This window comes from Lissotriton vulgaris, chromosome 1_1, assembly GCF_964263255.1.
Source record: "Lissotriton vulgaris chromosome 1_1, aLisVul1.2, whole genome shotgun sequence".
NCBI classification, from domain to species: domain Eukaryota; kingdom Metazoa; phylum Chordata; class Amphibia; order Caudata; family Salamandridae; genus Lissotriton; species Lissotriton vulgaris.
The window spans coordinates 2,105,575,059-2,106,151,774 of record NC_141685.1 but is presented as its reverse complement, the minus strand read 5'-3'; the positions used below and the strand labels follow the sequence as shown (position 1 = coordinate 2,106,151,774).

Here is a 576,716-nt window from a genome sequence, read left to right as displayed (position 1 = left end):
GACACGGCCACATTACCCCCCACTTGAGAAACCTGCACTGGCTTCCCGTCAACAAGAGGATATCCTTCAAGCTCCTCATCCACGCACACAAAAGCACTCCACAAGACCGGCCCTGTCTACCTCAACAGACGGCTCTCTTTCTACATCCCCAACCGCCGGCTAGGCTCCGCTGACCTCTCACTCGCCACCGTCCCGCACATCAGAAGAACAACCACCGCCGGGAGATCCTTCTCCCACTTCGCCTCCAAGACATGGAACACCCGCCCAATGAGCCTACAACAGGCCCAAGACCTGCTGACCTTCAGGAGGATAATCAAGACCTGGATGTTCGATCTATAGCGTCCCCCCTCCCTCCCCAGTGCCTTGAGACCGTCGCGGGTATGTAGTGCGCTTTACAAATGATTAATTGATTGATTGGTTAGGCATAATGCTATTCAGATGAACAGACTACCTCCCATGTGCTGCTTTATAGATGATAGTGCTGCGTTTGATAGGGTAGATAGGGCCACTTTATGGAGAAAGCTTGCGGACTGGGGTATACCAACAAACGTGTTAAGAGCCATCATATCGCTATACACAGAGATATGGGTTCGAGTAAACACGAGTGCAACAACAGTAACTCAGAAAGTTAAAAACGACCCGAGGGTTATACAGGGTTGTGTGCTGGCACCCATGTTGTTTAATTTGTACACGGCAGATCTAGGGAAGGCTTTGGAGGGCTGTAGCTTGGTCCCCCATAATCTAAGTTCAATTAGATTAAAAATACTCCAATACGCTGATGATATTGTGGTCATGGATCATACCAAGTCAGGGTTGCAAAGGGCTTTAAACGCTTTGGGAAGGCATAATAAGGCGAACCATTTATTGGTGAATCAGTCCAAAACCAAAGTCTGATAGAGTGGAGTTACCTTGGGAAGAAGCTGGCAACCTGGCAGTAGGAAATCAGACATCACCACTGCAAGGCATTATAAATATCTGAGTGTATGGTTTAATGAATCTGGTTCTGCAGCAGCCCTAGTTAAAGATATTAATAAAAAAAGCATCAGCAATTACCTATAGAATTGGCCTGCTGAAACATCTATTAAGTAGCGCTTCTGCTTCACCTATTTTAAGAGTTATAAAGGCAACCTTACCCCCAGCTTTGCAGTACGGGCATCTTGCCTATCCAGGAGCGTTGGACGAAGTGTAAGAGCTATGCCACAATAGAGCATATAAAAATATTCCATCAACTAAGACACATCCGGCGCTCCAGGCTAAGACTTGAGATGGGGTTAATAACTCAATCAATAGATTGTAAGGCTTCCTTGTTAAAATATATCAGGTGTAAAAGGGCCCCCAAGCATTCCTTAAAAAATGATTTGCAATCGATCTATGAAAAATTGGGCAACTTAAAGAGGCGATTCTATTACTCAAGATCAAGGGTCTGCATTGGGGGTCAGTGCAATCCCTTATCAAGCATGGAAGACAGCCATTAATAAGCAAATGAAGGAGATCTCCAGGGAACAGGATATACAGTCTGTTGAGAGTCAAGGATGGGCTCAGCCTCTGGGGGATTCCTATCGTGTTGGGAAGACACAAAACTATTTCTCGGATCTCATTAACGCAAATACTCTGGACCAAATCCTATATATGAGAGTGCTTGCGTTATCAATAAGAGATTTTCACCCGCGTTGGGTAGGAGGCGGGGGTAACTTTATGTGAAGACTATGCAACAATTATCGGGAGTCATGGTTTCATTTGTTATGCTGTTGCCCGGCCTTAGATCACCAAAGGAGACTAGAGCTAAAACCTATTTTTCTGGCAGAGGGCGTTCGCTCTTGCGCAAAGGCATCTGACTTTTGCTTTAGCTGCAGCTCTCCTGGTGGGCTGGGGAGATGTGCTAAATTTGTAAATATTTTAAACAAATTACTGTTGAATACTAGGGCAAGAGCAGTTCCTCCGAACGTCTGTGTTTATCTAAATCTCTTTGGAGATGTGTATGTACGAGCTGAGCTGGGAGACAGTGTACATTTAGGATGAATGGGGCCTGGTGTTGAGGTTTAATCCTTCTTAGACTGAATCCCGGGGGCATGGCTCGCAAAAAAAAAGTACTGGTAGCTCTAAGTAAGGCAATTTTTGGAGGCTACATACATCTCGTCCTTTAGATTGAATTGTCCCATCGGCCCTCAAGTAAAGGCTATGGCATTATTTTAATTGAGCCCAGGAAATTATAATCTAGCCTGGTATTCATACAGCTGACTCTTTTTTAGGGTTACATTATATAGTACATGTATTTTAGTGTTAATGAGATTATGCTAATCTGACTGATGGAGCCGACCTGTTGGACTGGGTTAAAACGAGGCAATTGGTATTTTAATAAGGGTACTGTATAGGTTATTTAAAGGAGGGTTTAATGCGATTACAGCACCTATTGAGTCTTAGATGATGAAATGATTTATATTGTTTCATTTTAAAGATTTTATGCCTATTTGTTATGGTTTTAATTAACTATACAATAAGCGCTATTACTTACTTACTAGGAAACTGAAATTTAAAACATTTTTTGATAAAAATGCCTAAGAAAAGATCACACCTTATGGCAAAGAAAGATGAGAGACAGACTGGTTTTCAGCATTCAACAGATATTGCAACATTAATGAGTCTAGAAGAAGGAAGAACTAAAAATGTTGAGGAAATAGCAAAGCATTTACCCCCAGCTTCATCAAAGTCCTGTTTTGCGAGTCCTTAATAGCAAATTTTAAGGATTCAATATTAAAGACTGTAGAAATCGCAATCATTTTAGAGATTTCTACAGCTTCCTTCTTTGCGATTCGCTAATTGCTAATCGCAAATAAGGATTGGCTTTCCCATTCATTCCTATGGGTCTAAAGGCCCATAGGAATGAATGGGGAGTCATTCCTTATTTGCGATTAGCAATTAGCGAATCGCAAATAAGGAAGCAATTCCAAGGGTGCCAGGGTGTCCAAAGGACACCCTGTTGCACCCCTGAAAGGTAGTGTCTACTGGTGTTGCCCACACACATGTCCCAAGGACATGTGTGTGTGTAACATACAACTTAGAAAAATGCACTTTAGTGCATTTTTGCTATTTACCACGTAGTTAGACTTCGCGGTAAATAGCGGCCCCAGATAGCGATTTCGCAATTTAAAAATGGTTCATGAATTGCATTTAAGGAATCTCAAATTGAGATTCCTTAAATGCAATTAATCGCAATTTAGCGATTTCTAGATTTGCGATTTTTGCATTTGGGATGATGCATCCCAAATGCAAAAATAGCGCTCGCAAAGGGCCAGATTCTCAGAATCTGGCCCTTTGCGAGACGATTCTGGTTTGATGAATCTGGCTGTAAGTGATCGTAAAATTAACTATCCTGACAATAGACTCAAGCCACAGTTAGTACAACTTGCTGAGCGCTGTATGTTATAATTGTAGTTTGGAAGTTCGAATAGAGATTGCTTTCCATTTGTGTCTTTGATAATGTATAATTATATGTTGGAAGTTTGAATCCAGAAAACTTTTAGTTTGTGTCATCAGAGTTGTTAAAGAATATCTTTGACTCATGAATAGGAAATAAGTTGCTGGGGGCTGACACGTTTGTTGTATTATGGTGAAAACTTCGTAATACAGCTTGACTCATTGGATGGGTGGGTAAACAGTTCCTATTTGAATGATAAGAACTATCTACTGTAGTTTAAGATTTTCGGGCTAGATTATATAGCAGGATTGTGTTGGAAATCAATCATTACAATTTTAATGTAGTGAAGTAGATATTTAATGTACATAACCAAAACAAACAGTTCAATTGGTTAGGCAACAGACGATAGACCAAAGAGTGGGAGGTTCTAGCCTGGTCAACTACAATGCAACATGTGTTTTTTCTTTACCAATCGTTAATAAGAAGATCTATAGTACAAGATAGAAACAGCTCGTAAATATTAATATATCACCTTATTTATTTTTCTATTGAATTTGCACCAAATATTATAAACAAATGAGAAAGGGAATAGGTAAATAAGGGCAATTCATTTTCACGTTTTTATTGAGGTTATAGAAATGTTGTTTGAATTTTTCGTTTTAATTATCATGAGAAATATTTAAAGTGGAGGAAAATAAGTATTGATATCTTGCCTTGTTTATTTTCCTAGTAAATTTGCATCACATAATAGAGACTAGTGAGAGACAAAAGTTTGAATAAGGTAGTTTATTTTCACTTTTTAATTATTTGTTTTCGTTACAAAAAGTCTATTTGACTTTTTTCCTTTTCATAAACATGAGAAAGATTTAAAGTATCGGAAAATAAGAAACAACCCCTGTATAATGACACCCGACCATGTTCAATTTTCTTTTTAATTTTCAATGTAGTATACATTAATCAAGAAACAGAACATGTTGATGAGACATAGTCCATCACCTCTTTCACATATTGATTCTTTCCAGGTAAAACTGCCTAGCTGGACAGTTTGGCATGCTAAAGAAGAGATTATAAATAATGGGAACAAGATGGTGACTGTGTGCTAACCACGTAAAGACAGCTGAATTTCGTTTTCCTGGAGAGTCACTGAACTTTGGGAAATCTGTCTGTTTATTTTTCTAAGCTTTAGACTGAATATTAGAACTATATTAATTTATTTTTTTACATCATATAGGTACTAACTGTGGAGGAGAGAAAAAATTAAGAGGAAAGATATAATTATTTTGAAAACAAAAGAACAGTAATTACCATAATTGCATGGTTCGGCATCAGTATTACCAAACTCGATGTATGAATGAAGGAAATATTGTTTTCTAATGAAACCTTGGAGAACGACATGTTTCATAACGATTTTGATTGATTGCAGTTGGAGAAACTGCACAGAGTCCTGTGCTTGATCAGAGCGTCAAACCAGCCCGCTCAGGTCAATCCTTGCGCTGCTTTTTTTATAGCATGAAAGCAGCCCAGGGATTGCACTAGGAGTCTGTGATGACGTCCCAGGGGCTGCTGGGACAATGAAGACCGGGGTGTGATGTGGGAAGCAGTCAGCAGATTCAGGTAAGTGTCTTTTTAAAAAAATATTATTAACCCCCCATACCCCTGCCACCCCCCCCTGCCCCTCCCCCCCCCCCCCCCCCCCAGCTCCCCTTCTCACGCTTCCCCCACGCCCTTCCACCCGCCTCACCACTGTTGGTTTCTGGTGACCTCAATCCCCAAGGTTATACGTTTTGAACATTTTACATGGTATTCAGTGTCATCACATTGTTCCCTTTTCTATAGCATAATATTAAATAATATGAAATAAGATAAAAGCCCACAAAGCTTGAAATTGAAGTTTCAGTTACCAGATATTCATAATCACAATAAATCTCTCTTTGCTACTGGTGTTCTTGCTGCAACAAAATAATACAAAGCAAGGCTCTGAGGATTTTTATCTATACCGTTGGATGAAATCTGTTTTTTTTGTGTTTCTCTTTCCCTGCATTATCCCTTTTCCCCTCATTCTATGTTTACCCTTCTCTAGCTAGACATAAATTTCAGACTCTGTAGTATCTTGGTAATTAGGTTTTACATGTCTTCCACTGCTTCATCAGTGGAACACTCTTGAGATAATGTCACTTAAAATGTTGGTGTATGAATCACACAGTTGGAGAAGGGCTGAGCGCCTTGATGGCTGCTCCTGGTGGGGCTGAATACTATTGTACTACTGATCATCTAACTAACTTGAATAAATCCTCCTGAACATCATCTACCTGCCTGGAGTGATTACTACAGACTCTATAAGAGAAATGGAGGTGATAGATAGCAGGAGAAGGGCAGAGATGTAAAGAGATCAGTATAGTGAGACTTAAAGTAGAAGGGAAATGGAGGTAGAGATAGAATTTAGGTAGTAATATAGATGAGGTAGGGAGAGACGCAAGATCAAGAGAGGAAGGTGAGGTAGCCAGAAATAAGAATTTAGAGGGGTAGAGAGGAGAAGAGGTAGGTAGAGAAAGAGTGATAGAGAAATATGTAAATTATTAGAGCGAGGTGGAGAAAATGAGAAGCAAATGTAGAGAGCGCTAGAGGGTTGAGTACATCAAAATGTGAGGCAGAGAGAGGTACAGTAAAAAGAGAGATGATCTGGGTTGAAGAGAGGTAAAAGTCACTTAGTGGAAGAGGTGAACAGTTAGAGACGCTTTAAGTAGCCAGGCAAACAAAAAAGTGCAGTGTAAAGAGAAGAACAAAAGGAGACTAGGTACAATGGACATAGCAGGTAAATAGAGTAGTGAGGTAGAGAGAAAAAGTGGAGAGGTGTGTGAAAAGTGGAAAAGAGATGAAAATCAGTCAAGTAGGAAGAAAGAAGGTTAATAAAGAAGTAGAGGGAGAATGAAGAGGTTTGTGAGGTAGAGAGAGGTGAAGTGAAGAGATGTATAGAGACACAGGTGAGTGAGGTACATAGGTGAGACACTTATTCCTTTCACCAGAGGCTTACCTGACACTCGCCGAGGACACCGAGGGCAGATTCAGCCCTACTGCTCGCCGCACCCGCTCCGCGGGTGCCGCTTCGCACGGGAGTGCGTTTTCCAGCAATCACCGGCACCTGATCCCTGAAGGCGGAGGTAAGGGCGAGAGGCTAGGCGGGGCTGCGAGTGTGCAGGGACTCCAACAACCAGGAGTCCCTGCGAGACCACGGATACACCATCCGGTCCGCTCTCCCCGCCGGCCCGCCCCCCGCCCGCCTGAGGCTCTAAAAGGCGTCTCCCAAGACTAACAGTTGGGACACTTATTCCTTTCACCAGAGGCTTACCTGACACTCGCCGAGGACACCGAGGGCAGATTCAGCCCTACTGCTCGCCGCACCCGCTCCGCGGGTGCTGCTTCGCACGGGAGTGCGTTTTCCAGCAATCACCGGCACCTGATCCCTGAAGGCGGAGGTAAGGGCGAGAGGCTAGGCGGGGCTGCGAGTGTGCAGGGACTCCAACAACCAGGAGTCCCTGCGAGACCACGGATACACCATCCAGTCCGCTCTCCCCGCCGGCCCGCCCCCCGCCCGCCTGAGGCTCTAAAAGGCGTCTCCCAAGACTAACAGTTGGGACACTTATTCCTTTCACCAGAGGCTTACCTGACACTCGCCGAGGACACCGAGGGCAGATTCAGTCCTACTGCTCGCCGCACCCGCTCCGCGGGTGCTGCTTCGCACGGGAGTGCGTTTTCCAGCAATCACCGGCACCTGATCCCTGAAGGCGGAGGTAAGGGCGAGAGGCTAGGCGGGGCTGCGAGTGTGCAGGGACTCCAACAACCAGGAGTCCCTGCGAGACCACGGATACACCATCCGGTCCGCTCTCCCCGCCGGCCCGCCCCCCGCCCGCCTGAGGCTCTAAAAGGCGTCTCCCAAGACTAACAGTTGGGACACCTATTCCTTTCACCAGAGGCTTACCTGACACTCGCCAAGGACACCGAGGGCAGATTCAGCCCTACTGCTCGCCGCACCCGCTCCGCGGGTGCCGCTTCGCACGGGAGTGCGTTTTCCAGCAATCACCGGCACCTGATCCCTGAAGGCGGAGGTAAGGGCGAGAGGCTAGGCGGGGCTGCGAGTGTGCAGGGACTCCAACAACCAGGAGTCCCTGCGAGACCACGGATACACCATCCGGTCCGCTCTCCCCGCTGGCCCGCCCCCCGCCCATCACGCCCACTATATCATAGCACTACACTCCCGCAGCGCGGGACGCAGCTCGGGCGAAGACCGGGCTAAGAGCGGGCCGTTTGAGGCCGTTCGAGGACGGAGAGGACTGGACTGGCCCACCCCCTTTCGCTTAATATCCTCACAATCCTTCCTAAGCCAATAAAGGTAAACAATTATCTAGACTACTTCATTCTGCCCGCCTATCCTGCGTTTGTCCTTGTGCACTAAGCGCCATGAGTACTAGGGTAACACGTAGCAAGTCTTCTAAAGGTGGGCCACCAATTAGTGGCCCCATGGATGACTTTATTACCCGCACTAACATAGCTATAGACGAAGAGATATCAAAACTCCAAACCCGGGTCTCCTTAGAATTGGAAGCTGCTAGAAGGCTGTCGCAAGTCATCGCACTTTCAAAAAAATCCTCCTTAGGCCACATAGCTGCTACGGTTACACCGGAGCGTCCTGTCCGCCCCCAATGTGTAGTCACTCAGGTCGATGTCCATCAGTCCCCGATCCCCAACACCTTTCCCCCAACCTTAGAGCATCCTTCTAACATAGACGAGGTAACCCTACCCACACCTCCTTGTGCACAGAACTCTACCCTCAGCCCATTCCCTCAGACAGCTCTGATTACTACCAACACTAGTGGCAAACAACCAAAAAGAAAACGCCATTCTCGCTCTGCCTACTTTCGTAAAAAAGCAAAAATTGCAGTCCCTCAACATCTGCCGGCAATTAATACTATAGCAGAGCGTACTTCAAGTACACAGCCACCAAGTAAGGAACAGGGAGAGGGTTCAGTCATTCCCCTTACTATCACCTCAGAGGATGAGGGCTCACAGGTAGAGGGGTTGGGCAAGAATAACAGGTAATTCATAGAGACGGTTTGGGAAACCCTCAAAAAACTTCTCTCACCCCTTGACCTTAGATTGCCAAGGATAGAGAACAACTTGCTTGAAATGGAGAAGAGCATTATTGCCTTGGCTACTCTCGGTTTGAGAACTCTCGAAAACCAGGGCATCAGAGTAGCTGATCCAATACCACTAGCTCCTGCATCCCAAGCCCAGCAACCTCCCCTCCCAGTACCATCCACTGCAAGGCCGGTACCTAAACCGAGGACTGTGACTGTGGACCAAGCTTGCGCTATTACTAAACCTCAGGTTTCTAAGCGGGGCTCCACGCGTCACTCAATAAACCCCAAACCTGAAGTGGTCCCCAGACCCACTCCTAGTGAAACCCAGGGTCCCCCCGCAAAAGACAATTTTAGAGGGGGTTATATTGATCTTCCCCCAGAGGCCAATGATTATGTGGTTGTGCTGACGGGTGTTCCTTCGATCAGCAATGGCCAATATGAGAACCATTGGTCATTGAAAAATAAAATAATGCATTGGTTAAACGTAAACAGACCGATCCCTAATGGCCGAAGAAGTCGTGTCCTGATGGTTCGCAGAACTCCTTGGGTGGGCCCAACGAAGAAAACTAGTCCCGGGGATTGTATAGTGGTGACCTTCGAGGATCCACACACGGCGCACCACATCTGTTCCTGGCCAGGCAGTGATGAGACCTCCGTTATACCTAGGCCGTTGTCTTTCTTTTACCCTCCTCGACCAAGACGCAACCAGGTGGATGATTGGACACTGGTACAACACCATCCATGGATGAACCATCCCCGGAGTCATAAGGACATCCTCCTACATTGGAATGGCCTCTCTACTTATAACAGATTCGGCAGTTTAGAGGAGGTAGATTGACTTCCTATGCAATTGGCCCAACAACAACTGAGGGAAATATCACCATCACAGGAACATTGGCAAATTGCATGCTTAGCTCCCGACCACTCAGCAAGCCCACCAGGATCATCAAACAGTCTACCTTTTGTTGGGGAGCCACCCATACCCAACATACTATAACACTGTGATGTGGAAGTATGGACAGATTTACCCTGTATGACCCCTCCTTTATCCATCTCTACTGAAATATCAGGGACTAATCTGTCTGGCTCCGCTGTGACCCCGAACCACCAGCAGATCGAGCCACCTATAAGGTCTTCTAGGTCGGTAATGAACAAACCTCCTCTGCCCACTGACTCTTCCAAGGTTTCTTCGTCTGGCAACCCCGTATTAAAAATTCTAAGCTGGAACGCGGCAGGGCTTGGACGCAACTTTGACATTCCTGAATGGAATGCCTTTCTGGAACCCTATGATATCTGCCTTCTCCAGGAAACCTGGTGTCTAGAACCGAGACACAGAGTGGGCTTTTCAACCTACTTTGTCCCCGCCATCCAACATCAAGGATCCAAAGGTCGCCCATCTGGCGGCCTTCTCATATGGGTCAGTATTGCACTAGGGCTTAGTGTAAAACAAAGGACCACCCAGTCACCGGATCTCCAGTGGATATCAATAAATTGTAAAGGGGGAAGAAACTTGGAAGTATTTAATATCTACCTGAGGGGTGCCAAAGGCGGTGAGTCACGTTTACCCACAACAGGCCTAAACAGCAATCTAGCTGCCTGCAATGCTGACTCTTATGTTCTTCTTGCAGGCGACTTCAATTGCTGCTTTGAGCCACTGGCCAGAGAGGACATTTTGGATACCTTCGAAGAGGACACCAGGAGAGGTATTCCGATCTTGACTCTTGATCCGATCCCTAAATGGACACAAAGTGCAATAGATATCAATGCTCTTTGTATGGAGTACAATCTAAGACCAACAAATGGCCGCTCTAAATCTGACTGTATGGGTGCTCATACATATAACAGGCCGGGCCACTCCTCCAGAATTTACTTTGCAATGCTTAATTATAACCTTTGGTCATTCCACCAAGACATGGAGGTTATAGAGTCGGGTGATAGCGACCATAACCCCCTTTCGTTATCCATTACCCCTCCTTGGCAGGCTGGAAACCAAGGCACACTTGATCATAAATGGAAAACTTCCCACGAAATTGTTCCCACAAACTGTAGCAGGCGCCTAAAGTGGGCCAAAGTTTCAGCAGACGAAGCAAGGATGGCGCAAGCCGGGACTATTTTGTCAGGAGTGGAGCCTCGGCTGGACACCTTAAGTCCCACCAGTAAAAAGGTTTTACCCTTATTTACAGACACTATAGTGGCACTGAGTGACTTGTTCATCGTCCCCCAATCCACTCAAAGGGGTGCCCCGAAAGGTATCCCTAAAGCGAGAGATAAATGGTATACTGTTAAATGTCGTGTAGCTAAGAGGGAACTCATTGCCATACTAAAGACCAAAGACCCAGCTAATATTAGGGCTGTGAGGAAATTTTACAAAAAAACCCTGACTGAGGCCAAGGAGGCCTATGACTCCAACTTCTGGGGGGAGCTAGTAGAGGCAAGCAATGGGAAAGATGCTAAGAGGTTTTGGGATCTATTACGAGCTAGGGAGAAACCTACTGACCAACAGTTAACTTGTAACATCCCTGGTGATGTCTGGCTTGCCCATTTCTCGAAACTATACTCTGCTCCCTTGGGGGCACCTCATCTAGTTTGTTTACCTCCGGGTCCACTACCCAACCCTGCAATTGACCTCCCATGCCATGATGGTCTATTTACTAGCCTTGAAGTAGAGAGGGCAATCAGGTGTATCGTCCCAAATAAGGCGGCAGGACCTGATGGAATTCCGGGCGATTTGATAAAGAACCACCCCTCTTTTTGGAGTAGACTAATCACCTCCCTCCTAAATGAGGTATTGTTGGGAGGGGTATTCCCCGACTCATGGAGGGGCGCTGAGGTCGTCCCTATTTTTAAGAAAGGCTGCAGGGACGACCCAGCAAACTATCGACCCATTAGTTTACTGGACTCAACCCAAAAGGTAGCGGGTAAGGTGGTACTGGGCAGGATTATCCAGTGGGCTGATGAAAACCGGATTTTGTCAGATCTTCAAGCAGGCTTTAGGACAGGGACAGGTACAATCGAGCAGACATTCCGCCTTCTCATGATTTATTGGAAAGTGGTGGTGCTAGGAGGGGGCAGTTTATATCTAGTCTTTATTGACTTACGAACGGCCTTCGACCTGGTACCACGAGCACTATTATGGAGTGTCCTCGATGGGCTAGGTCTCCCCCCTTATCTGTTGTCCTTGCTTGTAAAATTTCACGATAGCAATTTTGCCCAAATTAGATGGGGTGCCCAGGGGGAGAAAACACCTCGTATCCCTGTTGATAGGGGCGTCCGCCAGGGGTGTGTGCTTGCCCCCACTCTGTTTTCTCTTTATATCAACGGAGTGGTGGAGCACCTCCTCCAGCATCCTTCAGATGCACCCACCCTGGCTGGAAGGAAAATCCCAACGCTCCTATTCGCGGATGACACCCTTCTAATTTCGAAATCACCAATGGGCATCCAATCATTGCTCTCCAGTTTCAAGGCCTTCTGCGACACAAGGGGTTTGGCTATAAATATAGGTAAGACTAAATTCTTAGTCCTTAACCCGCCTGGGAAATCTGTCATTCCACCTGTTCTAGACTCTGTTCCACTCGAACGAGTCAAAGAATTTGACTATCTAGGTATACGCATTAGTGACACCATGAGTTGGAAGGCACACCACCAAAAGGTGTTCCTGACTCACAAGAGGGTTGCAGGTGCACTGCTCAAAGAACAGCGTGCCTCATCTTTAAAACCAATTGGGGCTCCCCTAGATATCTATAGGGCAAGGGTTGTGAGTGCGGCACTGTATGGTGCCGAACTGTGGAGTACTCAAAGAGTTGACACTCTGGTTCATCTTGAGAACAACTTTCACAAAGATCTTATGTGCCTACCCCACAGTACTCCCACAATCCCCCTTCTGCTAGATGCAGGCACCCGCCCAATATGCGACCAAGCTAAATTACGCCCTCTTCTACTATGGTCCAGAATTTGGAATGTTCAAGAACTCAGCAGTTATGCAGAAGCCTTAAGTGACATTTTGTCTTTACCGGGTTGCCATAGGATCATCTGGCTCAGGGAGGTTAAAAGGCTGCTTTATAAACTAGGCTTAGGAGATGCTTGGGCTAACAAATCTGCACCCTCAAAACAACTATTAAAGAAGGCTTATTGGTCATGGGTGGACAATGAGAGAGCATGTAATACAAACCATTGCAAATCTGTGGCCCTGTTTCTGTTAACCAAAGAGATCCCTTATAGGGAACCCTACCTGGATATTATCCAGAACTCGTGGGATAGATCATTGTATTTTAAATTCAGGGTGGGGGTGCTTCCCTTGTGCCAGTTTACTTCTACCTGGAAACCGCCCGCCCAAACTGTACCTTACTGCCCTTTTTGTGATTTAAGGGTAGAGTCTGTTGCCCACTTGTTGTTCGAGTGCAGTGTTTACGCAGCGCCTAGACGGAGGTGGTTGAAGCCCCTTTGCAGGAGTTTGGGAACTCGTTCTCATCTGGAAGCCCTACGCATATTGCGTACAGATGCAAGACCTTTCTTTGCCTCCTGTATGGCAAAATTTTTAGGCTGGGCTTGGCGTTTAAGAACCGCAAAAAAATTATTGATTCAGTAAATGAGTTCCCCTGCTATTTTGTTATCTTTAAAGTTGATCTGTTCTTAAAAACTTTTTAATGATGACAATATTTCTGAACGAATGTTGATAAACTGTTTTTTATAATGTAAAATGTGCTTTTATGATATGTTTTTTATCGAATAAAGCTATTCAACAACAACATAGGTGAGTTTAAGAGATGTGAGGGGAAGATAATACATGAGAAAAAGAGGTAAACTTAGGACAGCAAGAAAGTAGTAGTAGATGGACCACAGGAAGCGAGAAAGGGGAATTGGAGAGATGAAAGGAAATCAAGTAGGAAGAAAGAAGGTTGATAAAGAAGTAGAGATAGAGCGTGAAGAGATTTGTGAGGTGGAGAGAGGTGAAGTGAAGAGATGTATAGAGACACAGGTGGATGAGTGCGGTATTGGGTCATTCTGGGTGGGATGCGTGAGGCATGTGGAGTGTGTATTGGGAGAATGTGGAGGGTGGATGTTCGGAAGTAGGATACTTGGAAGGACGATGAAGATTGATGTCTCCGGTGCTGCCTATGCTCTTCAAGTCAATTAAAGCTTAATGACCACTACTTATCGCCTGAAGGCCTTATTTTCCACAATGGTGACGAAGCTGGGATGAAAGCAGCACCGGCGACTCCATGATAAATTGCCATTGATTTCTCTGAGTTCTGGTTCGGCGATCGTTTTCAGCTCTGGATTGAACATCTTCTAAACAATTTCCTGCTGCGTACCATATTGATGTACCTTGCGACTCCTTGTATGGACATTCGTTGAAGTCTATGTTTGCCTACTGATTGAGCGATTCTCTTAACATTGCCAGTGGTTGCGGTGTGTTTTGCTGATGACGTCAGTCAAGCGACGTCCATTTTGTGGCTGGACTGCTTCTATGGTAACTGAATCGGCATTCTACTGAGTGTGGCCATTTTGCTACGAGTGTCGCGTCATTATGTTTTTGCGTGTCGTGCATGACCATTTTGGGCTAGTTTCAAGTATGAAGGAGTTCCTGGTACAGTGGTGCATTAGAGGCGCAGTTTTGGTGGAGCAGTGAGGCAGGTAGAAAGGTGAGTTTAAGAGACAAGAGGGAGAAGGTAATACATGAGAAAAAGAAGTATAACTTGGGATAGCAAGAAAGGAGTAGTAGAGGGACAAGAGGAAATCAGAAAGGGGAATTAGAGATGTACTGTAGAGGTAAATTAATAGATTAGATATTAAATAGCATTGTGGTACAGAAGGATCTACAAGTTGGACGTGTGTGATGTAGGGAACGAGAAATGTGAGGTAGTGAGCTAGGAAGAAGAGAAAGTGGTAAGGTATAGTGTTGTCAGGTCATCCTGTGCCCTGGGCACCCCCCAACTTTTTGATGACTGGAACTGGTAGTAACTGACTTGGACTGACCCTGGGCTCTGTTTAACCAGGCCCAGGGCCAGTGCCAAGCTGAAGGAACACATTAGAATACAGTTAAGACACCCAACATACACTAGGGTTCACTATGGTATGGTGGGGTACCCCAGTAATTGGCATGACCTACCCCATAAGCCCCGAGTATATAATAGGACAGGGGATTGAAACTACCTAGAAGTCCCCAGTACCCTGGGGCATGGCAGTTTAGAGGCCAGCAGATTCTCTGCACTCGCATGTGTGCAGTGCTGAAGCCTGAGGTCAGTTTAAAAGCAGCGCTGGTTGCCAGGACTGCTTTAAACAGTAAATTGTGCCCAAACTCGAATTTGGTGGTAGGGCCCCTTAAAAATGGAAAACCTACGATGTGCTGGTGTATTAAGGATCCCCCCGGTCTCCCCTAGGTATCCCAGGGGGTGGGGTCAGTTATCTATAAAGTAAACCCTTATAAAATGAGTTTTTATATGTCTGGGTAAAGTGATATTTCACATTTCACTCCCCACATTGTTTTATAGTGCTGCTCAAATTCGACTTGGATGCTAGAAGCACTGGGTAAGGAGGATCTGCAATGTCTCTGCAGGTTCAGAACCCTTGAAGTCACCCCTAATTGCACAGGGGGTGGGGGTCCTGTAGAAATTAGGGAAATACTTATAAAATATGTTTTTATAAGCCCTGGTGCTAGAAAACTGGCCCAAGTCATTTTCCCCATTGCAAAGCCCATGGCCCATAGGTGAACATGGTAGGAGGTTATTGATTAATAAATATTGATAGGAGAGAACTAGCTGAACCATTCAAAGACTTCCCAGAATGGTAGTAATAAATCCAACAATATTATATTGTTTAATTTCTCCTAAAGTGTACATACAAGAAGTTATAAGACTTTCTTGTTTTTAAGTCCAAATTCAGCCTTCCAGTGGTCTGTCCTGATTGGTCAGAGTTATGTTGATTAGCCAGGCTCCATTGAAGAGGTGATAAGGAACCCCTAGGGTTAACAACTCTGCTGGGAGGGCAGTGTGCTGGTCTATAGGAATGTCAGGCCAGAGGGTAGAGTCGTAAACCATCCTCTTCAAAGGCAGAGTGGAGGCCTGGTTTTCCGTTTCACTCTTACACTCTTGACCCAGAGTCAGGGCTAGGCTTAAGGAAGGTATGTGCAGATGGTTGGGGGAGAGGCCATGGAAATGAGCCATCCCAGGGGGTGTGTTTACCCAGCTCTTACCTCCTTGCTGGTAAATCAGCCATTATGGATTTGGAAGAATGGTGCACTCTGGGACAAAATGATGCCACACTCTACAGAATGTGGTCATAACTATGAGGAGTTGCCCTGCTCTCATTGGTCAGAAGTGAGCTGGTCCTTGACCCAGAGAATTTTGAATACGTATCTGAGAGGGGCAGAGCCCTCCAAATCTGCTGCTTGAAACTTACTGAAGCAAGAAGTGCCCTGTTGAGAAGTTTTGCTGTACAAAGATTTTTATGGCCTGACCTCTGAAGACTGCACCAAGTAAAACTGCAGCCCTTGTAGATTACCTTGCTGCATTAGGACTTGGTGGACTCCCTGCAAGCTACAGGTTAACAGAGCACACCTGGACAGCCCCACAAAGAATTCCCAGCCTGGAGTACCAGTGGATTTGTAAGGGTTTTGTTCAAGTGGATTGCGGAATTGAAGTTTCGCACTTTCAAGGACCCTTTTGGAGATTCCAGAACCTTTGACTGTGTGTTGGATACTTTGGGACCCGCAAGCAGAACTTCAGGGAGGAGTTCTAACTGGACCCAGCCTGCTGGAGAAGGTTGCACAAGAGTGGTGAGAAATCCTCCAGAACAAGTTCTTAAGGTGTGTCCTCTCAGAGAAAACGAAATGACTAAACGGGGCACTGTTGGTTTCCAAGCACTAGAAAGTGACTAATCTTTAAAAATTCATATCTCTGGTTCCCTACCGGGGATTCTTTTCGTTTTGGTGTCATTTAAAAGGTAAAAATATTACCTATTTTTATAAATTGGTGTTGGATATTTATTTTGTGTCTAAATTATTTACTGAAATTGTGTTTTTAAATGCTTTACATACCTGTCTTTGAAGTTATGCCTGTCTGCTCGCAGCCACGTAACCAAGGGTTGAGCATAGGAATAATTTTCTAAGACCTATGCTGGGTCCTATCATGTGTTAGTGGCCTTATTGCCAGTGACAGACCTACATTTGCCCCTACCAATAATAACCAACTTTATTATTGATGCAGGAAGTTGAGATGCAGGAAGGCGAGATGGAAACAGAACAGTGGAGTGCAGAGAGAGTAGTGAGGCAGAAAGAAGGGATTTGAAATGATCGAAAAATAGGCATATAGAGAGAAAGAAAGAGAGATACACACAATTATCAGTTTCTGGTGTCCATGCACTGGATTTTCAGGCATGGGACCACCATACCAGATTTTAAAGCCTGGAAAATCCAGTTTGTGAAAAAATTGCATTGGCAAACGCCTCTTGCCAGCGCCTAACTCTCTGCCTATACAAGGAAGAGCATACAATGCTTTCTTCTGCCTTGCAAGATCTTTCTCTACTCGGTCACACCCACCAAACCAGAGTCCTAGCACACATTTACCACGAACTTGTGGCAAGTGCAAAACCCACAGAAATCTAGAATGCTGTATGGTATTTTCCCTGGTAAATTTTGGCCCACACAGTAATTCACCACTGTGAGAAGTTTAACTTGTAACAGCAAAAACTCTGTTCACTGATTCCAGCTATCAACTGAAATTATGGCTGTTAGAGGTCTCACCTTTTGGCGAGGTTTCCCCGTCTTTTTGCTTCTGTCCTCCTGCTTTTTACTGTGTTCTGGGTTTTATTTTTGTTGGTGTTAGGACTCTAGGCACTTTACCACTGCAAACCAGTGCTAAAGTGCACTCCGTCTAAAATGTAATGGTATTTGGTTTCTCCATGATTGGCCTATTTGATGTATTAGTAAGCCCCTAGTAAGGTGTACCAGGTGTGCCCAGGGCCTGTAAGGTAAATGCCACTTGTGGGACTGCGGCATGGATTGTGCCACCCACATGCATAGCCCTGCAAACATGTCTCTGACCTGCAACTGCAGTGTCTTTGCGCAGAGTTTTTAACTGCCATGTCGAGCTGGCATGTATACCTACTTCAAAAATGTATGGAGCACATTGCTCGCTCCAATCCCGGTCGCACAACGAATATATACATATATATATATATCTTTAACAAAATGCCCAAGCTTTTGAAGAGCACTCGACAGCACTCGTCACCCAAAGGCAGGTTCTAGCCTCGTTGCAACTCACCTCTCATGTACCATATGGTGACCTCATGCCGACACGTTTCGAGGCTTGAACGCCTCTTTTTCATGGGCTTGATAAAAACAGGCACTCAGGGTTCACTTCATTAACAGTGTTCTTTAATTACTAACACGCCTTCAGTGGGCTTGGTTTAATGTAGTCTTTCTCGTCAGGGCATTATGGGAATTGTTGTCCCTTGAAGTGAATACATTAATTCCTTAGTAGGTTGCGTGTCCCGTTTTTATAAATTAAAAGCATTTTAATTCTTTTGTAGGTTGGACAGTTAAGGCAAGCTTCCGTAAGCAATCCGAGCGCTGTGCTTCTCAGAAACAACGTGTTCGTCTCCACAGCCTTCCACACAGCATGGAATGGTGCATCTTTCCACGGCGGGACCCCGTGTGGATAATTTCTTTAACAAACTGCCCAAGCTTTTGAAAGAGCACTTTACAGCGCTCGTCACCCAAAGGCAGCTTTTAGCCTCGTTGCAGCTCACCTCTCCTGTACCATATGGGGTCCTCATGCCGACGCGTTTCGAGGCTTGAACGCCTCTTTTTCATGGGCTTGATAAAAACAGGCACTCAGGGTTCACTTCATTAACAGTGTCCTTTAATTACTGACACACCTTCAGTGGGCTTGGTTTAATGCAGTCTTTCTCGTCAGGGCATTATGGGAATTGTTGTCCCTTGAAGTGAACACGTTGTTTCTGCGAAGCACAGCGCTCGGATTGCTTACGGAAGCTTGCCTTAACTGTCCAACCTACAAAGGAATTAAAATGCTTTTAATTTACAAAATCAGTACACGCAACCTACTAAGGAATTAATGTATTCACTTCAAAGGACAACAATTCCCATAATGCCCTGACGAGAAAGACTGCATTAAATGCAATTGCTCCATACATTTTTTACATATTTCTGCACGCCATCGGGGACAGGCAGACGCAGAGTCAGCACCTGCTACCTGAACACAAGAATTGGAATAAACGTGAACTGAAAAGGGGAATGAAAGGTGTGCATTCAATCATCTATTTGACATCAACACTCACTTGCCAGGCCCAAACCTTCCCTTTATTAACTGTAAGGCACCCCTAAGGTAGGCCCTGGGTAGCCCCATGCGCAGGGTGCAGTGTATTTAAAAGTTGAGCCATGTGGGTTTAAGTATGACATGGCCTGGTAGTGAAAAACTGCTAAATTCGTTTTTCACTACAGCAAGGACAATCTCTCCCATAGGTCAGCAGTGGAGCTGCCTTGTAACGTTTTTATGAGTGTATCTCCAAATAGGCAGCTGATAGAAAATTGGAGTTTGGTTTCTCTGGGCTCACTACTAAAAAACACATATTTTAGTGACGTTGGTTTTTAAATTGCAGGTCTGAAATGCCACTTTTAGAAAGTTGAAAAACAACAATAGGGCGTTGGGTGCTTATCTGCAACAACCATGGACCTCTATATACAATATATGCTTAGCAGATCGCCAGTTGCAAATCCCACTGAAGTTGGAGTTAAGAAAAACTGAGGTCTTGTTCACTTGTTTTTCAATGAAAAATCAAAGGTCTATATTCTTCAAAAGATTTCCTAACGAAGAAATGTAACACAGTCACCATGTAGGACTGCATTTCGCTGTCACTCAGTATCATATCCAGATAGAAAACACGGACACAAATTAAATAGGCTCCTCCTCTTACATCATATTTGAACATCTAAGAAAGTATCCAGCCCTGGTCCTGAGGAGAACCTATAATATATATGGTTCGAAATGCATAGACTTTTAATTTTGGGTTTTCATGTTCATACTACACTAATATGGAGGAGGACTAAGGACTTTCAATGAAAAACAATTATTTTTCTTTCCTTTTCCATAATTGATGATTTTGGAGCCCATTTTTGACACCAAGAGTGATAAACGGGGTTGCTCTGGTTTATAACTTTGAACTGGTTGAACACTGATTGGTGCTATTTTTGATTTGTGTCATCCTGTTTATTAATGTGATTTTTTTGGGGACATGAAAAGTGTTTGTATAGGTTTGCGATTCTGTTTGTAATCACTCTGTTCTTAAATATTGAGCAATGTTATGTCAGGTTGATAAAATGTTATAATTAATTTACAGGTCATGTTTATTAAATAGAATGATCTTGTGAGAAAAGTAAAAAAACTGAAACAAACACAACCCCCAACTGCATTGGTTGTTGACTTTTGGAAAGTTGGTATTTTCTTGTTTAGCCATTCTGTCTGTCTGTCCCTAGAATACACATCTGGGTTGGATGACAGTTGGGTTTTGCGAGTTCACTCTATAGACAGTCGCATACATAGGGAGCTGAGGTATGCCCTGCATATCCTGATGGTGCATCATCAGGCTAATGGGTCTTCTTGAGCCAGAGTGGTGGGAGGAGCAGACACTTGCACCAGAACAAGGCTGTGCCTGTCCCCTCACAAAGCAGTCCTTACACCCCTGTAGTGTGTCTGGAGCCAGGAAAAGAAAGGGCCGTATCTTGAGCACTACAAAGACCTGTCTTTGATGTTTGCCTACTTCAATGGCTGCAATGGGTATAAGTACTGGACCTCTGCCACCATATGTGAGGATACAAGTAGCGTTACTTCCCGCAGGAATAGCGTCTCCAATAGGCAATCCAATGCCTATTGGAGACGCTATTCCTGGGGGAAGTAATGCCACTACTTGTATCATTACGCCCTCACGCTCAGGAGGGTTCACCACTACGGCACCCACTACCTTTATGAAACTTAATAAGCATACACACACCAGAGTGTGACATCCATATTCCATTTGGATCAACCATATGTGAGGAACCATTCTGGACTTAGTATATTCTGCCAGAAAGAAGAGCTGTGTTGCAGTCAGGAGGGAATGCTATTTTGCGGTTTGCTTTGCTGTGCTGGCCTGCTGCTTCTGTCCTGGGAGTGAAATGGCTTGACTTTGCTTTCTACATCCTGCTTTTCAAGTTTCTGCAACGGCTTGAGTTGAGCTTGCCTTCTGTTGGAAGTCTCAGGGTCATCAAAGACTTCACTTGCAGCATCTGGGCTGTTCTGCTGACAGCCCTACTCTGTCGAGTGGTGACAAATCCAGCTCCTGGGCCCATGGAAGTGAGTTTGCTGAAACACCAAAAAGAAATCAGCTTATCGACTTTGAGTGTGACTTTCGAGCTGGCGCCACTCTTTGACACCCTGCCACTGCCTGCCCCGGAGCCGTAGACTCTGCTCAATGCAACAACTGTGACTTCCAACCCAGGCACAGATGCCGCAACAGCGCCTCTGAAGAACCGCCCCAGAGGATATCCTGAGTACTATTTCACTGAAGTCCATGCCGTTCGACTCCGAAGCCACATCGGTGGCCTCATGGTGTGACATTGACACTGCAAAATCGACGAAGTGTGGCTTGACTCTCAGCCCTTAATCAACTCCACACCTCCAGCGGAAACCGCATCTCGCTGCCAGTGCTGCATCACCTCCCGTGTGACTTGCAACATACCAAGCACTGACGTGCCAACGACCTGCACCGACAGTAAAGAACCGCATCAACACTGGCTCCAGTGACAACTCATCTCCAGGGCACAGCGTAATATCTTTGTTTTCTCATCATTTCCAAGGTACTGTAACTGGGGTCTGTACAACTCCTTCACATTCGGCCACAAACTTTGAGATTCGACTCCGTCAAGCACCTTGTTATAGCCCCATTTGGAGCCAAGTGCTATGACTGCATTTGATCTTTGAGAATACGTAGTTTGATTTGTGTATGTTGGATTTGTATTGTTTTAGTGTAGCTTTACTCAGATAAATATTGGCTATTTTTCTAAACTGGTGTTGAGTACTTTTGTTGTATCTTCACTGTGCTCTGTGTGTACAAATACTTTACACATTTCTCCTGAGGATAAGCCAGACTGCTCTTGCCAAGCTACCATGGGGGTGAGCACAGGTTATTCTGAGAATGTAATTTACATACCCTGACTAGAGTTAGGGTCCCTGCTTGAACAGTGTGTAAACCACTGCCTACCAGAGACCTCATTTGTAACAATGGCCATCTAGGATATTTGCACAGAATTTTTCATTACTTTGAATTGAGGGTTATTCACTAAGGGTCGTGCAGCGCTGCTAAATTTTAAACTGCACTTTTTGCATTTTATAATGGTTAAATAAGCTGCTGCAATGCTTTGCTTTACGGTGTGGCGCAAGGAGTCAGCGCAAAAACCTTAGTGAATAAATATGTACATAAATTTAAAGTAAATATGCCCAGCTGTACAAGTAAAACGTAATCTGCCTTTCATGCACACCATTTTTATGAGGAGACTTCTAAATATGGTAAAGTGCATATCCCAATCACTTTATGAGTGGGCCCTAAGCATTAGTCCACTTTGCCCAGGGCTTAAACCCTCGGTCTTAAGGACAGTCCCTCTCCTCAGAGAATCAAAAGGGTTGAGTGGCAAAATGCCTGGTAACACTGTCTCAGTTATCCACAACGCATGTGGGTACATGTAGTCGCAGACAGTCTGTACTGTCGACAAGCGGATGCTTGCATTTCCAAGCACAGCCCTGTACTTGGTAAGTCTGAACATGTGGCTCATACTTCAATATTCATCAGAAAGCTAGTCATGGAGGCTGGGAGAGCATGGCTTACTGCAATCTTATTATTATTCATTGATGAGTGACAGCACAGCTCCCAGGGGATAACCTCGGACTCCAGAAACCAGACCAAAGCTTCCAATCTGACCAGGAGCCCGCTGCAGAGAGTAATCAAATGGGTCCGGTTGCATACTAGCTGGAAAGACTGTCCTCGTTCTCCACAGTGCATGCAGTCACATGGATATAGAATTACGAAACAGGTAACAAAGTTCTAGGGCGACGCACTGGGCTGCATTTGAACCTGCAAGCGGCCACTTTTTGACAGTGAGTAAAGACTGAGAGTGACTACATGTACCACCATAAATTCAGAAGAACTGGGTCAGTTTTGCCAGACAATGTGCCATCCAGTGTGCAATCCCATCCCTTTGCTTCTCCCATCAGTGAATTATTGGATGACCCTCTCCCATAATGCAATGCAATGGTCGCTGCATATGTGCAGATGGCCAGAAACAGCTTCCTGAGGTCTGCTGTAGCTGGAAACATTGAAGTACTCTCTCCGGACAGTAGGCACTGGGGCTGTTGACAGAGGGCAGTATAAATTTTCCACATTGTAATCATCATTCATATTAAAAAAATGAGTTAATAGCTATGAGTAATCCTAATGACAGGTTCATCAGTAATACATAGGAATTATTTATCATGTACACAGGCGCATGTATTGCACAGGTGCTGAAGGTCTGTAGGCAGGTCCCCTGAGCACAACAATTGCACACTAGAGACTATAATCATACTGTCACTAGTTAGGGTTTGGGCATTAGGTCTCAAAGGGGTAGCTACCATTTTAGACTACAGAGTGGGGAGATCAACTGATGGTCTTCCTTATGTACGCCAAACATGCACCTTTTTGCATTTGGCAAGATTCCCCAGACACTGCTGCCAATATGCCACTAAAAAAAGATAAGGAAACTTTTGGAGACCAGGAAAATGGTAGGGATAAATAGTCGGACAAATTGTAGTGAATTAAGGGTGGTAAGGTGAGAAAATACATACAACAAAAGTAAATGGTTCTATCCATATACCTTATTCTCAGCATCATTACAATTCTACATAAAGCCTGACATCGCCCGGATGCTATTTTCATTGCAGGCAAAGAGCATACTTAGAAAAATCCACAAGACAAGAAATTAGATGTGTTTGCCAAACATATGGTACACGATAACCATTATCAAACATCTGTTGTATATAAACTATTAAATATAAAGCAACATATTATGGCTTGCCTGTGGGGCTTCTGGACAAAATTATGAAATATTGGCTCTTCCATTTTTAAGCGGAGGCTCACCCAAAAGAATATGATTGAACAGAGAACGCCCCTCTAAGCATAGGACTGCACAGAAGTAAGTGCAAATACATGTTTATTACATCAGTATATGCAGAAGCCAAGGCTACTGGAGTGAAATAGGGAAAAGAAAAATAAGAGAACATGAATGTGCCACTAAAGGTTTATGAAAACAATATAAACAATAGAAACATAGTTAATTGATGATGTCTACAAATCAACAAAAATGAGTATTTCTGAGGAGGTAATGACGGTATAAAAATTTCTTCAAGAAGCACATTTGTAAAAAGTCTCCTTGTGAGAGTTAAAAAAGGACTATACTATTGATGTGACTTGCGTCTAACTCATGGTGAGCAATGGGAGCTAAAAGATCGACTAAACTCCTAAAGTAAACTGACTGCGTTGTTCTGTTATTGGACGTGCCGCTAGCGTCCTCTATGTACAACACCAATGTGAATGGGAACTACACACCATTCTTCCAAAGGACTATTTTGAAACACAGATTTTAGGATTGTGAGTTGGCAAGTGTTTGGCTTAAAGGGAATTTAACATATGTCAGTCTGCGTTTAGAACGGATTACTCTTGCCAGAGTGTATGCTTTATTGGAAAAATCAATCTCGGATCAACACTCAGCACAACTATGGGAAAAGACACTTAAAAAACAATGTTGGGAACAAACGTCAACATTGTATTTTTAAATAGTAGATTAGCTCCATGCAATAGCAACTTGAAAGAAAGAGAAGATATACCCGACTATGCCCATTTCGTGCACGTAACTGTGCAGTGCAGACAAATCAAACATTTTTGAGGTAGTCTTCCAAAAATTATAGTTCCCTATTTAAGACAACGGCAAGTGCGCGTACAGTAAAAAGCTGATATTTGTAAGGAGACTACTGACGTATTTGATTGTAGTTTGAATTAGGTCAACCCGGGTATTCTGATATTTAACGGAATGACTTGGTAGCTGCAGTCCTAAGAAAAGCCTCACCTAGTACTTAGTGCCTGATTTACCGCCTGGTGCTCTCTTATTGTTCTTACTGACAGAAGCCCTGATAAAGGCCCTTCAATGCACTGGATTTGATTTCTTAGTCTCGTTTTGAGTTAGAGCGGAATGTTTCCTCCTCAAAGGAAAAAAAACCCTCTTGCCCAGCAACATTCTGCGTGCTGCGGGGTAGGCAGCAGCTAGTGCCATTGGATATGCAAATACAGAGGGGTGCACCCGTCCATTTCAACCCGACCGGGTCTACTCCACGCCCATTTTTAAAGAGATACTTTCTTCAGTCGCCTCTTGTCACCACGAGGGTTTATGCAACCCGGGTCCGTTGTAAAGGGAACTGTTATTGCAGGAAAATCAGCCGTGGAGATAGTTGGCCCTCGGCTGCCAAGAGCCAGGTCCCTGCAACTTTGAACGCCTCATGACCGCTCTCCGCCGAGGCACCACGTGGCTGGAGCACTGAAACTCAAGGAGTTTCAAGCATGGGCATGGTGCTAGTTTAAGCAGTTCCTGAAGTCGAACCACACACAGACCCATAGCCTGTCGCAGGGGGGAACGCGAGTGATTGCTGAGTCTGCAGGAGGAGACGTGTTGCTGCCGGCCTGTGTCCCTCGTCGCTGGCTTAGTTTCCTAGAAAGCATTATCAGCCCGCACCAGAAACCAGCGCCCGCCGCCTGTCAGAGAAGCCCGTCCCAGGAAGTGCCTTCGCGGCCACTGCAGACACACCGCGTTTTCGAGTCAGAGGCGCCGAGGGAGGCGGGCGGCGCTACTCTGCTAACCAGCTCTTCATTTCTCCCTTTTTACTCTGCTTAATTCTCGCACTCCAGCCACAAATTGAGTCCTTCGCCCTCCTCTTCTCAGAAGAAAACTACTGAACCGAGCACATTCTGCCTTGAAAGTAGGGGGGCCCACACGGATCGCGACTGTTATTGGCACCCACGTTTTCAAGGATTCACCAAATATACCCTCTTTAAGCTGTGTAGAAAAGCTTGCCAGGAACTAGAACAATGGCGGTAAAACAAGACCCGGGCACCGCGAATTAGTGTGGGGTTTTGTTGACTCCTGTTTTATCCTGCCTCTGGAAGGTGAAGCGTGTCGAGCAGGGCACCCTGTCCCGGGGCCTCAAAGAGGAAGGGGACGGAGGCGTTTTGAAGTTACGTCTAGCTGGGCAGCTGCCGCGCTCTCCACAGAACCGGCCCCGCGCCGCCTGCGTCACTGCCACTAAACGGCTTCCCACAGGCCGAGAGGAAGCCGAGCAGCACCGCCGCACTTCTCGCGGGAGGAGGGCGAGCCTCGCGCCGGACAGGAGGAGCGCGAGCCCCGCGCCGCACAGGAGGAGCGTGTCTCCGAGGCACCCACCGCCACGGCCTCTCTTCATGGAGCTGCTGTGCTGCGAGGCGCCGGCGGTGAGGCGAGCCCTGGCGGACCCGGCGCTACTGCGCGACGAGCGCGTGCTGCTAAACCTCCTGCGGGTCGAGGAGAACTACCTGCCGCGGTGCTCTTACTTCAAGTGTGTGCAGAAGGACGTGCAGCCCTACATGCGCAGGATGCTCGCCACATGGATGCTGGAGGTTTGTTTCCTAAAGACCACCCGCAGTCCACGCTGAGGGAGCCCCCCACCCCCTAATACCTCCCCCTGTGTCCCAAATACCTCGCTCACCCTGTGTCCCCAACCAGACAAGAAACTTCTGCCCACCGCTTGCATTTTTTTGTGCACGTTTTGCCCTTCCCTACCCTCCCTTCCGGGCTGGCGGCTGGTGCGCTCCAAATACTTAAGAAAAGTTCGGGAAAGTCCCCGAGGCTAGGGCTGGCTCGCGGCCCAGTGGGGCGCATCCTGCATTAAATTTACCTCTAAGGGGAAAATAGCATAACATGTTAACATTATTGCCACACAAACTGCTGTTTCTTCCTATTAAAGTGGGTGTCTACGTATACAAGAGGTGCCATGTTTCGCCATGTTGATTTGAGCTGTAGGGCGGGGGTGTCGATTCCAGAAGGAGTTTGTGGGGTGCCACGAGTGGGGAGGATCACAGTTGGTTAGATACTTCGGGGTGCCCATCCTCGTGGAGCCCGGCTATACTCCGTCAGACCCGTCCACTTCAGCCCCTGAGACGCCGAGCACACCCCCACCCCTCCTTTAGAGGCTCTGTACGCCACCCTCCTCAACCCTCACTGGCCCGGAAAATAGATCCCATGCTAGCCCAGAGCCCCAGCTTTGTTTTCATGTATAGGGCTTCTCTGTCCAACCTTCCTTTGATTTTTAATGATTTTTTAAAACTAATTGTCGGCTTGAGCACGCGAGACTTTCGCTGTCCCAGTCCGGTGGCACGACCTTTACCATCGTTTTTCACCCAGTAGGGTCCCAGATAGATTTTTTACAATTGTCGGGAATGATAAGGAATACACTCTAAAAGGCCGTGCCGCAAAGACCGAACTCGTGAGCCCTTTTATTATATTTAAAATATTTTTTGAAAATATGACGGAAGAGGAAATGCCGCCATTGATACAGAAACGAATACCAGTCACACGGCTTACTCTCACCGTTTTGTGGCTGGGATTCGTTCCGTATTAAATGAAACAATGAGATGCTAGCAGACTGAGAGCAGCGTGTTTTCCTGAATAAAAATATTAGTGTACTTTAACTTTTTCGTATCACCAGCTCGTTATTTTAACAGTGCTCTTTCTTTCTCTTCTGTCCCCTTTAAAACCTCAGGTTTGCGAAGAACAGAAATGCGAAGAAGAGGTTTTCCCTCTGGCAATGAATTACCTCGATAGATTTTTAGATGTGGTACCCACCAAAAAGTCCCACCTGCAGCTGTTGGGGGCAGTTTGCATGTTCCTGGCGTCCAAGTTGAAAGAGACAATTCCCCTGACTGCAGAAAAACTTTGCATTTACACTGACAATTCTGTCAGACCCCAAGAGCTGCTGGTAAACAGTCCCATATTTTTTTCCTTTTCATACATGTTTAGTGTATCGTCTGCCCTTCGTGGCACATGATTTATGTTTCATGTAAATATATAACGTGTCGTTCATGTTACTTAAAAAAATGAATACGTTCCTAAGCCTTTTGTAACTCCGGTGAAATGTTGATGTAAACGTCAACGACCATTGAAAGGTCCTGATAATGGTCGGACTTCAGCTCTTATTTCACGATGACGTATTTCTTGTTTCTTTTTGTTCGGAGCATTAATTTATGTTAATTTGTCATGATAACCAAGGCTAGGGTGCATAATGCGAGGTAAAGAACGTGAAGATTAGTTTGCCCTTGCCTGGCTGAATATAACACTACAACTCTTTTGAATTGTTGGATTTATATTACACAATGTCTGCCAAGACTAGACTGGTGCTTACCCTCTAATTTCATCCAACACAGTGGCCCATGCACTTCACGCCTGCTTCTTGTGCATGGTTGATACTGGCTTCGGTTAAAGTGCACATGAGCAATAGTTATTGCCATCATTTTAGTTAGTTTTTATAAGGGCTATCGTTTACTATCCTGCATGATATGAGACTTAAGCGTATAGATTGCGCACGTGTGTTCTGTATTAAGTAGCTGGTGGTTACATCAAGTTGGGAGGGCCGAGATTGATCGCCAGGGACGTCAATTTAGGTTGTTCCTTTCCTTCTGACGTCTCGGCGTGGGATTTCTAAACCACCATTGCCATCTTGTGGCAGGTGATAGGTAATGTAATACGTCCCTGCTGATGTACCGCTTGTACTCTCACTTTCAAATGTAAGGTTCGCAGAAGAGGCCTGTCCCCTTAAAGCACTAGTTGAAGTTAAATATCGGAAAGCAGTACTTGACTGGCTGCAGAATAAAGCCTAAATGAAGGAAGCGCTGTCTCCCATTTAAAAAGTTTCCCGATAACGCTAAGATATTTCAGATATTTTTTAGCCATAGACTAGTGGTGGAAATTAAGAATTACTTGTAGCATCTCAAAGGCGCACTGATAATACTTTATTTTATTTTGATAAGGGCACTGTCTCGAGAATGCACCATGATGCATTTGTGTTCATTAGTTCTGGAGCCAATCCCTTTCAATGCAGTAAATATGGAAGCTGTAATCTGAGACGCCCAGACATCTCCTAATTTGCTTTAGATCGCACCACAAATTGAACCCCTTCATAATCGTATTTAAAGCTGGCATTAAAAAAAAAAAAAAAAAAAAATGTTTGTGGCACGTGGTATATAATAAACACGTTTTCTCCTGGTTGAAATATACAACTTTATACTTTATTAGCCTAGGTTGCTGGTTGCATTAGCTATACCGGTGTTATCAGAAAGGTTCTAAAGGTTTTTTTTTTGTTTTTATACATACAACTGATGTGATATACCTTGTAATGAGTAAGATGTGCTGTCTTTTAAGTTTATAGCTGTGTACCAAACAGTATAGTTTGTTTATATTGAATTCTCTAAAACTGCGTGGTTACTTTTGTTGAGAAAGCTCTTCAGTATAATGGTGATACAATGGGTAGGGTCAAGTGCAGACACATTTCGCTGCAGTATCTTGTTAGTCTTTCTGACTGGAAGTTCAGAATGTCTTTACAATACAGAAATCACTTTAAAACCCAATTAGTCTCTCTAGCTCAGTAGACCCAGACATTTACAAGTTTGAAGCTACTGTAAAGGGGCACAATCTCCAGGCAGTGAAGATAAATTGAAACTGGACGAAGAAATCAAATGTAGATGTGATATGCCAATCTTTGTCAAAGTATGTTTCAGTATTTATTTTAAAGTATTGCCTCTGCTTTTTCCCCAGGAGTGGGAGCTGGTCGTTTTAGGAAAGTTGAAATGGAATCTTGCAGCGGTTACTCCACATGATTTTATTGAACACATATTAAAAAAGCTGCCTCTACCTAAGGACAAGTTGCTTTTGATCCGAAAGCACGCACAAACGTTTATTGCTCTTTGTGCCACAGGTATGATGGTGTTTTTATCACTAGTTAGTAGTAGTTGTGAGAGCATTTGAGAAAGTTGGTACTTGTGGGCTAACTTTGACAAATAGCTTGTTGGAATTTACTGCTAAATTGGCTCATGAAATAGACACATGAAAGCATTATTGAAAACTGCGTATCGCTTGCACTGGCCAGTATTGGATCCTCTTCTAGGCAACGATAAAAAAAGCTTGAGTACATGGATCCTAATTTTTGTCGTTGAATGTGCTAATGACTTCTACTAAGTCTAAAGGGGTTATTTAGCTTATTGTCTACAGTCCGCCATCACCACTGTCTATCTGACGGTACAGAGGAAGCCATTTCTACAAAGCTGAAATGCTGGCCATAATATCATGGCACCTATTTTGTTTGTTTTGCATTGGTTTATGTCTGCACAAGCAAAAAAAAGCCGCTGAGTGTTTTCTCCAAGCTTGTTGTGGTCATTTTCTTTTGTTTTCATGTTGATAACCGCCAGGTTTTCCCTTGCAGGCTCACACAAAAACTTACATCGGAATGATCAGTATTAGTAGGACGCAGGTTCTTGCATACATTGACAGAATGTCGATGAGGTACGTCCTGCAAGTCAAAAGTTTCTGCTGTAAGAGTCAAATGAGGTTTAAAGCGAGGGAAATCTGGCACTTTTGTCTATTTCAGACCAGGATGGAGAACCACAAGTTTGGCAGATGTGCAATTTTAGTAGACGATTTGCATCTAGCAAACTCTGAATGACCCCACTATATGAAAATATTTTAAAGTTAAAACCAACAGGGTAATAAGTGTTTTATGTTCGGTACATTTTTCTTGTTTGCAATTAGAGTATTAGAAAAATATATAAAATATAAGAGGTCATGCATTTTTCAGTTGGTTTAGCTGGTCTTGTAATAAACGGTAGTTTTTTTCTTTTTGTCCACTCGGTTTGTTTTGGACAAGTCTTTAACCTGACAACTTATTTTTTTTATTTATTGGGCAAAAAACTACTGCTGCAACCTGCTTGTATTTCCTCCATAACTTTTTCTTCCTTTCCCAAGCTTTGAGAGCTGCCTTTGTTGCAAGTATTTGCTATAGCAGACCCACTTCTATGCAAAACTTCCAACTACACTCTTCTTTCTTCCAGCTTACACTCTATCTCCGGCTTCCTATTCCGATTTCTATATGTACTAGGCAAGTACTGTTTGATGTGCACAAAGATCCTCGAGAAACACCTGAACACTCAGTTAAGCACCTACTTGGAGCAACAGCACCTGTTCGACTCCTCCCAATATGGATTCAGTAGATGCCGGGTGCACATCATTGCTGATACTGTTGAACTTATCTGCGGCCTTCGATACCATCTCTTCTACATGGCCGATTGACCATTTTCAGGAAAGCAGGGTGTCAGACTCTGCCTTAGAGCTCCTGGCCTCATTCCTCACAGATGGGTCACAGAAAGTAAAGATGGATCAATTTTACTCTGATCCCATATCTACTTTCTGTAGAGTCCCGCAGGGCTCCTCTCTGAGTCCTACTTTGTTTAATATGTTTCCCCGCTGGCTAAGGTGATCAGATTCTTTGGATTGGAGGCCTCATCCTCTGCTGAAGATACACAAATAATTGTGTCAGTTACAAAGAACATTGAGGCCTCCTCAGACAACCTTAACATCTGCATGCAGGCTATTGCCTCCTGTATGTCAAACAACTTTCTTCGACTCAATGAGGACAAACCTGAGGTTCTGGTCTTTGACCACCAACAATCTATTTGGACCCACTCATGGTGGCCAGAAATGTTTGGATCATGCTGCCTTGGCAAAGAATCTTGGTGTCATAGTGGACAACATGCTGTCTTGATCTTCTGGTCAACAGTACTGCTGCATCCTGTTTCTTGATTATTAGGACCTTGAGGACGATCTTCCCATTTCTCTCTCTCTCATTGTGAAAACACGCAGCTGTTGCCCTGATTCTGTCTAGATTGTATCATTGTAATGCTCTTTATTTGGACATTAACAGGGGATCTATTAATAAGCTGCAACTTGTCCAGAGTGCCGCAGCAAGACTGATTTTGGTCCTTCCCAAATTTCATTTGAACTCTGCTGCCATTTGAAAATTGCATTGGCTTCCAACAGAGAAGCAAATTCTCTTTAAGGCCTTATGTATTGTTCATGGGGCACTTCATAACTCGGGTCCAAAAGGAATCCCAACACCTCTTCCAATGCTACGGCCCTGCAAGACAGCTGCGATCTACCAATAAAAATGGGCTGGCTGTGCCCAGGGTTAGGAGGGCAAGGTGGGGAGGAAGAGCCTTTGCTGTGGTCACATCTGAACTCTGGAACACACTACCTACATTGATCTCCTTTCTCGAATCACACCCTCTCTTCTGTAAATCTTTAAAGACCTGGCTTTTTGCCCTCTAATTTCTTTAGAAGATTGCTACTTCCCTTCCTATGACTGAGGTTCCGTTTTCAGCACCTTGATGCCCATTTTTTCGTGTTCTACAAGTTGATCACTCATTCAAGATAAAACAGTAATGCATTGAAAACCACACACATGAGGTTTGTTTATTTTAACCAAAGGCTAAAACCGCCGTTTAACATACTTTCCACTCAGTTGCTCTTCATGCATGTGATTCAAGTAACTTTTTTTTTCAACCAGATAAGACCAATATTAGTTTCCTATCCATGCATTTCGAACATGTTACTTAAATATCCAAAAGCCACTTCCAAAATACAGAAGAATGCCCCAAACCAAACCGCCAAGTGTTGCAGTTCTTTTCTGTGATAGCTCAGATTAAACCTTCATCTCCAGATCTGTCTGTGTTTAAACCTTCAATTTCAGCCCACACACTTTCAACACCATTAAGGGAAGCGGAGGATCAACGCTGTCTCGTAATAATCTCTGATACTATCAATGGCATTTTCCACATCGATAGCTTTATCAATGGACTACAAACTTTCCTTAGACTGCATTATTTGTGACGTATTAATAGTTTTTTTGAGCTAACACATTATATATTGAAATTAGTTATTAAACACAGAATAGACAATCAGTTGGGCTCTATTGTCAACTATGTGGGCTCTATGGCATAAATGTAATGCGCTTAAGATTGATATTACAATTGTGCACTTTGTATTACTTCCAGCCCTGAGGAAGCCATAGGTTTACCCCTATCACGGCGAAACGCTTTGGCATAAGGGATTGGAGGATCTGATGATATTAAAAGAAGAGAAAAACAAGAGCCCAACTGATTATTGTCTATTCTGTGTTTAATAACTGTAATGTCATTCAATAATGTGTGTGTGCTTCGAAAAACTGTTAAGACTTGTTCAATCCTTTGAGTTTAGGGAAGTAGGGTGTTCTCTTCCCCTTTTGGATGCACCAGACTATATTGTTCTTTAAAGAAAGTTGAGTGTAATCACTGTATGAGTGCCTGTATATCCTCTACACCCAACCATAGTGCTTATTAGTGACGTAGTTTGAGAGAAACGAATTCAGTTAGTACTGTTGCCTAAACATGCGTTGCTAAGTACGGTGTCCCAGCAGTTGTCACCAAAACTGCGGGATACTGAGGAATCTTTCGATTAATGACCTTTTTTTCCCCCCAACCTGCAGAGCAGCCCACTGAGGTAAAATGTTAAGTCCCAGATTCAGAAGAGGAACTTTTCATACAAAGGATGTAAATGACCAAGGAGGAATATTGCGTCACCTAGCGATATTAGGAGCACCGGATGAAGGACTGTGGTATTATTAGGGCTATACTTTGAATAGAGACTAATGCAGTTCAGCCCATGGTCCTCATTCCTAAACCTCTGATTAGAAACCTTCAACAGATGATGGCCGACCCCTACTTGCATTTTCTAGATTAGACCAGCGTTTCATCTGCGCTACAGTTTCCTCAACAGCTGCCTGCATTTAGTCCTTCCTTACAGGAAGGGGGTACTACAGCTGATCAAGAAGATGGGAAGTAAATTAAGATGTTCCATATACTCTAAGCAAGGAATTGAACAATCATTTCATTATAATCATTAGATCATATATCCTCACCGCCTATTGTCTTGCTTCTGGGCGAAGTTGAAGATTTTCCTTAATGGGCATTAAAGCGATTTGAACACCCAGTGACACGGATTACTTCTTCTGTGATTTTTAAAACACCACATCCCAAGACCTTAGGGTCAGTTCCTGTTGATCACATTTGGAATGAGGGATCTGAAAGTAATGCAAACACCAGTAACTGTAACCACATTTATACCACATCTGCATAAGAAATAAAAAAAAGTCTCATAGGAAACCTCAGGTGGACTCTGTAGTTATGCAAGCAGTAAAGAGAAGATGCCAAACCCCAACCTCCCTTTGCTTTGGACCCCTATTTGGACCCGGAAAGTGGCTGGATAATATCAGAGATGCCTGTCGCTTATGGCTGCAGCTTCAGTTAGGACGAACTAGCTTGCTAGTCTGGGCTGATATGATAGGCAATTGTGTTCTGACATTACACCTTACCTAGACCCTCCTCCAGAAGACAAATGTGCAGAAGCTAATGAGATTGTGGACAAAAGTGAGCTTCCTTGGAAAAAAATTACTTCTGTGGATGTGTTTGGACATGTTGTGGTTGTTTCCTCAACAGTGCTGGCTATACTGCTACTTATCTTTCTGACTGGAGGCCCAAAGTAGGACCCAGGACATGCCATTCAATGGAGAATTGTGTTTTGGGAGAGATATGAATTAAGCTCTCTTGGGCATGTCGATGGATGCAAATGCGGCCATATTGCTTGGACTACTGCAGCATAGACGTCCAAGGTCTTTTAGTGATTCCTGAGGAAGTGAGTTGTAGAGGATAGCTGTCATGCCACATTCCACCTCCATATCGTGTACAACAACAGCCTTGACGCCAATATTATTCTCAGCGGGACAGTGCCGAGACAGATGGGTATACAACGTCCTGACGTGGAATGTTAATGGGCTTGGCAGCAAGCTAAAGGGGATTAGTGAATTGATACATTAAAAGGCTGCCCCCCGACATAATACTGTTGCAGGAAACCCATCTTAAAGGGACTAACTGTGCCTTTTTGGCCAGGGGTCAGTACAAGGTCTTGGCACTCGCAGGATACACCACGGACTTGAGAGAGGTGGCAGTTCTTATTAGAAAAACTACGCCGTTCATTATAGACCAAACATGGACAGACCCGCAAGGGACATACGTAGGAGTTAAGGGGACTTGGAACAGACGCACGTACTCGATAATGTCAGTGTATGCTCCTCCAAAACTACAGGCCAACATGCTCAAGAAAGTGGCAGAGATACTCCTAGACACAGCTGACACCACACAGATCCTTGGGGCAGTCTTTAATGATGTGATGGATATAGGACTGGACCGGACGGGAATGGCGTCCAGGGATCGGACCCGGACCTCTCTGTCTCTAATGATGGACAATGTAGGACTCGCGGATGTCTGGAGATGGCTTCACCCAGATCCTTTTCTCGGGGGCACACAAAGTATATTCGAGATTGCACTATGTGTTTATGTCTCGGCAAAACCTGACAGTAGATGACACGACGGAATATCAGGCGAGGGGGATTTCCGATCACTACCCGTTGTTAGCAATGGTGGGAATAGGGCAAAATAAGAAGGGAGGATCCTGGAGACTGACTGCATGGGATCTACAGAATGCAAACGTTCTCAGGGGGCTGAGAGCTGACGTAAAGGTATATATTGCCGAAAATGAAGTGACTGTCCCTTCCGGGGTGACGTTCTGGGAGGCACTAAAGACGGTGATGCGAGACAGGGTACAATGCAGGCTAGCGGAGGAAGCTCCACGTTGAAACTACTGCGTTGGAGAAGGCTATTCTAGACTTGGAAAGGGACTATCAGGCCTCAAAAGAAGATGGAATACTTAGGAAACTAACAGACCAGCAGAAGCAATATAGAGAACTAGTGACAGGGGAGGCCAGAACCCAGGCCCTAGCCACCCTACACCGCCTCTATGATATAGGGGATAAATCGGGCAAACTGTTGGCGTGGCTCAGTAAGAAGGAGCGCGCAGCCAGATGGGTGGAGCAACTCAGGGACTCAGAGGGATTGCTTGTTGGATCTGATGCTCAGATTGCGGAAGTATTTGCCGATCCCTACGAATGTTTCTACAGGGCCTGGGGGGCAAGCAAGGTGGCTTTACACTACTTAGAACAAATAGAACTACCTGCCCTGACCCCCGAGGCTCAGCAAACCTTAGAGTCTGACATCACTATAGAGGATATATCGGGAGCCATGGCCAGACTGCGATCGGGTAAAACCCTGGGCCCGAATGGGTTCCCTGCGGAATTTTTTAAGTGCACGGCAGATCTCCTGGCACGTCATCTGAAGGGACTTTTCGATGGAGCTTTACAAGATGGGAGACTCCCCCCAGATTTATGCTCGGCAACGATAATCCCAATACATAAAGATGGGAAACCGCAGGTAGACTGCGCCTCATATCGCCCCATCTCTCTCTTGAATACGGAGGCGAAACTCTCAGCAACGATCCTGGCGCTACGGCTACATACGGTGATATCAGACCTGGTACAACTAGACCAAACGGGTTTCCTTCCAGAGAGAGCCACCAGGTTAAATCTCTGTCGCACCCACAACTGGCTACAGGAAGTACTAGGGAGGGAGGACCCACACTGGTTCCTATCCCTGGACGCCGAGAAGGCCTTTGACGCGGTTCATTGGCCGTTCCTTGAGGGTGCAAAAATTCAGTTTCGGACCCAAATACAGACAATGGGTCCGGCTGCTGTACACTGAACCTGGTGCCAGGGTAAGAGTAAACGGGGTAATGTCACGAGAGTTTCAGGTCCGTAGAGGGACCTGACAAGGATGCCCGTTATCTCCCCTCCTCTTTCGCACTTACAATAGAAGTGCTCGCCGCTAAGATTCGCCAGAATGTAGCCATTAGGGGATTTAAAAGAGGAGCGAGGGATTCTGCAGAAGAAATTGCTATAATCAGATATCCTCTCGTATATCACCTTCCCAGAGATGACAATACCGGAAATGTTCTGGGAACTAGAACAATATGGGCAGTACGCGGGCTACCAGATTAACACCCTAGCTGCGGCGGCTATTCCGACACATCGCTAACGGTCGCGGGGGGGGGCTCACCTGCGCGGGTGACAGAACCGTTCGGTCACGGCTCGCGGGTGAGCTGTGCTTGTGACGGAACGGTTCCGTCACGGCCCCGCCCGCTTAATGAAACGCGCTGCGCAGGTGCGAAATCAGCGCCGCGCCTGGCCGTGACGGAACCGTTCCGTCATGAGCACAGCCAACCCGAGGGGCGTGACGGAACGGTTCCGTCAATAGCGTCGAAGGAGTTAACTGGCACAAATCGATTCTTTACGACCCTAAGGGACAGGGAAACTGGCCGGACCTACCGGGACGACTTGACGACGTAGAGGGTTTCAAATATCTCGGTGTGTATGTCACCCTGGACCGACAGCTGTCATATCGACAGAACTTGCAACTAATTCTAGTGAACTTCACAACGGATGCGGTCCGATGGAGGCAGCTCCCTCTCACACTCTTAGGGCGGGCAGTGATGTTCAAGATGATCACACTGCCCAAGTTTCTGTACGCCCTACAGAATGAGTATTATCCACTTCCCTCAAAAGTGTTTGAGACAATACATGCTCAGCTGAGATACTTCCTTTGGCTGGGTAAACAACTCAGAGTGTCACTGAACACCCTCCAGAGACATTTCACTCCCGAATCTAGAAGCATACTATTGGGCGAAACACTTAGCTCCGATCAATGATTGGATACACGCGCAGGCAGATCATTCCACGTACGCCCTTGAAAGACATAGGATGTCCCACAGGCCGTTGATGTACTATCTATATGGGGGCGCCAGACGGGGGCAGATACTCCCGGCTACAGGAATCACTTTGCAACTCTGGAATAAGGCTATGAAACGCACTGGGTGGGGAAGGAAACCCACAAGACAGACACCGATATGGCATTGTACATGGCTAACAGAATTAAACAAATTAAAGGGCTTCCAGAGATGGGATGACCTAGATATTTCCACTTTGGGGGATATAGTGGCCCGGGGAGCGCTAAAACCATTCACGACTCTAAGCTCGGATTTTGGACTGCACCATACACAGCTCTTCAAATACGCGCAGCTACGACATGCCTGGCGGGCCCAAGATATCCAGGCGAACGAACTACCGGAGTACGTGCCTCTAGAGGGACGTCTCCTACAGGAGCGCATTCCGGAAAAGGCGGTCTCACTTACATATAAAACTTTGACAAATAACATGTTGGGTGATCTGTCTAAGCTTAGATGGACGTGGGAGACATGGAGGATATCGACTGGGACATAGTACTGATACATCCCAGAGAGGTGGCAATTAAATCCCGACTGCGCCTCATCCAGTTTAATGTGCTCCACAGAACCTACTATGACAGGGTACGGCTCCACAAAATGGGGAGGACAGAAAACACTATGTGCCTTAGATGCAGAGACATAGAGGGGGACTTCTATCACACCATATGGTCATGTAGCAAGATACAGGATTACTGGGGTAAAGTCTTTAAGGAGTTGAGTGAGGTACTGGAGATTCACCTCCAACCGGAGCCTAGGTTGGCCCTCCTGGGTATGACCAATGATGTGGACCTAACGTGCCCCTTACTGATCTTTCTGGTATTGGCGCAAGTAGTGGCCAAAAGAGACATAGCCAAGTATTGGGGTGCATCACAACTGCCAATGCTGGATGAATGGAGGAAAGGTTTAGATCTATATATGGCTGCTGAGAGGGACACTTACAAAGCAAGGGGATGCCCGAAGAAGTTCCGTAAGGTCTGGGGAAAATGAAGACACTATAATGGTTTGGATGCGTGGCTATGAGGGGTACTTGAAAAGTAGCCAATTAAACGACTGTATGAATACACCCTGGGGCTCAGGTGTCTGAAACATATAGACAACCCCAATACGGCACTTTGGACATTGGGCACGATCGGAATGAAATATTTAACGAAGGTACTGTGGGGAGGGTGGTGGGTGGGGGAAATGGATGTGCGTACTGCTGATTACATGATTGTACTGTTAAGTTATGATAAAATGCAAATAAAAACGTTTAAAAAATATATATTATTCTCAGCAACCATACTGAGTAGCATTTGTGTATCTTAAACAACCCAGACATCAGAAAGTTGGTAATTGATCAAGCTCACAGGATAAAGCTCACAGGATAATAAAAGATGACCCTGACTTTTAGCAGGGGCATGCTATATCACCCGTTCTTTATCTTTATAGGCTTCCCCGGGGAAGGGAAGGGAATTTAGCTTTTGTTCGAGGTATGGAGTGCCATCAATACAGATCAATGATTCCTTGACATTGGGTTTGTGCCATGAGCACACCTATTTTCTTCAAGGCCTCCTCCTGCTTCATCGATCAGGACAAACCCTCGACCTCTCTGTCTGCTTGTTAGAAGATGGTTCTAACACTGGGTCGCCCGGATTTTTCGCTTTTTGAGCACCTATTTGTTGAGCTTTTACTGTGGGAGAGCCTCATCAGTTGGTATTCGCCCACAGTGAAATCATGATGAAAGAGACTGCATGTGTATTTTACTGGTGTCCCCCTAGCTTGACTAGGCCGCTGCGCAGCAGCTGGAGTAAGGGGCACTGGGCTGGTTACATGCAGACACATGTGTACATCTGTGTGCACACGTGTACGGGCTGCACAGGGGAGATTCCTGGCGTGCGCAGACAAGGAGCAGCTACAAAGTGAATGGTGTGGCAGGAGTTATGCAGAATTGGGTGGTGACATGGAATAGGCTTTATACAGTGGGAAGAAACATGCCAGGGAAAGTCAGTGTGCCTTACAGTGTTTATTTCATTCTTCTCTTACGGGGATAGGAAGCACATTGCTAGTTTTACTTTCCTAGGGCCTACAAATTCCAGACACGCACCAAAGCCCACTGTAACCTATGTGAGAAGAAGTATTCTGCAGAGTCCAAAGTCATATTTGTACTGCTTTGGGTCATCCAGAAAAGTTATATTTCTCTGAGTCTGCTCATAACCAGGGCCTGGCTGGGGGCGGACCCCAGGAGCCTGGACTGATGATCTTCCCTCCAAGGAGAGAAGATGGGTGGAGCTACAGGCTAATCCATCAGCAGCTGTCACTTGGTGCCAGGCACCCAGCTGCACAAGGGAGAAGGCAGCTCTGGGCGGAAGGGGCTTTCAGAGATCATGTGGCAGGAGACCCTGGACGACGCCATCCTGAACCAACCCAGAGGCCTGGGCACGAAGGAGGGAGGAGGGGCAGTGAAGTGATGTGTAGCTGTTTGATAGGGCAAACCGAGACTTCCTGCCAGCCCCCTCCCCAAACTTTAAAAAGTGTTTGCACAGGAAGAGTAGCTCTCTCTGGGGTGTGGTCTACTGAAGCAGAGGGTTCTGGAGCCTGGTGCAATAGGCAATTGGAAGGAGGAACCTCCTGACTGCCCCTGAATCCTGAACAGCGCCAGGAGAAGAGGCCAGGACCAGTGTGCAGAAGCAGGGGGCTCTGGAGGAGAGCCAGTCGAAAGGCTGGCGCAGGGAGCCCATAAAAACAGCTCCCTGCTGAATCCACCCTCCATGTGACCCGGAGGGCGAAGGAGAGTGCTCCCAGTGGCTGGGGAGCGCCACCAGGAGCAAGAAGAGGCCAAAAGCAGGAAGATCGGGCCCCTAGGGGCTGAGATATGCCTCCCAGAATGTAGGTGACCTGTGGCCAACTGACGACAAAGCGCGTGGGGCTCCGCTGCCGGTTCAGAGAATGCTTCCGGGGGGTAAGTCAGGTCCCAGAGGCTGCCCTCCAAAGAAGTGCAGTCTGGGTGCGCCGCCGTGCATCTCGTGAAGGTACCCCCGCAGGGTGCCAGGAGCCCACCCTGGCCGCGTCGAACATGAAGCCAGGGAGCGCATCGCGCTGCCTGTGAAGGTGTGTGGGGGGTCAGAGATCCCAACTCCGGGGCCCGTGTGCAAAGGAGGAGGCAGGGAGCGCCGTCACGCTCCCGTGAAGAAATGTCCAAGGGGCCCGTGAACCCGGGCCCCTGACTTGTGGAGGGAGGACGGGAAAGTGCGTCCCACTCCCCCGCAGCTGCCAGGAGGAAGGGTGGAGTGCCGTCGCAGTTTCAGAGCTTAGTAGCTGAACAAATACCTATAAAAGTTATCTCATGGTTTCGCTACAAGAAATACTTCAACTCCTGATGAAAGGAGGTTCAAGATTTCTCTGGATTTCAAGACATTTATGCCCACATCCACACCAAGGATTGAATATTTCTTAACTTCAAAGTAGTTGGTTGCCATGATAGTTTCAGGATGCTCACGGTTTCAGACTTTCTTCAATAATCTTTACAGAATGTATAGCTCCAGTAGTATCCTCTCGTTGGAGTCAAAGACACCAGGTTACCTTCTGGCCCCCACACCTGTACAATTGCTTTATGAGAGGTCTCATTTTAATCTGCCAAAGCTTCCACAAGAGATGCTCCAAAGCTATTTCACAAATGTGGTCTTTCTGTCAAGAAGGACAAATAATCACTTCGTCTTTAAACACTTATACAGTTTGTTGGAGGCACCCCACCTCAAGAGGATCCAATACTGGGGCTGCATAACCTGACTTGTTGATTACAATCAAAATAACGTTTTAATGTATCCTTACAAATCTTTGCTCCCTACTTCATCCTTGTAATCCCTATCTACTGCGTGCACATGATGTTACAGGAAGAACTTTACAAGACCTGTGGCTTTATGTACAGTCATTTAAGAACCAGACACTCCATGAATAAGGACCCACAGTGGTAGACTGTTATAGGATAATACACTGATGGCCACTTGTTTTCAGCAAGAGGCAACATATTTTGTTACAACAATGATTAAACAATACTATCGTCTATAAGCAGCAATAGAGAGCGAGACAGCAGTTGGACAGGTGAGCATCCGTTGAGCTTTTTCTTTTTTAAAGCTTTTTCTCCATTTTACTGACATGCACTGTATGCCTGCATGCAACTTTGATCAACTACTTTCCACTCTGATTCAAGCATGAGAAATCGCATGAGAAGAAAAATTACTTCAATACGTACATTTCTCTAGCGGTTTTTTTCTCTCCATAAATTCACATGCAGCCTACCCTCTCCACAATGCAGGCCCACCCACATGTTCGAAATACTTCAACACTTGTGCTTTGGAATCTGGGTTATGGTGGCCTCCGCAGGCAATGGTCCTCTATATATGCTCACCTCATTTCCCAAAGTTCAGCCCCTTTTTAAGGAAGTTATTGTGCCAACTTAATGTTGAAGGTCGTTCAAGTTGTGTTAATAAAGCATTGCTCTTCTAAAGTAACTGTGGGACTCCCAGCTCAACAGCAGGGAATGACCCAAGCGTGTGAATTTATGAAACACGCCAACACTGGAGAGCTGTAGCAAGATGCTACAATTCCTTTTTGGTTTCTGCTTGATTAGCGCATCCCCAGAAGGTGGGGGAGGCAACGCAGTCTTAGTGTGATATTTTCTGAAGTGAGGGATGCTTTTTACAATTGCTCTATTAAGCAGACACCATGCTTCCATTGACGTTCGTTATGTGGGCTGGCGATTGCTTTGGTTTTATTTAGTGCTTTATACTGCACTCTGCTGTTGTGTGTTAGCCTGGGCTGAAAATTGTTGGCTTCTGGTGTTTCTAGGGCCTCGCAAGGGCTAGGTCACCTAGAAATATTTTAGATGGCAGGTTGACCTTTTTGTTTGTGTGTTCTTGAGAAATGTCAACGTACTACATGATTTGTTAACTGATGAAGGGAGGCCATTATATTTATAACCCCTAATGCCAGAAGCTAATAATATCTTCCTGAATTCTCTTAGAAAGAATAAGGCTCCTGTTAATACCTCTGGCTGCAGCATAGATCGAGACTGCTTGTCAATCCTCAAGAGTGCACATTACCCTGGGAGCAACAGATAAATGATGCTAGCAAGCACGCTCAATGAATAGATAATTGACAAACATCCAAATGCGGGAATTTACCGACAAAACACAATTTTGCATCCACGAGCTCGTTTCTGTCAGACTTTAAACCTAGACTCTGAGCTAAGAACAAAGGCTAATGCAAATAGAGCGGCCTTCTTGATCCTTGTAGAACTCATCTGCTTTTGAACGGGTCTATGCTTGAGGTGAAATCTATCATATTTTTCACATAGCCCGGTAAACACAACAAGGGCTCGAAAAATCCAAAAAATTGTACTAGTCCTGCAGGACTAGTACCTTAAAAAATGTCCCCTACCTAACTGCAACCTACTCGACCTCCGTCTCTGAAAGCGGAGCAAATGTGACAAGATAAGATTTAAAGGCATCTTTATTGCTCATTACCTTTGTGAGCAATAAAAATGCCTTTTAATCTTATCTTGTCACATTTGCTTCGTTTTCACAGACAGAGGACAAAAGTTGGTTTGTTTTCCTACTCTCCAGAAAGGGCGAGTAGGACCTAAAAAACAGCTCTACCTTGTTAAATTTATTTCGACTACGAGCGGTCGAGTGGAATTTTCGAGCCCTGCCAACCATGCATGATTGAAGTCAGACTCGCTGTGAGAGGACGAGTCCATATTAGATTCCTTTCTCAAGTTGCAGATTCAGATCAATGTCCATCTTTTTTTATTTGTTGGCATGGTAGAGTTTGGTATAAAAATGCCCTACTTCTGAGCTGAAGGCTGCTTAGTTGTCGCTATACATAAAGGGCGCTGGCGACAAAGTGTGTAACAATTGAAGTCTTTTCTCAGCCAGAGGACTGGTCTGAAACCATATTTTATTAGGCGATTCACCATCTTTTAATGTGTAGTTGTATATTGGCGTCAAGTTTGTCACATATTGTCATGCAGGCCTGTAAATCAGTGACTATCTTTGTTAGTACTGCTTATAAAGCAATTCTTCACCTATGGATTCTTGGCACTTATAAATAACACACCTTCTGGATGAGAAATAGGTCAGGAGTTACTCACTTCCAAAAGCTTGTTTAAAAATCCATGCCTTTATACATTTTTGAAGTAGCCTAAAGTTAGTTTTGTGGCAAATCTGATCTAGCAGAGAGATCCAAGTTACAGGATCGAATCTGCATTTGTGGATCTTTGGGATCAATAGTCGATTTGCATACATAAACCTCAAATTACGAGTAGGAGTATGCTGATTTTTTTTTTTTTTTTTCTGGCCATGAATTTGGGAGCTACCCCATCCATACTTTTGAACACTGTGCAGCATACCTTAATCTGGATTCGTTCCTTCACTGGTAGCCAGTGAGGTTTCTTTAATAATGATGTGTATCTAGGAAGAAGACATATCAGTATTTCATACTCCTTTTGGTAATTTGAAGCTTATTCCTAGTGATGTTAGCCAGTCCTGCATAAACAGAATTGGCATAGTCCTGGAAGGGTTTCCTAAATATTGTCTTGGTGAATGTCAAAACTAAGTTGTTTGTGAAATTCAAATGTATTTTGCTTGATGATGCACACAACCTCTTATGTTCTCCCTTCTCTCAGAACATTCTTTTGGTTTTTAGGACTTCTGATAAACATCAGAAGATGGGTGGGGTAGTTGGACCCAGCGCAGAATGATTATCCTCTTTTGGGCACCCTCCTGGAACTCTAGCTATGTGGAAATGTCAAAGTTCAGTCTTTTATTTCTGGACAGCCCCTGTGTATTGAAAATGTATCTTTTGGCTCAGTATACTATGAATTCCAGCTGCAGGTGTTTTGGCATACAGAGATGATGCTATAATGTCTTATTAATGTGCATTGTTATGTTTCCTGCGGGAGCTTAGTATCCTGGAAGGGTTGTCCAAGCAGGACAGGTCAAAAGGTAGAGGCCAGACCAAGCGTGTTCCTCTGATCCTCCATGTTGGGGGGTTTGGCACTAAACTAACAACTTTGTCTCATTAAAAAAATTTGTTATGGAAACCGCAGCAATAGCTAGATACATTTTCACTGATTGTTTGGGAAACTGGTATTAAGTGTTGGATCAGTGCTTGTGAAGATTCATGGTCATCACGCCCTCTGTGGTGGTGCGTGACATTGGGTAGGAGACATGCTGCTTGTTCTCTCCGGAGGACATTAATGTGTTCTCTCACATCTGTAGATTTCTTCCATGCATGTATACGTTTCCTTAAATAGTACCATTTTACTCTCACTGATGAATTGGGCTCCGCTGGCACACTTCAATGATGGCAGTGACCAGCTAGACTTCAACGGAATCTAGTCATACTCCAAGGTACCCAGAAATGTTTCATGTGCCTCCCACTTTAAAGTTGTTGTTCATGGGTTTAGAGGTGGATAACCGCTTGCATGAACCTCCACAATTGTTGCTGTCGGATGGAACGTCTTCATAGCCCTGTTTTTTTTATGGTCTCCCTAAAACAAGAATGAATGGAACTTATTGGTTGCTGTTGATGTCTGCATCGCTGACTGGCCTTGAGAATTGTCCAATTGTCCTCCCCACGTCATCTAGTTGTCTCCGTTTCAAACACGGTCAGTATGCCCCATAGCTGAACGTGGTCCTGTGTTAAATGGTACCTCACCTGTAGTTGGTTCTGTCAGGTTTGCAGAATACCTCTTCGTCATTGTGGTTATGTCCGTGCTCGTCTTCCTTTTAATGCTGCTAATGATGAGCTCAATTTTGGTACTGTGAAGCTGTAGACTGTTAACTCAGCACCCAAAGCGGAATTTTAGAAAGAATGTCTGATGCAGACTTAAATCCGCCTCGTATGATTGTGCTGAGACAGGTTGTGGAAGAAAGATGTGAAATATCCTTGCCAGATAGATGTGAATAGAACGTGGAACTCCTGAAGGAGAGGTAACCTCTGTTGCTTTTAATGGGGCTAAAGACCACTTGTTTGTTTTTAATCCCGAAAATATTGGAACGATTTCAGTCATGGGGCATGTTAGACCTGACATCATTGGCTTGAGTCTCTCCTCCATTTTTTCTGTTTGCCTCTACTGTGTTACGATGTTTTGCTGGTATATGCTTTGGGCGCCGTGTCACTGCTGATCAGTGCCATAGCGCAAGTGCTCCCTCTGTTAAAATGATGTATCTATTGTATCCATGTTTGGCTTATTTGGTTTACTGTCAGTCCCTAGTCTAGTGCACCAGGAGTGCCAGGGCTTGTAAATACGAATGCCGCTCGTGGGCTTGCAGCACGTGTTGTGCCACCCACAGGAGCGGCCTTGTAAACGAATGTCTACGGGTCGGTCATTGCGAGACCCACGTGCAGTCTTGCACTGTCACGTCGGCTGCGCAGGTATACCTACTTGCCAGCCCCTCCAACCTTCCCTTAAACTTCATGTTAGTCACCCCTATGGTAGGCCCATGGGCAGGGTGCATTGTAAGTGTAAGGTAGGACAAGCCTGACCAAGTTGGCATGTCCTGATAGTGAAGTGCCGCCATCTTAGGGCTTCACTATTGCGAAGTAGCCTGCTCTCCGTTGGATAGAATGGGCCGCCGGGATTATTAACACTATGATCCTAGCTGGCTCGGGGAGCATGGTGCAATGTCGAGTTTGGTATCCCTGAACTCGGGGTTTAATTACGCATCCGTTGGTGTGGATGGTTTTTGGACTCTGGGTTCGAAAATAGCACTTTTAGAAAGTGTCTATTTTCTTGTCTAACCATATCTGGTCTCTGCTGGTCTGCGTGTATGTGACAGGAGCTGGGTGGCTCCAAGAGGTCTGGATGAGTCAGTGTGGGATGAGTGGGACATTACGTTGAGAGTAGGGGGAGAGTAGTTGTTGATAGCCTGCCTTGCCTGATACAATGCTGGCTCCACCTCCTGCCGAGCGACGGATGGCTCTGTACCTGCCATGGACGATCCTGGCCCCACCTCCTGCCAGGAGGGCGATAGCTCTGCTCCTGCCAGTGTCAATGCTGGCTCCACCTCCTGCGGGGCGTCTGAGGACCCGGCCCGGCTCAATGAATAGGCCAGGTGCTACTGCCTAGCTCCACCCACCACAGACCCAGGATGTTGGGAAATCCCCGGCATAGACAAAGGGATCAAAGACGAAAAGGGGTATAAGAGGAGGACCCCTGAACTAGGAAATCAGATCACTTCTGACAAGGAACCCTGTAACCAAGGACAAGAAGCCTGCTGATCTAAAGGACTGCTTACCCCTTCTGCCAGTGTGCTGTTGTTGGGGGAATCCTGCAGTGCTTCTTTATTTTTGCCAAGGAACCAGGAGAGAGGAACTTTGTGTGTACTCTCACGCTTGCTAAGAAAATCTCCAAGGACTGGAAGAGTGCCAGTCTCCTGCCGAAGTCACAGGGCCAAAAGACTTCACCTGCTGAAAAGTGCTATCCGCTGGAAGTTTGAATCCAGCACCTCTGAAAAGAACAGCATCACGACGACCGGACGCTGGGCCCAACCGACGCCAGCAGCAATGCCAGTGAGTAGGAGTACGGCTCTAACTCCAGAGGACCTCGTGTCTGCCCCGCTGCTGATCGCATCAACCGTGTGCCCTTCGACGCCGTGAGCGCTGCTCGCTCTGTGCAACTGCATCATCGACAACGCCTGCTGAGGCCTGATCGACACCGAAGACGCGCCGCCGGATTGCTGGACGCCGCTGATCATCGTGTGCTTCATTTTCCTAAGGTACTGTGTTGTTGGGGGTCCGTGTGACTCCAGGCCCGACGCAGCGCTCCTCGCGGTCGACGCCATACCTGTGGATTAACTTTGCCTCGACGTTGTGTAGCTCCCGTGTGAGTTACCCTGTTGCTAAAGAACTGTGTTTCCAAGAAGAAGATTTGCTTGATATAAAAGACTCTTGTGCTAAAGAAGAAACTACCTTTGAACTATCCTTTTTCCTTCCCGAACGTATTTATTCCGATTGTGTACAGTTTTGCCGTTATTTGGTCTTGTGCTAAGTCTTATATAAAGATACTTATTTTTATAATACTACGGTGTCGTGTCCATTTGTAGTGTATTCACTGTATTACTGTATGTGGTCATAATTGCTTAACACACAGCCTCTGAGATAAGCCTGTTCTGCTCTGCCAAGCTACCAAGGGGGTGAGCAGGGGTTATCGAAGGGTGTGATCCCCTTGCCCTGACTAGAAAAGGAGTGTCCCTATTTGTCAGAAGTGTATACCTCTGCCAACTAGAGACAGCCGGTTCTAACATTGGCGGCAGCGGTGGGATTTGGACCTTGCATTTATGACCCATGTACAGTGATTAGTGTGCGCTACGTAGTGAAAGCAGACCATAACGCAGTCACAATCTGATTCGGAAGGATCCTATTTTTGTTCTCCGCTTTCCTGAAACTTGATTTTCTGAACACTGCCAGTTTAACCATGAGTGACAACGGAGTCACTGCCCCTGCTATCATTGTTGTTGAAGAGTTCGAGAGGAGTAAGCTAAAAAGATACAAGAAAGATGAGCTGAAACACTTTTGCAACCAGTTTGAAGTTCCTACCACCGGCCTCTCGAGAAAAGATGATTTTTATAAAGCATTGCAGGCCTGGTGGGAATCCAGAAATCCCTCTGATGTGGTGGTGGTACCCACAGAGGAAGGGGATGAGGAGGTGCCAGTGAATAGACCTGTGCCCTCTCCCGGAAGCAGTGTTTCCTCGAAAGGTCTTTCCCCTGAAGAAAGAGAAGAAAGGGCGAAAGAGCGAGCTTACAACATGGAGATGGCAAGGCTAAAGATAAATGGGCAGTTGGAATTAGAAAATGCAAGAGGTAGAAGGGAAGCTGATTTAGAGATCAAAAAGTTGGAGTTTGAACGAGAGAAGTTAGCTTTGGAGCGTGAAGCCAGGTTGAGGGAACTGGATATCCAAGCTAAAAAGTTAGAATTGAATCCCTCTGGTGGCAGCATTCCATCCGAGCCTGCAGAAAGTAAGTTTTACTTCCCGAAAGATGTGATCAAAGATTACAATAAGAATGAAGATATTGGTCAATGGTTTAAAGCATATGAGTTAGCATTGTTGGCCCACCAGGTCCCTGAGAAGAATTGGGGAGCGGGGTTGTGGGGTCGCTTTGTGAAAGAGGGAAGAGATACCCTGTTAGACATGCCTGTTGCGGATAGGATGTCGTATGCTCATATGAAAGATGCTTTAATGTTGCGATATGGTTTAACCCCCGAGCAGTACAGACAAGCTTTTAGAGAATGTAAGAAGTTGCCTGGTACGACGTGGGTTGAATATGTGTCTTATTTTTGCAGAGCCATGGATGGTTGGGTAAAGGGCAGCAAAGTGGAAAGTTATGAAGCTCTCTATGATTTGTTTGCGTGGGAGCACTTGTCTAATAACTGTTTTCCAGAGCTGCGCCAGCACCTGATTGATAGCAAGATATCTAACCCTAGAAAACTTGCTGAGGAGGCGGACCGCTGGGTCAGTACCAGGGTCCACAAGGGTCCAGTGGGAGACTCAGCCAAAGGTGGGCAGGGTCCCCAGCAGAAGAGTGGGGGGGACAAGGGTAAACAGAAGGAGTCTCAGAAAGGGCCCCAAAGTAATCCCCAAGGGAACCAAGGGAAGGGTTCCCAGCCTCCCCCTGAGAAGAAGTCAGGGGCCCCGACGGGTAAACCTGTTCATAGGGGCCCCCTAACCTGCTACGGTTGTGGGCAGGTGGGACACCGGTTTTATGACCCCCAGTGTCCCAAGAAGGATTCGAATGCACCGCCGCGTGCACCCCCTCGTCAGTTGGCAAGTGTAGCCTTGGGAGGGGAGGAGATGGTTGTCCATGGTGGGAGGGGTCCCGCAGAAATGTCCCTGGTCTCGCTAGGAGACATGCAAATGGTCCCTCCACCCCCTCTGCCTAGTAACACTAGTAAATATAGGCAGTGGGTGACCATTAATGGCCATAGAGTGGAAGCTCTCAGAGACACCGGAGCGAGTGTGACAGCTGTCAAGTGTCACTTGGTGTCCAGAGAGCAGGTGGTTCCCCACGCATTCTACCCCGTGATAGCTGCCGATAACTCCCAGAAAGAGTGTGAGGTGGCTCAGGTTTCCTTTGAATGGGGGGGTTTCAGGTACTCTTCAAGTTGCTGTGAGGCCCGCCATGCCTGTCGACTGTCTCCTGGGCAATGATTTGGAAGACTCCCCTTGGGCTAAGGTGGAGAGAGAGGCGCACTTGAAAATGTTGGGTGTGCCAGAGTGGGTGTGTGCAACCACTCGTTCCATGACAGCAAGTAAGGGTGTTGATGGGGTCCCGGAGCCTGAAAGTACGGCCCAGGACCCAGCTGTGAAGAGAAGAGGCAGGAGGCGCGGGAAACCGGCCCCCGTTGTTCCCGTGGTCCAGAAGGAGGTAGACCCTGAGGGGGATGCCCTGGAGCCCACAGGGGAACAAATTGCCGAACTGGGAGATCTGCCCGAGCTGACCCTCTGGCAGCAGGATGGTGGTCCCTCCAGGGAGGAATTCTGTGCGGAACAGAAAGAGTGCCCTTCTCTTGTGGGCATGAGGCAGCAGGCCTCAGCCCAATCCTCAGGTGATCAGTCAGGGTCACATTTTGTGTACTGGGAGAACGACCTCCTGTATAGCGAGCCTAAGGCTGCTGAACCTGGGTCAGCCCGTGTGCTGGTGGTACCCCAGCGCTTCAGAGCCTTCCTACTGGGTTTGGCTCATGACGTACCGTTAGCTGGACATCTGGGGCAGGACAAGACCTATGACAGGCTTGTCACCCATTTTTATTGGCCTCAGATGCGTAGGGATGTAGACATCCATTGCAAGACTTGTCGCACTTGCCAGGCAAGTGGGAAAAGCGGAAGGAAGCAGAAGGCTCCCCTCCAACCTTTTCCGGTAGTCAGCACCCCCTTTGACCGGGTGGGTATTGACATTGTTGGGCCCCTGGACTCCAAGACAGCCCTGGGCAACAGGTTCATCCTGGTCTTGGTGGACCATGCCACAAGGTACCCGGAAGCCATCCCTCTCAGGACAGTGACGGCCCCCGTGGTGGGACGGGCACTGATGGGTGTTTTCTCCCGGATGGGGTTCCCCAGAGAGGTGAGCAATCTCCCAGGAAACCTCCCCAGGATGTATACAGCTACATGCTGGCCTTTCGGAACCAGACTCGGCGCTTCAGAGAACTTGCTCAGGCAAATCTGGAGGCCAGCCAGGAGGAGATGAAGCGGTGGTACGACCGGAATGCCACTCTGGTAGAGCTTCAGCCTGGTCAGGAAGTGTGGGTCATGTCCCCTGTGGAACCTTGTGCGCTCAAGGACAGGTGGACGGGACCGTTTAAGGTTGTGGAGAAGAAGAGCGATGTCACCTACTTGGTGGACTTGAAATCTCCCAGGAACCCCTTGCGGGTCCTGCATGTCAACCGTTTGAAGCCCCACTTAGAAAGGTCCGAAGTGGGCATGCTCTTAGCGACAGATGATGGAACGGAGGAGGAGAGTGAGCCTCTTCCTGACCTCCTGTATGCTAAGGAGCAAGACGGGTCAGTGGATGGTGTGGTCCTCTCTGACACACTGACCCTTGAGCAGAAACCGGATTGTCGCCAACTGTTGGGACAATTCCCGGATCTGTTTTCCTTGGTTCCGGGTGTCACGCATTGGTGTGTCCATGACGTTGACACCGGAGACAGCCCTCCTGTGAAGCACAAGGCTTACAGGGTGACTGACAAGGTCCGAGCGTACATTAAGGAGGAGGTCTCCAAAATGTTCGCATTGGGGGTGATTGGGTCCTCTAGCAGTCCTTGGGCCAGCCCAGTGGTCTTGGTCCCGAAGGCTGCAGCGCCTGGTGCTTCACCAGAACTCCGGTTCTGCGTGGATTACCGAGGACTCAATTCGGTCACGAAGACTGACGCGCACCCCATCCCCAGAGCTGATGAGCTCATCGATCGGTTGGGGGCTGCCCGGTACCTTAGTACGTTTGACTTAACGTCTGGGTACTGGCAGATCGCCTTGACTGATGGGGCAAAAGAGAGGTCAGCATTCTCCACACCAGATGGGCTATACCAGTTCCGGGTGATGCCCTTTTGGGATGAAGAATGCCCCCGCCACCTTCCAGAGGTTGGTCAACCAGGTCTTGGCTGGACTGGAGGAATTCAGCGCCGCCTACCTGGACGACATCGCAGTGTTCAGCGCCAGCTGGGAGGAACACTTGCGCCACCTCCAGGAAGTGTTGTTGGCCCTGCGCGGAGCAGGCCTCACAATCAAGGACAGTAAGTGCCAGATTGGGCAGGGTTCTGTGGTGTACTTGGGGCACCAAGTAGGGAGCGGTAAGGTGGCCCCCCTGCAACCCAAGATTGATACCATCCTGGCTTGGGCACCGCCCAAAACCCAAACACAGGTGAGAGCCTTCTTAGGACTCACGGGTTATTACAGGAGGTTTGTCAAGGATTACGGTAACATTGTGCACCCCTTGACTTCGCTGACTTCCAGGAAGCAGCCACGAAACGTGATCTGGACTGATGCCTGTCAAACGGCCTTTGACACCCTGAAAACTGCAATGTGCACAGCACCTATACTCCAAGCACCCGACTTTTCGAGAGAATTCATTGTTCAGACGGACGCTTCAGAGCATGGCGTGGGGGCTGTTCTAGCTCAGGTGAATGAAGAGGGCCGAGACTTGCCTGTAGCCTTCATCAGTAGGAGGTTACTTCCCAGGGAAACGAGGTGGAGTGCGATAGAGAGAGAAGCATTTGCTGTGGTCTGGGCGCTGAAGAAGCTAAGACCCTACCTGTTTGGGACTCACTTCCGGGTTCAGACAGACCACAGGCCCCTCTGATGGTTAATGCAAATGAGGGGTGAGAATCCAAAACTGTTGAGGTGGTCCATTGCTCTACAGGGGATGGACTTTACGGTGGAACACCGCCCTGGTACAGATCACGCCAATGCTGATGGTCTGTCCAGATTTTTCCGCCTTAGTGATGAGGAATCCCTAGGTTAAGGGTAGTTCTCCCCACATTTCAGCTGGAGGGGACACGTGTTAGACCTGACATCATTGGCTTGAGTCTCTCCTCCATTTTTTCTGTTTGCCTCTACTGTGTTTCGATGTTTTGCTGGTATATGCTTTGGGCGCCGTGTCACTGCTGATCAGTGCCATAGCGCAAGTGCTCCCTCTGTTAAAATGATGTATCTATTGTATCCATGTTTGGCTTATTTGGTTTACTGTCAGTCCCTAGTCTAGTGCACCAGGAGTGCCAGGGCTTGTAAATACGAATGCCGCTCGTGGGCTTGCAGCACGTGTTGTGCCACCCACAGGAGCGGCCTTGTAAACGAATGTCTACGGGTCGGTCATTGCGAGACCCACGTGCAGTCTTGCACTGTCACGTCGGCTGCGCAGGTATACCTACTTGCCAGCCCCTCCAACCTTCCCTTAAACTTCATGTTAGTCACCCCTATGGTAGGCCCATGGGCAGGGTGCATTGTAAGTGTAAGGTAGGACAAGCCTGACCAAGTTGGCATGTCCTGATAGTGAAGTGCCGCCATCTTAGGGCTACACTATTGCGAGGTAGCCTGCTCTCCGTTGGATAGAATGGGCCGCCGGGATTATTAACACTATGATCCTAGCTGGCTCGGGGAGCATGGTGCAATGTCGAGTTTGGTATCCCTGAACTCGGGGTTTAATTACGCATCCGTTGGTGTGGATGGTTTTTGGACTCTGGGTTCGAAAATAGCACTTTTAGAAAGTGTCTATTTTCTTGTCTAACCATATCTGGTCTCTGCTGGTCTGCGTGTATGTGACAGGAGCTGGGTGGCTCCAAGAGGTCTGGATGAGTCAGTGTGGGATGAGTGGGACATTACGTTGAGAGTAGGGGGAGAGTAGTTGTTGATAGCCTGCCTTGCCTGATACAATGCTGGCTCCACCTCCTGCCGAGCGACGGATGGCTCTGTACCTGCCATGGACGATCCTGGCCCCACCTCCTGCCAGGAGGGCGATAGCTCTGCTCCTGCCAGTGTCAATGCTGGCTCCACCTCCTGCGGGGCGTCTGAGGACCCGGCCCGGCTCAATGAATAGGCCAGGTGCTACTGCCTAGCTCCACCCACCACAGACCCAGGATGTTGGGAAATCCCCGGCATAGACAAAGGGATCAAAGACGAAAAGGGGTATAAGAGGAGGACCCCTGAACTAGGAAATCAGATCACTTCTGACAGGGAACCCTGTAACCAAGGACAAGAAGCCTGCTGATCTAAAGGACTGCTTACCCCTTCTGCCAGTGTGCTGTTGTTGGGGGAATCCTGCAGTGCTTCTTTATTTTTGCCAAGGAACCAGGAGAGAGGAACTTTGTGTGTACTCTCACGCTTGCTAAGAAAATCTCCAAGGACTGGAAGAGTGCCAGTCTCCTGCCGAAGTCACAGGGCCAAAAGACTTCACCTGCTGAAAAGTGCTATCCGCTGGAAGTTTGAATCCAGCACCTCTGAAAAGAACAGCATCACGACGACCGGACGCTGGGCCCAACCGACGCCAGCAGCAATGCCAGTGAGTAGGAGTACGGCTCTAACTCCAGAGGACCTCGTGTCTGCCCCGCTGCTGATCGCATCAACCGTGTGCCCTTCGACGCCGTGAGCGCTGCTCGCTCTGTGCAACTGCATCATCGACAACGCCTGCTGAGGCCTGATCGACACCGAAGACGCGACGCCGGATTGCTCGACGCCGCTGATCATCGTGTGCTTCATTTTCCTAAGGTACTGTGTTGTTGGGGGTCCGTGTGACTCCAGGCCCGACGCAGCGCTCCTCGCGGTCGACGCCATACCTGTGGATTAACTTTGCCTCGACGTTGTGTAGCTCCCGTGTGAGTTACCCTGTTGCTAAAGAACTGTGTTTCCAAGAAGAAGATTTGCTTGATATAAAAGACTCTTGTGCTAAAGAAGAAACTACCTTTGAACTATCCTTTTTCCTTCCCGAACGTATTTATTCCGATTGTGTACAGTTTTGCCGTTATTTGGTCTTGTGCTAAGTCTTATATAAAGATACTTATTTTTATAATACTACGGTGTCGTGTCCATTTGTAGTGTATTCACTGTATTACTGTATGTGGTCATAATTGCTTAACACACAGCCTCTGAGATAAGCCTGTTCTGCTCTGCCAAGCTACCAAGGGGGTGAGCAGGGGTTATCGAAGGGTGTGATCCCCTTGCCCTGACTAGAAAAGGAGTGTCCCTATTTGTCAGAAGTGTATACCTCTGCCAACTAGAGACAGCCGGTTCTAACAGGGCAGTATGAGGAACTGTGGACAATCTATCTAGAAGGATAGAGTGGTATATGGTTTCAAACGTAGGGATTCAACAATGCATCCATCCACTTCATTCATCAAAGGGCATCATCTGATTCTGTTGTGATAACAAATGCATTTCCCATTTTAGGGTTTTGGACAATATTGGCATAGTGTTAATAGGGATGGAAACTAGATAAAGTAGATTCATTTAATGGGGTAACTACCATCCGTAATCTTGATGTATTGCTTCTTTGTTGAGGAATTTTGAAAGTCCTAGTGCAAAGACCGCTTTATCTGCCTGTTGGTAAAGTAAATCATCCATTGATTCTTTCCTTTATTTCCATTGCGGGCTCATGAGAAGGGGCGATGGAGGGGGACAACATAACTGGGAAGTCCTCAGTATAGTCTTCCACATGGTTAAGGAACAGGTTTGTGGTTTCAGCATCTGTGTGACCTATGTATGTAGTGCACAGTTATTGAATTGCAGTTGAATTTTCTTATCCTTCTTCAATCTCTAATCCAATGTTCAACAGTCTACCATTGGATAGGTACAGGGAATGACTGCCTTCAGGAATCCTTTGTAGGTAGCCATAGCTTTCATGGATTTATAAAATACGCTTAGATGGGATCAGAGACACCAGCCAGTAATGCGATGTAAGCTTGATGAATTATTCAGTTTGTGAAAATACTTTCTTTAGGTGCCCAAAGCCTGCTACAAGCACTAGCAACAAAGTGTGATCAAGGAACTATGCACTTGATTGTGTCAGCCATCATAGAATTGCATGGTGCTAGTGCTGTGTAGTTGCAGGTAGCTCAGAACACTGCTGCATTGCACACTGCATCGCCAAAGGCATTGGTCGCTAGTCCTCTGGAACGTCCCTGTACATCTGGTGATCCAAATTATGGTAAATATTCTGTACGTTTGTCTTTCACTCCTACAGTTGTTCTATTTGCATCCTGTATAGCAAACTCGTCAATATATCCAAAGTCAAATTACTTTTAATTTAGCTAGTCCATTCTAAGTTGAGGTAGGCCTAAAACAGGAAACTGGGAGGAGAAGGCAAAGCAATTGAGCAAGAACAGAGTATTGTCTGCAGCATAACCTGTGGTGTTCTTGGTTAGTGGACATATGTATACGATCGAAAAATTTGGATCTGAATACGCAGACTGACAGAACAATTTGAATGGTGTCTGTGAGTTGGGGGAATATTGTAATCCTCTTTGTGATGGGTCCTTTGCTTATAGCTATCACTTTGTTACTGAACTTGTTGTTTTTAGAGCTAATAAGCATTTGGTAAGGCATTTTCCAATCGGAGATTTTTTGTTTGTGGATAGCATATGCGTACATTTTGTTATGATTCCTGCTCAAGTTTGTATGTTGTTTCAATATTTAAGTAACATTTATGTTAGTAGTACTGTTCTGTTCTTTATTTATTTCGATGGTTGAAAACCATCATAAAAATGCATATTATTACATACAACATAAAAGCATACTGAACATCAGAATTAAAATCATGTTTAAAAAAGGTTTTGTTAATACTATATACAGACTTTAGGCATAAAAAAGAGAGCAGCACATTTCATTTCATCTCAATTCGTCCACCATCAGCCCCTTGTATTTCTTAATTTGATCACAATTTTTAGAAAACTCATAATACCACACAAGGTACGCATCTCAGTTGCTCTTTGCAGAAATAGTAGAGCAGATTTGACATGGTTAATTTTGGATTCCTTTAAAATGCCCACCAGAAACCTCCGACGCGGGATTTTATAAAAAGAACAAAGTAATACAAAATGAAGGGTGTCCTGCGGAGACCTATTGTCGCAGCCGCAGGCACCCTTCTGCTCAATTGTTAGCGTAAAACCAGACGGGTAAGCTAAAATATTGTGCAACAAATTGAGCCTAGAACGAGTCATTAAAAATCTCTCATGTTGACTGTACATTAAAAAGAGATACGGTTCCATGCCAATTTCATTACATACAAGCGAGTGGGCTACTACCGTGGATTTAGTAGAGTCCAGTTCCATCCTCCTGCAATCCTATTTTTCCATTAATTGCTTATTTACATAATGTCTGCAGGAGGGATCCACATTTGAGGGGTCAGAGAATAACATTTCTTGGTTGGTGGACCCTAGTGATTCTTTGATGTATTTCAACCAGGGGATTTGGAGCCATCTATCTCTCTGTAAACAGTCCTTGATGATCTGTCTGGTTAATTCAGCATTAGGGTTTTGCCAAATTTTAAACCAGGTCAAAATTGGTCTCATTCTGATCAGGTCAGATATATATGGGGTACCTAGCTCTTTGTGTGTGATTGCTGCTGAGATGCTCTGGGGAAGCTTTAACAGTTTTTTTAAAAAAATTTGTCTTCCTCTCCTTGGATCTGTTGCGCACCCCTAAAACCCCAGACCTCTGCTCCATAGATAGCCTTCGAGGTACTAACCGCACTATACAGTGTCATCACCTGCTCAGGAGACCAACGACCCATTCTTCGAGCAAAATTTAATATAGCCCCATTTGCCGACACAAGTTTCCTAGATCTCTCCTCAATCAGTGGGGCAAACTTAATCTTTTCATCGAATAGGAGACCCAGGTACGGGAAAGTGGTCACAGTGTCCAGGACATGATCCCCTATTTTGAACACAAATCTCTTGTGTGGTTTCTTCCCTGCTACCATGATGAAAGACTTTGTCAGATTGACGGAGAGGTCCAGATTATACATGAATTCAGCGAAACCTCTAATTAGGAGCTGGAGACTGACTGCAGTTCGAGCGAGGAGGACCGGGTTAGTAGTATTATTGTGGTTCTGTAGAGCTTATACCTACCCAACGGGGTTCCCAGCTCTAGGAATGTTTAGTAAAGTATCATGACCGGTATACTAGAAGATGAATTAAAAGAGCTAAGTCTTAAACAGTTATCTGAAAGCATTTGAGGATTGGCACATTCTCCTAGTCGGGCAATGCATTCTACAGCTTATGACCCAGATAAGAGAAAGATCGACCGCTCTGACGAGTTCTACTGATTCTTAGGACAACCCAGAGATTGCGGTTGCTGACACTGAGGCAATGGGCGAGACAGTAGTATGTCACCAACGATCTTTGGTATTGGGGACCTACGTTTGATATGGGTTTAAGCATGTAGCGCTGTGTTCGGGACTGGGTATGCTTTTCCACAGGCAGCCAGTGGAGGTCTTGGAGAAGAATATTTGGTGAGATGGAATAGCAATCTAGCGGCCCATTCTGGACCATCTGCAGACATTTGAGTTAAGTTTTGGAGGCCCCAAGATAAAGAATCTTCCCATACTTGACCAAACCTGAATTACTGTTTGTTAGGCATAAATTGCGGTTGCTGAAACAGGCAATTTTGTAGTGAAGCCAGGACCCTGCTTTTGCTCATTGCTATGTTAGCATAGGCTGATTAGAAGTTTAAACACCATTTTACCTTTTTTGCTGCTTTTGCACACCACACTGCATGTAACTGGTTGTAAGTTAGGCTGCGTGAAATTCTTCACATGAGAATGGCTTGTTTTCCAATATCCGTAGACTTGCATATCGACCTTAGTCTGCACAGCAAGTGCTGAAGCCTACAAGGTTATCATAACAATGTTAGGTGTCGTTCGAGCTGATCGGCTCATGCTCTAGACATAACATGCACGCAGCTGCAGCTAACTGAAATTCTGGCGTCTTTAATATCACACTGCATGCATGATTTAGACATTTGGAGAAAATCAGTTTCCAGAGAGAGAGAGCTTCTGCGGATCCTGATGTGCTTCATCTCTGTTGATCTTGGAGGTATGGGGTCACCTATTCAAGCCTAAGAAACCTTCTATGATATTATTAAACATAGCTCCTAGCTAGGGAGGGTAGTACACTAGGCACTATAGGTCCTGTTTCCACTAGCATTACAACATGCTTTCTCCTTTTGGGTTTTATGGAATTGTAACAATGCTGATTGTATTATTTTTAATCATATGCCTGCTTATGTTAGCAAAAATACTGCATCTTAGAGCATGTCATTAAAATAACCATTTAAAACTTTTTCATGTCTTTTTACCCATGTTGTAGACTGGTATGAGAATATAACGAAAGAGTGTTCTTGATACCCACCGTTCCGGAGTGTATCCTAAGTCCCATGTTCTGGGTTGTCTAATCATTGGTACCTTTGCTACAGGACGAAGAGCTAATGTGACACTAATGCTAGTCGGTTAGGGGGTTCTAGGTATACTGAGTTGAGTTTTTTTGGTCCACCACAATTTACTGAGGTCCTGGGCCTCTGTGCACAGTTCTGTGTCTGAGCAGAATCCCTGCAACATGGCGCACCTAACGATGTGGTCTTACCCTTCTATTGTTTCCGGTTGATAGTGGTGACGGATTAACCTACCTATAGTTACATAGGTTTGTTCAAGCTTGATAATTTAAAACGGTTCTTACTTTAAATTACTACCCATTTGTGCTACAGTACTTTTGCATTGTACTTTTTCTCTACTTTGTCCTTATGGCTGACGTTGAGATCCCGCGACCTAGTCGGGTTGCCGTATGCAATCAATTGTTGACGTTTGGCGTCACTGTGGATGGCCTGGTGGTCGTTTTTGTGGTGAGTGCTGAGGCGGCATACCCGTTTGAGCTTTTCTACTCATGGCGACCGTGCTATTATTCAGTTACCTGATCGTTTTCAGGTTCCTGATCAACGTTCTCGCTTTTTGCAGGATTCATCTGTCTCACTCACAGATGGGAGACCGTGGCAGAGGTCGGGGTGCCCAGCAAAGCAGTGAGCAGCCCTGCAGACCGAGTGTAGAGGCAAGCAAGACGACTCTCTGCGTCAAAGACCCCAGTTTCAGAAGAAGAAAGTTGCCACTTTAACAGCGAGGTATACCACGGATAGTGAGAACACCGCTTCGGAACCTGACATGGGCGCTGACGCTGTTAGACAGCGTGGCGGAAATTACAGTAGTGCAGGAAGCTTTGCGTCCGTATCTGAAGGTGACAGCAACTGACAAGTTCATTGCTGTTGAGACAGATGACACTAGAGTGGCTCCCCCTGAAAGACTTTATGAAATAGTCCTTTTAATTGAAGGTGACATACAATTTACTATAGATGGGGTATTTTGGGAAAATCTTACTACTATCTATGACAGTACATAGCGGAGGCTGACCGGCACCCACCTTTTGTTCTGGCCGCTCCAAGAGGGGAGGAGATAATCGTCCCTAGTTTCGCACACATTGTGCCGAAAGAGCAAGCCCTGAATTTTGAAGAAGAGTGGGCTACGGTGTTTGCACCGTACTCTGTGTTGATGGGACAAATTTTCTTCCAGAAATAAGATACCATTGCGGTCTATACCACAGCTTCAACCCCAATATCCCATGCGACGTGAAGCGAAAGCTCCCATGGCAGAAATCCTTGACCAATTGGAATATCAAGGTGTGATTGAAACCTGTGTCTCCAATGAATAATCCTCTTTTTACTGTGACCAAGCCTGATGGCTCGTACCATTTGGTATTACAGGCACTTAAACTCTCACTGTCGGACCTGCGTGGTACAGAATACTCACAGTTCTGCCCTTGTGGATAGTCTTGTGCGTAAACGGTTTAAGACCACACTTGACATATCCAATGGCTTTTTTTAGCCATAATCTGTCCCCTATAAGTAGTCAATGGTCAGCCTTCACGTGTGGTGGTAAACAAAAACAGTTCAGAAGATTAGCTATGGGCTATAAGAACAGTCCTGGCGTCTTTGCCGCCCGCAGTGTCTCTTTTGGAGCGACTCGACCCTGATGCATGCTCGTATGTTGATGACCTTTATTTCACTGACGATGAATTATGGCTGCATCGGTGTCACGTTGACCGCATCATTTGTATGTTTGCGAGCTTCGGTTACAAATTCAACTTTGCAAAGTCACACATTCCAGACTACACAGTGTTGTTTCTGGGCTATGAGCTCAACAATGAAGGTTGAGGTTTAGCACCTCACTTCCTGGAGAAATGCGCACTACCGCGCGCTCCGACAACTCTGAAAAAACTACAATCTTTACTGGATTTTTTTAACTTCGTGTGTACCTAATACCATACCTGATTATACCCAGCGTATTAAGCCATTTTATGCCTTGGTACAACCTATTTTTACCAAATCTTGCTGGCTGCCTGAACATTCTGCAGTTTTACAATCTTTGCAGTCTGATCTTCTTCTTGAATCTAAATACTTACTGACTAGTGATAACCACACCAACCTGGTAATAAGAATTCTGCCTGGAGTTGTGGGTTTCACGTACCAGACTTTTAATGAGGGTGACACAGTCCTTGTTGCTTACTAGTCACACTTGTACACTTCGGCTGAAATACAGGTTTCCACTGTTGAGAAAGTTTTGACTGCAGTGCAGATGGCGATTCTGAAAGAAAGGGCACTGTCACAGGGAAAACACCTGTTGGTTGTTAAACTGTATCCTGCCCTGGAGGCAGTGACGGAAGCCAGAGTACCAAATTTGAAAGCTTTGTATCCTCGTTGGATACAATTGGCCACATCCATGAAGTCTCTGGATGTCATGTTTGTCTTTGATTCCTCTTTGCAATCTCAGGAGTACTTGCAGTATGAATTTATTCATCCGGCTCCACTGACCTTGCGCCCGCTGGAGGATTTCCATTGTATCATTTACACTGAAGGTTCGACGCAACCTGCGACAGGTTCAAAGCCTGCTTATTCAGCGGCCTGCGCAATCGTGGTTGGTACTATGGTGACTGTAGAGTTCAAGTCAGATGTCGTGCATACACAGACGTTAGGGGACTGTACCGCCCAATTGGCAGAGCTACATGCTCTAGAGCTTGTCAGGAGTACGCTGATCCTTGTGTGACTACCCTGATTGTAAGTGACTCTTACTACTGTGTTCAATCTTACAATGAACATTTATTTTTTTGGACTTCGAATGACTATCGAGATTCCAAAGGTAGCACGATTAAACACAAAATGCTATGGGTTAGAGTCGCCGAACTTGAATAACGTCTGCATCTCAGGTTTGTAATTCATACTCTTGATCACCAACGCGTGGGGCTGTTGGTAACTGTCTTGCTGATGAAGCAGCCAAGATCGCAGTAGCGACATGTAGTAGCAGCAGTTACGCATTCCAAAAGTAAGATTGATGAGGACATCTTGTCAGCCATTGCCACAACAGAGAAGGGAGGTAATTACCCTAGAGGTTTCCCTTCTAAATACTTTTATCTTTTAAGTCCTGATAAAGTTCCCTATGTGAGAATTAACGACGTTGGTGACCGGTTGATTCCAAACGCAGACCGCAGGCAGACCTTGATAACAGCAGCTCACAAGGGCATGGCCTCTGCTCTTGCCGGCGTTTCATAGACTGTATCTCTCTTACAACAGCATTACTGAGGCGTGGATTGTACAGACGCGTGATTATGTCCTTCATTGTGACATTTGCCAGCCTTCAACTGAAGCGCGCCCGTCCCATACACAGTTGTAAATTTCTAATAAACCACTTGGGTGTGTTTATTTACATCACTGCGGTCCTTTCTCCTCTGATACTACGTATAAGTACATCTTAGTAGCAGTTGATTCGTGCACACACTTTCTTTGGGTGTGGCCGCAAAGGAGTGCTGATGCCCGCTCTGTCATCGGGGATTTGCGTGTCTTTGTGGGAATTTCTGCATGTGGCACCTTTTCATTCGGACCAGGGTCCAGCGTTCGCCTCCAAGGCGTACAAGGATGCCTTGAATTCATTGGGAGTCCAAGTCAAATTTTTGTCTACAGGCCTGAGGGCAATTCAGTTGTGGAGTGGATGAACCGTCACTTAAAACAATCCTTTACAGCTAGAGTTTTAGGTACTGGCCTTAACTCGCTCGCCCATCTGTATAGCGTTCAACGTGCACTTATGATCTCCCTAGAAGGGGTCTGCTCTTTGGCATCAAAATGTTTGTTCCGGACCTTGACGGTCTAGACATGGCGGCGGCGGGCATCCTTTGACGTAGATGAACATTCTGCTGTTTTACAGAACCTACAAAAGACCAGAGGCAGTCTTGCAAAGAAACACTTGCCCTCCACATCTGATGCTGCACTTCGGATTCCGGTAGTTGGCTGGCTACCCCGAGTCGGTGACCTGGTCCGTGAGAAGGTGGAGAACAAAAAGTTTGGCTCCTCATCGTGCACCAGTTCCTCTGCTTGGCGTGCAGGGTACAAGAACAGTAATTTTACCTCTACTTCCTGGTCACAAGGAAAATAGGTACATCTCCATTGACGATGTCAAATTACAGCGAGTGACTGATTCTTCTTAGTTTAACTCCAGCAGTCTCTTGTCCAGCAATGCTGAGAAATTCTGTTTTTGCTCCGGCGAGTACCACACGTCCTGACGTTGCCATCGAGATGCATACAGTAACAAATAGTAGATTGAATCCACCAACTAGTGATCCCCTTGATGATACGGAGTACACCTAACCCACAGATTTTTCGATGCCTGATTTGCAAACCTCTGCAGTTAACCAGTCGCGCTGTTCATTTGACACTGCCTCTACTACATCAAAGTCCCCATCGAAAATTTCGATTGTTTGCTGTTTGGTTTAAAAAGTATTTTTTGATACCCCTGTGGACTTACATTTGGCTAGTGCTTTTTTTCTATTTTTGTATTCTATTCATGTCAATTGGATTTGTGGTATGTTTTTTCCGTTTTGTAAATGGACAATTGGACAATATGTTAAGGAAAGAACTTCAATTAGACTAATTGATGGAACTTTGGCACCCCACTCCTCATGTCACATCATATAGAGGGACCAGACTTTTGCTAACATTACAGCTTGGTCCGTTTTAGATGGGATTGTATGGGATCCTGTCAAATTTCAAATACACGGTCCCACAGAGGTTCTAAATGTTCCCAATGTACTACGTGTTTCAATGGTTGATGTAGTTAAACACAATATGCCCTCTGATGATTGGGATGTCCAGGTCGTAGAGGCTCTGTTTTCTGATTTGAAATATGCTACCTTTGATGCTGAAGATTTATATTTGGACTCAGTCAATTATGCTAATTTATTTTGCTACCAACATTATGGCAATCATTTTCTGCACAAAGCAAACACATTTAGAAATGTGGTTAGTTACACGCAATGGGAACATTGTCCAGCTCCCGTTGAGGGCAGCTCAAAAACACTTTTGAAAAAGTTGACCTATTTTGCTGATTTTAATCAATCCAATCCTAAATCCTTTTATTTTAAGATGACTACTAAGTTAATTCAATTTCAAAGCTTTATTCGATTATTAAAAACAATCACAAAAGCATACAATAAAAGATACACAGGATACACATTATATTGGAAACAACAAAAGAAATCATCAGTTTTCGGGTTTAAAAAAGATATTAAAACACCAGACTTTTCCTATGCGAAACAGCTTTGAGTAAAAAGGTGGCAAAAAAACAAGTATCAACAGAGTCAAGTGCAAATAACAGTTTCATGGCTTGGGCTGTAGTATACACAAAGTGTTTTCTGAAAACAGGTCTAAGATAATAGCGGCGAAGGTGCATGTAAAGAGGGCAAATGAGCATAAAGTGCAAGGTGCTTTGCCTAGATTGGCCATCACAGGGGCAGGGGGATTGACTATGAAGTTTCATCACTGGGAAGGCCACTAAATTATGTACAATACCAAGTCATAGGCTCGTGAGAACAAACAAATGCGATTGCTTGGTAATAAATTTAAGGTACATAGGCATGCCCTTGTGCTCCAACAAGTTAGAATGATAGAATGCATAGGTTGACTTGGTGCTACATTTAGCCCTGCGTAAGTTAGATTTAGTCCCAATAAAGACATTTTTTAGTTCCTTTTTAGAAACAGTAACAGCACTATGGGGATCATTAACAATGTCAAGGTTAAAGATATTACTGTAGGAAGATGAAACATAACTTAACCAGGGGATATTGCAGGCTTTGCTTGATTTAGGACAATCTAAAATGATCTGCCTGGTAAAATCAGTCTCATCTTTAGCCCAAATTGACCTCCAGACCAATAAAGGTCTCATTCCCATCAGGTCTGTTAGATAATACAAACTCACCTCGCTATGACACAGTTCATTGGAAGCAGAGGGAGGTAAACGAAGAAGTCTTTTAAGGAACCCATTCTCGGTGACTTGAAGTTCCCTGTGCGGGCAGTAGCCCCAAATACCAGATCCATAAAGAGCAATAGATACACACCTATGCCTATAGATTTCAAGCATATCCGGTAGGCGGCGGCTACCAAGCTTAGAAGCAAAGCGAAAAACTCCAGAGGAGCTTTTAGCCATCCTAGCGTTTACATTTGAGAGCTCATGCGCCCAGGACCCTTTGTTATTGAAGGTCACTCCAAGGTAGCAAAATCTATCCACCACCTCTATTTTATGATTATTAAAATGGAACCGCTTTAAAAGTTTCATACGTTTTCCACAAGCAAGGATATACGTCTTAGAATTATTAATTTTCGACTTTCTCTCCTTGATAAAGCCGTAAAAATAATTCATTAATTTTTGGAGCCCGTTTGGAGTGCGCGAGAGTAATACCGTGTCGTCGGCATATAGCAAGACTGGCACGGCATTGCCACCAACCTGGGGGGAGTCGGCCTCTACCTTCTTCAGTTCAGACTCTATAGAATTTATAAAGAGGGAAAAGAGCAGGGGGGCCAACACACAGCCTTGTCTAATGCCAGACTTAACCTTAATTTTCTCTGTGCATTCTCCTGCCTGGCCAAAACGGATCTGGGCTGATAAATTAATATAAAGTCTGGCCAGGAAATGTATTATTGCTGGGGGGGCACCCATACCCAATAAAGTGGACCATAACAAGTTATGGTCCACTAGATCGAAGGCACTCGAAAGATCAGCGAAATAGAAAACCCTATTTCGCCTTCGTATACTTTCCGATAAGGAGGTCAAGATTAATGCACTGCTCCGTTGTCCCTAGTCCTTTGCGAAAGCCATATTGGGATTCCGCCAACATTTTGTTTTTCCTCTGCCCATTCCTCCAACCGCATCAGGAGAACCCTACTCATGATCTTAAGGGAGGAGTCAAGAAGGGAGATAGGGCGGTAGTTCTTGGCCTCTCCTCTATCTCCCTTCTTATAAATGGGTAGAATTATAGATTTGCTCCAGGTAGGTGGTGTGCTCTCCAGGACTGAAGCATTAAACACCTGGGTTAGGAGTGGGCTCCAGAGTGTCGGGTTGGATTTGTATAGGTCAACCGGGACCCCGTCGGGTCCTGGAGCCTTTCCCCCTTTACTTCGACTAATAGCAGCGACAACCTCAGGTAGTGAGATGTCCAGGGGTAATTTCATTCCGAGCAACGGGGTAGGATAACTGACACTGTCCTCCCTGGGCGGGTTAAAAATCCCGGTAAAGTGGGCAACCCAATTTGCTTCGTTCACCTGGGCTGACAATATAGGGAAATCTTCTTTTGCAAGAAAGGGACTATTGACAGTAGACCAAAAAAGCCTACTATCACGCAGTGCTGAGGCTTGAGTGAGAGCATCCCAAGCTTGTTCCCTTAACTCTTGCTTCCTACGTATCCGATTCTTTTTATAGGTGAGTCTAAAGGATTTAATGGCCTCCCTATCTCTGGGGTGTACAAGTAGAGCCTGCTTAAGTTCTCGCAGGGATTTAGTACACAAGCTATCGAACCACCCCACATTTTCCTTCTTAATTCTGGCTTTGGTGATGGTAAGACAATTTTTTATAACAGTGCCGAGGTCCACAAAATAGGCTATAATACACTCACAGGGGACCTCCGGATCTAAACATTTATAGATTGCGGCAAACCCAGCTTCTATAATTTTAACCTGCAGCTTCTCTGAATTATCCAAACATCACTTTATACGGATACCATTCTGTCTACAGGGGGTAGCGTCTTCAACTGTCGCATGGTGACTGTTAACTGGTAACCCCCAGGCGGAAATCGACATGGTGATGGCATTGTGGTCGCTACTTCCAAGGTCAGCAACAATGGGAACCGTACAAAAGGGAACAAGGTGTGTGGAGACCAATAAATGGTCAATAACAGAAGCAGAGTTCAGTCCTACAAAGGTTGGGACAGGTTTGCTATCAACATCTACAGCCAGAGGGTGTATCATAAGGTCCAAGCTTAACATGAGAAAATTAAGGGAATCACCATATGGTGAGTGAACAGTGTGCCCGGTTTTCCCCATTATCCCCGTCAAATCCACAAATTCGAGTGAATGAATGAGGACAGGTACGAATGTTGAAATCCCCTCCCCAGATAAGATCCATTGGTTTTTGGATTCCCTTTCGGATGTTACTCATGGCAGAGCCCAACTCCTCCACCACCGAGGTATTGGATTGGATACATCAAACAAGTTATTATAATGGTTGATTACCATTATCATTTGTCCCTTTATATGTTCTAGTATTAAGATTTGGGAATGGTGACCCACGGACTGGTGCAATTTCATACGGGCTGGAAAATTCACAGAAAGTAAAATACCTAACCCCCCTTTAGCCCTGCCCATACTAGACCTTTGTGCCAAGTTGTTATATGACACCAAACCATCAAGGTTAACATCAGTGGTTGCCCAAGTCTCTTGTAGACATAGGACATCAAAGTCTGAAAGAATTACACTCCATCCTAGGGACGTCGCATGCCGACTCCATCCTGCAATATTCCAACTAGCAAACTTAAAACCAGGGGAACAGGGGGAAGGTTTAAAAGGCGCTGGAACAGGGGTAATAGAAGGATTATTGACAGCTATGGGAACCGTTGGAACAGGAAGAACAGCAGGGGCATTTGATATAACTCCCTGCAAAGTTACAGGCACTTGAGAGGAAGTAGGTTATCTAATTACCAGACTTAGACCCATGTCATCAACTAAGTTGGTTTTTAAGGTTCCTTTTCCCTGAGAGCGTAAATGCACCGGGGCAATAGTTGGAGACATTACAGGGGTGGGGATAATGGAGGAACTAAAGCCAGATGTTACAACAAAACCATTGCCGGGAGAGGGTAGGGTGTGATCTGGGGCAGGGGGCAGTCAATCAACACCGTCCAGTCCGTTGAGACAGCTAAATCGATTGTAGTCATGGAAGGGTGTCGCCGGAGGTTGAAAAACCGGTCGTGGTGTGTAGCCATAATGTCTGCCCCTCCGAACAACTCTCGTCCAATTGTCATGGGCTTGGTCGTGGTACATAGGTGGGAAGAAAAAGGACACTGGCAAAGTCCGAATGGTGGATTCGAGGGAACGATTTGACCCGGCACATATATGGAGAACAGTCCTTGGGTCCCGAAAGCTCACCATAATACAATCCCCTGTTATGGATTTTCTAGTTTTACCCAGCCAGGGAACCCTTCTCACCATGATAATTTTGTTGTTAAGGTGGGCCGGGAGAGGTCGGTTCCAGTTCAACCACTTTATAACTTTACTTTTCAGTGAGCGGAAGTTCTCGCCTTCGCCCACTTCAAGTGGGGGAACACCGGCCATAACTACCATATAACCATTAGCCTCAGGAGGGAGATCAGGTCTCCGGGGCCTGGGGGCGGGCTTCTCTGGGGGTGGGGGAGCAGTACCATCAGTAGTTGTTGCAAGGGAGACTGAGCCTACAGGTTGAGAAGATGGGGTAGTAGAATTGCATAGTTGAGCCGGGGCTAAATTAGCCATAAGGGGTTGTGGAAGGGGGCAGCAATAGTCGCCAGGGGGGGTCCCGGGTTAGCTGGAAGGGTTAGGGGATTAGGAGGGGCAATGGAAGGGGGGTTAGACTCTGAGGGTCTACCCTGGAGGTTAGCAGAGGATTTCATACTTCTTATTGTTGCCTCCAGGATAGTGAGTCTAATTTCAACTTTCTTAATGCTCTCGCTAATAGGCAGGACCAGTGACCTAAGTAAAAATTCCAAATTCCCTAATGGGGCAACCGGAAGTGAAGCATTAGAAAGATTATTCACAGTGGCATCAATCTGGTCGGTAGTGGTAGTACCCTTGACAGGGGGAAATTTACGCACATCAACTAATATCCTTTCAGCGATTTGGGGGGGGGCTTGGGGGCTCTCCCAAAATCAGAGTGGGGGATTTTGGTTTTACTCTGGCCTCCCCTCGACTTCCTTCTACGTTTATTTGGAGGGAGGCCATGTACCTCTGACGCAACAACCTGCTTTGGCTTGGCTTTCCTATCTTTAGTTACAGGAAGGGGCTGGCTAATTAAATCAACAGTCACACAGCTAGGACTAGGGGGGGGGGGGGGTGACACTAGGGACTTGCTCAATGGATATACTGGGGTTAGGAGTACAATCCCTCAACAAAAGGGGGACGCCATCCTGGGATAATATCTCCTCGCTAATGTTAGAGGTGCCTCCCTCTTGGGAAATAGAAATATCTGCAAAGGGCCTATTTTTCATGTTTTCAATAGAGCGACGGCGCTGCGCCCTGCGCTCGGCCAGGGATGTTTCCTTGTCCCCATCACCCAAAGCCCGGGAAAAATAATTGTCCAAGGTCCCGTTTTTTACTCCCCCCGGTTTCATAGAAGTGCTCTCCAGAGCCGGGGAAAGCATGTCAGGAACCTATAACAACAAAACTAGGGCAAAAAAGGACCAACATACACACAACCGGCGAAAGAGAGTTGGCCCAGCCCAGCCTACTCTGGCCTACGAGGGCCTTAGAGGGCCCACCCTTTGCCCGGGATTCGCCCCGAGCTTCGGCCCGCGCGCGTCCCGCGTAGATGGGTGGGGTTATGTAGATGGGAGGAAGGAGGGCGGGAAGAGTCGCAGGTGCGCTGGTGACCGAGGCGCTACTCCTGCTGGGACTCGCAGTCCCGCCCTCACAGACCAACACAGCCTTCAAAGCCTCTCCGTTCAATCCAGGCAAAATGCGGCGAAGTTCAGCTTTTCCCCGTGAAAATAAGCACAGCCAAAGTCTCCAACACAGTCACAAGGCCGCGAGCCGTCTTTAAGCAGCAGGGGGAGGAGGGAGGGTGGGAAGAGTCGCAGGTGCGCTGGTGACCGAGGCGCTACTCCTGCTGGGACTCGCAGTCCCGCCCTCACAGACCAACACAGCCTTCAAAGCCTCCCCGTTCAATCCAGGCAAAATGCGGCGAAGTTCAGCTTTTCCCAGTGAAAATAAGCACAGCCAAAGTCTCCAACACAGACTGCTAAGTCCTCTTCCAAACTTAGACTTACCACACTAAATTACTGTATTCTAATCCCTTCTTGACCAATTAGCAATAGGGGGCTATGAACTGTGGAAAGATACTATTGATCTTAAATCTGGGGTTCTAGAAATTGGCAGGTACAGGGCACTGAAGCTTTGCATTGTGCTTTTGAATTAAACAATTTCACAAACCACTTGCTTTGTATTGGCCACGTCTAAAAAATTAAATGCTCCTTCTCTTCCTGATTTGGGAGAATACCCTACATGGTAGAACCACACCGATTTGTCCCTTAGTGAATTACAGTTTCTTCTGCTAAATTCGTCTTTTAACATTTCCAGTTATGATTCCCAAGGTTGGTTGTTATGGCAAAAAAAGGTTCTGATTTATGCCAACATCGTTTTCTGGGTCTGGCCTCTGGCTTTACACCGGTACGGGTGGATCCCCGTTTTGAACGTGACCATACTGTTACTACCTATTCGGTAGGCAAATTATGTCAAAATTGGCTTAAACATTCCACCTTCGCGTCAGTTAAACTCCATTTGTCCAAATTAAATGAAGATGTTGATTTGAATCATTTTGCTAAAGGCCCTGCAGCAGGAAGGTCAAAAAGATGGCTTTTTGTGTTATATGTGGTTTACAACGAAGTTTGGATATTATCTCAAATAGAAGCAGCTTCTAGATTACATGCAATCGACCAAGCTAATTTGGAAAAAGTGCTTGCAGTTGTTAACAGCATTAACACCCTTTCATCCCGAATTTACACATTGGATAATATTGTTTCATCTGTTGATATCGTACAGGATGAAGTGTCTGTTTTGTATTGTGGTCAAAATCAATTACGTTCATTATGCAATTTGGTTGGACATTACAAACGCTAAAGGCTGGTAAAGTGCCTTGGGACTACATGAATACCTCTTCTCTATTTTTACCAATTAATCTTACTGTGAAACAACAATTCCTGTCTTGAAGGATGCTGAGTATTAACCTTAGCATATTGAAAAGTTAGAACCATTGGCTTTTTCTGTTGCTGAATATAATTCAGCTGTATGGCTCATTCATGGGTTAATAACATTGCCTTTTCCACTATTTAAATTCGATTCAAGTATGAAACACTATGCCATAGGCAGATATGAACATTTTGGGAAGCGCTTATGAGCACAAAGTTGGTCTCTGCCATTCACCTATAGCTGCCTGACGGAGGGCAAAGAAGTTTATTTGAAAGGTGACGTTTGCACTTCAACACCTTGATCACTCATTAGTTTGCAGGAACATACAATTGCAGTGTTCTGCAATTCTGACGCACCGAACGTAGCATGCATTTTGAAAGGAAATCCTGTCCCCGCCATGACTCCAACTTTCATGTTAGCAAACGGTAGTTATTTGCTTTTAACTAATGAAGATTGCTGTGGTATGCTGGCAGGGATTCCGTACATTGTAACTGTCTCTCAACGTGTAGTTTGTTGCAAAAATGTGCTGTTCCCTACTCCGCATGGGAAGCTCTATGTATTCTTCTGGCTTTCCATTCCGACCTTGAAAGCAGAGCTCAACAAGATGAGTCGATTTAGGGTTCTTTTGTCTCAAAAAGAAGTTGCCCTTCTTTGCGTGAAACACTCTCACTGAGGTACATGCCCTTTTGAATACTGATCTCCCCCCTGCATTTCGGTGCCTTGATTCACACTATCTTTAATGCCTAGTCGACCACAGGCTTGGCACACTTTTTTAAAATTGTAAGTTTTGGCCTTGTGACCTCATTCCAAACTATATTTGGTGTGATACCGGCATTTTTTCATTCTGTTTTTTTCCAGCCTCTTCGGCGGTTTACCGTTAATTCTTGCCTTAGCTGTAGGTGTACTGCTGTTAATTTGATTGCTAAAAAATGGCTGCACCATCTGTGTCACACGACAACCTGCCCCGGCTGCTCCAGTTTCGTAATCTGATGCTTGAATATTATGGAGCGCTACCGCTGGCTACCTTGAGTGTGGCGTATGGATTATCTTTCCGATTGTCGTACTTTACAAGCGTGCAGCCTGTCTTCCATTACCTGGATTGCAATTTGAATGGGCTCTGAATTTGTGTCTCTGCAACGCAGTGTCTCCTAACCCGGATTATGATTTACTAATGAGTCCCTTAGTTGCTCATGAGATAGACTTTTCTGGTATTGGAATACTGGCCTGCGTAGCAGCACATGGAGTCCTGGGTAATTAGAATATATGGTCTGCAGCCCATGACTTTCTGGCACTCAGTTATCTTGAACACCCGAGTTGTCCTCTGATTGTGCTAGAGGATCCGGCTGTCGAAGAACATGTGTATTCCTTCTCATTATGAAACTGGTTGGCTGAAATATTTTCGGATGAGAATAATGATTTCCTCTTGGAAGCAGTTGCAACGTACTGTGCCTATACGCTTTTGGATTGAAGTGGTATAGTTTCGGCTTCGAACACTCTTTTGGCCTCTGGATTTTTTTATTTGTTTTTTACTCTATTCACATTCTGTGCTTTGAACACTATACAGCCCCTGCTACGTGTTGAGCGAAAACTATTTTTTGTGGTTACTAATTCGAAATTATGCTCCTAATTGTCCAGTTTGACAAATTTTGACCTTGGTTCTGTCTGACTCTAACTTGAACTCTGAGTTCCAAATTGCCTCCCTTTCTGTGCGTGTTCCGATCAAGGGAGGGTGTAGTGAAGACAGGGCCTTGCTTGCGCTCATTGCTATGTTATCATAGGCTGATTAGAAGTTTAAACGCCATTTTACCTTTTTGCTGCTTTTGCACACAACACTGCATGTAACTGTTGTTGTAAGTTAGGCTGCGTGAAATTCTTCACATGAGAATGGCTTGTTTTCCAATATCCCAAGACTTGCATATTGACCTGCACACTAAGTGCTGAAGTGTCCAAGGTTATCATAACAATGTCAGGTGTTGTTCGGGCTGATCGGCTCATGCTCTAGACATCACATGCATGCAGCTAGCTGAAATTCTGGCGTCTTTAATATCACACTGCATGCATGATTTAGACACTTGCAGAAAATCCGTTTCCAGAGAGAGAGCTTCTGTAGATCCTGATGTGCTTCATCTCTGTTGATCTTGGAGATATGGGGTCCCCTATTCAAGCCTAAGAGACCTTCTATATTATAAAACACAGCTCCTAGCTAGAGAGGGTGGTACTAGGCACTATAGGTCCTGTTTCCACTAGCATTATAGTATGCTTTCTCCTTTTGTGTTTTATGGAACTGTAACAATGCTGATTGTATTATTTTTAATCATATGCCAGCTTATGTTAGTAAAAATACTGCATCTTAGAGCACGTCGTTAAAATAAACATTTTAAACTTTATTGTGTGTCTTTTTAGGTCTCACTGAGTCAGCTCGCATGTGCTGCTCGGAGAGACACTTAGTAGCTGCTTTGAGAAGTGCTACTTTGCCGGTGACCAGCTTGCACAAGAGCGCGTGCAACGTTCACAGCTGGCGCGGCTTCTTTGATCAAGCGCGTGTGAATGCTTTCCCCTACCCCCAGCTGGCATGCAGCTTCTTTGATCAAGCGTGCGTGAATGCTTTCCCCTACCCCCTTACTTTTCCGACTCCGTTCTCGAGCGCATTCTTCTCTTCAGCCTGTGAGGCGCACACAGCAGGAGCAAGCTTCATGCCCCAGGCGATTTAAAAAAAATAAATAAATAAAAAAATAAAATCAGTTGCACAGCGATACGGAAACATTGTGGGCCAATGTTGCATTTGTGTTGCCAACTCCTGAGATTTTGCGCTTCTTTCACTTCGCTGCCCGTAATGCATTTTCTTTTTTTTTAAAGTCCTCTTTTGAACGGTCATGTGGTCTAAGTGCACAGTGACACGCTAACCCACTTTACTGACTGCAACATAGTTGTTGTTGCAGGCACGAAAGCTACATATTTCTCCGACAGCACTTCCCCAAACATAAAACATTTGTTAGAAGCTCTTCACTTCAAAGGTTCCCCAAACATAATGCATTTTTTTGGGCTTGCGTTAACTTTTAAGCATGAACACGGTCTAAGTGCACGTGACACGTTCTCCAGTTTTTCCCACTGTGACCGTACTTCCACTTTTTCAAAGCTGTAATATTGTGGTCTTGTTTTCTGTTTCCCACAACATGCATTTTGTATTCCTGTACACAATTACTCTCTATCCAAGTCGCACTATAACCTTAAGTAGTGACATTATGCTGTGAAATCATAGGCACCCCACCGTTTTTTTTTTGCCAGCACCACGTCACATCAGCCCACTGTATACGTCCATGCCTGACCCGTGCAGCACCTCGAGCATTATTACAATTATTTGTAATGGTGATTTCTTCTTATTGTAATTGAAAAATTTGACTGGAAGTATATAGCCACCATTTTTTGGTCTCGGAATGACATCTGTTCTTTTTTTTTCCCCACCATTTGGCATGTGTATGCAAAATTAAAACAAGCATTTTCAATGCAATAAGTCTCACATTTATGAGACTTTGAGCTATTGGCATTGTAAATAAAAATGCCTTTTTTTATTTGGTGGTTTTTAAAATATAAATAAAATGCACTGCTATTTACTGTGCTAATAGCTCAAACTCCAGCAAATGTGAGACCCTTTGCATTGCAAATGCTTGTTACCCATGTTGTGGACTGGTATGAGAATATAACGAAAGAGCGTTCTTGATTCCCACCATTCCTGAGTGTATCCTAAGTCGCAGGTTCTGGGTTGTCTAATCATTGGTACCTTTACTATAGGACGAAGAGCTTATGTGACACTGATGCTAGTCGGTTAGGGGATTCTAGGTACTGAAGTGAGTTTTTTTGGTCCACCACAATTCACTGAGGTCCTGGGTATTTGTGCTCAGTTCTGTGTCTGAGCAGAATCCCTGCAACAATGGGCGAAACAGTAGTATGTCACCAACGATCTTTGGTATTGGGGACCTACGTTTGATATGGGTTTAAGCATGTAGTGATGTGCTCGGAACTAGGTATACTTTCCCACAGGCAGCCAGTGGACGTCTTGGAGAAGAATATTTGGTGAGATGGAATAGCAATTTAGTGGCCCATTCTGGACTACCTGCAGACATTTGAGTTAAGTTTTGGAGGCCCCAAGATAAAGAATCTTCCCATTTTTTTTTTACCGAACTTGAATTACCGTTTGTTAGGCATAAATTGGGAGTATCCAAAGAATTTTCTTAAGCCGCTACAAAACGGCAAAGCAGGTAGAAACTACCAGTAGCATTCAACCTTTTTTTTGCATGCTAGTCACAGAGCCAAAAGCCATAGTTCAAAACCACAGAAACAGGAACTAGAGATTCATAGATATTTGACAAGTAATGGAGTCCCCCAAAAAATGGGAGGTTTTACCTACTAGCAAAATCTATCTGGTCTCCATTTGGTTCCATATAATTGTTGCTTGGGTGAAGGAGGAAAAGTTGACCTTGGTATCGTTTGCATAGGAGGAAAAAGAGACCACAGCCTTCCACAATGTCTGCTAGGGGATGCACATAAATGTTACGCAACATAAGGCAAATAACCAGCCCGTGTTATACTCCTGAGGCATGTGGATGGAAGCTGAAGGTATGGTTGGTGGCAAAAACCTGAAAGGTCTGATCTTGTAAAAATGAAGCTAGCCAGATTAGATCCTGGTCACAAAGACCTGTATCCTTCAGTCTTAATAGGAATCGCTCGTGTGATAGTGTTGAAAGCAGCACTATGATTGAGTAGAATGAGCGCTGCCGTGCTTTCACAGTCAAGATGTCGTCTGAACTGCTCTAACTCCCAGCAGGGTAGATTCTGTGATGTGAGGAGAAAAACCTGCGCACACACAAATTAATACAGAACTATAATAAATTCTTTGGTCTTGATTTCACAGCAACAACGAAGGACAGTTGGTAAGTGCAGCAATAATGTTTATTGTGCCAGCCGACACATGTTTCATTGGAGTGAAATGCTTGAGGGTGGTGCCATCCCACCAACGAGCATTTCCTGTCTTTTTTTTAAACGCTCTAATTTGAGAAATTTGTCTCTTAAGCCTTCTTTTCGTCCACTAGCTCCTTTAGATGCGAGGTTGCTACTAGAGGCACCATGGGTTAGGTTGCAAAAGAGCTCATTAGCTTCTCTGTCCCTGTCCATTATCAATGAGAGAAGCAAAAGTTATTGTTCAACTAGTTTAGTGATTGATAAACCAACTTCCCTTTCCAAATGAGTCAAGTGAATAACCAATGTGGGCTGCAACCCTTCCTCCCTAAACTTATTCCAGACAAAGAACCAGGTACTTAGCTGAAGGGAAACTTTGCGCACCACCGGGTATTTGGTATGGTCTAAACAGTGGTTATACTAGAGTGGTGCTGCTAGGAAAAGGGGTGACCTGTACAACCCCTTGACAATGTAATGTGCAAAGCACTTACATATAATTTAGTGAGGAGAAAAACCTGCGCACACACAAATTAATACAGAACTATAATAAATTCTTTGGTCTTGATTTCACAGCAAAAACGAAGGACAGTTGGTAAGTGCAGCAATAATGTTTATTGCGCCAGCCGACACGTGTTTCATTGGAGTGAAATGCACTCCAAATCTTCAGGGCTGGAAATAAAACAACAAAATAATATACTTTTACTGGTGGTATAGATCACCACTACCGATTCAGATAAAACTCTGACAGAACTTGAATTATTTACAAAAGAAGGCTCCAGAAATTCATAATTCACCAACAAATAATACAACAGAAAACGAGCGAGTCTAAGTGAGAAAACGAAAGGAAATAAGTGCAGAGCGGAATAATATTAAGTAACTGGTCAAACATTTGCACATAATTGACATGTTTTACAAGGCAATCGGCTTCATTGACATGAATAGACCTGGTGTATACGTGCAAGTGGACAAAAGTCGAAAGAAAAGCCATGAAAAGAATAGTGGAAACCGTGCATGAGGCTAGAAATGTTAAACAACGTTTATTTCTTTTTTCTTTTATAAAAATCTGTGAAGCAAACAGTCAGAAAAAACAGTCTAAAATTAACATCATGGTCACCCAGTGCTCACCGACGTAAAAAAATATAATATAAGGGTGTGTGAAAAATGGGGGCAAATAAGTAATTAGAAGACTAATGCGGTGGAGTGACAATATATAAAATGAGCAAGGGGCATGCTGAAAACCTACCCAAATCCAAATGGAAAAGAAGAATAATCCCTGTAAATAATGGGAAATCAAGAGATGGTAAAAAGATCAGAAAACGACACAGTTACTAATCGCAAGACTATAGTGAATTCCCAATTTAAGGAGGCGAAAACATGGCTTACCCCACGACTAGTGATAATTCCAACCCAGTCCGGGTACAAAGGATCTTCAGGTCAGGCGCGACAGTTGAGCGTAGAATACACTAGTTGAGGAAAATGCCAAAATTATAATAATGTCAGCCTCTAATCTTTAGAACTTCCATAATGGCACTGCCAAAAGAACTAAAAGACAGAGCACAACAGACCAGATTCATAGGTATATGATGATATAGTGGAAATATGAAGGGCCTGTATCAATTAGAGGAATAAGGAGCATGAGGGTCGAGTAGAAGAACATACTGCCTATTAGTCATGAGGAGCTACCTGTACCTAAACATATTCTAAATCACATAAGGAAGATTTGTCAGAATAACAATGTGGGGAATGATTCAAAAAAGTCACTGAATATCTGGCCCTGTTCCACTTAGTTGTGCACATAGTGCTGGGAACCTATGACCACTATCCACCAATGGCTCTTCAAACTAAACTTTGAGTGTTTAAGGAAAAATTCGTCATGAGCACACACACCTTTTCTTATCAGTTCTTGAGGATTAAAATTGTGCTTTTGGCATCAAGGACTGCCAAGGTAGTGCTGTAGTCACTGCAGGAATACGATGAAAGAAAAATTATTTGTTCTTAGTTGTATAATCGCTGGAACGTTTGCATCAGCTATACTAAAACGTGGAAAACACTTATAACTTAACATCACATCAGTCGATGGTACGGCAGTATGTGGGATTCTTTATAATTTTTAAAGCCTTCGGAATTCACGGGGTGCTTCTACGAGTCAACGATAACAATGCGAAAATAGCCACGAAGATTCACATAACCCAAAACCAGGCATAATGTAGATTGAAACGGAGGGGGGGCACTTACGTGGCCTTTAAAGGAGCAGTAATCCTCCGGGAAGCCTCAATGGGCAAAAGTAGCCGGCACCGCCCTGACAAGTTAAAACAAACAACCATAATTAAGCAACAGTTGGCAAAATAAAGCAGTCACAAAATAACCGAGAGTCCTTAGTGGAGGGGTTCTGTGAGTCACAGGGGAAACTGGCGTACCTTAGACGTCGTTCGGTCTCGCTTGCACTGGTGTTGTTGCTCTCTCTGGGTCTGGATCACGCCCGGAAGTGCAACCTCGCCACTTATGTATTAAAAAACGCGCCAGATGGCGTACCGAACACTAGACCGACCAGACCGTTTCCCGCAAAAAATTGCAATGGTAGCCGGAAGTGAGTATAATTGAAGAGCGAAAAAGACGCAAAGTGAAAATGAAAAGCTCCGATTGAGCGTCAAGGTGAAACGTAGCCAAATTCAGTAATAAAACATTCTCAAAATAAACAATATTATTTGATACTTGAAATAGCTGATTCGAATAAATTGTATGGAAGAGTATGTTCTAATGGTAATGCGCAACATTCGATATGATAAGATTGAAGCCAATCTAAAGTTTGGATGGAAGCGTTAATGATAGGATAATGAAGAGTGCCAAAATTCAGTTTAGTATATATTCCTAATGTTAGTATTTACAATAGTTGCAAAAACTTGAGGGAAAACAGTTGTAAGAGTGAAAATAGTATGGGGAATAAAAGTGACAGTAAATATTACTTACAGTCGCTTAAAAGACCTTAGGGTAAAAATGTTGAACAGAAACCATTATGATTATGTACATTGTAAGGTTAGATTTAGTCACGTCTACCCATAAATGAAACTCCATGGAAACATAGGCCACACTGCTTGATCCCATATAACTGTAAGTCAAAATTCATACAAGCATGTGTAACAAATTGTATCCGTTCTTGTTTACATGTGTTTGAAAGAAAACTATGTACCCAATATGCGTTTACTTTGCCAAATTACACCTAGGATACCTAGCTGCCCAGAGTCCCATTTCAGCCTGTATTTCATCTATAATCTATTGTTTAACCCAAGAAGAATTGCATCTGAGTCACAGTTTAACCCGTATTTAACTGCATGTAGACGCATTATCCATAAAGCCTCAGTTCTGCGAAGTTGTAGTTCTGTTTCCTCCCCTTGGGTGAAGTTCAACATGATCTATACCGAAAAATGTGATCTGTTTATGTGCCCCTTGGGCTGGGCACATTGTTGCATGGATAGCTACTGGGTATTTTGTGTCTCCTTGTTTCACTGCTCTGACATGTTCCATGATTCTGTCTTTTAGAGGCCTTATTGTGCTTCCAACATATTGTTTTTGACATTTGCAGGTGATTATGTAGACGATGAATTTAGAAGTGCAGCTGATATGTGCTTTGATGGTGTGTGTTACATTGTCTGGACCAGTGAACTTTTTAGTCCTGTGTTGTGCCCACTGGCACATGCTGCAGAATCCACACTTATGAAAGCCCACTGATTGTTCATTCAACCATAGGTTGACCTTCGGTCCTCTTGGTAAAGAAGGGCTCACTCTAGATCGTAGAGTCCTACCTCTCCTGAAAGTAATCATTGGTCGTGTTGGGATATTTGCTGCCAAAATGTTGTCTGTCTTGAGTATTTCCCAATGCTTGTTTAAGCTTTTCCTCAGAGTGGTGTTGAGTCCGTTATAATCTGTTAACATACGTACTGATCCATCTTCTTTGGAGGACCGTAGTTTTGTTTTCAGTGTGTCTTCTCTCTTGGTTTTGTAGATCTTTTTTGTCGCTTGTTTTAGGGTGTTCTTATCATAACCTCTATTGATGAAACGCTGTTCCATGTTATTTTTGCACCTTTCAAATTCATCATCTTTGCTGCAATTGCGTCTCGCTCTTAGGTATTCTCCAAAAGGGATCCATTTGATTTGGAACGGTGGATGATTGCTATTGGCGTGTAGAATTGAATTGGATTTTTATTACAAAGCGTAAAAGCCGGGCGATACAGATTCAATGCCTTGAAGGTTCTCTGTAAATAGGGTAATACAGGGAAATGCTAAAATGAGCCTATATCCCAAGTATGCAGCAACATCAGGAAAGAAACTGTCAGCATGCCTAGTAGAACAGGAAAGCCTCTGACCAAAATTTACAGAACTGCAGAATCTGGTGCGCATGGCAAGATGGCGGCCGGACAAGCTGACTAAAACACTTTCTCCCGATCAACTCACCATCCTGTTGGTTATTATGGATTACGGACCCTGAAGATTTTGCAGACTATAGACCGTTGCCTAGCAGTATTCAATTGCCAGTATCCTGTATGTATCCACATTGCCTCTCTTTTGCCTCTTTTTCAATATTTCTTTATTTTAAGTTGGTTTCTATGGGAAAACCATGTGGGAGCTACTCATATGAACCCTTGCTAAATTTAGGAATTTTGGCTACTTTTCAGATATCTATAGCTTTCCTGGATGACCCATGATTCACAATGGTGTCAACTACAAACTTTGAAGTAGGTTGAGAACACAAAAAATAGGAAAAATTAGCTACCTATTTCAAAAATGCCAAAACTGTGGTAAATCATTTTTATTTAGCTCTGCATGTCCCGAAAGCTGGGATGATTGGTGACTTTATCACACTTCGTTAATACCATTTATAGGGGAAAATAAACAGACCCCTTTATCCAGAACACTTTTTTCCTATTTGTCCACTCTTTTCCACCAAAACTCAAAATTTAGCTATTTTTTTTGCCCGTATTCTTGGACTCCTTTAGGGAAATCTGATATGGATATAAGGTGTTTTGATGCCTGTTGAAAGTACCTTTAGAGTCCTCAGAACATTGGGGGGGGGGGTATACAAATTTGGAATTGATAACTTATAGGGGAAAAAATGCAGCTCTAAGCGCAAACTACCCCAAATAGCCAAACATAGGGTCAGCACGGTGGATGGGGAAAGACAGCAGTTAAGAGTTTAAATATAAGCAAAGCAGGTTTTCCGAATATTAACAATTGAATACTATGTTAACTTTTGTTCTAAGAAAATCTTTTGTAATCAACATAAGTTAAATGGTCCGGTTGATATGAGTAAATCCACTAGTTTAGTTAAGCGGCTGTTGGTGTGCACACATAATAAACATGGGTAATAGCATGGTGCCAAAAAGGCATCCCACATCACTTTAAACCTTCCCAGTTATCTTGGTAGTTTAAATTATTTCAATGTGAGTTTTTCCATATTGGTTTGGCATGTATCAATATACAAGCTTTTGGTGGTTTCACAGTTTTTGTCAATAATTGTATCCACCACCTAAAGACATGTGTGAAGCTGCATTTGCAGGTGTTTGTCTACTGATGGTCAGCCATTCTTAATCATCAAAGAATATCCCTTTGGCTGAAAAATCCGTTGAATACTGTCTTCAATGTGATTTAGAGCTCTTTCCCAATCGGAGCTCTTTGGACACATCCTCAGCACATGAACATATTACACCTGATAAGCTATTGTTAGAAATGGGGTTTCTGGTTGGCTAGAATATGTACCTACGTCTGGCAGGACCCACCGCTCTTGTCTGGGTAAAGGAGTTACACACCCAAGATAACGATGGCTCATCCCCTTGGTAGCTTGGCAGAGCAGTCAGATTTATCTTTTAGGCAATGTGTAAAGCATTTGACACAGACAGACACACACACACAGCTGGAGACAGAAAGACCGAGAGAGAGGGAGAGAGAGAGAGACAGAAAGACCGAGAGAGACAGAAAGACCGAGAGAGAGACAGAAAGACCGAGAGAGAGACAGAAAGACCGAGAGAGCGAGACAGAAAGACCGAGAGAGCGAGACAGAAAGACTGAGAGAGCGAGACACAAAGACCGAGAGAGCGAGAGAGAAAGACCGAGAGAGAAAGACCGAGAGAGACCGAGCGAGAGAGGGATTACCGTAATTACCGCTCCCAATTGGGGATCTAGAGCCTGAGGTCGGGTACTCCCCTGTTATGGGGTACTCATGAACACTGCCTCCAGGTATGTCTCCCACCTTGTCGGGAGGGGGCACAAACGCCCTGCTGAGGGGTGGTGGGAGATCACGCAGGGTCCGCTGCAATAATCGGTGCAGCAGCTACTGTTGCTGCTGACACTCCAGTAGGGTAATGTGGTGTGCCTGGTGGATGGATAACAGTTGGAAGAGAGGGCTGAGTAGCAGGAGAGCTGCTCCTGGTGGGGCTTTAATGACTTTGATTCAACCTAATTATCCTTCAATAAATCTAGTTCAGGCTCTGTATGGAGGCAGTCGCCCAGTGGATGATTGACAATTCATTGCGGCTAAACGGCGAAAAGACGGAGATCCTTGTGTTCGGCGAGAAGGAAGACATCTGGTCGGCGGAATGGTGGTCCGGCTCCCTGGGGGCGTGTCCGGCTCCAACTTTCGCAGCACGAAATCTGGGGGTTATGATTGACCCTTCCCTCGACATGGCCCTCCAAGTAAAGCGGACTATCTCCACCTGCTGGGGCATCATTGGAATCCTGCGGAAAAACAAGCACTACCTGTCCGTGCAAGCCCGGAAACAAACTGTGGTAGCTTTGATAACATCTTGGCTTGATTATTGTAACGCTTTATACGCTGGAGCCAATAAAGGCCTGTTGCAAGGTCTTCAATCGGTGCAAAATGCAGCGAAGTTTGTACTGGACCTTCCTAAAAGGTCGTCAGCTACCGCCGCCGGGAAATCTCTGCACTGGCTTCCTATTGACGCCAGGATCTCATTTAAAGTGCTTTGCTTGGTGTTCGGCGCCTTAAACAGAAAAGAGACCGGAGGTGTAAAAGATCTCCTGATTCCTTATGTTCCTGCTAGGAACCTTCGTTCCTCCTCGAAGCTGCTCCTCACCGCTCCCCGAGTGCGAAGAGCTAAATGGGGAGGCAGAGCCTTCTCCAATCTGGCTCCAAGATGGTGGAACACTGTCCCTTTAGAAATTGGGGTGCTACCCTCAATACAACCTTTTAGAAAGGCCCTGAAGACATGGCTCTTTGGCAAAGCTTACCCTTAGCTCTTTGGTTCCGCCTTTTCGTTTTTCATTTTCTTTGTAGGCGCCTTGACGCCTCCGGGCAAAGTTGCGGGTTTATAAGTTTTATTTCATTCATTCATTCATACTTGAATCATCACAACTCGTCTACCGATCCTCTTATTACAGTGAATCGCAGCACTGATCAACAAGCCTTCCAGCTTTGGGGCTCCATTTGAACAGCCTAAATGTCATCTATGGACACTCTGGACCTGGACGGCTACTCGGGCAGTTCAGGGCAGCTTGGCATGGGGCCTCGCTTGGGAGAACGCCTCCATCGGAGCAGAGCTGCTTTCTCACCCCCCAGCTCTCCACAGGATTGGCTGCAATAGGGAGCAAAGCCTCCGTCTGAGCAGAGTCTTCTGCTATCTCACCACTGTGCTCTCCACAGGATTGGCAGCAACATGCAGCAAAGCCTCCGTCGGTCACCACCCCTGCAGCCCAGGGGAGATCTCGTTCTGCGGTGCGGCCTGAGAGTGGGGCATTGAAACACGAACTGGCTGTCATCCTAAGTGGAGTGCCCTTCTGCCCCTGCTGACCCTGGCAAGTTCTCCCTCCAGACTACACCTTCACCTCCTGGGGAGACGTGGTGAAATACGGCATCACCAACCAGGGTACTACCTCTGCACTAAACAACAAACAATGGCACTCCATTTCTGGTGCGCTGAGCCCAGCTGACAAGCGGGCAGTGTCAACTTTGGTGAAAACTCTCAAACTCATGGCATAAGTAGATCTTGCATGCAGCATTCACCAGGCGCTGAGGTAGCAAGAGCCATCTTGCCCTTGGAGAGCACTGTGGGGGCACGGGAAGTGCATGGCAGCAGGCCAGCAAATAAGGCAACAATTGCAAAGTGCAGTTTTTTTCCAATCCAGCGAACAGTAGGCAGTATAACTGTCCAACAAGGCAAGAACTTCAAATGGTGGATCCTCCTTATGCACCACTATCCTCTGGTGCTTTGTGTAGAGCCAGCAGCGTTTGGTTACAAGTTGCACGTAGTGTCTAAAATCATGGGATCAATGCCCCTGCACCTATACCCACAACGTCTTTGTTCTGGGTGCGGGGCAGTTCAAACAACTTTAGAAGTGCTCACTGTGCCACGTGATCAAAGCAACATCTCACAAAATAATTCTTAACTACCTGAAACTGGTCCCAGTTGCTTGTATTGAATTTAGAGGGCACGTTTACTGACAGTTGGAGCTGTCACTCCTCCTGTTGGAGCAGGACCAATGTGCAGATGGTTGCTCCCTGTATGGAGTGGGGCCGTGACCAAAAAAGGATGTATTGGAATGTGGTGATTGACACAGGTTGAAAAGTTTGCATGCATTCCACTTATCACCTTATGTTGTTTATGCTGATGCGGAGTCTTTGAAGAGCAATCCTCTCAGTGCCTTTCTTAAATGAAGAGCTTCCTCAGTTACAGCTGTGCTAGGAGTTGATAGAAGATTAGCCTTTGCCACATAATCGTCAGCATAGACCTGAACTGATAATTGACTGAAAAACACTTGGTGCACAGTATTCACCTTTCTTGCAATTCTTTTTATTCTGAACCTTCTCCCTCCAACTGGTCAATATGCGAATAAGCAACGAGACGTTGGCCAAGCATTTCACTTTTGGGAAACGGCTTCTGCTTTCTTTGCAGTTGCAGAAGCATACTTGGGCCATAATGCAGCACCAGGACCTTACTGGGTGATAAATGTTTGACAGGGTCAAGAAGGGCTCACTTTCATGAGGGCTAAACCTGGTGTACAGAAGTGGATGTCTGACTATGTGATGAACAAATAAGGGTGGGACATTCACAATAAGCGTTAGTAGGTATGGCTATGTTTTCTCCTTGCTCACTTTGCTACCCAGGTCACCTTAAAAGCTAGGTCTGCCCGGCAGCTCTTACTGTGTGAGTAGAGGAGTATGGCAAAAAGTGGCCTATTTCTTTGTCTGACATGCTTCAGTGGCTCCAAATGCACCTGTTTGCCGTCTCATGTGCTTTAGTTTATTTAGGAGACTTCATTTACCCCAAAAATATGGTTTTCGCTCCTTGTTTTTTTAAATAATTTTTTTACATTTCTAACGGCCACATGCATCATTGCACTCGTTTGCGATTCCTAAATTGCGAAAATTAAGGAATCGCAATTCAGCGCGGGGACACGCCGCATGGCGTAACCAGGCGCTTTATAAGCCCCTTTATTATTAGAAATCGCAAACTGCAATGCATGAACAATTCGCATTTATTTTTGCGATTCGGTATTTTTCCTTAATTGCGATTCACAATTTGCGAATCGCAATTAAGGAAAACCCTTCCCATTGATTCCATGGGAAGGCATTCACATTTTGCGAATTTCAAATTGCGATTTAGCAAAATGTGAATGCAATTTCAAAGGTGCAGAGGGGGTCCAAAGAACCCCTCCCTGCACCCCTGAAATGTAACTTTAAATGCAATTTGCACACACACATGCCCCAAGGGCATGTGTGTGTGTAAATTAAAACTTTCAAAAATGCAATTTGTGCATATTTGAAAGTTTTCGGTAAATTAGCATGAAGTTCAACTTCATGCAAATTTACCACTTCCAAATTGTGAATTCGCAATTAAAAAATGATCATGCATTGCATTTAAGAAATCGCAACATGGTTGCGATTCCTAAAACTGCGAAATGCACGATGCATTCCAAATTAGTTAATTGCATTCGCAAACGGCCGAAAAATGCGATTCGCACCGTTTGCGAATGCAATTGACTTTGATGCATGTGGGCATAAGTCACTAAAAATTAGCGATTGCAATCTAATCAATTATTGTTTGCCTCTTTCCAATGTAAAAATATCATACAGTTTTACTTTTTGTCTTTTTCTGTTTAAATATACCCCATTTCTTCAAAAGTCAAAAAACATATCGAACTGTCAGTGTTGGACTTTTTGTGACTGTCTCATGCTTGAAGGCTGTGAATCCTTGGCAACAATATCAAAGCATCAGTGAAGGAATACACTTAATATTGTTCTAGGCACAGCATATCCCACTTGTGAAACCTAGCAGAGAACCAAGGAGGAGGGAAGTCTTTGGACTCTGTTCCCTTCTCAAGTCTTTTGTAGATCAGTTTTTCTACTGCATACCGCATGAAAGGTAACCTTCAAGTGCTTTGCTGTTCCGGATGAATAGTACCATCAGTGTCTGCTTTAAACTATCAAATAGTCTCTACAAGCATGCTGCAGAATAGAACTAATGTGTTACTTTTATTCTGGTAGCAGTTTTCTCCTGTCACCACTCTGTTGCAGTGCTCCGTGATCTACTTTTTGCCACGTTTCTGTGTTTTGAATTCATTCAAGGTGTTTAAAGCACCTGGCATTGCAAATAAGTCTTCATTAAGCCCTGTTGGACCAATAGAGCAATGAAGATTTTTGTATATGACCCTTGTGCAGCTCATCTGCTAATCACATTCCTGAACAGTAGGAGTAGTGTAAAATCTCTACTAAGACTGATGACAGTTGAAGAGGAATGATCCATGCCTTTAGGGAAACTCAGTTCTCTATTGAGGAGTGGGTACACAGTGCAATAAAGCTGCAAAAAAAAAGAAAAGGAAAAAAAGGAACCTTTATAGTTGAAATCTCAGAGGTAAAAAGCAGAAGTTCCAGAGCTCTTTAAATGGTCCTCATTAAATTCTCCTTGCTACCGGCTCGGACGACAGTGGCGTGGGGCATGAAGCGGCGACTTCAAAGAATGAGTGCAAAGGACGTTGGCCCGGCTTAACGGAGAGTGGTGGAATGTCCCGGTGAGCGCCTCACTACGGGAGACCCCAGCTTTGTGGCCTACAAAGCTGGCCGCGCCGAGACGTCACAGGGGCCTGGAGGTGAGGACGGGTGGTTCTCAATGGAAGGGTAGCGACCTGGAACTGCGGCGATGGAAGGCTGGGCTGGCTGGTCTGGCTAATTGTGACTGTCGTGACGAGTGGTGGCAGGCCCACAAGAGGGGAAGACTGCGGGGACCCAGCGGACACGGACCTGGCCACAGCACGACAAACTGAGGTCCCGGCTTGAGGTCTGTGGAAAGGAGGGACTCTCTTAAAGCGCTGCGGAGAATATTTCCTGCTGCCTTTGGCTTTTCCCTGATGAGGAGATGCCTGCGAATAGCTAGTGGAATAACGGGGGAGCGCTGGCTTACCCTCCCCCTCCCTCCTCGTGAAGTAAGACTGCTTGGCTGCCTGGCTATACCCTGGAGGTAGGAGGAGAGGGTGAGCGTTGCCAGCCCTGGGACGTATATAAACAAATGCGGGCTGGGTAGGGGCGATAATTGACAGACTGGCATGTGAAGGGGCCCTGCGGAAGTGGACTGAAGTGTGGGCTGAGCCAGTAGTGCTGTGTCTGGGAGACTTTTGGGATGCACACTGGGTGCAGGCACCACACGCGCTAAGGCCTTCAACTGGGAGAGGCGCTCTGTATTGACGGTGATTGGCCAGGTGGGCTCCTGGTTCCTTGACCAGAACGTTGCAGTGGGTAAAAGCCACTTCCGGTGAGACTAGAGGCGGCAGCGTGGATGCAGCTGGTCTGGTGTTTCGGATCGGGGCGTGAACTAGTGGGCCTCGCATGTTAACTGTGGCCAGAAGGCTTTGCTGAGAGCTGTGTAGGAGCAAGTAGAAAATCCACTGCCTGACATATCATTCTGAGGAGGAGGCTGGGAACCTTAGCCCCTCCACAAGAGACTATTGCGCACTGGTGGCACGACTGGGAGACAGAGGTGTTGCATGCTCTAGGCCGTCGCGGCTGACTCCACAGCAGTGATAAACACTATCAGGAGCGGAGTGGTTCAATCGAAGTGACGGGCTCTTAGGGGCAGTGATATCGATGCTGCGACGCCAGGAGTACTGCAAGCTGGATTGATTACTTCCTTTGGCTGGTTGAGGCTGTCCCTACGGAGCTGCCCTCTGTCCTTGCCCAGAAGACTATCTGGTGGTAAGCAGCTATGGCGACTGGGGGAAAGGGTCCGAAGGCCAACGCCCAGAAACAGCTGGCAAAATTTGCTTGGTCTAAAACCAGGGAAAGAGGTGGATCGTCGCAATCATAGAAGGAAGGTGGCGCGGCTACCCCACACAAGGCCCAGAACAAACTTTTCATGTCATGGCAGCAATTGGTGGGGCCCGCTTCGGTGGACTAGGTCATCGTAGAGGTCTCGCTAATCAGAGCTGACTTCAGGAAACTGGATGAGAAGGTCAAAGACCTCAAGATAGATACCAGCGCCCTGCAGAAGAACACATCGGAACTCCAAATGCTGGAAATGCAGAAGTAACAGGAGAGAATGTCGCAACAACTTGATGATTATGAAGGCTGTGCCCGCCGCCATAACATTCGATTTTTAGGAGTTCCGGAGAGAATGGAGGGGCCGGCTGCTGACCTATATGTGGAGGATCTCATCACCAAACATCTAAAACCTAAGACTTTGTCCAGGTATTTCTCTATTGAAAGAGCCCACAGGGTACTAGGTGGTAGACCAAAACCAGGTATACCCCGAGGCCCCTTATTGCTCAGGTGTTCAACTATCGGGACCGGGACATTATCCTCCAGACTGCACGCTCCAATCCTCCCTTGAAGATGGATAACTATGAGGTGGCGTTCTTTCTGGATTTTACGGCCAAGGTTCAGGCGCGCAGCGCTGCAGCTTTCAGGCGGTGAAGAAGGAACTGAGAGATCGGGGGGTGAAATATTCAATGCTCTTCCCTGGGCGATTACGAGTGGAGTCAGACGGCAAGTCATGGTTCTTTGATTCACCGGAGGCGGTATGGGAGTGGATCGAGGGCTGGAGCACGGTAGGAAGCCAAAGGAGAGATCGCCCTGGTAGACCCGGCCAGCACATAGGTACCCGCACGGAGGTGGTGAACAATGGCTCAGTTAAGGAAGACAGTCAGCGGAAGGAGCAGGACTGAGGGTCCTGGCTGCGTGGACGAAGGACTCTAATCCAGCTGAAAGCGCAATTAAGGGGGTGAGGAGCGGGTGTAGAAGGGCCCATTGTTAGACTTTCTTACACTTAAGGACCTAATGATATGGTACAGACTGATGGGTCTCATTGATGTGATGTGGAAAGGTTTAGATACAGTTAAGTATGGATGGCTAAACTACAAGTCAATTGTGATATGTACCTGTGGGGAGGAAGGTTAGTTCAACCCGTGCATCTTTAGCATTTCGGGGGTAGGGGGGGGCACTCTGCCATGTTTGGGTGTGGGTAGTCCTAAATCCACTGGCAGGGGGGGAGGGTGTTTGTAGTTCCTTATTGTTTTCTTGTTCAACAATGTGGTTGTGAGATCCTCGGACATGTGATGGATATGCTGACAGGTAGGTGCTCTTGCAACAAGTTAAACTGTGACTGTAAGGTTTCGCTATGCAATGAGTTCCATGTTGCCTTCAAAAGAGATCGACATAAGTATCTAACTGAAGCAACCCATTTAGTGGGCAACCAAAGTAAAGCGCTTACCAGGTTGGAATACCAGCTCCTGGTGTATGCCGACTATACTACTGGTTCTAGGGGAACGTGCATTCTTATTAAAAAGGGCACACCCTTGATAGTACAAAAGACATGGACTGACCCAGGTGGACGGTTTGCTGTGGCCGAAGCCCAATGGGAGGGAAGGGCTCTCAATGGACTTTTGGTTTATCTGCCACCAGCGCTGGGTAGAGATGCCTTGGCAGATCTGGGCAAAGTTTTGACCAGGCTCCCAGACGGTACATTGATAATGGGTGGAGACTACAATATGACTATGGATGATATGGTCGATAGGTACCCGCAAAGACAGGGGGCCAGACCAAACGAACTTATGGCAGAATTTACCACAGCAATGGGCCTCTTAGATGTCGGGAGGGAGCTCCAAGCACCAGATTCCAATTATTCGTACTTTTCCAGTGTGCATGGTAGTCTTTCCTGAATTGATTATTTTCCCACCTATACGCCCTCCATAGGTAACTTCAGACACCCCCGGACGCTGCCGGAGGTTTTTCGTATCACTCCCCTGTCGGGGTTGAGTTTACTCATGGGGAATTACAGACGCAGAATACTAAAGTGATTTAACCTGTGGCTGCTGAAAATACCTGATATCAGGGAGGAGCTCTGTGTGCCGATTTGGAAACTTTCTAACTGAAAACCTTGGAATCGGTAGACTCTGCGCAGACCATATGGGAAACATATAAAGTGGTCTTAAAGGGGTGTGCCCTATCATTGACAAACGAAGAATATTGCACTCCGGCGCCAGATTTTGGTCCAAATGGAGGAGGAGCTTCGGGGACTTGAGGCAGAGCACGCACGCCCTCCCTCCGAGGACACACTACACAGTCTGACATTGAAATAAGATGAGTACAGGCTTAAGACGTGTGAGCACATGATGGCCAAACATAGTGCTACCCAATATAGGTTCTACGAGTTGGGAGATAGGGCGGGGAAGACTTTAGCCTGGTTGGAAAGGAGGGCACAGGGTACGAGGTGGGTGCCCTGAATAAAGATACCTAGTGGGGAGGTCCTCCATCACCCCAAGGACCTCGCAGAAGCATTCGCAAGCAACTTCGAAGGAGTTTATTTCCCTCTCCACTACGTATACAGCAGAGGACTCACACCAGCTTCTAGCAGATAGTGATGTGCCAACTCTCTTGGAGCTCGATAGGAATGTTTTGGGTGAAGATCTGACCAATGAGGAAATTCAGAAAGCTATTGGCCAAATTAAATCTGGGAAGGCGATGGGGCCAAATGGCACCCCAATTGAATTCTTTAAGGTTATGGCCCTCCGGTTGTCCCACACTTGCAGGGAATGTATGAGAGTTGTGGGGAGTTTTGCCAGCAGATCAAAGTCTTGCTAGCGTATTTGTTGTTCATAAAGAAGGGAAGCCAGTGGATGATTGTAGCTTGTACAGACCAATCTCACTGATAAATGTGGAAGCAAAGATCTTAGCAAAAGTCCTTGCTACGTGGCTTGGGACAGTAATTTTCTCCCTGGTCCACCCAGAGCAATCTGGCTTCATGCCTGGTAGAAATACGGCACGTAACGTATGCTGGCTACACAATGTGATGGCGCGTAGGGATTTTCTGAGGGAAGATGCGGTTATATTGTCCCTGGATGCCTTCATGGCTTTCCATTCAATAGAATGGTCATATCTTGAAGTTCTCGTGAGGGTACGGATAGTTCCTAAAGTTATAAGATGGGCGACGTTCTATATACTGACATCCAGGAGCAGGTGAGAGTTAACTATAATTCCCGTAAATTCACACTACGGAGAGGCACCAGACTGGGGTGTCCGCTGTCCCCGATGCTGTTCTCCCTTATGCAGGAGCCCCTCGCGGCTTGGATCCGTTGTGATGTGATGGTGCAGGGTTTTCTATGGTCCTTGGAGTGTGAGGACAGAATATCCCTATATGCCGATGACATACTGCTCTACCTTGCGCCACCCCCGTATAAGTCTATACACACTGTCCTCAATATTTTCACAAACTATGGGAAGTATTCAGGCTACGCAATTAACTGGAGTAAATCTGTGTTTGTGCAACATGGACAAACTCCCCGTCTCCAAAGAGATTGTGAGTTAATGAATGGTAGTAGCAGACTGCTTTAAGTATCTGGGAGTCTTTATCACTTCCGATCCGGATCTCTTCTGAAGTCGCAATTTGGCACCCCCACTGGCTAGATTAAGAACGGATGTAAAACACTGGAGGTCACTGCCTCGGTCTTTGATAGGCCGCGCTGCTCTTTTTAAAATGTTTGGGCTCCCGCAATTTTTATATATACTACAGGCGCATACTTTGTTGCGGTTGAGGGGGAGGTACGTACACTGTTATGGGATGGCAAAGCTCCTAGGATCGCACTTCAGAAACTAACGAAGGGATGGTATGTCTGGTATAGCGTTGCCAGACATTAGGTTGTATTACTGTCCTCCGAGCACTCAATTATCCAACTAACTTAAGGTAATGACACAAATCAATTGGCAAATGTCACAGTTCAATTGCTTGCAGTAAAAAGTGGTACAAAAGGGGGTAGTGAAAAAGGGGGTGGTGATGGACGGAGCATCTGAATCAATCAAACACTCACACCCAGTCAAAAGATCTGGGTTTAATCCATCACCGTGCCCACTCTGCCACCCCAGTTCAGACATGGCTATATGCAAATCAGTCTGACCCTGTGCCTCATGGGAACAGTCCAGCCTGAACTGGCAAGCCATGTATTCCCTGGACCGGAAACAAGCTTCCGAGGACCGGTTTCTGGCATTCCAGCCGTCTTCAGCCGGGCTTGCTTGAATCCAGTGGCAAAGTGAGCAAGGGAGACTCGTCTGATCATACCCTGTCACACTTATGGTAGCCAAAAGCGGTACAAAAGGGGGTGGTGATGGACGGAGCATTAGCATTCCAGCCGTCTCCAGACTTTTAATCCTTTTCGTCGCGCTTAAGTTTCCTTGCGTTACTAAGCTTGATGTCTTCTTGTAACTCACTTAAGTAATTATCGAGAATAGTATAATTTGTAACTGTTGCCTCTGGGAGGTTAAGTTCTTTTATCTCATCCTCTACTTTTTGTATCTCCTCCACGAGTTTCTTAATCTTCCTTTCCGCGTTCTCAATCAATGTATTCATAAGGTTTCTGGAGGAGGTGATAAGCTCCTTCTCCCAGTTCGCTAACAGATCTGGTTCCAAATCCTCATAAGTAGGCATTATCGGTGACCTAAGACCCCCTGGTATTCTATTCAGGATCAGGTATTGTTTCAGTGTCACTGCGTCCCACCATTTATTAAGTTCTTGTTTATTCAAATTTTCTAATTTCAAAAATTTCTCTTTAAGACCTACCTCCTTAGCTGGCTTTTTAACACTAGTGACAGAGCCAATGCTCTCTCCTGCTAGCAGATTGCTAAACAGATCTTGCGCTTCCCTAACCCTATTCATTATTCCAATTGTATTGTACCCTCTTTGTGGCTGCTCCTTGCTGCACAGAAAGCTCTGTAATGGATACCAACAGACTAATGGGCGCTCACCAATATAATATTAGGGTATCTAGATAAACTATATCACATGTGGTGCTCCTAGGAGGGTGGATGTGTATCCAACACCCACAAAGTCCAGCTAGCGCAGAAACAAATTGAACAAATATCCTCCGAGCACTCAATTATCCAACTAACTTAAGGTAATGACACAAATCAATTGGCAAATGTCATAGTTCAATTGCTTGCAGTAAAAAGTCCAAAAATTTTTAATCAAGGTTCTTCTGTGTTTATTTTCATTTTCTTCACAACCATAGGTTCACGATACATCAGCTAACACGTGTTTCGTCGTGCAGTTATACAACACTGTGACTTCCTCAGGGCTGTAACCAAATAAACAGTTCCCATGAATATACCACGACCTACGTATGGCTTATAGTTAGTAGTGTTATTGTAAAAACACCATTATAGAAAGAGATCAAGTCTAGGAGAAGAATGGAAAAAAAGGAAATACCACTCCAAGTTCACAATACACCCATAAGTTGTGTAAAGGATTATATTCCCATGTCAGACGAGTTTAAAACGTAAAGAGAGGAAAATAAAGTAGCATGCCTTATTCTATGCAACAAAATTCAGTAATCCCCTATTATTCCATGGTTCAATCTAATGTAGTAGATTCCTCTAGCTTCATCTGTATATCAAATCTAAAACATAATCACCAAATTAAATCCATACTCTTTACCGTACTTCTGACACAGACATAGACACCTATCTGTAATTCACTATACATTCACTATAGGCACTCTTAGCCCAGGATTCCGCAATGTGGTCCTCACCACCCCACATTTTAACTACCCCCAAATAACCTAACTTCTTTTCGGGTAGCATTAGCCGGATATCCCCTGTTCATTACCTCTTTTATTCTGTTGAGGTTCATTCCACATTCCACCCGTTTCTGGTTCCTTCGTTCTCAAGTTCTCTGCTCCAATATCTAATTAACTGAAATAAGTAATGATATTACTCATATATATTATTCTATAATGTGCCCAGCTCGGGTCATTTCGACACACCAATTTCTCGCTTAAGCACTCACCCTGAGTATACCATTTCTTGACTTGGGGTCTTAATCCATGTACAACTCCCTATTAGTATCTCTGCAACAAAACAATGATATAATGCATTTGTCTCATTACCAAATTCATGAGACTGTTTAGTAACCTCATAAGCTGTCTAACAGTCAGCTCACCTTCTCATTCTATAGATACATCTTTACGTCCCCAACTCGATAAAGTATTCGGGGTTCTCGGTTCCCTTGAGTTTCTCCCTTTTCGTATTGCTGAAAAATAATACGTTAGCCTTATTATCACAAACGGTAGACTTGTCGGTTACCTAGCAAGCCACCTGGCAGTCAGCTCACCTTTACAAACTTTGTCAAGTGCCTCTTTGACCCCAACTTGAAGTATTTCTCTTCCTCCTAAACAGAAATAAAAAAGAGACCTAATAAAAGACCATACTTATACAAGTATAGGTCATAAATGATAGAAAGATTGAAAGCAGCAGTCTCTTTACCTCGTTCCCGGTAGCACTTATCCCTGCTACTCAGTACGGCGTTCTACACGGGCGCCATCTATAAGTGCCTATTTATTCTGATTAACAATAGGCGCCATCTTGTAGCATGTTCAAGGCAAAATCTTCTCTCTCTGCCTAGTTCCAAAGTAAAAGGCTACTATATCCCCTATTCGCTATATTCACCATACCGCAATATGATTCAACATTACTCTAAGATCCGAGATATAATTCCGTGTCAATAATTCCGGATCATGCATTCTGTATATGCGTCTACTATAATTACCTCTATGTCCTGCACATTATTGGGCGCCATCTTATAACGCACTCTAGAGTCATAATTATTCGTACAATTACTATTTCCTATAATCACGAGCCATCATTTCTTACCGATAATTCAATCTCCTTGCCACTAACACTCTATTATACGTGTATAACACCTCTCGATCCGAATTATCATCAACTGTAGTTCACCAACCATTAAATCTATTACGGTATCCCACTACATATTTATTTATCGGTCGTGCTTTTCAGGAGCATCATTTGTAAAGGAAAGATAAGTTGTGTTACCAATTATTAAGTATTAGCAGATAGTTTATAGAGTTGGAAGTCCAATATAAGAATGGTTAGGTTTTTGTAGGATAAAGAAGTGTTAGTAAAGGGGTGTACGTGCATGCACGTCTGCCAGAGAATCACAATAATATATACGTCAACCTTAATCTGATATGGTGATGGCTATATACATGAATATTAAAGTCATGTACTATACTTTTCAGTAGAATCAATATGCCCTTGTACACATATATACAAGCTTGCACAAATTACAAGTAACTAACAATATCAAATACAGATACCATAATTCATGTAAATTCACTTGTTGATTAAAACAATACAAAAGTCCTGATTTTGTACATGTGTTCTCAGCCCTGTTTTACATCCTACTTGTTTAAACCAAAATAATTACTAACAATTAACAAACCAGTAACAGTCTCCAGGCCAATATATACTGTATTTAGTATGTGTCCAAAATATTCATAGCCTGTCTATCCATTACTCTCAGTGGTACAATATTTCTCTACAATCCTAGATCAGTTTAGTCTTGTCCCAGATAGAATTAATATTCATTATCGATATTCAAACCTCTCTCAACCGATCTAAGCTTCATAATCCATATAACTTCTCTCCGTCTCAGTTTCAATAGCCTGTTACTCCCTCGGGGGTCCTGTGTCACATGGTCAATCCCATGAAAGCTATATTGGTGTTTGTGCTTTCTATCCACATTCTTTATAAAATGGGCAGCTATTGGGTACCTAGTGTCTCCATTCTTCCAAGCTCTAAAATGTTCTGTCATTCTATCACGAAGTCTCCTAATCGTGCTGCCAACATAGATTTGCCCACATGTACAGGCTATCAGATATACTACAAAAGTAGTGTCACAATTGATGAATGTATCTATCTCATTTTTATGAACCATTGTAACGGAAACTAGTTGCCTTTTTCCTGGCCCATCTACACGAGCTGCATCGACCACACTTGTGGAATCCCTTTACTTCATTAGTTAGCTAGGTACTTTTAGTTCTGATCGGATAACTGGGACTCAAATCATTTGCCAATGTCCTACCCTTTCTGAAGGTTATGGATGGTCTCTCACTGATGTAGGGCTGTAAGTCTTTATCTGCTTTAATAAAGTGCCAATCTTTATTAATCATAGAGTACAGCCTGTGGGATTCTACATTATAATGGGTCACTAGTCGTACCTTCTGTTTCTTTCTGTCATCTATTATCACCTTAGGTGCCAGAGTCTGTGACCTTCTGAGTGCACATGCCCTCCTCCTGGCTTTATCAATCACTCCTGTCTCGTAGCCTCTTGCTTTAAATCGATTGGCCATATCACAAATATTCAACTGAAAGTCAACCTCCTCCAAGCAGTTTCTCCTTGCTCTCACCATTTCACCGTAAGGTATCGATTTTATCTGACAACTCGGGTGACAGCTAGTTGCATGTAAAATCGAGTTGCAGCTTGTCTCCTTACGATACATTTTAGAACAAAGTCTCATATCCTGGACATATAATTCTATATCCGAAAAGGTTATCCTTTTCTCATCATACTGTGTGGTAAACCGTAAGTTTACATCATTGTCATTTAAAGTCAAAAAAGCAATTCAGATCTTCTGGGGTCCCAGTCCAAATCCTAAGGCAGTCATCAATAAAGCGGCCCCAATATTGAATATGTTCCAGCCACTTCCGGCCCCAGATCCACTCCGCCTCAAAACCACCCCATGAAGAGGTTGGCAAAAGATGGAGCGAATCTGGAACCCATTTCGGTCCCAAGGCACTGCCTATACCAGAAATACAAATACATTATATTTGAGCACTATCTTGTCATTTCTAATAGCATCTTAGTGTGCTCAAATAATTCCACTGGTCTCTTGTTTAGAAAGGTTTCCACCACTGCTATTCCTAAATGGTGTTCAATATTCGAATACAGGGAGACCACATCAAGTGTGACCAAATACATACCATCCTCCCACCTGACATCTAACATTATATTAAACACATGTTTTGTGTCTTGAATATGTGAGGGTAAGTGATGCACGAATGGTCTCAGAAATATATCCATGTACTCCAAAATTCTTTCAGTCGGGCCACCAATTCCCGCAATAATTGGTCTCCCTGGTGGGTTCTCTCTATTCTTGTGTACCTTTGGTAGGGTATACAAACAGGGAGCTCTTGGTGTTGAAATTGTCATATAGTTATATTCATCAACATCCAAAAGTGAATCGTACCATGCCTTCAATCTCTCATTAATACTCATCCTAAGGGGACCAAGTGGGTTACCCCCTAATGCCTCATAGTACCTAGGATCATTCAATTGTGACAAAATTTCACAGCATCGTATCTTATCGTGTCCATCACGACAATATTACCACCCTTGTCGGCCACCTGAATGGTAATATTGTCATTCGTTTTTAATGCCTTCAATGCTGCTCTCTCCCCGACTGTTAGGTTATCAAATCTTCTGGAGTAACCACCTTCTGACCGTTTCTCAATAAGCTTATCTATTTCCAATTCAACCGATTTATGGAAAGCATCAATAGTGTTTCCTGACCCAAATTGTGGTGTCCATTTAGGTTTTAACTTGAGACCACTACTCTCTGACAAATAACTATTAACCTCTAAGTCATCCAATAACTTAGCCACAGTAATAGGGTCTTCCTCATTCTCTGTTAAAGACAACAGTAATTTAGTTGCATTAACCCCCTCTACAGTCAGGTCACTCATATGTTTCATTCTTTCAAGACCTTTATCTTTTTCAGGTGCATGCACAAAAAACTTCTTAATCTTCAGAAGTCTCGCAAATTTATATATATCGATCTTGCTCATGTACCAATCGGGTACTACATTATTACAATATCCCAAACCCTTCTTCAACAGTTTTACCATATTCTGCGACAATTCCATACTCGACAAGTTAATGATTTCTATCTCACTGTTGACCACATCTTCTGTAACTTTTAGTTCTTACAGGATCTCAATCTCATTCCGCGTCTTGTTCCTTGCTGTCCCCTTGCCTCTGGTTCCTCTCCTTGTCTTACGATACCTCCACCTCGGCCTCTGGTAGTAGAGTCTCTCGATTCCCTATCTCAGCCTCTTCACCTCCTCTAAAAAATTATTCTCCACATTCTCGACTGCCTGCATACCATCCACCTCCTCGTTCTCACTACTGATATTGGATGAGGCCCCAGATTCACTAGCACTAACACTAGGTGTGGTTAAGACTCTGTTTGAAACCCTGCTTCTGCTTCATTAAATAATCGAATCGTTTGGCAAATGTGAAGACGCGCCCAGACTTATAATAATTTTTGTCGCGCTTAAGTTTCCTTGCCTTCCTGGGCTTGATTGACTGTAACTCAATTAAGTAATTATCGAGAATAGTATAATTTGTAACTGTTGCCTCTGGGAGGTTAAGTTCTTTTATCTCATCCTCTACTTTTTGTATCTCCTCCACGAGTTTCTTAATCTTCCTTTCCGCGTTCTCAATCAATATATTCATTAGGTTTCTGGAGGAGGTGATAAGCTCCTTCTCCCAGTTCGCTAACAGATCTGGTTCCAAATCCTCATAAGTAGGCATTATCAGTGACCTAAGACCCCTTGGTATTCTATTCAGGGTCAGGTATTGTTTCAGTGTCACTGCGTCCCAACATTTATTAAGTTCTTGTTTATTCAAATTTTCTAATTTCAAAAATTTCTCTTTAAGACCTACCTCCTTAGCGGGCTTTTTAACACTAGTGACAGAGCCAATGCTCCCTCCTGCTAGCAGATTGCTAAACCGATCTTGCGCCTCTTTATCCCTATTCATTATTCCAATTGTATTGTACCCTCTTTGTGGCTGCTCCTTGCTACACAGAAAGCTCTGGAATGGATACCAATAGACTGATGGGCGCTCACCAATATAATATTAGGGTATCTAGATAAACTATATCACATGTGGTGCTCCTAGGAGGGTGGATGTGTATCCAACACCCACAAAGTCCCGCTAGCGCAGAACAAATTGAACCAATATCCTCCGAGCACTCAAGTATCCAACTAACTTAAGGTAATGACACAAATCAATTGGCAAATGTCATAGTTCAATTGCTTGCAGTAAAAAGTCAAAAAAAATTCAATCAAGGTTCTTCTGTTTATTTTTATTTTCTTCACAACCATAGGTTCACGATACATCAGCCAACACGTGTTTCGTCGTGCAGTTATACAACACTGTGACTTCCTCAGGGCTGTAACCAAATAAACAGTCCCATGAATATACCACGACCTACGTATGGCTTATAGTTAGTAGTGTTATTGTAAAAACACCAGTATAGAAAGATATCAAGTCCACACAGTGTGCAAGTCTCAATTAGAGAAGAATGGAAAAATGGAAATACCACTCCAAGTTCACAATACCCCATTAGTTGTGTAAAGGATTATATTCCCATGTCAGACGAGTTTAAAACGTAAAAAGAGGAAAATAAAGTAGCATGCCTTATTCTATGCAACAAAATTCAGTAATCACCTATTATTCCATGGTTCAATCTAATTTAGTAGATTCCTCTAGCTTAATCTGTATATCAAATCTAAAACATAATCACCAAATGAAATCCATACTCTCTTTACCGTACTTCTGACTCAGACATAGACACCTATATGTAATTCACTATACATTCACTATAGGCAATCTTAGCCAAGGATTCCGTACTGTGGTCCTCAATCAATCAATCAATTTGTAGAGCGCGCTACTCACCAGTTAGGGTCTCAAAGCGCTGAGAGGGGGTCGCTACTGCTCAGACAACCAGGTCTTGAGTTGCTTCCTGAAGGCGAGATGGTCCTGTGTCAGCCGGAGGTGGGTGGGGAGGAAGTTCCATGTCTTGGCTGCAAGGTAGGAGAAGGATCTTCCTCCGGAGTTGGCTTTGCGAATACGTGGGACGGTGGCGAGGGCGAGGCTGGCGGAGCGGAGCTGGCGGGTAGGTGTGTAGAATGCGAGGCGGTTGTTGAGGTACCTGGGGCCCGCATTGTGGAGAGCCTTGTGTGCGTGGGTGAGGAGTCTGAATGTGATTCTCCTGCTGACGGGGAGCCAGGGCAGGTTCTTCAGATGGGCTGAGATCTGGCTGTGGCGGGGGATGTCCAAGATGAGCCTTGCCGAGGCGTTTTGGATGCGCTGTAGTCTTTTCTGGAGCTTGGCTGTGCTTCCGGCGTAGAGGGTGTTTCCGTAGTCCAGGCGGCTGGTGACGAGGGCCTGGGTGACAGTCTTCCTGGTTGCGGAGGGGATCTATCAGAAGATTTTTCGGAGCATGTGCAGGGTGTTGAAACAGGACGATAAGACGGCGTTGACTTGCTTGGTCATCGTGAGGGAGGAGTCCAGGATGAAGCCCAGGATGCGTGCATGGTCCGTTGGCTTGGGTGCGGTGCCCAGGGCCGGTGGCCCCCAGGAGTCATCCCAGGCGGAGGGCGAGGGTCCGAGGATGAGGACTTCTGTTTTGTCAGAGTTCAGCTCGAGCCGGCTGAGCTTCATCCTTTCCCCAACGTCCTTCATTCCTTCCTGGAGGCTGGCTCTGGCAGTGGCGGGGTCGTTGGTGAGGGAGAGTATCAGCTGTGTGTCTTCGGCGTAGGAGATGATGTTGAGGTTGTGTTTGTGTGCGATGGCTGCGAGGGGGCTCATGTAGAGGTTGAAGAGGGTGGGGCTGAGCGAGGATCCTTGTGGGATGACGCAGATGACTTCGGTAGCTGCTGACCGGAACGGGGGGAGGTGGACTCTCTGGGTTCTACCGGCGAGGAACAAGGTCCGTTCTAATGCCGCGCCTTGGATTCCGGTGTCGCTGAGGCGTTGTATCCGGGTGCGGTGACATACCGTGTCGAAGGCTGCTAATAGTTCCAGGAGGATGAGTGCGGTGGTTTCCCCGTTGTCGAGCATAGATCTGATGTTGTCTGTGGCTGCGATGAGGGCCGTCTCGGTGCTGTGGTTGGCTCAAACTGGACTGTGACGGGTCGAGGGATCCGTTCGTCTCGAGGAAGGTGGAGAGGAGTTTGTTGACAGTCTTCTCGATGACTTTGGCAGGAAACGGGAGGAGCGAGATGGGTCGGAAGTTCTTGAGGTCCGCGGTGGTTTTTTTCAGGAGGGTGCTTATGCTTCCAGCTCTCTGGGAAGGTGGCTGAGGCGAAGGAGCGGTTGATGACGTCGCGGAGTTGGGGTGCAATCGGCTTTGTTGAAGATGTAGTGTGGGTATGAGTCGGTGGGGGAGCCGGAGTGGATGGTGCTCATAGTGCTGGCGCTGTCTTTGGTTCAGAGGATGGCGGTTGGGTGCGCTGGTCCGGTGGTTGGGTCGTTGGTCTGTGCACCGAAGCTGTCGTGTATGTTGGCGATCTTGCGGTGGAAGAACGAGGCGAGTGAGTTGCAGAGGTCTTGCTAGGGTGTAATGTCGTTGTTGCTGGAGCTGGGGTTGGAGAGCTCTTTGACAATGCAAAAGAGTTCCTTGCTGTTGTGGGTGTTGTTGTCCAGGCGCTGTTTGTAGGTGGTTCTCTTGGTGGTCCAGATCAGTTGGTGGTGCTTGCGGGTGGCGTTCTTGAGGGCTGTCATATTCTCTGTTGTCCGGTTCTGGCGCCAAGTTTTCTCCAGGGAGCGGCATGTTTTCTTGGAGTTTATGAGGTCGTCCGTGAACCATGAGGCTTTCTTACTGTGGGGCCTGCTGGGTGGTTTCTTCAGTGGTGCAAGTTCGTCGGCGCAGTCGGTGATCCATTGTGCGAGGTTGCGGGCTGCTTCGGTGGGGTCCGTCGTGATGGTGGGAGGGTTCCGGCTGAGTGAGGTAGTGAGCTGGTCGGCGGTGATCTTGCTCCAGCTTCTGCGGGGGCCTGTTGCGGGTGGTGGTTTTCTTGAAGGCGAAGTGGACGCAGCTGTGGTCTGTCCAGTGGAGTCCGGTGGAGTGGTTGAAGGAGATGTGCTTGCTATAGGAGAAGACTGGATCAAGCGTGTGGCCGGCGTAGTGGGTGGGGGTGTTCACCAGTTGCTTGAGTCCGAGGTTTGCGAGGTTGTCCAGCAGGGTGGTGGTGTTGCTGTCATTGTTGTTCTCCAGGTGGAAGTTGAGGTCTCCTAGGAGGATGTAGTCTGGGGAGGCGAGGGCGTGCGGGCTTGCGAAGTCTGCGATGGCTTCGCTGAATTGAGTGCGTGGACCTGGTGGTCTGTAGATTAGGGTGCCTCTGAGGGTAGTCCTGGGGTCGGTGTGAATCTGGAAGTGCAGGTGTTCGGCCGTGGGGAGGGTGTCGTCTGAGTTGGTTGTGATGCGGATGGTGTTTCTGTGGACTGTGGCGATGCCGCCTCCGGTTTGGTTGATGCGGTCCCTCCGGGTGATCTTGTAGCCCTCTGGGATGGCTATGGCGTTGTCGGGGGCTGAGGAGGCGTTCATCCAGGTTTCCGTGAGGATGGCGACGCCCGGTGCTGTTGTGTCTAGGAGGTTCCAGAGTTCCACTGCGTGCTTGTGGACGGAGCGGGTGTTGAGCAGAGTGCACTTGAGGTGATTCTTGCTGATGGTAGGTTTGGCGGGTGCTGGTCCTTGGTGGATGCAGGTGAATTTGCAATCCTGGCAGGTGAAGGGTCCATGGGTGCGTTTCAGGGTGGCCAGGTAACAAGTGGGGTTCCGGCCGGTGTTGAATGCGCGGAGGGTGGCGGCGTCGTAGGATCGTCGGGTACGTTGGCATCAACGGGATCCAGGGTTTCTGACGCTGGGCGCGGACGGGCACAGACTGGCTTGCCTTTGGCGCACAATCTGCGCGCCCGCTGTGCGCTCGCTCTGAGGTCATCATAAGTAAGGAGCCGGGAGGGAGGGGCAGCTGGGTGGCGGGAGCAGGGCGTCGCATGGGCTGGCGGGGGCGGGGCTGCAGGGAGGCAGCGGCAGGAAGAGTCTGGGGCGGGCTGCTCAGTGGCGGTTGGGTCGTCCGATCGGCAGAGCAGGAAGCGGAATCAGCTGGATTCCTGGCAGCAGGCAGTAGTCCGTAGGGGCGACCTAGCCTGGTGACGGGCTCAGCGGTCGCCTCACATGCGACCTCACCACCCCACATTTTAACTACCCCCAAATAACCGAACTTCTTTTCGGGTAGCATTATCCAGATATCCCCTGTTCATTACCTCTTTTATTCTGTTATGAGGTTCATTCCAAATTCCACCCGTTTCTGGTTCCTTCGTTCTCAAGTTCTCTGCTCCAATATCTATTTAACTGAAATAAGTCATGATATTACTCACTCCCATATAATACTAATATTGAAATCTCTTCGCTGTTGCAACTACACTCACCCTTACATCTGGCGGTCCTGTGTTCAATATTCTCAGTCGTTATAACAAATATTATTTATATCACGCTGTAAAGATGGATCATATATATTATTCTATAATGTGCCCAGCTCAGGTCATTTCGACACACTAATTTCTCGCTTAAGCACTCACCCTCGGAGTATACCATTTCTTGACTTGGGGTCTTAATCCATGTACAACTCCCTATTAGTATCTCTGCAATGAAACAATGATATAATGCATTTGTCTCATTACCAAATTCATGAGACTGTTTAGTAACCTCATAAGCTGTCTAACAGTCAGCTCACCTTCTCATTCTATCGATACATCTTTACGTCCCCAACTCGATAAAGTATTCGGGGTTCTCGGTTCCCTTGAGTTTCTCCCTGTTCGTATTGCTGAAAAATAATACGTTAGCCTTATTATCACAAACGGTAGACTTGTCGGTTACCTAGCAAGCCACCTGGCAGTCAGCTCACCTTTACAAACTTTGTCAAGTGCCTCTTCGACCCCAACTTGAAGAATTTCTCTTCCTCCTAAACAGAAATAAAAAAGCGACCTAATAAAAGACCATACTTATACAAGTATAGGTCATAAATGATAGAAAGATTGAAAGCAGCAGTCTCTTTACCTCGTTCCCGGTAGCACTTATCCCTGCTACTCAGTACGGCGTTCTACACGGGCGCCATCTATAAGTGTCTATTTATTCTGATTAACAATAGGCGTCATCTTGTAGCATGTTCAAGGCAAAATCTTCTCTTGCTGCCTAGTTCCAAAGTAAAAGGCTACTATATCCCCTATTCGCTATATTCACCATACCGCAATAATATGATTCAACATTACTCTAAGGACCGAGATATAATTCCGTGTCAATAATTCCGGATCATGCACTCTGTATATGCGTCTACTATAATTACTATAAGCCATACGTAGGTCGTGGTATATTCATGGGAACTGTTTATTTGGTTACAGCCCTGAGGAAGTCACAGTGTTGTATAACGGCACGACGAAACACGTGTTGGCTGATGTATCGTGAACCTATGGTTGTGAAGAAAATGAAAATACACACAGAAGAACCTTGATTGAAAAATGTTGGACTTTTTACTGCAAGCAATTGAACTGTGACATTTTCCAATTGATTTGTGTCATTACCTTAAGTTAGTTGGATAATTGAGTGCTCAGAGGATATTGGTTCAATTTGTTTCTGCGCTAGCAGGACTTTGAGAGTGTTGGATACACATCCACCCTCCTAGGAGCACCACATGTGATATAGTTGATCTAGATACCCTAATATTATATTGGTTAGTGCCCATCAGTCTGTTGGTATCCATTCCAGATGTTGTATTACTGGGATTCTCAGCTGGGTGCTGTAAATTCCTGGATGTATGCTCTGCCGACGGACCCGGCCTACTGCCTAGACGGGTACCAGATGGATTGTTCGAGCTGTCTGGGTGCCCTGTATTCCCACACAAGGAAAAAGACTTATTGGCCCAACACTACACACAGTGCAAATTTGGTATCTGGCCATTTCAAGGCTGGGGTGGGCTGACTATGGTATGCCCAGAAATTGGGCATGCTGTGCTATCAACCAGGATTTGTGAAGTGGGATGTAATGGGTATCTCGTCAGTGAAGATATTATGTGTAAGAACTGTATACATGTCTGATATGTCTCACTATCAATAAAAACAACTTTAAAAAAATTAAAATTCTCCTTAACCCCTTCACTGCTGGCCCGTTTCCGCCCCTGTGCGGTAAACAAATGAACAGGGGCGGGCCATGACGAACCCCAGCCGTCATAAGCACACGAGCACCGTAGTGCATGACGGCTGGGGTTCGTCATCGGCATGCAAGGGTTAAATGTCCTTCACCGGCTTGCCTCGAATCCCTCCATGGCTTCAGACAATGGTTTGCTTTAACAATTATTGATAGTGACTGCTTAATTGACAAGGATGAATCACCAGCCTTGTGGACTGAAGCTTTATCTGCCTCACTTGCACCCTTTTTGATAGCTATTTTAGGTAAACACCTCTTATCAATCTAATCTGATTCTGTCCTAGTAAGCCAAGAAGGCTTTTGCGCCCTGTATCGTTTATCACCAAATTATCAGTCAATCAATCACAGCATTTATATAGCGCGCTACTCACCGGGAGGGTCTCAAGGCGCTTGGGGAGGGGGGGGTTCGCTACTGCTCGAACAGCCAGGTCTTGAGCTGCTTCCTGAAGGCGAGGTGGTCTTGGGTCAGGCGGAGGTGGGTCGGGAGGGAGTTCCACGTCTTGGCGGCGAGGTAGGAGAAGGATCTTCCTCCTGTGGTGGCTCTTCGGATGCGGGGGACGGCGGCGAGGGCGTGGTTGGTTGATCGAAGCTGGCGTGTGGGAGTGTAGAAGTTGTGGCGACTGTTGAGGTATCTTGGCCCTTGGTTGTGTAGGGCTTGGTGTGCGTGGGTGAGGAGTCGGAACGTGATTCTCTTGTTGACCGGGAGCCAGTGCAGGTCTCTCAGGTGTCCGGAGATGTGGCTGTGTCGGGGGATGTCCAGGATGAGTCTTGCTGAGGCGTTCTGGATTCGCTGGAGTCTCTTCTGGAGTCTGGCAGTGGTTCCGGCGTAGAGGGAGTTGCCGTAGTCCAGTCGGCTGGTGACGAGGGCCTGGGTGACCGTCTTCCTGGTCTCGGTGGGGATCCACCGGAAGATCTTGCGTAACATGCGCAGGATGTTGAAGCATGACGAGGAGACGGCGTTGACTTGTCTGGTCATGGAGAGGGAGGAGTCCAGGATGAAGCCCAGGTTGCGTGCGTAGTCTGTTGGTGTGGGTGCGCTGCCCAGGGCAGGGGGCCACCAGGAGTCGTCCCAGGCGGAGGGCGAAGATCCCAGGATGAGGACTTCCGTCTTGTCTGAGTTCAGTTTCAGGCGGCTGTTCTTCATCCACTCTGCTACGTCTTTCATCCCCTCCTGTAGGCTGGCTCTAGCGGTGGCGGGGTCGTTGGTGAGGGAGAGGATCAGCTGGGTGTCGTTGGCGTAAGTGATGATGTTGAGGTTGTGTTGGCGTGCGATGGCTGCAAGGGGGCTCATGTAGACATTGAAGATGGTGGGGCTGAGCGAGGAGCCTTGAGGAACGCCGCAGATGACTTTGGTGGCTTCTGATCTGAAGGGGGGGGGGGGGGGGCGGACTCTCTGAGTCCTTCCGGTGAGGAAGGAGATGACCCACTCCAGTGCCTTCTCTTGGATTCCGACGTTGCTGAGGCGCTGCTCTAGGGTGCGGTGGCAGACAGTGTCGAAAGCCGCAGGAAGGTCCAGGAGGATGAGGGCCGCTGTTTCCCCGTTGTAGAGCAGGGCTCGGATGTCATCAGTGGCAGCGATGAGGGCGGTCTCGGAGCTGTGGTTGGCCGGGAAGCCGGACTGCGAGTGGTCGAGGGATCCATTCGTCTTGAGGAAGGCGGCCAGCTGCTTGTTGACGGTCTTCTCGATGACTTTGGCCGGAAACGGGAGAAGCGAGATGGGGCAGTAGTTTTTGAGTTTGGTGGGGTCCGCTGATGGTTTCTTCAGTAGAGCGCTGAGTTCGGCATGCTTCCAGCTCTCCGGGAAGGTCGCTGTGTCGAAGGAGGTGTTGATGATGTCCCGCAGGTGGGGTGCGATGACTGAGTCGGCCTTGTTGAAGACGTGTTGAGGGCAGGGGTCGGTTGGGGATCCGGAGTGGATGGAGTTCATCATGCGTAGGGTTTCCTCGGTGTTGATCAGGGTCCAGGCGCGGAGGGTGGCGGTGGGGGGTGCAGGTGCTGTCGTGGGGTGTGTCGGCTCTGTGCTGAAGCGGTTGTGTATGTCCGCGATCTTGTTGTGGAAGTAGGAGGCGAGGGAGTTGCAGAGGTCTTGTGATGGGGTGATGTCGTTGGTTCCGGCGCTGGGGTTGGAGAGCTCTTTGACGATGTTGAAGAGTTCCTTGCTGTTGTGGGCATTGTTGTCCAGTCGTTCCTTGAATGCGGATTTCTTGGTGGTGTGGATCAGTTGGTGGTGTTTTCGAGTGGCGAGCTTGAGGGTGGTCATGTTGTCTGGTGTTGGGTCTCTGCGCCAGGCTCTCTCGAGGGCTCGGCAGTTCCTTTTGGAGCTCTTCAGTTCGTCGGTGAACCATGGTGCTTTCTTACTGCCGGGTCTGCTGGGCGGGGTCCTCACTGGGGCGAGGTCGTCGGCGCAGTTGCTGATCCACTTCGTTAGGTTGTTGGCGGCCTGGCTGGGGTTCGCTGAGCTTGCGGGTGGGTCCTGGCTCAGGGAGGCGGCGAGCATGTCAATCAGTCAATCAATCAAAGCATTTATATAGCGCACTACTCACCCGGAGGGTCTCAAGGTGCTTGGGGGGGTGGGGGGGGGGGGGGGGTCCGCTACTGCTCGAACAGCCAGGTCTTGAGCTGCTTCCTGAAGGCGAGGTGGTCTTGGGTCAGGCGGAGGTGGGTCGGGAGGGAGTTCCAGGTCTTGGCGGCCAGGTAGGAGAAGGACCTTCCTCCTGTGGTGGCTCTTCGGATGCGGGGGACGGCGGTGAGGGCGTGTTTGGTCGATCGACGCTGGCGTGTGAGGGTGTAGAAGTTGAGGCGGCTGTTGAGGTATCTTGGGCCTTGGTTGTGTTGGCTGTGATCTTGTTCCATCTTCTGCGTGCAACCTGTTGCTGGTGGTGGTGTATCGTGTTCTTTTTGTAGCTGAAGTGGACGCAGCTGTGGTCTGTCCAGTGGAGTCCGGTGGCGTGGCTGAAGGAGATGTCCTTGCTGGAGGAGAAGACGGGGTCGAGTGTGTGTCCGGCGTAGTGGGTTGGGGTGGTCACCAGCTGTTTGAGACCGAGGGTGGCGAGGTTGTCCAGCAGGGTGGTGGTGTTGCGGCCGTTGTTGTTCTCCAGGTGGAAGTTGAGGTCCCCGAGGAGGATGTAGTCAGCGGAGAGGAGAGCGTGCGGGCTGATGAAGTCGGCGATCTCTTCGCTGAATTGTGTGCGTGGTCCCGGGGGTCTGTAGATGAGGGTGCCTCTAAGGGTGGTCTTGGGGTCGGTGTGGATCTGGAATTGCAGGTGTTCGGCGGGTGTGAGCGTGTCGTCGGAGTTGCTCGTGACGCGGATGGTGTTCCTGTGGATGATGGCGATGCCTCCTCCGGTCTGGTTGCCGCGGTCCCTCCGGATAATATTGTAACCGTCTGGGATGGCGATGGCGATGTCGGGCGCTGAGGAGGCGTTCATCCATGTTTCCGTGAGGAAGGCGACGTCTGGTGATGTTGTGTCGAGGAGGTTCCAAAGCTAGACGGCGTGTCTGTGGACGGAGCGGGTGTTGAGCAGGATGCACTTGAGGTGGTTGCTGCTGGTTCTCGGCTTGGTGGGTGCGGTGCAGGTCCGGATGCAGGAGAACTTGCATGAGTGGCAGCTGAAGGGTCCGTGGGTGCGCCTCGGAGTGGCTCGGTAGCACCCGGGGATCCCGCCAGTGTCGAGTGCGATGAGTCCGGTGGCGTCGTAGGATAGTCGGGTCGTCTTCTGTCGGTGGGGGCCAGGGGTCCTGGCACTGGGCGCGGTCCAGGCGCAGACGGGCTTACCTTCGGCGCACAATCTGCGCGTCAACTCTGCGTGTACGCACGGTCGCCATTTATGGCGAAGTGCGAGGGAGGGAGGAGCAGCTGGGAGGCGGGAGCGGGGAGGGCATTGAAGGAAAAGGGGGCGTGGCCGCACGCAGGCGGCGGGAAGCAGGGGCACAGGGACAGGGAGGTGAACGGCACAGAGCAACAAAAATAGGAAACGGGCAATTTACACAACAATATGGGGGACAGTACAGAAGGATGTAAAATACCAAAGAAAACACACAATAATCAATCACGATCACGTTACTGGGGCGGGGTCGTCGGGGTGGTCTCAGCGAGGCTGAGGTCCGCAGCGGGGGAGGACCGCCCACGCTACAGCTGGTGGCCGTGCGGCGCGGGGCTGTCCTGGGTGTCACTTTATTAGTGAAGATGTTGGCGAGAGACCTGCTATCAAGGAAGATTATTTCAGTTACCGTGTACTTGCTGATTCCTTCGTTGTTCCTCATGATAACAAAGTTCAGCTTTGACTACAGTTTCACATTCTAGATGGCCAACTCTTACTTTCCACCTTCTCTTAACAACAATGTCTCCTTGGCCCCTAGGTTTAGACTTTAAACATTGCTCTTTCCTTCACTCCAGGATCTGCCATGAATTTGAGAAGTAAGAGTTCCCAGGATGAGCAATATGTTTGATTACAAAGCTAAGAATTGTTTTTGTAATGAGTTTGGAAATGCTCTTTTGTAAACTTTCTTGTTGATTCTTGGGTATGCTTGGGGTGCTTTAACATGACTGCAGTGCGTTTGGCTCTTCTACGTCAAAAATAATTAACTGATTTGGGGAAAGGAGTTTCTTGAGCTCTGAGGCGAGATAACGTTCTAAATTGGTTCTTCACAAATAACAGCGAGAAAGACTTTATGAAACATCAACTCCGTGCCTGAGTGCTTCTAAGTAACGTTTTATCCCATATAATTTCTTACAGTGTGCCAAATGAGGCAGATTTTATTTAAGGGCTGGGTAAGCATGCTGCTGCTTTTGTCTGAAGATGGCTGATGTGTACTGTCCTACTCTGACAGAAGCTGGGGAAGTTGACTGTATGAAGCAGTGGTGTAGGTTGGTGCATGGGATGATTGTCGAATTATCTGGTTGCAGTGGGGCTTATGGCTGCTGCTCCCTTCTGTTTCACCTGCCTTCAGGAGTCAACTGCTGGTCACCCCTCTCCCTTACGACCTCCTTCCAACAATAGGATGTACTTTTATAACCTGGATGCAGGATTAGATGCTGGTAGCCTCTTTTGGCTGTGCTGTAGTATGTCTAATGTATTGTTGTCACTCCACTTCACTTAATACTCTGACCAGCAAATGTATATTTCTGCTCTGACCCAGCTCTACTAAACGTGCCAGCAGCCCACTTCCTAAAGGACATTGTTGGATTATTGGATGAGTGAATGGCAGATGCTCATGGCAGCACTTTCAAAACACAGGAGTGATGGTGCATAGTAGGCTCTTAATTCGTATTAGCTGAAACTAATTTATAACTCCATCCCTGAACTTCGATTCCGTTCACTCTTACCACCCCTATTCAACCATCGAGATGTGTGCCTTTAAAATTGAAGCTTGCCTCTCCAGTTGAGCAAAGAGACCTGCAACTGTTGCATTTGTTCGCTTTAATACCCCTACAAAAAGGATTGTCAACCTGAATAATTTCAAAACAATTGAATCTATAAAATACTATAGACGAAGGGAGAATTGTAGTTACAGGTTACTTAATTTTCAATTAAACAAATCGTTTTTATAAAAGCGTGACTTTTTTATGTATGCGACTGCTTGTTTTTGCCACTCTTTCTTTGTGAATCTGAAAGATCTATATTTTTCTGCAGACTTTAACTTTGCCATGTACCCACCATCAATGATAGCTACTGGAAGTGTTGGTGCGGCAATCTGTGGGCTTCAGTTTGTTGATGAAGGAAGTGTATTGTCTGGCGATAGCCTAACAGAACTTCTGGCTAAGATCACAAACACAGAAGTGGTAAGTCTAGTGTGTTGTACTACATCACTTTTGTCTTATTTGTGTAGCATTCCATTTTCTATTTCTTGGGTTTGAGGGAAAGATCATGAATAAAGAATTTGGTGATTTTTCTTTAGTTTGTCGGTTTACATTGGTACTTGATATTCAATTTTCACTTGAATAATGTTTCATTTGAGTTTGCCAAACAAATCTAATCTGCACTGTTTTAGTTCTTTATGCCGCATTGTAATAAAAGTAGTTGGTTTATTATGAATTTATCTGTACGCTTCATTGATAGTCAGTAATCATTACTTTTCATTTTAGGATTGTCTTAAAGCTTGCCAAGAACAAATTGAATCAGTTCTCCTAAACAATCTAAGACAACAGCAACAACAACAAAGCAATCCATCTAAGACAGTGGAAGAACTGGACCAGGCCAGCACACCGACGGATGTTAGGGACATCAACTTGTGAGGATGCTAGCACAAAATCATCCTCTTTATTTTTGAATGAAATCTTTTTTATCTGCTCGCACATAGAACCTATTTAAAGCTATTTTAGGATAACATCTGAGTTATTAAATGCATTTGGTGTCTGATGTTCTACAGAAGGGAATCCCACAATATGTTTATTGCAGTCTGTATGCTTTTACGGCATTCACTCTTACTGATCTGTATACTCAAGCTAGCTAGGTAAATTTAAACATATTTTGTGGGATTACTTTAGTTTTGTGTAATGTTATGCGTGTACCCATTTTTAATTTAAGAAAGTGATTTGGTTCTTTCATGTGTTGAATGCAAAGAAATAGAGGAACGGTCTAAGAGGGTAATAGTGAACAAGGACTCCTATTGAACCATTTGGGATCTGGACGCGACATGTTCTCTATTTACCTCTTAGTTTGTTAGTGATTCTTGTTGGATCTTATAAAATAGGTTGTTTACTTGTGTGCCGTCAGTGGTAGCTGCTACCTAAGAATTGATTTTCCTAATTGTTACCAGTCTGAAACGTGCTTTCATCACTCCCACATATGTCCATATTGGTTCATTATAATTAATGCAGTACAATTGGCAAAATGGTATTCCTACATATCCAGGTGTGGACTGACCCATCCTATGGAAAGTATGTTCCGCATTTGGTGTAAAAGCAGTATTCAGCAACGATTCTTCCATAGATGCACATTTTTTTGTGAGCTACTTCCTTCAAACATGATGGTGATTTGTGACGTGGAAAACTATTACATAGAAAAAGTAGCAACCACTCTGTAGGTTTAGGACCTTAAGTGTCCTAATATCACTACCTGCCACCTTCCTCATTTGAGATCCCACGTTACGGTAACAGATTTTGATGTTAGGTGTATTGAAGACTATCATATCGGACAACGTTCTGTGTCTAAGGATCTTTTTTTCTTTTTACTTCTTCAAGTTTTGTATTATGCATACTCTCCTGAATCCTCTTTATTGAGAACTTCTTGTTCTTGGTTATTGCAGTATTTATGGTAAGGAATCTCTTCAGATGTTAAGAGAATGCAACCATTTAAATGTTTTCAAGCTCTTCAAATAATATGTTATGGGTCAAAGAAGTTAAAGGCACGAGGAACGTCTGGGAAGGTATGTGGTAAGGAAACGTCTCCATTTCCTTAGTCAAATGTGAAATATTAAGATGTTAATGGTATTGGTGAAATTGCCCATTCTCCTACCGGTTCTGTGAATTGTATTAAGAACAACTGCCCTGTCAAAGAAATGAGTCTATTCGCTGCAGAGCTCCACAGTTTGATGCCAACTGCAAAATCTCCTAAAATATCCTTTGTCATCCTTACAAGTGTCCGATAACCCAGCCTTCATTGAAACTCTCCTTGATAAACAAAGTCCCTTTGCTGATGGTTTCATGTTTGCCCCAAGAGCATGTTTGTTCAAATCATCCCTATGAGCCCTAAAGGTTGTCAAGAACTGAACGCTTGGTTGCCTCCGAGTCATACAAAATGAACTCTGTCACATCTGACTTCTAATCAGTTGATTGTGCCAGTGTTATGTGCCAGTGTTAAATACACTATTCTCTCATTTGTCAGAATAAGCACAATAGGGTGATATTTGTGTATGCTAGATTTAGGATTCAATATTTGTCAGACAAGATCTGGCAATGATATTCTGGCATATTACATGCGGTTATTTATTTGGAAAAAGCATTACATTCTGTGATAAGATAGGTTGCTTTAAGTCCTGGATTGTATGGTTTGATGCATTTTTCGATTTTTCATCGCCCCCCTCGGATGAGTATCCCTAAATAATGTCAAACGTTTTTGCTAACAAAAGAAAAGCCAGAAATGCTAAAATATGCATAACAACATTTCTTCTGGGTGGAGCAGGAATTATTTCGAAGTGTGGCTGTTTTCCTTTGTAAGAATTTGGGAGATACCACAAACTCGTAAATGTACCCAAAGTGATTGAAAGTAGGTAATAATCCAAAAACAAATTATGCCAATCCACATGGGTAGAACTGTGCGATTAATTCTGCCCAAGACCCATGCACGCCTTTAGAAAAAGCAAAAAGAGTTATGACTGAGGGCTGGCCTCTATTCAGCCTTAGCATTGCAAAAGACCGTTTTTTTTTCAGTGTTTTATTATTTTCTCTCCCCAGTAGCTAACTGGGTGATAGCCATAGCTGATTCACATGGTGCCTTACCAACAGCCATTCTTTCGGCTTGTATCAATTTTGATCTATTATTATGTCAAGCTCCTGATAGAGCCACCTTTAGTTGGCATACGTTTGGTACCAAAATGTCTATTACAGAGTGTCGCACTGTGGGTTGGGGGGGGAGCTGTCTGTACTGATTGAGCAGCGGTGTGACAGATCTTGCATGCCTTACAGTTATGTAAAAGTCCGTTTCTCAGACCTTCATAAATCAGGTCAGTTTTATGAGATCTGTAACGAAGTCCACTCATTCAAGTTGAATCTGTTTTTACCTTTAGCGTTCTTCTTTTTACATTACAAATATCTATTATTGGGGCCCGATTTTTCTGCACTCTCTCTGAGGATCGTTCTTTGACTGACAACCCTATATGCCCTTGTGGGCTAAGGTCGACATATACTACGTGAAGAATTAATCTGTGCGACTTTTTTGAAGTTGGAGACCTCTAAAAAGATTTTGAGGAGTCCACAGTCTAATTACCAGTTTCAGTTTTCATCAATTAATGTCATTCAAAAAGGGAAACCCACGACAAATTAGTTTCTGTTAAATACATGTATTATACCAGTTCACATGCAGTGATGTGTTAAAAAAATTGATTATGGTACCTACGACGCAGTACTCAAATCGAGAATTTATAATTACAACATAGATGATTGCAAGTCCTATTGGTCTTATGCGTAATTTGCAATGGTTCCCAAAAGGGTATTGCAAGTTGATCCACAGTCCCTAATTTTCAGGGTCTCTTAAGGACAAAGTCATCCGACTGATGCACCACACTGGTGTGAATCTCAAAGGGGGGGGTAGTACTGTCCCCCCAATTAACTCCCAAGAAGTGAACAACCTTATTTTGACAGTATCTTCTATGGCTACTGTCGTGCTTCATATTCCTGACGCATGTATTCAAGAGGTACCTCATTCATCTGTATTGTTTAGAATAGGTACTCCTCCGTGAGCAGTGAATACATTTGCTCTCACCTATGCTGCCAGATTTAATCAGCGTGCAGAAAGGAAAATATGGCCAGTAAAGCATAATTATTTTTGAAGAACTAAGAAACTGATGGCTTTATAGGAAGCATGTTGCTGAATACGATTACCAGTCATGGCTTTTGGTACCTTTTTTCCAGAGGACATCCTTTCCCATCGAAGATTGGATTTTGGATTTTTGTGTATTGGCTAAGGAATGGGAGATGCAGGAGGAAAAACAATTTGGTTTTGAGTGGACTACTTTGTGGTTCTATGGCATGTTCGGTCAGTGTTTGTTGGATGCATGTTTAATTCTAGGCTGTGTGTATTTGGTCTAGAGAATTGTAAAGCGAAGTAGGATGCCCCTACCATGTTTATCAAGGATTTTTGGAATCTTCCTCAGTGAGTATTTCATTGATGAGCAGTAACTTTTTATTTATTATCATTTGTCATCCGTTTGTTAAAATACTGTAGATGGCCCTTGTATCAAAGCTTCAATGTTGAGATTTCGCCCATAAAAATTGCAACGGTATGCTGTATTTGCAGCACATTTTCCCGGCACTGTCCTTATGAAACTTGTTGTGGGGACACAAGCGTACCGATAAACCTAAGCTTAAAGGGCCATGGCTTTAAAACATTCAAAAGTTTTTAGATGGGTAGGGCCTCTTCTGAAAGTGTATGACAAAGTATTGTAGTGTTTAAAGCTCAGATGGCAGAGCTTCGGCTTTCATATATATGGATGCTTTATAATTTGTTACCCACTTAATTAGGTGACTTTGAGCCAGAACAACACCCATTTTACATTTTTGAAAACAGCTGTTCAATTTCAGAATAGTCATTTTCTGAATGGACGGATTCTTATGTCGTATGTCTGAGTGTACGTGTTTTTGGTTTAAAAAAAATGTTATTAAGCTAGTGGGTGTTCATCAGAGAGTGAGAAGAACAGAACTACTGTGCTGCTTTTTGCTTGAAGCTCTTCACTCTGTGTTGATCTTTTGAAGTCTTTGCAGGCATCACACATACAGGAAATTCTTTACTTTCAGTTAAATACCAGTCGCACTTACTAGAAGATTGGCTACCCGACTGCCAGATTTTCAATAGTTTTACATTGTGTTTCCAGAGAAATATTGAAAATAAATTATTTGATTAAAGTGTATTAAACAGTGCTACGTAGAAAAGAAATCTACTTCAGAGAAAAGAGTGCTTCTAAAAAGTGGACCATAATCAAACTTCAGAATGGACCTTATTAGAAATGTATTGCTCAGTGTTCTAGGAACTTGCCACACCCAACATTAAAGTCAATATTTATTGAAACTTCTAAACCATGAACTAACCAGTGCTTTTAAGCTACCATTTTGCGAATTGGACTGCATCCATCACCAGCTTCTTCGAATTTATTTCATTCAGACATTTGAGGTGATGCTCTTTTGGAACATATAACTTTCTCTTCCTTGTCAATATCCAAAGTTCTGTCTGATTAAGCGCAAACCAAAACTGTTATCTGGGATAATGAACCAAGAATCTGTCTTAAGCTTCCAATTACCAATGTCGCTGTTTTTATTATTCCTGATGAGCCGCTTTATTATAAACCATTTTATACATATAGCACTTTTACAAAATGTATTATGGGATAAACAGACTGGTTTAGAACAGTTGTGGGGAGCAAAAATGTAGTACTATGTTTTGCCAAATTTTGTAAACTTTGTTGTCCTTCCGTCGTGAAGAAATTACAGGTCTCCCTTCTTTGAACCTCATGCTGCCTGAAGTGGGAATTCTTAAGAAGTAAAACAATTTTTAGTTTTGCATTACATATTAACTAGGCACATTATTAAACCATTCATAAATTCCTTCCCTTATGTGTTTTTTTTTTTTTTTTTTTTATAAATCACGTCACTAGTTCTTATGCTTAATCAGCTCCCACCTTGTTGGTTGTTCTGTTATCTTATGGCTGGCACCCTCTTTTTCTCTACAGAAGTACTATATTGGTGGATAACTTGTGCCAATATACTGTAATGATGTAGTAATATAGACAACTTGGACAGGAAATCCGAATCCTATTACTTTAAAAATTGTAGGACCGTCAGTCGGTAACTGTGGATTAAGAAACTGCAGTGAAAAGTATTTGTGGTAATATTCTCTCCAATCTTCATTCTCAACTAAATTTCTAGGTATGGAATTTGGTGATCACTTTTATTATAGAAGTTCTATTTTACAGACACCACTGTGCCCATTTCCATAAACTTTTTTCAGGAGACTGCCTATGTATCTATGTAAGCCCATTCATTAAGCAATTCCAACAAACCGATTATAACAAACAGATGAACATGACCCTTTGTAAGGTAGGCTGTAGCAGTTAAACATACTTCCTCTTCCGATGGTTTACACAGGGAGGATTCTTTTACATCATCTAAGTACACTGGAATCATGTGAGAAGTGGTAATTGCTAAATAAAACATCTTATATCAGACTTTGGTATCAGAATGCAGGAAGACCTTGAATTCCAGCATGGAGGCAAGGCTTTTCTGTCAGCAAAAATAAGATGCTTCATGAACATCCTATTTCTTTTACAGAAATTGGAGGCAATGTTATTTATATGAAAGTGTTGTTAAATGGATTCTTTATAGAAGAAGTAAAATGATGCCTACTTCCTTGCCTGAAGGAAAAGCAAAAACTCTGGTCTAGTCTGGACATCTTAAGGCTCAACTCACGGTAAAGTAGTGATTTACTGTACGCTGCTGACATTATCACCCTAAACTAAAACCTGCACGCAAACATTTTCTGAGGTATGCAGTAGAAATCCATCCTATCTACTCTGTGGACTCCCTTCTTGTGTCTACACAGCTCTCAGCACTGCCCCAAACGTTCATGACTTTGATTGCTACTTACCACAGCCATGAGGATCTGGTCTTCAAATCTCCCTCTCAGAATGTGTAATTAAGACGTCATTAATTTATCTTCATATAGTAATTTTTGCTGCAATTAAACTGAATGCTGCTCATTTTAGCTTTACCTAGCGAACAGTTTTCTGCAAATTTAAACACTGTATTGACTTTCCCACCTCTTACATAACGTTACTTCCTCTGTTCTGATCTGAGGCCAAGGACTATTAGATTAATATAGTTTAGGTCATTTTAAAATAAGGGACCCTCTCGTTGTTGGAATTTCTGTTGTTGGATTTGTCCTTTACTATTAAAAAAAAAAGTAATGCAGTGAACCAGCTGGTTTCAACCCACAGAGATTATTTTAACAATGGTTTTACAATTAGTGTGCAATTTTCATTCAGTTGGGTGCTCTCGCACAACTTTGTTTCCGTTCTATTTGACATCTTTCAACACTGCAACATATAAATCGTAAGGTTGTTTTATGACACAAGCACAGTAAACTTCAGACCTATGTCAGCAATAAAATTAATTCGGAGTACGGCAAGAGTACTTTGTGTACTGCTTAAAAACATCATTTTTAAAGACTTCTAATACCTGTTCATATTTGATTCCTAAAATGGATACTGGATAGCATTCCAGCTTGCCCAAGACAGATACCCCTACCAAGTTTAGTAAAACTCTGGTTTTAGACCTGTGGGCGAGCAGCTGAGCACAAACCTATATTGGAGCAATAATGCTTTATAAATATTTAAGATAGGCAGGATCCGTGCCCTCTGGGGCGTTGCACCACTTAAAATTTTACTTGAGACGTCAGAGGATGCTAGTGAATAAAGGAAGTTTTGCTAAAAGTAAGATCCAGGAATTTCAAATATGCTGAGCTAATGGCTATGTAATTCCCTGCAGTCCATTCAAAGCTTGGCATCACCCGCTGGGATGCTTCTCAATGTTTAGGATGGATAGGATATTTGGCTGGATGAAAAATGGATCAAAGAAGCAAGTCTGAGAATGAGTATATTGGAAAGCTGAAACTGAAGTCTTTAACACCTCCAAATATTTCAGACTAATTGACCGATCTTTTTCCATTCCATCGTTCAAAGCTCTTACTGCCTTTGAAGACCTCTAAATCTCCTACTCTTTCCAAAGCACACCTGATCTGTTCTGCCAAAAGCACTAACTTTTTTCGCAGAGTTCAGAATTCGCATGCTTACAAATATTTCATAATTCGCCTGTCAGTCCATTGCTCTACTCAGCAGTGTAGACATGCTTATAGTACAATGGTGTTTTAGCCTAATCACTTCATTGTGTTTCTTTACTGTAGCCATACCTCTTTTGTAATATAGCTTGGTTTAACTGTTTTCTCAGGATGAGTATTAATTCCCAGAAGGAGTTTGATTTTGTAAATTAATATTGTGGTAGTTTAGATTTACACTTTTCATCATGTGTAAGCAGGATTCTTAAGCTGCCTTATCAGGCTTGCCCAAACATGCAAGGACCTATTTGTGTGTATTCACTTTAGAATGTCAGCTTCGATGTTGTTCGACTAGACATCTGAGTATATTTATTTCTTAATTTACCTAGCAAGAGTACCAAATAATACGAGATAGTACTTTAAAGCCTACTGAGTAATTGGGACACCCCCCTATGCCATAAACAAGTAAGGCAAATTTATATTATATAGAGCTACTTAATATTGTTACAATGGGATAGTACATTTACCCATCACAAAAAAGTAACACAACACAAACAAATTTAAATATGGATGTGCGGCTTTATTAGGATGTGAATGCTAATAAAATGTGCTGGTCAATTCACTTCTATCGCCTACTGAATCAGATAGTACATTAACAATTGGTTTAAATAGTCCTAATCTGAGGTTCACGTTGGTAGCCTTTTTATCTTTAGGGGCCTTCAATGCAGTAACCTTTCACCTTTTGTAATAAAACTGTGATTCGATCTAAATACTTTAAAGTGCTTACACCTTGGCAGGTTTCTACCGCACAAATCTATGCAACTATCAGAACATCGGCAGTAGACTAAAATACTGTTCATCCCTGAGGTGTTGAAAACTACAATATAGATGAAGTAGAGCCTCCTTTGAGACCACACTGCCTGCAAAAGTCCAACTAAAGACTTGATTTATTTCAAGGATCTGTGAACTGTACCATTGGAAGTAGCATGTCAGTTGTCTTGATTAGTGAAGGTAAACTAACTTATTGGAGCACAGTGTGTAGACGGCAATAACATCTAGAGCCAATTCTACCATGAAGGCATCCCCGCCAAATTCTTTATCTATTTTTCATTCAATATCTTTGGGACAAAGTTTAACTTTGTCAAATGCACAATATAAGTTTTAGTGTCCGTGTCCTCCGGTTATATGCAGAGTTGCAGTCTTTTAGCCTGGTCATTGTAATCTATTGTTCAAAGATCAATCTTGTCTGCGCCCATCTTTTCCGCAAACTGGGTTTTTCTTTTTAAATTTTGCCCATATATATTACTGTTCTTCTTATTCATTACATTTATTAGAGTTCCCCCTCCCCCCTTCTTCTACTCTTTAGACCACAAAATCGGTTCACATCAAACAAAGTACTCCAATTGCATCAGCTTTTACTACCATCTGAGGGAGAGAGAGAAAAGACCTCATTGATCCATAGCCTCTCCACCCGTCTAAACTTCACCAACCTCCCTACATGCCCATGCAATTAGAATCAATCTGGGACTCACATCATAGACTAAATGGACTCCCTAAAATTGAAAGACCCCTGTACAACCGCAAACAATTTTGCTAATGATACTGCCTTTAAAGTAATGTAAAGTAAGCTCTCTGGAGAGAGTACTGTAGACTGTACAGGAGTTTTTGTTTGCCACCCTTAAGTTGAAGAGGTGCCTTTTTACCACACAAAGCTAAGACTTTCCTATTTGCATGCTGTTTCTATCATTAATATTATCATTAATATCTAGTCAGATAAGTGATTTGAACTTGCATGGCGTCAGTGGAAAAGTTGAGTGGCTTCAGTCTCAAAGATTAAAACCATGCAGTACTTTATCATGTAAACCCATGTTGTACATGACCCTAGCTGACTGGTTCTGCCGCCCCACACAAAACCTTGTAGGGGGGAGGAAGATGAAGAAAACATAGACACTGGACATGAGTCTGAGATTGCAAAAGGTATAGAACTTTGTAATAGAAGCCTCTGGGCTTCTCTTTTCCGGACTGCATGCAACAGCCATATCTCAAAGTACCTCTCAGTAGTTTGTAAACTTTAGCAATATCTAATTGCGTATGGCTCAGATTTGCATAAAACAGGTCCATTCAGTTGCTGAAATGACACAGAATTGTCAACACACATGCAGTAAATCCCTACATCTGCATCTTCTACTAGGATACCAGGTGGGCACATACCTATTTTTAAAAATTTTCGTTGCTTTTTTCATGGAGCTATTGAAGTATAGGTTTGAATAAATGCACCTGCAAAGTCCTGGAGAAGAAAGAGGTATGAAAGACTATTTTCAAGTGAACTGTGATCAGTAAAGTGGTCTGTGTTCTTCAGTGATGTATCATACCCTTTGTGGCTAAGAAGCCCTTTTTTAGGCAGGCTTAGGCAATTTAGAATATTACAATTTCTACTTACTCAATTGAAAGGAAGGTATGACACCAGTTGGATGCTGAAAGCGCATTGGAATTCTTCTTTGAAGAGAAATGCGCATCAAGTGCCCAGAGGCTATTGTTGTACAATGAAAGCTTACTTGTTACATTCCGCAATGTGTCCTGTATTCTGGACATTAAAAAGTTTGTGAATCCTGGGGATCAAACAGTATCTTCAAAAGTTGTTATCATTTTAAGTACAGCAGTAGATAAATTTTGTCCAAACTTAACATTTTAATTCTTGAGGGATCCCACCTCAGGCAGTTGAAGATTTGAATGGATTGCATGTATGAAAGCTTCACAGTGCTTGTGGGTGCCTACTTACAGGTAAGTAACTAATTGAATTGTGGTGTAGCTGGAGATATTAATGTTATTTAGGATGTCATTCCTGTATCAACATTCCAGACTAAGTGTCTGAAAAAGTGTATGTACTGTTTGATGTTGCAGAAAGAGCTCAATACCATACGGCTTACACAGTGATAATGGTAAACCTCAAAGATGGTAATTTGTTACTGATGCAAAAACTGCGTTTCTGAGGTAAAGGGCCCAAGAATAATTTTTTTTGCACAGTTCTTTTAATAGTTGGCGCACTGAAACTTGTTAGTTTCAAGTCATTTATTTGAGTTCAAAAAGGAGATGCACTTCAGACAGAACATGCTACTTGAAGAAAATACATTTTATGGACAAAGAATTGCAAGTTTGGCCAAAAAAATGTAGAAAATTGATTGACTTTTGTTTTTGTATTTTTTTTGCGCTGCTAAAAAGCTATGATTTGTTTCATTTTTTCACATTCACAATACCTTGCTGTATTGTGTCACCTAGTGTGTGCTGCTATTTTATAAACATTTTATAATATATTATTTTACTGCCTTAGGTTTCAGATCCTGAATTAGATGCTTACATGGAGTTGAATTGAATAAATTGATTTACTGGAAATGCCCTTTTATATTTTTTCTAATGTTTCTTTTTTCTGATTACAATCTGTCATGATGGTATACTTACCTCAGGTTACTGGACAAAATACTTGGTTGCCATTGACACAATACCTCACAACTTACAGTTCCTATTGGGGGGGGGCTCATGTAGTCATGTGTTCGAAGGAAGAAGTATGTGTTTTGTATGTACATGCGGTCACAAATGCTGCGGAGACTCCCTATAAGCCTTAACCGTTACCCTGGTGGAAAACACATTGTAACGTAAATATCCAAACAAGACTGTTTAATAAATGTGCCAGCAAAAACATCATTATGAGTGAAAAGGTCCATAAACCCTGCAGACATGCTTTTTAACATTTGCACACACTTTGACTGATATGCCACCACAGAATGTGGTCGATACATTTGTGTCCTAAAAACTGGACTTTCTGACATGTTCCTGTATGAAAGCCGAGCATAGTTGATTGGGTGATGGGCGATCACAGGATTCATGCCTTTAAAATACAAATAAAAAAGATGTATCTATGAAAATATGCTGCTGCTTTAATTGTGTGCTGCAGTAAATAAATCTGAGGATAATTTGTATTGCAATAAGAAATGGATGATCACATCCATTTTTCTGCAACCTTCAGTAAGTGGTGGGTTGTCGAAACTGATTTTCAAAAGCAAACATTCTTCCCACTTTAAAATATGAAGTTAGTTTTTAGAATCTTTCATATGAACATTTGTGAAAAGTGTTGCCCCATTTGTAATATTAGAAACGTGCCTTACAAGTATATATTATGTTTCTGAAGTCTAAGCAGCATAGTAGTTTGATTTTCCGGATATTTCTCAAATCGGAACAAGCTAGTACTTTTGGTCTTTTGTTTCATGTTGCAATGTTTATCTTGCCCAGATATTTGAGATCCTTAAGATTCTTTTATAGTTGCTGGCTTCTAGATTGAATGTAATCCCCCCTCCCCCCCCCAAAAACACCCCCGTTTCAGGTACCCAGTAAATCACCTGGTCACTGGAAGTTTTTCCATTATGTACCTCATTCTCAGTTGCACAAAATCTTTACTTTTGCTTTCTTGGTTGCTTTATTGAGTGAGATACCATATCGAGCTAATGTTGTTCACTCACAAAGTGCTCTTTAAGTGGTGTGGTTATTTGGTCAAAGGAACATGGTGAATATAAACATTTAAGTAAAACAAAAGAAAGTAAGATTGTTGTCGTGGTTGGGCCTATTACATTGTAGTTTAGGTTGTTAATTGAATGTTTCCATCTGTTCAATGCTGTGACCCTTTTTTAATAAACAATTTTGGATAGTTCTATAGATTGTGACTTGCAGTGTGGTTTAAAGGAATTAGGTTTGAATTATAGACAATAAACTTACCTTGACCAAAATGTCTTGTCTGTGTGTTTTTTAAGCATTGTGAGAAATATTGTAGTTTCATACGTTTTTACACATTTGTGTTTTTGTGCCCTTGCCGTTATCCAAAAATCTGCCAGTTACTATTTTTTTGTTAAATATTAATTTTTTGGCATTTACAGATATGTACTACAGTGAACAAATGGTTCATAATAAACACAACAGTTACACAGATATTTGTAAATACTACTCTATCTCAATGATAATTAGCACATGTGGCTGATGGGAAGGTGTTGGTCAGTATGTGCAGGTCATTGCCCTGTCTACCAACCAGAATCACTCGTCATAAGTTGGGGTGGTTGGCAGACCAAGACAGCAACCACCAGTGGGGAACCTCAAGCACATAAAGCTCGAGCAATGTTTCAATCAGGTGCCAGAAGAAACCAACTAAGCATGATCTGGACTACCCGGGACACCAGGGAGAGTCAAGTAGAAGTGCAATAACACCATAATACAATCTAGCAGTCTGTGAGAACGCGGAGGAGAATGAGGGGCTACTGATCAGCAGCAGTGCAGAACCAGCTGCTTCCCGGGACAGCAAACGGCCACCCTCCATGCTGTAGAAAGGAATAGCATTTATGTATGGGCTTCACATCTGTCCTTTAGATTAAGCATGTACATGTCTCAGTGTCGACGCCCCCTCACTCTAGTCTTGCGTCATGGCGTCCACTTCAGCAGCCGCCCAATGGAGCACGACCCTGAGCCAACAATCACCGATGGCTGCTCCGCCTTCCAGGACATGGCTATTAGCTGCATGAAAAGAACCATTGCGAGATGAACACATTTAATTTGAGCAATATTTGGGCCTGGCTGGTTTAATCTATGTATCTTATACCACTTGAGGAGATTCTTAGAAACTCTAGTGTTCATGATCACCAATATGCAGATGATACCCAATTCTACCTGAAGATTTCCTACATGTATAACTTCCCTCTACTTTCCAACAGGATTCAGAAAAAAACATCATTGCCCAACAGTGGCTCAATGTTTTGCCTACTTTCTGGATGTTCTAACCAATCATGAATAAAAAACAATGGTTTTATGGAAAATGCAGAGTAATGGATTACTTAATCTTCCGGATTTGTATACTTTACGATATCACTCATCCTATTCAAACAGACCAATGGGAAGGAATGGTCTGACCAAATTGGGGTTGTCCAGTGGTGTCAACCAGAAATCAATGGATTATAATTGCCCACCTTGTGGTACAGAGACTGATGATTTAGACTTCCAGAAACTAACGTGAACTGCGGCAATTACTGCGTTTGCTGTGGGCTCGTATGCTTGCTTAGGTGGAACCTTTCCAGTTGGAAGGTTTAAAACAACGGCTGTGCCATTTGATGCTGCATTGCGGACAGGTGGACAAACCTGTTTATAAACTGGAACTAGCAATTACTGAACTTACATCTATAGGGTTTGTATGAGGGTTATATGCTTTAAAGGACTCATTCCTCATGATATAATCATCGACAGAGGAAGGATTTTCTTTAAATTCGATCCTTACATCTTTATTCATGCTTATTAAAACTCTATGGGCCAGATGTATCAAAGGGTTTTACCCATTCTGTGTCTATGGGAAAATGTATTCATACATATGGCCCTAAGTTGTAAATCACATTGGCATTGAAAATTAGTTTAAAATGTGATAAGATACCAACAGAGATAATAATTTTGCGGATTGTTATATTCATTTGTTGTTATGTTAATTGCTTCCAAATTCATTTGATCTGAACAAGACCATTTGGTGATGAATAGATTCTATTATCTTATTCCTGGCCCTCATATGATAGTTTATCCCCCAAATATTCTAGTCCCTTTCAGCACAGAAGAAGGTCCATCTGAGGACCTAAGCGGAACAGAAAATTGTAGTTGAGGTTATTCTGGGAAAACCTGTTCTGTAGTAAAAAGTAGTTTAAGACCCAACACGTTTACGCTACAACAGTTATTCTGGCAGTGTGTTGTATAGTTTCCTGTTCGAAAAAACTGGGGTATGTGTAAGGAGAGGATTACAGATTCGTGAGTTTAGCCGAAATGCCAGTTCCGAAGACAAGAGAAGTGGTGTGAGAACCAATAGGGTTGTTCAAATATTGTGCTTGTATGTGATGCTAATGATGGTTATTAAAAGTCTGTTTTAATGTTTGCTGTAGACTAAAAGTTGTTGATTGAAGTGATCGGTCCGAAGTGGCCTAAGATCCTGGGATATACAACTAAAGGTGGTCTCGGTGTGGCATACGCCGAGTACGTTTGTTTGTTGTTTTGAGGGTGCTGTACATGAGACGTCATCAGTACCACCAGAGAAGGAAACTTTGTGAGAGCATGGGACTGTAACGTCGTTAGGATATTTCTCAAGTGCACAGAGATAAATTATAAGGATTTTTCAGGTGAAATTGCTGTGGCTGAGATTTTGCTTAGGATTGGATGAATACTTCTTGGTTGTGTAGAGATCTATAATTTCTTTTAGTGGAGCAGATACAAATTTGTTTGTGTTCAGTAGTTTGTTTGAAATCTGATCTGAAGAAGCTGACTGTAAAGGGAGGATCATTTGCTGCGTGGACTTTGACTTTACAGAGATGGGATAGGTCGGATGGAGTGGAGCCGCGCTGGGATTGGTTGCTAGCGTCAGAGGAAAGCAGTGCAGTGATTGGAAGCTAGAGCAATAATAAGAGTGCATTTTTCTTAAAACAAAATGGGAAAATTGTGAAGGATATTAAAATAATTTGACTAGAAAACATCCTAAAGGGGTTTAAAAACATTGATACAAGGGGATGTGCCTGTGCCTACGAGAGGGAGTGCCGGTGGCACCGGAAGGCACATCTGCACTGTACATGTTTTTAGAGAAAGGATAGCACACATGTACATGGTTAGAACATTGGATGAAATATACTGAAAAGGATGGACCGTTAACTTTTCTTCAATATGCTACCTTTAATGTATGAATTCTTGAAAATTTAATGAGACATATTAATGATATTAGGCCATTACCTAGACCTATGCAATTTGAAGCTCTCGAAGAATTGGGGACATGTGGCCCGTCCGAAAGAAATGAAGAAATATCAAGCCTGATCTAAAAAATACACTAAATTGATATGCAGAGGCTAAGTGGGACTCCCAATGAAAAATGTGGAGATAGGACATTTCAGAAGGAGCACAAATGTATCCTGCAATGGTTGCAGATAAGGGGAGGGAGGAAAATGTAGAGAAAAGAAAAAAACGCTCAAGCTCTCAAGTTAACTGAGGAGAGTGGAGATTAAATAGATGATGAGTTATTGAGCACATTATTAATGAATTGACCTCCACCATATAATGAAGAACAGCCAGAATCAGTACAAATCCCTTTGTGGAGATTCAATCGGACACATATGTCATGCCAAATAGTGTAAATTCTGTAAATCTTTTTGACTGAAGAGCCAACACAGAGAGGAGCAGGAATTAATAACTCTCTGATGCCCGTTCTGTACCTCTAACCATAGGACCTGTGGTTCCTTTATGTCAGAAAGGCATGGGAGGACAGTAAATACATATGTTAACCATTCCTACTGGTGTAGGAAGAGCTCATGAATCCATTAAGGGACAAATTAATTCAAATTTGGTATTTCCCAGTGAAGGTTCTTTTCAGCAGGGGAATGAATCAGGAGTTAGTGAAGGGACGGTTCGAACATCTGTACCCCTAAATCAAGAAAGATCAAAATCATTAATTGGAACTGCAGAAAGGATTATGGAAACTCAGAGTAGAGGACCACAGGTTCCCACAGCTAGAGCTTTACTAATGGGAGGCGAGGTTCTAAACCATTTGTCCCTCTACCATCAGAAGCAGCTAGTGGGGGATCTCAAGAGGGTATGTTAATTCAAAGAGTAGGACACACCCCAGACGAAATCGAAGGTTGGATTAAGGAGCTAGCACCTACTTTTGATAAGGTGCAAGGCAGGAAATTTTGGACATAGCTAAATTGAATGTGGAATTTAAAGAGATCATTTTGGAAACTATTAAATCGAGGCATGTGGGCCGCTAAATTCTTGTCTTGTGCATAGATCGCTGCCTAGTGTTGGGTCCGGATGATTGCACCTTGCTGTCCTGGAAGAGTCTTTGAAGTATCACGAGATAGGTGGCTCCTCCCCTGGACTACAGTGCGCATGGCCATCATCTCCATCCTCAGATTGTTTTTTTTCCACTATTGGGTTCGGATGTGTTCTGTGACTCTCGTTTGGAACCTATAGGAAAAACTTGATTTCTTCAGGCCAGAAGGCCTCTTTAAGCATCGGTATTGTACTTCGTTCGGTTCTGAGTTAACTTATCCGGTTTCCCGGATACTTGAGCACGTGTGCTCCCAGCTTTTTAGGCCCGAACGAAGATTGACACCGACGATGGAATTCCAGGCCCCGTTTAAACGTTGCCCAGTCTGTAACGCGAAGTACCCTCTCTCAGACGTGCACGAAATTCAGGTCGGAAGAGGCGCTCGCTCTTCGACGTGAGGTGAGACTACCGGCGCGGAGGGCGTCGGATGTGGAGGATATCTCCGAGGCTGGGGACGACGAGGGCGTCCAAGAGGAGGAACCGGAGCACTTCTCCGACCCGGCCTCCTGTCAAGAATCATACTACGGAGAAGAGGTAGACGATGAGAACATCGAAGACGATGAAGCCGTCGAGGTAAGAGACGACGGTATTGCCATTGGGACCAGCAGAGGGCGGCTCCAGTGATGAGCAAGACCCAACCGAAGCTTCGGGGGTTGAAAGTGACACTGTCTTGTCAAACGCTCAGGTCGAAGCATCGCCAGAAGGCCTTAGCCAAGATCTTTTTACTCATTCTACAGCCCCACAACCTGGCTCGGCTAAGAATATTTCAGAGCCTTCGGTGGGTACACCTTCGAAAACGAAACTGACTAAAGACAAACCGAAACTGGTCAAACCAGTATTCGTTTCGCAAAGCCTCGTTCCATCGGATCCTAAGAAGGCTCGGAGTGTCATTGTCCCTTCCGGGTCCCAAACGGGTGTCAACCCGAAGATCGGTACATCCAAAAGGGTGCCAAAGGCCAAACGAGACGGAGCGACATCGTCTAAGGCTGCCCCCGGGGCGGTGGACACTGAAGACCGACTTGAGTCGCAGCCGCCCCTCAGTACGAATGCATACAAGTTGATGCTGGTGAAGGTTCTCAAAGACCAGCACAAAATGGCCGCGTTGGAACGTGACGCATCAAGCCGCGGCCATTTTGGGAATCCCAGCGCAACGACTGGATCTAAGTTGGCGATGGCCGTGAAAACAGTCAAACAGCCATCGGGGCCTCCACCTATAGTTTTTGGACTGCCTCCGACTGCACGACCTAAAACGCCTAAGCTGGCACAGGGCACCGACCCCGGGAAAACGGTGTCAAAACTTAAGGGGCCGACCGCACTCCTGAAGGCGTCGGTTCCAGTCAACCTTCTTCTGAAAGCTCAAAAAAGTTGTACATTGACTCTGCAACCGGAAGACTCACCCTTTTCAAGCGGAAGATCTTGCCGGAGAAGCCAATGGAATCCTGTCAAATTCCACTTAAAAGGAAAAGAGACTCTGCTTCCTCGCCGGTTCTTTTTGAGTCTGTGGGGCCTTATGGACAAGCCTTTACACATTCCCCCACACGCACTGAAGATGGTGAGGGGGATGACCAAAATGACGAGCAGTTCAACTATCCTGATGACTCTAATCAGGATGACTCGCAGGATGTGCTCGACAATCAAGGCACGGCGGACACCCAGTGTTACCAAGTAAAGTCACCCCCCACAGAGGATACTGCGGCGTTCAACGCTCTAATTGAAAGGGCAGCGTTGAACCATGATGTGGTCATGCATGCAGACCCAGTTGAGGAGGACTTTCTGTTTGATACCTTCTCTACGTCGGACAGATCAGTGAAGACGCTGCCGATGCTGAAGGGTGTCCTTAAGCACGCCAATTACATTTTCAAGGACACAACCAGAGCAAGGGTGATGAACCCACGTATTGAAAAGAAATACAGGCCTGCTCCTGTGGACCCTACGTATATAAGGGGTCAATTGCCATTGGACTCTTTGGTGGTCTCCAATGCCCGGAAGAGGGCGAACTCACAAACAAGTGGTGATGCTCCTCCCCCAGACAAAGAATCTAAAGTATTAGAAGCCTCTGGGAAGCGGGTTGCTGCGCAGGCAGTGAATATTTGTAGAATAGCCAATACACAAGCTCTACTGGCTAGATACGATAGGGCTCACTATGATACACTAGAGCAATTGTTGCAACACTTGCCTGATGCATATAGAGAGGGGGCGGAAATGTTGATTCAGGAAGGGAAACTGATATCAAAAGCTTCTATCAAGTGTGCCCTAGATTCAGCAGACACTGCAGCCAGGGCCATTAACACTAGTGTAATGCTAAGGAGGCAGGCATGGTTACGAATTTCAGGATTTAAGCCAGAAATACAAACGAGTTTGCTCAATCACCCCGTTAACCCAGATTTCTGGTTTGGGCCTGACGTTGACACGATTCTTGAAAAGATCAAGAAGGACACCGAGACGGCTAAGTCTATGGGGGCCTTGCAGTCTCAACAGTTCAGAGGGGGTTCTTTTCGTCGCTCAGGTAGTATAGGACCGTCAAGGGGGCAAACATCTCAGCAAACACAATACAGTAAAGGTGGTTCACAGACCACCTTTAACAAAAACAATAGAGGTGGATACCATGGTAACAGCACCAAAGGCAGAGAACGTGGAAATAATAGCACCAGGTCCTCAGCAAATACCAAACCGTGACGTCTTGTCACTGCCCCCGGACCATATAACACCGGTCGGGGGACGTCTCCAGCAGTTCCTGCCAGTCTGGGAAGGCATTACCACAGACAGGTGGGTGAGGCAACTTATCCAGTACGGGTATTGTTTAGAAGAGACATCCACTCCACCCGACATACCACCAAGACACCATCCTATGTCCGCAGAGCACTTAACCTTATTACAGCAGGAAGTGGCCAGCATGCTGCAAAAAGGGGAGATAGAACTAGTCCCTCTAGAGGAGCACGGAGCAGGTGTGTACTCTCTCTATTTCTTAGTCCCAAAGAAGGACGGGTCTCTCAGACCCATTCTGGATCTGAGACCCTTGAACCAATACATCCTTTCAGAACATTTCCACATGCTGACTCTGCAGCAGGTCCTGCCATTGCTCAGTCAGGGGGATTTCCAGGCAACTCTGGATCTGAAGGATACATATTTCCATATACCCATACATCAGGCACACAGGAAATACCTCAGGTTCACTATACAGAACAAGCATTACCAGTTCACGGTGCTACCCTTTGGAGTGACCACTGCTCCCAGAGTGTTCACCAAGTGCTTGGCGACAGTGCCGGCACACCTTCGGAGACAACGCATTCATGTCTAACCTTACCTGGACGACTGGCTTGTGCAAGCAAAGTCGGCCAAGCAGTGCGCCAGCCACGTGTCCCGCACAATACATCTTCTGCACAGTTTGGGATTTTCTCTGAACTATCCCAAGTTGCATCTTCAACCCGCTCAAGTACAGCAGTACCTGGGAGCGATGTTGGACACTGTGACAGCTACAGCCCAGCCAAACTCAGTGCGAATCGACAGCATGCAACTGCTGATTTGCAAATTCAGACCACAACACTCACTACAGGCGCGAGTGTTTCTGCAGTTGATAGGCATGATGGCCTCCTGCATATTCATAGTCCCACACGCGAGACTGCACATGCGTCCGCTCCAAGAGTGTTAAGCACGACAGTGGAATCGGGCTCAAAGACAATTGAAAGACCTAGTGTTGGTGACCGGTCGTGCGTACAACTCTCTGCATTGGTGGAATCCATGCAACCTTTGCAAGGGACGACCGTTCCAAGAGCCTGTACCACAAGTGGTGCTCACGGCGGACGCATCCCTCCTGGGGTGGGGGGCGCATCTCCTTCATTACACGGTGCAGGGACTATGGTCAGATCAACAGAAGAAGATGCACATCAATCTGCTGGAATTGATTGCAATCTTCATGGCAATGAAGGCTTTCAAGATACATATGTGCAACAAGGTCGTGTTGATCCGGACGGACAACATGACGGCCATGTATTACATTCAGAAGCAGGGAGGTACTCACTCTCCACAGTTGTCACACATGGCACAAAGCATGTGGAAGTGGGCCATTCAGAGGAACATTTTCCTCATTGTGGAGCACCTTCCAGGCCAGGACAACCAGATGGCGGATCTGCTCAGCAGGCACAGCCATCAGGTGCACGAGTGTGAGATTCATCCTTCGGTGTTGCAACCGTATTTCCAGCAGTGGGGACATCCAGAAATCGATTTGTTCGCCACAAACGAGAACGCAAAATGCCCAAACTTCGCCGCCAGGTTCCCTCACCCGCGGTCTCAGGGCAATGCGATATGGATGAACTTGTCCGGCAGATTTGCGTATGCTTTTCTGCCAGCCCTGCTCATACCTGTGGTGGCACGGAACCTCAGGCAGAACTCCATGACTCTCATCCTGGTTGCTCCAACGTGGGCGAGGCAAGCATGCGTGGTGCCTCATCAAAGACTGCGTCTTACACCCAGCCTTCTCACTCAGAGCCATGGCGAGGTTCAGCACCCAAATCCGCAACAGTTAAACCTTGCGATATGGCTCCTGAAGTCATAGAATTTGGGTATCTGAATCTGCCTCCTGATTGTATGGACATCATTAAGGAGGCAAGACGGCCTACCACTGGGGCCTGCTATGCTGCCAAATGGAAACGTTTTGTCATTTACTGTTCCAACCATGACATAAACCCGCTAGATGCATTAACACAGAACATTATTTGTTACCTGTTACATTTATACAGATGCAATCTGGCATACAGTTCTATACGTATTCATTTGGCGGCAATAGCGGCTTACTTGCAGAACAGGCAACACCTTTCACTGTTCAGAGTGCCAGCCATAAAGGCTTTTATGGAAGGACTCAAACGAGTCATTCCACCAAGAAGACCACCTTCACCGGTCTGGAATCTTAATATAGTTTTGACCAGACTGATGGGACCTCCTTTCGAACCTCTCCACTCTTGTGAGATACAGTTCCTAACTTGGAAGGTTGCCTTCTTAGTAGCGATGACGTCGCTGAGACGGGTTAGCGGGCTGCAAACCCTAACCATTCAAGAACCTTTTATACAGGTTCACGCAAATAGGGTGGTACTACGCACTGACCCTAAATTCATGCCCAAGGTAGTTTCTCAGTTCCACATTAATCAAACTATTGAACTACCAGTTTTCTTCCCTAATCCAGACTCAGTGGCAGAAAGATCACTGCACACATTAGACGTCAAACGAGCTCTCCTGTATTGTATAGACAGGAAGAAGGATTTCAGGAAGACTAAACAACTCTTTGTTGCTTTTTCACCGCAGCACAAGGGCAAACCAATTTCCAAATCAGGTATAGCCAGATGTATTGTTAAGTGTATTCAGATTTGTTATCAAAAGGCTAAGCGCACACTAACAGTCCCCCCAAGAGCGCATTCCACACGCAAGCTAGGGGCATCCATGGCTTTCTTGGGTAACATTCCATTAGTGGACATATGTAGAGCAGCCTCATGGAATAACATACATACATTCACCAAAGACTACTGTGTTGATGTACATTCCAAGCAGCAAGCTGCTGTAGGACAGGCTTTTCTAAAGTCCCTCTTTCAGGCTGCTGCAGCTGGCTCAGGCAACCACCGCTAAGGGAGAAACTGCTATTTATTCTATGCACAAGATATGAATTTAGCGGCCCACATGCCTCGAACGGAATATGCTACTTACCAGTATGCATCTGTTCTTGGTATGTAGGGCCGCTAACATTCATATCGCCTGCCCATCCTCCCCGGTGCCTGTCGCAGCTGTAGCAGTCAGAATTATTTGTAAGCATGGTCATCAAGTATTGTATTGGACTCCATCCCTGCCACAATGGCGAAAAGCAATCTGAGGATGAGATGATGCCCATGCGCACTGTAGTCCAGGGGAGGAGCCACCTATCTGGTGATACTTCAAAGACTCTTCCAGGACAACAAGGTGCAATCACCCGGACCCAACACTAGGCGGCGATCTATGCACAAGATATGAATGTTAGCGGCCCTACATGCCAAGAACAGATGCATACTGGTAAGTAGCATATTCCTTCCAGGGATTTTTGCTAATTAGCGTGATAATTAATTATTAATTTGCAAGGACATTACCAGGAGAGCTAGAACCATGCATGAGAAGTTTACTGAGGTGGCACAAAAGTATGGGGTGGATATACAGAAGTCCAAAGCATTATTCAAAACCTATTGATAGGAGCAATAAGGATTTGGAAAGTTTAAATCTGCCAGGGAAAAGATTACAGATTAAAGAGTTCTTGTCAACACTCAGGAAATGAGGTGTGTTAGAGAGATGGGAAAGCTGATGGGCTCAAAAGAAGGAAACCACAAAGGGAACCATGCCAATGTACACTGTGTTCGTTGGGGCTACTGAAAGATTTTAAGCAAAAATATTTCCAATGAGAGAAGTGCAAAGGAGGAGGGTATCTTCATGTTCCTTGGACTACACCAGATATATTGTCCTTCTCAAATGATTTTCTGTAGTTGAGAGAAAATCCAGTTGAATGGTACAGGCAGGTTGAGAGGTTTGTGAAAGTTTAACAGGTTTTATTGAATGATTTGTGGACTCAATGCAAGATTGAGGTAGACTGGCCAGAGACGGAACAAGCGAGAGATTCGAGGACTGGTGCACAATCCGCTGAATTAATGAGAAAATACAACCAGGGCATTACTTATTTAAAGGGGAACATTTCACACAAGGAGACCCACTGGATTGAAAGGGTGACACGGTAGTTGAAAGAGACAGTGCATGCATATTCTGAAAGACTTGCACGCATTTAAACAATATAGTGGAATGGAGAATGTAACTGGTAAAGACTTGGAACATTTTGTCTATGGACTGAACCCAGAGATCAGTGCAATGATTCAACGGCATTTGATTTGCTGGTAAAGCAAGCCAATAGATGAGATTCTCAGGTATGCCTGGTACTGTGGAGATGAAGTTGATTCCAAGGATAAAAGATTGAAGGAAAAGGTGGTGTGGACTCTGATGAAGGCAGTGAAGAAAAGTTCTGTATGGGTGAGTATTGATTGTACAGAGATATATTCAAGCTAAACCTGGTATGTGTGGAGTAGCAGGAGGACAGCAACAAAATGGGACAACCCAATTCAGAGGAAGAGGAGTTTCCATACAGACATTGAAAAGGACTCATCCGTGTCATATTTGCGACAAATACGAGCATTGGCAGCGCAAAGGTAGGTTCAATCCTTTGAATAAGATGATTGGGCAGGTAGTACAGGGTAGATTTACAGAAGCCCAGACGGGTGAAATGATACAGAATCGGCAGACTTGAAGGCAGAACATTTTTACTTGACCATCCCACAAGCTCCTATGCCTCAATTTAATAGCCAAGTACAGAAGTATTACGTGAACATGGGATTTCACAAATGATCAAATGGATACCAATTCTAATGTAACCCAACAATACCTGATTCAGATTGATGACAGTGATTCTGATTCATCCCAATGACGATGCCTGAAAGGGGAGGGGGGGGAGTAATGTGTGCTTGGCGCATCCTTGGAGGTAGACCAGAGCGGTCCTTTTCTGGATGGCAAGGTAGATGGAACACCCATTTTATTCCTTGTTGATACTGGTGCTACCCGTTCCACTGTGAGACCATCAGAAGTTTCCAACATACTCTTGGGGGAAAGAATCCAAGTTGTAGGAGTTTCAAATCGATTAATATCAACACCTGTGTCAGAACCTGCTACAGTACAAATTGGATCATTTGAGGATTTGCAGAGATTTGTGATATGGGATTCCAACCCAGTGAAACTTTTAGGACGAGACTTATGTGCAAATTGAATTGTTCCATTAAAAAAAATTAAGGACAGCAATGGAGGGAATATTTCCTTTATTAACCAGTAATGATTTACTGTTGGATTTTAGAGAACTGTGTTCCCATAGGTTTGGGATTTTACAGGAATGGATATTGGGTAGCTCCAATAAGAATCACTTTGAAACCCAATGCAGAATTCCCTCAGACTCCAGCATATAACCGGAGTCCTGAAACCATTGCAGGAATAACACATTGGATTGAGACATTGATTGAGCAAGAAATTTTGAGAGAAATCATGGGAAACCCTTGTAATTCACCAATCATGAGATTTCAGAAACCAAACAGAAATTATAAGTTTGTGCAAAGTTAATCAGATTTTCGTACTGTGTGGTCCAATTGTGCCAAATCCTGCTGTGATACTATATAAGATTCCTTGTGAAGCTCAATAGTTTTCTGTCATTGATTTCTGTCAAGCCATATTTTGCATATCTTTGCACCCGGAAAGCCAATTTTTATTTGCATTCCGGTTCAGAAACCGTGTATATGCATGGTGTGGAGTTCCACAAGGGTACACAGAAAGTCCTTCCGTTTTCAATCAAATATTGAAAAGGAATGTAGTCATTGGTAATGCTAAACCACTTTGTACCGATACAGTATACTGAAGCCTTGCGTCAGGTATTCAGGAGGCTTGTGTATGTGATAAGATTTCATTACTGAATAATCTGGCAGGGAGTGGGCATAAGTTGTCGCTTAGTAAGATACAATTTTGCAAAAGAGACATACCTAGGACATCACATTGAAAAGGGAGCCAGAAAGCTGTCTCAAGATCGGATTACTGCCATTTTGCAGATGAACCCACAGAGAACTCAAAAGGAAGTTTGTATGTCTCTGGAAATGGTTGGCTATTGCTGACATGGGTTCCAAAATTTCATTAAATTCTAAGCACTTCAGAGGCTTACGCACAAGGATGTTCCAGGTCCAGTCCATGGAGTGATGAATGCATGCATTCTTTTAATCAACAGCAAGAAAGTCCACGTCTAGCTTCAGCATTGGGAATGCCCTACTTTAACAAAAGTTTCACCCTGTTCTGCAGTGAGTGCGAAGGCTGTGCACTGTCAGTTCTAAGCCAGTTCCATGGAGCTGCACCCAGTTCTGTTACATACATCTCAGCTACATTAGACACTAGTTGCAGCCTTTCCTGGATGTCTAAAGGCAGTCGCTGCTACTTGTGTGTTTGGAGCAATGTGGAAGCATTGTAATGGGTAATCTGCTGAAAGTACATGTACCGCACTCAGAGATCTTGCCAGATCAAGACCATTTGGTAATGAATAGATGCTAACTATTATCTTATTCTAGGTCCTGATAAGATAATAGTTAATTCCCTACATATTCTAGTCCCTTTCAGCACAGAACAAGATCCTTCGGAGGACCTAAGGGGAACAGGAAATGGTTGCTGAGGATATTGTCGGAAAATCTGTTCTGTGTTAAAAAGTAGTTTAAGGCCAAACACGTTTATGCTACAACAGTACTCTCCAGACTAGAGTATGGGAACTCTACTCTTTGGTCTAGCCAAAGCACATCTGGCAGCCCTGCACCTGTGATTCATGCAGCTTCCTGGTATGTGACCAAAAAGTCACACAAAAATTAATCCCATTTCTCCTATTCTTCTAACCCTACTATGCCTTTGCATTGAAGCAAGAGCCCAATTTAAGATTGCATGCTACATATCCCTCAATAACTCCACAACCCCTTACTTGGTGGAAAACTGAAAATCTCTGGTGCTCACCGGGGTTTGAATAATGCTGAAAGCCTCCTGATAAAACTTCTGAAATTCAAGCAAGAAAACTGTAAGGAATTGGGTATTAGTTGAGAGGGTGGGGGCCCCATTCAGACAATAACCTGAATCTGTGTCACTTTGAGCCACAAAAAGATGCTAAATTAACCCTTCATCTTCTGGTAGCTTTTCACAAAAGCAGTCAGGCTTAACTTAGAAGCAATGTGTAAAGTATTTATGCAGCACCCAAACCGCAATAAAATGAGAAAAAACCACAAGAAAAATCCTACACCACTTTAGAAACGTTAAGTACAATTTAATAAATAAAATGACACAAAAACGAACTAAATCTGATCAGTAGAACCAGAGTTTTGAATGTTTAACCGTTGTGAAAAATAGCTCTAAAAAGCATGAATCGAGGCGTGGCCAAGATGGCGGAGTGAGCAGACGTGCTCTGTCGGAGCTCCCGCCGCCGGCCGTTAACTTTAGCATTATTTCCAGCAAACGCCCTGAACCGAGCACTTCCCCGGCGGGCCTGAGGCCGGCATTGCGGCGGGGGGGTGCAGGACGGTTGTACTGCCGGTTCCCGGCGTGGAACCCCGGCTGGACCCGGCCCGGAGACTTGGCGGCGCTGAGGAGAGCGTGGCAGGACAACGAGGCCGCGGGAGGCGGAGCTTACACGCCGATTCGAGCGTGCCTGTGCCCGGCACCTGCTGCGACGGCGAGCCCGGCCCGCGCTGTTGAGCGCGAGGCCCCTGTGATCACCTGTCGGGGGCTTCTGCGGGCTCGCCACACCGACCTGCTGCTCGACGGCGCACCTTGCTGGTGGGGGTCACCGGCGGAACCGGCCTGGGGGTCGGGTGAAGGAGCCCGGAACACGGAGGTGAGGAGCGGCGGGAGGACCAAAAAAGACCGCACCATTAAGGATCTCTTCACCCCCCCCCCACCATGGGGAAGCGGAATGGCCCCGCGGGGTCCAATCCCCGGGGAGACACAGACAAGAAAACGGTGGCCTCGTCGCCCCCTGGGGGAGCGGACCCCGAGGCTCCAGTCACGCGGTCCTTTCTGGAGTCCCTGTTCACTGGCCTGAGGGAAGACATCCACGCCCTAAAGAAGGAGCTCCAGGACGAGATCAAAGAGGTCCGCCGCGACACCGATGCCATAGGGGAGAGAGTGGCAGACCTGGAAACGAAGAGCGACACGCGGGACGCCGGAATAGAGGCCCTAAGACAGGAGCTGGCCCGCATCCATGACCAACAGGTGGATCTCCAGACACACGCCGAGGACCTGGAGAACCGCTCTCGGCGGCATAACATCAGGATCCGAGGAGTGAAACTGTCCCCGGACACGGAGGACCTCTTTCGGTTTACACAGGGTCTCTTCAACCACATCTTGGGGCCGACAGGCAGACGCCCCCCTGCGACTGGACAGGGCCCACCGGACGGGTCCGCCGAGGGCCGACGCAGCGCACCCGCCGGACATCCTGGTTTGCGTGCAGGACTTCAGGACAAAGGAGGAGATCCTAAGCAAGGCACGCCACATGGAGAGAATCACCTTCGGCGACCATTCCCCGACGTTATACCAAGACCTGGCTGCGCTTACCCTGGAGAAACGGCGCACCTTTCGGCCAGTGACGGCGGAACTGAGACAGCGCAAAATTTCCTACAGCTGGGGGCATCCCTTCCGCCTGGTGTTTCGGCTCGGCAATGTCCTCCATCAGCCGCGTACCCTCAGGGACGCCTGCCGCGTGCTGGGCGTGGATGAGCCGGTGGTCGACGACGGGTCACCGGGAGAAAAGGCTTCTAACGAGGCTGCCCCAGGTCGCTGGCAGCAGCAACGGCGCAGACGCAGGCCGAGACGCCCCGCAGCCACTGAGATAGAGGAGGGGCAGAGGGCTGCAGTAGAGACAGTGGCGCAGGGACTGGTGCAAGCGAACAATGGCTGACCGCTGGGAGAGCGACGCACTAGTTCCACAAGACATGGTTGGGTCGGGCTAATCTAGTCCGGCGGCGGGGGCGCGAGCAGAGCACTCCTTGGCCTTCCCTGATGGTGACTCTGACTCTTCGCCTGCGGCGGAGTGCTACAGGTGGGCCGACCTGCTTGCGACGTCGCCACTGCTCCCATTCTACGGACTTACTTTTCCACGGGTCCAGCGGCCACGTGCCTGGACCTGGGACAATGTTGGACCACATTTCTTTGCCAGTTGGGGAGAAGGGTTGGGTGGTGATACGGGTAAGGGGAGTTGGGCGGGAAGAGTTTGCACCGAGGGGGGAGGGGATCCGGGCGGGGAAGTTGCTCCGGTTGAGCAGGGACATGGGGGGGCAGTCGGGGTTGGGGGGGAGTTGGGGGGAGAGGGGGGAGGGGCGGGGGGGCTCTCCTTGTCCAGGGGGTTCTGATGCCGCAGGAGGAGCCGACTGGGCTCCCAGCACAGTGTCTTCCGTGACCCGTTGGCCCACAGCCACGGCCTCCGGGCGGGATTGGCGTCTTTCTTATTATCCCAGACATGCCACGACACCTCACAGTGCTCACGCTTAATGTGCGGGGTCTCAACAGTCCGAACAAACGCAGGGCGATACTATCCTGTCTCGAGTGCTCCAAGGCGGATATCTGCCTTCTCCAAGAAACACACCTTGTGCGCAGCGACCAGCATAGACTCAAATCGCGCGCTTTTCCATGGCAGTTCTTCTCCTCCTCCCTGAAGAAGGCAGCAGGGGTGGCGATCCTAGTGGCCAAATCATTTGAGGGAAGGGTCCTCCAGAAAGAGGCCGAAATTAACGGGCGGCTTCTACTCTATAGCTTCCATATTGCAGGCCATACCTTGCTGGTGGGTTCCGTCTACGGTCCGAATGAGGGGCAGGAAAGGTTCTTACATACAGCTCTAGAGACTGCTACATCCACTACACACACTCACTTGCTGCTGGGTGGGGACCTCAACATCGTATTTCATAACACGGCGGACCGCTCAGGCCAGAGATCCGGGCAGGTGGGGGCACTCACAGCGGCGGGACATGCACACTTAGCAGATTTGGGCCTCACCGATTTATGGCGACACACACACCCCCTGACCACTGCCTATACGTATTACTCGGCGGCACACAAGACATATGCGAGACTGGATTATTTTCTGGGCTCCTCTCAACTGGCGTTACAGGTCGAGGGAGTGGAGATACTGCCGGCCGCACTATCGGATCACTCCCCAGTGGTGGCGACGCTTCGTGTGTGAGCCATGCCGGCTCCACAACGACACTGGAGGCTGCGAGATGGTCTCTTGCAGCTGCCTGACACCCAGACCCGACTCACAGCCGCGATTGGCCACTTTTTGGAACACAACGCCAATGATGACACCACGAAGGCCACCCAGTGGGCGGCCCTCAAAGCGGTCCTACGCGGGGAACTCATCTCCATAGCCACGGCCAACAACAAGGAAAGGGCGCTGAAGCGTGCCGAGCTTACCCAACGGGTGGCAGAACTGGAACAGATGCACCAGCGCACTGGGGCGGCCAGGGCATGGCGACAATTGTGCGCCGAACGGAAAATGCTGGCGGCCTTGGATCAGGACGTGGCGGAATACGCTGCTATGCGCCTCAAACACGTCTACTATACCGGAGGCGATCGTTGCGGGAGGCTTCTGGCGAGCAGGCTACGGGCGCAAACCCAGAGGCAACAAGTGCGCTCTCTCCTGTCGGCCAATGGCGACCAGATTACGGAGGACGCGGCGATTGCGGCGGCCTTCGGCAATTTTTATGCGGCGCTCTACGACGCAGACCACCTGGACCCCAATGCCGGTCCGGCCTACTTGCAGGGAGCGGAGCTCCCCACCCTCACCCAAGCCCAAGCGGACTTTCTGGAGCGGCCCATAGGCCTGGAAGAGGTCATCTCGGCTATTGCCCGCCTCAAAGTTGGGAAATCCCCGGGACCCGACTGCTATACCGCGGCATTTTACAAGACCTTCTGCCAGCAGCTTGCCCCCCTTTTGCGCGACCTGTTTAACACATTTGACACGCCTGGTGCCATACACCCGGACCTGCTAGAGGCGTCTATCTCTGTTATTCCCAAACCGGGCCGTGACCCGGCGGCCTGCGGTTCATACAGGCCCATCTCGCTGCTGAACGTAGACTTGAAGCTCTACACTGGCATACTAGCGAGCCGCATCGCACCATATATGCAGCAGCTGATAGACCCCGACCAGGCGGGCTTTATCCCCCAACGGCAGACCAGCGACAACACCCGGCGGGTGCTGCACCTCATTGAGGCCGGGTCGCGCACTAAACCTGGCTGCATGCTCCTCACCATCGATGCGGAGAAAGCATTCGACAGAGTGCATTGGCCATACCTCGATCAGGCCCTCCGCCACTTCGGATTTGGGGAGAAACTCCGCCATCGCATCTTCAACTGCTACCGCCGGCCCAACGCCGCGGTGAGGGTGAACGGTCATACCTCCCCGAGGTTCGACATTGGCAGAGGCACGCGCCAGGGCTGCCCTCTGTCGCCGCTCCTATTCGCACTGTATATGGAGCCGATGGCTCAGAGAGTGCGGCAGCATGCTCTCATTTCTGGTATCAAATTTGGTGCCGACACGCATAAGATCAGCCTGTACGCTGACGACGTCTTGCTGTCCCTTACCGACCCGATGCAATCCCTGCGTGCTCTCTTTGTGGAGCTCCACACCTTTGCCCTGGCCTCGGGTTTTAAAATCAATTAAGCCAAATCTGAAGCCCTGAACATCTCCCTAAGCCCAGACGTGGTGGCCGAGATTAAATCGGAATTCAAGATACAATGGTCAGACGCAACCGTCCCGTACCTGGGCGTTCGCCTGGCTCCTACTGTCAGGGGTACTGCGCGAGTCAATTACGAGGCCCTCACACTCAAACTCCGGGAGCAGCTCCGGCGTTGGAAGCCGCTTACGTTGTCATGGCTAGGCAGAATTGCCGCAGTCAAAATGACACTGCTACCGCAGATCCTGTATCTGTTTCAGACGCTCCCCTTGAACCCCCCGCAGGGTTGGCTTCAGCAAACCCAATCGAACCTGTCACGGTTCATTTGGAACGGCCGGCGACCTAGGTTTAAGCACACTCTCGCCACTCTGCCCCCAGCGAACGGGGGGGTCGGTGTGCCCGACCTCACCCTGTACTTCCAGGCAGCACAGCTGCGCACCTTCGTGGAATGGTTTCAGTTGGAGTCCGGCAAACACTGGCTCTTCCAGGACCAGGCAGTGGCCGGCCGTACCCTCCAGGGCGTGCCTTTCCTACCACGCCGACACCGACCCCCTAACCTGTACGCCTCTGAAATCACAAGCACCGCCCTGCGAGTGTGGGACAGAGTGGCTGTGGCCAAGAGACTGACCACCTTCCCCTCACCTATGACCCCCATCTTTGAGAATCCCGACTTCTCGCCGGGCTTGGACGCCGGAGCATTCACGACGTGGCGGACGACGCCCTGTAGAGCGGCGGGACACATGTTCGACATCAAGGGGGTCCTCCCGTTCCAGCAGGTCAAGGCGGATTACGGCGTGGCCGAATCGGAACGCTTGCAATACCTGCAGGTGCGCCACTGGGTGCTCCACCCCTCGATCCAGCCCGGGGCCCAACGGCACCTCACGCCCTACGAACGGTGGCTGCTGACGCGCACCTCGGACAAGAAATTGATTTCGGACCTTTATCAGCAGCTACTTCTCACTCAGGCGCACACGTACAACGCGGGCCAAGTCCGGTGGGAAAGGGACCTGGGGAGGCAGCTCACTAGGAAAGAATGGGAGGGGGTGTACCACAGGGCCAGACACTCAGCGCACCACACCGGGCTCACCGAGACAATGACTAAGGTAGCCACATACTGGTACCACACCCCTGAGAGATTACACCAATGGGATGCCCGAATAAGCGACAGATGCTGGAGGGGGTGTGGGGAACTAGGGACACTGGAACACCTGCTATGGAGCTGTGAGGCGCTGCGCCCCTATTGGGACCCTATCCTGGACCTTATAGATGCACATCTAGACACACAACTGCCGCGCTTCCCTGCATACATTATTCTAGGCCTCCCAAACGCCCTCATGTACCCTCTGAAGTCCTGGAGAGGACGTTTGATCGCGCTTGCGCTTGGGGCTGCGGTCCAAAACATTGTGGCCCACTGGAGAGCAGTTCAGGCTCCGCAGCAATTGGGGTGGCTTCACCGGCTCTGGGCGATCCTGGGAATGGATAAACTATCACTGGTGGCAGCTGGGAGGGGGGCGGACTTTGCGGAACTCTGGCGGCCATTCCTCGCCCTGCTTACCGGGGAGTTTCGTGAGGTGAGCTGCCCACGCTACCTGCGTCTGCTACGCCTGGCAGAAACACCTCTCCCAGACCCCAAGACACACGCCCGTAAGCGCACGGGCCCTGCGCACGCAGCACCACTTGACTGTTAATAGTAGACCACAACCGATAGATTAATCCCGGAAATGGACAAGGAGAGGGGAGGGGAGGGTTGGGGTGGGAAGGGTAGGGGGGGTTGTTTACAGTTCTTTGTTTCTCAAGTTGCACTAGTACTGATCAGCTTGCACCGTTGTAGCACCTCTTATGACGCGGCCGGCCCAGTTGGGTTGTAGGCGGCTTGCTGTGTTAACAGATGATGTACCCGCTGGCCTCGTGATGGGTGTCAGAGGGGTCGCCGACTTAGGCCTCCCTGGAGTGGTGACGGCCCCTACAGATGTCTCGAAGGTGCATTTCTTTGCCTATGCTCAATAAAAGATTTAATACATAAAAAGCATGAATCACAATCTGTGGTTATCTCATCTCACTGAATCAGGACATAGTCACAAGTTCATGCCACCAGCAAAGGAGTGTGGGGCGAATACAGGACATAGTTTGACCTGCTGCGAGTTGTACCTTTGTGTCTTTGGGGTTGAGATGCGACGTCCTGCTTCAGTCAGCACCATTATGCATCAGTTCCGATGAAGCCGCTGATCAGGAGCTGCAATGTCCTGCGTTGAGTTGCATCACGCTGCATTGGTTCAGATGAAGCCACCAATCAAGCACTGCAAGGTGCTGTGATGTGAGGTCCTGTTTTGGGTTGCATCATTCTGCGTCAGTTCTGATAAAACCTTTATGTGCACCGGGAGGAGTACACTCTGAATCTAACCAAGGGTCCGGAACCTGGGGGCATCGCTTGGGGATCAAGGCTAGCTCCAGCAGCAGGACTCGGACAAGTCCAGGTAGGTCCAGTGAGTGCTGGTCAGATGGACAGGTGCAGGGTCGGCCTCTGGAGCTTGGTATGTCTCTGTAGCTCACACAGAAGGCCAGCCAAATAGCCCTTGGGGTCACTCTGGTGTCCCTGTGTTCATGGGAGCAGGTTAGTCTTTCTTCCTCAGGCAGCAGAGCAGTCCTCTTGGCATCAGGGCAGCCCTTCTACTGAGTCTTTCTAAAATCCAGAAATGATCTGAAGAATGGTTCTGAGGGTCTAGTATTTATATCTGGTGCCAGCCTTTGTTTGTGGTAGACATACTGCCCTACCCCCACATCTAGTTCTACAAAGGTCTTTCCTTATCAAGGCTCTAAATTGTTTGCGGTGAAAAAAAGGCTGTTGTCAAGTTTGGGTGTGCTGGAGGCACAGCCCTTGAAAGTGTAAGTAAGCAGAGTACATCTCACCCCCAGCCATCATGGCAGGATGGCCTATTCTGCCTACCCCTCTTCCTCCTTTTGTCAATGTCTGGGAAGAATACACAAATCCCCAACAGCAGAGCCATTCCCAGTCGTGATCCAAGACATTTACAGAAGGCATAAATGGTTGGGACAAGAAAATATCAACTTTCTAAAAGTGGCATTTTCAGAATTTTGACTTGGAATCTTACTTTATCATCAAAGAGTATTTTAAATTACAATGAATTTAAGCATGTCGTTATCTGATCCCAATTCAACATTAGCACGTATTAAATGTAATAAGGTAGCCCAGTGTTAATTATTGGGAAAGATTGACTTTACAGTAGTGAAAAAGCAACTTTAGGATTTTTGACTGCCAAAACAATTAAAACTTAAATACTCGTCCTACCATTTAGATACCACACACTCTGCCCAAGGAGAATTTAGGGCCTACCTTTGGGTGAGGTATAAGTATTAAAAAGGAAGGCTTAGGCCTGACAAAGCCTTTATTTTGCCTGGATGAAATGGAAGTTTCAAACTGCATTACAGCCTGCAGTGGCAGGCCTGCGATACGTTTTAAAGTGTTACTTTAGTTGGTGGCACATGAGTGGTGGAGGCGTAATTGTATAGACGAGAAGTAGTGTAATCCCTATGCACTCGATTATCAAAGTTCAACGGAACAATTCTTAAGGTAGTGATGGCGCGTGAACGTCACACGGAGTCTGGCCGTGCCTTTGTAACATTCAAGAAATGATGGGGATAGAATCAACGATCCTCAAGTTGACGCGCTCAATTAAACATGAAACAATGATGTTTCTTTCACAAATATTCCTTTAATACAAATATCTTTTGTGATTCAACCAATTCCTTCATTGGTCATTCAATGTTCTTATATTGATTGTTTTGCGGACATAATGTAATCCTTATGTCGCCAATTACAAATTAACTCGCATTTGTCATCACCCAATGCATTTCGGGTCGTAATCCTTGACCCTTCGTCAGGGGTCTGTAAACAAGGGATAAGACAGGACCAACGTTAGGGGCTACCACAACTGTCTGATAGTTAAGTGAAAGTTAGCCGAGAAAAGAAACGGAAGCGTCAAGAAAACGGTGGAAAGTTTGGAAGGTGAAGTCGTGGGATATTCAACTGTCAACAGTGACTAAACAGTGCAAGCGTGAATCCAGATAGATTAATAAGAAACCACGTGCTCTTAACAGCTACGACTTATCCGTGAGTACGTTAAAAACAATCACCCCTATTCCCAATGTCTCAAAACTTAACTTGTATAGACACCAGGAGTTATCCATACACCCACCCGGACCTGGGTCAAATTTGTATCTCGCATTACAATCGTATTTTCCTTTGCATGTAAAACAAGAATTTTGTTCAATATTTTTAACTTTTTGCCTTTTTTTTGTCCAAGCAGCAATCAATCCCCTTATTGATCTCCTTTTTGTCCTGATGATGACCAGAAAATTGAAGAAGGTCGAAACACAGATGAACGTCTTTCTGGTGAAAAGGGTTATTTACTGTGCAATGATACATACATAAACTTTTGACTCTTTTCTACTTATGTACAATAACTGACTATCATGAGTTTTTATAATTTCTGAACCCTTATGTGTGTTTCACTTTGGGCCATCAACACAAACCTCACGAGCACTGTATGTTCTGTAGTAGGGGATCTCTGTGTATAGTCATAATCTAGTGAATAGTCCCGCCCATGTGCGTGGACCCCGGAGCAATCAAAAATAATCTCTTAAAGTGTCAAAAAAATGCAGAACTGCACAGACACTTAAGAGAGAATTTAAAGACATATAATGCAGCCTAAAACAGGCTACACTGTCCAGTACTTCAACTAGAAATTCCACCAAAAATTCACAAAACAGCAAAGCCTGTCCAGATTTCCCTTGCCTTCAGCAAAAACCCCTCTGGAATGATAGAGAGGAAGACATGGACAGACAAGCCCCATAGGCTGCCATTATGTGGCTCAGAATAGGATACTGTGCCTTTAAGAGAACTTTCCAGAACTTCACAGTATCCCAGAATGCCCTCTCTTACTTTCAGTTCTTTTTTCCGGCTCCTGCTAGCAGGACCCTGGAGCATTGAGCTCTTCCTTTTGGGACTTATTTGGTGGTTTTTCACTATTTTTCACAGTTTAAGTACTTTATTGTGCTTCGGGCCTTTCTTCTTGGTTTTCTCACTCTGTTTTTGTCGAATATGCCTGCCTTATTCGACAAGTGCCCGGAGTGCTCCAGGAAAAAGGCCAGGTCGGACCACCATGAGGTGTGTATCCTCTGCCTTCCAGCTTCTCATGTTCCAGGGGAGTGTGTTATCTGCCAAGGCTTCTCTGGAAGGACGCTGAGGGAAAGGAAGAAGATCAGTGTGATGTTTTCCATACTTCCCTTTTAAGCTTCATAATTCCTTACTTGTATTCTATGTTCTGAGAATGGACTCTGTCAGAGATTCTGACTGAGTCAGTTGCTGTTGGCTGTTCTTGGTATGAGGTTTTAATAAACCCACCTAACTAAAACGATTACTTGATTCCTTGTTTTATTCGATATTTAACTATTTTACACTGGCGACGATTGGAAAACACCTCAACCAGATCAACATAGCAAAGAAATTTACCTTGTTTCTCCTCCAGCGGCTGTCCTTCAATACACGAAGTGAAGCGTCGACTTCCCAGCGGCTGAATTGTCATCTATTTCACGGTGAGGAGAGCGGGAGGAATATTAAAAATTGAAATAATTTTGGGACTTAAAGAAAATAAAAAAAAAAAGACTTGTAAGGGATTTTGGCTTTCGCGCGAGCTCAACGTCTTCATTTCCTCGCGCAACATTCTAAGCCAGGCTGCGCGCGCATACATCTGACGCTGCTCATTTGTGAGCCGTGCGCTGCGTTCCAGTCCCTCGAGTACGCTGCGTGCCAAGACACTACATCGTGCGTTCCAGCGCATTTGAACGCTGCGTGTCAAAAGACTCCGCATGACGTCCAGTTCCTGGTGTACGCTGCGTAACAAGATTCTATGCGTTCCAGCTCATTTGAACATTTCTGTCAACTCTTTTAATAAACGCTGCGTGTCACTTAAGCTTACTTGGAGTTCTAACTGCAGAAACATTCTCAAGGATAGAACAAGTCCTTTGTCTAAGTGTTCTACGCTCTGAGCCCATTATCATACCTAGGAGCATTGTTAATTCAATGTTATAATGATCTCATTGTTGAACTGGTGAATGTTGAACTGGTGAACACAGTCCTTTATTAAACCAAAGAGAAATTATTATAGCTGGATTTCTTGTAACAAAGGAAAATTCTCACATTATAAAATAAGATTACTTGAGTGTATTTGATAAAGGACTCTATTAAATAAATAAGTCAAGTCAGTATATAAAAAGAAAATGGCCACTCGTTCCTAAAAAAAAAAGGGGAAAGTGAATTATTCTTTCAGTACATAAACCAAATTATTCATTACATACTAAAGAGTTCTAATATTGAACTGCACAATCCTAATTAAATATAGAAATGCAAAATGTTACTCAGCCTGCGTTCTTTCTAACCAGTCCAGGTGAACCAAATGTGAAGTGGAAAAAGTGGAAAAAGATCTTTGCAAACTACGCAAGAGTATGTGGAACAAATCTGAGTGCGGAAAGAAAACATTCACTTCTGTTGCATTGCTTAGGAGGAGAAGGACAAGATGTTCTTGAGCATTTACCCGATCTTTCAGCTGCAGAACAAAGAAATCTGAATGAATATGAGATAGCTATCCTACAACTAGATAGACACTACTTACCTAGGCTCAGCACAATTATGGAAAGATATCATTTTGGTCTGAGAGAACAAAAGAAAGATGAGTCGGTAGAAGATTATGTGTCTTCTTTGAGGAAACTTGCATCCTCTTGCAATTTTAGACAAACCCTTGATGAGAGAATTCGAGATCAGTTTGTTTTAAGATGCGCACATGATGAAATAAGAAAGGAACTTTGGTTAAAAGATGAGCCGCCTCTCGAAGACGTATTCACGATAGTGAAAAGCCTATTTCAATGTTGGGATATTTCATGGCTGAAATTGAACTTGGTTCTCGCATAATTGTGGGAAAAGTGTATGTCTCAAAAAAAGGAGATGCGTTGTTAGGTTGGTTACATCAACGACAGTTAGGGGTTACTCTTGATCCCAATGCTTCTCCTCAAGTTCAAATTCAAGAAATATCTGATCCACCTAGTACTATGAGTGATGAGAACTTATCTTTGACAAAAAAAAATCCAAATGTTTTTAAAGATGATTTGGGGTGTTTGCATGGGTACAAACATCTGATTAAATTGAAAGATAATGCTCTCCCCGTTGTAGCTAAGGTTAGGAGAATTCCTCTCTCTGAACAAGCAAAAGTATAAGATGAGTTGGATAAACTTATCAAGAGTAACATAATTGTACCAGTTGAAGCTACAGAATGGCTTGCTCCTGTCGTAATAGCGAAGAAACCCACCGGCGAAATTCGCCTTTGCATTGATTTGAGGTCCTTAAACAAGGAAGTTGTAGTTAATAAGTTCCCGCTTCCTAATGTAGATGAAATGATTTGTACCTTAGAAGGGGCCAGATATTTTACCACTCTTGATTTAGCTTCTGCCTACCACCAGGTAGAGCTAGATGATTTGTCCCAAGACTTGACTGCCTTCATTACACCTATGGGTATGTTCAAGTTCAAAAGAATGCCTTTTGGTCTAGTTTCTGCGGCCTCTGTTCAGAGAATCATGTCAAAAATCTTGAGGGGACTAATTGGTGTAAAGTGCTATCAGGATGATTTGTTAATTTATGGTAGCAATGTTGCTGAGCATGATACTCGTGTTTCTATGGTCTTGAGACGTTTGGAAGGCACAGGTATGACTTTAAAGAGGGCAAAATGCAAATTCAGGGTACAAGAAGTTAATTATTTGGGCCATCGCATCACGTGTAATGGAGTTTTTCCAAAGAAAGAGTTAGTTGAAGCTATAGATAAAGTGAAGGAACCCACCTGCAAAGATGAGCTCCTCTAATTTTTGGGTATGGTAGAATTTTATGGAAAATTCATTTTTAATTTTGCAGAAAAAACACATAACTTAAGGAAATTAACGGTTAAAAATACTGTCTTCAACTGGTCATCTGATTGCAAATCTGAATTCTTAAGCATCAAGAAAGATTTAAATAAGGCACCTTCTCTTCATGCTTTTGTCCCTGGTCTTCCCACTATTATGTTTACTGACGCAAGCGATAAGGGACTAGGTGCTGTTTTAGTTCAAAAAAAGGATGGTAAAGATTCATTGATCTGTTGTTCTTCTCGTTGTCTCAGAGGATCGGAGTTGAATTACTCTGTAATAGAAAAGGAATCTTTAGCAATTTTTTGGGCATTAAGAAAGTTTAAAAAATTTGATTTGGGGGACCAAAATCTGTGTTTTGTCTGATCATAAACCTTTGAAAGAGGTTTTTTCAAAAAAAGGTCTAGATGCTATCTCATCTAGGATAAGAAGATGGATTGTTTCTTTACAAGAATTTGAGTTTGAGGTTGAGTATATTCCTGGGATAGCTAACAGATCAGCAGATTGTTTATCAAGGTTGGTTGACTGTGAGAACTCTGAGGCAGATGATTTGTGTGATCCTGAGGAGTTTGTGAATGTGTGTGAGGTGACTGATGGTGCCATTATTGAGTCTGAATGGAGATCTGAGTTGGAGAAGGATGAAGAAATTTCAAAAGTTATCCTTTCCTTGAAGAGTAATTCTCGTTTGGACAAGCCATGGCTGCTAGTTTCTGATGAACTGTCAGTGAATGATGGTCTTTTAACTCGTGGTACTAAACTTGTTCCTCCCACCTCATTAAGGAATAAATTGTTGTCTCATGCCCATCGTGGACATTTGGGCATTGTTAAGACTAAAGAGTTTCTTCGCATGCAGTTCTGGTGGCCTGGCATGGACCTAGAAATTGAGAGAATGGTCCGAGAATGCCCTGAGTGCTGTTCTAGTGACAACATTTTAAAAACGAGACAAATGCCTATGGTGAAGAGGGTTTTACCTGGCCATCTGTGGGATGAGGTCGCAATTGACATTCTTGGTCCTCTCTCTGGTGTTTCTGATACCCCTTATCTCATTGTTTTGATTGATCTATACTCAAGATGGATTGAAGTTTCTGCTGTCAGGGAGATTACGTCTAATTCTGTCATTAAGTTTCTAGAGTCTTTATTTAATAAGGAAAGTTTTCCTAACAGTCTTCTATCTGACAATGGTCCTCAATTTTGTTCTTCATTGTTCGTTGACTTTCTGAAAAAATGTGGAATAGTTCATAAAAGGTGTTCACTTTACCATCCTGAAACAAATGGTGCAGTAGAGAGTGTTAATAGGACTCTGAAAGAATCCATACAGCTTGCTCGCTCTTCTGGTTTAGATTGGAAGTCCACTCTACAAGACAGGATTAACATTTATCGTTTTGCCCCCCATTCTACTACTGGAAGGTCCCCATTTGAGCTGTTCAAAGGGAGGGTTCCCAACACTTTGATGTGTCCGGGGTGGATGTGCCTAAACAAAGGACATGTCAATAATGATATTGGTGATTGGAGAACTAAGGAGTTACTCAAACAAGATGCTCGTAAGGCAAACTTTGATCTTAGGAAAAGTGGGTTTTTTCGTGAGGTCAAAGTGGGTGACTTTGTTAGAATTAAGACCCCTGTGGGATGCAAACCATGGTCAAAGTGCACCGACATCAGTTAAAAATGCTGTCAAGACTGATGATGGAAGAATTTGGAATAAGAGTTGTGTAGTTGTTGTTAATCCTGATTTGTTTTTTTCAAATGCTCCTGCTCATAATGATAATTTATGCAATAATTTTCACTTGGGCACTAACTTTTCCATTGACAGGTCTTCGCTTCCTTCTAAGAGAAGTCAAAGAACTCGTAAAGCTCCCTCTTATTTGAAGGACTATGTTTGAGCTTGTGTTCCTTTTGCTCTTACTCAGTGATGTTTTTCTTTTGTTTTTTTATTGCTTTTCTTTTGTATAGGAGGGAGATGTGTGATGTTTTCCATACTTCCCCTTTAAGCTTCATAATTCCTTGCTTGTATTCTATGTTCTGAGAATGGACTCTGTCAGAGATTCTGACTGAGTCAGTTGCTGTTGGCTGTTCTTGGGATGAGGTTTTAATAAACCCACCTAACTAAAACGATTACTTGATTCCTTGTTTTATTCGATATTTAACTATTTTACAATCAGACTTCAGGGTCTTGAGGAAAGAAGACTGAAGGCTCAAGGTGGGTCAGGAGGGGCTTCTTCTGCCCATGCTGAGGCTCCTGGGGGGCTCCCCAGGGGCAGGAAGACCAGCAAACGTCACCATTCTTCGCCTGGGTCCATTGCACCCACTACGGCGTCGAGAGGAATGACTGCGGTCTGTTCCCCATCGTCTGAGACGAAAGAACGTTGAGGCTCGGCGTCGAGGGATGTTACCAGACCTTCGAAGTCTCCGGTGTCTGTGTCGGCGGCGTCGAGCGATCGGCGTCGACGAGCCAGACGTCGGCGCTCGCCGTCGAGGCGATACCGCCGTTCGCCGTCGGCGAAGAGGAGGCGGGCGTCGTCGGTGAGTTCCTCGCGGTCAAGGTCGCCGTCTAAGACCAGGTCGCCGTCGAGGCACAGGAGGTCACCGTCTAGGCGCGTGAGGTCACCGTCTAGGTGCGTGAGGTCGCTGTCAAGGCCCATGAGGTCGCCGTCGAGGCACCCAGGTTCGCCGTCGAGGCACTGAGGTTCGACGTCGAGGCACCGAGGTTCGACGTCGAGGCCCAAAAGGTCTCCGTCGAGGCGCCGAAGGCGTTCGACGCAGAGGAAGAGACGCTCGACGTCCAGGGGCCGACGCTCGCCGTATGGTCGCCGTTCTTCGCCGAAAAGAGGTGGAAGTAGACCTGACGCCGTGGGAGGTTCGCCTACGTCCCAGGCTGGAAACGAAGGGGTTTCGTCGCGCTCGGTGTATTCCGAGGTGTATACCCCGTCGGGGAAGATGTCTCCCCCTCCTCCTTTACCGAGGGGTCCCCGTCCGAGGACACCTACTCCGCCTCCGTTGCCTCCACCGCAGCCTGGATCAGGGTTGCCTGAGGAGCCACCTCTAGTTCCTCCGAGGTAGACTTCATTGCCTAAGCTTCCGACGCCTCCGAAGGGTACGCCTAGACCAAAGGCTCCGTCCAAACCCAAGTCACCCGTTCCGGTGTACCCGGTTGATCGTCTTTGGCCGAGGAGGTCCCGTTCACGCTCCGGACGGAGAGGAAGATCAAGGAGTCGTCATAGATCCTCCACCAGATCAAGGCGTCGCCATAGGAGGAGGGGGTCCAGGTCCCGCACGGACTCTAACAGGACCCATACTTCCTACTCGCCGACCTTATCGGACTCTCCGGAGACCAGGATCTCTCCAGTGGACGACATTGCCACGTTCCAGGAAGTTCTCCTGAGGGGGGGCGGAGAAGTTAGGTATCACGGTGACGGCTCCAACACCTACGACGTCCGTGATATTCGAGACGCTTCACAAGAAGCACTTGTCTCGCCCTCTTCTGCCTCTGGTGCCCCGGATTGAAGGAACCTGCGGAGGAGCTGTTCCTCACGGCAGCGGTGGTGAAGGCCGCTCCGTCCCGGCTTCTGAAGAAGTACAGGGCCCCGGATTCGGACCCTGCATTCCTGAGAATGGATCCGGTACCGGATTCGGTGATTGTGACAGGAAATTGCATTCTACCTCCCCGTCATCCACTGTGCCGCCAGATAAGGAGAGTCGGTGGATCGACTCAGCAGGAAGGAAAGCGTGTGGGACCGCTTCCGCAGCCATGAAAGCTGCCAGCGATACAGCTCTGCTAGGCTGTTACGACCGGGCGCTGTGGGACTCCTTTCAACAGTTCGTGGAACTGCTCCCGAGGGACAAGAGGGAGGACTTCCAGGAGATCCTCAAGGAAGGGATGCTGGTTCGCCACCGCAGAAAACAGCAAATGCCGAGACTTCGCCTCCAGGTACTACCAGCAAGGGACGCTGGGGAATGCACTCTGGATCAACTGGTCGAACAGCTTTGTTTACGCTTTTCTGCCCATTCCCCTGATTCCAGCGGTGCTCATCAAGCTGTCCCGGTCCAGGGCACGGATGATCCTGATTGCCCCGTAATGGCCCAGACAGTGGTGGTTCACGGACCTTCTACACCGGTCCCTCCTTCCACACATACAGTTGCCGTGCAGGCCGGACCTTCTCACAAAGTTCGGGGGGCAGATGTTGCACCCCAACCTCTCGTCCTTGAGTTTGGCGGCATGGCTCCTGAGATAGTGCAATATGGCCATTTGAATCTGCCCGAAGATTGCATGGACATACTGAAGGAGTCTAAGAGACCTTCCACTCAGACTTCCTATGCTTACAAGTGGAAGAGGTTTTGTATCTGGTGTGTGGCCAGGAACTTTGACCCAACGACGTGCAAGGAAGATGTCATCCTTCCTTACCTTCTGCATTTGGCGCGGTCTGGCCTTAATGTTCATTCCATTAAGGTTCATCTCGCTGCATTGACTGCCTACAGGAAAAGCCCTTTACAGACTTCCTTCTTCCAGATCCCTGTGATCAAAGACTTTTTGGAAGGCTTGAAGAAAGTGTTCCCTCCTGTCAGGCTTCCTTCGCCTTCATGGGAATTAAATGTGGTGCTGTCCAGTTTGATGAAGGAGCCGTTTGAACCCATTCATAGGGCTTCGTTGCAGCACCTGTCCTGGAAGGCGGCGTTCCTCGTGGCCATTACATCGGCCCGCAGGGTGAGTGAAATTCAGGCGTTGTGTTGTAATGAACCTTATACTGTATTTCATGCTGCTAAGGTTGTTATGCGTACTCACCCTAAATTTCTTCCCAAGGTTATTTCTGATTTTCATGTCAACCAAACTATAACTTTGCCTACGTTTTTTCAGAACCCTTCATCTCCAGCGGAAAGGTCTCTACATTCCCTGGATGTTAGGAGGGTGTTGAAATTTTATTTGGATAAGACCAAAAATATTCGTAGGTCAGACCAATTGTTTATCAATTATGGATCGGTCAGGACGGGTCTTGCGACCTCTAAGCAGTCCATCTCTAGGTGGATTGTGTCCTGCATACAACTATGTTACCAGAAAGCTAATAAGACCTTAGGAGGTAAGCCTAAGGCCCATTCCACCAGGGGCAAAGCTGCCACGACAGCCTTGCTCCGTAATGTGCCGATTGCAGAAATTTGCAAGGCCACCACTTGGAAGTCGGTTCACACCTTTGCTAAGCATTACTGTCTGGACACTGATGCCAAGGCTGATGCTCAGGTTGGACAGGCTTTGCTGCGGAATTTGTTCGCACAATAGTGGTGTTGGTCTCTTTTCTCCACCGCCGCTTTGGTGTGGGGATGGGCTTGCCATTCTATTCACTAGATTATGACTATACACAGAGATCCCCTACTACAGAAGGAGTCGTTTCTTTTCTGTAACTCCAGTTCTGTAGTAGGGGTATCTCTGTTATAGTCATAAGCGCCCGTCCTCCTCCCCGGTGGAGACAGATATTCGTGTAAGGAATGCTACAGGTCTGGCGTGTTACGCCTTCAAAAAGAACTGAAAGTAAGAGAGACCTGCAGGGCATTCTGGGATACTGTGAAGTTCTGGAAAGTCCTCTTAAAGGCACAGTATCCTATTCTGAGCCACATAATGGCAGCCTATGGGGCTTGTCTGTCCATGTCTTCCTCTCTATCATTCCAGAGGGGTTTTTGCTGAAGGCAAGGGAAATCTGGACAGGCTTTGCTGTTTTGTGGAATTTCTAGTTGAGGTACTGGACAGTGTAGCCTGCTTTAGGCTGCATTATATGTCTTTAAATTCTCTCTCAAGTGTCTGTGCAGTTCTGCATTTTTTCGACACTTAAAGAGATTGTTTTTGATTGCTCCGGGGTCCACGCACATGGGCGGGACTATTCACTAGATTATGACTATAACAGAGATACCCCTACTACAGAACTGGAGTTACAGAAAATAAACTACTCCTTCACTTTGTACATTCAACCCTTTTCGTTTATGAGCCATAATTGATGCTACTACTAATGAGTTGCTGGTAGATTATATTTCAATGTTTTTTAATTTCTGTACACATCTCTTGTTTCGTAATTTATTAATGATTACAATACATTGGCTCAAGTATTGTGTGATCACAAAATGCGTTACCCTTAATGAAGCCCTTGGAACATTGTTGTGAGATACTTAGGCCAATTAATAACATACACACTCTGGGTATAGAGTGTACTATTTACTAAGAACTTATCAGTACATTAAATAGCCAATCAGATGTAATCCAATTTCACCATGCTTTAAGGACAGAGTACAACCACCTTCGCATTGGTTAGCAGAAGAGACCGTAGCTAACAAAAACGAATTCCGCAAAACAGGAAAGGTGAAGGCAAAACCTTTGGGGAGGCTACCAACCAAGGGTGTCTGGTCTAACAAACACTTTATGAAATAAGCATTATGTGGTAGTACAACAGCGAAACAGAACTTCCCCCCACTAGCTCGTTGCATATCCTTGAGTTGTGGCGTGTTTAAAAATGATCTCATTTCAAAATACGCATGTTTGAGAGACACCTTAAGTGAAGCTATGATTACGTCCCCGCATCCCCTTTTTTAAATCACCCAATCTATCCAGTTACAACCTGCTTGACCTTTTTGAACTGCTGGGTCTGTGTGTTATCTTTGTTGCCTATCTTTTCGTTTTATGATATTTGTTATCCATATTCTTCACTTGTTATTTTGTAAAGTGTTCTGATGCCCTTGGGTCAAGCGCGCACTTTACATAACTGCAAAAATAAATAGCGTGCCCTAGATATGGCCCTTCTGCGCCACAGACCTTCTGAGAAATGGCTACTTCAGGAGGAACAGAAATGTAAGTTTTAGTGGAATCACTAAAATTCCTATTTACTACTTTATGTAGACCAATATTACACAGGAAAGTAGACAACTCGTGGATACTACTTACGTCATTGCTGAAAAGAAAACCCCCTTCATGCATGACATCTTGCAGGGATAACATAGGCAAACTGGTATACTCACAGGAAGGGATCAACAAGAGATCTTTTAATGTTTTATATGAATCATACACAAAACATAGTTTCCCCACACAGGACAACATAGATGCTACATTAGTTACTGTTAAACCCCACAGCTATCAGGCAAGCAGTAAGAGGCAATGCTACTGAAAGGAGAATTGTTAAAGCTTTCACCCAAATTGCGGCTTGAAAAGACTTGGATGAGGCAGGCTACCTACTTTTATATTTGGCATATAAATACAGCCTAGCTGATAAGCTCCTGTGGCTGAGGGTCAAGGCGGTCGGCAATCTGCCACAAGCCATGCAAATGACAAATATAATTATGGTCCATTCAAGATATTGTAATCTACAGAGATTGATGTCCACTGTTAGTGCTGAATATAGACATGAGTATGTTTGGTAACCAGAAACTCTGTGCACACATTTATCTGCGTCTTGACTGTGAAATGTCGTATATCTTGGCCTTACCAGCTCTCATATGATTGTAGTTGTAAAGTGAATTACTCTTTTATGCGCTCATAGAACAATAGTACTCAACTTGAGAGGACTAACACTTGATACATAGGCAAAGCTAGCCCTGGCATCCCTGGATACAGAAAAGGCATTTCTTGCATTTTGCTGGTAGTGCACTTTGACACTAGCCATATGAGCGAGAACGAACACCACTATATCAGAGAGCTAAGCCCTAGAGAGAGATATGTCATGGCTGCCCCACTATCCCCATTTCTGTCTGCTTTGGCAAATGACTATGGCATGCAAATTATGTAAGGTGCTGTCCGGGAGTAATATATACGTAGGCACTAATTAACACATTTACTAACTTTTTGCAAACAACATACTCCTGTATATTTATAGCCCAGCAAAAATGGCAGCTCACTATTAGTAATTGACCAGTTCAGATAACTGTCCAACTTAAGTATTAAATACAACCAACAGACCCTTAGGACAAAAGAATCTGATCAGTGTACAAGTACCGGAAAAGTTAGAAAAAAGGATTCCTAAAATGAGAGTAAACAGGAACAAATCCTCATCCACCAGCCCAGGTGGTGTGCTTCATCATCGGGTTGCTCCTCATCCGTACTCCATTGTTTGTAGTCTGGATGAGCTGGATGTTTATATATGACCAGGTTTGTTTTTCAAAACAGGAATCAAGACAATATTCTTTCTACAGATTGGGTGAGTAAGCCAGATATGATGTAATAATTGTTGCATGATTGTCTGAACCCCACCGACTTAAAGAGGTCTAGTCTAGTCTAGTCTGGATATTTGTATTGCGCAGCATATCACATCCCAAGGGAGTCTCATGGCGCATGCGGACAGTCCTGGAGAAAAGAAGATGAGTCTAGAATGGAAATTTTTTAACTAAAGAGCCATGTCTTCAGTTTTTTACGAAAGCTCATGAGTTCAGTGGTTGTGCGTATATTAAGAGGAAGTTTGTTCCATAGGAATGGCGCCATATGGGAGAAGGCGCGTCCGCCATTTCTAACAGTTAGAACTCTCAGAGGTGTAAGTTGGGACTTGGAACTTGATCTAAGTTGTCGACCAGGCTGGTACCATGTCAGTTTTTGATTCCAGTATTTTGGTAGATGGGAAATAGATCCTGGGTCACGGTTTATGTCCTGATGAAATCTATGGACCCTAAGAGAGCACCATCTTGGGAGCTGAAACATGTCAACAAATTATTAGGCTACTTGGGCCATTCTACCCCGACCTTATCCCCAAATTAGAATCATACATGAACAACTGTCATTAAAGGAATACCTTGGTTGTTCAAGGTATCTTTATTCTTAGAAGACTCTGGCTGAAATCCAGATCCAAAGTGCTTCCTAGAATATGTCGAAGCCCATCCTGGTGTCTAGTGACCAGGATGAGACCTGATGAAGAAGGGTGTAACCAAATAAAATGCACCTGAAAATAAAGTGATACTCTGGGTGTTGGATACCCATCAATTGTGACTATTAATTATATAGAACTCATCCCCTATCCCTCAAAATGTGTCTTTCCACTTCCTGGTGGGATGGTCTGCCCTCCCCCATCCCCAAAGTACTGGGCCTCTTGAGATTGGGCCATTGTATGTGCACTCCAGAAATCATTAAAACGAATAAACCCATAAAAATGATCATAGTGCCATCCATGTGTTATGTCTTTCAAGCATCCCTAGTCCCCACCCTATGACAGAGTTCAGAGATATGCAACAGAAATTGACATATTTTATATGGGGAGTGGGGGAGAGCTCTGGTAGTGCTCTAAAGCTACAAACGTGTGCATTATGGAGAGGGGGGCAGTCAAGAAAAGCAAGAAAATGGGGCTAGTCGTGATGGACTAGGCGGAAGTTAGGTGATCTCTATGAGACCTGGAATGGTTAAAGAAAAAACAGCAATCTTGTATTATATATATGGCCATGGTATTGGAAGTGAGGAATCATATAGCAGGGAAGGGTCGCTTAGCTGTGATATGCAGCCTGATCAGCGACTTATTGAGTGTTTGTGGAGGTCTACGTTTCTAACCCACACCAGCTCCTTGAGTACGCCTTAGATTGGCATGCCTTGCTACCCTGAGCATCAGGTGCTGAAGGAGGGTCAAATATTGTGTTGATCCCAGAGCACCAGACGTAGAAGACACCAGTTGTCAAAACCGGAGTCCAATAACCTAGGATTGCCCTAAGACCCATCCAACAACATTTTTCCACAAGGACTGCACGAGATGCATTTTTATTGTAATTGAAAAAACAAGCTCTGCTAATATCCATCTCCCTTTGCGTCACTTGTGGCACTATAGGTGTGAACAGTTGCATTGTGGCCACCTCTCAAACAAGCATTTGCAATGAAATAGGCTTCGCATTTACGCAAGATTTAGCTTTTGGCATTGTAAATGACAATGCCTTGTCTTACGTTTTGGTTTTTAAAACCTAAATAAAAGGCATTGTCATTTACAATGCCGATAGCTCAAACTTCTGTATATGTGAGACCTATTTCATTGCAAATGCCTTTTTTATTTGCTTTCTATGCTTGTAATTTTTTTTTTACATAATAGAAAAGGACTACAAGTCTTAGAATGTAAATAATGCAGACAGACTGTCAGCTAGTCTTACTTTCTTTAAATGGAGCTGGCTCAAGATGCCAGGGCCACTGCCGGGAGATACTGGCAGGTGGGGGTGACTGACACAATCTCGCATCCTCTCTTACCCACATCAATAAATATACTGGCACTGAGCTGGCACAAGATTTCAGGGTCACTGGTGGGAGATATTGGCAAGTGGGGGTGACAGACATTTACACACTCTCCCTTACCCACATACATAAACATGCTTCTACCAAGCTGGCCCAAGATGCCAGGGCCACTGGCGGGAGATACTGCCATGTGGAGGGTGACAGACACACCCACACACTCTTCCTTAGCCACACAAACATGTTGGCACCCAGCTGACTCAAGGTGCCAGGCTCACTGATGAGAGGTACGGGTATGTGAAGGGTGACAGACTCAATCACACACTCTCCCTGACACACATACACAAACATGCTGGCACCCAGCTGACTCAAGGGTCATTCATGAGAGACACTGACATGTGGAGGGTGACAGACAAGCATATGTTTTCCCTTACCCACGTTCATAAACATGCTGTCCCCAGTAGAGACACGTGCACTCAGGCATGCCCTCACTCACATGCCTGTACCACACATTAAATGACCCCTCCACACACAACAGCAATGCGTTTTAACTTTCCTGTGTGCCGCAGCCTTTTATTGAATTATCCCCCCTCGCCAAATTCACAATAATCCCTTCCCCGTCACATAAAAAACAAAATAATCTGGGCAGATGGGGCAAGGTGTAAGACACTTGTAAATTGTGCCTCGCAATTTGCCCTCAATAGCGAGTCGCAAAATGCAAGGCTCATGAATATTAATGAGCCACTCAGAATTTCGTTTCATATTTTCCACTGCATTTGCAAAGGGGAAGTGGTTCCCTGGGGACCCCTCCCCTTTTGCGAATGCATTACCACCCTCTTGAAGAGGGTGGTAATTTGCGAGTCGCAATTGTGGTCGCATTACATTCAGACATGACTTTGGGGTCGCTATTAGGAAGCGAACACCGCATCCTAATAGCGACTCGCAATTCCTGAATAGCGAGTCACACTAAGCATGGGCGAATTTTGCGAATCTCGCTTTCGCGAATTTTGCGGATTTGCGAACTCGCAATCCGCGAATTCTCGCGAATTTGCGGATTTTTTTTGTGTTCGCGCGGGTTTCTGCCAGGTCGCGAGGGTTTTGTACAATTTCGCAAACGCGAACTTACCTGTCGGGTCGCAAGTTTTACGAACTTGTTTCTACGTGTCCAGCCTGTTTGGGACACTCTTCTTCATCACTGCCACTCTCTGTCACCACTGCCACTCTCTGACTACTCATGCCACCCTCTGGCCCACCCATGCCACCCTCTGTTTCATCACAGCACCCTCTGGTTGTCCAGTCAGTGTACATTATTGTGGCAAAGCAAAGCACACCTTCCCTGCCTCAAGTGACCTGAATTAATTTGGGGCTGATTAATGTGTCACAGAATATTTTTTTAGCTGGCACCTGCTTCCTTAGTGCTTCCTGATTAGTGATCTTTTGCACTTGCTAAGTGCTTTCATTGTTGCAAAATTAGTTACAACACCTGCCCTGCCCCAACTGACAATAATGAATTAGGGGCTGATTAATGGATTTGAACTTCCAGCCTGGCTCCTGCTTGTCTCCCTTAGCTGTAATTCAGGACCTTTGTGGCATATGTGTAACTATTCTGAGGTTCAGAGCAGGGTCACATAATAGTTGCAACTGGCAACTGAACTCTGGAGGGGCCCCTCAGGAAGCACTACAGGAAATGGCTACTAATGATGAGCCTGAACTTTTGAACCTGGTAAGTAGTTTCAGTTTTGCTAAGATTGTATTTCTGCAATTTAGCGCTTATTCGCGGGGCGCGAAGATGTACTGGGAAGCCGCGAACTCACGCGAACAGTGCGAGCAAGCCATAAAATCCGCTGCTCGCGGATTTGCGGATTTTGCGGGAGATTCGCGAATCTCGCGGATTGCGAATTTACCCAAAATCCGCGAGCGAAACGGATTTTCCGCCCATGCTTAAGTCGCACATACATTGAGACTCCCTATTTAGGAATTGTACATGGCCCTGTGACATTTTGCATGCACAAATGGGTCACAAACCCATTTACGCATGCAAAATAGAGTTGTACATCTGGCCCCATGAGCAGTTATAGCGCCACCTGTGAAGATCATTTTATAGCAACATGTTGCCTGATTAGAGTCAGATGTACACTTAGTGACGAAAGGGTCAGACCACATGATATATCGCAGTTCTGTGTGGACTCCGTACTTCTACCGAGTATTCTGGTATTTCCCAAAGAGAGGCAATGGGAAGAAAGTTACATTACTTTTCATCAGGAGGGTTTGACAGACACCGCATGATGGGTGAAGCAATGAATGGACAGAGGTAGTGATGCACTATCTCACCTTCTCAAGAGACCAGTGATTGCTTGGGTGACTGCAGTTCTCATCTCTGGGTGTGAACAACCAAAGAGAGGCCAAGGATTGTTGAATGGGCACTCATAAGGAAGAGCGCTTTCACACTATCAATCGCTTTATTGAAGAAATGCCAAGCAGTACATTTGGATTTGATTGAGGTGACCTATAACCGTTAGAAGTGCTCCTTTTGCAGAGAGGCCAAAAAGTGAATGGGAATCAAGACCTTACTGCCCTGCCACATCCAGGGAGAAAGACTGAGAAACAGGAGGTATGGAGAGCGATAGTGTCCCTTCTAAGAAGATATGCAGCACCCCCACCCTCACCGTCCAATACCCCTTTGACCCAGCAATGGATCTTTTACTCCTTTGCACACCAACCCTCCACACTGTGCTGGCTAATCCCAATAGCACCTGCGAACACAGAGAATAAGCCAAGCGGCGGAGTTAAATATTGCGGCAGGTGCTCACTTCAACGCACCCGCCTTTGCAGTCTTCTGGGGCACCTTGTCCCTGGTGGGCTCCTGGGAGCTGCACACCCGATGCTGGTAGCAGCGGTGGGGAGGCCTCGAGTCCGGCCCACAGCTGGGCCCGGTGGATCCTCAGCACCTCGCTCTTGCCCAGTATGTGGAAAGCGATCCCTCTCCAGCTGCTTGTCCCCCCAGGCCCAGCCGGCTCCTCTGCCCCCCTGTACGTGGATCTCCACTGCCACCTCACTGCCCTCCTGTGACACCCAGGGAAGGTGGCCGAAGTCCTCCTCGTCCTTGAGGCCGTGCATCAGCAGGCAGTGGGCGATCTCCAGCTTGTAGAGGTCGGTGCCCAGTATGCGGAGCACGGGCTCCTGCCCCTTGCAGTACTGCACCCCTTGGCGGTCAGCAGCTCCCCCAGGCCAAAGCTCAGCTGGAAGGTGCCATCCCGGGCGCCACAGCTGCAGCATGTCGCACTGGTCCGCATGGCGCGGAGCTGGTCCTCGGGAGCTGAGACACGGCTAAAGTCAGCTTTGGGCCAGACCCTGGCGCAGCCCCTGCATCAGCTACTGGGAGTCCCAGTGCAAGTCCTTGGGGCTACCGCCTAGCAGGCCGCCATCCTCCAAGATGCCCCAGAGCCTGCTGTTCTCAGTGCAGTGCCGCAGGCAGGAGATGGGCAGCAGAGGTCACAGGGCCTCGAGCGGGCTTCCCGCCCCGGGTTATGAGCGCGGAGCACTCCTCGGCCATGGAGACCAGCTGGCCCTAGCAGACCTCACCCACAGCACCTCCCAGACCCGCAGCACCTCCCAGGCCTCCCCATCATCCAGCAACCAAGACTTCTCAGTCAGCAAGCGCGTGTGTCTATGGCTTCTGCAAGACAACGGACAGCGGGAGGGGGGTGGGAAAAAAGGGAACGCACACAACTGGAGGGCGGCTGGAAAAAAGTAAAGCACAACATGAAGCTAAAAAGATAGTATACCTACCATGTAACGACTAAGTAAAGGGGCCAGGGGAGGATACAAATGAAGAAATGGCCGTACTAAGGAGGAACTAACAAGCTTATTTAGAAATCAGAAGACAGCATTTAAGAAGGACAAAGACACAAGCCAATGACAAATATGGGCGGGGAAGTGGGCGTTGCTTCTCTCCCCTACTAAACTACCACAGATCATCCCTGAGGAGTGCTTGTGGGCTGGCTCAGGCTCGACCTAAAAAGAACAGTATCTCGTCATGACTTACGTGCCAACTGGAACAGGACTGGTGAAGTGATGCATATCACTGCAAATCCCTAGTCGTAAAATGGCAGTTGCATCTGAAGGTCAATTGCAAAGCAGCTTAAGGGGATAGCAGAACCCCTGCGGTGTGCACCCTGCCTGTACCCAGCTGTAATGGCATTATGTATTGTTCTGCATGCTGCTGGGGTTCCCCCGGAGCTGCAATCCCTCATTCTCAGTAAACAATGTATGGCTGTCTTCGGCACATGCATAGCACACTAATCCTGCCTGGCTCGCTGTATTGCACATGCACCCTCTGCATGGAGGGCAGTTTGCTACATTCTTACTAAGTCCTCACAACACACACACAGAATTGCAAGAGTGGTTTCTGGGTTTGGGTGGAGGGAGCAGCTGCTAAAATCTGCTGCATTGCTGTTCTTGTGAGGCTGGAGACAGAGTCCCAAGGGAGATGGTGAATGCGTACAAGCACTGAGGCACCTTTTTTTAGGGTACTGAGACTCCGTTCACTGGTGTAACTGGTGCTGGCTGACAAGTGTAAAGACAACCAGTTGTATACATGATGAACAGAGTCAATGATCCATACAGATGGCCTGCCCGCGGTTACCGGTCAAGGGTTCTCAAAAGTGAATATCTGACATGACACAAAAATCTTTAGGACGCCTCGTTACAGAAATCAATCCTTAGAAGTAGAGGAAGAGGTATCCGGACCAGCCTTTGTTAAATAAATACATAACAGATAATCAGCCATGATCCCATCAACCATGAGGTGAACTGTTAATACAGCCATTGCAGTAGAAAAACAAAACATCTACCCCTCATATGAGGCCAGTTACACACTACTGGGAGCATTCTTACACCGCTCACATCCCAGGGCTCTTGCACTATTGATAGGCTAGCACTCCTGGATGCCTATGAGTAGCAGTCGTACCCTACCACGTGCATTTTTATAGTCCTCATTTACTATAGCCTTATAGCCCGCCGTAGAGGGCTATACCAGCTATTAAAGGCCCTCTCCAGCGTTCAAGGCCCCGAGCCGAAGGCGAGGGCCTTTAACAAGGGAGAGGGACTTTAATAGCGGTATAGCCCATCTACGAAGGGCTATAAGGCTATTAGAACATTCTGTCACTAGAGGACAGAATGTTCTAACAAAAAAAACAAAGCCTTTTGGGAGCGTGAGGGGAATGGAATCCCCTCAGGCTCCCTGAAGCCTTTGTTCACAGCCAGAGCTGTGAACAAAGAAACATTGGATTGTTGGAGCTCCAGGCTTATACCGGCCATTATAAGCCCAGAGCACTCCATTGTTTTCAATAGAGCTCCCAACATTCCAATGTTCTAATAACAGTTACACACTGACAGCTCTCACACCTTCCACAGAGTGGTAGTCTAACACTACTAACAGAACTCAGCAGTCTCAGACTAAAACAGCACTCTCATACCTGTCAGAGTAGCAGTCACACAATAGGAAACACTCTTCCAAGACTAGAAGTGACACAATACAGACAACACCCTCATGCCCCTCAGAGACTAGCAGGCACCCAAACTAGGAGCACAAACTAGGAACTGATCTGACTAATAACTGACAGTTCTGTAGTAGGGGATCTCTGCGTATAGTCATAATCTAGTGAATAGTCCCGCCCATGTGCGTGGACCCCGGAGCAATCAAAAATAATCTCTTACAGTGTCAAAAAATGCAGAAATGCATAGACACTTAAGAGAGAATTTAAAGACAGGGGATCCTCGTCGTCGAGACCGCTGTCGAAGCGGAAGCGGTCGCCGGCGAGACAGAAGCGTTCGCCGTCGAGGCGAAAGAGGTCGCCGTCAAGGCGGAAGAGATCGCCGTCGGGGCGGTCGAGGTCGACGTCGAGGCAGACTAAGTCGACGTCGAGGCATTCGAAGGGGGCGGTCGCGGTCGCCGTCGGGGCGCAAGAGATCGCCGTCGAGACACAGAGGATCGTCATCAAGATGGTCCGGATCGACGTTGAGACATGGCAGGCGTTCGACGCCGAAGCAGAGGAGACGGTCGACGCCGAAGGGACGCTCGACGTCGAGGGACCGACGTTCGACGTCTGGTCACCGTTCGTCGGCGTCGAGGGATTGTACTGCGCGGCCTAGGGCTGTGGGGGGCTTCCCTCAGTCTGGGAAGGATGGTGGGTCACCGGGATCGGTGCACTCAGAGGTGTATACTCCGAAGAAGTCTGTTTCATTTCCTCCTCCGTTACCAAGAGAGAGGTCCGCATCTGCTTACAAGTGGAAAAGGTTTTGCATCTGGTGCAAATCTAAGAACTATGACCCTACGACATGCAAGGAGGATGTCATCCTTCCATATCTGCTGCATCTGGCGCAGTCTGGCCTTAATGTTCATTCCATTAAGGTTCATCTGGCTGCTTTGACTGCCTACAGGAAATGCCCTTCACAGACTTCCTTCTTCCAGATCCCTGTGATCAAAGATTTTTTGGAAGGCTTGAAGAAAGTGTTCCCTCCTGTCAGGCTTCCTTCGCCTTCGTGGTACTTGAATGTGGTGCTGTCCAGATTGATGAAGGAGCATTTTGAGCCTATTCATAAGGGTTTGTTGCAGCACCTGTCCTGGAAGGCGGCGTTCCTCGTGGCCATTACATCGGCCGGCAGGGTGAGTGAAATTCAGGCTTTGTGTTGCCAAGAACCTTATACTGTACTTCATGCCGCTAAGGTTGTTATGCGTACTCACCCTAAGTTTCTTCCCAAGGTTGTTTCTGAGTTTCATATCAACCAGACTATAACTCTACCTACGTTCTTTCAGCATCCTTCATCTCCAGCGGAAAGGTCTTTGCATTCCCTGGATGTTAGGAGGGTGCTAAAATGTTATCTAGATAAAACCAAAGAGATTCGTAGGTCAGACCAATTGTTCATCAATTATGGATCGGTCAGGACAGGTCTTGCTACCTCTAAACAGTCCATTTCCAGGTGGATTGTGTCCTGCACACAATTGTGTTACTACAAAGCTAATAAGACCTTAGGGGGCAAACCTAAGGCTCATTCCACCAGGGGCAAAGCTGCCACGACAGCGTTGCTCCGTAATGTTCCCATTGCAGAGATCTGCAAGGCGGCCACTTGGAAGTCAGTCCATACCTTTGCTAAGCATTATTGCCTGGACACTGATGCCAGGGCAGACGCGCAGGTTGGGCAGGCTTCGCTGCGGAATCTGTTCGCACACTAGTGGCGTAATTTTTGTTCTCCACCGCCGCTTGGTGTGGGGATGGGCTTGCCATTCTATTCACTAGATTATGACTATACACAGAGATCCCCTACTACAGAAGGAGTAGTTTCTGTCCTGTAACTCCAGTTCTGTAGTAGGGGTATCTCTGTTATAGTCATAAGCGCCCGCCCTCCTCCCCTGTGGAGAGAGGTATTCATGTAAGGAATGCTACAGGTCTGGCGTGTTCCGCCTTCAAAAAGAACTGAAAGTAACTGGGACCTGCAGGGCATTCTGGGATACTGTGAAGTTCTGGAAAGTTCTCTTAAAGGCACAGTATCCTGTTTTGAGCCACATAATGGCAGCCTATGGGGCTTGTCTGTCCAGATTCTTCTCTCTATCATTCCTGAGGGATTTTGCTGGTAAAGCAAGGGAAATCTGTACAGACTTTGCTGTTTTGTGGATTTTTATGGTGGAATTTCTAGTTGAAGAACTGGACAGTGTAGCCCTTTTAGGCTGCATTATCTGTCTTCAAATTCTCTCTTAAGTTTCTATGCATTTCTGCATTTTTTTACACTGTAAGAGATTATTTTTGATTGCTCCGGGGTCCACGCACATGGGCGGGACTATTCACTAGATTATGACTATAACAGAGATACCCCTACTACAGAACTGGAGTTACAGGACAGAAACTACTCCTTCCTCTTCATTGATTGGGGAGTTTGTGTGTATGGTGTTATGGATGAGTGAGTGCACTTTATACGAAAAAGGCACTAAATTAACAACGTGCATGAAGGGATCATCAGTTATTACATCATAAACAAGAAAAGTTCCATAAAACACAATGGAAAGGTTAAGATCAATGTTGTTCTATGGAGTGCAGTAGCACTGAGAAGTAAGTATGAATGTGGCCACAATGGAAAGCAGTTTGAAGAAACTTAGTAGTATACCCTGGTCAAAATGTTTACGTTTAGACTTTTAATATAAATCTTCACAGTGCCTGAGAGGTACAAACTGCTAAAATGTAGTCCAGGGTGAAATTGTATTCACGCCAGAGTAGTTTCGGTAATTTTGTGTTACTCTTTTGACACAAAATTACTGAAATCTAAGCAATGATGCCAGTTTATGTAATTATAAGTAATTTGGCGCATGACTCCTACTGCAGGAGCACAGGAACAACAAACTTAGTCAGCGCAAGCTGCTTCTATTTGTGTTCTGTTGCATTTAACTCTATTTCCTTAGAGCAGAATGCATCCTCTGAGCCATTTTGGATGTGAGGTGCAATAAGATAATAGCACTAACTTCTGGGTTATGCTCTTTACGTAATCCTGCATAATCTCACATAGTTTTGGTGTAATTTTGATTAATTACGCCACAGCAATATACGCAAGTTATGCCCATTCTACTTAATGCAACGGTGTGGATGTGTTTTTAGTGTCAAGCCTGCAAGAACATGCGCTAATACCTGTGTTGCGCTTGCACGACATAATTGTATCTAAAAAGGGCTTGGAGCCTGCCCCGTTGCTTACCATTTGTCTGATTCAGCATCACTATTCTTTGCAGTTATGGTCATTGGCCACTGCAGCTGAAACGTCACTTCCTATGCTTCCGGTGGAGCAGAGACCTAGCACAGATTGATTCAGCTCAGTCCGTGCCCATCCACTGCTCCCTAAGTGACTGAGGTACTTTTTCTTACCCCCTCACACCCACTCTCCCTCCTGCTCCATCCACAGCGCTTCCATGATTTTCAAATTGCTCTAACCCCGACTCTGCATTCTTGCTTCTCCTGTCCCCCAGTCACCCTCCTCTCCTGTTGCTTTCTCCCTCCTGTGCCCCTGTGTCTACTTGCCTACCCCTCTCCCACAGTCAGGGGTGTTGCCTGTATATAGCAACGTATCCAAGCACTTTTCATGAGCGCTAGTTGCATTCCCTATCGACAAATTATTTTTGATTTTTTTAAGTATGGAGATATTAAGTGATTTGAATCAAAATAAAAGGATACTCAACAAACGTCCAGACTCAAACGAGGTTTCGCAACTTCAAAGTTGGCCACTATAGCCATTATGCCACATGCTCTCCCTTTGCTATATGAATGCCAACATTACTTCGTATTAACTTGTGATTTATTTTTTTATTTGTCATGCACAGGTGATATACTCAGGATCAGAGGATGTTGAGCTGACGTCGGGACGTACCCTGTCTCCTCCTCATCCCTCTCACAATCCCTGTCCATATTTCACATGTGTGTCTGCGTGAAAGAAATTTAAGGAGAGAAATTAGCAATGCACCTTGTTTCTTTTTTTACTACAGTCTGATTTAGTTTCATTAAAAGCCTCGCCATTTCTTAAAAAAAAAAAAACTATTGAAGAGTGTGGGTTTCTTTGCAGATACCACGGGATGAACATCATATCATACGCTGATGACACTCAGCTCATTCTCTCCCTATCCGCAGAACCCAGGAACAAGAAAGCCAGCTTCCACAGATGCATGACCAGCATCTCCAGCTGGGTGTAAAACAACTACCTCGAACTGAACACCGACAAAATCGAGATACTCTCCTTCAGAGGCAACACATCCCTGTGTGATGACTCCTGTTGGCCAGCAGAGGTCTGCCCTCCACCCACACCTTCAGAACATACTAGGAACCTTGGCATAATACTTGAAAACAATCACACCATGAAACAAAACAGATAAATGCAGTATCCTCAGCCTGCTTCCTCACTCTCCGTATGCTCTGTAAAATCTTCAGGTGGCTCCCCATCCGCAACAGATGCACCATCACTCAGGCCCTCGCCACCAGCCCCCTGGACTATGGCAACACCCTGTACATTGGGGTCACCTCTCCTCTGCTGAACAGACTTCAGAACACAGCAGCCAGGCTCGTCCTTGACCTCCCAAGGCGAACCCACATCATCCCTCACCCCGAACAGTCCACTGGATCCCCATTAAAAAGAGCTGCCAGTTCAAAATGCTGCCCCATGCCTCCTAGGCCCTGCACAAAGAAGGACCAGCCTACCTTAACCACAGGCTAAACTTCCACCAACCCGTCAGACATCTGTGCTGCGCATCCCTCTCCCTCGCCCACTCTCCCCGCTGAAGCAAGAGTGGTGGCTTATCCTTTTCCTACCTGGCCACCAAGAATTAGAATGGCATCCCTCCTGCCTACGGACCTCTCCATCCCGGAAGGAGTTCAAAACCGGGCTAAACACCTGGATGTTCGATTGACCAGGCCCTCAGCAGCTACCCCTAGCACCTGGATACCCTAATGGGTGATAAGCAATTATTTACAAATCTGAAATGATTTATTGATTGAAGGATGTGCGCAGACTCACAGGATGTTGAGCAACATCAGACTCACGGACTCAAAACTAGTCGGGCAGGAATCGGCCCCAATGGAGTGCTTTACATTTACCATCTCTCAAATGACACACTGTCACCTAAATCCTTTCGGGTGTGCTCAGAATCACAAGTTGTTGGGCAATCACCAGGACTCAAACCCGGGCCTCCAATTCCAAAGTCAGCAGGCCACACCATAAGGCCACATCCTCTGAGCTCCACCACTCCCTCTATTCTTCAACTTGTCCTCCCTCCTATTTCCCTCATTGCTTCTTTTGTGCTCCTAGAACACACTGGAGCAGGCTGTGGAAAAGTTGATTCAAAGTACGTGTTTTTTTACCTGTTCGTCTTCAGGGATCTGTCTGTCTTTGAAGATGCCATTAAATGAACATGTAATGCAGTGCTTGTGCACAGTGAGTGCCGGCGTTGTGTATAATGGCTCAGGAGCTATATTCTGTCGCCTTGTAACTGCCCCAACTCATTCTTGTGCGGCTTCAATCACTTTAATATAATCGTTGTTTTAGTTTTGTTGTTAGTTTGTGTTTATTCCTTATAGCTAAGTGCTGTGCCATTCACAACCAACGAAAGCAGACGGTAAACCGTCTATATTACATGAATACTGCCACCAGGGCCAGACTGGGAACCGAATACGAGCCTGGCAAAGAGCTCGGCTGGCCCAGCGGGGCGGTGCGGTGCAGGTGAGGAGGGGGGTGGGGTGGCTGGCTGGGAGGGGACAACTGGAAACCTTGTGCCGCTTTTCACCCCAGGGGTCTAAAACCGGCCCCACCTTGGCGGCCCACTGGGGAAATGCCCAGTGCCCGCTACGGCCAGTCTGGCCCTGACTGCCACATTTGCGGCTGGGTTTGTGTACCTAAGGTAACTAATACAGCTACGGTCAGTTCTTTTCTGCAATGCTAATGAGAGATGCACAGTTGTGTTGAGTGTATTGTGTAAAAAGCTGAGACCTCCACTTCGCAATGGCTGTGTATGGAAGTGCTGCACTGAGACTTCCCTCTGTTACTTATGAGAGAGATTTCCAGAGCAGGTACCTGCTGCCTGTGGTTTCACACTTTATATATCTGTTACTTTACAGTGCTTGAATTCAGCGGATGAATGGCTTTAATTGAATCTCTGATGTAACAAATTTTATTAGTTGAAGTGCTGTCACCCCTGTTAGCTGCTCTTCATGAGCGAATTACTGCTTGGATAATCTGTGGTTCACAGACACCTTGTGTAGCATTATTAAAGTATAATACAGCTGCCCAATTTGCTGGTACAAGTCACCTTCTCTCACTTCCAAGTGACTTACTCTCTAAATTAGTAGTTTGTCATTAAATACCAAGCACCAATTCTCGTCACAGGATCATGCAGGTAGACTCAAAGCAATTTCTCCACCACTGCTGCGCCAGTGCTGAACCATTAAGTGCTGCAATTGTCATTTCACCCCACACCAATGTATCCCACCTCAATTCGATCATCCCCACTCCAGTACACCTCACTCCAATCCCTCTCACCCCAATCCACCTCACTTCAATCTACTCCATCCCAATCTAATCCACCCACTCCACTCCAATCCACCCCAATCCAGTCCACCCCAATTCAATATATCCCACCTTACTCTAATTCATCCCACTCTACTCCAGTCCACCCAACTCCAATCCAGTCCAATTATTTCAATCTAACCCATCCCACTCCAATTCAATCAACCCCACTCTACTCCAATCCACCCCTCTCTACCACAATCCACCACACTCTACCCCAATCCAATCGACCCCACTCTACTCCAATCCACCCCACTCAACTCCAATCCACCCTACTCAACCCCAATCCACCCCACCCCAGTTCAGTCCACCCCACTCAATCTCATCAATCCAGCTCACCCCACTCCAAGCCAATCTACCCCACCCTAATCCATCACTCCAATCCACGCAATCCTATCTAATCCACCCCACTCCAAACCACCCCAATCCACCCCACCCCATTTCAGTTCATCCCACTCCAATCCACGCCATCCAGTTTACCCACTCCGATCCACTCCACTCAATCCACCCCACTCTACCCCAATCCAACCCACCACACTCTACTCCAATCCACTCCACAACCTCAATCCACTCAAACCCACTCCACCCTGTTCCATCCACTCCACTCTACAACACAGCAGTCTATATCAGCACACTACGACAGCACTCTACATCACTCTGTGCCTAAACCACTGAACTCTTCTCAACTCTATGGCACGCCACTCCCCCCTAATCCACTCTACGACACTCTAGTCCAACAAATCCAATGTAGGACACTCTACTCTCCCACTCCACTCTACAACACTCTACTCCCCCACTCCACTCTACAACACTCCACGGCACTAACTTTTATCCATGCTGAACAGCAGCCACACTGGTGTTTAACCCCTTCGATGCTCATTACGGAACGGTTCCGTTATGAGCGTCAGTTGGCCTGTGCTCATGACGGAACTGTTCCGTCATGAGCCCGTTGGCTCATTAGAACGTTCAGCACGCCGCAGGAATCTGTGCCGCGCTGATGTGGTTAAGGGCCCGATTCACAAAAGTAATCTGAGACAAAATCCTAACTTTACGACTTTCGGTATTCACAAAACGCATTTATGAGTAGTAAAGTTAAGAATGCTAACTTTACTACTCCTAAACGCCTTTTGTGAATACCAAACGTTGTAAAGTTAGGATTTTGTCTCAGATTACTTTTGTGAATCAGGCCCTAAAATGGTAAAAACACATTGCCAAAGGCAATAGCTCTTGTATAGCCGAGATTTATGAGCTTTTCCAGCGCTTGTTTAACATCTTTAGTATCACAGCAGGATTACCATCTTCTGCATAATAACCTGTACAAAAGTCACAGTTATCAGCATCCTTGAACGGCAGGGCCACAGTACCATGACACATCTAGGTAGAAACACTAAGGGTACCTTTCGGGTATATAAGTATCACATCTTCGCTGGGAAAACCAGAGGAGAAGCTTCCATGCTTTCATGAAATGCTGAGGTCCCTCCATGAAGACACTCCAGCACACAGTGGTCTGACATCCCTTGTGGGGTGTCCAACTCGAGACCAAGACAAAGTCCTTCATTTTCTCCTATCAAGTAATGAGGTTGGCTCTTTCCTAGGGGGATTCATGGCTTCACACTTACATTCATGATAAGTACATTCAGGTACACTTAGTTAGAGTATGCATATTTGAAGTATGCATGATTACTGACATCTATCTATATGCCTGCATATAGTCACTGTTTTAGCACCATGGTAGAATTCCACCTTTTATTTACTCTGTTAGTCCTTGTAATCGTATATATCTGTCTGTCTAATGGTTGTCGCAGCACACGTATTTTATACTTGAATGAATGGTTTAATAAATGTTTATTGAAAACGTCCCACCATGTATTTTGTGTATATCTCTGAGACCAAATGAACATGAGTGACTGAGCAAAAAGTACTGCACTGTTTCCACGATCCCTGAGGGGTCAGAGTTGTCATGTTCGATAGTTGCCAGAAACTATTCACTCCTTCATAAGGTTGAAGCACTTACAGTGGCACTGTGAGCTAGCTGGTCTACAGGCTAAGCTATCCTTCGGGGGCGTCTGGAATCAGTCTGGACACAAATCCCTAAGTTTAGGTTGTCTAAACGTGCTAATCCTGTAAAGATTTGTAGGAACTACGCAACATGGCACCGCCAACGTTGGTTTGGTTCTTTTTTAATGGTAAATTCTGAGTAGTTCAATCGTGCTTTTTCTCAGAGACCCCTACTCGTGTTTACCCAGAAACGTCTGGATTGGGGAGGGAAAATCTGCCACAGCTGAGTAGGTATACCCTATATATTGGCTGTAGGTTTGTTCAAGCTTGAAGGATATTGTTCCCCACATTTTGGAAAACCTTATATCTTTTCCATTGAGTTTCCACCCACAATGTCTCAAAGGACAGACACCGGTGATAATGGTTCTAATGGTGCTAGTGGTACTAGTAGGAAAGAAGTTGAGCAGAAAGGTGCTATAAACATTTTGGAAATATGCAGAAATGCACTCACTTTAAAACTAGCAGGTTATGGTCTCTCAGCATTAGGTGGAACTGTTACCTTCATGATCGAGGCACACAAGGCATATAGGACGGAGGTGTTCTATTCTTGGGTGAAAATTACCACCTGTAGATGCACACACACATACATTTCATTCTTATACTCCTGATGAAATACCAGATGAAAACTCTCCATACGAGGACATAGAAGTCCCGTTAGCTTACCAAGAGCATATAAATTTGTTTAAAGGCGCCCTCCCACATACCACAGAAAAAGTGAGACTCGTGCCGCTAAGCAGAGATGGAGTGACTTCGCTGTCTTAGCTGCTTACACGCCGCATCCAGAGATCAACACATTACCAGCAACTGACTTATGTCCACTTCACAAAGAAATAATAAAGCTACACAGAAATCTTACACAGTTTGTGATGCAAACATTCACAATCCAACCTACAAGGGTCACTCAAGCAGGTCAATTACAAGGGACCGCAACTAAAATCACCCCACAAACGCTGGACGGGAATGCTATGGGAAGAACGCCCACCAAAACGTGAGCAAATGCCATTCTGGTTAGCACAGAAAATAGTACAGATTTAGGCAGTGTTTCCACACACAGGCCCGCAAGAAAAGCATAAAATACTGACAATTTGCCTGCAGATGAGGATAGTTCTCCTAATGGAGAATTGTACTACTTGGGGTATAGTTTTTATTGCCATTTATACCAGAACTCATGGTACCCTCTCAATAGCAGTCATACCAGAAGTATTGAAACAAATATATAATAAGTGCAGGGCAGAACCTGCTCTGGACTTAGGGATGAAATTGATAGGCGATTTTGCCCAGGTTTCAACAATTATGTTAGCCAACATAAAAAGGAGAGGTATCAGTGGTGGCTATACACCAATGCCTGAGCGAATGCACTCCTGCACAACAGGAGCGGGAAGTACCTAAAAATATCAAAGCGACCTATGCTTCACTGAATGGAGATAATCTGGGAGCTAGACCTGTGAAACCACAACTAGTGGGCAATCTTGAACAGGATAATTCCAAGCAAGTACTCGATTCTTCTAAAACGAAATGGCATAATAAATAATCAGAAAACACGCAGAATGCATCACAATCATGGGGTGGGTCTCCTCAACAGCAATTGTCTGACAGGAAATATAACCTTGGAAACTGTGATAATATTAGAAAACCTGACAGGTATCAGAATACTGATACACATTCCTCTCGTTCCTTTTAGGGTTCCTCCAAAACCTCAGAGAGGGAAGGACAGTCAGAACGCAGATTAGAAGAGTGACCAAAACAAAGAGACACACATCGCAATCCAGACTACATTATCAAACAAGCAGATAAACCAAAATCTAAACCTCAATTTAAAAGAAGGAAGTAGCTGGCTTTAAAATACCTGATGGAATTTCTTGTGACAGCAGTGTTGAATGAGCATATCACAGTGGAAACATCAAATACAAGCGTAAGTATCCCACATCAATTATACAAAATAACACTCTAAATGGGGCGGGGGGGACATATAGAGGAAAGTGAAATGTCTCTTTTGGGAGAACCTGAAATATGGATATGATATTTTTTTGACTGAAAAAGATTGGCCACCTGAGTTTGTTTTGGATTGTCCAAAAGGGGAAAACGTAATATTATCAGCCTTCTCCGACCTTGTTCCAAAGTCATTTAAACATTCATACGCGCAGGAGTGGGCTTTAGCACTAGCTCCTGCATTATACCACAGTCATGTAGGGTGGGATGCTGAGTCACCTCACCATGAAATCCCAGTTAAAACTACTCCTACACCACAAAGGCAGTCCCCAATAATACATTACGCAACAAAGCAAATCAGGTAGATCTTAGATCAACTTGAATAACAAGGTGTTATTGAAAATAGCACCTCTTCCATGAATAATCCTTTGTTTCCCGTAATGACACCAGACAATTCATACCATGTGGTTTTAGACTAAAGGCATTTGAACACATGCACGAAAACATTTGCAGTACAAAATGCACACAGTGCAGCATTAATGAATAACATTGTGCGGAAGAAATACAAAATAACACTAGATATTTCAAATGGATTCTTTTGCCAAAATATAGCGCCGGAAAGCAGATATTTAACAGCATTTTTGACCCCAGGATCTCAACGCCAATTTTGTATATTGCCCCTAAGGTATGAAAATAGCCCCTGGTTTTTCTCAGCAAGAGTATAAGAGTTGCTTCAAAATTATGATGAGGAGGCATTGTCCTATGTGGATGATCTTTATCTGACGGATGATGAACTATTGGATCATTTGAACAGGGTGAACAATATAATTCTGATATTTGCCTCTGAGGGATACAAATTTAACTTTTAAAAATAAAAAATTGCCACCTCAATGTCTTATTTTTAGGATATGAGCTCTCAAGTTAAGGGAAGAGCTGTGGCGCAGCAGCTGGGTTGCCTGACTCTGGACTACAGGGTTCACGGTTCAATCCCCAGTGGCAGGTTAGTCCAGCACCATGTGACTCAGGGCAATAGCTCGTTTATTCTTCCCGACAGCCCCAAGCGCCTTGACACCCTCAGGTAATTTTGTGCTTTACAAATACTGGATTTCATTAAAGGAAAAGCCTAGCAGCTAATTGTTTTGAAAAATATGCGCTGCTCCGACCTCAAATATCTACAGTCCATTGTGGGATTCCTACATTTTGGCAGAACATACATTTTGGATCATGCAGAGAAAGTAAAACCTTTCTACAACTTAATTAGACCTGATTTTTCAGTTTGACATTGGACACAGGAACACACAGAAATTCTCTGTTCCTTACAAGCTGACATGATAGCATCAAAACACTTACACACATGTGTAAACACCACGAATTTAGTGATCCGTGTAATCATGGGTCAATCGGGTACACTTATCTCAGCTTCAATGAAGGCAAATCTGTACCCATTGCACACAAATCTAATTTGTACGCAAACGCTGAAATGTCTTTTGCATCAACAGAAAAAATACTGACAGCAGTACAGACTGCTGTAGTGGGAGAAAGAGCACTAGCTCAGGGGAAACAAATAATTGTCATGACTCAAGTACCAACCTTAGAGGCTTTTACAAAAGCAAGTGTTCCAAACGTAAAAGCATTACATGCGTGACGGATACAATGGCTTAGTTCTCTTACTGCAACTGATGTAGACTACACATTTGATTCTACATTAAAAACACAAGCATTTTTGCAGTACGGACAATAATATCCTCTCCTGAATGAAATAATACCTCTAGAACAGTATGGATACATCATTTACTCTGATGGATCTGCTCAGCCTACCGTAGGAAGTAAACAGCAATACAACGCTGCATATGCGATTGTAAAGGGACGCATGCGGGACAGTAAGTTCCGTCCTAGCAATACGCAGATGCAGGCTACAGGAGATTGCACGGCACAGCTGGAAGAACTAAAATCCTTGATATTGCCACTAAAAAATACAGATCGGGATTTCCCCACACTCATTGTCTGCGATTTGTTTTACTGTGTCCAGTCTTACAATGTGTACGTAAAATATTGGGGCCAGAATGGGTCAAGAGATTCTAAAGGTTGCACTGTAAAGCACAAGTTGCCTTGGGAACAAGTGGCAGAGCTGAAAAAAGGCTTTCCACAGGCTCGTGTAATTCACACATCGAGTCATCAGCATGTGGACATGTACGTTGAAGGGAATTCACTGGCTGATGAAGCTGCCAAGGCGACAGTGAGAAATGCTGTCATTGCTGCAATCACTTGTTCTAGCACGAGGACAGACGAACAGATAATGATACATGTGAACGCTACTCGCTACATTAGCTCAGCCTTGCCAAAAGGTTTTCCACTCAAGCACTCCTAAAAGTTAGATGCGCAAAACATACTGTATGCTCAAATTCGAGGAGTGGGGGATAGAGTAATATCAAACATGGATCGCAGATTAAGGTGAATTCTAGCTGCAGGGGGGCTTTGCCAAATGCCGAAGATGGCGGATGCGTCTTGCTATCGCTCCATGCCTAATCCCCTAATTATTCTGGGCATCCTCTTCCAAAGGCAGTTTTTCTGACCCAGTGCACATCTCCCATGCCTTCCCGAGCCTGCTGGGCCTGGTGAGGGCCGCCCGGGCCCTGGTGATGCCTAATGGTGGCACCTGGGTGGCACGGACTGTCGCTCTGCAGGAGTCAGGTCCTAGCTACATGAACGGCCTGTGTGCAGCGGCCCGGCTGCCAGTACTACTGCGGCGGTCCTCAAGGTACCTCTGGGGCTGCGGCGCACTGCTGCTTCTGTGGGGCTACAAAGAGCACAGCATGTCATTGCGGATGGCCTGAGAGACGGCGGAAGCTGCCTGTGATCTGCCCACGAGGGGCGCCTGCTGCTAGGGCCTGGGCCGCTGCTGCGGGGGTCGTTGCCTTCCAATGCCTGGAGATGCTTGGAGGGGCCTAAGCAGATAAGGTAGACCTATGAACTTTAATGGCGGTGCTTGCTTGATGGCTGGGGGGCCACGGGGGTCGATCGGGCCTAGGACTTCTGCCGGGATGAGGCGCTGCAGTGGACACAGGACTACTGGGGGTGAGCTCCCGACCTGGGGCTCTGCTATCTGTTCCTGCCATGGATGGCCACTGAGGTCAGTCGGGCCTAGTGCCATCCTCCGGTGCACAGTGAGTAGGGTGGCAGTCTGGATGGCCCTGTGGGTCGTGCCATCCCTCCTGTGGTGGGGGGCCTCGGGGGTCAGTGGTCCCAGGGCCCCCACATGAACTTTGATTGCTGATTATTAGGTGGCTATGGGAACCAGCATGCCAGTGAGAGCATCAGCCTCGTCCATGAAGACAGAGGCCATGGGGGTCGGTCGGACCTTGGGCCACTCTCCTGCAGCACCCTTTGTACTCCGTCCCCACATTCTCCTGTTCCCGCTTCTGGCAGAGTGACTGCTGTGGCAGGGGACCGCGTGGTGCTGACTGCGGGGTCTGCCCGGTTGGTGGGGGCCGTGCCAGTGCACAGTAAGTGGGGTGGCAGTACAGACAGGCCTGTGGGCTGTGCCTTCTCTCCTGTGGTGGAGGGCCTCGGGGTCCGCCTGGCCCATGGTCCCCACATGGACTTTGATTGCTGATTATTATGCGGCTATGGTGACCAGCATGCCAGTGAGGGCATCAGCGTCGTCCATGAAGACAAAGGCCAAGGGGGTTGTTCGGATCTAGTGCTCCTCGCCTGCAGCGCCCTTCATACTGAATCCTCACATTCTCCTGTTCCTGCTTCTGGCGGAGTGACTCCTGTGGCAGGGGACCGCGTGGTGCTGACTGCAAGGTCTGGCCAGTTGGTGGGGGCCACGGCGGTCAGCCGGGTCTAGGGCCCACTGCCTGGTAGACACGTGTGCATAGCATGGTACTTCCCTGTGAGTTTCCCAGTAGCAGGTCTACAGACGACCCCCAGGATCCCTTCTGCGACTGGATCTTACGCTATGGTGCCGCAGACCTGCAGGGACCAGGTGCCACCCTCCTCTCCTCATCTGTTGTATCTTCCGTGGTCCCCGTGGGGGGCGACTTGACATTCAGGGGGGCCAGGCAGTTACTGGGGCCGTGGTGGGATGCGTCGCTGCTTGGTGCGGTACCACCTTGCAGAGGGGGCAGTTCTGAGTACCAGCGCGGCAACCAAGTGGGGAGGCCGCGGAAGTCTGACATTCTGGCCTCCCGTTCCCTATGCGGAGCACTCAACAAATTGTTATGGGCCACATGCGTACTAATAACCACCAGGAGGTTCCCCCCGGGGGTCAGACTGGGGCGCAGCTCATGGCCCCCCGGATCCACAGATTAAACGAGTCAGGTTGACATTGCAACCAAGCTTGACACTGTGCTAGCGGCGGTTGAGCGGATCAGCAGCGCCTTGGACCTGACCCGCACTTCCTTGGAGGGCCGGATGGACACTATCACCTCCTACTTCACGCTTCTCCGGGCTGACTACCATAAACTCTTGGACAGGGTTCGCAATACAGAAGCCGCGTTTGCAGACCTTCAACCCAGATCTCGGAATTGCTCCTCCACGCTCCAAGATCTATTGGATCGACTTTGCACCATGGAGGAGAAGGTGGATGACGCGGAGGGACTCTCACGCCGTAATAATGTCCTCGCAGAGGCTGGAGTGGGGGGAAAAAGACAAAGGCCATGAGATCACAGGTGGCCGCCCCAAACCCTGATCAAATTAGGTTGGCCGCCAGGAGGCTCTGCTGGCGATGCCGGCCCTCCAATCTACCAGATCTCCGTCCCTGGTCGACTCCACTGCCTCCCTGACAAAATCCAGAGACTCTGGATCCACATCTGAATGGTCCATGGATGCACAGTTCCCCCCACGGCCCGGGCGTCACCCCGCAGACTGCAGATGGCATAATTTGAGCCCAGCCTTTATTAGGACACGATATAATTTCAGGACATGTCTCTCTGTCTCTCTGAAGTTGTACAATTATGCTAGTCTAGTTGCCATGACATGGGGAGTTTGTTTGGGCAGTTCCTCATGTTGGGATCTGCTCTTTTCCTGTTTCAAGGTACCCTAGAGATCTACATTATTATTATTTTCTTCCCCCAGTACGCGTCGCTATGCACACAGACCTACTGCCTTTACACCATCCCTCGCGGGGGCGGCTCATCACCCAGGGGGCGTAACAGTACACGGGTGGGCTTGAGTGATTTCAGTTGTCCCTCACGATGACCACACCCTCCAAGCGGGACGCCATCTGTGTCTATCCGCAACGTCATGCAACGAGTGTGGTGCTACTACAGGAGATGCACCTATCGACGGTGGAGGCTACTTGCTGGCGTTGTCGCTGGCGGGGTTAGGTATACAGCACCAACTACTCGTCCATGGCTGGAGGGGTGATGATATGGGTTAAGGCCGGGGTTCCATGGGAGGAGGAGGAGAAATGGGACGCTATATTTTAGTGAGCGGGAAGCTGAACGGCCAGCCAGTCTTGTTGGGTTCTATGTATGCCCCAATGTCACACAGGGCACCTTTCTTAGTGATCTTTCGGAGGTCCTGCTCCGATGGAGGGAAATCCTGTGGCTCCTCCGGGGTGACTTTAACGCGGTCCTCGATGTGTCACTTGACCGTTCCTTTCCCCCTCTCACGCGTATTACAGCCTCCTCCGATGCGCAGCTCTTAAAATCCTGGATGGACAGTTGGGCACTCTCAGACATCTGACAGGAACGCCATCCGCATTCCTGAGTATACTCCTTTTATTCCCTGGTCCATAATCTACATGTGTGCCTTGACCGTATGCTAGTATCCACGGCTCTACTCGCTCTGATACAGTCTATTGACTACCTTGGTTGGACACACCCCGATCATAATCCCTTGGTGATGCACCTGGCCTTGATGGCGCGGCCTCCTCCGATTCCGGCCTGGCGCCTGCAGACAGCGGCCTTGGAGGACTCCCTCTTCCATGGCTCACTGGAGGCTGCGATAGTTTGCTATTGCGAACTCAATACGGCTTCCACGGACTCGGTTCTCACTGGATGGGAGGCCTTTAAAGAATTGATATGGGGTCATTGTCTGGGTCAGACTTGGAGTACTCGCAAACAACTCAACACTTCACTATCCCTCATAGAGAAGCAGCTGCTTCCACTTGAGACACAGGTTGCCCACTGTCCGGATCAACAGCAGTGCCTGGACGCTGCTCATGCCGAGCGGGAGGCACTTCTGGACCAATTGAGGTGCCAAAATTATTTGGCACACTCGACCTGTTCTCACTCTGTGGTGGACAAGGTCAGATGATTGCTGGTATACTTGATCAGGCCGGATTTCCCTCAGCTCCCCATACAGTTGCTGCCTGATGATCTGGGCCAGGAGCGAAGCACTCAGAGACATTCACACCCTGATGACTGAACACTACGCTCAATTGTATGGAACCCGACTGGTAGGTAACTCCCAGGACGTGGGTTCCTTTTTGGACACAGTGGAGTTGCCTACTCTTACAGTTAACCAGTTCCTGGAGCTGGACTCCCCGCTCACGGAAGACAGAATACGAGACGCATTACGATTCTTGTCCTCCAGGAGGACGCCAGGTCCGGGTGGCTTCCCTGCCGAGTTTTTCGAAATGTTTGTGGAACATTTAGTACCACAGCTCCATTCGATGTTCGCGGAGGCAGTTTCGGATGGGGCTTTGCCCCTGTCCATGCGTACCGCTTATGTGGTTTCTTTGCTGAAACCTGATAAGGATCCCACGTCCCCTGGCTCTTATCTGCCGATCGCAATATTAAACACGGATTATAAGATCCTGGCAAAAGTCTTTGCCAACCGACTAGCCCCGCTCGTCCCTGATTTGGTACAGTCCGATCAGAATGGCTTCGTTCCACAGCGTAATACTACTTTGAACATACAACGCTACTTTTGGGTGGCAGCATGGTGTTAGACCTTGAGAAGGCCTTCGATTCGCTGACTTGGAACTTCCTCTTCGATGTTCTGGCCCATTTTGGAGTCGGCCCCTACTTCTTGGTCTGGTGCGGCTGCTATATCACAATCCGTCAGTTCGGATTCGGACGGGACACTACATTGCAGATCCAATCCAGGCGCGACGTGGAACCCGGCAGGGATTCCCGCTGTCCCTGCTCTTGTTCCCGCTGACAGTGGATCCGATGGCGGTCCATATTCGTACCCACGTCGACATGGGGATTACACTGGGGGATGGCATTCACACCATTTCACTCTACGCAGATGACCTGCTGTTATATGCGCAAGACCTTCATAACATCCCTCCCACACTTGACCAAGCCCTCAGCCATTTTGCATGTGTCTCGGGACTACGAGTCAATGCAGCACAATCTATACTCTTGCCGTTTCTGGGAGAGACTCCTGATCCGGGATATGTGCTGGGAGGGACACCCGTGACCTGGTGTGTGGACCCTTTTTGCTAGTTGGGGGTCCGAGTTTATCGTACCAGAACTGATCTCTTCGATGGGATCGTAATTCGGGCCACCATGGCGATTTGGTCACAGTTGGGGTTCTGGAAGACTTTTCCATTGCTGATCTCTGGGAGGATTGCCCTTAGCAAATTGGTGGTTCTTCCACACCTTCTCTACTACTTCACCACTCTACCACTTATCATCCCCCCCCTTTCTTCATTCAATGAGAAAAAGTTGTGTGGGACTTTATTTGGGGAACATTACACGGACGACGCTGCCCAGAGCCTCAGACGCTGGATCAACCACTGTGCCAACACCCTTGCTCCACTGAAGAAACCCCCCCACAGAGGCACCAGCAAGAGGGCCAGCTGGTTCACCCCAGAACTCCTAGCCTCCAAGCAAGCCTGCCGGAAACTAGAGAAGAAATGTCACAGTGAACAGGCGCCGGGCAGCCACGCAGCCCACAAGGCCGCCATTCGCAACCACCATCACCTCATCAGGACTGCCAAGAGGACCTCCTTCAAAGACCGCCTCGACAACAACGCACACAATAGCAAGGAGCTCTTCAGCATTGTGAAGGAACTCTCCAAACCCAACTCCAACACCAACTACATCCCGCCATCGCAAGACCTGTGTGACTCCCTCGCCACCTTCTTCCACCGCAAGATAGCAGACATCCACAACAACTTCATCACCCAGACAGTCCCAACAGACAGCAACACAACAGACTCTCCGCACACCATCGACCACGACCCCCTGCTAGCCTGGGCCAATGTGAGCATCGATGACACCATCCAAACCATGAGCACAATCCACTCTGGCGCACCGTCAGACCCATTCCCGATCCACATCTTCAACAAAGCAAGCAGTTCCATCACACCCCACCTGCGCAACGTCATCAATCTCTCCTTAGAGACCGCGACCTTCCCAAAGAGCTGGAAACATGCCAAGCTTAATGCCCTACTCAAAAAACCCAAGGTAGACCCAAAAGACCTCAAGAACGTCCGGCCCATCTCTCTGCTCCTGTTCCCGGCCAATGTCATCAAGAAGATCGTGAACAAACAGCTAGCCCAATACCTCGAAGAAAACAGAATTCTGGACCCTGCCAGTCAGGGTTCTACAGCAACCACAGCACCGAGACTGCCCTCATCGTCGCTACCAACGACATCAGGACCCTCCTGGACAACGTTGAGACCGCAGCCCTCATCCTCCTGGACCTCTCCGCTGCCTTCGACACAGTCTGCCACTGCACACTACGCCCCCACCTCCACGCCGCAGGGATCCGAGACAAAGCCCTGGAATGGACCACATCCTTCCTCTCCGGCAGAACCCAGAGCGTCTGCCTCCCCCCATTCCGATCCAAAGCCTCTGAGATCATCTGCGGCGTTCCCCAGGGATCCTCCCTCAGCCAAACGATGTTCAACATTTACATGGCCCCGCTCGCACAAGTCGCCCGACAGCATGACCTCCACATAATCTCTTACGCCGACGACACTCTACTGATCCTCTCCCTAACCAAGGACCCCATCACCGACAAAGCCAACCTCCACAAAGGAATGTAGGCTGTCGCCGACTAGATGAAGACCAGCCGTCTGAAGCTGAACTCGGACAAGACAGAGGTCTTCATCCTCGTCTCCAACCCTTCAGCCTGGGACGACTCCTGGTAGCCGACGGCACTGGGGGCAGCCCCGACACCCACCCACCGACCACGCACGCAATCTGGGAATCATCCTCAACTCAACTCACTCAATGACCAAGCAAGTCAATGCCGTCCCCACCTCCTGCTTCAACACCCTCCACATGCTCCACAAGATCTACAGGTGGATCCCGACAGATACAAGAAGGACAGTCATCCAGGCCCTCGTCAGCAGCAAACTCGACTACGGAAATGCCCACTACGTGAGAGCCCGACCAAGCTCATCAAACGACTGCAACGCATCCAAAAAGCCTCGGCACGACTGATCCTTGACTTACCATGCCACGGCCACATCACCCCCCACCTGAGAAACCTGCACGGGCTCCCCATCAACAAAAGGGTTTCCTTCAAGCTCCTCATCCAAGCAGACAAGGCGCTCCACAAAACTGGCCCAGTCTACCTCAACAGACAACTTTCCTTCTACACCCCCAACCGCCAGCTCTGCTCTGCCGACCTCGCACTCGCAACCGTCCCGTGCATCTGAAGAACAACCACCGGCGGGAGATCCTTCTCCCACCTTGCCGCCAAGACATGGAACACCCTCCCACTGAGCCTACGACAGACCCAATACCTGCTGACCTTCAGAAGACTACTCAAGACCTGGCTGTTCGACCAGTAGCGCCCCCTCGCCCCCCCTACTAGCACCTTGAGACCCTCGCGGGTATATAGTGCGCTTTACAACTGACTGATTATTTGATACACTTAGTAGTTGTGCGCAGTTCCACCACTTTCCTAAATCCATCTTGCTTTTGAAGTGAAGCAGATGGCTTTGTCAGACCTAATGAAAGTCAAGTGTGAAGATGAGGGTTGGGCAGCAGGAGGCCAGCCAAAGAGCTATAATGTTTTGTAAAAACAAAATGCTGCTCAGTTTCAGGCAGGCTATATTGAAAAACATTATAACAAGGCTAAGCAGAATAGGTAATTAAAATGGTTTCATTGATTTTTTTTCTGCCCGGCTGCCTATACGCTGCAAATGTGATATCTGTAGTATTTTCCTAACAGAAGTATATATATATTTCTTTTGTTATTCATGCCACATTGTAAACACATAGGAGAGTTCCAAGCATATGGTACGTTTTTAAATATTAGTGGTAAAAATACTTTCTTTCATTCTTGTACCACGTAAATAAAATGTATGCAACTCCAAAAACCCTATGCACATATTTACACTTGCATTTCCCCTTCTCCCCCAACATTGTGGATCAATCTTCAGGAGCCACAGAGTAATACAATCTAATTTTTAAAGATTACTTTGAAAGCGGCGGAAGTTGGATTTGTTTACTATATAATTGGTTTGGTTCCACAGTTATTGAGAGAGCCTTCAACATCAGCTGCGGTTACCGCCAATCATTATGATTCCATGATCCCAGCATGTACCATTCTACATTGCATCACTGTAGAGTAGGTCATAGTGATGAAGAGTATCCCACACAGATCAAGAAAAACATGTAGTATAATTTCTCATGCACTACAACATGGCACATGTCCCCCTTACACAAGCAAATAATAAGCAATCCTTTAAACTAAGTTAACACACTATAACAATGAATACAACTTCTTAAAAAACGTATACACATAAAAATAAAGCTGTAATAGAAAAGATACACTAGAAAGATTCTTAAATTGCTTGCAGAAGGAATTATTTCCTAGTAAAACGTGTTAAGGAGTCAATGTCGTTTGGAGGTGTCAATCACACACAAAATACTTTACGTTTGAATGTATGTTCTATATTCTTCTAATCTTCTAATCTTCCCATATTCCTACCTTGATTACCAAGACCAGGTGATACCATAACTCTTCACTATTTCTACATTCCACCATTTGTTCAATACTAACATTGTTGCTATCTCCCTCAAACCACCGATTGTCATTCCTTTTGGCACGTTGGTTTTTGGTGTCATTACCAGGCTCATTCATCTTCCCTTTGTAAACTGAAATGCGATTTAGGTGCCATAACTCACCATCGCTGAGAAATACAAAGTTATAAAATATTTTTTCACCTGTAAAGGTTGGATAATTAACTCTCACCTTTACTTCGGATTCCAGCTCATTTTACTTTGACAAAATAACCCACTCTAATACATACATATTTCCAATAATGCTTATATTCGTTACAGTCGAATGTCCTAAACATCTTAAACAACTTGTTCTAATTTCTCGTTTACCACTCTGGGCAACCAATTCGCTCTTCTGGATTTGTACATTCAAGTTAAATTTCTCTTTAAAAATTGTGTCCTTCTCATGAGTTCAAATGGACTATGGTTTGTGGATACACAACTGATAATTTTGTGTGCCCAAAATGTGTTATTCAGCTTAATGTAGAGTTACTGTCTAACTGTATTGTCCTTTTCCATTGCTCATTGTCAAGTTGGGTGGTAAACCAATGTAGTTTTCTGTAAAATCTCATTTCTTTTTAAGAATGCTTTGAAATAATCAGGTGTAATTTGAGAGTAATTATCACTTATTTTGATCTTCAGTAAACAGTCCTCTAGGAGTACCGTCTCTAGAAATGTTACTACTGCATTTGAGTCATCTTTAGATACAATTTAACATTCGGGTCACTTTGAGAAGTGATCTATGATAACAATACAATATCACTGTCTTCTATAACTCGTCCCTTGATATCTACGGCTATTCTTTCCCATGTCATATTTGGGCTGCTAATTAAACATAAAAATGGATTTATCATGACTTGAGTTTTGCTGAAATTGTTTCAGCTTACGCACTCTTTAACCTTCCTTTTTACCACCACCTCTAGACTAGCTCACTGATTAGACCCGGGTTCACAGTTCCAGCTGGCTCGAGATGCCTCTGTCCCTGAGATCTGTTACCTGGTCTACTGTGTCGCAATGTGTTCAGGATGGGGTTCCGCAGGCTGGGAAGACCTCCCTAGCCTGCCCATGTTAAGAAGCTTTGATCGGGTCCTAGGTCAGAGGATTGCCAGGCTGAGGGGTGGAAGCCCCCGTCCATGGGCTCTGTTTTCCAGCCATCCATGTCGTAAAGTGCCCAGAAGGCAGTCGCACAGATCTAGGAAGGCCGCTGCTGCCTTATTTGTGTTCAGAAGCTCTGACCAGACTGCAGGTCAGAGCTACAGAAGCCCTGGGGCTGGGAGCCCCCAGCCCTGGGCTCCATTCCATGGCCCACCGTGTTGCAAAGTGTCCCGATGGGGTCTTGCAGGTCCAGGAAGGTTTCAACTGCTTGACCTGATTAAGAAAGCTCTGACTGGGCCCCAGGTCAGAGCTCTGGACAGCCCCGGGGTGGACGACACCAGCCCTGGGTTCCCTATCTCGACCCACCATTTCACTTACAGCCCTGGACAGGCCCCCACAGGCACACGCAAGGTTACCCTGCTGGCTGGGAGAAAAAGCTCTAGTTGGGCTCTGGGTCGGAGCTCTGGGAATCCTCTCTATAGCCCAATACCTAATGCCCAGTCTGGTCCCGAGAACCTGGCCTGTGCAGCCCCTGGCCCTTCCAAGGGCAAACAGAAACTGATTAATAAGTCATGGTGCAACCAGATGGCCGTCCTTCAAGTCCAGCCTTCTGATTGCTCTTCGCCCTGTCATCTGGTCGCACATGCCATAGAAATGAATGACACTCCCAGATGGATGGGCTGCCCTGGAAGTATCAATGATGGTCCATTTGACTCTTTGAGCCCAACCAGGCCTCTGGACAAATGTTTTCAAATGTTCCCCTCTACCACTCTTTGTGTGTGGATTAACAAAAAAGGTTGTTTGCCTTACTCCCGATTAGGTGTGATAAAGTGCTAGGAACTCCTTGGTCAACCAGTTGCTTTCTCCTGGTGCAGCAAGGGCCAAGGCTGGCCTGCCCCAGGCTCCCAGGGTTTCAGTTCATGGCTGCCTCCTGGTCCTGTCTGATGGGCCTTTTCTTCTAAGCCTACCTTCCTGGGTGGTAGGCAGAGATGCACAGCTGACATCCTCATGCAGAACTGCCTGCTCAGAGATGTTTTAGCCAGCACTGTACTGTGATTGAATGGGAACCCATTTCCATTTAGGTTGGTCTGCTTCACCAGCCTTGGCTCTTGTTTCAACCAAAGAGCTTCCACTACTCCTGGACTGATTATTTTATCTGTTGCGTGGATAACTGTAGCAATTCTAGAACTCCTACATGTCCACTAGCGCTGACCTCCCAGGATGCTTACATTTCTCAGATGAAGATCAATCTCGGCATGCGGCTATGGTGATTGCAGATATCCTCGGGTCAATCATACGTCCCTGTAACGATGAGGTTATGTACGGATGTTTTCCCAGTCAACTTTCTAATATACCTTCTGGGACAACCATTGTGACCGTACGCTATCTGAGTTTTATTCCCAAAAGGAAGGCGACATCCAAAGAAGGCTGAATGCATGCAAATTACCTAATCCTGACTTGGGGCAGTAGTGATGAAAAAGTACAATACGGGACTCGCTCGAACACCTGTAAATGGAATGAGTACACTTTAAATACAATAACATGAATCCCTTGGAGGGCAAGTCTGGTGCAAGCAGCTCTAGCAATTCCAGCTCCAATGGCATATATCAAAGTTGCTGCAGTTAAGAAGCTATTAGTTGGATCCTCCACCTGGGAAGACCCACCCGACATGCGAGGGACTGGGATGAGCGATCCAGAGCCCCATCTGGCAGGAGCACAATGCGAGAAACAGTCCTGCTGAGATTGAAACAATGCTCACCCAGCACACACCTGTGGGTAACCAAATTTCAGTGCCTTCCTAGGCTGAAACTCCCAAAAGGCCCTGCTACCTGAACCTGGTCTGCCCAGGTTTCCATTAACCAAGGAGTGGCCTGCCTTGGTTGGCAGGGCAGCGTGAATGAGAAAGGGCTGGAGCCACGAGGGAAAGGTGGCTCATCTTGGTGGCGATACTGTGTGCCTTGAAGCCAGTGTTGACTGCATTCAATGAGTGGACGCTCAAGCTTCTAGGAATGTACCGGAAGCGGGTTAGTCATTTTGACAGCATGGGGAAACCATGGATGTTCTCTCCTCGGTTCCACCTACTAGGGTAAAGGGAGAAGGGGGCAGCTGCCTGTATGGCTCCGGCTGACACCTAAGCTGGGGACTCTCAACGTGCAGGGGTCGAGACCTGCCTCCCACCGGCCCTGGAGGATAGCAGAATCCCCCTCATTGCCAGGTACCTGGTGGCCTGGTCCTGTGTGGCCAGCCTGGGGCTTTAAGACTCCTACAGAGACATCTGGGAGAGCCAGTGCTGGAGATGCCTGCCTCTGCTGCCATGGAAGCCTCTTGCTTGCTCACCTGCTGTGGCAGTGGGGTAGCATGGTTCGAGCGCCTGGAAACACTCTTTAAATCATGGAGGATGATTTTTGTAGGGGAAGTCTGACAAGTGCTGGACTGTATCACTATGTGCAAGGTGGATGGCTGGTGCTTCCCACCTCTCCTGCCCCCTAGGGGCATACATTGGGAAAGTTGCCTATGACTTTTGGTGGTGGATCACTCGGCTCATGCGATGTAAAGGTACCATGAATGTATCCCATTTTATCCTAAGCTGTTTACCGGCTAATGGGATTAGCTGGGTCCTAATCCTTTTAATTTATTTATTTATTGAGTTTTACAAACAAAAAAGCAGTGCAAAAAATACAGTTGCAATGGAAAGAGGGAAACAATAAAAGAAAATCTGTCACAGTATACATATGTCTTATCTAGGGAAATTCCCTGCAATTAGTGTACAGAGGTGTAGTTCTATACAGTAGAGGAGACCGATCGGCCCTTGGAGGTCCTTTACAATTGTGTCTGGAGTGGTCAGATAATAAAACATGGTTATTCTGTGTGGAGTCCAATTCCGGGGTAGAACCTCAGCACCCCTATTTACTCCTTACCCGCTAGATAATCTTGGTACAGAAGCTCTTGGGGGTAGGAAATTCACTATATAACTCGGACTGTGTGTTACAAAATAACATGATGACCACCTATGACCTTCTGCAGTTTGTCTAGCATAAATGGTTGTTCGAGAAAAAGGCGCTGTGCCTCTTCCTCTTGCCCTATGTCACATTTTATAGATGGTAAGCTGATTTATATCTCTCTTTCCTGAAGATTAAATAAACTCTCAAAATAGGCAGCAAGTGCTCGAAGTCTTTGGGAGTTGTCTTGATACAACTTATGCTGCACGTCCTCAAACTCTAGCACACTGTTTCCCAAGCTGTTTTAGTTAGGAATTTAATACGTTTATCATATCTTTATTTTGGTTTTCAGGTTTTGTGTTGTGCCCTAACTTTATACTGAACTAATGTCCACTGTTGCCATCTTCTACCATGCCTCAGCTCAAAGGTTAATTTCTGATACCGCCTGTCTGATTTCCCAGCTCAGGACTAAAGTTAATTTCCCAGGCTGAGGGTATGATACAGAGATCCGGGTGGTATAATTGTAAATGGCAATGCCCAAAACTATTTACGATGCACCAAGTCCACCACTGTCACCCTAAATGTGCACACTGTGGATTTCTGAATTTGAACAGTCTATTTCTTGCAGGGTAAGGGATGCTTTCATTCGTAATGTCTCAGTTCACAATTCATATGCACCATGTGCCTCCCATGCTGCACACATAATATGCCTGTTGTGGTTTGTGTTGATTAGGTCTCCTGCTGCTTATGCCATTGATTCCTTTAGTGAAAGTCCAGCCACTCAACTGAAATGGCCCATGTAGCATTCTATCTGGGTGGGCACAAGCAGACCCGATTCCAGTGTATCTTCCTTTCAGCCTCCAATGTCATTGACTAGTGTGCAGTAACTCAAGGTCTAGTTATAGAGGACGAACCCCTGAATCTCAAACAGTGGATGAGAGGAAAGGGTATACACCTGTTACAACGCATTTGTTACAACACACTACTGTTACAACGCGACTTTTACAACGCATACCATTACATCGCATTGCGCTGGGGGGCGCTCTAGGATAGGGAATAAGTATAATTTACTATCCAACACCTTCCCTAGGGTCCATGGGGACTGGAGTTAGAATAGTAAATTATACTTACCACTATCCAGCACCTCAAAGCGCTATGCGTTGTAATGGTATGCATTGTAATGGTCGCGTTGTAACAGTAGGTAGTTGTAATGGTATGCGTTGTAACATGGTACATCCGAGGAAAGAGATACGAGGTCAAATAATTTAAGGTTGCTCTTCGGCTAACCTCCGTGAGCGCATCCAGTAAAAATAAGACACATCATTGGCAGACATTTTAACCATTGGGAGAGGGAAAGATTTATCAAAAGCTTCTGCTTCCCACATGGAAGTTGTTCTGCAAAGGGTGGTAAAGACTGAACCCCTCAACACCATTGCATCAGCACAAAGTCCTAGCAAATCCAAGAAAACTACTGTAACGACTCAAGCATGTGCGTATTGTGGCGGTCCAACCCACCATCCAACTGATTGTCCAGCTCAGGGCAAGAAATGTGCAGTGTGCAGGAAGTTTAATTATGTTGCTAAAGTCTGTTGCTCAACCAAAGGTCAATCCCCTTGCACCACTGTCAGTGCAGTGCGGACATAAAGAGCAAGACAGCGTCATGGATAATGATGAGAGTGCCGAGCATACCATCCACTCCTTATTCACAATAGGTGCTGCTTTGCAGTCGCACCGTCATCTACCTCATGCCAAATATGTGGACACAGGGGTGACCATTCACACAATGTCGGCAGAAGCATATCAAGCCCTGTAACCTTCCGACCCTCCAAAAAACAGTGGTCAGGGTGTTTGCATATGGACAAGACAAGCCTTTACTCAGTCGGGGAAAGTTCCAGATATTGACCACCCTCGGGTTGCACACTAGAGACTCCCAGATCTATGTTGCTGAGGATGGTCATGGAATGCTACTGGCATGTTGCACTGAGGAAGCCCTCGGGATTGTCACATTTGTGATTAGATTACATCAGGAAGGAGAGTCCCCCATCTTGGTACAATTCTTCACAGTGTTTGAAGGCATTGGATGCTTTAAGAGTAAGGAAATAACATAGGATATAGACCAGTCAGTACAGCCAGTAGCTCAGGTGGAGAAGGAATTAGAGGAACTAGAAGCTGCAGGGATAATTGAGAATGTGTTGGGACCCACACATTGGGTATTCCCATTGTAGTAACCCGGAAGCTGAAGCAACCTGGCCAATTGCACATATATGGAGATTTGTGTGTACCCAATGTCACCATAAAAAGGGAACATCATCTGACCCCTACCATTGATGACCCGATAGGAGAACTAAGTGGAGCCAGCTGTTTCTCGAAGGTAGACCTCAGGTCAGGCTACCGCCAGCTCACCTTTTCTGAAGAGCTGAGTTTTATAACAACTTTTTCGATTCATGTGGTTCTGCGGCATTACCGGATTGAATTTCGGCATTTCCAGCGCCACGAGGTGTTCCAGAACACCAAAAAAGAACTCTAGGCCTCCCAGTGATGACATTCTGATATTCGCCACGTCTGTAAATGAGCACAACGCGAGGCTAAGGAAAGTTCTCCATGGGATGCAATACTCTGGGCTCAGCCTCCATCAAAGCAAATGTGAATTTCTTAAGCAGCAAATTAACTTTGGTTGCATATTTTCAGTGGAGGGTGTGACACCCGGCCCAGAAAAGGTGTGTGATATCAAGGAAGTGCCTCCACCTGCCACAGTGTCTGAGGTGCACAGCTTATTTGGCATAGAAAATGATTGTTGCCGGTTCATCAAAGACTTGATGACCTTGACACAGCGACTCTGTGACCTCACAAAGACTGCAGTCTCTTGGACATGGGGCACAGAGCTAGAGCTTGCATTTCAGGTGACCAAAGACGCCTTATCGGCAGACACCACCCTCATGTACTTTGACCCCAGGAGAGAAACCACCATAGCTGTGAATGCAGGCCCAAAAAGCCAGGGGGCCTTGTTGATGCAAACGTGAAGGAAGGGACTTGACACCAATGGCCTTTACGAGCCAGTCCCTCAGGATGACTGAGCATAGATATTTGCAAATCGAGAAACAGGCAATGGCTATACATTGGGGAGGCCGCCATTTCCATTCGGTCATCCTTTTGTGGTCACCACAGACCACAAAACCCTCATCCCACTCTTCCGAGGGACAGCCTCTAAACCACCTCCACATATTGAGAAGTGAATGCTTCAACTCCACGAGTACAATTGTCAGATCAATTACCGCCCAGGGTCCCCTAAACCGGCTGATTATCTGTCAGGGCACCCCCAGCCTGCTATGTGAGAGGAAAAAGAAGAAGCTGATGAAACTGAAGAATGTGTAAAATACATAGCAGGCAGATCACACCCACTCCCAATTTCCATGGAAGCCATAAGCCAAGTAACTGCACAGGATGGCTGCCTCCAGAGAGCATTAAATCTGGTCAGAAGCAACCAGTGGCAGCAGTTCAAAGCTCACTGGGCTCAACGTACGCCTAACACCTCAGGCAGTACTAGGAAGGTTGTACCATGTCCACCGCTGACCCAAATGGCTGTGTCCTACGAGGACATCATCTGATAATTTCCATCAGTCTCACTAACCAGGTGGTTCAGCTTGCCCACGCCGGGCATCAAGGGATGGTCAAGACTAAGAGTCGTCTTCATTCAAAAGTATGGTTCTCCTTGATGAATGAGCAGGTTAAGACCATGGTATGGTCCTGCCCATGGTGCCAGGTGATGTAAGAGCTTAGTTCCCTAACTGTAGAAGACAAGAAGTCTTAAATAAGATTCCAGAGAAGGAATATATTCCAAAAGGAGTTTATTGGTAGGTTTCCAATCACAGGAGGAGCGCCTCATCAGCCAGGAGTCCAAGTAGCAACTGAACAAACACAACGGACGCCTGGCTTCTGAAGGCGCCCCTTCATTCAAAAGAATACATGTATACATTCTGTGCATGTGCTCATACATGCGCTCTCGAGATAAGGATAATTAGCACGAGAATAGAACAACAAAGAATACAATACACTACATCACCTTCCCCCTTATGCAAAAATACAGAAAAAGAGTAATAATAAAACAATTAAAAGGAAATAAACTCGTTATATCTTGCAGGGGGTCTCCTAATACGACCACTGCGACTACAAGACGGAACTGCAGGGGAAACTACAGAACCTTGTGTAGGAGAGGAATCTTTAGGGGGAGTAAGTGAAGTAGGAGTCAAACCAACATTAGAATGAACCACATTTGGTTGTAGCCAATGCGACCAATCACATCCCTCCTGAGTAGATAAATTTTTCCTCCTAGAAATGAGGGCTGCCTGATCTGCAGTCAACTTTGCCAATTGTCTCACGTTCCACCAGCCTTTGTCCCCCAGAAAAACAGCATTCTTGCTGACTTTAAGAATTTGAACAGGACTTGAAAACATAGACAAACCTTTCGCAACTTTATAGGGTTTTTTGATCATAACCCAATCCCCCACCAACATTTGAACGTCCTTCACGTTTTTTGATCTGTCAAAATTCTCTTTCATTACTGCCTGCTTCTGTTTAACCGAAAAGTCAATGTTATCCCTAATTGAAGGAAGTTGATTGCCCTCCACCTTCCTTAACCAAGCAGGAAATAAGGGGGAATGAAATTCCCTACCCCGCAACAATTGAAAAGGGGACACTTGAGTCGTACAATGAGGAGAGACATTATAATTCCAAATTTTCTTTTACAAAAACTTAAAAACATCCACACCAGATGCTAGGGCCGTTTGAATTCCTTCTTTCAAAACTTTATTGCCACGCTCTACCAGTCCATTAGAAGAGGGCGAATAAAGCGCCACCTTCAGCTGCTTTACATCGTGGATTTTCAAAAATTTACACATTTTGTCTGAGACAAAATGGGTCCCATTGTCAGTCACTAAGATTCGAGGGGCTCCTTCCAACAGGAACAATCTTTCCAGAAAAGAAATGGTATTATCTGAATCCGGAGCCTCTACGAACCTATAATACATCCACTTCGAGAAATAATCGATTGCTAAGATAAGGTACCTCTTCCCTTCCGGAAGTACTTTATATGGACCGGAGAAATCTAAAGCAACCTTCTCCCAAGCCATCCCCGGAAATTGAGAAGGTTGTAATGGGGCCTGGTGAGTCTTCCAATGTTTATCAGACAACAAACATTCCTCACAATTGTCCACAGTAGCTCTTACCTGGGAATCAATACCCGGCCACCAATAATGAGCTTTGATTCTCATACAAGTCTTGGTCACACCAAGGTGACCCTCATGGGCTAACTTGACAATAGTGTTTCTTAACCCACTGGGAGGAACGAACTTATCGCCTCTCAATAAAACTCCATCCTTGACTGAAAGTTCCTCTGCCACCTGAGCAAAATTCCTTAGATCCCCAGATAGGTTTCTAACCTCTGGCCAAACATTAGCGGAAAATTTCAAAGCTTGGGACAAAATACCATCCATTTCACTAGCCTCCTTCCAATCCTTTTCGGACACAACCGAATTCCATTCTTCAACAGCGTCCACCACTGACACACACTCCACGTCTTCCTCTACCATGTCATCCTCATCATCTTTGTCCATCAACATCCTGGACAAGCAATCTGCTCTGAAGTTTTTCCCCCCAGTAATGTGCCTTAACTCAAAGTTGAATTCCTGAAGTTTAGAGACCAGTCTAGTCAGCCTAGGAGAAAGACTATTAGTACCAGAAACTTTGCTAAAAATAAATGAAAGGGGTTTATGGTCAGATAGCATCACAAACTTGCGGCCCCAGATGTACATCTTAAACTTTTGAGCCGCCCACACACAGGCCAACGCCTCCCTCTCAATTGTGCTGTAATGCTTTTCAAAATTCTTCAAAGATCTAGAGGCAAAGGCTACAGTGTGTTCTTTGCCCTCTACCTGTTGACATAACACAGCTCCAAGACCTTTCATGCTTGCGTCAACAGCAATAATGCACGTGGAATCATCTCTAAACGCCTGAAGGGAACGTGCAGAAACAATCAAATCCTTGACATTAGCAAAAGTCTCATCTAAATCTTTGGTCCAAACAAACCTTTGGCCTTTTTTAAGAAGTAACCGCAGAGGTTCCACAACCTGAGCGTACCCCTCCACGAACCTGGCATAGTACTCTGCCAGTCCTAGAAATGAACGCAGAGCATCCTTATCACTTGGGGGTTTAGCTTCTATCAGAGCCCTAACCACAGAAAATTTAGGTCTAATGCCAGATTCCGAAATTGAATGACCCAAGTACTCCAACTCGGACACCCCGAACTTGCATTTGTCCTCTCTGACGGTCATACCTCTACTTCCCAGAATGGACAAAACTTTTTTTAGTAGGATATTATGTTCATCCATTGTCTTTGCAAAAATCAAAATGTCATCCAAATATGTTTGTACCCCCACCAGATCCCCAAACAAAGAGTCCATTAACCTTTGAAAAACGCTAGCCGCTGAAGCTAACCCAAATGGAAGTCTCAGAAACTTAAAAGCTCCGAATGGCGTAACAAAGGTTGTTAACTCCTGAGAGTCTTTAGACAAGGGAATTTGAGGGTAAGCGGACTTTAAGTCCAACAATGAAAACCATCTGGCTCCACCTAGATTTGCCAACAGTTCTTGAATTTTAGGGAGGGGATGACAGTCAATTTTAATGTTTTTATTGAGACCCCTGAGGTCCGCACATAGCCTGATCTCATTATTTTTCTTGCGGGCTACGACGATGGGCGCAACCCATTGAGAGGATTCTGAAGGTTCTATAATTTTGTCTTTAACCAAATCCTCAAGCATCTTTTTAAGTTCAGCCCTGACACTAAGAGGAACAGGGCGAACCTTATGGAAAACAGGAGATGCTCCCGGAATAAGTCTAATCTTGTGTTCTGCCCCTTTCACCAAGCCAATTTTGTTGCTAAACACATTTTTAAACTCATTTAAAAGATCAGCTCTATCAATTTTTGCATCCTCTACAAAACAGATAGGAAATTCTCGTACTTTAATTGGATTCTCATCCCCCGGGACAAGATATAGGCCCATCTTAGCGAGGTCCTTCCAACCCACAATATCTTTCCCTTTAATTGCCACATAAACCTATGTAACAATGGATCTACCTAGGACCTCAACGTTAGCTAAGAAAAAGCCTAACATGTCAATATCTTTCTCACCGAAAGCTTTTGAATTAACATCTGATTGATTTAATTTCATATCATTTCCCCATTTATCAAAAAATGTAGAGTCCCTGAGGATAGTAATGGGAGCTCCAGAGTCGGCCATTACTTGTAACTTAACATTGTCAATTATGGCTTCACATAAAGGCCCTTTAATAGGCTCGGAATCCTCACACTCCACCATCAACATCAGATTATCAAAGTTGTCGCAACATTCATCCATGTCCACATAGTTGACCTTAACAGATTTCTTTTGGAATCTGCAAACCTTTTGAAAATGCCCCACTTTTTTGCACAACACACAACGTTTGTTCATGGCAGGACACCCTTTAAAATTCCCAATGTGAAATTTGGATCCACACCTAAAACAAAAGTTTTGTTTATTCAGGTTACCATTAGTTTTACTTTGCCATTTCTCCTTAGTTTCTTTACTAGAAATAGCATATAGACCTTCCTCAGACGCTTCATCCGAAATAAAATGAACCTTAGTGGTAGTATCTACTGACATGGCTTTGGTAGAAGTTATTGATCTTTCAATACTAAGGCTAAGGTCAATAACTTCAGATAACGATGGATTCTTACAACTGAGAATTCTTTCTTTAACCTTGGTAGATGAACAATTGAACACGAATTGATCACGAATATAATTATCTAGTAAAGGGCCAAAATCACAAGTAATCGCTAATACCCTTAATGCCGAAATATATTCATCAATTTTTTCATCCTCCTTTTGCTTTCTTTTATGGAAATTGTGCCTCTCCAGCATGATATTAGGAGACTCTTCAAATTGCTTTTTTAATCTGGCAATAGCCTCTATATAAACATTCCACTCGCTATCCCCAGAATCAGCGGCTGGAGGTGGAATGGGAACCAGACTCTGAAAAATGCGTTGAGCAGCTAACCCAAGACTGCCAAAGAGAAGAGCAAACTTCCTAGGAGGAGAATAGTCAGATGCATCAATTGCTAAAATGTGATTTTCAAATAAGCCAAACCACTCAGACCATAATAAAGTAGGTTTTCCCGGTTTTTCCAGGAAAGGAGGAGGTTGAGTGACTTCCCTAACAGAAGCCATGTTCTGAAAATTAAATCGTAAATACTAGAAAATAAAATACAGAATGAGCAATATTAGAATTAGCAAATAAACGAAAATGCAAGGCTTGCTTCACAAAAGTAAAATGCAATAATAGTATTAGCAAATAAACGAAAGAGCAAGACTTATTTCACAAAAGTAAAACATAAAACCTGCATTATGACACGATTTGCTGAAAAGGAAAAGACTTCATTAAAGGCTCCAAATACAGCTTCCACAAACAGCTGTTGACACTTGTCTGTGAGGCGTGTGAATCGCCGAGGAAGTCACACGCAGTTAATAAAGAAAGACGTGTGAATCGTCGGTAAAGCGCAAACGCCAATGATTGAAGCTTCAGACTTCACCAAAATGTCCGCCACACGTAGTGCGTAGCGTCGTAGGCGTGATGCGTTGTACGTATCCCAGAATTCCACGCGAAGTCCAGATTCGAGTTCCAGCTTCGGGCAAGGACGATGTGATGCGGAGTTCTGAAGATGAGATGCCGGTGTTCCAAGAAGACCGGTAAGCGCGCAATTTAAAATGCGGGCATCGTCGAACTTTCTTTCCTTCTTCTCAGTGATAAATGACAAACCAAACACAGTCTTTAGCCTTCGATCACCGTCATCGTCACAAGGTCGGTCGAATGGAAGTGTCGAGAAACCAAATTCAGATCCGCTCCTCCAAAGTGCAAATTTCGACAGAACAGTCCACTCGACAAAACAAACCACCATAGGCCGAAATGAGCACAAAAGAATCGCTCATGTAAATCCAAATTTGACGGGAAAGATTTTTTTTTTTTGTTTGTTTTTTTTTTTAAATCCAAAAATGTAAAATCCGTCAAAATAAATCCCTTTTTGCGTGGGTCGGTGATGGAAACAATCCCGATCGTCGCCAATATGTAGAAGACAAGAAGTCTTAAATAAGATTCCAGAGAAGGAATATATTCCAAAAGGAGTTTATTGGTAGGTTTCCAATCACAGGAGGAGCGCCTCATCAGCCAGGAGTCCAAGTAGCAACTGAACAAACACAACGGACGCCTGGCTTCTGAAGGCGCCCCTTCATTCAAAAGAATACATGTATACATTCTGTGCATGTGCTCATACATGCGCTCTCGAGATAAGGATAATTAGCACGAGAATAGAACAACAAAGAATACAATACACTACACTAACCCCGTGCTAAGGGAAACAGGACCTCAAAAGCCATGGGTTGTACTTCAGGAGCCTGCCTGATGGAAGACATGCCATGGTGGTAATTGACAACTACTCCAAATATCCAGAAGTGGAAATCATCACCTCTCAGAGTGCACACAAAGTACTACCATCATTTGAGAAGTTAATGGCCTCGCACAGCCTCGTTAAAGAACTGAGGACTGGCAATGGTCCAACGTTTCAGGGGCTTATGATAGCATTGTACCTACAATCTTTAGGCATTGCCCACAAGAAGGTCACCCCTCATTGGCCTCAAGCCAATGAGGAAGTAGAATGTTTCATGAAACTCTAAACAAGTTTATCAGACTTGCACATGCCAATCAACAACGCTATGAGTGGGCTATCTATTCCTTTCTGTGCAAATACCGCCAAACCCCAGACTCGATCTCAGGGCAGGCTCAGGGACATCTCACCATGGGGTGGGTTTTTTGGGACCCCATCTCTCACCACCTGGGGTGGAATCCTGACCCCATTGATGACTAGAAAGTTCTTGACAAACGACGTACCTCTAATGCTCACTCCAGTTGGCGCCAGAATGCAAACCTGTCCCATCTCACAATAGGGATCTGGTGTTGGTCAAAGACAGGTCTCATGGAAGCAAGTTCAAGTTACTATTTAAACGACACCCATGGATATTCGTTGTACCAAGGTGACTGTGCGTTGCAGAGAAAAAGAAGTCACACAGAACATATCCTAGTTCAAGTAGTTTTATTCCCAGACTTGTCTGGACCGAAAACCTGAAGAGGTGGACACCGAACTGGGCGATCTTGAAGATGCCCTTATAAGGAAGAGCAGACCTTCTCCACTCCATGAGCAAGTGAGTAGCAGGCAGAATAAGGTCAGGTCACCCTGAATCCCAGCGGGTGGAATTGAACTTTCGCAACCAGACAAACTGGCGAGTTGGAACACTCACACCAGGTATGAACTCCGCAACAACCCGGTACCCTGGGCCATGACCTGGTTGCGCGACCATGCAGTGTGATATTATGCCCTCCGACTCTAGGTAACCCAAGTTTTCTATGTATACTGCTTCACCAGGTAATGCATTTCCGATTATCTGTATGGAGATGTTTTGGTCATTATATTCAGTGATGTATTGTTATGTTCATATATATGCGGTTCTTGCATTTGTTTTCAAAATAAAGTAGGAATCTTATGTTGTACCAGTGAGGCAACTGGTAGAAGGGCCTGCGGACCATAGAAGAAAAGTGAGGGGGTTTAAGATTGTTACCCGCACCACGGGTATGTTGGTGTAGTCTTGCTGTCACATGGGCCAAGTATAACAAATATCGGGACAGGTAGGGAGAGTCAGGAAGACCACCGGCGTTGGAACCCACAATTAATCTTTGCACTGGGCCACGAGGGCCTAATGTAAGCCTGGTTTTCACGTTCACACTGCCGGTGCCCCTGATCCCTTGGAGTGGCCAACATAAAAGGCATTATAGTTTTTACAGCCACCATATGCTTTTATTTTGCCCCTTATTGCATGACGTACAGCCTCACCGCACCTAACTGCAGTTGGAAGCTGGCATCACATACTTCATCAGCAGCGATAGCTACAGAGAGTCATGTTGGTTACCCCCACACTTTTTGTCTTTTAGCTTATCTGCAGTGAGGGAAAATTCTGATGGTTAACTGCCATACATGCCAACATTTTAGAAGAGGAAAGTGGAAGATTTATTAAAGAAAAAATATTCGGGAGAATGTATATTCCCCATTGACTTGTTTTGAAGCAAAGGCAATTTCAGGCGGGAGACAGCCAAAAAAAACAATTTTTTTCTTAAAAGAATAGGTGGTCTTCCGAATTGGGGCTATTGGCATGGATGATCTACCTCCAACGGCGTGAGCCTCAATGAAGTGCCGCCATCTTGCATGCCGGGGGTCTGGTGCAAAACGTGCATGCCGGGTCTCTGGTGCATTCTCAGTTACATTTAGCACAGTCTCCCTACCAATCCTTCTTGATTCATCATGTCTGAAGGTTTTGAAAAGTGCAAGAGAAAACTGCCATGCTATATGTGGCTCTGTACTATGCACTATCACTTCCAGGACAGGGCAGGGCCATCAAAGAGTCCGGTGGCCCTACCTAGCTACACGCTGGAGTAATAGCTTAATAAAAATGTAGATCTAGTCTCACACCTGGGCGTATTCAATAGGTGAGGATTCTGCAGTTAAGAAGCGTACACTCCAGAGTGTTAGTGAAGGGAAATAATTTGTTCAATGTAACTAAATACCCAAAGACTTTAGATTTTCCTTAACATCCTGGCTCAGAAATTACCTTGCGCCTCGCAATTCAGAAATTCTGACTGCCCCCAGAAAAAAGCCATACTATGCATAGCCTAAATAACAAAACCTCAAAATCCACAGTGCAACACTCCACTAACACTCCTAATATTTCCTGTAACAAGTCCACAGCAATGGAATGCCTACCACTCTCCCTCGTCGAAACTGTCAAAATTCTCCTCCCTAGCTCTCCTGCCTATACATCATACCACAAAAAGAAACCCATAAAATGCTATACCCGCCAACTAGCCAGTGGAAAAGTTTGATAAATTATTGTTTTTAATGACAAAAACTACCCATGTTAATTTCATTTTTATAGTTGCTCATTTAGTTGAGTTAAGATTCATAGATTTAAACATTTCACCAGTACTTGGTATTCATTCACAAACTTTGCTCACAGACACGCAGGATGATCTGAAGTAGAGGTGGGCGTGCCACTGAAAGTTCTGGCTCAGCTCAATGCCCATTATAAGCAGAGCTTTCATGTGGCTTCTGCCTGCCTCCTTCCCTCTAGCCGGGATGTGCTGTTACGGTCAGAGCTGACTGTGGAACTGGGGAAAAAAGTTGGAATTTCGGTGTTGGCTCAGCATCCTGTGATTCTGGGCAAATCTCTTAACCTCCCCAAGCAAATAAGCAAGGCATGTGTCCTTTTGTATTGTAATACGTGCTCATGTAGAGTCCCCAATACCTTCGGATGGAGTATGAATATATTTAAAAAAATGTGTACTGTAAGGTAAAAAAAAGACTTAACATAAGGAAAGATAAATAGATAGTCATCAACTGGCTGATTTGTACAAAGTGTAGCAAGAAAACCAGGCTAACTTGTGGTTTCCCCGCTAAAATTGTGTGAATGTAGACAAATATTTTATTTCACCAAAACATTTTTAGGTCAAGCCTAAAGCACTTGTGCTGTAGGATGCTCTGTTGCAGGTACTTTGTGGGGTTTGACTCCTCCCATCAATGCTGATTTGTTCAGGAGAGCCTCAATCGGAAAAACTTGCTTTTTAGTGGGTTATTTGCTTTTTTCCACCTTCTTGTGTTCTTGCTCCTCCCCTGGTGTACTGGCCTAGTGATGCTTATGGCTGGCCATCACAACATGTTCTTCACATTAATGTATGATGTGGTGACCAGGTATAAAGTAGATCTGTATAGACTGTTTCAACCGGAAGACTTCTTCTGGGTTTGTAAGGAAGAGTGGTGACCTTCCTTTTCTTTGCTTTGTAGCATATTTCTTGTACAGAGGACATTTACTGATTGCCATACTCTTGTTGTGCGCCTACTTTATACCTGGTCACCACATCATACATTTGTGTCAATTTCAGGAATGGGCGGCCACAAGTGGCGAGTATTTACTTTACTTTCTAACATGAATCATGAACAATAAGCTTTGGACCTATTTAAGAACCTCAGCACAGGTTCTTCAGTTAATGTTGCAGTATTATTGAATATACAACCTAAACAAGAGGACTCAGAGCCAAATTTGTCAGACTAGAGAGACTTAAAAGGTCCGAATTAAATGAGTGGTGGGATGCAGCAACACTCAAACAATATCTGATTCTTAAACGTATCCCGCGTGGCCTTAGATCTCAGATTATTCCAACTTATGAAGATCTTGAACTGGACCTCCTAGATTGATGGGAAAAAGAGCTCACTACGAGTTCTAGTAATCTAATTAGGATTTTGATAATGCTGAGAGGAAAATCGCTAAACTACTTATTGAAATACAGACCTGTGAGGATGAAATCAAACAGCTTAATTTACCTGAAGCTACAATGAAAAATTATAATTTACTTGAGGAGATACTCACCAATTTACAAACAGACATTAAACGAGGAAGGCCCGTAAACTTGAAAGAGACGAGCATGATTATAAAACTGGACGGGTGTTTACCTTCGCACGTAAATTTGATCATTTAATTGCCAAGGCCAATCAAACAAGAAAGGATTAACACCAACCAGTTCAGAATTGAATACATCCTCAAGTAACATTTCTACTAGCGAAAAGGAGGATAACACTGACCCTGGCCCTAGTGTAATTACGACTCCTTTTTTAGAGGAGGTCCGGCGGATCAGGATGGGTAACCGAGAACCTGGGGGCAGATACGGCAACAACCTATGAGAAAGACAAGGAGAGGGAGCAGAGGCAAAGGCAGAAGAAGTAAGGCCAGGAATGAGATTACGATCCTGGAGGAAGTAAATGTAGGGACTAATGAAATTGAGATTGTTAACCTTTCATCAGTTGTACTATCAAAAAGTATGGTGTCTGTATTAAAGAAAGGTTTGGGATATTGTCCAACTGTATGTGTTGATTGGTTTACAGTTAAGATTGACTTGTACAAATTTGCAAGACTTTTAAAATTGAAAAAACATTTTTTAAAACAGGACAGCCATGATACAAGAATTGTTAGTAAACCAGCATTGAGTAATATTACCATACAAGAGGTATATGATACCAAACTTCTGTTGTCACTGACTGAAAATGATGAACACCCGGTCACTGTCAGTTCTCTTTTAGGGGACTTAAAGATTAATTCTGGTTATGCAACCTCAAGTGGGCTTAAAGTTATATCAAAATGGACGCCGCAACTGTCGGCAGGTAATGTGGTTGATGCTTTATACAAATCTGTGACTGCTGACATAGATAATTTGATCAAAAGGGAATGTTACAATAAGAAGAAATTTGTTGGAGGTAATGTAAAACCTGATGAAAGGCTAGCTCTCAAGGAACTATCATCACAACCTGATATTATAATACATATGGCTGATAAAGGTGTCAACATCGTGGTTATGGATAAAAAAGATTATGATTCTGAAATTTTTTCCCAACTTAGTGATTCTAGGTATTATGAGAAAATCAGTACTAATCCTTTACCTAAGACTACGATTATGATTAATACTAAACTGAAGCAATGGTACGAGAGTACTTTACTAGATCATGAAGAATATTTGTATTTGAGAGTTAAATTCCCAAGGGCCCCTTGCCTGTACACTCTACCAAAAATACATAAAAACCGTCAGAAACCACCAGGTAGGCCCATAATTTCTGGAATCGGTGGACCTACAGAGAGACTTTCACAATTTGTAGATTTGTACTTGAGACCATATGTTCAAAACTTACCTTCTCACATAGAAGATACTAAACATATTCTTAATATTATGAATGATGTTAACTGGGAACCTGATATGATTTTAGCAACCTTAGATGTTGTTTCTTTATACTCGAATATTAATCATGACTTGGGCATACAGGCTTTAGAGCATTTTTTGAACCAGAGACCAGCAGAATACCTGGATCACACAATGATGATTTTAGAGATGACCAAAATGGTACTGGAGAATAACTTTTTTCTGTATGAGGAGACCTGGTATAGACAGAAACTTGGAACTGCGATGGGTTCCAGGTTTGCTCCGTCCTTCGCGAACCTGTTCATGGGCCGCTTGGAGGCGGAGTGGATCTGGGGCCCTAAAGGTCAGGAGTGGATTGACCATATTTACTTCTGGGGACGATTCATTGACGATTGTCTATTGATTTGGAGAGGTACCCCAGAGGAACTTAACTTGTTTTTTTCTTATCTGAATTCCAACAATCTGAATATGACATTTACTACACACTACGATCATAAACATCTTACCTTTTTGGATATTGAATTGTTTGTAAAAGATGACAAATTATGTAGTAGAATGTTCCGGAAGGAAACCAGTTGTAATGCACTTTTACGTGCTGATAGTTGCCATCCTAAAAGCCAAATTGAAGCTATTCCCTTTGGTGAAATGTTGAGAGCCAGGAGGAATTGTTCGGATGATGGTGACTTTAATAATAATCTCAAAGATATGGCTAGAAGATTTAAAAACAGAGGCTATAAAGATAAGGTTATTATTAGAGCACATGAAAGAGCTTCTAAACTTAGGAGAGACGATACACTTAAACCTAGGAACAGCAGTGAAGTGACTAAGAGATTACAGAAGGTGAGGATGATCACCAATTTTGGAGCAGGGAGTCACAAACTGTATGCTATTTTAAATAAACATTGGCAATTATTGAGAACAGATGGAGACCTAGTACCTTACTTAACTGACAGGCCCAGCTTGACATTTAGAAAAGGGACCACAATTGGAAACATGGTAAGCCCTAGTTACCCTAAAATCATGAAACCTAGATTGCTAGAACATTGGTTACGTATTAAACCTGCAGGTTTTTACTACTGTGGCCTTTGTAGCTGTTGTAGATGGGCAACCAAGAAAATCTTATCTTTTGAATATAACAACACTGGGAGTTTTAAAATTCAATCATTTATTAATTGCGAGACTACATTTGTTGTATACATAATAGCATGTTCATGCGGAAAAATCTATGTTGGATCTACAGTGAGACGATTGAGAGATCGGATGATGGAACACTTTCGTGCTCTCAAGAATGGGGATACTCGATACCCCATTGCCTCCCATGCTATCCAAAATCGGGATGATTCTGATAACCACAAATTTACATATCATGGAAAAGAACATGTTAGTGTAGATAAAAGAGGTGGGAATAGGACCATTATTTTGAGACGTAGAGAAGCAAGATGGATTATGGTTTTACGGGCAGTTGAGGAAGGATTAAACTTAGACCCGGAACTACAGTTCTTCTTAGGTGAATAAAATATTTGATTAATATCTTTGTTCTGTAAATGTATGATATACATCATAACTACCAATGAAAAACCTGGGATTAATATATTTAACCAGTAAAATCATTAATATTGGAAATATTTTGTCCTGATATAACCTATGTTTATTGAAGACGATGATTATATACATATATAATTAGTGTATTCAGCTCATTATGATTATGTACTACATTAATTAGTGTATATTCAATATTTGTGTTTATTACTATTACACTGTACGTGATTCGATCTGCTTTATATCTATATCCCTCGATGAGATGTCACATCACTATCCCCCGTTTTCTATATACTAATATATCTACTATAAGTGTGATTTTCGGGTGTGCTCGAAGTTGGGACCCTGGGGAATATGTGGAAAGTCTGGAGCTCCTGTTCTTCACATTCACTCTAAAACCTCACCTCCTCCTGCTGCTTGTGTAACAGATCTCTTGTTTCAGGTTTTTGTTCATTGTAACGCTGATTAACATGTACTGTTTGTAAGGAGTGCTGCTGCTGCCTGTCAGTTATCAGACATGCGACTGATGAATGCAACAAACTTGTAGCCCTTATATCATCTGTCTACGATTATGAGAGCACATGTCATTGTTGGCCAATTTTATATTGAAGTGTGGTCAATTTGGCCCCGTGAAGACGCTAGCCAGAGTGCTTCAAGTTACAGTGCATCTTCCTAGTGGTTGCTAATGATGCCGAGTCGACAGGTATGCTGGCTGGAGACTGAAGGTATATCCTTGTTATAACATTGCACTTGTTCAGAGTTATATTTATTGTTTGTTTTCCTTCACTTTTAGAGGTCTTTTGTAGCAGGGAGGCAAATTGCCTCATTGACAGTGCTCAATTAAAAGGAGCATTTAAATTCTGCTTCCATTTAATAACTTAGTGCATCTTTGTAGGTCGAGCCTACAGAACGAGCAGCAAAGTGTGGCACTGGGGCTGGCAAAGATCCTGATACAGCTATGCTCCCTCACTTTCTCTCTGTATCTTTTTCCCTCTGTTTACCCGCTCTCTTGCTGTCCACCCATCAGCGCTCAGCAATAGAACTGTTGTGTGAAACAGCACCAGCGTGAGCAGCAGTCAGTCACAGTTAACGAGAGCCAGCCTCTGCCTGGATACTGACAGTCCCCACAACCAGTCCCCCTCCTACTGATAACAGGGCTACCCTCTGATTAAGCCCTGCCAATCTGATAGCAGGTGTGCCTTCTAGGAAGCTGGCTCTGTATGTACTATATCAAAGGAAGGTATTATGTGCACACAGTCCAGTGTATCCTCAAATGCTTACAGAAGTAAAAGTAGATAATTCCTTACTCTCTATTTGTGGTGGTGTGGGTGAGCAGTGCAGCTTTATCAAAGGGTAGTGCTAAGCACGTATTGTACACACTCAGGCAACAATTGATGCCACAACTCAAAGACTGAACTCAGACCAATTGTTTTTATCAAAAAATATTTGCTTGTGTTTTATTTTTAGAACCAAGCAAGACTTGGTACACATAAGTAGACTAGTATTTTTCAAGACGGGTTGATCAGCAAGCAAGTTGGATTAATAATGACTTTTGTTGAGATTACTTTTGGATTACATTTCCTAGATAAAAGGTAGGTAAAACAGTTTTTATCAAAACACAGTTTCTTATGTTTCCATTCAAACACCATACACAAAGGGGAGCAAAAGAGGGAAAATTATAATCAGGTTGCCCTCCACACACTGAACCATAACCATGAACCTGATTATGAAAGAACACTATATCTTTTCAAGCACACCAGTGGCAGTCTGACACTATCTCTGCCCAGGAGCTGGTTTCTTAATAATGCCGGTCACACCTGGTTTCCAGTGTTCAATTTTAACTGTTTGTCAATACACCAAATAGCATTTCATCTTGTGAGAATAACGAGAAGAAAAAATGTGTGAGAGCTTAGAAAATAGCTCACATAAGCATCACCAAGGTAGCTGCTCACGCTATCATCATTGGTAACTTTCATGACCGTGAAGAAAGAAAAACAGCTCCCTAATTTTAGAGGTGAATAAAACAAAAGAATAGAGTGTAAAAGAATGCAATATAAATGCTTGTGTAATTCTTCGCAAACCGGACCACGTAGTGAGAATGAAGAAAATTGCTTCTCCAAGCTAAAATGAGTTGTGAATCACTTGCAGGTATACATACTTTATTGAACGGCGTGAGCATACTCAGATTAAAAGAACAACATGTGTTAGACCATTTCAGTTAGGAAAGGCCGACATGTTTCATTGCCAATTATTTGTGGCAATTTTGTCAGGGCTCGAGTACCAGTCTTCACCTCACTGGTACTTCAAGCATAGCCTGTGGTGATTGACAAACGATAAAAGATAGATGGTGCAAACCATTGAAAGCACATTAAAATAGTTTCCTTGCAACATTGCCCGGAAGTTAATGCATGCATGTATGAGGTAATATTGTATTAACAGGTGGTTGCTACCGGGGCGTGGCCTATCAGGCTAAGATGGCAGCAGCAATCCCCTAGTGCCCCGCATTACAGCCCCCGTTTTCCACCACGAAAATACCCTAAAGATACAGCCACACATCGCAAAACCCAGAGCAGCCAAGGTGACGGAGGGGGGAGTCAACTGACCCAATTGGAATGTCCGAAGACGAGCGGATAAGCTTGTAGGAGGTCCCGTTAGGTTGGAGGAGGGGCCATCAAAATGGCGGCATCCATTGCTGCCCGGACGCTCCAGGGGTGGAGCTGGAGACGGAGCCAAGCCGAATACAGTGCTACCCCCAGCCCTGCCAGTGATTGTTCCGGGAGCCTGGGCAGAGATCTATCCAGACGGCGGGGCAGACCCAGAATGAGCAGGTGAGGAGCGGCCGCGACCGCTCGGTGGGCCCCCCTCTGCGCAGCTGCACCTCCTTCATGAGAGGAGACCTCACAGCGGGCCCCCAGCATACTGCACCGTGACGTGAGGGCCATAGGTTCGCCAACGCACATGGGGGGTGCATGGTGTGCCTACATGCGGTACTCGCCCCCACGAGGAGACACCCCCTCCCCGCAGTGGCACCGGGCCTCGAGGCGTGCGGAGGGAGGGTGTAAGCTGGCAGCGCAGGCCCCACACTCGAGACAACGAGAGGCGGCAAGTCGGGATTCCCCAGCCTGGCTGCTGTGTCCCATTGCGCGACGGCCTCCTGATGGCCCGAGAACTGACGTTATGGCCTGTGGGGCGAGGATAACAAGCAGCTACATCTGTCACTGGAGTCATCAGTAGGCCCTCACGGCATGCTAACGGAGCAATCTCGGAGTGAGACGGGCCAACATGGGGGAGGACCTCTCCTTGGGGAGAACAGGGCGCTGCCTCCGGGGACTATTGCAATAACCTCGTCCCACACTACCTGCACAATACTCCTTGCCCGCCCCAAAAGAGACGCCCCTCCCCTGCTGCTCTGGGTGTCACAGCAACCGGATCAAAGGTGCCCCGTGAGACAGTAGTCCGCGGTTCCCCCCTCGGAGGTCGAAAGGGGGTGGATTATCAGCACGTACATACAGCGGCTCTCAGCGGCACTAACAGGGAACATCATAACACTTTAACACTAGCTCATTGCATCAGAACTCACCATGGTAGTGGCATGGTAGCCGGCGACGTGTACGTGCATCTGTTTCAAAGTCAGGAAACAGAGTTGTTTTTGGCTGGCTTTTTTTTACCTGAGATCAGTAATTTTACGCACCTGCTATAGTAAACATTAACAACGTCAAAAAGGATGTAGCAACTTTCGTGCAAACACAGCAGCCATTTTAAAAGGAGAACAAATGCGTAAACGCTCCATTCAATATTCAGTAACCCATCAGTGCGGGCAATATAAAATTGTTCCAAAGAACTATTAACACAGCTCGAAATCAAATGTATAGATTCCAAGTCAATATATTAATTCACAAAAATATTAATGATATTAAGTTTGTAATCAACTGGAGATGAGTGATGCAACGTGCTCATTTCTTTTGCACTGATATATATTTGTTAACACGGCTAGAGTGTTGTATTACAACAACCGCAACCCATCCGTTTGAATCAAATGTAACACCACTTTTTCTGTCTACAGGATTATCTGTGCCTGTAAAATAATCTATGTCGGCAGCGGCATTTGGAGCCTAAAGCTGCGAATTCAAGAACACGTGAGGGCCATAAAAAATAGTGACACAAAATATCCAATAGCTATGCATATATGTCATGATCACCCAAATGATAAGGACATCACATTTTGTGACATTGACCATGTAACTCTACAAGAAATAGGTGGTAATATAGAGTGAACTATAAGACAGCGTGAGGCAGCCTGGATATGTCGTCTGAGGACAGGCAAATTTGGCCTCAACGTTAATAATGAACTTCATCAACATTTGTGAGCTACCAATGTTAAGTGCTAAGTTTGTATATGATGGAGATTGATACTCTGTGTTAGAATATACGGCCACTCTCTGTGTTAGATGTTATCAATTCTTAAAAGAAGTATATCAATGGAAAGTTAATGAGAAAGTTGTCTCTGTCTTTTTGAAAAACTGTGGTGTTACATATATCTTTTATCAGAATTGAAATTTATTCACATTTAGGAGAGTCTGCTAGGAGTTGGGTTCTTTTGTTTTTTGTCACCGATAAGTTAATGTGTGTTGTAAAATATAGCAAAATCCTTGATTCTAACATTTATCACATGACATTATTGAGATAAGAAATGTTGTGCCTTCTATGGGGTTCTCCGAGAAATAAGCAATGGATTGTGCACAATTTCAATTATGTCGATCGCAGGAATTCGTTGTGAGCATGTGCAAGGTACACAGTCAAAATATTGAGTTGTAAATATCGACCTACACAAATATCGAGTTAGAAATATCAAAGGTAAAGAATATCGATGTCAAGAATATCGTGGGACAGAATATCGACCCTAAGATAAGTAATATCGATTTTTTTTTATCCATGTAAGTAATATTGAAGTCAGTAATATCGATATCAAATATATCGATGTTAGTAATTTCGATGTTGCTAATATCGATATTGGTACTATTGTTATGTATTTTAGTATGTATTTAATATGTATGTGTTATATGTTTTTTGTTAAATATTTTACTTATTTTAAGTTATATGTGAACAATTTTCATGTATTTATAATGTTATTTTTAAGTCAATTTTATGTTTTAGTACCAGAGCGGGTTGTGGGTTTATATGGGAATAAGGTGGGAAGTAATTTAATTATATTAAATTAATTATTACTTTTTAGGAATTATAAATTAATTTTAGTTAATTTTTGCGTTTAACTTCTGTAGCGGGTAGTGGGTTTATAGGGGAATTGGGTGGGAAGTATTTTAATTGTATTTAAGTAATGAATTATTTTTATTTATTGGTATTGATTATTTATGTATTTTTAATTAATTATTAATTGGCAATTAATAATTTTAATTGGTAATTAATTGTTTTAATTGGTAATTAATATTAGTAATTGGTAATTAATATATTTAATTGATAATTAATGTTTGTAATTGGTAGTTAATGTTTGTAATTGGTAGTTAATGTTTGTAATTGGTAATTAATGCATTTAATGTGTAATTCATTTTTGTAATTGGTAATTAATTTATTTAATTGGTAATTAAAATATTTTTTATTGGAAATTATTTGTAAATAATTTGTAATTAATGTGTTATAAAAAGTTTTTTTTTGGATACAAATAATATTATTGTTTAATGTTTTTTTAATTGGTAATTAATTATTAATAATATTTGTTTTGTTTTTACATTATTTTATTGCTTAATATTTATTATTTGGTAAATATTATTTATCAATTGATATTTATTGTTAATTTATTGTTAATTATTTATTCAAATCTACTTTTTTCTTTAATATTAATGGGTATTTTTAAATGATGTTTAGTTATTTAAAATATTAAAACATTAATAAATTTAAATATAAAAATTATTTCTAAGTATGTTTTATTTAATTTGTATGGTATCCAATGCTTTCCCTACTGTTGCACTCTCTGGAGTTGGAATAGTAATTTTTACCCCTATGCTATCCAACGCTTTCCCTACTGTTGCACTCTCTGGTGTGGGAATTGTAATTTTTACCCCTACGCTATCCAGCGCTTTCCCTACTGTTTCACTCTCTGGAGTTTGAATAGTAATTTTTATCCCTACGCTATCCAGCGCTTTCCCTACTGTTTCACTCTCTGGAGTTGGAATAGTAATTTTTACTCCTACGCTATCCAATGTTTTCTTTACTGTTTCACTCTCTGGAGTGGTAATAGTAGTTTTTATTTCTCCAGTATAAGGGGTGTCTTTCATAGATTCACATGCTTGAATATTCCCGGTCGTCGAAGTGGGAGTCCCATGGTACATAAAATAGCAATAATGCTAAATATATATATATGTGAAAACATAATACATAATAAAAGAAGAGGTAAATACAACTGAAAACCTCCAAAACAATTCCTACATAGGAATGCATGGTAAAGAGAAAAAAACACTTGTAACACAATAGTGTCATTATGTTAGTCCAAACTACAGCCAATCAGGCGCAAGCACCCTCTAGAACCTTCTCCTCAGAAGTTCCAGTCCTCGATTTTCTACCGCACGTCGTGTGAAGGGAGTCTCCCTGAGCTCTGCTCAGTTCTTTGCCTCAAATCTTCTAGTTCCAGTCTTCTCAACATGTCAAGTAAGAAGTCTTTATTCAGACCTTGCTCTTCTTGTGGGAAGCTGCGTCTTTTTGATAAGGTCCCCCACTAGAAGTGTTTTTATTGTCTATACCCTGAGCATGAAGTTGGCAGCTGCAAGTTCTGTAGAACTTTTTCTACAAAGACTCTGAAGGACAGAGAAGGCCGACTTCTACTTTGGCTCCAACGTCTAAAAGACAAGGATTCTGCTCTGTCAGACGCAGAAAGTTTTCAATCTAGTCCTACTACAGCAGCCTCTAAGCGTGGTAGTGTACAGGATATTCCATCTCCTTTCCTCAAAAAGAAGAAACTGGCCCTGCCTCTGGCCTCTGTGGTGTCTCCTACCACTCCTACTACCGCTACGCCCACGAGACCTGGCTCTCAGGTGTCTTCTGCTGCCTCTAGGAGTGTTTCCACGACTCTTAGGGTTCCGTCGTTGACGGGAGCGTCTACGTGCGTTCCGACGACGAGATCCGTAGTGTCTTCATCGGCGACGACGACGTCAGCTTTTGCTTCGTCAACAACGGTCTCGTCGCCAGCCTTTAGTCGACGAGAGTTTCTTTGCCTTCCCAGCCTGTCTCGTCGACGATTCCCATCACCTCGTCGGCGAAGTAAAATTCCTCGTCGACGAAAGCCACTAAGAAATCTTCGTCGTCAACTAAGATTCCTTCGACCAAGGCCTCGTCGACGAAGACTCCATAAACCAAAGCCCCGTCGACCAGGGCTCCGTCTACGGAGGTTCTGCCTACGTCAACGACTCCGTTGACGACTGTACCGTCGACGACTACGTCTATGATGGATCGCCCGTCGACGGTAACTCTGACGGCGACTCCGTCGACAGCCACACCGTTGAGGATGGATTCTTCCAAATTGTCTTAGTCGACAGCCAAATCAACACCGTTGACAATAGCGTTGACAGCACTGTCGACGGTGGCACCGGCTTCCTTTGCCTCATTGCCTTTAGTGCCTTTGAAGACTTCAGGATCCTCTGGCACTGCTGATCTTTCCCAACGTCGCAGTAAGGCTCCGTGCCACCAGTTATCTGCTCCAGAGCTGCAACCACCTTCTCCAATGTTTGCCAGTACCTCTGAGCATGACACTGATTCTGAGAATGAAGGTGACACGTTTGGGGCAGCCCATAGTCCCTCTGATTTGATCATCAAATGTCAGGAGTCTGGCACTGACGAAGAGGGCAGAGACCAAGAGTCTCAACCTGAGGAACAGTTTGTCCAAGTCCCTATGGCTACGTTACCATTGTCCTTGATCTCCAATCTCCAGCATATATTGGATGACTACAACCGTCGCGTTTCCCAGCAACGCCGCAAGGTACTCCTGTGCAATCTCCTATTGCCGTTGCACTGCCTCCACCGTCTCTTCTACCAACTTTGCCGCCCACAACTTCACCCCAGGTTCAGACGTCCATCAGAATTCATACGACTGTTTATCCGCAGGATGCGGATGATGAGGCGGTTCCAGAACGAGATGACGGAGAGGTCCCTGAGGATTCGGACGAGGATGCAGGCGAACCCGGTATGGCGGAGTGGGACGAATACCGAATGCAGACGCCCTCTCCTCAGCCAGGAGACTCTGGTGATTCACCTCCAGTAGATATCACCAGTTTTCATCTACTAATGGATAAAGCGGCTCAACGTTTCAAATTACCTAGAACGCACTGTGAGGAGGACTGTTTCCTCTACAATTTTAAAAATAAGCCTTACAAACAGGTCCACACGATTCCAATAATCGATTTTATTAGGAAGGAAGGAATTGAACTCATGCAGGCTCCAAACACGTTACCTGCTCAAGAACCACGCCTTGAGAAGAAATACAAGGCCCCAACAGGTTCTCCGGCATGCCTGATCTCTCACCCTAAGCCGGACTCAGTAGTAACTCAAGCTGCACAGCATAGAGCCCGGAACCCAGCGTCTCCAATCACTGCGCCTCCCGATAGAGAGGGTCGGCGCCTAGAGGCTATTGGCCGCAAGTTTTCTACCATGGCTTCCACTTCTGTTCGAGCAGCCAATGCCTTAGCCATTTTGGGACGCTATGACCGGCAGATGTGGTCGGACATATCTGCATTAGTGGATCTAATATCTGAGGCTTCCAAGGCGGACGCTAAGCAGATTCTTCAGGATGGGAAGAGAGCATCGAAAGAAATGATCAACTGTGCAGTCGATATTGCTGGTACAGGTTTCCGTCTGCTTGCAAGTGCAGCTGCCCTCCGACGCCAGGGTTGGTTAAAATCCACCTCCTTCCAGCAGGAAGTCCAATCCAAGATCCTTGATATGCTGTATGATGGTGAATCGCTATTCGGGTCTCACATAGATGATGCTCTGGAGTCCATTAAGAAGGACACCGATACTGCAAAGTCATTGGGCACGTTGCAATTCCGGAAGCAGCCCTTTCGAGGTACGCGCGGACGCGGCACTTCTTCCACTTTTCGAGGAGGACAACAGTACCGTCCTACAATCAGGGCAACCAGCGTTACGCATCCAATCAGCAGCAGTCCGATCGTCAGCAGTCCTCCAAACCCTATAGGGGAAAGTCCTCCTATCGCGGATCCACTCCTAAGCGCCAATGACTTTTGTCATCCCCAAAGTGTTGGAGGTCGAATCTCTCTGTTTTATTTTCAGTGGTCCTCCATCACCTCGGACCGCTGGGTTGTATATTGTATTGTATATTGGATTTATATAGCGCTTATCACCCAGGGGTCTCTAAGCGCTTGCCTTGGGAACCCGTCCTGGCTTTTCCTTGTGAGATAGCCACTACAGGGCATCCCCAAGGTGAAAGCCAGGCATCCCTTTTAGACATTGTACGAAGGGGTCATACCTTAGAGTTTGTCAAGATTCCTCCTCGTACTCCACCATCTGGCCCGCCTCCTCCACACCTCAAGGAGCTTTACCATCAAGTCCGTCTTCTTGTTCAAAAAGGTGCAGTCGAAGTGGTCCCGGTGCATCAAAGAGGAGAGGGGTTTTACTCTTGATTCTTCCTCATACTCAAGAAAACCGGAGATTGGCGACCCATTCTGGATTTGAGGGCTCTCAACCAATTCCTCAAGAGCCAATCTTTCCGCATGCTGACACTACTGGAAATCGTGCGTCTTCTATCCAGCGGGGATTTCATAACCACCATAGACCTTCAAGACGCGTACTTTCATGTCCCGATTCTCAAACAGCATTGCCAGTACCTGCGTTTCAAGGTGGGGCAAACGCATTATCAGTTCAAGGTCTTGCCCTTTGGACTTCAATCAGCTCCTCGTGTGTTCACGAAGGTACTGGCTCCTGTGGTGGCTCACCTGCGTCTCCAAGGTGTTCAAATCTTTCCATACTTGGACGATTGCCTCCTCAAATCTCAATCCCACCATCAACTATGTCAGGACACTCGTCTTTGTCAGCAGGTGTTTCAGTCCCTGGGGTTAGCCATCAATGTCGAAAAGTCACAGTTTGCGCCACTGCAAACCAGAAACTTCTTGGGAGCTATCCTAGCCACGAGACTATCAAAAGCGTTTGTCTCGCACGAGCGGCAACAGAAGATCCTTCGTCTGGTCTCCCTCATTCAAATAAGACAGTCCATTTCTGTTCAGACGTTAAAGTCATTTTTGGGGATGGCATCATCTTGTATCGCACTGATCCCAAATTGCAGATTGCAAACCCGTCCCATTCAAGAGGAACTGGACGTACAGTGGCGTCAGGTCTCCAGGTCCTTCAACGACCTAGTTGCTGTCACAGCCCGCATGAGAAAGAGTGTACATTGGTGGGCGCAGCCAACCAACCTGGAGACGGGGACGTCGTTCCTCATTCACTCACCAGATCTCACGCTCACGACGGACACCTCTCTGGAGGGCTGGGGCGCTCATCTCCAAGGCCTATCCATCAAAGGCAAGTGGACTCCGCCCCAACACACGTGGCATATCAACAGGCTAGAGTTGATGGCGATCTTCCTAGTGCACAAGTCATTCCTACCTGTAGTTCATGGGGAATCAGTGCTTATCCAAACAGACAATACCACCAGCATGCACTACGTGAACAAACAGGAAGGAACCAAGTCTCCACGCCTGTCTCGCTTGGCCCAGTCAATCTGGGATTGGGCTCTCCGTCATCAGATCACCTTGACGGCTGTCCATCTGCCAGGCGTGTCCAACATCCTGGCGGACTCTCTAAGCAGGTCCACATCATCGACACACGAATGGGAACTGCACCAGCCGACTCTGGATCTTGTGTTCCACCGATGGGTTCGCCCAGCTCTAGACCTCTTTGCAACGCAAGAGAATCGAAAATGCCCGTCCTATGCAAGTTGGCATCCCCAACCCGGTTCGTGCGGGAATGCCCTTTTGATCGATTGGTGCGATCTATTCGCTTACGCTTTTCCGCTGATTCCGTTAGTACCACGGGTGCTGTGGAAGATGCTGAGGCAGCCCTGCCACATCCTATTGATCGCCCCTCGTTGGCCCAGACAGGCAAGGTTTTCGGAATTGCTTCTGCTATCCCAGTGCGAGCCCATTCCTCTGCGTCCTCGTTCAGACCTCCTAACGATGGACAGGGGCCAAGTGTGCCATCCGGAACCCTCCACGCGACAATTGTCAGCATGGAACCTGAGCACCTTGAATTCGCAGACTCAAACATATCTCAGGAATGCAGGGACATCCTCGCTCATGCTAGGGCTCCGTCTACCATCAAAACTTCCAAACTCAAGTGGAAGAGATTCTGTCATTGGTGCATGGCAGCAAATGTCCATCCAATCCAATCTACTCCGGAGCAACTTCTTCCGTTCTTCTTCAGTCTCGCTCAGTCCGGACTTTCACATGCTACCTTGAGAGTTTTCCTAGCTGCAATCTCTTGCTTCCAACACAATGGCTCTTCCTCCCTCTGCTCGTCCAGAATCATACGCCAGTTCTTCAAAGGGCTCTTCCGAAAGTTCCCACCTGTTCGGCGCCCTCCTCCACCATGGCACCTCAATGTTGTCCTATCTCAACTTATGAAGTCACCATTCAAACCTATCCATAGGGCGGATATCAAGTTCCTCACCTGGAAGGTTGCGCTACTTTTGGCTTTGACTTCATCTCGTCGCGTGAGCGACCTTCACGCTTTCACTATCAAGCCACCTTATCTACAGTTCAAACCTGACGGTGTGGCGCTTCGCACCAACCCCTCTTTCCTACGGATTTTCATCTGAATGAGCCAGTGTTCCTAAAAACTTTCTTTCCGGACCCAAGGTCTCCGGCGGAGCAGCACTTGCATTCTTTGGACATCAAACGATGCCTTCAATTTTACATTGCCAGAACTGCCTCCTTCCTCAAGTACTATCTACCATTGGCTTTCTTCAGCCATTACCTTCTGCCATCAACAAGCTGGCAAACCATTGCAGTCTTCAGTGAAGGCTCATTCTACAAGGGCGATGTCTTCATCCACCGCCTTGTTTGCCGGTGTGCCACTTCATCAGATTTGCCGTGCAGCGACATGGTCCAGCAGGCACACCTTCACCAAGCATTGCTGCTTGGATGCCATCAATGAGGCGGATACCGCAGTGGGACAGGCAGTGCTTCGTCATCTTTTCAAATAAGGTGAGCCTCTGTTCCCTCCTCCTTTGTGTTTTCCTGTGATTGCTATAATGTTTACATGACTGTATTATTACTGTCTTTGGCTTTTTCCATATGTGCCTAGCAATCTCAGCTCTACGGAGGTTACTGCTCTTTATTCTATTCAAACATGTGAATCTATGAAAGACACCTCTAATACTAGAGAAGAACAATTGTTACTTACCTGTAAACAGGTGGTTCTCCAGTAGTGGATTCTGTCATAGATTCATATGCGACCCACCCTTTCCTCCCCTAAGAGGCTCTCTTCTCCTCATGCACTCTAGGTCTCCTTGGTGCTACGAAAATCTGAGGACTGGAGCTTCTAAGGAGAAGGTTCTAGAGAGTGCTTGCGCCTGATTGGCTGTAGTTTGGACTAACATAATGACACTAATGTGTTACAAGTGGTTTTTTCTCTTTACCATGCATTCCTATGTAGGAATTGTTTTGGAGGTTTTCAGTTGTATTTACCTCTTCTTTTATTATGTATTATGTTTTCACATATATATATATATATATTTAGCATTATTGCTATTTTATGTACCGTGGGACTCCCACTTCGACGACGGGGAATATTCAGGCATGTGAATCTATGAATGACACCAATACTCGAGAACCACCCTGTTTACAGGTAAGTAACAATTGTTCGTCTATGCTATACAATGTTTTCCCTAATTTAGCATTTTCTGGAGTGGGAATAGTAATTTTACATTTTACGCTATCCAATGTTTTTAATACTGTAGATTTTTTTGGACTTTAAATAGTAGTTCTATTTATTATTTTGTTTTATTATTTATTTATCAAACAGCAGCACATTACAATGCACACAGGGCCATTCACCTACATCCCATCTCGGGCCGGCGGTAGGCCAGGTCTTCTCAGCAATGAGGCAGTAGTGTATCAGATGGAGTTCACAAAGAAAAAGCCCCCACATTGGAACAGTCCGGAGTGCAGTTCGAGCGGTGAAGGTTCCAATATGGTAATACCATCAGTGATGTAACGTGCACTATTCATACATGGACATAATCGAAAAAAAGATTTTATTTTTTCTCCCAACAAGTCCCCCTAACCCCAAACCCCACCACCCCTTAACCGGTCCCCGTTCTGCATGTTCCCTGTGATGTAAGATGTAATCCGTTGGAGTGACATGGCGTGTAGTGTTGTGTGCGTCCCGCTGTGTGCGCAGGTGCATGCGTGGTACTGTGGTGCTGGGAGAGGCTGAACGACTACAGCGCTAGGTGGTGTTGTCTATCTAAAGGTGAGGCCGCTGGAATCAGGGGGATCTAAGGTCGCTGCGCCCTCCTGTCCCTCACCCCCTCCCGAGGTTGAGTCATCCTCATCCAACCTGGAATTGAGATAAGTGCGATAGAGCTCCCAGAAGTTCTTGGGGCGACTCCGGGGAGGGAGTAATTCGCTATACGCCTCCGCCTGCGTGTTACAGTACAGCATGTCGCTGGCCCATCGCTTCAGAGTCGGGAGCGGGCCCCTCATCCAACATGAAGCAACGACCCGCTTGGCAAGTAGCATGCCCATGCTAACCAGTTTGCGCGCCGGCGCCGGCACATTCCGCGCATGGCCCAGCAGGGCGAGGGCAGGGTCTATGTCCAACTCCTGGTCCGTTATTCTGCTTATTTCCGCAAATATATTGGTCCAGAATTTACGGACCCCCGGGCATAACCAGGCCACGTGTATAAAGTCCGCTACTGGGGCGCGGCATCTCTCGCAACGGGGTGAGTCTCGGAGGCCATAGCGGTGCAGTCTTTCTGGTGTGTAATACACCCGTTGTAGAAATTTAAAGTGAAGCAGGCGGTGTCTCCCGCTCAACGAGATCCGCCTGGTGGCCGCGCAGCAGTACGTCCACATTCCGTCGTCAATGTGCATGTCTAAATCGGTCTGCCAGGCCAGTCGCGCCTTTGTATACTGAAATGCCGTGTGTGCGTGTCCCATACTGTAAAGCTTAGAAGTAAGCCTCTTCGGAGATTCTGTGTGAATGACATACTCTAGCTCTGGTATCACAGGGGGTTCCTCCATGTCAGGGCCTAAGTGATCTAGAAGGGCGCTACGCACTCTATGATATTGGAAGCGGGGGAGTAGGGAGGGGCGGTCACGCCCCCGCGCCAGCTGATCCCACGTCTTAACCCTACCATGTTCGAAAAGATCTCCCAACGTGTGCGCACCCAGATCTGCAAGTGCTCTATGTACACCCGGTTCCGCCAATGTAGGAAGCCAAAGTGCCCAATGTATCGGCATATTAGGGGCATACAGTAGCACCTTATCTTGCCTCTGTACTATGGAATGCCAAGCATGGTTAGTAGACCGGATAGAATCCAGGACTCCTACTCTGCGATCGCCAGGGCTACAGATAGTCGCAGGGAGCGGAGTAGGGGCAGCGAAAAGGCGCTCCAAAATCACATGCGGGATGTCCGGGCTGCCGTGTATCCAGGTATGGAGATGGGAGGCCTGCGCAATCCTATAGTAACGTTCTAGGTCAGGGGCCGCCAACCCCCCTTGCTCGTATGGGAGCTGGAGCACCCTCCATTGAACTCTAGGTTGCTTCCCGGCCCAGGCGAGCCTAACAAGGAGTTTGTTCAAGGTCGTGAAAAAGGCTCTAGAGAGGACTATCGGGAGGTTATTAAAGAGGAACAAAAATCTCGGGAGGACCACCATTTTCATCAAGGCAATGCGGCCCATTAAAGAAAGCGGGAGCTTGATCCAGAGCTCAATGTCATCTTCGAGTTTGCTATATGCGACCCCGTAGTTTTCCCGCAGCACAATTTCAGGGTCCGTGTGTATCTTTATACCCAGGTATCTGATCGGGGCTGTGGACCACTGTAGTGGGTATTCCATCTCAAAGGGTTCGGTAACAGGAGTCAGGGGGAATGCCACTGACTTTGGCCAGTTTACTTTCAGTCCCGAAAGGGCCCCAAACCGTACCACCTCCCGCAAGACCGATGAGAGGTTGTTCACCGGGTCTCTGACGTACAACAATGTGTCGTCCGCGTATGTGGAGATACCGATCTTGTAGGTAGGGTAGTTGATGGCTTCGTAGGAGTGGTATTCCAGCATCGCGCAGGCCAGCGGTTCTGCAACCAGCGCGTACAGTAGCGGCGAGAGGGGGCACCCCTGTCTCGTGCCCCGGCTTACAGTGAACGCCTCTGAGACTGCATCACCCAACCGAACTCTCGCGGTGGGCCGGTGATAAAGCGCGCCGAGGAGTTGGAGGAAAAGGTCTCCCAGCCCCAGTTTCCTGAGGACTTTACGCATGAACGTCCACTCCACGGAGTCGAACGCCTTCTCCATATCTAAGAAGACAGCAACCGCCTTGGTGTCATGTTTGGTGTGTTGAATGGCTCCCATAACCGTTCTGATGTTGTACGTGAGGTTTCTGGCCGGAATGAAACCTGCCTGCTCTGGGGCCACTAATTCCGGGGCTACGAGCGCCAGTCTGTTTGCCAGTACCTTAGCGTATAGCTTCGCGTCTACGTTGATAAGGGACAAGGGGCGATATGACCCCGGGAGGTCAGGCGGCTTGCCTGGCTTCAGTATCGTCACTATGAGTGCTTCTCTCATGGAAGGGGGCATAGCACCATACTCGCAGATCTCGTCAAAGAGGGTGGAGAGATAGGGCAGCAGCTTGTCCTTGTACGCCTTATAAAAGGCGACAGTTAGTCCGTCGATTCCAGGCGCGCTTCCAGATCTCATGCTATCTAGGGCGTCTGCAATCTCCTCCCGGAGTATGGGGGACATCAGGAACTCCCTCTGCCAATTCTCTAAGAACGGCATTTTGATGTATTCTAAGTAATTGTCAATGTGGCTCTCCAATCCCGAGAACTTACTGGAGTACAGTTCCTGGTAGAATCTCTCAAATTCCGCCAGTATATCTTCCTCCGTTGATAGTGTCTCCCCGTCCGCAGTGCGCAATTCTGTGACACCCTGTCGACGCCTGGCGCCCTTCATAATCCTGGCTAGCAGTGAACCTGGCCGGTCTCCCTCACCATAGGCGCGGGCCGTTGCATATTTCCCTAGATGCCTGACCTCTCTGTCTGCCTCCTCGTGGAACTCTGTCAGGAGCTCTCGCAACGTCTCATCACCCTCCGAGGACGGGTCTGCCAGCCGTTGGCGTTCACATTCCGCAATGCGTCCCTCAAGAAATGACAGTCTGCTCCTAATAGCCTTCAGGACACTGGAATGCTTGGCCATAACGACACCTCTAACATAGACCTTAAATGCTTCCCAAACCGTCCCGAAGCTATCCACTGTGCCTACGTTATTAGAAAAGAACGTGTCTATGTCCTCCCCTAGTTCTGCCCGGAATGACTCATCTAACAGGGAGTACGGTGGGAAGCGCCACGTGAACGGGGGGATTCTTGGACATGGAGTGATCAGGACCAGCAATATGGGGGAGTGGTCCGATAGCGTCCGTGGGAGTACTCTGCAGTCCTTCACCATCGTCAGCAGGGTAAAAGCAGACAGCCAGTAGTCAATCCTAGTGTGGAGTTTGTGATACGCTGAGTAGTGTGTGTAACCCCCCCTCTCGCTGTGTCTCTCCCTCCAGACATCCACCAGCCCCAGTCTCACCATTTCGGCCTGCATTTGTTGCGCAGCTGCTGCCGGGCGCCTGGGGGCCCCCCCCGATCTATCAAGTTCAGGGCTAAAGGTGAAATTAAAGTCCCCCCCCAAAGCATTTTATCTGCGGGCCAGTCGGCACAGTGACCCGCTACTGCTGCATAAAAGTCTGGGGAGTCATAATTCGGGCCATACACATTCATGACCAGGAGGTTATGCCCCTTACCCGTGCATTTGCTTAGCACGAATCGGCCCTCCGGGTCTGCTCTCAGTAGTGTGAGTGTTAGTTTGGATTTAGGGTTTACCCACGTGAGGACTCCCCTAGCGTGTGAGGTGAAGCCCGCATAAGTGGAGTTACCCTGAAGGCCCCTATGTGCGTGCATTCTACTGTTGTTGGGTAGGTGCGTCTCCTGTAGCAGAGCCAGGTCTATGTGGTGTCTTTGGAGGTAGTGCAGCACCTTGCGGAGTTTCCGGTAATCGTTCAAACCCCTTACGTTCCATGTCAGCGCAGTAAGGGTCTCAGTGTTATTCAGTGGGTCTCCGAGTGACGTATCAGCCATTAGGGAAGTAGCAACATCTAATGAGCACCAACAGTACATATCCCGCCCGCCAGTACGTGCCCCCACCACCAGCCCCCTCCAAGGTATGAAACATTGCAGAACACAGTGTGGACCCCCCCCCCGACCATCCCGCAATACAGAACAGATATCCCCCCCAACCTCCCACAGCCAACCGACCCCAACCTGGTGTGACCGAATCCCCTGTGTCCCCCCCCACCCTCTAGCAAACCCATTCAAGAACACCCCAAACAGGCTCAATCTGAGCCGGAACTGCTGGCAGCGCTAGGGCAGAGGTAGCCTACTCGTTCTGTCTGTCGTCCACTGTCCCACCTGGACCTCCGTACAATGGTATATAAGCTGCCCCCACGCCAGCGCCTTCGAGAAGAAGCCCAGCAAGCCAAGAGTACATAATAAGTTCAGGCCCATTGTCCGAGCCCCCACCCCCCGCCCCTCCAACCGCATCTGACCTGTCTCGTGTCCGGCTCCAGGGCGGATGAGCCCGCCTAGGGCAGCACTGTGCCGCAAATGTGAGGGCCCAGGGGCACCCAGCCAAATCAATCGGGTCTCACCCACTCGACGGGGTCCTGTAGCTCCAAATTTCCAGCAGTTTGAACTGAGTGGGGAGACCGCATCATGTCAGAGCTGAGGGGTGCCATGGGTGCCCCCAGAGCAGTGGCTCTCCGTTGCGTCCCTGGGAGCGTTCTTCTTCTCAGTCCTGTTCCTCCAGGTCCTCAGCACCAGATTGTTCCGTTGCACGCGTCTCCGAGCTTCCTCTGTTCTCCCTCATCCACACCTTCAAGGATTTTTGCAGTTCTTTAGGATCTGTGAAAAAGTGCGAGTGACCCTGTCTGTTTATGCGCAGCCGCGCCGGGTATAACATGGCGTAGTCCAAACCAAGGTCCCTCAACTGTTGTTTGTACGGGACAAAGCGCCGACGTTCCTCCTGCACTTTGGTGGTGAAATCTGGGTATAAAGATATGTTCATCCCCTCATATTGCAGTGACCCCTTCTCGCGGGCCACGCGGAGGGCAGCGTCCCTGTCCCTGTAGTTCAGTAATTTCGCTATTATCGGCCTGGGGTTTGCGCCCAGTGGGGGCCTAGGTCCAAGGGTGCGATGAGCGCGCTCCACAATGAACATTGGGGAAAAGGTGTTGTTTCCCAAGAGCGTCTTCAGTAGTTTTTCAACAAAAAGTTCCATCTTACCCGTTTGGGTCGACTCGGCCACTCCCGTTATGCGAATGTTGGATCGCCTTGAACGCGCCTCCAAGTCCTCCGACTTCTCCTGTATCACTTGGAGCAGGCGGCCAAATTGTTTTCGGTCAGCGTCCCACTCCGTCTGCGCCTCCTCAGCCTCCGTCAGTCTACGTTCGGCCATGTCGAGTCTCTCCGCATGCTTATCCACCCTCTCCGTCATGCGGTCCATTCGATTCGCCAGCGCATCGATCTTGTTGCCAATGGCCGACATACCTTCCTGCAGGCCCTTCTCCATAGTCGTGAGCATTCCTTTGATTTCCGCGCAGAGCGAGGAACCCGGATCGTTGGTTGCCCCCGGTGACTGGGGGGTCGGAGGGCCTGGTTACTTCTGCCGGCGCTGGTCGAACGACAGTTTCGACTGGGTTCTGTCCCCCTTGACCATTGTCGCGCTTCTCAGACGGCCTAAAGGCCTCACTGTCAAGGAGAGTGCTGCTAGTGCTCTGTACGCTGCTCTCGCTGGGTGTTGACCGTTGCAGCCGGGCCGTGGGTGTGCCGCCGTGTCCTGGATATCGTGGCGGGCTCCGCTCAAGGTGTCGACTGGGCTAGTATCCAGCCGGGCGACCGCTCCCCGGTCTCAGCGGTATTATCTATGTCCCCTGTGACATGTGGTACATCCAAACTGTTCCGCTCGCCCTCCTGGTACTGGAGGGGCTCGCTCGTCGAAGGGGCCTGGGTGATGGCGCCCCGTCGGCACCCGGCCGGTGCCACGTGGTGCGTCACCGTCTCCGCGGTCGGTTCGGTGTTCTTCCAGGTCTCTCGGCTCCGGGAACCCTCACTGGCTGGCTATCCTGCGTGGTGAAGTGGCGCCGTGGAGTCCGTGGGTCAGCCTTCGCTGGGACCCGGAGGGGTCCAGGTCGTCCGGCTCGCGTGGCCGCACGTCGGATCACGCAACTCGGCCTCGCTATCAGGGGAGGCCGGGGATCCTGGCCTGGTCCCTCGCCACCTCGTAGACGGTGAAAAGCAGTGTGTCCGAGGGCGAATCGCTCCCAAACTTCGGGTGGTGGTGCGGTAGGGGCAGGGTCGACAACTCCTGCCGTTTTCGCTGGCATTTTTCTGCTGGGCGAGGATCTTTGTCGGATATTCGGTGGCGCTGACGCGGAGCTCTGCTCTTACGCGTCCGCCATTGACGCCGGCTAGCTCCGCCCCCCCAGTTCTATTTATTATTTAGAATGAATTTAGATAATGTATTATGTTATTAATTTTAAAAATATTGAAAGTATATTTAATTTTTTAAAATAATTATTTACTTTTTTATGTAATTATTTTATTTGTGGAGATCTATTTGTAATTTATAGTATTTTTAAATAATTTATAAGTAATTATTAAAATGTATTATTAAATATATAATATATATTTTACATATGTGTTTAATTATTGTTATATTATTATATATCTATTATTTATTAATTTTAAACATTACTAACAATGTTTATATTATTATTAACTTTTTTTTTACACATTATATTTTAACAGATATAAAACGATATTTTTTATTACGATATTTTTAACATCAATATTTTTGTTTCGATATTGTTGTACTTACCCTGTTGTAGATAGGATGTCGATATACTTGCCTTCGATATTCCAGCCTCGATGTTTCTGTAGGTCGATATTCTGTCATAGATCCCATGTGCAAATATGCTGCATTGCCTCTCTAAAAATAAAAATATAATTGATACATTTTTCGTTCATAAATTCGCTCCTCCATGACATCAAGATGGTTTGGGTAATGCGATTTAACAATTACTGGTGCACATAGTGATTAAAACGGATGGGTTGCCGTTTTTGTAATACAACACTCTGGACGTGTTAGCAAATATATATGAGTGCAAAAGAAATGAGCAAGTTGCATCACTCATCTCCAGTTGATTTTTTTTTCTCCACATTTCTTTATTAGTTTATTCTTCCAGATCTGTAGACCATGTTCATATACAATTAGACATCACATTTACAATCAACCGATTCAGTGAACATTCCAACAATAAACTCAGGAATTTAGACCTATACTCTCTTCCACTGAAGTTTTCCAATTTAACATGGTTTGCTTTGTTGCTTTGTTGCTTTGTTGCATGATAACCCAACTGTAACTAAACCCACCCTCAATCCCCCAGCCCCCAATCTCCTCCCCCAACATCCCCCCATCTCCATTCCCCCCTCCTTCCCCTGCCGGGTCTGTATAACTTGAGGTCCCTGTATCTCAAAGCCCATTCTGGGTCTCTTCACGCCTCCCCCTGGCTTTGAGTGTCCCCCCGAGGCAAGTCGTCCCCTCTGATGATACCTGTGTGGAATGTGGGGCCTGTCCTCTTATCCCCTGGACCATCATTTGCCACGCCAGCAGTACCTCGAGTAGTTTGTCATCTCTCCTAGTGTTACGCATATGCCTCTCCTCGGCCAGTTTTCCATTTCTTCACTAGGGGCCCTTACTGGGTTAACCAATGGATGGCAATACGCCGACTAGCTATAACAAGTCCCAAAACCAGGAACAGCCTACTTGTCTAGCGTTTAGGGTCACAAGGAATCCGGTCCAGGAGACAAGAGTGCGCATCCATGGCAATCGTCCACCCTGTTATTCTGTTTAGGTTCTCTAGGACTGCCATCCAGCATGTCTGAATTGTTGGACAGGTCCACACCATATGTGGAAAGTCCACCCTAACGTGGCGGCATCTAGGGCAATGTGGATCTCTAGAACTATTGATGGCATGGAGCCGCCAGGGTGAGAGGTAAGTCATATGTACTATGTTACACTGAATTTGCCTAAATCGATTGCATACCGACATCTTCCACACACTCATGAATTTTCTCCAAGTCCCATTGCGTGATCTCCATTTCTCCTCTATTTTAGGGCTCCAGACTTTTTATCTTCCTTCAGCGCCCTATATAGGTGGGTGACAAACTTCCACCCCCCAGCCATGGTGATCATAGTGACCAGGGTACGGGTGTGCCCCGGGGCCTCCGGGAACGAAGGCCATAATTGCAGAGCAGTAGCCGCTATTTTAGCATAATGCAGGAATTGCCCTGACCCAAGCTCAAAGGTAGCCACTGCCTCCTGATAGGTAATGAATTTGTTGTCCGTATAGAGGTCAGACAGCATGAGGCAGCCCCCATCTTTCCACTTGTCAGTTGACATAACCCGCTCAGTTTGAGTGAAGGGCGGCATAAGCCAGAAATCTGCCTCTTGGGCAAAGGGCCGATCCTGGATAAGTCTTCGGACCACTCGGTTCCATATTGCAGCGGAGGACACTGTTCCCGTTGTTAGAGAAGTGCACCTAACTGTTGGTTTCCATAAGTGTCTGCCAGTAAGGACCTTTCCCAGGAAGGGTCAGTGTCCAACCAGGCTATAGCATGTTGTAGTTGCGATGCAAAGTAATAAAGTTCGAAATCTGGAATTTCTAAACCTCCTTTGCCACACCTACGCTTCATGACCTCTAGGCTAACCCGACAGCGTTTCCCATTCCAGAGTAGTAGGATCAGCAGTGCCTCCAATTCTTTAAATACCCGATGCAAGAGTTCAAAAAAGTACCCTGCATTATGAAGAGACATGTAGGCAGAACCACCATCTTTATCAAGGTGATCTTTCCCAGCAGGGAGAGTTTGAGTGTGTTCCAGAAGGCAATACTGCCCCGGAGACCCGTTAGTATCCTCCCCATATTGTGCTGGTAAAAGGTGGTCTCATCTCTGCTTATCCATAAGATAGCGCAGTGTGCCCGCTACCCATGGAAGTCCCTTCTCAGGGAGCTGGACTCCGTCCCACTCGTCCGCTGATCCAATCGCGTATAGTTGTGATTTTGCTTTGTTAATGTAAAGCCCGGAGGATCCAGCAAATTGAATCAGTGCAGCAACCAATAACGGAAATGACTGTGTCGGCTGGCGCAAGTATACTAAAGCATCATCGGCGTATGCCCCGCCCTTGGAGTACCCCACGGAGATGACATGCCAGTGGCTCGATTGCCAGGTCGAACAGCAAGGGGGAGAGTGGGCATCCCTGCTCCGTCCCCCTTTCTATGGACATTGTGTCTGACACGTACTGTCCCGTGCGAACCCTCGCAGCCGGCCGAGCACAGAGCAGTTTATCCAATTTACGAAACCCTCGCCCACCCCCATTTTTAGAAGCACCTGCCATAAATATTCTCATCGGATCGAGTCAAATTCTTGTTCGATATCTAGGTATGCTAAGGCACTTCCCTCTAATGGTTGCATAAAGTGTGCGAGGTGACGGGTATTCCTTAATGCATTCCTGCCTGGCATAAAACCTGACTGGTCATCATGCACAAGTTGCCGGAGATATGGAGGAGCCTACTTGCCAAAACTTGGCTATGATTTTAAGATCAACGTCCAGCATGGAAATTGGCCTATATGAACTGGGGAGCAGGGGATCCTTCCCCGATTTTGGGATCATCACTGTCAATGCTTCGCGCAGAGAAATCTGGGAGTATGCCACTTTTGCCAGCTTCCACGTGTTTTCCAGGAGTTTAGGAATTAAGACCCCCCCCCCCATATTCTTTGTAGAGCTCAGCTGCTAGGCCATCCATCCTGGGGGACTCGGCGGTCTTCAAATGGGCGATCGCTGCCTGTATCTCTTCCCCTCTAAAAGGGGCCCCCAAGGACTCCTGACTCTCCGGGTCTATGCAGGGCAGTTCCACCTTGGCTAGATAGGCCTCTACAACCTGAGGCGTGGTGGGGGATTGGGGCTCAGAGTATATTCTTTGTAAATGGGTTACGAATGCCCTATTGATCTTGTGTTGGGTATAAAGCATATGGCCATGTTAATTTTTAATTGTCAAAATCGGGGAGGCTGAGTCTCCATCCTAATAAGGAGTGTTAGTCGGTGCCCGGCCTTGTCCTCCTCCGTATACCATTGGCGTCTGCTGGCAGTTCTACTAAATTTCCAAGTGAGTCCCAAATGTCCCCTATTTTCCATCGCAATTCCGCCCATTTAGCCGGCCCCTCCCTGTCCATGGGAAGCTCTTTCTCTAGAGCTGTCAAGCGCTCCTCATGGTGGTGTAGATCCCGTTCCAGCACTTTCTTAACCTCCACCTCCGTGGACATACAGACCCCCCCCGTATCACAACCTTCATCGCATCCCATTCAAACACCCTAGTGCTGGCCGTGCCCCAGTTCACATCAAAATAGACATCTAGCCCTGTTGCTCTTTGCATCTTTATAGGTCAGGTCTGCAAAGGCTTCTGGGGCCTTATTTATGAAGGACTTGCGCCGCCGATGCGTCACTTTTTCCCATGTTAAAAGTGACGCACCGGCGGCGCAAGTCCTTCATAAATAAGGCCGCTGGTGTTTAGCCTCCATAGCAGTACCTTAGATCTCGGTCGGCCCAAAGAGTACGTCATTAACAGGGGGGAGTGGTCGGACAGATAGCAGGCCAGATATTGCGTCTCCCCTATCTGATGAGTAGATGACATTTGAATAAAAAAAAATCTAGGCTACTATAAGTATTGGCAGCAGGTGTGTGTCAGGAGTACACTCGACGGCAGGGGGTGCGGTGTCGCCATATATCCAGTAAGCGATAATTTTGGAGCATCTGGCCTATAGCCTCTCTCACTTTAGGTTTGGCATCCAGTTTTGGGGGGTGTCTGTCTAACTCCCCATTAAGGGACCAGTTAAAATCTCCTGCAACAATCAACTGTGTATCTGGATCTGGATACAGATCTAGCTGAGCCAAGACTTGACTTAGAAACCCTCCATCATCACTATTCGGGGCATAAACATTTACCAAACATAAGCATCGCCCATCTAGTGTCCCCTCCACCATCACATATCTCCCATCTAGTGTTTAAAGCCTTAAAGGAAATTCCTGGTGCCACCCAAATAAGCGCTCCTCTAGCAAACCCTGAATAGGAGGTTGCGAAAAACTGGCCTCTCCATCTGCGTTGTACATATTTAAGACAATCTACCCATAGGTGCGTCTCCTGGAGCAGGCTATACTTATCCCTTACCGCCTGAATATGTTTGACCACATTATTGAGCGCCCTGACATTCCACGTTATAAATGTTTACTTTTGTGTGTCACCTGGCATGAGTCAGCGGCTGTGGGTGCGTCGGCACCCATCGGTCATTGGGTGACTCCCAATAGTGTTGCAGTGTGACCCCTCGCGCTGTGTTCTCTCCTGACCTCTAGCGACTCAGCATAGACCTGAGCCGGCATTAAACTGAAAAACACAACATTGCTCACCCCGTCCCATCTTCCCCTCCCCACAAGCAGTACTACTTCATTCTTATAACCCAACCCTGGTCTGAGGACTCAGTACCCTGCCCATTAGCTCCACCCACCCCCTAGATCACCCTCCCTAACTTGAAGTAAGAAAACCCTCCCGGTCTCAAATATACAGCCAAACTGTCTGGCCCCGCCCGACTGGTGGTCTAGCCAGGCCGCCTCAGCACACTACAGCTGGAATATCTAAAGTGTAGATTGGTGGAATAGTGCCTCCCTCCTCAAAAACGTTCCAGCCCCCCTCCCCCCTATTGTCTCTGGGCTTGAGGCCCTCTCGTATGAGCCCTGCATCAGAGTCAACTACGCTTCGGGCCAAATCCCATACTTACAGTTGCAATGACCCAGAACACCAAGGTCTCAATTTAGTGTCCGCCACTCAAGTGTCTCAGGAGCCCCATCGACTGGGCTGGTGGCACCCCCCAGCTCCGACTGCGTTTCCTGTACCAGACATAATGGAGAGAACTGGTTCTGCATCTGGATCACCTCCATCTACGTTAGAAGGGTGCCATCTGGTCCCACCATGATGCGCCCTCCATCTGATAAGTCCCGCACCCTGGGTCTCTGCTCCTCATTGTGACGTCGCTGGTTCCGTTGTCGACCACTCCTTCTCCTCTGTTCTTGCCAGCCTTGGTTGTGGTCCCGTCCATCCGGGCCCAGCGAGTCCATCCAGTCCGTTACCTCCTGTGGGTTACCAAAGAATTGATCCTTGTCCTCATATTTCACACAGAGCCTGGCCGGAAACATTAAACTATATTTCATATTGAGGTTTCGCAATCGGCGTTTAACACCCAAGAATTCATTTAGTAGATCCTGTACTTTTTTCGTGTAGGTCGGGTAAATGTGGATATTGTGATTCTCAAACCTGGGCGGGCCATTGTGCGAATAAATTGCAGGCTCGTGTCCCAGTCCCTAAAGTTGAACAATCGAGCAATCAGGGCTCTGTGTGGTGACCCCGGTTTCGGCAGGGGGTTGAGGGAGCGTTGGGCTCTTTCCACTGCAAACATCTTGGAGAGTCTGAGGTTTGGGAATGTTGTACTAATCCAACCTTCCAGAAATAGGTCTGCTGCAGGTCCCTCCGCCTTTTCCGGAAATCCCATAAAACTGAGGTTGTTTCTCCTTGACCGCCCCTCTGCGTCGTCTGCTCTATCCTCAAGACGGGGGGCTGTGTGCTCCTGGAGGGCCGATACTCTCGCCCGCAGTTGTTGGACCTCTGTCTGCAACGTGTTCAGGTCTCCTTCAGTGGTGGTAACCCGATTCACCACCTTTCTGAGATCCAGGCGCAGATGGTTGATGTCCGTGGCCATCCCATCCATTTCGGACTCAAGCACCACTTGGGATACCTGTATAGCTTCCAGAATGTCGGACTTGTCACGGCCGCTGTGATATCTGCTCCGGATCTTTTCTGAGGCGGTCAGCAGAGGTTGGGTCCGGCACCGTGTACTGCATAATTTTGTTGGATTGGGTGCCTCTAAGAGTTCTATCCCTCCCCATGTCCACCGCAAATGGCACAAGGCGCTCCCTTGTGATCTCCCACTCGGAGAATGTAGCTGCAAGGACCGACTCAGAGGGCAACCTGGATTCGAGGTTGTCGCTCAGGCGCTCTGTGCTGCCCCTGGTCTGGAGCCACAGGCTTCCATAGGGTAATCGCCTCTCAGTCCACCTCATTTGGTGTCCAGGGTCAGTTAGTTGTCACCACCGGCCTAATTTTTGATCTGTGCCACTTGTTCACACCTCCGGTCACCTCTCCAGGCTCGCGGCCGGGCAGGACCTCCACCGATCCGCGGAGCAAGTGCCCCACCCGCCGGTCACCGTCCCGGGCTCCCTCTTTGCAGGTAATGCCTCAGTAAAGTGAGGGTATCCTCACCCCTCGTACAGGAGCCTCAATCCTGCATTCCAAACATCCATTCAGCCAGACGGACTCTGCGGCGGCACCCCACGACGCGCCCGCGCGTCCTCGGCAGGGGGCAGGGCCGATCGCAGCAGTCACACAGCACCGGGCTTGCGTGGATCGCCGCACCGGCCTCTGGGGTGACGTCAGCCGGGCAAACTCCAGCAGTCTCCTCCCCGGCACTTCCTCCAGTGGTCTTCAGGTGACTCAGCAAGGGCAGAGGGTCCGGCTGGGTCCCAAATGCAAGCCTTCAGCCTGCAAGTAAACGGGGCCACACCCGGCGATCCCTACCACTCGAGACAAGCGGGACGCCATCCTGAAGAACAGTATCACGACTGGTCTCCTGAGGCCCGAGGTTGATTCCTCCGACCGTGGGCCGTCTTTTCTCGTCACGACCGGGACCCTCTGGGTTGGGGGGCCTCCGCCGCCGATCGGTGTGTCAGAGGTCATCATTCCGCCAGGATTCTTGCAGGTTTCCACCGTTGGGGCAGGAGCAGCACAGGTATGCAAATAGCTGGCCCTGTTGTCAGGCTACGCCCCCTCATCTCCAGTTGATTACAAACTTAATATCATTAATTTTGTGGGGAATTCATATATTGACTTTGAATCTAAATATTTGATTTTGAGCTGTCTTAATAGTTCTTTGGACTGATTTTGTATTGTCCGCAAAGATGGGGTCCTGAATATTGAATAGAGCGTTTACGCATTTGATCTTTTAAAATGGCTGCCGTGTTTACACAACAGTTGCTACATCCTTTTTCTGCATTGTTTATGTTTACTATAGCAGGTGCATAAAATTATTGATCTAGGGTATAAAAAAGCCCGCCAAAAACTACTCTGTTTCCTGACTTTGAAACAGATGCAAGTACACGCCGCCGGCTACCACGCTGCTACTATAGTGAGTTCTGATGAAAGGAGCTAGTGTTAAAGGGATAGAGTGTTAAAAGTTATCTAAGAAGAATGTCTTTATTCTTAATGTTACATGCTATCAAATTCAATGCAACATTTGAATTAGGAATTAGAATATCACACACATATAGTGCTTGGGAGACCGCTGTATTTCAATAATCCATATATTGACAATGAGCTATTTGAAGTCCCGCTAATGGAAATTGTGATCCTTATTGGATCCTGTAGTCTTAGCAAAGATGGGCGCTGTCACCATACGAACAACGAAACATCTGGGCATTAGTAAAAATGTCCTACCAGTGATATTCATGACAATGCTATCGTTTTTTGAAAGGCTGCCACTCTGTTTATTTTAATGAGGCGGATAGCCAAGCAGAATAAAAGTCTTATTTGGACTATCCTACTTCTTTTTAATCACCCCTGCACTATATCTACACGTTACGGACCACACCCCCCACTGCATCATACGGCGAGGAACAAAAGATCTCCGCTAAAGGGCCACTTTACGGCTGCCCGTTGCAGCACCGACCCAATGAGGAGAAGGTCCATATGATGAAGCATGACACCTAGCTCGCTGGGTGTGTTTGGACCCTAGTTCCGAAAGAAGGAATTCCCCCACTCTCTTTCCGGAGCATTGCACCACCAAGTTTGTAATTACAAACAAGGGCGGCTTGGCTTACTTCTCCTCCTAGGCCATACAACAAGAGGAGCTACATACCTTAATATAGCAGTACTTGACTGGGCACTTATGTTGGACCTCTATAAAAAGCCCCATAGTCCCCTTTTTTGTTGACTCATATATATATAATGTCATTAATTTTTCATTTATTGCCAATTATGTATAGAGTGGATATGGCTATATTTTGATGAATATCGCACCAATAATATAAAGGTAACACGAACTACATGTTCTATTCTTATTTGGATGATGTTCGCCGTCATGATACTCTAAAGGGATAAGATTGGGATATATATAATATATTGAATGCGGATCCTTAAAGAGATCAATTCATATAAAGATAAAAGAATGTATAATATGTTAACTTGAATTGTGCGTCTTTTTAATGAAGATTTTCTCCTAGGAAAAAGCTGATTTGTATATATGTTTTTTCTATTGCCCTGAAGAAGTCTCTCTGTGAGACGAAACGCATCGGCTATGGTTCTTTAAATTTTATTGAATATTTAATAAAGAATCACTCGGAACAAAAAGAAAACATTTGGAATCCGGAAATCTTTTTATGTGCTCACTGCTTTGAACTTTCTTTGATTGTACACTGTTCAGTGTTTAACCAATTGCTTTGATGTTTGTATAGGAACTTGTTCCTTATTAAGGAGTATAGAGGGGAGTGCGTCTTGGTTCTGTGCACTGTCACCTATCACTCAGATATTATATTGTCAGGTGCGGATTGCTATAGCCTCTACCCTCAGTGTGTGGTTAATTACATATTTGTAGATGTAAAGTTCCTGCGATATCGAAAAAATTGCCCTAAAGGGAAGATTATCCCGCAAGGTTCTAGGACGGAAAGGACGATAATGTAACAATGAGTTCCTATCAGCGGGTTTTTGATGAACATTTTTGTGAAGTTTATTGTCAATTACAGCAATGTCCAGATCTAAATAGACAGCCGAGTGCCTACTGATCGTCCATGTAAACCAGAAGCAACTATTTGTCTTATTAAGCCATTTTAGGAAGTCAAGCAGTTTGTCCTCTGGCCCAGTCCAGATGCACAACACGTCATCAATAAACCACTTCCAAAGAGAGATGTTCTGTTGGAAGGGGTTGAAGACGTGATGGATAAAGTTCTCCTCAAACTAACCGATGTAAATACAGGCTAGACTGGGCACAAATGTGGCACCCTAAAGAGATCCCGGAGACCTGGAGATATGGCTGGTTCTTATAGCCCAATTTTGTTTTGTGAGGACCAACTCAACACATTGCAACACAAAGGACTGCGGTGGATTGTAAAATCACTCCCTTGCCCCAAGTGCCCGCGCTGCTACCACCAGCGTGGCATCTTGGGGTATGCTGGTATACAGGGATTCGATATATATTGTCACCAAAAATTGGTGATCATGATCATAGTCTATAGGGCCCAAGATGTTGAGAATGTCACTCATAACTTGGACAAATGAGGGTTGAGTTATGACAGATTCCCTCAAGAAAAAGTCAGCAAACTGTGATAACGGTTCCAGTAATGACTGGATACCCCGACACAATCGGACAAACCGGGGGTGGACGTTGTGCCTTATGAATCTTCAGCAAGATATAAAATGCTAGGGTCCTTGGTTTTGGATTCACCAGGAAATCAGCTTCCTTGTGATCATTGCTCTGATCGTGTCGTGGAGCTCTCCCATAGGATCTTTCGCCAAAGGTTGGTAATTGGTGTGTACCCCAAGTAGTTTGAGGACCTCAGCTTCGTAGTCCTTAGTATTCATAACCACAACTGCGCTGCCTTTATCGGCAGGTTTTAGAGTTATCAACCCATTTTCGGTTTAATCCTTACTATTAAACTGGCTGGGGCGGCACCTGCACGAAGATATTTGGTCATAAGCGCCCCATAAAGGGCAACCCAAATTTGGCATTTTTTTATATTCGTCAACTAGTAACACTGTAGGGGTACTAGTTAAGGGTGCATCTGGTAATAATGAGGGCCCAGAAAGAATAAGTGCAATCTGCTCATCTGAAAATGCCAAGCAGTTCCTGTCCATGTCACTCTCAAGGGCCACATAAGTAACCAAGTATATAGCCACAGGCTGTTACAAAGAGAGGAAATTCCTCTCACGGCTACTGGAGAGATCAATGTCTCGCGAAACTGCTGCAGTCGATGGTTCCCACAAGTACTTCTGGGAATCCTTTGCAAAGGCATTTTGACATGCTTAAATGTAACAGGCATACTTTTACCCACACATAACCACTCAAAGGGCCGGACCCATACGTTTTAGATGTGTTCTCGAATTTCAATCCAATGGTTCTTTTTAGCTGCATAAAAGCTTGGAGGGGAGAAAATCGTTAATAACGCCAATCAATTCAATAGGAATTTCTCTGGCCACATAGTAACCATGGACAACTTCATGAGGCTAGTTAATTTATTACAAAGCCAAAAATAACTAGACATAGAGACACTTCAAAATGAGGGTGTAAAAATACATTGGAATCAACATAAAGCCAAATCTGCGAATACTGTTGAGTTGGTACAACATGCACAAGACAATTAACTAAAGAAATAGGATGCAGAGGATCAGAAAGTATGAGCCTAAATTTCCCTGCATTGAGGGTGGATGAATGTAAAGTAAAAATCTATCCCTACACTAACACGGAAGTGACATCCCTAATTAAGCATCCTCAGGGAAAGAAATAAAAAGGTGTAAGCTTGTGAAGTCTTCCTAAGAAGTCTCTCCACCATCTGTTGGTAGGATAGCATAAAACTTTCGAGACAGAGCTCGTTCTGAGATGCTCTCTCTCTTAAGGAAGAGAAGAAGTGGGCTCCTTTTCCTGCTTGCAATGTTCAATATTACAGGTGTAGAGAATGCCACTCGTAACCTGGACAAATGAGGGTTGAGTTATGACAGATTCCCTCAAGAAAAAGTCAGCAAACTGTGATAACGGTTCCAGTAATGACTGGAAACCCCAACACATTCGGACAACCCGGGGGTGGACGTTGTGCCTTATGAATCTTCAGCAAGATATGAAATGCTAGGGTCCTTGGTTTCGGATTCACCAGGAAATCATCTTCCTTGTGAGTAATCCACTTCTTCTTCTTGGCATCCTATATCATTGCTCTGATCGTATCGTGGAGCTCTCCCATTGGATCTTTCGCCAAAGGTTGGTAATTAGTGTGTACCCCAAGTAGTTTGAGGACCTCCGCTTCGTAGTCCTTAGTATACATAACAACAACCGCACTGCCTTTATCGGCCGGTTTTAGAGTTATCAACCCATTGTCCTGTAGTGATTTTATTGCTAGCCAATCAGTTCTAATCATGTTTTAAAAGCTATGTTGACTCTGCGAATGTTCCAAGCAGGCAATGTCTTGGAGTACATGTTGTTCAAAGACCGCCACTTTGGGTCCCACAGAGGAAATCAGAGGACAAAACACCGAGGGGCGATGTAAATTGTTTGAGAAAACAGAAGGATGATCAAGTGCCTTATCCGCAAAGAACTTGTGGAGTTTTATCTCCCTCATTAATTCAAAAACTCCGTTCCTAACTTAAAGATGTCATGTTTGTGGGTTGGCACGTATCCTAGGCCTTTGTTTAAGACCTACACCTCTACAGGGGAGAGTTGATGGTCAGATAAATTAACCATAATATTATTTATAGGGTTGTTAGGCGCCTGCTGTGGGTTATCTAGGGGAGTTTGCCTGCCATGTTTGCTCCTGGTTTGGGCGGCCCCTGTCTCTCTCCTTCTGACCTACCCCCTGTTGCCTCTTTGGTTCTGACCTAAAAAAGACCTCAATAGTGCACCAAGTTCTTTGTTGGCTCTATTCTGGGGGTTAAATCTGACCCTATTCTGATTGGACGTGGATGGTTGCACACCCGTCTCCTCTTTCTCACTGCTGGTGTTGTCAAAAGCCCAGTTGAGCGGGGTCCTTCTACACTGCCGGCGACCACCGCTGATAGTTTTCCTGGTAAGACTGTTCTGTGCTAGGTCGATAGTGCAATCTGCTCATCTGAAAATGCCAAGCAGTTCCTGTCCATGTCACTCTCAAGGGCCATATAAGTAACCAAGTATATAGTCACAGGCTGTTGCAAAGAGAGGAAATTCCTCTCACGACTACTGGAGAGACCAATGTCTCGCGAAACTGCTGCAGTCAAAGGTTCCCACCAGTACTTCTGGGAATCCTTTGCAAAGGCATTTTGACATGCTTAAATGTAACAGGCATACTTTTACCCACACATAACCACTCAAAGGGCCGGACCCATACGTTTTAGATTTGTTCTAGAATTTCAATCCAATGGTTCTGTTTAGCTGCATAAAAGCGTAGAGGGGAGAAAATAATAACGCCAATCAATTCAATAGGAATTTCTCTGGACACATAGTAACCATCAACAACTTCCTGAGGCTAGTTAATTTATTATAAAGCCAAAAATAACTGGACATAGAGCCACTTCAAAATGAGGGTGAGGAAATACATTGGAATCCACATAAAGCCAAATCTGAGAATACTATTGAGTTAGTGCAACATGCACAAGACAATTAACTCAAGAAATAGGATGCAGAGGATCAGAAAGTATGAGCCTAAATTTCCCTGCATTGAGAGTTGATGAATGTAAAGTAACAATCTATCCCTACACTTACACTGAAGTGATATCCCAAATTAAGCATCCTCACTCAGGGAAAGAAAGAAAAAGGTGCCAGCTTGTGGAGTCTTCCTAAGAAGTCTCTCCACCATTTGTTGGTAGGATAGCATAAAACTATCGAGGCAGAGCTCGTTCTGAGATGCTCTCTCGCTTAAGGAAGAGATGAAGTGGGCTTCTTTCCCTGCTTGCAATGTTCAATATTACAGGTATCTTCCCAAGAGAACTTGCAGGTCACGCCATCCGCTCTGACCATGCTCTCATAGGTGCTTTTCCATGGGAAAGCAATGTTCCTGAACAGCAATATGTTGACCTTGATTCACAGGCCTTCTCCGGTGTGAAAATACAACAGTTCTCCTTGTTGGCCTTAGCTCACGATGTATCCTCTTCTCTCGTTGCCTGACTAATAAAACAAAGACATTATTGTGGCTGATAAGTGTGCTCCTTCCACCTGCAACACAAATGTGAGAAAGAACGAAATCTACAGAACACAGCACACATGAAATGTTAATTCTTCATGTTAGTGTTTTCTGCAAGTTACATTTGCTTTCTACTTTAACGTTTACTATCAATAGCCTAAATACATCACATTTTACGTAATTACATTTCAAGATCCTAGCACCTTATGTTAGCACGACAACGGATTATATGCAGGTGCACTCTATGTGAGTGGTTACAGCGCACCCCTACAAATGAAATGAAATTTCCGCTACATCACCACCATACAGTAGTAAAACTTCAGGTCAAAACTTTTTTTCACTATATGGAAAACATTTTTAAGTCTAGCCTACAGCGCTTGCGCTGCAGGATGTCTATGCATGTTTCCGCATCACCGCACTGAAAGGCAAGTAGATCCTCAGTGCCTGCTTTTACTTGTGCTCCTGTAGTAAAAAAATATATATACATAATAATCACTGCAAATCGTTGGTGTTTCCCTGTGTTGTGGTGATTACCGTCAGCTGGGGATGTCATTGTGCTGAAAATACATATGAGTGAGGACATGTTGCAGTAATGTGCAATAATGTGCCGCTTCATTATTGCGTACCTAGCAACTTTTAAATATGAATGTTCAGACTACCAAATGTACAAAATTATCATTTTTATTAAGTACTTCTCAGTATAGTGCTATAAGGTGCCATATTAATGTCAAAGCTTCCATGTGTTAAATACACTTATTTTTTAATAGACTTTATTATATTTTGTGTAATGTTTGTTGTATGTTTTACATAGCAAATATTGCCAGGGCTCGGCTCTTTAACGTGCTATAAAATAACATATTGGCTCGGCTCTTTTTGTTTGCCTGTAATCTGAAGTACATAGCCCATGCGGAGTCCTAAATTCTGGACGCAGAGAATGACAGTGCTGAGCAGGATATCAATTTATCCAATCAAACAGCGCTTCTGAGAACAAATGAACAGCTGCTTACGGCAGCCAATGAAGAGCAAGTTAACATGTCGCCGGTCCGCCGGTAACATGCAGATCCTTCACTGGTAGGGCAGCAGTTCAGGGACAACTCTTTTTTTTTCTGGCTGCAGTGCGGCAGAAATCTGAGAAGCAGACAGACAGCCGGCACCCCAGGGCGATGTGGAAGAGACGTCTTCGGGTTCTTTAGAGGCATCATGGTCAGATTTGCGGTGACTTTAGTCAGACAGTAAGTTCAGAATATTTTCCTTTTGCCATATACATGTATTTAAGCAAGAGGAGGGTTGAATAAGAATGAAATACTAAACAACAAAGTAAATACTGACCGGGATTGGAAGCTGCTCTCTTTCCAATTCTGACTGTCGCGTGCCGCCTGTTTTGGAAGACTATCAGTTGAAACCAACAAGGAAGGAGTCATCTAAAACCTGCACCGAACTGTGACATATAGAGAGGGGGAGCAAAAGTGCGAAAGGTTATGGGTGAACTAAAAACATTGGATTAACCACTAACCTTGGCTAAGAGGAGGAGCGTGCTACCCAGCGTTAATCGCTTCAACGTCTCGTCAGAGGCTGAAAGTTCCCTATGAATGCAATAATTATATTAAGGTATTTGAAAGTATCACATTGGAAACAACCCGTTGAGTCACTGAGATTTTGCTGCACAATGCCGTTCATTACTTTAACAAGACCAGACTGAATATGACCGAAACACTTCTCTTTTCCCTTGTTTTTTGTTTTCCTTTTAGGTTAACATTCAAACTATGGCATGATGTGGAGCATGATTGATTAGAAGTGTTTTTGTTTGTGGCCTCCTTGTTTTTGTCAGTTAGCCTCATTTAAACCCCTAATGTTCTGCATTCCTCCCTACTACAGAACTAGTCTGAACTGCTAATGTAAGACCAATATGAAATGCATACATGTTGTTTTCGCTCCTACTTGCCTTTTGTTGGGTTGAGTTGGGTTTATTACCACCCCATAGGGCCTCCTCGTCCCAGTCCTTACCATGTGAGGCAGTCCTGCCTCAGGACAGCCAATTAAAACGTCAGTATTTCTTTTTTCCAATCAAGCCCCTCCTACCCATCATCATGCCTGTTTTTTCTACTGTCTGATATGGCAGTCGGAACGTTGGTGTTTGGGGTGCTGTGTTTCCTGTTTCTGGATTTGGGGACTAGGTGCAGTGAGTTTGTTTCTTTCAGTTTCCCTGTGTTGGTGCTACTGTGCGTGTTTGTTCCTGCTCCGTTGACAGAATGCACTCCCCGCGCATGTGCTTGGCTGGGGCGGGAATCTTTCTTTGGCATTCTGGCTTCGGGTCGTTCCGGTGCTGGGAATTTCTTGCAGAATCTGGCTCGCGCGGCCATGGTTTTTGTTGCTGTGGGGGAGGCAGCAGGGCTGTCCTTTTTTTGGCATTTCCAAGTCTTGTGTTGCTCAGGACTTGGTTTCCTGGTGACAGGATTTAATGGGAGTAGCTGGGTACTTTCTTGTTCATTCTGTGGCTTCCTGTGTTGTTCTTCCTGTTTTGCCATGGGAGATGAGGAGTACAACATTTTCCAGCTATCGCAACAAGAATTGTAGATTCTATTAAGGACACGGAGGTGAGGATTATGCTTTCTCAATCTCTTTACTGACTCAACAGCAGCCAATGAAAATAAACTACTTTTAGTAAGAAACATCGTTTTCCATGAGGCTTCGAACCACGCCTCCTCAAACAGCCAATGGCAACACATCATACTGAACAAAATAGAGAGGCACCATTTTGGCTTCCTCTTTCTTTGCAAAACCAGTCAATAATGTCCTAACGAAGAACAGTTCCAACTCTCAATTGAGAGAATAACGGCAGATCCAATTCTCAACGAAGAATATATTCCATAAACCCTGGGAGCAACATCCATCCTCTAACAACAAGGTGGTCCATCTCCAGAAGGATCAGCAACTTAGTTCTGTTTATTCGAAACAGAAACAAGTTTGAAAATAGGGAACCCAAAAGGTTTGACTACTCAGGGTGGGTATTAACAGCATATGAATATATAGAAATCATAAACATATCAGTTGATATTATCTGTCCCAACGGGTGGGATAATCCTCGCCTCCGTGTCCTTAATAGAATCTAAAAATTTTGTTGCAATAGCTGGAAAATGTTGTGTTCTATGTCAGGACCGGAGGCTTCAGATTATGCTGGTTCAAAGCTCATCAATAACCACAGATGAAACATACAAAATAGGTTTGTAATAAAACACCTTAAACATTGAATCAGACGACCAGACCTAACATGAATGCTTTATGGGCCATGGCACCTCTGGTGGAATGAGCCCCATACACTGAAACATCAATGCCTGCTTCTGACATAACCAATCTGACCCACCTAGCCATGGTGGCAGCTGAGACTGGGCTAAAAGGTTTTTGAATCGCTAACAATAATTGACCCAACGGTTCAGACCTATGCGCAATAGTGCGTTCCTCATAAACCTTTAAACATTGCAAAACATAATTTAACATTGTGTGGAAAAGCAGGATACCAACCGAACGTGACATAGTTTTGGTCCGTCTCGTAATGATGAACGAGACGCACTGTGGGGAGAAAATTCTTCCTGCCAGATCCAAAACATGCACATCAGACACTCTTCAACACGAGATCAAACATAACAACATTGTGACAACTACTTCAATGATAAATCTTTGTTATCCGGCCAAGACTGGAGTAAGGACAGAACTTAGAAACGTCCCATAACGTCGAATACCTGGGACGAGGTTGATTAGCCACCCTAATACTTTTGGGCAACTTACACACTAGGGGATGCATCCCCACAGGCTTACCATCAACCGGATTATGTCCTGCCGAAAATGCTGACCTGAAGTTATTAACAGACCTCTAGGAGAGACCAGATTCAGCACATTCTGACAGAAAATTCAACACTTCTTTTACATCTGATCCCACGGGATCCACCTGCCGTTGAAGGCACCAACCCACCCATTGCTTCCAGGAAGCTGAATACTGTTTGCAGGTAGATGGAGCCCAAGCGTGTTGTATAAAGCTGGCAGCTGCTGGTGAAAGGCCGTCAATGCTCTCATGTCTCCTGAGAGCGTCTACACCATGAGGGACAATTTGTTCGGCAGGACCAGCTGATGGGGCGCTCCCACTGGGTCCTGGAGAAGCATCCGGAATACCGGGAACTGAAAGGGTAAATCCACTGACAACTCCAATAGTGTGAGAAACCAGGACTGAGTCTGCCACAATGGTGTCACCAACATTACTGAAGCCGCCTGTCGACGACCAAGGCCGGCACTCTCTGGATCAGCGCAAAGGGGGAAAAGGCATAATTCCTCTGAGACCCCCAATACTGGAGGAAAGTATCCGTTCCCATAGCCATCGGGTCCGGTCTCCAGCTGAAGAATTGCGGAAGATGGGCATTGAGACGAGAGGCAAAGGGGTCTATCTTGCAGGGACCTCGCATACTCATGATCTCCGCAAACAGGGAAGTGTGAAGCCTCCGGTCGCTGTAATCCCTCAGGAAACTGGAGATCCAATCCGCTACCTGATTGAGTTTGCCTGGCAGGTATTCCGCTATGACATTGATCTTGTGATCCAGGCAGAAGAGCCAGAACTCCCTCACAATGTTGGCCAACATACAAGATCGCGTTCCTCCTAGGCGATTGATGTATCTCATCGCCGACACATTGTCCATCCAGAGTAGGATGCAACAATTGCTCTTCAGAGGAGATATTGATTTTATGGCAAATTAACCTGCTAGTAACTCGAGGCAGTTGATGTGCAACTTTAACTCGTCAGCTGACCAATGTTCTCCGGTGGCAAATCTCCACATCGAGCGCTCCAGCGCCATCGGCTGGCGCCAGCCTCGACAATGACGTTGGGGGAGGCGCTAAAAATCGCTCTTCTGTTCCAGGCCGCCATGTGCTCCAGCCACCAGAGAAGCTCCTCGCGAGCGTCTGGAGATAGGGGAATTAGGTAGTCGTAAGAAAACCTCTTTTGTATATAATGAATCTTGAGCCGCTGTAAGGCCTGGTAGTGTAGAGGGCCTGAAAAAATGGCCTGGATAGAGACGCCACGAGGCCCACAATCCTTTCCAATACTCGCAATGAAATCATTTGTCTGGACAGGGAGTTCCTGATCTCTAGTTTGATAGATCTGAGTTTGGTCAATGGGAGAAGCAATTGGGCAGATACTGAGTTTATCTGAAAGCCTGGGAAGTCCACCTGTTGGCTTGGAATGACCATGGATTTTTTGGTAGAAACAATCGCAATGGACCGCACACTGCTAGCCCCTCCTCCGGATCGCCCCTAGGGACTCTGGTACATGGAGTTCTTGAGTGGTTCACCCCAGTGGGTGCAAGTAGGTACTTGTTGGACTGATGATCTCTAGACCCGATACATGTCCCGGGTTTTTGGATATCGCCCGAGACATGGCTCGGGTTTCGGGATAACTTCCCTCATCAGTAGAGAAAATAGTTTGGGGTGGAAGAGAAGGCCGCCAAGCAACCGTCAAAGGCCTCGATGCCCGAACCGGCACGCAGGTGCGTCATCCAGGAGCTCGTCAGCTCAAAGCTCAAGGGAGCCAATTTGTAGAAACAATCGTAATGGACCGCACACCGCTAGCCCCTCCTCCGTATCGCCCCTATGGACTCTGGTACTTGGAGTTCTTGAGTAGTTCACCCCAGTGGGTGCAAGTAGGTACTTGTTGGACTGATGATCTCTAGACCCGATACATGTCCCGGGTTTTTGGATATCGCCCGAGACATGGCTCGGGTTTCGGGATAACTTCCCTCATCAGTAGAGAAAATAGTTTGGGATGGAAGAGAAGGCCGCCAAGCAACCGTCAAAGGCCTCGATGCCCGAACCGGCACGCAGGTGCGTCATCCAGGAGCTCGACAACTCAAAGCTCAAGGGCGCCAATTTGTAGAAACAATCGCAATGGACCGCACACCGCTAGCCCCTCCTCCGGATCGCCCCTAAGGACTCTGGTACATGGATTTCTTGAGTGGTTCACCCCAGTGGGTGCAAGTAGGTACTTGTTGGACTGATGATCTCTAGACCCGATACATGTCCCGGGTTTTTGGATATCGCCCGAGACATGGCTCGGGTTTCGGGATAACTTCCCTCATCAGTAGAGAAAATAGTTTGAGGTGGAAGAGAAGGCCGCCAAGCAACCGTCAAAGGCCTCGATGCCCGAACCGGCACGCAGGTGCGTCATCCAGGAGCTCGACAGCTCAAAGCTCAAGTGAGCCAATTTGTAGAAACAATCGTAATGGACCGCACACCGCTAGCTCCTCCTCCGGATCGCCCCTAGGGACTCTGGTACATGGAGTTCTTGAGTGGTTCACCCCAGTGGGTGCAAGTAGGTACTTGTTGGACTGATGATCTCTAGACCCGATACATGTCCCGGGTTTTTGGATATCGCCCGAGACATGGCTCGGATTTCGGGATAACTTCCCTCATCAGTAGAGAAAATAGTTTGGGGTGGAAGAGAAGGCCGCCAAGCAACCGTCAAAGGCCTCGATGCCCGAACCGGCACGCAGGTGCGTCATCCACGAGCTCGTCAGCTCAAAGCTCAAGGGAGCCAATTTGGTTACAAGAGTTTGGGTGAAAACCCACGGGGCTGATGACAGTCCGAAAGGTAGTGTGTAATAGGAGTACCATTGCCCGAGGGGGATCATTAGAAACAACAAAGGACTTACCAGAGGATTGTTATTGAAGTTTATGTAGCCTCTGTTAACACCTCTGTTGAAGCTGCCTCTTAATCCTCGAGACCTGGATGGGTAGAAGCCCGCTTGGTCTGGCTCTTGTGTGTATCCCCTGCGCCGGGGAGCAAAACCTCTCTGAGGACTGCGATTGGCGTATTGGCCTGTCCACGACCGACCCTACCAGAGACCTGGTGGAAGACTCTCTTCAAAGAAGATTGGAATGTATCCAGGGATTCAGAGGTACTCACAAATTTGGCTATGTATTTAACAAACTTTTCGCCAAAAATGTATCCTTAGGCCAGCGGGCCCGGTTCGGCCGGGGCTAGCTCCACAAGCTGTGGGTCAATTCTCAGGTGCACGGATTTGCGACGTTCTGAGGACAGGGCGCAATTAGCATTTCCAAGGAGGCAGATCGCCCTCTGGGTCCACCCAGCCAGGACCTCTGGATGAATAGCGGCCCGTCTCCTGTGCTTGTAGGGCTAGCTCAAGAATGTTGGCCAGGTGGCTGGCAATGTCCAACACCTTATCTTGGCACGCCCAGAGGGTGCGATCAATGCCTGTTTTCGGATCTTTTTTGTATTTCTTTAAAAAGGTGGTCATTGAAGAGTCAATATCTGGGGTAACTTCAACCTTGTGCGCTAAATCAGGACGGGGGCATTCAGATTTAAGATGACCCCTAACCTCTTTGTCAAAAGATTTTCTCAAATGACTTTGCATGTACTCCGCTACAGCCTGGATTGGGGCCCAGTCAGCCGAGCGAGGGTGGACAATGTCTGATGGATCAAAGGAGAAGGGGGAAGGGCGGATGGGGGGAAGATGAGTGTTTGCGCTTCTTAGTGCATTTTTGAGGCATAGACTCTTGGGAAGAGTCAGTGTCAGTACCAGTGTCCGTGGTGGTGTCAAGAATTTGGATAGGGATGGGCGGGGGCCGGGCTCCATCTTGGGCCTGCTCTTTGGATTTATAGAGCGAAGAGTAAACTTGCACATGGGGACATGGAAGCCCGGGAGATTCGGGAGGAGGGAAGGGTGTCAGGGCTGAAGGAGCACCCGAGGGTGGGGGGGTCATTAGCTACCAGAAATTCTAATCGCTGGGAGATAGGTAATAAGGCGGAGGAGAGCAATTTATCCAGCTTGGCTTCTAACCTTTTATCTATAATGTCCTCATCATAGTAGAATGCGTCATCATCGGGCATCACATGCAGCTACCGCCTCTTCGTAGACCTCGCAGTCTGACATGATTCAGCAGAATATAAAATATTCAATCAAAATCCCCAGTGGGAAGAACAAGTTATCAGCCCCCACTCTCAATAAGCTGGGGCATCAGATGGGAGCAAAGAGGGCAGTGGAGCCAGAGAGATACCACCACCTTAATTATTTAAATTGGGCCCGGTATCTGCTCCGATCTGCCAGCTGCGTAGGAACCCACGATCTAGCCTGGGGCAGAGCGTCTGTCCGGCTGTTCAAGGGAGCTGATCGTGCACGGAGGCGTGGGTCTCGCTCCCTGCGGGGGTTGGGGGGCCAGTCCCTTTCAGAACGCGTAAGGCGAACGGGTGAGTGCCAGCGGCGCTGAAGGCAACCATCAAGCGAGGAACGACCGAAGGCGTGAGAAGAGCCTAAAGTGCAACACACGCTCAATGGGGAGAACCCAATAGATGAAAAGGGTGCGCACATGAAGCGTAGCGCGAAACACCCGATCAAACAAAGCAAATAAACACGCGGCCCAACCCTACAAATAGCATACAAAAAGTCATTACAATAAGCACGAGCCGTGCATATAGTGCAATTAAACATCAACGTAATCAATCATCAAGGCAATAACGATAAAGTGGAACCAAATAGAGAGGCAATTATCTTGACAGCGGAGCAGCAAAGAAAGAGGAAGCTAAGATGGTGCCTCTCTATTTTGTTCTGTATGATGTGTTGCCATTGGCTGTTTGAGGAGGTGTGGTTCAAAGCCTCATGGGAAATTGTTTTTTACTAATAGTACTTTATTTTCATTGGCTGCTGTGGAGTCAGTAATGAAATTGAGAAAGCATAATCTGAAGCCTCCGGTCCTGACATAGAATCCTCTCAGGTGCCTGCAAAGTCATTAACCAAACTGAATAATGTTCAGGAGCTGCAGGAGGGTGACCTGTTGCAGATTTCCAGGTCTGATTTGCAGGATTTAATTTATTCTGCTGTCCAGGCTGCGCTGCTTGAACATTCGGCTAAACAATCTAAATTGGAAGATGGTGAGGACATGGACCAGTATATCCAGGGTAAATTTTTTTCAGATATGATGGTCCATATTTGTGAGGTGCTGGGGTTTGATCGTAAGTCATTGCCTGATGAGGGGTTTTACTCCCAGTATAGTACCTTGGTGGTGGATGACTTGCCTTTTCATGATGTCATCAAGGATATTTGGGCTAAGGAATGGCTTGAGGTCGACAAGCAGGGGATTCCTTGCTTTTTGGGCAAACGGTATTGCCTGGCGGAATTTGATGCCCAGTTTCCTCAAGTTCCTAAGGTCAATTAATTTTTGTCCTCCATTGCTTCTTCTTCCGAAGAGGCTTCACTTACTGACCCGGTTGAACGGAAAATGGAGTCTGCTCTAAAGCGTTCTTATGCTGTTTCTCATTTTTGGGGTTCGGGCTAGCACTTACTTGGCCTATGCCTCGCAGGTTGTTATCAAGAAATTTGAGAAGTTGTTTCACTGTCTTCAGGATCCGGGAGCCCAGTGGCGGCTGGTGACATTGAAAGTGGTGAGGCATAAAACAATTGTGGTACTTCACTGTGGCAAGCGAGCAAGCCTGAACCACCTACGGGGGATTTGGGTGGGTTTTCCCACTGAGAACTTTTTTTAAAATAGTACACAAATGGTGCATTTTTAAGCAAATTTGAGAAAGCAGGAAGGTGTTAACCACTCTGAGGTCTAATGACAAGGCACCAAAGCCAGACAGCAGGCAAAGCTCTGCAAACAGTACGTGTCCTTGACCAAACCAACTTAAACAGGCAGCTCGAACGTGATGTCACCCACTCTGCGGCACAATACTGCATTTTGGTTTTCAGCGGGGTCTAGGGCACATCCCAGCTTTTACATGTATCCCTACTTAGACACATTTATTGATTCAAACCGCCCTCCTGTATACCCTTACCTCTGTGCCTAACTACACCTCACAACTGATCCTTTTTTCCATAGCTGTGCCTGGTGCCATTTTCTTCCCTTTTTGCAATCACAAATGCAATCAATTTCTCTACATTGCTATAATAATCAGTATTAAAGCTACATTATCAGTTACAAAAAGACAAGCTTTCATAACTATTACATAATTACAATTCATATAAGCAAAAACATGTTATAGTTCATCAAATATTTGTATAAACTACTTTAATACTCTTATTACAAGGAAAGAATGTTAATTATAAGGTTGCATTTTGTCAAGCATTGGTCTGTACACCATTCATTTCATGAATATTAAGCGTCATTACTGATAGAGAAAAGACACGTCGATCTCAGTTGATTATTATTATTTTTTTTTTTTTTTTTTTTTTTTTACTAAAACAGTCAGGTTTGTTTTGGCAACAGCATAGGCATTACCACGATATTCAACATCAAAAGTACAGCGCTTAGAAAGAGAAGCCCCTAATAATTATGGAACTGTCAAGCTGTAGTCTTTTAAGTACGAGCCACATGTACAGGATTTTTCTTAATATCGACATCAAGAAATTCTCACTTTTTGAAAAGGCGCAGGTGGTAGCAAATTACTTAGGAAAAAGGTAAATGTAACTCAAATGTCTGGGGTAAAGAAAGGGAATTCACTTCTCTTTTGGGGCGGTGTAAAGCAGAGGACATAGCCCCTTGTCAGTGTGATAATTTTTCACCACAAGACACCCTGCACTTTATGATGTTTTGTGATTTTTACAACGAAATTCATAGGAGATTCTTAGTCCCTCTATTAAGGGGGAAGGGGTTTTTACAGGTCAGACCTGCACTATTTTACCTTCAAATTATAGATAATTCGCGGAACATTTTTAATATTGCTAGTTTTCTTGTCGCAGCTATACGCCTCAGGAAAAAAAGATATCCAAAGCTTAATGATGTATGAAATCCTCTATTTTTAACCTTAATTAAATTCTGTTTTTATTGGCATTCCTTGTTTTTAACCCTGAAGAATTATATAACTGTTGCAGATGTCTTTATCTCTTCTTTTTTTATATTGGTCATTTGTATTTAATGATAAGATCTTGTTTTTTGTATTGTGCATTGTACTTTTATGATTTTAAATAATCGAATAAAGTGGTTTGACTGACTGACTGACTTACCCTTCTCTTTCCATCCACATTTCAACTGCTGGGCGAAAATCAATTTGGAAAGAAACGCACATCCTCTTACATGCAGAATACCCTAAACGGCGGGACTCTGAACTACCAGACAGACTTGACCGAGTTCGACAGTACACAAAAAATGTCTTAGTTATGCTTTCCTTGACCCTGCTCGCACTTGAGGCAGCTGCATAACTCGAAGTATGCATCGTTAGTACATGTTTCTCTCAATTAAGAGCACAATGAGAGATATTCTGCTAGAAGACAGAAAGGTACGGAGTTCCTTATTAGTGGTATATTAAGGCCACTAAATGTGTACTCTAGGTGGAGGGGAGGATGGGAATTCCTCCTTTTGGAACTAGGACCCTCACACATCCAGCAAGCTAGGTGTCATGCTTCATCATATGGGCCTGCTCCTCGTCGAGCCGACGCTGCAATGCTTAACGGGCACCCATAAAGGGGCTTTTTATCTGAGATATTTTGTTCCTCAACATATTGGTGCCGTGGGTGTGAGGGACCTAGTATTGTGTAGATGTAGGAAGTGAAGGTAAAACAGGTCAGGGAAGCCTTAGTGAGGACTTTATTCTGTCGGGAACCCACCCAGATTAAAAGGATTGGAGGGGGCGACTGTTTTGTTCACAAAGTGACAAAAATTTTGCCCAACCCCCAGAAGGTGACCTTCTGATGAAGCATGACACCTAGCTTGCTGGGTGTGTGAGGGTCCTAGTTATTATATCTTTTTATTATAACTTGTGTTGAAGTGTGTTTTTAAACTTGTGCTTTAAATTTGTTCTTAATTGCTGCCAAATTACTTAACGCGACTACTCCCACCGCATTTCTCTCCCTTCCTGCCGCCGGGTCTGACGTGTATATAGTCAGATGGGAACCCGGCAGCGCAGCAGACGCGCGCAGGGGGCGAGCCAAAGGCAAGCCCGTCTGCGCCCGTCTGCAGCCGTACGGGACCAGGGGCCAGAAATTATGCTCCTTTGTTTAGATACTCCGCAATGGAGTTGAAGGAGCTGCATGGCAACCATGATGTTGCTGACCATATCCGCTTCAGTTTAAATGAATCGGGTATTTTTAAACACAGAGCCTCCTTCCCTGAAATTTTATCTAATTCTATTCCTGCAACATTCACCACATTGCATGCCATTAATACCCATAACAGTCAGGAAAAAACTGGCTTTTTAGTCATTTATCTGAATACACAGTCCATGGTGAAGCATCAACTTGAGATTTTCCAACTTTTACAGTCTGAAAAGCCTGATCTCCTACTTCTTACGGAAACATGGCTCACTGAAGAGTCCACCTCTGACATCTTGGCAGCTGTGCCAGATAATTATTATATCCTGCAAGCTAACCGCCCTCCAGGGAAGGTAGGCGGTGGAGTTGCAGCTATTATCCTTAAGGACCATCAGTTTAAGATATTAGATATTGAGGGTTTGCCCTCTGTCGACAGTTTAGTTTTTAAACTGGAATCTCGCCAGTCATCTTTTACATGTGCTCTTTTTTTACAGCCCCCCTTGCTAAATGCCTACCTTCCCCCGAGGCCTTAGGTGAAATGATCTCTCATTTGACTATTATTCACGCTCGACTTCTCATCATTGACGATTTTAATTATTGGCCTCAAGATGAACTGGAGAGTGCCAGCTCTATTGAGCTGACAGATCTTTTGTCCGGAATGAATTGCACCCAACATGTGCATGAATCCACTCATATTAAGGGACACATTATAGATCAGGTCTGGACTGCTAATATGATGATTCTGACCCCTTTAATTTCCCCGTGCACTTGGTCGAATCACCACCTCATTTCTCTTACCCTCCCTGATGTTCACTCCTCAAAAACCAGACTGACTAAAAACTGCAAGTCTAGAAATTGGAGAAGTGCTAACATTGATCATCTCTGTTCTCTCTTAACTGCTACAACCCCGTTGGTCTCAGAGTCGACTCACACACAGGCTGAAAACCTTAAGCTATGGCTTGAGTCTGCATGTGATTGCGCTGCTCCCCTTATGCTTACAAAGAATATTAGACCTCATGATGCACAGCGATGGTTCTCTGCTGATCTCAAGACAAAAAAGCTGGCACTGAGACAAGCAGAACGCAGATGGAGACTTCACTATCATATGGCTGATAACATTTTTATCAACCTGCTGAAAGAATACAAACACTCTATTCTTCAACCTAAAAGTGATGATTTTCTCTAATAAAGTCTTACATTCAGCTAGTAAAACGAAAGAAATCTTCTCAATTGTCAATGAGCTTTCTAAACCTGATAGACTTGTACCAAAACCTATCCCTTCACAATCTTTTTGTGACTCTCTCAATATACATTTCATGGAAAAAATCACTGCCTTTAAGGCTAGCATTCCGACCTTTGATACTCCTGTTAACGCTCGTGTTAGACCTGGCACCTTGGCGTGAGTTTCCCTTCCACTTTTTGCTGATGTGCCTCAGATGTTTTGCTGGTGTTCGATGCTCAGGGCACTGCGCCACGGCCGACCCGTGCCGCAGTGCAAGTGCTCCCAATGTAAAGTGTATGTGTAATTGATCTCCACAATTGGATTATTTGGTTTACTGTCAGTCCCCAGTAAAGTGCACGAGGCGTGCCGGGGCTTGTAGATACAAATGCCGCTAGTGGGCCTGCAGAACTGGTTGCGCCATCCACAGAAGCAGCCTCGTAAGATAGGTCTCGGGTACGCCGTTGCTGACCCCGCGTACAGTCCCGTACTGTCACGCTGACGGTGCAAGTGCCCACACTTGCCAGTCCCAGAACCTTCCCTCACCTTCATATCAGTCGCCCCTATGGTAGGCCTACAGGCAGGGTGCATTGTAAGCGTAAGGTAGGACAAGCCTAGAGTGTGGCATGTCCTAGTAGTGAATTACCGCCTCTCTCGTTCTTCACTATTGAAGGGCTACTTGTTCTCTTAGGCCAGATGAGCTATTACACGCTATAGTCGCGGCAGGCTCAGGGAACACAGTAGCAAGTCGAGTTTAGCATGCCTGAACTTAGAATAATAAAATACTTCCTTTAGTAAGGTTTATTTTAATATCCTGTGTTTGCAAATGCTACTTTTAGAAAGTTAGCCTTTGCTCGCCTAACTGTTCAGCCCACCTCTGCCAGGATGTGTATCTGCTGTCTGGGTTTGTGTGAGTGACAGGGCTGGGAGATTCCCGGGGATAGTTGGGTGCTCCAGGTGGTGAATGGGGTGCTTACACCAGGATGGGTGGACGGAGTAGTCCTTGATATTGATATTTTTTGGGTTTGTATAGCGCAACTATCACTCCGGAAGGAGCATCTTGGCGCTGAGCATGCAGAAGAACCAGCTCGGTGAGGCGTGGATCAGATGGCTGCGAGAACTAATGAGTCGGGCTGTGGGAATATCCAGGTCTTCAGGAGTTTCCTAAAAGGCTTTCTGTAGGGGCGTGCCTGAGGTTGAAGGGGAGGCTGTTCCATGCCTTAGCCGCTAGGAATGAAAACGTTTTTCCTCCTTTCGTTTTTAACTTGATTCTAGGAACAGTGACCAGGTTGGCTCCTGATGACCTCAAGTAACGCGATGGGGTGTAGTGCAAAAAGCGCTTAGAGAGGTAGAATGGGCCTGTATTCCTGGTGGCTTTGAAAACCGTGACGAGGAGTTTAAAGAGGATTCTTTTGTGGAGAGGCAGCCAGTGAAGGGTGTTAAGGGCTGCTGAGGCCGAGGACCTTCTTGGGAGTTTGAGAACGAGCCTGGCCGCCGCGTGTTGAACGCTTTGCAGTTTCTTGAGAGTGGACTTCTTTACTCCTGCCAAAAGGCCATTACAGTAATCTAGCCGGGATAGGATTAAGGACACCGCAACTGATTTCCTGGCTGAGATGGGAAGAAAGTCAAAGAATTTCTTCAACTGTCTAATGAGACTGAAACAGCACCCCGCAGTGATGCGCACATGGGCGTCAAAACTGAGGGACGAATCGAATTGGACACGCAGGTTGCGGGCCGAGGAAACCGCACTCGGCGGGGCTTCAGAGTTTTGAGGCCACCAATCTTTTGGGGAGAAGAGGGTGTCTTTACCTAAGGGTATAATTTCCGTTTTGGCACTATTGCACTTAAGATGGTTATTGTTGAGCCAGGAAAAGACTTGAGAGAGACAATTCTGAAATCTGAGGGCGGCATCAGTGCATTTTTTATCTATGGTGACGACGAGCTGAGTGTCATCAGCATAAGATGTAACGAGGATTCCGTGGGATTCAATCACTGTGAGAAGAGGGGCCATGTAGATATTAAAAAAGAGTGGACTGAGTATGGACCCCTGGGGCACTCCTGATGTGGTGGGTCTTTCGCCGGAGAGGAAGGGGCCTAATGAAACTGTTTGAGATCTGTTAGATAGGAATGATGTTATCCATGTTAATGCTGTACCCGTTACACCAATCTCGCGCATTCTGTTCATGAGAATGGCATGTGAGATGGTGTTGAATGCTGCGGTGAGGTCGAGCAGGATGAGTACAGCTTGTCTCCCCTCATCCTGCAGGAACTTGATGGAGTCCGATAGCTCGATCAATGCAGTTTCAGTGGAATGGCCAGGGCGAAAACCTGATTGCTGTGGGTGCAAGATGTGATTGTTTTCCACAAAGGCTTTTAACTCCTCATGTACTAGCTGCTCTGTAATTTTGCCTAGTGCCGGAAGTAAGGAGATTGGGCGCATATTGGATAGGTCTGTCGGGGATTTGTTTTGTTTTTTCATTAGGGGCTTGACTCTGAATAGGGTTGTGCTCCACTGCCACAAAGCTGGCTCCACCTCCTGTGGAGCGTCTGATGTCTCTGCCCTGCACCCTGAAAGAAGACGGCAGCGTCCTGTCAACAAAGTACTTCAGAACCGGGTTGAACCAGGCTCAGGCCCCCTGGCCTGCAAAGACAAAAGAAATGCAGTATAAATATAGGAGCTCCGCTCCTTACAAATCAGATCCAGTTTTGACCACGACGAACCTCTGCCTGACTAGAATGACCAAGAGAAGCTGAAGGACGGAAACCAGTCTGTATCCTGTTGGACTGGCCTGCAGTGGTGCCTTGCTGAGAACGGAGAGGAAAGGACCAGATAGGACTTTGTAGACTTGTGCCTGAAACGATCTCCAAGGCTTGATCGAGAGCTTGCCCCCTGAAAGGAACCCCAGGACCATTGGGTTCTATCTGCTTGTGCCCGTCTGCTGTTGTGCCTCAGTTCTTATTCCCTTCGCCCTCTCCCAGGTCGTGACAGCTCGGAGCTTGGTCGCCCCACCGTAGAGAGCCCTGCTCATCCCTGAGTCGCTCTCCGCTTCAGTGCTGGGCCGCCTGCTCTCCTGTCACCTCGCCACTTACGGAGCGAGCTTTGCACTTCTCATCTTCTCCAGCCGGAATCTGCACGGAGAGCATTTCATAGCCTCGGACGGTCCGTACGTCGTAACGTACCCGACTGTCTCGCTTTGCGCTCCTGCATACCAAGGCTCGTGCCGCACCTCAAGAAAGGCCTCCCCGTACCGTGGTACCGGAAGCCTGGTGCTGCAACAGTCTGCCCGAGAACTTGACGCCCCTCATAGATCCATGAGTACGACCCGGCGTGCTAAGAAGTAGTACGTCCCGCAGGCCTGAACGGCGCCTCGCCCCATGAGCTGCATCGATCCCGGATTGCCGCAACCCTCCACAGTCTAGCTCCTTCACCTCGCTCCTCGAGGGGGATTGGGGATTAAGCCGGAGAGATCCTCTGGAGAACCGTCGGCCTAGTTCGGGGTCCGCCCTCACAAGTAGCCGCGCCTGAAACGCCTCGGACTTCCACCAGCAAGGTACACTTGAGCTCCGTCTCAAGTTCATATCGGATCCAGGGTCCGCAACGTTCTTATTTCCCTGTCATCGTACCTTGCTAAACAACGAATATTGAAAGACTAAGTTTGCCTATTGTAATCTGGTGACCTCAATTTACTAAACGTTATTTGGTCTTGTGATAATCCTGCTCGAATCTATCTTTTATATAAAGTATACGTATTTTTGATACAATCATACGACTGGTGTCCATTTGTGGTGGGTCAGTGGGTTTACTGTGTGTGATCATGAATGCTTAACTTACTATCGCCCTGACAATTAGCCTTGTCTGCTCGCGCTACACTACCTAGAGGGTGAGCAGGGGTTATTCGAAGGAGTAGTTCCCTTGCCCTGACGTGGAGCTGAGGGTCCTTGCTTGTCACAAGTGCATACCTGTGCCAACCAGAGACCTCCGGTTCCAACATTGGCGGCAGCGGTGGGATTACGGATTTGCATTCATGATTCATATACAGTGAATTACTGATCACCACGTAGTGAGAGCAGACCAATAACGCGACCAGAATACATTCTTGCCGAGAGATCTCCAATCTCCAAAACCATGCCTGGTTCACTTCCCTCAAGAGCACTCTCTGTTATCTCTGGAATCGACGATGTTGACTGGGAAGGGCTGGAAAAGTGCAAAGCCGAGCACTTGAGAGTCCTATGGAAAAGTTCTGAGTTTCTCAAGCAAACTGCAAAACCCGAGCCCAGGCATCACGGCACTGAGAGCCTGGAAAGAGTCCAGAGAGCCTGAAAATCAGGTGGTAGTGGATCCACCCGATAGCCTCATCGGAGGCCAGGGAAGCCCGTTGGCAGAAGAGCTGGCAGACAGGGCCGGAACCAGAGCGCATGAAGTGGAGATGGCCAAATTGAAAGGTCAGATGGCCATGGAGGAGAAAAGGCTCCAGCTGGAGCACGAAAGCAAAGAGCTTGGACGCAGCTCCTGGTGGCAGCACAACGCCAGCCCAGGTAGAGTCATGGGTCTACATACCGAAGGATGTGGTGAAAGAGTATTTTAAAGGAGATGACAGAGGGCAGTGGTTCCGAGCCTATGAGGTAGCCACGTCTTCCCACCGGGTCCCTGAGCAGGATTGGGGAGCGGGGTTGTGGGGACGGTTCCTGACCGAGGGGCGGGATACCCTGCTAGATCTTCCTCCTGAAGAGTCAGTCTCCTACCCACACATGAAAGATGCCCTGATGAATCGATTTGGGTTAACTCCTGAAATGTACCGACAGTGGTTTAGGAAATGTGTGAAGATTCAAGGGGGTGCGTATGTGGAGTATGTGACCTTTTTCTGCAGAGCGCTGGATGGTTGGGTGAAGGGCAGTAAGGTAAATGATTTTCAAGGGCTGCTTGATTTAATGGCATGGGAGCACTTGTAGGATAATTGTTTTCCTGAGTTACGCCAGCACCTGATCTATAGCAAGCTGTCCAACCCGAGGAAGTTTGCTGAGGAAGCGGACCGCTGGATCAGCACCAGGGTCCACAAGGGTCCAGTAGGAGACTCAGCCAAAGGTGGGCAGGGTCCCCAGCAGAAGAGTGGGGGGGGACAAGGGAAAACAAAAAGGATTCTACAAAGGTCCCCAAAGTAATCCCCAAGGGAAACGTTCTCAGCCTCCTCCACCCCCGAAATCAACCGGGGCCCGACAGGTAAACCTGTTCAGAGAGGGCCCATCACCTGTTTTCGGTGTGGCGACCTGGGTCATGTCGCCTCTGACCCTAAGTGTCGCTTGTTTTCAAAACCCGCTCCCACTGGTGCTCCACCCCGGCAACTAGCTAATGTTAACTTTGGGGAGGAAGTAGCCATCCCAATGGGTGGGGATCCCGTTCAGATGACCCTAGTCTCGCTAGGAGACAGTGAGATGGTCCTCGAGAACTACCTACCCAGTAACACTAAGAAATATGGGCAGGTAGTGACCATCAACGGTAAGAAAGCGGAGGCTCTTAGAGATACAGGAGCCAGTGTGACTGCAGTGAGGCAGCACCTGGTGTCTCAAGAGCAGGTAGTACCGCACGCTCCTGCAAAGTTGTTAATGCTGACAATTCTGAGAGCCAGTGTCCGATGGCTCAGGTTCCCTTTGAGGGGGGGGGGGGTCTCAGGTACTCTTCAAGTTGTTGTGAGGACCTCCATGCCTGTAGATTGTCTGCTAGGGAACGATTTGGAGAACTCCCCTTGGGGAAAGGTGGAGAAAACGACCCATCTGCGGATGGTGGGTCTACCCGACTGGGCGTGCGTGACCACGCGGTCCATGGCAGCCAGTAGGGGTGTCAAAGAGGTCCTGGAGCCTGAGGGAGAGGCCCAGGAACCGGTTTGCGTACCGAGAGGTGCCACAGAAGTCGCTCGGGTTCAGTCCCTTCGAGCTTCTGTACGGTCACCCAGTCCGAGGACCTCTGAGTCTGGTTCGGGAAGTCTGGGAGCAATTTCCCAGGAAACCTCCCCAGAATGTATATAGCTACATGCTGGCCTTCCGAAACCAGACCAGGCGATTCAGGCAACTTGCTGAGGCAAACCTGGAAGCCAGCCAGGAGGATGAAGCGGTGGTACGACCAGAATGCCACTCTGGTAGAGCTTCAGCCTGGACAAAAGGTGTGGGTCTTGGCCCCAGTGGAGCCCTGTGCATTTCAGGATAAGTGGACGGGTCCATTTGAGGTTGTGGAGCGTAGGAGTCCTGTCACCTACCTGGTGAACTTGCAAACTCCCAGGAACCCTTTGAGGGTCCTACATGTTAACCGCCTTAAGCCCCACTTCGAGAGTTCCAAAGTGGGCATGCTGTTGGCATCCGATGATGGAATGGAGGAGACCGAGCCTCTTCCGGACCTCTTGGTGGCCTCTGAGCGAGATGGGTCAGTGGATGGAGTTAACCTCTCACCCTCCCTGACCCCTGAGCAGCAGAGTGAATGCCGCCAGCTGCTGGGGCAATTCTCTGACTTGTTCTCCCTGGTTCCAGGTGTCACAGATTAGTGCGTCCATGATGTGGACACGGGAGACAGCTTACCGGTGAATCACAAGGCTTACCGCGTGACTGACAGGGTACGAGCCTGCATCAAGGAGGAAGTCTCGAAGATGTTTGCTCTTGGGGTGATTGAGTCCTCCAGCAGTCCTTGGGCCAGCCCAGTGGTCTTGGTCCCGAAGGCTGCGGCGCCGGGAGCCACACCCGAACTCTGGTTCTGTGTGGACTATCGAGGACTCAATTCGGTCACGAAGACTGACGCGCACCCCATCCCCAGAGCTGATGAGCTCATCGATCGGTTGGGAGCTGCTCGGTACCTCAGTACGTTTGACTTAACGTCTGGGTAGTGGCAGATTGCCTTAACTGAAGGGGCCAAAGAGTGGTCAGCTTTTTCAACCCGAGATGGGCACTACCAATTCCGGGTCATGCCCTTCGGTATGAAAAACGCCCCTGCCACCTTCCAGAGGTTGGTCAACCGGGTGTTGGTCGGACTGGACGCGTTCAGTGCCGCCTACCTGGACGACATCGCAGTGTTCAGCGGAACGTGGAAGGAACACTTGCGGCACCTTTGGGAAGTGTTGGCGGCTCTGCGCAAGGCAGGCCTCACGATCAAGGCAAGCAAGTGCCAGATCGGGCAGGGTTCAGTGGTGTATTTGGGACACCAAGTTGGGAGCGGCCAGGTGGCGCCCCTTCAACCCAAAGTTCAGACCATCTTGGCTTGGGAAGCCCCCAAGACCCAAACGGAGGTGAGGGCCTTCCTCGGACTCACCGGGTACTACAGGAGGTTCGTCAAGGGATACGGCACCATAGTTGCCCCCTTGACAGAGCTGACTTCGAAGAAGCAGTCCCGGAAAGTGATCTGGATCGTCGCCTGTCAGGAAGCATTCGACACTCTGAAGAAAGCCATGTGCACGGCGCCCGTGCTCCTAGCACCTGATTTCTCCAAAGAGTTCTTAGTGCAGACAGACGCTTCAGAGCATGGGATAGGGGCTGTCCTTTCACAGACGACTGAGGAGGGCTGGGATCACCCTGTGGCCTTCATCAGTCGAAGGTTACTTCCACGGGAACAGAAGTGGAGTGGGATTGAGCGAGAAGCTTTTTCTGTGGTCTGGGCCCTGAAGAAGCTAAGACCCTACTTGTTTGGGTCTCACTTCCGAGTTCAGATAGACCACAGGCCCCTCAGATGGTTGATGAAAATGAGGGGTGAGAACCCGAAACTGTTGAGGTGGTCCATTTCTCTACAGAGTATGGACTTTACGGTGGAACACCGCCCTGGCATAGACCACGCCAATGCTGACGGTCTGTCAAGGTTTTTCCGCCTTAGTGATGAGGAACTCCCTGGGGTAGGGTAGTTCTCCTCACCTTTCAGCTGGAGGGGACACGTGTTAGACCTGGCACCTTGGCGTGAGTTTCCCTTCTACTTTTTGCTGATGTGCCTTGTTAGAAATGGAATCCTTGGCTGGCCAGGGCTTGCGCCAAAGTCAGTCAGAGACCACCACTCCTAAGTCAGGGCAAGGGAGTTACACGCCAGGATAACCCCTGCTCACCCTCTAGGTAACGTGGCGCGAGCAGCAAGGCTAAACTTGGAGGCGATGTGAGTTAAGTATTTGCGCACGCACCCCAGCAACAACACCCAAGACCCACCACAAAGGAAACTCCACACAATGTTGTATATAAAAATAGCCTTTGTATTACACCAAAACACATTGGATAAAACACACATTTTACAATGTGCCAACAGGCACGGGCAGAATTTACAAGGGATATGTACAAGACAGGGCCACATGGACCACTGTCTGGAATCAGCACTTTTAGAACTTAGAATACAATACTTGTAGGCCTAGAGCTTAGAACATAGAGCCTAACGGACAGTACCTTCCGTCCTGGTTGCGCGGGATAATGCGAGTGACCTCCTTAGTAAACTTGAGCGGGCGGCCGGCTAGCTACAAGCGTTTCTCTGGGGCGACCAATGTGTGTGGCTCAGAAGAGGAGGGGGAGGCAGGATGCGGGCGACCCAGCGAAGCGGCGCGGCTCAGGGGAGAGCGGAGCAGCTCGAGGCTTGGACGGGCTGCCGTGCACAAACTGCCGAGGGGAATGAGCGAGGCACACTTCAGCGAGGCTCCAGGAGCCCAAGGGAGATCTGACAAGTCCCAGCAATTTGTCAGAGAAGGCACAAATAGAGTCCACTGGTCCTGGGACTCTGGTCAGGGAGCGAGCTCAGTATAAAGCCCTTGGAGATAGGTAAACACCAAATAATCATGTAACACATAACCAATAACTACTGGTACCATGTAAGCACCACCTATGCAACCCTAACCACCTTAGGAGAATATTACACAGGGAACCTGGGCTTCGCTAGCAACACCTATACTAGCAAGAGAACAACCACCTAAGTATCACAATACATTTAACGGTGTAAGGAACAAGGCACATGATGCATCAACAACACATTCAGAGGTGCAGGACACAGGGTGCGCAAAACGTACAACACGCAGTACATTTCCTAACACCCAAAAGCAATAGGACATAGATCATGACAGCATCTAAACCACAGTTAGCACAGGAATCATTATAGCATATGATTTATATCAAGGTCCAGGTTGCGCCACTGCGCCAAGACCTAAATGTAGCAGCTGTCCACAAAGTGCTGGGCAGCTGTAGAGGATGATGAGGGGCATCGTGGGAGCCTTTCAGGCTCTGATGAACAAACGCAAGATGGGGGAGCCTCTCGGGCTCGAGCACAAAGATACTGGGGCTGAGCCTCTCAGGGCTCGAGAAACAAATATGCCCCCTTGAGCCTCGTGGGCTCTTCAGCAATGCAGCCAACGTTGGAGCCTCTCAGGGTTCAAGAACAATATGGGGGCCTTCGTTGGAGTCCCCCTCTCTGGGAACTCGACATAAACACATGGGCCCCTGAGCCTCTCTGGGCTCCTCAACAACAGGTGCCGCTTGAGCCTCTCGGGGGCTCGAAATACTATTCCCTGTGAGCCTCTCGGGGCTCTAAGACCAATGCCCCACTCGTCGGAGCGGCCCTCTGCCAACTGGGCCCGCTCGAAGGGAAAGGAAACTGCAAATGCCCCTGTGATCGTTGGAGCGGCCCTCTGCCAACTGGGCCGCTCTGGGAACCAGGAGAAAGACGCCCCGCACTCACCGGCTGAGTGCGGGATCCTCCTCGGCACATGGAGGGCCCGCGGCTGGTCCGGCGGCGGCTCCTCTCTCTCCCGTGGGCGGCGGGGCTCTCCTTCTCTCAACGGAGCCCCTGCAGCACCTTCCGCCGTCTTCATTCTGCTTCCAGTCAGGTCCCGGGTCGGCAGCCAATCAGAGCGCGGCCCGGGGAATGATGTCACGGGGTGTCCCGTTGTCCCGCCCCCGGCCTGCCTGACTTCCTGGTCGCAGGCAGGGCGGCGGCGATTCTCAGAGGCTGGGGAGACTCGGCTTGCGGCGGTGAACACGGGGCAATGCCGGATGGGCACCGGCTCTTAAAATTATAAAGCGAGGTGGGCACTCGTAAATAAATAACGAGCGCAGCAGAAATCCGCAAATGCCGGGTGGGCACCGGCTTGACAAACAAAGCGCTCTCACCGCTGCAGCAGAAAAGAAGCGCTCCCAAGCGCTTAGTAGGCAATCCAGCGCTCCCAGGCGCTAGAAGGGCAAGACACAGCGCTCCACAGCGCTAGAGCAAAGAATAAGCGCTCCCAGGCGCTTTAGGGAAGTCCATAGTCCAGCAAAGTCCTTCAGGAGTCCAGGGGCTGGCAGGGCCCAGGGAGGCAAGCCTTCCCCCGGGCCCCAGCAGCAGCATGCCCCTGGTCAGATTCAAGTTGGGAACAAGAACATTTTCATGGGGTCACAGCCCCTCTTTTATAAACCTTTTCCCTTTGTCTTCAGGTGCAGGGTGGGGGGAGAACCAGTCGCAGCTGGTTTTGGATCACCCTTGATGGCTCAACCACCCCTTTCATTCACCAGGCAGGCTAGGGTCATCAGTCGCACCACAGGGGGCGGAGCTAGCATTGTGTGGGGAAAACCCAGCCTCATTCAGGACACAGGTGCAGCCCCTCCCTCACATCAGCATGCTAATCTCTCCATTCACCACCGGGGCAGACCCACACAGACTCCTGGAGCCTGGCATCCCAGCCAGCTCCAGCCAATCGCACGCCAGGCATATTTTACACTAATATGCCATCTCCTAGAAGTCCGCACGAGACACACTCATGCCACATACATCATTGCGAAGCATTCAATCACACGATTTCGTACATACCAAACTCAAGCATGCACACCTCACGCATTAGGAACTACCAGGGACACACACATTCCCCATGCATTCCTATGGGAGGGCAGGCCAATCTCACACACGCACTCAGGGAGCGCACGCACTTTACACTGCGCCACAGTGTCAAAGTACGCAAAGACCAGAAATCACTAAAATTATTTATTAACACTAGGCAAAAAGTTCAGGGGTGAACCTGCCAGAAGGGCCAAGTCCAACATGCCTCAGATGTTTTGCTGGTGTTCGATGCTCAGGGCACTGCGCCACGGCGACCCGTGCCGCAGTGCAAGTGCTCCCAATGTAAAGTGTATGTGTAATTGATCTCCACGATGTGATTATTTGGTTTACTGTCAGTCCCCAGTAAAGTGCACGAGGCGTGTCGGGGCTTGTAGATACAAATGCCGCTAGTGGGCCTGCAGCGCTGGTTGCGCCACCCACAGAAGCGGCCTCGTAAGATAGGTCTCGGGTCCGCCATTGCTGACCCCGCGTACAGTCCTGTACTGTCACGCTGACTGTGCAAGTGCCCACACTTGCCAGTCCCAGAACCTTTCCTCACCTTCATATCAGTCGCCCCTATGGTAGGCCTACAGGCAGGGTGCATTGTAAGCGTAAGGTAGGACAAGCCTAGAGTGTGGCATGTCCTAGTTGTGAATTACCGCCTCTCTTGTTCTTCACTATTGAAGGGATACCTGTTCTCTTAGGCCAGATGAGCTGTCGGAGCTATTACACGCTATAGTCCCGGCAGGCTCAGGAAACACGGTAGCAAGTCGATTTTAGTATGCCTGAACTCAGAATAATAAAATACTTCCTTTAGTAAGGTTTATTTTAATATTCTGTGTTTGCAAATGCTACTGTTAGAAAGTTAGCCTTTGCTCACCTAACTGTTCAGCCCGCCTCTGCCAGGATGTGGATCTGCTGTCTGGGTTTGTGTGAGTGACAGGGCTGGGAGATTCCCGGGGATAGTCTGGTGCTCCAGGTGTTGAATGGGGTGCTTACACCAGGATGGGTGGGCAGAGTAGTCCTTGACTCTGAATAGGGTTGTGCTCCACCACCACAAAGCTGGCTCCACCTCCTGCGGAGCGTCTGATGTCTCTGCCCTGCACCCTGAAAGAAGACGACAGCGTCCTGTCAACCAAGTACTTCAGAACCGGGTTGAACCAGGCTCTGGCCCCCTGGCCTGCAAAGACAAAAGAAATGCAGTATAAATATAGGCGCTCCGCTCCTCACAAATCAGATCCAGTTTTGACCACAACGAACCTCTGCCTGACTAGAAGGACCAAGAGAAGCTGAAGGACGGAAACCAGTCTGTATCCTGTTGGACTGGCCTGCAGTGGTGCCTTGCTGAGAACGGAGAGGAAAGGACCAGATAGGACTTTGTAGACTTGTGCCTGAAACGATCGCCAAGGGCTTGATCGAGCGCTTGCCCCCTGAACGGAACCCCAGGACCATTGGGTTCTATCTGCTTGTGCCCGTCTGCTGTTGGGCCTCAGTTCTTATTCCCTCGCCAGAGTTGTGACTCGGGTACCTTCGCCCTCTCCCAGGTCGTGACAGCTCGGAGCTTGGTCGCCCCGCCGTAGAGAGCCCCGCTCATCCCTGAGTCGCTCTCCGCTTCAGTGCTGGGCCGCCTGCTCTCCCGTCACCTCGCCGCTTAAGGAGCGAGCTTTGCACCTCTCATCTTCTCCAGCCGGAATCTGCACGGAGAGCATTTCATAGCCTCGGACGGTCCGTACGTCGTAACGTACCCGACTGTCTCGCTTTGCGCTCCTGCATACCAAGGCTCGTGACGCACCTCAAGAAAGGCCTCCCCGTACCGTGGTACCGGAAGCCTGGTGCTGCACCCGTCTGCCCGAGAACTTGACCCCCCTCACAGATCCATGAGTACGACCCGGCGTGCTAAGAAGTAATTCGTCCCGCAGGCCTGAACGGCGCCTCGCCCCGTGAGCTGCATCGATTCCGGATCGCCGCAACCCTCCACAGTCTAGCTCCTTCACCTCGCTCCTCGAGGGGGATCGAGCTGGAGAGATCCTCTGGAGAACCGTCGGCCTCGTTCGGGGTCCTCCCTCACAAGTAGCCGCGCCTGAAACGCCTCGGGCTTCCACCAGCAAGGTACACTTGAATTCCGTTTTGAGTTCATATCAGATCCAGGGTCCGCAACGTTCTTATTTCCCTGTCATCGTACCTTGCTAAACAACGAATATTGAAAGACTAAGTTTGCCTATTGTAATCTGGTGACCTCAATTTACTAAACGTTATTTGGTCTTGTGATAATCCTGCTCGAATCTATCTTTTATATAAAGTATACGTATTTTTGATACAATCATACGACTGGTGTCCATTTGTGGTGGGTCAGTGGGTTTACTGTGTGTGATCATGAATGCTTAACTTACTATCGCCCTGACAATTAGCCTTGTCTGCTCGCGCTACACTACCTAGAGGGTGAGCAGGGGTTATTCGAAGGAGTAGTTCCCTTGCCCTGACGTGGAACTGAGGGTCCTTGCTTGTCACAAGTGCATACCTGTGCCAACCAGAGACCTCCGGTTCCAACATTGGCGGCAGCGGTGGGATTACGGATTTGCATTTATGATTCATATACAGTGAATTACTGATCACCACGTAGTGAGAGCAGACCAATAACGCGACCAGAATACATTCTTGCCGAGAGATCTCCAATCTCCAAAACCATGCCTGGTTCACTTCCCTCAAGAGCACTCTCTGTTATCTCTGGAATCGACGATGTTGACTGGGAAGTGCTGGAAAAGTGCAAAGCCGAGCACTTGAGAGTCCTATGCGAAAAGTTCAGAGTTTCTCTAGCAAACTGCAAAACCCGAGCCCAGGCATCACGGCACTGAGAGCCTGGAAAGAGTCCAGAGAGCCCGAAAATCAGGTGGTAGTGGATCCACCCGATAGCCTCATCGGAGGACAGGGAGCCCCGTCGGCAGAAGAGCTGGCAGACAGGGCCGCAACCAGAGCGCATGAAGTGGAGATGGCCAGAATGAAAGGTCAGATGGCCATGGAGGAGAAAAGGCTCCAACTGGAGCAAGAGATACGCCTGAAAGAATTGGAGCTGAAAGCAAGGAGCTTGGACGCAGCTCCTGGTGGCAGCACAACGCCAGCCCAGGTAGAGTCAAGGGTCTACGTACCGAAGGATGTGGTGAAAGAGTATTTTAAAGGAGATGACATAGGGCAGTGGTTCCGAGCCTACGAGGTAGCCATGTCTTCCCACCGGGTCCCTGAGAAGGATTGGGGAGCGGGGTTGTGGGGACGGTTCCTGACGGAGGGGCGGGATACGCTGCTAGATCTTCCTCCTGATCAGATAGTGTAGACTTAGGACTGAGGTCGACTAGGTATCTATTGAATATGTTAGACTTAATTATGAATGCCAGCTAGCTCAGAGGTCCCTAGAAACTTTTTTATTTGAGTAAACAAGAAGGTGTTTTCCTGAATGGACAAGAAGGGATTAGTTTCTGACAACCGCATAAACATGACAACTTTGCTCCCCCAGAATAAGGAGTATATCTCCAGAGTGGCGGAAACAATAGATGGCTATTTCACTCAGTCAATCGTGCATGCTTAGTTTCACCAGAAGTGCAGAGAAATAGAGAGACGGGCGTTTTCAATAAAAGTAGTAATTTATTGAGCAGTCTACTTTCTCATGCAAGAGAAGTGAATTGCTACAATTGCAATACTTGTCATAAAGTAAAGTGCGTACAGTTAAATGAGTATTATGAAATAATACTGTAAAAGCATTTATATGGTTTCTAAGCCATAAGATACTTAAAATGGATAAAATACATACAACGATAAAATAATGACTAAACGTACTCAACTGGTGTTTCTAAGATACGCCTACCCCAGTGTACATAACCTAAGCCTAGTACAGGGAAGGAGTAGATGAGTTACAGTTTTTGCCAAGAATCTGAATCAAGAATTCTCTGTGGGTCTAATCAGCTCCGTACCTTGGTTATAGAATGAAGGAGGTCTTGTATCTCTCTCTCAGGACTCCATTTCCCAGCAACCCGCAAGGGTGACCGGAAAACACTGGAGCTGGATTTCTCGTCGAGAGAAAAGACAGCGTCTCTCTCAGTGCGTCAATGGGAGGGTCAGCTTCCTTCGGCACTCTCATCAGCAGGGCATCGGGCAAGTAGATAGCCGATCTGCTCCAAAGCACTGTGTGTTGCTTAAGGCAGATGCTGGTATATTTATACCTGGAAGGTGCCGAGTTTGACGTAAGGTTGGACATAAGACGTCACTAAGAACTCTCGGTGCTTTCAGGACTCCAGGAGTTCTAGGACATATCAATACAGAAGCAGGGGGAATTCCCGGGCTGCTGGAGGCTTGGTTTGTTTAAGAACACGTTGTGCTTTCTAGGAGTCTATGGGAGTAGCCTTGCCGTATTTGGACTGCATTGGCTATGTCTTAATATGGGTATGATTCTTATGCCTGTATAAGGGTATGATTTGATATAACCACATAAGGGCATAAAATCGGGAATATTTACTAGAGTCCTAGAATCGTCTACAATAAGGAATTTTGTCAACAAAGTGCTCCAGGACTGTACAGAACTGGTTTGGACTAGGCACAGGACCCTCTGCCTTCAGAGGACAAAGGATTTGCTAATATAAATATTGGGACCAAGACCCAAGAACTTTAGATCACTTTTGGGAAACAAGATGAACCATTGCTGAGGAGAGGAACCAGAGAAACGGAGGAGGAGTCTATCCCTAAGCTGAATGCTGTTTGGGGGAATAGGCTTGCTGTGGTTGCCTGACTGCCAAAGAAAGGAAAAAGGACTTTGTGCTACTTTCAAATCAACTTGTAAAGGATCTCCAAGGGCTTGAGATAAAGCTTGCCTCCTGCTGAAGTCTCAGGGACAACAGACTTCACCAACCAGCTCCCCTGCCTTCCCTTGCTGGGAATTGAAGTGCCTGCTGTTGAGTTGGGACTTCTGAGAGACTGCGTGTCGCTGGGAGCAGAAAGCGCGATTCAATACGAAGAAGCATGTCGCCGCCGCCGCTGTTGTCATCTCATTACCGGAGAAGAGTGTTGTCGTCGCAGCAGACACTGTTGCATCACTGGAGAAGCGTGTCACAGGTGTATCGCATCAAAAAGAAGACACCAAATTGTATTCTTTGCACCGGATCTTCATCACTTCACGGCGCTGCTGGTCGCATTGCCACGGAAGCGCAGAAAGAAACCGACGCAGCCCCTCCCCATGCGAGAAGACCGACTTATCCCCTACGCAGCTGTAGGGACCCGACGCATCACCGTTCTTGCGTGTAAGGAACAGACGCATCACCTTTCCTGCAACACTTTCATTGTGTAGGATTACGCATCCAAAGGTACATTGAACTTAGTGTAGCATTTTACATCTAAAGAGAACTAAGCCATTTGTACAATTTTAAAGTACAGCATTGTGAATTTTCTATCGTTTGTGGTCTTTTGTTGAGTCTATATAAAGATACTTATTTTTAATACACAACCTGTGTGATGTCCATCTGTAGTGTTGTCACTGGGTTACTGTATGTGTTCACAAATGCTTTACACACTGCCTCTGAGATAAGCCTGCCTGCTTGTGCCAAGCTACCAAGGGGATGAGCAGGGATTATTTAAGGAGTGTACCCCCTTACCCTGACTAGACACAAAGGTCCCTATTTGGTCAAAGGTACCTACCCCTGCCAACTAGAGACCCCCAAATCTAACAGTGCAGCATAGGGTAGTTCTAGGGCTGGTCTGCATCTGGAAGTTAAGGTGTTCGGTGGTGGTGGTGGAGGACTCGTTCACGGTCGAGGTGGAGAGTCAGTGGGAGCTCTTGTGTGCTATAGCGAGTCCTCCTCCTGGGCCGTAGGGGCATTCTTTCCTCTGGGTCTTGTATCCTTCGGCAGTGGTGATGTCAGGGCGGAGGAGGCAATGATCTAGGTTTCTGCGAAGAAGGTGACCTCTGGCGAGAGGGTGTCGAGAAGGACCCAGATCTCTACAGTGTGTCCGTGCAGGGAGCCCACGTTGAGGAGCATGAACTTCAGGTTTGTGGAAGGAGAAGTGGCTGTGGGGGGTGTTTGGCGTGGACAGCTGGCAGTTGTTGTTCCTTCCGAGGTTGAGTGCGAGGAGGGCAGCTGAGCCGTAGCGGTGAGGGGATAGAGATCCAGGTCCCTTGCAGTAGTCGTGGATGGGCGCAGACGGGCTTGCCTTTGACGCGCCTTTGGCGCGCCAGCTGTGCAGCGGCTGCCATTAAATAGGGAATGGGAGGGAAAACGCAGCTGGGAGGCGGGACCGGGATTGGCAGGGGAGAGGGGCTGTGGGGGCAGCAGCGGCAACAAAGGACGGCAAGCGGGCACAGAGGACACAACAATAGGGGCAAGCAGGCACAGAAAGAATAAAGCAGGCAGAATAATGCAGAATACAGGAAATACCAACACCGGACAAAAATACCGAATGGGCGTAGCCAATTACAGGAAATACAAAAAACAGACAAGAGAGACAGAACTGGCACAATCAGAGGGGTAGACTTGAACCTGTGAGGGGATTCGGACTTAGGTGCGGCGTGGTCAGTGGCTGTGGCACAACAGCTTATCTGCAGGGGAGAGAGGAGGTCCCTGACCAGGAGGCCAGAGGTCTTGTTCGCACTCCCTCACAGCAGCCGCCATTAAATAGGGAAGGGGAGGGAAAACGCAGCTGTGAGGCAGGATCGGGACTGGCGGGGGGGCGGGGCTATGGGGGCAGCAGCGGTGAAAAAGGGCGGCAAGCGGGCACAGGACACAACAATAGAGGCAGGCAGGCACACATTGAATAAAGCAGGCAGAATAATGCAGAATACAGGAAATACAAAAAACAGACAAAAGACAGAATAGGCTCAATCACAGGGATAAATTTGAACCTGTGAGAGGACTCAAACCTAGGTGCAGCTGGGTCAGAGGCAGTGGCACAGCAGCGGAGCTGCGGAGGAGAGAGCAGGTCCCTGACCAGGAGGTCCGAGGTCTTGCTCTTCAGTTTATTGGGGGACTTTTTGACACCTTGTTGGGGGCCCTGTTTCTCCCTCCTGCTCAAATCTCTACCCTACAGGCTCTTCTGCAGGACCTGCTTAGTCACCCTTCTGCCACAGCTCGGGTTTGGTTGCGGGTCCAGGGGTTTATGGCTGCTCCTTGGGCTCTCCTGCACTTCAAGCCCTTGGTGAATTATCTGTTGACTCATTGGTACCCGTCCCGTGCCAATTACGACGCTCTGGTTCCTCTCTCCTGTTCTTGTTCAGGAGTTGGACTGGTGGCTTAGCACTCAAAATCTGAAGAAGGGGGTGCGTTTGCAGCTTCCTCCTCTCGTCTTGTTGACTGATACCAGTCTTTGGGGATGGAGGGGCTACACTGGGTTCCTTAGAGGGCAAGGGTCAGTGGTCTTGGGCGTACAGCGCACATTCCTCTAATTGGCGGGAGTTGGCGGCCATTTGGCAGACAATGCTGTTCTTTCCGGTTTCTCTCCAAGGGGCGAATCTGTTTGTTTGTACCAGCAATCAGGTGGCTCGTTGTTACTACAACCACCAAGGGGAGACTCAGTACTGGCTTCCATGATTTGTGCCTGGGCGAAAGCTCACCTGCTGGCGTTGAGGGCTGTTTATATTCAGGGGCTCCTGAACTTTCATGCGGACAGCTTGAGCCACAACCTTCCGTCCTCGGTACTGTTCAATCTGACTATTCCTCTGTTCCGATACCTTTGTCTCCAGTTCGGGATTCCCTGGATCGATCTATTTGCTTCTCCTCACAGCTCTCTTCTCCCTCAGTTCTGTTCCGCGGTGATTTGTCCTCAAGCTTGGGTGGTGGATGCACTCTGGATTCCTTGGCCATCGGGCCTTCTGTATGCCCTCCCTCCGATTCCCCTCCTCCTAAGGGTGCTGCAGAAGATTCAGGGGGAGAGTGTGTCTGTACTCTTGATTGCCCCGTTTATGCCCCGCTGCCTTTAGTTTCCGCTGCCGATGCAGGGGGCAGGTTTGTCCGGCTTTCCTTGGTTCCGTCTCCTCTTGAGTTTCCTCTCCTATCATTAATAATAATAGAGCATTTATAAAGCGCATGGCTGCACAACTGTGTATCCCCGCGCTGACTGCCGACAAAACTCCCAACGGAAAAACGGAAAGAAAAGGAGCAGAAAAGTATTATTGGGGAAAGAGGTGCGTTTTTAATTTGGCTCTAAAAAGAGTTTCTGAAGGTTCCATTCTCAAATGAACAGGGAGGGCATTCCAGTGTTTTACTCCAAGGCAGCGAAAGGAGCGACCACCCATTTTCGCTCTATGGATACGGGGAAGTTTGAATTGTGACATACCCGAGGATCTAAGGTCTCTGGTTGGACGATGGATAGTGAGAAGATTTCTTAGATAGGTAGGTCCTTTGTTGTGGGCAATCTTATGGGCATAGCAAAGACTTTTAAATCTAATTCTTTCCCTAACCGGGAGCCAGTGCAGTTTGGACAAGGCCGCTTTGGAAGATGTTCTTCTTGGTAGACCCAATACCATGCGGGCGGCAGCATTTTGAATGCATTGAAGCTGGTGCAATTGCTTTTGGTTCAGGCCTAATAGGAGAACGTTTTCGTAGTCCAAGTGGGGTGTTATAAGTGCATGCACAATAGTTTTTCTTGCTTCAGTAGGGATGAGATCGATGATTTTTCGCAGGATTTTTAGCGTGCCCATGCATTTACCTATTATTTTGTTGACTTGGGATTTTCCCGAAAGATCCGAGTCAATCATAATCCCTAGATTTTTGACTTTTTCTACTCAGTGGGGGAAATCGCCCAGAGTAGTAGGCCACCAAGCCTGGGACCATATTGAAGTTTTGTTCCCTACCACCAACACCCCCGTTTTATCTCCATTTAAACGGAGGCAGTTGCTATCCATCCAAGTGGCGACAGCAGCCATGCAGCTAGAGAAATTGGTGGCAAATTTCTCGCTATCTGGAGTGAGCTTAAACATGAGCTGGGTGTCGTCAGCGTAGCTAACAATGCCCACCCCAAAGTTCTCTACGACTCGAGCCAGGGGCTCCATATAGATGTTAAACAAGGTGGGGCTCAAACTAGAGCCCTGTGGAACCCCATAGCTCACGTCGCGAGAAGATGACATAAAGGGTGGGCAATGTATCTGGAATGATCTTTTGGTGAGAAAAGATTTGAACCAAGCCAGTGCATGATCCTTCACTCCAATATCCGAAAGTCGGGACAGCAGCGTGGCATGTAGCACAGTGTCAAAAGCTGCGCTTAAGTCTAGCATGACCAACGCTGCTGTCTCGCCCTCGTCCACCATCTTGCGAATACATTCCGTGGAATATAGAACAGCTGATTCCGTGGAATAGCCAGGTCTAAAACCTGATTGTGTGGGATGAAGTACATTTTCTTCTTCTAAAAAAGCCATTAGTTGTTTGTTGACTATTTTTTCTATAATTTTAGCGCATTGTGGCAAGAGGGAGATAGGCCTGAGATTTTGATATTGGGTAACCGGAATATTAGGTTTTTTTTTTAGAGGAATGACTTGTGCTGTCTTCCAAGCCTCTGGAACATAGAACTCTTGGAAGGACAGGGTGATCATGTGTCTTTTTTGATCAATAAGAACATTGTTCATGATGTCTTTACTTTTTACTAGAGGACACACATCATTAGGGGAACCTGAGTGGATCCTGTTAATAATGCTGATCAGATTTTCTCAAGTCAAGTTTAAATACTTTATTCGACAACATTGTCATAAAAGCTTTCATCCCTATCTATACATAATAAATACTAATCTAGTAGTAAAAAACATATTAAATAACATGTATTAGTGCATTTGTTGGCGAATAAGAATCTTTAAAATTTACACATTATTTTTAAAAAGTATCATCACAGACCAAAGGAAGTTCATGTAGTTCATGGGGGTTTTAAAGTGCGCGTGCGTATTATCCAAGCCCATCCCAGGAATTTGGCCACTGCAATTGCAAGTTGGGGGGCACAATTTGATTTGAGGACCCTGAAAGCCTCGACACATCTCCTTGTGCCCAGATTTCTACATGCCGGTTTCAGCCACCTATTCCTTGGGGCAGCGTATAATGGACATACGAATAAAAAGTGCAAGATGTCTTCTACGTGGGATTTACAATGAGAGCATGTGTTAACATTATCAGGGGACCATTTGACAGTAAAAGCATTTAGGGGCAGGGTGCCGACTCTGAACTGGAAAAACAATTTCCTATCTAGAGGCTTGGAGATCAAATCCCAGTACTGTTCAAACATAGGGAAAGTTTTTATCTCTAGGAACTGGGATGTCAAGGCAGAAGATTGGCTAGAGACCAATGCGGCATTATTTATCATTTCCCAGTATAACTTTTTTAATGTGTTCTTTGAAGGAAAGTCATCTGGGTCAGTTACGGACCACAAGTGTTCAAGGTGCAATTTTTGAAGTAGTTTCCTCACTTCTTTTAACCAAACTACTTTATGGAAGGTATCAGAGTTATCAACATCCAATAAGGCAGCAGCATAGTGACTCAGCTCCGGGGTAGATTTTATACGCCTCCAATATAAAAGGGGGCGAAGTCTGATCATGTCCACAATCCTTTTCCTCCCCAGATCATAAAGGAGAGGAGTGGAGGGGGTACTCTGAGGGACCCCGAATAAGCCCCGCAGGAATTTATTTTCTGCCACTGATAAAACATTCAAATTGGTGAAACCCCAACGTTCTGACCCATAAAGGCATGCACCCAGCACTTTCATGCCGTAGATCTCCAATGTTGGCTGTATTGGTCTTGTAAATGAAGTTTTATACTTCTTGGCTATTGCCCCTGCCAACTGATTATATTTTAACACTACAAAGTCCATGTGGGATCTCCAATTCATGCTAGCGTTCAGAGAGATGCCTAGATAGGTAAAGGCATCCACTTCTTCCAAGAAAGCCCCGTTGTAAACCATTTTCCCCTTGAATTTCTTGAAGGGATTCAGATTCATAAATTTTGTCTTTGATGTATTTATTTCTAGGCCCCGGATCCGGCAGAATTCGCCAAAAGCGTTTATTGTCTTTTGCAGACCGCTAGGGGTCCGCGAGACCAGCAAAGTGTCGTCCGCGAACATGAGAACTGGAACTCGCTTCCCATCTAGTAATGGAGCATCCGTCGGAACTTGCTTCAGAAAGTCCACAATGCCGTTTATGTAGAGGGAGAATAGCGTGAGGGCCAGGACACAGCCCTGTCTTACTCCTCTCTCCACAGGGAAGGATTCCGTGACCGCCCCCTGGGCTCCCCACCTAATCCGGGCATAGTTGTTCTCGTGTAGTCTTACAAGCAAAGTTAATAATTCCGGGCTTATTCCTAAATCCCTTAAAACATCCCAAAGTTTTTGACGGGGAACTAAATCAAACGCGGCCTTTAAGTCAACAAAAACAGCGAACAGGGGACCATTTAGCAGGGTGACGTTTTTCCAATATAAAGTTAAAAAGTGGAACACCTGGTCAACAGAGCTGGTTAAAGGGCGAAATCCGGCTTGATAAGGCGAAAGAATTTCCTTGTCAACTATCCAGGCTTGTAGCTTGTTTTGAACCAGCCTACCCATCAATTTTTGGGCACAGTCGATGAGGCTGATTGGCCTGTAGTTGCTTGCTAAAGCCTTATCTCCTTTTTTATAAACTGGAATTATTTCTGCTCCTTTCCACGTTGTGGGAATCTTTGCCCCCTGTGCGATAGCATTCCCAAGCCATACGAAATATTTACACCAGCTATCTCTGTCTAATAAGAAAACGTCAGCCGGTATACCATCAATGCCTGGTGCCCTGCCTCTGGTCACTCCATCCATTGCCTCATGTACATCTTTTAATGTGAATGGTCCATTGGCAAAAAATACCCTATCTGGAGGAGGGACTGCCTGGGGGCCTGTGTTGTCAGCATATTGGGGTTTGAAAAAGTCAACCCAGGACTCCTTCGGGACATGATTTTTTGGGCATTCCGCTACACCCCCTGAGCCCCATTTTAATATGGCCCAAAACTCTTTCTGATGTTTGTCAGCACATGCCTTCTTCAGATCTAACCAAAGATTCTCATCCCATTGCTTTTTTGCCTTTGCCTGGGTTTTTCTATATTCGTCCCTGGCTTTCAAAACTCCCGTTTTGGATCTTAGAGCATTACTAAGGTTATGCGTTGCTGCTCTACATGATTGGTCGTACCAACCCTTTTTTATCGGTTGACCATTACCCTTCTTCTTCTTGCCCACTTTCAAGAATAACTTCTGAATACTAGCGAAAAACTTTGACTGTGACTCTTCAATTATCATTTTAAAATTTTCATCATTCATTAAAACCTGCAGTCTGGCAACTTCATCCATAACTAGCCCCTCAAGGACCTGCCTATCCTCTGCATTGGCTACTAAAGTTGTCCATCTAACATGACGAGCGTTGTTTGATGAAACAATATCTGAAGTCATAAGGTTCCTAGCTAAATTTTCTGTCATTATTTTTTGTTCTAGGTTGAATATTAAAGACAAAGGGTTGTGATCACTCTCCAGCCTAGATATGACCTGCATGTCGATCACTTTGTTCCAGACTCTAACGTCTATCAGAATATAATCAATTCTACTACTTGATCTTATGTTATCAAAGGTATGCCTACCCTGAGCATCAGAAGGAGTGCGGCCATTTACTGCCCTCAATCCTCTGGATAGGCATAAACTTTTGACCTGAATAGCTACTTGTGACCATTTTTTAACCACTGGAATGTCTAACTGAGGAATTCCCCATTTGGTGTCTTCTTCACATGTCAGATCATTGTCCTCACAACCTAGAGGTTCAAATGTTGTATTTAGGTCTCCTCCTACTAAGATGTTGTACTGGGTAGGTAACTTCTCTAGGTCAGCATCTAGATCTACTATATCTGAGGGTATACCCCCTAGGGTCCCCCTAGCATAGATATTGTATATTGCCAGCTTGCAACCATCGTTACAAGTAAGCAGTATAGTAAGTAGGTCACTATTAGAAATAAGGTTCTGCTTAGTGGTGCATTGCAGAGCTTGCCGTATCCAGATGATTAAACCCCCTGAAGGGCGTCCCTTTGCATTCTTCTTCGCGGGCACATGAAAGTTTAAGAATCCCAGGCGAAATACTGGTGACACTGACCATGTCTCTTGTAACAGTACAATGTCATAAGAATCTATAAAGTCACACCATTCCGGGGTCTCAATTTTATGTTGGATACCTGCAATATTCCAAGAAATGATCTTGATGGGACTTTCTCTTTCCATACTCCTCTTATTTAAGGGAGTAGTCAGGTTAGGGGAAGGCTCACCAGGTGAGGACCTTACTTCAACCAGTTTGATACCTGATTGGGCAGCAGATGAGCTGTTCTCCACTGGTTTAGTGGTATAGCCTCTAGGGTCGAGTATCCTACGATCTATTACTTCTATCATAGTAGGGCTAGGGTTCCCATGCTGGACCTCTATAAACTTTGGTTGCCCTACACCCATCTGGTTATCCAGTCAATCACATTGGCTCAGTCCTGATATGGCAGAAAACCTGTTTTCTAGCGTAATTCCCCAGTTATTTTTGTTTGGCGGGAATTTGGCTTTTCTTATTACAGGGTTCCATTTAGTTTTTAACAACGTTGGATTTATGGTATTTCCCTTTTTTGTATAAAAGAAATCCAGCGTTAGTGGCACTATTTCTGTAGATCTTCGCTGAGGGGGGTATATGTTAGCTAGTATGTTTGGTAGGACTTCAGGATCTGAGAGGTGCAACACCACGCAATCCCCCCTAAACTTTTTAATGCCACCCCCAATCCATTCGACCCTTCTAGCTTTTACTACTTCCTGTGCCAACTGGTCCCTGCCTCCTGGTTTAAAAGCCATATTCTTTGATAACCAATGAAGTGATTTGTTTATCAAAGAAGGGATATTCTCCTCTTGTCCTGATTCTAATTGAGGAACGTTTGCTAGAACCAGTATTAGTGGGGAAGCTTCCACTATTAATTCTACAGGACCCTTGTCTATATTCTCTAACTCGTTGGTATTTCTGATAACAGGCCCTGTTGAATCCTCAACCCTGGGAACTGGATTTAGAATTCCCATCCCTTCTCCCCCATGACCAGATCGGTGCATGATGTTTTGAGAAGTGCTTGCGGCACTATCTGGGCAAATTATGGTTTTAGTATTTTTAGGGACTGCCATTGCCAAGTTTATTGGGACAGGCCTAGGTGTTTCTGTTATAGTTTTTTGCAGAAGCGATCCCAATCTAGTGACCTCTGCTGTGAGCAAATCAATTTTACTTAAGAGTGGTTTAGTAATCGTTTTAATTTTATTATCTATGGCATTCAGTAGCTTTTTGAATTGATCTTCGTCTAGATGGATTCCACCTCCCCCATTATTCCCAATGTCGTCACCATTTTTATCCTCGTGGGAGGCCTCAGGACACTTTTTACCTGATCTAAGTCCGCCCCTTTTTGGTATATTTTTACCCTTATTCTTCGTTACTCTAGGGGCTGGCACCGGTGTGGGGGCTTCCTCCTCTAAGGTGTTACTTTCAACATCAATAGTACACTCAGGAGCTGGTTCATTAATTTCGACTAGTAATTGGGTCAGTGAGTTAGTATCAGGGGTTTGAAAAACCTCATTACTAATATCAAGAACTGAAACTGGTAGAGGTGTAATATCAATGAGCATGTCCGGCGAATAGCTAAGACCCAAAGATGACCTCCTATCCTGGTTAATTTTGGCAACTTTCTGTACCATGTAATTTTCTATTGTATTAAGTGGAGCAGAAGATGCTTTGGCTTTAGACATATTGGTATCAGCAAAGGTAGTCCTTGGGATGACAGACAATGTGAAGATCCAGACAAATACAGTAGCGAAGGGGTAACAGCACTTACTTAGATAGAAATGGACAGCGTTCTTGGCCCTGCTCCTGCCTCTTCGTGCCGATGAGGGCCGTAGAGGGCCCGCCCTTTGCCCGGGCTTAACCCCGGGCGTCCCGCGAAGCGGGTGGCTGCGGCGCTTAAGTGCGCCTCCTGGCGCCCTCGCGTCGTCAGAAACGCGCGCCGCCGCGTAGGCTGCCGGGAATTGTAGTCCCGGAGCGGCGGCGCGTGGAGTCTGCTGGTCTTTGACTCTTGGCGGTGGCGGCGTGTTTCTAGGCTTCCTGGCTGCCTCTCGATGACTCCTGGCGGTGGCGGCAACTTACAGGTAGGTGCTGCTTCCTTACTGGTTTCCCCCGCTCCGCCGGTGACTGCGGCGCTTAAGTGCGCCTCCTGGCGCCCTCGCGTCGTCAGAAACGCGCGCCGCCGCGTAGGCTGCCGGGAATTGTAGTCCCGGAGCGGCGGCGCGTGGAGTCTGCTGGTCTTTGACTCTTGGCGGTGGCGGCGTGTTTCTAGGCTTCCTGGCTGCCTCTCGATGACTCCTGGTGGTGGCGGCAACTTACAGGTAGGTGCTGCTTCCTTGCTGGTTTCAGATTTTCTTTGTCGGGTGTGGTAAAACAGGTGAGGGTGGTCTTTTGAATGGGGGGGTGATTCCTTTCCTGATATAGAGGGTTTAGGAAAAGTAGCGTGTATTTTCTCAACTTTTTCGACAAAGAAATCAGCTATTTGTTCGCATATGTCATTTGAATATGTGTCCTGCATATCTAGACTTGTAGTATCTGTAAGTTCCTTGTAGATGCTGAATAGTTCTTTCATGGGGTTGGTTGCCTCTTCAATTCTTGTCTGATAGAAGGTGCTTTTTTCCTCTCTTATCATTTTCTGGTATGATTTTAATTCCAGTTTATAGATTTCCTTAAGTTCAGGATAGTAGTTTTTTCTCCACTTGCGTTCTGTCGCTTTACAGTGAGTTTTAGCGATTTTTAGTTTTTCCGAGTACCAAGGTTCAGACTTGGTTCTCCTGACTGGGGGCTTGGAAGTCCAACGGGCGATTATATCTAATGCCTTACTCAGCCATAATTCGTAATTATTGCAAGTGTCTTGTAAGGATTGTCCTATGGGCGGAGGGTGTTTCTTTAATTCGCTGGTCAAGCGTTCAGGGGTGTAGTTTTTCCAATTTCGACGTTTTGTATACAATGGTTTGTTGGGAATCATCTTAGTCTTGTTAGTAGGGATGTTGAAAGTAATTATATGGTGGTCAGACCAGATTATTGGGACCGGGGGGGACATTTCAATTCCTTCCCAGGTGGCAAAAACAGGGTCGAGAAGGTGGCCTTGTTGATGCGTGGGGGAGGTTGATAGCAATGTTATTCCCAACGCATGTAATGCTGTATTTGAGCCTCTTTAGCATTATTGTCTTCAAAGTGAAGATTCAAGTCACCTAAAATCATAAAGTTGTTGTGTTTTATAGCTAGTTGAGTAGCTGTTTCTATAAGTTGATTGCAAAAAGGGGTTGCATTGCCAGGGGGGCGATATATAAGGAGACCAGTAACGGTCGTCAGCGGAGTCAGTTTTATAGAAAAAGTCCCACATTCACTATTAATGATGACTTTATTAGTGAGCGTACATTCTAATTCCTTTTTGCAAATCAGTGCAAGTCCACCACCGCGTTGTTTGGGTCTGTCGATTCTTAGTAGGCTGTAACTCAAAGGTATTGTCTCTAAGATATCGGGGGATGAGGATTCCTCTAACCATGTTTCAGTGAGAAACAGCACATCATAGTCTCGTTTCTGCAGTAGATCTCGTATTTCTGTTTTATGTTTTACCATGGATCTACAGTTTAGCAACAGCATTTTTAATTTGGTCAGGGGGGCATTACGGGTCGGAACAGTGCTAAATGAGTAGTTACATATATTACAATGTGACGGGATCCTATTAGGGTCAATGGAATGCTTACAGGGTTTGTTAGCGATCTTACCCAGTTCTAATAGGGTTGCACTAGGATAGTGGATTCTCAGCTGATCCTCCATCATGTCAGTCACCAGATCTGTATCAGCAGGGCCAGGATGTCCTGCCCCGCGCCCCGGTCGATCGCGGACGGGCGCAGACGGGCAGGACTCTGGCTTGACTCCGGCGCGCGACCCGCGCGCCCGCAATGCGTGTCCGCTGCGCGGAGCCATCTACGTATGCTTTTATGTGCTGGGTAGCGCGACGTGCAGCGCGAGCCCTCAGTAAGATGGCCGCTGCCTGACTCTCGTTCTACCTTAGTCCCGAGTGATGACGGTCATAGGATCGACCGCACCCCCAGGGCAGGCAAGTGTAATGTCTCCCGGTTATTTTCGCCAGCAAATGGATTTGTTTTTGCCTTGATCGGTGCTAAGGTGTCAATGTATGCACTATTAAAGCTCAGTGCAGGGGGGAGGGAAAGGACACACGGGGAAGTAATAAAATTCTAGAGAGCAAAGGTATTAAAAATCCTCCCGGCTCAAGCCTCAGGAGTAGAGTGTAAGCATTACCCTGTCTTTGCCGCTTTTATCTGATGGTACGGCTCTTGAATGGTTGACACTGGAGTCTTTGGGTTGTTCTTCTTTGGTGGCCTGTGTAATTCAGCATTCGCGTCGGCCTTCGACCTTAAGAGCTATGGTTAGCATTGGGGCTCATTTGTCTCTTGGTGCTCTTCTTCTTGAGTTTCTTCGAGATGGGTTTTTGACAGACCTTTCCCCTTCTACTTTGTCAGCTCAGTGGGCTGTGGTTCAGGCATGTAGGGGTCAGGGGGCCTCCTTGGTGGGTGTTGTTGCATTGTTGGGTTGGCTTCTACGGAGATTTTGTCTTCGTCGTCCGGTCACTCCTGTGATTGTTCCTTCTTGGGATTTGCTGACTGTTTTGAAGGGTCTGCAGTTGCCCCCTTTTGAGCCCTTGTTGGATGCAGATTTGTTGTGGTTGTCTGCTAAGGTGGCATTTTTGTTGGCTATCACCTCCGCTAGACATTTGGATGAGTTAGGTGCTTTGCTCGTTTCCTTTCCTTATTTGCAGTTTCTGCAGGACAGAGTGGTTTTGCGGCTTGACCCGGCCTTTAGACATTTGGTTGAGTTAGGTGCTTTGCTCGTTTCCTTTACTTATTTGCAGTTTCTGCAGGACAGAGTGGTTTTGCTGCTTGACCCGGCCTTTCTCCTTAAAGTCTCCTCTAAATTCCATTTGCAGCAGAAGATGGTTCTTCCTGATTTGCCTGGGAATGGCGATGCAGTTGTCCCTTCAACTGTGGATGTTCGCAGGGCCCTTCAGGTTTACATCCAGCATATGCTGGGGTTTCGTCTTTCTCCTGACCTGTTTGTCTCCTGTGGGGGTGTTGCCAAGGTTTCTACTCCACCATCAGTCGGTGGGTGCGTTTGGGGATCTGCCAATCCTATAAGTCTGTGGATCTGCCTCCTCCATCTCAGGTGCAGGGCCATTCCACGAGTTCTCTGTCCGCTTCCTGAGCTGAGGCGCAGGGGTTTCCATCCATGACATTTGTAGGGCAGACAGTTGGCAGTCGCATCATACGTAGGTCCGGCATTATCGCCTTGATGTTTTGCATGCCTCTGTGGACAATTTTGCTGTTGACGTCTTGAACGCTGCTGTGCCTTAAACATTTGTTTGATTTAACAGTTTGTACTTTTGCATGGATCCCTGTTGTCCTGTGTTTTTCTTCATGGTTTTTCTGCTTGTGAGGTCTTCACATGGTAAGAACGAGGAGGACCTTTGAGGGGGTAATGTGTCATTACTCACCGGTAATCTTCAATACCCTGATTAAGGTGCTCCTCTTCCCAGTCCTTTTTCCTCCCTCCTGCTGTGTTTGTGTCTGGACTTGTTGATAACGGGCATGGCAGGTGGTGGGAGTCGTTTAAATGGGAAAAAGAAATACTGATGTTTTAATTGGCTGTCATGAGGTAGGATTGCCTCGCATGGTACGTCCTGGGACAAGAAGGACCTTAATCGGGGTAATGAAGTTCACCAGTAAGGAACGCATTCACTCATTTAATTAATTAATTTATCTAAAAAATTATCTCTGGTTTTGCATAGCATTCCTAGCTGCTTCAAAGTTCTACTAAAGTTGTTTTGCTCTATCTACTCTAGCCAGTATTTCATATAACCAGTGTTCTTGACGTTTCATTCTGTCGTTTTCGCTCTGATCTCTTGGTGAATGGTTACTTACCAGCATGAAATGTATGATGCACAGTTGATGAGTCAGTCAGTGATTCTTCAGCTAAACTTGTAACTGTAATGGGCACTCGTGATGCCCTCAATAAGTGAGCTAGCTGTCTTTATTTCTTTAGTGAGTTTACTGCGTGCAGTAGATATGGGTAGCATGTAAAAACTGCGCTTCTTGTTTTCTGCAGTAACTTGCAATATAAGAATGCTTTTGGATCCATTCTCAGGGGAGATCTTCACAATGCCTCTAAATTAGGCACAACCTTGAAGACGATTGGGGGTAGAACAGGACTAGCAGCACCAACTACCCAGTACCAGTGCCTGGGCATTTTCAAGTAACGATTCTATTATTTGTATATTCACAACAGAGGTCTCCCTTGTGGCAATGTACGATCGCCACACACCTTTCTTCTTAACAAAAACGACTATGACCAAGTTTGAGTGTGTTTTAAGCACAGAACCTTAAATCGAGAAGACTGTTAACCTAGATTCCAATGCATTTTCCCAGATCTACAAATCGTTTTTTTTCAGGGAAATAGCTATTTGTTTTTTTATGATGGGCATAAAGCCCATAACTCTGGAAAACCAGTTCAAGGAGGAAAATCCTGGGCGAGCTATCTGTTATGTATTTATGGCAATCAACATCGCACTCGCTCTCGTGCCTTGTCTCGCTCTCCTCCTCGCTCCAGGAGTTCTTCCACTGTCTTGGTGTTCTAGACTGCGGGACAGTTGGAGAGCTGAGGGAAGAGAGTGGATGTGTTTCTCTGATGCGCGAATTAACTACAATAAACCATCTTTATATCATCAACCTGCATGATTTCATCTTTACACTATCCTTCTGTTCTATGCTGGACGAGCTATCCTGCTGTTCTATGCTGGACGAGCTATCCTTCTGTTCTATACGCACCATTTTCTACTTTTTCCTGAAGGTCCAATACATTTGATCACCTTCATGGCACAATTTATTTGCCTGTGATCCAGTAGACCCCTCAACTTGTAGAGCTGGTGCTCTTTCAGGAAAAACGTGATGTACCTAGCCCATATTTTAAAGTGGTAGTCTTCCCTTTGCCCAGATAGTAGATGGTGACAACGTTTATACTGTTAAATGTTGCACTAATTACTACACTTGGTGATGTCTCCTGGCCTTTTCGTCTACATGAAGTCCAACTGTGGCAAAGAAGATTCATTAGGTTTTTAAAATGTTTACTTGCATTTATTGTCTGGGTTGCACTGATGATCGCAAACACTTGAAGGTTTTCATAGTTGAAACTTTTCATGATCGCTTACAATGCACCTACTGTTACGGTTACACTGATATATGGCACATGGATGCTGCCCCATCCTCCATTACATATTAACTTCTCTCTATCTATTCCCTGAAGGTAATGTATAAGGTCTCCTGTAAGAGTGGTTAGTTGTCTGTGGAGCGTGCATATCTGATTTTACTAAGGTATTCTATCCGTCAGTCCATTCGAGACGATCGGCCACAGGAACCCTTTCCAGAAATTACTCTAAGGGAAACAGCCCAACCCCACTGGTTGGTTTTTGGACATGTGAAATGAACTCGCTCTGATTGACACTGCGCAACTGTTTAACTGCAGTGGATTGGAAATAAAGGCTGGTGCTACACACCAGCTTGAGAAAACACCAACTTGGATTCAGACCTGCATGGACCTATCTTTGGTGCTCCCACATTGCAGATTGCTGATCATTTCCTTGAAGCCACACACAAGCTCTTCTGGCTTTCTTTGTTGCTTCTGCTGAAATGGCTTCTGTAGAAACCCATTTAAGCAGCCGAAAGAGTTTGAAGGCAGTAATATAGTGCTTTGAAGTTATCTCTTCTCCCTCACCAGCGAGGGGAGGAAAGCTGCAACAAAACCAATATTTTCACACTCTGGTAAGCTGAGTGGTAAATCTGCCTGCCACATATCCTACTTGCACTTAGTTTTAGCACTATTAAACCTTCCAGACCTTGCACGTTGTAGGAAAGTTTGTTTCTGTTGCAGTAACCCCCACTTTTTGCCAGATTTCTTAAGCACTTCGCCTGAGTGTGCCCTGGGTCCCTGCCAATCACCTTCGTTTTTACAACTGGCGCACCTCTTGCTCACACGCGCATCCCTTCTAAAAGGTACACGTGGTACCAAGGGCCTTGCGACCTGGAGGGTCTCTACGGGTGGCACAATACATGCTGCAGCCCTTAGAGACCCCTCACAAAACACATACACACTGCCATTGCAGACTGTGTGTTTTGGTGCAGACAAAACTTGAGTCAACATGGCACACATCCCTGTGTGCCATGCCCACCAACTACTACCTGTGACATGGGTAAATCACCCCTCTAGCAGGCCTCACAGCCCTAAGGCCGGGTGCACTATATCACAGGTGAGGGCATAGCTCCATGAGCACTATGCCCCTACAGTCTCTGCGAGTCGCAGAACTTGTAAATGCAGTGGAGCTGTATAAAATACATGGACTGGGAGTTTATCATTACAAACTCCACAGCTCCATGGTGGTTTTACTGAATGCTAAGGAGTTTGGTATCATACTCCTCAGTATAATAAAACCACGCGGATGCCAGTGTTTGATTTATTATAAAATGCACTCGAAGGGCATTTTAGGGATGCCCCCTAAAAAACAACCAACTCCCTTGTGTCCAGCTGACTACTCTGCACCAGCCTGCCACACACAGACATGTTTCTGGCCCCCTGAGGTAGGAGCTCTTGTGCTCTCGTGGGTCAGAGACAAAGACTGCTCGGGATGGAGGTGCTTCACACCTATACCCAAGCAGAAACAACATTCAGGGTGGTGAGCCTCAAAGGCTTCCTGCCCTTTGATATGATAGCCAGGGCCTCTCAGTGAGATGCCCGCCCCCTTGACCAGACCCTACTTTTGGCGGCAAGGTCGCTGGGAAAATTAGTAGTCAGGAAAGGTGTGTCTCCTCTCTGCCAGGACCTCCCATAAGATGCCCTAAACAGAGGTGGCCTCTCCTTAAGAAATCCTCCATCTTGAATGGAAGGATTTGACCCAATCTGGTTAGGGGGATGTCCTCTCCCCAAAGAGAGGGGACATTCAAAGGGTTTAGTCGCCCTAAAGGCATGTAGCCCATTGGCTACCAGCTACCAGTACCTGTTTTGCCCCTAAATTCAGTATTTAGGGGCTTCCTTGAACCATGATCCTTAGATTCCTGCACCTAAGAAGAAGATGGATGAAAAGGGCGCCGTGCTGCAAAGCAAGACACCTACTGACTTGGCCCCAGACCTACCGACCTGTCTCCTGCTTCTCGAGCCTGCAAAGAATATGTGCCTTTCCCATGGCCATGCTTTCCAAGAACCCCAGGCAGGACCGGCTTTAGCACTGGTGGCACCCTGTGCGACAATGTCTGTTGCCGCCTCTCCCCAATGACCACCTCTGCTACGGATTCCCTCACTAGCTCCCTTTAACAGTGCCCCTCACGACACCATAACCACTGTCTCAGATTCATTTAGTTTTATAGCGCCACTCATACCATTTTAAGGTGTCTCAGCAGTTTACATCACACACTCATTGTACAGAGACAATCATACATGTGTAAATCAGAGTATAGGAAATGTTATATCAGACAGGACTACAAGTTGTAGTGAAGTAGTCATCTATCATGGTAGGCAATATAGTTTGAGTCCTTATTCTGGAAAAGCACAAATTCTGAATTTAAAATTTAACATCATTGTTAGGGGTTCTCTTTATTAATAAGAATAGTTTTCAACCCAAATAAACCCTTTTCACAAGATTAGGATAATAAAAGACTGGGCCAAAAACATGCATCTCTAATATATACCGTGCAGTTTGCAGGCAGCTGTTTGATGAGAGTTAATAACTCAAAGTTCCGTATTAGGATTTTGACTTATAAACGACAAGTTACAAAAGGAGCTTTCTTACAGAAGCAGTAACACACTGATCTATTTACATTATATGCCCTTTGTTATCTGCATAATGCACTTTTTCAGCTGCAGGCATTTTAACCCTCAGCACTACCTTTAAAATGAGTCAGACTTCCCCAAGACAAACCTCCGGTCTCTTTCCAGAAAAACGATTAATCACCAGATTTAGCTTGTCATTTTAATTGATGTCTGAAATTTGCTGGAGGCCAGGAACGCAGCAGCAGGTGCTTCTAAAGTGAAAATATACATTTTCAAAAATGACGCCCCCACCCCAAGTTAATGCCCTGTACGGTGGCAGAGATTGCACCGCCCTAGAGCCGGCTAAGATACCAGGAAGACTGCTACTCTTCAATAGAGACCAGATCTCCCAAGCTAAACGCCTCTGTCCAGAAGACTCTAACTCTAAAGATTCCAGATCCAGGCGGGTCCGTGATCTCGACCCACTCTGCTCCAGACACTCACTGCCCGATTAGAGTGGCTCACCTGTGAAGTCTCCCCAGCGATCCTGACCTCGTCTCCATCGGTGACTGACCTCTCCTAGACCCCATGAAGTCGCCTGCAGCTACACAAAGGGTCCCTCTCTCCCCGACCGGCTCCAACCAAGAGGATCCAACACCAAAAGGTACCCCTGCATCCTCAGCCCTCCGGCATTGGAGAGTTCAACCGAGGGTGCAGCGACCTCCCCAAGCACTCCAACTTACCTGCCTAGTCGGTGGTCACCTTCATCCAGCCTCTTGGCCCAAGCCTGCAGCCTTTTTGTGTTTCAAGATTCCCCATTGAAACACATTGGGTGCCCAACACTGATTTTGCCCCCTGCACCCGGCCGCCCCTCTGTCGCTGGTAGTGTAGCATTGGTGCTTCCTTGTTGCCCCCATGCTGACCTTAAGGCCCCCGGGGCCTGTGCCCTGAAACTGTGGGTGCCTACCTGCAAACCGTGCTTCTTCGATGTACCCCCCTGTCTCCATTGACTAACATTGGTCCCAGTGACCTCTGCACTCTTCCGCCCCAGTGCAGCTGGTGGTGCAGCACCTTTCTTCAACTGACCCTTGCCCAGTGTTGGTCTAACCCTCCAAATACTGGAATTGTAAGTTGAATACTTACCAGCTTATGCATTACACTTGTTTTCCACGCATAGGTTTGCATTGCATTTACAAACCTATTGCATACAAATGTCTAACTACTTCTATTGCAATGTTCTACTGTTCAAAAGTATTTCTAATACTGGAAAGCATTTTCTAGTGCCTTGCAAAACAATTCTTACTGCATTTGAAAATGTTTCTAATTTTGAGACTGTTACTTACCTGCAACTGAGTTCCTCTTGTTTCCAGAAATAAAATAACAAAATAATCATTTTTTATACAAAACAATTTGTTTGGATTCAGTCTTTGAGTACATGCTATCGTTTCTTGCCTGATTATGTACAATAAATGCTTAATATATCCCTCTGATAAGCCTAACTGCTCAACCACACTACTACAAATAGAGCTATTAGTATTATCTACTTAAGCCTCTTATCATTAAAACGGACATACCTGGCCAAGACAGAGAGGCACAACAGCGCAGCAAACCTCCAGCCCTCCTTTCCAGCCCACTCCTCGCCGCACCCGCTTCGCGGGTGCCACCTCGTCGGTGGGTGCTGGAAGCGGACCATCAGCTGGAGGGAATCAGCAGCGCCGGAGCGGAACAGAGAGGCGGTGAGAGGCGGTGAGAGGCGCGAGGCACCAGCGGGGCTGCGAGCGTGCGGGGACTTCATTTCCCAGAAGTCCCTGCAAGACCGACGTATAGCTTCCGGTCCGCTCTCCCTGCTGGCCCGCCCCCGCCCATCAAAGCCATTTAAAAAGCGTTTCTGCCCTTTAGCGAGCGGGACGCTTATCATTAAAACGGACATACCTGGCCAAGACAGAGAGGCACAACAGCGCAGCAAACCTCCAGCCCTCCTTTCCAGCCCACTCCTCGCCGCACCCGCTTCGCGGGTGCCGCCTCGTCGGTGGGTGCTGGAAGCGGACCATCAGCTGGAGGGAATCAGCAGCGCCGGAGCGGAACAGAGAGGCGGTGAGAGGCGCGAGGCACCAGCGGGGCTGCGAGCGTGCGGGGACTTCATTTCCCAGAAGTCCCTGCAAGACCGACGTATAGCTTCCGGTCCGCTCTCCCTGCTGGCCCGCCCCCCGCCCTTTACGCCCCTTACTTAACAACGCCTTACTCCCGCAGCGCGGGACGCAGCTTGGGCGAAGGCCGTTCGAGGACGGCAGCGGACGGCCCTGGCCCAGACCCCCAACATTTTTACCCCCCTACCACGAGTAAGCAAGGCCGCCCAGTGACACTCATCTTACTTTTCAACACAGAGTGGCCAGTCACAGGATTCACCTCCCGTCTCCCGAGAGGCCCATTTCGAAGCCCCTGACTCATATCACACATGACCACTATGCGTCCCAAAACTAGAAGCAACACAAAAAAAGCTACGGCCGTGGCACAAGTGACCGGCCCCATAGATCTCTTCATATCCCGGGTCAACGAAACCATCGATAAGAGCATTATCCTGTTGGAAAAAAGAGTCTCCCTGGACCTTATGCACGCTAAACGCTCTTCCCTGGGTTCTCTTGCAAACGCAAGCTCCCCCGCTCACCAGGCCGTTAACAACTGTTCCTTACCCTTACCCCTAACTATCGTCCCCACGCTGACTGTCCCGAATGCTGTAGACTTATCCGTGACCCAATCAGACTCCGATCTGTCATATGTTGACCTCGAGGCAACCCCAGACTTAGAAGCATGCCAATCACCAACTGACAAACCAGAGCAGAGTGTAGCTAGTCATCCCACTCCACCCGACACAGAAATGACTTCAGAACCGATAAAAGCAAGGAAAGACACCTCCACGTCTACCAAGGTTGTCCCCAATATTAAGGAAAAACCAAAAGCAAAAGTTAAGAATCATAACTTGATTTCGCCCACTCCTAACTCCGCGGCAGGCATACCCTGCTGGGTGGAAAACATGGTAATAGACCTTAAATCAGATCTCGAAGCCACAATAACAGCACAAATTAAACCCCTAATATCGAAGCTAGACAGACTCACGTCACTAATCAATTCGAAATGTGGTAGCAAGATAAGCGGGAATGGCCCCGCATAAACGCATGGGGCAAAAGAAATACTCCCCAAAAAAACACCCTGCACCAAACATGCAACAGGCACATCGATCAAGCACAATACTCCTCCAGCTAGCAAGGCATCAGCGATACAGCTTCTAACCCAAAAAGGGAGTAAGTCAGACGCTCCCCTAGTCACCCCTATTGCGGTAGATTCCGTCTCTGCAACTCAAGCAGCACCGAAAGCTTCTGTAGGTCCAACCAAAACAAATAACCGACAACCAAAAGGCACTAATGGGAACACTACTACTCCAGCAGCGACTCCACTCTTAGAGAAACCTCAAGAATCTAAGACAAAGCAGTCTCGTCCCAAAATAATCAATTTGCCGCCGGAAGCTTCCCCCTTCGTGGTGGTCTTAACAGCTGTACCACCACTGAAGGAGGGTGTAAGAGAAACTTTCGCAGAGTTAAGGAATGAATGCGCCCAGTGGCTCCAACTGCATAAACCCTTACCTGCCCACATCAGGGGTGAGATCTTTTCTGTACGTAGGGGAGACTGGGTGGGCAGGAACACAAAGACCATAGCGGGTGACGTTATTACCATCAAATGTAGGGAGACAGGGGCAGCAAACTATATCTGCAACACACCCAGCAGTGGACCCGCCACCCAAATAAATCCTCTTCCCTTGTGCTATTTCCTACCTACACCCTCACGACAAAATTTTCCCTGTTCCACTTTTCCAGTAAATAGAGGGCTCATACACCCCTCAGAATACATTACGTACCAATGCCAGCAGCCTCCACATACCCCGCGATTCCCACAAATACCACAACAAACAACTCTCCAGTGGCAACCACCCCCTCAACTTCCTCCCCTGCGACGTCTGGACAGAAGGGTAGACCAAAGGGAGGACTATGCATCTATTTAGCCAATACTATTCAAAACATCAAAACAAAGGTCATTGAACTGGACCCTAACTTTCAGATCCTTGGTCTTTCCCTACCGAAAAAAGAGTCAATAGTCATGATTAACTTCTACAATAATTTGGACGAACCAGAGCTTCAGGGAGTCCTGACTCACCTCCACGAAAAACTAACCACCCTTAGAACGAAACAAGGAGAAAGAGGTTCGGTATCCATAATATGGGTAGGCGATTTTAATCTCCACGCCTGTACCCAACCAAAACAAAAATGTCCTGGCATGGTGACAGAGGAAGGTCGTTCCCTTATCCACTTCTCGCATAACAACATGGGCAGATTAATGAACGATCTCCTATCAGATCTGGACCTCCAAGTAGTAAATACCTTGGACCACGGAGCCAACTTGCTAGCACCGACCTACATAGGAAGAGGTTACAGTACCACGGTTGACTACATAATAATGTCAGCATCCTCACAATCAAGAGTAAAAAACTTCGAAGTCAAACCGAATTTCCAAAGCGATCACGCAATACTAAAATTGGAACTGACAATAAACCATCAACAATGCCCTCCTATGACAATAGCTAACGCATTGATCCAGGAAAACATAAGCATGGACAAACTAAATGGGTACTCAATAAAGTGGGGGAGTATAAACCCAGAGGAACTCACTAAAGAGCTGATAAAGTCAGTCTACCCCCAAATTAAAATCTGTCTGGACATATCAACAGAAGACGAGGAGCTCCTTAACAACTTTGCCCAAATTATGGATAAATTAAAGGTTTTACTTACAGCAAAATAAAAAACTGGACTGCCTCGACTAAAAGGCTGGTTCAATCAAGAGTGTACCAAGGCTCACACAAAGCTGAAACTAGCTCTAAACAAAGATGAAAGGGATCCTCGCACTATAGCCATCCTTAGAAGCGAATATCACAAAATCAGGAAAAAGAGAAAAGAGGAACTTAAGCAAAAACTTTGGAACGAACTCCATACCAGTGCACAAGACAAAAACCCTCAAGCCTTCTGGAGAATTATAAGAACTCCCTTTTTGGTTAACGACACGCGCCCAAAAATCGAAGTCGCAATAGACGCTGCAGAATGGGTATCTCACTTCACCACAATCTTCCAAAAATCATCCTCTGATCAAGAAACGGAAGAGGAAAAAGAAATATTCCCACCATACCCTATAGACATAAACTTCGAAATTTCTGAGATCCTTCTGGCACTGAATTCATCCAAAAAAGGAAAAGCCCCAGGCCCAGACGGAGTCCCGGCGGACTTTTTTAAATACAAAACAGAACTTTGGGCACCGATTATAACAAGGGTGTACACTGCAACGGCAAAAAAAGGAATCTTGGAGTCATGGACAAGGTCCATTATGGTGCCAATATTCAAGAAAGGCAACCGCCAGGACCCTGCTTGCTACCGCCCAATTTCTCTGTTGGATTCACTGGGGAAAATGGCAGGCAGAGTGATCCTAGAAAGACTTCAGGATTGGGTGGAGGAGAGAGGTATACTGTCTGACCTACAATTCGGCTTTAGAGAAGGACTAGGAACCGTGGAACAAGTCCTTAATCTTTCGGTCATTTTTGGAAAATACGTGCAAGCCAAAAAAGAAAAACTCTACATGATCTACGTGGACCTGTCCGCGGCTTTTGACTGCGTCTCCCACACAAAACTATGGTCCCTTTTAGCACAAATGGGGGTAGATCCGCCACTCCTGAACTTTTTGAGGGAACTCTATTCTAATCCTTCCGCAAGAGTTCGCTTTGGCACAAAGGGGGAACTGACAGCGTCTTTTAGAGTGGAGCGTGGGGTCAGACAAGGATGCGTCCTGGCACCCTTCCTCTTCTCCCTCTACACTAACAACTTGGAGGTAGAGCTTTTGAAGGGTGCCTGGGATCTCCCGCAGGCTAAACATCGCCCGATCCCCGCTCTGCTCTACGCGGACGACGCCGTCCTCCTGGCACGAACCCCCCGTGAACTCCAAAAATCCCTCAACAGATACTCTCAGTTCATGAGAACCCTAGACCTTCACATAAACGTGAAAAAGACTTTCGTAATGAAGGCTGGGGTCGGGAGAAAACATCAAAAAACCATTTATCTTGATACCCAAAAAATAGAATCCACAACTGAATACTGTTATCTGGGAGTTACGATAGATAACAAACTCTCCTGGAAAAAAGCAGTGGAAGCCAGGAAACACTGCTTTAAAAGAGCATTAGCTGCATTGGTGACGTTCACACAAAAACTAGGAAAACGTCCTCCCATGGAACTGCTGACTATATATAAAGCCAAATGCCAATCGACAGCCCTATACGGAGCATGACTATGGGGTCACACAGATGTCACTTCTCTGCAAATTGCAGAAAATAACTTTTTTAGATTTCTCCTATCAGCCTCTAAGCGAGCTTCGACCTACGCCTGCCACACAGAATTGGGCGTTTCACATATCGAAGATCTTGCGAAAATACAACCACTACTCCTATGGCGTCGCATCTGGGTTTCAGAAAAAAATGACCTTACAAAAACGATACTGGCAGACGCAATGTCCCTGGACTACGCTCTAAAAATCAAATGGCTAGCCTATATCCGGAATTTCCTCATCGACCTTGGAGTAGAACAATACTACTCAAATCCTGAGAAAATTGGAGAACTCACAAAAAACAACTTAAAAACACTAGCCTTGGGCCATCTGGAAAACCTGAGATTACAATCAGAAGCAGGGAAACAGTCCGTCCAACATGCAATAACGATCCAATCCACCTTTTTAATTCAACCCTATTTAACTCTTAACATTGGCACCTTCGACGCTACCTCCTGATAAGATTCAGACTAAACATATTCCACAAACTGGTAGCTTTTCCAACCCCAAACGTCTGGGACTCAAATCCACCTCTTTGTCCTTGTGACGGAAAATCAACACAAACTACCCTCCATACCGTCTTGTTCTGTAAATTCTATCAGGAACACCGTAAAGTTTGGCTACTGACTCTCCTAAAAACTTGGGGTCTTAGACAATGTCGACCAGCCATGCTGAGTCTGCAGCTTTTGGACACTGAAGCCACATGCTACCACGTTCTTAGCTTTTTGAAATGTATATACAGACACAGAAAAAATCTCTAAAATAACAGTATTGTACAAACTATTCGATTTCTTCTTAATTGCCATGCTACTTGTAAATACATTGTACTGCAGATTTTTTTATTATGTACTGCTTTTATGGATCTCTAAAAAATCCGAATAAAGTTTCTTATTATTATTATTACTTAAGCCTCTGTAAGCCTTTGGGGTTCCACTGGACTATGTGCACATTATACCTTACTTTGGTATAGTATATACAGAGCCATCTTTCTATACCTTTGAACCAAGGTTCATTGTTGGTTTGGCGAGCGTTACCCGGATTGAAGAACCATATGACTCAAATCTACCCAGTTCTGTGCCATCATGCCTGGTGTCTCATAATTCATTTGTCCCTGTTCTAACAGCCTTTTCCCCCAACCCCCTTTAGTACCCAATTTGGTCCCCCTCTTGAATGTTAATTCGTTGACCTTGAGTCACAAGTAGCCCCATGTCACAAGAAATATACTTTTTAATAGACAGAAACTCACTAACAGTGAACCAGGATGTGAGCAAATGTACCTTGTGTTCTTATTTTAAATACTTACATTTAAGACATGCTCTGTTGCTTTACAAGTTGCCACTTTATTATTTCATTATGTTTTCAGTGTTTAGAATCAGTAGGATTACCAACAGTCAATGTTTGCAAAACTGATGAAAAGTTAATAAGTTGAGGCAGAGGATTGTGATGCTCTGTTTCTACTCCTTTTAAAACTTTAAACTGCACAGTGCTACATTGTATCGCATTTTGGCTAATCCTCCAGTCATATAATGATCCTGTCTGCAGTTTAGATGCTTTTATAATTTTTATCAGTTGATCTGCTAATGTTCAAGTACACGGACGGAACCTTCCAACAATGCATGGGTGTATGAGTGACACCATGTTAGAAATAGGGGTCTCTAATTGGCAGAGGAATGCACCTTTGCCCAGGTAAGGACCGTTTCTTCTCGTCGGGGTAAGTGAGTTACACACTTTAGATAACCCATGCTCACCCCCTTGGTAGCTTGGCACAAGCAGACCCAAAGGCAATGTGTAAAGTATTTGTACCCAAACACACAATTACACAGTGAAAACATCACAAATGGACACCACACCAGTTTAGAAAAATAAAGTATCTTTATCTAAACCAAACCAGACCAAAACAACAAAAATTCAGCATACATGTATCAAGATATCAATTTTAAAATGGTTACTTCAAAATATAACTGTATAAACGTAATGGCTCCAACCGGGGCTATTACGACATTGAGACAGGCACAACTCCAAAGTACGGCACTGACTGCGAGGTGCACAGGCCGGGCACAGAGTCACACAGACCCCCAAACAACAGTACCTTGGAAACAAAGTCAAAAGACGATGCAAGGCGTCGTGGAGGTAGGTTGTCAGTGCTGAGGCGAAGCAGGTTCCTCTCTGTCGCGGAGGAGGCGAGGCGTCTAGTCCATTAGGAGGCGAGGCATCGAGTCCAGTCAGCGGCACTCATGGCCCAAGAACTGGAATTGGCAATCTTTTGAATACAGGAGTCCACAGAGGAGTCCAGGTGCTGGTAAGTTAGTACAGGTGAGGTCTTTTTGTCCCGGAAACTGCAGAACAGGAGGCAAGCACACATAAGCCCTTGGAGATTATTCTTCAAGCAGGTTCACATCAAAGTTCCAATCTTTGTCCTCTCCTTGGCAGAAGAAGCAACTGAAGGCTAGGCCAGCAATGCACATACAGCAAAGGGGCAGAACTCCTCTTTACAGCTCTTCTCATTGGCAGAGGTTCCTCTTGAGTCCAGAAGTGATCTACTTCTCTGGGGTTTAAGGTCAAATACTCACACCCCATTTTCTCTTTGTGGCAAGGGTCTCTGAGTCCAGTCCAAACAAGTTCTGTCCTCTCTGGTAGAGCATAACCACAGGAGGTGGAGGCAGAATTGTGCAAAGGAGACACCCCATTCAGATGCAAGTGAAACTCCTCCCACCAACCTAAATGTAGTCAAGGTCTATTAAGGACAGCTATGCGTCACCCAGGAAAGGCAGGACACACCCCAACGACCTCTTGGGACTGTCTACAGTGAATGCACATACCCAGCTCCTGGCGCTCCAAAACCGGACAGTCCATTCACAAACAGCAGAGGCACACATGATGGTTAAAGAAGAAAAGGCATACTGTCTAAAAGTGGCATTTTCAAACAAACAATTTAAATATGATATCCCGGGACAGATAGCCTTTCAATATTGAACTGCCAGACCAGGTCCTCCCTGGACTAGAACCAAACATCCTAGGACCGGTTTTGGGCTTTCAGTCCTCATCAGCCAGGATAGCTTGACTCCAGTGGCATGGAGAGCACGGGACCCACATCTGGGCATACCCGCCCCGCTCAGGTGACAAATGAAAAAAGAACAATCGACAGGGATGTGGAATTCCTATAGCCCGACGTCCAGGACATATTGTTTGGGGTCAAGGGCAACAAGTTTTAATGTGTATTTTGTCCTTGGGACAAGTAGGCCCAATCCCCTGCAGCACAAACCCTTTGGCTGCCAGTTTGCAGTAGCACATTAAGGGCCAGGGAAGGGAACTGCCTGAAGTTAAGTTAATATTTGTCTGCCTATGTTAATGCTGTTCAAACTTGTATTGATGGTTCATAAATTGAAAGCCTTTATTATTAGGGTGAGCGCTCTAAGTAAATGTAAGTTCTGATCGCACTACTGTCAGTGGTTACAGTATAAAAATGTGTACTCACGGTTTCAAAGTTTAGCAATATGAGGCTATGCATAATGCTCCCAGAATGCTTTCTGATTAGATGCAAATATTTGCATAAGCTTGAGAGCAAGATTAATAACTCTTTGCTTTCAATATAAAATGTTCCTAAAAAATGAAAGTAGGAAAAAAAAAACATTTTTGCAAAACTATTGTGAAATTTCAGGTACCATTTCTTTGCAGCATCATTTAGTAAAATGTGTTGATGCATGCTAGTATTTCGCAAAAATATTCATATTGGAAAATCGGTGTAACCAGTTTCAATAAGATTATGAGAAACATAAAAATAAACAAGCATTGGCAAAGCCAGTAGGTCTGAAATTAGTGATCAGCTTTTTAGTTTTGCCAATACGTGACTTGTTTTGAAATGGTTTTTGTAAAGCCTTCTTGATGTGAGAGCTGCTGGGCCCTCTCCATTATAACAAACATTGGCAAAAAGAAAAAAAAATCGGTCTTAAAAAAGCACACACTGCCACATTAGTTACTGCCACTGAACAAAACAACTTTGTGTGCCAATATACTCCTTGTGAAAGAGCTTAAAGGCGTCACTCACAGTGAAGCCAGCCGATACAGAGAGAGGGAGAGAGAATTTTAACAAACACAAAAGGTTGTGGTTAACGCCAGACCAAATTAGGGGCCCTATTTTTAAAGAAAGTCTCAAAAGTGCACCCTTGGTATATGTCCTTGCAACTGTATGGCTTTTGTGAATTTACAAGAATTTATAGAAGTAGGGCAAGAAATGTATTCCTGGAAAATATTTGTGAACTGCAGTTTATCATGAGCAAATATGCATGTGTAGATTTGCTCATGCGAAAATCTTGAGTGTTTTCAAGGTCATTTTCCCATTAACCACTTTTTTCCCAACTCTGGAAGAAAGTTTATGCCTGCCATTGTCAGGAGTAAATTTCCAAAATTTCTCAGTATGGGAAAAGATTAGAGAAGAGTTGTTGAAAAACGTTAAAACATGCAAGTAAGTAGATTTGCACAGACTTAAAGGGCATTCCAACCCTGGAACTATTGCTTACCACTACCTTCAGTCCCAGTATGTAGATCTGCAGAAACGTGGCAACATAAAGGGATTGCTAGTATTCAAAAACTACTATGGTATGAGCCCCGGCATAATCAGAGAGGCTATATAAGAGCTCTTATATAATGAGATTGCTGCCATAATTTGTTACCGAACCACATGGCACCAAAGGGACAAGTGGATTTTGTTACAGGACAAGTAGATTTATGAAGCAACTTGCCCCAAGGACAAGTAGATATTTTAATAAATTCCACACCCCTGAATCGATGTATTTATGTTGCATTGAATGGTGTGTAATTATGTGGCACTGATTGGTATTATGGGAAGGGTATGTTGTATTCCTTGGAGCTCCATGGTGGGAAAGGCTGGGCCATCTAAAAATATTGCGAGCACTAAAATAGGCGCTACCCAATGCAGGGATAGGGGACAAACTATTAGACCCCAAAATAATTAGTGTGCAGCCGTTTGTGATATGCATACTACCAACATTTACTCTGCCCTTAACCACAGTACAGCCCAGTTTAAGTTTACTTCTCTCCTGAAAGAATAACACTCACGTGCAAACAAAGCGCACTCAAGAGGCTTCACACTGACATTCTAAATCAATAACGTACGTGTGCCGACTGAGATAAAGGGAAGTGTTATCTGACGTGAAAGCACTTGACCCATGTCTGCAGGTCATGGCCATGTGAAGGGTCTTTGTTTGCCCTCCTAGATATTGTTTTCAGAAAGTCCAGCATAAGGTATCAAAATGATTTATACTTTAGGATAACCTAGCACGGAGGCCAGCCTTTCTCTGCAGTGCAAATGGTAAGTGCCCATTGACCTGGGGCCTGCTTTTCTAAGTGTGCCACCTGGCGTGTTTCCATCCTTTTTCCAGATACACAGAGACAATCAAACAGCAGGCTTTTAAAAGGTTTTCTGCTTAGTTTTGACTGCTAAATCTGCCATGAAACCCGCTCACCTCAATAAACAGTGGAACTGAAAATTAACCAGGATGACTGGTGCACAGAGAGAGTTATAATGCAGGGTGGAAAGCCAGGGCAGCGAAATGGGCATCAACGGGGGGCCAACTGTGGCGTGAGAGAGCGAGAGAGAGAGGAAAAGGAAGAGAGAGAGAATGACAGGAGAGATATGGATAACGGGAGGGCTAACGCTAGACAGAGGAAGAAAGAGATTCATACCATGCAAAGGGAGAAATAGAATGAAGTAAGGAACGAGAGAGTCGGAAATACATAAGAGGAAGAGAAAGCTAGAGAGATGACATAATTTTTTATGCTGCAGCTGTTTTCAATACACACTAAATACACAGGATATGTGTGACTGGCATCTCGTCACATGGTATCTGGGCTTTAAAGCAACATCGCATATGCATGGAACATGGGATGCAAAATGAAGTACTTCACGACTGTGGCCGCAACTGCAGGATAAAAACCAGCGCTGACCGCCATTTGTTTCCAATTAACGTGACCGCGAGACACTGGCGCGTGAATTGGAAACAGATGGCGTTGCTGCTCGCTCCCGAGTGCCCTAGGCCAGGAGACAGAAGGCGGGACATGCACCCACCTTGGACCAGTTGCATGCTGTCTTTCTTAGAAAGACGCATGCAGAGGCCAACTGCGGGTGATAAAAAAAAAAAGTGTTTTAGAGTTTAAAAGCCCTTACTAAAAGCATTGTAGATCAGCGCATGCGCGCTGGCTCAGGCGAGACATAAAAAGAACAATTGTTGGACAGAATGCAGAAAAATGTCATACCTTCACCCCAGTTCAGAGATCTGGGCCTAAATCCATTACCCTGCGCCCAATGGGAACAGTCCAGCCCGAACTGCCAGGCCAGGTCCTCCCTGGACTGGAAACAAGCATCCTAGGACCGGTTTCTGGCTTTCATCCCTCATCAGCCGGGATAGCTTGACTTCAGTGGCATGGAGAGCACGGGACCCACGTCTGGGCATACCCGTTGCACCCTGGGTGACCAATGCAAAAAGAACAATTGATGGACAGAATACAGAACAATGTCATACATTCACCCCAGTACAGAGATCGGGCCTAAATTCATTGTTTTTTGCTCACCATTCCAGTTTGGACCCAGCCATATGCAAATCAGTTTTGACCCCGCGCCCAAGGGAACAGTCTTGCGCGAACTGCCAGGCCTGGCCCTCCCTGGACTGGAAACAAGCATCCTAGGACTATTTTCGGGCTTTCAGCCCTGATTAGCCAGGATAGCTTGACTCCAGTGGCATGGAGAGCACGGGACCCACATCTGGGCACACCCGTCCCACTCGGAGTGACAAATGCAAAAAAAACAATTGATGGACAGAATGCAGAACAATTTTGTACATTCACCCCAGTACAGAGTTCCGGGCCTAAATCTCTTAGTTTGCCCTAAGTTAGCAGGGTATGCCCAGACGTGGCTCTCTTGCTCACTTTGCCAGTGGATTCAAGCTAGCCTGGCTGATGATGGCTGTTAGCTCGAAACCGGTCCCAGGATTCTTGTTCTGGTCCAGGGTGGACATGGCTTGGCAGTTCGGGCTGGACTGTTCCCATGAGGCACAGGGTCAAGACTGATTTGCGTATAGCTGTATCTGAACTGGAGTGTCTGAAAAGTTTCAGCTCTCGGTCCATCATCTCCTTGTGTTTGCTTTGTTCGCCCTAAGTTGGCAGGGCATGCCCAGACGTGGGTCCCTTGCTCACCTTGCCACTGGATTCAAGCTAGCCTGGCTGATGAGGGCTGTTTGCTCGAAACCGGTCCCAGGATGCTTGTTTCTGGTCCAGGGAAGAGATGACTTGGCAGTTCAGCTATACTGTTCCCATGAGGCACAGGGTAATGACTGATTTGCATATAGCTGTGTCTGAACTGGGGTGGCGAAGTGATCTAAAGAACGATGATGGTTTCAACCCAGATCTGTGACAGGGGGTTAGTGTCTGAAAGGTTTCAGCGCTCCGTCCATCATCTCCTTGTGTTTGCTAAGTGGGCGCACTTGCCAGGTTGACATGGCAGTTTAAAACTGCTCTTGCAGACCATGCAGTGGCAGGTCTAAGATACATTTACAGGGCTACTCATGTGGGTGGCACAATCAGTGCTGCGGTTCCACTAGTATTATTTGATTTACAGGCCCTGAGCGCACAAAGTACTAGCGTCTTGCCAGTAAATCAAATATGCCAATTGTGGGTAACCAATCATACTAACAATTTACACAGGGAGCGCCTGCACTTTGACAGTGATCAGCAGTTGCCAAGTGCCCAAAGCATATAAGCCAGCAATACGAATTCCAGCATACTGTCAAAAATACAGACGGTAGAGGCAAAAAGTCTAGGGAAACCACGCAGAGGATGCCAAGTCTAACACACTGAAAGCGTAGTCTTAGGGACTGCAATTTTACACTTAAAAAGTCTCTCTCTTTGTGCTGATGCCTGCAGACTTAAAATGGACACAAACCATCGCCTATGGAAACCAGCATAGGGTAGTGGGTGAAGTTTATAGACCAATTTCATTAAAGTGTATTTCAGGAAAACATGGACATTAGAACTAATATATAAATTGTGTAACCAAAACTATAGCGCAGGAATACGATCCTTGGCAGCAGGACTCCCATAAAGTGATCTAATAATCTGGGTGAAAATTACATTCAATTGTAAAATCAAACGCCTAGATATAAGGTTGCCTGTTATTTTAGGTCTCCTAATCACCTTGCCTACGGTGACCTTTCATTTATTAATTGATGTATATAATATAAGTCCCTAGCAGAATACTGAAACACCCAGAATACATTTTATGGATGACTTTCTCGACCAGAGTGATGCAAGCTGTCCTATACTAGTTGCGGACGATTAAAATGCAATTTTTGAACCACTGAGCATAACACAGGTCCTTACAAATACAGAGGATGAGGAATTCCTGTGTTATTAGCAGAACCACTAAACGAGTGAACCAGCATTGCGCTTAAAGTGGCTTCTTTTACTGTGAGCACAGACTTTAGGCCTGCAATAGTGGTCCCAAATCAGATCAGGAAGGTGTTCACACTTTTGAAAGGTCAAAGATCACAAGAAAAATAAATGATCGATTATTAGCTCTACGCATATAGCTCAATTTGAGTGATAGCTGTAATAGATATGAATAACAACCACCACAATGCCCTTGCCCTAACACTGAGGAGCACTCTCCTCAATGGTGATTGGGTTACAAATACTTCTTCAGAGACACCTATTTTATATGTGAATATCAGAAGATGAATCAATTAAATCATAAGTATAGCAAGCCCAACGTACTAGCCAATATCTACCCTACTGTTGCTTATGCCTTTGAACTGTATGTGAATACCCCCTGAGCTTGAGATTCCGATATTTAATATCAGTGGTGTTCTCTTTGACTCACATAGTGTGTAAGAAATTGGGTTACTGGTTGACTGGGGTGTGAACCCTGTTCAAGCAGCAACCACATTCCTTGTCAAAGTGAGGCAGTAGCTAACCCTAAATTAACCTGTGCGCAACCCTCTGGCAGATTGGCACAGCGCAGCCAGGCATAACTTAGAGGCAATGTTGATATATTTGTGCAACACATCAAACAATAATAAAGTAAAAAGTGCCACACAGAATGGATCCCACAACAAGCTAGAATAAAACAAAATCAAAATGACAAATACAATTAGTAGAACCGTAGAAATGCAATTTTACAGATTAGAGTGGAACTAGGGCCAAACAGCCCTAAGCCCAACTGTGGATATCTGGTCTTGCCATTCCACAAAGTTACAAGTCCAGACTGAACGCATTGGAGCGCGGGCCATCTACAGGGACCCAGTTGGGTTTGCTCAATAAAGTACCTTAAATTCTGGTTCGTGGAGCGTTGTGACGGTCTGCGTTGAAGATGGTTCATGCCGCTGAAGTGATGCGACGGTTCCAAGATATGGCGAGGATGCGATGAGAGGTACTGCTTTGTCATCGAGGATCCCGTTGACTAGAGCTTGCGATGTAAAGTCTGGTGTTGAGGATGCGTTGCGCCAGCGGTTCTAAGGGGCTGCCATCGGGAGCTCGGCTTTGTTGAGACTGCCGTCGAGGAGGAATGTGAGGGCCTGCACCAAGGATGTCACGCCGGTTCTGATTAGGAGACGGGCTGCAATGCAATGTGGGTCTTTGCAACAGTGGAGATCCACAAAGCTGCAGTTCTTTTCAGAGTTGCACCATGCAGCAGAGAAGATGCATCAGTTCCACTGGATCCACAGGAGTTGGCAGAGTACCTTAGGCCCACTTCCAAGGGTCCAGAAAAGGGGTGACATCACTTGGCAGGGTGGACTCACAGGTGGCAGAGTCCAGGTGCTGGGTTGAGGTTTTTGGAGCCTTTTGTCCCTGAGGCTCAAGTCCGGAGGCCAACCAGCTTGCACTTGAAGTCACTTCGGGGCCAGGTAAGAGGGCAGCAGGTCAGCACAGAAGGACAGCAGTCTAGCAGAGTGGCAATCCAGCTCAAGAAGTGTACTGAAGAATTGGTGACTGAGGTCCAATATTTATACCCAGTTTTGCCTTTGCAGTGGGAGAAGCTTCTAGCGGCATGCCTTTGAAGTCTTCAGGTATCCTGCCTTCCTGTCCTGGCTCCAGACTAACTACAGGGGTTTGCAGCCATTTTTGCATCCTAACACAGCCTATTTAAGAGTAAGTGGGGCTGTGCCCAGCTTCTTCCTCCCATCCTGCCAGTGATGGCCCATCCAGACTCACCAGGGCTCCATTTTGTGTGTGACTCTCTAGGAGGAATACACAAAGCCCAACTGTCAACTACACCCAGTCATGTGACCCAGAGACAGGCTGCAGACACCAAATGGCTAAGGCAGGAAAATGGCAACTTTGTAAAAGTGGAGTTTATTACAATTGTAATTTAGGTTCCGACTTCACCATAAGGTCGTATTTTTCATCACAATTCCAAAGACACCAATCATGAATGAGTCACCTGTTCCAATTTGGAAGTTACAGCTTATTAAATCTAATAAGGTAACCCCAATGTTATCCGATAAGAGAGGTAGGCCTTGCTGTAGCGTAAAACGAATTTTCAGTACCAAGACTTGTAAAAGCTAAAAGTACATGTCCAACTTTTTAAATACAAGGAACTCTGCCCTCCTGGCTGACCAGGGACTACTCTAGGGGTGATATTTATGTATTAAACCACATAATTACAAGCCACATAATTACACTCTACTCAATGCAACATAAATACACTCCACATATTACCAGTACGAAATAATAGTTTAAAACTGCACTCACAGACTGCAGTGGCAGACCTAAGACGTGTTTAAAAGTGCGACGTTAATTGGTGACACAATCAGTGCTGCAGACCCACTAGTAGCATATCATTTACAGGCCCTGGACACATGTTGGAACATTCTACTAGGGACCTGCCAGTTGTGAACTAGCCAATTTTACCTAGCACTTTAATCCTAAAGCCAGCAAAAATTAAGTCTGCAAAACACGAGGTCTGAAGGCAAAAGGTTAGAGGGAAAAACCATACCAAGGATGCCAGGTCTAACCTAGTATTTTTCCAAAAGTGTGAAAATCCAGCCGTTTATTGCAATAGAGACTTATTGGTTTGATAGCCTTTGCACAATTGTAGTCCAGCCCAATTTAATCTGCAAGAAGCAACTAAAAATGAAAATATAGGTGAGATAGCTTCCAGCAAAAAATAAGTTTAAGCTGGTTTTGGAACCAAGTAAGAAGGAGTGGGAGGAAATAATGTGTTCAATCCCTCGAAAGCTCGCCTAAAGTGCCTCGTGCCATGCGCTAAAATACCAGGTGTCGCCACCAATCGAAGGGCAAAGTAGAGCAGGGAGATGCAGTGGAAGCAGTGTGTGCATGCTGCATCAGCAGCTACGCCAACCACCTCTGCCCACAAAGCACCTCCACGTCATGCCATCCCTACATATCACCCATCATCCCTACTGCTGACCCATCATCTCTACTGCTCACCCATCATCTCTACTTCTCATCCCTACTACTCATCCATTATCTCTACCTCTCTTCCATCATCCCTTGGAAGAGAAGTAGAGAGGATGGTTGAGAAGTAGGGATGTGAAGCAGGGATGTGGGATGAGAAGCAGGGATGTGGGATGAGAAGCAGGAATGTGGGATGAGAATCATGGATGATGGATGAGAAGCAGGGATGAGGGATGAAAAGTAGAGTTCAGAAGCAGGCATTAAGGATGAGACTTGGGGATGATGGATGGGAAGTCGGGATGATGGGTGGGAAGTAGGGACGAGTAGCAGGGATGAGGGATTAGAAGCAGGGATGAGAAGTAGAGATATTGGTTCAGAAGTAGAGATATTGGTTCAGAAGTAGAGATATTGGTTCAGAAGTAGAGATATTGGTTCAGAAGTAGAGATGTTGGTTGAGAAGTAGAGATGTTGGTTGAGATATTGGTTCAGAAGTAGAGATATTGGTTCAGAAGTAGAGATGTTGGTTGAGAAGTAGAGATGTTGGTTGAGAAGTAGAGATGTTGGTTGAGAAGTCGAGATGTTGGTTGAGAAGTAGGGATGTTGAGTGAGAAGTAGCGATGGTGGATGAGAAGCAGGGATGCGGATACGAAGTAGGGATGAAAAGTAGGGGTGATGGATAAGCAGGGTTGAGAAAAAGGCATGATGGAAGAGAACTAGGAAAAAGAAGTATGAGTGAAGGATAAGAAGTAGGGATGAGGAGTGAGGAATGAGGATGTCCTAGAATGGATGCTATACGAATGAGAGGTAGAGATCAACAAGGTTGGCTGTAGGAGCACTCTTGCACACTTGTTTTCTGCAACCTTTATTGAAAACTCATGACTAACAGCTACAAATAAGTAGGAATGTCCTATTATTTGCAAGATTAACAGTCAAATTGAAAGCTTGCAGGCTGGAAATTAAAGAATATTATCTGCTTTAGAGTGCAAGAGTTTTATTATAATAGTTAATGCTGTTAGAGGGAATGTGATCTAAGGGCTGGAGTCCTAGCATCAGCGTAACATCCTGTGATTCAGAGAAAGTTACTTATTCACCCACGTACCTTTTTAAAAATAAAAAATGTTGCTTTGTCCGATCTAATCTGGCTCTCCAATGCCCTTTAGCTGAGTTCACTCTATAGAAATCTGTAAATAAATGGCGTCTGATAATTAAAGCATTATGCTGATTTTACACAAGACGCTAGTGGCTCGCCTGTATATTATCATTGAATATAAAGGGTTTAATGCATTGTTGTGCTGCATGCGGAGCTTGAGTCCGAAGGGACGTATTCTGTTGGACAGGCTGTCCACATGGGCAGACAATAATAGCATCCTAACTGACATCCAATATGGTTTTCGTCCTGGGAGGTCCACAGTCGATCAATGTTTGAATTTATACATGATCATTAACAAATATACCATTTCTTGAGCTGGTAGTATATATCTGGCCTTCATGGACTTGTCTTCCGCTTTCGACCGTGTAAACAGAAACAAGTTATGGGAGACTCTATTGGGTATGGACGTGGACAAAGACATTGTCCTCTTCCTCCGTGAGCTTCACAGGGATACCAAAGCGGAGGTACGGTACACAAATGACGGTAAGGTCACCCGTCCATTCCCAATTCAGAGAGGGGTGCGACAGGGCTGTATCTTGCCCCCTTTCGTATTTAGTTTATATATCAACGATTTGGAGAGGGTACTAGTTGACACTCAGGTAGACTTCCCTCAGGTGGGACGGCGTGGCCTGCCCCTATTATTGTATGCAGATGACGCTGTCCTTTTGGCCCCGGCACAGAGGGTACTACAAACCCTACTCAACTCCTTTTTGAAGTTTATGGAGGACCGGGACCTTTTAGCTAACAACTCTAAGTCATATGTGATGCAGGTGGGGCCAAGCTCAAGGAGTTCCATCAACTTTAAGGTAGGGTCCACACTGTTTCCTAAGACGAGTGCTTTCTCTTACTTTGGGATCATGCAGGATGCCAAATGAAACTGGGGCCCTCTTGAGAACCAAAAAGAAAGGGGAATTCCTACGGGTTAATGCAGCTATTTTTAACTTCGCATTGCGGCTGGGTAAAAAAACAATAGGAGCAATCTTGGAGATTTACAGAGCTAAGTATTTAGCACAGGTAACTTATGGCAGTGACATTTGGGGTTATACATCACATGAGGAGTTACAAAGAGTCGAAAATAGGTTCCTGAGACGACTCCTATGTGTACCTCAGGGAACCTCCACTTCTTCTGTACACAAAGAACTGGGTATGTCTTATCTGTTAGACCTGTTGTCATTCTGCCCATTATCCTATTGGCTTAAAGTTTTTTTAAACAAGGGGACCCCTTTACAAAAATACACCCTAAAGGATTGCATGGTCCTTGACCATGCCCACCATATTCCTTGGTTTCAAATATATCAGGGAAGGGTTCAGGACTCTTGGCTGGTTGGATCTTTTTAGTGACCCCGGATTCAGTCAACAGAAGGACTTACTTTGGACTAAAGAGTCTTTTTGCAGACTTCCTGTGGTGAGCAGGGAGGAGTGTGAGTTAATGAAGCCCAGCATACATAAATACATCATCCTGAAAACTGTCTCCACCACGAAAGCGTATCTTCTTGGGTTTTCCAATACATACGATCATTTTCTATTGACAAGGTTCCGTTTTGACCTATATTCTCTCCTCCTGGCCTGTCCTCGAGGAAACAGCAAAGGTGAGACTCTGCCTTTATGCTGTTGTGACAGCAAGTCCCTTCAGGCCATGATTCAATTTTATGTTTTGCAGCTATCATGAGGTGCAGAGGAAGACCTGTTTAATCCCAATTTTAAAATCTGAAAATTTTAATCATGTGCGTCCTGCATATAGCTTTCTAGCTATGCTCTCAGGGTCCTTAGTTTTTTAAAGGCCGCAGTTCAGCTTAGATCAAGTTGTGATTAGTACTATGTGTAGAGTAGTCTTAGTGGATGAATTTTATATCTTCTCATTTTAAAATTGTGTTTTATCTTTTTGTATGAAATATGGCGTTCTTAGATACCAATTGGATGGGAGCTTATAGCTTTGTTGTATTTATGACTTTTATGGTTTTTATCACAAAGCTGAATAAAGTTGTATTATTTGATTGTTTGAAGAAACAACTTCAATGTATGAAGTTGGCACAGTTTATACTAGGGAGCCTTGCTGGTGTGTGTATTGTAGGTGCAGAAAATGCGGTTGATTAAAAGTTGCTCGGTTAATTTAACTAAGCTGTTCTTGCACACACTTCATCTAGGTAAGGTGTGGATGGTAGCCAGGCACTTCATCAGCTGGATGGGACCCTCGCATAGAGGTTGTTGTCATTGCTTAAGTGGTTTATGCTGATGATTTTCTGAGCCAGTGAGACTCATAGGGGCTTCATGAACAATTTAATATCTCAACTGAGACAATGCAGCCACGTTTATGGTGTTATATGTGGAGGAGCTCAACTGGCCCGACAGATATGATTTAAACCAGTGTAGGACAATGCTTTTGAAGCTTCCCTGTAGTGGCAGGGTGTCAAGCAGAGCTAATGGTGCCATTCCCACTCTAGACAATGATGTCAAGCAGTCATGATGGTGCCCTGAAGGACATGCAGGCATGGGTTGACTGTCTCCATGATCTGAACGGTGGTTGCAACCACTTGGAAAATTGCAGTTTCCATTCTGCCTCGGAGCCTGAAAATATATTTGTAGTGTTGCAGAATAGGTGATAGTCGGCAGGGCTCTTCATGACCTTTACCAGGAATGATAGATGCAAATAGTTTGCTAGGTCATCCATAGATCATTTATTGGCCAGTCTTAGGAAATGTCATCATCATCATGATCTTTATTGCGGCAACATATGCCATAAATGGTACAAGTAACATTAGATCTAAAACAGCGAATGTTAAAATAAGTAAAAAGATATTAAAACATGTGAGATCAATGTACAAATATAAGGACCAGCCATTAAACATACTAATTAATCGGTGTCATAGTTTATAATTTTGGCAGTTTGTCATAGGTCCCCAACTAGAAGATATCTCCTCTTATGCCAAACTATCCCCAAATATTTAGCTAAAGCAAAAACTATATGCCCAGATAAGTCGGTCTTAAAGACCCTATATGCATGCAAACAGTGAGAGACCCCAGGTTTTTTCAATACTGGGACAATCCATTTCCTCCACGCCTGCGCATAAGCATTACAAAAAACCAGTATGTGCAAATCAGTTTCCTGTTCAAATTTACACCCTGGGCAATGAGACGGGGAAGATTCAGCACATTTGCTAGTATAGGCTCGTAGTGGCAAGCTACCATACCTCCATTGGAGATACAATTTCCTGATGGATGTTGGGGATATGACATCTAAAACAGTTTCAAACCTATAGCTGTCCTTAGTTATTAAAAATGATGTTGTTAGAGTGCCTAGGCCTGTTCCTTGTAAATATGTAGCAAGTTTACTTTCTTGATACTGGGTGGTGAGCTGCCTCCGTGTGACCCTCGGACATGATGAGAGTGGGTCAGACCATAAGGTGGGTAGCCCTAATTTCCCTAGTTCTTTCTTTATATAGATTAGCCAGGGAATTTTCTCAACATTTGGGAGGGTAAGAATTTCCCGCAGTTCTAGCCTGTAATTAGCTAGCTCTGGTACGGACCAAATCCTGCGCCAAAATATTAAAGGTCGTAATCCCATATCTTCATCAAGGGGTCTCAGGCCCAAGTCGAGTCTCATGGGCAACAGGGGGGTGCTAGGGGGAAGTGATAGAAGCTGTCTGATAAATTTATTCTCAGTTGCTACTAGGTCGCGGTTACACATGTAGCCCCAGAGTTCGCTTCCATACATTACCGCTCCCCTAGCCTGTGCTCTATAGATCTCTAGTGGGGGACCAACCGGCTTAGAAGAAGATTTATTTTTAGAAACCAGTTTGATGATCCCACTTGCTATTTGGGCCAGCTTTAATTGTGATTACTCCCGTTGGTGCGTCCACGACATCTTTTCATTTAGGGTGATTCCCAAGTACTCGAAGGTTCGAACCCTCTCTAACCTGTTAGCTCCAATGTGCGGATTAGGGCGAGTCTTGGATAGAGGGTTGAAGACCATATATTTTGTCTTCAATGCATTGATCTCGAGGCCATGATCTTTACAAAATGCCTCGAAACCATTGAGGACTCGCTGAATCCCCATTGGCGACTTGGAGAGCAGCAGGGTGTCATCTGCGAACATAATTGCCGGCACCCTGCTGCCTCCAAGTTTGGGAGCATCACTATTCTCGACCCCATTCAGGTGGGTAATTACCCCGTTGACGTAGAGGCAAAACAGGGTCGGTGCAAGCACACAACCCTGCTTGACCCCCCTGCCAACGGGGAATTTATTGGACAATGTTCCCTCCCTGCCACATCTGACCTGGGCATAGTTATCAGTATGTAATCTGATAATCATGTTTAAGAGCTGTTGCGGCACCCCCAGACCATAGAGCACGGACCAAAGTTTCCTACGAGGTACCAGATCGAAGGCCGCACGTAGGTCAACGAATACAGTATAGAGGCTGCCACCCTCCAACTGTGCCGTTTTCCAAAATAGGATGGCAAGACGAAAGACCTGATCTATAGTGGACACTTTATTCCTGAAGCCCACTTGATATGGGCTCAGGACTGAATGATCTAGCATCCATTCTGAAAGGCGGTCCAGAATCAGCCTGGCAAAGATCTTTTGGGGGACGTCTATTAAGATAATAGGCCTATTGTTGACTGGGAGCAGGGGTGAGCCCTTCTTGAAGATGGGAACAATCTCTGCCCCCAGCCAAGTGATAGGCACTGGCATCCCCTCTAGGATTGCATTGAATAGGACCTGTAGGTATGGAGCCCAAATCGTGGGTTCGTTTTTAAATAAGTCACCGGGGAGTTTGTCCAACCCTGGGGCTTTTTCTGGGGCAAGTCTGGCAATAGCTGCCCCTACTTCTGTCAAGGTAAATTTATCAGTTTCCAGAAATGGCGAAGGGGTCAAGCCTGCCAGCGAGTCTTCTTGGTCCCCTGGGAGATCTACGTTGGTCTGGTTATACAGAGATCTAAAATGCTCCTCCCATACAATGGGTGCTATATTAGCCTCTACTGCAGGAGTAGGATCGGCTGAGCCATTTTTGACAATCTGCCAGAATTTCCTGGCGTCTCGGTGCTTGAGAGCGTCCGTCATATCTGTCCAGTTGTCATTATCCCATTCGGTCTTGGCATTGGAAATAAGATGTTTATACTCTTTCCTCTTGGCTCTAACCAGAGAGATGTTATCCTGTTGCTTCATGGCTGCTAGTAGGTCGACTTTAGCCTTTCTACAGACGGCATTATACCACGGGGCACGCGCCCCCCTGCCTTTTCCTTTCCTTGGCCTCTGCTCAGGGTTCAGCACATCAGCTAGGGTGCTGCACAGCTCTAGATGAATTTCACCAAGTTCTCTATAAGTCTCCTCAGACGGGAGTTGGTGAATGAGATTATCAACTTTTTGCAGGACTAAGACCGTCTTTGCATACAGCCTCTGGATATCCTGAGGGTTAACTCCAATTTTGGGCCAACGGACTCCACGCCGGTTAGTGGATAAGATCATACTCGAGTCAGTAGGATCATCACTACCCTGCATATGAAAGGTGACGCCCGGGACCGAAATTTTTAGAATCAGCGCATTGTGATCGCTGTCATCTCGAGGAATTACATTAAAATCCACGACTCTGGCCCATTCAGACATTTCAACAAGTATGTAATCCAAGCGAGAATTATGCCCCGGTTTATTAAAAGTTGATTTGGGGGGATGTCTCCACTTACCCGGCCATTACAGGCCCTTAGAGAATTTGCCAAAGTCAAGCAAGTAATTTGTGTCGCAAGTGGTGACCAGGACTTCACTGGTGGGCCAACCTGTTTCGGAATTCCCCATTGGTCATCTTCCTCGTTGGTTGCACCTTCTAGGAATAGTGGGAGAGGCTCAAATTGGCAATTGAAGTCTCCCCCAACCACGTACGGGGTACCCTGGGGAAAAGTGCTCAAAAACAGTGCTAATTCCTCAATGGTACTGGAAACTTTTGCTATGCCCACTGGTCTTGAGTAAACATTGATCTGAGCCAGTTTTATAGCGTTAGACCATTCCAGGAGTACGCATTGAATATCTGGAGAATTGGTTGCTAGAGCCCTCCCTTTACAACCCAGATGGGAGGCCACCCAAATGAGTAGTCCACCAGACGGGCGCCCCTTCCCCTTCCAATTCGCCCAGATTGAAAATGTGTCAAACCCTGCACGCCGATGGTCCTCTCTTGCCCATGTCTCCTGAAAAAGGCAAACGTCCTGTAAATCTATAAATGCCCCCCAATCCGGAGTCAAGTTTGTTAACCAGACCCGCCAAGTACCAGGAAACAATGGAGATGAAACCCCTATCGTTCAGATCTACATTAGAACAGTTGATTAGCCCGTTTGCTGCTGGATCCACCAAATCCCGCATAGCCTGCAGATGATTCCGATTACGAGGGATAGGACTCCTCTTATTGATATGGGGGGAGGATTTCTTACTTGACCTGGGTGCTATAAGCTTGCAGTGCGCATTTACTCCCCCCCCTTAGTGCTTCACGGACCGACCTCCCACCCTCTGATGGGCTAATAGAATTTGGCTGTCAGTCAACCATCTCTAGGCAACTGAATCTGTTAGCAGTCGGGAAGCCACCCCAGTTGTCCCTATATGCTTGTTCTCTGAAGCCCTGTACCCCCCCAGGTCCCCCAGTTTCCACTCCTTACGCGACGCCCTACAGTGTGCCAATCACTATTATTGTTCCAGTTACGTATCAGTCCACACCTAGGAGGGTAAAAGAAGGAAAGACGTCGAGTTGCGATCCCCTCATGTCTGTCCTGAGTATTCCAGGTACATATATAATCAGCTGTATGAGGGTCCGCAAAGTTAACCAGTATACAATCTGCCTGGACTGTTTTCCTTTCGTGACCCACCCAAGGTACCCTGCGTACCGTCGGGATCTTACTAATTATGTTAGATGGTAGGGGCCGATTTATGTTGAGCCAGTGTTGAACTTTGTTTTTTAGAGACCAATTAGCTTCCTCATCAGCCTCACCCAGTTCTGGAACCCCCATCATGACCACCACATAGGGACTTGCCTCAGGGGGCAAGTTCACCGGTCGTCTCCTATGTGGTCCTCCATCATTATTGTTCTTATTTGGCTGCATCGTGTGATCCCTAGATGGAATAAGCCCCTCTCGGGGAGGGGTAGCGCAGGTTTTAGTTTTAGGTGAAGATGACTTCTCAGTTGACAAGTCAAGCTTAGTTTTAGGGTTAGTCACTGATGCTGATGATTTTTTAATGGCAGGAACAGTGGGTTTATCTGAATTTGAATTAGTTCCCCCTGCTTTCTGAATCCCCTGTGCGTTCAGCTTTTTCGGGGCAGCACACAAGTCAGCTATCTGTTTTTCAATGCGTGCTAATCTTGACTCGATAGGGGTGAGGTAAAGTTTAAAGAGTTCAGCAATCCTAGGTAGGAGTGAAATATTTACCTCATCATCCCTAACACTGATCCTATCTAAAGTGTCCGGGGCCTCTGCATTCATACTAAACGATGCCTCAATTGTGGGGACATTACTAAGGGGATCAGGGGCTATAGCCAAGTTTGGAACAGGAGCCCCAGGAGCCATTCTCAAATGTTGTTTGCCTCTCTCCCTTTCTTTTTTTGGCTTGGGTTTTTTGGGGATGGCTCCCTCCCTCCTGCCCTCCAGCTGGGTAGTGCTCAGGTCAATGGGTGAGATAATAGCGGCTAGGTCCGGGGTTTTTTCTAGGTCTAGACTTAATTGTGGGTCTGATGAAAGATGGGATACTGATAGGTCTACCGTACCGGGTAGACTCTGTCTGTGGACGTGTATGTCCGCGTTAGTTATTACAGGGATTTCTAGGGGGACCAGACCCTTTAATTGTTCAGGGGTTTTGGCTGTAGCAAGGTGGCGCAAAGAAGATCTTTTTGCAAGGGCAAGGTCTTGGGATACTCTGCGTTCCAACAATGAAATCTTGCTCTATGAAGGAATTAGCCCTTATAAGAAAATTATCCAAAGTGCCTGTTCTTGGTAAGCCCCCCGCTGCCGTTTTACTTCTAGAACCTCTTGTGCACATAATTATCAAATGTGAATAACTAACAATAATCTATACAAAGTATGCCTAGTTGTCAAGCAAAAATAATAGTAATAGGCGTGCACCAAAGTGTGGGTCCAGTCTTGAAATCAGAAGTTAAGGGGGGTGGCCCAGCCCGGCCTTACACGGACTCTAACGGGCTACAACGGGCCCGCCCTTTGCCCGGGCTTAGCCCCGGGCTGAGTCCCGCGTGCGTCCCGCGATGCGCGGTGGGAGCGTCAGTTAAATTCAGAAAGGGGGCGAGGCACGCCCGGGAAGAGGCACCAGCTGTAGATGTTCAAAGGAATGCTGGTCCTCGCAGTCCCGGGCTCCCGCTGTAGGTCCTAGTTATCAGGGTCCTCCACGAGCTATCACCTCCACAACGGCCACGGCAAGGGAAACAGCAGAGGGATCAATGAACTCCGGGGAAGAAAGCAAACGCCAAGGTCCTGCTGCGAGCGGCTCCCGCGGAGCGGGGGCCGCGAGCAGTAATGAAGCGGTGGAAGGAGATCTGGCACGCCCGGGAAGAGGCTCCAGCTGTAGATGTTCAAAGGAATGCTGGTCCTTGCAGTCCCGGGCTCCCGCTGTGGGTCCTAGTTATCAGGGTCCTCCACGAGCTATCACCTCCACAACGGCCACGGCAAGGGAAACAGCAGAGGGATCAATGAACTCCGGGGAAGAAAGCAAACGCCAAGGTCCTGCTGCGAGCGGCTCCCGCGGAGCGGGGGCCGCGAGCAGTAGTAGCGGGTGGAAGGAGGCGGGGCACACCCGGGAAAAGGGACCAGCTGTAGATGTTCAAAGGAATGCTGGTCCTCGCAGTCCCGGGCTCCTGCTGTGGGTCCTAGTTATCAGGGTCCTCCACGAGCTATCACCTCCACAACGGCCACGGCAAGGGAAACAGCAGAGGGATCAATGAACTCCAAGGAAGAAAGCAAACGCCAAGGTCCTGCTGCGAGCGGCAGGAAATGTCAGTTGTTACATTGCAGGTATCTACAATGCTGTAAATTATATTGTGTTAATTCTGTTGCACTTACCTTCCATCATAATGTATTACCATGCTGTACATTAGGTAGCGTCTACCTTTAGATCACTTCTTGCATGGTAGAGGGTGTGTGTGTGGTGTGTGTGTGTGTGTGTAGTGTAGTGGTTTGCTCATGCTCTGCAGGGACATTGGCTACAAGTTGCTAGAAGGAGTTGCCCCTGCGCTCAGCTTCGAATATATAAAAAAAATAATCATGGTCACAGAAAGAAAAAAAACGAAGTTAATGTGCTGCTTTAGTTATGTGTTGAAATGAGTCAAAACGAATATTTTAGAACAAAAAAAAAAGACATTCCCTAGGTATAATCTCTCATGACATATTTAATGACATCTTTGGTGACATCTGTCATAGCCTCCGGCCAGACCCTGCACCCAATCCACATCAGGATTTGGACTCTGTGCCTAGGCATCGGCAAGACCTTGCACTCACTCAACATTTGACAATCACCAAGACTCCACTACATACCATTTTTAGTCCTAGACAGTACAAGTTTACCTGTGGCAGGATCTGCCCCCAACTCACATTTTGTACAGATGTGGAACATATACAGTGCAGATTGTCTACAAGGCCTTGTGTTACACCAGACCCTGTATCCAACATAAAGTAAGGGTTGGACAATAGGCATGCCCTATGTCCAGGCCCTGCACCTTTAGCGGGCAGCACTCTGCAAGTGATCTACACACAGTGCCCCCATCCTTTGGGTAAATAAAAGTAAAACAAGCATTTGCAATGCAATAGGTCTCGCAATTACACGACTTTCAGCTATTGGCATTGTAAATGAATATGCCTTTTATTTATGTTTTAAAAATAAAAGGCATTATCATTTACAATGTCAATAGCTGAAAGTCGCATAATTGCGAGGCCTATTGCATTGCAAATGTTTGTTTTATCCTGTTTCGCTTTCACGCTTTTTTACTCTCAAACTAATTGTACTTGAGAACTATCTCTTTATGCTTGCTTGTAGTGCCAGTCAAATGGCTTCATTACTTTAACGCTGTGTTGTGAGGCGTGCAAACTGCTTCCCCATAGTTTATTAAGATATTTGACACAGTGTTCCCCAGGGAGAGTTATTGGCACGGATCACTTTAGGGTTTAGCGCCAGGGGGGATTCCACGTTTTTTAATAACGGGTATGGCAGCAGGTGACTCACAGACCTTGAAATTGCTGTAAAATGATGTTTGTCGGATACTGACATGCGCTTATGGTAATGGCTGGGGGCATCGGCTCTTGCTTAGTTTTCAATGTAGCACAAGGTTTTGGAAGACAAATAAGGAATTCTAAACCCATTGCCCTTTGCTTGCTTGTTTAGCAAAAGCTTATGAACAAGCTGTCTTCGTGGAGCCGGAGGGGGGAGGGAAAGTGAAAGCGCGTGATGTGTGCGCTGTGTAACGCCAGCCCAACACGGGGACAGGAGATGTGCACACGTACGGAGTGCACATCTCTTGTCGCCTTGCGCGTGCACATTGCCTGTCCGGGCGCACACATGTTTTGTCTCCTTGGCGCCCCAAACCGACAACAATAGTCTCGCCAAGGCAAAAAAAGAGCTTCACTTGTGAAATATCCAGTTTCTTTTGCGTACAGGAATGCTTAAAATCGTCCAACCAAAATAGAATTTGATTCTTATATTTCTCCTAATTGACAGAGCCTATAGAACCCTGTCAGAATCTTGAAAAATAAAATGAATAACTACTCGTTAAGCAAAACCGCTGCTTCCAAAGAAGCTTGTGGAGCTGAACAAACCAGACAGCTAACTTGAATCGATTGATTCTCCCTGAATAAAACAGTTTTCAAATTGGCCTTTAACACCCCTTGGGCCTCCATCTTGCATGCATGAGCATCAAGGTAACAAGTTTCCTAATCTTGCCGCCCACACAGAAAAAAATTATCTTGCCTTGGCACTGGCTTTCCGAATCGGAGGGATCTGGAAAGTAATTGCTAGCAGAGCAAAAGGCCCTGTGGGGTTCACAGACTCTCACTCTTTTCTGTAAATAACGTGTGCCTTTTTAGGTCGAGGACCGTAGGTTGCGCTTGCGCAGTTCGGTCTGAAGATTTAATGATTTTAGGTTAGGGGGCTTGAACCCGCGCCTCTTCTCCATTGGCTGGCCTCGTAAATTCTGGCCAGCCATTGGAGGAGAGGGGCATCACTCCCTTTAAGCCCCGTCTTTTTCGGTTTCGGGGGCGTGTTTTTTTAGGTTCTTTCTATCTGTGACGTCATCCGTCACTCACCAAAAAACAGGCCCCCGATTCCGAAAATGTCGGAGCTTTAGCTTTGCGGTAGCCATTTCTGCCCGACATCCTTGCAGGACTGGTTTCATTCGGGGACAGAGAATCTCCACTATCCCTCTTGCCTCAAAGTGCTCGGGTAAGTATGTTTGTGTCAGCTATAAAGGCTGTTGACTGTATGTAAGGCAAAAGAAAACTACGAAGAAACAGAGTTCCACAAGTTTTATTATTCTGTTTGTACGTGACAATAACAACTTAGAGGATTTCCTTTGTGGGCTGTTTCCGTCGTAACCAAGAGTCTTTCTGTATGTGGGGAGTCCGATCTTATTTTAAGCTTCTCCTTGGGGTTCAGTCTCGGTTTAGGGTGCAGGAGCATTTGACTAGCCATGATACTCTCTGTTGTCTGTGCGTGCCAGTTGCTACATCATTTCTCGCACGTTTTAATACATTTTTCGTTTAGCACCTCACACGACCTTAAAGTGCATACCTGACACTTCTACCCATAGACATGCAGACAGACACAGCCTGTCACGCGGAGCAGGAGCGCCAAATGGCTGAAAAGAGAGCGACGCCAGAGGGGGCTGAGGGGATGTAGGAAGGGGAATATCTTCATGTGTTGGCAATCAATGTCCCGAGTTCGAAAATCAATTACGATTTGGAATGTGGGCAGTTTATACAAATACTTTAACGCCCACAGCTCCATAAATCACCGGTTCTCACGAAAAGGGGAAGGAAACACCCGGCCCTTGTTTAATCCTTGCTTCTCTGATGAAAGCGCGTGCCCTGCTGGTAGCTGAACTTTAACCCCGTAGGCTAGCGAGCAATGCGAGAGTTAATGGCAGACGCCGCAGACAGAAGGAGCCCCTGAGATACTTCTGTTAATCCAATGCTAGCAAAGAGACGGAGATTATTTTCGGCCACATTTGCAAAATGTCCGGTTAATAGATCTAAAATGTGATCGAGAATTGAGAATTATATTCAAACTCTTCCGTTCTGTGGGATAGAAGAGTAGTGCCACTTTTGATATGTTTTTGTGCATTTAATTTGTATCACAACGGAGCACCCTAAGACAATATTTGTACTACAGCAGAGGGACACCGACAACAGATTTATAGGCGAGTGTCTGTGTATCAAAAGGTTTGATGACAGTAATTAGGATGTGATGGAAAGAGGCGTGGGAACGTAGATGGTATAATACTTGACAACACTGTAGCTTATTACATGTTCAGTTACACAGTTGTATATTTGTTCAAAATCACACTTTTCGGTCAGATGCTAGGATTATCACCCATTTCTTGGGGCCTCAAGCTCAACCATTTAGTCACTGGAACACATTCACATCAAGGCAGTCTAGCAGGGGCGAGCAAGGCCTGGCTGGCAGATGTGTCGAGGGAAGCACTCGCCTGTCCTCAGATCTGGTGAGTCAGGGAACAGTGGAGGGTGGTACTTTTTGAGTTTTCTATGACATGCTCCTTTGTACTCCCTCATAAAGGCACTTTTGTCTACTTTTTCTTTCCTTACTGCACCCCCATCTCTGCTCATTCTCATAGCTCTTAAATGTTCCTGTTCCCCTCTTCCGCTCTTCCTCTAAGCCAGGGCCGCACTAATCAATGGTACAGCAGGTGCAGTGGCACCGGGGCCCAGGGACCCACTGAACCTTGCCATATATAATTAGTCAGCCAGTGTTCGGGGGTCAGTTTTCTTTCCTTGCTCTAGGGCCCATGGTATGTTTGCTACTCCACTGCTCCAGGTCTCGTTGCTTGTGCTTGCTGTCCTGCCCCCTCGTTGGTCCTGCTTGCTCCCCTGCCCCCCTCGTTGCTTGTGCTTGCTGTCCTGCCCCCTCGTTGCTTGTGCTTGCTGTAATGCCCCCCTCGTTGCTTGTGCTTGCTCTCCTGCCCTCTCTTTGCTTGTGCTTGCTATCCTGCCCCCTCTTTGCTTGTGCTTGCTATCCTGCCCTCTCGTTGCTTGTGCTTGCTCTCCTGCCCCCTCCTGCCCCCTCGTTGCTTGTGCTTGCTCTCTTGCCCCCTCGTTGATTGTGCTTGCTCTCCTGCCACCTCGTTGCTTGTGCTTACTCTCCTGCCCCCTCGCTGCTTGTTTTTGGTAATGTTATGATGAGTTTTCACTACTTCTTTTATATGGCTTAGAAATGTTGCGGTACTGCCCATGACTTTTTGCAGCTTACCCAGTGTTCTTCCTAGTGATATTCATGCAGCCCCTTGGAGATGTTCCAAGACTGTCCAGTTTACTTTGCATCGTTTCAGTGCTCTTATGTCGCTAAAAAACGAGATTGGTGGCAAAAATGTATGAAGGTGCAACTGTTTAGCTCTTCTTCAGTGGCTCTGATGCTGGAGTAATTGACATCTTAAAGACAGCCCAGTAAGATTGCCCTCTGTCCCCATTTTTGATCGTTTTGTTTATTGAGTCTTTTGCTGTGATGAAAGTGGAGTTTGGGGACATCTGAGATACAGTTTACCTTCCTAATGTAGTTCAAAACAGCCTTTACGCTGATGGTATAATGCTTTATCTTGCACTGGGCCTCCCCGTTCTGAGAACATTTTAGCACACATTTAAGGATGTAACATGGATGCAGAGTACTGTATCTGCATCACCAAAATAAAGTGCTCTTAGTATTGCAGATAGAGGCCTTGTTCCACCTGCCTTTGTGTTTAGCTACATGCTTGCTCTGGTTGAATGTTTGGAGGGGTCTTGACTGGATGTTCATTGGAGTATGCACTGAATTATAAACCCTTGTTTTAATGAACCATGAATACGACATGTTGTAAATTGCCCATGCTTATTTTTGGCAGGATACATTTGGTGAAATTGTTTGTTCACCTTGGCCCTGTTTTAATATATCTATGTGAGGCATCCCTTGCTTTCTTTACCAAAAAACCTCAAGTCCTCAATTGTGAAATGTATTTGGACTAAAAAAAATATCCATGCTTAGTAGGGGAAGTCAAATCGATTTCTGGGAGATGGAGGCTGGTCGTTTTAGATCTCAAGGGTCATTTATTTTGCTGCGTTGGTCTCATTTGCAAAGAGTTTTGGAAACCCACTCTACCTCTTGCACACAATATGATAAACAGGGTGTAGGATTTAAATTTAAGAGTGGTTCCTGGGTTGTGATGGTCGATTTGTGCCAGATTTTGTGCACTTTTAGAACATTTGGGAAGGTTTAGAAGGAGAATTCCTTCAGAGTTTAGTGGCACATTTCAGATGTTCTCTGCAGGATTTCTCTACAGTGTATTGCTAGATGACGAAGAAAGGTCATGGTTTCTTTGTATGGGGCAACACTTGAATAGAGGATAACCTGATTTTCTGTGATTCACATAAAGAGCGTAATCTGCAACAGATCCAGGTTTCTATTTTGAAAGCACTTTTAAATTTGAAATTTCCATGGCACGATTAATGGTGTTTGAGGGAGGGCTGAGTCCCTGGTTGGGATTAGTTTGCCGTCTAACAATATTATTTCAGTCGTACCCAAGGGGTGAGTTGTGTTTACATTTAGCCACATTCACAGTCCAGACAATTTGCACCATTGTGATAACATTCTCTGACATCTGGAATACACCCTTGAGTGTTACTTAAGGATGCAAGAGTGTTGTTTGAAAGGCACAGGCCTCAAAATCTGAGGCTCTTCAACTAACATTTATCGAATAATCTTAAAGTATGGGGCCCTGTCCTTGGATAGGGACAGACCCATATAGTCTGGCATCAAGTATGCCTTGATATACTGTATACATATTGGGCCTCTCAAAGAAATTTTGTGAACAGAAAGTCTTCACAAAGGTTTTTGCCGTGATCTAACTCATGAGCTCTGTGTCATGAACTGGCTCTGTCTGTCTGTCTGTGTGTGGCTCTGTCTGTGTGTGGCTCTGTCTGTGTGTGTGTGTGTGTGTGTGTGTGTGGCTCTGTCTGTGTGTTTGGCTCTGTCTGTGTGTGGCTCTGTCTGTGTGTGTGTGGCTCTGTCTGTGTGGCTCTGTGTGGGTAGTTTTTTTTGTAGGTGGCTCTATGTATAGGTGGCTCTGTGTGTGTGTCGGTGGCTCTGTGTGTGCGTGTAGGTGGCTCTGTGTGTGCGTGTAGGTGGCTCTGTGTGGGTGGCTCTGTGTGGGTGGCTCTGTGTAGGTGAAAATGCAATAAGTCTCGCATTTGCGAGCGTTTAAGCTGTTGGCATTGTAAATGACAATGCCATTTATTTATGTTTTAAAACCAAAACTTAAATTAAAAAAATATCATGAGCAATGCCAATGGCTCTAACTTTAACAATGCTGAGACCATTGCATTGTACATTTTTTCCCCTTTCCCCTTTCGCCTCAGACCCCTTCGTCGTAGTCTCCGCAATTCTGCACTATAAAGCTGATCATGAAAAAGGACTTGTTGAGCGTCCTCATTTTCCTCTCTCCGAAATGTTTACCTTCCCCCTCTGTTCCCCCGTTTTTTCGGTGCCTCTGTTCCCCGCTTGTCATCCGGTTTTTCTGTGCCTCTGTTCCCTGCTTGTCATCCCGGTTTTTCTGTGCCTCTGTTCCCTGCTTGTCATCCCGGTTTTTCTGTGCCTCTGTTCCCTGCTTGTCATCCCGGTTTTTCTGTGCCTCGGTGTGCGTGGCTCTGTGTGTGTGTGCGTGGCTCTGTGTGTGTGCGTGGCTCTGTGTGTGTGCGCGTGGCTCTGTGTGTGTGTGCGTGGCTCTGTGTGTGTGTGCGTGGCTCTGTGTGTGTGTGCGTGGCTCTGTGTGTGTGTGCGTGGCCCTGTCTGTGTGTGTGTGCGTGGCTCTGTGTGTGTGTGCATGGCTCTGTCTGTGTGTGTGTGCGCGCGGCTCTGTCTGTGTGTGTGTGTGTGTGTGTGTGTGCGCGCAGCTCTGTCTGTGTGTGTGTGCGGCTCTGTCTGTGTGTGTGTGTGGCTCTGTCTGTGTGTGTGTCTCTGTGTCCGTGAATACTCTCTACTACTCTCTAATGCTCACCTATTGCCATTGTAAATGACAATACCATTTATTTATGTTTTTTAAAAAAAAGAAAAAAATGTCATGAGCCATACCAATAGCTCTACCTTTAATAATGCAGAGACCATTGAATTGTAAATGCTTGTTTATCTAGGCCTCTGAGTTAATAGTGCTTTAAATTAGATTGTTTGCCGAATTTTGTTTAAAAAAATTGTTTAAATGTTAAATTGTGTATTATTCTAACTGCTATCTATAACTATTAACCATTAGTGCTTTCAGCGAAAATATCTTTATATTTCCAAACATGCTGCAATGTTTAGATCTGGGCTGTGGAACTTTTCTCGTTGTGGATTCATCCACGGCCGCCCAGCAGGGTTAGAGCCACCCCCCTGACAACGGAGTTTGTGTTTGATATATAATACAAAATAAAGCAGCAAGATTGTATTTCCCTGTGTGTGGCTCCCTCATACCAGACAAGCTCTTTTGAATTTTTTTTTTTTATATATATATATATATATATATATCTATATATCGTTTGACACCTTCTGTTCACACGGCGATTTCCACACCAAACAGACAAAGGACCCCGAAGCAGCAAATGTATTTAGTGGGAAGATTTATTAGCTCTTTCAAATGGTATTCCAGGCATGACGCGTTTCGGTTAACTAGTAACCTTGATCACATAGCGACACTGCAGTTTGGTGCATGTTTAAATACTCATTTTTTTCAACCATTACAATCATGTGATGATAAACAGTGAGAAAATACTTCTGTTGACCTTATTTCCTTATGTATCAGTAGCGACCAGTTTAAACATTCGCTAGGTTCTGGTTTGTATAGTTATATATATATATTGCTGCATAAATGCATTATAAAACAATGTGCAACATTACGCCATAAATAGCTAAAAATTGTATGTAAAGAGACTTAATTCTCATTTTCATTATATTTGCCATGATAATTTAAAGCGCAATATTCCTTTGTATTTGATGAAGAATTATATCACCATATCAGGAGTGATGTAATATGTGACGTCATCAGCAGTGCATTGCAGGCGCACAAGTTATAGCGAGTCCAACTAACTATAACGTGGAATTTCAATGGTTTTATGTCAGTAAAATTTCCAGCTAACTATAACTGGTGTGAAACCTATGGTTTTTTCAGTGAATTTAATAGGTCTTTAAAATGCTAATTCCTAACTATAACTGGTGTGAAACCTATGGTTTTTTTCAGTGAATTTCAAAGGTTTTTTAAAAGCTAATTCCTTTCTATATTGAGTTTCTTTAATAATATTTCTTATTTATTTATTTTTAATCATTTTTTCCTGGGGTGCTCTGGGTGCGCGCACCGGTAAGCTCTCCGGAAAGCGCACCCAGAGCGCTACTTGCGTTCGTGAAAAAAATATGAATGAAAAGTAAATAATAACGCAAGACAATTAGTACCATACATATAAAAGCAGTTTTTTTGAATAAGGAAATGAAAATGATTTTGCATTTCCGTGAAACTATCAAAACGTCACTTAGGCGCGCCGCGTAAGCGCCCCCGGAAGCGCCTTCGTTCGCGCCTCGTATGCGCCCCTGGAAGCGCCTACGTTCGCGCCGCGTTAGCGCCCCCGGAAGCGCCTCGGTGCGCGCAGAGTAAGCGCGTCAAGTCATGTGACCTTAAAATAACACTTTTCATTGGTTGCTAACAGTTTTTTTTTACAAAGAATGAAATCCCCACCCATTTCCTTCACTTCTTCTTTCACTTTTGTGACTGAAAGACCTGCCTTTTTGCTCTCGGTTCTTTGTTGGATATCTTGGATTATCATGGCTGCCAGACCATCCAGCAGTGAAGATGACTCCAATGATTTAATTGATGAAGAGCCTCCTCAGCCGAAGGTCAAAGAACATTTCATCTGGAATTTTTTTTCCATACCTGATGACCAGAAGAAGGTAAATGCTCCAAAAGTGGAGTGCAGGATCTGTCACACAGTCCTGTCACGGGGTGACCCCACTAAAAAATATTCTTTTGGGAACTCCACAATGATTCGCCATGTGGAGAGGAGGCACCCCCAGAATTTTGCCGGGGAAAGTGTCAGGGCTCTTGCACAAGAGGTTCCCAGTGATGGGGCCTCTACATCAACCGGAGGACCAACAACATTGGTGAGGGGGAGATCACAAGAGCTGGTTCCGAATATTCAGCCTGCATTTAACAAAGGTGTCCTTAAATGCAGATACTGTGATCAGCTACTTTGCTTTGGGGAGCAAAGTGTTCTGCTCATGGTTCGATCATTGGAGAACCATCGCTGCCGTTCCCAGCCCTAAATTTGTTTTTTGCTCCTGTTGAGCAGTTTCCATTCCCTGTTTTTGTTCTAAAAAAAAGAAGAAAAAAAAAGTTATTTTCAGAACTACCTCCAATTCTCATCAAAGAGCTATATTCTTAAAAAAATGAAAAAGAGTAAGTGAAGTGGAGTGCATTGATAAAGGAAAGGAAAATGAGTAAGAAAGAACAGAAAGGAAGTGAAGTAGGGGGACTGAAAGAAGGTGAGTGTTGGGAAGGAAAGTAAGGAGAAGGAGAGTGAACATGGGAAATGTAGATATTCAAAGAAAATGTAGAAAAGGAACAGGGGTGTGGAAGGGTAAGATGCATTGCTGGAGATGCATCATTTTTGTGACGCACTCCAGCAATGCATCACTTTTGCGCTTACAGATACATCTGAAATACTGACGTATCTGTAAGTACTTGCGACATAATACGTCCTATATTTAATATGACGCATGAGTAGAAGTCTGAAGCCCTCATTTATGAGGCCATGCGCCACTTTTACGTCACCGGTACGTCACTTTTTGTGACGCACCAGTGCTGTTAAAAATGCACCTTATTGAGTCATATTTACAAAGTGACGCATCTAGGTAGATGCGTCACTTTGTAAACCCCTGGGCCACATTATACCTACGTCGGGTGTAATGTATGCAAAAGGGATGTATTGACAAAAGAAAGGGTCGTAGAGGTGACGCAGTGAAATCTATGAGATATCTCTGCGTCACTTTTGTGACGCTGTTGCGTCCAAATCTTGCGCCTGTTTCACATCAAGCGTAAGACTGATGCAGGCCCTTTCACATGGGCCTGGCCCCATGTGAAAGGATGCATTGCTGGAATTGCATCATTTTTGTAACGCACTCCAGCAATGCATCACTTTTGCGCTTACAGATACGTCTGAAATACTGACGTATCTGTAAGTACTTGCGACATAATACGTCATATATTTAATATGACGCAAGACTGAAGGCCTCATTTATAAGGCCATGCGTCACTTTTACGCCACCGGTACGTCACTTTTCACTGAAAAAACCATAGGTTTCACACCAGTTATAGTTAGCTGGAAATTTTACTGACATAAAACCATTGAAATTCCACGTTATAGTTAGTTGGACTCACTATAACTTGCACGCCTGCAATGCACTGCTGATGACGTCACATATTACATCACTCATGACATGGTCAGTGACATCACTCATGACATCACTGATGACACCATCCAGTGAATGTGTGTCTTTCTGAAAAATTAATATGTTTTATATATGAATATGTAAAGGTCGATGGAAGAATAAATGTTTAAATAAGTGTCTTAATGGATGTTTAAAAAAAAATAAAATTGATTGGTTAACTGGCTTATTAAGTGTATCTTAGTGAATACATATATTAGCGAGTAATGTTTAAATATTTAAATATACGTATCAGTGTTTCACTTTGTGTATAAGTGGCTGCATGGGTTGGTGAGTAGCTACATGTGTGTGTATATTAGTTATTAGATTTTTTTTAGTATCAGTATGAGTGTCTGTATGGTTTGGTGGAGGTATTACTTAGCACATAGATGCATCAATGACTGACTCACTAGTGTTTTGAAGACCGCATATGTGCAGGACTGTATGGGTGGATGAGTGTATATATGTGTGTGTTAGTGAGTGAATGACTGTCTCACTAGTGTCTTTATTAGTAACAACATATGTTTTAATCTAGTATATGTGAGTATTGATGTAAATGAGCGAGTATATGTGAGAGTGAAAGATTGAAAGAGTTCTTGTTTGAATAAGTATGTGTTTCTATAAGTGATTGTTTAAGAGAGTAAGTATGTGTACGTTTCCTTAGAAGTAAGGTGGTAGTGTGTGTATAGCTGTATATGCAAATAAATGGATGTTCAATAGTTTATTTGCATGTGTGAGTATGTGTGTGAGTAACTTTTGGATGACTGTTGGTGTGTAACAGGATATATAGGTGCATCACTACATATGATGAGTGAGTATATGTATGAGTGACTATATAGAACTGTTGGTGAATGAGTAGATGTGTATATAGATGGTGGAATTACTGAATTGGTTGTTGTAACTGGTATGGGTATCTCCATTTTTTGGAAAATGTTAGTTTCTATTTTTGAATATATGTGTTTCAAGGGTTACATTACACTGAAAGCAGGTCTGTCACTCTGTCACAAGGATGGTGTCATCAGTGATGTCATGAGTGATGTCACTGACCATGTCATGAGTGATGTAATATGTGACATCATCAGCAGTGCATTGCAGGCGCGCAAGTTATAGTGAGTCCAACTAACTAAAACGTGGGATTTTTAATGGTTTTATGTCGGTAAAATTTCCAGCTAACTATAACTAGTGTGAAACCTATGGTTTTTTTCAGTGAATTTCATAGGTTTTTTAAATGCTAATTCCTAACTATATATAGGGCCTCAAACCTATGTATTTTTTAGTGTATTTCTAAGGTTATTTAATGGCAAATGTCTATAGCTAAGAAAGGTAATTTTTTAAAAAATAAATCCTATATTGTATATTAATATAATACTTTTTTTTTTAAAGTATATTCATATATATATATATATATATATTTTTTTCACCCTGGAGCGCTCCCGGTGCGCTTACCGATGAGCTCACCGGTGAGCACAATGTTACAGCGCGCCCCGGGGCGCGTACCGGGGAGCGTCCCGTTAGCGCTATTGCCGCGAACGCGCAACGTAAGCGCCGCCGAGCGCGCCCCGGGGCGCGACTACGGGCGCGCACCGGGGCGCGTAGCGTAAGCGCGTCGGGTTATGTGATCTGAATATAACACTTTTTATTGGTTCAGATCAGTTTTGGTTTCCAAATGATGAAAGCCCGGATCATGTGACTTGAAAATAACACTTTTCATTGGTTCAGAACAGTTTTGTTTTCCAAATGATCAAAGCCCCCACCTTTTTTCCTCATTCTCACTTTGTTATTTGAGTGAGAAAGACCTGCTTTTTCCTTACAGAGATGGCTACAGTCATATCAGCAGGTGGAGCATCTGCCCCACCACCACCACCACCACCACCACCATCAAAAAGACCACCAGAAGATCACATTGGTGGTCAAGAAGAAGAGCAGGAGGATGATGAAGAGGAGCAACAAACAAGGGAGTACCTGCCTGAAGATAATCCTCCATGCAAACCAAAAGAGCACTTCATATGGGAGTTTTTCAAAATCCCAAGGGGATTCAAAAAAGTCAACTCTGCGAAGGTGACTTGTCTGATCTGTCATGCTGAGCTGTCCAGGAGGAACCCTAACAAAAAATATTCCTTTGGGAATCGTACTATGATTCGGCACATGATGCGTTTGCACCCTAACAACTATTCTTCAGCAGAGCTAAGGGACCTCTGCAGTAAGCTACCCCAATCAACATCCAGAGCCTCAACATCCAAAGAACCCACTCCATCGGGTCCAGGGGCAAGGGAGACAGTCCCAAATATAAAAACAAAGTTAAAGGATTACAAAATTGTTTGTATATATTGCAACAAAACAATTAGTTACGGTCAGCAAAGCATCACACTAATTAATGTTGCTATTGATAACCACAAATGCCCGAGGAAACCATAATTTTTCCAGATTTTTTTTGTGCTCCAGTTGAGCCATTTTCAATTCCCTGTTTTTTGTTTCTCCCCAAAGAAAATACAAAAAAATATAACTGTTCTGAAAAGCCAAAAAAAGTAAAAAAATGTTCAAAAAAACAATAAAAAAATATAAAACAACAAAAAGAAGAAAAAAACAGTTCTTTTTAGAACTGCCTCAAATTTATAAAAAAAAAGGCTACATTGTTTAAAAAATCTGTCATTCTTTTTTCCCCATGGTACGCTCCCCGGTACGCTCCCGGTGCGCGTACCGGGCGCTCCCCCCGCGTAAATTGAAAAAAAAAAAAGATTTTTGCCCCGGGGGCCCTTTTATAGCCCCCACATCAAACCTAGGAGGTCAGGGGGGTCTACTCTGCCCCCTTATGGTCTTTTCCACCTTTGTTTTTGCCACCTCTTGTGTCTTGATCCTACAGAGACACAAAATGGCGGCCGCTCCGGAATGTTTGGAAAGTTTACAAACACCCGAGAGCCAATCAGCTTTCCGCGCGCGAACTCGCGTAGTGCGCCCTGTGCGCTTCCCGGTGCGCGTACCGGGGCGCGCTAATAGATATATATATTTTTTTAAACCTAAATTACTCAAAATTCACTGGAGCACATATCTTGAGACATAGCAAAGGCACATCAGGCTACCAGTCCCTACAATTTTGCCAAGTTTGGTGGAAATCCATTCAGCCGTTCGGGCTAAAAGTGAGGTTGACCGCCCTATGGAAATTAACATGGGGAAAACACGTTTTGGGACCCCCTTTTATCTCACCCCCGCTTGATAAATCCCCCCCAAACTTTCAGGGAAGGACCGGGGCGCCGCTAGGCAAATTTGAGGAAATTTTCAGGCAGATTCCCCAACCAGTGCCAAAGTTATTCACAATAGAATGTTGAGATTTTGCATTGAAAATAATCCTAACTATAACTACCTACTGGCAACCGCCAGTAGGATATATATATATATCTCCCCTATACACCAAACTTGCGCCCAACAAGGAGAGGCCCAAAACGGGTTTCAAATTCGCCACACTTTATTGCTGGAGGTTACAGCGTGCAAAAAGGAAAGGAAGCTTCACTTCTTAAAAATGTTCAGCCCGACGCGTTTCGTGCATATCAGCACTTCCTCATGGGCTACAGCTTTCTCTGCAAATGAACTGCGACAGTTTCAGGCTTTTGATAATGTCCCAAATCCCGCCCCACTGGGCGTGACCACACCGTGGCCTCATGGTCTTTGTAGTGCCTTAGAACCTCCTGTAAGTCGCTGTGTTCAGAGAAAAATTAAGTTATTTTTCCCAAGTGGGAGAGTGTTGCGTTTCGGCATTGCGCTCCTTTTTCCACTGTGGATAAAGTGCACATTACTTCGGTCGCCATTTAAACATTCTCGCCAACAGTGTTACCAGCACACTAATCAAGGGCATAGAAAGAGGACTTTCCCGAAATGCATATTTACAAGGTGAGCGCCATTTTCACACTTGTTTTTCTCAAACAATAACTTCAAATTGAGGTTTGGTTTCTATGTACTCAAAAAAACATTTTCAAAACAGTGTTTGTCAGCGGATATAAATAATTTCAGTGCCTTGTTTATAACCATCACAAAGTCATACATTTTAACCATTCTTGGTTATATTCCATTATGGCAATTACTTGTTTCATCTTAAATAACACGATTAAAATCTAAAGCCTTTCACATGATTAATTCATCCTCATTATTTCACCTTATGGCTTAAATCCTCTTGCATAATTGAGCCTTGAATGGGCTTTCTATATTACATTATTCATTCCAATTACCAAACCAGAAACCTCAAATAAATCTACTCAATATGAACTTAAGGAGCTAAATAATCCAGTTTATGATAAAAGAACAAACATGTATATATTTACCTGCTCAGCAGCCATTATCTTATTCATTAATCTCACGTGAGTAGATCAGAAATCAGCCTATACAGTTATTCTCAGCCTCCAGACTCATTTGTTACCCTAAGTGAATTTAGAGTTCTTCCTCAGTGTTTAAGCCATCAGGGATTACTGTTTGCATATCGATTATGTACCTTGACTTGAGCCTTCTAAGCTTTAATTCCCTTTTACACCACGGTCACTGGCAGGGATGTGGTCTAGACAGAAGAATTTTAAAAGATTCCTGTCACTACTATGATGTAGAGCGAAGTGTCTTGACACAGGGTATGAAAAGTCTTTATTTTCAATCGCTCTGGCGTGTTCTAGGATTCTCTTCTTCTTTGGGTGTATAGTGCTTCCTATATACTGTTTTGTGCAGGGACAATAAAGACAGTATACAAAGTATGGTTGTTACATGCTAAAAACTTGTTTATCGTTTTAACACCTTTCATCCCAGGCATCTTATACGAAAGAACTCTAGGGCTATTTTTACACGCCTTTCGTTTAGAGCAAGGAACAAATCCAGTGACCTTGCTTATCCTTGGGACAAATGGAATCGGTTCATAGTGGCTCTTGACTAATCTGTCTCTCAAGGACTGACTCCGCCTAAATGTTATCTGTGGATAGTCCGGTAATATCCTTCCTATTATCTGGTTAGTTTTTAAAATATGCCATTTCCGCACAATGTTCTTCTCAGGGTCCCTGCCTCGTTTGAAAAGGTGGTAATGAATCTACATGTATCGTCCTCCATATTCGACGGCTTGGCTTTATCTTTCAGTAGGCAGTGTCTAGGTATTTTCTCGACTTTACTTAAAATTTTAAGCAATAGCTGCTCACAATAGCCCCGCATTTTTAATCTGTCTATAGTTTCATTTGCTGCAGTGCAAACTAATCTACGTTAGTACAATTCCTTTTTAAACGTAGAAGCTCACCATATGGTATGCTATCTTTTAGGCTTTTTTGATGCCTGCTTGAAGCTTCTAGTGTTGAGTTGCCCGCAGTCTCCTTCCTAAATAGTGATGTGCATATCTTACCCTCTGCAATAAATACTTTAAGGTCTAGAAAGGAGACTTCCTTTTTGCTCATCTGTCCACTAAAGTGTAAAAGTGTAAAGTATAATTGATTTATATATAAAAAAAAAACAAGTTTACAGGGACATTATAGTTGGGCTCAGATTTTGCATACCTTAAACCATAGAAATTCAGCAGTTATAGTTATCTCAAGAAACTATAAATCGTGCCCCTGAACATGCCCTCCTCTCCCCGGGCCCATTTACGCCCTGGGGATTAGGGGTGGGCGGAATTTGCATAGGCACGCCATGCAAAGCTCTGCAGAATGGTAAAAATTCTTTGCGAGCACGCAAAAGTTCTGTGAACATGCGGAATTGCTTGTTCTCTTGTTCGCGATGCTTTTTTCCTGTTCGCAAGCGCTGTTTGCGTGCTCTGGGAGAAAAATCTCACGCATTTTTTTTAAAAGCGCGAACAAGCAAAAAATTCCACAAAGTCTTGGATTGCGGACTTTTGCCAATTCCACGTTCTCCGCGGAACGCAAAATTACCCAAACTCCTTGAGCGGAACGGAATTTACCGCCCAGTCCTACTGGGGACCCCATCCCCAGGGGATGGTACATTTTGATAGGGTAGGATGGCACACGATCACTCTCCCTGGGTTGATTAAAGCAACAGAGACCTCATCCCCTGGGGCCTAGACATATTGGAATAAGGGGCAGGGGCACACAGCCCGCTTCATGGGCCGATTACGTCCTCTGGTACTGCATGATCTGGGGCATGGCCAATATCCATAGGGGGAGGAGGGCCCACCTTCGCCAGGCCAATTTGCTCCATGGACCCCATCTCATGGGGCACGACCAGCATAAGATGGATGCCCTGGTACCCACCACAGTACGGCTGGGGGCCACGGGGGAGCCCCGCAGCCCAAGCTGGCTTCCCGCATTTAGCGGGAGCCAACAGTTTTAGCTGCTCCCTGTGCAATCTTTACATCTGTTTCCCTGCAAACACAGATTTACATGCCTGCACCAGTAAGCTTCTCCTGGGGGATACACTCCTTAGGGCCATTACTGGCTCAGGGAGGAGGGCTCTGCAGCGCCCTCCCCTTTGTAGTTGCAGCCAGACCCCTCCCCATTACATATACAACTAGGCCCAGGAGAATGGGGTCCTTAGGGCTGAAATTTGCTTGCTGGTCACATCCTAGACCCAGTTTTCTCAAACCTAGAGAAACTCACCTCAGAGACCCCTCTACCAATGGGATGGACGGATCACTCCCTTATTAAATTGGCCATTCAATAAAAGCAGGCACAACACGGCACCGACCCGCCGTCTAAAAAGACAATGGCATAAATTATCCCACGACGCCCTCCACACGACCCTAGGGGACTTCCACCTTGACACCAACTCTGACATCAATGCTAACTACAGTGCGTTTCACGAGTGGATCACAGACGGACTAGACAGGCTCATTCCTGCCAAATGGGCAAAAGGTCGTAACTCCCCTTCCAACCCTTGGTACAACGATACTCTCAAAAACTTACGCAAAGAATGCAAAAAGGCAGAATGCCTCTGGCGTAGGGAGTACGACGTTGAAGATAAAACAAAATATCTACTGCTACAAAAAAAGTACCACAAAGCCATCCGTGCTGCACGGACTGCTTTCTACGCCGACAAGATCGAATCTAGTCCCACCCCTGCTAAAGAAATCTTCAAGCTCGTACAAGAACTTCAGAGCAGCAAAGCTCCCCTCCCTAGTATCTCCTCCGAGCAACAATGCGAAGACCTTGCTAGGTTCTTTGTTGATAAGGTACAGAAAATCTACACCTCCTTCCCCCAGCACTCCCCCAGCCCTACCAACAATCCCTCCCCTTCCCCCAACTACTCGACCTTGACTCGCATCCCGGAAATCTCTGATGATATCCTCATCAGACTTTGCAAAAAAGTCAAATCTGGTTCCCCTGCGGACCCTATGCGCCCGGCTCAATTCCTAGAGTCACTTAATTTCTTTCTACCGACACTTACCACCATCCTGAACCTCTCCTTCACTTCAGCGTGTGTACCATCTGCCTGGAAGCAAGCGTGGGTTTCGCCTATCATCAAGAAACCCACCCTAGATCCATCTAAACCGGAGAACTTTCGTCCAATCTCCCTGCTCCCATGGCTGTCCAAACTCGCTGAAGCGCATGTCAACAGTGCTCTATCCCAGCACATGGTCGAAAACAACATTCTCGACCCATCACAAAATGGGTTTAGACCAGGCCATAGCACTGAGTCTGCTCTCTTAGCCACCACAGAGCATCTCCGAACGATCTTAGATGCCGGTCAAAGTGCTGCGCTGATCCTTTTGGACCTCAGCGCGGCCTTTGACACGGTATCTCATAACATCCTTCTTAATCGTTTGGAGATCTTTGGAGTAGCTGAGCATGCCTTGGATTGGTTCAGATCTTTCCTCGAAAACAGGTCCTTTCGAGTTTCCGCCCCCCCCTTCTTGTCCAAACCCCACCCCATTGCTCAGGGAGTTCTGCAGGGCTCTGCGTTGAGCCCATCCCTTTTTAATCTCTACGTCCAGCCTTTGGCGGCAGTGGCCAAAGAATGGGGCTTGACATTAGTATCGTACGCAGACGACACACAGTTGGCCATCGCTCTCTCAGAAGGCCCTACCAACTCATCCTCTAACTTTAAAAACGGACTCTCTGCGGTCGCCCAATGGATGACAATGAATTGTTTACAACTTAATGGCGGAAAAACAGAGGTGCTATTCCTTGGCAAAAACACCAGCCTCTGGAATGAGCACTGGTGGCCGTCTTCCTTGGGCACCATCCCTCCCCCCAAAACCCTAGTGAAAAATCTAGGCGTTTGGATGGATGCCTCACTCAACTTTCGGTCCCACACCAAAAAAGTTGCCGGCACCTGCATTGGCCTGCTGAGAAGCCTCAGCCACATACTAGGCTTTTTCGACGCGAAAACCCGCCAACTCATTATCCAAGCCACCATCCTCTCGCGTCTGGACTACGCCAATGTGCTCCTCCTTGGCGCCAACAAATGTGAGATAGCACGACTCCAAGCGTGCAGAACTCTGCGGCTAGAACTCTGGTCGGCCTCCCCCGCAGATGCTCAGCCAGAGCGACCATCCGAAAATTACACTGGCTACCCGTGGATTCTAGAATCAAATTCAAGTCCCTCATTCTGTCCTTCAAAATCCTCAAACTCAACACCCCTCCTCTGCTTCGACCCCTTATCACTCCCTATGCGCCGTCACGGAACCTAAGATCTTCCAACCAAAACCTCCTATGCGTCCCACGCATAAAGCTCAGCCGCATGGGCGGCCGCTCCTTTAGGTTCCTTGGAGCCAAGCTGTGGAATGACCTGCCACAACACATTCGCTCCATTGACAGCCTACCGGCATTCCGGAAAGCAGTGAAAACGTTCCTATTCCCTTGCTTATAAATCCTCTCTCTAGCCTGGTTTCTCCCTGCTCAGGCTAGGATCTTGGGTTCTTAGCGCCGGGACGCCTCATTGCTGGGGCAGCTGTCGCGCTCTACCAAAACGATAGAATAGAATAGAATTGGCTTGGGGAGGGGGCTGTGTGCTGCCCTTATGTTTTTTTTGTTTTTAACCCTGCAGATCCTCCCCAAATTCATGGCAAAATAAGAAAAAATTAAAACTTTGGGACGCAGACGGGATCCCTGTGGCACTGCACCACCACCAGGCCTCGGAGGTCAGGGTGTTCCTACCCTTTCCCCTTGTAGTTTGGTTTGCCTTCTTGCTTAGGACTTGGGCCGAGTCCCAAGTCCTAAGATGGCTGCCACCACCTCCTGGTTGAAGTGGTCAGATGGCAGATAATGAGATCTCAATATGAGATCTGTCTGATCCGCTGACCCTCCGTGCCTCTAAAGGTATATAAATCTTTTTTTTTTTTTTAATGACTCCAAAACTACTCAACAGATTTAGACCAAATTTGGTGTAATTCTGTTTAGCTATTTGGGCAGTAGCCTTGTCTAAAATTCCAATGGCAAATTACATACAGAAAACACGTTTTGGGACCCCCCATCTTTTCCTTCCACCCCCACTTGAGGATTCACCCCGAAACGTTCAACACAGCAGCTGAAGTGACTTTCAGACTAGTTTTGAAGATTTGTCAACTGCCGTGAAAGTTATTAGCAAAACAAAAAATGATTTTCCTATGGAAACTAGGTCCTAACTATAACTACCTACTGGCGACCACCAGTAGGTGATTATCATAAATATAATATTATATTCAATACAACACTTAAAAACATAAATAAATTGCTCACTAGAGATAAGTAAGTACCCTTTTACAAACGCCGAGTGTGCTTACCGGCTGTTTGTTGGACCTTTGGGCATTTTCTCTTCACTTCCTGGAGCAACTGCTAGCCGCACCCGCTCCGCGGGTGCCGCGTCGCCGCCAGAGACCTCGGGGCTGTTGGGAGGACTCTTGGCTCGCAGCCTAGGTGGAATCATTCACCTTTACCATCACGGTCACCGGAAGACCTGGGGCGGAGTACTAGTGGCGGCGCAGTAGCAGGGACTCGCTCTACCAGGAGTCCCTGCTCTCTCAGCACACCTGACGCGTGCTGTCCCGCTGCCCCGCCCACAAGCCGCTTCACGGTGTGTAAAGCGACGCCCCTTTCCGCTGTGCGGGAGCACGCGGGAGCACGCCGGGAGAAGCCCGGGACAAGGTCGGGGCCATCTGTGGCCATCAGGGGCCAGAAGAGGCCGGGACGGGCCACCCCTCTTAGTCGCAGGATTAAGGATTAAGGTTTCTTCTGCTGCACTGACCATGGCTTCAGGCACGCGATCGACTTAATCGCGTAAAGTTAGAGGGGATCCAGTGACAGGAACCATGGAGCAATTTATCACTCGGGCGTTTTCTATTGTGGAAAAGGAGATTGCCTTGACAGAACACAGACTATCCAGAAACTCGCTAGGCTTGCCAGAAAAACGTTCTTCTATGGGCAACCTGGCTCTGGTCCCTTCACCTGCCCACTCTTCAATCCCTGTACTTGCAGAAGAAGTACCACCTAATGTTGAGGTTGATGAGCGGGTTTCGAGGATCAGGGCTAGTCTTGATAGATTGTCGTCCATCGCTAATAGTAAAACCCCACCGCCTATTCCTGCCACCCTGGTCTCTTGTAGCATAGCGCCCTCTACCCCTATCAATATTAATAGAGTTGCTGTAGAATCTGCGGTAAATATAGGGAATGCCGCTTGGGTCGGTACTAATCCTGACACTATTGTTCAGGACGTGGCAGTCTTTGGGAGATCCCTTTTCACTATCCCGCGCAAAAGGAAACGTCCTCCTAGTCCACGGAAGGGTAATACTTCTAAACCCTGTTGTAAGTCCAGAAGGAAAGCTGTAGCTAAGGGTGGCTTTAGTAACACTTTTAGCAAACTAGGGAAAGATCTTCTTAAATCCCAGGTGGCAAGGGGGAAGAGTTTTTGTGCCCAGGATTCTATCCCCGGTTCCTCACAGAACACAGCGTTCCAGTCTCCTCTGGGTGATTCCTCACTTTTGAACAGTGTTGGATGCTTACTAAAATCACTGGTTTCACCTATTATGGATAAGATGGAGGGGCTCTCTAGATGGGTAGACTCTATAGAGCAAACCATGCTGGATGGCTTATTTTTCATTAAATCACTGATTAAGCTTCATTCGAAACTTTGTGCAGAATATAGGGCAGGAACGGAAGGAAGTGGCGTCACCCATAAGCCAGCAACTTCTACCCAGGTGCCTGTTGTAACCTTGGGCCGCCAAGATCATTCCCCTGGCCCTCTGCCCTCAATTCCTCCAGGCACCCGGAATCGCGTGATCACAGCTGCTACAATCCACTCGCACCCTAAGATAGTGAGCCCTCTTGCCCGATCCTCTGAGAAGGCTGTATCGGGCAAAAATCCCTCAACTCCCCCCCCTTTGGTTACACCTAATAGCCAGTCTGTGTCACCCAGTCCCCTAGCAGCTCCCCTGGTAGTTGCTCCCTCTTTAGTTGCCCCTAGGGCGACTCCTGCAGTCACGCCCCTAGCCCAGACACAAGCACGGAAAAATAAGCAGGCTCCCTCAGCAAGTCTTCATCCGGGGTGTCAGCCATTTGTTGTTGTCTTAACAGGGGTTCCAGCCCTCAAAACAGGGGAAAATGAGTCTTTTGAGAATCTTAAAAATAAAACTTCCTTCTGGCTCAGGCAAAATAGACCCCTCCCAGGTTACATTGATGGGAGGATCATCAACGTCAGACGGGTGGGGTGGGTTGGAAATAGGCACAAAAACCTTAAGGATGACTGTGTATTGGTGAATTTCAGGGACCCAAGAGCTGCAGGGCTGATTAACAGGCAAGTCAACCATTATGATTCTAATGGTATACAGACAAGGGACCTGGGATACTTTTATCGTCCCCTGCCTACTGTGTGGCCAAATCAGCCATCCTTAGAAGGGGGAAGAGGGGTGTGGTACCCACGACATGCAACTCTAGGCACTGATAGAATGGTTGGGAACCACCCTCAAACCTTTAGTCCACATGGGTGGGGATATTGACTTACTAATCCAGTCTCTTCGGATTCATTCTCCCATTTCCCTGTTTTAGCATCTAATTGTTGCGATTCAGTGGGACTAAGCACTGCAGCAGGGGCTAATGTGGGAGCTCCTAAGAGCCCTTTTAGTTCTGGTTTGGATGAACAAAGTAATGATGTATCTCTGACTAGAGGCACAGGTATCCACGATCCACTAACCCCTGTTTTGAAAATAGTAAGCGGGAATATTGCGGGATTGAGCCGCAAACTTGATCTCCCCGACTGGACTTCTTTCATGGAAGCCTTTGCAATCTGTGCATTCCAAGAAACGTGGTCACTAACCCCGCAGTATAGAGTAGGTTCTACTTCTTACTTTGTACCTGCAAGTATCTCTGAATAAGGCAGAGGCCGGCCATCGGGCGGGCTACTGATCTGGGTAGATATTGCGTTGGGTCTCCAAATTAAGGTGCATTGTCCGAAATCCCCCGATCTACAGAGGCTTTCGCTTAAGAGTTCAGGGAGTGGTATTAGCCTAGAACTCTTTAATATCTACACCAGAGGGGACTCAGGTAGTGCCATATCTCCCACACTGCTTGTCCTAGATTCAGAGCTAAGGGACTGCCCTTCCAACTCTCTCATTCTTTTAATGGGGGACTTTAACTGCACTTATGAGCCTTTGTCGCATGAGGATATTTTAGACCTCAGTGAGGAAGACTCTAGGAAAGGTATTCCCTCCCTCAACCTACCCCCCGTAAAAAGGTGGACACCAAGAGTTGTGCAACTAAACGCCCTGACACTTGAATTTGGGCTGGGAGCCAGCAATGGGAGAACAACCTCAGATCCCAATGGGGCTCATACCTTCAATAGGCTGGGATCCACCTCAAGAATTGACTATATACTTCTTAGTTTAAACCTATGGGCCCATCTTGTTGATATGAAGGTTGCTGCAACAACTGACAGCGACCATAATCCCCTGTGCCTGTCCCTTACCCCCGTATGGAAACCTAGGGGATGCCCTGCGAGAGTGTCCACTCCATCAGCTGTGAGGGAAACCAATGAGGTAATTCCTGCTAACTGCCTGAGGCGCCTGAAGTGGGATAGGGTAGCCCTGGATCCCCTTAAGATTACTAACATTGGGGAGATTATGTCGAATGCCATGTCAGAGCTTGGACAAGGCACACTAAATCCAGGGGATATTTCAACCCTATTCTGCAAAACCACTAGTCTAATAGGGGATTTGTTTACTGTGACAAGGAAAGCGTGGCAGGCGAACGGGCAATCCCGTGCAGCAAACAAAGAGGGCTGGTATACATCGGCCTGTCGGGCGGCCAAAAAAGCTGTCATTACAGCGGTTAAACAGGGGGAAGGGGCTACCATAACCTCTAAGCGGAAACTGTATAAAGCAGCGTTAATTATGGCGCGCAGGGATTGGGAGGATGTCTTCTGGGCCAAGTTAAAAACAGCTAGTGGGGAAAAGAATGCCAGAGGCTTTTGGACCCTCATAAGGGAGAAATCGAGACCCACCGATTCCCTTATTACCTGTAACATTTCTGAAGAAGCCTGGTTTAGTCACTTCTCCAAGTTGTATAATGTCGGGGAAGGGTTTGAGCTAGACTTTGCAGGTATTGGTTCCTCCCCTGATACAACCCCATGTAGCGAGACCGCTTTCACGCCTAAGGAAGTAGAAAGGGTTGTGACCAGTTTAGTCCCTCTCAAAGCCGCAGGTCCTGATGGCATACCGGGGGATCTACTCCGGAAGAATCCTGTTGAATGGGGAATCCTAATCGCATCCCTGCTCAATGCTTCTGCTGAAGGTGCCCCCCTACCTGATTCTTGGATGGGCGCCGAGGTTGTCCCGATTTATAAAAAAAAAGGCAGTCGAGAAGACCCTGCAAACTACCGGCCTATTAGCCTTATTGATTGCTCTCAAAAAGTGGCCGGCAAAGTCGTATTGGGCCGTCTCCTGGACTGGATTGATGACAATAATATTTTGTCTGACCTCCAAGCCGGGTTTAGGGCAGGTACAGGAACAATCGAACAGTCACTGCGCTTATTGATGTTGTACTGGAAGGTGGTAGTGCTAGGGAAGGGAAGCTTGTACCTAGCCTTCATTGATCTGCACACTGCGTTCGATTTAGTTCCACGCCAACAACTCTGGAGGATATTGCAAGAGATGGGTATGCCTCACTACCTTTTGTCCCTTATAGTCAGGCTCCACACGTCCAATTTTGCCCAGGTGCGTTGGGGGACACAGGGCCAGAAGACCGGGCGTATTGAGGTCGGCAGAGGAGTCCGCCAGGGTTGCGTACTCGCTCCCACTCTTTTCTCCCTTTACGTAAACGGGGTAGTTGACCATCTGCTGTCAGCTCCTGCTGACGCTCCCCGTTTAGCTGGGCAGCTTGTACCCACTCTCCTATTTGCGGACGACACTCTGCTGATCTCAAAGTCACCCGCTGGTCTTCACCGCTTGTTGTCCAGCTTTGAGCTTTTCTGTAACTTGAGGGGGCTCAAAATAAATACAGATAAGACCAAATATCTCATCTTAAATCCCCCCCAAAAAACTGGGTGCCCCACCATTGCTGGATAACGTCCCTCTGGAACGTACTAGGGAGTTCGACTATTTGGGGATTCGTCTGGTTGACTCCATGAAGTGGGTTAGCCATTTAAACAAAATGCTCCTTAACCATAAGAGAATCACTGGAACATTGCTGAAAGAGCAGAGGGCATCTTCAATGAAGCCAATAGGCACGGTTCTTGAGATTTATGCAGCAAGAGGAGTTAGCTCGGCGCTTTATGGTGCTGAGCTCTGGGGAGCATTAAACATGAGTCAGCTGACCCTGTCGGAAAACAACTTCTTCAGAAATCTCATGAGCCTTCAAGCATCTGCCCCTACTATTCCGCTTCAATTGGACTTGGGTTGTCGTACCATCGAGGATCAGGCAAGGCTTCGCCCCCTTCTTTTGTGGGCCCGTATCTGGAGGGTGAAGGCTCTCACCAGCTATGCAGAGGGCCTACGGGAAATCTTGGACTCATCGAGCTGGGCCAAAGTGAGGTGGCTTAGAGACATTAAAGCCCTCCTTCTGAACTTAGGATTGGGCGAGTCATGGGAACAGAGGTCCGCTCCACCTAAGTCAACACTTAAAAAAATGTACTGGTCCTGGATTACTGAGAAAAGGTACACCAAAACGAACTTGTGCAGAGCAACCAGGTCCTTTTTGTTGATTAAGGATGCCCCATCACATGAGATTTATCTAGACATCATCTCAATTCCCTGGGACAGAGCGTTATTTTTTAAATTTAGAACTGGATCTTTGCCAATCAGGGAATTTACCTCCCGTTGGAAGCCGCCCTACCAAACTGTTTCGTCTTGCCCATTGTGCCCTACTAGGCCAGAATCCATCGGACATATGTTCTTTGAATGCCCCGCCTATAAATTGCCTCGTCGCAAATGGATTAAGCCAGTATGCTTGATACTGGGGGCTAGGCGGTGTGCCGACACACTGAGGATTCTCCAGACAGATACCTGTGTTTTAATTGTTAGTGCTGTAGCCAAGTTCTTAGGGTGGACTTGGCGCATAAGGTCAAAGTGGCTTAAGCAAATTGTTTAATTAGGTCTCGTTTAGAGACTGTTTTAGATAACTCATTACCCAACCGTTATGTAGCGTTTCTATAGATAATTATCCTCAGGGGGAGGGGGGGTGTTTCTTAACTAGTTTCTTAAATTTTTAACTTTTTAAATTGCGGGCTGTTTTAGATAAATGTTATTGTTTCTTACTCTGTCTGCTTTTAAAGATATAATCATATCGAAATAAAGCTCCTTTGACTTTGATAAGTAAGTACCACGAGGTTAAGATACTGAAAACAATTCTTGATATTCTGACCTGCAGTGTAACAACTGCAATGTACTGACCTGTCATTTTAAGGCTGCATGCTGTTTTATAACCGGGCCCCTGTCTTCTTTTCCTTTTTCCCTCCTTTCCTAAATTCAACCCAGCCGTTGACCATCTTTTGGTGAAAGTGCTTGGACATATAGACATCATTTCCTTGGCGACAAGGAACCATGTCATTTATTCAAGCTTCATTGAAGTGGGCAGGAGGAACAGGGTTCTAGGTACTATCTTAGACATACGGCTCTATCTCCCCAGGCTGTCAAAATATAAGTTTCTTTTTGCCTCTTTACCACTGTATATATTTAGAAGCAGCAAGAGGACATTTGAACCAGGATTCTTCATAGAATCATGGTGGGATGTCAATAATTAGTAACTGCATGCCTACATAGTAGAGGGAAACAACAATATCTGACTTCTGCAAGACTTACGGTGGCCTACATTCTGCACTTCTTCAAGAAAGAAATCATATACTTGCTAGCATTATTTCTCCCACTACACAGACTCCGTCCAGCTCTAACACTTCTTTACTGTCAACATATCAATCAATCAAATCAATGTTGTTGCTACTCCCAGATCCATGCACACTCCTCACTGCTTCTGCAACTTTCGAAGGCTGTTTGCTAACCCAAGGGGACTCTTTGCATAACTTGACCTTCTTTGGAGAAGTAGAGTCCACTTTTTAGTCCCAAAGGTATCCTGACGCCCACCAAAGTTCCAGTACTTTGGCACCCCTCCACCGGGACGCTATCCTAGAATGAGCGAATTTTCCCTAAGGACAATATCTTCCAGTCTTTTGGGCCTTTAAAGCTGTCTAACAACTGATGACCCACACTATACCCCAGCTAATTGCTTTGGACCATAGCAAGTTATCTAATATTATATGTGAGGTGCTGTCAATGTATTATTTTAGTCTTCACCAGTTGCCTTCCTCTCTGTTTTATGCAATATTTCCACTGCCTGTAATTTCATGTATTGCTTTGACTACTCAATGTAATTTGACCACGTTATCCCTCCATCTCTAGTTTATGGTAACATTGGTCAACCCAATTATTGTCCTGTCCCTCTACAGCACACTTCAAATGATGACAAAAAGTATGGCTATGTAGTCACACCAGCTCTGCTGTATGTCCTTGCCTCTTCCCCTTTCGTCTCTGACTTTAAAATGACTTCCAGATTGGTTCTTGGTACATGACTGTGCCCCAACTCTGCTTTTCTAGCTAGAATTTCTCCTCTCCCAATTAACAGGGAGGTGCTGCTTACCGCCTCTGAAATTCACAGCCATGCCTCTTTCCTCCAGCAGCACAGTTAATCCATTCCAGAACTGCAGTAGTCGTCTGTAGAGCTTTTAAACTCCAACTGGAGAGTGCAATAATTATCTCTACCCAGCCAATTATTTAGGCTAAAACTGATCTTTGCTCTGAAAACTAGGCCCAATAAAATGTATACAAGTAACCAACTTTTTTATTCGTATTAAGTAATTGCCAAATGCTACAATCTAACACATTTTAGACACACAGTGCACAATGTGAAAAAACACTACAGAATATACACTTTACCCTCCAAATACAAATGTGCATTTCTTTTTGATATCCAAATGAATTATAAAGGTTTGGCATCATTGTGCGCAAGAGCACATACAATTTAGACTGGGTCCCATGTGCCAACAGGCTAATTGTGTGTAGGTGGCATGCTAAGCCAAACAGTATTCCTTGCTCAACCTACTTGTATACACAATTGTTAACAGGAGTCGTGTGTACCCTACCTTTGGCCCTTTACCCTAGGTGTATGAAAGTTGGGTACTGCAGGAGCATTACAGTGAGTGAGACTCAAAGCAATGAACACCATCCACTCCGGTTCACCCTTCGGCCCTTGCCCTCACCATGTCTTCAACAAAGCAAATCGCATCATCGCACCCCAACTCCGTAAGATCATCAACCGCTCCTTCGAGACGGCCAACTTGGAAAGCTGGAAGCACGCCGAGATCAATGCCCTTCTCAAGAAACCCACAGCAGACTTAAAGGACCTCAAGAACTTCCGGCCCATCTCCCTGCTCCCGTTCCCGGAGAAAGTAATCGAGAAGATCCTCAACAGGCAACTGACCTACTTCCTCGAGAAGAAAACATTCTGGACCCGTCCCAATCCGGATTCCACATCAACCACAGCACTAAGACCGCCCTCATCGCTGCCACCAATGACATCAGGACCCTATTGGACAACGGCAAAACTGCGGCCCTCATTCTCCCGGACCTCTCGGCCGCTTTCGACACCGTCTGCCACCACACCCTATGCACACGGCTCCACGAAGTAATGATCCGCGACAAAGCTCTGGATTGGATCACCACCTTCCTCGCCCAGAGGGTCCACCTCCCCCATTCTGATCTGAAGCCACCAAGATCTCCTACAGCGTGCCCCAAGGATCATCCCTCAGCCCAACCCTTTTCAACGTCTACATGGCACCACTTGCCAACTTAGTTCGCTTACACAACCGCAACATCATCTCCTACGAGGACAACACCCAGCTGATCCTCTCACTCACCAAGGACCCCGCCACAGCCAAGACCAACTTCCACGAAGGAATGAAGGCCTTCGCCGACTGGATGAAGAACAGTCTCTTGAAACTTAACTCCGACAAGACAGCGGTCCTCATCCTCGGCTGCACCCCCTCTGCATGGGATGACTCTTGGTGGCCGGACTCTCTGGGAACTGCACGGCAGCCCGCCGACCACGCATGCAACCTGGGGTTCATCTTGGACTCATCGGTCTCAGTGATCCCGCAAGTCAACGACTCTCCTCCTCCTCAACACCCTCCGCCTGCTTCGCAAGATCTACAGATGGATCACCACCGAAACCCAGGCCCTTGTCTGCAGCAGACTGGACTATGGCAACCCCCTCTATGCAGGAACCATGGTCAAACTCCAGAAAAGACTACAGCGCATACAGAACGCCACCGCAAGCCGCCTCCTCGACATTCCCTGCAACACTCATATCGCAGTACACCTGAGAAACTTGCACTGGCTCCCAGTCAACAAGAGGATCACCTTCAAGCTCCTCACCCATGCTCACAAAGCACTCCACTGGTCAAGCATACCTCAACAAACGACTCACCTTCACACCCTTCTACACCGCGAACCGCCAGCTTCGCTCTGCTGACCTCGCCCTCGCCACTGTTCCACGCATCCACAGGACAACCACCGGCAGCAGATCTTTTTCCTAACTCGATGCCAAGACATGGAACACCCTCCCCACTCATCTGCAACAGACCCAGGAAATTCTGACCTTCACGAGACTTCTCAAGACCTGGCTGTTCGAGCAGTAGCTGCACCCCTTCTCTCTCTCCCCCCCCCCCCCCCCCCCCCCCCCCCGCAGCGCCTTGAGACCCTCTCTGGTGATTATTGCGCTCTACAAATGATTGATTGATTGATTCGGGATTCTCACCCCACAGTAAAAGTAGGAACCACAGTAGTGCAAAGCATTGCAAGGTTTTCATATATCTGACCCACATCCCTGCAGACACCATATCTATTTGAGATGGGCAAAGTTGAAAAAAAATTCAGTGAAGTCGCACTGAGTCAGGAACTTTTTTTCTGATTTTGCCTGACTTTTCCAAATTGAAGTTTTTCTGTTGCGGCTAGCGCAACTAGCCTGGTGCTTTTCTGTAGAATGCCCCACATTTCAAGTTTGACTTATTTTTCGTCACCTATTACAAACCTGGTGTGGGATTTTGATTTCACAGCTCACAGATATTTTTTCACCCCACGGGTGGGAAATGTTGCTTTATGAAGGAGTTCTTAAATGCCATTATAACATGGATAGTCTGCGGCCTAACAATTTGAAGTCGCAAAACATGAAATATGACATATTAGAAGTGGTGTTATAAATTTGTGGTTGGAAAATGTTCAGTCAGGTGAGTGAGGCAGATTTATTAAGACATGGAATACTGTATCGTGATTTTTCGCAATTGTAGCTGAGAAATACCTGGCGAGGAAACTTTAGATTCGGTTTTGTAAACAGTTTTGTTTGGACCTTCTACGTCCACATTTCATAATGCTGGACAAGTACCTCTTTGTCCCGGTTATTAAATTAAGTTTTGATATGTTGGTGTTGTACTTTGTTATTAAGCTTCATCATAATTAAGGGTTGTCGCCTAAAGACATGAAAACCATACTTATCCACTCTGCATTTTTTTTTAAACGATTAAATAAAAAATGATTGTTCTGATACATGTACATTTTTCTTTTCTATTTTGTTCCAGTGGAGAAACTAGATACAACAAAGAAAGGCTTCTACAAGGTCAGTTCCAATTTATCTATCTAATTTATTAAATTGGCAGCAATTTTTCATCATGATTGTGCAGAGTTTTTCCTATGCAAACTTCATGATGTGCTCTTCGAAACAAATGCAATGTTTGTGAAGTTTGAAAAGCTTGCAAAATTTAAATTGTCTGGACAAAAAAGTGCAAAATTTAACAAACTGATCTCGACAAACACCCACCTTTAGTGCGACAAAATAAAGTTTGTTTGAAAATTCTTGTAAAAAAAAACGGTTTGAAGCAATGTGTTTAAAAGCTTTAAAGTTGTACAATCATTACGAAATGCGTAAACTTAGCAAAACTTAGCAAACGAATACTCACATCTATAGTCAGATATTTTCCATACTACAAAGTGAGTTATTAAATCGTGGACCTGACAACAAACAGCCAATGACAAAACCAATAAGTATGGCTTTAATCTGCCAATGCATGCAAAATCAGACCAGATCAAATACTGATTTTCGTGTTTCTGCATTAAACACGGGCCTATTACCTTTGACAATGCTTGTTTTCTTTGTGTTCTGGTACTATTATTCCCGTTTATCCTATTATAAATCCTTAAATGCAAGTAATCGGAGACAAAGACAAAAAAAACTGGCCTGGGAGATATAGTTATGGATGGAATGTCCGTGTAAGCCACTGGAGAGAAGCTGTTGGTGATACTGCCAGCATCTCGCTGCCGGTGACCGGACAGGTCCCCTGTCATCGGGCAGCAATAGCAAATCGTGCAACACTTGGGCATATATTGGCCATAGGATTCTGGCTGCAACTACCCTGCTGGTTCCTTTGTGGACGGGCAATCCTAATAGAGACTGGAAATGGTACAAAGTACACAAGATCAGTGATGTGTCTCAGTAAGAAATAGAAACTGGTTCATCTCTCACATGATCACCTGTCTGAAATTATAAAGAACGAGAAGTCGTCCGCCAGTGAATCTTTCTAAGTTTTTTAAAATATATTTTTTTAAAGGCTGGCTTGCTTTTTTAAGTTGGAATGATTGATAAAGAGAAATCCTGGTATAGAGCAGGTATATAGTGCACTTTGTGATCAAAGCTACCTCACTTTGTAAATAAGGCTAGGTGGGTGCCAATATATTTGCTTATTCTTATAGTGTACTGTATTTTGCTAGAACTAGTTTGTACATATTTGCAGAGTAAAAGCAAATGATAACAGAGTTCACTGTGCATCATTGCAATTAAAACATGCACACACAGCTGCACTCGAAAAAGGAAATCTAAGAGATCTTAAGAGTTATGGGATTACAAATATCAATGTATAGTTTGCAAAAAAGTGTAATGAAAGTGTTAATATTGATATAGATGCATTTATCGACAACAAATATCTATTGTTCTTATAAGTAGATTAACTCGTTTCTAGCTCCACATCTACCTCGATACACAAGTATGCAGTCAGATAGGCCCTGTACCCTAGGCCCGGGATTACTGGTTGATGGATCACAGGCAGCGGTGGCTCCTTCGTAATAGCGGAAGAGCATCACTTCACTGCGATCCAGCAAAAAGAAAATGATAATAAAAAGACTTTTATTATCATTTTATTTTACTGACTGAGCTGATACCAGCCTAGGGTGGAGTGGGGCTGGGCCATGGCAGGGAGGAGTGGTGGGCACTGTAAGTGTGCTTGTCGGTATGGCCTGGAGTCTTAGGATCGCCAAACTGACACATTTAGGTTTCTCCAACCCAGCTGTATTCCACAGTTGGGTGGAGAAACGGCACAGGCTCCCTGTGCCTGAGCGTGCGTCAGAACAGGCCGCTCAGGCCAAACCTGGCATTTCTCACATGCTTGGTATAGCCTGAGAGCAGCGTCGGGATTGGGTTGGGGTGTCTGGGAGTCTACTCTGTGTGCTGCGTGGCAGAGGAGCACCAAGGCGGCAGTCAGAGTCCAGCAAGTCCTTTTTTATGTTATTTTGATTATTCCCCCCCCCCCCCCCCCTCCCACACACACACACACTTTACATGGCAGCAGCTGCCACTGGTCACAGGTGGGAGGGCGTATAGCTGGCAGACAAACACGCCTGCAGGAAACTCTTGATGAATCTTACAGTAAGGCACATCAACAACCCAATGGTTAGGCTAGATTGCTCCTATTAAAACACACATGTCCTGATAGGGTATCCGGGCTTTGGAAAACACCATAAAGTCAGATACCAAATAAGTTAGGAACACATAGCCAATCAGGACCTAGCACACAAAGTGATCAGGCGCTCCCCATGCAAGACATCTGGACACATTCACCACTAACCACACTGTCCACACAAGGTGAAGACCCACCTGTAGTAACCATTGACCAATAATTTATGACTCTAGGGCAGCAACCAACATTCCTCACCATATATGGTACGCCAGATATGTTTATGGCTGATGTAACATAGTATGTAAGACTGGGTCAGCACCTGGTGACGGTTCCTCGAACCAAGCTCTTTCAATGTTTTAGGGGCAAAACTTTGGAACTCCCTACCTCTGCACATCCGTACCCTGACCAACCTGACTACCTTTCGAAAGGAACTAAAAACCCACCTTTTCTCCATCATCTAAAATCTTCTGTGACTTCCCCCTCCCCTCAGTTACTGTTTAGGTTCAGCGCCGGGACGCTCCGTTGCTGGGGCAGCTGTTTGCGCTTCAACAAATTGTTAACATTACATAACAATGCGAACCCACTGTAAATTGTGACAGTTCTCAGACCTCGTGCCGTTAATTGTCTCCTGGCCAAATTGTTTAATTAAACAAAACTGTGCCTGTTTTGCCACACAACTCTTGTCTTCAGTGTTTTTAAGGAATTCATACCCGAGCAACAGAAGCATAGCTTTGCAAAAGAGCAGAAGACAACAGAGTGCCTCTGAAAACCTGACCTTTGAAGAGAAGTTAAATGCGATTATTTGAAAAAGACAGTGAGGTAGGAAATGAATCAGGAAGGGGTGTTATCCCATGCAGTCATCATCATGGTTTATTTCCGATTGCCAACGAATTTATCATAATTCCTGGAACTGATTGTCTGCCCTTGAACTCGTCACTGCCTTTTGAGTTTTTGAGGTCTAGAGGCGGAGGTACTATTAGAGGGTGAGTGGTGCTCTGTGCCGGAGAGTGCCATTGATTTCCTCCTATGCCGAGCACCACAGATGCTTCTGCAACACCCTTTGAGGTACCGGGGTGTCGTTGGCTCACCCTCTGACTTTATAGAGGTACCTAGCAGGCCACTTGTACCCTGGAGATGCCGCACTTTGTCAACTAGGTTTCGGTTAGATTAGTGTGGTAGGCCGCTGAGGTTTGTGCCACCATCGGACCTGCAGCCTTCCAGTCACCATGCATCTTATCTAGTAAACTCTTCCCTAGTGAATGCTAGCCAGCTTTGTGTAACTTTCCAACCACCATGTCCTGTAAGACAAGCATGCACAGATGACTTGTTTTGTTTTGCTGATGCTCTGCTACTCGGGATTTACTGAATTGGAGGGGGAGCTGCATGCTGTGGGGCTCACATGACACCTGGCTCTGAATTAATATAAAAAATAAAAAGGTGAACCCAGCAATGTCTATAACGATTGAGTTTGCATGATGTACTGGTGGTCGTCCCCATCGGCCGCTATGTAGCACTTGTCTCTGTAGTTAAAAATAAATAAAAAAGATGAAAGATGGACTCCTACACCTGTTGACACGTTTCCCTTTCCAGGGAAGACTCCCATGTAAAAAGGCACAAGACCATCTCTGACAATGTCTGACACTCTGAACAGAAAATGGCTATTGTGTGTGTTGATTCGAAATGTGACCAGAACTTCAAATAAAGCAATACCTGACGGGAGCTGGCTCATTAGCCACTCGATTCACGCTCTGACTGAACCAGAGTGTGAATCAAAACAATAACTGAGTTTGAACAAAGAGGCAGGAGCTCCCCTTGTTAAATTGAGGGATAGGCAATCACAACTAACCAGAGTTAGCTTAGAGTCATTGTTAAAAATATTCTAAAGAGAATTCTTTGAGGCTGTGACGGAATGCCCCCTAAATATGAAGTCCTGAAAATGTTACTCAGAAGATCTGCAGCAATGGACTGCAACTGTCAAAAGACATCGCAATAAATATGCTTCTGCAAAAGTGCTACATGTATGTACAATACATCCCTGCTCTTTAGACAGTGGTGAAAAAAATATTTTCTGCCCATATTTCCGCCTCTAGAAATGGCATTTAAGATTGATTTGGGACCTGCATATAAATCGTGATCAATCGCAAAGACTGATATAACTTTGTCCCCATTTTCAATTTGCATTTATTTCTAATTGTTTACAATAAGTGGCCATTAGTTGACTGCAGCTGGATATGAATATTCATCAAAGGGTTGTCTTGCATAACTGAACTTCCAAAATGTGTAAATGCAGAAAATGAACATTTAGTTTCAACAGACAAAGGCTATCCAGTTCTTTCAATCTTTTTTGACATATCAGCATTGGAATTAGATATCAGATGGGGGAATAAATGAAACATAAGTCTAATCTATTCTTTTTAACATCAAGCCAAAGATGCTTATTCAGCGTCTCCACCCTGGAGAATTATCCTTCTCCACTTGTGTGCAGAGCATGGATGATCATCACTGATAATTCAACTGCTACCAAAAGACTTACACAATATGTGTTCATTTTCAGAAAGTGCCTCCACAACATTCCTTCGAGGATTTGCAACAACTTTCCTAAAATCATTAGCTATGATATTGAAGTAATCTCTTGTGGGCCAGCTCGTCAGGACATTTTCTAAAACGTAGATGCCGCCAGACCATTCCTCTTCTCAAAATATGGTCAAGACTCTGGGCCTCTCATAATCACTCCTCTGTGGATTTAGAAAAATTAGGAGGCCAGAGCTAGCTTTTCCATATCAACACCTGAAAAAAGCTCGTATGGCAGAATTTTTTGCATGCTCTTCTTGTACCAGATTAAATTAGTGACAACCTAATCTTCTGTTTCCTCACTGTGTTTGAACACATGCTCTACACATTACAGTCACCCATTTCAACAAGACTGGTCATCAGTAACGAAAAAAAATAACATCTGAAGTCCGATCTAAACATGGACTTTGAACTGGAGTAGTAATCTAGTTCACTGTGCTTTGGTTAATACATGAAACATTTAAAAAGTGTTCTGTCTGCCCAATCTGAGTAATATTCAACTACATTTTATGAGCTCTTTGATTAGCCAAAACGCATTCCCCCACTTCAACTACTGGCTTTGTAGAGAAGAGCACTTTTAATGGGACTATTTGTTTTCAAAATGAGTTTCAAGCACCATTTCTATGAGCTCTGCTGCAGACATTCCCCAGTATCAAACGACTATCTTGCTCCTTGCCCTAAATAAAAAAATATTTTAATAGTATGCAAGTTAAATACATAAATCTCGGATGATTATCATGATAATCAAAGTGCATTCGAGTTCCCCTCCCCAACCATCAATTGATACACCTCAAACATTGTTTTTTTTAAATTATATTAAGATTAGTGAACAACAGTAGCCATAATCTCAGTAGTGGTGAAGTGGAACCTATGCTATGAGGATCAAAGGACATACAATATCTGGTTGACATGGAACATTCCCTTACTGTGGATAAACTCCTTGACCAGTTAACCTGCAAGAGAAGAGTCCAGAGGAGACTTTTCCAATTTCTTTGATTTAGTTAAGTTTAGTTTTGTTCCTCATTAGGTTTCAAAAGAAGAAAAAAAGAAAATGTTCAACTTTCTTTCTAAACTTCAGGTGGTTCTTGGTGAGGCTAAGACATGAAGGCAATGAATGGCAAATTTTGTTGAAAATAGCTAAATGGCGTACTCTGTTCATCTTTCTGCCTGGCGAGTGTGGTGTTTAGAATTTGTGGTCAATTAACCAGGCAAGGGTCCTAAAATGATCTTTGAAGAAACAATAAGCTAATAAAGAATGCATGTTTGAGTTTTTCAGGATATTTGCAGCCTCCTGGATCTAAGGAAGCAATGACATTCAGAAAAGCTAGTACTTAGACAAAAGAACATTATCCATCCTGTAATCATCAAGAATTCCCATAGTGGGTCTGACATAGGCGGATTCCTTGTAACTGTTTGAAGTTTAAGCAATAGAATGATGATGCCTTGCATATCTGAGGCCTTAAGGTAATTTTAGTGATCAGTTACTCTGTTTAATTTATGTATACTTTTATAGGTGTAGAATACTCTTTGTGTCACCAGGAGATTCTCCCCTTAAATGTCTTCTGCCATCAAGCATCATTATATGGTTTTGATCATAGTTCAGCGTGAGCATCTAAATCCCCATTGCCTACGACTGACTACAGTCAGGACACAAAGCTAATCGTTGCCCAACTCTGATTTACATCCATATTGAGTATACACTGGGTATCCTCTGTATACATTTAAAATGAAAGCGGAGGGTCTATATTAGATACTCTATAGGTCTGACCTAGAAATGAAATTTGCAAGGCAATACACCGGAGATGGACAGCCAAAGAAAACTAAAGAAGATTACCAGTGCAAGGTGGTTTGTAAACCCAATGTGCAGGCATGTTGAGAATTTATCTAAACCAGTTCAGAACTATGCACATGAAATAGATTTTTTTTTAAACATGAGTCTTACGGTTTAGATCGTTTTATATGTTCAATAAGCAGAAGAAAGAAACATAGGCACTCTGCTCCGTTAATAGTACATTGAAACCCAACAGGGCGCTATGAATTGTATTCCCAAAGGCGAACAGCATGGAGCGGGCCTTCAAACAGAAGACGGTCAAGAACCGCCCAAGGTAAAAAAAAAAACACCCCCCCCCCCCCCGAATTCCCCCCACCTCCCTCCCGCTCCTCGTCCACCCTAAATTAAAAGGAAAAACTCAGGGAACAAAGTACTGCTCTCAATGCCTGGTTTTGCGTGGCTTTTGGGTTGTAGCATCCGGAATTGGCGGGTCCGGGAGGCGAAGGAGACGTAGATACCTGGGACAGGTTAACTCCTGGAAATCTGACGTTAACAGTGTAAGAAAAGGTCGCCAGAGCTCCGGAAATTCCAACCCCCTACCCGCCATTGTCAGTGTAAGCTTCTCCATGCCCTGCACCGACCATAGTCTGTGGAGCCACCCGGTGTGCATCGGGGGTTGAGTGGAACGCCAGTGGGCCAGGATATGCTGGGTCGCTGCTCCCAGAGCAATAGCAATCAATCGGCCTCTACGTGATTTAAGGGGGTATGTCAGTGGATTGGGGAGGCCCAAGAGGACATATGATGGAAAACGTGGAATCTGCGAGGCGAGGTGTGTGTCCACCTCATCTAGGACTTGAGTCCAATAAGCTTGTATGACCTGGCAGCTACAGAGAATGTGTTCTAGTGTGCCCTCCTCCCTGCATCCCCTCCAACAGCGGTCGCCTCTACTTTTGTCGAATTGGTAAATGCGTTCAGCGGTGTAGTACCAATATGTGGCGACCTTAGTGAATGCCTCCGTGAGACCCATATGGTAGGCTGAGTGTCTACCCCTATGATAGACTCCCTCCCATTCTTTGTGGCTCAGGGTTCTTCCCAGATCCAGTTCTCGTCTGGCGTGGCTTGCGTTGTAAGTGTGCGTGGTGGTAGTCAGCAGCATCTTGTAAATATCAGAAATTAGCTTCTTGTCTGAGGTGTGTGTTATTAACCACTTCTCGTATGCTGTCAACAGATGCTGCGCGTTTGGTCTGATTGTGGGTTGCAATGCCCAGTGTCTAACCTGTAGATGAGGCAGGCGCTCCTGCTCTGAGAGGCCGTAATGCTCCCTAAACTGTGGAAAGGGGATGATGCCCTCCAGGTCAAAAAAGATGACCCGACGATCTACAGGGGGAGGAGCGCCACGTACTAAAGGCAGAGACCGCCATGCCAGGGTGGAACTCAGGGTTGTCAAATAATGGGGTAAGGGGCAACGGGAAGGTGGTGAGTTGTTTGGAAATGTTTGTGCGGTCCCAGGAGTCCAGAATAGTGCTCGTGATATAAGGAGCGTATATGTTCGGGGGTCTATGTTGTCGATTTAAAAAGGGCACCCCTTGAAGAGGCCTACCTGCTACCGCCTGATCCTGGAACAGCCAATGTTTGCCGGATTCAAGGCGTTGCCACTCCACTAGGTATCTTAGTTGGAACGCATGGAAATAAAGCTGAATGTCAGGAATTCCCACCCCTCCTCTCTCTGGCGGCAGTATCGCCACTTGATGGCGGAAACGTGGCTTTCGACCGTGCCATATAAAACACAATAGGTCCGCCTGTGTTCGTTGGATCCAACCCTGTGGGGGTCGGAGAGGAAGAGTCTGAAAAAAGTAGAGAATTTGGGGAAGGACAGTCAGCTTTACAGCTGCGATCCGATCCAGCCAGGACAGAGTGCAGCGTTGCCAGCCATTGAGAACCGTGCAAATTCGTTTGCGTAGGTTAGAATAGTTAATTTCAGCTGTGGCGGGGATGGTAGGGCCTAATTGAATCCCCAAATACGGGACCGCTGTCGATGCCCATACCACCTGGTGTTCCTCCTGTAAATGGGTGGGAGTATTTGGCAATAGGGAGATGCCTAGGGCTATGGATTTATCCATGTTTATCTTAAACCCTGACCCCAGAGGAAAACTGTGTAATTCAACAGAGGGCGTGCATAGCCCCAGTTGGATTGGAAAGGGAGAGGAGTATATTGTCTGCATACAGGCTAATAGTATGGGTATCACCCCCAAACTTCATACTTGTGACAAGAGGATGTTCCCGAATTCTGAGTGCTAGTGGTTCCATATATAGTGCAAAGATGAGGGGTGACAATGGACACCCCTGCCTCGTGCCCCTCCCTATGAGGAACTGAGAGGATGTGTGGCCATTCACACCAACAGTTGCCCAGGGGGAGCAGTAGCAGTTTAAGATCCTAGTTCGTAGCTTCTCCCCAAAGCCGGCTGCCAACAAGACCATTTCCAGATAAGGCCAGTGCACCCTATCGAAGGCCTTTTCGGCATCGATGGTCAGAAGCATACATTCCCTCTGAGTACGAGACGCCTGCTTAATCAGGTGAAGGATGCGTTTGGTGTTGTCACTGGTCTGCCTTTGCGGGATAAAGCCTGCTTGGTCAGGGTCGACCAGCTGGGTCATGTACAGAGCGAGACGAGCCGCTATAATACTAGTGTATAACTTAAGTTCTATATTTAAGAGAGAAATGGGTCGGTATGCCCCACATGTTGTTGCATCCTTCCCTGGTTTGGGGATGACCACTATTGCCGCCTCAAGCATGTCCCTGGGAATGGCTCCCTCCCGGTCGAAGGTATTGTACAGGGCTGCCAGGATCGGCACCAGCTGAGCACAAAAGGTCTTATAAAAGGCAGCCGAATATCGGTCTGGGCCCTGCGATTTGCCTAGTTTAAGCCTGGAGATCGCAGAGATAACTTCTTCCTTCTGAATCCCCCTCTCCAGATGCTCAGCTTGGGGCTGCGTCAGAGAGGGCATGTGAGCCTGAGCTATGTATTCAGCGCTATCCTGATTATCTTAAGTGTCCCCAGCATAGAGTCCGGCGTAGTAACCCCGAAACGTCTCTGCTATCGTTGCATCCTCGGTTGTTAGCTCTCTTCCTGACATCCGGATCGCTTGGATCTCTTGTCGCTGCCTAACCTCTCTCAATTTATTTGCTAAGAAGCGACCACATCTGTCCCCTCCCACATAGTAGGAATGGCGAAGTCTAAGGGCAGCGTATTCAGCCTTATCCTGGTCTAGAGCAGCCAAGTGTTTATGTTCCGTGCATAATTGATGCCAGGCTCGAGAAGCCCCAGTGCGCTGGTGCATCTGTTCCAATTCAGAAACTCTTCTCGTGAGTTCAGCGCGCTTGTGCTCCCTCTCTGCATTATCAGCAGCCGATATAGCTGAAAATACTCCTCGCAAGACAGCTTTCAGTGCTCCCCCCTGTGTGGCTGGTGCAGTGTCAGTGTTGGTGTTGAGCTCTAAAAAGTCTAAGATGGCCTTCTGGACTTGTTCCACCACAGGGGTGCGATGTAGCAGCGTATTTCGCAGGCGCCAGTGTTGCTGAGGGCGGGTCGAAGCTGGCAGCAGGAAGGAAGCCAGATCCGGGAAGTGATCCGATAAAGAAGCTGTGAGGATATCCGTGTCTGAGACATGGGCCCTAAGTGAGGAGGAACAAAGGAAATAGTCTAGTCGTGCATATGGTTTGTGTGCCCCGGAGTAGAATGTATAGCTACGAGTGTGGGGGTGTAGGTGGCGCCAAAGATAGATTAACTTTAGCTCCCGAAGGCGGGTCTGCTCCTGGGTTGTGAGTACCCCTGCCGAATGGGTTCTTTGATAGGATCGGTCAGGGAAATTATCAAAGACAATATTGAGGTCACCCCCCCCAATAACAAGTGGCGGTCTGTTGTGGCAGCTGCCTCACTGAGAGCCTGAAGGAGGAACTTGAGCTGCCCATCATTGGGTGCATAGATGGACCCCACCATGAATGACATCCCGCCCAGGGAGAATTGATATGTAAGTAGACGGCCCCTTATCTCGACTTCCTTCTGAAGAACCCTGCCCTGGAAGAGGCCGGAGACCTATATGGCCACCCCAGCTGTTTTAGAAGTATTAGAGGAGAATAATTTTATCGGGGAAAGCTCAGGATTTTAGCCTGTGATGGTCTTTAGAAAGGAGATGCGTCTCTTGTAACAGGCATATGTCCACTTTGGAATGCTCTCGGTAGTTGAGGATCGTCTGTCTCTTAATTTGGTTGTTTAGGCCTCTTACATTAAGGGTGAGGATATTAAGTGGAGCGCATGTCATCCCAAGATGGTGTGGTGGACGGAACGCTGAGTAGAGTGTGACCTGATAGGGTGAACAAATGTCAACTGGGTGCCTACAGTACCTCGGTGCAGAGGAAGAGCAGGGCCAAAAACTAAAAAAAAAAAGTGGACGAGGACACCCATACCCCGAACCACAACTCCAAAGGAGGCAGAGACTCATTGAAAATACAAACAACAAGGGAAGCTGAAACAGGAGAAAAGGACATGTCCAGGAAAAATGTCCGCCATCCCGGATAGGCAAGAAGGTCATCATTGTGGGCTCGAGTTGCAACCAACAGAGGGGATCATGTCTCCTCCCGCCGTCCGCCGCTGTTCGAAAGGCCAGAGCCGAGTCAGTTGAATGGCCCTTCAACCGCCTGTTCCTCTTCTGCCAGGGTCTCCGTAGCCAAAGCCAGGGCATCTTGCTGATTCTTGGCAATGTCTGCTATGTCTGGCTTCCGAAAATGCCTGCAACGTCTCTGGCGTTGCCACCCCGAGGGTGTGACCTCGGGCCCTGAGGTGCCGCTGTCTTCACCTGGAATTGTCAGGCCCAGAAGGCGACAGGAATCAATAAGGGAGTGCATCTGGTGCAATTTGCCATTGAGGCGAAATATGAGTCTAAATGGGTGTCCCCAGGAGTATTGGATGCCCTGCTGTCTTAGGTGTTCTGTCACGGGATGGAATTATCTCCGGCGCTGTAAAGTAATCAGAGTTAGGTCTTGATACAGTACCGGGTTGTGCGCCTTGTATGAGATAGGATGGAGGGACTTCGCTTTGGAGAGGATAGTCTCTTTGATCTTGAAATCCTGGAGGCACACCAAAATGTCCGCCGGAGGGGCGTTAGGCGCACTTGGGGGACCAACACGGTGCGCCCTATCCAACACAATAGCCATGTCCTCTGGGGCTGCTAGGATATGGCGAAAGAGGCCCTCCGTGAATGCAAAGAGGTCTGCATTGTCCTCCGTAGGCTTAACTCCTCGGATTCTGATGTTGTGTCTACTTGACCTGCTCTTAAGGTCCTCAAGGTGTACCTGAGTGTCGAGGTGCTGATCCTGGAGACGGAGGATCCCTTGTTGCAACATGTTGACGTCTGTCGTAGTCTCATCGCACCGTTCCTCCAATGTGGCTACTCATTCCCCCACGCCGTCAACATCCCTGCGTATCTCCTTGAGCTCGGCCGTTAATTCCGTTTTGACAGTCTGGATGTCTGCCCGAAGGGTGTTGAAGAGGGAATCCATAAAAGCCTTCGTGATGGGCTCACTGCTCGCGTCCGTGGCTGTTTGCAGGGACGCTATCTTGGGCGCGATCGCCGTCACACCAGGGAGTGCTCTGTCAAAGATGTCCGTTTGAGCCTTCGTTTTCCGTGACCTAGATGATGACATGCTCAGTAGAGTAGCAGTGCGTGGGGAACACCGACCAGCGCTCCGTGCTGCGCCGATGTGTTGGTTCCTCCCCCTCCCCCGCACTCGTAGAGCGCGGTTGTCCCAGCGACTGGTGCCCGCCAATGTGTCTCTTCTCACCCTCCACAAGGCCTTGTCTCAGCTCTGGGCTGTTAGCAGGAGGCCGTCCGATGGGGGTGCACCGCTCCCTGTGCCCAGTGCCTAATTGCCGCCAATCACCAATGTCTGCCACTTCCCATCTCAGCCCCAGACCTCGAATGTTCCCCAAGTTGTGGAAAGGATCAGGTGCAGCTCCTGGGCCTCTCGTTCCAAGCAGCCCAACGTGTCTGACCGCTACCTCGACCCAGCACGGTCACCGCGCTCTGTTACAGATTATAGGGCACCACTCTCCACGGAAGCGGGGGGCTCCGCCTGCGAGTCCCGTCCCCGCTGTGTCAGTCCCATGAGTGCGCCAATCTGCCGCTAGTCCCGGCTGCCTCCCCAGCACTCCTATCTTTTGCGCGCCTCTTCTGCGGGCCAATGGCGTTGGTCTTCGCGCTTCAAAATGGTGGCCGTCTGTCACACCAGCCGTGCAGGGTTTAGCAGGGTGGGGAACGCAGGGGGGCCACACTTGACTTTTGTAGCGCTGTGTCCCAGCTCCTCCAGCAGCGCTACATGTGCCTATGGGATCGACAGCCCAAGGCACCTCGTGCTGCTGGGTCTTGCCGCCTCCGTGGGGTCGCCACTGCCCCTCCGATAGCTAGTCACTCGGGCAGCTGCTCACGACCCAGTGACCGGGGCCCAAGTGCGGCGTGCTGCGGCCAACCCCACCCTGGGCTCTATGTCTGCGGCCGGAGGCGAGGGCGTCTATCCCGCGCTCACCTGCGGTCTCGGCGGTCCCGTCCTGCTTCGCCGCGATGCTTCCTGCTGTCTCTCTCCAGCTCCGGCCCGAGATCCGGGGCCACCATCGGTCAAGGGTCTGTGCCCAGCATGGTCCTTAGCAGCTGGCAGCTTGCTCCTCGGAGGCCCGTCCGGACACGCCCCGCAGGCCTCCGCTGTTGGTGCTTGCCTTGACAGCCTCCAGCGGGGCTGCCCCTAAATTGAGGCCGCGGCTGCGGTGTGTCACCCGGGCGTTAGGCCTCTTCTCGTCCGGTGCCAGCGCTTACCTCCTGGACCAGCCTGTCACCGTAATGTGGCACCGAGGGATCCGGACAAGCCCAGCGAGCATTAGGGACACTCTGGGGCTCCGGGAATGCTGTTTGAAGCGCATTTGGCAGACGGCGAGAAGGAGCTCGGAAAGACGTGTCCTAGCTCTGCGCCATCTTGGCCACGCCCCGAAACATGAGTCTTAAAAGTATCATGGAGCAAATACCACTGCCTTTTATAATCATGTACGGGATATCCAAAAAACAGTGAGAAATAGTTTTTTCCCTGATGCCTGTCCAAATATGTGTTGTCCTTAAGAAATTGGTGAAACTGTTCTGAAATATTCACCTACTGCACTGCATTGCCGACTTGTTCCTTCATTCTGTTCGGAATGACTCTGTTGAACACTTTGCCTGGTGTTGATAGAAGAGCTATCCCTCTGTAGTTTGCGCTGTTACCCAGGTCACCTTTAATGGGGATCTTGAGCGGATATCCCTCTTTCCAGGCAGATGGCACTTTTTACTCTTCCCAGATCCTTCCAAGCAAGGGGCATAGGATGTTTCAATGTCTGCCTTCAGGGCCTCTCCAGGAATGTTGTCAGACCCTGCGGCCTTCCCATTTCTCAGATTTTTGATGCTTTGCTTTATTTCTTCCTTAGTTGGTCTCCTGCAGTTGATTGTCAAGTCCTTGTCAGCTAGCTGTCTATCTGGCGGAGACCAGGGCATGAGCTGGTTAAGCAGTTCTGCAAAGTGCTCCGCCCAACTTTGTTGTGGGCCTTCATTACCCATGATTGTCTTCTCAGCTTTGTCTTTAACATGGCTTTCTCTATCTACAAGTTAACAAGGAAACTTTCTGGCAGAGTTCTTTCTGGTTTCCATAGCTTGCTGCTTCCTGGGCTTCTGTGACAAGACCATCAGTGAATCTTCGTCTGTCTGCTCTTAAGCTTCTCTTTGTTTCCTTGTTGATTATAATGTATTTGGCTTGAGCTTTTGCTTTTTCTGCTCTTGTTCGGCTGGTGCTAACTGCAACTTTCTTTTCATTTGTCTCTTGGATTTTGCAGAGAGTATCAGAGGAGATCCATTCTCTATGCTGCTGTTTCTTGGGAAACAGTACCTCATGGCAGGTTGATGTCACTGTTTCTTCGATCTTTTTCCACTGGCTTTCAACTGAGTCTCTGTCATCGTTTATGCAGGACTTGAAACTTGTGACTGAGTATTCACTCCATTTCTGTGCTTCTTTGAGGGGGGTGATGTAATATAGCTGGGGTTTGTTTGTGCCATCTATGCTTTCTTCAGTCATAGCTTTAGGCTGGCCATGACAACGTGGTCTGGCGTCACGTGCGCTCATCTCATTACGCTCCCATACTGCAGGGACCTCCAGAACTACTTGGCAATGCAGACCTGGTCAATCTGATTATCTGTTGAATGGTCTGGTGACACCCACGTTGTCCTATTTATTCTTTCGTGTGGGATTACAGTACCGCATATCAAAAGATTGTTCAGTGCACTGAGATCTTCAAGCCTTTCACCATTCTCATTCATGTCGCCTAGGCCATGGTTGCCTATGACTTCTTTGTACCCAGTGATATCGCTTCCAATCTTGGAATTGAGGTCCCCTATTAGAATGGTGATGCCTCTCTCAAGGCATTTCTCCAGGATGGATTCTAGTCTGTTGTAAAACTGTTCTTTGCTGCCGTTTGTAAGTGCATAGCACTGGATAACATTCATGTTGATCCTTTTTTTGTTTGTGTCAGAGGTCTCTGTAATGATTCTGGGACCGTTGGCTTCCAATCCAATCAGAGATCTGTTGACTGCTGGTGCTCGCATCAGTCCTACTCTCTGAGATTGTGGGGCGCTCTCTTCCTTGTGTCCAGAATACAGCAGTATTCCTCCTGAAGTCAGTCTTTTCTGTCCAGAATGGGTCCATCCTGTCTCACTGATGCCAAGCAGGGCAAGGGTGTATTTTTTCTTCTCCTTTGCACTTGGGCTGTCTTGCCTGCCCCATACATGGTCGTCCCATTCCATGACCCAATAGTAATCTTGGCCAAAAACTGGTGGATCAGCTTTGTGGCTTCCAGGAATCTCTGACTTTCACCACAATGTGTTATAGTTCTCTGTGTATGAGATTCCTCTCTCCTCAAGGTTGGAATGCCTTTTGGTTGACATTTCTGTGGCTATGATTTTTCTTACATGGTGGGGTAGCTGACCCGATGCATAACCCTACTCCTTTCGCACCTGGGCTTCAGACCGGCCAAGCCAATTCTCACTTATGAGACCAGCAAGCTGGCTTTCGCAAAGACAGTCCCTGCACAGACAAGATTGCAACACTGCGCATGATTGAACAGTTGATAGAATGGAACTCTCCCCCCCAAACCCCCCTGTCAACTTCATCGACTATAAGAAGGCATTCAACAGTGTAGGCAGAGAGACCCTTTGGAAACACCTCTCCCAATATGGTGTGCCCGATAAGAATCATCAGAAACTTCTAAGAGGGAATGACCTGCAAGATCGGTCATAGAGGACAACTCGCGGAAGCCTTCGAAGTGAGGACCAGAGTCTTCCAGGGTTGTTTGCTCTTGCCTTATCTCTTCCTGCTGGCCATAGAATGGATCATGAAGACATCTACAGCATGGAGAAGAGATGGAATCCGCTGGACACCTTGGACGTAGCTCAACGACCAGGTCTTTGTAGATGACTTGGCTCTATTTTCCCATACCCATCTGCAGATGTAAGAATAAAAGACAAAATGGCAGCCACTGCAGCACAATTTGTGTTTGCATCTACAGGGTAAGCAAGTTATGAAGACTAACACAGCCAGCATAACTGCAGTCACTCTTGTTGGAGATGAACTGAAAGAGGTTGACACTTTCCCCTACCTGGGCAGTGTCATAGAAAATCAGGGTGGCACAGCCCCTGATGTCCAGGCAAGAATCAACAAAGCAAGGGCTGCCTTCATTCAGCTAAAGAAGATCTAGCACTCAAGGGTCTAATGCTGCAAACCAAGATCAGGCATTTTAACACCAATGTAAAATGAGTTCTTCTGCATGGAGCAGAACCTTAGAGGACAACAGTAACCGCCAACAACAAAGTCCAGACCTTCATCAACTACTGTTTGAGGAAAATCTTCCATATCCGCTGGCCAAACCCCATCAGCACAACGACCTATGACCGAATGCTTTCCTACTTCTTGCTCATGAACATGCTGGGGCTGATTAGGTCTCACCCTTCGCAAGCCCACATCAAACCCCACCAGGCAAGCCTTCACCTGGAACCTTCAAGGAAAAAGAGGAATGCCAATAAACACTTGGCGTTGAGGCCTCGAGACAGATTGCAAGGAGATGGGTTAAATCTGGAGTCAGATTGAAAGAAAAGCCCAGGACAAAGATGGCTGGAGAGTTCTGGTTGGTGACCTATACCCCAGAAGAGATCGTAAGCATAAGTAAGTACCGCAGTTCCACACATTTGGAAGCATTGTCCTGAGGATTTTCTGGTTCATTAAAAGTCAGGAGTGGTTTTTACTTTAGAGAAGTTGCTACATGAGTTTAAAGCTTCTGAAACCAACACCAAGAAAAGATAATAGGATAAAGATAATGAATAATAGTGGGCAGAAAGGCTGAAGTAACAACTGGTATAGGCTTTTATCTTTGGGCAGTGCCTTAAAGAGTTCACTGACAAAATATCGAAACCACAAATATTGTGGGACATAAATATTGAGTCCAAAAATATCATTATCCTATGCTTATAATGTAAATTACAAAAGTATCGAAAAAAGAAATCATCATACACTAATATCGAAGACCATAATATATTTTTTAAATATAAACATATTTAAACAGTGAACCTTAAATATAATATTATTAAACACTAATATAATGTGAATTTAAAATACGTTTTTAATAATTTAAATATATTTAATTTTAATCTTATTTATATTACAATTTACTAATTGTTTCTAAAATTTAAAAATATAACACAGACACACACACACAGGCACACACACACGCTGGTCTTCGCTTCCGCGGAATTCTTGTCATCCCTGGTAAGGAAATAACCAAGGCCCACCATCGGACCCGGGAGAAGATAGGGCGGTGCTGCAGTCGGCAAGATTGCACGTTAGGCGTGGAGGACTTCCTACCTTGCCCCCGCCGATAGTATACCCCGTGGCCTGGGGGTTGCTGCGGTCTGGGAACCGGAGGAGGCAGCTGATGTTCGGCAGACGCACTCTACCAGGGGGCACATCAACTTGCAGGCACAATACTCACTCCCGCAAACACCAAAACTGCTAGGAATTATGCATTCTGGGTCTTGCAGGCAGCGCACTACAAGCAGCCTGCAGGAAGTGTTTTCGATTGGTACTCACCTGAGGGGGCGTAGTTACATGTCCAGCAGCAGGAGGGGGCAGGATATTTGAATCAAAACAGATGCCTGAACCTTGTACATACCCCCGGCGCTGAGGAAGGCGAATTTTACGCCGAAATGCATAACTATTGTGGGTGTGTTTCCTTGCTGAATAAAGTTGCCTTCGCTGTTTCCCCTGGTTTTGCCTCTCTTTTTCCCACGGAGGAGTTCTTGTTGATATATATATCCACTCAATCCGCTCGCTCACCGAAGGGACGACAAGCCACACCAGCCAGGTACGTTCAAGGTTTCTTTATTGGGCTCAAAAATAGACTCGTTTCGAGCCAACGGGCTCTTAGTCACATGACCACCACGGACATTTTGCAGTTAAAGTAGGTAGCAAAAGAATGAAAAAGGAAGAGAGACCCTGTGTTCAATTTCACACAGGGTTCCCAAATGAATATAGATATAGAACGTAAACCCTTTCTTAATTACACAATTTACATAACTACTAATTAAATAATTAATAATTAAAATATTACAATTAATTTCATTCATAACATTTACCCCTCCAGAAACCACAACCCACACCAAAAATATCAATAAGAAATAAAATTGACTACACAATGTACATAATTATCAATTACATGATTAATAATTACATAAATAATTCTAACTAAATTACTTCCCACCCTATATCCCTACAAACTCCACAACCTGCACCCAAAAAATGTGTGTATGTAAAAAAGTTACACAATTAACATAATCGTCAATTAAATATGTATTATTAGGTAAAAGTTATTGATTCATTATAAATAATCCCACCCTGTACCCCTCTATAAACCTCACAGCTCACTACGGCACTAAAAATACAAATAAACTATTACATCAAATGTAAAAATAACTAAAATTTACAAACTACAACCATTCTACAAACAATTTATAACCTATAAAATTTAAATATATACTGAAATACCAAAAAATTAAAAACAACTATTAACAATATTTTCGTAAACAATATTAACAACGTTAATATTTTGAACATCGACATTAACATAGATATTTGTAACGTCAATATTACTTACCTTAAAATAGATAATCTTGCCAGCTATATTTTTTCGCTTGATATTTGTGCATCCCGGTATTTTAAACTCGATACTTCTGGTCCTAGATGTCTTTTTCGCTATTCTGTTTGAATACTATCTCAAAGAGAACCTAATTTGGCCTTCAAAAGAGAGGTCTGTATTCCTGTCGGTATGACAGTGGCGTGCCAAAACGATAACCGCCAAACTCAAATGAAGGCCCTTAACCTTCTTCCTCGGTGTCCAACACAGATTATTGATTCAAAACCTACTGAGCCAAATAACCTTTCTCTGCAACATCATGCCTAAAGTATGCATGGGCCCTGCGCCATTTAAGTAAGGCTGAAGGATTTGTGACTGTACAGTTTGTCCTGGGTACACACAACCCATAAGGCCGCCCCCTTTACGCTTCATGTGCGAGCCACCCCAGCCTGGTGAGATAAAAGGAGCAGAGAAGAGGCTAGCAGTCAAAATTCACACCCTGGAGTCTCCATTGGCATTCCTTACTTGCTCTAGTCCTACTTTTCGGATCATTACCGGTTTGTTCACATGGGCTCCTCCAGGTCGAAAAAATCCTGATCACCTGCAGTGTCTCCCAGGTTTTCATACTGTCCCCCTTCATTTCCAAATTCTACATGGAGCCACTTGGTGCTCTACTCACCGATAATTGGATCAAGTTTTACCAATATAAAGATGATTGACAACTCTACTTGAAAGTCTTCTCTGCCTCCGACATCCAACACCTCAAACACTGACCATCCATATCATTCAGATATGGATGGTCAGTGTCTATGTGAAGCACAACAAAACGTTAAAACCTCAATGACTTAAACATTGATGGCTTTGGACCCAAACTTTCGATGAATGCCTAGCCACTTGGATTGATTCTGGACAGCAACCTCACCTCAAGGAATACATTGCAAGAAAAGCAGATGGTCTGGTACAGCTCTCTTCTACAGAAAGTGAAACCATTTGTTCTAGAATGTGACTTCCGAACTGATTTTAAAGCCCTTGCCCTTACCTCTGAATTGTGTAATGCCTGGTTCCAGTCACTACATGTCCAAAATGCTCTTTTAGCTAGTCCTTAATATTAATGAGGCTGTCTGTCATTATCGGGAATGTTCTCACAAATTTCTTTTTTGTGTTCAAAGGTTTTTTATTTGGAGCTGCAAGACATACACAGTACAAAAAGACCAGTTCGTGAACTTACATACATTACTATAATGAAATCATAAAGAAAAAAAACAAAGGGTCCACACATAATGTCTAATAAGCAGATGTAGACGAGTTGCGTCCAAAGTAACATGATGATTTGTTTAGCATGACCATTATCACATGACATGACCTGAGGAGAAAAGAACACCAACATTGGATAGCAGAGGCAACATGAGCTAAGCATTTGTGTAGATCTACACTGTATACAATGGAAGGATGCACGTGACAGCTATGCAGAAAAGCGCACTGAGTACCATGTGTTCAGATTCATGGAGGTTTGAATGCATCAAAGTGGTCATCTAGTGCGGACCAGAGTTTCCTGAGCGGCGGCCTCCATGGGGTGGAAGTTAAGGATATGTTATCTGCACCTCTTAAGTGGGAGACCCAATTTAGCCAGTGGGGAAAGGAAGCTTTGTGCGTGCTTTTCCAGTTATTAAGTATGATTTTGACCCCAGCCGTCAGCAGCAGGTCCAGTAGGGCTTTGTCATCATCATTGAGTGTGACGGCTTTGGCAAAACCTAGAACAAGCGTTGAAAATTCCCTTGGTAAGGTGATATGTAGTACTGTGTGTATGAAACCAAAGATCCTGTCCCAATAGGAGGTAACACAGGGGCATTTGAAGATTAGATGTTCCAGATCTCCTCCCACATTCGCACAATTCCAACATGTGTCGTCGGGTTTGATTTTGTGAAGGAACAACCTCCTGGGAGTCCAGAAGGCTTTATGAAGCAGCCAGAACTTGGTCTGTGAGAGTGTAGGGCTAATTTTGTGGCGGGTGGTGGATTCCCAAGTGCTGGCCCAGATAGTGTCTGAGGAGGAGAATGAGTCCCAGTACTTTTGGAGAGGTGCATTTAGCGTGGACGATCGCGGCCGCATTAGTTTGTACAATCTAGAGACTTGGTGCCCCAATTTGTTAAGTGAGGTGAATAGACCTGGGAGGGAGGGGGGGACAGCCGTCAGGTTAGCCTTCGCTAGTGCTACTTTAATGTGTAAGAAGTTATAGAATTCAACATTATGGAGGTGGAACTTATCCTGAATTTCTTTGAAGGTTAGTGGAAGCGAGTTCTCGACGAGTTGGTGTGGGAATAAGATACCACTGTCTATCCAGGTGGGGTAGTTTAGAGGCTTCCCTTTGTATACAATTTTGGGGTTATGCCATAGAGATTCCCATGAGGAAAGACGAAATTGATGCGGGAGGCATTTACTGACCTTTAGCAGAGCCAATTTAGTATTTTTGAAGATCGGCCCCGGACCTAGGTTGGGACGGAGTTTAGCGGTGAGTAGGGCGCAGGGGTTAAGACCCTCAAGAATAGACTTTTCCACAGAAAGCCACACTGGGGTGTAGTCAGGTTGGGAGGATATCCAATGCGACCCTTGTTTCGCTAAAAAGGCGATCTGGTAAGTTTTGTAGTCTGCCAGATTGACCCCTCCTAGTTTCTTGTCTAGTCGAAGTTTTTTCAAACTGATTCTGGCTTTTTTGCCCTGCCAGAGGAATGTCGAGATGACTTTGTCCAATTTGGAGTGGAATACATTGGAAAGGAGGAGTGGGAGCATCGTGACCAGGTAGTTAACCAGGGGGGATATCATCATTTTTATAGTTTCAACCCGGCCCCACCAGGTGATGAAGCGGGGTGACCATCCGTCCAACTGACTTTTGATTTTGTCTAGGGTTTTGTTCTCGTTGTGTTTAAGGGTACTCAAAAGCTCATCAGTGAATTCGATCCCCAGGTATTTAATCACTCCCGTTTGCCAGAACAGGCCCGAATTTCCCAGCACTTCTCTCGAAGTGTGGATATTAAGAGGTTTTACTTCGGACTTATCTCTGTTTAGTTTGTACCCGGAGAGGGAGGAGTATTTATCTATTGAGGACATTAGTGCGGCAATGGAGTTGGCAGGGTTTTCGGTCGCTATCAGGATGTCGTCCGCGTATGCTGCTAATTTGATGCGTGAGTTCCCAAAGGAGATACCCTCAATGTCCCTGTTATTTTTGATATCTGTAAGGAGTGGTTCAAGGGCTAAAAGAAAGAGAGCTGGTGATAGGGGGCAGCCCTGTCTGGTCCCCTGGTACAGACGGAAGGGATCCGAGAGGGAGCCGTTAATAGCTATCCTGGCAGAAGGGGAAGAGTAGAGGGCCATCACCATCTTGATAAATGGACCGCCAAGGTTGAAAGAGAGCATGCATTGGCGTAGAAAAGACCACGAGACCTTGTCAAAGGCCTTTTCTGCATCTAAGGTTATCGCCACCATTGGTACAGAAGTGGATTTTGCCTTTTCTATAATATGACACAATAATCTAGTGTTGTCGTTAGACATCCGTTTTTTTAGGAAGCCAACCTGCGAGGGGCTAATTAATTTGTGAATGATGGTGTTTAGTCTGGTCGCCAATATTTTAGCATATATCTTACAATCTAAATTTATCAGGGATATTGGGCGGTAATTTTTAGTGAGTAGTGGGTCCTTCCCCTCTTTGGGTAATACTATAATTGTGGCCTCACTCATTGAAGGGGAAACACCGCCAAAGGCTGCAGTAGAGTTATAAAGCTTAAGTAGCGGAGGGTCAATCTGGTCTGCAAAGGCCTTAAAGAAGGGTGCAGTGAAGCCGTCTGGGCCTGGGGCCTTATTATTCTTCAGGGATTTGATTGCTGCCTTGAATTCTGAACTAGAGATTTGTGAACCCAGCTGTGCACTGTCAGCTTCGGAAAGTTCTGGAAGGCGGAGTGAATTGAGGTAGCCCTTGCAGGCGGATTCGTCTAATACCTTGTCATTTTTATACAGATCTTCATAGAATGCCTTGAAGGTATTGAGGATGTTTGACTGTTTAGTGTGTGTGACGTTGCATAAGGTTTTAATGGACGATATGGTAGACAATTTCTGTTTGTGTTTAAGATAGGAGGCCAACAGTTTCCCGGCTTTGTTGCCTTCGCATAGCTTCAGGGCCTTAAAGCGGTTAATCCAAACCCCCGCCCGTTTACTGGTGATGGTATTGTATTCGTATTTTTTCTTGGTTAGCGTGTCTAAAACAACTGAGTCAAGCGGGTCGGATTTGTGTTGAGCTTCTAGAGTGCCAATCTGGTGTTCCAGAGACTCAAGTTCCTTATTAAGTGCCTTGTTAGCTTTGGCCCTAATGGCGATGATGACCCCGCGTATTGTGGCTTTCAGCGCATCCCACAAGGTGCTAGGTGATGTTTCGGGGTTGTCGTTTAGGGAAAGGTATTCCTCAATTGCGTTCGATATTATTAATTTGTTTGTGGGGTCTGAGAGTGTCTCCTCATTAAAGCGCCATCTCTTCGGGGGTAGGATCGATCTAGAACCAGCTAGTTTGGTGTGGATACAGGCGTGGTCCGAGACTAACTTGGGGGCTATAACGGTCTCTTCTATAAGATGCGTGAAGGGGCTTGAGATCAATATAAAGTCGATACGGGAATAGGAGTTGTGTGGAGCAGAATAAAATGTGTAATCCCTACCGTCCGGGTGTTGTAGGCGCCATGAGTCTTTCAGGTGATATCTGTCACATAGACGAAGGAGGGCCTCGTGTGAACGGGAGGGGTGGAAGGCACACTTGGATTGCCTGTCGAGAATTGGGTCAAGGGGGAGATTAAAGTCGCCTCCCATTATCAGCAAGTCATCTGAAGGGATAGGTTCTAATGAGCGGCAGACAGAATTCCAGAATTCCGGATCGTCTGCATTTGGGCCGTAAATATTTAGTATATGTAGTGGGTCGTCTTCCCTGAGAAGGTTAGTGATGGATAGCCTGCCAGCATCGTCATGGGAGTGTGAGACTAGAGTAAGGTTGGCTTTTTTCGCTAGGATGGTGATAACCCCTCCCTTCTTGTGAGATGCTGGTGAGGATAGGATATGTGATGCCCAGTGGATGTTCAAGAAGCGGAGATCATCCTCTGACAGTTTGGTCTCTTGGAGTAAAATTATGTCCCCCTTAGATTTGGATATATACTCAAGAACTTTCCTCCTTTTTACCGGGTGGTTGAGGCCCTTAACATTGAGGGAGACAATCGTAAGATCGTCAGCTAGAGAGTTTGTCTTAGCCATTTGGGTTGAGAAGCATCGTTGAGAGAATGCGCTCTGATTTAAGGGAGATCATTAGCGACTTCCCCAGATGCTCCTTACAGACAGCGTGAGGGCCTATGCAGGAAGGTACAATGGACTGCAATGAAATGCAATTGACAAGTGTGGAAAAGGTAAACATAGGAACAAAACAATACATAGAATAAAAAAAATATAAGGCACTTTGAACTCTTGTAGCTCCATTTTCTCCCCCTTCTGCACCCCCCCTCCTCCCACCCCCTCCCACAGTCCCTCCCTCCCCTCCCCCCCTATACGTACATCGGGAGTGCGACGGCAGTCCCGTGCAAGGCGAAAATTAGGGATACATAAGTGGTAGCTGTTAGCTCCCTTAGGCTAATGTAAGATAATGTTGACATTAGTACCTGCAATTTTGCAAACTTCTAACTAGTTCAAACTTCCTAGGTGGTGGAAAGAGCGACTTATTAACCATAACAATAACAATGACCTGGGCGATGAATGGAAGGCAGTAGTACGAACAGGATATAACTATATCACATATGACTATCTGTAACGGTGAGCCATAAAGAACATTGCTGACCAAGTATAGTCGGCACTATTTCGACAATCATACAGCGTTGTACACGAAGGATCAACAGAACAACAGGGCACAAGGCCTACTCACAATGCCGCAACCATGCGGAAGAGTCCTGCAAATGGAACAAAATGTCCGCTGTTAAGCATAGTTCGGCATGTTGCGCTGGAGGATGGCAACATGACGCAGGACATCATTTGTGGACGTATAACAGTGAAGGTGGAATCGAGATTAGACTGACAGATTACTCATGGACTTTTAAGTGGGGTCAAGTCTTCCTCTTGTTTGAGAGGCCGGATGCCAGGTCCATTTACCGTTCAAAATCATCACTTTTAATGAAGTGAATTTATTATGTTTTCTAATAAGCATATGGAATGTTATAGTTGTTTGTCACCTAGCGTGTATGAGACATGCTAGGTGTAGTCAAAGTTTCAAAGCATCATCAGTGACTTATTGCAGCATGAAACAATGACATCTCTTTGGCAACTAAACTGAGCAATGACAACTAATTATGAGTCTTCTAGTAAAGTAACTTGACAAGGGACCAGATGATCACTTGTTTTGTTTCACCTGTTCTGTTTCTAGTAATGTTTTATGGGTTCTCATAATAAATTGTAAAGTGAGGAAGAATTTGAAACATTTTTAAAAAACATTTTTTTAAGTCTGATGCGGACCACAGAGCTTGTCTGTGGTACTTTGGACGCAGTAATCCTCCATGGCTATTAGCTATAGCCCTTTTTCCTGTGAGGCTTTCTTGGATGAATTGTCTGTGTTTGTTGTTTTTTATTCCAGGTGAGAATGTTTTATGGATGTTTAGCTCGCAAGCCTTTATGCTTTCACTATTTATTTGAAAAATAATTTGTCAACCTGACTCTTGATAGGTGACATTGATCTCAACATTACCCGATACTTGTCCATTCAAACAATTTAATTAGCAAGGTTCAGGCTGAAAAGTACCCATGTACTAACCTGTTTTTATCCAGTATGTATTACCCCTGGAACAATCTTTCTAGATCATAAAGTGCTTTCTGAGCCAATTTCTGTTGCACTCCGAGTCCTCATGAAATATGTGAAACTTCTGTCAGACCATAACACCTCTAGGGCAGTCTGTTAGTTGATGCCAGATCGAACAAAATGTCTCCACTGTGTTATTAGAATGATTTTAATGTTCCTAAGAGAGTTTCTACCACTTTCTGTGTTTCAATTTCTTTCAGGTCAAGGTATCGATGAACCACTGTCTGAGATGGGATTCAGGCAGGCGGACGCTGCGGGCAGGTTTCTTAATGGTGTCCGGTTTACTCATGTTTTCTCAAGTGACCTCATCCGTGCAAAGCAAGTAAGTATTTTCTCCCAAGTTTTATGTTTGTTGGTTAACAAATGATATGCAAAATAATTATACAGATATGAAAATTAATCCTGGGATCCATCGATTTTTCGGATGCTTAACATTTTGCATTTTGTAATGTATGCAAACAAAGTGCCACGTTGTGTAGCTTTTCGGTTTCTGTACACTTTTTGTGTGTGTGGGGGCAAATAAGCCTAAATAACACTGGGTTTCTTTTCAAGGGGTTGGGTTGAGCATCTCAGGTTATGCCCATTTGATGTAAATGTAAATGTGTTTGTATTTATATAGCGCCTTCTACCCTGAGGTCTCGTAGCGCGGTATTCATACCGCTGTGGAACCCTTCCTGGCTTTCCTGTGAAATGTCCACTCCTGGGCACCCCCAAGGTGAAGCCAGGCATCCAAGCGCTGCTGGGGCCGTTGTGGAGATTAAGCAAGCTATTGGCCAGTGTCACAGAGTGGGACCCATGATTAGACTAGGCACCCCGGCGAGAATTATCAGGTCCGGGGAAATTGTGTCCAAGACCCGCCGTGGCGGGAATTGAAACCTGGTCCCGGGCCAGACCTCTGCATCAGGGTCTGCCGCTCTAACCATTGAGTCACGCTTCTCCCTTTTGGTGAAAATAGTTCAGGGACTATCATTGCACTAGTCCTGGTCTTAATCTAGCGTTATGCAGCGGTGCTAATGAAAGTACAGATGTGTAGCCAATTATGCTTTGTTGTGTATTAAATACATTTATAATGGCACCGCTATATGTATAATTTGTCACATGAAACAGCAACATCTATGTAAAGAGGTGCGTACAATCGTCAGCCGGTTACTGAGCAGCATAAGAGAGTCATCAGAGTACATTTCTCCGAATCTTCCCATCGTAATAACTTCTTAAATGCAGTAAAAATACTTCTTACTGCTAATGCAACTATGATTATGAGTAAAGCCCGGCACCGGACTGTCGTGTGATCTGCTCATTTGTTAACGTCAGTCCTCCTTTTCTTTGAGAATAAGCACTCTGCCAGCCCAGTATAAAGCAGTTTGCTCTGGTGGACTCCGGATTATATTTAAGTTGATACACATGTAAATTTTGTATGCATCTCACACCACGGAATTGCCAATTTTAGGTCTTGCTTATAGCGTTGCAGCGCAATGCGCTGCTCGCTTTGCGATGCATGCAGTATACTCTATAGCTGGGGGAAGCTCCGACCCACTTTCCATCTATAAGTTTCATTGGCGTCCATCAAAAATTGAGCATTCTGATTGGTTTTTAGCTTCTCAGTCCCTCCTCCTGACGGCCATGTCGTCATTATTATTCTTCCGAGGCGGTCAGCCCCTTTCCTGTAAAAAACGTTTTATTCCCCTGCCTCTAACCGTTCCCTCCTGCAGTCCAATTTTTTTTTTACCACAACCACCCACCACCCCCTCCCATTCGTGCCTTCTCTAAAATGCAACAGGGCTCGCGTAAAACACGAGTCATGTTGCATTTTCAGTGCTTGTTTGTTTTCTGATTGGTGGCTCCATTGCACTCTTTGTTTCACATGCACCCGATGTCTTACATCGTACGCATGCGTGACAAATCAGTGCCGTTTTCCCAATTGACTGTGGGTGGCAGAGACAGCACAAGCAGCAAAGTGGCGTCTGGGGTCTGGTAAGTCTCACTTAAAGTATGCTCTGCATTCTAAATCTGTGCTCGTTGGCACTGTGAGAAGCAGAACAGCACAAGTCTGTGGAGAGGGACAGTGTAGAGGAGAAGGGGCGCAGTGGCGGTGTCACAACACTTCTCAGTCTGACATCAGCCGCAGGAGCATGAAAAGGAAGAACTTTAAAACCTTGGGTCATTCACACTTGTAATGGCCACTCGGGTTTGTTTCCTCACTTCAGCCCATCCCCCCCCCTCGGAGACCTGGTCTCCAGGCCTGACCTTTAATACATTGTGATCCAAAGTTGTGCTTAGTAAAGGCTCCTACCGCAGCTGGCATTAAGCAGGCGCCAGACTTGAAGTGACTTTTGCCGTACCCTTGCTACTGCTGCAAAATAGGTAAGTTTGTGTACCCTAGAAAACTTTGATGGAGTTCTATCTTCTACTTCACTAGAGCACACCTCTGAGGCGCTGTACTGTCACAGTAACTCTTCCATATCCACACTATACCTCCATAGTCGACTGTCACTCCCTTCCTTTTTATTTTCTTTCATTACATTCGGAGTAATTCTTCAACCCTCTTCAGCATATGATTTGGTTGAAATATATAGATCTCTCAATTCCAGTGCACTCCAGTACTCCATCTGTTCAGCTGTTTATGACGGACTTCCAGCCACTGTTTACAGTAAAACTGCTTCGCCCCCGTCGAACAGCTTTTTAAATGGAAAGATTTTATGAGACTGTACTCAACAGATCACCCTCCCGTAACACATAAACCTAAACTGAAGTTTCCGGGTATTGAAGCCAGCATATAGAAGTTAGTGAGTAAATACATAATAAACTACTTTGAGGTTAACTCATTGACTGCCTCCACATGAGTAATAGCATGTCTTATGTCATGTGTGTTTGTAGTCCGGGTGAGCGTGGTGTGGGGTGGTGTGGGCGGAGTTTTGGTGGCAAAGCTGTCAACTTTCAAAGTGTTAAACAATTGTGCTGAAAAATATGAGACAGTTGAGCTAAACATCGCCAAGAAGAGCTCACATTACATCGACTAAATAGTGCTTTTATTATTGTGAATGATCTTGCGCTCCTAATGAAAAACTGTCTCAAAAACACTACTCATCTCCACAATACTCACCATTAATCATGAATCACTACTAAGGCCCATAAACTAAAGAGACAACTTTGAGCGACTGAATCATGTGACCTAATTAAAACACTCTATTTATAAACTATTTACAAAAGTATATACATCTGCAGTTTATCATTTCTTACCATGGTTTTTGATCAAATGACATTTAATTAAGTCACAAAGGTGAATGGATCAACTAATGATAACTAGACCATGAATAAACAAGACCAGCTTGTTATTTCAAAAATCTAATTTTATTAGCTTTATTTTAGTCAAAGAAAGAGCATTTTTATTCAGAAATCATTATTGTATTAGCAATTTGAAAGCATCATTCAAGGAAAGGCTTATTAGTCTGACATTTTAAAGGTAAATCAATTAGCATGAATTAAAGCAAAATATAAGTTTCCATCCCTAATTCTATTTCCCTGTCTAAAACTCTCTTCACCTAAATGAATATTTAATAAAGACTGCTGTCCTTAGGTGCGCCAAAAGTCCATCAGCACGTCAATCTGGAATCGGGAAGCAAGAGCCCCCTCCTGCCTGTAGAGCCAGATTTTATACCTTTCTGACTAGCTAATCTTCTCAAAAAGGTTCATATTCTTTGCCATCCAGAGTTCCCATTGGCTGACTTATGTCAGACCATTTCATGTCATCATCATTTTCAAACCAAGAACGGGCTCTTCTTTAGCCCTATTGTTCGTATCATTTCATTTCCTCGAAAATGTATCAGTTCATTCGAGTTTCAATTCATAACTTCCTTGCTTTGGCAATCCTGCCGCTTCCTGTCCTTGGACAAACTCCATGAGCACATTATGCACGACTTATTCAACAGTAATTTCTGACAAAATTGTCGACGTGGTAAAACTTTCCACATCTTGTGTGTGCAAGGCTCTTCTCTGGACAGGTTTCAAAAACGCCATCTTTTTGCAGGCCCAAAAGGCCTCTCACGGAAACTAGTATATAAACAAACACAAGACATCAATAATTACAGAATTGAGACCCATTCTGTTACCCGCCCCCCTTCTAATTATTAACCGGGTTAATTATGTTACCTGGCCAAAGCACAAATAGCAGCATTTATATTAACCTTCTTCTTTTAGGCCATAAGGATCCTCCACAAGCTTTTGCCACAGAAAAGACACGACAAAACATATTGCACACAAATAATATAGCACATGCCATTAATTAAACAGCTATTACAACACATACAATTATGGGGGACCCTAGGGCTAATTTAATGACCAGCTCTGAGTACACGCCCTATCGAACACTCACTACAAAAAAGGGTACCAGAGGGTCAAGAGTTCTACAAGGGAATGTTTGGATAACGGTTGAGAGTTATTACCACTAGCCATACAACAAATCTTCTTGGTGAAATAAACAAGAGCCAGATCAGTGTCTAGTCTCTAACACCCATCAATCACCACTCGGAACCGCCCTTCATCATTTGGGGTTCTGAGGACCAACACAGCACCTGGTCTGATCTCTATCAGGAAGGGGCCTAGTAGATAGTACACAGACCTTCCTGTAGGCAGGGTGGGGTCACTTTCTGTTGAAAGAGTCTAATTGTGTCTAAGTGATGTAACTGACGGGGTAAAAAGTGCAGTGCAGAGAACAATGTGATACCAAGGGGTAAAGAAAAAGTGAGTAAAATTGGTTTAGGAAGCAAAAAAATTTTCATTGGATACAGCTTCCAATACCAATATTAAAAATAGCCAAGACAGGGAAAATTTATAAACTGTCTAGTAGTGGAACGTGGTCAACATGTTTCAGCGAATAGTGGCCAAGTAGCCTTGCTTTCTTCAGGAACTTATCCCCACCTGGCTGCGTCTCAGGACATAGGTGAAGCACCGCACTGTTAAGGTGAATAAATTCAAAAAATGAGTCGTCCACCATAGGCGTGTTAACACACAACATGGGTATTATTGGTGCTGAGGATCTCCGTTAAAGATGTTGGAAAATACTTCATTGTATTTAGTATAATGGTATAATGATAGTAAGCGTGAAGATCTCATGATCTTCCTCGCTCTAACGGGCTAGCATGGTAAGTAGAGCGATATTGGTGTGATTATATCAGCTCTCCGCAGTATGCTGCCTTAGCCTGTCAAACTGATGTGCCCAAAGGTACCTATAGGAATGTAGCGTAACAGGGACAAGTGGGGTAAAAATGATCAGAATCCCGCATATCCAGCTAAGCAACGAAAACCGTGTGCCCAAGATAGCTTCGCGCTACTGCTAAATAGATTGAATGTCACCAGGAACCCTACCTTTCCGTCGGTACTCCAACGCGGCATCTGTGCCGTCTGGGGAGGTACCGGCGGTCTGTTAGGTTTGGGTTTAAGTTACATTACCCAGGATAGGCTGAGACCGTCACGTGGTGCGCGGGCAAGCCTCGTCATAGGGTGTTTACAAGCTGGTAGTGCAACGGGTGCTCCGATTGGTTGAGCACTCGGTGAATTCGACCAATCGCGCTCACGCCGCTCATAGTCATAGTAACAGTAGTAAACACGCAAAAGCGTGATACTGGGAGGAACCCTGGTAGAAATTGTAGTACCCTGGAAAGTAATCCAAGGTGCGTGGCAAAAAAACGCTGCAGACCATATTAAACCGGTAAAGCGTAGAGCGCTATGTTTAAATAGACAAACGATGTGTTGTCTAATAGAGCCCCGGTCACTCGTTACCATAATTATGTATGATACTCAAAAAGGGTCCGACTCGGTCACAGGGCGATGGGGGGCCCTTAATTGATGTAAAGGATGGCGGTAAACCAGCCCTAGTATGTCAGATCCAAAACGATCATAACATCCTAGTGGGTTGCCTTCCCTATTGAGTGACACTGTGTTAAGGGTGCAGAATGTGTTATCCCTGCATGGTGACACTGTCCTGAGGGTCCAGAGTGAAATGTCCCTCCACTAGGTTTGTAGTTAACTGGAATAGTCCCATTGATCAACAGTATCTTGTTGGTCATCAAGATAAACCATTGGTCAAGTTGAAACTTTAAAGCGAGGACCAGGGTATGTCATCATTGAGCCCGCTCTGGTCAGTGCCAAGTTTCAGAACCCATTTCTGTTCCTTTACTAGTATAAAATTTCCCACATTCGTAACGTGTGATGGAATGAACGGTTTCTCTAGAACCGTCCATTTAAATGAAGTGGGTGAGTGATTCAAGGTAATGAAGTGGGTGGTGAGTCTAGTAGCCTGCCGTTTGCAGTTGATGGTACTTCTGTGTTCAGACAGCCTCACCTTGATCTTACGAGTGGTCATCCCCACGTATCTGAGTCCGCAGGGGCAGGTGATCAAATAAATCAATTTGTCGCTGTTGCAGTTGGTGAATCTCATTTGTCTCCAGGGCCTGGAAGTACCAATATCTATTTAGGTAGTTTTAGATGTCTGTGCACATGATTGACACGTGCCACATGGATGGTGGCCGGATACTGGAGGCAAGTCCCACAAGGTGCCCACTGCTCTGGGTGTTTCCTCTTGTGGTCTGGTGTGGACCATTCTGTCTCTCAGGTTGGGTCCTCTCTTAAAAGCAAACAGCGGCTGTTGGATAGAGTGGGGTCCTGAGTTTAAAATGGACCAACGTCTCTTCACAGCTTTCTTAATGTTGTTGGATAATGTACCAAAAGTATGTACAAAAGTGAGCCTTTCAGAGGTTCTTTTGGAGTTGAAGGTTCCAATAATGCTGCTCGATTGTTGTTACTTGCCCGTTTCATAGCACGGCGCACCAGACGGGGGGGGGGATATTTCCTCTCAACAAGCTGAGTCTTGAGAGCGGCTGAGTGTGTTTCAAAAGCTGGGCCAGTAGAACAGTTTCTTTGTACCCGTAAAAATTGCCCGAAGGGCAGGTTATCCCGTAACGACTTGGGATGATGGCTGTCGTACATCAGGAGGGAATTTCTAGACATAGGCTTCCTATACAGTTCTGACTGCAATCCATTAGTTGTAGCCTTGATCAAAAGGTCGAGGAAAGCCAAACTGTCTCCGCCAATCTCTATGGTGAAACGCAAAAAAGCATTTCTGCTGTTCAACCATCCAAGAAAATCCCGGCAACTAGATCTGGAACCTCGCCATACTACCAATATATCGTCGATATATCGTTTCCAGATTTTTATCTGGTCGAAGTATGGATTGGACTCAGTCAGGATGTGTCATTGCTCGAAAGAGTGTACATAAAGGTTTGCCAGGCTGGGAGCATAAACGCTCCCCATGCTGGTGCCTTACACCTGTAAATATGTGTTTTCCTCGAACTTGAAGAAATTTTTCTTCATAGCTAAAGTAGCACAGGCCATGATAAAATGAACCGGAGTGATGGTGTCTATCTCGTTGGTATCAAGCAAAGAATGGATGACTTCAAGGGTTTCATCCTGAGGTATGGAGGTATATAAGGCCTCTACATCAAATGAGACCAAAAGGTCGGTTGTGGCATCAAAGTCCAGGCCAGGCAATAGACGTGGGACGTCGGTGGTGTCTTTCAAGTAAGTAGGCATCATTTGGACCATTGGGCGTAAGAAGTGGTCTACAAATGTCGACAGTGGTTCTAAAATCGAACCGATGCCCGAGATGATCGGTCTACCAGGTGGCGAGCGTTGTTCTTTGTGCACCTTCGGTAAGATATAGAAATAGGGTGTCACTGGATGTTCTGTATTCAAGAAGATTGCCTCAGATTCAGTTACCCATCCTTCGGCTAGAGCCTCTTCCGTCATATTCCGAATTGTTCTTTGTAACTCCATTGTTGGATCATGATCCAGAAGGCGGTATGACTTGACATCGCTCAATTGTCGAAGACATTCGGCTCGATAAGTCTCTATGTCAAGGATGACAATGGCCCCGCCCTTATCAGCTGGTTTAATGATTATGGACTTGTCTGCAGACAATGATTTTAGGGCCTGATGCTCCGCTTTAGGAAGGTTGCAGAATGTTCTATTGTCTTGTTTGTACAACTCCTCAACATTACGTTCAATGGCCTGTTCAAAGGCTAATACATGAGCCGGCATAAGATGGGTGGGTGGATTGAACTTGGACTTTAGTTTAAGCCCTGTATTGGTCACCTTATCATCTTGTTCTGATCTCTGTTTATCAGTGAAAAAGAAATGTAGTCTTACTTTCCTGATAAATCTAGCCAGTTCTAGGCGGGTTTCAAAATGTTCGTTCCGGTGTGTGGGAACAAAGCCCAGGCCTCTATTGAGGGCCGCCTGTTCAGTCTGAGTCAAGATGTGTTTACTCAGATTAATTACGATGCTACCTCCGTGTGGGTCTGTTCCTTGTTCTTGGCCGCCGTGCTCCGTAAGTTCCTGGTCGAGCTCGATGTTGTTGGGGAGCTGAATTGTACTTGGGGTTGTGCTTGGGGTTGAGCTTGAGACTGGCTCTCCTTCTGCCCCGTGATCTGCCGTGGCCATGCCCTAAAAAAGGCTGTCCGTTGAAATTAGTTGGAAAATTGGGTGGGCAGTTGGGTGGAAAAGGGCCCATCGAAGGATGGAAAGGACCTTGTTGGTTAGGAAAAAATCCTTGACCTCCATATTGCCAAGGATTGGGTGGCCACCATTGTTGTGGTCCTTGGTTGTGTTGGTTCCCCCTCCAAGATTGATTAAAGTTCTTCTTTCCACGGCCTCTGCCCCGCCTAGTTTGGTTGTCGCTGCCAGAGTCACTCCCAGAGGTGTTTCCGTCTGAATCAGAAGTACCATAGTTTGAACTAGTTTTACGATTGTTTGGATTAAAAATGGGCGGAGTATATGACTCGCTGGTATATGGATAGACTCGGTCAAATTTGAATTTGTCCAGGTCTTTCCTAAACTTTTCCATCTTGGTGAATAAAGTATGTTCTTTATAGTCGCTGTTGTTTTTATCAGACTCATCTTTACTCTTTTGGAAGACCTTATTAGAGAGAGTGGCTTTAATTTTGGATTCAGTGATTTGAATTTCAACAAGAATAGCATCAGCTGCCAGTTTTGAGGTCTTAATAATCAGGATCAACCAATCTCTCGTTCAACGCCAAGCGATCAATGCCCAACTTCTCAGAAATTCCTTGTCTTTAAGAAATAACCTGGGACATTAGTGACAATAAGCCCTGTAGGGGCACAATTATTGCGTAAGTATTGGGCCATGATGGTGCCGTGTAATGCTGTTCTGGTCATAGATTTTTTAAGACCCAGAAGCTTACCCCATTCCTCTTCACTGGTCGCAACCACTAGAGGTGTGACGTCCAGTAAGTCAGGGAAGTCGGCCAAAGCTAACTGAAGGTCCTCATCGTCAAACGAAAGGCCATGGTTCTCAGCCATAATAGAAAGATGGAGGAAATTAATTGGGCAAGTGTGCACAGAAATCTCAGAAAAAAGCTGTGTGTTAACACTCAAAAAAGCGGACAGAATCACCCAGGCGAGGGTGGATTATGTATGGTCTGTTAAGATCCGTACAAAAAATACTGCGGGGGGGGCGTGGCTAGCAGCCGATGATGGCGGCAGCAACCTAGAGAGGCTCCCGTAGCAAGGCGGCTTCTCGCAACAATCCGCATGCCTATCCGCTCAATACTCGTCCCAGAAGGGGTGTCCTGGGTGCGGTGACCGAACGGCGTTCGCTGTAGAAATTTGGGAGCTTTCATGCCCCGGAAAGAGGAGGAAAGACCTACTTTGTCCTCCACCGAAGTGCGGCCTGGTGGCACGAGTGCAGCCGCGGTGGTCTGGCCGGGCTCCATCCGGGCGGAAGTGGACCCTCCTCGGCACGGCCGACAGGAAGTGCCCGCAGAAGACATAGTTCGACACCAACGGACCTCCGGACTGGCGGGTCCCCTCTGAACTCTCAGCTTCCGACTTTAATTGTCCGGCGACAAAGCGGGGCAGTGCCTGCGCAGGGGTGTGGAATTTTTGAAAAAATGTACTTGCCCAATGGACAAAGTGCTACAGAAATCTTCTTGTCCTGTAATGAAATCCACTTGTCCCCTTCACTACCTAATCATTTAGATGAGGCTTTTACTAATTGGCTACAGTCTCCTAAGTAAACTTGCCCTCTGCTTCCGTCCATCAGTAGTAAGTAGCCAAGCAAAATCCCTTACAGCAACCTATAAGCTTCCACATTTCCTCTCACCATAAATTCTAAACCCGTCCCCTTTCCTCTTATTTGCAGTCCACAACCCTTCCAGTGACTCATCATAGGCTTCATCGCTCTTTCTTCTGTTCTTTCACACTATGTGCTTTATTCCCTTACCCATTTCTAACAGTACAGACTGAATAGTGTTTTTCCTCCTCGCTCTCATTACAGGCTACAGGCTCCATGCCCCTTCTTCCACTACACAGAATACAGGTTTCATGCTTGGTCCCTTTGCCTCCAACTCTCTACATGTTCTATGCCCCTCGGGAGAGAGCATGTAGCAAATTAAGACACTGGTGGTGGACTTACTAGCCGGGAGAAGTGAGACAGATGGTGGTTGCAGTGAGTTCAGAGTGGAAATAAGTAGGACCTGAGTTGGAGATGGGTGGGCTACAGTGGTGAAGTAGTGTACAGGAATGCAAGGAAGTGTGCAAAGAGGATGCTGGGAAGAGAGGTGGACAGGTTTGTAGCTCAGGAGTTGAGGCACTAAGCAGGAAGTGAGCGGCAGAAGGAAAGATGTGGTAACCAGAAGGGACTATAGCCATAAGCAACTGAAAGATCCAAGACAAAAGGGAGGCGTTGGAATGAGGCAGGCAGGCATCGGTAAGATTATTGGTTCACCTTCCTTGACAAGTAGTCAGGGGGACGGTTTGTTCCAGGCAGAAAGAACATTTTGGATTAACCCCCAACATTCTGGTTTATAGAAGCATCTTTCACCCCTGACAGCAGCAGGCCAACACCTTGGGAGGCTGGGGAAAGCAGAATAAACAGGGAAGACAAAAAAGGGGGCCTCAATAACATAAAACTAAATAACCTGGATATATTTAAGGCAAATTACCACGAAATCAAGACAGTCAATAATCACAGGGGATCAGACACGATCTAGACTTGAGTATTCTGGGTGAAAGTACAGAAAAAGCAACCTGAAATTGAAAATGTGAAATACCTGCATATTTTGTGTACATTTACTGAAAATTGCTGATCATAGTACGGGAGTATAATATAATGCACACTTTCGCCGCTTTTTGCAGTTTTGATTATAGTGGATTGAAATCAATTAGAATGGACTTGTTGCTACCCGAATAAACCCACTTAAGTGCAGACGCTGCTGGCTTCCTGCTTGGCCTGTTAGTAGATTTCAAATGTTTATCCCCCTTACAATGAACTGACTGTTTAACCGTGGTGCTCATATCCTCAGAGAAGCTACTGCTGCTATTCTCTGAGACTGGAGAGCTTGCAACTGTCTTTATCTTCGGACCCTGAAGCCTCTGAAACATCAGATAACGAGAAAAAACGTCCCCACAATCAAGAGCATCATCAGTACTTTAAGCCCAACTGTAGCATCCTTACAGTTTATTTTCCGTAAGCCAGATCGAAAATTCCTGCTGAGTCACTGCCAAGCTTAGCGATACACATAGAGGGAACAGTAAAACGGACATCATCTTATTAGGCAAGCCATTTACTGCATATAAATAGGAGTTTTGCCCCACCTCAAAGCCCGAGACTATAGAGTCCGACCTAGCTATAGCGGTTATAATTATGGGTGGAAGAGCCGACGAAGAGCATCGTGCACGCGCCTCTGCATAATGCAATGTCATTGAGCCAGGATTAGAAGTGGTAGTCATAATTTGAGGGGCCGTCACAACAAAACACACACTGACCTGAGACTTACATGTAGAGGAGCGAAGACAGGATAGCTCACTTTGCTGCGTTTCTGCTTTAGTGATGCCTTGCGTGCTGCTTGGTGCTTCCCCAATGTGAATCCCTGGATATTCTCTGTGAATGTAACACCCGCTCCGGGCTGACCCATAGACTGACCAGGTTGCCGGTCTCAAGGGTTGCTGGGGAGAGGTGCGCTCTCAACACCAGCACCAGCCAGGAGTTGGTTCTGGCCACCCGTCAGTCTAAACAAATCCTCAATCGAAAGTTGCGGTCTAGATCCTCGGTTCAAGGCGGTCAAATCAGTGCCACATTTCAATCTTCCTTATGCCAGATTTCAGTCTCCCTTGTCCCCATCCGATGGCCTCACATTCTCCTCTCGTAGGAGGAGCATCAGATTGCAGAAACCCTGCTCCACCGTTCTCCAACTGCTCCCGGGTTTTACGTGATGACTTCAGCTGCATTGTAGAGAGCGGCTCCTTCTGGTCATTGCCTGGTCTACGGAACGGAAGACTTCCGAAGTGCCGCCAAACAGCAGAGAGCTGCCGGGCCTGCCAAGCCCGCCAGTAACACAGACTCCGCTGTTTTACTCTCATAGCCAATCACAGGCTAGAGTCCAGTCATTGCCTCTAACCAATCAGAGGCCTCCAAAAGTTCTCTGGCTTTCGGCAATCATTTTTGATTGGCTGTGAGCTCCAGAGTCCCCACAGATCGGATATTATTTATGTGATTTAATGTCTACTTGTCCGTCGGACAAAATAGACATTAAATCTTCTTGCCCATCATAAAAATCAACATGGTTCGGGCGTCGGGCGATATGATTTCCCCACCCCTGGCCTGCGGCGGCAATCGATCGCGACTGAAGGTTGAAGTTACCGAGTGATAGCCGCCATTTTGCCCTGGCCTGCCTGCGCTGAGGTGGACCGGCCGCCGAAGAAACTACAGCGCCAGCAGCGGTCACCGAACTGTGCCTAGCTGAGCACTCCATCTGAACGCTTCGGCGCCGTTGGCCGCGGACGGCCTGCTTCCCCTAACACCGAAAGTGCCTCGCCGTCGAGCCAAAATGGCGGGGAAGGGACTCCGACAAACCGCCGCTCAGGCGACACTCTGCAAATTCGCCTACGATAACCAGGCACTTTCCCAGCCTGAGCAACGCAAATCCCTGGGCAAAGGTGCGGACAGCGACGGAGCAAAAAAGGCTACTTTGGACGAGGTCCTACGCGCCCTAGAGCAGGTTCAAGCGACGGTGGGCTCGACTGCTACCGAGGTGACCCTCATACGAGCTGACCTCCAAAAGATGGGTGAGAGGGTGAAGCAAGTGGAGGTGGTGGCCAAATCACTCGTGGAAGACGTCTCGGATCTACAGGTGGCAATGGAAAAGTTGCAGGCTGACAAACTCTTGAAAGACAAGCTGGATGATCACGAGGGTCGCTCCAGGCGAAACAACGTCCGCATTTTAGGGGTCCCGGAATCTGAAACGAAAGGGGCCATGGACCTGTATGTGGAGGACCTCATCAAGAACCAGCTAGCCCCTAGTCAAGTCAAGTCAAGTCATAGAATTTATATAGCGCACTACATACCCAGAGGGTTTCAAGGCGCTTAGGAAGGGGAGGAGGATTACTTGTCAAATATCCACATTTTAAGTTGCTTTCTGAATGCTAGGTGGTTCTGGGTAAGGCGAAGGTAAGCGGGGAGTGAGTTCCATGTTTTAGCAGCCAGGTATGAAAAGGATCTGCCTCCCATGGTGGTCTTGTTGATGCGAGGTACAGTGGCGAGGGCTTGGCTGGAAGAACGTAGTTGGCGGGAGGGGGTGTAGAAGGATAGTCGTGAGTTGAGGCATTCTGGACCGATGTCGTAGAGTGATTTGTGTGCGTGGGTAAGCAGTCGGAAAGTGATCCTCTTATTGACGGGTAGCCAGTGGAGGTCTTTAAGGTGATCAGAGATGTGTTCGTTGCGTGGGATGTCTAATATGAGTCTGGCTGAGGCGTTTTGGATTCGTTGGAGTTTCTTCTGGAGTTTTGCGGTAGTACCTGCGTAGAGGGTGTTTCCGTAGTCCAGTCGGCTCGTGACCAGAGCGTGGGTGACTGTTTTCCTTGTGTCGGAGGGGATCCAGCGAAATGTTTTTCTGAGCATGCGAAGAATGTTGAAGCAGGAAGAGGTTACGGCGCTGACTTGTCTGTTCATTGAGAGTGAAGAATCCAGGATGACGCCTAGGTTCCGTGCGTGGTCTGTCGGGATGGGTGCTTTTCCGAGGGCTTCCGGCCACCAGGAGTCGTCCCATGCAGAGGGTGATGTACCTAGGATGAGGACTTCTGTTTTGTCTGAGTTCAGTTTCAGACGGCTTTGTTTCATCCATTCGGCAACTTCTTTCATTCCTTCATGTAGGTTAGTTTTGGCGGTGCTGGGGTCATTGGTGAGAGAAAGGATCAGTTCAGTGTCATCCGCGTAAGAGATGATGTTGAGGTTGTGTTGGCGTGCGATGGCCGCGAGGGGGCTCATGTATACGTTGAAGAGGGTGGGACTGAGTGAGGATCCTTGTGGTACGCCGCAGATGACTTCAAAGGCCTCGGACTTGAATGGTGGAAGGCGAACTCTCTGGGTTCTTCCGGTGAGGAACGAGGTGATCCATTCAAGTGCTTTTCCTTGGATTCCGATGTTATTGAGGCGTTGTAAAAGGGTTTTGTGGCAGACTGTGTCGAATGCTGCCGAGAGGTCAAGGAGGATGAGGGCGACTGTGTCTCCATTGTCCAGTAGAGTTCGAATGTCGTCTGTTGCTGCGATGAGGGCGGTCTCAGTGCTGTGTTTTGCTCGGAAGCCAGATTGTGAGGGGTCGAGGGATTTGTTGGCTTCGAGGAAGGCGGCGAGCTGGTTGTTGACAGCTTTCTCGATGACTTTGGCCGGGAATGGAAGAAGCGAGATGGGGCGGTAATTTTTGAGTTCGGTGGGGTCCGCTGTGGGTTTTTTCAGAAGGGCGGTGAGTTCAGCGTGTTTCCAGTCTTCCGGGAAGGTAGCGGAGTTGAAGGAGCAGTTGATGACGTCTCGGAGGTGCGGTGCTATGACTGAGTCTGCTTTGTTGAAGATGTGGTGAGGACATGGGTCTGTGGGGGATCCTGAGTGGATGGAATTCATCAGGCGGATGGTGTCCTCAGTGGAGATTGGGTTCCAGTCGTTAAGGGTGTTCACGGGGGGAAGATGATCAGCAAATGGTAGGGTGGGTTGGTTTCCGGGTTGGTTGTCAAAGCTGTTGTGGATGTCTGCAATCTTGTTGTGGAAAAATGAGGCTAGGGAGTCGCAGAGGGTTTGAGAGGGGGTGATGTCGTTGGAGTTGGCCGAGGGATTGGAAAATTCCTTGACGATGTTGAAAAGTTCCTTGCTGTTGTGAGCGTTGTTGTCAAGTCGATCCTTGAATGCTGTTTTCTTGGCTTTTCGGATTAGTTGGTGGTGAATGCGGGTGGCGTTTTTGAAGGCGTCCTTGGTGCTGATGGTTGGGTCTTTTTTCCAGGCCTTTTCAAGGGAGCGGCAGAGTTTCTTGGACTTCTTGAGATCATCGTTGAACCATGTGGCCTTCTTGCTGCCAGGTTTGTTTTGACGTTTTTTCAGTGGTGCTAAGGTGTCAGCGGTGTTGGATAACCATATGGTGAGATTGGCGGCGGCTTCGTTCGCGTTAGAAGAGAGGGCTGGGGTGTTTTGAAGGAGCGATGCGGAGATTTGGTCCGTGGTGATTTTGTTCCAGTTTCTTTGCAAGGTAGGTTGGAGGTGGATGCTGTGTTTTGGTTTGTTGTAGGTGAAGTGAACGCAGCTGTGGTCAGTCCAGAGGAGGTCTGTGGTGTGGCTGAAGGAGACATGGTTGCTGGATGTGAAGATGGGGTCGAGTGTGTGACCTGCGATGTGGGTGGGGGAAGTGACTAGTTGTTTAAGTCAGAGGTTGGCGAGGTTGTCCACGAGGATGGCGGTGTTGCGGTCGTTGATCTTTTCTAGGTGAAAGTTGAGGTCTCCCAGAAGGATGTAGTCTTTGGAGGGGAGCGCGTGTGGGGTGATGAAGTCCGTGATGTCTTCACTGAATTTTGCGCGAGGTCCTGGTGGCCTGTAAAGGAGGGTGCCTCTGAGTGTGGTTTTGGGGTCGATGTGGATCTGGAAGTGAAGGTGTTCGGAGTTGGCGAGGTTGGCGTCAGAGCTGGTTGATATGCGGATTGATTTCTTATGGACAATAGCGATTCCTCCTCCTGTGTGGCTGGTACGGTCTTTGCGAGTGATCTTATAGTCTTCAGGGATGGCAATGGTGATGTCTGGTGCGGAGGAAGCATTCATCCATGTTTCCGTGAGGAAGGCGATGTCCGGAGAAATGGTGTCTAGTAGGTTCCATAGGTCAATGGCGTGTCTGTGGACCGATCGGGTGTTGAGAAGGATGCATTGTAGGTGGTTGGGGTCGGGAATCTGTGGTGTGGTCGTAGCAGAGATGTTGTCAGTGCCGCTGAATTTGCAGGTGACGCAGGAGAAAGGTCCATGGGTTTGTCCAGGGGCGGCTTGGACGCAGTTGGGAGCGCGTCCGGGGTTAAGGGCTAGGAGGGAGGCGGCATCGTAGGTAATGCGGGGGGGCTGGGCGGCGCGAGGGGCAGGGGGTATGGCGCTGGGCGCGGTCCAGGCGCGGACGGGCGTAGACGGGCTTACCTTTGGCGCACCTTCGGCGCGGCTGGGGCGCGATCGCTGCGCGTGAACGCTGCGCGTAGGGTCAATGGTCATATATGGATGGTGGAGGGGGCGGAGCGTGGGAGGGGCGGCTGGGAGGCGTGAGCGAGGTGGAGGGAGGGCTCTGGTCAGCTAGAAGATGACCGCAGCAACAATAACAAACAAGGAGCAATGGAGCGCTAAAGTAACAGGGACAACTTCTTTACTGTAGAGCGAGCCCATAGGGTACCCGGTGGGACACCTAAACCGGGAGCTGCACCGCGTCCCATCCTGGCAAGACTTTTTAACTTTCGAGATCGAGACACAATTCTCCAAGCGGCCAGGGTGGCACCACCTATTCAGATTCAAAATTCACGCATCTCCTTCTTCCCGGACTACACGGCGGAGGTCACGCGCAGGAGGAGGACTTTCCTGGAGGTGAAAAAGACGCTTCGTGAACAGGAATTGCCGTACTCCATGCTGTGCCCGGCTACGAGTGGTGGCCGACAGGAAGGTCTGGTTCTTTGACTCTCCGGAGACGGCAAGAGAATGGCTGGAGGGATGGCGCGCAGTGGACCGCACGTCGGCCCATCGACGCAACAGGCCCGAAACCGACAGCCGGCCCGGCTCGCAAACTTCGGCAAGGAGGAGCGCAAGTGCATCGCCATCACAAGATCGAACTGGGGCTGCCGGGGGCGAATGAGAATCGCAGGCGAAGAACTGGTTGAACTCTGACTTCCTCCCATAAAGATTGCTCTATCTCGTCGTTCTTGGACTCTGGCCTGGACATCCCGATGGCGGCAATGGGACCGCCTGCTTATGGGGACACTCTCCCCTGACGCGCAAGTACTCTGTTTTTGGGATGGGATAAGCGCTCTGCTGAGTTGGGGTGGCGGGCAGTTGAAGGTCCGTTAGGCAGGGAGGCAGGGTGGGCAGGGGTGGGGCGGGGTTGTTTCTTTCTCATGGGAAATTCGCTAAGTCGATCAGGAACTGTACAGTGTATTTTGACTAGGATTGTGCTATTGCAGGTGTGGATGAATCTTGCTGGACATATTATGTGTTGGGTGATTGTTGATGGCGGATGAACGACTCAATGCCGTGGGGGTAGATGGGATGCCAACGAGTGGCTCCGCCCTCCGGCTTCTCTCCTGGAATGTGCGGGGCTTAGGGGATAAGGTAAAACGCGGCCTAGTCTTGTCTGAAGTGAAGCGCTACAAACCAGACTTGATACTCCTGCAGGAGACTCATTAGGTGGGTGGAGCGACCAGGGCACTGGACAGGAGGGGTTATAGAATGCTCGTACACTCCGAATTTTCCACTGGTTCTAGGGGCACAGGTGTGCTGGTCAGAAAATCCTCCCACTTCATCACACTTAGCACTAAATCTGACACTCAGGGGTGCTTCGCAGCGGTGGTGGGACAGTGGGACGGTCACCCGTTAACGGTGGTCTCAGTGTATATCCCGCCTTCCCTACACTCGGTGATGCTTCCAGCCCTGGGCGACTTCCTGCTGTCCCTCCCGGATGGTGACATGCTCTTGGGTGGGGACTTCAACGCAGCTGCAGACCCGCAGCTCGACAGGTTCCCGGTGGCTGCCCCGCCGGGGGGACCCTCCCGGTTCCGGCGGTTCTTAGAGGCACTGGGGCTGGTAGATGTTTGGCGCCATGTTCACCCCCTGATCAAACAATACACGTTTCATTCCACAGTTCATAACAGCCTATCACGTATTGATTATTTCCTAGCGTTGGGAGACGGGTTACAGCGAGTGGATGAGGTAGGCATACACCCTCGAGGCATCTCCGACCACTCCCCCTTAACCCTCACCATTACCTCCCGAACACAGTCCCGTCGCCGCATATACCCCATTCAGGCCTCTTACCTTAAAGTCCCTAAAATCAAGAAGGCTCTTCAGAGGGCCACGGAGCAGTACTTCATTGAAAACGAACCAACTGCGGCTTCTGCTGAGATTCTCTGGGAGGCATATAAAACAGTATTGCGGGGACAGGCTATAGGCTCCATAGCTGCACATAGGAAGGAGCGAACAGCTGAGCACTCTGCCCTTGAGCTCCAACTGCGCGAAGCCACAGCCACCCACGAAGCCGACCCCACGGAGGACACGGCACACACCCTTACACTTCACCAGCAATTATACACAGACCATGCACGCCTCAAGGTACAGGGGCATATCACTGAGACACAGAACCGGGTGTACGATGTAGGAGACAAGGCAGGGAAGATGCTGGCCTGGCTTGACAAGAGAGGGGGTAGCTCCAGGGGGATCCAACAGGTGTGGGACAGACATGGCATGATGCTAACAGACCCTGACCGAGTAGTGGAGGCGCTGGCGTCCCACTTCGAAAAGGTGTATACTCCCGAACGGGAGGTGACAGTGATTGCGGCCCAGTATGCACTGAGCGACATAGACATTCCGTCATTGCGACCGGAGGCCGTAGCCGACCTGGAGGCGGCTTTGACTACCGATGAACTTCGGTTAGCCATAGGGGCGCTTAAACCCGGTAAGGCACTTGGACCGAACGGCATCCCGGTCGAATGGTTCCAGGCACGCACTGAAGACCTTTGTCCCTACCTACTTAAGATGTTTGTAGAATGTCGTGAAAAGGGCCAGCTCCCGCTAGATCAGCGGACGGCCACGATAGTGGCTATACCAAAGCCCGGCAAGCCACCGGAAGAGTGCGCTTCCTACCGCCCCATCTCTCTGTTGAATGCAGAAAGCAAAATTCTAGCGAAGCTCCTAGCCAACCGCCTACTGCCCCATCTGTCCGACCTAATCCACCCAGATCAGTCGGGGTTCATGCCTCATAGAAACACTGCACTTAATCTCAGAAGGGTACACGGGGTTCTGGCACGAGCGGACACACTTAGCGATAGTGCAGTTATACTGGCCCTGGACGCGAAGATGGCTTTCGACCTGGTGGAGTGGACCTACCTCTTCGAAGTCCTATCCCACATGGGCTTCGGCCCGAACTTCATATCGTGGATAAAGCTTCTCTACACAGCACCAGTAGCGCATGTGGTGGCGAATGGCCACATATCACGCACATTCCCGCTTGGCCGTGGCACCCGGCAGGGCTGCCCTCTATCGCCCCTGCTTTTTGCGCTTACCTTGGAGCCTCTGGCTATTCGCATCAGACATACCCCCTTACTCAAGGGAATTCAATGGAGGGAAGGATGGGAAGACCGCTTGTCCCTCTATGCGGACGACATGCTGGTATATCTGACGGATCCCGAGCGTGGAGTCCCGGCCCTTCTGCGCCTGTGCGATGAACATGGTGAGGTTTCAGGATACACCATCAACTGGAACAAGTCGGAGCTATATGTGCTGGCAGGGAGCACCCCGACACTTGGGCCAGACTGCCCTCTGCGACTGGCCGGTTCCTCCTTTAAATACTTAGGTATCCATATCACGAGGGACCCCTCTGAGCACAAGAGACTGAACCTCATGCCACCACTGGAACGTCTCAAACAGGACGCAAGCTTCTGGGCAGGGTTGCCGTTAACGATGCTGGGGAAAGCTGCATTGTATAAAATGAAGTCGCTGCCCCGTTTTCTGTACATCCTAGACAACACACCATTCCCGGTGGCAACGGGATACTTCAGGAGGGTCTCAGCGGTGGTTTCCGGGCTGCTGTGGGGCAATCGCCCTGCACGCATAGCCCAAGCTAAACTCAGCAGAGGCTGGTACGAGGGTGGCATTGCACTTCCTAACTTGCACTTATACTACTGGGCAGCGCAACTCAGACCCATCAACCAATGGCTACATGCCCCGCAGTCGGACCCGGCATTTCAAGCAGACAGGGCACAGTTGGGCACCGATAACATGCTTGCCCCGCTTTACGATCGTAGGAAGCTGAGACTGCTCATAGGCCCCACTAAACTCACTGTAGACACTTGGCACGCGGCGACTGCTGCGCGGGGATGGAAAGGTACAATTACTAAGCTCACCCCGCTCTGGGACACGCGCGCTTTGGGAAATTTGAGGACCAGTAAGGGGTTCTCCCGCTGGGACTCCATCGGTATCTCCACAGTGGGGGACATGTGGGAGCAGGGAGGTGTTATTTCATTCACCCGCCTGCGAGACATATATGACCTCGGACCGCACGAGTCATATCGATACGTGCAGATCCGCCATGCCCTGCTCTCTGCCATCCCTGCTGGTTCGACTCTCCCTGAGTCCTCCCCGCTGGAGGATCGCCTCTTGACCGACTTCATGGTAGAGAGAGCAACTTCCCTGACATACCGTAAGCTCCTAAATAACTCACCAGATCCTCTGACACCCCTCAAGGACAGATGGGAGCAGGAAGTGGGCGCCCTAGATGAGATCGAGTGGAATGAGGCTCTAGCTTCCCCCAAAGAAGCAGGCATATCGGCCAGGATGAGACTGGTACAGCTAAAGGTCCTTCACAGGGTATACTACACGAGGACACTGCTACACCGCATTCACAGAACTCCACACCCCTTTTGCTTGCGTGGTTGCGGGGATGAGGGTACCTTCCTTCACACGTTCTGGGACTGCCCGCGCATACAGAACTACTGGCGCCAAGTTTTGCGTACTATCTCACAGGTGCTGGAGGTCTCGGTCCTTCCGGAGCCACGGCGGTGTCGCCTCAATGTTTGGGAGCCGACAGACCTGTCACGGCATGGCCGACTCTGGGTGACACTGGGGATGATGGTGGCGAAGCGGGACATTGCGCAGCGTTGGGGGGTGGCAGACCTTCCGACACCATCACAGTGGTGCATGAACATGGATAGAACTATGGTGACTGAAAGGGCGGTGTATCTAAGTCGGGCCTGTCCGGGCAAGTGGAATAAGATCTGGTCCCCTTAGAACGCATACCGGGGTGATATCTGCGATCCTCTGCCGGAGGAAGACCCACTAGATTCAGATGAAGAGGAGGGGGAGGACTGAGGGGGAATGATTGCGGGGGAGGGTCCTGCGGGAGGGTAGTGGGGGGGTGCTAGTCTCCCCCCGCCCCATGTTGATTCATAGATAACACTGCACTTTATCCTGTCTTTAGGCTACTCCTATACCTATCCTGCAAAGTACATTGTCCATGATTGCACTGTGATTTCCCAATGTTCTTTTGTTCCATTTGTTGTTTTCAGAAAATAGAAAATGAAAACCTCATTTATACTGTATGACAAATGTGCTAACGCCCTTCATTCCTTCCGGTGGCATGCCTTCATTACACTGACTTTTTCAACAATATGGACCTTACTTCTACGAGGCTGTCATTGCGATTTTTCTCTTTTGTTTAGCGGCCGGCCCCTCGGGGTTGTAGGCGGCATGCTGTGTAACAATATGAAGGTACAATAAAGGTTTACGAAAAAAAAAGAAAAAAAATAAATACTGCGGGTCCACAGTCTAGCGACTGCTCAAATACAATTACAACACATACAATTATGGGGGACCCTAGGGCTAATTTAATGACTAGCTCTGAGTACACGCCCTATCGAACATTCACTACAAAAAAGGGTACCAGAGGGTCAAGAGTTCTACAAGGGAATGTTTGGATAATAGTTGAGAGTTATTACCACTAGCCATACAACAAATCTTCTTTGTGAAATAAACAAGAGCCAGATCAGTGTCTAGTCTCTAACACCCATCAATCACCACTCGGAACCGCCCTTCATCATTTGGGGTTCTGAGGACCAACACAGCACCTGGTCTGATCTCTATCAGGAAGGGGCCTAGTAGATAGTACACGGACCTTCCTGTAGGCAGGGCGGGGTCACTTTCTGTTGAAAGAGTCTAATTGTGTCTAAGTGATGTAACTGACGGGGTAAAAAGTGCAGTGCAGAGAACAATGTGATACCAAGGGGTAAAGAAAAAGTGAGTAAAATTGGTTTAGGAAGCAAAAAAAATTTAATTGGATACAGCTTCCAATACCAATATTAAAAATATCCAAGACAGAGAAAATTTATAAACTGTCTAGTAGTGGAACGTGGTCAACATGTTTCAGCAAATAGTGGCCAAGTAGCCTTGCTTTCTTCAGGACCTTATCATAACGACTAATGCTACTGCAAACAAAAACCAAAGTGTAAAGGAGTTGTGTTTTAAAAGTGAAACAACGTGGATACTGATGTGTATGTCACCTGGACCTCCTAGGTGTACTGTTCCGTATCTTCTCACAAATTCAGTTGTTCACTGAAAGAAGTCAAAAGAATAGCATGAGTACATCACGCACAACTTATCTCCAAACAACCTTGTTCATATCACCATGGGTGAATCTCATCATTAGTGAAGCCTATAAAAACAACTGAGGCCAAATGCACTGTATATACTAATGCCTTCCAGTCTTCTTAGAACTTGAAAATTTTTCAAATTTCACGTGTTACATCTTACCTGATTTGTAAGATGTAGAGACCTCACCCCACCTGGCTGCGGCTCAGGACATAGGTGAAGCACCGCTCTGTTAAGGTGAATAAATTCAAAAAATGAGTCGTCCACCATAGGCGTGTTAACACACAACATGGGTATTATTATTGCTGAGGATCTCCGTTATACAGTGCATTTGGCCTCAGTTGTTTTTATAGGCTTCACTAATGATGAGATTCACCCATGGTGATATGAACAAGGTTGTTTGGAGATAAGTTGTGCGTGATGTGCTCAGGCTAACACTAAAGCCTATACAACGGATGATGCAACACAAATATATAAGCTAATAAAGGAGGCCAAATCTTATGATGCGCAAGGAGGCTCAGTTGTACAACAACTTAAGCAACTGGAATATCTATCCAAACGTGAACTGAACCAACGTTTGCATGAAACTACTCTGATACAATACCATTGTGTTAGGAGGATCCCGCGAGGGTTGAGGCTAGCAATTAGACCAATGCTATATCGATTAAATAGTAACCCGAAGTTCATGGAAAAATGGTTTGAAATCCTGAACAAATGTTCTCTGGACTTGATACTGTTACTTATTGAAGAACTGGCCAAAACAATAAAAGATCTAGAGGAGGAAATATACAATCTGAAAAAAGAACTGTCAGAAAGGATTGAAGAAGACCCCTGGAGTCAATATTTGGAGGAAATTGATGCCAAACTCGATAAATATGGAAAAGAACTACAAGAGACAAAATTACGCAAGTTCAAGCGTGACACAACCGATTATAAGTTGAATGAGACTTATACATGGGCTGAAGTTTACGCCAAAAGGCGATTCACAGGAAAGAAACAGCAAACAACTTCATCCCAAGAGAGCGTAGTCTCTGATAGTGAAACTAACATCTCCAGGCAACCTTTACCACAGGAACAACCACGAAAAAAGGATTCTGACAAGACAGTTACGATAGACCTGGCATCTACATCATCTATCGATCCTTTTTTAGAGAGGGGTACGAACCTAGGCAAACCTCCGGACCAAGCAACACCACAGGTTGGCGACAAAAAACAAGAAGAGGACAAAGTAAAGGAGAAAGAAAAAGAGAAGGAACAAGCGAAAAAATCGGGATTACGGAGTCAGAGCAAAACATAGTCATTAATATCTCTAGATATTCACCATCCAAATTTGAGATGCAATTATTGAATAAAGGACCGACCTTCGTAAGTACCTACCAATCAAATGAGCTTGAAACTGAAGTGGCTTTTTTCAAATTCATGCGGATATTACGCTTGAAATATTTCTTCACTATTTTGAATCCAATAGACTCACCGGATAATGTTACAAGCCAGTTCAAACCTAAAAGTAACTTTATGGCCCCCGTTTCACACAAAAGCCTTGATCTATTCGAGACCTTGGTCAAGGCAGATATGGCCAAAATTCAATACAAAAGTAAACTACAAAATTTGACACGAGCAGAGAAGAGCGCATTGCGCACTTTACGTAACAACAAAGACATAGTCATTCAGAAAGCGGATAAAGGGGGAGGCCTCGTTATCATGGACTCTGAATTCTATATTATGAAAGGAAATGAACATGTTCTAGACGGTGAAGTCTACTTGAGACTCCCACAAGATCCCACGAATGAGATATCCCACAACTTGGATCAAATTCTAGACAAGGCTGAAGAACTAGGATGGATCACCCTTACAACGAAAAGATACTTAAGACAAACGCACCCAAGAAGGCCTAAAATATATTTTCTGCCCAAAATACACAAATGTCTGCAGAATCCTCCGATCAGGCCAATAGTATCAGGTTGCTCTTCAATCTTCGAGACATTGGGTATATTCATTGATTCCCACATGCAAACCTTTATACAAGACTGGCCCACATATCTGGAGGACACCTCGCATTTTCTAAGAAGCGTGAATTCTCTAAATTTGGAGGCAGAAGAAAATGTAATACTTTGTACCATTGACGTTGTGTCATTATACACATCGATTCCCCACAAATTAGGCCTAGAGGCCATGGAATGGGCCTTATTAAGAACGGAAAAACCCACAGAGACGAAATACCTAATCTTGCAACTATTGGAATTCTGCTTGAACAATAGTTATTTTTCTTGGCAAAATACATACTACACTCAGTTGAGCGGTACAGCTATGGGTTTCCCTGGGGCATGTATCTACGCAAATATTTTTATGGCTAAATTCGAGCTGGAGTACATAATGGAAGACACTACTTGGCAAACTGGCATCCTGTACTATAAACGGTACATTGACGATATCTTCTTGATATGGAAGAAAACAAGTGTAGATCTACAGAAGAACATCGATAGCCTGAACTTAGTGAATCCCAGGATCAAATTCACAAGCCAAATGAGCACCACTGCACTACCCTTTCTGGATGTTCAAGTTAAAATTGAGGGTAACACAATTGTTACACAATTATACAAAAAACCCACGGACAAAAATACTTCACTTCAGTATGGAAGCTTTCACCCATACCTTGAAGAACAACCTTCCAGTTTCGCAATTCATGAGAATTAAAAGGATATCATCCAATGAAACTCAATGTAATATAAGTCTTGAACAGCAAAAGCAAAGATATCTTGACAGAGGATATCCAGAAAAACTAATTAACATGCAAATGGAAAGGGTTAAAACAATACCTCGGACAGAACTTTTACAAAAAAAGATGAAAGTTGAGAATAAGAGAATGGTATTTGTTTCAAAGTACTCCACAGTAACAAGGGAAATAAAAAGAACCATAACCAAAAGATGGGAAATTCTACAAATGGAAAGATTTTGAACATTTATATGAGCAAAAACCACTATTTGCATACTTAAGGTCAAGAAACCTTAAAGAAATACTAAACAGAACGGATGACATGGAACTTGATACACCTACTCCTAAGGGCACAACAAAGTGCTTTAATTGCAAAAACTGTAACAATGCAATCCTTGGTAATACGCTATCTCATCCAAGAACAGGAGAAAAGATAGGTCTAAGACACTCGTCAAATTGCAATGCAGAGCATGTGGTATACTCCATAAAATGTCCATGCGGATTATTATATGTGGGCAAAACCGACAGGAAACTGAGAATACGTTTGGCCGAACACAAGAGTAGGATTCGAAATAAAAATATAACATCACAATTGGCAAGACATTGGGTCGAAAAGGGGCACACCATTGCGCAGATACGATTCCAAATTATAGAACAGATTCCACAACGATTGGGCGTTGATAACGCTAAAATCCTCCTTAGGCGAGAAACTTACTGGATACGTAGATTACAGACCCTGACCCCAGACGGGTTAAATGATAAACTAGAAATGATATGCTTTCTATAAATGACAATTTTTGATTTCATGATATGTAGCTGACACCTCAGAAGGAGAAAACTAACACAATGGGTTTTACTGTAGGTTGCGAATGTGAGCACATATACCACTACAATTTGCATATATGACTGTCTCCACCTTACATGTCTTTATTATTTGTAAAAACTATGGCTTGTAATAATATGCGTCTTTACTTGTGACAGTCATTGTTTCTAGAATGTTTTTTGAGATGCAAATTCTTTACCCTAATGTTTTTCCATTTTTCTTTCTTCTTGACCTACTATCGCGTTTATTTCAATATTCAATCAAGGTTCTTTTACGAACAACACTCGTGTTGCATTTGGCACTTAGTAACTCGAAACAGTATACTGCTCAAATATGGCTGCCGTCCGTTTAGGCCGTAGTCCGTTTTCAATGTTGAAGTCTTCGAACTCATTTAGAGAAAGGACTCTAAATACCCGATTCGTATCGGTGCAGGCAATGAGGGAAGACGCCGTTACAACGCTGCTCCACACGCATTTCCCGGTAAGGTAAACTTTGCGAATGGCCAAATAGTATGAAGGTTGCTAGCATTGACAACCGAATACTATAACTTACAAAGTGCTTTTGTTTTACCCTAGCATGTCAACATGCCGATCTATAGCGAGACCACAAGAAACTAATTAAAGGCTCGCAGGTAAATTCCTTTCTCTGATTGAATACCAGCAACTACGTTTATAAATTTCAGCTTTCACGAGCGGTAATAAACAAAAACACATTATTGCTCTGTTTCACTAGATCCCAGAATATTACAGTTCACCTGAAGAGAACTACAGGTGAGATTCCTGCCTTATCCGATTCTAAGTGTAAAACCTAGAAATAATAATTCTTGGTACTTATATATACATTTTTTATTTTCCTATTACTCTCAGACAGGTGTCCTTTAATCTGGAATCACAGGTAATTTTCAAAGCACTAATAGAAATTTAGTGGCTTCTTAGGTCATACCTAAGTTATTGATCAGTGTATAAATCTATTTAGGTATCATCAAAGCTCCATAATATACACAACCGTGCAACATACAGTTATCTAGGTAAGAGTATTTTATATTTATAGATACAATAGCGCAGACCTCTACAAGCATCGAGATTAATTTGGTGTCCTTTCTTTCTTCTTTTCTTTCTTTTATAGACCCCCGACGAAGGGGTATTGTCCCCGAAATGCATTGGGTTGTACAAATAACTGTGCTGTGTATTGATTGTTTCACAAAATGTGTATAAGCCATTCACATTGATTATTTACTGTTAATGTATAAACTGATTGGATGCAAATAATCTTTACTGAAATTATGATAAAGTGCAAAAGAGAAAAAACGTATTGAAAATGTTTCATTTTGAGTAAAAGTTTCATTAGTAGTGCGCACTAGAGTCCTGGTGATCTAGTGATCCCAGGCCATATTCATTGTTCTACAGCAGTTCAGCAGGCACTAATCTAGTGCAGCACACATATCGTATAAACAAGTTAGTCTAAATAATTGTGTGCAACACATCCAACTATTCATTCATGCTATTCTTTTGACTTCTTTCAGTGAACAACTGAATTTGTGAGAAGATACGGAACAGTACACCTAGGAGGTCCAGGTGACTTACACATCAGTATCCACGTTGTTTCACTTTTAAAACACAACTCCTTTACACTTTGGTTTTTGTTTGCAGTAGCATTAGTCGTAATGATAAGGCCCTGAAGAAAGCAGGGCTACTTGGCCACTATTTGCTGAAACATGTTGACCACGTTCCACTACTAGACAGTTTATAAATTTTCCTGTCTTGGCTATTTTTAGGTTTCGACCTGGCGAGGGGCACGAAGTGCCCCTCCCAGTTTGAAAACTTTTGTTTTCAGTAGGGATGTTCAGACCGCCTCTGTTTCCAATTGGCTAGCTCCATAAATGGAGGCTAGCCATTGGGAGACAGAGGCTGTCAATCGCGCTTTCTCGGGGAAAACGCGATTCGGGGGCGTTTCTTGTGCTTTTTTTAAGCCCTGCCCCTTTGTCCCGGGCTAAGCGGTGATTGGCTGCCGGCCCGGGACACCCCCGTGACGTCATTCCCGGGCCGCGCTGTGATTGGCTGACGTCACGGGGGTGTCCCGGGCCGGCAGCCAATCACAGCACGGCCCGGGACCTGGCTTGTTTTTTTTTTTTTGCCGCCTTTTATTTTGTCATTTGCCCCGACCTCTGGCACCAGGGTGGGTAGAGGGCGCTGGGAGCTTTGCTTTCTACACCAACACTGTTGTGTCTATATTGTTCCTGGTGCGCTTGTGAATGATAATATTAAGAAGAAAAGCGAGTCACAGGTGCAGGGGGTACACATGCATTTAAAAAAGCGGGATTCATATGTCTTTGAACATACACTACACCACGGTGACTTCTTCGCACATGCGAAACGGCACGGCCACTTCCTTGAGCCACAGACAAAACGCCGCGGTCATTATATCTCAGGCAGGCCTTTGCGCGTTTCATCTTCTAAACTTCACAGTTTCAGCAAAAGCTCAGAGTTCCCGGTCGCCGACCCGGAATAAGAGGTCAACCTGCTGCTGGGCCGGCCTGTTAATAGGAGACAGTCAGGTCCTGCCCCGCCCCCTGGTGCAACACTTCATGGCAGGGGTGTGTTTGGGGGGGACACGCAGGTACCCCACTGATAATCACACAAGATCGCAGAGCTGTGCGCACAGCCGCTGTGCCTAGTGCTAAGAGCACGGGCTTCTGTGAGCTGTGAATCCGGTCACCAATGCGGATTCCTTGACATCCAAGGCAGCCCGTCATTCAAAAGGGGAGATTACCGTCCGGGGAGCACTGCTGCCGGGCACACCGAAGTGAAACCATTCAGCCGCCATGTTTTATTTGTGTTTATGTGCCCCAAGCTGCGCGTGGTCTCCAGAGCAGGGGGGGGGGGGGAGAGAGACACGCAGGTACCCCACCGATAAGCACACAAGAGCGCAGAGCTGTGCGCACAGCCGCTGTGCCTAGAGCTAAGAGCACGGGCTTCTGTGGGCTGTGAATCCGGTCACCAATGCGGATTCCTTTATATCCACGGCAGCCCGTCATTCAAAAGGGGAGATTACCGTCCGGGGAGCACTGCTGCCGGACACACCGAAGTGAAACCATTCAGCTGCCATGTTTTATTGGTGTTTATGTGACCCAAGCTGCGCGTGGTCTCCAGAGCAGCGCCCGCACTTCCATGCCCAGTCTGAGTGAAGCAGCAGGCAGGGTGCATTCTACTTCCCTGGTAAAATTCACAGGAAGACCTTCTTTTTTTTTAATTATTTTTTTTCTCAAGTTTGGAAGTCAAAAGGCCTTTTTGATGCCAAAAATAAACAACTGTCCCTAGAAATTCAGGGCAATTGTTCGACCTAGTTTGAACAACTTAAGACAATATTTTTCAAAAAATAATAATTAAGGCGCGCACCCAGCAAAATTAACTGTAAAGACGAAAGCAAGCCAGCCGTTGTTCGCTATTGATATTATTATCATTATTATTACTAATCTTATTATATTCGTGTAGTTTTAGTTGCGACAATTATTTTATTAATTCAGTTTCAGTTTAAACAATTGCGTTTTGGAATGATAGAATTACAAATATAACAACCGCAAAAAACAATCATTCTAATGTATTTTGCAGTCATCTTCATCCAAGATCTTTATTCGGCCCAGTGTAAGAGGATAAAAGCACATTTAAAAAAATATATCGCAATTCATCATAAAGCACATATACAAGCCGCAGTCATGTCAGTGGATATAATCTTCAAGCATTGTTGAAACGGCCATTTACAAGTGTTTTCCGCTGAATCTTCCTTGGACCAGTATGCTTTTGGATGTTGTGTTGCGCGCAGCAGGTGGGAACAAACATCAAGCAAAATTCGCCAATGAAATAAAAACACCAACGACGGAGAAAAGACCTCCCTGTGCAGAAAGAACCAGCCACACGTAACCAGCGGAATCGACTGGAATTTTTCCACCGGACATTTCATCAAAATTACATATGTCCTTACCCGATTCCAGCAGACTCCATTCGAAACTGGTCAAAAAGAATTTGTAACTGGGCGCAGAGCAATGGCAGGAGGTTTCACAAGCACGGACGTTTTGGGCATATCACCAAATACATGATGCATGTTCGAAGGCTAAACTTATACCAGGTGCAATGCTGCGTGTTCACAGACTATTCTCGGGTGAATCATGGAAAGGAAACGGCGTGGGTGGTAGTGAGATGCATACGTATTCAGCAATAACATGGCTGTAATCTGTCACACTTGCACACATTCCTGCTTACATGCATGTGGTAAAGGTGTTTACAAACACAGCTAAACGCATGTAAGAACAGATACACCTACATGCATGCATACATGCTTTCCAATACACATACATGCGCACCGACATATTCACATACATGCACGTACATACACTCTTGCGTGCATGCAATAAACATATATAAACGAATCTGCAAATAAAACACCTTCTGTTGCACACACACTCAGACATCCATGCAGACAAGTACCCCGCACACACTAGCATGCATGCATTAATACACACATGCGTGTTCATACAGTATACATGCAGCCATTCTTGCATGCACAGGCGGGTGCAGGTCGTGACTCGGACACTTCAGTACAGTCTGCTCCGCGAGAGAGCAAACACCTCCTGCCTTTTACTCCTGTCCCACTTACTGAAATTGGTTGATTGATTGTTGAGCCATTCTGTTTAATCGGCCAAGCTTTCTTTACTACGCCTAATCGGACAACTGACTGGGTTAATGTGCCTGCTGCCGAGATGTGTATGCAAGTATTTACTGCTGCATTGGATACAAGCAATGCCTGGTATTTTACAGTCTGAAAACCTACTGGATGCCCGGTATAGAACAACTCTCCTCTGCTCTGGTATTAGCTGAGACTGTCTCCCAAGAAGGCGTGGCTCTCGCAGCTGTTGTGCCCCAAAAACTGAAAATATCCTTTTTGCAGGGAATTTTAAAACATGTCCTGTTGTCCATCCTGTTCCTCTTCTTCCCCATTATTTTCTGTTTTGACTGCTAGCAATAATAATGTTAGTTCCCCCCAGCAGTGATAGAGGAGCCCTCCATTTTGCTGGGGTTGAAGCCACAATAGCATGGTCCGTTTTTCTTTTTTCGTTTCAGGGCACTTGGCACACGTGGAGACATCAGAAGAGTTAGTTTGGGAGCAGGGGAACGAGTCAGAACGCATTTTTGTGGATTCATTCCACAACTCATCCTCCTGTAAATGAGGTCATCTTCAAAGCTATAACTCATCCGGATTGAGCATATTTCTTGTGAATACTCTGCCATACTGTAATTGAGTTCCATACTCTTTGCCACCTCCTGGAGTAAGCCTCGACTGCTCCATATTTCCACTTTTGGGAGAGAAGTTTACAAAATGAGTTACTGTTCTACAAATGGATGAAATAGTCTTAAAACCCGAAAAAGTAATTGCACATGTCAGTATCCACTGTAGATTCAGTCCAATAACCACCTACAGCCACCAACCTAAAGGAAAGTTCATAGTCTTATGTCTTTCTCCTATTATAAGAAAATATTGGGGGAGTTTAGAAGCAGGCTCAGTGCAGGTAGCAATTTGCTTCAAATAAATCTCGACTGTACCCCTAACAAGCCCTAACATGGCAATGTAAATGGCAATGCCATTTATTTATCTGTTTTCAAAACCAACACATAAATACAAATTTTGTCATTTACAATGCCAATAGCTCTAACTTTTCCAAAGGCGAAACCATTGCATTGTAAATGCTTGTTAATATTGGTATTGGAAGCTGTATCCAATTAAAAAATTTTTGCTTCCTAAACCAATTTTACTCACTTTTTCTTTACCCCTTGGTATCACATTGTTCTCTGCACTGCACTTTTTACCCCGTCAGTTACATCACTTAGACACAATTAGACTCTTTCAACAGAAAGTGACCCCGCCCTGCCTACAGGAAGGTCCGTGTACTATCTACTAGGCCCCTTCCTGATAGAGATCAGACCAGGTGCTGTGTTGGTCCTCAGAACCCCAAATGATGAAGGGCGGTTCCGAGTGGTGACTGATGGGTGTTAGAGACTAGACACTGATCTGGCTCTTGTTTATTTCACAAAGAAGATTTGTTGTATGGCTAGTGGTAATAACTCTCAACCGTTATCCAAACATTCCCTTGTAGAACTCTTGACCCTCTGGTACCCTTTTTTGTAGTGAATTAATTAAACAGCCGCATTTAATACTGACAAAGACAATAGACAAGGTTAGTTTATTATTTTTCCACACACTTGCGAATGCAACATAGAAGCACATTAGTCCCACATGTAGTGTCTGCAATTTTAAACTAAGTTGGTTAATTATTTCAACACATGCTATTAGTTCTGTTTTACTTATTATGGAAGTTTAACTTTGCGAGTTTGAACGAAATTTCATTCAACATCTCGCTCCATAATGAACAAAAGACTTGTCAGATTACAGAGGATGACCGGATGGGAATCTGAGTTCAAGAAGTATTTACTGATTAAGAACTATTTTGAATCGTTAAATTAGTCACCCTTTTCTTGTATTTTATGATGTATCGGAAACATAAATGATATTGTGAGAGAGAAAGGCAGTTGCATGCAAAGAAAATCTCCCTTTGACAGCAGCTGAGGAGAAAAAAAACAGCATTGTCAGTGGTCAACAGGCATTGGTACCACTGCACCTGCTGCACCAATAGTAGCTATTGACTCCCCAAAATATTTGCTGGTAACAACGAATCCTCTTGAGTTATTTTTCATTCCTAGGTATTTAGGCAAAAAATAAACGCTGGGGGTAATTTGAACAAATACCTGTTCTGGTATACTTCCTGTGATAAAGCAGGCAGTGTTTTCAGAATGGAATGTAAAAAAAAATACCTTAAAAATCTTGCGTTAAAAGGTTTTTTTATTAGTAATGACTTGATTTCGTGCTTAAAGAAGTGATAACCTTGTTAGCAGCCTATTCCATTTCTATGTTTTGCAAATTTGTCTTCGAGGTCCAAATTCATCTATTTTCAGCACATTGAGGTGTTAATTCGTTTAGATGACGCAACTTGCCATAGAACTCGAGCATCTATCTGCTTGATGTTTGTGAGGAGGCAGATACTGTTAAAGCATGAAGAGGCCATGTTGCATGTGAAGCAAAAGTAAACCTGATGAGATTAGTTGAAATTTTATTATTCTGAGGCTAACGAATGTATTGCAGAATTTTGTTTGTGTGTATTTGTGTGTGCATATGTGTTTGTGTTCTCATGCATGGGGCATGATGGGAAAGTGGAAGCCATGATACATGGTATAGATAAGATGGCTAGTCATCCTGTCCTTGGGTGACAGAAATCTTCAGTCTATTTTCACTTTTCACAGAAAATCACTGTTCTTTCTGTTCTGTTTTAATTAAATTTATAAACCATTTTAATGCGCAAAGCAAGAGTTTCTCAATTTGTATCTTGTTTCACGCTTAGAACTACTTTATTCAAAGCACGATAAAGTGCGAGTTATGAAGTTAAAATGTCACACATAAGTAAACTCAAAACCTGGAAATATCACTCCTAAGCAAACTTGTCAGCTATGAAGTTGCGCTGGCGGCTGTGTAATGGCAGCGGCCACTCAAGAGTAATAGAGCAGTTGACACGGTGCAGGCTCTGTGGCCCGGCAGTGTCACAAGCTGCTGAAGGGCCCGCCTGTGTCCACCTTACAATGTTCGTAATTGATGCCTGGTGCCTTGCGGGGTAAGAGTGGACCGGACTGGTGAAGCCGCCGTTTGGTTGTGTGCGGCACCCTGCCACAGGAAAATACCGCAGCATAGACCGGTGTTGGGCCCTAAAAAAGTTTGTCGGACACAGTGTGGCCATTATCTTGTGCAGGAGGTGAGCTTAGATGTGTCTGCTGAGAGTGAATACAGCACCGCAAAACTATGCGCAGTGATGCCAGTGGATACCCCAATGTCATTCTTGACCTGTCCCGACATGCAGCTTCAAGCCCTGGGATTGTGAAAACAAATCGGACCACGGCCTTGTTACCTGCATGTTTTCCTGATATACTATAGCTGCGGGTAGTAGGCTGAGTCCTGGAAATTTTTAGTGGCGCATTGCTTTTGTGGGGAACGGGATTGTGTGCAATTTCAGCTGACTGCCTAGATGAACTCGTATACGGGGTGGGCTAGCTAGGCAGGAAGACTCCTTGATGAACACCCCACTTCAGTCGACCCCTCTGGCCTTACGTCCTTACAAGCTCAAGAGAACAAGCATTTGCAATGGAATAGGTCTAACATGTACGCGAGTTTAAGCTATTGGCATTGTAAATGACAATGCCTTATATTAATGTTTTAAAAACCAAAACGTAAATAAAAGGAATTGTCATTTACAGTGCCAATAGCTCAAACAAGCATTGGAAATGCAATAGGTCTCGCATTTGAAAAGTTGGAGCTATTGGTCTTGTAAATGACAAATATTTTATTTATCGGTTGCTTTTTAAAATAGCTAAATTGATAGGTTTGTCATTTACAATGCCAATAGTTATATCTTTCGCGAATGTGACACCTATAGCATTTGGAATGCAACATGTTTTGTATTTACGTGACTTAGATGGCAGCTCTGGTCGTTAGGCCACATCTCTAGAGAGCAGGAGAGTGCAGCTGGGGAGAGAAGCACAGCAATGCACTAGGTCTCGCATTAGGAAAGTTTGAGCTATTGGTATTGTAAAGGACACTTTTTTTATTAATGTGCTTGTTTTGAAAATAGCGAAAATAATAGCTTTGTTATTTACAATGCCAATAGTTTTATCTTTCGCAAATGTGACACCTATTGTAACACAATATGTGTTGTAGCACTGAGTGGTGTGAGGGTGTGAGGGTGAGGGAGGCTGAGGGTGAGTGAGGGTGTGAGGGTGAGGGTGAGTGAGGGGGTGTGAGGGTGAGGGTGTGTGAGGGTGTGTGAGGGTGAGGGTGTGTGAGGGTGAGTGAGGGTGTGTGAGGGGGTGAGGGTGAGGGGATGAGGGTTAGGGGGTGTGAGGGTGACTGAGGGTGTGTGAGGGTGAGGGGATGAGGGTAAGGATGTGTGAGGGTGAGGGGGGTGATAGCGAGAGGGTGCGAGGGTGAGGGTGGGTGAGGGTGTGTGAGGGTGAGGGTGTGAGGGTTGTGAGGGGGGTGTGGGTGTGAGGGTGAGTGAGGGTGTTAGGGTGAGGGTGGGTGAGGGTTTGTGAGGGTGAGAGGATGTGAGGGTGTGTGATGGTGAGGAAGTGTGAGTGTGAGGGTGACTGAGGGTGTGTGAGGGTGAGGGTAAGGGTGTGTGAGGGGGTGTGAAGGTGTGTGAGGGTGAGTGAGGGGGTGTGACAGTGAGTGAGGGGGGTGAGTGAGGGGTGTGAGGGTGAGGGGGTGAGGGGTGTGAGGGTGACAGGGTGTGTCCGGGTGAGGGGTGTGGGTAAGGGTGTGTGAGGGTGAGGGGTGTGAGGGTGAGTGAGGGTGAGAGGGTTGTGAGGGGGGTTGAGGGTGTGTGAGGATGAGTGGGTGAGGAGGTGAAATGGCCTTAGTACTGTGTGAAGCAACATCTAGGTCCCTTTGGCTGTATGCCTGTATGAAAAAAATAACACCTCAAATGGCTGGGCTCCGCGGTTGCAATGGACTGTGCTGACGACACAATTCAACAAGCACTGGCAAAGGCAGTGAAAAAAAATTGAGCTATTGGCATTGTAAATGACACTTTTTTATGTGTTGGTTTTGAAAACATACATTAATAGCATTGTCATTTACAATGCCAATAGCTTTTCCTTTCGCAAATGTGACACCTATTGCATTTGTAGTGCAATATGTGTTGAGAGTGAGTGAGTGGGAGAGTCAGTGAGTGAGTGGGAGAGTCAGTGAGTGAGTGAGTGGGAGAGTCAGTGAGTGAGTGGGAGAGTCAGTGAGTGAGAGAGTCAGTGCTCTGTGTGCTTCCATATTGCAGTGACTTGGTCATTTAGTATGGAAATGCAATTCCTGGTACAGGAATTGTGATATTAAGTTGAGTGTTGCATTATGGGTTGAATGCTTTATGGCATATGTCTTGATTTTAAATTCTGGGTTCTGTAAACTAAGGCCGAGGGTAAACACATTTTCATTGTCTTTTTAGGACGTTGTTTAGTTGTAAACAGTACAGAGAGGACTTGTGTGTAGGCGCGCTAATTGCTGCTCCGTGTGCTTTCGGGCTCCATTCACTTACAATCTCATTTGATGTGTTTGATGTGTTTACGTTTTGTGTTATTCTTTTTAGTGAGGAGAGCTCTGATACATATCACAGGGTTGTTTTGGCGAAACGCGGTTATTAACTCAGATAAATGCACATCACAGCTACAGGACACAGTGGGCTGGTCATGCAAGCCATATGATGTCATTTGTATAATCTGCCAAAAAAATAAGCATGGCAGTGGCATGCATGATGAAAAGCAGTGACCTGTGCAATCACTTGGGGGAGGGACAGATGTTTCACCATGAGCCCCCCCACAGCCCGCAGGTTCCATGCCCTTTCCGAAAAGAGGTGTGAAGTGTCAGCCAGTGCACAGACAATGGCCAGGAAGGGGGCCAATTAATGGCCCGCGTAGGGGTCCCTCCGTGGCTGCAGCAGAGGATAAAGGTCACGAGCGAAGAAAGGTCACCGCAGGGGTTGGAACAGGACTTCGCACCTTGAACAATACACGGGCACACCCGCTTACACTGTGAAGGGACGAGTTTAGCCTGCCTGTCCCTGCAAGCGCGGCTCTTTTGCACTAGTGAAATTATGTATTTGTCTCGGTGAACGGTTGCATTGAACATGTTACGTGCAGTTTCACGGTACTTGTGCAAGGAGGCCCAAAACTGGGAAAAAATGAGCGCAGCAAGCCTGAAACCTCTGCTGCCTATAGTGCTCCGAAGCCACAAAACTGCCAAGAACTCTTACAAGAATTACTATTGACTATGAATGTAGGCATACAGACTATTAGGTGAAATCAGATAGAGCATAGGCGATCACTTACTAACAGGATCAGACATCCTGGTTTACCAGAGCTGTCCCAATATTCAACCAGAAAATGATTGTAAATGTAGAAAATATAACATTATTCAACGAGATTTAACTAGGTACCGAGGGAGGCAGGTATTCTTGGGTATCTGCAGAATTAGTTAAAAGCCTATACCTGAAGGCTAAGTAAGACACATGAAACTCTGTAGAAGTTGCATTTCATTTTCCCTTATTGCCCCTCTCCTGTGTATTCTAAGCGGGTGAATGCTCTCGCTGAAGTCACCCTGTGACCCCCAAGATGCCTGCAAATGTGTAGTCCCACTTCTATGTTGGTGCAATGTCCCCTTTCTGGCTTCCAAATCCTGGCCAGCCTAGTTCTTCCAGGTTAATCATGATGAGCAAACAGAGAATTTAAAAAAAAATGCATAAATGTGGCCGATTTCTATTTATACAGCGTTGGCTTGTGTATTGGGCAAATTCATAAATTCAGCAAGCACACACAAGACTTAACCTCGAAGAACTTGTTTTGGGCGACGGTTTCTTCTTCCATTTTCTCTCAACTTATGAACCTGAGCGTAATTGACCAATTGCTGTCTTGGGCAACTTCAGCCATTTCCAGAATTAATTTTTGTATGCCTTTCGCTGGATACTGTGGGTCATCTCTGAGAGGACCGTCACAGTAAAAAAACGAAGTAGTCTTGGGCAGTGCGTTCTAAAAAAAGAATTGCTTGGGTCGCCTACCGATGGCTGAGAAAAGCAATCTCATACAGAGTTTATGGCACGGTAATGTCCTCTCACCGCTCCGAGAGGCATACATTATCTCTTGAATAAGATACGATAACAACGCTGACGGGTCGAATGTTTTTAGTCATTGTGCTGAGAGCTGCCGGCTCCCTGAAAATGTAATGTTCTCTAGGGGTGGCCGTACTTATTTAAAAAGATTGACTGTTCTGCTGGGAAGCTAAGCTGCCTGTTCAAAAAAATTCAGGCCCATGGATGGCTCTGTGGCTCTGGGAGTGTAGGCGACAGCCCCAACCCTGCCAGCAGAGACAGCAACACCAAAGCAGTCATTTAGGGCATTTCTCTAACGCCAGTCACGCTAGTGACCTCAGCTTGCTGAACTCAGTTGGTCATGACACGACGGGGTCGAAGGAGCATCGAATCAACAACAAGCGCTGCACTCTCTCCCAGGACGCCAGACGAAGGGCCGAGTTAAAGTCTAAATAAAACATTTCACAAAGGCACACACGAGAGATGAGTCATGGGGTACTTACAATTTTCAGCCTCATAGTCTGTCACAAACTGCTCGTCATTGTCAGGTACCTGAGCTGAAGAGAGAGAGAGAGAGAAACAAGACGGAGGGCATTGCTGTGGGGAGGGGGGAGGAGAAATGCGACACGGCCACACTTCACACGGCCGGCCGGCCGTGAAACTGAATGCACGGCCGGCCGGCCGTGAAAGCCTTTGATGCTGCAGGGGGTGGAGCGGCACCAAGCTGGGCAACAGATGGCTGACAATTTGATGCTGTGCACATGCATTTTAGGTCAATGCGCTTGCGCATTGACCTAAAAGCGCACAGGCACAGCATCAAATCGCCAGTTAGTTAAAGTCTGTTTAAAGCCCTATAGTCTCGCTCCGCTCAATGCGCATGCGCATTGATAGGTCACGAGACCTAACAAGCGAAATGCAAGACCTATTGCATTGCAAATGCTTGTTCCTGTTAATATGCCTTTTCGTGCAAGAACCTTTCATGTGAAGGCTCTGGACTGTTATTTCTGTGATTTACAAACTGTTCCTTCCTTCGTTGAAACCAACTCCACTTATGACACGAGATCCGCAACGTTACAGAGGGTCTCTAAATTCTGATGGAGCCAGTAATGCAATTGCTCCAGAGGCACAACAAATTCTTGTGCCGTACTTTCGTCATTTTACTCAAGCATCAGGCTACATAATTGTTGGACTTGCCTCTCTCTGCAGGTTCACTCCCAAATGTTTTGCCTTAACCCTCTTGTTTTCTGAACCTGTTTTTGTTGGCCTTAGGATGCTGGATGCTGTAGACTTTACCACTGCTAAAGTGCTTGTGCGCTCTCCTTTAAACATGGTGAAATCGGCTTACTCCAAATTAGCACATTTCATTTAATTGTCCCTAGTAACGTGGTACTACAGGTACCCTGGGTCTGTACATTAAATACTACTATTGGGCCTGCAGCACTGATTGCGCCACCCACTTAGAGCCTATAAGCATGCCTCAGGCCTGCCATTGCAGCCTGTACACACAGTATTAAACTGCCATTTCGACCTGACAAAATATACCTTTTGCAAGGTCCAAATATTCCTTTCTAATTGATATTATGCTTCACTCAGGGTAGGCCCTAAACTGCCCATAGGGCAGGGTGCAGTGTATTTAAAAAGGTAGACATATACTTTTAACTTTTACATATCGTGCTAGTGAAAAACTTAAATCTTAAATACATTTTCCACTACTGCAAGGCTATTTTTCAATTGGGAGCGCGTAGAATGTTGAGTTTGGTATATAGAGAATAGTAATTTAAACCCCTCTTTAATGGTAAAGCCAGATTTTGAATTACAATTCTGAAAGTGCCACTTTTAGAAAGTTGTATTCTCTAGTATTGAATCCTTCATAGATTCACATGCTTATATCTTTCCCGTCGCCATGGTGGGAGTCTCACGGTAAAAGAATAACCATAGTAGTAAAAGAAAAAACTGCATAGAAAACGCATATGGAAGTATATAGTTTGGTAGCTTATCACCATTATGTGGTCCAAACACCAACCAATCAGCTGCCAGCCCTGAGATCACAGTCCCCAGCAGAGCCACCATACCTCAGATTTCCAACCGTCGTCGTGTGAGAAGGAGTCTCCCTGAGCTCTGCTCAGTACTTGGTGAGCTTTTGACTTTTCTGCTGTTCTTGGATTGAAGTACTGTTTTTCCTCTCTTACTTCACCATGTCTGAAGGCTCTAAAAAGAGGCTTTTCAGATCTTGCAAATCTTGTGGGAAGGCCAGATTATACTCTGAGGACCCCCACAAAGAATGCATATACTGCCTTCACCCTAAGCACGTCCCTAAGGAGTGCAGGTACTGTCACACTTTCTCTGCAAAAACCTTGAAGGACAGAGAAGCGCGCTCGTTATTATGGCTTCAGAAGAAGCAGACTGCCTCAGACTCTAACTCTGATGAGGGATCTAAAGGACACTCCTCTTCTAAACATAAGAGGGAGTTGTCTGAGGAGAAAGTTGATATGAAGAAACAGAAAATAGAGAAAGCAAAGACCAAAGACAAAGGTTTCTTCAGTCTCGACGAAGATGTCGATGTCCTCAGCGTCGACTACATGGTCGACGACGTCATCGACGACCATCTTGACATCGTCAGCGAAAATATAGTCGACGACGATACCGTCAACGTCGAGTGCACAAACCTTGTCGACGAGCGTACCGTCGACTTTCAAATCTCCAATGACGAGATTTATCACAATAAGGAGATTTCCACCGTCGACGGACAAGAAAGCAGCAGAATTTACGGCTTGTACAAAGATTCCGCCACTTCTGCCTTCCAAACTCCTGGATTTACAGGAGTCAGAAGATGAAGTGCCGTACGGAATAGAATTTAGCATTTCGCAACTCCAAATTAGGAGCCAGGAGACAGATGAAGAGGACATCCAGGAAGTTCAGGAAGAACTGTTGTTTAAAGTTCGTCTAGTTCAAGGATCCAAAAGATACAAATCATTCCAGGAAGCCTATGAATATGATGAGGAGGATAATGCCAGGGAAGACGCAAGATCTATGCCTATTTCCCTAGTCTCTGACTTGAGACATATGACCAACAACTATTATCGTCGTTTTCCAGATGACCATACTCCTGCCCCCAACACCACGAGTATACCACAGCAGATAGTACAGACTCCGGTAGTTCAGCCTCCACCTCAGGTGCAAACGGTGCATGCACCTAAAATAATAACAATATGGGATGACTTTGCGGAAAGTGAACTGGAGGATCAGCCAGAGGAAGGAGAATTAATACAAGAAGACCCTGGAGTCGATGAGTGAGATCAATACGTAATTTCTTTGCCAGGTTCTTCGGCAGCTCCGGCAAACTCCCCACCGGAGGACATTGGTGGATTCCATGATTTAATGGAGAAAGCTTGCAAGAGATTCAAGCTTCCTTTGCCGGTAAAGGAGAATCAGTGCTTTTTATACAATTTTAAGGAATCTTCCAGGAAATATATAAGAACAATACCAATCATTGATCACATATGGATCGAGGGACTGAAGATTATGCAAAATCCGGCCTCTGTTGCAGTATCAGTTCCAAGGATCGAGAAAAAGTATTGTGCTCCAGAAACATCACCAGTATGCCTGATCGATCATCCTCAACCCGAATCAGTAGTTATGCAGGCGGCACCGAGACGTTCTAAGAACCTGGTCTCTACCTTGTCAGCTTATCCCGACAGAGGGAAGAAAAAGATAAATGGCGCAGGAAAGCGCTTTGCAGTGTTGGCAGCAGCTTCTATCAAAGCTATAAATGCATAAGCGCGTGTCAGTCGTTATAACCAACAGATGTGGTCGGACATTACTGCACTTTTAGCTCCTCTTCCGGAAGACAAGAAGGAAGAGGCTGCGATAATTTAGCAAGATGGATCTAGATCTGCTTCCGATTCCATCGACATAGCCATGGACATTTCGTCTATTGGATTCAGGTAAATGGCTGGAGCCGTATAGCTTCAACAACAAGGGTGGCTGAAGGCTACATCTTTCAGGCCCGAAGTGCAGGCAAAGATCGTGGATATGCCGTTTGGTGAGAACCTTTTCAGAAAGCATGTTGCTAAAGCGTTACAAGGAATAAAGGCAGACACGGATACTGCAAAAGCCTTAGGCTCTCTGCAGCAAGGAAGTTTTCTAACTTTTCGTGGAAGAGGATCAAGAGGTTGTTTCAATCAAAGATCTTCCTTTCAATCTAATAGGTATCAACCATATCAACAGGGATACCGTCAATACAACAATAATCAACTATTTCGCTCCTCTAGCACCTCTTATCAGCAGCAGTCTGGAAGAAAGCCTGCCACGAGGGGAAGGGCGCAGGGCTCCAATAGGAGACTGTGACGATATTCAGGCGCCGTCCACCACGTCACACCCCAATCCGATCCATTACCACTCTCGCTATCTTCATCAGCGGCTGTCAATAACATCGGACAGATGAGTGTTGGACATTATACATCAAGGTCACACCCTAGAGTTTATACAAAAACCTCCAGCGCCACCGCCCATTCACAGAAACCAGAATCATCTCTCGTCACTCTAGGCGAAAGTATTGGCCCTCATTGTGAAAGGAGTTATAGAGGAGGTTCCAACTCTACAGTGAGGGAAAGTATTCTACTCACATTTTCTCCTCATAAGGAAGAAGCAGTCCGCCAAATGGAGGCAGGTAATGGATCTGAGAGGCTTGAACAAATATATCAAGAAGACCTTGTTTCGTTTGCTGTCGCTACAAGAGATTCTCCTAATGTTGCGCAGAGGAGACTACATAGCATTGTTAGATCTCTTAGATGCCTATTTTCATATTCCAATTCACATCAAGCACAGACCGTATCTACGATTCGCAGTGGAAAGGCGCCACTTCCAATTCAAGGTGTTACCCTTCGGCCTCAGATCCGCGCAAAGCGTATTCACAAAATGCATGGCGCTGGACGCAGCACATTCGAGACCGAAAGGCCTCTAGATATATCCGTATCTGGGCGACTAGCTTATAAAAGGTGCATCCGTCAAGGAAGCAAGACAAGCTCTAGAATGCTGCAGGGTTCTATTCCAGAAAGTAGGACTGCGAATCAACATGGAGAAGTCTTCCCTGATTCCAGTCTTCCCTGATTTGGCTCCAGTTCCTAGGAGCCAAATTACAAACTCAAAAAGCAAAAGCGTACCCCTCTGAAGAGCGCACGCAAAAAATAATGGATCTGACAGCACGATTAACAGCAAAAAGGTTCACTTCAGTTAGAATCTACAAATCATTGCTGGGAATGATGTCATCCTGCATTCCATTAGTCCCCAATTGGCGACTTCGCATGCGGCCACTGCAAGAACTACTCGACAAGCAATGGGTACAAGCACAAGGATCCTTCGAAGATTGAAATAATATCAACCCTCAGATAAGAAAAGCTCTGTCATGGTGGGGCATCTGGGACAACTTATCAAAAGGTCTACTGTTCGAACCTCAATCTCCAAGCTATGTCATGATGACAGATGCATCGTTAAACGGATGGGGAACGCATCTTCAGGAACTAGAAATACAGGGTCATTGGACCAGGCAAGAAGCCCAATTGCACATCAACAGGCTCGAGTTAAGTGCAGTGTTCCTAGGCCTACAAGCTTTCTTACACTGAAATCAAAACATTCCTGTTTTAGTCAAGCCAGACAGTACGACAACAATGTTTTACTTACTGAAGCCAGGAGGCACAAAGTCAAAAAATCTCTCAGCGCAGGCCCAAGAAATTTGGAATTAGTGATACAACACATTTCCCTGAAGGTCCAGCATGTCCCTGGAGTACAAAACAAGAGAACAGACCGCCTAAGCAGATCAGCCTCAATCTGTCACGAATGGGAACTAAATCAAACTCCGCTCTTAAGGATGTTCCGGTTATGGGGTACACCAACTCCGGACCTATTTGCAAACCAGCACAACAAGAAATGCAAATATTTTACAAGTCGATTCCCTCAGAAGGAATTGTGGGGAAATGCGCTACACATTCGTTGGACGGGGATGTTTGCATATGTATTTCCCCAGTTTCCTCTTATTTCAAGAATACTATGGAAATTGAGATCGGAACCGTGCCATCTGATACTAATAGCCCCAGCTTGTCCGACACAGTTCTGGTTCTCGGAACTCCTTCAGCTGTCGGTAAATCCCAGAGTATAGTTTCCATTGATACAAGACCTGATCTCCATGAGAAAAGGGCAAGTTGTTCATCCGCAGCTAACCTCTCTTAACTTGTCAGCCTGGAACCTTATGAGCATGAATTTTATTCCTTAGACATCCCTCAAGATTGCAAGGATATATTAGCAAATTCTCGAGCACTATCTACCAATAAAACTTACACAGCAAAATGGAAAACATTTTGCCATTGGTGTTCTGATCAACATCTGCATCCTTTTAATTCCTTAGCCGGAGAAAATTCTACCGTACTTACTTCACCGGGGTAAAGCTGGGTTATCCCATGCTTCAATAAGAGTAGTTAAGGGTGCGAGGGAAAACATGGCGTCCGGCTAAATGGGCAGGTCGTGGGTGAACTCGAGTGCGTCTCAGGAGGCAAATGAACTCTTTGTACGAAGACGGTAGGAAATTGTGTAGGATAACCTGAACTCGGAAGCGTTGGAGAAATACCCTGGAATGGATCTGAAAGTCGAGTGTCCTCGAGTGAGCCAGGTTTCTCCTGCAGCGCTCTGTGGGTATCATTGGCATCACAGCAGAGCAGCCATGGAGGAGGGCGGCGCTGGAGCTGCGGAGGGGCTGGTGCGTTTTTGCAACGTTTCTCTTCTGGGGCAGAGGAAGAGGAATCCGAGGCAGCGATGTTGGGTTTGGAGCTCGAGCCGGAACTGCAGAGGAGGAAAGTCGTAGCGGTGGCGAGGAGCCGGTGAAGTATGAAGAGAGCCCTGAGGTTTGGTCGTTAGAGGAGGAACAAGCCCTCGTAAAAGACGGTAATATTTGTTGAGGAAGTGGATAAGTTTATTGAATCGATTCAGCCTGGGAGCTAGATAGATGGTATGGAGTAAAGGGTATTTGTAGGTTAGAATAGGTGATTGTAGTGTTAATAATTTAGAATAATTGAGTCTTACATAGTATATGTATAAGTTTTATTTATTTTAGGTTTATTTTCTGAGACACTTTGGGGGATACCCATTGGGCTTAGGCCATGAAGAAGTGGGTAGGGTTTTCCATGGGAGGGGAGGGTGTAGGGTGCACAGGGTGGGTGGCATTAGGGAGAAAATGAAAAAAAAAGTCCTCAGAAGCCTTGTTGATACTATACCAGTGTGGGAAGCTTGTTTTTGACGAGTATGGGTGAGAAAGGAATAAGGGAGATAAAAATTATTTCATGGAACGTGAATGGGCTTTGGGTGAAAGGTAGTCGGATGAGAATTCTGCAATATCTAGGAGATTGTCCTGCGCAAATTGTTATTTTACAAGAGACACACTTAAAGGAAGAAGAATGTAGAGAGATATTCAAAGCTAGAAGATGGGTCTCTCTGGTTCTCCATACAAAGCAGACGATAGTTACAAAAGGAGTGGCTATCCTGGTTAAACAAGGGATGAATATTTCTGTTGAGAGTAACATCTCTTGTATAGAAGGTAGATGGTTGGCGGTTAAAGTTAATATTTTTTGACAGAAATATACACTGATTGGGTATTACCGTCCGAATCAGGATGATACTGTCCTGTCCTGGACTTATTTTCTGAACTTTTACATTTTCCAGATCCAATTATTATGGCAGGATATTTCAATCTGGTTTTAGATCATAAAATAGATAGGTCCTTCAACAGCAGAGCTGCGGTTAAACCCAAGATGTCGATATTGATAAGAATAATTATGACTGAAATGGGTTTTAGCGACATTTGGCGTCTTAAGGCAGGAACCCAGAAAGGCTTTACGTTTTACAAAAAAAAATATAGACACCAATCACGTATCGACTACTTTCTGGTAGATGATAAATTAAAGGTTCAAGTTTTAGATGTGAAACATGTAGGAGTACACTGTCTGATCACTCTGCAATCCTATTACATTGAAATCTAGGTGGACATTAGATCACTCAATATTACTAGATGAAGGTGTTTTAGAGATTGAAGGAAGAGACAAAAGAATTTTTTTGTAAATTTCGAGGTTCATCTACGTGAGGAGTAGTATGGGATGCGTACAAGGCCTTTCTAAGAGGCTGATTAGGTTCTCTAGCTGCAGGAAAAAGGTGGGCATATCATAAAGAGGTGTTCGAGTTAGGGAAGCAAATTCGGAGATTAGAAAAGAAACTGATTGCTTCAAGAACTCAGATGGATCAGGAAAAGATTCTTGGTGAAATAACGAAGATAAAAATAAATCTAACCGGAATTTTGCAGGACAGGGTCAGAAAGAAATGGGAGTCCAGTCGATTAGCCCATTTCGAATACGGGGAAGGTTGTGGCAAGTTGTTAGCCTGGAAGGCTAAGAATTCCTATTATTGTATTCCTGACTTGGTCATTAAGTGTGAACAATCAGGTGTTTTTATTGAAGATAATCGGGGTATAGGATCGGTTTTCTTCAGTCATTTTAGGAAAGTATATCAAGAGGATCTGAATGTGAAAGAAGTGGAAGCACAGACGTGGCTCGGTCAAGAGCATTTTGACCACTTGCCAGTGGATAAGAGGGAGCGGTTGAATGATAAGATAAAATGCGGAGAGGTGGAAGAGGCAATTGGGGAGGGCAAGAAAGGGAGGGCACTGGGAACGGATGGTCTTCCCCATGAAGTTTATAAAGCCATGTCTAGCGTATTAAGCCCCGTATTATGTGAACTGTTTAACTCAATATTCCTGACTGATGTGGTAATGCCAGAATCCTGGAAAGAGGCCATCTTAACCTTAATACCAAAACCAGGAAAATGTCCTAAAAAGTGTGATGCTTACAGGCCTATATCACTGCTAAATTGTGGCTATAAGCTTTTTGCAAACTTTTTAGCTGAAATATTGAATGGGGTTATGTCACAATTGGAACATGAGGATCAGACTGGGTTCATTAGAGGCAGATAGTTAAAAGAGCTTACATACACACTTATAGGGTCTATTGACCTGGAATGTACATATAAGCTTCCCTTGGCAGTAATGGCCCTGGATGCTGTCAAAGCATTTGATCGGGTGAATTGAGATTACTTGCAGGTAGTGGTCAAATCTCTTAATTTGGGTTCTAATTTTTGTAAAATTTGGGTGTAGAATATATTCCCCTCAGAAGCTAGGATCTTGGTTATTGGGGGACTGACAAAAGCTGTCCAGATTACAAGGGGTACAAGGCAGGGTTGCCCCCTGTCGCCTTTGTTGTTCGATTTGTATATTGAACCGTTGGCCAGGAAAATTAGGATGAATACGAACATCTCCCCTTTTGATTTTAATGGCTGGAGCAAGAAAGTAGGATTATATGCAGACTATATTTAAATTTTTACGACCAACTTAAATGAAGCCCTGAGTTCAGTTTTAACTTAGCCACAGATTTTGGCAATGTCTCAGGATATGAGATAAACAAGGAGAAAACAGAGGTTATGGCTTGGCATACAGAGGTTGGGGAGACCAAATGTAAACAGGAAATGAGATGCCATGGTGTTAAAATTACTCCTGATATCACGATACTGACCAAAGAACATTTTAAAAAATGAGGATAGAGGTGACGGGCTGGCTAAGGAGTTGGGCACGTTTGCCGTTAACATTGTTTGGTTGAGTTAATCTCGTAAAAATGATAATCTTGCCAAAGTTTACTTTCTTGTTCGACTCAATCCCTATTCTTTTTAAGAAAGAGTGGTTCGTTAAGATGCAACGGCAAATTAGCACGTTTATTTGGGCGTCTAAAGGGGTACGAATATCTTTGAAGAAACTTAGAAGGAGGCTGCACAAAGGGGGGGCTAGCCTAGCCATATCTTCTTTATTCTTGGGCTTTCTTATTGAAGAATGGCAGAATGTTATTTAATAGTCCCACAAACACGGAGATTGGTAAAATGTTTGCGGTGATGGTAAAGAAAGAGAAAGGAGCCAACAGTTGCTTTATGTACAAGTATGCAGATCATAGATATCAGGTTGAAGATCTCAAAGGGTATGGCGGAGACATGGTATAAGATTAGAAAGGTCATAAAACTGCCATATTTGAGCTATTTAGCTCCTATATGGGAAGCTCCGGGCACTCCAGAATGGACAAAAGACGTTCTGGCACTCCTAGAAAGAGGCTGGTATATTGAGATAGAAACAATTACTCAAGGGCGGCGATCTGATTACCTGGGAATGGTGTGTACAGGAAACGGCCCAAGACATTTCAAGATTCAAGGTTTTACAGATACAAAGTTGGTATCGAGCGGAAAATATAAAAATAGAACCTAATGAGTTTGAAGAAAAACTGTCGTCGGGGTCATACCAAAGAAAGAAATTGCGATGTGGTACTGGTTTATGGTGGAGATGGAGGATGGGACTTTCACCCTGCCCCAGAAGCTTTGGGAAGGATCCTTGCCGGAGACTACGCTGGAAGATCAATGACAAGTATCTCTGTCTGTTATACAAAGCAGTCAAACCTGCATACCTGAGAAGGACTCATCTCTTTACCATTCATAGGGCTCACTGGACCCCCCAAAGGATATCTAAATTCGGGTCCCGGGGTGATGTGACGTGCACAAAGTGTGGCATTAAGAAGGAAGACGACATGCACATGTTTGCATACTGTCCGAAGATTCAGCCATTCTGGGAGGCCGTGTGTAATGTGTTAACTAATGTGTTGAATTTACAAGTCAAGGTAATCGTAATCGTCTTATTGGTTATGTTTGGGAGCTTGGATTTGCAAGCTACAGCTAGCAACAATTTTGCTAAACTGACTTTTTATGCAATACTTTTGGCACGTAGCGAGATCTGCAAACAATGGGTATCAAAGGCTCCTCCAAGGTGTTCAAGGGAAGAAGAGGTATGAATTCTGGGCTCCCTTCTTATGCTGGTGTGAGCAATAAGTAAGAATGAGGAAGGAGGGCTGTATGATTAAGCCTTTCGCCACCTCAGCTGGCTCCATTCTTCATGCTTGGTGTATATTGGAAATTAATGAGGAAGGATCTCACTATCCAAGGGCGCTTTGGTTGCAAAAAAAGGGAATCCCCTTCTCTTTCCTTTTCCCAGTAGGTTTGGGACACCCAGTGGTGGAAACGTTTGTAGAAAGGTGTTAAGGAGGCAAATGAGGACAAAAAGAATAAGTACATCTTGCAGCTATATCAAGATATCGTAGAACGCTAAATCATCCCTCTCTTTGGTCGCAGAGGATCATAAAGGAGTTTCTTAAAGTACTGTTCTGGGTGTTCCCACCGATTAAGCCACTGTCCATTCTGTGGCAGCTCAATGTAGTTTTGTCATGTCTCATGAAACCTCAGTTCGAACCAATTCACAAGGCTGAGTTATAGTTCGTCTCTTGGAAAGTGGCATTATTACTCGCCCTGACATCCGCCAGAAGAGTCGGTGAGATCCAGGCGTTCTCTGTCTCGGGAACCATTTCTTCAATTCAAATCGGACAGAGTCATTCTCAGGACAAATCCAAAATGCATCCCCAAAGTCCCAACGGTTTTCCATCTCAATGGACCAATTGTATTACCTACATATTTAAAAAATCCATGGAAAGTGGCATTATTACTCGCCCTGACATCCACCAGAAGAGTCGGTGAGATCCAGGCGTTCTCGGTCTCGGGAACCATTTCTTCAATTCAAATCGGACAGAGTCATTCTCAGGACAAATCCAAAATGCATCCCCAAAGTCCCAACGGTTTTCCATCTCAATGGACCAATTGTATTACCTACATATTTCAAAAATCCATCCTCAGTGGCAGAGAAATCGTTGCATACTTTGGACATCAGAAGATGTTGACAAAACAAAATCATTTCGGAAAACAGACCAATTGCTTATTGCCTTTGCTGGGCCCAGGAAAGGCTTAGCTCTGTCAAGATCTTCCATTTCAAGATATATAGCCTCGGCCATCACCTTATGTCATGAGGAGGCAAGAAAGCCTTTGCACGCTAGAGCTCACGCTCATTCCACAAGAAAAATGGCAACGTCGACCACATTGTTCATGGGAGTATCGCTCCCGGACATTTGCAGAGGGGCGACATGGACAAATGCACACACGTTTACCAGGCATTATTGTCTGGATACAGTGTTGAAACCGGACACTGCAGTTGGACAAGCTGTTCTACGGCGCCTATTTCACTAAGGTACTTCTTATTCTTTATATTGTATATTTTGATCAGAATGTCTGTTATATACATTGGCGATTATTGTTTAATATTTCATATTGACATGGTGACAAGCAAAATATGCATATTTTTAACTTTGAAGCAGTATACTTCACTATAATTCTCTCATAATAGGAAGCAGAGCCCTACAAAAAGGGGTTGATCCTAAAAACGCTGCTTGGGTTATGCACTGCTTACTATTCTGATACAAGCATGTGAATCTATGAAAGATTCAAAACTGTAGAAAAAACTAGCTACTTACCTGTACACTATGGTTCTCTAGTATTGATATTTTTCATAGATTAACATGCGGCCCGCTCTCCTCCCCGTCCTTTAGCGAATAGACCACTTTTTATCTCTAGATACATCTTTGGCTCACTCTTGGGCTGGTAGGAAATCTGAGGTATGGTGGCTGTGCTGTGGATTGTGATCTCAGGGCTGGCAGCTGATTGGTTGGTGTTTGGACCACATAATAATGGTGATAAGCTACTAAACTATATACTTCCTTATGGATTTTCTATGCAGTTTTTTCTTTTACTACTATTCTTTTACCGTGAGACTCCCACCATGACGATGGGGAATATACAAGCATATGCATCTATGAAACATTCAATACTGGAGAACCATAGTGTACAGGTAAGTAACTAGTTTTGTATAGGGTAATGGTGCCCACTAGTGCATTTATCATATGTAAAGTTATTTGATAGTTCAACAGAAATTGAGAGACCTTGTTTTTGTCCTCTTGTAAATAAATTATAACCATTCTAAATGAACTTATCAGTTAAAGAGACAAAAGAAAGGGGCAAAGAAAATAAATACAAATGAGGGTGTATACTTTTTTAGTACACATTTATATAAATAAATCAAAAGAGGGTACAAAAAGTGTTACACATATATAAAAGCAGCCGAGAGGAGCACTTATTTTAACACAAATCTTTTCTCAAGAACACTTTTGTAAAAACCCATTTCTTACTTAGTGAAATGGAAAACATCATACAAATATAATGAACAGCTCCTGTACAAATATGGATGAAAATGGTTTGAGGGTATCAACATTTCGGTCTTATCTAGTGTAGTTATCTACAGGACCATCTTCAGGACAAGGTGTTCAAATGTGAACTGAAGACCCTTGAAGGAATGAACATAAGATATATATTCCAGACTATCTGTATAGATGGCTACTCAATTTGCAATGAAAATATTCCAAATATTCGATCAGTGTGAAAGTTGGGGCCAAGACAGGGAGGCAACAAATTCCAAACACCTTTGCGGGTGGAAACCTTCTCCTACTTCAAAGCGGGAATCAGGTATAAGTTATTGACCCCCAGACCCAACTCTGAAGTACTACTCTGCTGTCCTGCTGTCTGAGTGAAAAGGACTGGACTTGTATCTTGAACCCAGGGTCACCATAGTGACTTCGAGGTCTAGTTGGCTGGCCTCCTGATCAGAGCCTCAGGACAAAAAGGGCTTCAACCACCATGAATCCAGCACCTGGACTCATATCTGGCGTAAGTCATGCACCCTACCCCTGCTCCTCAAGTAGTGCCACCCCAGTCTTGGACTTTTGGAATTGGGCTTTATGGTAGTCTGCCAACCCAGCTGTGGTCCTGTGGGCAGAACAGATGCAGCGCATCTCTTCCCAGCTTCTTCAGAACCACTGCAGCGCATCTATTCACAACTGCTTCAAAAACCACCGCAGCTCGATGCATCTCTGACGCAGGAGCTCGTATCACAACCGCAGCTTCCTCAAGACAGCAGCTGTGCAATGCATCCTTAGCAAAGGCCTCTTCATTCCAAGCCCCTCATTGACTGCATTCTCAGCTACGATGCAGGACTCTTCATTGCAGCCCTGCAGAGCCTTCGAACTGCGATGCAATATGCATCCTCGATGCAGGATCTTACAACGCTCCGCAACCAGGATTTAAGGCACTTTATTCAGCGGGTTCAAACTTGATCCCTATACTGACCCGTGTTCCAACGTGGTTGGCCTGACGCGGTCTGGCACAACCAGATAACTGCGGTTGGTGCTTTGTGTTTCTAGGCATTGTTTTAACTTCAAACGTTGAAACTGCATACCTCCCAGTTCTACGGATTAGATTTTAGTTGTTTTGGTCCTAATCAACTTATTACATTTTAGTCAAGGTTTCTAAATTCTGTGGGATTTTTGTGTTGTGTTTTCTCTTTATTACTGTTTGAAGTGCTACATAAATACTTTACACATTGCCTCTAAGTAAAGTCTCAATGCTTTGTGCCAAGCTTCCTGGGGGTTAAGCACAGGTTAATTTGGGTTTTCTTGTGTCTTCACCCAGATAGGAACTGTGGTTTTGGTTGTTGCCTAAGTAAGTTTTCATATTCATCAACCAGTAACCCAATTTCCAACAATATTCTGTCCCTTTTACTCTTCCAGTCATTGATTACTAAGCTTCCACACCCTTGTAGGATACCTCATCAAGTGATCCAATCCACACAAAGATAATTACAAGTACACAAGAAAGGTACATTCTTCAGTCCTCTTAACACATATGCCACTTACTGTGCACTCATCTGTAACTTCATCACAACAGTTTTTTTACCACTTTGCTCCACACAACGTCATTTTGGCATTAGCCTCTAACCACTGGATCAAGGCCTTTCTACTCTTATTTTAATTGCCTTATGGATACTGCTAATGGCACATTCCTCACCTTCGAATATTCCCCAGGCGCCTGCCTTGATCCGGAGTTTTTTTGTAGCCGTACGCCCATGCACCGCTAGATGGTTTCATGGGGTTCCTTGTTGGATATATACCATGCTGTAATTGATGGAGGGAGCCACATGTAAGTGTCAATCCTATTTGCTGACGTCAGTTTCTTTCTCTTCACCTTTTCCAACATATATCTGGAGGTTTGCTCTCTACTTTGCCAGTTTTCCCATAGCTTCAAAACACTTCCCCAATGTGCTAAGAAACAAAGTCCCTACCAAAAACAACAAGATTTACGATCTTCAGTGACTGCAGAAAGCCAATGTCTACCACAAGGCACAAATCTAGGTCATGTGATCAGTGCACCTGAAGGCGCTTCGAGACCAGGAGGCGAAGCTATATGTCACCAAATATCGGGAGAAGCTGCTGTTCTCTGGAGGATTTTGCTCCTGCTCAAAGTCATGGGCCCAGATACAGGTGGTTCCCATAACCACTCTACTTCCTGGTCAAAGTGTACCGGTAAGTCGTAGACCAAGTCCAAATGCAAGCATAAAAAGCCAAGCGGGACTCCACCCCATCCCTCCACTCCATCTTCAAGGAGAAAGTGATAAGATTTCAGTCACCGACTGTCTCCTTTCACAGATCCAAATCCTCAGCTGATTCCGAAGCTACCGGAGTTCCCAGCGTTGTCAACCCTGCAACAGTCCATGACATTCAAAAAGGCTATGTTGCAAATATTCAGTGCACTTCTGTTGCCCTCTGGTGCACCTCCAGGCTTCACTGAAACTCCAGTTGGATTACTGCCTATGGGCCCCTCTCCAGCTCCATCTGTTTGCCTTGAGACCCAATAACAGGCATGCATTGACTCTGGGACAGAATTTCATGTATTGACCGATTCTACAACTGCTTCCAGCAAGATTTAAGGCCTTACTTTTGTTTAAGGATACCCTCAAAGATACAGGTTGAAAGATTGGTTTGCTAGCCTCTGAACAGACTAGCACCGTTTCTCACTAAGCACTTCACTCCAGACAGCTATACTGTGTGTGCCTCGGCCAGTAAAGTGAATGCAAATTTATTTCCAACTACTGTTCTGGATAGAGAATCCAAAAGGGTTGACACCTTTGAAAAACATGTTTTCTTCAGCCAATCTAGCATTATAATCTATGACTGCAGTCTGTATATCGGACTTATACACTATGCCATTTAAGACCTGGTACGCACGATCTTGCCAGCAGTCCAGGAAGATGTTACAGCCTTTTTAGCCCACACGAAACAGGGCGGGCTAGACACCGCCAAATCTGTTATCTGTACAAGTTGGATACTACAGATTGCATTGGCAAGGTAGTTGGTACCTGTGTTATTCATACACATGCCTAATAAGGTCCACTTGGTGCTGTGGTGATGTGTAGGCTTTGGTGATGAACATTGCATTTGACGGGTCCTGCCTCTTCAGCGAGAAGGCGGACTCTGATTTTGAATGCTTTAAAGATTGTAGGACTACAGCATGTTCCTTGGGGCTCTTGACCTGTGCCAAACAATTCCTGCACCAGTTTAGGAAATTTAGGGGTTACTCCCCAATCAGTGATGCAATAGAAAGCACTTTCAGTTTGGGGGCCAAAGGCCAGTGGGGGCACCAGCCTTTCAACTTCTTCCCTGCTACTGCAGTCACTGAACCACTATAGGTTGCCCTCATTGGCGCATATCCAGCCAATGAGAGGCAGCACCTCTTTCAGGTTGCAAATCTATCACGTCCAACAGATGAATCTTACAAATTATTTAAAAAGGTTATACTCTACCTTTTTTTTCCTCCCGCCCAATATCCCTCCCCTACTTGAACAGTATTCAGAAGAGCTGTCAATCCTGCTACAGTTGCTCTCCAAAGGTGCCAAAGAGATGGTACTAAACTTGAAAAAAGGTGAGGTTGTTACACTCTATTTCTGCATCATGAAAAAGGGTGGGTGTCTCGGGTCAATTTTGGTCCTCGGCCCCCTGAGGAAGGACAGATTCAGAATGCTCACATTGGCCCAGATCCTATCTGCTCTAAACCTGGGTGACTGGATGGTGTCCATGGGATAGCAGGACAAATCTTTTCAAATACTTGTACTGCAGTCCTACAGGCATTAGCTGCGGTTTATAGTAGGCCATTAGCATCTTAAGTTTACCATGCTCCCTGTCAGCCTCATCGGTCACACCCTTCATGTGCACAATCAACTGGCTATCCCCCAACAAAGAATTCCTCCCCTGTTGCACATAATATATTAGTGTTAAATTAGATTCCTTATCAATGGTGAAAGAAAATCTCTTTCTAGGTTATTCACCACACTGAGCGATTTCATTCAGAGAGGGAATATCTTTACCCCTTTTCGCTTTATTTCTGAAATGGCGGTCCCAATACTCCCTACAAGATAATTCCACCACCTCATAGAAGTGAGCTTTTGCCCTTGTCCCCACGGCTTTGCGCACACAGATAAAGGTAATATCCGCTCATTAAGGTTTCTTCAAGGAAAAAGCTTTTCATTGTCTGAAACTTTGCAAAGACCTGCAGGCAAAGCCTTCATAAGGAAGATAGCTGATTTAAGGGAACCCTTTCTGACTTACAAGCATTTAAATGCCAGTCCAGATTCCTTCAGAATCAAATACCCCTCTGAGCCACAGATGCAAATTACTCAAAGACTTCCCTGAATTACTTATCCCTGACCAGTATCTCTGCACCAAGATCGTATTAATGAAGATTAATATGATGTCCTTTTTTCGTGGTACCTCCTGTTGCAAAGACCATTATTAGCCAAGTACTTGCAACAATCTGGGACTCGCTTCATTAAAAACAGTATAGCATCAAATTTTACCAAGCTCGATTCCCCCATCCTCAAAGGCCAAGTGTTGCTCTCCATTTCATTAATGGCAATGTTATGGTCTTGGCATCAGTCTCCCAACATTATTTTTTTTATATACTTCTATTATCTAAGGAATCTCAAGAACTCCAATCAAACCTTTCATACCGCTACTGCCACCCACCCTGACCCAACCCCTGCAGGAAAACTGTTACACATCTCCCTAGAATACCCACTCTAACACCCTCCCTGTCTCACACAATGACTTCTGACTTTACCATGCACACTGAACCTCCCTTGCCCCGAAAGTTAGTTTAAAATACCTACCAATTCGAGCAATCCTGTGGAGGAAAAAAACTATTTTCCCCTCCTGCAGACCTTCCCTCCTCACCCCCAACTAAGTCGTAGAAGGTAAGAGGAAGTGGATTACTTATCATTCTAAAAAAAACCTAATCCCAACAGCCTCATCTCTGTTCCTATGTTGCCCTTAGTCGGCATAAATGCGGTTACACACAGAAATGACAAAGATTGTACAAACCTAAAATTTTAACTTCCTATTTTTCATAGTGAACTGGCCTAATGACTCTTCATTGACATCCGGATCCTTCCCGACTTCGAGATTAAGCAGCTGGATTAAGATAGCTATTCAGGAGGAAGAGTTGCAGTCATCCATAGAAACGTATTTCAATTAGATGCTACAAATTGGATAAATACTTCACTTTCTAATGCTTAGGAGTTGAACTCGATGCATGTGGAAATGAATCCCTCCAATAGTTATTTCATTTACAACCTATTGTGGAACAACCAAATCTTTGTTGAACAATTAATGGCTCTCAACACCGAACAATCTCTCACAACCATCAGTTAGATCTTTGTAGGAAATTTTAACCTCAAGTGGAATGCCTCGAAGGTTCTTCGGCAGCCCAACTGAGCTCCTTCCTCTTTAGCAATGATTTTCCCAAATATTTACAACTCATACACATCAAGGGATCAACTTTTGACCTTCTTTTTTTTTTTTTTTAAACCTTTATTGCAAGAAAAGCATTACAATTACAGACCTACAACCACTGAGGCTGGCCAGTAGCAGTAAATACCAGATTCACAGTGTTACACAGCTCATCAGCCGACAACCCTCGGGCCCGGCAGCGATACCTTATGGTAATATAGAAAACCTGTGGTGATAGGAGGATAAACGAAAGGTTTTACATTTTGTATTTTATAAACACACACTTAAACAAAAAATTTGAGGCGATAAACTATGCATTTGTGTGGCTGTCTCGAACAGTAGGGGGAGCAACCCAGCTAAAGGAGCTAATGTAGTGAAGGATGAAGGATCTCGGAGAGGGAAGGGGGCCGAGAGTAGGCAAGCAAGTCATACACAATAAGAAGTAGATAACATGGAATGCACGGTCATGGGGACAGAGGAATGTCGAGACTTCTACAAAAGGGGGGGTGCATATCTCTCCGCGATATGAACTCCATTGGCCCCATATCCTCCCCCACTTCTTGGGTCTGCCACGGGCAACATATACGTTTTTTTCTCTGAACATGCACCAGTCTATGTTTTCTTCCCATGTTGAAACTAAAGGTGTCCTTGGAGACCCCCACAGTTGGGCTATGTCCCTTTTCGCTATCATGTTGCAGAGGGTGGCCCATTGAGTCTGAGCAACACTGTAATCATTCGGCTCCCAGATGTTTAACAGACAGCGTCTGGCCTCTGGTAATAACACAACACCCGTCACCTCTTCCATAACAGCATGCACTCGATTCCAAAACACAGCAACATCCGGACATTCCCGTATAATGTGAAGAAAAGTAGCAAGCATACCGCAGCCGCGCCTACACAACCCATCCATAGAATAACCCATACACATCAGGCGTGGACCCGTGACATAGACACGGTGCAAAATCTTCAGGACCACCAGCCGGAGACGCGCCGGAATCGCGACCTTCCTGGGGGAAGATATCGCGGCCTGCCAGTCTTCATCATCCAACTCCAGTCCATCGCTGGTCCAAGCCCCACGAAGCTGTACAAGGAGATCCGAGCGGTATTTGATACATTTTTTGTAGATGAGAGAAATAGTGCTATCGGGGACATACCCGTCAAGCACTCTATCTTCCAGGGGAGAGGACTCTGGAATAGTGGTTCCGACTGGGAAGACCGACTCAAGCGCATGGCGGATCTGGATATAGCGGAAGTGCTCCCTATCACTCAATGCATATTCCCGTCTGAGTTCGTCGAAAGTCTTGATTCTGTTCTTGAACCAAAGATCTCCGACCTTACTGATGCCGATGAGGTCCCATTTGTCGAATCCCTTAGTCGTCCAAAGACTGCCCAGTCTCTCCGCTGCGTACAGGGGGATAGCTCTAGTTAGCTTGTCCGACCACCCCGTGGCCGCGGTTGCACTACCCCATACCCGCACCGCTACCTGAGTGGGGCCAGTCAGATTCTTCCTAGCCGCTCTAGAGTAAAGTGCCCCATTATAGTCGCCTTCCGGTAGCTGCCATCTATCCATTTCAAATGCGGGATTCGGAACAGGACCGTACATTGCATGGTTGACTGCACTCCATTGGGATGCCCAATAATATCGTTTGATATCGGGCAACGCTATGCCGCCATCATACCAGGGCAAAGTCAATTTCGCGAGTGCAATGCGAGGTCGCCCGCCCGCCCCACACAAGCTTCCTCTGGAGGCACTCGATTTCGCGAAAATAACTGGCAGGCACTAAATCAAGCATGTTTTGGATGGCGTATAGAAATCGGGGAAGAGACATCATCTTAAAGAGGGCCGCTCTCCCCACCGGGGACAGCGGCAGACCACACCACGCCGCAACATCCGATCTAAGCCGGACAAGCGGAGGAAGCAAATTTCGCTCATATTGTGCTGTGGAGTCCAACGATATATAAATCCCCAAATACTTAAAGCCGACGTGCGAAATCGGTATCGGACAGACGCGGGGCAAGGGAGGCAATTCTCCAGTAAGTGAGTAAATACAGGACTTGGCCCAATTAATAACCAAGCCAGAATTTCTCCCGAAGGAATTCAGAACGTCGAACAAGACTCCCAATGATTTACGAGGGGAAGTGAGGTACAACAATATATCGTCCGCATACAACGATATACGATCCTCGAAGTCAGGGGACCACCTAATGCCCTTAAGCGATGGTTCCCACTGAAGCCACGCGGCAAGGGGCTCAAAGGCAAGCGCGAAGAGCAGCGGCGACAGAGGGCAGCGCTGCCGCGTGCCTCTTTCGAGAACAAAGGGTTCCGAGGCCCTACCGTTGACTACCACTTGGGCTAGCGGTTGCTCATGTAGGAGTCTAACCCACCAGATGAAATTGGAGCCAAAACCAAATTTTGCAAGGGCCGCCCACAAATACGGCCATTCCACCGTGTCAAAGGCCATCGAGGCGTCCAAAGAAACCAAGATGGCCGGCTCACTAAGAGACCCCGGCCTTGCCAATATGCCGTGAAGACGGCGAAGGTTGTGCGCGTGTTTCGGTGAGGAATGAACCCAGACTGATCCGGGTGGATGAAATCGCTGATCACCGTAATCAGCCGATTTGCCAAAATCTTTGGCTCTACATTCAAAAGCGAAACCGGCCTGTATGATGAACATTGATTGCGGGTCTTTTCATCTTTATGGATGACTACAATGGACGCCAGTCTCTGATCCCGGGGAAGGGATCCGAGATCTCGCGATGCCGAAAACATTTGGCGAAGATACGGCGCCATTTTGTCGGGGCACAGCTTGTATAGCTCAATCGGGATACCATTCGGGCCTGAGGCCTTCCCCGAGCGAAGGGAGCGGATAGCGAGCGCTATTTCATCGGTGGAAAAATCCACCTCCATAAGCTCCTTGTCCGAATCCGACAGGCTAGGCAACGCGATATCCCTAAGTAGCAAATGTGAGTCCTCCTCCTGTCTGTCCGAAAGCGTCGCGTAAACCTTCTGAAAGTGCTGGGCAAAGACCTTGACTATCTCGACCGGGTCCACAACCCGCGTTCCATCCGCTCTTTCAACAGGCACCACCCGATTCAATCTGTCTCTTTTATCCAACCAAGCAATCAATTTTCCCGCTTTATCACCAACATCATACAGATGTCCTTGTTGCTCACGACTCATTGCCTTGGCCGCGTCAGTTACCAGAGCCCTGTAGTCAGACTGTTTGAGGGCTAAAACATGTAATCCCTCAGGTGTGATCCCAGACTCCAACTCCTCTTCCAATGCAGCAATGTCATTTTCCAAACGCACCACCTCCTCATTCTTACTTTTCCTTGCACTGTCAATCAAGGACAGAGTTTTACCACGAATCACAGTCTTATAAGCCTCCCACAGGGAGATGGGGGAGGACACCGACCCCACGTTCTCAGCAAAGTAATAATCCGTGCATTTAACCACCTTGGCTCTAGTTTTAGGGTTACGAAGGTGCCAGGGGTTAATCGGAGCGACCCGGCCCTCGGTCCCCAACTGTATATCAATATTAAGCCAATGTGGGGAGTGGTCCGAGATCCCCCTAGCAAGGTATCTAATTTCCCTTACAGAGACCACCTGCACCGCCGGTATGAGGATATAATCAAGCCTCGAGAGACTCCCATGGGCTCCTGAATAAAGGTATACTGTGACTGTCCGGGGTGCAGTTGCCTCCAGCAGAAATTCACTAGACCCAGCGCATCCAAAAAATTGCCAAGCCATGATTGCGATTTCGGGAGAACCCTGGGAGGGCTACGATCCTCACTACCACTGACAACCGAGTTAAAGTCACCACCCACAACCAACATGCCTTCAGGAAACCCCAGGACCACCTTTCCCAAATCAGAAAATGTAGTGGACTGTAGGCCTGGCGGGACATATACAGACAGTATGGAGATCGTCTTCCCTTCCCTGCGACCCGTAATGGCCGCATATCAACCTCTATCATCCAGCACAGTGTCATCTATCTCCAGGGGGAGGGAGCTCTGCCGCCAGGCGATAGTCCCGTCTATTCAGTGCATGGCATGTGTTTCCTATTAGATGTGTTTCCTGTAGTAAGACTATATCTGGGGAGAGACGCTTCAAATATTGCAAAACTATCCCACGCTTTATCCTATTGCCCAGACCATTGACATTCCAGCTCAGCACCCTCAGACCCCTACCCCCATCCCAGAAATGAGAGCAGTACCCCCCCACGAAGAAACAGGCACAGCAGACAAAATATGCAGCAGAGCGTAGCCTCGAAAGAAACAAAGAAACAAAGACCCCTCCCACCCCCAGAAGAATCCCCAAAACACACCCCCTGCGTTAGACCAAAAAGCCACCCCAACTTGCAGTGTGCCTGTCGCCCCATTAAACTACCTGCAAGAAGAGAGAACAACCCCTAGAGGAGGAAGAGTCCCGATTCCCCCCCACCCCTGGGCAATCGCAATATATGTACTCAAGAATGATAGAACCACTGCTGTAAGTCCATAAAGGTGGCTCGCCGGCACGGACTCACTACTCCTGTTACTCCGGGCCACCTTCAGCGCCCCTCGATTGTTCCGGGCTGGTACGATGTGTCGGCAGAGTATCGAGCCAGTCACTGACCACCTCAGGGCGGTCAAAGAAGAGCGCACGTTCCTCCTATTCAATCCTCAGTCGGGCCGGGGAAAAGCGTACTTCAGTCCCATGTCTCTAAGTCCCTGTTTCACCCCCGTAAAGATCATGCGTTGTTTTTGCACCACCTGTGGAAAGTCTGGATAAAAACTGATCAATGCATTTTCAAATTTAGTGGGACCATTGGTGCGTGATGCTTGAAGAATAGCGTCTCTGTCCCGAAAATTAAAAATTCTGGCTATGATGGGCCTCTGGGCGGACCCAGTTTAGGCTTCCCACCGGGAACTCTGTGGGCACGCTCCACCGTGAAAAAGTTACTGAGGCCCTTGGGTGTTAAGTGGTTCAACACGAGGTCCTCCACCAGAAGGTCTGTGGATACGTCCGTGGATGTCTCCGGAACACCGATGATGCGGACGTTGTTGCGCCTGGCCCGGCTCTCTAAATCATCCAGCCGACGGGCAAACAAGTCATTAGATGTTCGGAGATTACGAACTTCGGTCTGAAGATCCGAGACATCCGTAGTGAGACTTGCGGTCTTGATGTCCAGGGACTTGACCCGTTCATTGGTCTTCGCGAGATCCGTCCTGATGAGGTTGACTTCGATCGCCACCGTGTCTATCTTAGAAGCCAGTGTCTCGTACTGCTGGCCCATAGAGGTCAAGCGATGGCGCCCATGACTTCTCTCAATGCCAACTCCTCAGTCGCAGGAGAGCCATCTCCAGTCTCGTCCAAGACTTTACCCACACCACCAGGGGATCCTTTCGGGCGGTTGAAGCGATCCATAGTATTGGATTGGGTGATACCTCCTCGGTATGTGCCCTTGGTGGCACGCTTCTCGCTCTCCGTCTTGCCCGCCATTATGAGCGGCGAGCCCTGACGGGCCTTTTGGGACCTGGTTAGAATGGCTCTCCGCAAAACAGACTTGTAGAGTCAGGGGACGAAGGCGAAGGACAAGCTTAGAACCGGCAGCAAGACTCAGGCCAGCCGTGTCAACAGGCAGCAAGTCGCGGTAGACAATGACCAAAAACGAAACCGAAAGTACCACAGGGGCAGTGGCCGAGTCTCACTGGCCGTTGTTGTTCAATTGCCACCTGGGTACCTCGGGGACTCAAGTCCGTGGATAGTCCTCGATATAGGACGCAAAGTTCTAAGTGCAGTAAGTCCAGTTCTCGGCGGCCAAATCGATTCTTGAAAAGAGATAGCAGGGCATCAGCTAGTAGAACCCGTCGTCGAAATCAGGATACGTGGCAGGATAGATGCGGGAAGCGGAAAGGGTCTCGGGAGCCCTGTGCTCACGCGTCCATCTTGTATGTGCGGGAAGCTCCTCCAACTTTTGACCTTCTTATTGCACAAAAGAGGTTCATCTCGATTAAATTCTTGGGTCTGGTCGACTCATTTTACCCCCTCCTCATTCTCTTTCACTTCAGTTTCAAAAGATCTTCAACGAAAGGTCAGGTTTAAAAACCTAAAGTGTAGCTTCAATGTACACGCCATATCAACGCTATTGAGTTCTCTGCAAACATCAGGACTCAACTTTAACCCCAGCATTAACTAACCTGGCCAGTCACTACAATTAAACTATAGTCATTATAAGGGAGGAACTAGCTCTCATAAACTGTAAGAGACAAAAGCGCAAAATTTCGATCCAACAGGTCAAAAAGGACATGCACAACTGAAGAAGGCAACATAGAACAGTCCAACGGGAGTGGATACAAAATTTGTCAACCTTGAACCTGACTAAACTTTGCACTGTAAGGATAAGATATAAAGTGGCCTCTTTCAGGCTTAAGCTTCCCTTTTCAGATTGTGGGTAAACTAAGTGTGACACCACCCTAGAAAACTGTTTAATATGATCAAGCAATAGATAAGTCCTGCAACCAATTCTTTCAGAAGCCTACACCAGAGAAGTGTGAGCAAATAGTTTTATTTGCTAAGGACCTTAAAAAGATTAAAATGTTGCTGCAAACATTTTAGTAGAAAGCCAAACTCTCATTCCTCTGAAGACAAGTGCCTCGTGAAATTCAGAGAGGTCAACAAAAGCTTGACCATTAGGATAATAGCTAATACAATACAAGAAGTGCACATTGTGGAACTGATCCAGGCCACCTTAATCTAAGAGTTTAGCATTCTCATTGCCCGTACCTATCAAAATTGCTCGATTCTTAGCTACCACAAGGTGATATTCTGAACTGTCTGAAAAAAGGGCAGTTTAGTCCCACTGTTAAAAAATAATTCTTGTGCTGACTCAGGATACCTAACCAATCTCAGACCATTAACAAATCTCCAATTCCTTGCAAAAAGTTTGGAAAGTTTGTCTCCTCACAACTCAAGCAATACACTGATGACCACTGCTTCCTTGAAAAGTTTGAGTTGGGATTCAGAGCTGGCTACTGCACCATCACTGCCATTCTACAGATCATGGATAATGATCTATGCCTCCTGGGAAATTAATAGATAGGGGGCTCCTATCTATTCATACTTCTCGCGTCACATCATCAGCCATACCATCCTACCAAACTTTCTAAAGAAAATAGTGGGTATACATAGTCCTGCCCTAAGATGAATCTCCTCTCACTTAAGCAATTGTTCTCAACTAACTAAACTGGTTATCCATGGGCTGTCTCAAGGATTGACACTAGACCAAACTCTTTCCAGCATTTACATGGAATCTCTTTCCACAATCCTTAATTGTGCTGAAGATACCCAGTTGTATTTACAAGTCTTCTCTTACGAAGAGCTCTGCTACCTTGACCAAACCCTAAAGGACCTATTATCCTGGCTTAATCCAATCATCTATACCTCAACAAGTCAACAGTTGGATTCTTTCTTATGTCCCATCAGAGTGCGACTTGCTCCTAGATTGGTTGGACAAGATTAAAATACTAAACTACAATTTCAAAATCATTGATTGCACAAAGTATTTGTGGTCCCACTTGACAAGAATGTAAAGCTCCAAGGGCATATAAAGGCCACAGCGATAGGTGCTCAACAGCCACTCAAACTTCTCAGAAATCATAAAACTTTCAATGCCTACTTACTAGAATACCTTAAACTCACCTAGCCCCATTGTAGGCAGCTCTCAGTGCACTCAACCTTTATTTTATTGTATGTATGTGCTATTTCTATAACGCAAATCTAGCAAACCGGCAGTGGAGCGTTCTACAGAGTGAAAATAGCGTAAAGTCAACGAGTGGAAGGAAGGCTAAACGGGCGCAGCGGATGCTCCTGTCCGATGCGTACACCACTGTGGTGCGAGTCGTTCACAGTACCTTAGTTGTTGTGTCCGGCACGGACGATGCGCTGTAAACAGAAGGTGATCCAGAAGCGGTGTCTGCCCTTTTACGGTGCGAGCCCCGGCTCATGCAGTCGTTGGTGCGAGGCGTAGAGCAGGGGACCACTTGGAGCGAGGCAGATGGTTTTGGATGCGAGACGTTCACTTTATGATGCGGCGTACGAGCCGTACTCCGGGAGCTGCGGTTTCAGTCTTGGCTGCAGTGCATGGCGGACGTAGGGAGCGTACTCCCCTTTCTGATGCGATCGGCAGCTTCAAACTACGGCGGCAGTGTGCGAGTCATACCAACCAGGATGACTCGATGAGGCGTAGAGCAGGGGACCACTTGGAGCGAGGCAGATGGTTTTGGATGCGAGACGTTCACTTTATGATGCGGCGTACGAGCCGTACTGCAGGAGCCGCGGTTTCAGTCTTGGCTGCGGTGCATGGCGGACGTAGGGAGCGTACTCCCCTTTCTGATGCCATCGGCAGCTTCAAACTACGGCGGCAGAGTGCGAGTCATACCAACCAGGATGACTCGATGCGGCAAAGCATTTGTACGCGGCGGAGTCGGACAGTCACGGTGCGATCTACCGATCGTAGGACGCGGTGATTGAGGCGGACAGGCGGGGTAAGATGCGTTGCTGGACACGATTTGGTGGTACAAGGCGCCCACAGCTCCTGGCCTCGGCAACTGCTAAAAACAGCGTTTCTAGCGGCGGATTGCGAGGCGGCTGAAGTCCACTGGTCCTGGGATTTCGTTCAGGGGGCAAGCTCACTCACAAGCCCTTGGAGATCCTTATGCACAAGTTGAAGCAAAGTCTTTGTAGTCTTTTCCCCCTCTCCTTCAGCAGCAAGGCAACCACTGAAGGCCAATCCCCCAGGTCAGGGACAGTACTCCTCCTTACAGCTTTCCCAGTTCCTTCTCCTCAGGCAGAGGTTTCTTCTTGTCAAGCAGGATCTAATTTCTTGGGAGCAGGGTCCCAATACTTATAACCCTAATCCTTTGTTCTCTGAGGCCAGGGGGCCTTTGCCTTGTCAGTCCAGTTCTTGAGCACTTTGTTGACATGACTGACTTTTCTATTCAGTATGCAGGGCAGAGACATCAGACGCTGCCCAGGGGGTGGAGCCAGCATTGTGGTGAAAAGGCACAGTCCTATTCAGAGCCCAGGTGTACTCCTCCCACCCATCTGGATGTAAATCTCTCTATTCACCACCGGCTGCCCCAGTCGGTGTCCTGGAATTCCCCAGCCCTGTCACTCACAGAAACCAGACAGCAGATACACATCCTACCAGAGGCGCGCTGAAATGGTTAGGCAAGCAAATACCTACTTTCTAAAAAGTGGTATTTGCAAACACAGAACATTAAAGTAAACTTTACTAAAAGATGTATTTTATTATTCTGAGTTCAGGCATACTGAACTCTAATTTCCACCATGTTCTCTGAGTCTGTTTGGATCATAGAGTGTAATAATTCCAACAGCCCATTCTGGCCTATGGAGAACAGGTAGACTTGCAATAGTGAAAAACGAAAATGGATGTAATTCACTATTAGGACAGGCCACACACATCAGGGCTTGTCCTACCTTATACTTACAATGCACCCTGCTCTTGGGCCTACCATAGGGTTGACTAATATGAAGTTAAGGGAAGGTTTAGGGACTGGCAACTGGACAGTACCAGGCTGCACGCAAGCTCTGCCATGGCAGACCTTAGACATATTTTACAAGGCTGCTTCTGTGGATGGCACAACCAGTGCTGCAAGCCCACTAGCAGCATTTGGAATCACAAGCCCTGGGCACTCCTGGTGCACTGACTAGGGTCCGACAGTAAACCAAATAAGCCAATCATGGAATCCAATCAATACAGCAATTTACACAGGGAGCACTTTCACTGTGGCACTGGTTGGCAGTGGCACAGTGCTCTGAGCAGCTAACACCAGAAAAAAAACACACGAGTCAATAGCAACAAAACGGAAGGGAGACCCACACCAATGGTGACCGGTCTAACGAAGGGTAGTTGGTTTTTGGACTGTTAATGCATTGTGATGTAGTATTCTTTAAAGAGCTGCATCTTAAACTCTTTCCTGAATTGGAGCTGCATTGGGGTGGTCCTGATGGATACAGGGATGGTATTACAGATCCTAGGTGCATAGGTGGAGAAGGCCTGCTGTTTTATTTTATTTTTTACAATTCTTAGTCTGCAGACTGATTGTGTCCTGGCTACAGGTGTGCTGAGAACCACCAGAGATATTGAACTTGTATGCAAGATAAGCAGGAATGCTTTGTAAACTCTTCAGCTAGTTCTGAAGAAGGTGCTGACTGGCATTGAGAGTATGGGGGAGATGTGATTATATTTCTTCATGCCCTAGATGAGACATGCTGCAGCACGTAGGATGGCCTTTAGCGGGGCCAGTGTGGCGTCTAGGAAGCCATGGAGCAGGGAGTTACAACTATCCAGATGCAAGAGTACAAGGGATGGAACAGAATCCTAAAGTGCCTTTCTGGAAGAAATTGTGTCACTTTGTTTTAGAAGAGAGAGCTGGAATAAGGCTGCAATTGGTTTTGGTATGTGTTCCTAGAGGCTGAGGTTGGTATCCAGGTTGGATCCAAGTGACTTGGCATTCAGTGAATGCCCGGGCTTGAAGCTGCCAAGATTCGTGTAATTGAGCCAGGTTTGTACCGTTTGTTCTTGGCAGATAGAAATTCTGTCTTAGTTGGGTTGAGCTTCATTTAGGCACTGGACATCCAAGTCTAAATGATGTGCAGGCAGTGTTTGAAGCATTATATATCTGTGAGTAGAGCACCAAACTGCTCCATGTACTTGTTGAAGATGATGGAACTGTATGGAACTCTGAGGAACTTTGCAGGTGATGGACATCTTTTGAGACCTGGAGGTGGAAATGGGAACTCCAGACTTTTTTGCTTTGAATATGGACTCTGGACTTTTACCATTTACTGGTTGAAATACCTACCTAATTAACCTCATGTATACGTCTCTGCTTTGTATATAGACTCTAAACTCTAAACCTTGAGGTTTTTTTTTACGGCACAGGAGACTGCAAACTTTGAACCATGATTTGTAGTCCATGATTTGTAGTATATTTATGGTAAGTAACTGCTCTTAACTCCCCCTATACATTTAATGTTGTAACATTCCTAGGACCGATTGTAAGCACTCTGACAATTCCCAGTTTAGTATGCACTATATAAAATTGTAAATACAAACAAAAAAATCAATATCATTAGCATTAATGCAAAAATTCACCTAACGGGTCTACTTTTTTTCATGATCCACACCAACTATTCTTAAGAGTATTCTTTGGGCTGGTCGCTCTTGATACATGGCCACATGATTATGCAAGCATGTTAACCCTGAAATGTTTTTGTATTCCATTTGCAGACAGCTACTACAATTCTAGGTGAAAGCAGGATGTGCAAGGACCTAAAAATAAACTTAGACGCAAGACTTCGAGAACGAGTAAGTAGTTGGCACTTAAAAAGAAAGAAAGATAGAAGAACGAGTTCTAAAAAATGTTTTCTTTGAAAGACTTCCCTTATTTCTTAGCTGAGCCATAATTATGTTTGGAGCATTGCTTGTCTATTTATATGACGATTATGGACAATGTAGCACACACCTCTGTATATATGTATGCATGTATATTTTATTTTTATCAAATTACAAAATAGAGAGAAAGAGGAGGAAGCAAGACTGCTCGTTCGTCTCCCCTGGTCATAGATACATTAAAAAAATAGAACGAGCTTAGAGCAGTGCTCTAGGAAACCCAGTCAGCAGGGTTATTGAAATTAAGCCTCCTTAACCGCATGCGCGCTAGCGGAATTCCGCTCGCACGATGGGTTTTTTTTAAACGCACTTTGCGTGACGAGCTGGGCTCGTCATCAGCGTGCGAGGAGGCTACGCGATGACGAGCCCAGCCCGTCATCAGCGTCGAATGGGTTAACAGGGAACCCATTGGTTTTTAGAAGAACCCTCACCCACCAACCTAGTTGGTGGCATGCTTCATCATCGGGTTCCCACCTTCGACGCCAGATTACAGAGGAGCTGTTTTTTATATTTGTATTTTCTGAATAGTGGATACCGTGAGAGTGGAAGGTTGAAACTACCCCCAGGGTGCCCAATCCTTCATTAGATGGTCCCTGGGGTAGGGTTAAAAAATAGTTGATTGGACGTGAGTGAGACAATGGTCTTGCACGTTTTCTCAAAATATGTGAAGAGAGAATTTATGTTAGATGGCAGTACCATATGGTCTGGCCACGTTCCATGGAATCTGGAGCACGGGACACGTGTTGACCAGATTCCTTAGGACGGAAGTTGATATGGACTCTTCATGCTGAATTGATTCCCTTTCTTCGTGGCAATAAAATATATATAAAAGATACCTGTGTGTCCGCATGAACTGTCGTAAGGAAAATGCAAAACTCCTGACTAGCGGTGAAGAGCCTGGAGTCCCGCTGTGCAGATCACGTTGTCAGATCTCAACGGTTTTGTCCATTTAGCTTTGGGTGAATTGTTCTGGCAAGTTTATTCTGATCGAGTTGCCCTAATTGTCCTGGTTCATGTCGACGATAAAAGGAAGTAAGGATTGCCTTCTGGTTTTGCGACCTGCGTGTGTAATATTTAAAAATTTGCAAACATTCGTGACAAGAATTTTCAATTCTATTAAGGACTAGGAGGCGAGGATTATGCTTAGTCTCATTTCTTTACTGACACATAGCAGCCAATCACATTACAGTAAAGAAAAAACGGAAATAGGGCAACCATAGAGTACACCCATAGTATATAAACAGTCTCAGAGGTAACCACTTCCTCTTTCTTTGTCCAAAATCCAGTAAGAAGAACTAATTAAACATCAGAACCAAGGAAGACATCATTCGAAAGGACCAAAATCCGAACGTGGAGGCGGAGGAACTTCCAAAAGCCACAGGAACAGAAGCAGGCCAACGAGGAGAAGAAACTCGCAGCAGAACTTCCACAAGGGCGGAGCCGGAGGAACCTCACTTGGGATCAGAGCCTGAAAAGAGACACAAAGCCGTAATACACATCCTGTGTAATCATGAGCAAATAAAAGGGTGGGTAAAGAAAAAACCAAAGCATTTATCACATTTCATTAGGAAAGATCCATGAAGCATTGCATAGTAACATCATAATAGATACATGCATATACAACGGGTGGGATAATCCTCGCCTCCTAGTCCTTAATAGAATTGAAAATTCTTGTCACGAATGTTTGCAAATTTTTAATTCTATGTCAGGACAGGAGGCTCCGATTATGCTTTTTTAAAGCTGATCTATCACCACAGAAGCAACACTATCGATAGGCTTAAAGTAAAAAGTTTTAAACACAGAAGCAGACGACCAATCTGCAGCCTTCATGATATCAAACAGAGTAACACCCATGGAATAAGCTTTGGACGCCATCGCTCCACGTGCAGAGTGTGCGCCAAACACAGAAACATCAATTCCAGCTTCAGACATAAGCCCCCGCACCCAGCGCGCCAAGGTAGCTGGAGAAACAGGTCGAAAAGGCTTTTGTAATGCAATCAGCAGTTGACCCTGCATGTCTGAGCGCAAAGAAGCAGTACTCACCTCATAATCCTTCAGGCATTGAACCACACAAAGGTTGGGGTGAGAAGGGAAAGAAGGATAAGAAATCGAAGGCGTATTAGATTTGGTACGTCTGGAGAGACGAAAGGAAACTCCTTCAGGAGTGAAGCAGCGACCCGCCAGATCCAAAGCGTGCACATCCGACACGCGCTTACAAGAGACCAAACATAGCAACATAGTCAGTTTTGCAGAAAGTTGCTTGCGAGATAAGGAAGCATTGGAAGGCCAGGCCTCCAAAAATCTGAGGACAACAGAAACATCCCACAAGGTAACATATTTAGGGGTGGGAGGTTTTGCAAAACGAACTCCTTTAAGCAACCTGGAAACAAAAGGATGTTCCCCCGCGGGTTTCCCATCTATGTGGGCATGACCCGCCGAGATAGCAGACCGGAAACCGTTGATAGTCGAATAAGCCAGACCAGAGGTGGCTAAGGAGGCCAAGAAATTAACAATCATGCTGATATCCGCTGAAACGGGATCAACTTGTTGTTGTGAACACCAATCACACCAACGCTTCCAAGACCCCTTATACCGTTTGTGAGTATTGGGAGCCCAAGCTTCACCAAGGAGCTTGGAAGCGTCGCTTGAAAGGCCTGGGAGCGACCAGCGATCCCCGAGATCCTCCACGCGAGAAGAGGGAGGGAGCCTGAGAGGATCAGGGGATGAGGACCTCCGAGAGGGTCCAACAGGAGATTCCACAATGGGGGAAGGAGAAACGGTGGGGCCGAACACATTTCTAGAAGGACCGGAAACCACGCTTGAGCCCTCCAGAGAGGGGCAATCAGAATCAGATCCGTCTGAAATCGTTTGGAGTAGGCCAATACCCTGGGAATCATTAGAAATGGAGGGAAGGCATAACAGAGGGTCGATGGCCACTGCTGGAGAAAGGCATCCGTGGCCAGAGCCTGAGGGTCCGGCCTCCAACTGTAAAAATGCGGAAGTTGCGCATTGAGGCGAGAGGCAAAAAGATCTAGTTGGCAAGGACCCCAACGCCGATGGAGAGCACGGAAGACCCGGGGATGCAGCCTCCAATCGCTGTAATCCCGAAGGTGCCTGGAGTGCCAGTCCGCTATCTGATTGTGGCATCCCGGAAGGTACTCCGCAATAACAGTGATCTTTTTCTGCAGACAGAAGTGCCAAAAATCTTTGGCGATCTCCGCCAGGAGTCTGGACTTGGTCCCGCCCAGTTTGTTCACATAGCGGACTGCTGAGATATTGTCCATCCGGAGAAGGACACAACAACTGGTCTGTAGGGGAGAAAAACATTTGATCGCAAAGGAACCCGCTAGGAGCTCCAGACAGTTGATATGAAGTTTCAATTCTTGAGGGGACCAACGACCCCCGGTCGAGACCGAGCCGCAACGGGCTCCCCAGCCCCACCGACTGGCATCGGATTCGATCACCAGATCCGGAGACACACCGAAGAGGGCTCGGCCGTTCCAGGCCTCCATGTGGTCCAACCACCACTGCATCTCCCACCGGACCTCCTCCGTAAGAGGAATCTGATCGGAATATCCGAGTCCTTTCCGGAGATGAAGAATTTTCAGGCGCTGCATTGCCCTGTAATGTAGGGGACCCGGAAAAATCGCCTGAATGGATGACGCCAGCAGACCGACTACACGCGCCAACGACCTCAACGACACAGTCGGTCTGGAAATAACAGACGTCAAATCTCTCTTGATATAACGCATCTTTTGGTTGGGCAAGAGAAGTTGACAAGTAACCGAGTCGATCTGAAAACCCAGGAAATCGATACGCTGGGCTGGAACCAAAACCGATTTCTGGACATTGATTAGAAACCCCAGAGATTGTAAAAGAGTGATGGATAATTCCAGATGTTGAAGAAGTTTGAGAGGACAATCCGCCATAAGGAGAATATCGTCCAGATAAATAATCAACCTGACACCCAGTGACCGAAGATGTTCCACAACTGGTCTCAACAGCTTCGTGAAGCACCATGGTGCTGACGAAAGACCGAACGGGAGAACCTGATACTCGTACCAGACTCCCTGCCAGAGAAACTGGAGAAAACGGCGATGAGGCTTGTAAATCGGAACCGAAAGATAAGCATCCTTGAGGTCCAGTCTGACCATCCAATCCCCTTCTCGAAGGAGATCCCTCAACAGATGGATGCCCTCCATCTTGAAATGACGATAGACGACTCCGCCGTTGAAGTCTTTCAGGTTGAGAACAAGACGAGCACCGCCCCCTTTTTTCTCGACCAGAAAGACAGAACTGGCAAACCCCTTCGGATGACGGATGGTTGGAATCACCGCCCCTTTTTTTAGAAGAGAGTCTATCTCCTCTGAGAGACAAACCTGGTCCTGAAGAGAAAAACGCAGACAAGGAGGGGGACAAGTCTGATGCATCGGGTGATAGAATTCTATTCTGAACCCCTGAACAGTTTGTAGCACCCAAGCATCGCCGGAGAGCATGCGCCAATTCTGCAGGAAAAATTGAATGCGACCCCCCAACATCACATCGCATGCAGGAATCAGGCTCACCTGTAGGGTGGGAATCTTGGTATTGTCCCTGATGACCACCGGAACGTCCTTTGCCGTACTGGCCTTTTCCTTTTCTGGAAGGATAAAAGTTTGCGCGGGTGGAGTAGCCAGAGTCGTATTGGCCACCACGATGCTGCGATCCACCCTTCTGGGACTGTTGCTGAGATCCGCGGCCGAACGACCGTCCCCTTTGTCGTCCGGCCTTGGTGAAAACCGGACGCATGGCCCGGCGGAAGGAAGCTTGTGCCTTATCAATGCCGCTAAAGGCAGAGACAAACTTAGTCAACTCCTTTAGAAAAGGCTGGCCAAAAAGAAGACCCTGCGCCTCTGGACCTGCCTCCGAGGGGGCCAGCTCCGCCAACTTTGGATCCAGCTTCAGGAGAATGGATCGACGACGTTCTGCTGAAATGGCACAATTAACGTTCCCAAACATGCATACAGCCCTCTGTGCCCATTCGATTAGCTCGTCAGGGTTAACTGTCGCCGAGGCTTCTTTGGCCATGAAACCTAGGTTCAGGATCTTGGATAGGGGACCCAACATGTCCATTAGCTTGTCTTGACAAGACCGCCAGGAGCGGTCCAGGCCTTTCTTGGGGTCTTTAGAATATTTTTTAAGGTAGGTGACCATCATAGGGTCCACCTCCGGGGTTTCAGCAATATGGTCTGCCAGGTCAGGCCTCGGGCACTCAGAGCGAAGCCGAGCCCGGACAGGCGCTTCAAAAGGTTGGCGAACATGCGCCTCCAGGTAAGCTGCCACCGCTGGAGCGGGCAGCCATGACGTGGAATTTGGATGGACAATGTCCTCAGGTTCGAAATTGAGAAGGGGGGGACGCTCAGGGGCGTCAACAAAATGCTCCTTGCGGAGACGCTTTTTAGGAGGAGAGTCATGACCTGAAGAGGCTTGACCATGGTCTGACTCCTCCGCATAAAGAGACGCAGAAGACTTGGGTTTGTCTGAAGATAAAACCTTCGCCAGTCTCTGAAAATCTAATGTGTGAGGGTTACCTGGAGACTTTGCGGATTTTTGCGAAGGAGGCAACCAGCCCTTTTGAATGGCATATTCATTAAGATGGCGTTTAAGGGGATTAATGGCCCTTACCAGTGCCTTGTTAACTGAAAGCTGAACACCCTTATCCAACTCCTCCACTAAGTCATATTCAAGAGAAGTATCTTCCCCCTCATCATAATAACAGTCTTCATCTTCTTCATAATACTCAGCCATTGCAACAAAATGCAAAAGTCAATGCCCACAAGACTGTAGTAATATATGGAGTATCTTAGATACCAGTAATGGGGGAGTGTGAACCCCAAAGCAGGCTTAAACTGAGGTAAAACTCGATGCAAAAATAATTTGAATGTGGAGGGAGAAAGCCTGCCGTCAAAAAACACTCTAGGCAGAGCCTATGCACAAGGAAATACAACCGAAGCTCTTTCCTGAGCTCCGGCGTCAAGCGGGGTCAAAAGTTCAGGGCTGTGGGCTGAGCGCAGATGAACAGCGGTCCTTCACTCAACCGGCAGGAGGGCGTGTGAAGAAAAAACGCCTCGAGCCGGAAATAAAGCAGCGCGCATGCGCGACGCTGAAATGCCTCTGAACAACACCGGCTCGAGAGCGCTCGCGCTCCCAATGCGAACCGCGGACCCCTGCTCCCGCTCCACCGAAAGCGACCGGCACAAACGGCCAGGCACTGGGAGGCGAGCAACGCGCTCCCAAACGCGCCGAAAACGGACGTGAAACACAGTACCAGCACACCAAAAGGTGGACACAAAGCATACACAAGCCGCGCGCAGGTATCAGAAAACAGCGCAAGATAAGGCAAGTGCACAATCAATCATAACAATAAAAATTACAACAGCAATATAAGCAGTAGAAGGTAAATAGACTTAACTGGCTGCGGAGCAGCAAAGAAAGAGGAAGTGGTTACCTCTGAGACTGTTTATATACTATGGGTGTACTCTATGGTTGCCCTATTTCCGTTTTTTCTTTACTGTAATGTGATTGGCTGCTATGTGTCAGTAAAGAAATGAGACTAAGCATAATCGGAGCCTCCTGTCCTGACATAGAATTTTACGCTGGTCTCTGTGAGCACGTTGCCTCTAGAGCGCTAACCGCCAGTCAGAGAAAGCGCATTTCTATTGGCTGAAGACTTTATGCTTCATGCTGGTTCCTGTGAGCACGTTATGTCTAGTACGCAAACTGTCAGCAAGAAATAGTGTGTTTGGCTGAAGACTAGAGCGCTGACTGCCTGACGAGAGCTACATTGCGATTTGGAGCTTACTTCACACTGCATCGTTAGCGCTATTCCGCTGCAGTGTTTATTGTACAAAAATTGTTCATGTGCACGTTTTCACGTCTGCTGCGAAATACAGTTACTCCACGTCTAGTGTGCTCATTGCTCGTCCGGTTTAGTATGGCAAACCATTTGCACGCTGTGTGCATTTCTATTCTTAACCTGACATGGGGTTAATCAATAAATTTGGTGATTTGCACACCAAGTTAGTTATATTTAAAATATAGTTTTTTTTACATCACAACTCGAATTAATACTTTCCTGCCATTATGGATGTAATTATTGCTCCTGCTCCATTCTTATCTACACCAGGAGAACCTGCTTTGGAATGGAAACAATAGAAGGAAGGTTTTAAAGTGTACATTGAAACAATTGTTGGTGTTGACTTTGCAGACAAACGTAAATTGGATATTTGAAAACATTGTTTAGGGGCTAAAGGGAGACATATTTTAAATCATTTACCTCATATAACAGTTCGCCAAGAGAAAGATGACGATGTTGATATATATGAAATGGCCTTAGTCAATTAGACAAAGTGTATATAAAAAAGTGAACGAGGTTGTGGCAAGGTACAGGTTTGAGTAGAGGTCAAATTCTTAATGAATCCTTTGATACATTTGTGGGTGATTTAAGAATACTTGCAGCAAAATGTAACTAGGCCTCATTTCACAATCAAATGTTACGAGAATAAATAGTCCATAAAATAGCGGACACAAAATTACAAGTAAAGTTATTAGCTTCAGAGGATTTAACTCTTGATAAAGCATTGGATATTGCACATCGGTTTGATGACATGAAGTTGGGTATGAAGGAATTATCTGACAAGAATATAGCTGAGATACAAGTTATTAAAAAGAAGAGCAATTGTGATGAGAAAATGTGTGGTAAACCAAGGAGATAGCTTAAAGCTGACCTGGGCAAAAAATGGAATATGTGTTTTTCAAGTGTGGTATTCCTGGACATTTGGCCAGTGACAACGGATGTCCAGCAATAGGACAGGTTTGTAGATATTGCAGAGTCAAAGGTCACTATGCCAGGATGCGTAGCATCAGGAATAAATATAGGGGGCACCAAATTTGGTGATATTCACTGGATACGTCTAACGTCGAAAATGCAATTGCATTACATGAAGAAAGCAAACCATATGCACCCTTCATTACATCAGAAGGTGATTTTAGGTATGAGGATGCCCTTTGGTCTAAGTTCGGCATCATCAGTTTTTCATAGGGTAATGCACAAATTTGTAAGATTTAAATAACGTAGTATACTTTCAAGACAACATTTTGGTATTTGGTTGTACGAGTCAGGAACATACTGGAGTTTTACATAAGGTGTTTAACATTCTCCAAGATAATGGGTTGACTCTTACAAAGGACAAGTGCAAATTTGGTGTGAAATCAGTTGAGTAGTTGGGGCACAGTATTAGTAAGGATGGTGTGGCCCCCAAACAGAATTTAGTTAAGGCAATAGAAGATGCTCCTGAACCACAGAATAAAGATCAACTCCGATCTTTTCTTGGTCTTGCGGAGTATTATGCAAAATTTGTTCCACTGCTTGCAGACAAAACAGTTAATATGAGGAATTAGATGAAAAAACCAAGGGTTCCAAATCAGATTTTGAGATACTGAATCCCCTCTAACTTCAAGTATTGTAATTGCCTGTATATCTATGTATTGATTCATGTTTTTATTAGTATGTTTATTTATTTATTTTGAAAAGGTTTTAACTACAAAGTGGGAGATGTAGTGTCTTGTAAATAATTGAACGCTGGAACTTATGTTTCCCACTGTACACAGTAGTCCTGTGATGTAAGCTTTAGAGAGATGAGTTAAAGGCTGGCTTAGAATTTTGAATTCTGGCTTACACGCAACAGATTAAAGACGTGTAAAATTACTCTCCGTGTGTGGCGTAGTTAACAGCGGGTACCTGGCCTGGCAGGACGCTACATAAACTACACTGCATAGCAGTCTTAGGAGCTGCACCACCATTGTTGCCCACACAGGTGAACCGTTAGTCCTCTGTAGGTGGACCCCAGCAGTCCTGTGCTTCCTCTTTCTTGCTGTCAGGCAGTCAGCTAGGTTCACTCATTTCTTTTCATATTCTGAAAGTACCGAAACATTGATATTTATAACTTGTTTGTCAGGCTTTTGTTTCTCATGTCAAGCAGTGATTTTTCTGTTCTAGAAGTGGCTGAAGTGTAATAACCTTTTGGAACAGCATGCATCTATGTGTAGTGGTTAATTCTCCCAGGGCTCAGGACAGGTTACATGAACAGTCAACTATTGAGCTTCTAGTGATATGCACATGTCTTTTGACTCATTCCGAAGAGGTTCGTAGACACAACAGCATGTGTGAGGCTGCTTCATTATTCTCGCTGGGTCAGCGAATGCGCTGCGAGACATTTAGTAGGTGAGTTTTCAAAGTGCTACTGGCTGGCCTAGCGCTTGCGTTCACGTTCGTGGCCGCCATCTGTCTCACGGGTCATTAGCACCACTCGGCCGCACGTCTTGTTCTGCTGAGCTGCCCGTGTACGAATCCAGCGTCCGGTCTCTCTTGACAAGATTTCACATTCTTTCCGGCCAGTTCCACTTCCCTTTCTCACATGTCGAGACCATGGGTCGCAATTCACAGTGTATCGAGCGTAGACCATAAGGAAGACACGTCTGGCTGGACCCAGGTGGCTCCGTGTCTACTAATAGAATGTGATACAAAGTCAGTGCATCTGGACTTTTCTTGAAAAGTTTCAGTGCCATAACACATTTTGAAGAAAATTACATTAATTATTTTTAATGTCATATTCCGCAGAAAAACCTTTCGGGAAAGCCAGATCAGCTGCACAGCTGTGAGGATCACACCACAGCACATGTTCTAAATAGCTACAGAAATCAACTTCCTTCCTTTTCATGATGCTTGGGGGCCAGCCCCTTGTCTCCCTCTTCTGAATGTCTTCAACCCGTGGTCTTTCCAGTAATGGCAGAGTGAAGTGCTCATACTGTCAGCGTTTTTTTCTTGTACTTGTGTGGGGTAGATATAGCCTTTACAAGTGATAGCTAGGTCATTAATTCCTCTCAGACCAGCATCCTGAAAGCAAGCTGTCACATTCTTTCCCGCCAACTCCACTTCCCTTTCTTGCATGTCGAGACCATGGGTCGCACCTCACAGAGCAGCGAGCGTAGACCATGAGGTGGAAAACTCCGGCTGGACCCAGGGGAACTCGTTTCTACTAATAGAATGTGTTACAAAGTCAGTGCATCTGGACATATCTTGAAGATGTTTCAGTGCCATAACACATTTAGAAGGAAATTAAATTATTTTTAATTATGTCATATGTTTGCAGAAAATCTTTTGGAAAAGCCAGAGCAGCTGCACAGCTGTGAGGATGACACAACAGCACAGAAATCAACGTCCTTCCTTTTCATGATACTTGGGGGCCAGCCCCTTGTCTGCCTCTTCTGAAGGTCTTCAACCCGTGGTTTTTCCAGTAATGGCAGAGTGAAAACCTCATACTGCCAGCGTTTATTTTTTCTTGTACTTGTGTGGGGTAGATATAGACAAGTGATCGCTAGGTCATTAATTCCTCTCAGACCAGCAGCCCGAGAGAGCGAACCATTCCTGGGAAAATGCATGTTTATTAGACACCAGCAGGGTCGGACGGGGACACCAAATAGGCTCTTGCACACAAGTAAAGGTGTGACCCACATTTGATAGCTAAAAAGTGGCCCATGTTTGCAGATTGAAGCAGTCTTGAACTTGTAAAGACGATGTATAAGGGGTTTGCAAGTTATGAAAGACTGCAAGGATTTGAACTTGCTACAGGGAATGATTGTTTCAATATCAGGAAAAATTAGCAGTAAAGCTGGCTCAGCAGACCATAAAACAGGCCCACAAACAGCCCGAAAATCAGCACACACACTGACTAGTCAGAGCAGGCCTTTGGGCACTGTCTGATAGCCCTATTGGCCAATCCGACACTGAACACCAGTGTAAAAAGCTTTGATGACTGTATTTACTGTTATTTTTGTATTGAAGTTTTGTTGAACGTATTGGTTTCGGTGAATCTAAATGCAAAGCCTTCTTTATTTAAAATAAATCTATACAAAAGCCAGTACTTTAAAGTGAACCAGGTCTCTCTGGGTCTCAGACCCCATTAGTAATTTAAATGGACATTGAAATATGCCTCGATTGGGCCCTCTATTCTTGTCCTTAACTGTACTGGCAAATAACACAGATTGATTTCTGAACAATGATTGTAAATAGTATTATGGTAATCCTTGTCAGCGATTTAGTTCCTATTTATTATTTAGTTCCTATTTATATTTCACATCTGACTTAATCTTGCACCAAAATACCAATGGGGTGGCACACTATAGTGATCACAAACATTTAGTTCATGTATTTAAGCCTCACCCCCCAAGTATACAGGCCAGGACCCTTCTACAGATCGCCCACTTTTTGCATTAGACTTGAAGCCTGACAAACGCTTCCTTTTGCTGGCCGTGTTTAAAGGCATGGCTCCCTTTTCAGGCACTACTTTTTTTTAGATCTCGCCTATGCAGCGTGCATGCGCTGCATAGGGGACCTTTAGCCGTCGTGCAGCTCTTTTTCAAAGCACATACTCGTGCTTGTGGCAGCATACGCCTTGCGGGAGTGTGCAGCGGCGCGCCACAAGCACGAGTATGTGCTTTGAAAAAGAGCTGGCTGCTCTCTCCAGCGCACGCGCACCACTCTCGGGTGCACCCCTCCGCCTCTCTCTTTTTCGCTGCAGTGCGAGGTGCGCGCGCTTGTTAATTTTGTTACTGCCCTTTTGGCATAGTTCTACATGTGTACAGTGTGTCAATTGTTGTTGGGAGGCCAGGACTGTTGTAGGTCAAGGAAGGTAAACAGGAAGTTGGACAAGGTTACACCAGAGGCTGAAGGCTTCACAGTCCTACTTCACCTCTTGGAAGTTTCTGTGGACTCTTTTGACCTCACTGACTCTGAATCTTAGTACATCTAGAGCGCTTCTGACCTGAAAGACCACCACTACCTTGATGCTCACACCGTTACCTCTGTCTAGATTGTTCAAACTACGCCATTGTTGTGCTGTATATTTTTAGTATTTCAGAGTCGGGTGACTACTGCAAACTGGTCGTAATGCTGCATTTTACGTCCACATTAAAAGCCAAAACAATCCAAGCCTACTAGCGAACGCATACATGACTGGGTGTTGCACAGGTTTATAAAGAATCACACCAAGTCTGGCAATACACTCAGACTGGGAGCTCTAGGCACGGGCTGAACAGAATTTAGTAACGTGCCACATCACTATGCACTTGCGGCTTAATGATAGGGGTTTATATGTAACTTGGGCCCCTCCGAGCCTCTTCAGTGCTGTGCATGCGCATCACTATAATAACCACAACCGTGAAGACCGCCAACAGTCACACTTCACATTCCAGACCACTTCCCATCTCTGACATCCTACACAACAGACGTCATGCTGTTCTGACAGTTCTTCGAGCCAATCTATGGAAAAATACACTCAATTTTTTAGGGTGGCGATAACAGCCTATCCACTCTTTTCGGCTCAGTGCAATTTGCCTGCCTTCTTACCTTCCTCATTGTTTCCTTGCCAACTTCATCATTTGACAATCTGTTCTTCATCTCCTAAACGAGTCATGCAGATTGTTTCTGCCCATTTGGCCTCGGCTAATACAAACGTTGACAACTCAAACACAGCTGATGGCCTGCTGTCTCACAGGAGAGCATCCTTGCCCTCTGCACCAACCATTGCCTGCTAAAGGGAAGGATAAGCAGTGACTGAACAAGGGTGTTAGGCTTGACATGTGGGAAGTTTGAAAGGGTGCAGGTTTATGAAACACGTTATGGTTAGCTTACATACGATTATTGGTCATCACTGGAATTCAATTTAAATCTGGATATTTAAATGCTTCAAGGAGAAACTTTTCACTTCAGAGCAACATATTCTCTTGGGCCAAGCGTTTCTGCTATGTTTCTTTCTGGGTCATAGATCAGTTCCTTGCCCTGGCCTGATAGGCAGTTGGTCAGGGCCTTAAGCTGTGCATATTGTGTTGATATACGTTTGTGTCCTTCCTTTGGATGGGCTTCTTAGTATCACAGTGACCCCAAGTAGCAAACAGCAGCCAGCTTACACTTGCTTTTGGGTTGCTCCCTTTTATTGTTACAATCCTAACTCAGCTTCTCTGGCAGAAAACAACATTAAACATAACCTGAATGGTATTAATGCTTGCTAGCTACTGCAAGGTAAAGTACTTTGAAGGGAACTCCTACTTGTCAGAGCAATATCAATGTGAGGAAGAGCGTGGCCTTGTGGCCTTTCTGAATGAGCGCCTGCCTGGCTGATCTTTATTCTTAATATTTATCATCTTTAACTCGGTCCCTTCCAATGTGGAAAGTGCTATGGTGAACATGAACCTCATGGATAACTGACTGACCAACTCTGTCGATGGTTTTGACGTGGCCTGCCAGTTTTAGCATTCCGCGCCAGTCCCTACGCCTACCTGCAAACACTGATCCTGGTGGGACTGAGGAGACACGGTGAGAAGACGTGAATACCTAGGGCAGCAAATGAGGCTCTGGCAGTCCTACTTGACACATCTACACTCGGGGGAGTGCTGGGGCTACCACAAAGAAGATGTGGTGTGTCATTTACCTGCATCCGACTCTACTTACCATTGCGGGCGAACAGAAAGGTGGAGGCTTCTTCAGATGAACGACTGCTGAGGCTGAAATCATGGCATTTTTGGATGGCAGAGTGGTCTTCTGGTTTCTGCTAGTCTCTGTGAGGTATCGAACAGAGTATTCCTCTGACTCTCTCCCCAATGTCAATGATTGCGGTGACCCTTTTAGTTTGGTCTGGTCTGGATGCAGTACAAAGATGTCACGAGTCCGCCTTGGGAGGCTGCCATCCTGAACATTTGTTTGTTTTAATGCTAACTCAAATATTCACAATTTCAGCTTGGAGAAAAATGTCCCTGTTGCTTAAAAATATTATTATATCCTCCGAAAAACGGGTCTTCTTCTCCATTGGTATCTACATGTTGTATGCATCACTGGCACGGCATGGGTCTGACACTCTTTTGGAGTGAATGGAAATTTGCAGTGCCTAAGTTCTGATTTGTAGCAAGAGACTCGGAGTTGAATTTAGGGGTGGTGATGTGTTACATGGGTCTGTGGGGTGTAAGAGGGAAATCGTTCTAGTGGTGGTCAGCCAACCTCTTCAGTAATATGAAGAAACGTGCTCTAGGCACTAAGAAGAACAAAGTAGAGTTAAGAGAGATATATCTGAACTTCTAATTCTCACCATTCCTAATAGTTACTATATGTAACTTCGTGTAAAATATACCACACCCATTTCACTGTAATTTATTAGACACAAATGATTCGTTTTCACACCCCTCTTCTTCACACAAAGGGCCATAACAAACTAAGCTTTAACACTGCAGGCTGACAGCCGTTGCCAGACCCCTTGGTTTTCTCAATGCTTTTTTATATGTTCAGTGCGATATTCTGTAAAGGAGAGAACCTTTGGAATGCAAGCTTGCAATTAGCAGAATGTTGAATTGCTTTTGTTGTTGAAAAATGAAGCTTGGCTACTTGTAATTAATTGCCCTGGGCACAGCCAACTCGCCACATTCATTGAAGAACACAACATCCTCGACTACTCCCAATCCGGCTTCAGAAAAAACCACAGTACGGAAACTGCCCACCTCGCCGCAACAGACGACATCCGCACCTTACTGGACAAAGGAGAAACAGTAGCCCTCATCCTCCTCGACCTATCAGCAGCGTTCGACACAGTCTCCCACCACACCCTAATACGCAGACTCTACGATGCAGGAATCCAGGACAAGGCCCTCGACTGGATCTGCTCCTTCCTCTCCGGCAGGACGCAGCGGGTCAGACTCCCCCCTTTCCTCTCGGACCCCACACCTACCACCTGCAAAGTCAACCAGGGCTCTTCCCTCAGCCCGACGCTCTTCAACGTCTACATGGCTCCACTTGCCCCTATCGTCAGAACCTACGGACTCAACATCGTGTCATATGCAGACGACACCCAGCTCATCCTCTCCCTATCCAACGAGCCCAACACCGCCAGACGCAACTTTCGAGAAGGCATGGAAGCCGTCGCCAAATGGATGAAAAAGAGCTGCCTACAACTAAACACCAACAAAACAGAAGTACTCATCATGGGCCCAAACCCCGACGCCTGGAGCGACACCTGGTGGCCCACCGCCCTCGGAAACCCGCCAACACCCACAGACCACGCACGCAACCTGGGAATCATCCTGGACTCCGAGCACAAAATGGACCGCCAGATCAACTCTGTCTCATCTTCCTGCTTCCACACCCTCCGCCTCCTTCGTAAGACCTTCAAATGGATCCCCCTCGAACACTGAAAGACAGTCACTCACGCCCTGGTCACCAGCAGACTCGACTACGGCAATGCACTCTACGCCGGAATAAACAAAAACCTCATCCGCAAGCTACAGAACATCCAGAACGCCGCCGCAAGACTGGTCCTCAACCTGCCAAAACACTGCCACATCTCCCAGCACCTGCGCACACTCCACTGGCTCCCCGTCGAGGCGAGAATCACCTTTAAGATGCTCACCCACGCACACAAGGTCCTCCACGGCACCGGACCAGCATACCTGAACAGCCGACTCAAATTCCATGCACCCCAAAGGACTCTACGATCAGCCCAGCTTTCCTACGCCGTGGTCCCCCGCACCACAAAGACCAGATCGGGAGGTCGCTCCTTCTCCTTCCTCGCGGCCAAAGCATGGAACGCCCTTCCGCTCCACCTCAGACAGACAACATCGCTCCCCATCTTCGCAAGAAACCTCAAAACCTGGCTCTTCGACAGACTCCCTCCTTGATGGAATGGAACCTGCACCCCCCCACTCCTCCCACCCCTAGCGTCTTGAGACCCTTACGGGTGAGTAGTTGCGCTTTAACAAACTCCTGATTGATTGACCCTCGTCTCTCCACCACCTTGAACAGCTAATCCATGCCCTGCCTTTTGTTAACAAGAAGAGAAGCAATGTTAGCTAACAAACATTGTCAAAAACAATAGCACTAGCTAAACACTTATAAAGCCCTAAAGGCGAGTCCTATTGGCTATGCCAGTGCTTGTTTCCTATGCTTTTTTCCACATAAGGTTCAAGTTTGTTGATTTAAACTTCAGAACTTTGTCCTATACTGCCATCTACTGACGCAATATATTAATTGTGCTTGACTATATTTTCATCTATTCTTTATGGCTTAACTGAGTATTAATGAGGAGTTGTAAATGAGGATTTATTTAAGCACAATTTAAAACAATTTCATATACTTCTTCGTGACCACTTCTATGTATGCAATTGTCAATTATATTAATTTGGCACAGTTCATTGAGCAGGCTATGTTTCTTACTACATAGATGCTATACATTCCACCATTGGCAGGCCTCTGGGTGGGTTGATAACCTGGATAACATTTGCTTTGCATTGCACTATTAAAATAATTAAATAATCCATCTCCTGTTATTTTGGGCATTAACATCGGATCACCTAAAGGGTTCACTGTCAACCTTTATAATGTGTTTAATCGATCTATCCCAAAAGACGAAGTGTTCTCCATACTAAACATTCTTGAGGATTGTCTCTCTTCTCGGTTAGATCACCCTATTATAATTCTTGCTGGAGGCTTTAACATATGTCAAGAGGTTCGTAGTTCATATTAAAGACTCCAGCAAGAAGTGGGAGGATACGATTGCAGTAGTTCCCAGGGGTTGAGCCTATTAAAATGTGGCACACAGCTTCCTTGCAATTAGCATAGCTAACTTTGTCCTTTGGCCTCCGGGCTTGCAGTGGGAGGGCTAAATTGGATAGGGGGTAGAGCATTCACATTTGAAAGGTTAACAAAAAAAGTAGAATTTATTATGGTATTTTAGATAGTAGGATTTGGGGGAAACTTGTGACTTGAAGGTAATCTCTAGGTTGGATAGTGATCACAATGACCGTGAATTAGAACTATCCAACATTTTCCAAGATCGTGCAACCCTAAATCTCCATCTCCAAATAGAGCTTATTGTTACTTACAGTATAAGAGGTGTAACCTATCCAATCATCTTAAGAAATTCTATTCTCTTGCCCACTATTTATGACCTCTTCTTGGCCCTTTTGTCCCCTCTTGAAGATCCACCCAATCAGAACATATCGTTGATTGCTCTACATCTGAAATTGTTTTTGTTTTTTCACAACAAATGTTATTGGTATCAATAGCTGTGCGTGGCCTATCCGGCTAAAATCTCAGGTACATACAGCATGATATTGCAATTTCAGCCGTAATATCAACATCTGTATTTTGGAAATGGAAAGAAAGAAAATAACCAAAAAAGAAAAAAGTAAGAGAAAAAGAAGAAAGAAAGATCAGTATATAAAACGTTACAACATATGTCACTGTGTGCTGTGTCCTTGCCCCGCTCTCCAGTTTGTGACCTCTCACATACCTATGTCTCTGACAATGTTAGATCACATAATAGTATCTTTAAACTCGCCATTGTGGTCTTGCACATTACATATCTGTCGTCCCCTGGGTAGGGGGCCCCAACTGTAGGCCTCCATGGTTCGCCCATCTCTGCCAGATTTTAGGGTGTTTTTGTGGGCACCGCCTGGCCTTAAAAATAGGAATTTTTGTGCTCTCCATGCCACTGGAATCAAACGATCCTGGCTGAAGAGGGGTGAAACGCCGTAACCGGTCCTAGGATGCTTGTTTCAAGTCCAGGGAGGACCTGGTCTGGCAGTTCGGGCTGGACTGTTCCCATGAGGCACAGGGTCAAGACTGATTTGCATATGGCTGGGTTCAAACTGGAATGGCATGGTGAACAAAAAAACGATGGATTTAGGCCCAGATCTCTGTACTGGGGTGAATGTATGACACTGTTCTAGATTCTGTCCATTAACTGTTATTTTTACATTTGTCACCCTGAGTGGGATGGGTATGCTCAGACCTTGGTCCCATGCTCTCTATATCACTGTAATCAAGCTAACCTGCTGAAGAGGGGTGAAACCCCAAAACCGGTCCTAGGATGCTTGTTTCAAGCCAGGGAGGACCTGGTTTGGCATTTCGGGCTGGACTGTTCCCATGAGGCACAGGGTCAAGACTGATTTGCATATGGCTGGGTTCAAACTGGAATGGCATGATGAGCAAAAAAACGATAGATTTAGGCCCAGATCTCTGTAATGGGGTGAATGTATGACATTATTCTGCATTCTGTCCATCTACTGTTATTTTTGCTCGTGTTAGACGTGGCATCCTTGGCGTGATTTCCTCTGACTTTTTGCCGCTACCCCCTGTATTTCTAATGCTGTGCTGGACTTCACTTTTGCTGTCTTAGATGCTTTGGGCACTCTGCCTCTGCTGATCAGTGTCAAAGTGCAAGTGCTCCCTGTGTAAATTGTGTTTGGAATTGGTTCTCCCTGATTGGCATATTTGATGTACTGGTATTTCTAATATTGTGCTGGACTTCACTTTTGCTGTCTTAGATGCTTTTGGCACTTTGCTACTGTTGATCAGTGTCAAAGTGCAAGTGCTCCCTGTGTAAATTGTGTTTGGAATTGGCTCTCCCTGATTGGCATATTTGATGTACTGGTAAGCCCCAAATAAAGTGCACTAAGTGTGCCAGGGCCTGTAAATCAAATGCTACTAGTGGGCCTGCAGCACTGATTGTGCCACTCACATGAATAGCCCTGAAAAGGTATCACAGACCTCCCAATGCAGTATCTGTGCGCAGTTTGTAAACTGCCATGTCGACATGGCAAGTAAACCCACTTGCCAGGCCCTAACCTTACATGTGGTAGGTCCAAGGTACCCCCCTGGTAAGAGTACGGTGTATGTGAAAGGTAGGACATGTACTGGTGTGTGTGGCATGATGGTTTTTAAATTGTGTTTGAAAATGGCACTTTTAGAAAGTATGCATTGTCTTATTTAACCATTCTGTGTGCCTCTGCCTGTTTGTGTATTGCCTGTCTTGTTTTGGAGTGACAAGGGCTGGAGATGTGCATTCACTGTAGACAGCCACTGGGTGGACGGGGGGGGGGGGGACTTGAGGTGTGCCTGGCCCTGACTCAGAGCTGAGCTGACTAGACCTTGGCTGAATTTAGAGTAGTGGGAGGAGATTTCCTTGCACCTGAATAGAGACTGTCTCCCTTGCAAAATACTGTCTCCGCCCCGTGGTCATACTACACCAGTGAGGACAGAACTGGTTTGGATTGGGCTCAGAGACCCTTGCACAAAGAGAACAAAGACATTTTGGGGTATAAGTATTAGACCTAAGACCCCAGAAATGTAGATCACTTCTGGACTCAATAGGAACCTTTGCCATGGAGAAGAACTGAAGGGCTGGGAGAGAGAGCTGTGAAGAGCTGCCCTTTTGCTGTGTGAGGTTGGCTTACAGTTGCTGTTTCTGCCAAGGAAAGGATAAAAACTGGACCTTTGCTTTGCACCTGCTTGAAGAAGGTCTCCAAGGACCTGTGTGTGCTGGTCTGCTGTTCTGAAGTCTCAGGAACACAAAAACTTCACCACCAGCTCCCCTGAGCTCGATTGCTGTGAGTTCTGACCTGCCAGAAGGTGTCTGTTCCAGTTCTGAGCCTCGGGAGGTTGTTCCTGCTGTTGGGAGCTGGAAGAAACCTGAACAACTAACAAAATAGATGCATCGCTCTTCTTGCGACCGTTTTCCAGATGCGTGCTATGCAAACAAATGATGGACGGAATGCTGAATAAATCTTACATTCACCCCCAGTCAAGAGATCTGGGTTAAATCCATTGTTCTTTTACTCACCATGACACCCCAGTTTAGACTAGCCATATGCAAATTAGTCTTGACCCTGTGCCTCATGGAAACAGTCATGACCGAACTGCCAAGCCAGGTCCTCCTTTACAGGACACAAGCATCCTGAGACCGGTTTCTGGGTATTATCCTTCATCTGCCAGGCTAGCTTGAATTCAGTGGCACAGTGAGCAAGGGACCCACGTCTGGGCATACCCATTGCACTTAAAGTGAAAAGTGCTACGCAAACAAATGAAGGACGTGGATCTCTTGCTACTGTGCCACTAGATTCAAGCTAGCCTGGCTGATGAAGGGTGACATACCCTGAAACCCGTCCCAGGATGCTTGTTTCCGGTCCAGGGAGGACCTGGCCTGGCAGTTTGGTCTGGACTGTTCCCGTGGGGCACAGGGTCAAGACTGATTTGCATATGGCTGGGTCCAAACTGGGGTGTTGTAGTGGACAAAAGAACAATGGATTTAACCCAGATCTTTTGACTGGGGCAGAATGGTTGCATTATCAGCATTCCGTCCATCATTTGTTTGCTGCAACACTTTTCGCCCTACGTTGGATGGGTATGCCCAGACATGGGTCCCTTGCTTACTGTGCCACTGGTTTCAAGCTAGCCTGGCTGATGAAGGGTGACATACAGTGAAACCGGTCCCAGGGTTCTTGTTTCCAGTCCAGGGAGGACCTGGCCTGGCAGTTCTGTCTGGACTGTTCCCATGGGGCACAGGGTCAAGACTGATTTGCATGTGGCTGGGTCTAAACTGCGGTGGCGTAATGGGCAAAAGAACTATGGATTCAACCCTGATCTTTTGACTGGGGGAGAATGTTTGCATTGTCAGCGTTCCATCCATCATTTGTTTGCTGTAACACATGTTTTCCAGATGCAGCACCGCAGTGCGAGAAGAATCTCCATGCACTGCTGCGCCGCTGCCGAAACCGATGCAGTACCTCTCGCCGCTGCAAGACTGACTCAAGAGGGATCACGGCGAAAGACACCGACACAGTGCCGCTCGCCGCTGCATCGATCGCTGACGAATCCCAGATTTCCACGCATCGTACCTGTGCAGCAAGTTTTCCTGACGTATCACCCGCAGACCAGAACTGTGTCAGAATCGACTTATCACTTCCCCCTACAGACAGGATTCAACGCATCAATTCTCCTGCGTGCCGCAGAACTGTCGCATCGGCTCCCCATGGTCTCAGGAACTGACATATCTCTTTGTTTCTCAACGCTTCCCATCTCTGCGGCTGTTTGGTCTTGTGACTTCTGAAGCATCTCCAGCTACTTAGTAAGAATTCACACATCCATAGTTTTCTATGGACACGGTTGTTTGAAACCTTTGAAAAGTCATATTCTTATTGCATGTATTTGCGATTTTTGTTTCGCTCTTGTTGAGTTTAGATAAATATACTTTATTTTTCTAAACTGGTGTGTTCATTTGTGGTGTTCTCGCTGTATTACTGTGTGTTTTAAGTACAAATACTTTGCACATTGCCTTTGGGATAAGTCTGTCTGCTCGTGGCAAGCTACCCAGGAGGTGAGCAAGGGTTATCTAAAGTGTGTATACCCTTACCCTCACTATAAGCAAGGGTCCCTATTTGGACAAAGGTACCTACCTCTGCCAACTAGAGACCTCCATTTCTAACACCTTGCAAAAGTCTACCCCTTTCTTCCTAACCCTCAAAAGAGGAGGCAATGTCTTGCTTTGCCAGTGCAAGGCCCAAGAAAAGCAGGTGATGCGTATATCTATTTCTTTCACTCTCAGCTGTGATGTGTAATAGGGTCAATCTCAGTGACATCGGAAGATCCCATCCCAGTACCCCTAAAAGACAGGCTATGACCCCCCTCCAGAATCAAGGGAGTGTAGCACAGCGCCAAACTGTATATATGAAGGTGCTGTCACTATTGCCACATCTTAAGCACGTAGGGTAAGCTATTAGACCCGCCCTGCAAAGCATGTGCCTGGTGTAATATACTCTATGGAGGTATTTGATCTGGATAAGGCTCAGTCACAAATCAATGGCTACACAACGTGGGGATTCAAGAGCCTCAACCCAATCATACTCCTCCAACAGACCCAGGTCTTGTGGCCAGGCCGCTCTGGTGGTGTCCAGTGTGGTGGAGCTGTTAGTGATAAGTGTCTGGTATATCTTGGTGATTTTATGATGTCCCAGGTCCTCCATGAAGGCTTTAGCCTCTATGGGATCTAATTCCAGTAGAGACTATAGGTCTGCAATGTATGGAGAAAGGGCGTGTCAGAATTGGAGGTACTTGTAGAATTGAGTATGTGGTGTATCAAATTCTTTCTGAAGCTCCTGAAATATTTAAGGGTCTGGCCATGCATAACCACTCCCAGCATGGATATAAGTATATCATCTCCTCTCCTATATCCGGCCAACGCAGCAATCATTCATTGTGCCACAGGGAGATATCGCCTGCTAGACAGCCCCGCCATCCCATTCGACGCAAAGACTATCTCCAGATCCTGAACACCACCCGCAGCAGTAGATTCTGTAAAGGTGATCCTGTATGTAGGTAGGAGTGAAGCGTTGTATCACCCATCGTTCTGCTGCATATGCTGGGTCCCATCTGTCTCCATACCACCACTCATTCAGCACTAACAAATGGGACTCAGCGTGATATGATTATATGCTAGCAGTTGCTATTCCCTCAAACTATGTGTATTGAAAGCATCTTTTTAAAGCCACACGAAGAGAGCCACCACTCCATAAATATTGGCTTAGAATGGTGTTTATAGGCAGAGACCATGTGGGGGTTATTGGGTATGGATGGTTCTGAAGCAGGTAGAGTAGACGAGGGATTGGTACCTTATTAAAGATGGCAGATCTTCCGAATAGAGACAGAGGCAGCCACAACCAGGACCTCACTTCCTCCCTTACCTGTATTGACAGGGGGGCCCAGATTTAATTCCCACCATGTGGACTGAGAGGCCGTCAAGTTTACCCCAAGGTATTTTAGGCCATCTGCGGATACCGTCAGGTCCTTAGACCACACTCCCAGAGCTTTTGCTCCTCGCAGTGTCCACAGGGTCGATTTGCTAGCATTCATATATATAAACTGTACGTCTCCCTAAATATTTGCATAAGAAGAAGTAGCCTAGGGCCTGTCTTATTGGGGTCTGTGAGAAAGAATAAGACATTGTCAGCGTATAGCGCTGTGCGGTACGAAAATTCCCATGACCATTCAAACCCCTGAACCATTGCATCAATCCTAACCCCTGCCGCTAATGGTTTCATAGCTAAAGCAAAGAGGCATGGGGACAGGTGGCATCCCTGTCTGGTGCCTCACCGAATAGGAAATCTGGGAAAAACCGAGCCCGCCACTGCTATAAGAGTTGTATGTATGATAGGACTCTTGGGCCCAGATTTAATTGTCGCCGTAGCACAAAGAGGTAGATCCAACTAACTGAATTGAACACTTTGTCTACCTCTGCCACCAATAATGCGGCGGGGCCTTGCAGGCGATCTATAGCTTCAATGGCATTGTGGGTGCTGTAGAAATTATGATGTTTGCAGCATCCAGGCATGAAGCAGGCTTGGTCCGGGTGATTTAGGTTTGTTATGTGGCATATGGCGGTTGGCAAGGGCTTTAGTGAGTAGTTTAGCTACGATATTTAATAAAGAAATTGGGCGGTAGGAAGAAAGACATTCGGGGGGTCGGCCAGGCTTGGGGAAGACCACCACTTCTGCGTATCTTCAGTGTGGGGAAAGAAAGCCTTTCCGAGTCCAGTGCAGCATGAACAACCTCAAGATAATGGGCACCCAGCTGTGACTAGTATATCTTAAAAAAACTCACAGGGGAAGCCATTGGGACCCGGAGCCTTGCCCTTGTGTAGGTCCCTCAGAGCGATGCTCAAAGACTATTGTAAGAGGTTCATCCAAGAGTGCTTTGGTCGCTCAGGTAGAACTTTTGGGGGTAGATTGTCTAAGAAGTGCTGAATTAACACTTCTGACAGGGTCTTAAGGGGTTATGCAATTCTTTGTAGTATTCGGCAAAGCGGGTTGCAAATTTTGACTGGTCAGTAAGGACCTTGTCCTTATGGTCACGGATATGTGGGATATGTATCTGGTATAATGCACGTTGATACAGGCGATGTAGTAGTATGCTGGATTTATCACCCCATTGACAGATCCTATTACGAGAAGACCGCCACGCTAACCTGGCCTCCACCAGCAGTTCGCTGTTGTGTAGGAAGTAGCTGATGGCATGACTTTTTTTTTGTCTTTTCCCGCAGCTCCAAGTCAACAAGTTGGGCTTCAATTTGTGTCAATTTCTCATGTCTTTGGTTCGTTTTGCTGCACGAAGGGAGATATCCACACCCCGCAGGGTAGGCTTCATGGCCTCCCACAGTGTATAAGCTGATGTCACAGTCCCTGTATTATGAGTCAAGTATTCGGTCACTGCTCCGTATATATGCGCCCTACATTGTTGGTTGTTTAGGTTCCGGGCAGAGACGCCAACGAAGGGCGCAATCAGGGCCCACTCAGAGCTCAGGCATCACCAGAGAGTGATCTGACAGGCCTCGAGGGAGTATGTCTGCTGCCAAGACCCTTTGAAGGTAGCCAGAGGGCACAAATATGTAGTCTAGATGAGAAGATGTGTAGTGGAAACTTGATTAGTATCTGAATCCCTGTTCAGTCGGGTAAAGTCTCCTCCAAGTATCTACCCACCCCATGTTATTCACGAGGGCTACCAGTCATGAGTCTCGCATCCCATGAAACAAAATCCTCACCACCACACGCCCCGAGCGTCGTCCCCTCCCGAGTCACCACACAACACATTGCCCTTACCAAGCATGTGCCACAGCTCCCTAAGGAAAACACAACCGCATTCTCCTATTGGCACCCAGGCACAGCTATCTCATGAACAAGTCCCGCAGACAGTGAACCCCTACCTTCACTAGCTCCCGCACAGATCCTAGAAACTCTAATTCTGTTTGCGACCCAACCCACCCCCCTCCCAGGATCTCAAAAGAGGGCAACCTATCCTACATAATCAGTAAGAGACAACACTCCATCAATCCAACGACACCACACAAGGTGAGCCCTCCCAAGATGCCACCAACCCCTCCCACGACTCAGTGGCGCTGCGACTCACGTCACTAGAAAATCAGAAAGACTCGATCTCCCGGGGCCTGACCGAAATCTCTCCAATCTAGATATAGCACGCAGACCTCACCATTCCCCGCTCTGGGTTCCCCCCACTGCCAACACCAACAGATACAAAAGCACCTCCTGGCCCTCAGAAACCCACGAAACTCAACCTCAGAGACCCCCAAGACTGGTCACGGAACCCTGGCCACCAAAAGCCTCAGGAATCGCAGCCCTTCCCACTAGGGCTCAGAGTCGCTCCAATACTGATACAAAACCCTTGATCTCAAGACCCACTAGAACAGAGGCAGCCATATCAGACAATGAAGCATCCGTTCTAGCCGACTCCTACGACACACCCCTCTTTAATGCCCCCAATCCCAAAATCCAAGTGATCACAGGTCTCCGGAAAGACACTCCCTGCTCAAACCCCGCGTGACCGCCCGTCCTTACCAGCCTACCCAGAGCGCCCAAAGAAAAAACCGCCAGCAACAAAGAGTCTTTCACCAACTGCCTGCTCATCAATTGCAGATCGGCCTCTCTGCATGCAACTGAACTAGCAGAGGCCATCCTCTCGCATGACATTGACATTGCGTTCCTCACTGAGACCTGGCTCAGTGAGTTATCCCCACCATGCTTAGACATGCTTGTACCCCCAGGTTTCACCCTCCTAAATAACGACAGAAAAGGCCAGCGAGGGGTAGCTATCATACATAAATACAACATGGTCATCAAGGAAATAAATTCATTCGACTACAACACATTTGAATGTCTCTTAACCAACATCAAGACCAAAGATAATGGATCTGTACTTTGTCACCTCCTCTATCATCCTCCAGGCAAATCTGCCACTTTCGGAGAACAGTTATCTGACATGATAGCTCACGGTGCACCCGGTCATGCCAACAATCTAATTCTAGGCGACCTGAACCTATGATGGAACGAGACCAACAACCCGATAATCCAATCGCTATCCAATCTCCTCGGAGATAACAATCTAATCCAGTGCTGCACAGAGGAGACGCACTATAAAGGAGCCACTTTGGATACCATCATCGCTCTATGAAACACCATCACTATCAATCACGTATTCCCCGTCGACTGGTCAGACCACCACATGATTCTATTTCATATCAAAGAAGGTAGTAGGGGCTAGCACTGCCCGATTAAACAATAGTATTCACGGTTATGGTCTGTAGTGTGTTCCAAGAGGTATCACTGTCTAGTCCATACAGCGTAATTCTAAACACAGTCTAATACAAAGCTGCCCCGTCACTGGGGAAGACTCCTCCAAGCACAGAAAGAAAGACTGAAAAAGTCTTGTTCACTAGATTGTATTTAATCACGATTATACATCGATGATAGGTTCCATGTGTTCTCAATCCAGTAGTTTCATGGTTGTATCAGTTTTAAACATATGATCAGTTGCTTGAAACATCAAATGCATATACCAACAGGTTTTATAAGTCCCAATGCATTTTGGGCTCTCACGTCAGCCCTTCATCAGGGGATTATTCTACAAATAGAAAAAAGGCATGGCTGTCAGCCTAAAAAGAAAATTCCTATGTTGAACATAACCAAAAAACGTGCATGGCGGTAATGGACCTCTAAGACCTGAAGCACGCCTTAACCCCGCTTTGGAGCTCAATCATAAACAGTTCCTTGAAAAACGGAGTGGTCCCAGACTGCCTTAAAATGCGTCAAGTGACCCCCTGTTGAAAAAACACGGCCTAGACGTGACAAATTTGAACAACTTTAGACCTGTATCAAACCTCCCCCTTCTTTCAAAAACTTTAGAAAGATGCATACTACATCAACTAATCCAGCACCTGGACAACATCAACCTCCTGGACCCCACCAGTCTGGTTTCAGAAAAGGCTGTATCACAGAAACCGCGATTCTGACCATCATCGATGATATCCATGGATCACTAGACTCTAACCAATGCTGCCTACTCATTCTCCTTGACCTCTCGGCAGCATTTGATACTGTAGATCACAAACTCCTCATAAGGGCTCTCCAAGAAAGAGCTGGTCTTGGCGAGATAGTCCTCAAATGGTTCTCCTCCTTTCTACACAATCGCGCACAAAAAATAAAAGTAAAAAACTTCACTTCCGACCTCCAACAAGTCAACAAAGGAGTCCCTCAGGACTCTTTACTATCACCACAACTCTTTAACATCTACATGGAACCACTCTCCAAACTTCTCAGAAAAGCCAACATCCGCTTCCATCTCCACGCTGATGATACTCAGATCGATCTGGAAACTACCTCTCTCAAAGACCTACAAAGACTTAATGATGTACTGAAAGATGTCCAGCACTGGTTGACAAGCAACCACCTGAAACTAAATCCTGATAAGACGGAAACTTTTCTCATCTCGAATAAGGAAGATAACCCCCAAATTGCCGAATAGTTAAAGGCCATCAATGCTCTCAATGGGAATCTCACTCTAGCAGATTCTGTCAAATCTCTAGGCATCACTCTAGACTCAAAACTGAACATGACAAGACACATTAAGAACTCGGCCAAAAGTGCTTTCCTTAACCTCAGACTACTGAACAAAATAAAACCCTACATTGCGTCCAATGACCTCAAACAGGCCACCCAAGCTCTGGTACTGTCAAGACTGGACTACGGGAACGCAGTCCTCTCAGGAATTCCAAAATCACACCTGGCTCCCATTAAAACAACACTGCATGCGGCCGCCAGAATGATCTCGGATATCAAGAAATTCGATCACATCTCCCCTGCACTCAAGAAACTTAAGTGGCTCCCAGTTGGATTAGCTTCAGAACAGCCTGCCTCACCCACAAAGCCCCTCACACCAGCAAACCTGAGTACTTGGTGAAAAAACTCATAAAAGCCGGCCAGACCCGGAACCTGAGAAGTTCTAACTCCCTCCTACTCATCCCACCAAAAACAAACAAAAAAAAACTACGGACCGATCTTTTACTGGAAGCGCTCCCAAAATGTAGAACTCCATTCCCCCTCACATCAGAACCATTCCCTTCTTTGTTGAATTCAAAAGCCAACTCAAAACCCTGTTCCTCAACCGCGCCCTAGGGATTGGATAGCTCGGGACAACTAGCCGACTTCAAACTCGGCTCCAGCACAATGACTCCAACGGACGCTGAAGAAAAACTGTCCTGCACTACAATATGTGGCTCTTTATTTTTGCGTGCTTATGTTGATATGTCACTCTTCTATCTTATATCTGTTATGTTCCCGAGTAAAGCTCTCCGATACCCCTGGGTCTGGCCAGCGCTATAGAAAACTTCTTAAATAAATAAACAATCCCTCGGGGAGCTCCACACACATGTTAAGTATATGCTCCACCAGAGTTTGAGCAAGGTACTGGTGGGCGTATTTGCTGCCTACGATTATTGATTCGATGTGTAGTTTACCTGTAACAATAACATATCTGCCCTGGGTATAGATCAATGTTTTGGAATGCTCTAAATGGATTCTACAGTGGATCAAAATCCCCCCCTCCGGGAACTTCTAGTGAACCCAGAGTGAAACACCTAGATGTATCCAAAGCGGGACAGACATGGCGTCTTAGAGCCTAATAAGTGAGTTTCTTGTAGCAATAGGAAATCTGCATTGTAGTGTTTTGCTTGTCGAAGCACTGCATCTCTCTTAATCTTATCTGAGATGCCTCGTACATCCAAACTAACTATCTGGAGTCTACCCCGTGGGGTGTCTCAAATCTTTTCTGTCATGTGGGCGTTTTTTTTGTGTATGTAGGACTGGGCGCATGGAGCCCTCCACTCTCGAGCCCAATGAGTGTATCTAAGAGGCACATCACACAACAAATACTCATGACTTTTTATCCACCCTTCCCCCACCCCCTCTCCAATACCTCAAAACCGTGGAAGCATCTGTCGCGGATGGGGTGCAATCCCGAAGGGAGCCAGGTAGTGGACCCCTCAAATGGATCCCCATTAAAAACTACCCATGAAAATGCGGTTTCCCCTAGAGTTTGAAGATCGTATCTCATGGAGTTTAGCCCTATTATTTTGCTGTTGTGTTCAGCATTATGTCCATTTCCAGGCAGTTGCCCATATGACCATGAAATTGCCTTAACTCTGCGGTTCTCGGAGACTTCTGAGTGGGTTTTGCTGCGGGCTCGTGACTGTTGCGATGAGCTTTACCTGTGGCTTCGTTTTCCTTTCTATTTGGGCTATTTGCTGACCATATCGCTGGACGAGGAATCTTAGTCCATTTGTGGCGGGGTATGTGGTTTCACCTTGACCACCTCGTCTGTCCATGTGAAAACTTCTTCTAGAATGTCGAAGAAAAGCAAGCGTGATTGGTATTGCACCTTCAGTCGGGCCGGGAACAACCAGGCATACAGTATCTTAAGAGTACGTAGACGAGCTTTAGCCTACATAAAGGATTGTCTGCGCTGCTGGACTAACTTAGTATAGTCGGGGAATATCAATATTCATTGGGAGGCAAATGTGAGAGAGTTCCTCAGCCTGGCCTGTCTCTGAATGACGTCTCTATCATTAAAGTACAAGCCTTTTGCGATAATGGGCTGAGCAAAGCCCTGTGTGCCCTCTCTATGGTAAAGCATGACATTGTTTTCTTCCCTAAAATATATATTTTTTCAGTATCAATATGCAAACTCCCAATCAAAGTTACAAACCCACTCCTTGGTTCTACAAAGAGTGTCACTGGGCTAAATACAAACTAATTTTGTTTATTAAATCCCACAACCAAGCCTCGATTAGAGAAGCTAGGTCTACTTACAAAGATATTTAGAGTCCTAAAAAAGGAGCTGTGGTGAAGCTGGTTGGCAGGATCTCTTAGAGGCTTCCCAAAGTAGAAATAATACTGCATTTTGGCAAATAATAACCCATGGTAGCCTGCGAGCCAGTACATCGACTGATCATTTTGTGCAACCTAATCTTTGTTCTGAGCACTTATTCGAGCTATACTGTGATAATCATCTTGATGTACCTCATCCAATAGCTCCTAATCCAAGACTTCTAGCAATAGAAACCCATGAGGCTGATCTTATCATTTTCTCTTTGCTTGACACAAGGAAGGCTATCCTTCACTTGGAGTTCACCAATGTTAGAACACAGGGCCCAACATAATTCCAGGGGATTTATTTAAAATGAGACTTGACATTTGGGGCCCCTACTTTAACTGTTTATCTAATGACATACTAAATGGAGCGAATCTGCCCGCTTCGTGGACTAGTGCACATATACCAATTTATAAAGAGGATGATGGGGGCGACCCAAGGATCTATAGGCCAATAAGTCTCTTTGATAATCTTCAAAAAATCTTCTGAAAGCAGCTATTGAAAAAGCTTCAGGATTGGATTGATGATCTCCAAATTCTTTCTTCCTTCCAAACGGGATTCCCCAAAAGATAGCACTATTGGTCAAGATTCACACTCATTACCTGGAAATATATTATTTTGTCAAATGAACATTTTTATATGGCATTTGCAGATCAAAGGGCAGCTTTGAATTTGGACCCTAGAACCACACTATGAGAAGTCCTTAGATCAATGGGCATTCCTCTCCACATCTTAGACCCGATCTTTTTATCTCAACTATGCTCAAGTAAGATGGGGTAGGTCAGGGGAGCACACTGACCCAGTACTGATTCACAGGGGAGTATGTTTTGTCTCCCACCCTATTTTCTTTGTATATTAATGATGTTATTGAATATCTTAATTGTTGCACCAAGGACTCGCCGAAATTGAGGGATAAAAATGTCCCAGCACTTCTATTTGCAGATGACACCTTGTTACTATCTAAGATGACCTCTGGCCTTCAAAATCTTTTAAATAAGTTCCAAGACGTTTGCAATGACAGATGTTTGGAATTGAAATTAACATGCAAAAGACCACATACATGGTCTAAAGACCAAACGAAAACAGAGAGAGTAAACTTTCCTTGGGTTATTCCCTCCTAGAATTAGCACAGAAATTCAACTACTTAGGCTTAAGGGTGTCCAACTCTCTATCCTGGTCCTCCCAAATACTGAAAATCAGTCTCTTAATTCACCACCGAGCTGCTGCTATCTTGAAAATACGTGGATCTACCCAGTCTAAAGCAGGTTCCCCTGCTCTACAAGTATACACATCCAAGGCTCCGTCTGCTGCCCTATATGGAGCAGAATTTTGGGGTATTTCCAATGTGTGAATGCCCTGGCAACAAAGGCGACTAATTTTCTTAAATCTTTACTCAACCTCCTTTGTATCTCCCGGAACTTGCCTCTGACTCTTGATACTGGTCTCATAAGCATTACCCGCTTAGCCACTGCGACCTCTCCTTTATTGGGTGAGACTTTGGACCCATCAAGAATTAGACCCTTATAGAGCTGAATTATTTTAGGTGTTGAAATCCGATACTAATCTAAAAATAAAGTGAGTCTCCCATTTGAAGGGTAGACTCCTCAAATTGGCTTTACAAACAATATGGAATGATCCTTCATCCATCAGGAAAGTCACGAAAAGCCCTTTAATCCACACCTACTGTGGGTGTTATGGATCAGTGACACCGCTAAACTAGTACTGGAAATTTCTCTGATGTGTTAAGTTATAGGCCCATTCACAAATTCAAGATGCCTTTAGATGAAATGTTCCCAGTGTTAGATCTGTGATTCCTGGTTTGCTGAGGTATGCACCCAGTCCAGGCAGTAACCACCACTCTTGGCAGGGTAAACTAGATACACTCTAAAATGATAACCTGTGCTCTCACTCTGATAGCTTGGCACAGAGCAGTCAGGCTTATCTAAAGAGGAAATTTGTAAAGTATTTGTGCAACACACACACTGGTGAAAATCCAAAGTTCAGGCTGACCGTGATGGAGGGCTGGCCGGCTACAGGCCCCACATAGGGCATGCAAGTACCTTGGTTGGAGCAGTGTGCATATGGTGAGGTCTCGATCCGTCAATCTTTTCCACGCAGTCAGGTCACTGTTTCATCATCGAGCTTTGCTAAAGTAAAGGCAATGCATTGTTGTCGAGCCGGACAGAGTGTTGTTGTTGGGCTGTGCAGGCTGTGGAATAGCGGATGTCAAACAGCCTCCTTGTTGGCGTCGAAGGATGAGGCATCAGTTTTGTAGAAAACAGCTGCAGAACCCACTTCTGAGGCACAGAAATTAAGAGAGGGCACCTCTGGCAAGCGTGGGACTTACTGAAGGCAGAGTCCAGCACCACCAGCAGAATTGCAGGAAGTCTTTTATATCCCTGAGACTTCATAAAACAGGAGGCAAACCCTTGGAGATCACTTGGAAGGAATGCAGAGTGCAGCTTTCCTTCAGCAGAGTCAGGTAGCAGCAGACAGCAGGGCAACAAGCAGAAAAACAGTCCCTCCACAAAAACAGTCCAGTTGACCTCTTCAAGCAGCACAGCAGTCCTTCGGACAAAGGTTCAGTTCAAGATCTAGAAGTGTCTGATTTTAAGGGGTCAGAGACCCAGTACTTTACCCAAAAGTGAATTTGATGTAGGTGTTGACTTCAAAGCAGCTAACTGAAGTGCACAAGGATCCCTTTCAACCCAGCCCAATCTGCCATGCTATCAGTGGGTGGTAATTCAGTGCTTTGTGTGTGGTCGGGACACTGCCTATTGAAGTGTAAGGATCATCCCATCCCATTACAACCCTGCCCAAGAAGACCCATCAGAATACAGATGAGTGCTCAGGATACAGATGAGCCTCACCTTCATGTGTTTGTGGCTGTCTAAACAGAATGTACAAAGTATAGGTGTCACCCGACCCAGAAGTGTATTGGAGACTTGTTGTAAGGCACAAAAGAACTAGGAACACAGAAATATCCACTTTCTAAAAGTGTCATTTCTAAAATAGTAACGTAAAATCCAACGTCTGCAGTAAAGATGAGTTATTATTACCATTCGAAAGATATGAAACATGTAAAAGCTACTCCTCTCTGATCAGCAATTACAGCTTAAAAATTTAATAAGGAATTCCCGTTGCTGGCCTAGGAGAGAAATGGGCCCCACAAAACAGACTGTTTGTCACTACCAGGACATGTAAAACAAACAAGTATATGTCCTACGTCTTACTTACATGGCACACTGCCCTTAGGGTTACTTAGGGCCTACCTTAGGGGTGACTAATTTGTAATATAAGGGAAGTTTAAGTCTTGGCAAGTAGTTTTAAATGCCAAGTCGAATTGGCAGTATACTGCACACACCGGCACTGCAGTGGCAGGCCTGAGATAGGTTTGAAAGGCTACTTCTTTAGGTGACACAATCAGTGGTGCAGCACACTTGCATCATTTGTAGGACAGGCCCTGGGTATATAGTGGAGTGGTGTGGCTCACTGGTTAGAGGCGGCAGACCCGTAAGCAGAGGACGGCCCCGGACCAGGGTTCGATTCCCGACGCGGCAGGGTCGTGGACCAGGGTCAGCGGGCTCGATAATTCTCGCCTCGGGGCCTACTCCAGTCAGGACCACACTCGGCAACTCTGGGCATTAGCTTGCCTCATCTTCACAACGGCCCCCCAGACCGCCGGGGATGCCTGGTCGCACCTTAGAGATACCCATTAGGGACCATCTCTCAGGGTGAGCCAGGATGGGTTCCCCAGCGGTCGAAGCGCGGAGATACTCCTCCGGGAGTCGATCCTAGCGCTATATAAACCCGCAATTAATTAATTATAATTAATATATGGTACGCCACTTTACAAGGGGCTTACCAATACAACCAATATGTCAGTCTGGGATACAACAATGTCATCATGTTTAGGGGAGAAGAGCATTTACTTTAGCACTGGTCAGTAATGGTATAGTGCTCAGAGTCATAAGGCCAACAAAAAGAACCGCAAAACATGGAGGCAAAAGGCAAAAAGACCCGGGGAAGGTCACCCCAAGTATGCCTGGTCTAACACCCACCCTCTGCAAAAACCCTCTATATCAAATTTCAGTTTGGCATTTTGACTCTAAGTTGTGCACCACCAATGGAGGTATTCCCTTTTGGAAAAGTTGTGCCATAATCACTGAGAACATTCAACACTTGTTATTCTTTTGCCCTTGTTATATTAACCCAAGACGCTAATTGATTCGCCCCCTATGTTTCAGTGTTGGAATAAGAAATGCCCTATTTGCCCTCAGGGTTATTATATCTGATACTAGTAGGCCAGATGTGTTTGTTGTGAACAAGTACTTTGTCTCCCCGTGGCTTTCATCACCACCCCAGATGCTTTTAGGAGTAGCCCAATGACTTGACAATAGACTCTCAACCTTTCTGTTTTTTATTGTTCTTTTAACAGTCAACTTTTCCTCTTTTGCTGCTGTATAATGCCTCTAGTTTTAACTAATGCACTGTTTTTCTGTCCTGTCAATTTAATATTTAATTATTTCCTCAATCCATAATCTGAACCGCTGAATGTTTTTTCTTTTTAACATGCAAACTTGATGTTGATGACAAATTGATCATAAATGTAAAAAGACATATATCCTGAAATACTACACTCACCTGAAAGGGTATTTAATTACTGACTGAAATCAATGTGATAGCCCATGAAGAGTATAGTGAGCCTGTTTCTGAGGTTTTTTGTTGACTGGTATTTATTTTGTTTTGTTCTGCTACTACCAGATGGGAATTAGCCTTGTTCCTTTTTGTCAATTATCCCCTGAATGACAACTTGTGATTTGTAAATTTGCACTTAATAGCTTTTTTATAGTTATGTAAAAAAATATTGTGTTTTTACACTTTTATGGCCAAAATTGACCGAAATAAAGAATAATTCATAATAATTATGATAACTTTTTACTTTCACGTGTTCAATGAATGGAAATTCTTGACTTCCTAGTAAATTCAACATCCTCTATCTTCCAGCTTCTGAAGGTAAAATTAAAGGTTATCAAAAAAAATGGTCTCTTCTCTTAGACTTTTCTTTCATATCCTTTTGTAGTCTGGCCTGAGTGGTAGAGCTCCTGGCACCTCATTACCAGGCAGTGTTTCTAAGACTTCTTAATTTTTGGAGTCCGGCAGTGATAGAAAATGAGACAATTGAGAAAGGCTTTAAGTCACTCTGATCTCATTCGCTTGGATCAAGTGATCAAGGAGGAGGCAACTTGGTGGTTGGAAAACCTTCAGGCCTTGAACTGCAGAGTGGTTTTCAATACCTAGATATACATAAGTTCATCCGGGTGGGGGCAAGTTGGGGTCAATTCTAAACTGAAGGCACAAGGTCAAAAAGAAAGTCCTCAATGCACGTTGGTTATTTTGAGCTTCTTGTATGCTCCTTTACTCAAGTGTTTCCCAAGTAGTCACGCTCAATGCTCGGTTCTGCTGAGGATGGGCAATTTCACAGCAGTAGGGTATATAGTTCACTTGGGGGGCACTCAGTTAAAGACACTAGCAAACTTAGTAAAGAAATTTTGTAAATATTTTGCCAACAACGTCAGATATCAGTACTGGCTGAATATCACATGGGGGTGTTGAACTTGGAGGCAGACTGGTGGTCTAACCATCTGAGATTTCAGGGACTGAACAAATGTTTCAGCGTTTCACTATCTTTAAGATCGCGAGGTCCCATCTCCAAAGATCTTTTCACATCCAGACTACCTACCCAAATGCCTGAGTTCTACAGTTGGAGGCAAGATATAATGCTCTAGCGACTGATGCCTTCCTTCATCCATGGGAGGAGGGTACCATATGCCTTTTCACCTTTTCAGTAATCTCCTGTTTGCTGGCTAGTGGCAGGTGGAAATTGATTCCCCTTGTTCACAATAACTCCCTTTTGGCTGTGCCAAATTCGGTTTCTGTATCTATTATAGATGTCTATACAGATTCCAATAATGATTTCTAGATTCCCCCAATCCTCTAGGGCCTTCATGGTCTGTTTCACAACATAGTGATCTTAGGCCACCTTCAGCTAATGATATGGAAAGTAGCGGGTGTATCTGGTCTCTCCCAGGACTTTGGTCAGACATTATTTTGTTCACTAGCAAGGCATGGACCTTCTAGAGTCTACAGATTAGCCTGAGCCTCATGACTGTGTTGGTGTATGAAATCAAATACAGATCCCGTTTCTTCGGATGTTACTACCATTGCCAACCAATTTCATAGTGCACCTTGCATCATTTGGAAAACTTTACAAAACAGGAAACACACAGATTGGCAATCTTATTACACCATCAATACATTGCAAGGAAACCAGTGGGGAAACGCCCTCTGATTTGCAGACTGATATGGGGAATAAGAATGAGTATACTTACCATTCCTAAATATACTTCATTGTGGGATGTGAATATAGTATGAAGCATGTTTATTTCTTGGTGTGAGAACCCTTCTTTGACTTTAAAAGCATTGTCAGCAAAGTTGTACATGCTATGTTTTATCTTTAAAAGATTTTCTGCACATCCACTGAGACACTAAACTTTCACTGCAAACAACAATATGGCATGGCACTTGGTTGCGGGAGGTCGAGACACTACCAGGGTACCAGAAATGGTATTTAATTGGCATAATTTGCCTGGGAGACATATGGAAGGGAGAACACCTGTCTTTCTTTCGGGACCTCTAACAGACATACTCCTTGCACTCCCCCCAATTCTTTTGATATCTTCAACTGCGACACACCCTGGCCCTCCAAATCCTTGACCACACAGCCATCCCTGATTTTTGCCCATTGGAGGCCAAACTCCTTATGGGGAACTTAGGAAAGGTGGGAATATCCCGAATTTACCGATCCCTGGTTAATCATACCTCATAGACAATAGAACGTCTTCGAGCCCACTGGGATCGTTGGCTTGGGTCTCTCGAAGAGTAAGATTGGAGAGATGCCCTGATTGCCTGTAGGACATTCACTATATCTGCCAAGCTCCGCCTCATTCAGATCATCTACCTTCACTGCCTTTATCTTACCCCGGTGCGGCTCCACAAGGCAGGCTTCCTCCAAACCCCTCAATGTCCGCGTTGTAAAGCAGAAACAGTCAACTTCTATCAAATGGTTTGGTCCTGTGCCATCCTCTCTAAATACTGGGCGTCCATTGTGTCTGAGTTATGTGGCATACTGGGGTGGGAGGTTCCCCTCAATCTCCGTGCCCTTCTCCTGTGGGTGATGGAGGGGCTAGATGGCTTCCGGGCTGAAATATTATTCCTGGGAACAGCCATTCTCATAGCCAAAGGAGACATAGCAGCGTCCTAAAAGACTCTGCATCTAACTCCTTAGCTAAATGGCGCAAAGATGTAGATCGGTGCACCATTCAAGAAAAATCTGTCTAAGAAGCAAGAGGGTGCCAAGCTAGGCATGAACGTGTATAGGGCAAATGGAAGGGACTGTTGGAATGAATATCCGCTGCACGGTTGGGCTTACACCTCACACAAACAGAAAGGGGAGATCATTTGTAACAGTACTGAAATACCGGATATGTCAAAGTGGTGTTGTGTTTACTTTGTTGTTTTGAAAATGCCAATAAAATTGGTAATCCAAAAAAAAAAAGTTTCTGATGTGAAAGCTTTGGAACTTTTGGCTTGACAGTTTACTCTAAAGGGGATTTTCTTTCCCATTTCAAAAAGAACCAAGACCCCCATTTCAGCGGAGTAATACCATGCCTTTCCGAATCACCCAAAACTTTGTGTAATATTTTATTTTTATTATTTATTTTGGAGATTTATAGAGCGCATGGCTGCCCGGGAGCGTCCCAGCGCTGACAGAATCCACTAAGATCTCCAAGGGAGGGGCCGGAGGGAAAACAAGGGATCAAGGGAACAGCCATGTCTTCAGGGATTTGCGGAATATTAGGAGATTAGGTTGGGCCCGGAGGTCCGGTGGAAGAGTATTCCACATCTTGGATGCCTGAAATGAGAATTGTCGACCTCCAAAGCGTGATTTTTTGATCTTGGATATTTTGGTCAGGTGGGCATTGGTAGAGCGTAGGGTTCTGGTTGTCGTGTGGGGAGTTACGAGATTTTTCAGAACCGGGGGGGCTTTTCCATACAGGATTTTGTGGGTTAGGCACATGGCCTTGAAATGCACCCTTTGTTCCACCGGGAGCCAATGCAGTTCTTTGAGTGCAGGTTTGGCAGAGCAGCGTTTTTTGGTACCAGTGAGAATTCTGGCGGCCGCATTTTGCACCACCTGAAGCTTAGAGATGACTTTCTTTGGGGATCCAAGATATAAGGCATTGCCGTAGTCCAATCTGGACAATATGAGGCCCTGGATGACCAATTTTCTTGACTGGAATGGTAGGAGTGGAAGAATTTTGCGGATAGAGCGGAGCAAGCCAAAGCAAGTTCCTGCAGTTTTTTTGGCCTGGGTGTTGAGAGTAAGTTTGTCATCCAGCCAAATCCCCAAGCTTTTGATACAATGGTTAAAGGAATACGAGGCAGGCTGCTACCCTCAGAACATCTCACAGTCAACTTCTTATCTCCATTATTAAATCCCATTCTCCAGTGTCTTCTGCTAACTTGGCCTAAGCTGGTATAGCGGTGTCCATGTTTGTAGCCCATTCCTCCAGGGGTGGCCTGGCCCCTAAAACCTTTTGGGGCAAGACACATATCTTCAGAGGGCTGCTGATCTTCATTTTCTACCTTCTACGTTTTTTAGGTCTCGGCTAAACGCGCGGAAGCTCATCTCGCCGAGAACTATTGTTAGCGAGTGTGCTTCCCAGGAGACAGTTCCGGCCGCGCGCATCCTTGGAGCCGATTTGAAACGGGAACGCGCGCTGTGGCCAGGCGCTGTCTCCTGGGAAGCTCAAGCACCACACACGCATGCGCATGCACCACACACGCATGCGCATACACACACACAAGCGCCCATGCACGCACGCACATACATACATACAGAGACACCCCCCCTGACACATACACACACACACGCACACACACAAGTGCACCGATTTTTCAACAAAGACTTAGAAATTATTTAAACAAGTTTCGTAAGGTTTAATCAGTTGCAGGAAGGTATTTGCAACTTGTGAATGAGCAGTTTAATATTTGGGAAAATAAAACAACAAGGCAAAGGTCATAACACCCTCAGATAGTTGATTCTTTCTCATGTACAGCAGTGTGGAAGTGACTGCGACAGAACCTAACTACACTTCATCACCTGTAAGTCATTATATAAGATCCATTTCAGAGCAGGTGCTAGAAGATTGGTTTCAAACATTATTAAAACTAATGCTCTTCAAATAAACCGCACAATTAAATTGCGATGTTCAGGGTGGTTATAGTCCGCTAGATTGGACACAGTTCTGAGCTACATAAAATGTTATACAATGGAACTCACGGAGAGCGACAGGTGTTTCCTCAATCTTAGAGAAAGGAAGAGAAACATACTCAGGAAGAGGCACAGGATGAAACATCAGCCAGCTCAAACATGGGGAAAAATCATCAGAACACAAGGGCCAGCCCAGAGCCGCATGACAAGTATTACACACACCTAACGCTTTACACATCTTTAGAGAGGGCACTGCTGATATGTTAAAAGTCTGCAAATTTATAGCAGCATGAATCATACTTAGTAATAACCATAAAATATGGCGGAAGGCGCGATACTAAAGAATCATTGTAAAGTGAGTGCAGAGTAGTGAGTGCAGAGTAGTGAGTGCAGAGTAGTGAGCGCAGAGTAGTGAGCGCAGAGTAGTGAGCGCAGAGTAGTGAGCGCAGAGTAGTGAGCGCAGAGTAGTGAGCGCAGAGTAGTGAGCGTGCAGAGTAGTGAGCGTGCAGAGTAGTGAGCGTGCAGAGTAGTGAGCGTGCAGAGTAGTGAGCGTGCAGAGTAGTGAGCGTGCAGAGTAGTGAGCGTGCAGAGTAGTGAGCGTGCAGAGTAGTGAGCGTGCAGAGTAGTGAGCGTGCAGAGTAGTGAGCGTGCAGAGTAGTGAGCGTGCTGTTGAGCATTGTGTGCTGTTGAGTGCAGAGTGCTGTGTATTGGCAATGTTAATGACAATGCCATTTATTTTTGATTTAAAGAAAAAAAATGTCATGAGCAATGCCAATAGCTCTACCTTTAATGATGCCGAGACCATTGCATTGCAAATGCTTGTTAATAAAAACCTGTGGCTTATGTAACCTTTTCCATGATCCCTTTCATTTAAAATAGCATAATATGATCCGCTGATCTTGTCATCAAATGTCGATTTTACAATTATGATGAAGGGACGTCTTAATTGTATTAAAGACATGGAGGCAAGTATTATCCCATACCAAAATTGAGTGATGTTACTTCCAGTGTGTAACCCTCCCATATGAACTATGTTTTCGTTTGTCAGATGTTTGATCTACAATCAACAGTGCCTCAGTTACCGTGAAGACTTCTCAGAGAAGAGTAAATGGATAGTGTTTTACCTTCTAGTGTCCACCTGTGTTATTTCATTGTTCTACCATTTCAACAATAATAAACTGTTCTACTGCATCAAGAAAGAGGAAGTACAGGACTGCGGTGGGTCTATACCCTGAGGATTAGTGATTCCCCTATGTGGGCAACATTGGTAGTCCAGCACCTAAGCTATCTGGGTGTTTTATTATTGTTTTATCAGTATGCTATAGTTTCAATGCTCTGCCCTGGCTGCTTTTAAATTAAATGGAACGAAAAATAAAGCATAAAATACTCACCTCTGCCTCTTTAATAAAATTAGAAGTTTTTCTTCATGACAATTGGAAAGTCCACATCATTACAATAAGCTGCCGAATGGTGGTTTTAAAAACAAATCTTTTAGAAAATATTGGAATGCCTCACCTTAATTGTTTACAGAAGGTACAACATTCTTTATTTGCTGATTTCTTAATGAAATTATGTTCTGTTAATTTCAAATGCAGGTTGCCACATAGTTACTGATACACATACACAATATCTATCTAGCATAGTTCCTAATACGATCTTTGTTTTTTGTGTAATGTAGAAGTATGGAGTTGCTGAAGGAAAACCGCTAAGTGAACTAAAGACGAGGGCAAAGGCTGCGGGACAGCAGTGCCCTAAGTATACTCCTCCCGGAGGAGAAACGCTGGACGAGGTGAGTTTGTCCTTAGATTAACCTTTTAACGTTAGCATTCTGCGAATACTGACTTAAGAACAACCTTCTGTATATTTTGCAAGATATTTTTGCTTCGAATTGCACATGATCTGTAAGATAGCTATTAATTAAAAAAAATGTTTTGTTATTTTGTAAGTGTTACATTAAACAAATGATGGACGGAATACTGACCATGCAAACATTCTCCTCCAGTGAAAAGATCTGAGTTAAATATATTGTTCTTTTGCCCACTAAGCCACCCCAGTTTGGACCCAGCCATATGCTGACCTTCAGGAGCAGAGTTGGGGTGACGTCACCCACCTCCTGCCATCCAGGGGGGCAGCCCTCCCCCCCCTAACCCCAGGAGTAATGTAAGCTGATTCTTCGGGGTCTTCCGGAATGGAACGTTACCCACCTCTGCTCCCAAGAAAACAAAGGCCAACAAGGGCACTGTGGGTCACTGACTCCCACCACCAGCCCTCCATGAGAACAACACATCACAGGAGCATTGTGGGCAGCGCCCAGGCACTCCAGACCGAGCCCCGCATCACAAGAATAGGGGGGACTGGTGTTCTCCGTTACAAGCACTAACATAACGTACAGCGCTGGACTGGCCGTAGCAGGTACCGGGAAATCCCCCAGTGCGCCGCACGGGTGGGGGGCCGGTTTTGGGCCCCTATGGGCCGTTTTTGTTATGGTAGGAATTGCCTTCACGTTATACAGCACTCTGACCTGTCCCACGGTCTAGGCTGCAGCAGAAGAAGCCTCACTGATCAGTTACACAAAAAAACAACAAAGCCACGTTGTAATTTTTCCCGTCACTACCATTGCCCGTGTTGTGCCACGGAGCTGTAATAAACCTACACAAACTGATAGTCTGTGATTCGCTGAAAACTAAAGCCTGCGACAGGTCCTTCAGAAGTCACTTTTGTAAATGTAGGAAAAGTGCGCCGATTCCAGGACCGGTAGCGCCCCCCATGCGCAACAAGTACTGATGAGAACACCTCGAAGAAACTCAACAAAATGGCGATCAAGAACCTCTTCATGCCGCTGAGCTCTTTGCCGGCGGAGGGTGCTGAGACGAAGTTAGGACGGGCTGAGGTCCCTCCGTCGTCCACCACCCCTGAGCCCCCTGCCGGCCCAGAGGAGCCCGAGCTGGAGAAGGCGGCGCTGGCCGGGAAGTTCTCGGAGACGCGTCGGCTCTTTGAGCGGACCAGTAGCCAGCATCAGAGTCTTTCCGAAAGCAAGTCTTCCTCCCAGGGCCGGGAGCCCTACTTGAGCCGTGGTAGGTCCTTCCCCAGGCTAGCGGGCTCTGAGCCAGCCGCCCAAGTAGCCCGGGCGCGAACAGCTCCCAATGCAGGCCATATCTCCCCCAGGCTGGAGAGCTTCATGGAGGACAGCGATGGCGAGGAGGGTCGGATCCCGGCCACCGGGACCGGCTCTAGCCAGCCACCCGAGGGGCATGCTCCAGCCCGCAGCCTTCCCGACAAGAAGCCAACCACAGAACAAGAACCAGTTACTGCACAGCGCAGCCCTCGGCCGGCCTCCCACAGCCACAGGTTGCTGTGGTCCGGGCCGTGATGGTGGTGCTGCTCAATGAGACTTCGGACAGCGGTCCCATCAAGGTGAGTTTTTTTGTTGTTGTTGTTGTTGTCGACTTTGTTTCCTTTTGTTAAGTTTATTTTTTTTCTTTAATGTTGTCTTATTTTTAACAGGTTATCCAAAACTTTTTTAATGTGCTACGTGCAATGATGCTTTGATCTTTTTCTTGTAGTAATTTACTTAAACAACATGTAACACACGGAGTGATTTGCATAGCACGTGATCTAAACAGCTACAAACACACTGATCTGACTTACTGCAGATGTGCAAATGACTGAATACAACTGAGCTTATCGCGGAGGATTAGACAAGATGGATTTGCTAAGCTGATCTATTGGAACTCCGCCTTCGGTCCCCTTTTACGACTCTTACGCAGAAAAGATCTGCTTTTACAGCAGGATGGCCAGGCTCTTCACCTCAATCGTCAGACACTTGGTCTACATAAATGGAGACTGATTGGTGTCAGTTAGAGACTTTCTACTTGCCGCCAGAAGCATTGCAAGTTGTCTTAGCTGCCTGGAATTCAGCCACCAAGTAGGTGTATGTGTTCTGCTGGATTAGGTTTGTTTCTTGGTACAAGTCTGTAGGCCCAAAGCCCTTTGATGTTCACTTTTCTGAGGTCCTGCACATAGTACTTTTCCTTCGGCTTACTCGTATTTACAATGTAAGGGTATTTGGCTGCCCTATCTGCATTCTTATAATTGCCTGATCAGCCTTCTTTATTAAGAGTGCATCTAGTGGACCAGTTCTTGAAAGTTCCATTGTAAATGTTTCCACCCCTGGTTTTTGTTATTCAGCAGTGGGACTTAAACTTAGTTTTTACTATTCTTAAGACATCTTCCAAATTCTGATTCATTCGTACTTCGGACCTTGGTTGATCGAGGATCACTGTCTACAGGCTTCTTCCATCACACAGTGACTCCTTAGTACTGTTCCTTGGTTTTCCTTTGCTTACTGCAGACGCCATTTCCCTTCTACTCCTAACTCAGCAGGCATTCTCCAAGTTCAAGTTCAAGTTCCAAAATTTGTATAGCGCACTACTCACCCAGAGGGTCTCAAGGCGCTTGAGGGAGGGGGGTGCTTTACTTATCGAGTTTTTAGTTGCTTTCTGGAGGAGAGGTAGTTCTGTGTAAGGCGGAGGTGGGTGGGGAGAGAATTCCAGGTTTTGGCCGCTAAGTAGGAGAAGGATCTTCCCCCCATGGTGGATCTATGGATGCGCGGAATGCGGCGAGGGCTTGATTGGACGATCGTAGTTGGCGGGAGGGGGTGTAGAAGGACAGTCGCGTGTTGAGGCATTCGGGTCCTAGGTCGTAGAGGGCTTTGTGTGCGTGGGTGAGGAGACGGAACGTTATTCTCTTGTTGTTGGGGAGCCAATGGAGGTCTTTCAGGTGGCCGGAAATGTGAGCTTGCCGAGGGATGTCCAATATGAGTCTGGCTGAGGCGTTTTGGATGAGTTGGAGTATTTTCTGTAGTTTGGCTGTGGTTCCGGCGTAAAGGGTGTTTCCGTAATCCAGTCGGCTGGTGACCAGTGCGTGAGTGACCGTCTTTCTTGTTTCGGTGGGGATCCAACGGAAGATTTTTTTGAACATGCGTAGGATGTTGAAGCAGGATGATGAGACGGCGTTGGCTTGTCTGGTCATCGAGAGGGAGGAGTCCAGGATGAAGCCCAGGTTACGTGCGTGATCCGTAGGTATGGGTGCGGTTCCCAGGGCCGGTGGCCACCATGAGTCGTCCCAGGCAGAAGGGGATGACCCTAAGATGAGGACTTCCGTTTTGTCCGAGTTTAGTTTTAAACGGCTGTTCTTCATCCACTCGGCTACTTCTTTCATTCCTTCGTGTAAGTTGGTTTTGGCGGTGTTTGGGTCTTTGGTGAGGGAGAGGATCAGCTGGGTGTCGTCTGCGTAGGAGATGATGTTGAGGTTGTGTTGGTCCGCGATGGATGCCAGGGGACTCATGTATACGTTGAAGAGGGTGGGACTGAGTGATGATCCTTGTGGTACGCCGCAGATGACTTCGGTGGCCTCTGATCTAAAAGGGGGGAGGCGGACTCTTTGGGTTCTTCCGGCGAGGAACGAGATGATCCAGTCCAATGCTTTTCCTTGTATTCCGACGTTGCTGAGGCGTTGTATGAGGGTGCTATGACAGACTGTGTCGAAGGCTGCGGAGAGGTCAAGTAGGGTGAGAGCAGCTGTTTCTCCGTTGTCCAGTAGAATTCGAATGTCGTCTGTTGCTGCGATGAGGGCGGTTTCGGTGCTGTGTTTGGCTCGGAAGCCGGACTGTGAAGGGTCGAGGGATTTGTTGGATTCAAGGAAGGCGGCGAGCTGACTATTGACGGCTTTCTCAATGACTTTGGCAGGGAATGGAAGGAGCGAGATGGGGCGGTAGTTCTCAAGTTCAGTGGGGTCTGCTGTGGGTTTCTTCAGAAGGGTGCTGAGTTCGGCATGTTTCCAGTTTTCCGGGAAGGTAGCGGAGTTGAAGGAACAGTTGATGACATCGCGGAGATGGGGTGCGATGATGGAGTCTGCTTTGTAGAAAATGTGGTGGGGACATGGGTCGGTTGGCGATCCTGAGTGGATGGAGTTCATCAGGTGGATGGTGTCTTCGGTGGTGATTGGGTTCCAGGCGCAAAGGTTGTTAGATTGCGGTTTTGGTTCGGAGGTGGGTGGAGCGGACTGGTCTTCGGACTGGTTTTCAAAGCTGTTATGTATTTCGGCGATTTTGTTGTGGAAGAATGAGGATAGAGAGTCACAGAGGTCTTGGGAGGGAGTGATTTCGTTGGTGCCGGCGGTGGGGTTGGTAAATTCTTTGACGATGTTGAATAGTTCTTTGCTGTTTTGGGCGTTGTTGTCAAGTCGATCCTTGAATGCTGATTTCTTGGTGGATCGGATCAGTTGGTGGTGTTTGCGGGTGGCTTTCTTGAAGGTGGCTAGGTTGTCAGTGGTTGGGTTTTTTCTCCAGGCTTTCTCGAGAGTACGACAGAACTTCTTGGATTTCTTAAGGTCATCGTTGAACCAGGGGGCTTTTTTGCTACCTTGCTTGAATAGATGGTTTTTCAAGGGTGCTAGATCGTCGGCGCTGTGGGTGATCCATTGTGTGAGGTTGGTGGCTGCTTGGTTTGGGTCCGATGATTTGGCAGGGGGGTTTTGGTGAAGCGATGTAAAGTGCTGGTCGTGGTGATTTTGTTCCAATTTCTTCGAGGAATAGGTTGTGGGGGGTTGTGGGTCGTGGTCTTTCTGTAGTTGAAGTGAATGCAGCTGTGGTCCGTCCAATGGAGAGCTGTGGTGTGATCGAAGGAGATGTGCTTACTGGAGGTGAAGATAGGGTCGAGTGTGTGTCTGGCAAAGTGGGTGGGGGTGTCAACAAGTTGTTTGAGTCCGAGATTGGCCAGGTTGTCCAGAAGGGTGGTGGTGTTGCTGTCGTTTTTCTTTTCCAGGTGGAAGTTGAGGTCTCCCAGTAGAATGTAGTTCTCGGAGGGGAGGGCATATGGGCTGATGAAGTATGTGATGTCTTCGCTTAATTGTGTGCGGGGTCCTGGTGGTCTGCAGATGAGGGTGCCTCTGAGTGTGGTTTTGGGGTCGGTGTGGATCTGGAAGTGAAGGTGTTCGGCGGTAGCGAGGTTATCGTCGGAACTGGTCGTGATGCGGATGGTGTTCTTATGGACGATGGCGATGCCTCCTCCTGTTTGGTTGGTGCGATCTTTTCCGATGATCTAGTAGGCGTCCGGGATGGCTATGGCGATGTCGGGCGCTGATGAGGCGTTCATCCATGTTTCTGTAAGAAAGGCGACGTCCGGCGATGTAGTGTCGAGTAGGTTCCAGAGTTCAATGGAGTGTCTGTGGACCGAGCGGGTGTTGAGCAGGATGCACTTTAGGTGGTTAGTGTCGGAGCTCTGTTTGGAGTTTGTGGATTTCGTGTGGGTCCTGATGCAGTCGAACTTGCAGGAGTGGCAGGTGAAGGGTCCATGGGTGTGTCCTTGGCAGCTTGGTAGCATTGTGGTGTGCGGCCGGGGTAAAGGGCTGAGAGGGTTGCGGCGTCGTATGTTATGCGGGTGGAATGGGTTTTGCAGGGGGTCTGGCCCTGGGCGCGGTCCAGGTGCGGACGGGCGTAGACGGGCTTACCTTTGGCGCACCTTCGGCACGCATGGGGCGCGACCGCTGCGCGTGAATGCTGCGCGCAAACGCATCTGTCATATGCGGATAGTGGAGGGGGGAGGGGCGAGGGAGGAGCAGCTGGGAGGCGGGAGCGGGGTGGAGAGCTGGGCAGGGAGGCACAACAACAAACAACAAAATGGCAGCAAGCCAAAAGCGAAACAGGATTGGGGCACAATCGAAATAAAGGCGATGAAAATGGCAGTGGCACCGGCACAGTCAGGAACAAATGTATTATTCAGGCAAAGGCAGCACAGCACAATTTAAATATCGTGAAAGCGCACTTTCGCAATATAGCGATACAAAATAATATGCAATCAGGCACTAATAATTGTGGGAGCAATGCGAGGTAGCAGAGAGCAATCTGGCAGTATAGCGCTACGATACCACAAGCGGCAAGCAGAGCAGGGAGCAGCGTGAGGAGCAACCGCTTCTGAAGGGATCAGGACGGTCCCAGAGTCATTCATTCATCCATTATCCTCGAACACTTCCCACAGCAATCTTTTTTTACTTGTGCTCACCCATTGTTCTGTCCTGATGAGCGCCAGTTGAATCATAGAACGTTGAAATGTCATCAACAATATTCAGGTACAAAAAGATGTTTATTATTAATTAGGTGCTGTGCAATGAAAATATTACGATTTGTTAATTTATGAACTTACCTATGCTCTTTCCCAAACTATTACCTCTTTTTCACTGTCCTTTAATCCTCTGTTTGATCGCCACTTGCGGCCATCCGCACGCATTTTCTGAGCATTGTGTTTATCCTATGCATTGAGCTCTTACCTTTTTGGTTTATACTGATGCTGCTAATAACTATTTGAATTAACATGAGGAAATATAAATATCTTAAAGAGACTACTAGCCACAGATTCCTTAATGTAGAATTATACCCAGGCGTGAGACTGGATCTGGAAAACTTTTCTGTAAAAGCATCCCTGCGCGCCGGGGGGGACAGCACCACGTGACTCCCCCCTGACCTCGTCCACCTTTGTGGCGTCAGTGGGGATACATAAGACCCACCCCGACGTGCCTATGTCAGTTTTTTCTTTTTTCCACGTGCAACGCAGATCCGGATTGTGTCCTGGCCTGTTTCAGGCCTTCTATCCCTTTTCTCGCTTGGCGTTCAGTGGAGCAGTGTGCGAATGCCTTCAGGCTTCAAGACGTCTACATCTTGGGCACGTCCCTTGTCGGCGAAGGACCCTCAGGTGATCGCCGGGACTCCGGGCTTGCCCCCGAGTCCCCCTCCGTCCTCTGAGCAGGCAGCTGCCTCACCAGAGGTCGAGCCAGCGCTGCTTCGGCACTAGGGGCCCTCCTCCCCGGCTCCGGTGGAGTCACGGGTAGAGGCATGGACCTGGGGTGCTTTCCGGAGTCCCCCTCGGTCCTTCGGCGCGGGCGGCTGTCCCGTCTGAGGCCGAGCCGGTGCCGATCCCTCGCCGTTCTGGCGTCAACCCCGCCCCACCCTCATGGTGAGCACATGGTGGCAGGAGTCGGGCCGGCGCCACGAGTGCCCATTCCAGCACCGGTCGACGCTGATCAGGCGCAGATGGCGGACTCCACGGAGCCGTGCCGGCGCCGGGTGCTGGATTAGTCTCCTGCGGTCCCTTTGTCTCCTGAGGTCCGTCATCTGTTGGTGTGTTCCTCCCCGGTGACAGGGCGCTGTGTAGTTGCCTTTTCACCGTCAACTTCTGGAGAAGTCTCTTCGCCGTCCGCACGCCCCAAATCCTCGAACCCTTCTTTCAGTAGCTCGTGGCTGGCTTCTCAACCGGCTTCTCTCCCCCTTTCCCTGAGACCCCTCAGGTCCCTCATTCCTCTGTTGATCCTCCTCTGTGCCGGGGCTGGCCGCTTCCCCCTGGACTTGGGGATGGGCGGCTCAGTCTGCAACCGTCACCCACAGAGGAATTGCTTTCACCTCTGCGCGCCCTCCTGAGGCCATTGTTGCCTTTGTTCGGGCTATTTCCATGGCTGCTGGTATTCTGAGGATGGGTGAACCTGTCACTCTATTTCCTACAGACAACCTCTTGGAGATTCTCCACCAGGGCTCTGGTGGACAGGAGTTGTTCCTTCCTTTCGAAGTGTCACTCCATAATTCTCTTATGGGAGCTTGGGGGCGTCCTGCCACAGACGATCCGGTACCTGTCACTATTGCACCGCCATCGTCCTGCTCGGCACGACATGGTCTGTCTTTCTTTCCACCCTTCTACTTAAGGTGCACTACTGCAAAATGCCTTTCCGTGTTTGCCTGTGGTGGGGTTCCCTCCGTCTCTGGAGGCCCGGTGGTTAGATTTATGGGGAAGTAATGTCTTTGCTTCTACCAATGCTGCATGAAACGAAATTAAATGAAAATGCGTTTTATATAGCGCGAAATAGTTGCCCGGAGGCGTCCAAGCGCTGAGATTGCGAGGTGTTCTAAGCAGCAGGGCGAGTGACATAGAAGGGGAGGAGAACTTATTTATTGAACAAAAAAGTTTTCAGATTCTTCCTAAAAGAGGTCAAATCTGGATTGGACCTTAATTGAAGGGGTAGGCTGTTCCACAGCATTGAAGGCCCTTAACACTTTGTGTGTGCTGACCAGGGCTACTTTTAGCCTGTGGGATTCTGTGGGGTCCCTTCTTTCTCACGTCTCTCATGAGGGTGCCCGTGCTGATCTGGGGGCCATGTGTTGGATGGTAGAGAGTTGGCTGCGTTTATTCTTCGTGCGGCTTTGGATGTTGCCGGTGCTGTTGTACATGCTATGGCCACTTCTGTGGTTCTCCGTTGCCATGCTTGGCTACGCGATGCTGTTTTTCCTGAAAACATTAGAGAGCGTCTGGTCGACCTCCCTTTTGACGGGGTCCTGCTGTTTAATACTCATGCAGCCTATGCCATTCAGCGTCTTCTAGTGGGGCTCCATCCTCCTCCTCCTCCCCCCCTCCTCAGTAAGTTGGTTTGCTGATCCTCCGGGTCTTGGTGGGAGGCGTTATCCCATTTGTTCCTGGTTTTTGGTTTTTGGAGTGGCTATTACACTTTCTGTGAAGGTTACTGTGCCCCGGGGTCCTTGGTTGGCCCTGCTCTTCACTTGGCTGCTGGTCTAGCCCCCTTTGTTGCTATGCCTGTGCTTTCTGGCTGATTACTAAGCCTTCTGTGGAATCTGCCGCAGGTCTATGATTTTGTTCTCTGATGCGGAATAGTTTTTTCCCCCTAAGAGTGGTTCCCATGCTTTCTTGGGATGTGTCCTACCCTATGTGGGGTACATGTAGCTATTGTATAGCACTGTCTTACGCAGGGAGGGTGTGAACTCCTCCTTGCGGGTTCGTCGCCCTTCCTGGTGTGGCTATATTACAATGGTGCGGTCTTTGGCCCTTACTGGGGCATGGCTTGGCCGTCTGCGGTGTTGTGCCACTGTGTTTTGCCCTTTGCCTGCCGTTTCCTGTGTGGACGGCCTGGCCCGTCCTACTGGTTTCTCCTCTTCTCTTCTAGCAGATCACACTGCTTCGTGGATCGGTTCTGTCCATGGCGGTCTCCTTTAGGGGTTTTTCAGGTGGTTTATTGCCCTTAGTCTGAGGCCGACGTGTCCGGGCGTTTAGTTTCATAGCATTGTCAGCGGCTGGCTGCCCCCGCCTGCTCTTCTGTTTTGTGGCTGGAGGCCTTGGCGTGGGCCCTGGTGCTCCTGCTTCTGTTCTGCAGGGCCATTGTGAGATTACTTTCTTATTCTTTTGCCTGCCTTATTGCCGAGGTGCTGTTCTGTTTTTTTCTTCACGCTGTGATGGGCTCGGCTGCCCTCGTCACTGGGTATGTTTCCCGGTGGAGGGTTCTGCATGCTTCTGCCTCTTCTCCTTGGAGTTTGTAGGTGACTCTTCTTCCTCTGCGTTGTTGGTACCCTGGGGCTTCCGGTGGTACTTTGATTGGGCGTGAAGTGTTTTGGCCTCTTTCGTATTACCCTTGTTTCTCCTGTTGGTGAAGGCTGGGTTGCCCTTTTTTGTCGTTCTCATACATCCTCTGTGGGGCAGGTGTTCCTCCACGATGCTGAGGTTCTCTTCAGCTTAGGGCCTGTGTCTAATCCCCTGTTGCGGTGGACAGGGCTATTTTTCCCTGTCCCCGTGACTGGTCCCCTGCTTGGGGGCCTTGTGCTCGTCTGAGCTGGAGAGGTCTTCTCGCAGACCCTCCTCCCTCTTTGGGTATGGCAATGGTATCTATTCTACGTTAAGGAATCTACGGCTAGTAGTCTCTATCAGATGTACGAGTTACTTACCTTCGGTAACGGTGTATCTGGTAGAGACGGTTCTAGCCGCAGATTCCTTCACGACCTGCCCTTCCTCCCCATTTCTGCGAGGACCCTTCACGGTCTTATGCACTCGCCTGCTTTAGGACGGCGTTCCTCGCCAAGTGCCTTTTTCTTACTCCCTCTCTAAGAGGATGCTCTCCTAGTTATTGTTGATATTGCTCCATTCCTTCTTTCTGGTTATTGGGTGACGAATGCCTGGGTGCTTTGGTGCCAATGCATTTGGTCTCCAATGTAGGGTTCGTTTGTGCCCTGCTTCATTGCTTTGCTTGCACTTCTGACTCTTGCAGTCCTTTGGGTTGAGGTCCCCTGGCTGGGTCTCGACCCTTGGTTCTTTCAGGGGATCCCCCCTGTCGGTGTTGTTGGGGGATGACTTGTTATTGCTCTTCCATTCTGGCCTTGGACCCCTTCTTGGCTCCGGGCAGGGGTTGCAGACTTCTTCGTCTGCTGTGCCCTTTTTCACATGCTTTCTGCCTCCAGGGAGTCTGTTATGTTGGTTGCAGGCTTACTTGCAGTAGTTGCGCTCTATTCTTTCATTCCATGGTTGGTGCTTTAGTGCCTGGCGCTATTCTGGATGGTGCTGTATTCTCACCTTTCATTTCTTTCCATTCTGTATAGTTGGGTTTTCGCACACTGTTCCAGTATTCTCACAGTTTCGTTTGTGATGGCTCCGCGTTGTGCGCGGAAAAGTTCTCCGAAGAAAACTGACGTAGGCTTGCCGATGTTAGACTTGTGTATCCTCGCTGACGTCACGAACCCGGACGACATCAGGGCGTAGTCAAGTGGTGCCGTCCCCCTGGCGCGCAGGGATGCTGTGGCAGAAAAGTTTTCCGGATCACGCCTGGGGATAATTCTACGTTAAGGAATATGCAGCTAGAATAGTCTCTACCAGATACATCGTTACCGAAGGTAAGTAACTCGTACAATAATGTATAGTTTTCCTTGGCCATGCGACTGCTCCTGGATGTCCTCAAAACCCATAATATCAGCGTGGTTAACTGTGCTGATGACACTCCGCTTATCCTGTCCTTGGAGGGTGACCACGCTGACTCCCAGGAAACATTCCATGTGTGTATGCGGGAAATGATGAACTTGCTGAGGGACAACTCATTACAATTTATTAATGAGAAAACCGAGATTTCGCACTGTGGAGTGGGCAGTGTACCAACAGTACTGCCAACTGACTTCTGGCCCATACCAACTGATGTTCCTTTGATACCCGTGAGCACAGTACGCAATCTGCTTTAATGATAAGCTGAACCTGGAATCCCATGTTAACAAGCTGGTGGGAAGCTGCTATACTCTGATCCGGAGACTTCACAAAGTGCTATTATTACTGCCAGCCTAGGCCCAGACAAGAGTCATAGTAGTTAGGAGCATTATTTTGAGCCACCTGGACTATTGCAATGCCTTGCTCCTGGAGTCTCGGAGATATCTGATCGCAAGGCTCCATAGTTTCCAGGTGGCAGCAGTGAAGCTTGCACTGACAAGGGCTTGTCGGTCATCTACAACCCAGGCGTTGGCAGAGCTGCACTGGCTCCCGTTGACTCAAAGGATCTTGTTCAAATCTCTCTGTATATTGTTTAAGGCACTCCATGGACAGGGGCCTAAATTGCTCAAGGGCAGGTTTAAATGGTATGAACCAGTACGTAGTACCAGTTCTCGACTGATAAACTTGTTAGGATTCCTACGACAAAGAGAGTAACAATGGGAGGAAGAGCGTTTGGCGTGGCAGCTGCCCTCCTTTGGAATCTTCTTCCTCTGGAAATAAGGCGAATACAGGATCTGATGATGTTCCGTAGAAAAGTAAAGTCATGGCTTTTTCCTAAAGTATGATTATCTGGCTTAGTTCTGGAGTCTCACCTGCTATTTTTCTCCAGTATTTTAGCGCCAGGATGCCCGCAGGATTACAGTGCTCTTTATAAATGTCAAAAATAAATAAATAAATTCCCTGCATATGTCAATACATTTTTTAACTATCGTATGTGTAGGAGAGTAGGGTCTTCTTCCTATGGTTAACCTCACTTTTTGCTGTGATTCTCTGGTTTTTCGACTTTAGTGTGACTGTGGACCTGCTAATCAGGTCCACAGCCAAGCTGTTCTCTCTCCAAATTGATACCATGTACTTTACGTACATACCAGATTGGTTACTGGGTCACCCTTGTGAGCCCCTGTATTGTGTACCATGGGTACCCAGGGCATAGGTGCACCCTAGGCCTACCAGGGGCTGCAGCATGTATTGTGCCACCCCTGGTTTGCCTTCCAAACTGACACCACAGGTCTGTTCCCACAGCCTGGGTAAGGTGGTGAATCACCCCTTACTTAGATATAGTATACCTATATCAATATACATATATAGACACATATACACCTATTAGCCACTCCTAAGGCAGAGCTAGACAATCCTGGAGGTAGAGTGCTTGGTTTTATATGAGAGGGTTCCCTAACATGAGCTGAGCCCCTCTGCAACTTTCAGAACCATCTCCTTATAGCTGTTCATGATATAGCCATACCATATACTGCTAAGTGCATTATAATCCTCGCGGTTAATTCTAACTTTGGTTTGGCTTTATCAAAACATGTCGTGTAAGGTGTCAAACATATGGAATAATACCCTCCCTGGCCCCCCTCGCCAGTCCTGGCGGCGGGGGTAACGTTCCACCCTTCTAAAGGGAGAAGACATTTAGTTACTGGTTTACCCGGTTAAAGTTTAACCGACCCTCGGCATCACAAAATGAATGCTGCTGCCACAGACAGGAGTCTGCCCTCCTGCTGCTGGACGTAACTCCGGCAGGGGAGGCCTGGACAATAGGTTTCCTTTCTAAGGAGGTGCTGGCACCTCCCTAGACAGGCTCTTAGTGTATTGGGGCAGGGAGGGCTGTATTCAGTGAATGCTTTCCAGACACTGCCTGGGGCACACAAGGTGCTCCATGCATTTCCTAGTTCAAACCGGTTGCTGGGGCACTCAGCCCCAGCTCTGGCGCAAAACTGGACAAAGGGGAAGGGGTGTAACCACCCCCATCCCAGGTCCACCCATAAGAGGGACCTTAGAGTTAGTCCAACCCCTAAACTTACTATAAGTATACAACCCCAGTCCCTAGGACTTTAGAATACCCTGGACGAAACTCTGCAACATATATCCTGGGCCTTCAACATTCCATTTCGACTGGAAGACTGAAGAAATCTCCCTTGTGATCAAGGAGTGGCCACCCTGTTCAAACAGGCACCAACCGCATCTTTGCCGGTCTGCATTTTCGATTCTCCTGCCGGATCCCGAAGAATCTGCAACACAGGACACGGACTTCCAGACATCTCTGACTCCGACCTCGGCTCACAGCAAAGCTGAGACCCGTGGCGGACAAGAGAGACATGGGACCGGAACTCCTGGACAACCTGCATTTTGCTACCTGCACCGACTTCCCGAAGTTGTGCATTGGGGTGCTTGAAGCCCCAGCCCCGAGCACCTTTTGCACCGAAGCTCAGAGGCCCACACTCCACGGGTGTCCCGTGGGCCCGCTTTGTGCATTTCAGCTCGACGTGTCTTTGCGGTTCCTAGTCCGTTGGCTAGTGAGCCCCCAAGAAGACCAACCTTTGTTTCTTTCCTGGTTGCTCCAGGCTTGCTCCAACTTCCCTGCAAAGGAGAAGTTCCACAGACCTTGCTGGTCTGCACCGGAGCCAATCTCGACATGCTGCATGGGTTGCGTTTGCCAAGGCTTGTTGGGTCCAATCCGGATACCGACACCGCAGTCAACTAGATCCTTTGTGGGACAGCTCGAACCCAGCTCCTGGTCATCGTCGACGCCTCCTGGACCTCGTAGCTGAAGAGACAAACTTCACCTTTTCACCTGACATCACCCAACACCTTTAGTTCTGCCAGCTGCATCGTTCAGTCTCCAAATGATTGCGTGTAGGTTTTCTGAGGATGGCATTCTCCATCATGCATGCACCCTTTCACAATTGTGCATGTTGCTGAGTATTGGTGCTTAGTCCCTACTGCAGGCTGGGCAGAATCGTCAGTATATATGATGTAATCATAGAGATCTAGAGGCTTTTTTCATTAGACAAAGGAGAGGATATTCTTGTTCGTACTGCAGAAAAGCTTTTGTTTGTAATGAGAATTGAATCTGTAGTCTACCTCTGTTGCGGTGAGTTAGTTAGCCCATTGTATCCATCGTGGTGTAAAGCTTTAGTGTTTGGAACGCTTGTTTTGTGACAGCCTCTAAAGTTGGCACCAGGGTCACAACAATTATGCGTTTTCCCTGTGCCAGGGCTCACTCTCTCAACACAGCAGTCTGTACTGCTATCAGGATTTTTTCAGTAGGTGCAAAACGCATTCCATCATTAGCGTCTAAATGCGATTTATATGCAATTGGCACTGTGTCACCTTCATCGAACGTGATATAAGTGTATCCTGATGCCCCCGTGACCAGGTGGATCACCAGGTTCATTGTGTTCACACGTGTGTAAATGCTTGGAAGCTATCATGTCAGCTTGTATGGAACGTGAGATATTTGTGTGTTCTTGTGTCCAATGTGAGCTTGAAGTCTGAACGTATGGAGTCATAGAATGATTGAACTCTTTCTGCGGAATCTAGAATATATGTTCTGCCAAAATTTAGGGACTCCAATATGGATTGTAGTCTCTTCAATGTCGTTGGAGGGTGAAGCAGCACACATTTCTCTAAGATGTGTGTCGCAAGGTTTTTGCCTTCACTTGAAAGCTCATGTCCCAGAGAAAGGACATTGAAGTGGGCAAGTTCTTTTTTTTTTTTTTAATAGCAATTGTAGCACGTAGGAAAGTACTAAAGTTAAATGATCTACTCTTGTCAAGTGCTCCATGAAGTCCTCGCCCATCAGATATATATCATCAACGTAGGACAATGTCGCCTCATCAAACGTTTGGAGTAGCTCTGTTACTATGGCTGAAAACAGCCAGAGGCTAATCTTATACCTCTGGGGCAATCAACAGAATTGCCTCTGAGAGCATAGTGCTGAAAATACGGTCAGATATCTGCTTAAATGCGCTATGTTCTGACAGTGTTGTTCAATACTGCAGCACTGTGTGCATTCTGTACTAAAAATGTGCGAATAGCTGTGTTTAAGTGACTGTGATCAAATACTAGATGATATAAATGATCTGGTTTCATTACGGGAAACTAAGAATTATTCATAGATGAGGTGAAACATTCTATTGCACCTTGTTATTCATGTTGTTCTAGGATTTCCCTAACTTGTTTTTTAGCTTCATTTTTAATTTGGTATTGTCATTGAGTTTGTGGGGTTGTCCTCAATGGGATCTTATGATAAGGGGAGCCGTCATCCCAACTCACATGGTTGCGTTATAACACAGGAGCTGGTGCTAAAGCCCACTCATTAGCATATGAATGTTTTTGAAACAAGGTTGTAGAACGCAGGTAAAGTTACTGGTTCCCTGTTTAGGCACTCCACTGCGAAATCAGGTGGCCAATCCTTTTCAGCCAAAAGAATATTGTAACCTTGCGATAAGTCCTCCTAAGACAAAACATTGATATTTCTGGGTATGTCCCCCTCCAGTTGGAGTTGTATTTCGTATAAACAATGGGGACACTTACCCTGGTATCAGGAGTTTCCACAGTGATCTACTCACTCAGTGCCATTCCCACCAGATGATCCATCAGCTTCTGGAGAACTGTCATGACTTTTGCTGCCCTGTCCAGCATTGTTATTGCCCATTCACTACTCAGAAGTAGAGTCCTCAATATCTGGGTTATGCCTAACCTTAAGTCCAGCTACCTTGTTTTTAAATTGAGGCTTGGAAGGCTTCGATTCATCTTTCTGTTTAATTATGTAGTCAGATGAGTGTTGTGAGTCCTTCTTCAGTTTCACTGCTCCTCCGGTCTGACCTCTACCTCTCTCCAAATGTTTATGGTATGACTCCTGAAAGGAATGAGATAAACGTCTATCAGTATCCTGATACATGTCAGGCAGTCTAATATCATCATGGTTTCGAAGATTAATTTTTCAGTGGCTTCCTGTTGAGGAGACCCACCCTGTGATTTTGTCTTGCCTTTTTATTTTCTTTATTCCATTTCTTCTTTGTTAAAGAGTTGGGTGCATGCTTAGTTATCCTTTTCAGAATTACTCTTCAATTGTGGTTTACTAGGCCTAGCTCCTAAATTATCTCTACTTAGTGTAGCATTAGTTTATTTGATAATTTTAGGTAATTTGTGTTTCTGATGTACAGGATTCAAATTCTGTATGTACTGGCTTATAGCAGTACGGCTGCTTCCCACTTTATGTTGCTTAACATAATGATGGATACTGTGGCAAAATTGCCTATCAGTTTCAAACCCAGGTCCAGGGCAGGTGCTACCCCATACTTGTTCTGGAGCCTGTTTCAGCACTTCCGGCAAAACAGCCAGGAATGCATTCTGGTATATACTGCAGCAAAGGCTGTACCCCAAGTTGTGTAGCCTTCCACAGGGGTAGCCATCGCCATCAGCAAGCAAATAGCTAATATTCAGTGTTTTTCCTGCAGGCCCATATGGGGGAACTTAGCTTCAAGCCGAATTGATTTTTGTGCAATTCCGAATGGAATTTTCTCTCTGACACGAAATTTTCCATGACTACATTTAGCGTTTGTGTGCTAATGATCAGGGTAACCAATTATTGTGCCGCTTGAGCCGTCTGTGCAGTGTTAAATGCTAATGTTTGCAAAAAAAACTGTGTCAGACATCTATCTCTCATTACTGAATCCTTGAATAGTGTTCGCACATTTGCTGTCGATACATTTTCAGCATTAGGATGAGGTGTGCAGCCGACTAAAACTAGCTGTGTTGCTCTCTCATTACTGAGAGGACTGAGTCTAACATTTGCTGCTGTGTGTGAGAGGGTGCCTTTAAACCAATTTGTGTTCTTGGTAGGTTAGAGGAATTTCTGTCTCCTCATATGGAGTATAATTATCCAGTATTTCATCCTCATTTTAGGTGTTAAATGACTGTGTAATGTTGTCTGCATCCGGGAATGTAACCCAAGAATAGAACACCTCTATTCTAAATGATTTATGTGCCTCAACCACAAAGGTAATATCTCCACCCCTAGGTGTGGGATCAAGTTGTAATAATTTCAGAGTCACCGCTTGTCTGCACTTCTCTGTAATATTTAATGCCCGAGCTTCTTAGTCTCCAGACATAATCAACATTGAATTACAGAGTGGGTAACACAGTGGTAATATGATCTTTTAAGAGTTCAAATTTGAACAGCCTACAGCTAATACATAGGAGTTACCTACTCAGCTGAGGAGGATTTTCCCTACCACCGCGGATGTCTCCGATTAGGAGGTAAGTAGGGGTCGCTGAGAAGGCATAATTGAGCTTCTCAGGCGATCCATTAAAATAAGAACCCAACCATCTTAGCAGAGAAATGTTGTGTAGCTTCCACCCTATGGTAGGAGCTGCGTATTTATAGACAGCATAACCGTTAGGATACTGCCAGACTGATAACATGCATCCCCTCAGGATATTTCATCCTATAGGCCAGCTAGCTCACAGTGCCACCATAAGCCCCCCTAACTATATGCAGGCAGCAAATAGTTCTGGCAACCACTGAACATGACAACACCGGAATCGTGGTACCAGATCTAGAACCCTTTTGCTCAGTCATTCGTGTTCTCCTTCTCTCAGAGAAATATGCAAGGAATGCACAATGGGACGTTTTCAATATTTATTGAACCTACATAATTCTTGTATAAAATATATGTGCTGTAATGATCAATAGACCGAAGCAAATGAAAGTTATTAGAAGTGATCAAATAGGGACCCTTGCTTCTAAGTCAGTGAAAGGGGATTACACTACTGGATAACCCCTGCTCACCCCCTTGGTAGCTTGGCACGAGCAGACAGGCTTGTTTCAGAGGCAGTGTGTTAAGCATTTGTAAATATATACAGTAATACAGTGAAAACACTACAGATGGACACCTCACAGGTTTTATAAAAAAAAGTATTCTTTATGTAGACTCATCACAATTCCCTTAAACGACAAAAACCCACAATACTGTACTCTATAAGAATTCTTCAAGATGGTAGAAATAGTTTAAAAAGTAGGTTATTCACTTAAAAACAGTCTTTAGCAACAGATCACCCCAACTGGAGTTTTCACGGCGTCAAGGTCAAAGGATTCCCAAAGTACGGCGCCGACCGCAATATACGCGGCTTCGGGCCCGGAGTCAAAACAGACCCACAGAGAACAGTACCTTGGAAAAGCGAAACCAAAGACAGCTCACGGTGTCGGGGTGGTGCGGCGTCGTTGGCGTGTTGCGGCAACGGTTCCTAACTTCGGGGGAGATGTTGCGTTGGGACCTGGATGCTTGCGTAGGCAGGGGAGGCACCGGAAAGGAGGTGACATCACGATGCCGCAGAAACAACGGTTCTGTACGATGTCACGATGTCAATGGATTCTTGACCACCCACATCGACGATCGGCTCAGCGATGATGTCGGCTTTGCAATCGATGCGGCACAGCAGCAGGGTTTGGGCCGGCGTCGCAAGTCGGAGCAGCGCTCACAGCTATGGCAGGCTTACGAAGTTGTTCGCTGGTGTCGATGTGGCACAGTGGCTGGCGTCTGGCCTACGTTGCAAGTCGGAGCAGCGCTCATGACTTCGTTGCAGATTACGGCATTGCTCGCCGACGTCGGGATTGCAGATTCCTTCTGTAGCACTAGAACAGCAAGTTCCAGATGCAGGCACACAGAAGGGGGTGAAGTCTGGTATCCCTGAGACTTCGGTCAGGAGGCAAGCTCAAATCAAGTCCTTGGAGTAATTTTCGGCTAGATGATGGAAGTCCTTTAAAAGTTCCTTCTCCTTTCCTTGACAATGAAGAGACCACTGCAGCCCAACCCAGCAAACATCACACTGGCAAAGGGGCAGTCCAAACTCCTGCAGCTTCCTTGGTTCTTCTCCTTGGTAAAAGGTTTGTCTTGTTCCCAGAAGTGATCTAAAGTCTTGGGGTCTGGGTCCCCATATTTATACTGCAAAAACCTTTGTCCTCTAAAGGCAGAGTCCAAACCAGTTCTGGTCAGTCCTGGAGCACTTTGTTGACAAGGTTCCTTTTTTCCTTTACAGATAAACAATGTGGACAAGCCCAACCCCTTGCTCTCTCATTGTTTCCGGGGGGTCCTTTTTTCCTTTCACAGTGTAGGCCAGGGACATCAGACACACCACAGGAGGTGGAGCCAGCATTGTGGAGGGAAGGCACAGCCCTATTCAGGTCCCAGGTGCAACTCCTCCCACCCATTTACATGCAGATCTCTCTATTCAGCCTTGTGCTGACTTACCCTGTCTCCTGAAATCCCCCAGCCCTGTCGCTGAAACTCCAGACAAGTAATACACAACCTAGCAGAGGCATGCTTGGATAGTTAAGCAAGAAAATACCTACTTTCTAAAAGTGGTATTCTTAAACACAGAATGTTAAAACCAACTTCACTAAAAGATGTATTTTATCATCCGGAGTTCAGGCATACTAAACTCAAATTTCCACCTAGTTCCCTGAGTCAGGATTATACGATGTAATAATCAAACTGCCCATTCTGGCCTATGGGGAACAGGTAGCCTTGCAATAGTGAAAAACGAAAATGGCACTATTTCATTATTAGGACATGCCACACACACCAGGGCACGTCCTACCTTATACTTACAATGCACCCTGCCATTGGGCCTACCTTAGGGGTGTCTGATATGAAGAAAAGGGAAGGTTTAGGGACTGGAAAGTGGGTGCACTTGCCAAGTCGACATGGCAGTCACAGACTGCACACAGGCCCTGCAATGGCAGGCCTGAGACACACTTTTCAAGCTGCATCTTGGGTGGCACAACCGGTGCTGCAAGCCCACCCGCAGCATTTGATTTACAAGCCCTGGGCACACATGGTGCACTGTACTAGGGTCTGACAAGTGAATCAAATAACCCAATCATGGAGTCACTAATTAGTGCAACAATTTAACATAGGGAGCACTTGCACTGTGGCACTGAATAGCAGTGGCACAGTGCTCAAAAGCATCTAAAACCAACAAACATATAAAAAACAGAGGGGGCAATCAGAAACAATGGAAGGGAGACTCACGCCAATGATACCAGGTCTAATAAGAAGTATTAGGATAGTGAACAGAATTAAAAGTTCCATCATCATGCTAAAACAAAGTATATATGCAAACATATAAAACAATATAGAGATCTGGCATTCTCCTACTATTCGTCCTGTAACCAAATAAACTAGGACGTTTGTATGTGTCTGTCAAGAATCTCTGTACTGGATGATCCAGCCCCTTTTATCTGAAGGGAAAGAATGTTGGTCTCCGTCGTGGTCACAAGCTGGATACCTCCTGCAGTGATATCATCACAATGCTGGAGTGAAATATCAGCGTGTAGAGACCTCGCCAATGACAGCAAAGCACTACTCAGCCAACACCTGGAAACTGATGTTTATTTATAACAAAAGGAATCCTTGCTTAGGCCGAGATCTTGGTCAGACCTCCATTGTTTCTATTATAAATAGCTCTGTTGCCATATGTGCAAAATAAATAATTACATTTGCACAATCTATGTATTAATCTTGTACATGATATGTCAATAGATTATGATAGTATTCTTGCGGAAGTGGTTTGTAAGCAGGTATAGCTTCCTAGAAACGAATCCATTTAGTCATGGTTGCAAATGTGGCAAAAGTCATTGTGTAAGAGTGAAAAAAACTTTAGGAAGAAACCCATGTACATGTACTAAAAGGCAGTGTTTCCCTCTAGGGCAGGCCTAACTGAGACACTACACCATAAGCATAGACTCAACATACTATATGCCATTAATGTATGGATCTACTTATATATGGATATACTAATAAAGTTATACATGTACGTGTATAATGTTTTTTATTTGTGTTTTTTATCGTTCTTTCCATATATATATATATATATATCCACATCTCCAACGCCACACCTCAATTAGGTGCAAAAAATAGAAGGCACACACAATGCTTTATTATGTAGAACCCCCCTGAAGAAAAAAGTATTGTGAATTATTTATATATATTTACTTACATCTGCAGTGGAGTATGAAAACATTATATTATATAATGTAGCTTGCAATTAGGTAAAAACTAGGCTCAATTGACCTATACATCCAGTCTGATTACTTTTTGGAAGAAAAACAATTTCACTCTAAAAGAAAAAAAATCCTCATGGTATATTTGTTAAATAATTTCATAAACAATAGGGGTTGAATTTGAGGAGCTCCTGACTTAGATGCGTGTACAGTTCCTCGTCAAGGTTCATACCATGAGGTGCGAGGCTACCTGCTTGTAATATTCTGCAAAGTGCAGAGATTCTGTTCCCTCCCCTGGGATGTTTTGCTATTGTGTCAGTTCCAAAGAATTTGGCTTTAGTCCATTCTCCATCATGGTACTCTCTAAAATGTCATGCTGTATCATAACTCAGATCTGAGTTAGTATTTGCTCACCAATGCTCTAATATGCGTTTCTGCACCGGGAATGTGGTTGGCTCTATGTACAATCTGTCGCAAGGGCAGAGGATTACATAAACTACATAGTCTGTTTTGCATGTTATCATTTTGGTGATGCAGTGTTTTTTCATGATCCTCTCTAGGCAAACTTCCTGGACATTGCTGCTGTATTTACAAGCATTGCAGTGCCAATTTTTTTTAAACCTCTGCTTTGTTGTAGCCATGTTTGGTTGTTGCAATTCAGATGGCCATGTACCAGCATATCCCTAAAAGAGAGATTTATTTGAAAAGTAATGTTAGGTGTATCTCCTACTTTTGATTTTAAAGTGATGTCGTATGTCAAAATTGCCAACCTGCTTTTCAGGATCCTACTCAAGTTGTTTGCCTGACTGGTAAATTTGGTAATAAATCTTATCAGTGCGTTCTCTGGGTCTCTTCATGTATGTGGTTTATCTTGTGAACGATCCTCCCTTGATTTCTCATCTGCTCCTACATTTGCTTTGATCAGACACTTTCTGGGATATTTTCTAGCATTCAATCGGTCTTAGACAAGCTTTTTTCTTTTCTCCTCTCCCCTTTCCTATTTTCTCTTTTCGCTTTTTTTCTCTTCATATTTTGGTTGGGTTGTAGGGGCTACCTCTGATGCTGCTACTCTCTAATGCTGCCTAGTCAGCAGCAGCAGGGTATAGAGGGGTATCCTCTCATAAGGGGCAAAGGGGTGGGGTATGGGGTGGCTGGGTGCAGGGAGGGCTGGGCTGTTGAGAGGGGAAAAAAACTTTAAAATAAACAACATGAGAATGAAATCTGTTAAAATTGGTGATACGGAGACAGCTATTGGCATGATTAGAATAGACAGGGACAATACTTTAATGGGATGTATCGATTGAGATGTTTAGCATTGAATGTTGTAGCAGGTCTTAATAGTAGAAATAAGAGAAGACTAGTTTATGAGGAGCTAAGAATGTATAATCCTCAAATAGCTCTACTAACTGAGACTCACATTTCGTATAAAGACCGAAAACTGCTGGGGGAAGTAGGCTATGATGTAATAGTTTGTTTAGCATTGAATGTCTCAATACGAGGGGTAGCTATTCTGAAACAGAAATCATTTAAAACAGAAGTTGTCAGAACTGCAATTGATAACGGGGGCAGATGGGCTATTTCTCAAATAGTTTTGGAAAATCATAAATATGTATTTTGTGTTATATATGGACCGAATATAGACGATCCTACTGTTATTGACCGGTTGAACATGGAATTGTTGGAATGGGAAGGAGAGCGTATAATCATGGGGGACTTCAACTGCATAATGAGCTATGACATAGATACTACTAGACGGGGAGCTTTCCAACGGATGCGTAGGACACGAGCCGCCATTATAGAACTAGGCCGCATACATAACATAAAAGATGCATGGCGCATGATACATCCTAATGTAGCAGGGTATACTTATTACTCTGCACCACATAAACTTTGTATACGTATCGACACGGCTTGGGTCTTAAATAAAACCTTAGAAACCAGTAGCGTGGAGATATGTCCAAGGGTCACTACTGACCATAACCCAATTCTTATTTCTTTTAATATCTCACAAAAAGGCAGGGCCCAAGGCTATTTTGATTCCCTAGGTATCTATTATCCAACCAAGAGTTTATCTTACAACTTAAGAAACATCTGGTAGAGTTTATCGAAATAAATATCAATTCTGCTGTTCTTACTACGGTTTGGGATGCCTGTAAGGCCAGTATAAGGGGGTTTGTGCAACAGTTTGTCTGGAGGCAAAACTCAGAACGTAAGAAGGCAACTGAAATAATGATTAATAATATATTGCTATTGGAAAATCAACTATCGGAGGCTCTTCGTCAGGGCTCAGAAAATGCAGCTGAAGTGGGATATAATCTTGTGAACTCTAAATCTGCTTTGAAAACTACTCTTAGAGACAAAAGCAGTATAAAATTGCATACATACCACCTATCTCAGAGTGGGGATAAAATTGGAAAAATGTTAGCATACAAAGTTGCGGACGATAATGCTAAAACATTGATAAAGAAAATAAAGGAACCTAACAACCTGGTATGTAGCCAACCTACACATATTGAACAATTTATCAATTATTATAGTGCCCTGTATACCCCAGAAAGTTATCCTACTATAAGTAACATACAAAGATATTTGGATGACACTATAATAAAGAACAGAGAAATAGAGGGATTTGATTCTTTGACAGAAAATATCACCTCGGCTGAGATTAGATCCGCAGTCGCCACATTGCCATCGGGCAAAGCAGCTGGGGAAGACACGCTACCATTAGAAGTATATAAACATTGTACTGACAAACTATCTCCACTCCTCAGTCAAGTAATTAGCTCAATTTGTGTAGTGGGAAAAGCCCCTAATTCTTGGAACACTACAAAAATGTTATTTTTCCTGAATTAAAACAAGCCAGCTTATGAGTGTGTCATATCGACCCATCTCTTTGATAAATACTGACGCAAAAGTGTTCGCTAAAGTTTTGGCCACACGGTTAGCGCCATTTATCCAACATCTGGTTAACCCTCAACAGCATGTCTTTGTCACAGACAGAGACACAATAGCTCCTATAAATATGGCTATAACCGCATTCGATGTCGCGGAGGTAAGTTCCACCCCACTTGGTATGATATTGTTGGACGCTGAAAAAGCTTTCGACCGAGTGGGGTGGGACTATATCTGGGCAACATTGACAGCCTTTGGTTTCAAAGGCCAATATCTAAGGTGGATTCGAGCCTTATGTGATCATTCAACTGCTAAAATCAGCTATGCATGGATGACATCCTCTAGCTTTATAATATCTTGGGCGCCCGGCAAGGGTGCCCTTTGTCACCCTTGCTCTTTGCATTATCTATGGAGCCATTGCTCTTTGTATAACAGACTCAACCTCGAATAGCCCCTTTTGATTTTGACTTGTACTCTCTGAAAATTACAGCCTTGATGATGGTACTGCAATATATTCTGCGGACGCGTCCAAAGCTTTACATGGAATAACATCAATAAAACACAGATACTAATGAATTATAAACCTCAGGCCCCAATACAAGGGGCATGTAGAACGGCTACATACTTAGGAGTTAATATCTCCCCTAACGTAAGTGAAATATTCGCACTCAATTATGAGACTCTTCTTAGAGAAACAGTCCTTATGTTAAAAAAAATTGAATAAGGTACCGCTTAACATTATTGGACGGATTAATCTAATTAAAATGAAGGTACTCCCCAAATTTCTTTATTTATTTAGATCATACCATTACGTATCAATAATCTTTTTTTTTTTTTAAACTAGACGGGATTTTTAGCAGCTATATTTGGGGGTATAAAAAAGCCCGTCGATCGATTGGCCTGCTCAAGCTTCCATCAAAACAGGGTGGGCTTAATTTCCCCGATTTAAGGCTATACTTCTTAGCAGCTTTTCTTGGTCGTCTCCGTAGATTACTTAACCCAAACAACCACTATTACTTTTATAAATTTATGCTAGGAGAGGACGCCAATATGTTCCTAGCCAAAGTGAACGATCCTAACTATTTCAAAAGGGTCAAGTTTAACTTCCTCTGTGGGCAAACCCAGAATTTCCTAAAATTTTCCATGATAGGGCTTGTAATATCTGGGCTAGCTCTGGAATAAAAACTCTGGGTGACCTTTATGGTAACAATGGCTTTATGGACTTCAAGATACTAAAGATATTATATAATTTGACCGAAGCTATGCGGTTTAAATATTTACAAATCAGATATTATTTAATACGTAGCATGAATTTAAGAGAGATGTCAGACTCAGATATTTGGAACTGTTTTTACTTGGGTAAGATCAAGTCATTAATTAGCGAGTGCTTTAGATGTCTTAACTGTCATAAAACTGATGACTGTGTGAAACTGGCAGCGAAATGGAATATACGATTGGGCATCAATATAACTGCTAATCAGATCTCTGCAGCATTCTGCTATCTTAATAGGTCAGTACAGTCCTCTAGTCTAAGGCTACAACAATATAAAACAATATGTGGTCTGTATTATACACCAGTAAGAATATCAATATGGTCCCTAAACAGCCCAATCAGCGACCGGTCTAAATGCCCAAAATGTGATCTAATTGCGGCCGATCTAGAACATATGCTATTTTCATGTCCTGAACTGGCCGAATTTTGGTTCTCAAAAGGTTCTAAATCAAAAACTTATTAGACCTATAATTCTTAATGCATCAATGATACTGCTTGGTCTACAGACTCTGAACAGCCCACAGAAAGACCTTCTAACTATCCTACTTGCATGTGCAAGATTGGCTATCGCTCGGATGTGGATATCACGAAATCCACCCGACGCTTGGAATGGTGGTCTCTGGTTAGAGAAATATATGCTATGGAATCTTCACTAGCTAAAATAAGAGGAGCATGATCATTAATGAAATTGGATAAAATTTGGGGTACTTTTATTTAAGATTTCACTTCTATACATTTTTGTATCTGCTGCTCCTAATTTGCCATTAATTGATCTCGTATGGAAAATTAACTATTTGTTTTGATACTTTTTTTTGCTTTCCCCTTCTCGTTCGTCTCAGTATCTTTCTTCTGAATGTCTTTTTTTGCTTGAACCCTGTTACTTGTAAGATTAGAATGCATTTCTCATGTTAATAAAAAGATTTCAAAAAGAAAAAAAAACAATCGGCCTGTCATTTCCTGTTTAGTTTTTCTGTATCTTGCTTTCTTTGGTGCTGCTATTTCTTTTTACTCTACAAAATTCACGGTAGGGAATACTTCAGCGGAAGCTGGGGAGTGACAGCTATCCACATGTAAAATGGAGTTCCCAGCTGTGCTCTTCCTGAAGAGATCTGTCTGCAATGTACCGTCTTTGAGAGTTACTTTTAGGTCAAGGAAATCTGCTGTCTCTCTGCTATAATTCATAGTGCATTTTTAGTTCACATTTTTCTATTGCCAGCTGTCAAAAAGCTGTTTAGGGCCTCTTAGTTTCCCTCCCAAAAGAAAAAGACGTCATCACAAAACCTGAGCCACACACTGATACGATTCATTAATCTATTGTGGTCACAGTTAAGAGGACCTGCTCCTCCCACCAGCCCACCAAAAGGTTGGCGTAGCTCTAGGCCAAGCAGGTCCCCATGGCTGTCCCCTGTGTTTGCCTGTATAGAGTATTTTCAAAGAGAAAAGTATCCTCCTACAGACATGTTTTGATCATTTCCTTCATCATCTGTGTGTGCTGTGGCACCTTGGCACTTTGCATCCTCTGGAGAGGTTTGCTCGCATTCATGCCATTCTTATGCTCATGTAGAGACTTTCTACATCTAAGCACACAAGCCATCATTCTTCTTTCCAACAAAGGTTATTGGTTTTCTGGATAAAGTCTTTGGTATCTCTGATGTAGGAAACTAAATTGTGTGCATAGGGTGCAAGGAAATGGTCCACAAATGTAGAAGTGTTCTCAAAGAAACTGTTCTTCGAGGAGACAATGGGACGCCATGGTGGATTTGTGGCATCTTTATGATCTTTAGGTAATACTTACAGGGTGGGGACAGTGGGTGTCTCGTTTTTCAAGAATTGGAGTCCCAACTTAACAATTGCTGTTCATGCCAGGAATGTAATCTTTCTTTATAGTTAGAGTTTGCATTCCATAGATATTCTCGGTTAGTTCCGGTGTAACATACTGTTTCTCGCCTGTCTTAGTCCCTCTCTTACATAGTTCTCCCTATCCATTATACCTATGTTACCCCCCTTATCAGAAGGTTTGATTACTATGGTTTGGTCTTTATATAGGTTAGTTAGGAGGCTCCATTGTGTCCTGTTCAAATTACTCTGTTTTGAGGTTTCCCTGCTCATTTTCAAAATATCATTTGTAACTGTATCAGAGAATACATCAATGTTATCTTTTGGTACTTGAGGTATATACCTTGATGGAATCTTGAATGTAGTTGCCTATGTCCTACCAGTGTCAATCCCAAAGTGATTGCTCATATATTCAGTGTTGGAAGGGTCAAAGGGGTCACTAGTGATGCCGAGTGTAGCACTTGCTTCTTCAGTTCTTTCTAGGCTGTGTCATGTTTGAAGTGCTGCTAGGTCCCCTATCGTTAAGTTGTCTGGGAGAGATGCTGGTTGGGAAGTTCTATCTACCATTCTACTTTCGGGTCGTAATGCATGTATCTTGTACAATTTAAGCTTTCTAACAAATTTGTATAGATCAATTTCTATTTGTGCATAGGCAATTCCTGATGTTGGGCAGAACAAGAGACCCAATTTTAGAGTCTCAATTTCTGCTAGTGACAATTGTGTTTTTAGAAAGGTTCATTACCGTTACTACTTTGGATTGTACTGCCATTACTTCTTTTTCATCCTTTGGCCCCTTGTTCCCATGCCGTTGTTGGTTTGCTTTTTTTCACTGACATCTTCTCTTGCTTTAGCCTTTATTCCTCTGCCTCTTTGTTTTCCCTGAAAGGAATGTTTGTTTTCCTTTTGTAACATACTGAGTGCCTCAGCAAAAGAAATCTTAGGTGTAATATTGCTACTTAAATCCTCTATAAATCCCATACCCAAGCTTTGGTCAGTGCCTGATTCCTATCTTCTTTTGTCAAAGGCTCCCAGGGTTCTTTCCCCCTGTGATTTGCTGACAGGTTTTATCGAACCTCTTGGCGAATGTTAAAATCCTTCCTGCAGCATAATCCTGTTCATCACGTAGGAATTTGTGTTGTTTCTGCTCTATTATTTCTATTTCATGAGTCTTGGGGCGTTCAACAATTGCTTTAAGAATTTTCTTTACGGCGTCCTGATCCGTTTCTTTGTCAAAATCATCCATCATCGTCTTGATTTTTTAATGTTAATTCGATAATGCAAATGCCAAATAACCCACTGGAGGGTTGTATTAAGTAATCAGGTTATATTAACATAGTCAATATCAGGAAAATGGGACCCTGCAGGACTGAAGAGTCATTCCGTAATTTTGAATCACGATGTTTATACAAAGAAGTGGAAAATATTGTATGTTTAATAAACACTGAGAGGTTGGACTCTGGTGTCTCTTGCAGTAGTTTGGACACACGAGGGTGTGAGACTTTAATATGGTATAAATTATGTATAGACTTGAATACGAACTATGACACGCAATGTATTTGTCCTGTTTTAGAAATTATGAGAACACAGGAAAATTGTATATGAAAAATATTGCATGCTTATAATGTTTCTCTTTTGATTTTGCACTATCATCACTTTTGCTTTTCACTAGTTTCGTACTCATAAAACTACATACTCCATAATGCTTAGCGATGTAGGAACAGGAAGTTGTAAGATACACATTTGTATTTAATTGGTCCTAACAAACTTAACAGTGAACAAGATCTCTGGCAGACTGAAAAGTGTTGGCTTTGGTATTTGACTGTAAGAAATTGAAAGATTAAAAAGCTTTCAACTTCTCTGTGAGTGCGATCCATTTTCTCCTGTTAGGGAATTTCTTTGTGATATTGATATATATATATATATATATATATATATATATTCCAGGAATAATCCGATGTAGCGCAGAGCTTTCAGATCAGCTACAAAAATACACATACATATCCATCCATCCTTCCTTCCTACTGGCGGTCGCCAGTAGGTAGTTATAGTTAGGACCAAGTTTCATAGGATAATCGCAACATTCTATTCACAATAACTTTAGCGCTGGATGACGAATCTTCCTGAAATGTTCAAAACTCGTGGGGCGCTCCAGTCAGCTCCTATCCTGAAAGTTTCAGGGTTGAGAAAAAAAGGGGGGTCCAAAAACGTGTTTTCTCCATGTTAATTTCCATAGGAAATTTTAGACATGGCTACAGCCCGAACTGCTGAACGGAATTGCACCAAATTTGGCAAAAAGGTAGCCCTTGGTTCAGAAAGAACTATTTTTGTTAAATGGTGTAAATCCGTTCAGGGGTTGCTGAAAAAATTAAAAAAATATCGATATATAGAGGCGCGCTGGATTCACGCACCCTGCCGATCATGAGCTGCATGCTAATTGGCTTTCAACACTTCAAACCAGGAAGTGTTGGCAGTCATCTTCTGCCTCGATAGAACCGATGCCCCATAAACCGATGTCCCACAAGGACCCCAGGGCCAAAAAAAGCATTTTTTTTTTAAACGGCAAAATGCGCGACAGATCCGTGGCTCCAGGGTGAAAATAAACAAAACAAGTGCGGGCTCCCGCGCTTCGTTATTAATTAGCCCCAGAGTGGGCCAAGTCCTGGTGGCATCTCCAAAAATATTTACGGGGGCCCAGGGGGAACCCTGCAGCCCTGGGGACCGCCACCCCCCGGAGCTTTCTAGAAATATATGCGGGGTACACAGCACCCCACCACAGCCCCGGGGACCGCCACACCCCCGGGGCTTCTTCTTAAAATGTATGCCCCCTCAAGCCCCGGGGACCACCACCCGCGGGGCTTTCTGTAAATATTGTGCTGGGGGGCACATGCCTCCCCCTGCCCCGGGGACTGCCACCCCGGGTCTTCTTTAAAAAAAATAAAAACCCGTGTTGGGGGCTAGAGCCACCACACACGCCCCAAGGACCGCACTTACATGTAAATATGGGGGTCCGTTAAGGACCCCAGAGCCCCGGGGACCACCACCTCGCCGGGGCTCTGCATGTAATAGGAAGGGGGCCGCGTGGCCCCCCTCCTGGAGCCTGTGATGGCCCTGGGGACCGTTACCCCCCAGGGCCAGCTCCTGCAGTGCCCACCCCGGGACACTGCTGTTTGCTCTGACAGGGCGGGAGCATCGCGCTCCCACCCTGTCATAGCAAACTGGGGTTTAGGTTTTGGAAGAGAGAGCAGGAAACCACATTGCTTTTCCACACGGAGCGCTGCATGTCAGCAGCTCCCCATGTGGAAAAGCAATTCCGGCTCCCGGAGGACGCGGGGAGCCGGAAGGGACTGTGGGGGCATTGGGGGTCCCCAACGAGTTGGCCAGGCCCCAGGGGATGGGGTTCCCGGGGCCATAAATGGCCTGAGGAGGGGGGCCACGCAACCCCCCTCCATATTAACATTAAAAAAATGACCCGGGGGATGGGGTCCTCAGCGCCCGAACTTGGCCACGGGAGGGGGGCTCACGGGGCCCCTTCCTGTTAATAATTTTTTTTTTTAAATTGGGGGTGAAGCCCAGGGGGAAGGGGTCCCCAGGGCCCCAAAAAAGTCAAAATAAAGGGGGCCACACAGCCCGCCGTCGAAAATTAAAGACACACGATCGTGCCTAGGCCCGCCCCCTTACAGACTAACTCTGCAAACGCGCCCTGTGGAGCGTTTTAAATTGGGGAATTAGTTCCCCTTGAATTCTGGGGGTCCCTGGGGACCAACTAGCCCACCAGTTACCTCCAGAAAGCACCACAGGGCTACGTGGCAGAGAGGTGATCCAGGCCACGCCCCTTTTTACACCTCTCTGCAGCGCAGCCCTGTGGCGCTTACTGGAGGTTCCTGGTGGGCTAGTTGGGACCCAGGGACCCTCAGGATTCAAGGGGACTTAATCCCCCAACTTAAAACACACACGTCACCTCAGCCACCCCCTCCCTTCACCACTGTGCAAAAGCGCACTGTAGCGCGTTTTAAGAGGTAGTTTCTAATCCCCCCCGCCCTATTATGTTATAGGGACTTACAGAGAAGGTCAGGCTAATCACAGGGGTACCCCAACTCATAGTGTTCCCTAGTGTATGTAGGTGTTTTGACTGTGTTCTAAGTGTCTTTTTGCATAGTACTGGCTCTAGGCCTGGTTAGTCAGAGTCCGTACCCACCAGTACCCTTCTGAAAAAGTATTGGGCACAGGATGATTTTGCAACAAGGACTCTTTCTGGTGCTCTGTTTGTTCTTTCTGCATGTCTTGCTTCGTCCTGCGCTTTTCTTCGTCTTTGTGGACTTCTCTTGCTTCTTTTTGCATTTCTTTTGCTTTTTTCTGTGCGTTTTTTCTTCTTTCTTCACATGTCCTACCTCTGTAGGCACAGTTAGACACTAGCATTTAAAAAACCTTTGAAATTCACTGGAAAAAAAACATAGGTTTCAGTCATGCTATAGTTAGAAATTTAACACTCAATATTGTGTGGATAAACGTAACTTTATTTGTTTACCCAGACCATTAGTTTTGTCATTGTTTTTTTTGATTTATCTTGTCTTTTTATGAACAGAAAAGAAGATTGCCATCAACCTCACATATAGCCATATGTGAATTACATTACATTGTGTGAGTATTTACAAAAATTGCAACACAAAATATGTGAAAAAACATTTACATCACAAAGTGCTCAACATTAAACACATGCATGGACAATGAATTAACCGAAACAATTCATTTATAGGCTCAAGGGTAAACGTTATTCACATGAGGCCCCTGGCCAATCGCACTGAACGAATCAGTAAAGCTAAGCAATTCAAAATGCAAAAAAAATGGTTCCAAATTCTAATCTCAAATACACAATAAATGTCCAAGATTAAAAAGCCGACGCGTTTCGAATCCTGTTAGCTGATTCACAGGAATCTCATCAGGGCAGTATAATTCTAGTCCATGGGCACTATTTCTAAAACAGAAAGGGAAAAGTGCGTTTTAATCAAAAGTGAGTAGTCCTCAAGCCATTAATGTTTTTAAATAGTATGGCGGGAGGCGGCATACCTTGTGCATGAATTATCCAAAATTGCTTTAGACTCATTGAAGACGCTGTCATTTGCTGTGGGTCCGCGCTGAAACAGAGCGGAAAATTGGTCAAAGCGGCACGTTCAGAAAGCGAAGCGTCTATGCTAGTACTGAGCGCAGGGGGCTGCGTTACCTTAAAATTTCTCAGTCCGGCGGCAAGTTGCCTGATCCGAATTGTGCCTGTCGTAGTCCGGGTTGTGTATCTGTGGGTTTAAGTTGTGCCGATCAATTACGGGTCTCTACAGCTTAAAATATCAATGTAACTGACCAGCATTGCGGAGACTTACTTTTGTTTGTTTACGGAAGCGCTACAAATCCTCTCAGGGTTTCCGCCAGTAGTGCTGTCAGAAAGGAAAGGGGAATCGGTTACTGCGGTGAACACTTGCAAGCGTGTGTCAAACAAAGGGGGCATATAGCGGCGCCGAAGCTTACCGGCGGTATTCGAACTGCGGCGTCCCGCGTACACACTGCTGCACGGCCCGCTCTCGGTGTGGTTGTCCGAGGCTGTGCCTGAGTTGAGTGTATGTGCAGTGTTGATGGGAGTTAACCAATCAGGATCTTGCCGGTCCCGGTGGTGTTAAGGTGCCTTGTGGGGGTTGTAGTTCCCAAACTGGATCCCGTCACTTAAGATCTATTGATTTCACTCAAAGTATTCAACCCTTTGTTGACACTATCAAATTTAAGAATGAGGTAAGACTCTTTTCGCAGCAGCATAGTCTCAACCTCGGACTGGTGTTTTGCATCTATCTTGGCCAGTACTGTCCATTTGAATTCAGTTTCACCATGCTTCTTTTCCATGAAATGGTCAACCATAGGTACGGACAGCACTCTCTTTTTTATTCGGGATCGATGTTGGGTTATTCTAACGTTGACTGCCTGGCTCGCTTTGCCAATGTAGACTCTGTCGCACGGACAGACCACAGCATAGACAACATCTTTTGTTTTACAATTTGTAAAAACCTGGTGTTTCCATTGTATGCCATTGTGGGAAAAGACATTGCCCTCAATCGTGGTTGTACAAGAAACACAATTGAGGCCAGCAGCTCCGAGCACTACGCCTGCCTGAGATTGCCGGCCTTGACTTGCCTCTGGAGGCTTCAGGGCTGGAGGCCCGAGCGCATCCCCGATCTAGATTTTCTGACTGCTCGCCCGAGCAGACGGAGCTCGCAGGGACAAACCTAACTGCTTCTCTCTTCAACCGGAGAACTCACAAGTGTCCAGGCAAGTTACCCTCATTCCTTGAGACCCTGGATGTCTACACACTAGGTAGGCTTAGCAGCACGTAGGGCCGCGAGGATCCCCGGCCTCGATTTTGGGGTCATCCGCCTGGGGCGTGGAGGCCAGGGGTGGTGGGCTTGACGGGCCCTCGGATTTTCCAAAAACAAGCGGACCACCCAGCACCCTGTCATCGTGTTTAGGGGTTGAGGGCTACCATTGCCCCTCACCCCCAATATTGAGTGCCTGCCGGTCCGGGATTCCATCGACGCCTGGGTCCCATAGGTCGTGCGGAGGTGGGCCCTGCCCCTGAAGGGGGCAGGGCCCCCTTCAGGCTCACAATCTGAGGATGCTCGCTAAGAGCGCTCACCTTGCAGCCGTGTGAGGAGGGAGACCACGCGACCTGGGATAGGACTGCACCTGCCAACCGAAGTCCTCTGAGTGCGGGAGGGCCATGGCCCACATATGAGACCATGATCTGAGGAGCTATTATATGGAGGCCCAGTCTGGCGGTGAAGGTCTCCGACCCTAACCTCATACTGCTGCGATCCCCAAGTGGTGACTGGGACCAGCGAGGCTACCTGGGTTCCCCCGCTCCGGGACCAGACGCGCCCATCTGCTTTGCCTCAACAAAGTCTTTACAGTGACCAGCAGTGGAGCTCCATAGTGGCCCCAGCAACGCTAAGATAGTGCGCACTATTCGCCAGGTGCTTTCGGTGGCCTAACGCACTAGCACCCTCCAGCCGGCTGCGGTCTCCCCAGCACCCACGTCCCACCCACAACTTATCTAGGGGTGCCAACTGAGCATGTCCTCTTCCAGGACGAAGGTGAAGCCCCTGAAGGATATTTTTGGACGCTCACAATCTATCCCCAACATGAAGACCGCGGCCCCCGATGCCACGACCCAGACACAGCCTGCTGGCTCTGGAGATGAGCCCATCACAAAGGCATTCCTCGAGTTGCTTTTCCTTACTCTCAGGGAAGACCTGCAAACAGTGAAAAACGATCTCACTGCTGAGATCAAGGCGATCCGAGGGAAGTGGAGGATGTTGGAGATCGAGTGGCTGCCCTGGAGGAGAAGAGCAATGCCAGTGACCGAGGCAACTATGCTTCAGCAAGAGGTGGTTCGCCATTCAGGACCAACATGTTGATATCCAAACCCACCTGGAGGATTTGGAAAATAGGTCTCGCAGACACAACATCTGGATCCGGGGAGTTAAGGCAAAAGAGGTTTGCATTCGCCAACGACCCATGCCACCATATACTGGGCGACTCCCACAAAGCAGAGATTACACTTGACCGAGTGCACAGGGTCGGACCACCCTAGGCAAATAACGCTTCCCCAGCAGACATCCTCGTGTGTGTTCAGGACCTTAGAACCAAAGAGGCCATCCTCATCAAGACGTGATCTCTTCATCCCATCTCTTTCCAGCTATTCCAGGATCTGGTCCTGATCACGCTTCAACGCCCCCGGCAATTCCGCCCTGTGACTGAGCACCTCCGACAGCAAAGAATTCGATAATCCTGGGGTCATCCCTTTTGACTTATATTTCATCACAATGGCAGACTTCACCAACTCCGCTCACTCACGGACTCCTGCCGGCTCCTTGGCCATGCCTTACCATGTGATGAAGATGACCAACGTAGCACTAGCTCGGCCCAGAGATCTCCCTGTCGAGGTGGCAACACCAGGGCCGGCGGAGGCGCATCCAGAAACCAAACAAGACTCAAATAGCCAGAAGTCAACAGGCGGCCCTCACCTCCGCGTCGGACGCCCCGCCTGGAGCGGGCACTAGCGACAAGTGAATGGACAGAGATCATTGAGTTTTTTTTGCATGTTCTCCCTTTGATCCTGGGCGGGCGGCGGGTGGGGCTGAGACCCCCTACTTGGTCACACTATGGACCCCACTTTGTTGTTCTGCTGGTCATCTCGAGATGACGGACTATTTTTTCTGACTCTATTTGTTCTAAACGTTATCGTTCTCACTTTATATTGGACTTTTGTTTTCGGAGGGTTTTTGGTTTTTTTGGGTTTAGGTCCCCTCGTCCACCCCCTCACTGTGCCGTGGAGGTCGTGCGAACTCAGACTATGGTCCTCTTCTCCCTACACCTCCTCACCCGCCAGGAAATATTGCCCACGCCATAGCATTCACCCTCTCCCAAACCTAGATGCCACACACCTCTCTCAAAATTCTTACCCTGAATGTGCGAGGTGCGAATAACCCATTCAAGCGTAGAGCCGTCCTTCACTATCTGGAGCATTCCAAAGCCGATATATGCCTCCCACAGAAGACCCACCTCTTCCCCAGGGACCACCATAGGATGAAATCCAGCACTTTCCCTACACAGATGTTCTCCTCTAACACCACCAAGTCTGCTGGAGTTGCTGTATTAGTCAGTCAGTCAGTCAGTCATAGTTTATTGTGTGATTCATTAAAATCTTTACAACTCCCCCCCCCCCCCCCAATATGGATAAAAAACATTTATAAAAGACTATCATTACATTCACAATATAAAACCAGAAGACATTAACACAATCCCGTTAGTTATTTGGCTAAAGTGCAAGTGCTTATCCTTCGATACAAAATGTTAGGAACGCATTTGTCGAGATACCTGCTAACAAAATAATTTTCCTAGCTAAAACCATGATAGCGCTTTAACTTACTATAATATAGTATCTCCTACTCTGCTGAATGGAAAACACAAAAGACGAACTATCAGTTAGCCGGCACAGTATGAAATCAAGATAGATACTACAATTTAAAACTAGAACAACCTAATTAATAAATAGAGAACCCTAAAAGGAGGCAAATTCATTTTAGGCGAGCACGGTTTTTCTGAAAAGTATAATGTTTCAGCCAAGCTTTAGAGGCCTACAACTAGAAAGGGTCTCTTAATGATTTTATATTCAATCCATTTATTACATTGATGAGTCAGCTGTGGCCTTCCGGAGCAGGTCATACTTATTTAGTTTACTCCGCATCGCCTTTCCGTAAAAGTCTTCTAACCTTTGTCATGTATTTGACCCCCCGGCAGGCCAGGATAATGGAGGTACCCTTCAACCAGCGTATCACAGCTTGCCTGCATGTACGAATATTCAGATAATTGAAAATACATTTTAAGTACTGTCTCCTCTGATCCGTGACTGCTGGACATCCACATAATAAGTGGATTAAAGATTCTGCATGAAAACCACATAATCGACAGTTCGCGGTTTGGTAGGACTTTTTCCAAGATGGCTGCAAGTCTTTTGATTCATGCAAGCCCATTCGATAATCTGTGAAGCTCTTTTTAACTGCAAGCCGAAATGAGCAGATAGATATGCTTGTGGCTTTACGGATTTATAAGAGTTGATGACGGTCTACCCATGCCGGCGCTTGGTAATTGCTTTTTTGTCTTCCAGCAAAGATTTCTTTTTAGCTGCATCATTAGCAGCTTTACTGAAGCTTGCTCCATCAACCCTATTTTCCCATGCTGTTTGTAATTCCAACACAGCCAATGAAGTTCTCAGGTAGCTTCCCCAGTATTTCGGTGTTTCGATGGCCATCTGTGCTTGATTTCTTCCCAGCATAATCTATTCATTGTATCTGGATTGCAAAAGCGGAATTTATAGCATAGTTTAATAAAGCCGCTCATGCCCCGAAATTTCTGATTCTGGAGGCGGAATTCCAGACGGACCTGAGCTGGGGAGGCAGACTTTGGCAGGTCAAAACAGCCTTATAAATCCTTGCCTGAAGTTCATGTAATAAATCGGCTTCCTTGCCACACCAAGAGACTAAACCATATGACAGGCTGGACTGAATTTATGTGCCCATTACTTTTAACAGATGGTTATAGTTTGGGCAGTCCAATTTTTTGCGTCGTAATCTGTATGCATAAATTAGCGATTGTGCTTTAGCTTTTATGGCCAGTTTATATTCCTTGTGTGTTGTTCCCTGCCCTGTTGTTACGCTGAGATATTTGTAGGACCCTCGCTCTTCCATAGTGGCCCCTTTCACCGACCACTAAAAACGTAGTCGTTTTGGAGTCCACTAAACGAACGACTTTTGTTTTTACTTTGTTTAGTTCCAATTTTTCCTGATCCAGGTAGGTTACTAGGTTTTTTTTTTTTATCCAATAGGGGTTTGGCTCAACAAAACGATGTCATCAGCATACTGTAAGAAAGAAACTGACTCATTAGTCATGTTCGGCGGGTGGCAAACGGCTTTTTCCATATGCGTAGTAATATCTGAAAGGAACAAATTAAATAGGCTTGGCGCTAGGACGCAGCCTTGTTTCAGACCTTGCTGCATATGGATGCTTGAGGTTGTTCTGCACCCATCGCCCAGCTTTACTCTTGCCCAGGTATCACTATATAAGGCGGTTATAGCGTTGAGTATTGAACTAGGCAATCCCCATACATTTAGTTTCTTCCAAAGACGCCTCCTACTCACTCGGTCGAAGGCAGATTTTACATCCACAAAACAAGCGAACAGCCGTGTTTTCTTTTTGAGCGCTTTTTCAGTTAGGAGTGCTAGAATGGCCAAGTTTGTTATAGTGCCCATCCCTTGCCTAAAGCCCGTTTGGAACTTGGGAATTATGTTCTTTTATTCCATCCAATCTACGAGCTGGACTAGAGGACAAGAAGCGTAAAGCTTGGCCTCTACATCTATCAGAGAGATCAGTCTGTAGTTTCCCGGCATACTGTGATCTCCCTGTTTAAATATAGGATGGATTATATTCCCTTTCTAGGAAACTAGAACGTTGGACTGTGTGTAGATCTCATTAAAGAGCGGTGTAAGCTGGGCAGACCAGAAATCTGGGTCATTTTTAAAAATTGCGTTGGGAAGTCCGTTCGGACCGCCGCTCCCTCGGTCTTAAGTTTTAAAATTATGCCTCTTAATTGCTTTATGTTGGTCAGGCTATTTTGTTCATTACTGCCTATCTCTTGTCCTGAAGCTCTGCATTCCACACTTTCCTGATAGGATGTTGATTGTGTTTTTTCTTGCTCGAGAAGCAGCCTTTGGGACCCTTCTACGGCCCCTGCTACTGTATTACTATACAGGTTTCGCACATGTTGAGTTCACGTTTCCTCTCAAATTCCTGCTTCTTGTTGCAGTCTTTGGCCTTTAGACAATTTATTATGCCCCAAAAGTCACTGCTGTTGGGCAGTTTACTTACGCTCAGTAATTTCATCCAGATGGTATCCTTATACGCTGTTTTTGCGCTCCTGAGCTTCTTAGTTGCTCCTTAATTCATTCAGTTTGTGTTTCTCAATTTTTCTGCCCATTCTTGCCGCCCGTGATTGTAGTCGCACCTCTCTTGCGATCCTTCTCTTTTGTTCTCTTAATTCATTATTGAACCATGGTCCTCTTCTGGTCTCTGTCCTTAATATACTACCAGGAGTAACTGGGCCAGCTGTTCCCAAATTTTTCCACGCTCCTCTTCTAAATGCGGGCCCAATATGCCCAAAAATTCCCTAACTGTCTCCTGTATGATTTTCAGGTCCACTCTCCACCATTTTAATTTTCGTAAATTGAACTTTTCTGCATGTTTATTTATTTATTTTTACCATTTGTTGAGCGCGCTGTTACCGGGCGGTGTCCTGGCGCTGAAACGATACATTATCTCCAAGAGGCAAAGAAAGTTACTGGAGGTTAAAAAGCCATGTTTTGATATTTTTCCTGAAGGTCAGGAGATCATTGCTTTGTTTTAGGGCGAGAGGCAATTCATTCCAAATGTTAGATGCTCCGTGGAAGAAGCTACGGCCTCCCCAACGGGCTTTCCTAATACGGTTAGTCATGACCAGGCTTTTATTAGCAGATCTTAGTTGTCGCCCTGGTTTGTACAGTTGGAGGTGTTCTTGAAGGAAGGATGGACCTATTCCATTTACTGCCTTGAATACCATACAAAGAGCCTTAAACATGATACGTTTCCGTATTGGAAGCCAGTGTAGATTTTTTAATTCCTGAGCTACCGATGCAAACTTAGGTAGACCAGTAATCAGTCGGGCAGCAGCATTTTGTAGCGTTTGCAATTTGTTCAGAACTCCCTGCTGAGCCTCCAGATACATGCTATTGCAGTAGTCAAGGCGAGACAGCACAAGTGCTGTCACCACCGTTTTCCTGCTATCACTGGAGAGGAAAGGAAGGATTTTCCTAATAGTTTTTATTATCCAGTGAATGGAGGATGATAAGGCATTAGCCTGTGCTTTAAAGGAGAGTTGGGAGTCAATAATTACCCCCAGGTTTTTTACTTTAGTGGCTGGAATGGGTAGGGCTCCCATTTCGTGAGGCCACCAGTCAGGGGTCCAGAGATTGGTCACATTTCCAAAGAGAAGAACCTCAGTTTTAGAGGAATTCAATTTAAGGCAGTTCTTAGCCATCCATGAACTTACTGCCATCATGCAATCCTGGAATCTGGCCGCAATTCCTCCCTCTCGCCCCGGGAGCAGAGATACCACAATTTGAGTATCATCTGCATACGATGTTAATTCGAAGCCAAAAGAACGAATCACCGGGGCGAGGGAGGTAACATAAACATTAAATAGGGTAGGGCTCAGGGAGGAGCCCTGAGGAACCCCTCCTGGAAGGGTAAAAGGGCTCGATTCAAAATCTCCCATGGCCACCACTTGTATCCTGTCTGCTAGAAAGGATTTCAGCATGGTCAATGCGACTCCTTGGATTCCGCAGCCCTCAAGACGGTCCAATAGAATGTCATGGTGGACCGTATCAAAGGCTGCGGATAGGTCCAGGAGCACCAGGACTGCCCGTCCTCCAGCATCCATCACCTTCCTGATTTCCTCAGTGGATTTAATGAGGGCGGACTCGGTGCTGTGATCTTCCCTAAACCCATGTTGAGCAGGATCCAAGCCCCCAGAGGATCGGAGGAAGTCACAGAGCTGAACGTTCATGATCCTTTCAATAAGCTTGGCCGGTAGAGGGAGTCTAGATATGGGTCGATAGCTACTAGGGTCATAAATGTCTAGATTAGATTTTTTCAGCAGAGGAGCTATTGAAACTTGTTTCCAACATAGTGGATATGCTCCCTCTTTGAACATTTTATTGAACAAATCTGCTAGCAAGACAGATATAGGGGCGGCTGCCAGATGAGCCACTGAGACTGGGCAGGGATCCCGGGGGGAGCCAGATTTGGTTCTCAGTAGTAGTTTCTTTACTACTTCTGTTGTAACTGGCCCGAATTCCCTGAATTCCAAACTATGTGGATTTATTGGCGTAGTCGTATGTGCTCCCTCGGTAAGAGTGAGCCCCACATGAGGTTCAAGGGCTGCGAAGATTTGCTCCACTTTATTTAAAAAGTACTTGGCGAGGGTCTCGCAGAGCTCCAGACTGGGAGGGACAGTGACAGAATTTGGAGTGGACAAAGTGGTCACCGTCTGGAAAAGTTCTTTGGAGGAGTTTTTAGCTCCCTCAATTCTAGCAGAGAAATATTCAATTTTTGCTTTTTTGATCATTTCTTTGTATATCTTTTGGCTTGATTTGAGTTTTTGTTTATCTGCCTGTGAATTTTCAGTACGCCATTGGCGTTCGAGTTTTTTGCAAGATACTTTGTAATCTCTTAATTCCAAGGTGAACCAAGGGGCAGATGGTATTGTGCGTGTTGGACGAGATAGATCTGAAAGAAACACGTTAGTGTTAGATTCCTTACCTTAGAATATCCCCAGGCGTCAGTCTGGATCCGGAAACTTTTGCGTAGCAGTACCCCTGCGCGTCGGTAGGCGTCGTCTGCAGGCGTCCCCTGCGGCTCCGCGTCCGTCGTCGGCGTCGTGCGCCGTGATGACGTCGCTGGAGTACATAGACGCCGCCTCCGCGCGCTGACGTCAGTTCTTCTTTTTTCCGCGCCAGTGGACGCAGATCTGAAGAGCAGTACTCCGGTCTTTGACCAAGTTTTTCGATTGTCTTTTTTTCTCTATTGTGCCTGATAGGATGCCAGGATTTAAGAATTGCGATTGCTGTGAGCGCACGATGTCGGTCACAGACCATCACCGCCTCTGCCTCCGGTGTCTGGGCCCCGACCACGACGTGGACTCCTGCGTCGACTGCCGGGCCCTTACCAACAAGGCTAGGCGGGAGCGGTCCCGCAAGCTACTGGAGCTCCGGGTGTCGGCCCCACGTCGGGACCGGGAGCGGTCCCGGTCCGGCCGGAGGTCGAGAGAGCGTTCGAGGGAGCGGTCGCGGAGCCGCGCCGGGCGCTCCGGAAGTCGACGCCACTCGTCATCCTCGTCAGGTAAGAAGCACAAGAAGTCGGGGCGTCGTCATCGTACCCCCGACTCCCCCCGACGCTCGCGCGATGCGGCCGGGGGTTCGGGTGACCCCAACCCCGCGGCTCCGCGAGAGTCGCCGGCGCGGCCTGCCTCATACCCTCCGGTCCCTGGGCATGGTGCGACGCCTGAGGAGATCGAGGCGTTCCTCATGGCCATGAGGGCGCTCGCTTCTCCGACGGGGCCTACGGCGCCTTCGGGCCCAGTGCTACCGTCTGGGGGCCCTGGCGGTTCTGGTGTCCCTGCCTCGGCGCCGTCGGGTGCTCCGGCCCCGGCGCCGCCGACGGCTCCGACCCCGGCGCCGCAGGGGCCTTCGGGATCGGCGCCGGCTGGTCTTCCGGCCTCCCCGGCGCCGTTGCCATCGGGGTTACCCCCGACGCCGCCCCCGCGCGGCGCCGGTTCTCCGCTGCCGGTTCCGGCCGGCGGTGGGGTTCCGACGCCGGCTCCGGGCGGCGCCGTCCCCTTACCTTCTCCGACGCCGGACGCGGCGCCGGACGGGCGTCGCTCGACGCCGGTCCCGGCACCGATGGGGCCCATGAACCCCGAGGAGCCGGTCTTCATCATTGACTCCGAATACGGAGAGGATGAGGAGTACGGTGAAGGTTGGGAGGGGTCCGAGGACCCTCTGGCTCGCGAGTGCCAGTATGACCCGGACTGGACAGGTGACTTGGGGGATGCCAGTGGTTTGGACGACTCCCCTAACCCTGGTTTGATCTCTCCTCCTTCCGTGGCATCGGTGGAGGGAGCTGCCTATTCTGTGGTGCTGATGAGGGCTGCCAAGGCCTTAAACCTTGAGCTCCCCGTCGCGGCCGTGAGGCCTAACATCCTCACCGAGGTCTTCAAACCGCAGTCATGCCCACTGGAGCCTCTGCTGCCGTTTAATGAAGCCTTGTCTGACGTTCTGTTGGGCACGTGGTCCAGGCCCGCTTCAGGTACGCCTGTTGATCGGAACGTGGCCAGGCGCCACCGTCCTTGTCCGGACGACCCCAAGTACCTGTCTACCCACCCCACTCCTGAGAGTCTGGTGATCCAGGCCTCGACCTCCCAGTCCGCATTCCCGTCGGCCCCGCCCGACCGGGAATCCAAGAGGTATGACCAGTTTGGCAAAAAGGTCTTCTCGTCCATTAGTTTGGGCCTGCGGTCTTGCAACACCGCCTGCCTCTTGGGCCGCTACACCCACTCTGTGTGGGATACGGTCGCGGAGCTGCTGCCAGAATGCCCCATGGAGGTGCGGGCAAAGCTCGGTCAGGCTGTGGCTGAGGGCCGAGATGCAGCGAAATATTCAATTCGGTGTGGTCTTGATACGACCGACTCGCTGGGCAGAGCTATGTCTACGACGGTGGCGATTCGTCGTCACGCCTGGCTGAGATCCGCCAATTTTTCGGCTGATGTCCAGAATACCCTGATGGACATGCCGTTTGATGGCTGTCACCTGTTCGGTGACAAAGCGGACCACGCGCTGGAACGCTTCAAGGACTCCAGGGTCACGGCCAAGTCCTTGGGTCTCTCGACCCAGCGTCAGCAACCGGGTTCGTTTCGTCCCTTTCGTGGCCAAGGAAGGGGCGCCCCCACACGTGCTGCCAGCCACGCGCCGCAACAATCCTTCCAACGCGGTGGCGGCCGTGGAAACCGCCGTGGTGGCGGTCGGGGACAACGGCGGGGTCAGACCACACCTTCCCCCGCAGCATCTACCCCAAAATCCTCCTAGTCCGTGCTTTCGGCCCCATGTGACGCCAGTGGGTGGCAGGGTTCGCCATCACCACGCTCACTGGCGCACGATCACTTCGGACAGGTGGGTGCTGCAAATTGTCCGAAGGGGCTACTCCCTCCCCTTCGAGACCTCTCCTCCAGCCATGCCACCGCAGAACCACCGTGTGTCGGGGGACCACTTGACACTTCTGCAGGAGGAAGTTACGGCCCTCTTGGCCAAGGGGGCCATCGAGCGCGTTCCTGGGCCAGAAGTAGGGCGTGGTTGTTATTCCCACTACTTTATGGTGCCCAAGAAGGACAAGGGGGGCCTACGTCCTATCTTGGATCTAAGGAACGTCAACGGCTTCCTCCGGAAGGAGAAGTTCAAGATGTTGACGTTAGCTCAGGTCTTGGCTGCTCTAGACCCGCAAGACTGGATGGTAGCGTTGGACTTGCAGGACGCCTATTTTCACATCCCCGTCCTGCCGGCCCACCGGCGTTACCTGCGGTTCACGGTAGGCCAGGAGCACTTTCAGTTTCTCGTGCTCCCCTTCGGCCTTACCAGCGCCCCACGGGTGTTCACAAAGGTGATGGCGGTGGTCGCAGCCCATCTGCGCAGGTTAGGGGTTTCAGTCTTCCCCTACCTAGACGACTGGTTGTTGAAGGCGGGCTCGCCCCAGACAGTCGTCCACCACCTTCAGATGACGGCAGACCTCTTGCACGACCTGGGGTTCTCCATCAACGTGCCGAAATCACACCTGTGTCCCTCTCAAAAGCTCCTTTTCATCGGAGCGGTTCTGGACTCGGCGCAGTTTCGGGTTTATCCTCCGGAACGGCGGGTTCGGGATATTCAGGCTTTGATTCCCATCTTTCAGCCGCTATCCTGAGTCTCGGTCAGGTTGACGCTGCGGCTGCTGGGACTGATGGCTTCCTGCATCCTTCTGGTGCATCACGACAGGTGGCGGATGCGGGCTCTGCAGTGGGACCTGAAGTTTCAGTGGGCCCAGCATCAGGGCAACTTGTCCGACCACGTCTTGATCTCGGAGGGCACTGCGAGACAACTGCAGTGGTGGCTTACGGACCGCGATTGGGTCAGGGGCAAGTCCCTCTCCCTTCCCCATCCGGAGCACGTTGTCGTGACGGACGCGTCCCTCCAGGGCTGGGGTGGCCACTTGGGAGAGGCAGAGATCAGAGGCATCTGGTCTCCGGCGGAGTCCCGGCTCCATATCAATCTGATGGAGCTGCGGGCGATTCGTCTGGCACTGAAGGCATTCCTCCCCTTTGTCAACGGGAGTGTAGTGCAGGTGTTCACCGACAACACCACCGCCATGTGGTACTGCAACAAACAGGGCGGAGTGGGGTCGTGGACCCTTTGCCAGGAGGCTCTGCGCCTCTGGCAATGGCTGGAACGTCAGGGCGTGACTCTGACGGTTCAACACCTGGCAGGTTCTCTGAACGCCAGGGCGGACGAACTCAGCCGTCGGTGCTCGATGGATCACGAATGGCGTCTGAACTCGGACGTGGCGCAAGGCATCTTTCTGCAATGGGGAGAGCCTTGGTTAGATCTATTCGCCACAGAAGAGAACGCGCAATGTCATCAGTTCTGCGCGTTGGAGTTTCCAAGACGGCACTCGCACGGCGACGCCTTTCGGCGCGAGTGGAGTTGCGGTCTGTTATACGCCTTTCCGCCTATACCACTTCTGCCCAGAGTGCTGAAGAAGATCAGGCGCGACCGGGCCCAAGTTATCCTTGTGGCTCCGGACTGGGCTCGAAGGTACTGGTATCCCGAGCTACTCAGCATGTCAGTCGGTCCCCCGATCCGCCTGCCCCTTCAGGAGGACCTTCTGTCGCAGCAGCAGGGGACGGTCCTCCACCCGAACCTGTCCAGTCTCCACCTCCATGCTTGGAGATTGAGCGGCGGCAGTTGAGGCCATTTGACTTGCCTCCTGAAGTCTGTGATGTTATTCTGGCAGCCAGGCGTCCCTCCACTAAGTCGGTATACACCTGTCGGTGGAACAGATTTGTGGCATGGTGCACAGCAAAGGCTGTTGATCCTCTTTCTGCCCCTCTTTCGGAGGTTCTTCTGTTTCTTCTTTCTCTTGCCCAGCAGGGCTCTGCTCTGGGCACTATCAAGGGCTACCTTTCTGCCCTTTCAGCCTTTTTGAGGCTTCCTGATCAGCCTTCTTTGTTCAAATCCCCGATTGTAACTCGATTCTTGAAAGGCATCACTCACATGTTTCCACCTGTTCCGTTTGTGATGCCTCAGTGGGATTTGAACCTGGTTCTAACTTTCCTGATGTGTGCTCCCTTTGAGCCCCTTCATTCTTGCCCTCTCCGTCTCCTGACTTTAAAGACGGCTTTCCTGGTGGCCATCACCTCTGCCAGGAGGGTGAGTGAGCTCCAGGCTCTTTCTGTCCAACCTCCTTTCCTGTCCATTCATCCTGACAAGGTGGTTCTGAGGACTAGACCTTCTTTCCTGCCCAAGGTTGTTTCGGCCTTTCACATCGGGCAGTCCATCACCCTCCCTTCCTTCTTCCCGCCTCCGCATCCTTCAAAGGATGAAGAGCGGCTCCATCGTCTGGACCCAAAACGTGCGCTTTCATTTTACATGGATCGCACATGCCAGTTCCGGGTGGATGACCAACTGTTTGTTGGCTACGTGGGTGCGAAGAAGGGACGGGCGGTTTGTAAACGAACCATCTCTCGATGGGTCGTCCTCTGCATCAAAGCGTGCTACTCTTTGGCTCGGAAGGAGCCTCCTGTTGGGCTGAGGGCCCATTCCACTCGGGCCACGGCGGCTACTACTGCCCTGGGCCGGGGAGTCCCCTTGCAGGACATTTGCCAGGCGGCTACGTGGGCCTCGCTGCACACCTTTGCGAGGCACTACTGCCTGGACAGTCAAGTCCGGAGGGATGGCTTCTTTGGCCGTTCTGTCCTCCAGGACTTTCTGGTGTAGTTTTGTATTGGTTCGCAGACCCACCACCGGGGTTGGTATTGCTGGGGTATGTATTCTAAGGTAAGGAATCTAACACTAACGTGTTTCTTTCAGATGAACAAGTTACTTACCTTCGGTAACGATATATCTGTAAGAAACATTAGTTAGTGTTAGATTCCTTACCGCACCCACCCATCCTCCCCGTTCTGCGAACTGATACCTAGGGTTAAGGTCATCCCTTTCAGGGCCCTAGTTTGTACATGGCACCAGTGTTGGTTCTCTCATGGCTCTGCGTCTCCTGGCGCGGAAAAGCTGTGTGCAAAGAACTGACGTCAGCGCGCGGAGGCGGCGTCTATGTACTCCAGCGACGTCATCACGGCGCACGACGCCGACGACGGACGCGGAGCCGCAGGGGACGCCTGCAGACGACGCCTACCGACGCGCAGGGGTACTGCTACGCAAAAGTTTCCGGATCCAGACTGACGCCTGGGGATATTCTAAGGTAAGGAATCTAACACTAACTAATGTTTCTTACAGATATATCGTTACCGAAGGTAAGTAACTTGTTCTTTGGGCTTAATTAGAGATGTGCATGCATCTTTTATCCAGATGGTGTATCTCTCCGTAGCTTCGTTTACATCAACCGATGGGGTAAAGGTAGAGGCTGCTAGACGTTCCTCCAATGCTTTCCCATCCAATTCCCTCCATGGCGTATAGAGCTTGGCAGGTTTCCTTTCCTTCCTTGCTCTAACTGACTCAGACGGTTGAATTTTAAAAAGGACTGCTGAATGATCTGTCCATGCTAAAGGCTACGCATGGCTAAACTTCAGGTCAGGGTTATTTGTAAAAATCCCATCTAGCGTATGTCCCTTTATATGTGTGGAACCCCTTACCATCTGAGTTAGTCCTGCCGTCAGCATGGAGTCTACCAGAATTGCCGTCTGAGGGTCTGAGTTTTCCTCTAGGTGAAAGTTAAAGTCACCAAGAATAGTGAATGATTTGGTGCAGAGGGCTTCTTCCAAGTAAGTACCTATTTCTACGAGAAATGAGGCTTTAGGACCAGGAGGTCTGTATAAGAGGCAACCTTGGAAAGTATTGTGGTTAGAGATAGAAAGTTTAAATCCTAGTACCTCCGTTAACTGGCAGTTCAGTGACTGAAATGTGCCTTGGATCGAGGCGTGGTAGATAATGGCTATCCCACCTCCCCTTTGACCGGGTCTGTCCTGTACCCGACAGCAGTATCCCGTTGGAGTGGCCATAACTAGGTCTGGCCCTGAGGCCGCATCAGTCCAGGTCTCAGTGATAAATACGATTTTAGCCTCCTTTTCTAGGATCAGGTTGGCACATTCAGAACTGTGTTTGACCAGTGATCTAGCATTAATGAGGAGGCAATTAATTATGTTTTCTTCTCTAACATTTTTTATCTGGTAGGGGTTACTTAGGTCAAATTCAAATTCAAAAGTTTATTATGTTTTGGCTCTCGTCGAGGGCCACATAAAAAGACATACAACAAATTCAAAACAAATACAAATTCAATCATAATGTTCCATATACATATGTTATTCAAGTCCATGAATCGTCCATTAACGAGAGTACAACAAAAGCTGGCACAAATTAATCAAATGACGTATTAATAAATATCTAAAAATCCTTTAAAAAATTTAAAAATGTAGAAGCAGAACATTTCATTTGGAGGCCAATATAAAGATTGTACAAAGATATTTACATTAGATATACCTAAACGGAGGCAAATTGGTTTTAGCCATTTAAGGCGCAAAGTGCGGAGTGCAGGGCAAATCAGCAGAACGTGCATACGATCCTGTGTACTTGAATTACAAAAATTGCACATTTTAGATGATCCATACCATTTGGATAGGAGTACATTTAATGGTAATAGGTCATACCGAAGAAGGAACCATAATCTTCTAATGCCATGGGGTATATTCCATAAAACATAGGCTTGGGCTTTCTTGGCAACATATGAGTTAAGGAGAAGATCACAACCCCCTTTTCCTTGTATTACCTTCTTGTCTGTTAGAAAGCATAGTTCCCACGATGCCTGTTTTACCAGGGTTTTTAGTTGCGATTGAGAATGCAGGAACAAAGTACTTTCCTCTAACTTCAGATGAGTCACAGCTCTTCTAAAATTCTTTACAAGTTGTGAAAACTCTTTAAAGTTGCCTAATAATTCACTTTTGAGTAGGGCTCTCATCGTCCCCGGTTCTGCTCTGGCAAGAGAGGCCACCCATCGTACCAGGGCACATAATCCCTGCACCCAACTGCTCCTTAGCCCAAACTCGAGACAAGGATCTTAAAAGTTTCCCTTCAATTTTATGGCAGAAATCCCAGAGTTTTAACTCAACAAGTTCGATACCATAAAGAAGGGTAGCGGGGATCTTAGCCCTATATACCTCAAGCATACAGGCAAAGTGTCTTTTACCGGTCGCTGAGTATAGCGAATTTAAGCCTTTACCATGTGCGAGGGCCTTTCGAGAACAATGTTCAATATGAGGCCTCTCGCTCAGGTTGGCCGCGATGATTTTTCCCAAAAAGGTGTAAGTTTTAACTACCTCCAGCTTTTGGCCGCCAATGTTCCACCCAAAATTTTCCGAGCGGCACTTCTTTTTCCCCCCTATGCACATGATTTTACTTTTAGATATATTAATCTTCATAGAGTGGGAAACTGCAAAAGCATGGAGTGCTTGCAACCTATTTGCCAAACCTTTAGGTGTTAAATCTAAAATAAGAATATCGTCGGCGTACATCAGACAGGAGATAGAGGCCCCCCCTATCACTGGGGCGATACCCTCGCAGACAGACACGGCTGCAGGTAAATCCTGCGTATATAGGGAGAACAAAAGAGGCGCCAAAAGACAGCCCTGTTTTAGGCCGTTTAGAGAGGGAATGCGATCAGAGAGACCCCTTTCACCCCCCTGCAGCACCCTACACCAGGTTTCCGTGTGTAATGTACGAACAAGGTCTAGCAAGTACGGGGGTACTCCAAGGGATGTTAATTTTCTCCACAGCGTTCTACGATCCACTCTATCGAACGCTGTGGAGAAGTCAATGAAGGCTGCATAAACAAATCCCCCTCTCACTTGCGTATACTTGTCCGATATCACATGAAGGGTGGTTAAATTATCTAGAGTGCCGTGCTCCCTACGGAATCCCGTTTGTTCGAGTGGTAAAATATTGTTCTCATCAACCCAGTCGGAAAGTAGATTTAAAAGACATTTCGCAAAAATCTTACCGACTGAGTCGAGGAGAGCAATCAGGCGATAGTTACTAGGGATATCCCTTGCACCTTTCTTAAAGATGGGGACCAAGATACTACCCCTCCAAGATGCTGGTACCTTTTTCGAATCAAAACAGGATTTAAACAGAGGATAAAGAATTTTACTCCAAAGGAGGGGCTCCTGCTTCAGGACTGTCATGGGGAGTTCGTCCGGGCCCATTGCGCCAGACGAGCGCATATTCTTTATGGCCACTGCTATTGTTTCCTCTGATGGATACTTAATTTCTCCTTCAGAAGTTAAATCAGGGAGGCTAGTATCCACTATAGTGCCGTTCCCCCCATAAAGCTCCCAAATGTAGGCAGACCAAACATCTTCGGCAATAGGAATTGGACAAGGGGTTAATCTATTGCCACATCCCTTCCTGATTATGGACCAAAATTCACGGATCTTGCCATGCGCTACTGCTTCCCTTAGGTTAATCCATACTAAGTCTTCCTTCTCCTTTTTTAGTTTTGCTTTTAATCTAACTCTCTTTCTTTTTAACCTCGATACTTCTTTTTCCCGTTCCCCAGATCTACTTAAAAATTGGGCTCGGACTAATTTATTTATTTCTTTGTTCAGTGTGCACAAGGCACTGGGCATGAATACCCGCTTCGGGAGACAACTAGCCTTTTTTACATCCAGGATAATGTTCCGCATGAAGTTTTCAAAACTAACAATTTCCGAACCATACCAAGCATTCAGATCTACTATAGTTTTACATAGAATAGTATGCACCCCAGAAATTGGAGATGGGTTCCAAAAACATCTACCAGAGGATGCATGGAAAGCTGTATCTTTACTATTAATAGACCATGATGCCGTACTAGAAGGTTTTAAGGAAATAGTCAGGAGGATTATATTGTGGTCACTCAATGTCGTGGGAACTATCATAAGGTCCAGGATGCGCAGGAACATGTCATAATCCGAGATCGCATAATCAATTATAGAGGGCTTACAATGAGATTTATGCGTGAATTTCGCAGGTACGTCAGAGGGGAATCTCCCATTTAAGATAAGCCCCTCGACTGCCGATAGTTCCTCAAGAAGAATCTTCCCTCTTTTACTAGTTACTATTTTATCGGGGAAAAGGGATTGTGGAATAAAATGCGCCTCTTCTTTGGCTTTATTTCTAAAAAGGTTCATACTGGAGTTAGATATTTTGCAATTTAAATCACCCACTAGTATGACTTCTGGAGAAGGTGATATGTTTTTAATCTGGCCAATATATTGGGAGACCTGCTTCAATACACCATTAAAACACTCTTCTGGAGGGATATAAACATTGATAATTACAACAGACGACATCTTTGGGAGTGTGGGAAGATTTGCTATGGTTATGGCTTGGAAAAGGTTACTAGGGTCAGTATACTGAGAGAATTTCCAGTTCAATTTATTTGATAACAGGCACGCGATTCCTCCTTTAGCATGCCCTGTCTTGGAAGCGACAGCCGGAACTTCCAACACAAAGTAGTCATTTCTAACATCTATTTTATTAGTACACCAAGTTTCTTGAATACAAATCACGTTTGCTTCCAACGTGAATAGAAACTCGAATTTCTCTGGACTACTGTGTATCCCGGCTGCATTCCATGAGATGATTTTCAGTTGGTTGTTAAAGGTGCTGAAACAATTTGGGATTATCTGTGGATTTGGATGATAGGGCATTATGCAGCCAATTCCACCGATTAGAGTCCTCTATATCAGAGGAATTCTGAATCAGTGGAGGTGGTTTTACCTGGGAAACCAAACGTTTCCCTTTTGCAACCCAAATCTTTAGATCTTTAAGTGGTGAAGCAACCCCAATTTGTCTATCATCCTTTTGGGACATCCTATGAGAAGCGTCTTTATATTCAAAATTCAATATCAGTAAGACATCAATACCTGTGCATTGGAAACTCTCTGCCTGTTGCAGAACCAAATTTACAATTATTTTAGAATAAAATTTGACCCTTATACTCGAAACACTATTCCCCCCTAACAAAGAGACTAGCTCAATATCACTTGATTGAATAAGATGTAGTTTATCCATTTCACTAAAGCGTTTGAGTAGCCATGTTCTATTTAGTGGTAAGTCAGCATCAAATAGCGGAAAAAAATCCAACACATAAGTGTCCACATAAGATGTAACCTCTTTACGCTCAGGAATAGGAAGTGACGGCTCCCCTGCCCCAGCTGGAAAAGTAAAAGGAGAGGCCAGTGGGTTAAGTAACTCAGATTTAACTGGGTTTGCACTCCTTATGTCCGATCCTGGGGAAGATTTTAAGCCCAAACCGTCCTTTTGTGTTTGATCTTCCCTAATTGTGGGTAGAGAGTTTCCAGGAGTCTCTGAGGCACGATAGGGAGGACTGGCTTCCAAAACCACCCTTGCGGTCGATGGGATAGGCTCAGTGGCTTTATCTTCCTTATCACTTAGGAGTAAAGAGTCTTGGAAAATTATCCGCCTCTGTCTTTTCTTCTTATGCTTACGCACCGGTTTCCTTTTATTTCCTTTATATTTTTTATGTTTTCCATTTTTTTCCTTTACTTCTTGGTTGACCTCGGAAATTGCTTTTTTATTTTCCGAGCAGAAAATAGGAAAGAGTTCTTGTGGTACTTGGCAGTCAGGGCTAGGCATAATTTCTTCCACTATCTCCAGATCCACATTCATGATACAATTGGGTGCAGCAGTTACAGACGAACCCTTGGCGATGTTGTCGTGTACTGCAACTAGTACTGGTTCAGGGACCTTTATCTTGGAGTTTTCTGTGCACACCTCAGTTTCCCCCTTGTTCAGTTTGGCAACATGCGAGAAGAGGGGGATATTCCTCATATCCGGTGCTTTTTGTACTAGATTTTCCAAGATTTGTGTAACAGAGTCCAAAATACAGTCCGAGCTGCCTACAAATTTCCCCAGTAGAAACAATATAGAGGCTAACAGATGTTCCAATGCTATCAGGGATTCCGATAAAGGTTTATCTCCTGCCCCGACTGTAGGACAACTGCCGGAGAGATTGAGAATCGGACTCCTGGAAATACTTAATAGGTCAGACATATCTTGCCTATTCACTGAGGGGGTACTACTATAAAGTAGAAGCCCGGATGGAGTCGCCCCCCCTGAAGGTTTATTGGTTTCCGGAACAACCGGGCTGACAGGCTTCACATAGCGACCACAAAGTTCAAGGTCAATGGAGAGCGGTGGTGAGGCTTGACCATCCATGCTGTTCAAGGGTGACTCCAAATGTGGAACGGAGTTATTGACTGGAATGTCATTAAGAGAGAGTGCAAGAGAATTAATAACCCCACCCTCCTCGGAATGCACAGTGCAGGGAGTGTCAATAATTATCACTTGCGGTGGCTCAGAAATCACAGGAAGAGCGTTGGTATCTACAACTTGAGTATAGTTCTCTTGGATGTCTGGGGCTATAATATCCTTTCCAGCAGCCATTAGGGGTTTATCCACCAATTTTTCCCATAGTTCAAAGAGCTGGCATTGACCCTTTAGCAGCTGGTTATTCACGGATTTATTTCGCAAGGGATTTGATTTTGTTTTGGCACAAGTTCTTCCGCCCACCATTCTCCCAGAGCAAAGTTTTTTAGTCATCTTTTACAGCAAGCTTCCCACACTACGTCGTTTGTGAAATAGTAATATTCCAGTAGGAGAGCAGTTAAAAGTTATATAAACACGATAATAAGTTGTGGGATTAAATCACAACAGCCAGCATTCAGGTACTATAGAAGATGGAAAGGCACAATCCCTCTCAACTCAAGTAATTACTTCATCCGGACCAAATAGAATAACATATGAAAAATAAAATGTAAATAGCAGGGCCCAGCCCAGCCTACCTCGGCCACTGAGGGCCACAGAGGGCCCGCCCTTTGCCCGGGCTTAGCCCGGCGTCCCGCAAGACGGACTCGCCTTTGACGTTATAGGATGGCGGTGGGGGCGGGCACGCAGGGGGGCGCTGACCGATGTCACGTGGTCATGCAGGGACTCCTGGGATAGTGAGTCCCTGCGCGCTTACCCCTGCAGCCTCCTCTGGTGTTGGTCTCCCTCAAAAACCGGCTGGTGCAGTCCGCGTTGGCAGGACAGCTGGTCCTCACAATAGCGAAGCGGCTCCCGCGCAGCGGGAACGGCGAGCTGTGGTCAGCAATGCAGGCGGGAAACAGGAAACGGCAAGTAGACTCCCACGTTGTTTTCAATCACCTCAGAAAAGGGTCACAAGCAGGCAGGACCCAACGTTACTTTTAGCAGTTTGCCGGTGGGGGCGGGCACGCAGGGGGGCGCTGACTGATGTCACGTGGTCATGCAGGGACTCCTGGGATGGTGAGTCCCTGCGCGCTTACCCCTGCAGCCTCCTCTGGTGTTGGTCTCCCTCAAAACCGGCTGGTGCAGTCAGCGTTGGCAGGACAGCTGGTCCTCACAATAGCGAAGCGGCTCCCGCGCAGCGGGATCGGCGAGCTGTGGTCAGCAATGCAGGCGGGAAACGGCAAGTAGACTCCCACGTTGTTTTCAATCACCTCAGAAAAGGGTTACTTAGGTCTTTAATAGGTGTACACAAGATAGCAGGTAGGCGGGCATGACATGTTAGACATACCTTGGACGTATCAGGCATATTAATATGTTGCATAAGGGAGTTAATTTTTTGCGCATGCATTAACTTAATATTCATTCTCAAGATGTGGGGGGGGGGTGATCGCTTTCTACTCGCGGGGTGATTTTAAATGTATCGATATGTGGAACCAACTTGTTGCTGATAATAGTGAAGTCTATTATTGAACAAACTTCCGCTTAAATATGTTGCTGCCGCTGTTATATCTCCAATTGGATTTATGTTCAAAATTGTCAGACCAAGAGTTTCTAGTTCATTCACTAATAATCGAGCCCCCTGGTTATCTTGCCTTTTACTTTTGTTCCGAGTTTTGGCTATAAGGTTACAGTTGAAGTCACCTGAGATGACCATTTGGCAATGCTCATGACTTCTTTGCATTGCTTTTATTAGTTTCATTAGAGTAGTATATTTTCCTTTCTGCTTCTTTCACTCTGGATGTATGTATACGGCAACTACTAGTAGTTGTCAGTTTAAATTATCAGGTGTGGGCTTGCCACTAAAGTTGATCACTTGAACACAGCTTATCCCCGTATCCAATTCTTCGGTTGACCAGTCATGTTTTTGTGGAACATAAATTGATAGACCCCCTCTGGAGTGCCCAAAGATTGTAAATCTTTCTGCAAGAATATGGTGTTCTATAAATCCTGGAATTGAAGTTGGGCTTAGTTTATAGGTTTCCTGAAGCAGGATTATGTCTTGTTGGAGGAAGAAGGATAGGGTTTCGTGGTCCTGCCCCATGTCTTTAAATCCATAAACGTTCTATGTGCAGATCGTAATGCTGACTGGTCGAACCTCCTCCCCATTCAGGACCTGCGTCATGTCTTCCGTTAATGATTTAAGTTCTTCATTAGGTATACTTATGGTTTAGCAATTTAGGCACCCAAGACTAGTCCATGTGTCCAATAATATGCCCTCCATGTATGCAGGACTTGCTGTTACGTTAGCCCTATTTGCATTGGGGGGCATAGCGGGAGTGTTTGATCGAGCGCCATGTACGCATGTTTTTTGGCTTTTCCCAGGTGTAACTCCCTCTCTAGAATTTTTTAAGAGGGGGTTTGGGTACCTTGGGCGTTTGTGAACCCTCAGCGTAATTCCCCAGGCTCCAAACCTTGCACTCATTGAGTATATTTTGTCCACCAATTCCTTTGAGGACCAAGTTGTCAAGGTTTCTTCAATGTCTGGCCTTAAGGTTTGTTTGAATTCTACGGCAATTGCATCTTGTGAGGGTATTCCTTTTAGTTCTGGGATTTCTTTGAAAAGCGTCAACAAGTTCCCTCGATTCAGAATGTCTTGCCTTCCTTTGGTCGAATATTCGGGTACGAATGTCAATTTCACATCGAACCCCTCAGAATGGTTTTGATAACTGCTAAAGGATTGTAGAATTTCATCTTTTCCTGGTTCAGGATTTCTTGTTACTGGAATTTCGTGTTTAATTTGGGCGTCTCACTCCGCTGGGTCTGTATTCACCACCTCCAATTGTGATACCACTATTCCTGAGTGTTTTGTTGTTCGTATCGCTGTTGGCTCGGGTTCTGAATCCGTATAACGGAGCTTGCAACTTCGATCCTTTCCAGTTATTGTGACCTCTAATGGTTTATGATTGTTTTAAACTTTGGTAGTTGTTTTTTCCTGCAACATCTTGCCTGATGAGACTTCACAATTTTCCGGTTCCATCCCTTTTTTACTCTCCCCAATTTGGATATAAAGTTTGTCTCCTGTTTCTGTTTTTGGACCTCTGTTACTCCGAAATTCAATTTTATCTAGAACTTGAGGTTTTTTTTTGTCTTGCCCTTCACTTTTCTCAATTACTTTGTTTCTTTCTGGTTGCCACGCGTCCTGTCTGTCTTTCTGGCCTACTTCTTTCACTGATGGAGATCCTGCACCCCTGTGAAGGACTTGGTTTCTCTTTTTTTGTATGAGCGAGGCGATAGAGATCACACTTTCTTACGTTGGCTTGGAGTCTGAAGTGAGTTTTGATTGATCTGCAGCAATTTGTGTGGCCCCTCGCGTAGACACATTAGATGTTTTTTTTTTCCCCCTTGCGATGTTTTAATTGTAAACATCAGAAAATGTTTCTCCGAATCGAAGTTTGGCTGTTTGTTATATTTGAGCCTGGCCTTCCTTGCGTCTTTCTTTGCCGTTTTGTTGGTTTGGCAACCGCCGGGGACTTGTGGGTGCTCTGTAATGCGTCCGGTTGATCAACAAACTCCACTTGCTCTGGTTCACCCTTGGCATTTCTGCTTGCCTCTGTTATTAATTTGATGCCTTTTGATGTTTACTTTGTTTCAATAATTTTTGGGGTTTCTGTATTCTGCTTGTTGTTACAAGATTGTTTTACTACCCCTAAGATGTCTTTTAAGATTTCTGGAAGAGTTACCAATTTCTCACTTATTGAGCCACAGCCACAATTGGACAGTTGTTTGTTGTTATTTATTTGATGCTCCAGATTTTCCCTGCGTCTTAGTAAGGACGTTATTAAGTCCATTTTGGTGTTTATGCTTGAGATTTGGGCGGCGATTACATTTATGAGATCTACTTGGACTTCCATTTTATCAGATTGGTAGTCAAAACCCTTATTGCATGATCTAAAGTGCCTATCAGGGTTTGACTCCATTGTGTGTTTGTATAATCTTCATGGCACTTCACTGAATCCCCTGACATCTATCCTGCTAACGGAGGAAATGGTTATTGGGGGAGACAGGTTTATTTGGTTAACTCTTGTAGAACTACAACTGTCCTCCACTGATACAGTCCGTTGCTGGTCGTAGTTGAGTGGTGGGCTTAATGGGGTAGATACTGCCATTCTAAGTCTGCTCAGTGGTGTTCCCCTGCTTGTTTCTATTTGTGGGACATTTCCTTGGGTATCTTTTTCCTGTGAATTGGTTTCCAAAATTTCCAAGATTTCCACTAGGTTGGAGTCATTAAATAAGGAAAATGATTTTGACCGGGCTTCTTCCTTGGGGGCCTGCCCGTGCTGCCGAATTATTTGACTTTGATTTTTCGTCCTTAGGACCCTTCTCGTTCACGTATCCCCCCAGGACTACGCTTCTGGTTGCATCGCTTCTAGTTAAATTGTTTTGCTCCATCTTTTCCTCAGTAGATTTCTCGGTGCCTCCCTCAAATTCTATGCTTCTGGTTGTTTCAGTTGCCTTTGTTGTGTTGGAAGTAGCTTTTGTTGCATTCACTGTAGCTTTTATTGTGTTTGGTGTGGCAGTTGTTGTGGGCTTTAGCTGGTGCACCTGTGCAGTTATGGTTAATAGCTTACCTGCTGTTAAGTTTGTTATTCATTTTTGTGGGGACAGTTCCCCTATTGGTGTATCGTTGGTGTTTGCTAGTGCCTGTAGAGAGGAAACACTTCATTTATCAGGGAAAATTGGGCCTGGCAGCTGGGAGGCCTCGACTGTTGGTGCATAAATCGCCGCCATTGGGTTCTTTAAGAAGAAGAATTTAAGAATCCCTGTTTTATTTCTCGGGCTCAGCGTTGTTGTTGTCGGAGTCGATGCTGAGACCAACCTCTCTCTCGGTCTTTTTGCCTTTCCTGTTTGATTAGAAGGTGAGCCCTCCTCAGTGGATTTTTTGAGTTTGGTTTTTGATTTATTTGATTTTTTACTTGACTGACTTTCCCTGATCTCATTTCCTTGGTGAGTTATTGAGTTGGTGTTACAACTCACTATATTTTTCCTTTTTTCTCAATACTAAGTTGGTCTGAATTAATTAGAATTCTCCCTTTTGGTTGCACTAAGAAAGCCTCAGGTTCCAGCTCAACCTCGGCCTCCTCTGCGCCACCTCTGAGCCACCTCTATGTATCTCAACAGTCTCTGCTACCGCTGCAACTCCCATGCTGGACTGCTAGCAAGAAGATTTCTCCACCTCTCCTCAGCCACAGCCTCCTCTGTGCCTTCCCTCTGCCACCACTGTACACAGGTGTGTGAGCAAATTAGCAGGCAAACAAGGGGGGCAGCGTCTCTACTTCTACACCCCCTCCTGCTCCCGCTCCTCTGTGTCTAATCCCGCACAGTGACCGCTCTCACCTCCCAGTTCTATTTGCACACCCGGACTCAGCAGGCCTCAACGGCCTCAACAGTGCTCACCGGCGCTCTCGCTCCCCTATGCTCCCGCCTACTGCCTCCACTGCCCCTTCACCTGAGCTCACTGCTGCCGAGCTCATGAGCCCAAGGGAAGACCCAGAGAGCACTTGCCGCTCCTCTCATGCTCCGCTCGCCTCCCGCTGCCCTCCGTGGCTCTCAGTGGGTCCTTGAATGCTGAGGCCGTGGAATTGAGGCTTCCGCGGCTCCGTGCAGTTCCTGCTAGTCGGAGGACGTCGGTTCGGAGCTCTGTTATCTCTCTTAGCTCCCGGCTCCCACCGGCCGCTTGCCTGCTTGCTGCTCGCTGCTCTCGCGCCACACACAGAACCTGCACAAAGACCTGGACTGAACTGGATTCACAAGACCCTCTCAGGATTCACAGTGCACAGCCATGGAGTTGCTGTATTAGTTTCCCGATCCTTTCAGGGCAGAGTGCTACAGAAGGAAGCTGCAATCAGGGGCCGATTGCTCACTTACCACGTACCAGTCCTTGGTGGGAGGGGGGACTTTTATCGTGGGGTCTGTATACACACCCAATCAGGGACAAGAGAAGTTCTTTCACAACCCACTCACTGAGGCGACAGCTACTACAGAACGCCTACTATTGGGTGGGGGGACCTGAATCTTGTCTTCGACAACATTAGCGACCGTTCCAGACAGAGGTCGGGCCAGACTGGCACTCTCTCCCCTGCTGGAATGGCCCGCCTTCAGGACCTGAGGTTCATAGATCTTTGGCGCCACTTCCACCCCCGCAGCCGAACCTACACCTTTTACTCGGGTGCGCACAAGAAATATGCTAGGTTGGACTATTTCCATAGTTCTTCCTCACTACATGCGCTTGCGACTTACACCAAGATCCTGTCGGCCTCTCTATCAGACTACTCCCCAGTTATGGCCACCTTTGAGTTTCCGCCAACACGACAACCCCTCAGACATTGACGCCTGCGTGACACTTTGCTTCATCAAGCTTCAGTAGTAGAACAGAACCAGAAAGCAATTACAAACTACCTTGACCTTAATGCCAGCTCAGATATCTCCTAGGCGACGCATTGGGTGGCACTTAAGGCAGTTATACGGGGGATATTTATAGCGATATCCACAGCCAACAATCTTGAACGCAGGCGCAAACGGGCCGAGCTCTCCCAGCGGGTTGCAGAGCTGGAACAGATGCATCAGCGGACTGGCGCTGCTCGGGATTGGCGCCGATTGTGCATAGAACAGAAGCAACTTGCAGCATTAGATCAGGACAGGGCCGAATTTGCAGCTCTCCATCTCCGCCACTCATATCACACGGGTGGTGATGGGTGCAGTCGCATCCTAGCCCACAAACTACAGGAAGCCAGGCAAAGGCAGGGTGTCAGGCCATCCCCTCTCTTAGTGGTGCACTTACTACTGAGGATGCTGCAATAGCAGAAGTCTTTCGAGACTTCTATGCGCAGCTGTATACGAGTGAACCACTTGACGCTCACCTTAGTGGCGACTATCTGACAGCAAACATCCTTTACAACATAACTGGTACAACGGGGTACCGTTACAACGCAGCTTTAACAACAAAAGTCGTTACAACGACGTTCGCTGGAGGGCGCTCTAGGATAGGGGATAGTTTAATTTACTATCCAACACCTTCCCTACTATCCACGGGAACTGGTGTTGGAATAGTAAATTAAACTATTCACTATCAGCGCCCCCCCCCAATGCAAGTCGTTGTACCGACTTGCGTTGTTAAAGGGACGCGTTGTAACGGTACGTGTTGTACCGTCATACATCCCTATCTGACAGCAGCACACACACCCTCCCTCTCTCAGGCGCAAGCCAACTATCTAGATAGGGACATTGGGACAGGAGAAGTAATAGCAGCGATTTCCCGCCTCAAAATTGGCAAATTACCTGGGCCGGACAGCTACTCAGCGGTCTTTTACAAGACATTCTGCAGCCAGGTGCCCCCCCTCCTGACGGGCTTGTTCAACTCCTTTGCACAGATCGGGCTATCCTGGAAGAGATGCTTGAAGAGTCGATAGTGGTCATCCCGAAACCCGTAAAAGATACAACATCCTGCAGCGCGTATAGGCCGATATCCCTATTGAATATAGATATTAAACTTTATACTAGCATATTGGCGACCCGCCTGGCGCCCTACATGTCCAAACTAGTTGAGCCGGACCAGGCAGGATTTATCCCTCAGAGACAAACGAGTGAACAATAGCAATCCTTCCACCAGAGAAGGGAGGTGTAGGTGTTCCTGATCTCCAAATTTACTTTTATGCTTCCCAGCTTCGATACCTAGTGGAATGGCACCTCCTAGAATCGGAGAAGCATTAGCTGTTTCAGGATCGGGCAGCCGTGCCTCTGCAAGTCATTCCCTTCCTCCGTAAACCGCATAGACCACCCAATCTCTAAGCATCACACATCACAAGCATGATTATGGAGGCCTGGGATCACACTAACACCGCCAATAACCTGACTACCTACCCCCCTCCTCTCACACCACTGTTCGATAACCCTGAATTCCGGCCTGGTTTGGGTACTAAGGCTTTTCCCGCCTGGCGCCCCACCTCATACCGGTTTCTGGGCCACCTCATCGACTTGGAGGGGATTATTCCATTCCCACAGCTTAAGGTGGATTACGGTCTTCCCGAATCGGAACGCCTGCCCAATCTACAGCTCCAACACTGGGCACTTCACCCGCACATCAAACCCGAGGCTTAACGCCTTCTGATCCCTTACGAAAAGTGGCTTATCACCCACACAATCCGATTAAAAAAAAATGATTTCCGATCTGTATAAAATGTTACGGACATCCACTACACACACTTATAATGCCGGTCGAGCACGCTGGGAGCGAGACCTAGGAAGGATACTTAGCCACAAGGATTGGGAAGGCGTATACCACAGGGCTCGGCACTCAGCATATCACATGGAACTTACTGAGACATTGACACATACTGGTATTACACGCCGGAACGTCTGCATCAATTTGATTCACGACAAAGCGCCCTTTGTCGTGAATCAAAGGTGGTCGTCCCCAGATTTAGAAGAGTTCGCCTGGGGGGGCAATCTCTGACGGTAAAGGGAGCTCAAATGTGGAACGCCCTGCCAGACGATCTTAGACACGCACCCAATCTGACCATTTTTTAAAAACTGCTTAAAACTCACCTCTTTCAAGTTCATGAATAGCTGGCTCCTTTTACCATTCTGATCCAGTTTCTTCCCCGCGCCAGGACAGTCTTGACTATCGGAGCGCGTTATAAATCCACATATAACATAACATAACCTTTGTTGGATGGGTTGCGGGGAGGTGGGCACTCTGGTGCATCTCCTTTGGGGCTGTGACCGTATACAATCTTGCTGGTCCCAGGTGCTCGACGAAATAGATACCCACTTAGAGACACAGCTCCCGAGATTTCCTGCATATATTCTCCTGGGCCTTCCCAATCCCATAACATATCCGCTCAAATCCCGGCGGGCCGATTGATTGCCATCACAGTAGGCGCGGCCACGCAGACATCCTGATGCGCTTGCGTACTGCCCAGCCCCCAACACTTTCCGGATGGCTACAACGACTTTGCCAGGTGTTAGGTATGGAGAAACTGACTCTCACGTTGGCTGGCAGGGGGTCTGACTTCCCAGAGCTGTGGCGGCCTTTCTTGACCCTCCTCTTATCTGAGTTCCGAGAACTGACATGCCTGCGATACCTCAGACTTCTCCGCCTCTCTGACACACAGCTCCCACATAATGATTCTTTACGGCATCTCACACGACCACGTGGATTCCTAGAATATTTCTTTTCCCTTTCTCTGGTGGACGAGGGGGGTGGGGGTGGGAGTGGTAATGTTAGATTCAAATTGTTTGCTTAGCTTTTTCCCCCTTCCCTTTTATTATTTATTTCCCACAGATCCTCTCCGCTCATCTTACCTTTGTAATGCTACTACTTACAGGACTTGTTGTCCATATTGCACTGTTTACACAGAGCTGATCATTTGGAAAATTAATAAAAGATTTAAACCATAAAAACAAAACTAAATATTACATCTCATAGTCATTTTTAGGTCTTGAGTCTAGCGAAAGACCTATTGTTGCCGACTTGTTGTTGGACAGGGGATGGGTACGCGCAAGCCCTCGGCGATTTCATCTTGTGGACGCGCACGTCCAGCCCGGCGCCGTGCACATCTCCTGTCCAAATTCCCAGCAAGTCAGCCTATCGTGCGCGCATGCACACAGACAGACACACACACACAGACACACACACGCACGTGCACACACGCACGCACGCACACACACACCTCCTGCAACTTTCACACATGTTTCTTAATTTCCCCCAAAGTATCCGCTTTTGTTCCCTCTCTCTGCTCTACCTCCCCTCTTGGGCATTGCCCCATCCTCCTACTCACCGGTCCCTGCTCTTTCTCCATCCGTCGCCTCTTCTACGACTTCAGCAAGCGGAGAAACGGCCAAGAACACTCTGCGCCTGCGCGGAAGTGCGTGCGCCGGCCTGACGTCACTCAGCAGCTGTACCGTACGGTAGACAGGCGCGGCCCACAGCCATTGACCCGTATACTGTTTTTCATTTACTGACTGCTGCATGCTAATACGGCGTGAACACCACATGATTAAAGAAGGCTCTCTGTTGGGAGCCTGTGTTGCCCAGCAGCTTTCAGGCAGCTCTGCAGGGAAGGGGCAGACAATTACAAGGACTTCTGTCTGGAGTCTTGTTGTTTATCTTTAGGTGTTTACGTTGAAGACTGACACATTAATGCAACATTTATGTTTTAGGGTTTGTTTACATTATGCAGCATGTATGTGTTCAGTGTTACATTGGAATGTGGTGCCAGAGAGGGGTGGACTTCGACCCGGCTGGGAGTCTCGTCTATAGGGAGATGCTGATATCTGAGGGGGAGAAAAATTATGCTGGAATATTCTCGAACTAAATGTTTACTCTTCAGACTATGGCGGGGGCAGGCAAATGTGGTATCCCCGTGCTTCAGGCAGTGATCTATGGCTCCAGTTACGCTGATGTGCTAAGTACCAACTTTTCAAGGTATTACCTTTTTTAGGTTACATGGATGCCTTATATTTAATGTTTAAACAACCCTGTGCTCCCGCACACTGCTTTAACCGGGCCGGCACTGTCCAGTGTTGAGTACCGGCTCTTTTTTATTTTAAGAGGGAGGGGGAGAGTACCGGCACGTCTCAAGAGAAATGCAATATTTTTAATCGGAGAGTACCGGCACTTCTATTTTCCATTTAAGCACTACTCCCGCAGATTACACACATGTTGCGTGGTCTGCTTTTGCAACATGGAGCTCTCCTTACAGTATCACATCTCAGCCAGTAGAAAAGCTCCATGGACTAATTTATCCATTTAAAGAGATCAGTGTGTAACCTGACGATCACACCTGTGCGCGAGTCTTTCATCCTTCAGATCAGTGCCTAATTTGTGCCGGTGGCCCCACCGGCGCTCATTATTGTGGACCGGGATTTATTCCAATTATTGATTCCTTCTGCAGGCAACTGTGCATAATTTGTGCTAACCCTGAGCTCTGACATTTACATGCAACAGTGGATGGTGCAGCCCTATCATGCACGCTTTGCTAAGTTTTCATTAACTGTATACACAATGGATTAATACTTAAAACAGGCCGGCTAAAAAAGGTTTTCTTATGACTTGGCTGGGCTCCTCCTACAAGCATTAGAAAACCCTAACTTCGCAACCTGTGTTTATTTAGCTGGGTTCTTACTCTTAAATAAATGTATACAGGCCATTATGCCCTTAAATATGCATTACAAAATTGTGTCGAATCTAGGCGCAGGATACTGTTACATGCTTACAAGTAAACATGTGTTTCTCCTCCACCTGAAAAATGACCGCAAGGAATAAAAAAACAGTACAATAATCTTAAAAAATGCACATAAATTCAATGATTGTGTGTAATTACTAAAATAGGGGCCTTCCTAGCAAGAAGACCAGAGCTGATCATTCATTTGCAAGAGGGACAGAACCTGCACTAGTGGGGGATGTGGGAGAGGCCTTTTAAATTTACAAATTAAGCACGGTTTCAGAGGTCCATAAAACGAGTACCATTGAGTTTGGTTAAGAAGGTATACATAACACAGCAGGCTCTGACTTTATACAGCAGACCCATCCCTCAGATACCTACAGTGCTCAGTTTGTGACTTTAAACAGCTGGATCAAAGCTCTTCTGGCTCAGATTTTAGGCAGCAAGGCTGTTTATCAGATCACACAGATGTCATTATGTCATGATTAAATACTATCCCTCTTGGTACTTCGATGAACGCAGGCCCAAGCTGTGTGCAGCAGATATACTCACTACTAATGTTACACAAAGGTGCAGGCTACCGCTTCATATAGCAGGAATATCCTCAAATAACAGAGCTGTCCCTCAGGCACCAGTGTTGCCCAGGTTTTGGACATGAACTGTGGGGAAGTGCCCCAAGCAGGGTCCTAAATAAATAAGTGCAGAGTAGGTGACATCACAGGGGGGCCTTCTTCCGACATCTCATCCAGTGACGTCACAGAAAACGGCTTAACACTTATTGCATTTCAGTGATTCCCCAAAAATATTGTGAACATTGTTTCAGGGGTTTATTGCAAGTTATGAGGAGGACGCTGCTCAGTTGGTGCAGTCAAGCAGAACCCCTGCCACACTAGCCGTGGCCAAGCTTTTTCTTAAATGCCACGCACCCTATTGACAAACATTTTCCCGTTCCCACAGACTGTAGTCGTCCACTTATTCTTCATCCAGCTCTTATTTCCTTATCTCCTCACTCTGCCATGCCTAACATTCTCTGTCCCACGCCACTCTCCCCACAGGTTATCCTCTCTCCCTCATCCTACGTATGTATCGCGTCATTTTTCCCCTCATTCTCTACCACTGAATTATCACTTCCGCCTACTTTTCATTCCCTCAGCCGCTCTTCTCATCCCTTGCCCTCCTGCCTCCAGCTGCTCCTAATCCCCTCTTCTTATCTTTCTATCCAGTTGTTCCTTTATCGTAGCAAAGGGTGCAACAGTCTTTTTGTTAACACTGTACTCCTGTGCAATAATTAAACTCAGGATGTATGTTAGTTTAGGAGTGCACCACTCTCTGGGTGTAAGCGAAACAGTATTAAAAGAATATCTGAACTTCAGAGTGTCATATCAACTTGTAAGAGTCTCCAATGTTATCTTTGGCTGTCAGGTGATTAGAGGGTGTGAAAGAAAGTCAACTTGAATGCCAATGTGAAATCAGCAGAGTGTTTGTTTAAAAATAAGAATATATATGTGAATCACAGACAGGCGACACCCCAAATGAGCTTAAGATACACAGGCAGAGATAAGACTCCGTTATGTACATGGCTCCTAAGTGGTTTCATGGAAATCAAATACAAGAACAGCATTCAGGTAAGAGAAGAACTGTAAGCTGTCGTTGCTGAGCAAGCTAATTAACTTTCTCGCTTCATATACCAGGAATGGAAATGAGGCATTGCATGTCATAGATGAACCTAACTTGAATGCATGGTTAGGATGAGCAGGAAGATGGGTACAGAGGTGCACCGAGGCAGCGAGTTTAAAATTGAAAACAGACTCTCGAGTATCTTGGACTAGATAACAGAAACTCTGTTTTCCACTATTCTCTGTATAGGCTGTTGTCCCTTTTCAACAATGTCATTTGTAAATCAGGAAAATGAATGGCCGCCATATTGAATGCTGTCTTGAAAAAGGTCATATTATTGGTCATGATCAATAAATCTTAAAGGTTTTAACTTCACATCATTTTCTTTAAATAATCACTCCACTGCAAAAAAACGAATTGCCTTTTACAATGTCAGTAGTTCCAACTCCGACAAATGCGAGACCTATTGCATTGCAAATGCTAAATGCTCGTTCCCAGTTGTATCAGCTTCCACAGCATATTTAGAATCTGTGGCAAAGTGGAATTCAAGCATCAGGGCCTGACAATCCATGCATGAGCAGTTTTCATGATCAGCTGCGCTGTTAATAAAATGACGTGCCTTGGGGTCTTAGCCCATCTTATTTTCCACTGTAAGGCCGTGTTGTCCTTTTGTTTCTAAAGTATTCAAATGTGAGTTGAAAAGAGTTTTTTGTACTAACTACTCGTTTTTTAATGGTTGATTCATGTAATGATACGGATAAAGCCCTTTTGGATCTCTTACTTACATCAGCAGTGAAAATGGTGCTTAATAATTGGAAGGACAAACACAAAACTTCACATAAAGGATGGATGAACTAGGTTATTCATCTTAGGGGTGCAGACAATATTGCGGTGCAGAGTTCTCCATGGAAACCCTCTTTTAGACCACTGTGGAATTCCTTGGACATTTACTTCAATACTCACAAACCCCTGTGAATAATCATGCTCAGTTTGTTTTCTCTGTAATATTATTTCTTCAATATTTGATGGTCTGTTCATTATTTTTTGTGCTTGTAGTGAGCTTCCCAATAAATGTATATTAATACTATTAGTCCCTTAATATAGGTTTCCTCTTGGTGTTTATTATCTTTTTTTCTTCTCCTTCTCCTTCTTTCTCTTTCCTTTCTTTTCTTTTGTTTTGTTTTTCAAGGGCTTTTTTTCGTCTTGTCTCTCTTTCTTTCTATCTTTGGTCTACATATGTTTTGGAATTCTAATTATTGTTACATCAAAATGTTATGCAATGTTAGCTTGTAACTCTGACACGAATGTCTCACTAGTATATTATTCCAATTTTGTCATTTGTGGTTATTTTTGTTTATTGTGAAAATTCAATAAAAATATTTGAAATTAAAAATTAAGTGCCCTGTTGAACAACTGAGCAGACATTTGGGAAATATTTTTGACATCATTAAATATTTTCCATCCAAAAGAAATGCCTGTTATACCAACCACCACCTGTCTTTGCTGGCGCCAAGCCCATCAAATATCCAGCACAAGAAATTGATGTCATGCCTGCATTTCTTCCATTATATGTGTTTATGGTGACATTGAAAACCTCTGGGTGGCTCAAATTTCCACGTGCGTGCTCTGCAAATAAAAGCTGGCTGGTCTGTTGTGATATCTGTTCGATAGGTTACAAACAATAAGGTGGTGAAAGTTTTGAGCAGTGAGGAACATGTAACTATTGATTTATCTTGTGATATTTGATCATGGAAGACACTAGCCCGAACACTCCTTGCTGCCGACCGCTAGGACCACTGTCTCTACCAATGCACATCTGCTATGAACAAGCCCCCCCTAATAGGTCCACAAGTCTCTGCCAGAGCACCTCTATCCATGCCTGGAGCGCCATCATCCACCAAGTGATTGAATCACACCACAGTGCTATACCAGTGCATATCTGTGCAACATTCCGTCGCTATGCAATTAATACAGGCACCTACAATCAGCAGCCTGTCCCTCCATGCGGACTGTTCTTCTCACTGCGGGTCACATGATGGCTTAGTTCTGCGCCTTGATTATTTTTTAAGTGCTGAGCTGATACAGTGAGCTTCCCTTCCAGCTGCGCTACGTGACTTGCAAAGTAATGAGCATGCTGTACAAAGTTCTACAGAAAAGGACACACAACTGAGTTCTTTATTGTATTACGGTGGGGAGGGCCTATCCTTACCAAGTGCATTAATGTTTTGCTGTTTAAATCATTATTAGACTCAGGATCAATGGTTGGCTGAGGTAGGTACCTTAGGCCAAGTAAGGACCTGCGTTCCAACCTCAGGGAAAGGAAGCTCTCCTTCTTAGATAGCCCTGCTCACCCCCTCGGTAGCTTGGCACGAGCAGACAGGCTTATCTTCAAGGCAAATGCGTGTAGTATTCGCAACCACATTCACAATAACCCAAGGATGACAAATAGACTCCACACGAGTTTTATAAAACAAGTATAAACTTTGTTAAAAGATAAGGCCACACAATATAAAACCAACATATGAGGTTGTGTAATATTTCTCCTGGCCGATTGTTAGGCCAGCCAGCCCTTACAAGTTCTGGCGATGTCAATGAGCACTTCTAAATATTCTCCTGTACTCCTAACCACATATCTTACAGTTCGTAATGCTAGAATTAGGTACTTTTGCAATGTAAAAATACTGTAATGCGTAACATTGCACTCAGACACTCTGCAATGAAAAGAATGCAATGTGTAACTCAACAATCAGGCACTTCACAAGGTAAAACAATGCAATGTGTAATCCAACCACCAGATATGTAGTTCTGCAATAATAAGGCAATGCTTATACACTAATCAGGTAATTCTTTAATCAGGAATAATGCAATGCGCAATACGCTAATCAGGTAGTTTGTTATGCAGGAACAAGGCAACGCGTCATATGACACTCAAGTAGTTTGTTAAACAGAAATGTTGCAATGTGTAATACATCAGTCAGGTACTCCGTTCTCAGAAATGGAATACTACGTAGTACACTCTGGCCCCGATCACTGGGCCTTAGGTGGTCTCTCTGCCTCCTCTTTTGACCTTCAGTCAGCCTCTCACAGTTGCCCCCAACACAGTACAATGTAATTCCAAAGTGCAGCTTTGCACTCTGGCCCCTACACCACCACTCACTTTGGCAATACGGGCGGCGACACAAGCCGAAGCAGAGGCTTGCAATGTCAACACGAGAGAGAGGCCAAGAGCGTCTCCCTCCGAGCCCACGCCCTGCCCCAGGAGTCGATGCTCGTTACCTGGGGGGCGCGAACCCACTCTCCTTTCCTCTCCTCGTCCAGCAGCTGGGTGTCCAAGCAGCTTTGTGAAATGGCAATGGTGGCTCGGGCTGGCAACTCCGCTCCTCCGGGACTGCCGGTCTGGGCCGCTTCACTTATGAAGATCTCAGGCTGCCACAAAGCACACGCACACGCACACAGCGTCACTGAGTCTTCCTTCACTCCGGGTGTACGATCACTGGGCACTCCACACACAGGTCTCAGGCTGCACGAAGATCACACGGACAGCGTCGCTGAGACTCCCTTTACTCCGGTGCACACGATAAAACAGCGAATCCTCACAAAAGTCTCCCGGTGCACAACCCACCCACACACAGCGGTGATGAGACTCACATGGATTCCGGTGCACACGATAACAAGGCAAATCCTCACGAAGGTCTCACAGTGCACAACGTCCACGCTCACAGCGTCAATGAGACTCACTTGGATTCCGGTGCACACGATCACTCGACAACTCTCACAACGGGGTTCAGGTTGCACAAAGTACACGCACACAGCGTCGCTGACCTTGCTTGGATTCCAGGTGCCCCCAATCACAGGCCAATCCTCCTGAAGGTCCCAGTGCTGCACAAAGCACATGCACACCGCGTCACTGACACTCACTTGGACACCAGGTGCCCCTGATCACAGGCAGTTCTTACGAGAGTCTCAGACTGCAACAGGCACGCTTCCACAGCGCGGCTGAGACTCTCCTAGAAAATGTTATGTTCCCGTGATTCCAAACAGGGATCCAGCTCACCTCAGGCCCTTGGGGGTAGTTTCTTCAGGACACAGCACGCAGCAAAGTCCTTCAAACAGTGGGACACAGCACACAGCAAAGTCCCTTTAGCCTTTCCTTGATTGAAACAGCAAACAGCAGGCCAGCCCCAGATCACACAGCAAGGGTCAGTCCTATCCTTCAGTCTCCTTAGTTGTTCTTCCTTGGCAAAGGTCCTCTTGACCACAAAGTAGCTCCAGTCTTGTTCACACTTGATCAAGCCTTTCTCCAAAGTACAAAGACTTCAGCTCTGATAGTTATACCCCTCAATGGTTTTGAAGTCTTTGTGCTTCAGGGGGCACTGACCCCTATTCAAACCAGTTCTAGGTGCCTCTCTGCCAGTGACATCTCTCTTCCTTTGTTTAGTGGGGGTCTGGATTCTCAATCACTGAGCATGAGATGAGCCAATTGTTATATAGCAGCAACCCAGGCCTCTTCACGTCTAAGGGCGTCTCCTCCCCCTACACTCCAGATGCAGGTCAGTCTGTTGCTATCTAAACTCCTCCCCTGGGTCGAAACATTCCCCAGATCCTGTCACTTTCAAATCCAGCCAGTCAAGCCACAGCCAGGCATAGACACATAGAAATGTTGGAGCACAAAACTCAGCCACTTCTAAAAGAATGGCTTCTGAACACAGAATGGGAAAACCACCTTCATAAACAGATGTTATTACATTGTGAGTTCGTACTAAACTTCACCTTTCCATCTTAAGCCCTTGGGAAGATAGTCTGGAAAATATATTGCACAGCCTTCCCATTCTATCCTATGGCCAAGATGTCCTTTCAACAGTGAAAAACGAAAATCGAGATTATTTCACTGTCAGGATATGACACACATCTTACTATGTGTCCTACCTTTCACATGCACTACACCCGGTCCAGGGAGTACCCTAGACCTACCATAGGGGTGTCTAATGTACACAGAAAGGGAAGGGTAACATCTTGCAAGTAAATGCACGTGACAGAACAACATGGCAGTTTAACAAACTGTGCGCAGGCCCTGCAATGGCAGGCCTGAGTTCCCTTGTTAATGCTACTTGTGTGGGTGGCACAAATAATGCTGCAGGCCCACTAGTAGCAGTTGCATTACCAGCCCTGGCACATAGTGCACTTTACCAGGGACTTCACTTAGTAAGGCAAACATACCAATCATGAACAACTAATTACCATTACTTTATACTGGGAACACTTTTACACTGTTTAGCAGTGGCAAAGTGTCCAAAGCATCTAAGTTGGCAACACTATGTCAGAAAAAGGTCTTGGGGGGAAAGCAAAAAGTTTAGGGACTTTAGCCAAAAGGGGCAAAGTCCTACAATCCTGTATTAAGTAGTTTTAAAAGTATTATTTATAGGTTTTTGTTTGCCAGGGTAGGCAGCCCTCAACAGCAAACCACATGATTAAACTCCACTACATACCATTCCACAACACAAAACCATTCCACATAATTACACTCCAAAATACACAATCCCACTTCACATAATTCCAGTACACATCATTACTATCCACAATTCCACAGCACACCATGCCACATAATTTCAATACAAAAATCAACTCCACACCACGAAATTCCATGCCACACAACTAACTAATCCAATACAACCTACATAATGTCACAACACACCACATACATACACTCTAATACGCAAGTAAAAAACATTGCCATTTACAATGCCAGTTGCTCCAACTCCAACAAATGCGAGACCTATGGCATTTACAATGGTTGTTAAAGAATGTTGGTGTTATGTTAGATGCTCTAGCCCGATAACTACGCCATTGTCAGAATAGACAGGGAAAAACAGGTAGGGGGTGGGATAGTCATCATCTTTAACAGAGAACTAAAATGCACTTTGGAACCGGTATCGATCCCAGACTGTGAAGCAGGTCTTTTTAAAATCTCCTTGAACCCCAATTTTACAATGTCAGGCCTTCTGATCTATCGACCACCAGGCAATTCCTCTCAATGGGTATCCAAGTTTGCCAATCTTATTACTCCCTACTACATGTCAGCTAGCAATTTTTCCTTGTTGGGTGATTTAAACCTGCACCTAGAAGATCCCACCATCCCCTCATGTTCTAACCTGTTGGAAGACCTAAAGGCTCTTAATCTGTCCCTGATAAATTCTAGCCCTACTCATATAGCGGGCCACCTGTTGGACCCCATAATATCCAACATCAGGGAACTTAGCTGTATTGCCACCTTGCCCTCTGGCTGGTCTGACCACCATCTTATCAACTTCAGCATTATTTTTCCACCCTCCCTCAGCTTGCAACCAAATACTCACGCTTCATGCAGGAAAAATTGGAAATTAGTAGACATTGAAGCATTAAACTTGGCACTACAACAAAACCCTCCAAGCCAAAACTCCAACATGGATTGCTTAGCAACTGAAGCGTATAACTGGCTTAGCAATGCAGCTAACAAATGTCTGCCTTCTACTTGCACCAAAGGGAGTAGACATCGCCCTCCGGCTCCTTGGTTTAATGATAGCCTAAAGATTGAAAAATCTAAATGCAAAGCACTAGAACGCAAATGGCGTAAAAATTACGACCCCAATGCTAAAAGAAGTTACCAAGAAGCCAGGAATCTTTATCACACTGCCTGTACAAAAGCAAGAGCTGCTTTTGTCTCAAAAACTATTGTTGAAGCAACCAACATGCCCAAAACTCTCTTTTCTAAAGTCAAGGAACTGGCTGGCGCACACACTACAGCTGCTGCACCACCATTAAACACACAACAATACCAGGCGTTAGCATGCTTTTTTTTCTGAGAAAATTGACAAAATCATCTCAGACATTAAGGCAAAAAATTCTGTTTCAGAACCTTCCCCTCTTTCAGACTCAATACCCACTTTTTTGGGTGAAAATGTACTGGAATCCTGGCCTGCTCTTTCAATAGATAAACTGAAAGGAATCCTTAAAACTATTAAATCCGGCTCCCCCAGGGACCCCATCCCTATCAAAATCATTAAAAAACTGGATGACCACTCATTGGAGATCATTGCTAATCTCCTAAACTCATCCCTCGACCTAGCTACTGTCCCAGCCTTATGGAAGCATGCCATGGTGACACCCCTTCTGAAAAAGCCAACTGCAAACCCAGAAATACTGGCCAATTATAGACCTATATCTCTGCTCCCAGCTTTTTCTAAATGTCTAGAGAGACACGTACACTCTGCTTTAGCCACTTTTGCAGAAGAAAATTCTCTACTCCACTCTTCGCAATCTGGCTTCAGGGCTGGCTTCTCCACAGAAACCGCCCTGCTTGGTGTCACTGAACACATCAGAAAGCTTCTCGACCAAGGTCAGACGGTCGCGCTCGTGTTATTAGACCTAAGTGCGGGGTTCGACACCATCTCCCATGAAACTCTTATTAAAGAGCTATATACAAATGGTGTACGAGGAAAGGCTCTGGATTGGATCAGATCCTTCCTGGCTAATCGAACTTTCCAGATCGCATCTACACAAGCCGTCTCAGACACCCTACCTGCATCGCATGGAGTGCCTCAGGGGTCCATCCTAAGCCCGTTATTTTTCAATATGTATCTAAAACCTCTGGCCGACCTTGTTGAAAAATCGGGTTTAACACTTATGAACTACGCTGACGACTCCCAAATCATCTTCTCCCTATCTGAATCTTGTCCTCACTCCCCTTCGTTACTTAAGGAAGGACTATTAAAAATCTTGAACTGGATGACAAAAAACCAGTTAAAACTAAACGGCGACAAGACGGAAATACTGATTTTGGGAAAAGATCAAGATCTCTGGAATCCCGTACATTGGCCTGATCAGATGGGCGCCTTTCCTACCCCGGTGACCCACGCCCGAAACTTGGGCTTTATACTGGATAATTCCCTATCCATGAACAAACAGGCCAGTAAAGTAACCAGCCTATGTCTCACCATAGTTAAATGGTTGAGGAAGATCCTCTGGATGCTGCCTGTGTCAACGCAAAAGACCGTAGTCAATGCCCTTATCACATCTAGGCTTGACTACGGCAACATTCTGTACCTGGGCGCAAACAAATCTGTGATCGGACGACTACAGGTAGTGCAAAATGCAGCGGTCAGGCTACTCTGCAATATTCCGAAAAACTCCGGAGTTTCGAACCATCGTAGGAATCTTCATTGGCTTAGGATCGAAAGCAGAATCCGCTTTAAAGCCCTGAACTATATGTTCAGAATTAAAGCAGGTACAGCACCAAAATATCTCCAAACTCTTGCCTACCTCTATACGCCCAAGAGAAACCTCCGGTCGCAGACGGCTGCCTGTTTCTGCATACCAAGGTTCAAACGAGCAAGAACAGGTGGCAGATCCTTTGCCTATCTGGGACCCTCCCTTTGGAACACGCTCCCCCCCTGTATCTGAAAGGAAGGAAATTATCTTAGGTTCAGAAAGCTTGTTAAGACCTGGCTGTTTGAACAATAAACACGCAACAGCCACCTCCCTCTTTCTGCCCTCAAACTAGCTGTGTCTAGGCGCCGGAAAACCCTTTTTGGGTAGCTGTTGCGCCCTACAAATTGACCAAAAAAAAAAAAAAAAGCAGAATTGGGTGGCTTTTCTTGCCAGCTTCAGCACGATGATGCAGCTCTTCCATATGCTGAAAAATTGCTGACAAGGGCATTCAAGGTCTTTGAATCAATGGTGAACACCCCTACTCCATACACAAGAAGCCATGGATGTCTGCAGCAGCCTTTAATTCAGGAGTGTATTCCTGCATGAAAAGGGCAAATGTCCAATGATAAATGCAGCTCATTTACACAGAAATGTAGCTGAAAATTTAAAAACAAGATGTTCTACCACAAAATCTTCCCATGTCAGCACTAAAATGGCAGACCCTCCCAAAGCATACAACGTGAAAATGTTTACGCTGGACATAAAACTGCTTTATCCCGAAAACTGACCAGAAGGTATTAAGGATATTCAATATGGTGACAAGGATGTGAGGCAGCTATGTCAAATCCTGAGAGTAAATGTGGTGGATAGTATTGGGGTATTTCGAGAGTACAAGGAGGTCAAGCTGCCTACATACCTCTACCTTTTATGTCATTGATAAAAACTGTTGAAACCATTGCTGTGTTCACCAGTGAATGTGAAAGGAGTTTTAGCTGTGTGAATGATCTGCTCACATCAAAGAGAAATTCTCTTTCCACGAATAGTCTGTCATCTCTTCTGTTTTTGAAATATAGGCTCACCCATTCAAAGGTTTGAACCACTGGCATATTTTTAAACATGGCTGCAAGTAGGAACGAGATCAGTGGATGAGACAGCTTGACTTTCACACAACCAGCGGCAAGAAAAATCCCTCTTCAAATCTAGGTGGACGCTTTTTTGATGTCCGTTATTAGCAATCACTGTTGATCCCTTTGTAACATTTACTGCCAATTTCCAAGCTGACAAATGTAGTCCCAGAAATTGTTTTGTTGTCCCAGTAGTTTAGCTCATTGTGCTTCCTGAATTTGTTGGTTTTTAACTAACCTGTATCCTGTTGGATGAATAAGCTTTAGTTTTTAGGTTTTGCCTGGCGAAAGATGCGCTCTGCGCATCTTTTTCGCGCAGGCGAAAACCTAATGAGTATAATACGGGAGACAGGAACGGCCCCCGTCTTTCATTGGCTAGCTCCATAAATGGAGGCTAGCCATTGGAAGACGGGCCTGTCCGTCAATGCCGGACCAGATTCGGGGGCGTTCCCTGAGAATTTTTGGCTTTTGGCTACGTCAGCCGAAAGCCTGTTCTCTGGAACGCCCCCGAATCTGGTCCGGCATTGACGGCACCCTCCCTCATTGCAGCCGCCGTCTTTTCTGGGATCCTGTTGGTGTAAATAAATAATAATAAATATCTGGAGTGACGGGGGAGGAGTAGACAACGAGGGAAGAGGGTTGAAGGTTGAGGCGAGTGGGTGAGATGCTCTGAAGGGACGAGATGCTGCGTTGCAAGCAGGGATGTTGAGGTGCCAGTCACTTGAGAACTGATGGCTCTGAAAGGCCGAGGAATGTAAAAGATTCAGCCTCGCGCATGCATGACTCTGCCCCATCCATTCAAGCCTCTAAGGGATGGGGCAAAGTCATGCATGCGCGAGGCTGGTGCTGATGCCTCTGAAAGCCTGGCTGGGTAGAAACAAGGTGCCGTTGCCTGGAGTGTACACAATTTCCAGTAATTTCTAGAATTTTAGGTAATGCAAAACTACGCAAGTTTCTCCTACCTAATTAACGTTTCTACCAGATCTAGTACTGAAGCTATAAACCTTTGCGGTTACATCTGAAAACAAGTTCGGAATTGTACTCGGCATGAACAGTTATTATTTTAACACATTCGAAACTACTGAATACATCTAAAATCCAGAGGAACCCGGTCAACAAAGGGGACAGCTAGTGCACAACTTGTAACAAACAAGGTCACACAGCTTATCCCAAAACGCCACAGTTTGCAGCGGGTTCGTTCCCACTGCTGCTTTATCTCGTTAATTCCCGTTACACAATTTCACATAACGTTTGCACGTAAGTATCTCATTCCTGCAGACAATCTCGCATTACTTTTTATTCTAAGTGCAAAAAAAGTTATGAGAGAGACAGACAAACCACATTGTGCTTTAAAAGTATAATTTGTGGAAACCTGTATTGAATTTTGTAGGCAAAATATATTACATGATTTTCCCCACCCTTGTACTGTATATCGCTGGTTTCCTTCCATCTCCACTCCGACTGATAATTCAATAGAATTTTTCAGCTCGGTTAGTCGGTTTGTGGATTACATTTTGAATCACAGCAGCAGTGAGTCAGTTTTATTCATTTCATAGTAGTTCCTCGGAGCACAACTAGTTGCATGCAAGCGTGTGGTTAGGCTTAAAAATTAATATCGTTCATCCAAAAGCTTCGCTCAGTATTTGGGAGGTCTGCTCTTAAATCCTTACACATTTGATTAATATTGTGCGTATTGGAATACTTGCATAGCGCGTCATACTTCAAACTGCGTTTACGGACGGGGGAGCTGACTGCACTGTTGAAGATGTGTAGCTTGTTCACATGTCAACGTGAATCGTGTGCTGTTACTTAAAATGAAGCCATCTTTGAGCAAAGTTATCCTCCAGACCAAGCGCTTTGAGTGAATTGAGATGCTTCCTACCCCCATAAAAGTGAATATTTCTGTACAAAGTAGGATTTCCACTTAGCCTGTTTTAGGGTTCTTAGCGCACATATTGCAGTCTCTTTTTAAAAGCTTTAAAGATATTTTGTTGAGAAATTAAAAATATTAAATACTTGTACATTGACGTGAATTATACTGCACTATTTGAAATTGTTGTGAGTTTCAGAAGCAGTGTATTGTCTATTTTGAGGAACGCCAGTTTTGACTACAAATACGATTGTTTACCTAGTCGTCCAATCTGCCAGCCAGCTAGCTTCCATTACTTAGTACTTAAAGCATGTATGTAGCATTTGGTTTTTAGTTTCACGACGGTAATTCAAATGTTTTTTCTATAAACGATTAATTTCGCCAACTCATTTACTCACAGACGGTAATAAGAATAGATTAACGAACTAACCTTGCTATAGCTTGAGGTGGCTTGTCTGCAGCTTCTTAAACCGCTGTTAACCAGAAGGGAAGGGAAGTGAAGTGAAGTGTGTCTTGTGCGCGGGATGTGGCGCGAGCTTCTGCCTCCAGGGTTGTGATACGAATCAGTTGTGTCAGCGAGAAGGGAGCACATGAGCTCAGCCGTTGCCGCTTTCCAGACTTTTTTTCTATTACTTTCCAAATTCGACTATAAAGGAGCATTTTGGCTGTCATAACGCAATGTGTCATTCAAAGGTCTGTTTTGTTTCTTCTCCAAGGTGTGCACGTTGTCATATCTTCCCTCGATCACACTCCCTTCAAATACATTTCCTTCCTCATGATGTTGCACCTCGAACTGTAGAAAAAAGTTGCTATAAAATATAATTACTGAATTCTTGCAATATGGGACCGAAATTGTGCGCCTCTCTGCAAACCTTCCCCGAATGGTGTTTTTACTGCATGGGAGATCTGCTTCTTCAGCGGTTGTAGTCGATTTCTGATTCTCCAGCAGTTGCAAATGTATGATGTTGGACTTACAGCTCCTATGATGCATGTGGTTTTGGCAAGCAGCCGCACCAGTAATTCATGATTTTACTGGTTTACAGAATCACAATGGTTAATAGAACAAACGCACAAAAACGTGATAGGTGGAATGCTTGTGATATGTCTAACCACTGGCAATTGCTCTGGTTAACATTTCACACTGTCTTTCTTTCGCCCACACATGCATCATGCCTTATGTGCGGTTACAAACTATGGTGCCCCGCGTCGTCTCAGTTTAAAACCAGGAGAATCCAAGTGCTCCCCCTTAATAGCCCCCATTCCCAAAAAAACTTTATTTGCAGCTGCAAGAGGCCTTCACTTTACTGTGTGTGCCTGACTCGCACGCAGTTGGTGGAGGAGTTGTTTTGATTTGTTCTGCTCCAATGCTGGAACATGTGGTTATATTTAGCAGTGTGCACTGACAATGCAGATCATAAGAATGGTTTACGACGGGAGTGATGCTTTTTTTTTCTGCGTTTTTTTCTGTTCTTTCTCACATTCTGTGGCCATCGGGTTTGGTTTAGCCAAGTGTGTTTTTTTTTCTTTTGCTTGGAGACATCCTCTTTTGTGTTCTGCCTTGCCGTTTGATTACTATAGACGATCTATTGTGTGAATACCTGCCGCCACCGCCGAGAGTCATTCCAGGCCACAAAAAGAACTCGCCAGAGCTGACGCCCAAGCTGACGCCCAAGCCGCCACCGCCGAGAGTCAAAAACCGGGCATTGGTAACCGCGCCGCCGCTCCGGGAGGACTACAACTCCCGGCAGGCCTCGCGGCGGCGCATGGAAGTGACGCGGAACGCGCCAGCAGAGCGCAGACACCGGCATAAAGGGAGGAGGAGACCGGCAGAGCGGGGGGAGACTTACTTACCTGCCGCCACCGCCGAGAGTCATTCCAGGCCACAAAAAGAACTCGCCAGAGCGGACGCCCAAGCTGACGCCCAAGCCGCCACCGCCGAGAGTCAAAAACCGGGCATTGGTAACCGCGCCGCCGCTCCGGGAGGACTACAACTCCCGGCAGGCCTCGCGGCGGCGCGTGGAAGTGACGCGGAACGCACCAGCAGAGCGCAGACACCGGCATAAAGGGAGGAGGAGACCCGCGTCGCGGGACGCCTGGGGCGAAGCCCGGGCAAAGGGCGGGCCCTCTACGGCCCTCATCGGCAGGAGGAGGCAGGGGCAGGGCCAGAAACGCTGTAGGAGTCTCTTCTGCGATTTACCCTCAAGTAAGTCATTTGTGTGTCATCTAAATATTATTCACAGTCTGAGCAATGTCTAAAAAACTTGTCGGAGTACAACAAAACAAGATAAATAATTACCTGGTTCAGACTGTCCAGAAAATCAACATGCAAAGGAGGGAGTCATTGGGGCTGAGCCTATCTCCTGATTTGCTTTGCCCATCACCACCTATATCTGCTTCTATTTTGTCTGATGGAACTATTACACAGGATGCTCACAGTGCAGACTCTATTGCTGATATCATATCCCAAGTTATACCTGGAACTCCGGAGAATGCAACCCCAGCTTCTGAGGGCTTGCCCATTGAAGTTAACACAGACAATGATATTGATCACGACCTTGAGCAAGATACACAGTCACAGGTCTCCGTCCTAGACCAATCTCTCATAGGACATGCTGGTAGACCCAAACGACAATGTACAAAGAATCCTTCCAAGCGGGGGGGTTTACGCTCAGGGACAAAGCGGAAGAGGGCAACCACCCCAAAACATAAACAAGTGATTCATGTTGAGGATCATCCGATCTGTTCCTCTGAGGAAGCCATACTTGATAAAATCGCTGATCTTATTGAGATGAAAATCAATACCATTGTTAAACCTCTCATATCCAAGATTGATAAATTGCAAGCAGAGGTCAAGAAGCTGGGTGCACTCCAAAACACAGTTGCAAGTGGCATTGAAAAAATAACTACGATAGTTACTCATCCGGGTAACAATTCTAGAGGAGCTGAAGCAGGAAGTGATATGGGTGTTGGAGATGAAATAGAACTGCTTGGGGAGAATCCACCGCAACCAACCCTAACTGCTATAAATGAGGGTTTCATACCAGCATGCTCTTTAACAGATCCAACTCCCTTGGTTAACATTCCCCCTGCACAAATACAAGCACAAGCTCAAACTTACTCTACGGATCCCCTGCAATTCATCGTCGAGGCCACACCCGTGGTCTTGGTCCTCGCAAATGTTCCCCCATTGGGGGCATAGCGGAAAGTTCAAACTCACTCTGCAGCAAAGCCCTACATTGGTTAACTAGTAATATGCGGCTAGCACCAGGGGGGAAACATCATCTTGCAAGTGTGATTAAATCTGCAACCAGGGTTCCTTGGCTGGGAAATCGGCCAAAAAAATTAAAAGGGGACTGTGTGGCGGTGAGCTTTTCAAATCCAGACGTTCTTCCCAATATCCTTGCAAATATTTTTCCTCCCCAACGAAGAAGAGGCACTGTGGTTCCCCTTACCTTGAAATTTTTGGGGAATAGCAGAACGTATCTTTCCCAAGGACCCCTGCCCCAGGGTGGGATACCAACTGGGACTCTCACTTCAGATGGGGTCAAGATCTAAGGAACAACGCATCAGTTCATCGTCATCAACCTCCAATGTTTAAACCTGTTACACAGCCACTTGAACTTTTTAACCGCTTTGCGCCACTTTCTTTTATGGACCAAAACGACTGACTTTTGCCAGCCAGAAACAATGATGTTGAGGGTCCACAGCCCGCTCCTGGCCCGTCAGCTCATTTTTCTGCAGGCGTTGGGGCTTGCAGAGTTATGAGCTGGAACACCGCCGGGCTTAGAGCTAAACTTAAAGATAAGAATTGGCTGGACTTAATTAGAAACTATGATATTCTTGCTTTCCAGGAAACTTGGGGAATATCAGATTGTTTGGCTTTAGATGGCTATTCTCATTTTTATGTACCTGCAGATCCCAGTAGAGCAGGAAGAGCAAGGGGAGGGTTGGCTACATATATTTCACTTGATGTTAAAGGAAAACCAAGGTACATTAAGCCTAATTCTAAAAACTGTCTAACGGTTGAATTGACCTCACCAAACTCCCATCCTATTTTACTTATAAATTTCTATAATTCCCCAGCCAGTCAATTTCCTACCGAGCATTTGGTATCCCTAGAGGATCTCTTATCCACTTATACTGTGAACAGTTCCGATGGGTATGAGGTGATCCTCATGGGAGATTTTAACATTCACCCTTGCCAGGCGGGTTGTCAAAGAGAACCAGAGGAATCTTTTTTTATACTCCCCTACGCCGCACTTTGAACATACACTTAGTGGTGAGGCTCTGAAACTACTTTTGGCTACCTTTAACCTTCATGAATCATGTACCTGCTCTATTGACTTGAGGTTGCCGACATATGAGGGCAAGGACCGAGGCACAATTATCGATTATATTTTCGTATCTTTTAAATTTTTATCTGAAGTATTTGTTTATAAAGTAATAACCTCTGTTTTTAGTGATCACAATCCCGTGATTTTAGAGGTTTTAGCCCAGGGAGTCTTGGGAAATAGGACGTCTGACAATTTCTGTGCAACAGACCTTGTGTTGAGAGATCAAAACCGAAGGCTTAAATGGGACCAAGTTACCCCTATAACTTTCTTACAAGATACATTGGCCAAGGTCGAAGGAGAAGTTGCCATTTGTTTAGACAACAAAAACTCTAGCGCTACTATGGTTGAGGCCTTCAGTGTTATCTGCCACCAAGTCAATACAGATCTGACTGTGAAGGCAAAGTCCAACAAGCCAAAGGGCCCCAAATGGTTCGATACAAACTGTTCCAAGGCCCATTCAACTTTACTTAAAGCCTTAAAGAACAAACCTAGAGACAGAGTATTGCTAGCATCATTAAGGAAACAATACAACCTAGCTATTAGAAAGAGGAAATCTGAGATAAAAGAGGAAGCCTGGAATAATCTGTTACTGCCTGAGACACAGAAAGACAGTGCTAAATTTTGGGCAGTGATAAATCACCCGTATTTTGTAGGACTAGATCATCAAAGAGCGGACTGTATTATCCCAGATGATCAATGGGTGACACATTTTAGCAATATTTACAGCCACACTAATACGACCACAGAATGTGTATTACCTCTTTCTCAATCGTCAAATTCCATCTCTCCTTTTACCCAGGAGGAGGTGAAGAAAGCTATCAACGATACACTCTGCAAAAAGGCACCAGGACCAGATGGGGTTCCGGCAGACTTTTTTAAGAGCGCCCCTGATTTTAGCTCAAAGATCCTAACTAATATTTTCAATGCTACAAGGGAATTTATCTTTCCCTCTAGCTGGGCAAACTCGACCATAGTGCCAATTTTTAAGAAGGGACAGAGGACAGATCCGGCTTGTTACAGGCCGATTTCCCTTATTGATTCGAGTGTAAAAATTTTGGGGAGAGTCCTCTTATCCAGACTGACCCTGATTTTAGAAAGTAAGGGCATTTTATCCAATGCACAATATGGCTTTAGAGCCAAAAGAGGAACTTTAGATCAGTGCCTTAACTTAGAATTAATTTTAAACAAATACGTGATCGCCAAGGAGGGGTCATTATACATGGTCTTTATGGACCTCTCATCAGCTTTTGACCTGGTCAACAGGGCAAAGCTGTGGAGGATCCTCCTGGCCATGGGCCTTGACCCCCCTTTGGTTGAATACCTGGCTGAGCTACACAAGGACCTTATGACCTCAGTCAGAGTAACTAGGGAAGGAAGATGCACCTGTCACTTTAAGTCAGAGAGGGGGGTTAGGCAAGGGTGTATACTTGCCCCCCCTCCTCTTTACTCTATACATCAATGATCTTGAGGCAGTAATGATAACATCCCACAGTGACATTCCGCGTGCAGGTGAGACAAAGATCCCTGTACTCCTGTACGCGGACGATGCCGTCCTTCTGGCACGCTCCGGAGTTGCGCTAAATAAACTCCTTGCATCTTTTGGGGCTTTTATGTCGTCACTGGACATGAAAATTAATACAGATAAATCACACGTAATGATTGCTGGACCCGCAGGCAGGAAAAGAAAGTCGCTAACATTTTTCTGTGCGGGAAAGGAGGTCAAGAGAGTCCCCTCCTTTCCATATTTAGGAGTGACTTTTGACGATAGGGGCACTTGGGGCCCCCAGCTTTTGGCCAAAAGCAGCGCTGTCGCTAGAGCGGCCGCAGGGCTGCTAGGGTTTGCCAAAAAACTGGGCGCCCGCCCCATGGAAAGTATCATCAAAGTTTATAAATCTAAATGCTTGTCAGTTGCCCAGTATGGCTCTGTTATCTGGGGATATACTAGTTCTGCTAAAATACAGAATGTAGAAAATAAATTTTTGAGATCTTTGCTTTCTGTTCCCCAATCAACTCCGACCTTTGCATTACACACAGAGTTAGGCCTGGGCTATATCTCCGATATTTTAAAATTGGCCCCAGTGATTGGTTGGATAAAAATATGGCTCAACCAGGAGCTCACTTTAAATCACACCATCTTAAAAGATTGTTTAGCCCTGGATAGAGCCCTCTACATTCCTTGGTTAAGATATGTCAAAACGCAGCTTACTTTGGCAGGCCGCCCGGAGCTCTTCTCTTCTCCAGACGGGATAATTTATGAAGATTTAAAATCAGACAAAAACACCTTGGAAAACTTATATGCCATGGAGAGGGAAGATGTAGAGCTAAAAAAAACTATGGTCAGGAAACATTTCATGCTCTCCTCTGCTCCAGGAATGGAACCTTATCTCCTTTTGATTACAAATTCTTACCATTGTTTTCTCTTAACGAGATTTCGCTTTGATTTAATTCACTTTGTACTGGGTAACTTTAGAATTTGGTCTAGACCTGATGATGCTGAACCATGCGACTGTGACCATTTTTCAACACAGGACACGATGCACTTTATCATGTTCTGCGGACATTACACTGAGATCAGGAAAAGTTATCTGCTCCCTATTTTACGTAACCAGGGCTTTATCCAGGTTAAACCAGCCCTGTTGTTTTTGCAACTTCTCCCTAATGTTAAAGTTGCTTTCTCAGTCGCTAGTTTTCTAGTTGCAGGTGCACGTTTAAACAAGCATCGCATAAGGTACAGGCACTTTATCTCTGAAAAATGAACTTCCTCTTTTTTTCCATTTATCTAAATGAGTCGTGTTTTAATAAGTCCTTCTTCTTAGCTCTTTTTAATATATTTATGTATGTCGTATTGTAGATTAAATGTTTTTATAATAATGACTGTATGTTTTAAAATTTGTTAAAATTTTTTGTGCTTCAATGAAATTGTGATATGTAATATTGCTCCTTCTTTTATGATTTTCAATAATCAAATAAAGAAAATTGACTGACTGACTGACTGACTGACTGACTGAATAAATGTTTTGTGTTGTCTTAGAAATTTTAGCAACCGGTTTCAATGTATCAAAGTGCTCGTGAAAAGTGTCGTTATTGTTATACGTTAGAGATGCAAGAGTCGCTTAGGGGCATGCTACCAGTGCACGTGATAGTATATGTCCTTCACCAGGCTGAGGCCACTCATTTGCTTCTGAATAAATTCTTATGGGTACTAAAGAGAGATATGTTGAAGGACAAATGAGGACCTGGTGAAGAACAAGAGGATGTGTTGTAACAACCAGAGCTGCCGACGAACTGGGGAACTTGCCTGCCGCAGTGAGTAGGTAGTGGACGAGCCCAAGGGGATGCTCTTTTTTAATTCCTGTAGGTGCTTTGTGGGTCTCGCAGTGTGTTGGGGGGGCTCGCAGTGTGTGTGGGGGGCTCTGTGTGGGGGAGTTCGCCGTGTGTGGGGGGGGCTCTGTGTGGGTGTGTTAGTGGGGCTGTGGGTGTGTGTGGGGGGGGGCTCTGTGTGGGGGGCTCTCTGTGGGTGTGTGTGTGTGTGTGGCATTTGCGAGAGATTAAGCTATTGTCATTGTAAATGACAATGCCATTTATTTATTTATCAGTTTTCAAATCTAACACATAGATAAAAATGTTGTCATTTACAATGCCAATAGCTCTAACTTTTGCAAAGGCGAAACCGTTGCATTGTAAAGTGTTAGGGGGCTCGCAGTGTGTGTGGGGTGCTTGCAGTGTGTGGGGGGGCTTGCAGTGTGTGTGGGGGGGCTTGCAGTGTGTGGGGGGGCTTGCACTGTGTGGGGGGGCTCGCAGTGTGTGGGGGGGCTCGCAGTGTGTGGGGGGCTCGCAGTGTGTGGGGGGGCTCGCAGTGTGTGGGGGGCTCGCAATGTGTAGGGAGGCTCTGTGTGTGTGGGGGGGGCTTTGTGTGGCTGTGTGTGTGGGGGGCTTTGTGTGTGTGTGCGTGTGGGGAGGCCTCTAAGTGTGTTGAGGGGGCTCTCTGTGGGTGATTGTGTGTGTCATTTGCGAGAGATAAAGCTAGTGGCATTCAATGCCATTTATTTATGTTAAAAAAACATAAATAAAAATATTGTCAAGAGCAATGCCAATAGCTCAAACTTTAACAAAGGCAAAACCATTGTATTGTAAATGCTTGTTTCTATTGATCTTGGTGGACCGAGAATTCCAGATTTTACCTTCATTGGAGCAATGTCTCTGATTAAAAGGGAAACCTGATAGTTACCTGTTCAACAATCTGTCAACAAGTAGTGGTTGGTAGAAAATAAGTCGGCTTTTCTTCTGTAATTGCCCATGATAGCTGAAACTGTGTATAATAACATAAAGTGTGATTCATGTGCCATTTGTGCAGAGGCAACTGTCATATATGCAACATTTGAAAGAGGTTGTTAAAAGTATCCTCAATAACGCAAGGGCACCAACAATACATTGCATGTTGAAGCATTTTGTCATCAGCACCAAAACAAATTAATGTTTTCTTTAAATGTTTATCATTAGCCCCACCCTTAGTCCTGCCTCTGGCCCTGCCTATTTTCCACGCCCCCCTGGCCACAGCTAAATTTGAAGAGTACCTCCACTTTTTTCCCATTTAAAGTGCTGACGTTAGGCACAAATATGCTGTAACTCACCAGGCCTTGCCCGATGGTAAAGGAGGGAAGCCAATTCTGACATTACAAAAAAAATGTGGTTACAGCGGTCTCTGTGTTCTGCCCAGACTTGAGCACAGTGCACTAGGTAGCGGTTACCTTCTCCAGATCTCTTTGCCCTCTAAAATGTGTGGGTTTGGAGGGATCTGGGAAAGTAACCAGTGTCTTTGTATTCTGTTAGCAATTTCGAACAATACCTCAGTGATCAAGTCGCTTATTAGCTCTCCTTCATCCTACAAAATTAGGATGAAGGAGGTACCACCTGGCAAATGTCCTGGAATCAGTCCGTCTGCCATCTTCTCAATTGCATAGAGGACACTGGGGTAGCTGTCACGTGTTATGGTCCTCCATCACTTTCATTTTATTGGGGGAGGAAGGAGTACCAGGGTAGATGTCTGCCGTCCAAGGCCATTTCCTGGGATGATTATTTGGGGGCATGTCACAAATTTCTCCTCCATCAATGGGAAAGGCATCGGTATTAAAGTCAACAAGGAGAGGGGATAAGGGGCACGAACCTCCTTGCCCATAGGCAAAGCATGGATGAGGGCAGAAATATCCCTCCCAACCATGTTGCACGACAGGTAGTGGAACCTAACATGGGGGCCTCTAAAAGCTGTTAACTTCCACTGTAAAAAAATTACTTTTAAATAACTTTTAATGTTTTTTTAAAACACTGACATGGAAATTATCATTCCTTGGCCTGTTGACAAGGCTTGGAAACAATAGCATGGGATACACAAAGTACCAGTCCACGCCGAGTGGGCAAAGCTATGACTATCTCTTACCTGGCCTGAGCACATCATTTCCTTACAAGTAGGGTGGTCCCCACAGGCTCTAGATGTTAGGCTTGTGCTAGGACTGGCAGTGATGGGGCTGGGCTGGCTTAAGCATACCTTTTTAGGTCGAGCCTGGGCAGCACATGCGCTGTTCTGCGAGGCATGTTGTATTCAAGTATGGACTTGATGCTCCGCTCATATTTTTCTTTGACTTGTGTCATTGCCCTTTGGAAACTGTGGCTTTTTATTGGTCAAGACAACCCCTGTTAAATGTGTTGTTACTCGTAGGCTTTAATTACAGCCTCCAAGCATTATTTAGTTAAATGTTCAGGAAAAGCTCTTCCCCCAACGCGTTACTTTTTTTTCATAGCACTGTATGCCATGCCATGCTGATGCAGTGGGGCCGTACCTTTTAGTTTGTTTGTTATTTATTTTATTTTTTTATTTATTTTAGTTTAGTTTACCTTTAGTTTGTTGTTTGCGGCACAAACATGGCACAAACATGGCAGCATGGTTTTTTCCCTGTTTGTTTTTTTGTTTACAAGCGCCCCATACAGTGTTTTCACTTTAATGTCAGCCACACCCCTTTCTTTAGACACGCTGCGTCTAAAGAAAGGTGCGCAGCCACTATTAAAGTGAAACCGCGGCATGGGGCACTTTTACAAAAAAAGCATTTGTTTGTCAACTTGACGAACAGGTGTTTTTTTTTTTTGTAAAAACACCTCATACCGCTCTTTCACTTTAATGGCTGATGCGTCCTTTCTTTAGATGCAGCTCATCTATGGAAAAGGGCTCGGCCAACTTTAAAACAAAAGTGCCACATAGGGCGCTTTTTCAAAAATTGCGAGAGTTTGAGCTATTGGCATTGTCATTTACAATGCCAATAGCTCAAACTCTTGTAAATACAAGACCTGTTGCATTGCACTTATTTGTTACTAAAAGCAAAAGAGTTGCGCTGCAAAAGTTACTACGATTTTGGGGGTTCCACTACGAGGGTGCATGCTTTGGAAAAGGGCTCAGTGAGAATTGATAGCTCCTTTATGCTGGTTGAAAGTTTGGATTTGTAAAGGGTAAATCTTTATACACAGGCTATGGGTTAAATCAGACAATTTCATTTGAATAGATTTTCCAGGGCTGCTTCTTGCTCCAAGAGCAGACCTAAAAGTGTACAGGCATCATTTTCAGGACTAACATACTCTACAGCTATCCTCTCAGTTTGTATATAGTACAGACAACGCATTGTGGTTGGTGTTTGTTTACAATCATATGGACCCTGATTGGGCTGTCAGGCATAGACTTAGCTGGCATTGATTAAAACATTATCTTTTTTGTTTCAAAATGGTTACCATAGGCCAGAAACTGAATAGTTACAGGGTTTGGGAGTTCTTCTAGCCTGTTAGTTCACTTTGACTAAAACAAAGCATGGACTATTGGTGACTAATAGATAGGAGACTGATTGATGGTGTATTTTTAATTTGTTCATTTTATATTCGCTTAGCCTGGCAATAAGAAATTCAGAGTTACTGTAGATGATGTTGAAGGCCACAGTTGGCTGGATGACCCTGGGTGTCCTCCTTCTGTCTGCTTTATTTAGGAGCTGGACACGTTTGTTGCCAGTAACCATCCTCCTTGGTGAAGTTACCTCGCGCATGCCTCCAGGCAACCAGGCACCCGCCATATCTGAATTGGCTGGTGGGGCTCTCAGCCTAATACTAAACAATGTGGAAAGAGTGAGTGTGTGACAGAAGAGGATGACTGACCTGTGCTTTTCTCTCCCAGGCATTCCTCTAGGCAAAGCGTGTGTGTGCCATCACCTGGAGTCCACGTGTTTAGGGGGGTGGGCAAGGGTGAATCCAGAGGATATTGGGAATCTAAAGCATCAGTTGTGGATGACACCCAGTGATACTTCAACTCGCACATCGTTTAGGTATAAAGATACCCCAAAAAACGGCCTGCTTCCTTACCCAAGTTCAGCAATAATTTCTGACAAAACAGAACATAATAATGGCGGGACTGGTGCCAGCACCTTGTAATAACCCTGCCAATTCCTACATAAGATGAAAACTGCTGGCGACCTGGTTTAAGAACATGCCTCTTCCAAGTCTAAAAGGTCAGGGAGGGTAATGTATACGTAGGTAAACTAAGCAAATAAATGCAGTGTTAGAATATTACAGTTGAACAATTTTCACTTTTGTAGGGCTGAACGTATTGTTTTAAAAAAACGTAGACTGCTTTAACGAAATAGTGTTGGGGGGAATAACTAACCCCTTAGCAATTTTCAGAAGTTGTTTTTAGATCTAATACGGTTTTGAATGATATAAAAAGTAATCTCCCTTTGCTCTTTTTTTGATTTTTGATTCATAGGTGAAAGCACGAGCAAAGGATTTCTTTGACTTTCTCTGCCAGCTGGCTCTGGAGGAGAGATGTAGTGGACTTACAGGCAATGCATTCGAGAGTACAATGGCATCGGCTTTCTCATCGGAAAACCACGGAGGTGCCTATGACTTCCACCCCGATGCAGACAGCGACGAAATAATCCTGGATGCAAACATACTGGTAGTGAGTCACGGAGCGTTCTTGAGAATCTGGATGAAATATTTCCTTGAAGATCTTCAGAGCACCGTGCCTTCGACGCTGAAGAAGTCTCGCGAACTCTCAGTCAGCCCAAACACCGGCATCAGCCACTTCATTGTAGAGCTCCAAAGAGGAGAAACGGTTAAACCACAAATCACCTGCGTTTGTATTAATCGGCATGATCACTTATTAGAGGTGGAAGCAGGTGCGGATGTTTGAAAGAGACACTCACAGCAGACATACAGCACTTTCTTAATTTATATCAAATTATGCATTAAGATGGAAGCCACTAAAGGTTTCTGGGGCAACAATACAAATGCCACATGTCACACACATTTCAACATTTTCTTTCATATTTTTAAAAAGGTACACCATGGTCACTGTAAATGTCAGAATTTGAAATATCAATGTAGGGTTATCAATGGTTGTTTTCACTTCGGATTTCAGCTGAAATATATATAAGCTACTTATACCACTGAGATGAGTATGGGGCAGATTACCAAGAGGTTTGTTTAAATCTAGGGTGATTACCTTGCCCTTGTTTAAATTAGAATGATAAAATGGGCCTGCACGTGTAGGGCTATGTAGCGTGAGTCATGCAGAGACTTCTCTGCCTATATATAACACTGCTAGAGCCTTTTTTTTAAATGATCACATTTGACACCGTTTTCCTCCTACCTTTATTTTAAGGATGACTTTTGTTAATTCATGTGCAGATGCTGCTACCACGATAATTCCTGATTTAATTTATTAACATTATTTATTTTACAGAGGCAATTCTAGAATAGCTTACTATAGAAATGCACAGTCTACTTTGCTGACATCCTCACCTCTGGAATAGTGTCATTACGATCAAGCTCCCTCCCGTATACAAAAACGCCGTCTTGATTTGTAATGTCTGTTCGTGGTTGCCTTTCTCCTGATCATACATGGTGTTCCTTAAGATCATACTATATCGACTGGTGGATTTTTCTTTCAATTGTTTTTTTTTTAAATGGCCTATAGGTAATAAACAAATGGTTAGTAGACAGTTATGAAATGTTAAACTGGTCTTTAAGTTTCAGTTCAGCCTTAATATTTCTTAAAATTCTACCTCTTAAGTTGAGACAAACTAAAAGGAATACATGAACTCTTTGATATACCTTCACGTCAAATGCATGCAATTCTGATATATATACATATATATATATATATATATATATATATATATATATATATATATATATATATACACACACATACATATACCATTTTTATCCTTACCCTTCACTTATTGTATTACATCTCTGCCTCTTTAATCTCCCTTGTCCTTATACTTAAACCTTTACCCTCTTATTCTTTATGCTTTACTATTGAACCCTTACCCATAGCTGTTTTACGGTCTGGCCCGCACCTACTAGAAGCCCCTCCTGTTAAAGTGAGTGGAAAGTCGAAACTCCTAGTATAATAACTTTGCTTATAAAAAAAAGCTATTTTTTACTTTGACAGCTGAGCATGCTTAAAAGAAATTTCTAAGGGTTTACACCAGGACAAAATCACACAAAGTAACACAAATCTGCACAAACTCTTGGAAGGGCATTTACTTCCCCATGCAAAAGGGTATTTTGTTCTGGACAATTGCCCTTTTCGAAGTGAAGATAGCATTTTGTGCTAATTTGTACCACTCCACTTTGCATCAAAGGGGCGTTACTTGGGTAAATTAGTGCAAACTCCCAACGTATTTGGCTCAATCTACTAAGACCGCTTGACTGAGCTTTGTGTCAAAAAATAATGTCTCCTGAAAGAAGATGCTAACGTGGAAATATGAAAACGTTTCTCCAAACATTCCATATGATGCTTGTATGCTTCACTGTACAACACACATACAATGTGTGGAATGTTTAACAATTTGTGTAGGCATAGGATTTTGTGCTAGCAGGGTAGTTTTCAAGTACAAAACCTATGCTAGAGAGGACACCACACCTCTGCACCGTGGTGAAAAGGTTGTGCATCTCACTAGGTATCCTGTTTATGTGGCATTGCAGGGGTAGTGAGCATAAGCAGTCCACTTTTAATATATATGGCTCCACGCTGCTTTCTCCACCTTGCACAACATAGTATAGTAACTTTGGTTGCTCTGCTGTGTTGCGCTAAAAAATAATAAATCTGCCTTTTAGAGTGCATACCTGGCTTCCCAGCCTTAACCCACACTCTCAGGCAATTGGTGTTTCATTTCTCTCGCCTTACTTCACCTCTTCCACCTTAACACTTGATCTCTTAACCTCTAACAGCTAGGTTTACTTCTCTATGTCCCTCTTCCTCCCTCTCTTTCTCAGCTCTCTATATCACATCTTTTTCTACCTCACGTGTAGTGTTGGTGTAGGAATCAGGAATCAGACTAAGTGGTAGGTTAAGGTATTTATTCCAAGTTTGGGTTACAAGTATAAGTCAAGGAAGAAAGATTCCCACCAGGAGCAGTATGTTACTTGCTCAGCCCAGTTATCAACTGACTCCTAGAGTCCAGTCCCTAGCATTCCATGACATCACATGAATGATAACATTCCACAGGATAACTAGACAGGCATAGTAGATATGCCAGACACGACACATCTTCCCCTTTATAATAGAATCGAAAATGCAAAGCATAACCACAACAAGATAAACAAAGATTGAACGATGAAGAAAGAATATGGTGAGAAACTATAAAGAAGGAAAATCAAGAGATGAAGAAAGAATATGGTGAGAAAGGAGTTATTTATACTATTGATAACTCTTAACCATAACTAGACAGGCATAGTAGATATGCCAGACACGACTCTCACGTCTCTCAATATATCTAATATACCTAACTCAAATTCCTGTCTCTTGCATGTTGTTGCTCCACTCTGTATCACTCTCTGTGCATATATCTATACATACACACACGTTTATACACAGCACAGAGCGAATCACCATTCAACAAGAGGTGCAACAAGTTAATCAGTTTATTGCAAAATTACCAATTGTGTTTATTTTGCATAAAAAACGGATTCATTTTGTTGCACCTCGTGTTGAAAGATGATTCTCTTAGTGCTGGAAGTTTTTTTCCCTTGGCAGCCTTTCCTCCAGTGAGTTTGGGGGCACCCCAGATGGTAGGAGCCTCTGTTATATATATATATATATATATATATATATATATATATATATATATATATATATATATATACATATATATATATATATATATATATATATATATATATATATATATATATGCTCTGACTCGAGCGGGTTCACAGTTTTTATTTTGGAACCCACATTTATATCTCAGATTAGAGATGTGCCCACTTATAAATACATACATTACATAATCACATTCCTTAAATAATTCTATTTCAGTTAACTTGTCTTTACATTATTTATTTAATTATGTATAGACAGGGCCCATTCAGGGCTAGATTGAAGGATTTCTTTTGCGGAGAGGGGAAATTGGTCATTAGCCCATCCAGGGCGTTATTACAAAGTATCGTAACATTGTGATGATCGCATATAATGTTTACGAATTAGTAAGATGGACTGTAATATATCTTGTTCGTCTATAATGATGCCATGATGGATTGCTGGTTGTAAATGTGTGTACATGACCATGCCAAGATGGTGCTCATACTTTCCGCAGGTATGTCCTCTCTCTATGTCAAACACCACGTGTGTGTGTAAAATAAAAATGGCTGCCTCAGACGCGCACTTCACCATCGATCAAGGCAAAACGCCGAAACGCGTCTGGTCGCTGTGGGTTTCGAAATAAAAACTGTGAACCCGCTCCTGAGAGTGCTTCCTCTTTTCTTGGAAATACGAGGCGAGTCAGAGCTCTAATCTACTGCGGAAGGCACCATCCGCGGAAGCACCCGTCCTTGAGTGCGCGAAGTAGGTGCAAACGAGGGAGCTTCAATATACATATATATATATATATATATATATATATATATATATATATCAAAACAATTCCCTTTCAAACATAGTTACGCATAAATTATGCAAAAAAAGAAGCCAAGATGTCCGGATACTTCTCAAGTTTAGGTGGAAAGCAGCTCCAGTATAGAGCACTCGCAACACCAGCGACACTCTAGATTTACTCATCTCAAATGTCTGCTTTTCTATCGAAAGTTTTTAAGTGAGGGATTAGCACAGTGGCATCCACGCCAAGATAGAAAGGACACATTCTTTTACAATTTCTACAGCAAAGTTTTTAAGCATAGGTTTAGCACAGTGCTATCCTTGCCGAGTTGTGAAATGGCCAAAGCCTTTTGCCACTCTAGGCACAATATTACAGCTTTGGATTGGTAAATACCATCCAAGCCAACCTGAAATGATAAGAAACAACCCCTGACATGTGTTTCACTCTCATTAGAGCTCTTTAGAGAGTTATAGCTTTGTCCAGATACAAGGGAGCACCCAGTATAAGTCAAAACAATACCCTTTCAAGCATAGAGTGACGCATACATTATGCAAAAAAAGAAGCAGAGAACTCTGGGTAGTTCTCAAGTTTAGGTGGAAAGCAGCTCCATTATAGAGCACTCTCAACACCAGCGACACTCTAAATTAGCTCACCTCAAATGTCTGCTTTTCTAACAAAGTTTTTAAGCTTAGATTAGGACACACGTAGTCAGAGAATCAGTGGTGCGCTAGAGAGCGGGGAGGCAGCATATACATATATATAATAGTGATATAACATACATACATTTTTGTTTTTGCAAATAAACCCAAACACAAAAATAAATGGTGCTCTATTTTTCTTTTGGTACTAGTTAGTTGGCGGACATCAGGCAGCTTGGGCTATCTGGTGTTTTTGCATGCCCCAGTTTTGTGAACGCTTAACATATATTTCAATATTGTTTTGTATCCCGAGGGTTTGAATGAGCTGAAAAGGGGTAATACATTCAAAGGTGTTCCAAACATGGAGCCCCACAATATATCTTGCCCAGGACCCTACAAAGTCTTAAGATGTCACTGTATACCCCCTTGCCTTAATTCTTACCTATATTCCCTTACCTTCTTATCCTCTTAACTTTAACCTCCTTTCCTTTGCCCTTATTATTATGTCCTTAACACTTACCATACTCTTAATCCCTTATCCTTAACCTCTTACTGACGTATCCTTTACTCTATCCTAAGAATAAAATTACATTTCAGTCCAGTCCATGAGGAAATGGCATGACCGAGAAATTAATCCAAACAAATGGTGTGCTCCCCTCTGATGCATGGACAAAAAGTCCGCTTTTTAGGTTTCACTTCCGGACAGCTTTAGCAGTTTGTTTTCAAAGACATATTTTCTCCTGTGCTATTTGCCTGGATTGCCATTAGGTCAGTCTCTTGCTCAATAATTACAATTTTTATTATCCATCTCACTTCCACAGTCTTAATTCAAGGGCTTTCCTTTCTATTATTCTTTTTGTCTGACACTGAAACATTTCCTTTGTATCGTTCTTTTGTTTAAATGAGTTGCATTCTTCTTTTTGTAACATCAGGGAATTTTTTTCTTTTTCTTTTTTTTTCCTCTTTTTAGCACTCCACCTGAACCCCTCCTTCACCCCATTTTGTCTGCTCGTCCCCCTTCACATCTTGCCTCTTCATTCCCACCTCTTCTCATCCATTGCTCCCCTCCCTTTTTTGTGTTATGTCCCTGTCGACTGCTATCTGGGCACTCTCTTGCTTTCTTTTTGTGCTCTTACCCAGTGTCTTTTGTTGTTTAACTTATAGATCAAAATTACTGGTCCTCTCCGAGTGGAAAATGAAGATTAAAAACAAAAAGCTGAAATGTCCTCTAGTGCGTCATGCATTCACATGTACTGGTAGCCATCTCAGAGAAATTCTTCTTTGAGAAACTCCCTTCCATGTTGGCCACCTTAAAGTGTGCATGCATTGTGACACATTGGTGCGCATCTTGGAACAGGTGTCCTCAAATAAAAAGCATTGCAATGTGGCCTTTGGCGCATGAGTAGGCATTGTGAGGCACCAGCAGCCTTTAAAAAATAAACAAAGCTTTACAAACAAGCTTTGGCAAAGCAAGTATTTCCATTGCAAAGCGAAATCTGTTCGCTTTGCCAATGCTTGTTGGTTTTGTAGATTTTGATGACGAATAAGATCTACAGCATAGGTGTACTGTTATCAAGTTTGTGATATACTGTTCATTTGTCAAGTAAAGACAAAAAGGTTGATATCTGCAAGAGCTTTATGGCAGCCAACGTGGCATAAATAAATGTGTACATCATTTTTTTTATCCACCTCTGTTGTCAAAGACATTTCGATGGGTGTCTTCATTTCTGCTCTCCTGCGAGGGAAAAGCGTCCATAATGAAACGTGAATGTTATTTTATCTATGTGAACCACATGCCTCCAGTGAGATGGTATAGACTTTGAAGGCAGTTTTACGAGTACCTGTTTATTAGCTCATTGGTTCAGTGAGTCCGATGTTCTTTCCTGAATAGCTTACATAGTGTTTTGGTAGACTGGTTGGTCCTCTTTAAATACGCCTATTCCTAAATTGATTGATGGGCTTTATTTTGGTATACAAATACCATAAAAGCAGTAAAAACATACAATTATATAAAAATATCATACAATCTATTAATACATGGTGGCATGAAACAGATACAATAATTAATTTGAAGGTTAAAACCCGGATTAAATTGAAACACAATAGTTAGTTTGGCAAGTTAAAACAAGGATTAAATTGAGACAGAAAGCCTTCTTTTACGAATCAACCAAGCCCATTTAAAATTTTTTGACACAGCACATACAATCACAGGGGATGTGTCAGTCATTAAGATGTGCATTGCTACTATACATTGGCGTATGCCCAGCAATCTACAAAGTGGTTTAAGCCAACGGATTCGCGCGGCACGATAATCCGGGCATTCAAAGAAAATATGAACAACTGATTCTACGTAGTTTGGGCACGATGCACAAAAAGGTGAAAATTGCTGAGGCCCTTTCCAACACGCTACTACCTCCCCTACTGGTAAGGTCCCCACACGGAACTTAAAATACAGGGTGCGATCAAACGGGATGGTAAT

At 45.9% G+C, this 576,716-nt stretch overlaps 2 protein-coding genes across 2 annotated transcripts; both read left to right on the top strand.

Moving 5' to 3' along the window:
• The first annotated feature begins 25,199 nt into the window (after nt 1-25,199).
• CCND2 (cyclin D2) lies at nt 25,200-115,544 on the top strand. Its single transcript, XM_086921430.1, has 5 exons — nt 25,200-26,274; nt 27,417-27,632; nt 29,465-29,624; nt 110,687-110,835; nt 111,139-115,544. The coding sequence occupies exons 1-5, from the start codon at nt 26,080-26,082 to the stop codon at nt 111,286-111,288; spliced, it is 870 nt and encodes a 289-aa protein (XP_086777556.1). The 5' UTR covers nt 25,200-26,079; the 3' UTR covers nt 111,289-115,544.
• Nucleotides 115,545-241,598: 126,054 nt separating this feature from the next.
• TIGAR (TP53 induced glycolysis regulatory phosphatase) lies at nt 241,599-570,716 on the top strand. The gene is made up of 6 exons (XM_086921416.1): nt 241,599-241,813; nt 346,132-346,169; nt 371,929-372,050; nt 439,660-439,737; nt 480,463-480,573; nt 569,477-570,716. The coding sequence occupies exons 1-6, from the start codon at nt 241,782-241,784 to the stop codon at nt 569,903-569,905; spliced, it is 810 nt and encodes a 269-aa protein (XP_086777542.1). The 5' UTR covers nt 241,599-241,781; the 3' UTR covers nt 569,906-570,716.
• The last annotated feature ends 6,000 nt before the right edge of the window (nt 570,717-576,716 follow it).

Coding starts and splice junctions, on each gene's coding strand:
- TIGAR (XM_086921416.1), top strand. CDS start 241,782: ATGGTCAGATTTGCGGTGACTTTAGTCAGACA. Junction 346,170..371,928: donor CAAAGAAAGGCTTCTACAAG/GTCAGTTCCAAT, acceptor AATTTCTTTCAG/GTCAAGGTATCGATGAACCA. Junction 439,738..480,462: donor ACGCAAGACTTCGAGAACGA/GTAAGTAGTTGG, acceptor TGTGTAATGTAG/AAGTATGGAGTTGCTGAAGG.
- CCND2 (XM_086921430.1), top strand. CDS start 26,080: ATGGAGCTGCTGTGCTGCGAGGCGCCGGCGGTGAGGCGAGCCCTGGCG. Junction 26,275..27,416: donor TCGCCACATGGATGCTGGAG/GTTTGTTTCCTA, acceptor TTAAAACCTCAG/GTTTGCGAAGAACAGAAATG. Junction 27,633..29,464: donor TCAGACCCCAAGAGCTGCTG/GTAAACAGTCCC, acceptor CTTTTTCCCCAG/GAGTGGGAGCTGGTCGTTTT.